General features: G+C 37.1%; 5 protein-coding genes and 2 long non-coding RNA genes across 30 annotated transcripts; 2 read left to right on the top strand and 5 right to left on the bottom strand.

Moving 5' to 3' along the window:
* Window positions 1-44,450: 44,450 nt before the first annotated feature.
* Window positions 44,451-153,191, bottom strand: PRKCI (protein kinase C iota). 4 transcript variants are annotated; one of them, XM_077161016.1, is made up of 18 exons: window positions 135,433-136,229; window positions 130,033-130,154; window positions 95,966-96,055; window positions 94,416-94,466; window positions 81,690-81,775; window positions 80,441-80,581; window positions 79,606-79,651; window positions 78,480-78,538; window positions 69,548-69,724; window positions 69,013-69,110; window positions 68,354-68,440; window positions 66,381-66,516; window positions 62,979-63,066; window positions 61,905-62,030; window positions 60,670-60,749; window positions 59,232-59,321; window positions 58,714-58,829; window positions 44,451-47,120 (listed from the first exon to the last, which is right to left on the bottom strand). In XM_077161016.1, exons 1-18 carry the CDS (start codon window positions 135,474-135,476, stop codon window positions 47,033-47,035), a joined length of 1,725 nt encoding a protein of 574 aa, XP_077017131.1. In that variant the 5' UTR covers window positions 135,477-136,229; the 3' UTR covers window positions 44,451-47,032. The 4 variants fall into 4 exon arrangements, with proteins under 4 accessions (XP_077017131.1, XP_077017133.1, XP_077017130.1 ...); XM_077161015.1 differs by lacking the exon at window positions 135,433-136,229 and adding an exon at window positions 152,908-153,190 and having other exon boundaries at window positions 44,452-47,120; XM_077161018.1 differs by lacking the exons at window positions 130,033-130,154; window positions 135,433-136,229 and adding an exon at window positions 152,908-152,921.
* A 63,738-nt stretch (window positions 153,192-216,929) lies between these two features.
* On the top strand, window positions 216,930-370,696 carry PHC3 (polyhomeotic homolog 3). Of its 12 annotated transcripts, none has more exons than XM_077160998.1 (17): window positions 216,930-216,993; window positions 219,366-219,531; window positions 229,486-229,629; window positions 230,747-230,824; window positions 237,754-237,822; window positions 252,153-252,311; window positions 257,165-257,263; window positions 303,106-303,352; window positions 310,804-311,675; window positions 311,967-312,014; window positions 315,614-315,767; window positions 326,573-326,823; window positions 329,847-330,006; window positions 339,701-339,815; window positions 353,780-353,915; window positions 354,007-354,238; window positions 359,403-370,696. In XM_077160998.1, the coding sequence occupies exons 1-17, from the start codon at window positions 216,980-216,982 to the stop codon at window positions 359,555-359,557; spliced, it is 3,099 nt and encodes a 1,032-aa protein (XP_077017113.1). In that variant the 5' UTR covers window positions 216,930-216,979; the 3' UTR covers window positions 359,558-370,696. The 12 variants fall into 12 exon arrangements, with proteins under 12 accessions (XP_077017113.1, XP_077017112.1, XP_077017120.1 ...); XM_077160997.1 differs by having other exon boundaries at window positions 229,474-229,629; XM_077161005.1 differs by lacking the exon at window positions 359,403-370,696 and adding an exon at window positions 354,414-359,361 and having other exon boundaries at window positions 229,474-229,629.
* On the bottom strand, window positions 368,311-400,798 carry GPR160 (G protein-coupled receptor 160). Of its 6 annotated transcripts, XM_077161010.1 has the most exons (5): window positions 400,561-400,798; window positions 399,888-399,955; window positions 396,323-396,527; window positions 374,708-374,834; window positions 368,311-370,728 (listed from the first exon to the last, which is right to left on the bottom strand). In XM_077161010.1, the coding sequence occupies exon 5, from the start codon at window positions 370,656-370,658 to the stop codon at window positions 369,645-369,647; it is 1,014 nt and encodes a 337-aa protein (XP_077017125.1). In that variant the 5' UTR covers window positions 370,659-370,728; window positions 374,708-374,834; window positions 396,323-396,527; window positions 399,888-399,955; window positions 400,561-400,798; the 3' UTR covers window positions 368,311-369,644. The 6 variants fall into 6 exon arrangements, with proteins under 6 accessions (XP_077017125.1, XP_077017124.1, XP_077017127.1 ...); XM_077161009.1 differs by lacking the exon at window positions 396,323-396,527; XM_077161012.1 differs by lacking the exons at window positions 396,323-396,527; window positions 400,561-400,798 and adding an exon at window positions 400,453-400,546.
* LOC143684234 (uncharacterized) lies at window positions 399,915-459,728 on the top strand. The gene is made up of 3 exons (XR_013175927.1): window positions 399,915-400,222; window positions 444,318-444,501; window positions 459,474-459,728. It is a non-coding gene; the product is annotated as an uncharacterized LOC143684234 (long non-coding RNA).
* An 11,837-nt stretch (window positions 459,729-471,565) lies between these two features.
* Window positions 471,566-506,702, bottom strand: SEC62 (SEC62 preprotein translocation factor). Of its 2 annotated transcripts, none has more exons than XM_077160995.1 (8): window positions 506,476-506,702; window positions 495,097-495,205; window positions 488,015-488,120; window positions 483,808-484,012; window positions 482,455-482,547; window positions 479,691-479,751; window positions 473,879-473,998; window positions 471,566-472,806 (listed from the first exon to the last, which is right to left on the bottom strand). In XM_077160995.1, the coding sequence occupies exons 1-8, from the start codon at window positions 506,509-506,511 to the stop codon at window positions 472,337-472,339; spliced, it is 1,200 nt and encodes a 399-aa protein (XP_077017110.1). In that variant the 5' UTR covers window positions 506,512-506,702; the 3' UTR covers window positions 471,566-472,336. The 2 variants fall into 2 exon arrangements, with proteins under 2 accessions (XP_077017110.1, XP_077017111.1); XM_077160996.1 differs by having other exon boundaries at window positions 506,456-506,659.
* Window positions 506,703-508,248: 1,546 nt separating this feature from the next.
* Window positions 508,249-512,371, bottom strand: LOC143682488 (uncharacterized). 2 transcript variants are annotated; one of them, XR_013175158.1, is made up of 5 exons: window positions 512,244-512,371; window positions 511,287-511,415; window positions 511,151-511,185; window positions 510,027-510,150; window positions 508,249-508,420 (listed from the first exon to the last, which is right to left on the bottom strand). It is a non-coding gene; the product is annotated as an uncharacterized LOC143682488 (long non-coding RNA). The 2 variants fall into 2 exon arrangements; XR_013175159.1 differs by having other exon boundaries at window positions 511,287-511,342.
* A 17,706-nt stretch (window positions 512,372-530,077) lies between these two features.
* Window positions 530,078-565,832, bottom strand: SAMD7 (sterile alpha motif domain containing 7). Of its 3 annotated transcripts, XM_077159164.1 has the most exons (14): window positions 565,721-565,832; window positions 563,198-563,572; window positions 557,896-558,002; window positions 553,053-553,163; window positions 550,624-550,698; window positions 548,889-548,997; window positions 546,408-546,534; window positions 545,327-545,451; window positions 541,933-542,011; window positions 540,440-541,056; window positions 539,324-539,445; window positions 534,856-534,966; window positions 531,955-532,038; window positions 530,859-530,934 (listed from the first exon to the last, which is right to left on the bottom strand). In XM_077159164.1, the coding sequence occupies exons 6-13, from the start codon at window positions 548,992-548,994 to the stop codon at window positions 531,991-531,993; spliced, it is 1,335 nt and encodes a 444-aa protein (XP_077015279.1). In that variant the 5' UTR covers window positions 548,995-548,997; window positions 550,624-550,698; window positions 553,053-553,163; window positions 557,896-558,002; window positions 563,198-563,572; window positions 565,721-565,832; the 3' UTR covers window positions 530,859-530,934; window positions 531,955-531,990. The 3 variants fall into 3 exon arrangements, with proteins under 3 accessions (XP_077015277.1, XP_077015278.1, XP_077015279.1); XM_077159162.1 differs by lacking the exon at window positions 531,955-532,038 and having other exon boundaries at window positions 530,078-530,934; XM_077159163.1 differs by lacking the exons at window positions 531,955-532,038; window positions 563,198-563,572 and having other exon boundaries at window positions 530,078-530,934; window positions 565,721-565,818.
* Between the last annotated feature and the right edge of the window lie 10,884 nt (window positions 565,833-576,716).

Here is a 576,716-nt window from a genome sequence, read left to right as displayed (position 1 = left end):
AAACTCTGAGATCTGTCCTGTAACCACTTGTTGAAGAGTGCTTTGAAAACTATTGCTTTTTTATTTCTTTGCTTTGTTTATATGTTATACTATACAATAAAAAAAGTTAAAAAAAAAAAAGGGTAGCAGTTAAAACAAAACAAAACAAAATGCATTAAAGAATAGTAATCGATGCTTAGGTTTATGTACTGTTTACTATTTACAGGCTCCATTCTAAGCACTTTACATATAATAACTCATTTACGCCTCACAAAAATACTATAAAGTGTTGGAATTATTATCCCAATTTACAGCTAAGGCAACTGGCACAGAGTTGTCCCCAAGATTACACAGGTAGATAAATCGTTCCACACATTTATTTAAAAGGTAATAGTTGATTTTCAAATGTGAGTTGGATGCAGGGTCAACCTAAATATAAACAGGTAAGGTCAAAGTTTTTATTATATGATTTGAGTGTTACTAAGACGTTCTATCTCCCCCACACTCACTACCTGCTGGCATAGTGTTTGAAATATCCAGAAGGCTTTTTAATTCCATAATACCCAGGTTAAGCTGAAAATTGTTATTTGGAAGGGAATAAGTATTACTGTTGTAATGCTGATTTCGATATTTTTTGCATGGATCTCTAAAACTTACAACAACTGTTCAAGGTAGACAATATTATCCCCATTTATCAGATGGAAAAAAACTGATATTCCAGGTTTATCTGAAATCTTTCCTATAGTTTGATACCTATATCAGATTAATTACTCACCTTGCAGAATCCTACTGAAATGAAACACAAACTATAGAAACTCTGATTACAGGAGGGTGTATAAATGGTCAGTGTATTCATGGTATAGCTCAGTAAGGGTATTTTAGTTTGCTAAAGCTGCCGGAATGCAATATATCTGAAATGGATTTGCTTTTATAAAGAGAATTTATTAAGTTACAAGTTTACAGTTCTAAGGCCTTCTAAGTATCCAAACTCAGGCATCCAAAGAAAGACACCTTGACTCCAAAGAGAAACCAGTGTCTGTCATGTGGGAAGGCACGTGGCTGGTGTCTGCTGGTTCTTGTTCCTGGTTCTTTTGCATCCATCTTCTGATTCCAGTGGCTTTTTCTCTAAGCATCTGTAAGACCTCGCTAAGATGCTCTGGGGCAAAACTTTGGTTTTCATCTCTTGGCCTAGCATCTCCTGGGGCCAGAGATTTCTTCTCTTCAGTTTCTGACTATTTCTGTGAGTCCTTGCTTAGTACCAGGATTTTCTGTCTTGATCTCCAGATGTCTATGACTGTACCAGCTCTGAACCATTTCTCTCTCCATGAGCTCTCCTAAAGACTACAGTAAACTAATTAAGACCCGCCTTGGATGGGCAGAGTAACATCTCCATCTAATCAAAGGCCACATCCACAATTGGGTATGCCACATCTCCATGGAAACAATCCAATCAAAGCATCCCACCCTACAATTTTGTATCAGGATTAAAGTAACATGGCTGCCCCCACAAGATTGGACTAGAATTAAAAGAACATGGTTTTTCTGGAGTACACAACAATTTCGAACCACAGAGGGAAAGCTCAGGTGAAGGACCCAAGTGGAGAGTCCTGGGCCACCAAATGGAAAAGTAAAGATTATAGTGGCCCCCATGTCTTTTCTTGGGCACTGCCCTGCCCCCCTGCACCTGTACCACAACAGGCCACAACAACATGGTTTCACTAGTACAGCTGACCTTGTTCTCAGTCATAGTCAGTTGAACCAGAAATAGACACCTGAGTCAAACTAGGCCAGTGAGCCCCTTCTCAAGGTGTTTGGAAGGAGCACCGAAAGCATGGCTGGTGTTTTAAATGGAGGAATATAATCTCAGAACCTATTGGCAGTCATATTTGATGTCACGTGGAATGGAAAAGTAGTATAAATGGGTCTGCAGAGAGAAACAAAAATGAGACAGATGTAGAAAGAAGAACAGATAGAGTACTGATACGACTGAGGTCATAGGTTCCAGCTTATTACTGAGACTGAGCTGAATTCCTGCCTTGGACATTCCAGCAACCTTGAACTGCATCTCCTTCTTGCCTGAGCTAGTCAGAGTGGGTTTTTGTTACTTGCAACCAAAAGAATCCTAGTTCAAGCATCTAAGGAAGATGTAGAAGGATGGGTTGGTGGAGGTAAAAGTCTGCCTTATCTACTTCAATTTTGTATATAACTGGACTTCATTATAGTTGCCAAATTCATTAGCATTGGATTCTCAATCAATAAAATAAGTTGTGTCTGATAGAACTTTCATCAGTAATGGTCATATTTGATATCTATGTGGTCTTATAGGGAGTACCCAGCTACTGTGCTATTGAGCACTTGAAATGACTAAAGAACTGATTATTTTATTGTATTTTACTTTAATTTAAATTTAAATAGCCACATGTAACTAGTAGCTACCATATTAGACAGCATAGCTCTGATTGAAAACAGGGTTTCTTCTGTGACAAGAATCAAATAATAAAGTTGATTTGCTGTGTTGAGATGAGAATTAAAAGAAAACTGGAGATTACAGGGGAGATGATGGAGTAAGAAGCTTCAAGAATCAGTCTCTCCACCAGAATAACTATTAAAGAGGCAGGAATTATATGAACCAACTATCTTGAAACTCTGGAGTCTCATAGAACACTATACATCATCAGTGGGAGAGTGGGAACAGGAAGCTGGTAAATTGTGATCCACACCAGTGAATTACACTCTCAATGCAGGGACTACTGCCTCCCATCCCCCAGGCTTGTAGCAGGCAGCAGTGCAGCTGCTGGAGCCAGGGTGAGATATAAATACCTACTTCCCCAAGAGCCAAGGGTGTGCAATCCAATGACTAATCACTGCTTTTGATTATCTACTTCTGATCACTAGGAATTTAGCTCTGAGTGTGGCCATTGTTCAATCCCACCTTGGACAAAAGTGGCACAGGAGAGCTAAAGATACAACCCTTCCTCAAAATTATGCAAAACAATTAAAGGGCTGCCTTTGCTAGGCAAGTGCTGATTCAAGAAATCACAGATTCAAAGAGACATAGGAAAAGCTCCTGACAAACTTGCTGACTCCTCCCTGCCACCTTCCCCAGGGCAGTGTGGAGCTGGCCAGTGTTCAGTACCAGAGCTGACTGGTGCTCACTTTATAGGTTCCTGGCCTTGTTCCAGCTAGGAAAGACTGACCTGGGAAACTCCTCTCTGACTCACTCACCCCTACCAGAATTTGCTATCTCGGTAAAAGGAGCTTGAGACAGGGAAAGCTATATAAACTATGTAAGAAACAATTGAGTCAGGTGACCTAGGGCAAAGGCTTACCTGCTATAAGTCCTATGGTGGAGCACTCAGAGAAGGAGAGGGTTAAGGTGTGTTTCCTAAGGAGGAGAGGATCCTTCAAGATACTGAAAGTGGGATAACTCCTAGAGCCACTAGCAAGCACAAGCCTAGAAAAGACACAAGCCCAGAAAAGGCAGGTAGGACCCTGCACTTTGCTTTCACCTTGAGCTGGCCTACCAATGAGTGAATTCTGAAGAAGAGCACCAGCCAACCAAAGCCAATTTGCAAAGACTGTAAAAGGTGTTTTTTGCATTGGTTTGTTTGGTTTTTTTAGTTCCTGGCACCGAAAATGTCCATCATATCACTTTGTGAATACAAACTCAAGAAACAGTCAGCTCAGATTGTAAAATCCAGAGTTAACATTTTAAAATAGTCATATGTACAGTGTTTAATAAACTATTGCAAGACAAACGAAAAACAGGAAATGATGGTCTATCCAAAGGAAAAGAATAAAAATCCAGAAAGCATCAACGAAGAGGAGCAGACTGTGAACATTACAGGCAAAGATTTTTTTAAAAAAATATTTTTATTGAGAAATCTTCACACACATACATTCCACACATGGTGTACAATCAGTGTCTCACAGTATCATCACATAGCTGGGTACTCATACCATGATCATTTATAGAACATTTGCATTACTCCAGAAAAGGAAATAGAAAGAAACAAAAAAAACTCATACATCCGATACCCTTACCCCTCCCTCTCATTGACCACCAGCATTTCAATCTACACTATTTTTTATCCTTACCCTCCCATAATTCATTTATTTTTATCCTTAGTTTTTTTAAATATGGTATTGCATGATTTGCTTTTTACAATTTTATTTTATTTTTAATTTTATCATCACAATCAACTTTTTTTCATTTTTCCTGGCAACGATTTATAAAAATATGGTCTTCAATATGCTGAAGGAGATGACAGAAAATATGGAGAAAGAATTAAAGGATATCAGGAAAACAATGAATGAAAAATATGAGACTCTCAGTAAAGAGATAGAAATTTTTAAAAGGAACCAAGTAAAACTACTGGAGAGAACCACAATAACTGAAATGAAAAATTCCCAGAAGAGTTTCCATAGCAAATTGGAGTTGGCAGAAGAAAAAAATCAGTGAACTCGAAGACAAGACAAAAAATGCAGAGGATTAGAAAGGAAAAAGAATTTTAAAAAGTGAAAATAGGGTACACGGGTAATTTAGTGGTTAGAATGCCCACCTTTCATGTGGGAGACCCAGGTTCAATTCCTAGACCATGCACCAAAAAAAAGAGTGAGAACAGCCTAAATAATGGGACACTGTGTTGGTTTGATAGCCATGCCTTAATCCTAATCCAATTTTGTGGATGTAAGCCATTTCTTTTAAACCCTATTCAGCACTATATGTTATAAGCTTGATGAGATTATCACTACAGAGATGTGACTCTACCCATTCCAAATGGGTCTTGATTAGTTTACTAGAATCCTTTAAAAGAGGGAGCATTTTGGAGAAAGCCATGAAAGAGACATGAGAACCATGAGAGCCCATGCAGCTAGAGACCTTTGGAGATGAAGAAGGAAAATGTTCCCGGGGGAGCTTCATGAAAGAAGAAGCTTACAGATGTCACCATGTTCACCATTTGCCTTTCCAGTTTAGAGAGAAACTCTAAACTTCATCAGCCTCTCTTGAGTGAGGGTAACCTCATGTTGGTGCCTTAATTGGATATTTTTATAGACTTGCTTTAATTGGGACATTTTTGCAGCCTTAGAACTGTAAACTTGCAACTTATTAAATTCTCCTTTTTAAAAGCCATTTCATTTCTGTGTACATCACATTCTGGCAGCTAGCAACCTAGAACAGACACCAAAAAGCATACCTATATATATATATATATACATATTATGTTATGGGAAGTGCCAAAGAGAGTAAGAGAGAAAGGAACAGAAGGAATATTCAAAGAAAACTTCCCAAACTTGGCAAAAGATATGAATATACATCCAACAAGACCATTGAGCACCAAACAGGATAAACTTGAAGGGAAATATGCTCAGACACACCAGGGTTCAAAATGTCAAATGCAAAAGACAAGGAGAGAGTTCTGAAAGCTGCAAGAGGAAAGCAACATACTATGTGTAAGGTAGTTGCAATTAGGAACAGAAGGGAAATTCCTCAATATGACAAAGGGTGTATTTGAAAAACCCACAGCTAACATCATACTTAATAGCAAAAGGCTGAAAGCTTTCCCTCTGATATCAGGAACATGATAAGGATGCCCACTGTCGCCACTGTTATTCAACATTGAATTGGATGTTCTAACCAGAGCAATTAGGCAAGAAAAAGAAATAAAATGCTTCTGAATTGGAATGACAGAAGTAAGACTTTCCCTTTTGCAGCTGACATGATCCTATGTACACAGAAAATCCTGAGTGAAAAAAACCACAACAAAGCACCTAAAGCTAATAAATGAATTCAACATAGTGATGGGGTGCAAATCAACACCCACAAATCAGTAGTGTTTTTATACACTAGTAATGAACAATCTGAAGAAGAAATCAAGAAAAAAAATTCTATTTACAATAGCCACTAAAAGAATCAAATATCTGGGAATAAATCTAATCCAGGATGTAAAGGACTTGTGCAGAGAAAATGAGAAGATATTGCTAAAAGAAATCAAATATCCAGAATATATAAAGAAATCCTACAACTCCACAACAGAAAGACAAACAATCCAATTTTTAAATGGGCAAAAGACTTAAATAGACATTTCTCCAAAGAAGATATACAGAAGGGCAAAAAGCACATGAAAAGATGCTTAGCCTCATTAATCAATAAGAAAATGCAGAAACCACAATGAGATACCATTTCACACCTAATAGAATGGCTATTGTTTTACAAAAACAGGAAATTACAAGTGTTGGAGAGGATGTGGAGATATAAAAACACTCGTTTCTTTATTAAGGAAATGTAAGATGATATAGCCACTGTGGAAGACAGTTTGGCAATTTCTCAAAAAGTTAAGTGCAGAATTACCATATGACCCTGCAATTCCACTTCTAGGTATATACCCAAAAAATCAAAAGTGAGGATTCAAACAGATATTTGTACACTGATGTTCATAGCAGCATTATTCACAATTGCTAAAAGATGGAAGCAACGCAACGTCCATCAGCCAATGAATGTACACACAAAATGTGCTATATATACCCAGTGGAATATTATTCCACCATAAACAAGGATGAAGTTCTGATACATGTGAAAACATGGGTATGCTGGTTTGAAAGCATGTATATACCCTAGAAGAGCCATGTTTTAATCCTAATTCCATTTTTTAAAGGCAACTGTTTCTTCTAATCCCTATTCAATACTGTATGTTTGAAACTTTAATTTAATCATCTCCCTGGAGAAGTGACTCAATCAAGAGTGGGTATTAAATTTTATTAGATAGAGATGTGATTCCACCCATTCAGGTGGGTCTTGATTAATTTACTGGAATCCTATAAAAGAGAAACATTTTGGAGAATGAGAGAGATTCTGAGAGAGCAGAACAACATAGCCATGAGAAGTGGAGAGTCTACCAGCCAGCGACCTTTGGAAATGAAGAAGGAAAACGCTTTCCGTGGAGCTTCATGAAAGGAAGCCAGGAGAGAAAGGTAGCAGATGATGCTGTGTTCACCACATGCCTTTCCAGATGAGAAAAACCCTAACCCTGTTTGCCTTGTGCCTTCTCACTTGAGAGAGAAACCCTGAACTTCATCGACCTTCTTGAACAAATTTCCTGGGTGCCTTAGATCGGACATTTCTATAGACTTGTTTTAATTGAAACATTTTCTTGGCCTTAGAACTATAAACTAGCAACTTATTAAATTTCCCCTTCTAAAAGCCATTCCATTTCTGGTATATTGCCTTCCAACGCTGGCAAACTAGGACACTGGGTGAACCTTAAAGACAATGTGTTGACTGAAATAAGCCTGACACGGAATGACAAATATTATATGATCTCAGTGATAGGAAATAACTATAATATGCTAATTCTGAGTCAGAAACTAGAAGACAAGTTATCTGGGGCTGGAGTGGGGGTAGGAAATGGAGTGTTAATGCTTAAATTGTACTGAGTTTCTATTTAAGACGATGGAAAAGCCTTGATAATGGATGGTGGCAATGATAGCACAATATTGTGACTGTAATTAACAGCACTGAAATATATACTTGAATGTGGCTAAATGGGGGCTATTTTAGTTTGTATATGTTACTAGAATAAATTTTTTTTTTAAATATCCACAGGACTGTACAACAGTGAACCCTAATGTCAACCATGGATGATAGTTAATAGCACAATTATAAAAATATTCTGTCATCAATTGCAGCAAATGTACTATACTAATGCAAGATATTAATAATAGGGTAGTATATGGGAGCTCTGTATTTTATGCATTATTTTTCTGTACTTAATACAAAGAAAAAGGAAAAAAATGGAAGTGAGTACTGCAGAAACACTAGGTTTCCCTACGTCCCTCTCCATGTAACAACTTGGAAAAAGTATATTAAGATGGCTCTCTGATAATTATCTGTAAAACAAACAAAAATGAAGAAAGGAAAGAATGAACAAAGGAGGAAAGCAGAAAGAGGCAATGTTGACTTAAATAGATAAAATTTAACTGATTGCATTAACAAATCTACAAAATAAGCATAACCCTGAGAAGGCAGAAAAGGTCAGCAGTTAGCAAAGCTATCTCAATTTGAGGAGATTAATGCATCACCCTCAAGATATTCAACAAGCATATTATCCATTTAACCTTCTTTATTCTGATTTCTTACCATGAAGCAACCTTCTGATTATAATTGGACTTGCTCAGTTGCTTGTGTATGGGGAGATTGATGCCAATGGAAATGCTCCAGTTACTTTTCTAACAGTCAAGAAATCCGCTGGCATGCTGGTTGTTTGCATCGGGTACTGCAAGTTTGGTTAACGTGAGACTGCTCACAAACGAGATTCAATCGTGTGTGTTGACAAAATCAGGTGTCTGAACTTTCAAGGCAAAGGGCCAGGTTCTAATTAACTCCGATAACATCAGCCTAGTCAAATCCCTGGCAGGGAGTCAAATGACCTCCCTGACCTGCCCCAGCCTGTCCATTGGGATTTCTACAAGAATACTTTTCAATGGTACTTTTCTTCAAAGTATTTTTTTCTAAAATAGGATCCAGAGATACTTAATGGATTATTACATGGTCTGATAAGAACAGGAGAACCGGAAAGGGTTGCAACTGGAGGGCTATAAGATGGCTGAGTACACTGAGCAGAATGCAGAGAAGGAAAATGCAAGAGCCAGCAACATTCTTGTTTAGGAAGTGTTGGGAGACAATATCCTCTGTAAGAAAGTGGTTTGGTGAAACCCAGAACTGACTTGCAGAAACATAGAGTAACATAACCTATCTGTTTAAATAGAAAGCTGTTAGTCTTTATTTCCACCCAAAAAGTACCCATCAAGATTCCAAAGCAATTTTTTCTCAAAGTGGAGTTTATCACATACCTGCACCAGAATCAACTAAGGAGCTATTAAAAACATGAATTCTTGGGCCCAGGGATTACCAAATTAGAATCTCAGGGGATGGAGTACAGGAATCTGCACTTTGAACAAGCTCCTAGACATATCGCTACCCTCTAAAGTTTGAGAAGCTCTGTACCAGGGGAAGGGGAGTAGAGGCCGTTTAATTTAATCAGGTAATTCTATTGATTCCATTTGCTTCAAGTCACTTAGGGGTGAGGAAGAGTTCTCCTTCCTCAACAGTGGCCAGGGATGACTGCGGCAGAGAAAAACCCATTCCAGCCAGAAGCACAGATACAGGACAGAGGCACAAAGACAGAACTTCCTTGGAAGCTGGCCAGACCCACCTCTCTGAGCTGTGTCCACAGTTCTACTCTCAGGGCAGTTTGTCTTTTTACATCCTTTTACAAAATTGGCAAAATTGGGTTAAAAAAAAAAAAAAAAGACACCTGGAATGTTATCGCCCTCTCTGTCTTGGATTCTAATCTCCCAGCAGCAGTCAAGCTGCCCTAACTTTTCCTTCAAGGGAAAAGCATTCTGGAGATATGACTCTTTCCCGAAATAACTTTAAAATCATTTCACAAGTAGTTTCACAGAAAAACAAGGAAAAAGATAAGGTTGTAAGGCTCAAACATTTTTGTGAGCTGATTACAGAAGTGAAACTTTTCTTTCCTATATATTTTACAAACCTGGAAAGTCGGAGAGAGTATTATATTCATGGTGTACAGTAAGTGAAACCTGAAACGACCAAGGAAAATACAATAATGCAGCTACATCAAGATAGATATCAAAATTAAAATTTTTCATACCCTTTGTCTCAATAATTACTCTTCTAGAAACTGATCCTAACAAACCTGTGGATAGATGCCCAAAGATGCGTTTATTAGGATGTTCACTGGCATTGTCCACAATATAGACAAATTGGAAACCTAATAAGAAACAAGCCAACCATGGTGCATGCAACTCCTCCAGCTCTTCTAACAGAGATCACCCTCATCACATCAGTCCCTTGCCATAGGGTAGCCCTTGAGCAAGGGTGGTCACTGCTTTGAGTGGGAGTGGCCACCTGTACCTCTCGGTTGGCCAACAACCTATGATGTCGCCTGACCCAGAAAGCCTGGCCCAGGAGGGCTGATACAAATTAATTAGACCAATTAGGCTCTCTCCTTTCAGAATTTAACCGCGTTTGTCAGCTGAAATTGAAAAGAGAAAGGAGAAAACTCAAGAAGAAGTAGACATAGATGGAGAAAGAGAAACAGCGTTAGATCGAGTTGAGTATTAGATTGAGTTGAGTGCCACTCAAGGAAACCCAGATCCTAAAGCCCCCTGGGATCTTACACAGTCCAGAAGTCCTATTTCCCTTTTGTCACACAGAACCTTAAAATAAGCTTGAATAGCTTGCTTGAATAGCTTGATTGGTTCTCTATTTTTTTGTACGCATAAAAGCCTAAAACAGCTAGTTATATATAGTGTGGTAGCTCCATACAATGAAATACCATGCCCCGATATACACAATAATCTTTATGGCCATAAAAAATATAAACTACAAAATAGTGTGAGTGATGTGAACCCCTTCTTATAAATTGTTTTGTGTGTGTGTGTATGTGAGTATGTTTGTACCTAAAGAAAAGTCTGGGAAGATATATATCAAACTATCAAAAGTGGTTATAAAAAAAGAGTAGAGCGTGGGGTTATGGGTGTTCTTTACTTCCCTGGTTTTATTTTCCTTGTCTATTTTTTAATGACTATCTATTATTTTTATAATCAGAAGAAAAAATGAGGCTATTACCATTTGAGACAGAAAGACATAGGCTGAGTTGAAGAAAATTCATTACTAAACAATATTTAAAGGTCTTCTCAAGCTTTGCTGTCCAAAGAGTTTCTTAATATAAGAAATCTGAGAGTCACATTACTAAATTTTGTATTCTATAGTTTATCTGACAAAGCATTATAGGCACAGGGAAGTCCTAGCAGAGTAATATTTCTGTTCATTTGGGGTTTTCATTACTTAAAAAACCTTCACCATAAGTGATGTGAAGGCTGTTCTATCAAATTAACACTGTGCTGGGTGCTTGAGAGCGGTGAAAAGAGGGCAGCTTCCATAGCTGCAAGTCCTTGGAATTAGCTGTAAAGACCCTCCATTCAACAAAGGGGGAAATATTCAACTTCTCCATTTGGAGAATTTCTGATACTGTCACAAGCAGTGGGGACAACCAACTCAATAAGCTGAGCCCCCAATCCTGGAGTTCACCCCTATGAAACTTATTCCTGCAAAGGATAGGCTAAGCCTACTTAAAATTATGCTTAAGAGTCACCCCTAAAAAACCTCTTCTGTTGCTCAGATGTGGCCTCTCTCTCTAAGTCGACATGGCAAGTGAACCTATTGCCCTACCCCCGCTACGTAGACCATGACTCTCAGGGGTGTAACCTCCCTGGCAATGTGGGACAGAACTCCCAGGATGAGGTGTGACCCAGCATCAAGGGATTGAGAAAACTTTCTCGACCAAGAGGAGGAAGAGAGAAATGAGAAAAACTAAAGTGTCAGTGGCTGAGAGATGTCACACCAAATCGAGAGGTTATCCTGGAGGTTATTCTTATGCATTATATAGACATCCCTTATCAGCTTATAGTATATTTAAGAGGCTAAAGGGAAGAACCTGAAAATGTAGAGCTTTGTTCCAGTAGCCTTGTTTCTTGAAGATAATTGTATAATGATACAGCTTTTACAATGTGACTGTGATTGTGAAAACCTTTTGTCTGATGCTCCTTTTATCTAGGGTATGGACAGATGAGTAAACAATTTGGATAAAAAAATAAACAAATAATGGGGGAACAAAGGTTAAAATAAATTAGTTAGATGTAATGAGAGGTGGTCAATGAGAGAGAGGGATAAGGGGTATAATAGGTATGAGTTTTTTCTTTTTTCTTTTTATTTCTTTTTCTAGAGTGATGCAAATGTTCTAAAAAATTATCATGGTGATGAATATACAATTATGTAATGATGTTGTGAGCCATTGATTGTACACCAGGTATGGAATGTTTGTAGGTGAAGAAGTTTGTGTTTGTATGTTGTTTTATCAATAAAAATATTTTTAAAAAGACCCTCTGTGAAGACCTTGAGAGATTCCAGCTTAAGGTAATCATGCAAAGTGTATCCTCATTCAATTTAAAATGTATGTTTTTTGGACAAAGTTGTAAAAATAATTTTAGTTGCCTGAACCATGCCTTTTGACATTTTGTGGCAAAGATAAGTGACTTGTGGGCTCTATTGAATGATTAAAATGTCCCATTCCAAGCTGGGACTCAGCATCAAGGGATTGAGAAAACCTTCTAGGTGGAAGAGAGAAATGAGACAAAATAAAGTGTCAATGGCTGAGAGTTTCAGAGTTGAGAGGTTACCTTGGAGGTTATTCTTACACATTATATAGGTATCACCTTTTTAGTTAAGGTATATTGTAGAGGCTGGAGGGAAGTGCCTGAAAATGTAGAACTGTGTTCTAGTAGCCATGTTTCTTGAAGATGATTGTATAATGATATAGCTTTCACAATGTGACTGTGTGATTGTGAAAACCTTGTGTCTGATCCTCCTTTTATCCACAGTATGGACAGATGAGTAAAACATATGGATTAAAAATAAATAAATGAATAAATAATGGGGAACAAATGTTAAAATAAATTTAGTAGATTGAAATGCCAGTGATCAGTGAAAGGGAGTGATAAGGGGTATAGAAAAAAATAGGGGAAACAAAGGCTAAAATATATTGGGCAGATGGAAATACTAGCAATTGATGAGAGGGAGGGGTAAGGGGTATGGTATGTATGATTTTTTTCCTTTTTTCTTTTTATTTCTTTTTCTGAGTTGATGCAAATGTTCTAAGAAATGATCATGATGATGAAAGAATAAACAACTGTGTGATGATATTGTGGGTTACTGATTATATACCAAGAATGGAATGTTCATATGGTAAGAATGTTTGTGTTTATATGTTGTTATGTTTAAAAATTTTTTTTTAAATTTTTTTAAAAAGTCCCATTCTTAATCCAAAAATATCATCAGCATTCTGGTATTTGGAGGAAATTTAATTTGATGTGTGCCTTTTCCTTTAGAAACACATGACAGGTAAGCTATATATTAAAACCTCCAGCAGTAAAATGATTATTTGCAAATATACCTGATATAAGTCTAAAAGTTATTTTCCTTAGAAAAATATTAACAGTACTATTGTTTTAGCCATTAGTGTCTCAACCATTTAGCAGTTAAATTAGTTATAGTAGGTGGTCAAATATTATTTCAAATGGTGTCATTTGCAATAAGTGCTGATGATAAAGTCTTATATCACCCAATTTAAAATATCTTGGATTTTAATGCTCAGTAGAATCGGTCTCTGTTGGAAATGAATATTGGCTCTGTTACCAAAATCAGAGACTGGATTTCTAATGAATAGGTTTTCTCTGCACTGGTAATAGATTTCAAAGAAACCACATGCGCTCATTAAAGGTTAATATAAATGTGAAAGTACTACCCCTAAATTCCATTAGCCACTCCGTTGATTTTTAAATAAATCAGCTTGTCAAATAAAGCTTGATATAATATTTTCTTTATATGACTTAGCCACATCCTCTGGGATGGACACGTGCCAGACATTTGGTGTATTTTATGTATTTAAAAATAGATAAACTAAACACTGCATTCCCATAATTTTAGGAAAGTGGGGAACAATTTGCCGACATGTGTTACAAAATTAGTTAATTGTAAACAATCACCGACACTGAAGTAGGCTCCTGAGGCCAGGAAACAGGCACAGTGGAGATCAAGGGCAGAGCAAAACAAAAAGGCAGTAAGAGTCTGCTCACAGATCCATCTACAGTGGAAGATTTCCTGGTGCCTCCTCTCCTGTTTTGGCTCTTTGCTCCCAGAAAATGATTCCAACAATAACTCCTGCTGCATTGATTGTCAAAATATCAAAATGTCAAAAATATACATCTACAGTTGATCATCAGTAACAAATTTCTGCCCTTCAGGATAGAACCTCTCTTTAATTCTTATCAAAGCATGGTTGTAAGAAATGTTATTCATCACTGGAGGATTGGAAGGCCACCCACTCTTCTAAATGGTTATGTTTTTCTCCCCTTGTTTTCTTTTTGTTGTTGTCGATGTTGTTTTACCTTGGATTAAATCAAACCATCAGAAATGTTCATGCTTGGAACACAAAGAGTTCCCTTCCTGAGAAGCATATTGGCATTATGTGTTTCATCTACAAAGGTTCGTCTAAGAAAGATCCACTTGTAGTTTGTTGATTGAGGATGAAGTGATATTCCCTTTGTGGGGACCCATGAGAGGAATTTCTGTTGGGTTGCAACTGCTTTGGTATTGTCTTATAAATAGTAAAAAGGTTATTATTAACCATATTTTCCCTAGCGCCTTAGAAGCTAAGAATCAAATTCATAGACTATCTCCAGCTACAGTTGTGTGTTGATTCTACCCCTGGTTTGATTTTATTTTGCACCTTTAATTTCTCAAAGCTTTTGTTTCATATCTTTCAGAAAAGAATGAGGGAACAGAAGAGAGAAAAGAGGGAAGGATAAAGAAGGGAGGGAGATGGAAGTTGAGGGTAAATGAAAGAGAAATTGGAAGTACTGGCTGACTTACCCCAAAATGCCACTATTCATCTTCTCTCATACAAATGTGATGGCAATGTCCACCCTACTAATATTAAAATGACTTTCAAGGTATTTGTATCAAGAAAGTCTTAGAGCTAAGGGGGAAAAATAAAAAATAAAAATCTGTTACTGTTTCCATTCATCATGTCCACATAATTTAAATCAGACAATTTTATTTAAGGAACAGATGTCCATTCCATTTCCTTGAAGTTGGAGTAGAAGATTATAAGGAGACCCATACCTGGAACCAGAAGGTTCTCAGGCTCCTGGGTTCCAGCTTCTCTTCTTCATCCTTTAACTGGCACCTCATCCTTTGACTCAAGTTCTTTCTGTGTTCCTAAGTTTAAATCGTCAAGGACTCTTTCATCACTCATTAGCTACAAATGTCTTCCTAAGCCAAGCTATACTGGTCAGGCCATCCTGGGATTGCTAGTCATTGGGTCAGCTCCCCACCACTTGCCTAATTGGCTGGAATGTCAAAAACATGACTGCCGCTAGAAGTAACCTAAAATTGTAGAGTTGTAACCCATGTCAAACTCTGAAATCTGTTCTACAAGTAATTGTTTGCAACATGCTTTGAAATTTATTGTTTTGTATATATGGTTATTTTTCACAACAAAGAAAAAAGTCAATTGTGAGGATAAATGCATAGCTATATGATGAGATTGTGAACCACTGATTGTACACATTGGATGATTACATGGTATGTGAATATATGATACATATATAATATATATCAATTAAAGTTTTTGAAAGAAAAAAATAAACATGACTGCTTAGAAGAGTAGGCAAGGCAGATTCCTCGGAGGGGATGCAGACAAACAGGCACTGGACACATCTAACAGCATGAATGGGTTACATGGAAAGAAATCTCTCTGTCTCTCCTTAAAACCTACAGAAATTTTAGGTACCCTCCAAAGCCAGAGTGAAACTATCCCTGACCATCTTAGCCCTTCCTAATCTCAAATACATTTGCACTGACTACATTATGTCTTAGAATATAATTTTATGGCCTTGTATCTTCATCTACATTGTGAAATCTGGTGGAACAGGAAATGCATCTTATTCATGTCCAAACCTCCCCACAGAACTTGGTCTGGTCCCTTCACATGCTCTCTCGGTAAATACTAGTTCTTGAAAATGCATAAATTGAGACAGTGGCCCCTCCTGCTAACCCACAAAATAAATGCATAATTCTATTCAGTGTGCAAGATATTGGAACACACCTAAAATCCTATTTTTTTAATCATAGTTTTCTTCATTCTGATATTCTCTAGCATTTTAGGAAGAATCTCAAAATCATTCTGAAACTGAATAAAAGTCCTCTGGTCACAGGGAGGAAAGAGGAAGTAGGTTTCCTGCCTCTTTCTTGGCCTCTTTCAGAGCCCAAGAATGTCGCCCATGACTTCGAGTCTAGACATGTCCTTTGCCTGCTGGGTATAAGGGATGCCCTTTGGAGTCACCCAGTGTGGCCACAGGCTATCGGTCCTGACTCTCCTCCCAGAATGGATTTCCAGTGCTGGCTGACACCCTCAATGCACCAATTCTTATCATTAGATCAACACACTCAAGCTCCCCAAGGGATTACCTTTCACCTGGTAGTGCATTTCTTATCCATTCTTGCCGTGTCAATTTGATAAGTATAATCTGCCCTGACTAAGCGCATCTTTCTACTGACTGTCAAAGAGATGAATATAGGCGAAAGTTGTGCTTCCAAGGAAAGTATGGATTCAGCTCAAGTATAAGTTTAGGTCTACAACAGGGATCACTCACTTGGCTAGAGGGGATAGCCCAGAGCTAGAGTGTGCTCTCTTTGGTCTCCAGTTTTGTTTTCTGTCTTCCTTTGCCTCTTTCACTCCCTACCCTCCTTCCCTACTTTCCTCCTTCTTTCCATCCCCTCTCCCTCCTTCCGTTCCTTTCTTCCTTCTTTATTTCCTTCCTTCCCTCCTCTCTCTCTCTCTGTCTCTCTCTCTCTTTCCCTCTTTCTTGCTTTCTTTCCTTCTTTCTCTCTCTTTCTCTTCCTTTCCTTCTCTCTTTCTCTCCTTGAATTTAAAAGCCTTCAGATGGAGCATGTGCTCCGCAGTTTACCAAGGCCCCATCACTCCCTGTCACTGGTCCAGGCAGACAATTTCACCCTCATCACATACCACCGTTCACATTAGACAGGCTACTCTGGATTTTTCTTGGATCTGAAGACCTAGACTGAACCCCATGGGCCCAGACAAGGCAGATTCGGTGACAAGCCAAGGGGCCTGGGCATCTACACCGGCTTTCTTACTTTGTTATGAGGAGCGCCAACCCTGTGGGTAACAGTTTGGGGAGAAGGACAGACAAAATAAGCCTCTTTTAGGGGCCCTAGGGTAGAGAACTTCAAAGTCATGGGGGTTCCTCATGGGCTGGAATACTAATTTTTTAAAATATTAAGTTGTTTTATTTTAAAACATTTCAAACAATCAAAAGGAAAAAGAACATTATAATGAGTCCCCAATTTTCAGCAGTTATCAACTCATGACCAATCTTGTGTCATTATATCCACAACTACTTCCCCCTTCCCACTAGATTATTTTCAAGTGAATCTCATCTGTTCATCTGTAAGTACTTTATTATGTACCTCTAAGCAATAAGAAATCCTTTCGAAACATAATCACAATATCATTAGCTTATGTTAAACAATTAATAATTCCTTAACATCATCAAATATTGGATCAATGTTCCCATTTCCCCAATTGTCTCATAAAGATTTGCTTGTTTTTATAGTTGATGTGTTTGAATCAAGATCCACATATTACATTTGGGTGTGTTGATATAAGTATCTTCTTTTGAACTTGCAATTTATTTGTGCTAGGAATTGAGTCATTGGTCCTGTTTCCCATATTCTGAGTTTTGATTATTTTTTGACAACATCCCTATAATGTCAATTTACCAAGTTCTTCTGCTCCCTCTATTTTCTGTATAGTGGCAGTAAAATCTAGAGGCTTCACCAGATTAGGTGTGATTATTTTTGGCAATAATATTCTATCGGTGGTGGCATGTACTTCCTACTGGGTCGCATAAGGAAGCCTGTGTTTTCTGCTGGTTTTCTTTTCTGTGATATTGATTGATCAGTGGGTTCAGGTGTTTTCAGCCTGATTCCTAAAGTGTCCCATTAGCTTTCAGTGAATGATTTCAGTTGCTGTTCATGATCATTGTCATTTTTCACCAGGGATTGCAATATCATTTGCTCTTTCTTCATTTATTGGAAATTTTTTAAATAAAGAACTCCCCCTTATCATCCATTGATTACTTTGAAGTATGATGTTTTCAGGAGAGTCAGGAGGTTTGCTTCTTTCCCTTTATTTGCCAGTTTTTCAATGAGCTGCTTGGGGTTTTTGTATTTTAGTGTCCTTATAACCTCATACATTTTAATATATTTTATGTGTCTCAGTCCACTGCAGTTTGTTTGGTTTTGTTTTTGCCCTAAATGTCCCACTTTTAGCCATAGGAACTCCTTCGGTTCATGGGGATGAATGATCCAGAAACAAAAGAATTCACTTTCTTATGTGACTAACGTTTACTCTCAAGAACACACAAAGTGCGTTGTTAAGAGTAACCTAAATCTGGTATTTGTAGACTAAAATGGGTGTGTTGCTATATTCTACTCAGGAGTTCAGCTGCCATGCAGAAGTTGGGGACACCCAGTTTGGGGGAAGGACAGTTCTTTTTCAGGGCTGTCATAGCATCTTCCTGCATTGGTTGTAATTTCCAGTAGCCGATATTTTTGCGAGGCTGCTGTGACTTTTACTCTACAACAGTAACACTGAGAGTTTGGGAAATGCTTTGTTCCCACTACCAGAGAAGCTCTTCTGAAAGAAAATATCTGCACCTTTCTGTAGCCCCATTAAAAAGTTTGCAAGTGAATAAAATAAGCACAAACCTGCAAGGACAAAAGGATGCAAAATAAGAGAGCAGACAAAGGGGAACCCAAGGCTGCTGGTGAAGGAAAGCCCCGGGATGACAACTGTACTCCAACAGTTCAGTTAGACTAGAAGGGGAGAGATGTCCACAAAAGAGACACATTCCCAAATATTTGAACGTATTAAAAGAAATTTATTGTTCTGTGCAAAAATTTGAAGATGAATGAATGAGTGATAAATAGGTACATAGAAAACTAAGCAAAGTTGGGTTTTTTACAGTACTTAATAATTCTAGAAACACCACCAACTTATTTAAGGAAAGAAAATCATAATATATTACTGGCTCTGCTGTGAATAAAATTTACAAAATCATAGTAACGTAAATATTCTATTCATAACCAAAAATTGTAGTGTAACTATATTGAAAAGAAAGGGGAAGATAATTTGTGTGTGTATGTGTAACAGAATTAAATTTTGATCTTTCACAGCAAGAAGTCCTTACACAATATGTAAAATGCAAAAAAAAAAAAAATCAGAATTAGCAGCAAGAATAAATTATTTAGAAATATGGAGATAAATGTCAGAAGAAACAGCTAAAAAGGTGGTTGGTCCTGGGAAGTGGGATTCTGAAGGGTAGGGATGGGGAAGGGAACTTTTTTTCCTTCCTAGTTGACATTTAAAATTATGTAACTAGGTATACTTATTAAGATATTTTAAGATTAGAAGGGTGACACATTTCTATGTGTCTCTAATTCGAATAATTCTGCTGCCAGGAAATTAATCTCAGTCATGATTTGGGGATCCTCCCTCCCTGAGGTCATGTGAGCATCCTAGATGGCCTCATGAGCCATAGAATTTGCAGGGCAGGCCCTCTGGCCTCTGCTTCATGAAGGTCCTCACCCTGTGCTCAAGCCTTTGGTCTCTCTGGTTTTTGGGCCCCACTTGGGCAGAGATTCTTTCACTGTTGTCCTCAAATCTTAGCACCTTCCAACACCTCTCATGAGAAGGTCCTGTTCCTTGGACGCCGTGTGTGGAGAGGAACTCCCGGCACTTGTCCATGCAACCTGAAGACATAGCACACTCTCCTTCTCAGACTCCAGTTCTTTTATCCCAGCAGTTTCCTTTCCTCCTCTGTGCCACCACCCCCAATGCTCCATCTCTCTCTCCTGGAAAAATCAGGAAAAGTCTCCTCTTAAGGAACCTTGAGATACCCAGAGCTGGCCCGTCCCTACTGTGGGAGGGTGGTGAGAAAAGTAGGTACTAAAGAACAACTTGGGCATGTCTTAGTCCCTTCCCACAATCTTTGGGTCAAACAATTGACATTTTCCCAATCTATTGGAAAGTTCTGTGCAGGGAGAACTTTCAGGCTCGACCCCAATTTCTCTCACATGACCCCTCCTTGGTTTGTTCACCCTCCATTAAACTTCTGCAGCAGCAGAGAGGGGAGGTCTACCATAAGCCTTTTTCTGCTTCTTCACCTTGTTACATTTGTCATATTTTACTTTGGTCGTACTTGTGTAATCTGTATATTGTTGCCATTTTTATTGTCCTGTTTCTCTTTGACAGTAATAGCCCAGGTTATTTCTTTTTCTTTCTTCCCCACTGCAAAGGAGCCTCAGGTATGGGTCTTTTGCCTAATCAAGAGCCACTTCTAAGGTAGGAATCTCCAAGGAGACATGCACCCACCCTGGAGTTCATGTGATGGTCATTTGGATGTAGGAAGAAGATATTTGAACTTCTATCCATATTCTTCTCTCATTCTTTTTGGTTTTCTATTTGTGTTTGTTTTCTAATATAGAGAGAGTGAATTTATAATACAAACCAAAGATCATATATTTTGAAGTATATTCTCAAACTTTTTTTCTTTTTTCTACTGATGGAAGTGTGTGATCTAAGACATTTGAGAGCTATGCTCTAGGTTAACACCAATAGAAATAGATGTGAAGTGCAAATATGAGCTACACACATAACTTTAAGTTTTTCAGTAGCCACAGTAAAAAATAAAAATAGGTGAAATTAATTTCGTGATACCTTGTATTTAACTTAGTATACCCCAAATATCATTTCAACATGTAATCAGTATAAAAATGTTAACAAAGTGCTTTAGATTTTCTTGTACCAAGTCTTCGAAACCTGGCATATATGCACATCGGCGGCGCATCTCAGGCAGGCCGCATGGCAGGTCGCCGACAGCGCACGTGCTCGGGCTGCGGTGTTGGACAGAGCTCCAGGCGGACAAGGGCATCTGGGATGCGTGCAACTCAAGAACTGCTTGGCCCAACTGCAGAGGTCCAGCGATGGAGACAGAACTGCACCTGCCTCGTGCACCTGCCCAAGTAGAAAGGAAAAGACAAGTAAAACCCAGAACACTTACTGTGCATTTCAGCTTTTTTTTAAGGCCCACTTCATTTAATTTTCCAGCACTTCCCTTGAGGTTGATCAGACTGAAACACATCAAAGATGAAGACACGGGGAATAGGGTCATAGAACTGGTTAGAATCTCAGTCTCCTTCATCCAAAACACTGAACGGCAGATTCTTCTGTCCGTCCCTCCAGCCTCCTTTCTAAAACCTACTGAGCTGATTTTGCTCACTGTTGTACGATGCTATCACCTGTTGAGACCTCTTTCCTAGAGCCAGCGAGCAAAGTTTGTTGCAGTCAGGCCGCAAGGCAGTGTGTCCAGAAGCAAGAGACAGCCACAACGCCCCCCTCCCACCCCCTCCCAGAAAGAACGAAAAATGCAGATGGCACCACAGGCCGCTCTCTTGCCCTCTTAGACTCTCCAGCTGTGCTCTGTCGGATTTCTCATCACCGGACTTGCCTGGTTAGAGCTCCTTTAGTGCGGTCAATCTACAGAGTTTAATTAAACACCGTATTGATTTTATCTTCTCTGGGGGCACTTCTAAAAGGGTTACATTCTTGGAAGATCCTACTCTGAATTAGTAGAACATTTCCCCTTTTCAAATGTGATACTTAGAAATGTATCACAGTCTTCCCACCCCCCCACCCCCCCACCCCCACCCCCCAACCCAGAGCATCTGAAATGCAATGTAACTTCTTGCCTTTCCGAAAAGACAATTAAGGTAAGAAAAGAGGGAGGTAGCCCTGCTGGTTTTCAGGTCATGTTGATTTAACACTTCATGATTTATGCATCCTGGCTGTCTTGCTTGGAGATAGTCATTTTTACATCCTGCTAAATACCTTGCAGGGGTGTTGTCCCTCTTAATTAGTAAATGTTTGTAAGGCATGTTATAGATGAAAGTGCTGTGTCGGTACTAAGTAAGAACACTGGGGTATCCTCAAACATCCTCTGTCTACACAGGGCTTTTCCATGTGAGACAAATTCTGGGAGATTCACACTTTCTGAGCTATAAATTATGGAAATACACATATTTGGGGATTAAGAGCGGCAATCAACACGGGACATCTTGCATTAGCACAGTTTTTTGACCTTGATGTAACAGTGCTTTCCCCAGTGCTGCCATTTGACAGTCAGTGAGAAAAGAATTTCCCCTGGGAATTGTGCTGTTCTTATGGTGGGCCCTTAACCCTCCAGATATGTAGCAAGAAATAAGTTATTTCTTTTTTGTTCGGTGAGTGGGTGACTGAAATAATTTAGCTGCATTTTCAGTGTGTCTGAATAGGAAAAAAGATCCATTTAAACTTACAGCATGCTAAATTAAGCATTGAGTACATGTTTCACTAAGAAAAATTTTAAATACCAGTTTCATTTGCTTTTGTTAACCTATTCACTAAGCCTGACTTTTATCAAATTTCTGAATGTGTTAAGAATCCTGTTAGGCATCCTCGCTAAGGAATTTGATTTCAACAGCCCATCTTTGCACACACCCAAAAATATGCTCTTGTAGAAGTTTGAGTAGCTTTCAATTCTTTATTGCTTTCTAATCCTCAGCTTTTATGCTAGGTTGATATTTTCAAGTAAGAAACTGCTTAAAACAGAGCAGAGGAAGTTGCAGGTTTCTATTTTACTTAACACTGAGGGTTTATGAGGCATATTTGACATTTATTTTTTTCATAAACAACCAAAAATAAAATATAAACTTGCAGTGTGAAACACTTGATATTTTCTCTCAAATCCCTAAAATGGCTGTTAATTACAAGTAATTTACAGAAATGCTCATAAATATTTTTTGATTGGCCCTGATTTCATTCGAAGACTAAAGCAAATGCTCCTTTATCTTTTGATTACTTTTCAATGCAAGGAAATTCTAGGTTTATTTCAATTAAAATCCCTAAATGGTCCAACAGGATCTTCAGCTAACGTAAACTTCCAGAATTCGTCTTCTTCTACTCAACTTGTTTTTCTATAATTGCTGTGGCTGTCACCAGGGACCCACATTCTTGTGGCAGGTAGCTGTGGGTACAGCAGGCAGCCTTCAGTCACACATTTCTTTTTAACCATCCATTAGTTTTTTTCCCTTATTTCAAATGAGCCAGGTTCTGTGGAGAATTTGTTTCCTACCTGGCAGATCTTCTTTTTCAGATTTTAACTATCATTCCAGCACCTGCAGGTCCTTCGCAAGGCCACTTAGCCAGAAGATATCAATCTCGTCTTAAGAATTAATGCCTTGATCAGGCCAACTTTTCACTGCACATATGCTATTTCTCTTCATACTTTCCATATTTTTCTTAAGACAGATCCTTGTTTCAAAGGTAGTTATTATAATCTTGTTAAAAACATGCAAGTCCCCATTGTAATCACAATGACAAGGCAAACTTCAAAATTGGATAGTAAATATCAGCTTTATCTTTCTCCTATATATATCATCTTTAAACCACCTTTCTCTTAGATTTTAATGTAGTTTTCCTCAGTAGTGATTATAATGTCTTTTCCTCTTGTCTATTCTATCTTTACTTCATTGGCAATATTTATTTTAAGAGCTGAATAGCCAACATTTTAAAAAAAATAAATCTTCATAAAAAAGTGTTTTCCTTAAAATAATACAATGAGAGAGGGAAAAGCTGCTATTAATTGTATCTTGTGAGTGTCTAGTCAGTGCTAGGTATCAGTATACATGGGCCACTATGCTGAGCACATAGTAAGATATTCATTAAATATATACCAGGGACTTAAACATCAATGGGGTTGCTGATGGCAGATCGCCTACAGAAGGATTCCAACCAACAAGGCTGTTAACGTGTTAAGTGACAAGGGAAGAAGTTTTATTGAGTGAATTTTATGTCCACACACCTTCACAACTGGTTGGGGCTACACACACTTCCAGGTCATCACAGGAAGTAAAAAGTGAAGTCCCAGGCCTCCCATGCAGTTGCAACGTAGACTTTGAGGAAGTTGGGGAGAATAAGGTGGGTTTGCCTTACTGGTGGGGCAGAAAGCTGAGTGCCTTCAGGTGGGAAGAGGACAGCCCCAAGGAGGCCAAATCAGCAGTTGGCCAGGATGGAGGTTGGATGGAGGTGAGAGAGACAGAAGAGGAAACCCAAGTACTGTTGCCAAAGAGGGCAGAGGCCTGTGAGTGTGCTGTCAGGACAAGGGCTGAGAGCCCTGGGTGCTGTCATGCACGAGAAGAGGAACAGTAAGGGATGCATAAGATACGTGCACCAAAAGACAAGGCGTGCTGGCAGGCGGCTGAACAAAGGGCCAGGAAATTTGGGGGGCAGATCCCAGGTAGCTGGGAGAGACCATGGGCCTGAAGGCAGGCCAAGGTGACTCAGGCCAGAGCACAGGAAGAGAGCAAGGAAGGCAGCTGGAAGTCCAGCTAAGCCAGGGATCCAAAGAGGAGTCAAAGCAGGACCAAGCAATGGCAGCAACCAAGACCCAACAGTGCGGTGCTAGTGACCCTCTGAGCATCAAGTCATGGCCTCCCCAACCTGACCTTTCTCACCTAAAAGACATGCTGTAGGATCCATCCAGCATGGGGATCAGTTCAGGGCTTCTCATCTCATTCAACTCAATCTGAAAAAAATTCTGCTCCAGCATGGTGGAGACAACTGGAGCAACACCACAATGAATTTTATTTTTCTTAGACACACAGCTAGCTGATGCTCCCTGGCCTTCCTGTGCTTAGGAGAGGTGTGGCCCTGAATTGTAGCCAAAGCTGTATGGGGATAAGTGATGTGAGTTACTTCTGGGCTGGACCATAGAGCTCCCTCAGGATGCCTTGTGGCTTTTGCCCCTTCTAGCTGATTAGAAGCCACAAGTTGAAAATGGCAGAGCCACCCTCAGCCTGGGAACCTGCATACCAATGGGAAACAGATCTCAGACATCCAGCTCCTGATCCAGAGCATTTGTCCTGGATTGTTAGGGAAGTAACATATAAACTTTCCACCACCTTCTGGGTCTATTTATTAGAGCAGTGTATCCTACCCTAACCATACTCAGTGCAGTCAGAGACTCACAAAGGCCCCCAAATGTTCATCACTGAGGAAATAACCCCAAGGCATCACCTTTATTTGGGTCACGTATATAGAAAACACACCCATGAATAGACATAGAGTGGATAGACAGAGAGACTGTTTCCACGGTAACCTAGGTGGTTTAGTTTCCTTGTATACACTTTGTTTGGAACACAGAAGATATTTTTTTCATATAAATGGTGTAAGAAATGGCAGTTAGTTCCTCATACCAGAAATGTGCTCAAGGACAATACCAAAAGCAGTAGTTCAGTGTAGTTCATTATCAATTATAACATCTCTTTGCCTGATGTCAGGGGATGAAACAAAAAAACATGGAATTGGGATAGGTGTATCAGACACCGCTTCTGTCAAGTCAAAATCATTAAAAGTGGACTTTTTAATGTTACTTGGGTTTAGAAGGAAACAGATGCTCTTTTAAGACCCAAAAGCCCAAGAATAATGCTAACAGGGAAATTATGAATCTTAAATGTCGACTTGGAGATGGCAAATGTAAGATAGTAATCTTCACAAGACAAGATTTCTTTTTTTTAGAAACTTAAGAGTGACCAAATTACAAAGAAAACAGAAAGTGAAAGCAAGGCAATTCATTTCTTTCCTCCCTTCCTCCAACCCCTACCAGTCCTAGCAGCAGATATAGCGGTTGGGGTAAGAGAACAGCTGTCACTCCTGTGTAAAGGGGTTGGGCAAGGGAGGTGGGGAGGGGAGAGAGGGCTTCAAAGGCCCAAAGCACTAGGAGCAAGGGGGCTTGTGGAGGGGCATCCTCTGCTATCTTAGAGTGCACCAATGTGTGAACACCCATAGGCCTGGTTGGGAGACCCTGCAGCTGTGGAAGCTTCTGGGGACAAGGAGTTTAAGCTAGGAGTTCAGTGCCTCTCTTTTCATCCCCACCATGCAACCCTATAAAATCTTATCACAAGGAATCTAGAATACAGAACTAATAGAATATTTTTCTGGGGCCGGTGAACATCAGCTTTGGAAATAGACAACTCTCCACCCGACCCACAACAAGAACCCAAGAGGAACATGCTCAAGGTGGAGACAAAGGTACTGGAGGAAATACGTGTGTTCTGGGTCACCATCTTCCTTTGTCCCTAGAAGAACTGAAGACTTCCCTTGCGGGTCAAAGAGAAGGAGCCACAATGTCTTGTTTACCTCCAGGAACCTTCTCGAAGACCTCAGGGCTCCTGCTGGATGGCAGGAGGTAGAGGAGCTGTGGGGGGAGGACAACGTTCAAATTCCCAGAACAATGTTTCCCAGATTTGTCACCTACAGTATTTACTAAACCTGACTCCAAGTGGCTTGTGACTATCTCTGAGAACCAATCTCACCTTCAAAATTCAAAAATGTGCTGCCTTTGAGGATTTTCAGTAGGATTCACCTGGTTAAGGTGACAGACCCAGTCTATCCACTGAAATTCTCCTTTCCTAAATTCCTCTTAAAAAACAAAACTAAAGTAAACTAATAATTAACTAAAATTAGTCTATGCTTTTCACGCTCTATGGTATTTCAGGAATCCACTTTCCCTTGATTTCCATTTGTTGTCTGAGTGATTGGGGGCCTTCTCTAAAAGCTTCCTTTTACATCAGTGCTGGGGAATCCCACAAAACCCCAGGATGATTCACTTTTCCGGCTGCAGCAAAAATTTTTATAGCCTAGGTCAGCATTTACCATAAAGTGTGTGGGTGAAGGCCTTTCCCTCGTGTAGTTTTCCAAACTCCATCAAAGCCCAAAAAATCATCTGGATAGTTGATTAAAAAGACTGTTTTCTTAGCCCCAACCAAGCTGGAGCAGTGAAAATTTCCTTGTCAACCTCTACTCAAGATGGGGTCTTTCTCTTTCCAAAGTACAAAACTGATGTGTGTTCATTCACTCCTTTACTTATGCATTTGCTATATTTTTGGAGGGTCTGCTATGTGTCAAACATTGTTCTCGGTGCTGAAATTGCAATACTAAATAAAATTGACACAGCTCCTGCCCTTGGGAAGCATCAGGATTGGAGGATGTGACAAACAGTAATCAAATAGGCAGCAAATGTATAATTACATATTGCGAGAGGTGCTATGAAGAACAAAAAGACAGTGCAGTTGTAGAGAATAATGAGGCATGTACAAAATAAGGAGGGGTTGGTAGACCTCTTGGAGGAGGGATGCATAAGCCTGAAGGTGCCAACCTGAGAAAGTGGGGAGGGTGAGGACAGTAGCACAGGATGGGAACAGCATGTGCTAAGGTCCTTAGGTGGAAACAAGAAAGAAGGGATGGGCTGGTTTGAAAGGATTTTTGTACCCTAGAAAAGCCATGTTTTAATCCTAATCCCATTTTGTAAAGACAGCCGTTTCTTCTAATCCTTATTCAGTACTGCATGTTGGAAACTTTGATTAGATTATCTCCATGGAGATGTGGCTCAATCAAGTGTGGGTATTAAACTTGATTAGGTGGAGGTGTGTCTCCACCCATTCCTGGTGGGTCTTGATTAGTTTACTGGAATCCTTTAAATGAGGAAGCATTTTGGAGAAAGTTTTAGAATGCCGCAGAACCACGAAGCACAGAGCTCACCAGCCATTGACCTTTGGAGAGCAGAACATCAAAAGAGAATGACATAGCCACGAGAAGCAGAGAGTCCACCAGCTAGAGACCTTTGGAGATGAAGGAAAATGCCTCCTGGGGAGCTTCATGAAACAAGAGGCCTGGAGAGAAAGCCAGCAGGTGCTGCTGTGTTTGCCATTTGCCTTTCCAGATGAGGGAGAAACCCTGAACTTCATTGGCCTTCTTGAGCCAAGGTATTTTTCCCTGGATGCCTTAGATTGGACATTTTTATAGACTTTTTCTAATTGAGACATTTTCATGGCCTTAGAACTGTAAACTAGCAACTCATTAAATTCCCCCTTTTAAAAGCCTTTCCTTTTCTGGTACATTGCATTCTGCCAGCAAGCAAACTAGAACAAGGGGCTTCCAGGGAGAAGGCAGAGTAGGGTAGGCTGGTTTCACCCCTGCTCGAGGGACAGAAGAAATGACCAGGACTACAGTCCCAGGGGATTTGTGATTGAAGAGGGTCTTTGGCATTTCATGGAGAGGTTCTTATAGAGAGTGGTAGGAAAATGGGGACGGGCAGAGCAGGGTGAGTCTTTTTGACTGTAATCCTGCTGGGGTCAAGAAGTGGCACGCAGGGAAGTGCAGATCCAGGGAGTGGACAGTCCCTCCACTCCAGCCTGCCCAGCAGCTAGCTGGAGACACCTTCCATGTGGCTCCCACGGGGAGCCCAGAGGCGTGCCTAGCCGACCACCGTGAAAAGTTGAGCCTGCTGATGTGAGGATTGATCGCTCTGCCAGGCACCATGAAGAGCCGCCCCACAGAGCACTGTGAGTGGCAGATCCACTGGGTGCCAGGAGCTGCGATCAACTGTCCCCCCACCAAAGGGGGGGGGACTGTCTTGCCCAGCTGGCTGTCGTGGTCACCCTGAGGGGAGGAGGTGGCTCAAGAGTGCCATCTGCTGAGAAATAGCAGTAAGTGTAGTCTGGCAAGCTTCTTATCTGCAGTTTTTTATTTTTTTAAATTTTCATTATTTATTTTTATGCTTATTTTATTTTATTTTTCATTTTCTTTTCTGTGGGCACCAGTCTAAATTCATTTCCAATGTACTTTGGGATGTCTCCTTCTGGCTTTGGGGCCTACTATTGCTGAGGTTATTTTTTTTAGTGGGGGTGAGCCTGGGCTGGGAATTGAGCCAGAGTCTCCTGTGAGGCGAGCAGGCATTCTGCCACTCAACTACCCGGCACCCCTGCCTGACTTTCAATAGACACTCAAGTAGAATTGTACCTCCTACATGAGATCCAGGCCTTGGTTTGGTGAACTACTGACAAACCAAGTGCAAAAGAGGACCTTCCACACAAACACAAGTAAATACAAGACTTTAGATGAGTGAAGGAAACCAACCTGGAAAATAACCTTTTTAAGGTAATCAAAAGCCTCAAACACAACAGATGATCACAAAACACATGAAGGTCCACACAAAAATAGACCAGTGAAATGACTTAAATCAAAACACCAGAGGGGAAACAGAATTTAGAATAAGTACCCAAGGATATTTATAAAGAAATAGAGAATATCAAGAAGACACTAGAAGAACATAAAGAAGAATTTGAAAGATTAAATAGAAAAATAGTAGATCTCACAAAGATGAGAGATACTGTAGACCAAATTAGAAATACACTAGAGACACAACAGCAGATTCAAAGAAGCAGAAAGAAGAGTAAGTGAGCTAGAAAACAAATTGAATTTTGAACAATTGAGCTAGAATTTACAAAAGAACAAATGGCTAGAAAGATGGAAAAAATGGAATTGGATCTCAGGGAAATGATGGACAATGAAAAGTGTGCAAATATAAAATCACTGGTGTCCCAGAAGGAGAAGAGAAAAATAAAGGGGTGGGAAGTTTTGTTGAAGATATAATCAGAGAAAACTTCCCAACCCTTATAAAAGACATAAATATGCAAACCGAAGAGGCCCAGTGAAGCCCAAATAAATCCAAATAGGCCTACTCTGAGACACGTATTAAGCAAACTGTCAAATGCTGAGGAGAAGCAGAAAGTCCTGAAAGCAGCACGCTAGAAGCGATTTACTACATACAAGGAAACAACACAAGAATGAGTTCAGACCACTCAGCAGGCTCCATGAAGGCCAGAAGGCAGTGGAGTGATATATTTAAGATTCTGAATGAGAAAGGCTTCTGGCCAAGAATTTTGTGTTCAACCAAGTTGTCCTTCAAAACTGAGGGAGAGATTAAAATCTTCAAAGACCAACAAAGACTGAGAGAACTTGTCAGCAAGAGACCTGCCCTGCAAGAAGTACTAAAGGGAGTCCTGTCAGCTGAAGAAGAAAGACAGGAGAGGGAGGTTGGAAAGAGGCGCAGAATTGAAGAGTACCAGTAAGGGTAATTTAAGGATAAAAAGAGAGGGAGGGAAATATATATATTTATGTATATATATAGCTGACAAATAAAAATAAAGATAAAATGGTAGATTCAAGAACTGGTTTTAAGAGTAATAACTTTAGAGACTTCCGGGCCAAGATGGTGGCTTAGCAATGTGTGCATTTTAGTTCGTCCTCCAGAACAACTACTGAATAGCCAGAAACAGTACAGAACAGCTCCTGGGGCCACATCAGTGATCGGACACACAGCGTACCGCAGTCTGGAGCAGCTGGACCGGATGCAAGCCCCCCCAGAACCATGAGTTCCCCAAGCCGCGGTGGCTGGCGCCCCTTCCCCACAGGCTGCTTCCCAGAGGGGAAACGAAAGGGACTTTGTCGGCAGCAGGGGCTGAGCCCAACCAAATGCCAATTGTGGAATTAATTAACAAATTCTGACTACTAAAAATAGGCTCCCAGCTCAGGTGAACCTGGTCAAAGCAGAGGTTGCCCATTTTTTGCCCCGGCACCAAGGGGGCAGGGCTGATGGAAAAAGAAAAAAAAAGGAAACAGAGGTTTTTGTGGCTGTGTTTCTACAAAGGCTTGACTGCCTTTGGATACAGCACCAAGGCTTCTCAGGCTGCAACTGCCCCAGGCATAGGCAGAAACAAGCTCCTTTCAAGGCTTGTCTGGAGCCTGTGCCTTCCCCAGGGGCGGGGGTGAAGCCCAACTCAGGTGGAATCCCTCCCTCAAGGAATTCAGACACCAGGGCTTGGTAATTTGAAGCCATTAAAACCAGCCTACACCCTCTCCTCCCTCTCCACCATGTCCCCAGCAGGGAGAGACTGCCAAAGTTAAAGGTACCGCATCATCTTATGCTGGTGGGACCTGCAGTCAGACAAGCACCACATACTGGGAAGGATCAGAAAAACAGAGCCCAGAGACTTCACAGGAAAGTGTTTCAAGCTGCTGGGTCTCACCCTCAGGGAAAACCAATGCAGATAACTCTTTCCTCCTGATAGGAGGCCGGTTTGGTCTGGAAAAATCCACCTGGGGTCTATAATACCTAAGTAGACCCTCCTAGGGGTGGGGGTGGGGGGGTTGGGGGGAGGCACCACATAAGCAGGGCAAGAAACAAGAAAACAAGAACTGAAAAATTCTCCTCTGTTAAACAAAACCTAAGCTAGAGGTCCAGAAAAAGCTGAACTGAATGTCAAAGAACACATAGACAACAAATCCATCCAGCAAGAAAACCCTAGGTAAAAGAAGTGAAAGCAATCTCCAGAATAAACTAATTAAGGTAATTAAATACCTAGACACCAGCAAAAAAGAGTAATAACTTTAAATGTTAATGGACTAAACTCAACAATTAAAAGACACAGATTGGCAGAATGGTTTAAAACATATAGTCCATCTACATGTTGTTTACAAGAGACTCATCTTCGACACAAGGACACAAATCAAAAAAGTGAAAGGTTGGAAAAAGATGTTCTATGTAAGGTATAAGAAAAAGAAAGCATGGGTGGCTATACTAAAATCAGATAAAATAGACTTAAATGTAAAGACATCAAAAGAGACAAAGGACAGTACATAATAATAAAAGGGACAATTCACGAAAAAGAAATAACAATCATAAATGTTTATGTTCCTAATCAAGGAGCTCTAAAGTAAACATTGGCAAAACTGAAGGGAGCTGTAGACATTTCAGCAATAATAGTGGGAGACTTCAATACACCACACCTCACTATAGATAGAACAACCAGACAGAGGATCAACAAGGTGGTAGAGAACTTATTAGAAACAATTTGATAAATGAATTAGACCTAATAGGCCTATATAGGTCATTGCACCCCAAAACACCAGGATATATATTCCTTTCTAGTGCACGTGGAATGTTCTCCAGGACAGATCATATGTTGGGACACAAAACAGCTCTTTATAAATTTAGTAAGATTGAAATTATCCAAAGCACTTTCCCTGACCACAAAGGAATGAAGCTGGAAATTAACCCCCAAAGAACCAGAAATTTCACAAACATATGGACATTAAACAATGTACTCTTAAATAATCAGTGTGTCAAAGAAGAAATTGCTACAGCAATCGGTAAATATCTGGAGATGAATGATAATGAAATATAACATATCAGAACTTACGCAATGTGGCAAATGTAGTGCTGAGAGGGAACTTTATTGGCCTAAATGCCTAAATTATAAAACAAGAATGAACAAACACTGAGAATTTAACTACTCACCTGGAGAAATTAAAGAAAGAAGAGCAAATTAGCCCCCAAAACAAATGAAGAGAAATAACAAAGATCAAAGTAGAAATAAATGAACTGGAGAACAAAAAGACAATAGAAAGAATCAAAATAACCAAAAGTTGGTTCTTTGAGAAAATCAATAAAACCAATGGACCCTTAGCAAGGTTGACAAAGAATGAGAGAGAGGATGCAAATAAACAAAATAAAATATGAGAGGGGAGTCATTATGATGAATCCTGAAGAAATTTTAAAAATCATAAAAGAACATTATGAACAGCTATACGCTAACAAACTATACAACTTAGATGCAATGAAATCCTAGAAACACAGGAACTGACTTGAGAAGAAATCAAAGATCTCAACAAACCAATTACGAAGGACAGATACTGTATGATTCCACTATTATGACTCTGGTAAAGGTAATCTCAAAGTGTTACACTGTAGATTGGAGACCTAGAGGTACACAGAAGCTAGAGACGGGGGAAAGGTTACCCAATGAGGCTGAACTTAAATGTAAGGGAACAGATAGAAGTGATGGTAGGTAATTAGTGGGGTTATAAGTAACGTTGCTTTATTGAAGGTGAATATGACTGAAAGGGGATGTATAGTGCCATGTATCCCATCGATTAACTCGACATTATAAATATGCTCTTGCATGAACTTTTTCACAGGTTTGGTCTTGTCCAAAGAGTCAATAATAGAGAAATATAGAGGGAGAAATAATATTTCATCCTATGGCCTATAGTTAACAGTAATACAAGTACCACCACAATGCCAGGGGTAAATAATTGGCAGGGAGGGACAAGAAATTAGGGGAGGTTTTGATTTGCTATTGGGTGAAGCTATGTTTATTGATCCTTTGTCTCTTTGGACCAATGAAAATTGTTTAAAATTGAGAGTGCTGCTGATTTTACAACCAAGTGAAGGTACTTGTAAGACATGTTTTGTTTATTTTGAACATTATCTATGATGCCCAAAGGATGGCAGGGTGGGGCAAAGTGTGCAATGACTAAGAAGCTGAAAGATGAACTGTTATATTATATATATATATATATGAGTGAATACTGTGTGGCTACAAAAAGGAATGACTTCAGGGGGCCTGCAATGAACTGAATAAACCTTGGGGGCAACATGTTGTGCAAAATAAGCCAGAAACAAAAGAACAAATATGCTATGGTCTCTCTCAGAAAATACTTTTTAGAAAATTAGAGCCTAGATTGTAACCTCTCAAAGTAGCCATCTTTACTCCAGAGTTAAGTGTATTTCTAGATTCTGAGACACAGAGCTATCTGTATATAAGCTGGTATTTCCCTGGAACTATGAGTACCTCTGTGACACCTCAGAGTCAGAGCTGGAGCTCTGCAGCTCTGAAAGTCACCACTGCTGCATACAACAACAGTTAAAGTAACCAAAAAAGGGATCAGGCTTCAATCAAAGATAAAATGAAGCTCATCTGGTTGAGACTAAGGTAAATCAGAATCCAGGGAGAAAAATGATAGTGTATATGCTCTAGAGCTTCACCTACTGTATGAGACCAAAGACAGAGAAGTTTATTGTATCTAGAACCTAAATTTTCTGTAACACACAATCTAAATCAACCTGTCTGGATAGTTTATTTAAACAACCCAAATACATGGAGACCAGAACAGAAATGAGGCCTTGTAATTCTGTCTAGCTTAATGTAATACCTGGAGACATTTCAGACTATGGTGGGCTGATAATTAACAAGTATTGGTAAATTCTCTTGAGGGACCGGAGGAAAAAAATATATGGAAAGTTAAACTTTCCCATCTGGGAAACCCCTGGTGCTCTTTCAAACATTAGAGATGCCCAAGAAAATAGGCTTTCCCTTATTATTTCTGTAATGGAGAAGCTAAGCCTACCTATAGTTATGCCTAAGGGTTGCTTCCAAGAAACCTCTTCAGTTGTTCATATGTGTCCTCTCCCTCTAAGCCCACCTCTGCAAGGGAAATCATTACCCTCCCCCCTACAGGGGACATGACATTCAGGGATGAAAGTCTTCCTGACAACTTGGGACATGACTCCCAAGGATGAACCTGGCACTGGCACCGTGGGATCGATAATGCCTTCTGGACCAAAAGGTGGGGGGGATAAAAGGCAACAAAAAAAGATAGCGGTGGCTAAAAGAGTTCAAATACAGTGAAGAGGTTATTCTCGAGGCTACTCTTATGCAAACTTCAGGTAGATATTGCTATTGCCATGGTTTGCTAAACCCCAACCGATCCAATACCAGTTAACCCTAAAGACCACCTAGGGCTCTAACTGAGACTCTAAAGTTTCATGCACTAAATTTACTTTCCTGAAACCATTACTTCCCTAGGGATCCTAGGCTAGATAAGACCTGAAACCTAGAGGGGCCAGCCTCTTCAAGAATATCAACTAATTCCATCCCCTTACCCTATATTAAGAATACTCCTTTTCAACATGAGAAAAGTTAGAAAGGGCATAGCCCAAAGATCCTTATAGAGTTGGAGAAGGATCAAAGGAGAAGGTGGAGTTATAACAGAGAAAAGGGGATTTAACAAATTAGTGTGACGGCTGAATCACTATATTGATATTTCTTTTAGCTTCCAGCTGGGACCAACTGGAAGGAAAAAACTGAAACTGGATGGTAACCCAAACCAACTATGAAACCTGTTCTGTAGCTGCTTGTTGGAGTGTACTTTGAAAATTAATGCTTTCTTTTCTTTTTTGTATATATGATATATTTCACAATAAATAAGCATTTAAAAACAAAACAAAACGGAGGGAGCCAAGATGGCGGCTTAGTGAGGTGTGGAGTTTAGTTCGTCCTCCAGAGCAGCTAGTAAATAAACAGGAACAGTATAGAACAACTGCTGGGGCCACATCAGTGACTGGACACACAGTGTACCCCAGTCTGGACCAGCTGGACTGGCTGTGAGCCCCCCCAGAACCATGAGTTCCCCAAACTGTGGTGGCTGGTGCCCCTCCTCCACAGGCTGCTTCCCAGGGGAAAAGGAGATTTTACAAACAGCAGGGGGCTGAGCTCCACCAAGCTCCAATTTGTGGAATTAATTAATAAATTCTGGACTACTAAAAATAGGCCCCCACCTCAAGTAAATGTGGAGGTTGCTGGGTTTTGCCCAGGTACAGAGAGGGCAGAGCTGATGGAAAAAGAAAAAAAAAAAAAGAGTTTTTTTTTTTTTTTTTTTTTATCAGACAGCACAAAATATTTGAAAGGGTCTGGGCACTGAAGGAAAGGATGGGACACATAGGGCTTGGAGATACACAGAGCAAAACACCTACTTAAGCTCTTGATTGGCAAACCTGAGGAATGGGGATCCTGCTCTAAAAAGGATTTTTCTTCTCTTTTTTGTGGCTGTGTTTTTACAGCTTGGCTGTTCTTTGCATACAACTGCAAGGCTTCTCAGGCTCCAGCTGCCCCAAAAAGGGCAGAATTAAGCTTGTCTGAGAGCTTGTCTGGAGCCTGTGCCTTACCCAGGAGAGGGATGGGGCCCAACTCAGGTGGAATCCCTTCCTCAAGGAACTCAGACCTCAGGGTCTGGAAAATTGAGGTGATTAAAGCCAGCCTACAACCTCTCCTCTGTCTCCACCATGCCCCCAGCAAGGAGAGTCCGCTGAAGTTGAAGGTACTGCATCACTTTATGCTGGTGGGACCTGCAGGCAGACAAGTGCCATGTACTGGGCAGGATAGGAAAGACACAGAGTCCAGAGGCTTCATAGGGAAGTCTTTCAACTGCTGGGTCTCACCCTTGGGGGAAACTGATGCAGGTGACTCATTCCTCCTGACAAGAGGCCAGTTTAGTCTGGGAAAATCTAGCTGGGGTCTATAATACCTAAGTAGACCCTTCTAAGAGGGAATAAAAAAAAAGACACCACACAGGCAGGGCAAGAAACAAGAAAACAAGAACTGAAAAATTCTGATCTGTTAAACAAATCCTAAGCTAGAGGTCTAGAATAAGCTGAACTGAATGTCAAAGAACAGATAGATAACAAAGTCATCCATCAAGAAAATCTTAGGTTAGAAAAAAAGTGAAAACAATCTCCAGAATAAACTAATTAAGGAAATTAAATGCCTAGACACCAGCAAAAAACTAACAAATCATACTAGCAAAATTGAAGATATGGCCCAGTCAAAGGAACAAACCAACTATTCAAATGAGATACAGGAGTTGAAACAATTAATTCAGAATGTTCAAACAGACATGGAAAATCTCATCAAAAATCAAATCAATGAATTGAGGGAGGATATAAAGAAGGCAAAGGACGAACAAAAAGTAGAAATCAAAAGTCTGAAAAAACAAACCGCAGAACTTATTGGAATGAAAGGTACAGTAGAAGAGATGAAAAAACAATGGAAACCTACAATGTTAGATTTCCAGAGGCAGAAGATAGGATTAGTGAACTGGAGGATGGGACATCTGAAATCCTACAAGCAAAAGAAACTATAGGGAAAAGAAGGAAAATATATGAGCAGGGACTCAGGGAATTGAATGACAACATGAAGCACATGAATATATGTGTTGCGGGTGTCCCAGAAGGAGAAGAGAAGGGAAAAGGAAGAGAAAAACTAATGAAGGAAATTATCACTGAAAATTTCTCAACTCTTATGAAAGACTTAAAATTACAGAACCAAGAATTGCAGCATACCCTAAACAGAATAGATCCCAATAGATGTACTTCAAGACACTTACTAATCAGAATGTTAGATGTCAAAAAGAAAAAGAGAATTTTGAAAGCCGCAAGAGAAAAGCAGCCCATCGCCTACAGGGGAAGCCCAGTAAGACTATACGTAGATTTCTCAGCAGAAACCATGGAGGTGAGAAGATAGTGGTATGATATATTTACCACAGAGAAAAACTGCCAACCAAGAATTCTATATCCAGCAAAATTATTCTTCAAAAATGAGGGAGAAATTAAAACATTTTCAGACAAAAAATCACCGAGAGAATTTGTGACCAAGAGGCTGGTTCTGCAAGAAATACTAAAGAAAGAACTAGAGACAGATAAGAAAAGATAGGAGAGGGAAATGTGAAGAAGAATGTACAAATGAAGACTATCAGTAAAGGTAAAAAGAAGGAAAATTAGCTATGACATACCAAATCCAAAAGGCAAAATGGTAGAAGAAAGTGCTGCTCTTACAGTAATGACACTAAATGTTGATGGATTAAACTACCCAATCAAAAGACACAGACTGGGCGGGCCGCGGTGGCTCAGCGGGCAAGAGTGCTTGCCTGCCATGCCGGAGGACCCCGGTTCGATTCCCGGCCCCAGCCCATGTAAAAAACAAACAAACAAACAAAATATAATAAAACAAGAAAATGTTTAAAGATGTTTCCCTTTCTTCCTCCCATCCTTCCTTCCTTCTCTGTCTTTCCTTCCCTTCCTCCCTCTCTCAAAAAAAAAAAAAAAAAAAAAAAGACACAGACTGGCAGAATGGATTAAAAAACAGGACCCATCTATATGCTGTTTACAAGAGACACATTTTAGACCCAAGGATAAACATAAGTTCAGAGTAAAAGGTTGAGAAAAATATTTCATGCAAACAACAACCAGAAAAGAGCAGAAGTAGCTATACTAACATCCAACAAATTAGACTTCAAATGTAAAGCAGTTAAAAGAGACAAAGAAAGACACTATGTATTAATAAAAGGAACAATTCAACAAGAAGACATAACAATCATAAATATTTATACACCAAGCTAGAGTGCTCCAAAATACATGAGGCAGACACTGAAAAGAGAAATAGACACATCTACCATAACAGTTGGAAACTTCAGTTCATCACTCTCATCAATGGACAAAAGATCTAGACAGAGGATCAATAAAGAAAAAGAGAATTGAAGAACACGATAAATGAACTAGACTTAACAGACATTTATAGAACATTACACCCCACAACAAAGGATATGCCTTTTTCTCAAGTGTTCATGGATCATTCTCAAGGATAGACTGTGTGCTAGGTCACAAAGTAAGTCTCAATAAACTTAAAAAGATTGAAATCATACAAAACACTTTTTTAGATCATAAAGGAATGAAGTTGGAAATCAATAATAAGCAGAGTAACTGAAAATTCACAAACATATGGAGGCTCAACAACACACTCTTAAACAACCAGTGGGTCAAGGAAGAAATTACAAGGGAAATCAGTAAATATCTCGAGGCAAATGAAAATGAAAACAACATATCAAAATTTATGGGATGCAGGAAAGGCAGTGCTAAAAGGGAAATTTATGGCTCTAACTGCCTATATTAAAAAAGGAGAAAGAGTGAGAATTGAGGAGTTAACTGTCCACTTGGAAGAACAAGAGAAAGAACAGCAAACTAACCCAAAAGCAAGCAAAAGAAAAGAGATAATGAAGATTACTGCAGAAATCAATGAAATTGAGAACATGAAAACAATCAAGAAAATCAACAAAACCAAAAGTTGCTTCTATGAGAAAATCAATAAGACAGATGGACCCTTAGCAAGGTTGACTAAAAGAAGAAGATAGAGGATGCAAATAAATAAAATCAGAAATGGAAGAGGAGACATAACCACTGACCCTGCAGAAATAAAGTGGGTAATGAGAGGATACTATGAACAAGTCTATGCTAATAAACTAGACAAGGTAGATGAAATAGACAACTTCCTAGAAAGGCATGAACAACGAACATTGACTCGAGAAGAAATAGACAGCCTTCACAAACCAATCACAAGTAAAGAAATTGAATTAGTCATTAAGAAGCTCCCAAAGAAGAAAAATCCAGGACCAGATGGCTTCACAGGTGAATTCTGCCAAATATGCAAGAAAGAATTAGTACCAGTCCTACTCAAACTCTTAAAAAAAATTGAAGTGGAGGGAAGGCTACCTAACTCATTCTATGAGGCCAAAATCACCTTCATACCAAATCAGACAAAGATACTACAAGAAAAGAAAACTACAGACCAATCTCTGTTATGAATATAGATGCAAAAATCCTCAACAAAATTCTTGCAAATTGAATCCAACAGCACATTAAAAGAATTATACACCATGACCAAGTAGGATTCACCCCAGGTATACAAGGAGGGTTCAACATAAGAAAATTAATTAATGTAATACACCATATCAACAAATCAAAGCAGAAAAATGAGATATCTCAACTGATGCAGAAAAGGCATTTGACAAAATCCCACATCCTTTCCTGTTGAAAACACTTCAAAGGATAGGAATAGAAGGGAACTTCCTCAACATGATAAAGGGAATACATGAAAAGCCCCCAGCTTTATTTGGTACAAAATTTACATTTTCACTAAAGCATTTCCTAATATAATTTATGTGGACAGCTTAATCGAATACCCTAAGTACATGGAACCTTGAGTAGGGCATGAAATTTCGTAGGCTTGTCCAGAGTGATGCCTCGATAAATCCCAGAAGGATTTGAACAGTGAATAAATAAGTATTTGCAAAGTCCCCTAGGGGGAATGGTGAGAAAGGGGGAAAATTCACCTTCCCCAAGTGGAGAATTCGTGATATTCTCACAAGCAGTGGGGACAACCAAAGCAAAAGGCTGAAGCCCCCAATCTTGGTGTTTGTTCATGTGAAACTTAACCCCGCAAAGGATAGGCAAAGACTACTTAAAATTAGGCCCAAGAGTCACCCCCAAGAGAGCCTCTTTTGTTGCTCAGATGTGGCTCTCTCTCTCAGCCAACACAACAAGCAATCTCACTGCCCACCCCCTCTCTACGTGGGACAAGACTCCCAGGGGGTGTGGACCTTCCTGGCAACGTGGGACAGAAATCCTAGAATGAGCTGGGAGGGATTGAGAAAATCTTCTTGACCAAAATGAGTAAGAGAGAAATGAGACAAAATAAAGTGTCAATGGCTGAGAGATTCCAAACAGAGTCAAGAGGTTGTCCTGTAGGTTTTTCTTACGCATTAAATAGATATCACCTTTTAGTTAAGGCATAACAGAGAGGCTGGAGGGAACTGCCTGAAAAATGTAGCGCTGTGTTCCAGTAGCCAAGTTTCTTGAAGATGATTGTATAACGATATAGCTTTTGCAATGTGACTGTGTGATTGTGAAAACCTATGTCTGATGCTTCTTTTATCTACCTTGTGGACAGATGAGTAAAACATATGGATTAAAAAGAAATGAATAATAAGGGGAACAAATGTTAAAATAAAATTAGTCAATCGAAATGCTAGTGATCAATGAAAGGGAGGAGTAAGTGGTATGGTATGTATGAATTTTTATTTTTTACTGAATTGATGCAAATGTTCTAAGAAATGATCATGATAATGCATATACAACCATGTGATAAAAAAAAGAATGTTCATATTTAAAAAAAGATACAAGCTCTCCCCTCTATCTCAAAATGATAAAAAATTCTTATACTTTCAAGAATACTTTTGGGGAGACTTCATACTTGCTAGTTACTCTTACTACCAAGGTACAATGTACAGATTATTAAGTGGTGTCAACAACAAATCTGAAAAAGTTGTTGATGAAAAACCTGTGAATGAGAAGGTGTGATATTGTTGCAATTTACGGCACATTGTACAATCAGTTATTCTGGGCAATGAAGTAAATAACTGCCTGGATTTGAGGCATGGGGAAATTAATTTTCAACGAGATTAGCAGGAAAATGTCTTTCCTTGGCTAATTGATGATTTCACGCATTTACCTACAATACAAACATGTTCAGTTTTTGTGAAATAGCAACAATCAAAAGACTTCTGAAGTCATGCTTTTAATGAAGAATCTGAGTGTCTGCAAACATTCATGGGTTAAATCTGTGAATGACACTATGTTAAGGCTACGCAATATTTGATACAGAAAGTTCCCCAACTAAAGAATGTAGGTGATTTATTGGATTGTTTTCATTGGATTCCTTTTGTATGAGTTTTAGTTACCACAGTCCAAGTTTTATTTTCAACTAATGTTATTTTCACAGATGTAAAAGCACCCTGAGAGAATGAAACATCACTAGACTCCTGCTTGAAGTATCCCCAGTGCTAGTACATAGTGTGTCTTCACTTGTGTTGAATGAATTTGGATGTTCTGTACCCTGAATGGATAAAAGGAAAGCAATTCTGAGTCAATTTGCTAGATTCTCAGATATTTTAAACTTTCTTTAGAAGAGCAATTCAAATGGCACATTGATTTTTGTAAAATCAGCAGCACTGGTAAAATCCTGGAAACTTCTGGTAATTGGCCTGTGGTGAATACACTGCCTTCTCCAGAGGGCTAAGGTACCAGGAACTCGGACCTTCATTACAGCAAGAGACTAGCCCCTGGTGGTGGTGAAGTGGATGGCTAGGGTCCCCAGTCTACACCCATGTAATGGCTATTCACTGCTCTCTCCTCGCCTCTCCACGTTTTTCCAGCAATCACTGCTTGGGGGAGAATGTTAAATTTTATTTTAATCATAGGAAATATCTCTCACTTAAAGGGATAACATATACACAGACTTTTTTTTAACTTAGGTCAACTTTTCGGGAATCTGTATACCTTCCATCATGAAAAGATTCCTTAAGATACAATTCTCCCAAATCATACAGAATCAGCATAGTGCCGGACACATTGTAAAGTCCTCAATAAACAGATGAATTAAAATTTAAAACAATAAAAATAAGAATGATTTAGCAAGATATCAAGCACTGATTTGATTTCCTCACTGGGAAATTGTTTCAGATTGGGTAAACCTGAGTCAAATTGTTCACAAATGCACACTCTTTCATGATTCTTAAATTTTAAAAATCTTACTGCTTTCAACCAAAAAACTATGGTGCCTAGAAAAAAATTTATTTAGAAAAAATTTCTGTAAAAGGTCATAAATGTGAGTTAGAATTAGGCTTCTGTACTTAACTGCCTTTACATGATTTTATTCATAAATATATTATGAATAGTGTAAAAAATACCGAGGGTAGCCACCCACATTGCAGCGTCCTTATCATGTAAATCTTAAGTCTGGTTAGGTGGCATTCCCTCAAGAAACCCAATCTTACCTTTTTTGAAAAGAACATCGAATTTTACAAGAATTTTTCTAGAGACTTTCAAGACTCTTATACTATTAGAATTTGCTTCTGACCAGCTAAACTGTCAGTGAACATATGAGCTACACTTTCAAGTCTAGTGAACTCATCTGGCTTAGGTTCTAAGTTTTCCGACATTCTGTAAATGGTCACACTAAATAGTCCCTTAATTCCTAGATACTTGTAATTTGTTTCTCCGATAAAAACGTTAAAAATAGTCATTGGAATAAAAATACCAGATTAATGCCAGTAAGCACAAGTTGCTACATGAAGGTCAATTACACTGCCACATTTCACATGCCCCAAATCACTCAAATTCTGAGCTGGATTCATTTTAATTCTAAATTTCAGAGATGGACGGTACAAGATCTAATCTAAGCAGTAGCACCTGACAATTTTCTCTCCCATTACCACATAAAATCCAGTTCATATTTTTCAGCACAAAAGCCAAAACCAATACATACATATGTACATACAGGCATCTAAATTATCAATTCTATTGCATATATGTGAATTCAGAAAGCTTTGTGGAGTCTACTGTAAGACTGAGAAATGTGTATTTAGCATGTTATAATTGCATATGAATGTCACATAAAACCCATACAAGTTTCATTAATAAAACTGATAATCATGACCATATAGTATGTATTTTACTGCATTTATTCGGCTTTTATCACTGAATTGTTTGTTGTGGAGATAAACATCTTTCTCGGTATGTCTATTCTCTATTTTGAATGTCAAGGGTAAAGGTTCTTTTTAGTAGCCTTATTTATTAGCATAGTAAAGTATGGAGACAGACGTTTATAGTTTAATGATAGTGGAAGGAGGAAGCTGTATTTGCCTGTTAAAAACATTTTTCCTAATTCTAGTAAATTCTGGAACAATAAACCATGGCTATTAAACCTACTTAGACTATCAGGGTCTTAAGTGACCTGGTAAGTCCTAGAGCAGAAGAGAGTAAACCTGGAGAGGGCACCATCAAATAAATTAAAGAGCTCATTATTGACTGTTGCCAGAAACCAAACTGTTGAATTTCAAGGATTGGAGGCTGGCCTTACCTTTCAGGGAGAAACCAGCTACCCCAATGTGCTGATTTGAAGGGAAGTAAACCCCCTAGAAAACCCACGTTTTAATCAAAATCCCATTTCATAAAGGTAGAATAATCCCTATTCAATACTGTATGTTTGAAACTATAATCAGATCATCTCCCTGGATGATGTGATTTAGTCAAGAGTGGTTGTTAAACTGGATTAGGTGACGACATATCTCCACCCATTTGGGTGGGTCTTGGTTGGTTTACTGGAGTCCTATAAAAGAGGAAACATTTGGGAGAATAAGAGATTCAGAGAGAGCAGAACAGAACAACATAACCACAAGAAGCAGAGTCCACCAGCCAGCAACCTTTGGAGATGACGAAGGAACATGCCTCCCCGGGAGCTTCATGAAACTGGACGCCAGGAGAAGAAGCAAGCAGATGACACCATGTTTGCCATGAGCCCTTCCAAATGAGAGAGGAACCCTGACCGTGTTCACCATGTGCCTTTCCAGATGAGAGAGAAATTGATTGTGTTCGCCACGTGCCTTCTCACTTGAGAGAAACCCTGAACTTATCGGCCTTCTTGAACCAAGGTATCTTTCCCTGGATGCCTTTGATCAGACATTTCTATAGACTTGTAATTGGGGCATTTTCTCGACCTTAGAACTGTAAGCTAGCAACTCATTAAATTCCCCCTTTCGAAAGCCATTCCATTTCTGGTATATTGCATTCCGGCAGCTAACAAACTAGAACACCCTATGACTGAACTGCCATATTGCAAATTACCTTAGCTTCAAGCTCCAACTGGAGTTCTATTTTAGGACTTTACTAGCTCACAGAAAACAACCAAATTTATGATTTGGCACAGGGAATTGCCTGGACAGCACGCCATTACTACCACCTGTAAATCCATTTTGATAGCAGGAATTGAAATAAGAATAAAATAATGGAGAAGACAGAGGAGATCAGTCTTTGGCGATTTAAATGTACAGGCTTTGTTTTCTGACAATTCAATTCAATGAAGAAAAAAGCAAAGGTACTATAGATTTCACTCTTTTTGTGGAAGGAGGAAAAGTTAACACGAAAAGGGTTGTAAGTATGGGACCTGTTTACATATGTATACTAGCTATAATTGAGAAGGGAGAAATTCTGGAACTTTAGAACAGAGTAGATAGCTGTAGAACCTTCAGTTTTTAAAAACCAGTTAAAATGCTCTGTGTTCAACTGATTTCTACTAATTTGCTTTCCAACAGAAGAGGTGCACAAAAAGGTTAGTTTAAAAATACACCAGAGAATATTTTATGAGCATATGTCTACAATATAGCATCAGTACTATCAGAATTCTGCCTAAGCCCAGCAAAATTCCAAACTAAAATTTTCATTTTACTTCTTGAACAAATTTTGACATATCTTTCTTACACAAATTTCTGAAATGATACACATTAAAAATGTTCCACTCTAGATGGGTATTAAACACTTTATTTAAAGATTTAAAGTAAAAAAAAAGGGGGGGGTGGGGGTGGGCACAAATATAGATTTCATTATGATGACAAAGGCAGTATTCTACATGACCAAAAAAACTCCTAAATTTTAAAAAAGTAAATGTACCGATACTGAACAGTACCTGGTATCCAATCCGGACTAGATATATATATATATATAAAATGATCTGACCACAAATATTATGCTTACGCAAAATAAAATTTTTCTTAGAACACCAAAATTCCAGCCATTCTGGTGGAATTCCAGCCAAAATTCCACCACCTTATTCCCCGGTGAGTATTTTGCCAGAACTTCTATAATATAAAAAGAATTGGCATGGCACTTAAAGACTGAAAAAACAGAACACAATTAAAAACATATTTGTAATGCATTTCTGTATAAAATATACACATTAGCTCTTATTAGTTAAAAAACATTTAAAAACAAAAGACTACCCTGAATAATGGTTAAAACCTCATCATAGAAAAATGCTCATTTGTATTATTATTGGTATACAACTGTTAAATTTCTTTTTTGAGAAGATATTTAACTTGAAGAATTCATTTAAAATTTGTTTAAAATTGTGGCTTAGACTGTAAGTCACTATCCCCTCCTCAAAATGCTTTATCATGAATATTCTTTCTCATATTTAGCCACAGGAAAAAGAAAAGGGTAACTCTACCGGAACATTTTTCAAAATAAGCTCCAAAAGCACATTGGAATTCTGAGGTGGGCCAGTGAATGTGCATTTTAAATAAACTTCCTAGGTGATTATTCCAAGTTCTCTGGAACTTGAAAATTAATGCTTCAGGGAAAAACAGCACCACTTAAAAGCAAGATCATAAACACATTTCTGACATAAGATATCAGATTTCTTTAAAAGTTTATGATTTAAGTGAATACTGCTTTTTACTTTAAAACAAATAAGTTTCAGGTATTAAGAGAAGCAAATACTTTTCAAATAAACATGTGATTATATATAAACATTTTTCTTTGAGGTTTTCATTGCTTGCAGTCTTAGTTATTTAAAGAAAAGAGAGTAGTAATGGCCAGCAACTTTGAAAAAATTACATTTCTAGTGAAATGTAGCTTCCAAAAAGATATTTATTAAATGCCCACAAATTTTAAATCATTCTAAATTTAAGACTAGATAGCTTCCCCTAAAATTAAATTTAACTCAGATCAGACAATAAGTAATTTAGATGAATCACAGTTATTCAAGTCCCTTTTCATAAAAAAAAAATTTAAAGAACAGCAGGATGATATCTGGCACCTCTTTAAATAATAACACTAATATTAATAAAAAGTAGTCTGAAGAACTCTGCCCCTGAAACTACTTTGTAGTACATCTATTACCAACCTAACAAAAATTCACTTAAAAAGACAGAAAGAGGATATATATGAGTGTATGTTTATGTCCTGAATATTTAGTTATGTTTACTTACTATTTTTTGGACTTCATTGAAGAAGACTCCATAACTAGAATCCCAAATAGATGGACAATGTGGGTTTTTTTTTTTTTTTTGGGGGGGGGGGGCAGAGCATAATTAAGATTCACTACTTGGAAAATACATTCTTTTCCTATATACTAAATTACAAGAAAAAATATATACATTCTGCATCCAATGAATAATAGAATACTTTTCCAAGTTTGGTAAAGAGTGCTCCTCATTATTTAAATAAAATTATAAAAAGCCATTGTGGAATTCACTCTCCAATAAGAAATAAATATTAACATTGTACTTTTCTGGTTCTGTTTTATATTTTTCTTTTTCTTTTCTATATTCTGAGAAAATTTCCATTCAACTGCATCTTGCATCCTCTGAACTTTATTTATTAACACCTAATTAAAGTTCTGGCTAAAGGGACAAGCTCAGAACCACTTGCACCAATTTTTGAAAATGAGCTAATGATTTGAAATTTAATTCTTAATAAAATGTGTATTATTTTTCCACAAGAGGAATCTGTGTTCCCAATTCTAAGCAAGCAATACTTTTTTATTACCAATCAATTTAATAACGGTTTTGCCTTAAAATCAGTAATTTAATTATCCAGGGCAATGAAACTTACAGTTGAATTTTTAAACATAAAGAACCTAGAAACTAACAGGTAACATAAAAAGGTGTTACATTTTGAATTAATCTTTTTTTTACTCCAAACTTAAACAACTTAAGACAAAGACAAAAATAATGGAGGCTTATAATGTAATCCTACTATGTGCTCAACAAAGCAAATATTCTCTTCTAACAGCAGTGGCAAGTATTTCCATTAAACAAGAAAGATAACTTCATTACTCATCAGTAGCTACTGAACAACCAGTACAACTAAAATTTGACACGATTGTCTGAAAATTAGTTTCAATTTTTCTCACAGCTAAATTTAGATAAAATAATTGACTCCTACAGTCAATAATAGAAGATACTGAATGCTTTTTTGTAGGGGGAAAATGCAAAATGGTTACTTTTTAAATCTATATCATTGTATCCAGGCTGGTAATGTATATATCCATGCATTAAATGGCCGCAGAGCAAAATGCACAGTTGAAAAATGAAGATTAGACACATTCTTCTGCAGACATCAAAAGAGGGTTGATATATTCAAAACCTTCAAATTCAGACTGGTCAATCTTCCTCACAATGTCACTGTTGAAAACAAAATAAGTTCATTTTCATTATGAAAATTTCTTGAATTTTTAAGTGGTAAAACAGAATTTTAAACAAAAAATAAGGGTAATTACATAAATTATGTTTTAAATTCTACCAGATCTTAGATTAATCCCAAAATATTTTCTAGAACAATCATGAATAAAAACTACTAAAACAAAACTATTTAGTCCATAAGGAAGCTTAGAATGACTAGGTAGTTCAAAACTGAAGACAGGCAATAAAAAATGCACAGGTAGTGAAACAATTCCAGTTCATCTGAGATTCTGACATGAACAACATTCTTAATTATAGAGGAGCATCCAGGTCTGATTAGCATTCACTTTAGTAGTCACTTTCAGATGGAAGACAGTGAAGAGAAGGCCCAGAAGTTTGCCAAAAGGAAAGAGCAATAGGAACAAGTACACTGAGAGACCCAGCATAAGAGAACACCACAGGGGAATGCTGGGTCACAGGGAGTGGAGAGGCCGGCATTCTGCTACACTGGGTATGTGTCCATGCCACATACAAAACCCAAAGTTAGACAGGATACAGTCTCTCCTGTCAAGAGGGAAGGTAACCCATATACTAGAAAACCATGAGAGAAAGCAGTATCTGCTAAGTTTCCTACAGTACAAACAGCCCTGTTGTAACCACAGAACTTTTAAAGAAAGGGGTGATTTTTCTTGGAGATATCAAAGAAGGCAGCATTCATTCCACAAATATTTACTGAATAGAATTAAGAAAGATTATGGTATGTCTGTGAAAATGCAAGTGATTTATTAGAGTTGGAATACAGGAATAGAAGGCTGTTTAATGGCAGATGATGCTGAAAAGGAAGATAATATGGGTATGAAAGAAGCCAGCAATGCTTACACTAAGGATTTTCAACTTGATCTATCAAGGATCTAATTGAATTTAAGTTCATCTGAAAGATGGGGAAGATTTCAATAGGTAAAAACAATTGAAGAATAGAGAGGAAATAGCATGACCAAAAGTATTGGCACGCTTATTAAGGAACAGTAAGTAACTGAACTGATGAGAACAAAGTGTTCAAGTTATAGTGAGAGATTCAGCCAGAAATGCAGGCGGGAGCAGATGATGGGGTCTTAAATGCTAGCCAAGGGGATAGATTTTATTTGATAGGCAATGTAAGAGTTTCCGATTAAAGGAGTTAAAGAAGGAGTGTCAATCTTGGGGTCTGTTCATATGAAACTTAATCCCACAAAGGACAGACTAAGCCTACTTAAAATTAGGCCTAAGAGTCACCCCAGAGAACCTCTTTTGTTGCTCAGATGTGGCCTATCTCTCTCTCTCAGCCAATACTAGCAAGCAAACTCACTGCCCTCCCCCTCTCTATGTGGGACATGACTCCCAGGGGTGTAAACCTCCCTGGCAATGTGGGACAAAAATCCTAGAATGAGCTGGGACAAAGCATCAAGGGATTGAGAAAATCTTCTCAACCAAAAAGGGGAAGAGAGAAATGAGACAAAATATATAAAGTGGCAGTGGCTGAGAGATTTCAAACAGAGGTGAGAGGTTATCCTGGAGGTTATTCTTAGGCATTTTATACATATCTCCTTTTTGGTTTAAGGTGTATTAGAGAGGCTGTAGGGAACTGCCAGAAACTGTAGAGCTGTGTTCCGTTCCAGTAGCCATGTTTCTTGAAGATGAATGTATGATATAGCCTTCACAGTGTGACTATGTGATTGTGAAAACCCTGTGTCTGATGCTCCTTGTATCTATGATATTGACAGATGAGTAAAAAATATGGATTAAAAATAAATAAATAAGGGGAACACAAGAGGTGTGCAGAATGGGTGGCAAAGAAAAGGGGAGTGAAGAAGACTAATTAGAGGCTGGTGCAATACTATAGGTATGATCTGAAAGAGATCTGAATGGGTTATGGCAATGGAAATGGAAAAGAAGGATCTGATATAAATGAAGTCAAGGATAAATAAAGGCAAGGACTTTGCAACTGAAGGTCATATAGTCTGTTAAGGAAAGGAGTCAACAACGACTGACATTTTGAGTGTCAGAAACAGGTAAAAAAACAAAAACAAAAACAAAAAACCCAAACAAGGAACTGATTAGGAGCAACAGAAAAAGAGACCATAAAAAGGGTTATTATTTTGATTTTAGACATATTATATTTGAGATGCTTGCTTGACAACAAGGGGAGATGTTAAATAAGCAGATGGGATGTAGCTCCAGAGAGATATCAGGGCTGGGGTTAGGTGCTTTAGAAACCATCTTTTATTTATTCTTCACAGCAACATTGTGAGGTAGGCGGTACAAGAAGACATAGGATCAATTATGCAATTCACACCCAAAGTTACCCAGTTGGTAAGAGGTGGAATTGGGATTCAAACTCCTATTTTTTTATTAAATCCAGTGTTCTTTCTAATACATCATGCCATCAGAAATGTTTTGGTACATCTCTCTCCTCTGCCTGAGAGTAAGCTTTCTGTGACACTGGACTATGTCTTGATCATCTCTGAATGTCAAATGTCTAGCAGAAAGGCTTTCCCTCAATAACTAATTGCTGATTTACCCGGGAGTTATTTAAATAGCTGGTATCCATGCTACAGAGCTGGCTGAAATCTCCTAGGTACAGACTGCATATAACAAAGAATAAAGAACCAGGGAGCATCCTGGTATCAAGAGGGTACAGAAAAAAAGATGACAGAAGTCATAGAAATGAAGCGTTTAGATGGACAGTGTCATCTAAGGTGTAAAATGCTTTACAGACATGAGGGGAGATGAGGACTGACAAAAAAATATGTTTTTAAATTTATAAATTAAGAAGTCAATTCAAACCTCAAAAGCTAAGAGTACAGAGACGTGCAAGGGTAGTTCAGGGGCAGAATTCTCGCCTACCATGTGGGAGACCTGGGTTTGATTCCTGGCCTATGCACTTCCCCCAAACAAACAAATGAAAAAGAAAGAAAAAATAAATGAAATAAAAATTCAACAAATGGTGCTGCAATAAGGGGATATTCACATGGAAAACGAATGAAATGTGACGCCTGACATACAGCATACAAAAAAAAAATGCTCAAAGAGTAGGTTCAATTGTAAAGGGTTTAAATAATGGCAGTAACAAAGTACAAGACAATCAGTGTTGATTACTCTGAAGGAGTTTGACAGATATGCGTATGTTTATTTTACCACAAACATCTATTAACTATTAAAGCAAAAGTTTGAAGATGAAAGGAAAATGAGAAAAAATATGTTGGATAAAAGAGGTGCTAAGATTCAGGGGAGAAAATTAGGATAAAGGTATCTGAGCATGTTTGTAGGCAGAGGGAATGAAGCTGGAAAGAGAGAGTGCAGAAGGTGGAGTAATGAGGTAACCGACAAAGTGAAATCCAGGAAGAAACCAAGGAAACAGGTTGGGCACACCTTGCAAAAGAGTACAAAGAAAGGAAAAGGCTGAGAAGAGTTAGAGTACAATTCAGAGATGCAAGGTGGTCTGGTGACAGTTGGAAAGGCAGCAAGAAGCTCCAACCAGAGAGTCTCAATCCTCACAACCTCAGTAAGACAAGGGGAACCCATTAAAAGGGATGGAGGCAGGGGTAGGATTGAAAATTTCTAAAGTGTAGAGATAGTCTGGAACAGCTGTTGTGAGGAATATGATAAGAATGACTACCAAGCAATAAGGGCCTTCTTAATATAATAAAGGATAAATCTGCAATGACATGCAAATAATCAAAATACCCCCAAATTATTTTAAACTCTACTTTCAAAAGATGAAATATAAACACAAAAAAATATTTCAGATCACTGCTCGTTTGATTCGATAAGATGCCATTTATCTTTTAAAAACGCATTTTGGAGTCTTGGCCAAGATGGCGGCTTAGCAAGGTGTGGGATTTAGTTCATCCTCCAGAGCAGCTAATAAATAGCCAGGAACAGTATGGAACAACTGCTGGGACCACATCGGTGACTGAACACACAGACTACACCAGTCTGGACCAGCTGAACCAGCTGTGATTCCACCCAGAAGTGTGAGTTCCCCAAACCATGGTGGCCAGCACCCATCCCCCACAGGCTGCTTCCCAGAGGGTAAAGGAAAGAGAGTTTACCAGCAGCAGGGGCGGAGCACAACCAAACTCCAATTGTGGAATTAATTAACAAACCCTGACTACTAAAAATAGGCCCCCAGCTCAGCTGAACCTCGAATAAAAGCAGAGGTCGCTGGTTTTTGCCCTGGCAGAGGGGGCAGGGCTGACAGAAAAAGAAAAAGAAAGAAAAAAAATAACTTTTTTTGGATTTGAAAAGGTCTGGGCCCTGAAGGAAAGGAGGGGGCACATAGGACCTGGAGATACACAGAGCAACATACCAACTTAAGCTCTTTATTGGCAAACCAAAGGAATGGGTGTCCTGCTCTGAAAAGGATTTTTCTCTTTAGTTTTGGTGGCTGTGCTTCTACAGTTTGACTGCTCTTTTAGTACAGTGCAAGGCTTGTGGGCTCCAGTGCCCCAGGCATAGGTAGAATTAAGCTTGTTTGAGTATTTGTCTGGAGCCTGTGCCTTCCCCACAAAAGGGGTGGAGCCCAGCCCAGGTGGAATCGCTCCCTCAAGGAGTTCAGACCCCAGAATCTGGAAAAGGGAAGTGATTAAAGTCAGACTACAACCTCTCCTCTGTCTCTAAAACACCCCCAGCAGGTAGAGTCTGCTGAAGTTAAAGATACCACATCACATTATGCTGGTGGGACCTGCAGGCAGACAGCCACACACTGGGCAGGATAGGGAAAACGGAGAGCCCAGAGGCTTCATAGGAAAGCCTTTCAATCTGCTGGGTCTCAATCTCAGGGAAAACGGATGCAGGTGACTCTTTCCTCCTGAGAGGAGGCCAGTTTGGTCTGGGAAAATCTAGCTAGGGTCTATAATACCTAAGTAGTACCTCCTAAGGGAGTGAAAAAGGCACCATACAGGCAAGGCAAGAAACAAGAAAACAAGAACTGAAAAATTCTGATCTGTTAAACAAATCCTAAGCTAGAGAAAAAGCTGAACTGAATGTCAAAAAAAAAAAAAAAAAAAAACAGACAACAAAGTCATCCATCAAGAAAATCCTAGGTAAAAAAAGTGAAAACAATCTCCAGAATAAACTAATTAAGGAAATTAAATGCCTAGACACCAGCAAAAAACTAACAAATCATACTAGCAAAATTGAAGATATGGCCCAGTCAAAGGAACAAACCAACTATTCAAATGAGATACAGGAGTTGAAACAATTAATTCAGAATGTTCAAACAGACATGGAAAATCTCATCAAAAATCAAATCAATGAATTGAGGGAGGATATAAAGAAGGCAAAGGACGAACAAAAAGTAGAAATTAAAAGTCTGAAAAAACAAACCGCAGAACTTATTGGAATGAAAGGTACAGTAGAAGAGATAAAAAAAACAATGGAAACCTACAATGTTAGATTTCCAGAGGCAGAAGATAGGATTAGTGAACTGGAGGATGGGACATCTGAAATCCTACAAGCAAAAGAAACTATAGGGAAAAGAAGGGAAATATATGAGCAGGGACTCAGGGAATTGAATGACAACATGAAGCACATGAATATATGTGTTGCGGGTGTCCCAGAAGGAGAAGAGAAGGGAAAAGGAAGAGAAAAACTAATGAAGGAAATTATCACTGAAAATTTCCCAACTCTTATGAAAGACTTGAAATTACAGAACCAAGAATTGCAGCATACCCTAAACAGAATAGATCCCAATAGATGTACTTCAAGACACTTACTAATCAGAATGTTAGATGTCAAAGAGAAAAAGAATCTTGAAAGCCGCAAGAGAAAAGCAGCCCATCGCCTACAGGGGAAGCCCAGTAAGACTATACGTAGATTTCTCAGCAGAAACCATGGAGGTGAGAAGATAGTGGTATGATATATTTACCACAGAGAAAAACTGCCAACCAAGAATTCTATATCCAGCAAAATTATTCTTCAAAAATGAGGGGGAAATTAAAACATTTTCAGACAAAAAATCACTGAGAATTTGTGACCAAGACACCGGCTCTGCAAGAAATACTAAAGGGAGTCCTAGAGACAGATAAGAAAAGACAGGAGAGAGAGGTGTGGAAAAGAGTGTAGAAAGAAGACTATCAGTAAAGGTAAAAAGAAGGAAAACTAGATATGACATATCAAATCCAAAAGGCAAAATGGTAGAAGAAAATACTGCCCTTAGTAATAACACTAAACGTAAATGAATTAAACTCCCCAATAAAAAGACACAGACTGGCAGAATGGATTAAAAAACAGGACCCGTCTATATGCTGTCTACAGGAAATGCATCTTAGACCCAAGGATAAACATAGGTTGAAAGTGAAAGGTTGGGAAAAGATATTCCATGCAAACAACAATCAGAAAAGAGCAGGAGTAGCTATACTAATATCCAACAAATTAAACTTCAAATGTAAAACAGCTAAAACAGGCAAAGAAGGATACTATGCATTAATAAAAGGGACAATTCAACAAAAAGACATAACAATCATAAATATTTATGCACTGAGCCTGAATGCTCCAAAATACACGAGGCAAACACTGAAAAGAGAAATAGACACATCTACCAGAATAGTTAGAGATTTCAATTCACCACTTTCATCAATGGACAGAACATCTAGGCAGAGGGTCAGTAAAGAAACAGAGAATTGAATAACACAATAAATGAGCTCGACTTAACAGACATTTATAGAACATTATACCCCACAACAGCAGGATATACCTTTTTCTCAAGTGCTCATGGATCATTCTCAAGGATAGACCATATGCTGGGTCACAAAGCAAGTCTCAATAAATTCAAAAAGACTGAATCATAAAAACACTTTCTCAGATCATAAAGGAATGAAGTTGGAAATCAATAATAGGCAGACTGACAGAAAATTCACAAACATATGGAGGCTCAACATCTCACTCCTAAACAACCAGTGCATTAAGGAAGAAATTACAAAGAAATCAATAAATATCTCGAGGGAAATGAAAATGAAAACATGACATATCAAAATTTATGGGATGCAGGAAAGGCAATGATAAGGGGAAATTTATTGCCCTAAGTGTCTCTATCAAAAAAGAAGAAAGAGCAAAAATTGAGGAATTAACTGTCCACTTGGAAGAACTAGAGAAAGAACAGCAAACTAACACCAAAGCAAGCAAAAGGAAAAGAAATAATGAAGATTAGACCAGAAATAAATGAAATTGAGAATATGAAAACAATCAAGAAAATCAACAAAACCAAAAGTTGGTTCAGTGAGAAAATCAACAAGATTGATGGGACCCTTAGCAAGGTTGACAAAAAGAAGGGAGAGGATGCAAATAAATAAAATCAGAAATGGAAGAGGAGACATAACCACGGACCCCACAAAAATAAAGGAAGTAATGACAGGATACTATGAACAACTTTAGGCTAATAAACTCGACAATGCAGATGATATGGACAACTTCCTAGAAAGGCGTGAACAACCAACATTGACTCTAGAAGATATAGACAGCCTCAACAAACCAATCACAAGTAAAGAAATTGAATCACTCATTAAGAAGCTCCCCCAAAAGAAAAGTCCAGGACCAGATGGTCACATGTGAATTCTACCAAACATTCCAGAAAGAATTAATACCAATCCTGCTCAAACTCTCCAAAAAAACTGAAGAGGACAGAAAGCTATTCTATGAAACTCAATCTACGAAGCCAACATCACCCTCATACCAGAGCCAGACAAAGATATTACAAAAACAGAAAACTACGAGCAATTTCTCTAATGAATATAGATGTAAAACTCCTCAACAAAATTGGTTTCTGAGAGGGAAACCAAGAAAAAAATTCCATTTATAAATGCAACCAAAAGAATAAAATATTTAGGAATAAATTTAACTAAAGAGATAAAAGACCTATACAAAGAAAACTGCAAGAAATTGTCAAAAGAAATCACAGAAGACCTAAATAAATGGAAGGGCATACCGTGTTCATGGACTGGAAGACTAACTATAGTTAAGATGTCAATTCTACCTACACTGATTTATAGATTCAACGCAATACCAATTAAAATCCCAAAAACTTATTTTTCAGAAATAGAAAAACCAATAACCAAATTTATCTGGAAGGGTAGGGCGCCCCGAATAGCTAAAAGTATCCTGAAAAAGAAAACGAAGTCGGAGGTCTCACGACATCTGACTTTAAGGCATATTACGAAGCTACAGTGGTCAAAACAGCAGGGTACTGGCATAAAGATAGATATACTGACCAATGGAATAGAATAAAGTGTTCAGATATAGACCCTCTCATCTATGGGCAATTGATCTTTGATAAGGCAGTCAACCAACTTACCTGGGACAGAACAGTCTCTTCAATAAATGGTGCCTAGAGAACTAGATATTCACATGCAAAAGAATGAAAGAGGATCCATATCTCACACTCTATACAAAAATTAACTCAAAATGGATCGAAGACCTAAATATTAGATCAAAGACCATAAAACTGTTAGAAGAAAATGTAGGGAAATATCTTATAAATCTTATAAATAGGAGGCAGTTTCCTAGACCTTACACCCAAAGCATGAGCAAGAAAGAAAGGAAAGAAAGAAAGGAAAGGAAGAAAGGAAAGAAAGGAAAAAGAAAGAGAGAGAGGAAAAAGAAAGAGAGAGAGGAAGGAAGGAAGGGAGGGAGGTAGGAAGGGAGGGAGGGAGGAAGGGAGGGAGGGAGGGAGGGAGGGAGGAAGGAAGGAAGGAAGGAAAGGAAAGGAAAGAAAGACATGGGAATTTCTTAAAATCAAACACTTCTGTGCATCAAAGAACCTGTCAATAAAGAAAAAAAAAAGGCAGCCTACACAACGGGAGACAATATTTGGAAACGATACATCAGATAAAGGTCTAGTATCCAGAATATATAAAGAGAGTGTTCAACTCAACAACAAAAAGACAAACAACCCAATTACAAAATGGGCAAAGGACTTGAGCAGACACTTCTCAGAAGAGGAAATACAAATGGCCCAAGCACATGAAAAGATGCTCAACTTTCCTGGCTGTTAGGGAAATGCAAATTAAAATCACAATGAGATCTCATCTCACACCCACAAGAATGGCCATTATCAATAAAACAGAAAATGACAAGTGCTGGAGAGAATGTGGAGAAAGAGGTACACTTATCCACTGCTGGGGGGAATGTCAAATGGTACAACTGCTGTAGAAGGCAGTTTGGTGGTTCCTCAGAAAGCTAAGTACAGAATTGCCATATGACCTGGCAATACTATTGCTAGGTATCTACTCAGAGGACATGAGGGCAAAGACACAAACAGACATTTGCACACCAATGTTTATAGCAGCATTATTTACAATTGCCAAGAGATGGAAACAGCAAAAATGTCCATCAACAGATGAGTGGCTAAACAAGTTGTGGTATATACACATGATGGAATATTATGCAGCTGTAAGATAGAATAAAGTTATGAAGAATGTAACAACATGCATGGACCTTGAGGATATCATGCTGAGTGAGATTAGCCAGAAACAAAAGGACAAATACTGTATGGTCTCACTGATATGAACTAACATTAGTGAATGAACCTGGATAATTTCGTTTAAGAACAGAGGTCATCAGGAGATAGAAATAGGGTAGAGATTGGGTAATTGGAACTGAAGGGATACAGATTGTGCAACGGGACTGATTGTAAAAATTCAGAAATGGTAGCATAATACCACCTAACTGGAATACAATCATGTTAGAAGACTGAATGAAGCTGAATGTGAGAATGATGGAGGAGGCTGGGGACACAAATGAAATCAGAAGGAAAGATAGATGATAAAGACTGAGATGGTATAACCTAGGAATGCCTAGAGTGTATAATGACAGTGACTAAGTGTACAAATTTAAAAATGTTTTGCATGAGGAAGAACAAAGGACTGTTAATAATGCAGGGTGTTGAAAACAGTTGGTAATAAATATTTTAAAACTTTAACTTATGTGCGAGACTAAAGCAAAAAATGTTTATTTGGTACAAAATTTATATTTTGAGTAGTGCATTTCCTATTATAACTTACGTGGACAGCTTAACTGAACACCATAAGTTCATGGAACTTTGAGTAGGGCATGAGATTTCATAGGTTGGTCCAGAGTAATGTCTCGATAAATCCAGAAGGATTTGAACCATGAATTAAAAAGTATTTGTAACGTCCCCTTGGGGGAATGGTAAGAAAGGGGGAAAATTCCACTTCCCCAAGTGGAGAATTCTTGATATTCTCACAAGCAATGGGTCCAATCAAAACAATAGGCTGAGCACCCGATCTTGGGGTTTGTTCATATGAAACTGACTCCCAAAAGGATAGGCAAAGCATACTTAAAATTAGGCCTAAGAGTTACCCCCAAGAGAACCCCTTTTGTTGCTCAGATGTGGCCTCTCTCTCCAGCCAACACACCAAGCAAACTTACTGCCCTCCCCCTTTCTACATGGGACATGACTCCCAGGGGTGTGGACCTTCCTGGCAATGTGGGACAGAAATCCTAGAATGAGCTGGGACTTGGCACCAAGGGATTGAGAAAACCTTCTCAACCGAAAGGGGGAAGAGAGAAGTGAGACAAAATAAAGTGTCAATGGCTGAGAGATTCCAAGCAGAGTTGAGAGGTTATCCTGTCCGTTATTCTTACGCATTAGATAGATATCACCTTTTTAGTTAAGGCGTAACAGAGAGGTTGGAGGGAACTGCCTGAAAATGTAGGGCTGTGTTCCTATAGCCATTTTTGTTGAAGATGATTGTATAATGATATAGCTTTCACAACATGACTATGTGATTGTGAAAACCTTGTGTCTGATGCTTCTTTTATCTACCATATGGACAACTGAGTAAAACATGTGGATTAAAAATAAATAAATAAAAGGGGGAACAAATGTTGAGATAAATTTAGTAGATCGAAATGCTAGTGACCAATGAATGGGAGGGGTAAGGGGTATGCTATGTATGAATGTTCTTTTCTGTTTTCTTTTTATTTCTTTTTCTGAATTGATGCAAATGTTCTAAGAAATGTCCATGATGATGAAAATACAACTATGTGATGAAAAAAAAAAGAATGTTCATATTGTATGTTGATTAGTTTCATTAATAAAAATTTTAAAAGAATAAAAATAAATTTTAAAAAATGCATTTTGGCAACATATATCAAGAGCTTTACAAATTTCATACCCTTTGACCTAATTCCCTTTCTAGGAACGTATCTTCAGGTAATACTTGGGAATGCAGACAAAAATGGGGAAACAGTGCAGCGCAGGAAAAGAGCACATTTGGGTTTGCATCCTGACTCTGCCACCTGATAGCTCTGTAACTTTACCTAACCCCTCTGAGCTTTGGTTTTCTCATCTGTAAAGTGAAGACAACAATAACTACTTTGCAAAGTTGTTGTAAGAATTAGAGATAATGCAAATAAAGCTAGTAGGAAATAAATGGTAGTTATCACTATAGTTTATTATAGTATAATGGATTAAAATATAAAGTAACTGAATAGTTAGATAAATTATAGTATAATCTGATAATGAAAAATTGAATGGCCACTAAACATTGGGCTTTCAAAGAACTTGAAAAATATTTCAGTGTACAGTATTACTTACTCATCATCTGGAGTGAGCTGGACAGGTTCATTAGTAAACTGAGAATCAAAGTTGTCCAAACCAAATTCCCCAGAAATGTTTGGTTTAAAGGGAGGTACCACTTGCTTTTGCTCCATCTAGAAAGACATATTGGATGACAGCTCAAGACATATTGGATGATAGCTCAAGTATGCATTCTTAGAAAAACTTCATTCTTCTCTATATTTCTCCTTTGCTCTCAGATGTTTCCCAGGATTAAGTGAAAGGTGAACTCCTAGGCATGGTTCTACAATATTAACAATGATGGACATAATTTACAAATCTGAATATTGACAAAGGCATCATTAATATTATAACCTGCTTCATTACATTAATATACTAAGCTTTTTTGTTTTAAACTTTTTTTTAAAAAGCACTTTAGAGTGGTTTTAAGTTATTTAAACTGTGATATGCTGATTTCTGAATATTCTTTTAAGATGATAAAATTTGGTCCAAGATGAAATGCAACTTAATACAGAAAGCAACCAAAATTTACATACCATATCCCAATCAACATTTCGGAAGAACGGGTGTCCCTGAATATCAGCAAATCCTGTTTGAGGATGGCATCCCAATCGTTCCTTCGGGTCCTATGGTCGAAAGAAATGTTTCAAGAATTGCATCAATATCATATTTTAAAATAAATAATCTTTGTGATGCGTGTTTCGTGCCTCCTATATATTTTTATTTCTGAAGCTGGAGTTGTCTGCCTTTTATTTCAAGAAAGTACAGCACTGTACAATTGAGTTATCTGAAACTTTTGATGGGTAAGATTTCCTTATGGCTCTCTCTATACATATCATCTAATTAAAGCAAAGAACTTTAATCAATTAGATTAAATTCTTGAGAAAGAATTTAATTCTTGAGAAATAATAATAAAAGGAAAAAGTGGGCAGGAGCATCATTTGAGCATCCAATCCAACTATTTCTTTGGCATGGGTTAAAGAGATAGTCAAATTATGCAAACTCCCAAACTTCAACACAAGTTTGTTCTCAGCTTAATTTAAAAAGTCTTTCTCCTGATTACAACAAATCATAATCTGTGTAAGACAATGATACAATCATTATTTGGATCATTAGACTGTGAAGGGTACTGCAACATATAAGAAGTCTCGGCTTATTCATCACCATGAATGAGAAAATATTCCCCTTTTTCTCTGTGATAAAATAGGCATTTCATTATTTTTCAGACAAACACCTCTCATTTTCACTTTTCACCATGTTAAAGATGAAGCTTCAACTTGAAATCTTCGTTCATATAAAATATTCATTTGCAACAAGGTTCAACTTTTTATTTTATTAAAATGAATCATTACCCTATCTGTTACCTTAGGAGATAAATGCACATTAATTCTCTTCTGGTCTGCCATTTATTTCAAGTACAATTTTATGATTGCCAAGATTATAATCTTAGATACATCCTGAAACCCTAATCTACAAATTCCAACAAACAATTGAATGATTTGCAGATTCTTCAAGAGTCAAAGACAGACACCATTTCCTTTCTTCTGAATTTTATCTGATTATAGGGTTTGACATGACAACTGGTAGGGAACACTACTGTCCCAAGTGTTCATTAAGTATATGGTGATGAATAGATTCTATGGATGATGATCCAAAGAATTGCAAAAAAAAACAGAGCTGAGAGTAGAACTGAGGCTATCTCCAAAGATTCATTTTTCCCCGAGTATATCACTTACATCAAAAAAATACTGTATGTAATGTACAGTTGGGGACAAATCATATTGGCAAGATGGAAAGGGATCCATTCTGGGATCTAATTGTCAATTACTCTTTGATTAAGAGACAAATTTCAGATCTAATTGAGGAAGTTAAATACTCTGCTGTTTTCAAATTTTATGTTGCCTGAATATCCACTTACAGTTCCATTCATATAGGCAGAGATTACCACAAAAGACTGATATAAACAATTTATACCTTGTTGAGAAAACTCTTCAGGACACTTGCTGCTTTTACAGACAGAGAACGCGGTATGCGAATTTGTTTTTCCAAAATAACTAGAAAGATAAATTATGGCATTATATTTAACTTTTACATGGCTTTAATCTTTATGTTTTTATTATGAAATATTTAAGGCATTTCAATAGAAGATATTAGACATTGCATACACAACCAAAGCACCTTCTGCATTCTCTCAATTCTATTTGTCTCTTTCTGAGTTAATCTTTAATGTGAACATTGATTTGTGTTTTGTTTTTATTTCTATGCATATGTTTTATTCTTTGCCCAATTTACTGTGCCCTAGTTTTCTCATCTATAAAATTGGGATAAAAAATAATACCTACTTCTTAGGGTTGTTATGAAGTTTAAATGAGTCAGTATTTTAAAAATGTTTACAACAGTACTTGGTATTGCATATATTATATTCAATTTTATAGAACATTACAAATTATTCTCCAAAGCTCCAATGTGAAAATGCCAATTTTCACTCCCACCAGCAGTATGTGAGAGTTCCAGCAGCTCCACATTCTCATACAACTTCGTATTATCAGACATAAATGTTTGCCAAACATTTGAGAAATGGGAGTTCATAATTTTTTTAAAAATCAAATCCTTCAAATCTGTATCCCAATTAGTTCTTAGGATGAACAACTTTCCATATGTTTCACAGCCATGTGGGTTTCCTATTATATGAAATATCTATTCAAATAACTTAATGGCTTTAATCATTAAATGTAGAATTTTATGGCAAACAGTGCTGGCCCTCCTTTGGACTGTGTGCTGGGGGTCCTGGTACATGTCTGCTTGTTTCTGTTCTGTTCAATTCTTTGTATTCCCAGTCATGGGTCTTTTAATCACTTTTTCGTCGCCTTTATCTTCTTGGTACTCTACTTTTTTCCTATACAACTCCTGGACTTGTACACTTAGCCTCAGCGTCCATGCGTAAAGAGTATCACCTTTAGCTATGGGATATACACTCTGAAGGAACATTTTTGTTATTTTTTTGAGTATAAGAAGTTAACTGTTGAATGGAACTGAGAATTACAGGGATGGGAAGGATATAAAAGAAGGAATCAAAATCACACATGTTAAGGCAGGAGTACACTGTCCAGATTATTCTCCCTTTTGCCTAACCAGAACACTATCTCAATTCACCTTCATTTGTGCTCTAGATTATTTACAGAAAACCTCTATAAAATATTGCTAATTACCTTGGAAGAGATAATCTTCTGTGTTTTGATCAGGGTTATCAGAACTCCCAACAATATCAAATGGAGACCTTCCTGCCATCATCTCAAACATTAGTACTCCAAGGGCCCACCAGTCGACACTGAAACCTTCAGAAAAGAAATTTAAAAACAAAAAAAAAGTATCCGCTGAGTAATCTTTAAAGCCAGTAATTTGAGATTCATTTTACCACGTAATAAAAAAGTAAACTCAAAAAAAATTATAACTATCATGGAAGGGTGGGTACGTAAAAGATAATTTTAAAAATAGAATTATGGGAAATGAAACCTAAGCTTCTTTTTCCAAATATGTCTGTGATTTCAGTGTCATGCTCTATATGTAATATTTTGTTTTGAAGAGATAATTGAATTTACTTGGAAATAGTCTCCCTTGGTCTGAAATTTGATCTTTTGCTAGTTGACTGAAGATCTTTGAAGGACTCTGAAATCAGACTGTGAACAGCTGTCAGAATCCTTTTTATCTAGTGAAATCACAGGGCAAGAACTCAAGGAGTCAAATGCTTTCTCAAAGTAAACATATCCTCCGGTTTCTGAAAAGCAGTCAATCTTTTTACCATCTTTCAGATTCTTGGGGAAACTTCCCAGGAAATCTGAATAATCTTTCAAAGGTTCAAGACTCTAGGAGTCACACTGCTAAGACGTTTGAGTCTCTCCTCTGTTACTTCCCTAGCTCTATGACATTGGGCAAGTTATTCAAATTTTCTGTACATCAGCTTCCTCATCTGTAAAATGGAGATTAACAGTGGCTACCTCACTGGGTTGCTGAGATAATGAACTCAATTAACATATGTTAAATACTTTGAATAGTGCCTAGCACCATTTAGTATTTGCCAATATTATTCAAATCTGAATCACGAAAGAATACCAAGGACCTACTGCCTCAGATTTCAGAGACTGAGGTTTTCATTTAGGTTTTTAGGGGATCAAGAAGATCAATATTAAAATACTAGAATGAACTGTATAATGGAATTGGCACCACATTTAACCACCCATCTACTAACATACAGCTAAAATATCACCTATTTATTTATTCATTACCATAATCTTCTCCTCTTAAAATTTCAGGAGCAATGTAATTAGGAGTACCACAGAAAGTGCTGGTTGTATCTCCTGGCCGTAATCCTTCCTTTAAAAAAAAAAAAAGGAAACAGAAAAAAGATTCAAAATTCTGTTTTAAATTCACCTTTTCTACTTCATCTATCATAAAAGTTCAGCCTTTGTAAGCAATATATTAAGCTTGAATAATGTATCGTTACTGTAACTGCCTTTATGATTAAAATCAAGATCTCCAAGTACCTAAAAGAAAACCTGGCCTGTTATATGCTGCTAAAGACTCAGATCAATTAAGGTAAAATTGCATTTAAAATAATGTATATTCTTCAAGTAAAATTTAATACAAAATTTTATATTATATGAATAAACATATTTCATTAAAAGAAAAATAATCATTTTATATATTTCCTAACACAGCCACTGCTGATATTATGGCATTTTCTTTCTGATCTTTTTCCCTAAGGCACAAGTCATTCAGCTTTTATTAGGAGAAAGTTTGAGAAAATTAAGGTAAAAGGCCCTAGAGGGTATATATATAGAAACTACATAAAAATGATAAAAGGAATAATCATCAAGAAGGTTTAACAAATATAAACTTGCATGTACCTAACAACACAGCCTCAAAAAAAAAAAACAAAAAATAAAACAGACATATTACTAGGAAAATTTAACAATCTCCAATGATGATAGGAGACTGTAATATTTTAGAAAATGATAGCTCAAACAGACCCAAATTAGTAAGCTGAGAAAGATATGACAAAAGCTAGAGCTAAAAAAAATATTCACACACACAGATATGTATTTCTATGTGAATGTGTGGAGAGAGAGCAAGAGACTCCCTGCATGCAACAGAGATTATATATCCATACTAAGTACATACAAGATATTTACAAAAACTGAGCAAATACTAAGTTGTAAAGGAAGTCTCAATGTATTTCAAAGAATGGATATCATTCAGACCATTCCTGGACTGCAAGGCAATTAAATTAAAAAACAACAATAAAATGATAGTCAAAGAGAAAGATGAATAATATATATACAATTACAGACTTTCTATTATTAATGACCACACATAACTCAACCGAACATAGGCAACTACAGCTTAACTATTATGTAGAAGCATCCAATGAGAACCTGAACAGATTGATTAACTTAATTAAAGCTGAAAGGAAGTTATTTCTTGAGAAACTGTAAAAAAGACATTTTAGCGTTTCAGATTTCCTGAGGAAATATTATAAGCAAAAGAAATTTGTCCAATTTTTGCATGAAGTCAGACCTTAGGAAAGTTTAAATATTGACTTTAAGTTGTAAGACAGGAGCATTCAGTCTTCTGCAGGGTTCATTTCCCATAAAACTTAACAACACAAGGGATACATGCATTAGTGAAAGCAGACACATAGCATTGTTAATGAAGTCTTAAGATAGAGGTTCTAGTCATGGTGCCTTTTCCCACTAATAAAACTAAGCAGCTCCTGGAGAAGGGAGATAGGCAGAAGAGAGGTAGGCAGGTCAAGCAGTTTACAGACCCCCTAAATAACACATCTGAGATCTGTTAAAAAGTCCTGACTAATTTGGTTAAGGATCCCTCTAATGAATAAGACTGTACAACAAATCAATATTATTTTTCAATAATAGTAACAAAAATAAGTATTTTTTTCTCTAATAATAACTGGCAGGCATAATAGGATTCCCAAATCTCCTTGGATAAAGGAAAAAAAGTAAAAATGAGAGCCCTCAATTCTTTTTTATGATTATAGTATTTAGTTATAATTATATACTGTATTTTCATTATTTAAGCATGGCACGCTCACTATAGTAACTTAGAAAATACAAAAAAGTAAATAGAAAAAATGTGCCATGCTACATAATTATATACACAATTCTATGCTTCAAAATTTTACTTAGTGTTTTATTGTAAGCACTTCACATTGTTATGAATTTTTTATAAACATCAAAATGGCTTCATAATATCATGTTTTGTGATCATCCTATAATCTGTTTAATCATTTTTATCAGTAGTCATTTGGGTTATTTATAATATTTATAATATTTATCATAAACTACAATAAAAATTTGCCCTTACAGTCCAAAATATTTACTCAGAATTTCCCTCAGGAAGAATTACTGAATCAAAGGTTCCTGATATATTCCACCAAACTGCTTGTCAAAGGGTTATAACAATTCATACCCCACTAACAACATATGAGAACGTCCATATTTCATCAAACTCTTGTAAATACAGACTATTGTAATTTTAAAACCAATATCTGACATGCCAAAAAGTATCATTATTGTTTTAATTTGTATACTCTGTAACAAGGTTAACATTCTCTATTTTGGTACCGGTTTGTTTTCTCTTAAGAATTACAAAGACATCCTTTATTATTGTCACATTTTCTTTGAAATAGGGAAAAAAAATCTACTGGGAAAAAAACAACATAGGGATCAAAAAGGGATCAGAAATCTGAGTGATGGGTACACAGGAGTTCACTTACCACCTTCTCCAAAAGTTTATGATTGAAAATTTGCAGACTAAAAATTTAAAGAGGAGAAGAAATTAAAAAATGCTTTTAAGTTTTGTATGTAAAAACAAGAGTAGTTTAAATGAAGATTCTATTTTTTAATGTATGCTGAACAGATATTAAAAAGGTTAAATCTTTAATATCATTGGATTGTCTTACTTAATGTTAGTATTTAAATAATCTCCAGCTGGGCTCTGGAGTCGACACTTCTCTCAGGTGAAGGGGAATGCAATTCACACATTTATATGACTTGCTGCCTTATTACTAACTGTGTGATGATAATTTTGTACTAAGTCAACTAACAAGAAGAATAGCTTTCTACACACTTTATGTGAAAAAATCAGACCTTAAAGTGTTACAAAAAGAATCTAAAAAAAAAAAAAAGATCTATCTTTGAAAGTAATTAAAATTCTTATTTCATCCTATTGTATTCTAGATCAGATATTTAAATTTTAAATATATAAAATGTTAGACCTCCTCAGAAAATTCTGGAAGCATTATTTAAAGAGTTTATACTCAATGGCAAAAACTGGAAGGTGATATGCAAGTAGTTGTGTTAAAGTAGGGGGACTGGAGGCAATTTTTATTCCAAATTTTCTTCAATAGTGTCAATGTCACAAACTGGACAAAAAGCTACAGACAATAAAAAGAAAAAACTCATTTTGTAGCCCTTATAACACTCACAGTAGATATGGAATTTGGCAAATGTTCAAGAAAAAAGTACATTTGTCTTTGTGCTATAATGCTAAAAAGTATCCTAAATCAAGTAGCAATTTCCTCATTTTTAAGCAGGAAGCTAGTTAACCAAGACAATTTTATGAACTGATGATAACCTTTTTAATAATTAGAAATAATTTTTCCTCACCTTACACATGCCATAGTCAGTGAGTTTAATGTGTCCTTCAGAGTCCAATAACACATTGTCCAATTTCAAATCTCTATAAATTATCCCTCGCTCATGAAGATAATTTAATGCTAGACTGATTTCTGCAGAGTAAAATCTAAAATAAAATTTAAAATAACTCATTTGATTCAAAATTTTTAAGTTGCTAAAGGAAGGTATTTAAGTCCCACTCCCACCTGCAAATGAAAACATAAAAATCACATCAAAAGATTATTTTTTCCTAATTTTTTTTTTAGGATCTAATCTAACATCAAAACCAAACTGAAGTATCACTTAAGGATATCTGATCCCAAAACATAATTACTAAAATTTCAATCTGACAAACATTTTTTTTCATAAAGTTATTGATTTGAAAGTCTAAAACAAGGGTTCTTAATCTGGGTCACTGGGTGACCTCTACAGACAATACTCCTATAACTGAAGGCAAAGTCTTAAGTACCTGTATACATGTACACTTTTTTGAGTTTCCATAGCTTTCACCACTTCTCTAAGGGACCAATGACCACCAAAATGGCTAGAACCCCTGAGTGGTATAGTATAGAAAGAATACTAAGTTGACGATTCAAACTCTAAAACCCGTAAGTTTTAGAAAAGGAATTAAGTTATTTTATAATTATAAATTTAATATTAAAGAAAGAACTTTTATTTAAAACTGTCACCAACTCATTGGTGAAAAGAAGAAATTTTAATCTGGCTGATAAAAATGAAACACCAAGCTAGTTGATGACTGATTTGATGGCACGTTACCAGGACTATGTTTAGAGGTACATAATAACATACCTTCTAGCTACCTAATTCTATGATCAGGGAGCTCTTATTCTGTGCTTTGGTTCCAAGAAAAATAAAGAAGGTATAAAAACCAGAACTGGTTTTTACATTTCAATATAGTGAAAACAAAACAACCCTCCCCAAGCCTTGAACAAACAAGGAACAAATATTGACTATGTGAACAATTCAAAATATCATCTATGGCTTTGCTGTGAAGGGTGACCATTTGATAAAGTCTAAATAAACAGTAAATTCAAAGAAACAGTTTGGGTCCAAGATTAGATTAGTACAATTTATACATTCTTAAGAAATTCAAGGATCTTGTCTCTTTTTTGACAAGAAATAAACAATGAACTAGAGATTTCCACTAAGGAAGTTATTTTTTAAAATGAAATCTCTAATATCTCTTCCCCATTTCATAATTACACACATATACAAACTCAAATGCTTTATTTTGGCTTTATTTTTATGTATCAGGAAAGGGGGAAAATTGAAGGTAATGAGTAAGACATAAACATGGCACTCGGGTTAGACTTCTTATCCAAGGTCACAGTGCTGTGTGTTATGTCCTCTAACATAAAAACAATTTACAGATTTTTATAATTATATCTGATTAAAGGCATTCAATAACATTTAACACACTTCCCTATTATTCACCTACATGTATGGGATTAGAGAAAAAAAAAACAAAGGCAAAACAATTCAGAAATTATTATCAGAGGAAGAACAGTCAGAATTATATAATAGCTTAAGAGGAATGAATTGTTTTTTACTCTCAAGTATATATGCATAACAATCTTCTAATGAAAAAGTGTAAGAATCACTGCAAACCTGATAAGATTATTAAGAAGCATTTATAAATCTGTCAATTGTGTAATTGGCTGATGCTAAGCAGACAAAATATCTTTAAATAATTGGTTTGAGTAGAATAAAGGTTTCTCTTTTAATACTATTTATACTTTATGATTGCTTAGGAAGCACCATATATATATTTTATAATGTAAACTAACCTTTAGCCCAGCTTCCACATGACATAAAAAATTAACCAGTATCAAAATAAATGAATTATTTACTATATTCAACCACTAGCACATAAAACGTCATTTCACTCTGAAAAAAAAAAAAAAAAAACCAAACAAGCAAGCAAAAAATAAACTAAAACTTACCTGGCATGCTCTTCAGGAAGTTTTCTTTGTCGCTGCATATGAAACATTAGATCTCCCCCATTTACATATTCTATAACAAAGAACAATCTAAAATACAGAAGAGAACCCATGAAACCAAGATTTGAAGTAAGGTCATATAACTTTCCATTTTAAATACTACAAAATCAGTAACAACATAAAGAGCATTCTATATGATTTACCCTTAATAAAGATGTCAGGCATTTGGCAGATACAAAGAACAGCTGGAGCAGAAAGCTAGTATCACTAGCAATCCAGAGCCACTCACTCCCACTCCAATTTTAACATTTATCTAGACAAGTTACATTCAATTGCCACTTAAGACAAAGAAGTTCTAATTATTTCCCCTCATTAAATTACAGAAAACTTTTAGAATCCTGGGATTATGTAAAAAGGTGGACTTCTATCGCCATAATTATAACTTGCTATTTCTTCCGCCTAAAACAGGTAATTTTCTAATGCTGAGCCAATGTCAAAATGATATCACTGACTGGAGTATGAGGAGCAGGAAGTTATGTATAGTACTGTTGTGTTCTTTTCTATGGCTTCTATTCCATAAATTATTGTAGAAAAGGTTCTTATTGTATAATATACCAAAATATATGAAGCTCAACAATCATTCCAATATCTTTCAATCTTACCTGCTTTCTGTTTGAAAACAAGAATGAAGCCCAACAAGAAAAGGATGATTGGATGCCTGCTCAAAAACATGCTTCTCTGTCTGTACCCAATCAATATCCTATTTTAAAATATGAAAGAAATCCATGATGTCAAACTGAAATATCATCAAAACCAATGATAAATTTATTCTTAGCAATTCAATTTATCAAAATGCAATCATTAAATGAACTAGGCTACATATCAAAACCATTGATAATCATGATATAACAATTTATATACAAAATGAAAAACACCACCAGAAAATCTTCCATTATGAAAAGGTCTAGAAAGCTTTTACAATGGTTAAGTACTTTCCCCTGATGATAAAAGGTGGTTTGATTTTTAGTTTTAAAAAATCTTAGATTATTCTAAATGTCTTATAAAATTTGTTTAGACGTATGTATTTAGAAAAGTAGACAAATAACAAACCATAATGAAATTTTCTGAAATAGTATTCTTAAGCCAGTTTAACAAGTTATACTTAGCTTAGAAGTAATACTACCACACTGTGCTTACCTCATCATCATTGACAAGCTCTTTTTTAACAACTTTCATTGCATAGATACGATCTGTTTTTTTTAATCGCACCAATAGTACTTTGGCATAACTTCCTCTTCCTATTACACGAAGCAAATCAAAATCCTGAAGACCTAAACTAGATGAAGCTTTGCCACTTTCCCTGGTGTTCATTGCCTGTTGAAAACATTCACATGGAAGAGTTATACCTGGGAGTATTTTGTATGATATATTATATTTCTAATACCTAATTATACCCATAATGATTTTTAAATATTTTCTGATTTAAGTTCTTAATAATTCTTTTCTTACATCACTCTAAACCATATATCTAATTACCTAAGAGGTAGAATGAACTCATAAAAACGTTAAGACATCTTACAGACTTGATAGTTTTGGGGTATGGGGCAATGGGCAGGCATGAATAAAAAATGATACAAACTTGGGTCAATGGGAGATAAGGAATAACATCGATAGGGAAAATAAAGTGTGAAGAGAAGATAAGATTATCAGAGGCTTTTGGAGATAATGCGCTTGATTTTTTATATATAAGTTGGAAGTTATAATGGGACATCAAGATGAAAGAGTCTGCTGGGAGTTTGCTATATGGTTACCTGGAAACTACAAAACAGAAATCAAATGGAACAAAAGTACAGTACCATTACAGAAGCAGTAAGATTAAATGAAACAAGCTGAATATAGTGAAACACCACCTTCAAAGGGCCTACAGAAAATCACTGCTATCCCAGTATTTCATATCCTGCTAAAATATCCCTCTAAATGAAAATCAAATAAAACGTTTTGGATAAAAACTGAAAAATCCATTACTAATAAGATCTCACTAAAAGAAATACTGAACTGAGTTCTTCAAGTAGAAGAAAGATGATCTCAAATGGAAGGACAGATAAGTGGGAAGGACTGATAGACAAAAAGGGCAAAACTGAGCAAACCTAAATGAGCACTGACTGTTGAGACACACTAATTCACATAGGGAATTTTAAAATCTGACAAAAGTGGAACTGAAAGCAGAATCTGAAGGTAAATAAATTCAAAGTGTCCTAAGGTCCTTGCATTCACTGGAACATGGTAAAAATTATTACTAATAATTTGTATTCCATTTTAATAAATTAAACATACAACATGCTAACACTAGAATAACCAATAAAAACAGCAAAACAATGTCTATGAGGTTAAAAGAGTTCTCAAGGTTAATGTCATCAGTGATATCAAATGAATGTATCTACTCCTGATGTGGTCTGATGGACAAGGTCTGTATGCCCTTTCCAAAAATCCGTTACCCCAGTCTAATCATAAGAAAAACATCAGATAAATCCAGTTTGAGGGATATTCTACAAAATATTCTAATAGTCCACAAAACTGTCAAGGTCATGAAAAACAAGACTGAGAAACAGTCACAGGCCAAAGGAGACTAAGGAGACCTGGAAATAAATGCACGGTGATATACTGGATTGCATCCTGGAACAGAGAAAGGGCATTAGTGGAAAAACTAGTAAAGTCCAAATTTAATTAATGAAACAAACTTTTATCAAGCCAAAAGGGGTGAAAAGGGAATAATAACAGTATATGCTGTTAATAAAAGACACCTTAAATATATGGGTACAGGAATATTTACAGTAAAAGGAGAGAAAACTACATACCATGTAATCACTAACCAAAAGAAAGCTGTTGCAGCTAAACTAATAAGAGATAGAATAGACTGTGGTAGGCAAATTTCTAAGATGGCCCCCAATGATCCCTGCCCTGCTGGTATCTATAAAAAGAAACCTACAACAAACATCAAACTTTACAATGAAATATTAGAAGATTCCCCTCTGAGATATGGAGCAAGACTGATGTCTGCTATTACCACTTTATTGAATATTATTTTGGCCATCTATAGTAAAAGCTATAGGGCTTAGAAAGAAAAATTAAACTCGTTATTCACAGATGACATGGATAGCATATATAGAAAATCCAAAAGTATCTGCAAATAAACTATTAAAATTGATAAGTTAGCCACATCACAAAATACAAGGGCAATTTTTAAAAAATTGCTTATTTCTATATGATAGCAGCAAATACCAAATTAGATTTTTAAAAATACCATTTACATTCAATATCTATGGTACAATACACTGAAACTATAAAATGTTACTGTGCTAGCTTCACAGGATGTATGGACCCTAGAAAAGCCATGTTTCAATCAAAATCCTATTTCATAAGGCAGAATAATCCCTATTCAATACTGTATGTTTGAAACTGTAATCAGATCATCTCCCTGGAGGTGTGATTTAATCAAGAGTGCTTGTTAAACTGGATTAGGTGATGACATGTCTCCAACCATTTGGTGGGTCTTGATAAATTTCTGGAGTCCTATAAGAGAGGAAACATTTTGGAGAATGAAAGGGATTCAGAGAGAGCAGAGCAGAACGACACAGCCATGAGAAACAGAGTCCACCAGCTAGCAATCTTTGGAGATGAAGAAGGAAAATGCCTCCTGGGGAGCTTCATGAAGCAGGAAGCCAGGAGAAGGTAGCAGATGACGCTGTGTTTGCCATGCGCCCTTCCAGATGAGAGAGGAACTCTGACTGTGTTCACCATGTGCCCTTCCACTTGAGAGAGAAACCCTGAACTTCATCGGCCTTCTTGAACCAAGGTATCTTTCCCTGGATGCCTTTGATTGGACATTTCTATAGATTTGTTTTAATTGGGGTGTTTTCTTGGCCTGTAAACTAGCAACTTATTAAATTCCCCTTTTAAAAGCCATTCCATTTCTGGTATGTTGCATCCCGGCAGCAAGCAAACTAGAACAGTTACTGACAGAAATTTTAAAAAGCCTAAATAAATGGAGGAATATACCATGTTCACGGATTGGAAGACAATATTGTAAGGATATTTTTCTTCTGAAATTGATCTACACAGCCCATTCAATTCCAATCAAAATCCCTGAAGGGCTTCTTTGTTTGTTTGATTTTGTGGAAATTGACAAGCTGATAATAAAATTTACATGGAAATTTTAAAAAGTCAGGGTAGCCAAGACAATTCCCAGAACAATAAAGTAGAAGAACTTTAGTGGATATCAAGATTTATATAACTGTGGTAATCATGAAAGTGAAGTTGGCATGACAAGTAGAATGATGAAAAATAAAAAGAGAATCCAGAAATAGATAATAAAACAAACATAACTGATGAAAAGATAGCTCTGCAGAATCATGTGGGAAGGTATAGACTTTTCAATGAATAATGCTGAGTCAAGTGAATATAAATAGGAAATAAAAATGAATTTTGATTCTATTTCATACCACATACAAAAATCAATTCCAAGTGCTTTGTACATCTAAATGTATAAGGTAAAACAAAACTTTCAGAAGATAATACAGGAGTATATCTTTACAACCCTAGGAAAGGCAGAAATTTCTTAATAGGACCAAAAAGCACTACCCCTAAAGGAAAACGTTAATGCATTAGATTAAATTAAAAATCAGGAATATATGTTCATCAAAAGACGTAATTAAGAGAGTGAAAAACCAAGCTGCACAGTGGAAGAAGTGGAAGAAGATATTTGCAATAATTGACTGCTACAAGGTCAACATTGACAATATATAAAGAACTCCTACAAATCAATAAAACAAAGGCAGACCACCCATTCTTTTTAAAATGAATAACATGAATAAGCACCTCACAAAAGATACCCAATTAGCCAATAAACATATTAAAGGTATTTGTTCATCAAAGAAATGCAAATTAAAATCATAATAAGTTATCATTATACCTTCAACAGCTTGGCTAAAATTAAAAAGACTGACTATACAAAGTGTTACCAAGTAACACCAAATGTAGCTCTTATATATAGTTGATGAAAACATAAATTGATACAAACACTTTGGAAAACTGTATAGTATCATCTATTAAAGGTAAATGCACACACTGCTTGGCAATTCCAACAGAAAAGCTTATACACGTGCACCAAGCCACATTTACAAGAATGTTCACAGCAGTTTATCACAATAATCAAAAACTCAGGAAAAATTTAAAAAAAACAATAGAATAGGTAAACTGAAACAATAGTGAAATGAATGAAAAACTGCTACTATACAACATGGTTGAATCTCACAAACATAATCTTGACAAAAGTCAGATGCAAAGCATACATACTGTATAGTTCTATTTAAATAAAGTTTAAAAAAAAACACAAACAAACAAACAAAAAAAAAAGAGATAAAGCTAATCTGTGGTGTTAAGGCAGCAGTTATTTGCAGATGAGAAGGTAATGTTAATGACTGGGAGAAGGCACAAGATAGGCTTCTGGAATGCTGGTAGATCCTATCTCCTGAGCTGCATAATCATTAAATAGTGTTTACACTGTGAAAGTTTATCTAGCTAGCATGTCACTCTTCAATTCAAAAATATATTGGAAATCTGATGAGAAAAGCAAATAAGTTTTTGGTGAACTTTAAAAAAAAACAAAGGGAAATGAGATAATTCCAAAACAGCTATAAAAAAAAAAAGATCAAAGGGATCAAATAGAAGGAAACATTAGCAACTTAAGAGTGACAAAGAATAGAAGATCAGTTCTTATTATAGGAATTTCTTTTTTGAATGACTCACTCAACCTATGAACAAAATACGGACGATATGGTTACAGTTGTAGGACAGGCTATAAATACTAACAATATTGACAATGTAGCAAAAAACTGTAGCTAAAAGAGGAAAGCTGGAAGAAAGAGTAGGGGTGACTGAAAGGGAGTTAAGATATTGACTAAAATTGATAGAATGAAAACTAAGATATAAGATTAAATAGGTAGCCAAAAGATATGTTTCAAAATAACACAGGCCTGAGAGAAGTGCATACATAAATAAGACTAACTGTATACTTAAAATTGTTTCAGCTGTACAATGGATTCAACTTGTACTATTCTGTATACTTTTATATAAGTTTGAAATTTTCTGTAATAAAACGTTTTTGAAAAAGATAACCAAGAAAAGAGTAAACATAATATACCTTTCAAACATTGGAAAGAAAAGGTAAAAAGGGGAAGACAGTGTGAACTAAATCTTTCATGGCCAGGAATAAATAAAGCTGAAAAACTGAGAAACAGAGGTATAAATGACATTCAAAATTACGGATACAACTAGAAATGATGAAAAAGGGATACCTCTAGAAAGTCAAATTGGGAATGGCAAGTGTGAGCATGAAAATCCTTTAAACTAAAATCTTCTTTAAAAAATGGTTATCATTCAACCAAAGCTATAGGCTGAGCCCCCAGTCTTGGGGTTTGTTCATATGAAACTTAACCCCACGAAGGATAGGTTAAGCCTACTTAAAATTAGGCCTAAGAGTCACCCCCAAGAGAGTCAGTCTGTTTCGTTGCTCAAATGTGGCCTCTCTCTTCAGCCAAAACAAGCAAACTCACTGCCCTCTCCGTCTACGTGGGACATAACTCCCAGGGGTGTGGACCTTCCTGGCAACGTGGGACAGAAATCCTAGAATGAGCTGAGACTCAGCATCAAGGGATTGAGAAAACCTTCTCGACCAAAAGGGGGAAGAATGAAATGAGACAAAAGTGTCAATGGCTGAGAGATTCCAAACAGAGTCGAGAGGTTATCCTAGAGGTTATTCTTATGCATTAAGTAGATATCACTTCGTTATTCAAGATGTAATGGAGAAAGGCTGGAGGTAACTGCCTGAAAATGTAGAGAGCTGTGTTCCAGTAGCCATGTTTCTTGAGGATGATTGTATAATGATACAGCTGTCACAATGTGACTGTGTGATTGTGAAAACCTTGTGTCTGATGCTCCTTTTACCTACCTTGTCAACAGACAAGTAGAACATATGTAATAAAAATAAATAATAGGGGGAACAAATGTTAAAATAAATTTAGTTTGAAATGCTAGTGATCAATGAAAGGGAGGGGTACAGGGTATGGTATGCATAATTTTTTTTCTGTTTTTGTTTTATTTCTTTTTCTTTTTATGAATTGATGGAAATGTTCTAAGAAATGATCATGATGATGAATATGCAACTATGTGATGATATTGTGAATTACTGATTATATATATAGAACGAAATGACCATATGTTAAGAATGTTTGTGTTTCTTTCTTGTCATTGTTCTTTATAAATTTAAAAATTAATAAAAAAATTAAATTGTGTGAAAATTTCCAATACTTATTATACATTAAAATGTATCTCAACTCATAAACCTGATTTAAAAATAAGGAAATAAAACAGCTTCTCCACTGAAAACAAGAAAAAAAATAAAGAGAATCTCTTGTAAACAGTAAAAAAAAAAAAGGCTATCATTTAAAATAATTTCAATTAGAATTTTGTTTAGAGCAGAGCTTGAGGGCAGCATATTTGCACAGGGTGGCAGAGGGATGGGCTCTGGTCACCAAGGTATCAGGTCCAGTTGAGGGCCCTTCTCCTATTCCGCCCTGGGCCACCAATCGCAGCATTGCCCGCACAGCTGGGTTAGTTGGGAAGGCCTAGCAAAGGAGAAATGTGGCCTCCAGGAAGGAATGTTCAGCCAGCTGTCCTGGAACTGTGCCCAGGTGGACGACTTCAACTTGATTTAAAAAGTGCAATGGACCTTCAAGTCAAGGACAACAGAGTCTTGGAAGTATTTTCAAGGCCCACACAGATTCCTACAAATGATAACAAAAGCAGGAACGTGGTGCTGGGGCCTTGCTCCAGCCCAAGTCTCCCTTTTCCCACGGATGGGATCGGTGTCCGGGTGTGGGGAGGACTAAACAAGGCCACCCCGACCAGATCTGGAACTTCTTCAAGCTGAGCTGTCTCTCGATTGCAGCTCCACAGGACTTACCTGCCCCCAGCCTCCTGAGGGGGAGGAAGCACTGAGATGGCACTGGTGGAGGGTCTGTCAGTGTCTACTACGGGACCATGGACACGTGCACATGGGTACTGCCATTTGGTGTGGAATGGAATCGCCCTTTCAGGACAGGACTCCCTGAGTGAGTTTGTTGAGATGTTGCCTTCCAGTGAGTTCCAAGTCAATGTGGTAGACTGCCAGCGTGTCCCCAATGGGGCCACACCCAGCCAGATCAGTCCTCACTGTGTTCTGTGGGATGGTGAAGTGTGAGGGCAACAAATGGCAGGCCATCAACGAGAACTTCATCCTGAGAGCCCAGGCCTCGCCCAGCCACGGTATGGAAGATTGCCAGCGACTGCTTCCACTTCCAGAACTGGGCCAGCCAGTGGGGACAGGAGAGGCCGCCCCGTGTCCATCCAGTGGTGTGGAAAAGGTGGGGAAGTCAGACTCGCTCCTGTTGTTGCAAAGATACTACAGGCAACAGTGTCCAGGGCTGAGAACCCTTGTGTTCAACTGAATTCTAGGAGCCCCTTTTCTAAGTATACACTCACTTGTCATAGTTGTCTTTTGAAAGTATGGAACTTTGGTATTTTTTTCACTTGCCCTATAGAGACTCTGGTTCTGGAAATTCTAAGCAACCAGCAATACCAACGTTGCTTTTTCTGCCTTGCTCAGTGTGTTTGACTCAATTTGTAGGCAGGGGTCTGAAGGCAGGAAGCATAGTGGGAAACACCTGCAGAGGCATGAAGTACAAAGCCAGGCCTTGGCCTGTCATAGGTGCACACAGTCTTCCACACACTGGGGTCCTGTCGGGCACTTTGAAATCGCCCTATACCCAGCTACACCCCAGACCAACTAGACCAGGATCCCTGAGGCAGGACCAGGCACTGGCATTTCTTGGAAGCACTTGAGGGGCCCCAATGTGTAGCTCACTTCAGGGTTCATCGAATCACCTAACAGAGATCATCAGGCTCCACCTTGGCTGAGATTTAAATGATGAGAACAGGTAAAACACTAAAGAATTAGGTAAAAACTGCTTGTAAGCAAAGCAGAGATAGTAATTATTTTTTTGTAAGGAGACAGAGACCAAAAACTGCTTTTAAGAGAAAGAAGCATTGAGGGTGGGGGTGGGGCTTGGGCTGTCAGAATTAGAAGCTACTTTTATTGACCCTACAGATGAACTCTGTTTTACAACTTTGCAAAAGGTGGACCCTAATTGAATTTCTCCAATGTAAAGAAAAAGTAGAAAACTCTAGAAGTTTCCATTGCATTTGACCAACAGAAGAGATCTGGCCACACAGTTTTCCCAGGAACATTTTCTTTGACACCAGACTAGGTTTAGGATCAGGTTATAGGTTAGGATAGTAGAACGGGGAGAGTGGAGAAGGAAACAGATCCTAATGGGTCCTGTGGCACAGCCAGCCAGCTGCATCCTGGCACCCCTTCTCTTTACTAGTCACGAAGCCCAGTGTTAGCAGGACAAGAACTTCTCTTCCCAGCTCAACTTACACTGTAACATATGACTTAGTTCTGGTTAATGAAGTAGGAGCAACAGGGTTGCACTTATGGGAATTTAGTTTCAAAAGACCCTTCTGTCCTCCATCCTGCTGCTGGGGAAGCAGGCTGGACCTCTGGCTCCGGCTCCGGCTTGGGCCATAAGGATAGCTCACTCTACCTGACAGGTAGGAGATGGTGTTGAGCTGGAAGGAGTCCAGGTCCCTGGTGACCTCATGAAACTACTGAAGTACTACTACTCTGCCTACTCGGATAGCCTCTGAAATGAGAAATAAATTCTATCTGCTTAAGGGTAATAAAAAAACGATGGCAGTAAAGATGTTTAATCCTTTATACTTCAAATAAACTAATAGTCCACAAAATGGAGTGTCTACAGTATATTTTAAAGAATACTGTTACCAGCTATTCTAAACACAATTCTAACATATATAATTTTTAGATACTACCTTAAAATGAAAATAAGTTATCCTACCAAATTACTTGCTAATTTAAATTAAATTAGTAATTACTAAATTAAATTAGAGTAAAAATTGTTCTATCTTACTAAAAAGCTGATGACATAATATACAATAGGACAAATTATCTTACCTCCTTTTCTTCACCGACTTGGTCCAAGCTCTCATGACTTGAAGGATTATACGGAATTACTAAAAACCCAAACCCAAAAATAAACAAAAGAAAAGAAAACATAGCATTAGGTAACTGAGTTTGACAAAAAAATTTCTCTTTTTTTTTTTCACTTTTTATTTCTAAAGAAGTCTTCATTATTTAAAATTAAATACTTGTCCTAGTAATAACAAATTCTATGTAGATACAAGTCAAATCACAATCTTTATTGGGGGGAAGAGAACAGGCATCAACCTCATAGCCAACTACTGCTTTTAAAAAAAATATTTCCTATTTTTAAACATTTTTCCTCTTTATAAATTAATGAAACAATTCCTTCTATAAGGGTAATTCCATAAACCCTATTTCATTCTTTTAATATTACTGAACCATGGAAATAAAGGCTCTATGGTTTTACTTCCCAAATTCCTTCATACTCAAAATGTAGCTGACTACCATTCAGCTCAAGAACTGATAACGTTGGAACCTTAGTCTTCTATCTTTGAAACTACTCAGGGCAGACAAGCCCTGAGTAGTTTCATACAACTAGCTTCTTCCAAGACCAAAAGGCTACTCTCTATCCTTCAAAAAAAAATCTCTCTTGCTTTCCTTTGCTGATTCAGGCCAGACTGGGCTGTTCTGCTACCCCTTCAATTATCTTCAGATTTTCTAGTTACGTATTAAAGGTTTTGTTCGTATGTGACATTTTAACTCACACGATCATTCTTTAATTTTCTAAATGCCCTGTATATATCTTTTACGTTGTTTTTACTTTTGGTAATAAAGCTTTTAATAAAAACTGGTCAACTGAACAGTCATATTAGTACACCATGTCAACTTTATATTTTTTCATTATTGGGAAAAACTAGGTTTGCTGAATTTAAAGCGTTTCAAAAAGAAATTTATGTTAATTAGAGAAGAGACATCTGATTTAGTTTACATACCTATCTTTTTAAAATGTCAACTGTGAATGCTAAATATTGTGACTGATATTTCCAATTGCAAAATATGGTTATCTACTTTTAAATCTGGGTGGAAGAATCACCTAAAAGAAGTCTTTAAATGCTACTTTATTAATAAACAATGGTTTATACCACATCATTTTTACCTGTCTGAGCATGCATGGATGACTGATCCATGGGCATCATTGGTTCCTACAAACATTTCAAAGATACAATAATTCAGTGGATTCTTTTTAAATTTTAATATCTCTATAAATGCAGAAATGGCATTACTTAAATGGGAAATAGTATATTAAAATTTAAATCTGAAAGAATATAACTTAAATGAGAATAATATTATTATATTTAATTTTCTTTAATTTTATTTTATGAAACCAATGAACATGTTTTACTTACATATTTAATTACACATTGTATCCTGTATCAGTACTACATTCTTTTTTATTGCCGAATATCATTGTATGGATACGCCACATTTTATTTATCCTTCATAAGCTGATGAAAACTTAGCTTATTTCCATTTACTGTTATTTAATTTTGTTCTATAAAACCAATTTAAAATGCAAGCCTCCCCAGAAATTTCACACTTTTAATAGCACACACAATACCTACGACTCTTCTTAACTAATCTCTGCAGAATGTAAATGTTAGAAAAATGAGAGTATAAACAAATGAGCTTAAAGAAGAGGAAAAAATCTCTTAAATGGTTCCCCCTAAATCTTCCTAAATTTAGACACAGGATTTTGTAGCAGGTTAAAAAAAGTAAACTATATCCTACAAACTAATATCAGCATAGTTTTTTGTGTAACAGTTCCAAAATTCACAATCTGTTAACTGGCATGTAAAAGATCCCCTACCCCCATTCTGTAGCAACTTTGCTGAGCTGTGATTGTTAAAACACCTTCTTATTTTTAACTCTATGTCCTAGTGGTATTATCATGCATGCTCTTTAAAAAAAAAAAAAAGACATCTGTGTCTTACTGGTGGCAAAGAATGTCGCCCACATTCAATTGTGACAAGTTTGTGGCACTTCTTATGAACCAGTAGTTTGCAGTTGATGCATTTATATCCCTGGCGTCCAAGTCCCCATATTCGGTCAGTGCAAATGGCACAGTGAGCACGCTAGAAAGAGAAATTCAACAATATTTTATTAATAGAAACAGTCATAATTATTTTCCAACATAAAACAGTGAAAATACATGGCTTTGTTCTCCAACCCAATTTCTCTCACCATAGTTTCAGCTGCTAGCCTAAAGCCAAAAAAAAAAACCCAAACTTTCCTCACATAATTTTTCAAAAACTATGAAGGTCAGGGAAAAATAAACAGATAAGACAGCTTGTCTTAAAGAGACAAGTTTGAAACCATGTTACTTTTTGTTGTAAGTCCAAGAATTTTCAGTCTTCACATAATTAAATTTAGAGCAACTGAAAGCAGGAAAAGTAAATTAAACTTGAAATACATGGCAGAGAGCCATGAAAAGACCCACAAGAAAATATAAACCTCCAGACTGTTCAAGGTCAAACCAAAGCTCTACTCACTTGAAACCAATACTGAAGGTGCTTTTCATTTCACAGCCTTTATAGTACCAGTGCTACTGATAACAAAACACTGGGATCTTGGGTTTGAATTTAGAACATGACATTAGTTTCAGCATGAAAACAGACTCCATAAATTTGTAGATATTAAGAGTATTTTAAAAACCTGAGCTTCTGGAGTCAGACTGCCTACACTGAAACTTTGGTTCTATGTCATCTTGTGCAAGTTTCTTCATCTATAAAATGGAAATATATAGACAATATCTGAGAGGACTGTTGTTAGGATTAAATGAGTTAATATATGTAAAGTATTTGGAAAGTGCCCAGTATACTGTAAAATATTTATTATTCTCTAAACATTGAAAATTAAAATGATAACATAAATGTTTTACAAAGTAAACCTTGCTTATTTTCTGGCTTCCAAGAATTGCATTTTTAAATCTAACTTTCTTACAGTTAAGATAACCATATAATTAACCATTGAATCTGGAACAATTTTAAGAGAGAATGGACATGCTATTAGAAATTACCTAAAGAAGACAAGCATATAACCCTGGGCAAACTGGGAGATATCTGGCCACCTTACTTATTCCTTTAAAAGGCAAAGATAAGACTTAAAAACAAGACTACTCATCTCTTAAGGAAAAGAGGTAGAAAACAAATGCTCAAATTATCAACACTTATCAAAGTTTACCCGGTTGAAACGCTTGGCTTGAAAAGTGTGACCATTTGCACAATAAAGCTTTCTCCAGCGACGTGCACCTCGGCGGTAAATGGATTCTGAAGAGAGATTAAAAATTAAAAACAAACGAGAATGTGAATAAAATTATTTTTTTAATTAAGTCTGTGATTTTTTTTCTCCACAAGAATAATAATATATTGATAGACTTGAAATTGAAAGAGTAAACTATCTTTCAATATTTCATCAAGGGACTAGATGAAGATAAACTCACAGAGTATAAATGTCTGAATAATTAATATTCCTTTATTTAAAAAATTTCTCTACTTTTTATTACAGAATTATTTTAAGCCCACAGAAAAGCTGAAAAGTAGAACAATAAGCACCTCGTGCTGGGGTTTGAGGCTGTTATGTCCCCCAGAATAGGCCATGTTCTTCTAATCCATTTCTGTGGGTGCAGACCTGTTGTGGGTGGGACCTTTTGGTTAGGTTATTTCTACTTGAGATGCGACCCACCCCCATTCAAGGTGAGTCTTAATCCTTTTACTGGAGTCCTTTATGAGAGGATAAAAGGCAGAGAAAGCTCAGAAAGTATATTCAGAGAAAAGTCCCTGAGAAGAAGCAAGGACCTACAGAAGTTGAAAGAGCCACTAAAGCCAGAATCTGAAAGCAATGAAACCTGGGAAAGAACGACCAACAGATGCCGGTCATGTGCCTTTCTATGTGACAGAGATGTCCCAAATGCCAGCAACTGTTCTTTGGAAAAGGTATCCTCCTGTTGATACCTTAATTTGGATGTTTTCATTGCCTCAGAATCGTAATTTGTAAACTAATAAATCCCTATGTTATGAGCCATTCCCGTATATGACATTTCAGTGGCATTAGCACACTGAAACACACCTAGTATTGTTCACCTCCATTTACCAATTATATTAACATTTTGCCACTTTTACTTTCTTTTCTCTATATGCAGAATAATTTTAAACCAAATTGCAGATATCATGACACTTCAACCTTAAATACCTCAGTATCCATTGCCTGAGATTAAGGATGGTCCCCTGATTCTACAAAATCACAACATCATTACCATGTCTTAGAAAATTAACATTAGTTCAATGTCAGCTAAAATATAGTCCATAAAGAAACTTCCCTGATTGTTCCCAAAACGCCTCTCATAGATATTTTTCCACAGATCCAATCACGTTTCAGACATTATATTTGGTTGTTACATCTCTTTAGTTTCTTTAATGTATTCTAAAACATTTACTCTGCCTTTTCTTCTTCTCGCTAATTTTTTGAAGAATGTCCCACATTTTGGATTTGTCTGTTTCCTTGTGATTAGACTCAGGTTAAATGTCTTTGGCAAAAATGTTACACAAATGATGGGTTGTGTATGTCTTATTGCATAACATCACAAAGTACATAACTGCCAGACTGTAACCCCCCACTACTGCTATTTGATCACTTGGCTAAAAATAGTGATTGCTAGCTTTGTTCATTGTAAGAGGATGCTTTTCTAAGAAATTTATAAGTGACATTTTGTGACCACTAGAGCATTCACTTCCCCAACAACCTTTAATCCAGTGGTTCTTATCCTAATATTTTGTTAAATACACCTGTGGAAAGAGGTTTCAAAGATCAAATCTGAGTTCATTTGGTTAAGTCAGTCATTAGTCATCTATTGGTCATTAAAAATGGTAATTCTGTGGAAAGATTCCACTAAGTTTCTAAATTCATACTTCAAACAAATGTAGCACTGGCTTTACTGCTTAAAATTAAGATGAAAAGACCAATTCCAGCACTCTAAATTAGAAACCTTAAGATAGCATAATACATAATCTTAAATATGAATGATATATTTTAAAAAGTTTCTTAGCCCTAGCCAAAGCAGAATGTTTCTGTTAACAGTGTTTTAGCCTAAACGAATATGCTTTTCAGAAACTTTCATGAAGAACAACTGAACATTCCTTCACTTTAAACATTTTATTGTTGCCTAGGAATTAAGAGGGCCAAAAGACTATATTAAAGGTTATGAATTTTCTTCCATGGTCTAGTTTAAGAAATATTTATACTGAGAGGAGGGTATAGTATCAAACTATTCAGTAAATTTTAAAGAGGGAAAGTGAGCATGAGATACAATTAAAAGGTAGAAAGATATTTTATCTTGGAAGCATGGTATAGATCCACAGTAGATACAGAGATGGAACTCTCATACCAAGAAGATCTACTTATAATGACAAGTCTTTTAAAATTCTAGTCCTAGACAAAGAGAAGATAGTTGCTTATTTAACAGTTTTGTGAGGGCAGCATACATATGGTTTTACACCATGTGCTACAGTAGACCCAGTGAAATATTTCCAGTCAAATCCAAACTTGTAATTTTCACTATTGCTTCAGGATTCTACCTACCCACTTCTTATATTTTACCCATAGTTTTTAAAGTTAGCATTTTTCCACCAAGGGGCATGAAGAGTCACAAAATCAAATGTTCATAATTATTTTCACTTAATTCAAAGCAAAGAATTACTACTATTTCTTACAAAGTAATATTTACGACCAGAAATCATAAATGAAAATGAGTAGCCTAATATCCATAGCTAATAAATACCTCACAAATGAAAGACAAGTTTGTTTGTTTGTTTTATGATAAAAAATAAGTTTGCGTGGTTCGGCTGTAGAATGCTCACCTTCCATGCGGGAGATCTGGGTTCCATTCCCGGACCATGCACCACACCCTCTCTACCCCCACTAAAAAAAAAGTTTGCAAGAAAGAATCCAAGATGGCTGAATAGGAAGAGTCTGGGTTCACTTCTCTCCCACAAATACAATTAAGGGACAGACAGAGAAACCCTGCAACAATGATTCTGGGGCTCTGGAGATTGGGGGAAGTGCTGTACCACAACCAGGAAAGTGCAGGACGAAGAGACGGAGAAGCAGTAGTGAGAGATTATAAATAATGCCTCTCAGCCCCAGCTCCTGGCAGCCATCCCTAACACTCAGGCAGAAAACTTTGGATCAGTCGTCCTTAGGCTGACTAAGAGAAGTGCAGAGGTACACTTAAGAACAGGGGCATGTTCTAGCATGTTTTGTCCAGGAAATTTGGTTTGCTGGGACATGCAATTTCAACATGCTGTGCCCAGTACTGCTACACCATTGTCTGGATCTGGCAGGGAACTAAGAAGTATCTGCCTTGGAGGGCTAAGGTGTATACGCTGCCTAAGACTGCCATCTGCTGGCAGATGAGGAAGGCACATCACCAGGAAGACATTTAAAAGGCTTTTGGACAAAAGAGGGACATGTGCTAGGCAGGCCAGGAATGCATAGGCTTGAGAAGAATAAAAGGCTTTTGGCATCTTTACCCGAACCTCTCCCCAGGGCCCTGTGGAACTGGTTTGCTCCCCCTTCTAGACTCTCAAGCTCATCCTGGTTGGGTAATCCCGATGAACCAAGTGTTAAAAAAGAACATTAACACAAACCCTATCAACATCAAAATCTTTGAGAAGAGATAGAATCTGACTTTAAGAATGAACTCATCAAAATAATCAGTGCCCAGACATTAGCAAAAAATTACAAGCCAAACTAAGAAGTAGGAAGATATAGCCCAGTACAAACAGCAAAAAATCAGAGGAGATACAGAATTTGGAAGTAGTAATAAAAGATTTCAAACAAATCTCCAAACCCAATTCAAGGAGATAGTTAAAGAGATAAAGGATATTAAGATGATACTGAATGACTTTTCAACATGAAAGTTAGAATGGGCACAGTCCAAGACCCCTAAAGATTGGGAGAAGGAGAAGTTGTAACAGAGAAGATAGGATTTAACAAATAAACATGACTGATGAATCACTATGATGATATTTCTTTTACCTTCCAGTGGTTTGGAACAGCTAGAAGGAAAAACCTGAAAATGTGGAATGGTAACTCATATGAAACTTTGAAATCTGTCCTGTAATTACAGGTTAAAATGCACCTTAAAACTTATTGCATTTTAAAATTATATATATTATATTTCACAATAAAAAGCATTTAAAATAAAAAGACACTGAGTATAAAGAATTGAAAAGCATGCAAAGAAAAATAAGGGATCTTATGGGAATGAAAGACACAATAGATGGCATTAAAATACACTAGAAGCCTACAACAGCAGATTTGAACAGGCAGAAGAAATGTTCAGCAAATTAGAAGAGGACTTGCAAAATCTTACAGACAGAAGAATATAGAGAAAGAAGAATGGGGAAAATTGAGCAGGTTCTCAGGGAACTGAAGACAGCATGAAGCAAAAAAGGCATTTTTGCATAGGTCCCAGAAGGAGAGGAAAAGGGAAAAGAGGCAGAAAGAACATATGAGGAAATAATGGCCCCAAATTTTCCAACTCTTATGAAAGACTTGAATATATATATCCAAAAGTGCAAAATACTTCAAACAGAATAAATCTTAATAGATCTACTCTAAGACATATGGTAATCAGAATGTCAAATGCCAAAAATAGAGAATTCTGAAAGCAGCAAGAGAAAAGCAACTCATCACACACAATGGATGCTTAATAAGACTAAATGTTGATTTCTCACCAGAAACTATGGAGGCAGGAACGCAGTGGTATGATATATTTAAGAAACTGAAAGAGAAAAATTGCCAGTCAAGAATTCTTTACCCAGCAAGACTGTCCTTCAAAATTGAAGAAGCATTAATCACCTAAGAAGGCATGAAGTCCTGAAGCAAGTGACACCATGAGTGAACCTTAAGGATATTATGTTAAGTGAAATAAGCCACATACAAAAGAGCAAATATTGTATGATCTTACCGATATGAACTAATTATAATATGCTAATGCACAGGCATAAAATATAGAACATAGACTTACCAGGAGATAGAATGAGGCCAAAGAATGGGAAGCAGTTGCTTAATATGGACAGAATGTTTAACCAGGTTAAATTAAACATTTGGAAATGGAAAGAGATGGCAGGAGAACATTATTGTGAGAACAATTAATAGTGCTTAGTCATGTAGGAGTGTGGTGGTGAGGGGAAGTTTAGAGTCAGTATGTCAACAAAGGAAAGCTGGATGTTAAAACATGGGAATGAATAACACAGCAAATCTTGTGGTGGACAACATCCACAATTAACTGTACAAATAAAAAAAAGTTTCTTCATGAATTAGAACAAACGTATGTTTCTATTACAAGAAGTTAATAATAGAGGGGTGTTTTAGCTTGCTAATGCTGCCAAAATGTAATATACCAGAAATAGGCTGGCTTTTCTAAAGGGAATTTATTAAACTACAAGTTTACAGTTCTATGGTCATAAAAATGTCCAAACTAAGTTTGAAAGGATTTATGTACCCAGGAAAAGCCGTGTTTTAATCATAATCCCATTTATTAGAAGTCATTTCTTCTAATCCCTATTCAGTATTGGAAACATTTCTTCTAATCCCTATTCAGTATTGGAAACTAGCTTATCTTCATGGAGCTGTGATTCAATCAGTGTGCCTACTAAACCTGATTAGGTGGAGACATGTCTCCACCCGTTCCAGGTGTGTCTTGATTACTTTACTGGAATCCTATAAAAGAGGAAACATTTTGGAGACAGCAAGAGATTCAGAGAGAGCAGAGAAGAATGACATAGCAATGAGAAGCAGAGAGTCCACAGCCAGTGACATTTGGAGATGAAGAAGGAAAATGCCTCCCAAGGAGCGTCATCAAACAGGAAGCCAGGAGAGAAAGCTAGCAGATGACCCTGTGTTTGCCATGTGCCTTTCCAGATGAGAGAGAAACTCTGACTGCATTCACCATGTGCCTTCTCTTGAGAGAGAAACCCTGAACTTCATCAGCCTCCTTGAACCAGGGTATCTTTCCCTGGATGCCTTAGACTGAACATTCTATAGACTTGTTCTAATTGTGACATTTTCTCAGCCTCAGAACTGTAAACTAGTAACTTATTAAATTCCCCTTTTTAAAAGCCGTTCCATTTCTGGTATATTGCATTCTGACAGCTAGCAAACTAGAACACTAAGGCATTCAGAGAAAGATACCTTGACTCAAGAAAGGATGATTTGGGAAGGCAGGTCTTGTGGTCCTTTAGCTTCTGGTTTCAAAAAGCTTCCCCAGGAGCATTTTCTTTCTGCATTTCCAAACATCTCTGAAGTGTCGGCTCTGAAGCTTTTTCCAAATGGTTCCCTCTTAAAAGACTCCAGTAGATGATTCACACTTGAAAGGGTGGAGATACATATACATGGAAACTATTTATCAAAAGGTCCCACACCTCCAACTGAGTGGGTCTTATCTCCATGGAAACAACCTAATCAATATGTCCTACACCTTAAGCAATATTGAATCAGGATTAAAGAAGATGGCTTTTCTGGGTACACAACAGTTTCAAACTGGCACAAGGGATATACAGGAACAAATGTACCCATTGTAAACTGTGGACTATCGCTAACAGTAATATTTTAATACTCTTTCATCAACAGTAACAAATATACCACAGTAATACTATGAGTCAATAATGGAGGGGGAGGGGATAAGGGGATGGGTAGATTTGGGTTTTCTTTCTTATTTTTATTTCTTTTGTGGAGTAAAGCAAATGTTCTAAATTTGATCATGGGGATATGCCCAACTATGTGATGATATTGTGAGCCAGGGTCTGTACACCTTGGATGGTTTGTATGGTGCCTGAATATATCTCAATAAAATTGCATGAAAAGAAATGAGGGAGGGTTTAGTTTAAAATATTCACAAATAAACAGAAACTTAGAGAGTTTGTTAACAAGATAACTCCTCTACAAGAAATAGTAAATGGAGTTCTGCAAGCTGAAAGGAAAACAGAAAGGAGAGAGAGGTTTGGAGGAGAATGCAGAAATGAAGACTATCAGTAAGGGTAACCAAAAGGGCAAGAAGAGAGACAAAAATAAGATATGACATGTAAGGCCAAAGGATAAAATGGTTAACGTAAGTACTGCCTTTAGAGTAATATCACTGAATATTAATGGATTAAATTCCCCAACCAAAAGACAAAAATTGGCAAAATGGATAAAAAAAGTAAGATCCAACTATATGCTATCAACAAAAGACTCACCTTAGACCCAAGAACATAAATAGGTTAAAAGAAAAAGGCTGGAAAAAGATATACCACACAGAGTAACACAAACAGAACTGAGGTAGCTATAATAACATGGAACAAAAAGGACTTTAAATGCAAAAATGGTTATAAGACAAAGAAGGATCATATATTTTAAAAAGGGGCATCAATGAAAGGGAGAGGTAAGAGGTATGGTACTGTAATCTTTTTTTTTTCTGTTTTTGCTTTGTTTCTTTTTTCTGTTGTCTTTTTATTTCTTTTTCTGAATTGATGCAAATGTTCTAAGAAATGATCATGATGATGAATATGCAACTATGTGATGATATTATGAATTACTGATTACATATGTAGAACGGAATAATGATATGTTAAGAATGTTTTTGTTCATTTGTTAAATTTTCTTTTAATAAATAAATAATTAAAAATAACAAAAAAGGGGGGGGCAATCCACCAAGAATAAATAATAATCATAAGTATATATTCACCTAACCAGGGTGCAGCAAAACACATGAAGCAAACACTAGCAAAACTAAAGGGGGAAATAGACGTATCTACAATAATAGTTGAAGACTTCATCCACCATTTACATCAACAGACAGAACATATAGACAATGGATCAATAAGGAAACAGAGAACTTAAATTATTTGAAAGGTGAACTAGACCTAAGAGACATATACAAAACAATGTACCCTAAAACAACCGGATATTCATTCTTCTCAAGTGTTCATGGATCATTCTCCAGAACAGACCACATGTCTGGTCACAACACAGGTCTCAGTAAATTTAAAAAGGTTGAAATTATACCCAGTATTTTTTCTGACCATAATGGAACGAAGCGAGAAATCGATAAGAGGTCTAAAGGACCAGAAAATGCAAAAATGTATAGAGGCTAAACAACATGCTCAATCAGTTGGTCAAAGAAGAAACTGCAAGAGTAATCAGTAAATATCTTGAGATGAATGAAAACAAGAACACAACATATCAAAACATATGGGATACAGTGATGGTAGTGTTGAAAGGGAAATTTATAGAACTAAAGTACATTAAGAAGGAGGAAAGAACTAAAATCAAAAACCTAACTAAGCACTTGGAAATACTAGGGGGAAAAAAAAACAAATTAATACCAAAGCAAGCAGAAGGAAAGAAATAACAAAGATTAGAGCATAAATGAATAAAAGTGAAAACAAACAAAAAAAGATAATCAACAAAATAAAAAATTGGTTCTTTGAAAAAAATCAACAAAATTGCCAAGTCCTTGGCTAGACTGTCAAAGAAAAAGAGAAGATACAAATAAATAAAATCATAAATGAGAGATGAGACACTACTACTACATAAATTAAAAAAAGACTATCAACAATTGAACAGCAGAAAACTAGAAAACTGAGATGAAATGGAAAATGTTCTAGAAACACACCAACAACCTACACTAACTCTAAAAGAAACAGAGGCCCTCAACAAACCAATCCAAGCAAAGAGAATGAAACAGTCATCAAAAATCTCCCCAAACTGAGAGACTCCAAACACAGTTGAGAGGTTATCGTGGAGGTTATTCTTACGCTTAAATAGATATTACCTTTTTAGTTAAGATGTAATGGAGAAGCTGGAGGGAACTGCCTGAAGATGTAGAGCATTTATTGAAGATGATTGTATAGTGATATAGCTTTCACAATGTGACTGTGTGATTGTGAAAACCTTGTGTCTGATGCTCCTTTTATCTACCTTTTCGACAGGTGAGTAAAACATACAGATTAAAAATAAATAATATGGGGGGCAAATGTTAAAATAAATTTAGTAGATTGAAATGCTAGTGATGAATGAAAGGGTGGGGTAAGGGGGGTATGGGATGTATGAATTTTTTTCTGTTGTCTTTTTATTTCTTTTTCTGAATTGATACAAATATTCTAAGAAATGATCATGACGATGAATATACAACTGTGATGATATTGTGAATTACTGATTATATATGTAGAATGGAATGATCATATGGTAAGAATGTTTGTATTTGTTTGTTGTTATGTTTAAAAAAATTTCTTGAATAATAAAAAAAAAATCTCTCCAAAAAAAAAAAGCCCAGGATGGTTTCACAGGTAAATTTTACTAATCGTTTCAAGAACAATATCAATCCTGCTTAAACCCTTCCAAAAAATTGAAGAGGAGGGAACACTATCTAATTCATTCTATGAAGTCAACATCACCCTAATTCTTAAGCCAGATAAAAATATGATAAGGAAAATAACATCTTGTTAATTAATACAGATGAAAAAAATGCTCAACAAAATACCTACAAATCTAATCCAACAGCACATTAAAAGAACTATATGACATGATCAAGTGAGTTTTACCTCAGGTATGTAAGGGTGATTCAAAATAAGAAAATCAGTTAATATAACATGCCACATTAACACACTGAAGGAGAATAACCATATGTTCATCTTGATTGACACAGAAAAGGCATTTGACAAAATCCAGCAACCTTTCTTGATAAGAAACATTTCGAAAGGTAGAAATCAAAGGTAACTTCCTCAACATGATATAGGGTACATATCAAAAAAACACAGCTAACATTGTACTCAATAGTGAAAGAGTGAAAGCCTTCCTGTTGGGATAAGGAACAAGACAAGGATGCCTACTATCACTGCTGTTATTCAATATTGTGCTGAAAGTTCTAACTAGGGCAGTTAGGTAAGAAAAAGAAGTAAAAGGCATCCAAATTGGAAAGGAAAAAGTAAAACTTTCACTATTTGCAGATGATATGATCCTACACCTAGAAAGTTATTAAAAACCCAAAACAAAGCTACTAGAGCCAATAAATAAGTTCAGCAAAGTGGCAGGATAACATCAACGTGAAAAATAGTGTTTCTATACACTACCAATGAGCAATCTGAGGAAATCAGGCAAAAATTCCATTTACAATCGGAACTAAAAGAATCAAATAAAAGGAAATAACTTACCAAGAATGTAGAGCACATGTACACAGAAAACTATAAAACATTGTTAAAAGAAATCAATGACAACTTAAATAAATGGAAAGACATTCTGTTTTCAGGATTGGAAGACGAAATGTTGTTAAGATGTCAATCCTACCCAAACTGATTTACAGATTCAGTGAAATCCCAATCAAATTTCAACAGCCTAGTTTGCAGAATTAGAAAAGCCAAATATCAAATTTATTTGGAAGGGCAAGGGGCTCCAAATAGTCAAAACCATCTTGAAAAAGAAAAATGAAGTTGGAGGACTCTCATGTCCCAGCTTTAAAGTATATTACACAGTTGCAGTAGTAAAAACAGCATGGTATTGGCATAAAGATAGACAACGTAAACAAATTTAGAGTTCGGAAATGGACCCTCATATCTATGGCCAACTGATTTTTGACAACGCTGCCAGGTCCATTCACTGGGACAGAACAGTGTCTTCTACAAATGGTGCTGGGAGGACTAGATATCCATATGCAAAAGAATTAAAGATGACCCCTATCTCACACCTTATACAAAAATTAACGCCCAGAGACCCAGGTTCGATTCCCAGAGCCTGCCCATGCCAAAAAATATATACAATATATATACATATATACAACACAGTTTGGGTAGACAACAGTGGCTCAGTGGGTCACCTGCCATACCAGAGACCTGGGTTTGATTCCTGGTGCTTGCCCATGTAAAAAGAAAAAAAAAACTACACAAAATGAATCAAAGACCTGAATATAAGAGTCAGTACAATAAAACTCCAGGAAGAAATGTAGATAAGCAGCTCCAAGATCAGGTGATAGGTGCTGGTTTCTTAGTCTCTACACCCAAAGCATAAGCACCAAAAACAATAGATAAATGGAAAAAAAAAAAAAGATAAATGGGTATTTCTCAAAATTGAGTGCTTTTGGGCGTCAAAGGACTTTGTCAAGAGGGTGAAAAGGCAACCTACTCAATGGGAGAAGATATTTGGAAATCACAGTATCAGATTACGGTTTAATATACAGGATATATAAAGAGATTCTATAACTCAACGATAAAAAGACAAAACAACCCAATTTTTAAAAATTGGCAAAAGGCTCAAATAGACATTGTTCCAACAAGAATAATATACAAACATGAAAAGATGCTCAACATCACTAGCTATTAGGGAAATGCAAATCAAAACCACAATGCGATACCATTTCACACCTATCAGAATGGCGATTAATTTAAAAAAACAGAAAACTACAAGTGTTAGGATGTGGAGAAATAGGAATACTTATTCACTGTTGGTGGGAATATGGAATGGTACAGACACTCTGGAAGACTATTTGGTGGATCCTCAGGAAGCTAAATATAGAAATGCCATATGATCCTGCAATTCTGCTAGTCACTACATATATACTCAGAAGAACTGGAGGCAAGAACACAACAGACTTCTGCACACTGATGTTCACTGTGACATTATTCACAACAGCCAAAAGATTGAAACAACCCAGGTGTCTATGACCTGATGAATGGATAAACAAAATATGGTATATATTATTTAGCTGTAGGAAGAAATAATGTCTTGATGCCTGTGATAACATGGATGAATCTTGAGGACATCATTTTGAATGAAATAAGTCACACACAAAAAGGTAAATATTGTATGACCTCACCAATATGAGCTAAATATAACTAGAAAACTCATGGTGCTATCATCTAGTACATAAGTCAACAAAAGATAGAATGAAAGCAGAAAATGGAGAGCTGATGTTTTGTGCAGAATTTGTGGTAAGGTTGATTGTAAATGTTTGGAAATGGATAGAGGTGATAGTAGCACGTTACAGTGAGTATAATTAACAGTGATGATATGTGGATGTGACTGTGGTTGAATGGGAATGTTTAGGTTGGGTATGTAACTAGAAGAAAAGCCAGAGGATAAAATATGGGACTGTATACCATTGTGAACTCTCTTGTGGGTGAAAAGGTTCTAGAATTGATTGTAATGATGAAATCTAACTCTGTGAATATATTAGAAGAAACTGGCTGTACACTTTAAATGTATCGTATGGTACGTGAATTTAACTCAACACAACTGCTTAAAAAATGTCTGCACATTTAAGTTACAACAGACCAAATCATTGTCTGTTTTGCTCATCTCATTAATGGTAGCCACGAGCTTAGACATTCAGAAGAAATTCCCATCACAATTCATAAGCATACATGCTTAGGTATTTTGAGATGAAATGTCATGTCAGTTACTCTCAAACGGTACAGCAAAAAATGAAAAATAAAATGAGTATATTATGTATATAGATGTACATATACATATGTGCACAGAGATAAAACCAAACAAAAAAGTTGAATAATTGGTAAATTTGGGAGAAGGCTATATGGCTATCTTTGTTTTCAATGTTATCTCAATTTTTTCAGAGGTTGAAAATTTTCAAAATTAAAAACTTGGAAGAAACACAACCTATAATTTAGTTCATTTGTCTTTCATGTATGCAAAAGATAATTATGTGAATAAGAAGTAACTAAGAACTGTGTATATTGAATTTGATCTGGCAAAGCAGAGAGTTTAGTAAAATAAGAAATCAGTTGCTAATATATTCTAAATTAGACTGAAAAAGGAAAAAGAAATCAATAAAGTTCTATTTCTGACTTCTTTCTTTTCATCTGTGCCATCAAGTCATAAGTAAGTCTTTTCAAAGATATGAAGTATATAAACACTCACTATCTTCTCCTGGACAGGGCATGCCAGGACGTTCTGGTACACAAGGGAATACTGAAAGAAAATAAACTAAAATTAACACAGCATATTTTAAGGCATGCAAATTACACAGACTATTAGATTCAAATGTCAAAAAACTAACCCAAATTTTTATCTGACCCTCTCCTTTACTTGACATAAGCTTCTTAGCATATGGTCAATATTATTTTTTTGAAGGAATCCATTTCATTAAGGTTATATAAAACTTTTTTTATGAAATGAAGCATGTCTATAAACCACACATTAGGAGCTCTAATTGCAGTCCCTGTTTTATCATTAATTGGTTCTTTGCCCTTAAAATCATTAATTACTATTCCCTTAGTCCTTGTTGTAGTGACATGCTTATTACAATACATTACGAATAAAGTAACACTGGAAAAGCACCCAAATTACTAAAATGTATGCTACCTTAGGAACCATAAATTTATAAACATGCTAATTCAAACCATTTTTATAAAGAGAAGGAATATAGTCAATTATCTGTAGTCTGTGATGTACTACAGAATATGATTTAATAAATACAGAGTATGGGAATCATGATTCTTAATATTATTTTATAAGCTAACATGAAAAAGATGTGTAATGTAGTATAAAAACCAATAAAAATTAAAACTAAAAAGACTTCCAAATAATTGATCAACATTTCTTTAAGCATCATTACAAAGTTTTATTCTACAAACAGGTGACAAAAGATAGATGACTTCTGAAGTTCTGCGAAGATCTTAAACTAAATTATGGATCACCTGGGAATTACCACATCAAATTCTGAAAGCAGAATCAAATCAAACTTTTAAGAATATACACTGTAAAGAAAAGTACAACAGAATATTAAGTAGGTATTGAAATTATTCACTATACTTGGGGGACGATTTACATTTGTTCCAAGATGTAAAGAGTTTCCTAGATTTGGTCCCCTTCAGCTCCCTAAAATGTTACAGGAAATATTACCAATGTTCTGTAATTACAAGCAGTATATTAAGTAGATTCTACACGACATAAAACATTTGAGAGATAGCAAACTAAAATGAAAACAACCCACAGATTTAGAAGGAGATACCTAAGATCTACAGTTATTTATTTGATCACTGAATTCAGATTTCTTCTTTATGCCACTACCCACCTCTTAGGGTTACTGAGGTTTAAACACACTAATGTCTATAAAACACTGCGCAAATGGTTTCTCTATTAACTCTTAAACAAAGGAAAGGATATTTGATATACCTTTTGCATACAGTAGGTTCAGTAGGCCCCTAATTCTCAAATCCTCGCCTAAAGTGTACTATGAAACATTAAGATCGCATTTTAATATCCAAGAAGATACATGCACAGAACAAATTTCTTAAGACTTTAAGAAACATACTTCAATTGACAAACTACTGAATAAGGGCAAAAACATAGCAATGAAGGGTAGAAATTAAGAAAACAACATAGGATTATATTTAAAATAGTTAAGAATATACAGTTATTTCAATAAATAATAGCTATAGAAGAATAAGAAATGACTACTCTTTTACCATGAATTAAGAGTTCAGAATCCTTGTTTAGTTCATAAAGCCTAAAGGCTTCTTCTAACTCCAACTGAGATGATACCGTACATGGGTCTCCTAAAAAATACAAAAAGTAAAATAAAACTCACTTTTTAGAACCTCTAAATATGATGATTAATAAGCAATTTATACATAATATATACAAATTAATATAATAAATCTCGGAGAAAAACAATTTTTATATACATAGAGAACTATTTGACAAGAAGAAATCTTCTGCTTTTTAGACATTTCTATTTTCTGAAGTAGGTGACATAGTGCCATTTCTATTTCTACAAAATATTCCCTGAGGCTAACTGACACCAAATTTTATACATTTAAACTCATTTTATTCTTAATATTATGTATATTCAAAATATAGCAACAAAGCCTACCCTGAATACATTTTAAAATTTCAACCACAATTTGAGTAATGGGAATGGGCAGGAACAAGCTTTCCATTACTTGTTTCTTTAACAGAGGAAGTGAAAGTAGTTTCATTGCAACTATGTGGTCAGTTAGAGGTCTCCAGGTAATCATTACTAAATTTAGTTACAGATCTTTTTCAAAATTTTTCCTTCACATGGCACTCTGCTCCAAGTGGTCACTTAAGGAACATAGTTGCTAAAGTACTCTTGACTCAGCACCACCTCCCACCCTTCCCCTTAGTCATCCCTGGTAATCAATGTGGCGGCACATCACCCTGGATGCCATTCTCCAGTAAATCAGCCATCTGGAACACAGACGGGGACAGAGCTGGGTCTTCCACACCCTCATTCTTTTGCTCATTCCTGAGGTTACACCAAATCTTCCCACACACTAGACGCCACTGATCCTATCCAAATCTCAGTCACTTTCAGGAGAGAGCTACTACGTGAGAAAGTGAAGTTATTTATCTCTTCTTCTTTCCTGCTGTCTCAAAGATATGAGTACCTCTATTTTTTTTTTTCTGTCTTGGCCACTAAATCCCTACTTTCTTTTTTTTTTTTTTTATCTTCTCTGGGAGTTATTCCATTAGACCTTCTCCGTTCCATTTCCAACTTTTCTTTACTTCCACTAGCTCTTCTCAGACAAAGACATGTTTGATTCTTCCTCTCAAAAATCTCTCTCCATTCAGTAGCTACACTTCTTAGGAATAACTGTAGAATGAAACTAAGGGGAAGAGTCTTCAATTTTTCACCTTACAACCTGGGTCTCCAACATGGCAGGCGAGCATTCTACCACTGAACCAACCAGGCATGTATTTTTAGTATTTTTAAACATAGCTTTATAATGTTTTATAATGAAACAAGTTTTCCTAGTATCAAGAGTGATCTACCCTGCTCTCTCCATGTATCTTTCACTCATTCCTCACAACTTTGCTATCAGGTTTTAGTTCATACACTCCATTTAAATTGTGGTAGCAGAGGCCATGAAATTAACTGCCAAAATCAATGGCATCTTTTCATTCTAGTTGATCTCTCTATAGCATCTGACAGAGTTGCCCACTAACTACACAAAATGTGTATCTAGGTTTCTAAAATACCTTTCTCCTGGTTTACTTCCTCTTCTCTTTAACTTTTTATTTGGATTTTTTTCTGTATGCTATATGGTGGGGGTCATTTCATTCATTTTCTGTGTATCTTGTTATTGCAGCACCGTTTGGTGAATTTTGTTTTTCCTTTCTTTTGCTTCCATGTTTGTTTTCTTTTCTTTTCTTTAAAGTGCATGGGCTGGGAATTGAACCCCGGTCTTCCACACAGCAGGTGAGAATTCTACCACTGACTACCCTTGCCCACCGAGAAATTTTTAAACGTATACAAAATCTTGTCTCACCCATATCCCCAACCACTTATCTTTCTCCATTGTATTTCCAACAAATCCCTATATCTCTAAAAGATAAAAATTCCTTAATATAATCACAATACCATCATAAACCAATAAAATTTTTAAATTCACCATAAAATTCACAGACAATATTCACACATCCACAAGCAGCTCAATTTTTAAAAAAGTATTTTAACAATTGAATTGTTTGGATCAGAATCTAAACAATGTCTACATAATACTCTTTTACTCTCGAGGTCTCCCCCCTTCATTGTTACCCACGCATTTTAATTTACTGAAGAAACTGGATCACTTAGCATACAGAAAGCATCTATCATCCAGATTTTGATATCTGTAGCACTTTGATGTCATCAACACATTTCTTTGTCAGCTGTATTTCCTGCATACTGGTAGTTAAAACTAGAGGTTAAATAAGATTCAGTTGTGGCAAACTTTGCAACAACCAGAATCTTATAACAGCTTTTCTCAAAAAGCTCTTATACTCTTCTTGCAGGCGGCTTCTCTCAGTTGGAATTGTGATCCTCTTCACTCAGACCTTCTTTCATCAAAATGACCTCCTGCTGGGGTCAACTATCACTTGCATGCTACAGTTCCCAAACCTGTATGTCTATATTGGGCTTGAGCTCTGTATCCATATTCTGAACTTCCTTTCTCTCCTCTCTTTATATTCCACAGGTGCTTCTCAAACTCAAGATGTCCAAAATATTATCTCTCACCAAAGCTGTGACACTTCTTCTTCCTGTTTTCCTACATTGGTTAACAGTATCAGAATGTATTTAACTCCAAATTACAAGACCTCTGACTCACCTTTCATTCACCTACAAATCCAAGCCAAAAATCTGAAAATCATCCTAGATTACTCCTCCCCTTCATCTTACAAGCACATCATTCATCAAATTCTATCATATATACCACTGATAAGTCGCATATCAGTCCTTCAAATTCTACTGTAATTAGCTGTCTTAGTGGAGAGTCTATTTTTTTCATGAAAATTATTACACTAGCCTCAACTGGTTTATTTACCTAGCACCTCTCTCACATCTTCTCACTAAATTGCCAAAGTCTTCTCTCTAAATACAAACGTCCCATTTTAAAGCTTTTAATGATTCTTCAATTCCTTTAACATATTACATAGCATTCAAGTTACTCTGAAATCTAGCCCTTCTCTTATACTTTGCTATGAGAATAAAATGTGGGACAGACTCTATAGAGGGCAACTCGACAATATAGTTAATTAAAAAAAATTTAAGCCAGCAATTTTACTTAAAGTATTCACCCTCAAACAAACTTACATATATGAAAAATGATACCTGTGTTAAGGAAATTCATAACAGTACTTATACTCACAAGAGTTTGGAAATAAACTAAATGTCTATTATGAATTTATACAAGCTTTAAAATGAATGCAGTAGCTGCATGTGTACTGATATACATGCTAGAAAGCAAAGATCAAATCTGGTCAAAATCTCAAGGGTATGAGACCCTTTAAAACCTCTGAAAAATTTAAGATGGTGCCTTGTAGACTCTATGCTAAACTAGATGTCTTCTAAGATCTTAAGGATGCTGTCTAAGAGCACCCAGACTTTCAGCCCAAATTAGAAAGGGACCTGTCTCAAAGAGCTTGGTGGGTATGGCTTTTTTCTAATGGACTGGATTACAATTTGATACATAGGAGACCCACAGAGATTTAAAGGCATATACTAAGTTCAAAGGGACACAGCAGGTAAAAACGGAGAGAACTGTGGAAACCTATTTTCTCAGGAAACAGTCTGAGAAAGGTATTCAACTGCAAACACAGAACATTTCTTATGACAAAGGAAGAATGACTCAGAAGTCAAAGTCAAGCTCCATGGAAAACCACTCCCAGACAGTAAATCTAGGTTTTAATCAAGGAACTGACAGTTGTGCCCAGCTGTATTTCTGAAAGGTTATGGAACAGACTGTAATAAATCTCTCATTAAAAATGATCATGGTGATGAATACACAACTATGTGATGATATTGTGAGCCACTGAATGGACACCATTTATAGAATGTTTGTATGTTTGTTGTTTACAATAAAAATATTTATATATATAGATAGATAGATAGATATTTATATCTATCTATCTATCTATCTATCTATCTATCTATCTATCTATCTATCTATCTATCTATCTATCTATCTATCTATCTATCTATCTATCTATCTATCTATCTATCTATCTATCTATCTATCTATCTATCTATCTATCTATCTATCTATCTATCTATCTATCTATCTATCTATCTATCTATCTATCTATCTATATATCTCATTCTAGCCACCCTACCCCACTTTGTGAATGGGAATATTTTAGTTCCCCTGTATTCTTCTGCCCTTATCTTATCCACTACATTCAATATAGTAGATGAGTTATTTTATCCACTATATCCAATAAAGTGGAGAAGTGGAAATATTACTTATAACTGAATTTATTGGGTATAAAAGTAAATATACTGGATATGTAGGTAAGCAGATATGTATTATCTTATCCAATATAGCAAGCAGGTCTCAATATTTATAGAACTTCCTCAATATTTTACAGAACTTCCTCAATATTTTACAGGTTTTCACAACTACATGAGTGGCAACCAAGAAGCCTCACCCATACCTGGTACTGACTTAGATGACAAGATCTTGGGCTTTGAGTCTGATATCTTAATAGATGAGACTTTTGGGGATTTGCACATGGAAGGAGCGTAATTTGTGGTTAAAGAGCAAAGTACAGGTCACAAAACATCACTCCTCCCATAAAGGGTTATTTTTATTTTCCCACCTCTTGAATCTAGACCAGCTCTGAAACTACACTAACCAAGAGAGAGCCACAGAAGTGGTGCTGTGCCATGTCCAGGCTCCAGTCTTAACAAGGGCTAATAGCTTTTGCTTTTCATGCTTTGGGATCCCTGACCTACTACATAAGAAGTTGTGCTACTATTGCTGAAGAGGTAATGAGGAAAGGCTATATAGAGAGGAGAGCCCTGCCATCACACAGAGACAGAGAACCAATCATACCAGCATTCCAGTTGTCTCCAGATGTCTCTAGACCCACCTGCCATCTAACTCAATTACAAGAGAGACCTCAGACGAGATCAGCAAAGGAAGCGAACTCACAAAACTGTGAGAGATAATGAAATGGTAGCTTTTAAAATCACTAAATTTTGAGGTGATTTGTTACACAACAATAAATAATCAAAATTTATTCCTACCAGTTTTCAAGTTGAATCTTCAAACTGAATTTCACAAGACCCAGGTCAAATGTCACATCTTCTGAAAAACCTTACACTAAAGAGGTAGTATTTTAAAAATGGTAAATATAAACTAATTTCTTTCAGAATTTTATTAGGTATAATTTACAAACTATACAAAGTGTAAGATTAAGTGGTTTTTAGAATCTTCAGAGTTACGCAGCCATCACAATAGATTTTCATCATCCCAAAAGAAACCCCTTATCCATTAGCAGTCATTCTTCATCTACCTATCTCAAAGCAAAAAGTATATTAAAAAAAAAGATTTTATCCAGTAGAAACATTTTTTTTTAATCTAGGAACAAATTTTAAAGAAATGTGGAGAAAACTATGTAAACAAAACAAAACAACTATACTGAGTGGCATAAAATAAAACTTGAATGAATGGAGTTAGAAAGAAGCAACATGTAAAATGTCAATTCTCTAACAAATTAATATAAAAGAACATAATCCCTCCCCCTAAAAACTCTAGCAGGATTTGAAAAAAAATTATGGTAAAATATGTGCAACATAAAAGTCCCGATTAAGCATAAAATTCAGTAATATTAATATTCACGATGTTGTGCTCCCATCATCACCATTCATTACCAAAATACTTCCATCTGTACCTTGTATTAAGCATTAATTCCCCACTCCCCCACTTCTGCTAGCCTATAATCTACTTTCTTTTCTCTAAAAATTTGCATTTCTAGTTACTTCATATAAATGAAGTCATACTATATGTATCCTTATTTCACTCAACATGGTGTTGTCATGGCTCAGAACTTCATTTCTTTTTACAGTGGCATAATATTCCACTGTACGTGGTATACACATTTTTAAAAATCTGACAAAAAAAAATTATCTGGAGAAACACATGTTCAAGAATAAACAGGAGACACCAAGTTGAGTGAAATAAGCCAGACCTGAAAGGGCAAATATTGCATGACCTCACTGTTTTGAAACAATTAGAATAAGCACAGTCATAGAGTCTGAGTCTAGAATATACACTACGAGGAGACAGGGTGGGGAGAGGGAATGGGAAGGATTAAAGTGTACAAGGTTCTTAACTGGAATGATAGAAATGTTTTGGTTATGAATGGTGATGATGGTAGCACAACATTGTAAATGCAATTAAAAATACTGATGCGTGTGTGTATAGGTGTATCTGAATATGATTAAAAGGGGAAATGTTAGATTATACATATGGTAACAGAATAAACATTTTTTAAAAATCCATGGAACTACACTACACAAATAGAGAATCCTAAGTTAAACAATGGACTTTAAATAATAGTATAATTATAAAAATACGCTATCACCAATTATAACAATTGTTCCACAACAATGCATGGTGTTGATCGAAGGGTGGTGTACAGGAATCCTGTATTTTATGCCTGATTGTTCTATAAACCCATAAGCTTGCTAATAAAAAAAAATTTAAACAGGAAAAGTCTGAAAAAGGACATGTAAGACTTTTCCTAGTTCTGTATCCCAAAACACATCGTAATGCTGAATGGAGAATGATAGAGGGAAGAGGGCTGGTTTCACATATGAAACCAGAAGGAAAAACAGATGATAAAGACTGAGATGGTATAATCTAGGAATGCCTCGAGTGTACAATGTTAGTGACTAAATGTACAAATTAAAAAACGTTTTTGCATGAGGAAGAACAAAGGAATGTCAATTTTGTAGGGTGTTGAAAATAGATGGTCATTCATATTTTAAAACATCAACTTCTGTGTGAGAATAAAGCAAAAAAATGTTTATTTGGTATAAAATTTTTATTATTTCCTATGGACAGGTTAATTGGACACCATACGTACATGGAACCTTGAACAGGGCATGAGATTTTGTAGGTTTGTCCAGTGTGATGCCCCAATAAATCCCAGAGTCATTTGAACAGTAAATAAAGAAGTATTTGCAAAATACCCCTTGGGGGAATGGTGAGAAAGGGGGACAATCCAACTTCCCCATTTGGAGAATTCCTGATATTCTTTGCAAGCAGTCGTGGTTGTGGGACAACCAAATCAATAGGCCAAGCCATCAATCTTGGGATTGGTTCATATGAAACTTAACCCCACAAAGGATAGACTAAGCCTACTTAGAATTAGGCCTAGCAAGGTTGACAAAAATTAGGTCTAACAGTCACCCCCAGAGAACTTCTTTTGTTGCTCAGATGTGCCCTATCTCTCTCTCAGCCAACAGGGCAAGCAAACTCGCTGCCCTCTCTGTCTCTACGTGTGACATGACTCCCAGGGGAGTAAACCTCCCTGTCAATGTGGGGCAGAAATGCTAGAATGAGCTTGGACTCAGCATCAAAGGATTGAGAAAACCTTCTCGATCAAAATGGGGGAGAGAGAAATGAGACAAAATAAAGTGTCAGTGGCTGAGAGATTTCAAACAGAGGTGAGAGATTATCCTGGAGGTTATACTTATGCATTATATAGATATCCCCTTTTTGGTTTAAGGTGTATTAGAGAGGCTAGAGGGAAGTGCCTGAAACTGTAGAGCCACCTTCCAGTAGCCATGTTTCTTGAAGACGTATGTATAATGATAAAGCTTCGCAATGTCATAGTGTGATTGTGAAAATCTTGTGTCTGATTCTCCTTTAACTATGGCATGGACAGATGATAAAAAAATATGGATTAAAAACAAATAAATAATAGGGGGAACAAATGTTAAAATAAATTGAGTAGATTGAAAAACAAATTTTCCAGCCTAAAAACCAAAAAAAACACATCATAATTAAAGGCACAAGAATGGTAATAAGAGAAAACATGTCAAAACTTACAATGAAGGATTACTATCTCTAATATTAAACATATAAATCAAAAGGATAGAGATGAAGACTCTACTTAAAGAGATAAAAGCTGCCAATTCATATACTTTAGAAAATTCTCAAAGTTCATTAATAATTAAAGAAACTAGATTTAAAAATATCACTTTTCACCTATCAGATTAGAAAATGCTTAAAGCTTAATAAATACTTGTGTGGGGGTTAGGAAAGATACATTCTTGGTTGAGTATATAAACTGGCATAACTTTTTGGAGAGAAATTTGGGAATAATCGTTAAAATTTTAAACGGGCATATATTTCAAACAATCAGTACTACTTCTAGGAAATTATCAGAAGGAAATTATTCAGCCCAAATAATTCAGTTCAAGAATGTTTACTATACAACCCCCAACCAGGACCATTCCAGCCAATCCTAAACAACACCCAGGGCAACATATAAGATTCCACAAGGGTTCCATGCACCAGAGTAACTTTCCAAAAACCTACAACTTCCAGATGGGTTCCTGGTCCAGATTAAGCCCTGAAACCAAGCCCAGCCTCTCCAGAACATCAGATAGTCCCATCTCCCTATTCCATATTACTGACCTTCCAGTATCAAAATTTAGACCTACCATAGCCCAAACAATCCCAATGAGAGGTATGAAAAGATCAAAGGTGATGGTGGAATTATACATAGGAGATAGGACTTAACAAATGAACATGAGAGCTGAATCATTAATTTGGTATCTCTTTTTAGTCTCTTTTAGTATTTTAGAGCAGTTAGAAGTCAAAACCTAAAACTGTGAAATTGTAACACATGTCAAAGTCTGAAATACATTTTACAACTGATTGTGGCGCTGTGCTTAGACATTTATAGCTTTTTTAAATTAATTAACAGAAAAAAAGAAATTAACCCAACATTTAGAAATCATACCATTCTACATATGCAATCAGTAATTCTTAACATCATCACATAGATGCATGATCATCGTTTCTTAGTACATTTGCATCGGTTTAGAAGAACTAGCAACACAACAGAAAAAGATATAGAATGTTAATATAGAGAAAAAAAATAAAAGTAATAATAATAGTAAAAAAAAAAACACAAAAAGCCTATAGCTCAGATGCAGCTTCATTCAGTGTTTTAACATGATTACTTTACAATTAGGTATTATTGTGCTGTCCATTTTTGAGTTTTTGTATCTAGTCCTGTTGCACAGTCTGTATCCCTTCAGCTCCAATTACCCATTATTTCACCCTGTTTCTAACTCCTGCTGGACTCTGTTACCAATGACATATTCCAAGTTTATTCTCGAATGTCGGTTGACATCAGCGGGACCATACAGTATTTGTCCTTTAGTTTTTGGCTAGACTCACTCAGCATAATGTTCTCTAGGTCTATCCATGTTATTACATGCTTCATAACTTTATCCTGTCTTAAAGCTGCATAATATTCCATCGTATGTATATACCACAGTTTGTTTAGCCGCTCTTCTGTTGATGGACATTTTGGCTGTTTCCATCTCTTCGCAATTGTAAATAACGCTGCTATAAACATTGGTGTGCAAATGTCCGTTTGTGTCTTTGCCCTTAACTCCTTTGAGTAGATACCTAGCAATGGTATTGCTGGGTCGTATGGCAACTCTATATTCAGTTTTTTGAGGAACCGCCAAACTGCCTTCCACAGTGGTTGCACCATTTGACATTCCCACCAACAGTGGATAAGTGTGCCTCTTTCTCCGCATCCTCTCCAGCACTTGTCACTTTCTGTTTTGTTGATAATGGCCATTCTGGTGGGTGTGAGATGATATCTCATTGTGGTTTTGATTTGCATTTCTCTAATGGCCAGGGACATTGAGCATCTCCTCATGTGCCTTTTGGCCATTTGTATTTTCTCTTCTGATAGGTGTCTGTTCAAGTCTTTTTCTCATTTTGTAATTGGGTTGGCTGTCTTTTTGTTGTTGAGTTGAACAATCTCTTTATAAATTCTGGATACTAGACCTTTATCTGATATGTCATTTCTAAATATTGTCTCCCATTGTGTAGGCTGTCTTTCTACTTTCTTGATGAAGTTCTTTGATGCACAAAAGTGTTTAATTTTGAGGAGCTCCCATTTATTTATTTCCTTCTTCAGTGCTCTTGCTTTAGGTTTAAGGTCCATAAAACCGCCTCCAATTGTAAGTTTCGTAAAATATCTCCCTACATTTTCCTCTAACTGTTTTATGGTCTTAGACCTAATGTTTAGATCTTTGATCCATTTTGAGTTAACTTTTGTATAGGGTGTGAGATATGGGTCTTCTTTCATTCTTTTACATATGGATATCCAGTTCTCTAGGTACCATTTATTGAAGAGACAGTTCTGTCCCAGGTGAGTTGGCTTGACTGCCTTATCAAAGATCAAATGTCCATAGATGAGAGGGTCTATATCTGAGCACTCTATTCGATTCCATTGGTCGATATATCTATCTTTATGCCAGTACCATGCTGTTTTGACCACTGTGGCTTCATAATATGCCTTAAAGTCAAGCAGCGGGAGACCTCCAGCTTCGTTGTTTTTCCTCAAGATGTTTTTAGTAATTCGGGGCACCCTGCCCTTCCAGATAAATTTGCTTATTGGTTTTTCTATTTCTGAAAAATAAGTTGTTGGGATTTTGATTGCTATTGCATTGAATCTGTAGATCAATTTAGGTAGGATTGACATCTTAACTATATTTAGTCTTCCAATCCATGAACACGGCATGCCCTCCCATCTATTTAGGTCTTCTGTGATTTCTTTTAACAGTTTTTTGTAGTTTTCTTTATATAGGTTTTTTGCCTCTTTAGTTAAATTTATTCCTAGGTATTTTATTCTTTTAGTTGCAATTGTAAATGGGATTCGTTTCTTGATTTCCCCCTCAGCTTGTTCATTACTAGTGTACAGAAATGCTACAGATTTTTGAATGTTGATCTTGTAACCTGCTACTTTGCTGTACTCATTTATTAGCTCTAGTAGTTTTGTTGTGGATTTTTCCGGGTTTTCGACGTATAGTATCATATCGTCTGCAAACAGTGATAGTTTTACTTCTTCCTTTCCGATTTTGATGTTTTGTATTTCTTTTTCTTGTCTAATTGCTCTGGCTAGACCCTCAACACATTGTTGAATAATAGTGGTGATAGTGGACAGCCTTGTCTTGTTCCTGATCTTAGGGGGAAAGTTTTCAATTTTTCCCCATTGAGGATGATATTAGCTGTGGGTTTTTCATATATTCCCTCTATCATTTTAAGGAAGTTCCCTTGTATTCCTATCTTTTGAAGTGTTTTCAACAGGGAAGGATGTTGAATCTTGTCAAATGCCTTCTCTGCATCAATTGAGATGATCATGTGATTTTTCTGCTTTGATTTGTTGATATGGTGTATTACATTAATTGATTTTCTTATGTCGAACCATCCTTGCATACCTGGGATGAATCCTACTTGGTCATGATGTATAATTCTTTTAATGTGTTGTTGGATACTATTTGCTAGAATTGTATTGAGGATTTTTGAATCTATATTCATTAGAGAGATTGGTCTGTAGTTTTCTTTTTTTGTAATATCTTTGCCTGGTTTTGGTATGAGGGTGATGTTGGCTTCATAGAATGAGTTAGGTAGTTTTCCTTCCACTTTGATTTTTTGAAGAGTTTGAGGAGAGTTGGTACTAATTCTTTCTGGAATGTTTGATAGAATTCACATGTGAAGCCGTCTGGTCCTGGACTTTTCTTTTTAGGAAGCTTTTGAATGACTGATTCAATTTCTTTACTTGTGATTGGTTTGTTGAGGTCATCTATTTCTTCTTGAGTCAAAGTTGGTTGTTCATGCCTTTCCAGGAACCCGTCCATTTCATCTGAATTGTTTTATTTATTAGCGTAAAGTTGTTCATAGTATCCTGTTATTACCTCCTTTATTTCTGTGAGGTCAGTAGTTATGTCTCCTCTTCCATTTCTGATCTTATTTATTTGCATCCTCTCTCTTCTTCTTTTTGTCAATCTTGCTAAGGGCCCATCAATCTTATTGATTTTCTCATAGAACCAACTTCTGGTCTTATTGATTTTCTCTATTGTTTTCATGTTTTCAATTTCATTTATTTCTGCTCTAATCTTTGTTATTTCTTTCCTTTTGCTTGCTTTGGGATTCGTTTGCTGTTCTTTCTCCAGTTCTTCCAAGTGGACAGTTAATTCCTGCATTTTTGCCTTTTCTTCTTTTCTGATATAGGCATTTGGGCAATAAATTTCCATCTTAACACTGCCTTTTCTGCGTCCCATAAGTTTTGATATGTTGTGTGTTCATTTTCATTCGCCTTTAGATATTTACTAATTTCTCTTGCAATTTCCTCTTTGACCCACTCGTTGTTTAAGAGTGTGTTGTTGAGCCTCCACGTATTTGTGAATTTTCTGGCACTCTGCCTATTATTGATTTCCAACTTCATTCCTTTATGATCTGAGAAAGTGTTGTGTATGATTTCAATCTTTTTAAATTTGTTGAGACTTGCTTTGTGACCCAGCATATGGTCTATCTTTGAGAATGATCCATGAGCACTTGAGAAAAAGGTGTATCCTGCTGTTGTGGGATGTAATGTCCTATAAATGTTTGTTAAGTCTAGCTCATTTATAGTAATATTCAGATTCTCTATTTCTTTATTGATCCTCTGTCTAGATGTTCTGTCCATTGATGAGAGTGGTGAATTGAAGTCTCCAACTATTATGGTATATGTGTCTATTTCCCTTTTCAGTGTTTGCAGTGTATTCCTCACGTATTTTGGGGCATTCTGGTTCGGTGCGTAAATATTTATGATTGTTATGTCTTCTTGTTTAATTGTTCCTTTTATTAGTATATAGTGTCCTTCTTTGTCTCTTTTAACTGTTTTACATTTGAAGTCTAATTTGTTGGATATTAGTATAGCCACTCCTGCTCTTTTCTGGTTGTTATTTGCATGAAATATCTTTTCCCAACCTTTCACTTTCAACCTATGTTTATCTTTGGGTCTAAGATGTGTTTCCTGTAGACAGCATATAGAAGGATCCTGTTTTTTAATCCATTTTGCCAGTCTATGTCTTTTGATTGGGGAATTCAGTCCATTAATATTTAGTGTTATTACTGTTTGGATAATATTTTCCTCTCCCATTTTGCCTTTTGTATTATGTACATCATATCTGATTTTCCTTCTTTCTACACTGTTCTCCATACCTCTCTCTTCTGTCTTTTCGTATCTGACTCTAGTGCTCCCTTTAGTATTTCTTGCAGAGCTGGTCTCTTGGTCACAAATTCCCTCAGTGACTTTTTGTCTGAGAATGCTTTAATTTCTCCCTCATTTTTGAAGGATAATTTTGCTGGATATAGGAGTCTTGGTTGGCAATTTTTCTCTTTTAGTAATTTAAATATATCATCCCACTGTCTTCTAACTTCCATGGTTTCTGCTGAGAAATCTACACATAGTCTTATTGGGTTTCCCTTGTATGTGATGGATTGTTTTTCTCTTGCTGCTTTCAAGATCCTCTCTTTCTCTTTGACCTCTGACATTCTAACTAGTAAGTGTCTTGGAGAACGCCTATTTGGGTCTTATCTCTTTGGGGTGCGCTGCACTTCTTGGATCTGTAATTTTAGGTCTTTCATAAGAGTTGGGAAATTTTCAGTGATAATTTCTTCCATTAGTTTTTCTCCTCCTTTTCCCTTCTCTTCTCCTTCTGGGACACCCACAACACGTATATTTGTGCGGTTCATATTGTCCTTGAGTTCCCTGATCCCCTGTTCAAATTTTTCCATTCTTTTCCCGATAGTTTCTGTTTCTTTTTGGAATTCAGATGTTCCATCCTCCAAATCACTAATTCTATCTTCTGTCTCTTTAAATCTATCATTGTAGGTATCCATTGTTTTTTCCATCTTTTCTACTTTATCCTTCACTTCCATAAGCTCTGTGATTTGTTTTTTCAGTTTTTCTATTTCTTCTTTTTGTTCAGCCCATGTCTTCTTCATGTCCTCCCTCACTTTATCGATTTCGTTTTTGAAGAGGTTTTCCATTTCTGTTCGTATATTCAGCATTAGTTGTCTCAGTTCCTGCATCTCATTTGAACTATTGGTTTGTTCCTTTGACTGGGCCATATTTTCAATTTTCTGAGCGTGATCCATTATCTTCTGCTGGCGTCTGGGCATTCAGTCAGATTTCCCTGGGTGTTGGACCCAACAGGTTGAATGATTTTTCTGTGAAATCTCTGGGTTCTGTTTTTCTTATCCTGCCCAGTAGGTGGCGCTCGTGGCACACGTCTGTCTGTGGGTCCCACCAGTAAAAGGTGCTGTGGGTCCTTTAACTTTTGAAAACTCTAGTCGTGGGGGAGGTTCGCCAGCCGAAGCGGCTTGGAAGAGTGCCAGCCGGCCCGGGGGTCCGAACGCAGGGAGGGTCGCCGGCCCCCGCAGCCCGGGAGAGCGCCCGTCCAAATTTCCTAGTCGGCCCGGGGCGCCGAGCGTGGCGGGAGGGTGCCAGTCGCCGCGGCCCGGGAGAGTGCAGCATTCCCAGCCAGACCGGGGATTCACATGTTTGGAAGGGACCCCCCTGGTCACCGTTCTGCGTGGTCTGGGGATTTCCGATCCAATTCTCTCAGTTGGTCCGGGGGGCCACGCGTGGTGGGGGTGGCAGCCGCCGCGGCTTGAGGGGACCACCTGCCCAATTCTGCCAGCTGGCCCGGGAAGGAGGTGGGTAGGGACTCGGGCCGCTTGCCGCCCCGCCCGGGGAAGCCCGTGCTCCTCGGCGATCTCACTGGAGCGGGTTCTCCCAGGCAGTCAGCCGTTCCAGGATGGGGTACACTGTCTTTTTTATCTCTGTCGTGGCTCCGGGAGCTGTTCTGTATCGTTTCTACTTCCCTAGTAGCTGTTCTGGAGGAGGAAAGGTGAGGATGGCAAGGCTGTCGAGGACGGTGGCAGAGGTGCCGGTGAAGGCGGAGGAGGGCACAGTGGTGGTTGGAGAGCCGCTGGAGTAGGAGGAGAAAGGGGGGAAAAGATGGCGGGTGGAGCGCTGCCGGAGCAGAAGGAGAAAGAGAAGGGCAAGATGGCGGCGGGAGCACTGCCAGCGGAGAAAGAGGAAGAGGAGGGCTAGATGGCGGCGGGAGCGCCGGCGGAGAAGGGGGAAGAGGAGGGTTAGATGGCAGCGGGAGCGCCGGTGGAGAAGGGGGAAGAGGAGGGCTAGATGGCGGCGGGAGCGCCGGCGGAGAAGGGGGAAGAGGAGGGCTAGATGGCGGCGGGAGCGCCGCTGGCGGAGAAAGAGGAAGAGGAGGGCTAGATGGCAGTGGGAGCACCGGCGGAGAAAGAGGAAGAGGAGGGCTAGATGGCGGCGGGAGCGCTGCCGGCAGAGAAAGAGGAAGAGGAGGGCTAGATGGTGGCGGGAGCGCCGGCGGAGAAAGGGGAAGAGGAGTGCTAGATTGCGGCGGGAGCGCCGGCGGAGAAGGGGGAAGAGGAGGGCTAGATGGCGGCGGGAGCGCCGCCAGCAGAGAAAGAGGAAGAGGAGGGCTAGATGACGGCGGGAGTGCCGCCGGCGGTGAAAGAGGTAGAGGAGGGCTAGATGGCGGCAGGAGCGCCGGCGGAGAAGGGGGAAGAGGAGGGCTAGATGGCGGCGGGAGCTATAGCTTTTTTGTATATATGTTATTGTTCACAAAAAAAAAAAAAGAAGGGGAAAAAAAAGTCAACTGTGATGATAAAGTATTTAAGCCCTCTAGCCTCCTATATTCTGGAGCAGCTAGAAGGGAAAATATGAGAGGATCGTATGGTAGCCCATGACAAACTCTGGGATCTATTCTGTAACCACCTTTTGAAGAGTGCTTTCAAAACTATTGCTTTTTTATTTCTTTGCTTTATGTGTTATACTATACAATTAAAAAAAATGTTTATTATTCAGCAATTAAAAGAAACGAAGTACTCATAGATGCCACAACATGGATGAAACTTGAAAACATTATGCTATGTGAAAGCAGCCAGTCACAGAAAACTGTATGTTATATGATTCTATTCTATTTATTTATTTTTTTATTTTTCATGGGCAGGCACCAGGAATTGAACCCAGGTCTCCGGCATGGCAGGTGAAAACTCTGCCTACTGAGCCACCGTGGCCTGCCCATATGATTCTATTCATGTAAAATGTCCAGAACAGGCAATAGCTTATAGAAATAGAAAGAATGGTGATTGCCTACAGTTGGAGAGGGAGAGAGAGATAATTTGGTGGAAAACAAGGAGTGATTATGGGGCTCATTTTGGGGTAATGAAAATGTTTTGAGTGTGGTGATAGTCATACAAGTTGATGAACTATACTGTATTTGAATTATATCCCAAAGTTGTTTTTTTAAAAAGGACATTCATTGCAGTATTAAAAGTTTGATAAAAGAATAACATTCTAGTACAGGGGCAAAGGTTTCAAGTCTTTTTCACTTGTCTCAAAAAAATAAAACAATTCACTTACACAAACTTACTTTCACAATTATGTAAATTTCTCCCATTTTGCCATACAATATAATATAAAGTCAATATAATTATATTTCATCTCTGCCATAGGTTCAAAAATTTATTTTTTTCTTCAGAAGTATATTTAAGTATAAGCCAAAGCTAAATGCTAAAAAATAGTAAACATAAAAAAGAAAAATGAAAACCTCACATTTTGATAATCATACTAATTATTCTTCCAGTTGAAAACACAAGACAGTTGACTAAACTAATTCAAAATAATTAAAGACTCTTTGAATCCTAGAAATAAAAGGACATGGAAATATCCAGGTGAGGAAACTGAATCCATGCAATAGCAAAACTTGGCTAACCCCAGAATGTTTTCTAAACTATAAGACAGATATATAGCATTGATACATATAAATGATACCAATGAATCCTTTATAAGCATCTTGATTTTTAAAAAATCTAAACATAAAATCCAATTTTCTCTAGACTTACTGGTAGGCCTGCAAATTTTCCATGAAAGCCTAAAAGAATGAACTAAACTCAATATATAGCAAACTGAATTCCACATTTCAAGAGACCTCTGCATTAAGTCCAATTTCCTACAGTAGTCTATGAATTAAAAACTCGAGTCTTAATCACTTCGTTTTCTGATCAACCTCACATAAACCACTTCTTTAAGGTGGCCCTTGATTTCCTTATTTGTGGAATAGATGAAGAAAAGATAAGAGAAAAACTGATTAAATACTATTTATAGTGAGTTAGTAATATTTTAACAAAATGATACGTTAGAAATAAATACAAACACAAAGAAAACAATCAAAATACATTTAAAATTAACAACTAAATTAAAGATCATCAAAAAGATCACAAGGCTATGAAAAACTAGACTTAATTCCACATCCAGATGATAGGATTATGGATGTGGTTGGAGAAGATTTCTTTTTCAACTGTTTTAAATTTCACTTAATACTACATTTTTAAGTAGTATCTATGAAATATTATAAGGTTTACAAAAACCTTTCAGGAGTTGTTTGCCTTGGTGAAATACGTTGTTTCTTTAAGTCATATAGTTTATTAGATGGCTATGTGGTTCTGAAACAGAAGAAAAAATTAGCCAGAGATTATAAGGCTGGTAAATTAAATATTATACAAACAAAATATGTTCTCAGGAATCACTTGGGTCAGGCGTTAAAAGAAAGAGCATCAAAAACCTCTGAAAGCCTCTCCAAAGGCTTTGGAGTCAACAGATCTAACTTCAAATATCAGCTCTATTAATGACTCTCTTGTGTGACTTCTGCAAAACTATTTCTTTGGGCCTCAGTTTTCTCCTATCTAAAAAGAGGGCTATTATATACATTGTAAGGATGTCACAAAAACTAAATATCATACATTTAAAGTGATTCACCATATGCTAGGTTCATTATAGGTGTAGCTTTTAGCATTACACTTTGATAAAAATCTACAAGTGAAATTCAGTGTTGTTAAAAGTATCATTATAACCACATTTACATAAATCAATTCCTTTTTTGCTGGACGTTATCTTTTTATGAGGCCAGCATCTGTGTTAATAGCCATAACGTGCTATGGCTTTTTTTTGATGATTTTATTAAATCATTAAAAAATGGTTTTTAATGATTATATCTCTTTATTCAATAGCAAGTTCTTAACACTGTAAGATTCATACACTTTTTTTCAAGTATCTGCTTTTGATATGTACCTAGCCATTGATACTTTTGAATAACTACAGGAATGTGTGAATATAAGAATTTATTTCATCACTGTCATTACATATGTTCAAACTTCTGCAGCTTTTATTTGGACTGAATGTCTTTGAATCAGGTACTACCTTTATCGTCCTACTGTTTAATGCCAAACAGAGCAGAATGCTTCCCTGAGAAGTTAAACATTTCACGCAGAGCCATCAGAAAACAAAGACAAGGGAGAAGCTATTTCTCAAAGCCCATTCTATTACTAAATTCTAAATTCATCCTGAAACAGGGATACTCAGAGAGAACTGCTCAATGCAAATGAATGTCAAGGTAATGAAATTTGTATATTAACGTTAATTTTTTCAATACATTTTTCTCCACCTATAGAAGGGAGCAAAGTAGAGCATTAGCCCTCAAAAAGTCTGACAAATATGTAATATCTAATATCTAATTATTTATGAGGTAATTCAACAGGAAGCAGAGCATGAAACACATATAACTAGTTATTTTTAGCTATTTCAGCCTATGGCTGAATTCAGTGTCCCATATTTGAAAGAATAAAATAATTAAAATCAAACTTGGCAATCTCTAATATTTACCTGAAATAGCACCACCAAACTCCTCTCTCTGTCGAGTCTGCCATAGATTTACAAACTCTGGTGCTATGTTCCCATCAGAAACTTAACAGTGCTGCCCTGTCTCTGGATATCAGGTTCAGAACATACAAATGTCACTGCACTCCCTACTCTACAGGGCTACACTGCTTAAAGTGTAGATTTGAAAACTTTTTCTAGATCTCTATGATGTTTAGGTTGTCAATCTTTCAATATTAGACACACTCACATCAGTTGTGAAATTCCTGTTTGTTGCTTCCTTTTCCCAGATGGGGAGTCAGTTGTTACAGAAGCATGTGCTATTCTATCAAAGAGCTCATCCTGAAGCACTTCTTCCATTTCTAGACAAGATGGAGTAACAGAAACTGGATTTATCCTTCTAGCTGAAACAAAATAGCTGTACAAAAATAAATGAAATAACAGTTCAAGATATTGTAAATTAAGCTATGAAGGACCAAACTACTTCCAAATTAACTGCATCCCAGAACAAAGTTCAAGAATATTTTTAAGAACACAAAAATATCCAACATCCGAAAATGTAAAATTCACAACTTCTAAAATCCAATAAAAAAATAACCAAGCATGTGAAGAAGCAGGAAAAAACTGACCCATAACAGAAGAAAAATAAGTTAGTTTGAACTGATCCAGAATTGACATAGATGAAAGAATTTATAGATATGGACATTAAAGCAGTTATTATAATTATATTTCCTATGTTCAAGAAACTAGACAAAAGACTGGGTATTTTAAGTAGACATGGAAGTAATTTTTAAAAGACCTAAACTGAATTTCTAAAGATAAAAACTACAATGTCTGAAATGAAAAATGCACAGGAAGAGATTAATGACAGATTAGACTTTGCCGAAAGAAAAATTAGGTAATTTGAAGACAAAGCAATAAAATACTATCCAAAATGAAATGCAGAAAAAATCAGAATGCAGTAGGGGAAACAAGGAGAGCTTTACTGAGCTTTAGGACATCAAGCAGCCTGGAATTCCTGAAGTAGGGGGGCAGTGACAAAACAAAATCTGAAGAAATAATGGCAAAAAGATTTCCAAAATGACTAAAACTATAAACCAAGAGATTTAAAAAGCTTAATGAACTGCCAGCACAAGGAACATGAAAAAATCTAAGGCCCATCATAATTAACTTGCTTTAAAATCTAAGATAAAGTGAAAAATCATAAATAAAAGAAGTCAGAGAAGAGACTGATTAGGTACAGAGGAACAAAGATAAAGGTGATAGCAAATTTCATACTGGAAATACTGCCAGCTAGAAGACTGTGTACTAAAAGGAAAAAAAAAAGTACAACCTAGGATTCTTTACCCAGCAAAAATATCTTTCCAAAACAAAGGTGAAATAAAGACATGGAAAAGCTGAAAGAATTCATCACAGTAAACCCCCACTATAAGAAATGCTAAATAAAGGAAGTTCTTCAAACAGAAAGGAAAATGATACAAGTTGGAAATCTGCATATACTCAGGGGTATTTAGATTTGCTACTGATTTCTATTTTTTAGTTTTCTAGTCAACAGCCATAATATTGCTATCTGAATAACTGAAGTAACATTGAATATACTTTAAGATGTTTAGTATTAAAGTTCATGGCCTCAGAACTGTTTTTCTTTACATGACTACCCACTGTCAGCATACAGTGTGGAACGAGAAGAAAAAGGATGAAGAGGGATTTGCCACTTTAGTTCTTAACACACCAGATAAAAGATAATTTGGAAAATATCACAAAAGTATGGTTTTGTTACATCTTAGTACTCAATTATCCTCCCTATGAACACATCAGATTTTACACATCAAGAAGTTTAACCTCCAGAAACACTCCATAATCTTTATGTCAAAGAATGCTTACATTTTAAATTTTCACTAATCACACCTATTGAAGCCAATAGGACATAAACAAAAGAACCACATCCAAATAATAAACTGTCTCCTTGAAAATTACCTATGTTTTTAACTTCTCTCACAGTCTTTTACAGGGTGTGAAAAAACAAATTCAAATTCAAATTCATATATGCTATTGATGGAAGTGGTTTTTAGAGATTAAGTTAGTACCACTTATCATCAAGGACTTCAAATGAGACACAATAGTAGAAACAACTAATTAAGGTTCAGTCAAAAAGCTAAATTAAGTAAAAAGTCAAATCAATGAACTGAGGGAAGATTTGGCAAAAGAGATGAAGGGATATAAAGAAGACATTCGATGACATTAAGAAGAACTCAGAAGCTTGAAAAAAGCAAATGGCAGAACTTATGGGGATGAAAGGCACAACAGAAGAGATGAAAAACACAATGGATACATATAACAACAGATTCGAAGAAGCAGAAGAAAGGATTAGTGAACTAGATGAGAGAACATCTGAAATCCTGCACTCAAAAGAACAAATAGGAAAAAGAATGGAAAAATATGAGCTGGTTCTCAGGGAACTAAATAACAAGAAGCACATGAAGATAGGTGTTATGGGTGCCCCGAAGGACAAGAAAAAGAAAAAGTGACATAAAGAATAATGGAAGAAATAACAACTGAAAATTATTCATCTCTTATGAAAGACATAATATTGTAGATCCAAGAAGCACAGTGTAGCTCAAACAAAACAGATCTGCATAGAACAATTCTAAGATACTTACCAATCAGACTGTCAAATGTCAAAGACAAAGAGAGAATTCTGAAAGCAGCAAAAGAAAAGCAAATCGTCACATAAAAGGGAAGCTCAATAAGATTATGTACAGATTCCTAAGCAGAAACCTTAGAGGTGTTAAGGCAGTGTATGATATATTTAAGATTCTGAAAGAGAAAAACTGCCAACCAACAATGGTATATATGGCACACTGTCCTTCGAAAATGAAGGCACATTCAAAATATTTTCAAAGAGTAACAGAGTTTTGAGTGAGAGACCAACTCTACAAGAAATACTATAGAGAGCACTATAGGCAAATATGAAAAGATAGAAGAGAGAGGTCTGGAGAAGAGTATAGAAATGAAGACTATCAGTAAGGGTAAAAGGAGAAAAAAAAGACACACAAAATCTACAAGACAAAATGGTAGAAGAAAGTACTGCCTTTACAGTAATGATTTTTGATGTTAATGGATTACACTCCAATTCAAAAGACACAGAATGGCAGCTGGATTTAAAAAACAGGACCCAACCCTGAACATCATCAGCCTTCTTGAACCAAATTATCTTTCCCTAGATGACTTAGATTGGACATTTTTATAGCCTTGCTTTAATTTGGACATTTTTATGGCCTCAGAACTGTAAACTAACAACTTAATAAATTCCTCTTTTTAACAGTCAAAAAAACAGGACCCATCTACACGCTCTCTACAAGAGACTCACTTTAGACCCAAGGATGAAACAGATTGAAAATGAAAGGTTAGAAAATATATTTCACACAAACAACAACCAGAAAGGAGTAGGAGTAGCTAAACTAATATCCAACAAATTAGACTTCAAAGGTAAAACAATGAAAAGAGACAAAGACACCATGTATTAATAAAAGAAACAATTCATCAAGAAGACATAACAACTGTAAATATTTATACACCAAGCCAAACTGCCATAAAATACATCAAGCACACACTGACAACACTAAATGGAGAAGTAGACACCTCTATTATAATAGTTGGAGATTTCAATACACTTCTCTCATCAATGGATAGAACATCCAAAGGATCAATAAGGAAACAGATTATGAATAATACAGTAAGTGGACTAGACTTAACAGATATTCACAGAACATTACACCTCAAAACAGCAGCATACACATTTTTCTCAAGTGCTCATGGAACATTCTCCAGGACAGACCACATGTTGGGTCACAAAATAAGTCTCAATAAATTTAAAATAGACTGAAATTATAAGAACACCTTCTCTGATTATAATGGAAGGAAGCTAGAAATCAATAACAGGCAGAAGGTGGGAAAAATCACAAATATACAGAGGCTAAACACACTCTTAAACAACTGGTGCGTCAAGGAAGAAAACGAGAGAAATCAGTAAACATCTCAAGGCAAATGAAAATGCAAACATATCAAAACTTAAGGGTTGCAGCAAAGATGTTGAGAAGGAAATTTATTACCATACATACCTATAACAAAAAAGAAGTAAGAATAAAACTAGAGATATTAACTGTTCATGCGGAGAACTAGAGAAAGAACAGCAAACTAATTTCAAAGCAAATAGAAGGGAAAAAATAAGATTAGAGCAGAAATAAATGAAATTGAGAATATGTAAACAATAGAATCAACAAAACCAGAGGTTGGTTCTATGAAAATATCAATAAAATAGGAGGGCCCTTAGCAAGGTTGACAGAGAAAGAGAGAGAGAGAGAGAGAGAGAGAGGGAGAAAGGATGTAAATAAATAAAATCAGAAATGGGAGAGGGGACATACTGCTGACTCCACAGAAAAAAAAGAGGTAATGAGAGGATGCTACAAGCAACTATATGCTAATAAACTAAAACAACTGAGACAAAGTGGACAACTTTCTAGAAGAGCATGAACCAACAGTGACGTGAGAAGAGATAGGCGACTTTAACAAACCAATCACAGCTAAAGAGATTGAATCAGTAATCTCTAGAAGCTTCCAAAAAAGAAAAGCCCAGGACCAGATGGCTTCAATGTGAATTTTACCAAGCATTCAATAAAGAATTAGTACCAATCCTGCTCAAACTCTTCAAAAAATTTGAAAAGGAGGGAACACTATCTTACTCATTCTATGAAGCCAATATCACCCTAATACCAAAGCCAGACAAAGATCCTACAAGAAAAGAAAATTACAGACCAATTTCTTTAATGAATATAGATGCAAAAATCCTCACAAAAACTTGCAAATCAAATCTAGCAGCAGCACATGAAATATACACCAGGACCAAGTGGGATTTATTCCAGGTATGCAAGGCTGGTTCAACATAAGAAAATCAATTAATGTAATATACAACATCAATAAATCGAAATGGAAAGAGCATATGATCATTTCAATTGATGCAGAAAAGGCATCTGACAAAATTCAACCTCCTTTTTGATGAAAACACTTCAGAGGATAAGAATACAAGGGAACTTCTTCAAAATAATCAACGGAATATATTAAAAACCCACAGCTAACATCATACTCAATGGGGAAAGACTGAAAGCTGAAATAATGGGGGGGGGGGGCTGCTTAAAGGGTAAACAATTAAGTAGATTGAATACTGGTGGTCAACGAGAGGGAGTGGTAAAGGGTATGGGGTGTATGAGTTTTTTTCTGAAGTGATGCAAATGTTCTAAAAATGATCATGGTGATGAATACACAACTATGTTATACTATGAGCCATCAATTGTACACCATGTATAGACACTATGTGTGTGAAGATTTCTCGATTAAAAAAAAAAAAAAACACAGGTTATCAGGAGATAGAAAGAGAAGCAGAGATTGGGCATTTGATGATGAAGGAGTAGAATGTTCAACAGGATTGATCCTAAAGATCTAGAAATGGATAGCACAATATTATCTGATGGTAGCACAATTTTTAAGTACACTGAAGGAAGCTGAGTGTGAGTATGGTTGAGGGAGGAGGGCTGGGTGCATGTATGTCACCAGAAGAAAAGATAGAGGATAAAGACTGGGGCGGTATAACTTAGTGATGCCTAGAGTGGACAATGACGGTGATTAAATATACAAAAATAAGAACGCATTTGCATGAGAGAGAATAAATGAATGCCAACACTGCAAGGTGCTGAAAATGGGATTGGGATAAAGGAAAAAATACAATCAATGTAAACTAGGGTCTACTGTTAACAGTAACATTGTAATATGCTTCCATGTAATGTAACAAAGGCAATATGCCGAAACTAAATGTCAGTAAGAGGGGAATATGGGGCACGGGTATGGAATTCTTTACAGAAGAAATAGAAATGTCCTCATATAGGTTGTGGTGGTAAAGGTATGGCTATGTAATTATATGAGGAACCATTTTTAAATTTAGTTTGGATTTTATGATATGAGAATAAAACTGTTTAAAAATGAAGAGACACAGGTGCTGGAGAAAATGTGGAGATGTATCCATTCACTATTGGTAGGGAAGTAGAGTGGTGCAGTCCCCCTGGAGGGCAGTGTGGTGGCTCCACAGGTTAGGGGTAGGGTTGACAAATGATCCTACAAACTTGTAGTTGGCGTATACTAGGAGGAACTGAGAGGCTCGTGGAGGCAGTGTTCCCATTTTGCAATGGATGGAGGTGGCCTAAGGGTATATGACTGAGTAATGGAAAGGGGGAACTGTGGTGTATTCACACAATGAACTATTGAGCAGCAAGACAGAATGAAGTTGTTAGGCAGGCAATCTGGGGAATAAATCCCGAGGACAGTATATCAACTGAAACAAGCTAGAAACGCCTAATATGGACTAACTACAATGTGCAAACTCTTTAAGTATTGAATTCAAGAGCATAGGTTATCAGGAGAAAAACTATTATAAAGGTTCTTAGAAAGTAAGCTGTTAACAGCAGTCACATCTATTCCAGAGTTGTAGCCGTTATTTCTAAATTCTGAGATGCTGAGCTCTTTGTGTATAATCTGGTCTTTCCCTGGAACTTTGGGCATTTGCGTGACACCTGAGACTCAGAACTAGAGTTCTGCAGCTATGAAAGAAAGCATTACCCCATTCAGCAACGGTTAAAAACACAGAAAAAGCTCATAAAACATGGCACTAGCTTTCAGGATGCTTATTTTCTTCTACAAGCCAAGCCTCAGATAAGCAACCATGTCAAAGGGATGTGTGGTTGGCATTGATCTTGGCACCACCTACTCATGTGTGAGTATCTTCCAGCATGGAAAAGTGGAGTAATTGCCAATGATCAGGGGAACCAAACTACTCTGAGCTATGTCACCTTTATTGATACTGAACAATTGATCAGTGATGCTAAAGAATCAAGTTGCAATGAACCTCACCAACATGGTTTTTGATGCCAAATGTCTGATTGGATGTAGATCTGATGATGCTGTTGCTCAGTCTGATATGAAGCATTAGCCCTTCATGGTGGTCAATGATGCGGGCAGGCCCAAGTTCCAAGTAAAACACAAGGGTGAGACCAAAAGCTTCTATCCAAAGTGTCATCTATGGTTCTGACAAAGATGAAGTAAATTGCAGAAGCCTATTCTAGGGAGACTGTTACCAAATGCTGTTGTGACAGTGCCAGCTTATTTTAATGACTCTCAGCATCAGGCCACCAAAGATGCTAGTACCACTGCCAGCCTCAATGTACTCAAAATCACCAATAAACCAACTGCTGCTACTATTGCTTATGGCTTAGACAAAAAGGTTGGTGCTGAAAGAGATGTGCTTATCTTTGACGTAAGAGGTGGCATTTTTGATGTGTTAATCCTCAGTAATGAAGATGGAATTTTCAAGGTCAGATCAATAGCTGGAAACACGCACTTAGGTGGAGAAGACTTTGAGAAACGAATGGTCAACCATTTTATTGTGGAGTTCCAGTGAAAGCATAAGAAAGATATCAATGAGAACAAGAGAGCTGCAGGCCACCTTCATACTGCTTGTGAATGAACCAAATGCATCCCCTCTTCCAGCACCCAGGTCAGTATTGAGATTGTTTCTCTATGAAGGAATCGACTTCTAAAACTCCATTACCCACACCTGGTTTGAAGAACTGAATGCTGACCTGCTCCGTGGCACTTTGGACACTGTGAAGAAAGCTGTCAGAGATGCCAAGCTAGGCAAGTCACAGATCCATGATATTGCCCTGGTGGGTGGTTCTACTCGTATTTCCAAAATTCAGAAACTTCTCCAGCACTTCTTTAATGGAAAAGAACTAAACAAGAACATCAACCCTGATGAGGCTGTTGCTTATGGTGTAGCTGTCCAGGCAGCCATCTTATCTGTAAACAAATCTGAAAACATCAAGATTTGCTGCTCTTGGATATCACTCCTCTTTCTCTTGGTATTGAAACTGCTGGTTGAGTCATGACTCTCTTCATGAAGCACAATACTATCCCCACCAAGCAGACACAGACCTTCCCTACCTACTCTGACAACCAGCCTGGTGGGCACCTTCAGGTTTAGGAAGGTGAGTGCTCCATGACCAAGCATAGCAATCTCTGCTTGGCAAGTTAGAACTCATTGGAATACCTCCTGCCCCACGCGGTATATCTCAGATTGAAGTCACTTTGACACTGATGTCACTGGCATCCTCAATGTCTTTGCTGTGGACAAGAGCACAGGAAAAGAGAACAAGATCATCACTAGTAACAAGGGTCATTTGAGCAAAGAAGACATTGAGTGCATGGTCCAGGAAGCCGAGAAGTACAAGGTTGATGATGAGAAGCAGTGGGACAAGGTATCTTCCAAGAATTCATTTGAATCATATGCATTTAACATGAAGGCAACGGTTGAGGATGAGAAACTTCAAGGCAAGATCAATGACAAGGACAGACAGAAGATTCTTGACAAATGTAATGAAATCATGGCTCGGTAAGAATCAGGCTACAGAGAAGGAAAACCTTGAACATCAGCAGAGGGAGCTGGAGAAAGTCTGCAGCCCCATCATTACCAAGCTGTATCAGAGTGCAGCAGGCATGCCAAGAGAAATGTCTGGGGGCTTCCCTGGTGGCAAAGCAACCCCCCTTCTGGTGGTGCCTCTTTTGGATCCACTATTGAAGAGGCTGATTAAATCAGTAGGCACACATATCTTAGCATTGTCTCACAGTAAAAAATTGAAGGACCTAAATTTGTAGCACATTCTGTGGCAGTTCAGCTACTATACAAAATTCCTGGGCATTCTTAATACTTGACTACAGAATACATGCACAGGAAAAGGATATAACGTTGCACTTTATTAGTACTGTGTTGTAAATGGAAAATACGATGTCTTAAATAAAGCTATTTAAAATTGGCAAAAAAAACAGCACTGAAAAAGTGATCACACTTCAATTAGAGATATGAATGAAGTTGATCTACATAGGACTAAGGCACATCAGATTAAAGGTGAAAGGATGATATTAACTATTTTAAAACTTCAACCTCTTTGTGAGACCAAAGGAAGAGATATTTGGTGCAAAATTTATATTTTTGGTAGCACACTATCTAATTTAATTTGTTTGGTCAGTTTATTTGCACACTAGAATTACATGGAATGTTGAAAAGGGAGTGAAATTCTGTTGGTTTGTATGAGTTAGTATGATGTCCCAATATATCCCACAGTAAACTGGGCAGAGAATAAAAAAGTGTTTGCAAAATCCCCTTGAGGGACTGAGGAGAAAGGAGGGAATATTAAACTTCGCCACTTAGGGATTTCCTGATATTCTTGCAAGCATTCGGGGCAACTAATAAAATAAACAGACTGAACTCCTTGATCCTGGGGCTCACCCCTATGAAACTTACTCCTGCAAAGGAGATGCTAAGCCTACTTATAATTATGCCTAATAATCACCCCCAGAGAACCTCTTTTGTTGCACATATGTGGCCTCTCTCTCTAAGCCAACTTGGCAAGTGAACTCACTGCCCTACCCTTTACGGGGGACATGACTACAGGAGTGTATATTTCCTTGACAATGTAGGATATGACTCCAGGAGATGAGCCTGGCCCTGGCATCATGGGCATGAGAAAGATTTTTTGACTGAAAGGGGACAGAGAAACGAAGCAAAATAAAATTTCAGTGGCTGAGAGATTTCAAATTGATTTGAGAGATCGTTCAGGAGGTTGTTCTTATGCAGTACATAGATACCCCTTTTCAGTTTCTGATATATTGGAGTAGTTAGGGGGAAATACCTGAAACTGGTGAACTGTAATTCAAAAGCCTCAATTCTTGAAGATGACTAAATAATTATAGAGCTTTTAAGATGTGACTGCATGATTGTGAAAACCTTGTGACTGACACTCCCTTTATCCAATGTATGGACAAATAACTAAAACAAAAAAAATAAATAAATAATGGAGGTGGGTGAGAATAATGAAAATGTTCAAAAATCTATTGTGATGATAAATGCACAGCTATATGATGACACTGTGAACCACTGATTATATGCTTTGGATGATTATATGGTATGTGAATATATAATATATCTCAATAAAATTGCATTAAAAAAAGAATTATGCTAGATGTATTCTGCATTTGCTCTATAAAAGGAAGAACAAAGCCTGACCGACAGAACATTTAAGCCCACTATTGAGACTTACTGTTCAGAAAAAAAAAATTACTTTCAAAATATTACTAGTCAGTTGGGCCACAGTGGCTCAGCAGGCAGAGTTCTCACCTGCCATGCTGGAGACCCAGGTTCGATTTCCAGTGCCTGCCCATGCAAAAAAATATGTATATATATATATATTACTACTCATTGACAATACACTGGTCATCCATGAACTCTGATGGAGATGTACAACAAGACTAATGTTGTTTTCATGCTGCTAACACAACATCCATTCTGCAGCCCACAGATCACACAGCAATTTTTACTTTCAAGTCTTATTATTAAAGAAATACATTTTGTAAGGCTATAGCTGTCATAGACAGTGGTTCTTCTGATGTATCTGGGCAAAATAAATTGAAAAAATTCTGGAAAGGACCCTTTTAGAGACCAATAAGAAATTCGTGATTCATGGAAGGAGGTCAAAATATCGATATTAACAAGAGTTTGAAAGAAGTTTATTCCAACCCTCATGAAAGACTTTGAGGGGTTCAAGACTTCAGTGGACAAAGCAACTGCAGATGTGGTGGAAATAGCAAGAGAACTAGAACTAGAAGTAGAGCTGGAAAATATGACTAATTTGCTCCCATCTCATGATAAAACTTAAATGGCAAAAAGGTGCTTCTTATGGATAAGTAAAAAAAATGATTTCTTCAGGTGAAATCTATTCTGGTGAAGATGCTGTGAAATGCTGAAATGACAACAAAGAAATTGGAATATTACATAAACTTAGTTGATAAAGTAACATCAGTGTTTGAGAAAATTGACTACAATTTTGAAAAAAGTTCTACTGGGGGTAAAATGCTACCAAACAGCATTTCATGCTACAGAGAAATCTTTTGTCAAAGGAAGAGTCAATTGATGTGACAAACTTCACTGTTGTCACATTTTAAGAAATTGCTACAGCCACTCCAACCTTTAGCAATCATCACCACGTCAACATAAAGAACCTCCACCAGTAGATTATGACTTGTTGAAGGGTCTGATGATGGTTAGCATTTTTTAGCAATAAAGAATTTTTAATTAAGGTATGTACATTGTTTATTAGACATAATGCTACTACATACTTAAAAGAGTATAGTATAAATACAATTTTTATATGCACTGGGAAACAAAAAATTCATGTGACTTGCTTTATTGCAATATTTGTTTTATTGCAGTAGTCTGAAACCAAATGCAGATTCTTCAAGGTATGCCTGCATCCCAAAGGCTAGTTCCTAGTAAAAGAGAACTCACAGAAGAAAGACTGCTAAATTTTAAACCAGGTAATCAGGTCCTGAATAAATGAATAAATTTTAGAAAATACTTGGTAATAGAGTTCAATGATAACAAGCACATCCTTAAGGAAAAACAACAGTCACAATTCAAATACGGTGAATTAAAAAGTCACATTTGTCATTCTCTGCTCACACTCTCTCACCATACAAGAGTATAAAGGAAGGAATGTGATGGTTACAATTACTATTCCTTCTAAAATGTTTAGTGGGATTAAGCAAACCAGTTTCTCTAAACGTACATTGAAACAAATCAGTAAAATTGGTTTTGAACAGAAGGGGACAAAGGGTAGTTTTGAACAAAAGGAAAAAGGGTAGTTTTCTTAAATTTGCTTAAAGAGATGAAATAAGCTTATGATCTTTATTTATTCTAATATAAAAATCCTATAATTAGATGTTTAGCTTCTTGAATAGTGTTTTTCATAGGCCACATAAACCAAATTATAGTCTGTCTTCAACTGCTCCTAGAGAATTTGTTTTTTCTCCAGATCAGAGTTGCCCCAATGCCTAAAATGATTAAAATAAAGGTAACATAATTACAACTGAAAAATAATAACAAGTAACTTAAAAATAATTACTATTGGCAGTACGTACTTAAATTTAAGAAAATCAGCATGGTATCAGAATTAACCAGGCCAAAAAGAATCACATGGAAATCAACAGACTTTTCTTTTCCTTTTCTCTTTTTGGGTGCATGGTCTGGGAATCGAACCCAGTCTCCCACATGGAAGGCGAGCATTCTACTACTGAACCACCCGTGCATTCCAAAATTAACAGACTTTACCAGGAGGCCCAACCTTTAACACCTGAATGAGGCAAAAGCTATACTTAATAAGTATTTAGGGGGAAAGAAGTATAAATTGCATTGTAAACGGATAAGACTTTTCATCAGAATTAATTTAATTTACTATGTGAATCTGCTAATTAAAATATGCTATTACTGACAACAGGGACGACTGATATTTGTTCATAGCAGCATTATTCACAATAGCCACCGTAAGTGTCCATCAACAGAAGGATAATCAAAATATGGTAATGCACACAATGGAATATTACATTCAACCATAAAAAAAACCAAAGTTTTGATACATTCTACAACATGGATGAGCTCTGAATACAGATAAGCCATGCACAAAAGGACAAATTTTGGATGATTCCACTCATACTAAGTACCTAGAATTTGCAAATTCATAAAGACAGAATGTAGACTACAGGTTACCACAGCTGGGGGAATAAAAAATTATCACTTATTGGGTACAGAGTTTCTGTTTGGAGTGATGAAACAGTTTTGGTAATGGATGGTGAAAATGGTAGTTAAGTATTTTGAATCTAATTAATATGACTGAATTGTACACAGGAAAGTGTACAAAAAATTAATGCTATTACTTTAAGAAAAAACAGAATGACAGCAACTTCCAATGATTAAGTCTATTATAACTAAAGAAAAATTAAACTATGGTAAGGCTTCCCACTAGTATTCTGTACAATCACTGAATAATTTTTTGAGCATATTATGTACTTAGGCATCAGAGCTCTACAGCAAACAAAACAGACAAGATCTCTGCTCTAATGGAGCTTACACTTTCATAATAAAAACAACAGAAAACAGGGTAATCTGATATAAGATGAGTGTGAGTAAGAAGGGTAAGAATGCTCCTTGGAGGATATGACATTTGAGTTAAAACCTGAACAACAAGAAAGAGACAGCTACGTGACAACATGAGAGCAGAACTCTCCAGGCAAAGACAATGCAAAATACAAAGGTATTAATAAAAGTTTTTAATAAATTGTCTCTAAGTCAAGTTTTTTTTAACAAGAAGTAGCATCCAATGATTCCTATGCGCGTTTGAGAGACTCAGTGTTTGACAAAACTCCAAATAGTAAAAAAATGGCATGAAATGATCAGGACAGGATTAAAATGAAAAGAATATCAGTTCATAATAAGTACCATTTTATTTAGTGCTTACTATATGACATGCACTGTGCTAAATTACATAGCCTTATTTTTAGTTTGAAGAAATACTATGAGATTCCCACACTTTATATAATCAACCATATTTAAACTAACCTTGTGATAGAATAAGTCAAAAAGTGGTTGAACAGATGACAATACTCAATCTTACTCTTAACGCAAAATTTTAAAAATCAAGCTAGCATTTCACTTATTACATGTGCAAAAATGTAAAGCCCGTAATAGCGAACACTGGTGAAGGGACCCTTTCATTCACTGTAGTTGTACTAAAAATTGGTTTAACTTTTTTTTATAGTAAATTGTAACTAGCTGCCAAAATTTACAATGTACATACTCCTAAGCACAATTCTGCAAATCTGCTATAGTGAGTCCACTGTAACTGCACAAAATTACATATTAAAATGTTCACTAATATGTTAATTACATATTAAATGTTTGTAGTAGTGAAAACCTGGAAACAGTCCCACTATCCAAAAATAAAGGATTAAATGAATAAATCATATAAAAGCTACAATATGAAATATCATGTAGTATTTAAAAAAGTTAATACAAGTTGATGCAAACTGAAATGAAAATATGTCCAATTCACACTGTAAAACAAAATTATTGCATAATGGTATATTCATGTAAAAAAAATTTAAATAATTTTAGAAACATACATGTGTTTGTATACGCATAGAAAATAACTAGAAAGATACATACTAAGCTGTTACCAGTGGCTTCCTCCTTAAGAGTGGGATTGGTGAGGGAGGAGAAACAAGAAAGGACAAATAGGATACTTTTTCTTTTAAATTTCATAAACACCTGTGTTATTTTTTTTTTGTCCCCAAAGAATGAACCTGAATTACTTTAAAGAAACTTGTAAAAAAAAATTTTTTAAACTGAAAATGTGTTTGAATTTACCTAATCTTGTAGCTGGGATGATACCTTTCCAGGACTCTTCATGTCACACAGATTTGGCCCAAAATATTGAGCTAAATATATAATGACATTACATAAAACAAAATCCCATTTGTGTAATTATTAACAGAAAACCATCAGAAAGAAGTAGCATATTTGGGGTATATTTTAACTATGTTTCAATGACATTTTCTGTCATGTAAAATAAAGTCTGGCATGGCTTGCAAGGTCTTTTAGGACCTAGTCCTGTCCCTCTCAAACTTTTTTATCCATACAATTCACTTGCAGTTCTTATAAAAGTATGTATTCTGATTAGTCTGGAATGGGGCCTAAAAGTTCCCATTTCTAACCAGTTCCATAGCCCACACTTCCTGGAGCAAGGACCTAGCCCAAGTTCATACAGGACTACCCCTCCAAACTTCAAATACAGTAAACTGCTGCCCTTCCTCATCATCTTCTTCACCCCTCTGCCTTCCATGCCTTATTCTGGGTAAGTTGTTTTCCCCTCACCTCCTCTACCTCACGACCTTTTACCCTCTGTGACAGGTTTAGTTCAAACACCACAGATCTTTTGTACTCTCCAAGGTTGCTGCGCGTTATTGTTTCAGGATTTATCACATTTGTTATATACATGTCCATTTCCCCTAGGAGACTATGAGTTTGAGGGTAGGAAATGTCTCTTTTCCTTAGTACAGAGATATTCAACACAATTTTTTCCTGAGTAAAAGTCACTAAGATTTTGAGATTCTGCCACCACCTTTGAAATAACTGTTGTCACAATCACTTTCATTTCAAACATTGTCTTCATATTAACAAAAATAATCTCTTAAATTAAAATATAAGGCATCACATATTTAAAAATGACACACTTAGTTTACCTTATTGCTGAAAATAAGATAAATTAATTTTACCCTATTCTGGGGAAAAAGGGAAAAACAAAGACTGTACTTTTAATTTAAATGCTTGCAGAAAAAATAAGAACGTCATCGAATTTCTAATTTATCTTTTCCCTTAAATTTTAGGACTCTTGTACTATATTTCAAGAACAAATGACAGAATATTTAAAATTAAATGCTTCCACAGGCAGCCCTCTTTTCCACTCACCTTCCTCATCTATCCATTTCATGGTGAAAAGTTGTTCACTGTCAAAAGAACACATGTCTCGAACCTCATTACAAAGACCCTCAAAGGAGATTGAAGGTTCAAAATGTGTTATCATGATATCCCTGAAAAAGAAAAGGAGATTTAAGTTTGGCAATTATTAAAACTAATAATGTTTTACATACTACCAAGTGCCTGATAATTTGATGGAATTTAGCTATTCTATGTGTGCATCAACATGCACTGCTTCTAATAAATTACTATTTCTGCAAAATGAAAAACAAAAAATCAGCACAAAATAATGACATAAATAAAATACTGGAAGTATGAGAAATCTTAATTCAACCTCCCCTCCTAATTCAGGAAGACCACTCCAACCTCCCTGATAGACGGTAGCCCTACTTTCACTTTAACATCAGTTCTCAAAAGTTTACTCCTTTGTTAAGCATTCCATTCCACAGATAAACAGCTTCAATATTGATAAGTTTCCACCTTACATTTAACTGAAATCTGTTTCCACCACTAGTCCAAGATCTCTTTTCCCCCTTAAAATCTCCCCTTAGTCTAAGAGATGGCCCTTCATGAATGTGACATAGACAACCCTGAATATCCCATTTTTAAAATTTGGGAATGCTCAGTCTCATCTATGAATTGAAAACACATCATATCCATGAAGTAACCCATTTAGTTAAACAAATAGGCACCACAAGGAAGTAAACCTAAAAATTGACCTGCAGAGTCAAGTTCATTTCCGCAGGCATTCCTCCTCAGGCTGCCCCTGGCGCTCACGAATGTGCACTGTCTAAAACACAGTCCTTCCACACTCTGACATGAGCATTCCAGACTTCTACCATTTACTGAACAAGTGAACTCTGATGAATGTGGCTTCAGAATAAATGGGAAGATTAGTGTGGTGCCCCAATACATCCCAGAGTAATCTGGACACAGAATAAAAAAGTATTTGCAAAGTCCCTTTGGGACACTGGGGAGAAAGGAGGAAATATTAAACTTCGCCATCTGAGGAATTCCTGATATTCTCACAAGCAGTGGTGACAACAAATTCAAGCAGCTGAGCCCTTGATCTTTGGGCTCAACTCTATGAGACTTATTCTTGAAAAGGAGAAGCTAAGCCTACTTATAATTATGCCTAAGGTCACCCCCAGAGAACTTCTTCTGTTGCTCCGATGTGGCCTCTCTCTCTAAGTCAACTCAGCAGGTGAACTCACTATTCTCCCCCTAAATAGGACATGACTCCCAGGATTGTAAATCTTCCTGGAAACGTGGAAAAGGACTCCAAGAGACTCCCTAACATCATGGGGATGAGAAAACCTTCTTGACCAAAAAGGGGAAGAGAGAAATGAGACAAAAAAAATTTCAGTGGCTGAGAGATTTCAACAGAGTTGAGAGGTTATCTGGAGGTTATTCTTATGCATTATATAGATATCCCTTTTTAGTTTATGGTCTATTGGAGTATCTAGAAGAAAGTCCCTAAAACTGTATTGTATTTCTGTAGCCTTGATTCTTGAAAACAACTGTATAACTATATAGCTTTTATAATGTGACTGTGTGACTGAAAACCTTGTATCTGAGGCTCCTGTATCCAGGGTATGGACAGATAAGAAAAAGAAAAGGACAAAAGATTTTTTTAATTATAGGGGAGGGATAAGGGGCAAAAAAAAAAATTGGATAGATTGAAATACAAATGGTCAATGAGAGGGAAAGGTAAAGGGTATGGGATGTATGAGTTCTTTTTCTTTTCATTTCTTTTTCTGGAGTGATGCAAATGCTCTAAAAATGATCATGGTGATGAATACACAATTACGTGATGATTAAAAAAAACATAGTATGACTTATTTTAAAAAGTGCTATCAGTAATAGAAACAAATGTTCCATATCAATGCAAGATGCTGGTGGTGGGGTAGTGTACGGGAATCCTGTACTTTGTGCATGACTGTTTTGTAAACTCACAACTACTCTAATAAACTAAAATAGATAAATTTGACATAGATTTGTCATGTCCTCTCCCATGGATTTCACATCCATAGACTGGTCACCCTTGAATCTGTCGATCATTCTTTGTATGGCATAATTTCTAGATCTCACATTTTCATTTCCATCTTTTCCCAAAAGAATTCCCTTTGTCAAAGTAGGCTTAAAATATAACTCATACGGTATAAGCTAGGAATGCCTACAGTGTATAATAATACTGACTAAATGTACAAATTTAAAAAATGTTTGTGCACAAGGAAGAACAAAGGAATGTCATTACTGCAGGGTGCTGAAAATAGATGGTAATTAATATTTTAAAATTTTACCTTATGTGTGAGACTAAAGCAAAATATATTTATCCAGTACAAAATTTGTATTTTGACTAGTGCATTTCCTAATATAACTTATGTAGATAGCTTGATTGAACACCATAAGTACTTGGTATCTTGGGTAGGACATGAGATTTTGTTGGTTTGTCCAGAGTGATGCCCCGATGAATCCCAGGGTGAGTTGATCAGTGAGTGGAAAAGTATTTGCAAAGTCCCCTTCGGGGAATGGTGAGAACAGGGAGAAATTCAACTTCCCTAAATTGAATTCTTGATATTCTCACAAGCAGTGTGGACAACCAAAACTATAGGCTGAGCCCCCAGTCTTGGGGTTTGTTCATATGAAACTTAACCCCACAAAGGATAGGTCAAGTCTACTTAAAATTTAGGCCTAAAAGTCATCCCCAAGAGAGCCTCTTTTGTTGCTCAGATGTGGCCTCTCTCTCCAGCCAACACAGCAAGCAAACTCACCATCCTCCCCATGTCTATGTGGGACGTGACTCCCAGGGGTGTGGACCTTCCTGATAACATGGGACAGAAATCCTGGAATGAGCTGAGACTTAGCATCAAGGGATTGAGAAAACTTTCTCGACCAAAAGGGGGAAGAATGAAATGAGACAAGGTGTCAATGGCTGAGAGATTCCAAACAGAGTTGAGAGGTTATCCTGGAGGTTATTCTTACACATTAAGTAGATATCACTTTGTTATTCAAGATGTAGTGGAGAGACTGGAGGGAACTGCCTGAAAATGTAGAGCTGTGTTCCAGTAGCCATGGTTTCTTGATGATGATTGAATAATGATAGAGCCTTCACAATGTGACTGTGTGATTGTGAAAACCTTGTGTCTGATGCTCCTTTTATCTACCATATCAACAGACGAGTAGAACATATGGAATAAAAATAAATAAAAGGGGGAACAAATGTTAAAATAAATTTAGTTTGAAATGCTAGTGATAAATGAAAGCGAGAGGTAAGGTATATGGTATGTATAATCTTTTTTTCTTTTTCTCTGTTATCGTTTTATTTCTCTTTCTGTTGTCTTTTTATTTCTTTTTCTGAATTGATGCAAATGTTCTAAGAAATGATGACTACGCAACTAGTGATGATATTAAGAATTACTGGTTATATATGTAGAATGGAATGATATGTTAATGTTTTTGCTTGTTCTTAATTTTTTAATTAATAAATAAATAAATTTAAAAATATATATATAACTCATATTTTAAAGTAGGCACTCGAGAAAAAACAGAGGAATAGAGACATAAAAGTGTATTTATTTTTGCATTAGTGTTAGAAAAGCAACAATTATTTAGATAAATCCATCTAAGCTACTCACTGCAAGACTTAAAACACTCAAAAATTGCAACAAAATATTTTAAAGCTGAGCCCTGGGATTTCCCCCAGAAAGTCAAGAGAAGTTTCCAATGACATAATCTTCACAGCAGTGACAGTGATCCTTTCAAATGAAAGTCAGAAATACTGAATTCCACAAACACTTACATAGTGATTCTATGTGTCAGACTCTGTTCTAAGGGTCTTAAAAATATTAATGCAGCTCATGCATTTCCTCTGTTCAAAATTTTCAAAGGCCTCACCACTCAGAGGTGAGTACTTGTAGGGACAAGTTCTACAAGGTCCTGTGTGACCTAGGCCTGACTACCTCTCTGACCTCATCTCCTACTACTGCACAGATAAACAAATGTTTATATTCACTATCTTCCCCAGCTAAAATGTAAGCTTGATGAAAGCAGAGGCTGTGTTTTGTTCACTACATTCTCAGTGTTCAATTGCAGTGCCTAGCACAGAATAGGTACTCAATTCATAATAATTGATTAAATGAAAGAAGGAAGGAATGAAGAAAGGTAGTGACAATGTATCAAGAACTGTACACAGACACGGGTAGTTGTAACAGAGTAGGAAATAATAAAAAATTTTAGGCATCTGCAAAAAAAAAAGTTGAAACTATAGTCTTAGGAACTATAGAAGGTAAGCAGACAGCAGAGTCAGCACAGATGGCCTTTTCCTGTTTATCATTCTTTTTCTAAGCATCTCATATTTTTTGTCTGTTTTTTTCCTCTCCTGCCTCTTAGAACTCTCCTTCGGCTTTCCTTATAGCATGATTCCCTGTCTCTTTATCTATTGTTCTGAATACTTAAGTCTCCTTTTGTCTTTAATCACGACACCCTTTACATTCTTATATTCATATTCTCTCTCCCTACATTCCCTTCCTCCTTCCTCCCCTCGTCTTCCCCCTGTCGTTCCTTCCCCTCCCCCAAAAAAAACTAATTCACATTCAAAGTTTTAACTATTATCTCTATGTAGGGGTCTGCTAAATCTCTAATTCCAGCTCTTTGTGTGGTATTTTAAGACTCTTGATCATCTGATTCAATTTCTATTCTCAACTTGACCTAGCTATTTCCAACAAAAATAAGAAAAGTTTTATTGAGACAAGATTATCTTTCCCTCTCTAAGCATCTAATCACACAATTTGGCTCTTCAAGAGTGTAACATTTACATAAACATTCATTATAAATGGCTTTTTTAATTGCTTTAAAGAAAAACTTAGGAGTTAAAGAATAGAATAATAATGTTATAAATCCTTACAAAGTAAAAATTACTAAAAAAAAAAAATCAGGATGTGGAGAAAGTAAAAGGAAGTATAAATTCAAACATGCCTTTGTTTTTCCTTGTAGAGAGTCAATATACTGTCTAAAGTTAATAATTAAACAGTTTTAAAAGTATGTTATTTAAGTTTATAAAGTAGCCACAAGAAGAACTAAACATAGGAGAGAAGGTAATGTAGGAGAGCTAAACTCATCATTCATATTACCATTAACAATAAAACAAAACAAAATTTTGAAAGTGGTTATCCCTGGGAACTAGGGAGAGGTTGCAGGTAGAAAAGAAATGTACTTTGTATTTAGGCTCTTCTGAATAGTACAGTTTATTATTAATTTTTCTACCATGTAAAGGTATGACTTCATTATAAAATTATTATTTTAGAGTATTTAGAGCATTTTTTTCATTGTAAAAGGAAAATAAAAATAGAAAGTTCCTTCTTCTAAAGACATTAAGAGAAACCTGCTTACCTTAAATCAATCTTTCTTTCAAAAGTACCCTCCAGGTTATTCATATGGGTTAGGAGAATATATTTTGGAATTAAATTGGGAGAAGTAAAGGTTCCAGTGGACTTTCCCCAGCAAAGAACAAGTGTGAAGTTATCTTTTTTACTGCAAGGGAAATAAATTAGTATGATCTGATATCATCAAAATAAAACTTCCTTATTAAGGTTCACATGGAGTTAAAATTAACACATATGTAGCCATATTGAAAATAACAAGGATTTTTCAGAAATCTCATTTTTCAAGAGCTAAAAGATATTTATAAGAACATAAACATGTTTTTAAAACATCTGTGTACCTAAAGAGACTCAATGAAAGAATTCTGCCTTATCAGCAGCCACTCCTTAAGTTCTAGGAACTAAAACATTTAAGGGAATTTTATATAAACACTTCTCTAAAGTAACTGGGGAAAACACCATGTTCATACACTTCGCAATCAGCAGATCCTTATTATAATATCAAAGCTAAAATTTCGCTGAAAAACAAAGATACTACATTCTAAAGGTATAACACAAATTATGTGTGGAAGACTTTTTTTTCTGGTTTTAACTTCGAGGCTAATATAAATTATCTTACCACTAGTCTGCAAAGAACACAGTCTAATTCACCATAAAAAAAGTCCAACAATTATAAATTTAGATATAGTTTTAGCTTAATTTTTAAAAAACAGAAAAAAGCAGTTTCCAACTTCGCTATTGGGCTTTAGAAGACAAACTGCTTTAAGCATTCATTATATTCTTAAATATAATGAATTTAAGAATTAAATTCTTAAATTCTCTAAAATACAGAATCTAAAGTTTTTCCTTAGGACTAACTGCTTTTAAAAATAAATCTGGGGCGGCAATGGTGGCACAGTGGCAGAGTCCTCGCCTGCCATGCAGGAGACCCGGGTTCAATTCCTGGTGCCTGCTCACACAAACAAAAAAAACCAAAACAAAACTGAAAATAAATAAATAAATCTGAAGAAACACACAGACACACACATACAGTCCTGTTATATCAACATAATATAGCAGAACTTTTTTCTTAAATTAAACACAGCTTATTCGGGGTGGGGAGAAAAGAGTTTTGCTTACTAGCATACAAATATCAGTTGATTTAAGCAAGACCATCTATTCATGGATGATAAAACCATGGGGTAAAAGCTCCTGTGGGAATAGAATATATTCACACAATCTCAAACTATCACTCCTCAGATTAGTTATTAATTGTAACAGTAATAAGGAACAGAAAGAAAAATCTGACACACACCAAATTTTCAAAGAAATGAACAGTAAGACAATAAGACAAGCAGACATCATGTGCCTCCTAATATGATGTACTGAGAAGGATATATTACCATTAATATAGAATTCATCCCCAAAATATTTAATATGGCTCTAATTATGAGGTAAAATTAGGCACATCCACATTGTGGGACATTGTTGAGAGCAACTGGCCAGGACCTTTCAGTGCCTTGAAAGCTAAAGAAAAACAAACAAGGAGAACATTCTCACTCAGCACTATCTGATGCATTGCAAATGACCAAAATGTTCTACATCTATGCTGTCCAATATGATAGCCACTAACTACATGTGTTTATGGAACACTTGAAATGTGGCAGTTTGATTTCATTTAATTTTAATTAATTTAAATTGCTCTTAGGAATAATGGCTACCATTATTGGGCAGCTCAGTTGTAGATTAAAGAAGACTAAAGGAAATGACAACTAGGTAAAGCATGATCTTTGACTGAATCCGGGATGGGAATGACTATAAAAGACATTTTCCAGACAAATGGGGAAATTTGAAAATAATCTATTTATTAAATGATAGTATTGTATACACGTTAAATTTTAAATAATGATATTGTAAAAAGAGAATATTCTTCTCCTAAGAAGAGTCATACTGATTTATTTAGGAATAAAGTGACATGATTTTTGTGACATACTTTAAATGAATCAGCCAAAAATATGAATATTATAAAGAGAGAAAGTTTAGGAGATAATAATAAATGTGGCAAATGTACTAGAAATTAGTGAATGCAGGTAAAGGGTATATGGAAGTCCATTATATTCTTTCAGGGTTTTTTTTTTTTGTCAGTTTAAAATTTCTCAAAAAAAAAAAAGGTGGAAAAAAATGATTCACAAGCTAAACAAAATAAAATAAAGTTTTAAAGGGGATCTAGCTCCCAATATATAAATCTGTATATCTAAAAAAACCCAGCTTCTCCTTCCTATTCATCCTGTTTGCCCCAGACCATTAGACATCATTAACATTCCATAACAGAGATGAAACAAGCAGGGCAAGAGGCTGATGGTTATTTTTTTCAGTATATTTAGAAATTAATAAGAAAATTCTAAATATTACAGTTCAGTATCCTATATGTCAAAATGATTACCATTTCTCCACAAAAACAAAACTTACTGATCTGGTTACAAGTTTCCTACACAAGTATTTATTTGGTACCTGCTCATCTAGTGACTACTTTCTACCTGAGGCCCAATTAATGCTTCTTATACAGATACCTCAGGTAAGTACAATTATTTCATTTTGCTGATAAATAATTATTGCCCTTTAGTTCCTCTGAATCTCTCCAATTCAAACAGGGCCATTACTACTATCATAAAGAAAACACTGCCAACTCCCAAATTATCCACCATCACTCAACAAAAAATATAAATGCCAGAAAGAGTAACTTACAATTAACTAAATCACCCAAAGCAAAGACTGCATTTTATACATTCCCTCCCCAACACTAGCATAATGCCTGACACTTTGAACAATAAATGAGTGTTGGATAAGAGTTATATTTTGCATGTTATTCCCTTTCTCTCATTGGATTCAAAGCACTTCCTTTTACTTGCCAAGCAGGAATGACACATCTGTGCATCAGATCTGATGTATCTCTCAATACAGGACTAGAGCATACTTCATAATCTCATCATATCACAATAGAATTATTATGCTAATTTGTTAGCTGTAATTGAGGAGTAGAATTCCATTTTCTAATAATCAAGGAGCTAAAAGAATGACTCAAGAATAACCATTGCGTAATTTGAATTTGACAATAAAGCAAAACAGCTTTGTTCAAGAGCCCCATCAGTATAGTAAAAGTAAAAAGAGAAATTTCTCAGAAGGATAAGACCTATTGTCATATTGTGGCTTATTAAGTCTTAATGCTATAATCTATAAAATGTGGACAATGATAACTACCTCTGAGGATTGTTGTGAAGAGTAAAAAAAAAAATGTATAAGTAATACTTAGCACAGTTTCTGGAGCATGCAGGTTCTGTATAAAAGTTCATTTCTGGGGCGGGTCACGGTGGCTCAGCAGGCAAGGACGCTTACCTGCCATGCCAGGGGACCTGGGTTCGATTCCCGGTGCCTGCCCATGTTAAAAAAAAAAAAATTCATTTCTGTGCTTGTTAATGTACGGTAAAAAGAGGAAAGGGGAAGAAAAAAAGAGAGAAAAGGGGGCTGGGTATCTTTGAAGATGATTCATGAAATGTTCCGCACTATTGGTCATATTTCTTCATGATAAAATATCATTGCTATTACTCAACTGTGTCTGGAAAAGCTTAGCCAAATGGTTGAGATAAGAAAAATAAATAAGACATATAGAAGTGAACAGGAAAAATTGTTATTATTAACAAATAACATAATTATCTACCTATAAAATCTAATACAGTTAACAAAAAATTATTAGAACTAATAAGGTAGCCACTTCAAGCTAAACATACAAAATTAGATGGTCTATAATAACCCTATGAGAATAAAACATCCCTTCACAAAAACAATAAAATTATATAATAGCTAAGAAGATGTAAAACAGGAAATGTGCAAGATCTATGGGACAAGAACTATAAATCAGCTTACTGAAAAACATGAAAGAACTGAATAAATAGATATATAACACATACTTGGAATGAAAGGCTCAATATTATAAAAACTATCAGTTCTCAAATTAATCAATAAATAAATTCAGTGTAATTCCAAATCGAGATGCCAATACGACTTTTTAAAAAAATTCTGGACCCCACAAAAACTTCCTATAATTTATCTGGAAGACAAACTGTACAAAAACAACCGAGAAATTAAAAAATAAACAAACAAAAAAAAAAACCCAAGAAATTTAGATAAAGAATTACTGAAATGAACCTTAGGCTCTGGACTAGCAGATGACTGAGGTGCAATTTCCTTTGGCCGACCCATATGCAGGTTCATCCCACACCAACCGCCTCCCCTGGAAGCCCAAGTTCGACACAGGCGATCAAAATCATGTACCTGAGGAGCACCGATGGAAGTCAGTGCCATGTCTGCCCTGGCCCCCAATATGAGGCCCCTGGTTTTGTCTCAAAAAACAAACAAACAAAAAAACGGTAGTGATGACATCACCAAGGCAACTAGTGACTCCAAGAGTCTAAGGATTATGGTGAAAATGGCCATTCAAAACAGGCCACATAGAGGCGGTACCATTCTATCTCCATCCTGATCATCAAAGCTCTTAAGCAGCCACCCAGAAACAGAAGGAAGCATAAAAACATTAAGCACAGTAAAAATATCACTTTCAATGAAACTGTTTACATTTCCCATGGATGTGGCACCAATTTTTAGCCAAAAAACTCTCTGGAACCATTACAGAGATTCTGAGGACTGCCCAGACTCTGGGCTACAACATTAGTGGCCACTACCCTCATGTCATCACAGATGACATCAACCATGGTACAGTGGGATCGACAATGCCATCCTGACCAAAAGGGGGGAAAGTAGTGTACCAAATAAAGTATCAGTGGCTGAGAGAGTTCAAATAGAATTAAGAGGCTACTCTGGAGGCCACCCTTAAGCAAACTTTTGTCAAACATTGCTACATACCATAACTTGCCAAACCCCAACCCAAACCATTCCTGCTAATCCTAAAGAACATATAGGGCATTATATAAGATTCTACAAAGGTTCCACGCACTAGGGTAACTTTCCAGAAACCTACAACTTCCAGATGGGTCCCTGGATCAGATAAGTCCTGAAATGCAGAGGGGCCAGCATCTCCAAAATATCAATTAGTTTCATTCCCCTATCCCATATTATCAACAGCCCCTTCCAACATGAAAAAGTTAGAATAGGCATACCCCAAATACCCCTAAAGAGTGGGAGAAAGATCAAAAGTGACAGAGCTACACAAAGAAGATAGGGTTTAACAAATGAGTATGACTGCTGAATTATTAAGCTGATATTTCTGTTAGTCTCCAGTGTCTTGGAGCAATAAGTACTAAAACCCTAAAATCATGGAATTGTAACCTATACCAAACTCTGAAATCTGTTCTACAACTAATTGTGATGTGCTTTGAAATTTATTGCTTTTTCGTATATGCTATTTTTCACAAAAAAAGAAAAATAAGTAAATCATCTTGAAGAGATAATAATAAAAAAAATAATAATGGCTGACCAGGCTGTGGAATAGTATGTGCCAACCAAAAAGAAAGGGGTGGATGTCTATCCCTCTTGACATAGAAAGATGGCCATGAATGAAAAAAATTAAGTTTCAGAGGCATGTGTAGAAAATGAACCCATCTAGTGGAAAAATAAAAGATAATATGCATATATATACCTAAAGATACCGATAGGATGTAGAATATACCAAACTGTTAACAATGGCTACCCCCAGGAAGTGGCAGTGGGAGGCTACAGAGGAGGAGGCTAAAATATACTTTATGTATTTCTACAGCTTTTTAATTTAGCTTTAATGCCTTCCATTTGTGATCTGTATTTGACCACGGTGGCATTTTTCTTTTCATCATCATTCTCAACCACATTTTTACACATTGAAATGTGTAAGGTCAGTCACCACTGAAAGTGCTTGGGAGATACAGCAGGTATACAATAAATGACTGTTCAATTAATTCTAGCTATCTCCACCTGAATGTTCCTGTAAGCACTTTGAATTCAAAATTCAGTTGACTGTTTCAAGTAATGAATTACCTTCTCCCACAAATCTCTCTGTCCTATGTTTCCTTCTCTTCAGTGGAAGTTCCCCCTAACTCTAGTATGTGTCTGTCTTTCTCTCATTCACTCTCTGAGTAAAGTCCTCTCTCTTCTACAAGAAATCAATCTCTAAGTCACATTACTTCTACCCTCTAAAATCACCAATGAATCCATACCCTCCTTTCAATTTACTAAGCATCTCTCACCTGAACTACTGAACACTGCACTATGATAATCAAGTTGTCTTCAGGATCTAGCCCCTGTGAACTAGCCTTAGTGCCCATTTCACACTTTATGTCCCAGTAATATGGACTAATGAAAGTGGATCTTATCTCCCTAAAAAACACATCAAGCAGTTGATCAATGCCTGGACTCCTCCGCAGGGAAGCAACATCATCCAGCAGGCAAAGTCCTGTTTAACCTTTGAAAGCCTCAGACAGTTTATCCTCTAGAAAGGCATCCCTCATCCCACATTTCTTCCCAGTATCCATCCCTGCACTTACCTTACACACACACGCACATACACACAAACCAAATTTAATCCTTTATTTTCTGTTTACACAAATCTTTTCCCCCACAAGTCCCTTAGTTTCTCAGAGTAGAATCTTCTATTTTGTACCTCTACAGTCTCTGTGCCTTCCTGGCATGATGTGTCTGACTTACAGTAGGTGTTCAACTGTATTTGTTAAACTGAGTTTAAATGCTCTTTCATTAAATATGAAATTCTAAGCATGACTGGAATTTTAAAAATTCGTGTTTTAATTAGGCTTGTTTCAACCATAAAAATCAGACACATAAATTACCTTAAAAAGTGGGTGAAGTTGTATTAGAAAGCTATAAGGGATGAACAAATATATAGGAGAGGGGCCAAGATGGTGGCTTAGCAATGTGTGCGTTTTAGTTCGTCCTCCAGAACAACTACTAAATAACCAGAAACAGTACAGAACAGCTCCCAGAGCCACGTCAGTGACCGGACACACAGCATACCCCAGTCTGGACCAGCTGGATCAGCTGCAAGCCTCCCCAAAACCGTGAGTTCCCTAAGCCGCAGCAGCCGGTGCCGGCGCCCCTCCCCCACAGGCGGCTTCCCAGAGGGAAAGGAAAGAGAAACCTGATCAAGGCAGAGGTCGCTCATTGGGCTCACGTAAAAAGAGGAAAGGGGAGGAAACGGAGGCTTTAGTGGCTGTGTCTCTACGGAGACTTGGCAGCCTCTGGATTCAGCTGCGGGACTTCTCAGGCTGCAACTGCCCCAGGCATAGGCAGAAACGGGCTGCTTTCAGGGCTGTCTCCCACCTGTGCCTTCCCCAGGAGAGGGGTGAAGCCCAACTCAGGTGGAATCCCTCCCTCAAGGAATTCAGAACCCAGGGCTTGGCAATTTGAAGCCATTAAAACCAGCCTACAACCTCTCCTCCGTCTCCACCACACCCCCAGCAGGGAGAGTCTTCCAAAGTTAAAAGTGCTGCAACATCTTTTGCTGGTGCGACCCAGAGGCAGATGCACCACATACTGGGCAGGATAAGAAAAACGGAGCCCAGAGACTTCACAGGAAAGTCTTTTAACCTGCTGGGTCTCACCCTCAGGGAAAACTGACGCAGGTGACTCCTTCCCCCTGAAAGGAGGTCAGTTTAGTCCGGGAAAACCTGGCTCGAATCTATAATACCTATGTAGACCCTCCTAAGCGTGGGGAGGAAAATGCACCATACAAACAGGGCAAGAAACAAGAAAACAAGAACTGAAAAATTATCCTCTGTTAAAACCTAAGCTAGAGGTCCAGAAAAAGCTGAACTGAAGGTCAAAGATCAGATAGACAACAAATTCATCTAGCAAGAAAACCCTAGGTAAGAGAAGTGAAAGCAATCACCAGAATAAACTAATTAAGGTAATTAAATGTCTAGACACCAGCAAAAAATAACAAATCACACCAGGAAAACTGAAGATATGGCCCAGTCAAAGGAACAAACCAATAAATAGTTCAAATGAGATAGAAGAGCTGAAACAACTAATTCAGAATATACATACGAACAGACATGGAAAACCTCATCAAAAACCAAATGAATGAATTGAGGGAGGATATGAAGAAGGCAAGGAATGAACAAAAAGAAGAAATGGAAAGTCTGAAAAAACAAATCATGGAACTTATGGGGATGAAAGATACAGTAGAAGAGATGAAAAAAACAATGGAAACCTACAATGGTAGATTTCAAGAGACAGAGGTTAGGATTAGTGAACTGGAGGATGGAACATCTGAAATCCAACAAGATACAGAAACTATAGGGAAAAAAATGGAAAAATATGAGCAGGGGCTCAGGGAACTGAATGATAATATGAAGCACAAAAATATACGTGTTGTGGGGGTCCCGGAAGGAGAAGAGAAGGGAAAAGAAGGAGAAAAACTAATGGAAGAAATTAACACTGAAAATTTCCCAAAAGACCTAAAATTACAGATCCAAGAAGTGCAGCATACCCCAAAGAGAACAGATCCAAACAGACGTTCTCCAAGACACTTACTAGTCAGAATGTCAGAGGTCAAAGAGAAAGAGAGGATCTTGAAAGCAGCAAGAGAAAAGTAATCCATCACATACAAGGGAAACCCAATAAGACTATGTGTAGATTTCTCAGCAGAAACCATGGAGGTGAGAAGACAGTGGGATGATATATTTAAATTACTAAAAGGAAAAACTGCCAACCAAGAATCCTATATCCAGCAAAATTGTCCTTCAAAAATGAGGGAGAAATTAAAACATTTTCAGACAAAAAATCACTGAGAGAATTTGTGATCAAGAGACCAGCTCTGCAAGAAATACTAAAAGGAGCACTAGAGACAGATATGAAAAGACAGAAGAGAGAGGCGTGGAGAAGAGTGTAGAAAGAAGGAAAATTAGATATGACACACAAAATACAAAAGGCAAATTGGTAGAGTAAAGTACTACCCAAACAGTAATAATACTAAATGTTAATGGATTGAACTCCCAATCAAAAGACATAGACTGACAGAATGGATTAAAAAACAGGATCCTTCTATATGCTGTCTACAGGAAACACATCTTAGATCCAAAGATAAACATAGGTTGAAAGTGAAAGGTTGGGAAAAGAAATTTCATGCAAATAACAACCAGAAAAGAGCAGGAGTAGCTATATTAATATCCAACAAATTAGACTTCAAATGTAAAACAGTTAAAAGAGACAAAGAAGGATACTATCTACTAATAAAAGGAACAATTCAACATGAAAACATAACAATCATAAATAATTATGCGCCGAACCAGAATGCCCAAAAATGCATGAGGCCAACACTGCAAACACTGAAAAGGGAAATAGACACATCTACCATAATAGTTGGAGACTTCAATTTCCCGCTCTCATCAATGGACAGAACATCTAGACAGAGGATCAATAAAGAAACAGAGAATTTGAATATTACAATAAATGAGCTAGACTTAACAGACATTTATAGGACATTACACCCCACAACAGCAGGATACACCTTTTTCTCAAGTGCTCATGGATCATTCATTCTCAAAGACAGACCATATGCTGGGTCACAAAGCAAGTCTCAACAAATTTAAAAAGATTGAAATCATACAAAACACTTTCTCATATCATAAGGGAATGAAGTCGGAAATCAATAATAGGCAGAGCGCCAGAAAATTCACAAATATGTGGAAGCTCAACAACACACTCTTAAACAACCAGTGGGTCAAGGAAGAAATTACAAGAGAAATCAGTAAATATCTCGAGGCAAATGAAAATGGAAACACAACATATCAAAACTTATGGGATGCAGTGCTAAGAGGGAAATTTATTGCCCTAAATGCCTATATCAAAAAGAAGGGCAAAAATTCAGGAATTAACTGTCCACTTGGAAGAACTGGAGAAAGAACAGCACACTAACCCCAAAGCAAGCAAAAGGAAAGAAATAACAAAGATTAGAGCAGAAATAAATGAAACTGAGAGCATGAAAACAATTAAGAAAATCAATAAAACCAGAAGTCGGTTCTATGAGAAAATCAATAAGATTGATGGGCCCTTAGCAAGACTGACAAAAAGAAGAGAGAGGATGCAAATAAATAAGATCAGAAATGGAAGAGGAGACATAACCACTGACCCCACAGAAACAAAGGAGGAAATAACAGGATACTATGAACAACTTTATGCAAATAAATACAACAATGTAGATGAAATGGATGACTTCCTAGAAAGGCATGAACAACCAACTTTGACTCAAGAAGAAATAGATGACCTCAACAAACCAATCACAAGTAAAGAAATTGAATCAGTCATTAAAAAGCTTCCTAAAAAGAAAAGTCCAGAACCAGACGGCTTCACATGTGAATTCTATCAAACATTCCAGAAAGAATTAGTACCAGTCCTGCTGAAACTCTTCATAAAAATTGAAGTGGAGGGAGAGCTACCTAATTCATTCTGTGAAGCCAAGATCACCCTCATACCAAAACCAGGCAAAGATATTACAAAAAAAAAAACTACAGACCAATCTCTCTAATGAATATAGATGCAAAAATCCTCAATAAAATTCTAGCAAATCGAATCCAGCAACACATTAAAAGAATTATACATCACGACCAAGTAGGATTCATCCCAGGTATGCAAGGATGGTTCAACATAAGAAAATCAATTAATGTAATACACCACATCAACAAATCAAAGCAGAAAAATCACATGATCATCTCATTTGATGCAGAGAAGGCATCTGACTAAATTCAACATCCTTTCCTGTTGAAAACACTTCAAAGGATAGGAATACAAGGGAACTTCCTTAAAGTGATAAAAGGAATATATGAAAAACCCACAGCTAATATCATCCTCAATGGGGAAAAACTGAAATCTTTCCCCCTAAGATCAGGAACAAGACAAGGATGTCCACTATCACCACTGTTATTCGACATTGTGTTGGAAGTTCTAGCCAGAGCAATTAGACAAGAAAAAGAAATACAAGGCATCAAAATTGGAAAGGAAGAAGTAAAACTATCACTGTTTGCAGTCGATATGATACTATACGTCGAAAACCTGGAAAAATCCACAGCAAAACTACTAGAGCTAATAAACGAGTACAGCAAAGTGGCAGGTTACAAGATCAACATTCAAAAATCTGTAGTGTTTCTATACACTAGTAATGAAGAATCTGAGGGGGAAATCAAGAAACGAATTCCATTTACAATTGCAACTAAAAGAATAAAATACTTAGGAATAAATTCAACTAAAGAGACAAAAGACCTATACAAAGAAAACTACAAGAAACTGTTAAAAGAAATCACAGAAGACCTAAATAGATGGAAGGGCATACCATGTTCATGGACTGGAAGACTAAATATAGTTAAGATGTCAATTCTACCTAAATTGATTTACAGATTCAACGCAATACCAATCAAAATCCCAACAACTTATTTTTCAGAAATAGAAAAACCAATAAGCAAATTTATCTGGAAGGGGAGCGTGCCCTGAATTGCTAAAAGTATCTTGAGGAAAAAAAACGAAGCTGGAGGTCTCACGCTGCCTGACTTTAAGGCATATTATGAAGCCACAGTGGTCAAAACAGCATGGTACTGGCATAAAGATAGATATATTGACTAATGGAATCGAATAGAGTGTTCAGATACAGACCCTCTCATCTATGGACACTTGATCTTTGATAAGGCAGTCAAGCCAACTCACCTGGGACAGAACAGTCTCTTCAATAAATGGTGCCTAGAGAACTGGATATCCATATGCAAAAGAATGAAAGAGGACCCATATCTCACACCCTATACAAAAGTTAACTTAAAATGGATCAAAGATCTAAACATCAGGTCTAAGACCATAAAACAGTTAGAGGAAAATGTTGGGAAATATCTTCAGGATCTTGTATTAGGCAATGGCTTGTTAGAGTTTATACTAAAGCATAAGCAATGAAAGAAAAAATAGATAAATGGGACCTCCTCAAAATTAAAAATTTTGTTGCAAAGAGATGGAAACAGCCAAAATGTCCATCAACAGACGAGTGGCTAAACAAACTGTGGTATATACATACGATGGAATATTATGCAGCTTTAAGACAGAATAAACTTACGAAGTATGTAACAACATGGATGGACCTTGAGAATGTTATGCTGAGTGAGACTAGCCAAAAACTAAAGGACAAATACTGCATGGTCTCACTGATATGAACTGACACTAGTGAATAATTTTGGAATATTTTGTTGGTAACAGAGACCATCAGGAGATAGTAATAGGGTAAGATATTGGGTAATTGGAGCAGAAGGGATACTGACTGTGCAACAGGACCAGATACAAAAATTGAGAAATGGACAGCACAATACTACCTAACTGTAATATAATTATGTTAAAACACTGAATGAAGCTGCATGTGAGAATGATATAGGGAGGAGGGCTGGAGACATATTGAAATCAGAAAGAAAGATAGATGTTAAAGATTGAGATGGTGTAATCTAGGAATACCTAGAGTATATAATAATAATAGTGAAATGTACAAGGTACAATTTTAAAAATGTTTTTTGCATGAGGAAGAACAAGAGAATGTCATTATTGCAGGGTACTGAAAATAGATGGTAATTAATATTTTAAAATGTCACCTTCTGTGTGAGACTAAAACAAAAGATGTTTATTTGTTACAAAATTTATATTTTGACTAGTGCATTTCCTAATATAACTTATGTAGATAGCTTGATTGAACGCCATAAGTACTTGGAATCTCGGGTAGGACATGACATTTTGTTGGTTTGTCCGGAGTGATGCCCCGATGAATCCCAGATTTATTTGATCAGTGAGTGGAAAAGTATCTGCAAAGCCCCCTTCGGGGAGTGATGAGAACGGGGAGAAATTCAACTTCCCCAAGTTGAATTCTTGATATTCTCACAAACAGTGTGGACAACTAAAGCTATAGGCAGAGACCCCAGTCTTGGGGTTTGTTCATATGAAACTTAATCCCGCAAAGGATAGGTCAAGTCTACTTAAAATTTAGGCCTAAGAGTCACCCCCAAGAGAGCCTCTTTTGTTGCTCAGATGTGGCCCCTCTCTCTAGCCAACACAACGAGTAGTCTCACCATCCTACCCCTCTCTACGTGGGACATGACTCGCAGGGGTGTGGACCTTCCTGGCAATGTGGGACAGAGATCTTGGAATGAGCAGAGACTCAGCATCAAAGGATTGAGAAAAACCCTAGAATGAGCTGAGACTTAGCATCAAGGGATTGAGAAAACCTTCTCGACCAAAAGGGGGAAGAGGGAAATGAAACAAAGTGTCAATGGCTGAGAGATTCCAAACAGAGTCCAGAGGTTATTCTGGAGGTTATTCTTATGCATCAAGTAGATATCATCTTGTTATTCAAGATGTAATGGAGAGGCTGGAGGGAACTGCCTGAAAATGTAGAGCTGTGTTCCAGTAGCCATGTTTCTTGAGGATGATTGAATAATGACACAGCTGTAACAATGTGACTGTGTGATTGTGAAAACCTTGTGTCTGATGCTCCTTTTATCTACCTTGTCAACAGACAAGTAGAACATATGGAATAAAAATAAATAATAGGGGGAACAAATGTTAAAATAAATTTAGTTTGAAACGCTAGTGATCAATGAAGGCAAGGGGTAAGGGGTATGATAGGTATAATCTGTTTTTTTTTCTCTTTCCTGTGTTCGTTTTATGTCTTTTTCTATTGTCTTTTTGTTTCTTTTTCTGAATTAACGCACATGTTCTAAGAAATGATGAATATGCAACTAGTTGATAATATTGTGAATTACTGATTATGTATGTTGTTTTATTTTGTTTCTTATTTTTTAAATTAATAAATTTAAAAAAAAATTACAAATATATTAAAAAAAAAAAAAAAAAGAAGAAGAAAGAAAGCTATAAGGAGCTAAGGACCTCTGGGGAAAACTTCTATAAAGGGCTGCTGCTTTCTCAGGTCTACTGAACTAACATGGACCTTCAGTTTGCACACAATCTATTCTGACCTCTCCAGCTCTCCCTCAACTCTTCAGCATCAGTTCCCACTGCTAACAAGCAATTTATCTCCATACTTTCTAATTCAAATTTCTGAGAAGTTTTTTCCTTTGTTTTTTTGCTTTGTTTTGTTTTTGTTATTTGGCCCCAGACCACCATGTCCTATTTTTCTTTCTGAGCAGGCTGTGGAACAGTTGCCCAGGGTTAGTGGCCACGCCAGGAGCTCTAGGACCAGATAACATTGCCCCCAACTTTCAACGCAAGATACTATTTTTACTTCTCTATACCATACTGAAGTATATCACTAAAACAATTATGCAATACTTTTAAAAACAAGTCTTGCCAAGACTTGTTCACAGTAAGAAAAATATTGCAATCTTCTTCACAGAACCAGATATACATTCCAAACATGCAAGGAGTTAAAAATCTCTTATTTCTAGATGTGCGCAGACGGAATCCTCTGGATTATTATTACTGCTTAATAGTAGTTTAAAAAGCATTCTTACAAGATTTTTGTACATGTAAAGAAATAGGTAATCCAGGCAGTTCCTTGTTAAATTCTATCCCATAATATCAAGCTAACTTTATATAAAGGATAAGGACATACAAAAGCAATCTATCACTAACAAAACCTGTTTCTCTTCCCCCAACCTAAAGGCCATACATGGAAAACTTCCTGTGGGAGGAGAGGGGTTCTAAACTGTGAGACAAGCACTCCAAAGTGGTCTCCAATAAAATCAGATTCTTAATGTTATTAACCTCCTGCTTAAAAAGCTAGAAGAAATCAAATTAAATGTTTGCTTTAGCTAAGGAAACATCACATTTTCACTAAAACCCAAAACAGAAGAACACTATATACACATCTTGAAAGGAGAGGGCAATCTAAAACTTTACTGAAAAATTCTTCTGGCTATTCCAGGATTAAACATCCACTGGAAAGAAATATTCTTAGAAGAGGGGAGGGACTCTGATAATGGCCATTCAGACATCTGAGGGAAAATTAAACTTTTTCAAATGCAGATAATCTTTGCATTACCTGATAAAGGAAGGATCTTCTATTTTAAAATCAGATAGAAGGTGCTCTAGTTAGCCAACCTGTTTATTAACTATTCTGCTGGTGACTCATTTTAGTTTCATCTGTAGTAATAAGCAGCTATGTAACATCACAACTATCAATGTAGACTACTGTTAATGAACATGTCATCTTGTATCTAATTTCATAGCACAGAAACTGGTATAATTTAGTGTCAATATCTTTAAATGCTTGAAATGAAGGTGCGATTAGGAAGCTTTTCTTGAATAAAAAACAACTAAACGGCAAGAAATTAATTATGTCTTTTTCTTAACAAAAATTCACTGTTTTAAAAAGACAAAATGTTAACGTAAATGTCCTGGAGAAATTTTAGTTAAGCACTTAAAAGGTTATGTCATTATTTTCATCTTTAATAACTGGAGCAGTGTTCCCAAAGTATAGCAGAATTTGCTTTTTTCCCCAAAGGAGAAGCTTACAATAATTTAAATTTACTAACTAGGTCTGTTTACATATGTCAAACCAATAAGAATGGGGAAAAAGAAAGAAGCACTAATTTCTTTCTCTTTCATAGTTAGAATCACTGGAAGTTATCCAAATTTATTAAATTAAGAATCTGTATTAAAGTAAAAAAAGGTAACCAGGAGAAATAAAAATCATAATTTAACAACCCAAAATTGAGAGGCACTGGAAGGAGAAGAAGCAGAAGGTAGTGTGCGCACAATTTCTCATGTTGCAGGGGAAGGAGTCAATAGCTACTATCTAAAGTTGATAAATCACAAAACACAAATATAACTTTTAATGTAATAAAGGCAAAACCTCCAGAAGAAGCAGAAATAAAGTGTCAATAACGGTTACCTCTGGAGGTTGGGGGTATGTTATAGACGGCACTTTTTATTTTATAACTTTGCACAATCTGCATTTTTCTACCATGTGCATGTATTCATTTTTAATTTAGTTTTTCAAAACTATCAATAGAAACTTTCTCTTAAAAAAAAAAGAACATGTACTATTTTCATTGTTTGTACCTAACAATTTATGGACTGTCAACTTTATAAAATAGAATACACTTTAGAGTGAAATCACATCTATTAAAGATAAAGAAAAAAATTTTCCCTTACAGGACAAAGTTCATGGCTGACCATCTCAAGCCTACGACAACTACAAACTTTGAAAAAAACATCCACACACTTCTTGGTATTGTCTTAAAGTCAACATCTCCTTGATCAATTTAAGTGAGAACACAGGTATTATATTATCCAGTAGAATGCCAGTAAACTACTCCTGAATACAGTCAAGCTAAGAAGGAAAGGTTCAAGGTTTTATTGTAGCAAACTAGCAAGTCCTTACACCAAATCAATAAGATGTTTAGGGGCATATATTTTCTTTGAAATCAAAACAATGGAGGCAAATTGAGATTTGTCTATCTTCACTTATCCTCTCAGGTATGTGAAAGTATGCACTGAAGTATCAACCCTGAAGTGCTGCAGTTTGTTTGTTTTTTAAGCAATTTATTTCTGCCTGGATAAGCAGTAAGATAGGCAAAAGCAGTTGGGTTTTCTGTTATCCCTTTATCTCAAATCTTTATGCTCACTTCAACATTTCTAATGCTCCTAAATATAGTTATCTCAAAAAATTGTCAAAAACCACAACAATTCAAAGGAAGGAGAGAGACATGAGGTCACTGGTGAAGAATACCATGTACTACAATGATCTTAGGGATGGATTATTTCTGGTTACAAGAGTTATAACTTAAGTTAGTAATATGCATAAAGATCATAGAATATGACTTGCACCTAGCTCGTCCTCTTCTCACCTTGCAATTTCTGACCCTGTAGGATGGTTCTTGAAGCAACTGACAAAGCGGGTCACAAAATTGTAATTTACACGAACGCAACCTAATTTTGGAGAGACAAAAGTATCTAATGCACATCTCTGGAAACGCATCAACTTTACTTAAAAAAATAACTCCTATGTCAGATATACTGGAAGCCTGACCATAGTCCAGATACACTCCGTGAACCCTTCTACCGAGATAAAAATAAACCTGACTTAGAGAACGCGAAGCTTTGGGCCTGCAGCAAACTGAAATGACCAGCTTTCCAAACCCGTAAGCTAACAGAGCTAACTGAGGCACTACTTGAAATCCTCCAATCTCAACTCCAAACACATCCAGACTTCATGACGTAAAAGCCCTTACAAATCTCTGTAGGCGAGTCTCGGGCCCCACCAGGTGCACCGCCTCTCTGAAAGGGCCCCTCCTCGGAATCTATTCTGGGCCCCCAACCCCCGACCCCTGAGCGCCCCGCACTACACCTGGGGTGCCCCGATGCCCCTCCCCGGAACACCCCGTCACCCACCCCAAGTCCCCGGAGCCACCCACCCACCCAGCCCAAGCCACCTCTAGCTCCTCCAGCCCCTCTCCCCACCCCTCCTCCAGGCCAGATGGAGCTGCTCTTCCCCTCCCGGCAGTCCCCGCCCCCGCCCCGCGCCACTTACCCGCGGTAGTAGGCTTTCACCCGGACCTGGTGGGAATGGTCTCCGCTGCCGCCACCGCCTGCGACCGAGTGGGACATGGTGCTGCTGTCCCTCTGGGTTGGCATCGCCTCTCTCCCCCGTCTCAGTACGGGAGGCCGAGGGAGCGGGGCACGTGCCGGGCGCCGTGTGGGACTCCGCCGCCACCGGCCCGCCGAGCTGCTCTCCCAGCCGGCGGTGCCGACCCAAGGATAACCTAGCTTCGGCAGCCGGAACCGCGCGGCTCCTCCCACCGCCCGTGGCTGCCGCCTCCTCTACCGCAGCTCCGGGGCCAACGCTCCGCCCTCCCGCGTCCCGCCCACCTCGCTCGCTTCAAAGCCCACATTCCCGGGTAGGGCAGGCGCAGCCATCAATCCTATGCCTGGAGCCTCGATGCCGGCCGAACCATTTCTATAGAGGGCGTGGGAAGGGGGGAGAGAAAAGGGGAGGCACTGACCATTACACCAAAGACGTCGGAAGACCCCTCTTTGGAACTGCAACTGAGAAGATGGGAAGTTTTAAGTAACTATCGTTTTGTTAAAAAACAAAAAACACCTTTTTCTAAATAGAAAATGGTGGGGGGAAAATGTTGCGGTATCTCATCCCAATTTCTCAACTTGGTCGCGCCCTCAGTAGGCTGACTTGAGACTCCGGGTAGATTTGCCGCGAGGGATGCTGGGATTTGGAGTCCCCTTGGGATTCTGGGACTTAGATTCCTTATGCGTAAAGCGCGCAGCTTTCTCGCTGGCCAGTGGTTCTCAAGGATATGTCCAGGTGGCGTTCGATGAGGAAATCTCGAGTCCAGTTTGGGCATCTGAGAGCACAGGAAATGATGGGACTTCGGCGCAATTTAGACTTTGTTCTTTGATGAATTCTCCCTCCCAGTTGCATAAATTATTTGTGTTACACACTGCCTTCCTTGGGGACAATTTGATTTTCTGTTCAGCATAGACTCTTTTTATGGAAAGAATGTAATGATATATGTACCAAATGTAATAAATGAATGTGATAAAGGAGGAAACTCAACTAGGTGTGATGGAAGACAAACCTTTCCTTCGCTGGCCGGTATAATGTTATTGTATGGAACAAGTGCACAATGAGTACTTATCCAGTCAAACAATCAAGTCAGCCCATTAAAGGCTAATTAGCATTTGTTCTGTCAACACCGGCTAGCCAAAGATTCCAAGGACCTGTCCCTGTAACCCAGCCTTTGACTTTCCTTTGTTGTTGGCCCTGTCACCTAATTTCAACAGCAATTATGACATCTTTCAGCTGCTTCAGACTTGGATTATACACTCGAATAAAAACTCACATTGAAAACTTGATATCAGATATTTTGAAAATTGGGGACCAGCATCAGCATGCTAAATGGATCGAATAGCTATGGAATATAAATTATTTCTAAAATAAGATGGAAAAATTCAATTCGATTCATGGAAAATTTAGTATGCTTGTGGCATATAATGCTCTATAAAAGGAAATTTATGTTATATGGGGTGTAAGTAAGTAAGATTTGATAGCTAAGAGAAAAAAAGCATGAAAAACTTTTCTGGGCATCCTTATTCCCTGGCACTTTGAAAATCCTTTATGATTAACCTCATAACATGCTTTGAAGGTGACTATTGTTTACAGAGAAGATTTATTGCTTACTTTGTCATCTCCAAGAATCCATAAATATTGATAATTTGCATCAGTCCCTTATATTAATGTTTTCCTTTTTCTGATTGATGAAAGCTTTTAGTTGAGACTATCAGGGAAAGCATGACATTAATTTTTAACAGTTTTATTTCAATATAATTCACATACCATATATTTTACCCATTTGAAGTGTACAATTCAAGTTTTTTATAATATTCTCAAAGTTGTCCAACTATCACCACTATCTAATGCCAGAACATTTTCAGCACTCCAAAAAGAAACCACATATCCAACAGCAATCACTCACCATTCTTCCCTCCTCCCAACCCTTGGCAACTACTAATCTGCTTTCTGTCTCTATGGATTTGTTTATTCTGGACATTTCATAGAAAATGGAATCACACAACACATGGCCTCTTGTGTCTAGCTTCTTTCACTTAGCATAATGTTTTCAAGACTTATTCATGTTGCAGCATGTTTTAGTAGTTCATTCCTTTTTATACCATTCCACTGACTGGATATACCATTTTCTGGATATACCACATTTCATTTATCTATTCATAAATTAATGGATTTTTGGGGATTTTTAACTTTTGGCCATAATGAATAATGCTGTTATGAACATTTATTAACAAGTTTTTAAGGTGCATATGTTTTTAATTCTCTTATATATACACCCAGGAGTAAAATTGCTGGCTCATATATAACTCCATGTTTAACATCTTGAGGAACTTCCAAATTGTTTTCCAAAGCAGCTGTACCATTTTACATTCCCACCAGCAATGTATGAGGGTGCCAATTTCTCCAACTCTTTGACAACACTTTTTATTGCCCTACTTTTTGGTTATAGCTATCCTAGTGTTTGAAAAATGGTATCTTATTGTGGTTTTTGATTTGCATTTCTCTAATGAATAATGAGTATGAGCAACTCTTCATGTTTTTAGTGGTCATTTAAATATCTTCTTCGAATAAATGTCTATTCAGATCCTTTGCCCTTTTAATTGGATTACTTGTCTCTCTATTATTGAAGTATAGTAGTTATATATTCTAAATCAAGTTCTTCATCAGCCGATTCACAAATATTTTCTCCTTTTCTATGCATGAATTATCTTTTCATTTACTTGATGATATCAGTTATAGGCCCAAAGTGTTCAATTTTGTTGAAGTCAAATTTATGTATTGTGTTGTTGTTCCTTGTGCTTTTGGTGTCATATCCAAGAAGGCTTTGTCTCACCCAAGGTCAAGAAGATTCACTCCTAAGTTTTCTTGTACAGGTTTTATAGTTTTAACTCTTACAGTTAGGTCTGTGATTCATTTTTTATTTTGTTTTTGTCATGTAAGGAAATGGTCCAAATTCATTTCTTTACAGGTGGCAACCCAGCTGTCCATACATCATTTGTTGAGAGGGGTAATCTTTCCTCATTTAAATGTCTTGCGTCCTTTTTGAAAATCAGTTGATCACAAACGTAAGGGTTTCTTTCTAGATTCTCAATTCAATTCCATTGATCTATGTATCTATCCTTATGCTAGAATCACTCTGTCTTTATTACTGTAGCCTTGTAGTAACATTTGAAACAAACAAGTGTGAGTCCTACAACATTCTTTTTTTTCGAGGTTGTTTTAGCATTCTCGATTTAATTTCTATAGGAGTTTTAAGATCAATTTGTGAATTTCTGCAAAAAAAGCCATCTAGTATTTTGATAGGGATTGCACTGAATTTGTAGATCAGATTATGAGTATTCTCATGCCAATAATAAGTACTTTAACCCACAAACGTGGAAGTATCTTCTATTTATTCAAGTTTTTAAAAATTTCTTTCGATGATATCTTGTCATTTTCGGAGTATAAATTTTGCACTTATTTTGTTAAATTCATTGCTAAGTGTGCTATTCTCTTTGACGCTACTGTAAATGGAATTATCTTGTTAATGTCATTTTTGGGCTATTAATTCCTAGTGTATAGAAATATAATGGATTTTCATATATATTTATCTATCCAGCAACCTTATCAAACCCATTTTTTAATTCTAATAGTGTTTTTGTGTATTCCTTAGGATTTCCTATATATAAGATTATGTCACTTAAATATACAAATAGATTTACACCTTTCTTGCCATTCCAGATGCTTGTTTTGTTTTGTTTGCATGGGCAGATACCGGGAATCGAACCAGGCTCTCTGGAATGGCAGGTGGTAGCTCTGCCTGCTGAGTCACCGTGGCCCACCCACTTCTTATTGCCTGACTGTACTGACTAGAACCTCCAGTATTAGGTTCAGTAGAGGAGGAGAGTGGACGTCTTTGCTCTGCTCCCAATCTCAACCAGTTAGCTTTTAGTCTTTCCCTGTTAAGTACAATTTTTGCTGTAGGTTTTTGTAGATGCCTTTTATCAGATTTCTATTCCTCTTTTGTTGACTATTTTATTATGAAAGAGGCTGGGTTTTGTTAAATGCTTTTTCTGTATCTATTGAAATGATTATTTGTATTTTTCCATTATTCTATTGATATGTCATTTTTAATTAATTGATAATTGGATGTAAACCAACCCTACCTTCCTGAATAAATCTCACCAGTTTATGGATTCAGTTTGTTACTATTTTGTGGAGGAATTCGGCAACTTTAATCATAAGAGATTTTGGTTATTGGGCTATAGTTTTCTTTTCTTGTGATGTGTTTGTTTTGGTTTTCGTGATAATTCTGGCCTCATCATATTCATTGAGTAGTGTTCCCTCCTCTTCTACTATTTGTAATGGTTTCATGAACAATTAATATTAATTCTTCTTTAAATGTTTGGTGAAATTCACCAGTGAAGCCACAGGGCCTCATTTTTCTTTGTGAAAGGTTTTAAGTTACTAAATCAGTTTCTTTACTTGCTATAAACCTGTTCATATTTTCTATTTTTTTCTTGAGTCAGGTTTAATAGATTTTGTCTTTCTAAGAATTTGGCCATTTCATGTAAGTTATCTTATTTCTTTGTATGTAAAATACAAATACTTAAATTTGTATTAACTAATTCCAGTGAAACGCAGAAACATTACTCCTATATAACTCGATTCGTCCCCTTTTTATGATTTTTTTTGTTATACAGTTATATTTATATATGTTACAAACCAGATGATTGTTACAATTATTATTCATATAATTTTGTGTCTTTTAAAGAAACTGAAACAAGAAAGGAGAGCAAATAAATATTAATGGAATGTGTTATAGTAACTTTATTTACCATTTCTAATTCTCTTCATTCTTCCTGTAGATTCAAGTTACTATCTTGTGTCATTTCCTTATTCCAATGCAGATTTGTTCTCACTTTCCTCCGTTGTGCTGTTATTTTCAAATATGTTACATTTCTATGTTATTAACCCAACAATTCAATTATATGCGTACTGTTTCACACAATTGCTTTTTTTACTTAACTTTTTAATTGATATATATTATATACCACATACCATATAATCATCCAAAGTGTACAATCAACGGTTCACAATATCATCATATTGTAGCAATGGTAAACTCCAAACAAAACCCAAGAAAGCACCAGAACCTCTGAGAAGTGGACAAACTTTTATTGTCGGCAGTCTCAGAGGACTTATGTCGAAAGTCTGAGTCCCAAATATTTTTTGTTTCCAGATTATACAGGCTTGTAGCAAGGCGGGAGTTACTATGGGAACAGGCAGTAAACACTGAAAAGGTATGGAATTTCTTTTGTCTGGAATGGGACATGGGCAGAGGACATGGACATGACCTGTTCCATGGACATGACCAGAAACAGGGTCTGCGAACATGACCAGAGGCAGGGTCTGTGGACCTGACCAGAAGCAGGGTCTGCACATGTGACCAAGGGCAGGGTCTGCAGACATGACCAAGGGCAAGTAGACGCTGCAGACATGTTGTTTTACTTCCTGCTTTCTACATACCTTAAGAGTATATAATTTCATACATAAATTCATAAGGTGATATGCACAATGCAAAGGTAAATCACCTAAATTCGTAGAGCTATACAGTAATAATGCTGAGCTTAAATTTATGCACTACCTCAATATAGTTGTGTACTTATTATCACAACCTGCAATTGCTTTTTAAAACGGTTAAAAAAACAAAGGAGAAACTATATTCAATTGTATTTTTTATTTGTTTAATTACCTATATAGTTACCTGTACTAGTGGTTTTAGGTTGTTTTTTTCTTTGCATGTGAATCTCAATCACAGTATGATGTCTCTTGCTTTCAGCCTACAGAACTTCCTTTAGTATTTCTGTAAGTGCTCTACTAGAAACAAGCTTAGATCTTGCTTACCTTGGAATGACTTAATTTCATCCCCATTTTTAAAAGCTAGCTTTGGCATATATAAGATTCTTGGCTAACATGTTTTATTCTTTCAGCACTTGTATATGTCATCTTGTTACCTTCTGGCCATCATTGTTTCTGATGAGAAGTCAGCTATTAATCTTATTAGGATTCCCTGGTACACAATGAGTCATTTTTCTCTTTATGCTTTCAAGATTTTCTTTGTCTTTGTCTTTCAACATCTTCATGATAAATTGTCTGGGTGTGGCTCTCTTTGCATTTATCCTATTCAGAGTTTGTTGAGTTTCTTGAATGTGTAGATGAAATTTTTTCATCAAATTTGGGAAATTTTTTGCTATTATTTTTTCAAATACTGTCTATGGTTCTTTTTCTTTCTCCTCTCTTGTAGTATTCCCATTACACATATATTGATACACTTAGAAGTGTTGCATATTTTCTTGAGACTCTATTTATTTGTCTTCATTCTTTTCTGTCTCTGTTCATTGATTTGTATAATGTCTATTGGTCTACGTTTAAGTTCACTGATTCTATCTTTTGATTGAAATCTCCTGTTGAGCTCCTGTAGTGAATTTTTTATTTCTGTTTACTATACTTTTTTAAAACTTTTTAATTATATAGTATAACATATATACAAAGCAAAAAAATTAAAAAGTAATAGTTTTCAAAGCACTCTTCAACAAGTAGTTACAAGACAGATCCAGAGTTTGTCATGGGCCACCAAAAGATCCTCTCAGATTTTTGCTTCTAGCTGCACCAGAATATAGGAGACAAGAAGGCTTAAATATTTTTTTATCATCACAATCAACTTTTTTCTTTCTTTTTTTTGTGTGAAAAATGACATATACAAAAAAGCAATACATTTCAAAACATAGTACTACAATTAGTTGTAGATCATATTTCAGTTTGACATGGGTTACAATTCCACAATTTTAGGTTTTTACTTCTAGCTGCTCTACGATACTGGAGACTAAAAGAGTTATCAATTTAATGATTCAGCATTCGTATTCATTTGTTAAATCCTATCCTCTCTGTAGAATTCCACCATCACCTTTGATCTTTCCATCCCTCTCTTTAGGGGTGTTTGGGCTATGGCCATTATAAATGTTTGATATTGGAAGGGTCTGTTACTAATATGGGGTAGGGAGATGGAACTATCTGTTGTTCTGGGAAGCTGGGCCCTTTACATTTCAGGACTTATCTTTATACTATCCTGTGCTGGTTTGAAATGATGTATGTCCCCTAGAAAAGCCATGTTTTAATCAAAATCCCATTTTGTAATGGCAGAATAATCCCTACTCAATACTGTATGTTTGAAACTGTAATCATATCGTCTCCCTGGATGATGTGATTTAGTCAAGAGTGGTTGTTAAGCTGGATTAGGTGATGACATGTCTCCACCCATTTGGGTGGGTCTTGTTAAGTTTCTGGAGTCCTACAAAAGAGGAAACATTTTGGAGAATGAAGGAGATTTGGAGAGAGCAGAGAATGCTGCAGCACCACGAAGCAGAAAATCCACAAGCCAGCTACCTTTGGAGATGAAGAAGGAAAATGCCTCCCAGGGAGCTTCATGAAACAAGAAGCCAGGAAAGAAAGCTAGCAGATGACGCTGTGCTCACCATGTACCCTGCCAGCCGAGAGAGAAACTGTGACTGTGTTCGCCATGTGCCTTCACACTAGAGAGAGAAATCCTGAATTTCATCGGCCTTCTTGAACCAGCGTATCTTTCCCTGGATGCCTTTGATTGGACATTTCTATAGACTTGTTTTAATTGGGGCATTTTCTTGGCCTTGGAACTGTAAAATAGCAACTTATTAAATTCCCCTTTTAAAAAGCCACTCCATTTCTGGTATTTTGCATTCAGGCAGCTAGCAAACTAGAACATATACTTCTTATTTACTTATTTATTTTTTAAATTTTATTAATAAAACCAATCAATATACAATATGAACATTCTTTTTTTATCACATACTTGTATATCCATCATCATGATCATTTCTTAAAACATTTAGAGCAATTCAGAATAAGAAATAAAAAGAAAACAGAAAAAAAAATCATACAGACCATACCCCTTACCCCTCCCTTTCCTTGAGCACTAGCATTTCAATCTACTAAATTTATTTTAGCATTTGTTCCCCCTATTATTTATTTATTTTTTAATCCATATGTTTTACTCACCATCCATAAGGTACATAAAAGAAGCATCAGACACAAGGCTTTCAAAATCACACAGTCACATTGAGAAAGCTATATCATTATGCAATCATCTTCAAGAAACATGTCTACAGGAACACAGCTCTAGGCAGTTCCCTCCAGCCTCTCTGTTACACCTTAACTAAAAAGGTGATATTTATTTAATGCATAAAAATAACCTCCAGGATAATCTTTTGACTCTGTTTGGAATCTCTCAGCCATTGACACTTTATTTTGTCTCATTTCGCTCTTCCCCCTTTTGGTCGAGAAGGTTTTCTCAATTCCTTGATGCTGAGCCCTAGCTCATTCTAGGATTTCTGACCCACACTGCCAGGAAGGTCCATAGCCCTGGGAGTCATGTCCCATGTCGAGAGGGGAGGGCAGTGAGATTGCTTGTTGTGTTGGCTGAGAAAAAGAGGCCACATCTGAGCAACAAAAGAGGTTCTCTTGGGGGTGACTCTTAGGCCTAATTTTAAGCAGGCTTAGCCTATTCTTTCAGAGTAAGTTTCATATGAACAACCCCCAAGATTGGAGGCTCAGCCTATTGATTTGGTTGTTTCCACTGCTTGTGAAAATATCAAGAATTCTCCATTTGGGGAAAGTGAATTTTCCCCCTTTCTCACTGTTCCCCTAAGGGGTCTTTGCAAATACTTTTTTATTCATTGTTCAAATCCTTCTGGGATTTATTGAGGCATCACTCTGGACAAACCTACAAAATTTCATGCCCTATTCAAGGTTTCATGTACTTACAGTGTTCAATTAAGCTGTCCACATAAGTTATATTAGGAAATGCACTACTCAAAATATAAATTCTGTACCAAATAAACATTTTTTGCTTTAGTCTCACACATAAGTTAAAGTTTTATAATATTAATTTCCATCTATTTTCAACACCCTGTATTATTGACATTCCTTTGTTCTTCCTCATGCAAAACATTTTTAAATTTGTACATTTAGTCACTATCATTAGACATTCTAGGCATTCCTAGATTATACCATCTCAATCTTTATCGTCTATCTTTCTTTCTGATTTCAATTGTGCCCCTAGCCCTCCTCCCTCTTTCATTCTCACATTCAACTTCATTCAGTCTTCTAACATTATTGTATTCCAGTTAGGTAGTATTGTGCTACCCATTTGTGAATTTTTATAATCAGTCCTGTTGCACAATCTGTATCCCTTCAGTTCAAATTACCCAATATCAACCCTATTTCTATCTCCTGATGACCTCTGTTCTTAATTGAAATCATTCAAGCTCATTCATTAACGTTAGTTCATATTAGTGAGACCATACAGTATTTGGCCTTTTGTTTCTGGCTAATCTCACTCAGCATAACGTCCTTAAGGTCCATTCGTATTGTTACATACTTCATAAATTTATTCTGTCTTACAAGCTGCATGATATTCCACCATATGCATATACAACAGCTTGTTTAGCCACTCCTCTGTTGATGGACATTTTCATTGTTTCCATCTCTTGGCAATTGTAAATAATGCTGCTATAAACATTGATGTGCAAATGTCTGTTTGTGTTTTTGCCCTCATATCCTCTGAGTAGATACCTGGCAATGGTATTGCCGGGTCATATGGCAATACTATACTTAGATTCCTGAGGAACCACCAAACTGCCTTCCACAGTGGTTGTGCAATTTGACATTCCCACCAACAGTGGACAAGTGTGCCTCTTTCTCCACATCCTCTCCAACCCTTGTCATTTTTTGTTTTATTGATAATAGCCATTCTTGTGGGTGTGATGATATCTCATTGTGGTTTTGATTTGCATTTCCCTAATAGCCAGGGAAGTTGAGCATCTCTTCATATGCATTTGGCCATTTGTATTTCCTCTTCTGAGAAGTGTTTGTTCAAGTCTTTTGCCCATTTTGTAATTGAGTTGTCTGTCTTTTTTTTTCTGAGTTGAACAATCTCTTTATATATTCTGGATACTAGAACATTATCTGATATATCATTTCTAAATATTGTCTCCCATTATGTAGGCTGTCTTTTTACTTTCTTGATGAAGATTTTTGATGCACAAAAGTGTTTAATTTTGAGGAGTTCCCATTTGTTCTTTCTTCAATGCTCGTGCTTTGGATAAGGTCTAGGAAACCACCTCCTATTATAAGACATTTCCCTACATTTTAAGATATATAAAATATTTCCCTACATATTCTTCTAGCAGCTTTATGGTCTTTGATCTAATATTTAGGTCTTTAATCCATTTTGAGTTAATTTTTGTATAGGGTGTGAGATATGGATCCTCTTTCATTCTTTTGCATGTGCATATCCAGCTCTCTAGGCACTATTTATTGAAGAGACTTTTCTGTCCCAGGTGAGATGGCTTGACTGCCTTATCAAAGATCAATTGTGCATAGATGAGAGGGTCTATATCTGAACACTCTATTCGATTCCATTGGTCAATATATCTATCTTTATGCCAGTACCATGCTATTTTGACCACTATAGCTTTGGAATATGCCTTAAAGTCAGGCAGCATGAGACCTCCAGCTTCGTTTTTCTTTCTCAGGATACTTTTAGCTATTCAGGGCACCCAGCCCTTCCAGATAAATTTGGTTATTGGTTTTTCTATTTCTGAAAAATAAGTTTTGGGGATTGCATTAATTGGTATTGCATTGAATCTGTAAATCAATGTAGGTAGAATTGACATTTTAACTATATTTAGTTTTCTAATCCATGAACACGGTCTGCCCTTCCATCTATTTAGGTCTTCTGTGATTTCTGTTAACAATTTCTTGTAGTTTTCTTTGTATAGGTCTTTTGTCTCTTTAGTTAAATTTATTCCTAAATATTTTATTCTTCTGGTTGCAATTGTAAATGGATTTTTTCATGATTTCCCCCTCAGATTGTTCATTACTAGTGTATAGAAACACTACAGATTTTTGAATGTTGATCTTGTAACCTGCCACTTTGCTGTACTCATTTATTAGCTCTAGTAGTTTTGCTGTGGATATTTCAGGGTTTTCAACGTACAGTATGATCTCATCTGCAAACAGTGAGAGTTTTACTTCTTCCTTTCCAATTTTGATGCCTTGTATTTCATTTTCTTGTCTAATTGCTCTGGCTAGAACTTCCAACACAATACTGAATGATAATGGTGATAGTGGACATCCTTGTCTTGTTCCTGATCTTAGGGGGAAAGTTTTCAGTTTTTCCCCATTGAGGATGATGTTAACTGTGGGTTTTCTATACATCCCCTTTATCATTTTTGAGGAAGTTCTTTTCTTTTCCTATACTTTGCAATTGTTTTCAACAGGAAAGGATGCTGAATTTTGTCAAATGCCTTTTCTGTATCAATCAAGATGATCATATGGTTTTCTGCTTTGATCTGTTGATATGGTGTATTATGTTAATCGATTTTCTTATGTTGAACCATCCTTGCATACCTGGGATGAATCCTACTTGGTCATGGTGTATAATTCTTTTAATATGCTGTTGGATTTGATTTGCAAGAATTTTGTTGAAGAATTTGCATCTATATTCATTAGAGAGAGTGGTGTGTAGTTTTCTTATTTTGTAATATCTTTGTCTGGTTTTGGTATGACGGTGATGTTGGCTTTGTAGAATGAGTTAGGTAGCTTTCCTTCCTCTTCAATTTTTTTTTGAAGAGTTTGAGCAGGGTTGGTACTAATTCTTTCTTGAATGTTTGGTAGAATTCACACGGGAAGCCATCTGGTCCTGGACTTTTCTTTTTGGGGAGCTTCTTAATGACTGATTAAATTTCTTTACTTGTGATTGGTTTGTTGAGGTCATCTATTTCTTCTCACGTCAATGTTTGGTTGTTCATGCCTTTCTAGGAAGTTGTCCATATCATCTACATTGTCAAGTTCATTAGCCTAAAGTAGTTCATAATATCCTCTCATTACTTCCTTTATTTCTGTGGGGTCAGTGGTTATGTCTCCTCTTCCATTTCTGATTTTATTTATTTGCATCCTTTCCCTTCTTCTTTTTGTCAACCTTGCTAAGGGTCCATTAATCTTATTGATTTTCTCATAGAACCAAATTTTGGTTTTATTGATTTTCTCGATTGTTTTATGTTCTCAATTTCATTTATTTCTGGTCTAATCCTCATTATTTCTTTCCTTTTGCTTGCTTTGGGGTTAGTTTGCTGTTCTTTCTCTAGTTCTTCCAAGTGGACAGTTAATTCCTCGATTTTTGCTCATTCTTCTTTTTTGATATAGGCATTTAGGGCAGTAAATTTCCCTCTTAACACTGCTTTCACTTCATTCTATAAATTTTGATAGGATTTTGTCGTGTTTCATTTTCATTTGCCTCAAGATATTTACTGATTTCTTCTGTAACTTCTTCCTTGATGCACTGGTTGTTTAAGACTGTGTTGTTGAGCTTCCATATATTTGTGAATTTTCTGGCACTCTATCTATTATTGATTTCCAACTTTATTCGTTTATGATCTGAGAAAGTGTTTTGTGTGATTTCAATCATTTTAAATTTATTGAGACTTGCTTTGTGACCCAACAATGTATCCTTGAGAATGATCCAAGAGCACTTGAGAAAAAGGTATATCCTGCTCTTGTGGGGTGTAATGTTCTATAAATATCTGTTACATCTAGCTAATTTATTGTAATATTCAAATTCTTTGTTTCTTTATTGATCTTCTGTCTAGATGTTCTGTCCATTGAACAGAGTGAGGAATTGAAGTCTCCAACTATTATGGTAGATGTGTCTATTTCTCCTTTCAGTGTTTTCAGTGTTTGCCTCATGTATTTTTTTAGAGAATTCTGGTTCAGTGCATAAATATTTATGATTGCTAGTCTTTTTGTTGAATTGTTCCATTTATTAATACATAGTGCCCTTCTTTGTCTCCTTTAGCTGTTTTACATTTGAAGTCTAATTTGTTGGATATTAGTATAGCTACTCCTGCTCTTTTCTGATTGTTATTTGCATGGAATATCTTTTCCCAACCTTTCACTTTCAACCTATGTTTATCCTTGGGTCTAATTGCGTTTCCTGCAGACAGCATAGAGATGGGTCCTGTTTTTTAATCCATTCTGCCAGTCTATGTCTTTTGATTGAAGAGTTTAATCCATTAACATTTAGTGTTATTACTAAGGGCAGTACTTTCTTTACCACTTTGCCTTTTGGATTTGATATGTCACATCTAATTTTCCTTCTTTTTAACTTTTCCTGATTGCCTTCATTTCTATACTCTTCTCCACACCTCTCTCTCCTGTCTTTTTGTATCTGTTTCTAGTGCCCCCTTTAGTATTTCTTGCAGAGCCAGTCTCTTGATCACAAATTCTCTCAATGAATTTTTGTCTGAAAATTTTTTAATTTCTCCCTCATTTTTGAAGTACAACTTTGCTGGATATAGAATTCTTAATTGGCAGTTTTTCTCTTTTAATAATTTAAATATATCATCCCACTGTCTTCTTGCCTCCATGGTTTCTGCTCAGAAATCTACACATAGTCTTATTGTGCTTTCCTCAAATGTAATGGATTCCTTTTCTCACTGCTTTCAAGATTCTCTCTTTCTCTTTGACATCTGATATTCTGATTAGTAAGTCTCTTGGAGTACAGCTATTTGGATCAATTCTGTTTGGGGTATACTGCACTTCTTGGATCTGTAATTTTAAGTCTTTCATAAGAGTTGGGAAATTTTCAGTGATAATTTCCTCCATTAGTTTTTCTCCTCCTTTTTCCTACACATATTCATGCACTTCATGTTGTCATTCAAGTCCCTGAGTCCCTGCTCATATTTTTCCATTAATTTGCTTGTCAGAGTTCAGATGTCCCGTCTTCCAGTTCAGTAATCCTATCTTCTGCCTCTTGAAATCTGACATTGTAGGTTTCCATTGTTTTTTCATCTCTTCTACTGTGCCTTTCATTCCCATAAGTTCTGTGATTTGTTTTCTCAGACTTTTCATTTCTTCTTTTTGTTCATTCCTTGTCTTCTTTATATCCTCCCTCACTTCACTGATTTGATTTTTTTTTTTTCACCAGAGAATGAAAAGTTTATTAAAGCAGAAAACTCCACAGTGGAAATTATTTTTCTACTGCTTCTTCTCATCTGTTTCTCTTTTGATTTGATTTTTGATGAGGTTTTCCATATCTGTTTGAAAATTCTGAATTGTTTCAACTCCTGTATCTCATTTGAATTACTGGTTTTTTCCTTTGGGCCATATCTTCAATTTTCCTAGTATGAGTCTTTATTTTTTGCTGGCATCTAGGCATTTAATTACCTTAATCAGTTTATTCTGGAGATTGTTTTCACTTTTTTTACCTAGGATTTTCTTGCTGGATGACTTTGTTGTCTATCTGTTCTTTGACATTCAGTTGAGCCTATTCTAGACCTCTAGCTTAGATTTTGTTTCAGATTAGAATTTTTCAGTTCTTGTTCTCTTGTTTCTTGCCCTGCCTGCATGGTACCATTTTTTTCCCCCTTAGGAGGGTCTATTTAGGTATTATAGACCCCAGCCAGATTTTCCCGGACCAAACTGGCCTCCTGTCAGGAGGAGTCACCTGCATCAGTTTTCCCTGAGGGTGAGACCCAGCAGATTGAAAGGCTTTCCTGTGGTGCCTCTGGGCTCTCCGTTTTTTCTCTCCTGCCCAGTATGTGGCTCTTGTCTGCCTGCAGGTCCCACCAGCATAAGGTGATGCGGTACCTTTAACTTCAGCAGACTCTCCCTGCTTGGGGTGTGATTGGGACAGAGGAGAGGTTGTAGGCAGGCTTTAATCACTTCCCTTTTCCAGACCCTTGGGTCTGAATTCCTTGAGGGAGGGATTCCAACTGACCTGGGCCCCACCCCTCTCATAGGGAAGGCACAGGCTCCAGACAAACACTCAAACAAGCTTAATTCTGCCTAACCCTATGGCAGAGGAGCCTGAGAAGCCTTGTATCCAAAGAGCAGTCAAGCCATAGAAACACAGTCACCAAAATGAAAGAGAAAAATCCTTTTCAGAGCAGGAACCCCATTCCTCGGGTTTGCCAATCAAGAGCTTAAGTTAGTATGTTGCTCTGTGTATCTCAAGATCCTATGTGCCCCCTTCTTTCCTTCAGGGCCCAGACCTTTTCAAATCCAAAAAAAACTTCTGTTTTGTTTTGTTTTTTCCTTTTTCCATCAGCTCTGCCCTCTCTGTGCCAGGGCAAACACCAGTGACCTCCGCTGGTTCAGCTGAGCTGGGGACCTATTATTAGTAGTCAGAATTTGTTAATTAGTTCCACAATTGGAGATTGGTTGTGCTCAGCCCTGCTGCTGGTAAACCCTCTTTCCTTTCTCTTCTGGGAAGCAGGCTGTGGGCGAGGACAGCTGGCCACCGTAGCTTGGGGAAGTTGGATAGGCTCACAGCTGGTCCAGTTAGTCCAGACTGGTGTATGCTGTGTGTCCCATCACTGATGTGGCCCCAGCAGTTGTTCTGTGCTGTTCCTAGCTATTTATTAGCTGTTCTGGAGGATAAATTAAATACCACACCTTGCTAAGCTGCCATCTTGGCCCCCTTCCTCTTGTTATACTTTTTAAAATTTAGTTTTCCATTTGTTTTTTTAAATAATTTCTGTCACTTTATTGATATTCTTTGTGAGAATTTGTCATCAGACCTTCCTTTAATTTTAGTTCTGTAAACATATTTGCATGGTTTCTTTTAGTTCTTCAAACGTATTTATAATAGCTGTTTTGAAGCCTTTGTCTGGGTCTTCTCAAAAGCAGTTTGTGTTGTCTGCATTTTTTTTCTGCACACAGTTCATATTTTACTGTTTCTTTGTCTTGTACTTTTTTTTCTTGTTTCACACTGTACACTTCTACTGTAGCAACTGTGGATGCTAATCATATTAATCCCCGGCTCCAGGGTTTATTGTAATTGCTGTTGTTTGCTTATTTTATTGTTTAGTGACTAGATTAGACTAGTTCAGTGATGTCTGTCCCTTCTTCCCTGCTCCCCTCCAGCGTACAGCTTCTGATATTGCTTCTTAGAAGGTGCAGCTTTGGCATGCACACTGTCACCCTTACTCTCCACCCATCCCCTGGGATGACAGTGGTTTTAGTCAGACTCTCTGACTCTCTCTCATTTCCCAGTCAAGCGTTTGATGCCCTTATGGACATCACTCTCAGCTGTTAGCTCCCACTAATTGCTAACTGATTTCTTCATTGTTTTTGAAAATATCCTGAGGTATAAATTCCTCCATGCTCTGATCCAATTATGTGTGCCTCATTGCAGGGGTATTTCTGAAGCCAATTCTTTTAACACTTGCTCTGATCCCAGGGGTGTCCTTCTTATCTGTCTCTTTCTCTAGTTCTCTCTTGTAGGTGGTTTACCTTTATGTTGCTGTTGCTATCACAGAGCTACCTGCCTCCTCTTAATTGCTTTATTAAGCATTATTTTCAACAGCTGCTTTAGGCTTGAACTTTCCATTTTCTGGCCAGTCCCCTAACAAGAGCTACGGAATTCTCTGTTCTCTGTTCTTATGGCCTCTCTGTGCTTGGACAGACACCTTGCCTTACTGCTCTGGAGTTGAGACACACAGACAAATCAGAGGTGGTCTAAGTCTACAAAAACAATGGCCCAGCTAAGGCTCTGATTGAACTGAGGTGATAAGCCCTTTCACCCTATATGCCTAACAGAAAAAGACAAGGCAAATTAAATCTTATCTGGGAGAAAATAACGGTAAATTCAGCATCTAGGTTAATTTTATACATACTCATCAACATACAATTAAAAAACTGAGGCATTTTTTAAAAACTTGAAAAATGCAGTTGACAATGAAGAAAAAAACATGGATAAAAGAAGCGGACCCAGAGGAAGGGGGAAAATGGACAAAATGGATGAAAAAAAATAAATCTCACCAGATAATTGAAATGTATTATAATACAAAAAAAGAGAAAGGATCAAACAGGCATTCTGGAATTGAAAAAAACAGAATGCATGAAATTAAAAATTAATAGACAATATATAACAACAGTGGGACTCAGGAGAAGACAGTATTAGTATATTTGAATGCAGGTTAATAAAACTGTATCAACAAAACATAAAGAAATGAAAGAGTAGGAAGAATGGAACAGAATGTAAGAAATATGTGTGTGCTGGTTTGAAAGGATGTGTGTGCCCTAGAAAAGCCATGTTTTAATCCTAATCCCATTTTGTAAAGGTAGCCATTTCTTCTAATCCGTATTCAACATTCTATGTTTGAAACTGTAATTAAATCATCTCCCTGAAGATGTGATGTAATCGAGAGTGGTTGTTACACTGGATTAGGTGATGAATGTCTCCACCCATTTGGGTGGGTCTTGTTAAGTTTCTGGAGTCCTACAAAAGAGGAAACATTTTGGAGAATGAAAGAGATTCAGAGAGCAGAGAATGCTGCAGCACCACGAAGCAGAGAGTCCACCAGCCAGCGACCTTTGGAGATGAAGAAGGACAATGCCTCCTGGGGAGCTTCATGAAACAGGAAGCCAGGAGAAGAAGCTAGCAGATGATGTCGTGTTCACTTTGTGCCTTTCCAGATGAGAGAGAAACCCTGACTGTGTTCACCATGTGCCTTCTCACCTGAGAGAGAAATCCTGAATTTCATCGGCCTTCGTGAACCAACGTATCTTTCCCTGGATGCCTTTGATTGGACATTTCTATAGACTTGTAATTGGGACATTTTCTCGGCCTTAGAATGTAAACTAGCAACTAATTAAATTCCCCTTTTAAAAAGCCATTCTGTTTCTGGTATATTGTATTCTGGCAGCTAGCAAACTAGAACAATGTGAGATCAATCAAATGGTCTAACATGCAAGTAATTGTGGGCCTAGAAAGAGAGGTGAGGGAATGTGGCAGAAGCCATATTTGAAAAAGCAATGATTAAATATTTCCCAAAATGGATAAAATATGTAAGTCCAAAGATTCAAGAAGTTCAGTGAATTCCATATAGGATGAATACAAAGAAAATCACTCCTAGGTCTGTCATAGAAAAATTGCTGAAAAATGAAAACAAAGAGAAAATCTTCAAAGCAGCCAGAGAAAAGGACTTCTCTACTTCAAAGAAGCAACGATATGATTGATGTCTGACTTTTCTGCAGAAACTAATGAAGCCTGAAGAGAATGAAATGACATTTTAAACTGCTGGACGAAAAAAAAAACATATCAGCCTACCTATATTTATATTTTCAGAAAATATCCCTCTACAATGAAGGAGAAATGAAAAAAAGCTTGTTGCCATAAAACCTGCACTGCATGAATGCTGAAGGAAATTTTTGAGAATCAAGGATATAATCTCAGGTGGAAACACACAACAGCAGTAATAAAAACCTGAAAAAGGGATATGTGGATGTTTTAGTGTCTTGGCTGCTAAAACACATAACATATGAGTTGGTTTAACATCAGAAATTGATCTCTTATGGTTTTAGAGGCTGTGAGGCAAGTCTCCTCCGGTGGCTAGGGACTTCTGGCTGGCCGGCAGTCTTTAGGGTTCCTTGACTTTACTGTCATGTGGTGATGCATGTGGCAGGAGCTCTTCTTTCTTTCCTGGCTTCCATTGACTTTCAGCTTCTGACAGCTCCCCATGGCTTCTCTCTCTCTAAGGCCACAGCAAGTATAGGTTTAGGACCTATCCAGATTCAGTCTGGCCAAACCGTAACTGAAGGTAACATCAACAAAAGGTCCTGTTTACAATGGTTTCACACCCGAAGGAATGAATTAAGGTTAAAAACATGTATTTCTGGAATATATGTCTCCAGTGAAAACATGAAAAATGGAAATGTGGATGTTTTCATGTCTTGGCTGCTAAAACAAATAACATGCAATGAGTTGACTTCACAACAGTGGCTAAATATAATAGCAGCAGTAATGATCATATTGAGTTATATTTTGACAGAAATAAAAATCCCGAACATGAATGATCATTCTTGTTTGCATTACTATGGATGTAATTCCCACCTCACATAGGTATAACTCAAATCCCAACACTGATACATGTATAACTAAGGGAGTTCTACTTAACACATTTAAGCAGTATTGCAACAAACAGAGCTAAAGATCATAGTGATTTGACAAATATGTGGAACATTAGGTTTATCGGGGTAGAGAAATGTCATTTTTAGTAAAAATATTCCAGAAACTACAGAGCCATCTCTGTAGTTTAAAGAATACAGAATACTTTAAAAGTAAAAAAGGAACCTGGAATCATATTAATCATGTGTTCAGGAAATTTGGCTTCTTTTCCACAGAACAACCCCTTTAACAAGAAAATGGCTAATCAGAATGGGCAGACCTTTATATTCAGTCTTAATTAGAATCACCAGCATATCCTGCAGCTAGGATTGTATATGAACATTTATTTGCCATGTTTTTAAAATACCATCTTATAAATCCTGATGCTGGTTCTTTGATGCTTGTTTCTCTATAAGAATCAAATAAGGCGAAATGGGAAGCCGATGGAAAACACTGTAAACAAGACCCCAATGGCCCTGTTTTGCTGTTGTATTTTAAATGGTGGTTGCTAATACTCTCAACTTTGCTTAAGCTTGCCATCCTTCAAAACCAGAATTCTTCAGTGATTAAATCAAGCATGTGAGAAAAAGATTTAAACTGGAAGTCTTGCCCATTTGGAGGGACTTTGCGACCTATGGAGAAAAGCATAGGGTACTAGGCTGAATTATATTTGCTTTTTACTTACCTCAGTAGTTTTAAAAGGAGAAAATTAATTAATGGTCAAGCCCACAAGCTTCAGGGATTTAAAATATTTTTGGTCAACATTATCTCGTTTGTGATAAGAGAGTTTGTCCCAATGTAAAACAATGAGATCAGCTGCTTGGAGAATGGTGAATGAAAAAAATAAATAATAGAGGCTCAAGTCTTGTGTGAACATTTCCTAATGTCATATATATATATATATTTCATTGTCAAAAAATATATATATATATTGCATGGGCAGGCTCTGGGTATCGAATCCAGGTCTCTAGCTCGGCAGGTGAAAATTCTTGCCACTGAGCCACTTTGCACCACCGTCCTAATGGTATATAAATTGATTTATTTAACTTTCAAGAGTAACAATCATGACTGTGCTGGTTTGAAAATATTATGTATTTCAGAAAAGCCATGTTTTAATCCTGATCCAATCTTATGGGAGCAGTCCTTTCTTTTAATCCTGATTCAATACTATAGTACAGAAACTCTTGATTAGATTATCTCTACAGAGATATGGCTCTGCCCATTCAAGCTGGGTCTTGATTAGTTTACTGGAGTTCTTTAAAATGGAAACATTCTGTAGAAAGCTCAGAGCCCACAGAGAGAGCAGATGTGGATGCTCAGTGGGCAGTTGCTTCAGAGCTGACAGAGCCAGCCCAAGACCTGGACATCTTGAGACACAGGGCCCAGCAGACATTGCTGTGTGCCTTTCCCCGAGATGCTGGACTGGCCAGAACCCAGGGTTGTGTCCCAGAGGAGCTAAGTGAAGGCTCACCAACACCAAGTGAGGAAATCCCACAGGAAACAGAGGATGAAAGCAACAGAGCCTGGGAGCAAGGGAACAACAGATGCCAGCCACATGCCTTCCCAACTGACAGAGGTGTTCCAGATGGCATCAGCCTCTCCTGAGGGGAGGTAACCTTTTGTTGGTGTCTTAATTTGGACATGTTCTCAGCACTAGAACTGTAAACTTGTAACTTATTAAATTATCTTTCTGGAAGCCATTCCATTTCCAGTATATTGTGTCCTGGCAGCCTAACAAACTAATCAATGACCAAAATTCCTGATTGGAGTCCTATCAGCTGAGGTTAGGAAGAGAGTTTAGATTTCATTATGGTTCATTATTCTTACTGACTCAACACAGATATCAAACAATGTCCCCATAGCAGCTCCACCTCCTTCTCACCCACCTTACCCTTGGCCTGATTGACATTTAAACATTTATCTCCAGTTTTTCTGTGGGTTCTCCTTTCACTTCAACCATGCAGACTTATTTCCAATATAGATCCCCAATGTTATTCCCATAGTACAGATAATGATATTTGGTAGTTTGAGCCTTGATCTATCTTGCCTTTGAGATATATTTCTTCACTTTGAATTTAGAATAATTTTTAAATTAATGTCATATGCTCCCTGATAATCACAGAAAAGGAAACTCATTCACTGATGCCATTCATTGATGCCAGTGGCGTATAACCTGACCTCTTATAGTATCCTTTGCCCTCGTTAACTCAGTCTCCACTCTCCCTGGTCAACTCCCACTCTTTTTCTTTAAGAACCATTTACAGACCTACCTCTGCTTCCTAGTGTTAGGTACCCACTCTCTGCACTTTTCCTCTTCCCCTGTAGCCCTGTTCTATGCCCTGTTTATACTTGGATTACAACATGTACTGCACAGTGTCATAGTAGTTTATTTTCTTGCTGGCATGCTCATCAGTCTGGAATTGTGATTTGTTCATTTCCTTGTCCCCTGTACATAGTGTATTGGTGCCCAGTAATGTCTGTTGAAACCAAACAATAGCACTTAACCATTTTGTTTCATTTTCCTTATCTGCAAAACAAGAATAAAACAACTCTTTTACTTGATAAGGATTTCCTGAGTTTGAACCAAGTATTTAATTCTTAAAATGTAAAATCGCCAAGTACTAATACAAATGAAACAGGACAAAACAAAAAACAAGTGAAAGAAGAGATTTGTTTTTAATGAACCATAAATGGAGAATTCCATTAACCAGTGAAGTCAGCAGTTAAAAATTTTTTTTAAAAAACTTACTTCATGAAAGCCATTGAATAGTTAAAGAGGTCTGAAGAACATCAATATAATTAATTCTTATGGATATCTTCTTGATGCCAGGTACTCTGTCCTCTTTCTCACCAAGAAAATTACAATTGAGATGGGATGTCAGAACATACACCTACAAAGAGAAAAATGTAAAGTAGCACTTGCTATGATCCAGTAAATAGTAAATACTTGCAACAGCACATGTGTACCACTTAATTGTCTTTTGGGAACTAGACAGATGCAAAACCTATTTGTGTCTGGCAAGCTGAAAAACACTAAGTCAACTAGTAAAATGACATGTATTAAAAGAGCATCCATGAAAACATAGCAACTTCACTTAGAAATATCATTGTCTAATGATGTTCATATGTCCAGCACTTTGAGTTCAACGGGAAGTACTTTGTCACTAACAGTAATCCACCATTAAATGTAAGTTACCCTATAATGTGGAAAAGCAAACCTGTTTTTAAGATGGTATATTCAAATGAAAATGTAAACCTTATCTAATAAAAATCTCTCCACACCATCATCAGTTCACCTCCCTCTGCGTCGATGTCCTTCAGTAATTTTGTAGTTTTCTTCCATAGCTGGGTTCCTCCTTTTTTTTAGGAGTAAACTCCTCTCTTCTACAAGGTTGTCTTCTCCTTCCTAAAGAAGACTGGCTCATTTTGATCCACCATCTCCATCTACTTCCCACTGGACTCAAATATTTTCATACCAAATTTCTCCTGACCTTGAATTAAACTGTATCCTATTTTGGGTGACAGAGAAATCAGGGGGAAAAGTGAGGCTTATAGTCTATGGTGATTTTCAGCTGCTTAACCATACATACAATGTCGGGGGAACTAGTATTCCAGAGATGAAGTTTCCTGCTTGTTCACTTGCACGAAATGCTTGTTATACTGCTACTTAAGTATGAGATATTTTTCTGAACTGATATGGCTTCCTATTCCAGACAATGATACAAATTATGAAGCAGCCTATAAGTAAATCAACCAGGACTCCAGACACTGGGCCTTTGAAAACAAAGCTACCATCTTCTATGAGAACAGGAATCTTACCTTTTACGTTCTTTTGGACATGTAGAACATTGAAAGTATTCAATAAATATTAAATTAGACCATTACGTCCACCTAAATACTAAAATCAATCTTAGTGTTATAGGAAATACGCCAGTAAACCAAACAAGAAAAGCATGGCATTATGTTATTTTCTACTTCCCTTGTTAAATCTGTGAAAAGTTAGCTTGGCATCCTGAGTGGCTGCTGACTCAAACCAGACAGACCTTCCAAAGACGTGACTGCTGTTTTCCCTAACTTGAAATCTTTCCACTAGAATCCCAGGATGGTAAAACTTACTAACTGGAGGTTTCTTTAGATATCACCTAGGTCAATCCTCTCAAACTCTAACAGGCATACAAATTAGGTAGGGTTTTGTAAAATGCAGATTTTGGTATAAGAGGTCTAGAATGGGGCCCCAGATTCTGCATTTCTAACAGGCCCAATGTGATGCTGATGTTCCTGGCCCACAGATTACAGCGGAAGAGGAAAAAAAATCTAGGTCAACTCCCTTATTTTACGAATGTGTAAAGTGAGGTCCAGAGGAGTGAAATGACTTAGTGATTTTATAATTATTCCAATGATTTTTTTCACTCTTTATCATAATTGTAAAATAGAATGAATTTGAAACAGGGCTGAGTGATTTTTCATAGATAAGGAAAAATTTCTGTAACCACAAAATTCTAAGTTTTGTTTTTTGTTTGTTTGTTTGTTTTATGTGTTCTAACCACTTGCTAAATTGCTGTCTGGATTAATTGTTATAAAGAATCACTTTAACTCACAACTAATTTGTTTTGCCAAAATCAATAAACAGGCTCACTCCACTCCCATAGACAAATGAAATATACTTAGCATCATATCATGTATACTCATTCTTTCTCATACAATATACTTTTATTTGCCAAAATATTATAATTAACTCAATCTCAAAGATTATGGTTATGTTCAGTATGGCACTGTTCAATTTGAGATTGAATTATTCCATTTTCTTCCTCTACCTCATAACTAGAAAGCAAGCTTGGACAGAGGAGAAAAAGAAATAAAAAGAAAAATGAAAAAACTCATACATACCATACCCCTTACCCCTCCTCTCATTGACTACTAGTATTTCCATCTACCCAATTTATTTTACCTCTTATCCCCCCAATTATTTATCTTTTTCTTATTCTTTTTTTTTTAACCAATCTATCCACATTCTGGATAAAAGGAGTATCAGACGCAAGGTTTTCACAATCACACAGTCACATTGTAAAAGTTATATCTTTATTCAATCATCTTCAAGAATCAAGGCTACTGGAACACAGCTCAACAGTTTCAGATACTTCCCTCCACCCACTCCAATACACCATAATATCACTATAATGCCAAAGATTAACCTCCAGGATAACCTCTTGACTCTGTTTGAAATTTCCCAGCCACTGGAACTTTATTTTGTACATTTCTCTCTTCCCCCTTTTGTTCAAGAAGGCTTTCTCAATCCCTTGATGCTGGGTTCCCGCTCATCTGGAATTTCTGTCACATGTTACCCCGGAGATTTATACCCCTGGAAGTCATGTCCCATATAGAGGGAGGGCAGTGAGTTCACCTGTCAAGTTGGCTTCGAGAAAGGGGCCGTATCTGAGCAACAAATGATGTTCTCTGGGGGTGACTCTTAGGACTAATTTTAAGTAAACTTAGCCTGACCTAATTTTAAGTAGACTTAGCCTATCTTTTGCAGACGTTTCCTAGGGGCAAAACCCAAGATCGACAGCTTGGCCTATTGATTTGGTTGTCCTCACTGCTTATGAGAATATCAGAAATTCTCCAAGTGGGGAAGCTGAATTTTTCCTCCTTTCTCCCCATTTCCCCAAGGGGACCTTGCAAATACTTTATTCATGCCCAAATTACTCTGGGATACATCAGGGTCTATATTAACCTGGACAATCCAACAAGATTCCATGTACTTATGGCATTCAACTAAACTGATTCTACAAATTAGGAAATGAACTACCCAAAATATACATTTTGCAGCAAATAAACATCTCTTCCTTTGTTCTCACACAGAAGTTGAAGTTTTAAAATGTGGATGATATTGTCCTTTACCCTGTATTCTTATTTACCTCAGTCCTATCCAGATCAGCTTTAATCATATCTCTACTCGAAGTCAGATCCCTTTTTCAACTTTTTAAACAGTTCCTGTGTGGGGTACTGATGACTTTCATAGCTTCAGAGCACAGAGTCCCTTCGAAATTTAGTTTGTTAGTGGAGAATGCTAACAATCTCCCTTCCCCCACTTTTAATAGCACTTCACCCATTCTATGAGACCAAAGGAAGAGAGGTTTATTCTGTCCAGAGCCTAAATTTTCTGTGGCACATAATCTAACTCAACCTGTCTGGATAGATCATTTAAGCAACCCAAACACAGGGAGCCAGAATGGGAAAGAGGGTTTGTAATTCTGTATAGCTTAATGTAATGCCAGATACATCCCAGAGTATGTTGAGCAGATAATTAAAAAGTATTGACAAAATCACTTGAGGGATGAGAAAAAGAAAATGAAACTATTAAATTTTCACACCGGGGAGATCCCTGATAATGTCTCAAACATTAGTGATCCCCAAGTCAATAGATCAAGTCCTTTGATCTTGAGGCTTACTCTTGTGAAGCTTATTTATGTATTGGAGAAGCTTAGGCTACCTATAATTGTGTGTATGAATTACTTCTGGAAGCCTCTTTTGTTACTCTGATGTGGCCTCTCTCTCTCTCTAAGCCCAACTCTGCAAGGGAAATAATTACCCTCCCCCCATAAGGGACATGCAGAGGTGAAAGTCTCCCTGGCAGTGTGGGATATGACTCCCAGGGATGAACCTGGCCCTGGCACTATGGGATTGACAATGTCTTGCTGACTGAAAAGGAGGAAAGAAGTGTAGAAAGTATCAATGGCTGAGAGAGTTCAAATAGAGTTGAGAGGCTGCTCTTCTACAAGCTTCAGCTAGACATTGATACCTATCATAGTTTGCCAAACCCCAACCAAGACCATTCTTGCCAAACCTAAAAAACACCTAGGGTCTTATCTGAGATTCTACAATGGTTCCATGTGTTATCATTACTTTCCAGAAACCTATAACATCCAGATGGGTTCCTAGGCCCGATAAATCCTGAAATGCAGAGGGGCCAGCCTCTCTAGAACATGAACTAGTTTCATCCCCCTATCCCATATTATTGACAGCCCCTTCCAACATAAAAAAGTTAGAATGGGTATGTCCCAAATGATCCTAAAGATTGGGAGAAAGCTCAACCGAGATGGTGTAGTTATATAGAGAAGGTAGGGTTTAAAAAATAAGTATGATTGCTGAATTATTATATTGATATTTCTTTAAGTCTCCAATGCCTTGAAGCAGCTAGAAGTAAAAACATAAAATTGTGGAATTGTAACCCATACCAAACTCTGAATTCTGTTCTGCAACTAATTGTTTCAGTGTGCTTTGAAATTTATTGCTTTTTTTTGTATATATGCTATTTTTCACAATAAAAAATATTTTAAAAATCTATAATACTATTATAAGTATTTTAAAAATAAATATACTATGTTACATAAACACCTGTGTACTTATGATGAGCAATTTGAATGCTAATGTTTTGTGGTTACTTCACAACAAACAAACAAAATATCTCTACTATTAAGACTCTAAGAAAGCAAGTAATGAGAAACTAGAAAATTTCCAAATGAGAGAAAGTGCTTTTCCTCTAGGGCCTCTCACACTGAGCAATCTAAGAATGAATAAGCTGCCTTGTTTCTCTACAGGATGGGAGAAAACAGAATGAAACTTAGAGCTAATAGCTTCTTATTTTAAATATCAATTATTTGAAAACAAATAATATTGAGAATAATCTATTTCATATCTATTTCTGTACAAGGCTATAGATTTCATATAATAAAATATAAAATCCACTTTTTGTTCATGAGTCTAGATCGGACAATTTATTTGGGAAGGCCACACATAAATCTGTGACAAAGCAAATAACAATCCAAAGCAATAGAGCAGTAAAAAATGAATTGCTTATTTAATGGAAGAGCAAGTAAGGTCTATAGAAATTCAGAGAAAGGAGTAATTATTTACAGCTAGGGTGGAGGAATTAAAAAAAAAAAGTTCTGATAGCTGTTATCTCAGGAGATAAGCCTGCTATGAAACAGAAGCAGTTGTCTTTCATCTGGAAAGGTCTTTATCAAAGACTAATGAAAAAAAAAAAAAGCTTTATCAAGGACTAACTGAAAAAATCCTTTGTTAACTTGAAATAGTCAGAGTGTTAGGTAGGGTTATTATTTCAGACAGAACTGGAACCCCCTGACAATTTTACATGAGTTAAGGCACAGGCTGTTATTTAGACTTTTGGAGTCTGCTTTTTCTCACTGGGAAATGAGAGGCCTATTATCTCTAAGACCCGTTTCAGGCTAGCACTGTAAGATTCTGGGACCACTGAAAACTTTTGATTTGAAAACTCACTAGGCTGTCAACTTCATGTATAATACTTACCTAACATATACCAGAGTCTATGGCACTTAGCATTTACTGGTTCACATTAGGAACTTGCAATTAGCTTTTTATTGATTGAATATGTTTGCGAGAGGTTTGCTATGTCATAGTCCAACACTAGGCATGGAGGTAGGAAAAGAAAAACTCACCCTTAAGGAGCTCACAATACCAGATGTGTTAACATTTATTTAAAAATATATGGTAAGTGCCAAGACAATTCAATGGTGGAAAAGAATACTCTTTATGACAAATGGTGCTGGGACAATTGGTTGTCTATATACAAAGGGGTGAAATTGGGTCCCTACCTCAAACTTTATACGAAAATTAACTCAAGATGAATCAAAGACCTAAATGTAAGAACTAAAATTATAAAATTCTTAGAAGAAAATGTAGTAAAACTTTGTGAGCTTGGATTAGGCAGTGCTTTCTTAGCTATGACATCAAAAGCACAAGTAACAGAATAAAAAATAGATAAATGGACTTCATCAAAATTAAAAACTCTGGTGCTTAAATTGACCAGACTACCCACAAAATGCAAGAAAACATTTGCAAGTCATATATCTGATGAGGGACTAGTCTCAAGAATATATAAATAACTCACAGCTCAACAATAATAAAACAAATTTGACTTTGTGGGCAAATGATTTGAATTGACATTTTTCCAAAGAAAATATGCAAATGGATGATAACATGAAAAGATACTCATTAGTCATTAGGGAAATGCAAATCAAAGCCATGAGATAATACTTCATACCCACTAGGCTAAAGCTGCTGGAATGCAATATGCCAGAAATGGATTGGCTCTCATAAAGGTGATTTATTAAGTTAAGAAGATTACAATTCTAAGGCTATGAAAATGTGCAAATTAAGGCACCAAGAAGAGGATACCTTCTTACTCAAGAAATACCAATCGAGTCCAGTTTTTTCTGTCACATGGAAAGGCACATGGTAACATCTGCTGTTCTTCCTTCCAGGCTTCTGGGTTCAAATGGCTCTCTCAGCATCTCCAAGCACCTGTGTCTGAGCTTTCTCCAAATTGTTATCCTTTTAATGCATTCCAGTAAGCTAATTACGACCCACCCTGAAAGGGCTGTGTCACATCTCCATGGAAACAACCTAATCAAGAGGTCCCACCCACAATTGAGCAGGTCACTTCTCTATGGAAAACCTCATCAAAAGGTCCCACCCAAAAATGGGTCTTTTCCTACAAAATTGGATTATATAATTACATAATTTTGGATTACAAAATTGGGGTCCCTAACAGTTTCAAACCAGCACATTCTACCCTCTGGACCCCCAAAAGACATATCCTTTCCATATACAAAATACATTCATTTTATCACAATATCACAAATCTTTAAACCACTTCAGTAACAATACAAATAGAATACCAATTCAAAATAGTACAAAATCTCATCAAAGTCAGTTACAGGCATGGACTGTCCTAGGGCAAATTTCTTTTCTGGTTGTGGACCTGTGAAACTCAGAAAAAGTTGTCTACTTCCAATATACAAAGGAGGGGCAGTCATAGAATAAACATTCCCATTTCCATAGGGTGAAATTGAAAGGAAAATAGGAATTACAGGACCCAAACAGTTCCAAAAACCAACAGGGCAAACTCCATTATATTTCAAAGTCTGAGAGTCATTTATAGAATGATATCTCCTTCTCATGGCTTGAGAAAGTGGCAATTCCTCTCTTTCCAAGGATTTACACAATGGCCCTTCACTCTCCAAACACTGGGGAGAGCACCTTGTTCTCAGACCCACTCTCCCTGAGCATTTGGTTGGCATTCAGACTGTCTACCATCTCTCAGGCACATGCTCAACACCTACAGAACAATGGGGTGGCAGCCAGGTCCTCCCCAAACCCCAGGGAATGTGCTTCACCCTCTCTGAGGCCTAGAGTGGCAACACTCTTCCTGAACATCCAGGAGGAAGCCCCGCCCTCTGCCTCTGGGGCAAACTCACTCTTCATGCATGGGTGGATCCATTCTCCTGTCCTGAGATTTCTTGGCTCCAGACCTTAGCTTCCATGGTCCTGCCTTTGAAGTAATTTATTCTTCAATCTATCTCTTTTCTGTCCCTTTTAGTCCAGACTGGCAGTGGTTCAGTTTTTACAGATCTTGCAAAAATTTGCTGGTTTTCTATGCAGCACACAGAGATCACAACCATCAGACAACAGGGCTTTCCACAATCCTTTCTAGATAACTCCGTCTCAAATCCTGGCTTGTCCTGTAATGGCTGACTGATTCTATGACTTGTTAATTTCTCACATAAGATAGTATTATCTGGGTCTCATTTTCCTAAAGCTCAGAATTTTCCCATCAGTTTTTGGTGTCTTTGTACCCAAGAGTTCAGTTTTCAGCTTGTCCATTACCTGTCACATTTCACTATAAGCTGTAAGAAGAATCCAGGCTGCATTTTCCAACATTTAGTTTGATGATGTCCTCAAACTAGATATCCAAGCTTGTTGCCTTCAAATTCTACCTTTAACCCAACACCAGGACTCAATTTTGTCAAATTCTCTGCCACTTTAAAACACAGATCACCTTCCTTCCAGTTTGCAATAGCACATGCATTCTTTTCTGTGTGAAGCCTCATTGGAAGCATCTTTAGTACCCATATTTCTACCCACAGTATTTTCAAAGCAACCCAGGTCTTTCCTATTCATGTCCCTCACAGTTCTTCCAGAAAATTTCCCCTTATCCATGTAAAAAGCTATTCCAATGTGTTTGGTATTTGTAAACTGCAGCACCCCACTTCTCTGGTACCAAAACCTGCTCTGGCTATAATCAAAAGACAGACAAGTGTTGATGAGGATATGCAGAAATCGTAACTCTCATAAATCGCTATTGAGAATGTAAAATGGTGCATCTGCTTTGCAAAATAGTTTGGCAGCTCCTCCTGATGTTAAAGAGAGTTACCATATGACTTAGCAATTTCACTTCTAGATATATACCCAAGAGAAATGAAAACATATGTCCATGCAAAAACTTGTACACAAATGCTTCAGCAACAATATTCATAATTTACCAAAGGTGGACACAATCTAAATATTGATCAATTGATGAATACATAAACAAAATGTGGCATATCCATACAATGGAATATTAATCAACCATTAAAAAATGAAGTACTTGCACATGCAAAAACATGGATGACCCCTGAGGACATGATGTTAAGTGAAATAAGCCAGACACAAAAGGACAGATATTGTATGATCCCATTTCTATGAAATGTCCAGAATAGGCAAACCCATTCTGAAAATTAAAGATTAGTGGTTCTCAGGGCCCAGGGGAGTGGGTGGGAATGGAGAATGATTGCTGATTGGTAACTTTTTTGGGGGTGGGGGTGGGGCAGGAAGGTGGTGCTGAAAATGTCCTTGCATTAACTAGAGTGATAATTGCATAATTTTGTAACTACACTGAAAAGCACTGGATTGTACTCTTTTAACAGTTGAATTGTATGGTATGTGAATTTAAATAGGTGAAATGTATATAAATTATATCTCAAGTTAATGAAAATACATGGTAAGTACTAATAAAGGAGTGTAAAGAGTACTATGAAAACAGTTAACTCCATATGAGAGGGGCTATGAAGAATAATATCAGATGAAGACCGTGGGGAGAGAGAATCAGTATATGAAATGGGTAGAATATATATTTTAGAGTTGGATTTTGTTTCTAATGCAAGTCCTGCCAATTAATAGCTGCATTAACTTGGACAGGTTACATAATTTCACAATCTCAGTATCCTCATCAGCAAAATGGAGGGGAAAAAAACCTACATCATAGTTTTACTGTGAAAATTAGGTGGAATAATGTATATAGAGCACTCAGTAAGCATTTAAGAAGTGATTCTCTTTCTCCCCTCAAGCCCTCCTCATTGCTATTTCAGGTGTAATTATGGAAAATGCAAAGGCAGAGCAGTGAAAAGACCTGGCCTAAATGACAAGAATTCCAAAGAGGCTGATAAATAAAGGCAGTTGGAATCAATGGAAAGTTGGAAGAAGTTTTAAGTTCAGAAAATAGAGACTCTATAAGCCTAAGTAGGAGCTTTGGACTTTGTCCAATGAGCTGCTGAGACTGCTGATTTTTAAAATTTTTTTATTACGTTTGAAATTTTTAAAAAAATGTGACAACAAAGAAACACAAACATTCTTAATGTGTATAATGAATAATTCACAATATCATCACATAGTTGCATATTCATATCATGATCATTTCTTAGGACATTTGCATCAATTCAGAAAACGAAATAAAAAGACAACAGAAAAAAATTTATGCATACCATACCCCTTACCCCTCCCTTTCTTTTTTTAATTAATTTATTTTTTACTTATGATACATAACTACATACAGACACAAACATTCTTATCATATGATCATTCCATTCTTGTTATATAATCAATAACTCACACTATCATCACATAGTTGTATATTCATCATCATGATAATTTCCTAGAACATCTGCATCAGTTCAGAAAAAGTAATAAAAAGAAGGCAGAAAGAAATTCACACACTCCATACCCCTTACCCCTCCCCCTCACTGATCACCGGCATTTAAATCTACTAAATTTAACATTTGTTCCTCCTATTATTTATTTATTTTTTATCCATGTGTTTTACTTGTCCATTGATAAGGTAAACAAAAGGAGCATCAGACACAAGGCTCTCACAACCACACAGTCACACTGCAACAGCCATATCATCATATAGTTATTTTCAAGAAACATGGCCACCAGAGCACAGTCCCACATTTTCAGGCAGTTCCCTCCAGCCTCTCCATTACAACTTGACTAACAAGGTGATATCTATTTAATGTGTAAAATAACCTCCAGGATAACCTCTCGACTCTGTTTGGAATCTCTCAGCCACTAACCACTGACACTTTATTTTCTCTCATTTCAGTCTTCCCCCTTTTGGTTGAGAAGATTTTCTCAATCCCTTGATGCTGAGTTCCAGCTCATTCTAGGATTTCTGTCCCACATTGCCAGGAAGGTCCACACCCCTGGGAGTCATGTCCCACATAGATAGGGGGAGGGTGATGAGTTTACTTGCCATATTGGCTGAGAGAGAGATAGGCCACATCTAAGCAACAGAAGAAGTTCTCTTGGGGGTGACTGTTAGGCCTAATTTTAAGTAGGCTTAGCCTATCCTTTGAGGGATTAAGTTTCATATGAACAAACTCCAAGATTGGAGGCTCGGCCTATTGCTTTGGCTGTCCCCACTGCCTGTGAGAATATCAAGAATTCTCCACTTGGGGAAGTTGAATTTCCCCCCTTTCTCACCATTCCCCCTAGGGGACTCTGCAAATACTTCCCTATTCACTGTTCAAATCGCCCTGGGATTTATCTGGGCATCACTCTGGACAAACCTACAAAATCTCATGCCCTACGCAAGGTTCCAAGTACTATGGTGTTTGATTAAGCTGTCCACATAAATTATATTCGGAAATGTACTAGTCAAAATATAAATTTTGTACCAAATAAACATTTTTTGCTTGTCTCACATATATACATTAAAGTTTAAAAATATTTATTACCATCTATTTTCAACACCCTGCATCACTGACATTCCTTTCTTCTTCCTCATGCAGAAAAAATTTTAAATTTGTTCATTTAGTCACTATCATTATACACTGTAGGCATTCCTATAATATACCATCTCAGTCTTTATTGTCTATCTTTCCTTCTGATTTCATTTGTGCCCCCAGCCCTCCTCCCTCTATCACTCTCAAATTCAGCTTCATTCAGTGTTCTAACATTATTGGATTCCAGTTAGGTAGTATTGTGCTATCCATCTCTGAATTTTTACAATCAGTCCTGTTGCACCATCTGTATCCCTTCACCTTCAATTACCCAATATCTACCGTATTTCTGTCTCCTGATGGCCTCTGTTACCAACTGAAATTCGCCAAGTTCATTTGCTAATGTCAGTTCATATCAGTGAGGCTATACAGTATTTGTCCTTTTGTTTTTGGCTAATCTCACTCAGCATAATGTCCTTAGGGTCCATCCATGTTGTTACATGCTTCATGACTTTATTCTGTCTTACAGCTGCATAATATTCCATCATATGTATAACCACAGCTTGCTTAGCCACTCTTCTGTTGATGGATATTTTGGCTGTTTCCATCTCTCGGCAATTGTAAATAATGCTGCTGTAAACATTGGTGTGCAAATGTCCATTTGTGCTTTTGCCCTCATGTCCTCTGAGTAGATACCTAGCAATGGTATTGCTGGATCATATTGCAACTCTATACTTAGCTTCCTGAGGTACCACCACACCGTCTTCCAGAGTGGTTGCACCATTTGACATTCCCTCCACAGTGGATAAGTGTGGCTCTTTCTCCACATCCTTTCCAGCACTTGTCATTTTCTGTTTTATTGATAATGGCCATTCTGGTGGGTGTGAGATGATATCTCATTGTGATTTTGATTTGCATTTCCCTAATAGCCAGAGAAGTTGAACATGTTTTCATGTGCCCTTTGGCCATTTGTATTTCCTCTTCTGAGAAGTGTCTGTTCATGTCTTTTGCCAATTTTGTAATTGAGTTGTCTGTCTTTTTGTTGTTGAGTAGAACAATCTATATATTCTGGATACTAGACCTTTATCTGATATGTCGTTTCCAAATATTGTCTCCCATTGTGTAGGCTGTCTTTTTACTTTATTGATGAAGTTATTTGATGCACAAAAGTGTTTAATTTTGAGGAGTTTCCATTTATTTATTTATTTATTTATTTATTTATTTATTTATTTATTTATTTATTTATTTATTCAGTGCTTATGCTTTGGGTGTAAGGTCTAGGAAACCACCTCCCAGTATAAGATTTATAAGATATTTCCCTTCATTTTCTTCTAACAGTTTTATGATCTTAGATCTAATGTTTAGGTCTTTGATCCATTTTGAGTTAATTTTTGCATAGGGTGTGAGATATAGATCCTCTTTCATTCCTTTGCATGTGGATATTCAGTTCTCTAGGCACAATTTATTGAAGAGACTGTTCTGTCCCAGGTGAGTTGGCTTGACTGCCTTATCAAAGATCTATTGTCCATAGATGAGAGGGTCTATATCTGAACACTCTATTTGATTCCATTAGTCAGTATATCTATCTTTATGCCAGTACCATGCTGTTTTGACCACTGTAGCTTCGTAATATGCCTTAAAGTCAGGTAGCGTGAGACCTCCAACTTCATTTTTCTTTCTCAGGATACTTTTAGCTATTCAGGGAACCTGGCCCTTCCAGATAAATTTGGTTATTAGTTTTTCTATTTCTGTAAAGTAAGTTTTGGGTATTTTAATTGGAATTGCATTGAATATGTAAATCAATGTAGGTAGAATTGACATTTTAACTATATTTAGTCTTCCAATCCATGAACACTGTATGCCCTTCCATTTATTTAGGTCTTCTGTGATTTCTTTTAACAATTTCTTATGGTTTTCTCTGTATAGGTCTTTTGTTTCTTTCATTAAATTTATTCATAAATATTTTATTCTTTTGGTTGCAATTGTAAATGGATTTTTTTCCCCATGATTTCTGCCTCATATGATTCATTACTAGTGTATAGAAACACTACAGATTTTTGAATTTTTTTTTTTTTTGGATCTTTTTTTTTTTTACATGGGCAGGCACCGGGAATCGAACCCAGGTCCTCGGGCTTGGCAGGCAAGCATTCTTACCTGCTGAGCCACCGTGGCCCGCCCAGATTTTTGAATGTTGATCTGCCACTTTGCTGTACACATTTATTAGGTCTAGTAGTTTTGCTGGGGATTTTTCAGGGTTTTTGACATACAGTATGATCTCATCTGCAAACGGTGAGAGTTTTACTTCTTCCTTTCTAATTTTGATGCCTTGTATTTCATTTTCTTGTCTAAATGCTCTGGCTAGAACTTCCAACACAATGTTGAATAACAGTGGTGATAGTGGACATCCCTGTCTTGTTCCTGATCTTAGGGGGAAAGTTTTCAGTTTTTCCCCATTGAGGATGATGTTAGCTGTGGGTTTTTCATATATTCCTTTTATTATGTTGAGGAAGCTCCCTTCTATTCCTATCCTCTGAAGTGTTTTCAACAAGAAAGGATGTTGAATTTTGCTGAATGCCTTTTCTGCATCAATCGAGATGATCTCGTGGTTTTTCTGCTTTGATTTGTTGACATGGTGTATTACATTAATTGATTTTCTTATGTTAAACCATTCTTGCATACGTCGGATGAATCCTACTTGGTCATGGCGTATACTTTTTTTTTTTAATGTGCTGCTGGATTCAATTTGCAAGAATTTTGTTGAGGATTTTTGCATGTATATTCATAGAGAGATTGGTCTGTAGTTTTCTTTTCTTGTAATATCTTTGTCTGGCTTTGATATGAGTATGATGTTGGCTTCGTAGAATGAGTTAGGTAGCTTTCTGTCCTCCTCAATTTTTGTGAAGAGTTTGAGCAGCATTGGTACTAATTCTCTGTTGAATGTTTGGTAGAATTCACATGTGAAGCCATCTGATCCTGGACTTTTCTTTTGGGGGAGCTTCTTAATGACTGATTCAATTTCTTTACTTGTGATTGGTTTGTTGAGATTGTCTATTTCCTCTCAAATGAATGTTAATTGTTCATGCTTTGCTAGGAAGTTATCCATTTCATCTACAGTGTTGAATTTATTAGCATAAAGTTGTTCATAGTATCCTCTTACTACTTCCTTTATTTCTGTGGGGTCAGTGGTTATATCTCCTCTTCTATTCCTGATTTTATTTATTTGCATCTTCTCTCTTTTTCTTTTTGTCAACCTTGCTGAGGGTCCATCAATCTTACTGATTTTCTCATAGAACCAATTTCTGGTTTTGTTGATTTTTGCAATTGTTTTCACGTTCTCCGTTTCATTTATTTTTGCCCTAATCTTCATTGTTTCTCTACTTTTGCTTGCTTTGGGGTCAATTTGCTGCTCTTTCTCTAGTTCTTCCAAGTGGACAGTTCATTCCTTGATTTTTGCTCTTTCTTCTTTTTTGATATAGGCATTTAGGGCAATAAATTTCCCTGTTAGCACTGCCTTTGCTGCATCCCATAAATTTTGATATGTTGTGTTTTCATTTTCATTTGCCTCGAAATGCTTACTGAAATTTCTTCTTCCTTGACCCACTGGTTGTTTAAGAGTGTATTGTTGAACCTCCACATATTTGTGAATTTTCTGGCACTCTGCCTATTATTGATTTCCAGCTTCATTCCTTTATGATCTGAGAAAGTGTTTTATATGATTTCAATCTTTTTAAATTTGTTGAAACTTGCTTTGTGACCCAGCATATGGTCTATCCTTGAGAATGATCGATGACCACTTGAGAAAAAGGTATATCCTGCTGTTTTGGGGTGTAATGTTCTATATATGTCTGTTAAGTCTAGCTCATTTATTGTATTATTCAAATTCTCTGTTTCTTTATTGGTCCTCTGTCTATATATTCCATCCATTGATGAGAGTGAGGAATTGAAGTCTCCAACTATGATGGTAGATGTGTCAATTTCTCTTTCCAGTGTTTGTCTCATGTATTTTGGAGTATTCTGGCTTGGTGCACAAATACTTATGGTGGCTATGTCTTCTTGTTGAATTGTTCCTTTTATTAATGCATAGTGTCCTTCTTTGTTTCTTTTAACTGTTTTACATTTGAAGTCTAATTTGTTGGCTATTAGTATAGCTATTCCTGCTCTTTTCTGATTGTTTTTTGCATGGAATATGTTTTCCCAACTTTTCACTTTCAACCTATCTTTATCCTTGGGTATAAGATATGTTTCCTGTAGACAACATATAGATGGGTCCTGTTTTTTAATCCATTCTGCCAGTTTATGTCTTTTGATTGGGGAATCTAATCCATTAACATTTAGTGTTATTACTGTATGGGCAGTACTTTCTTCTACTATTTTGCCATTTGGATTTTATATGTCATATCTAGCCTTCCTTCTTTTTACCTTTACTCATAGTCCTCCTTTCTACATTCTTTTCCACACCTCTCTCTCTCCTGTCCTTTCTTATCTGTCTCTAGTGCTCACTTTAGTATTTCTTGCAGTGCTACTCTCTTGGTCACAAATTCTCCCAGTGAATTTTTGCCCAAAAATATTTTAATTTCCCCCTCAGTTTTGAAGGAGAGTTTTGCTGGATACAGAATTCTTGGTGGGCAGTTTTTCTCTTTAAGTATCTTGAATATATCATCTCACTGTCTTCTCACCTCCGTGGTTTCTGCTGAGAAATCCATGTGTAGTCTTATTGGGCTTCCCTTGTATGTGATGGATTGCTTTTCTTGCAGCTTTCAAGATTCTCTCTTTCTCCTTGACAGCTGAAATTTTGATTAGTAAGTGTCTTGGAGTACAGCTATTTGGATCAATTCTGTTTGGGGTGTACTGCACTTCTTGGATCTGTAATTTTAAGTCTTTCATAAGAGTTGGGAAATTTTCAGTGATAATTTCCTCTATTAGCTTTTCTCTTCCTTTTCCCTTCTCTTCTCCTTCTGGGCACCCACAACATGTATATTCATGTGCCTCATGTTGTCATTCAATTCCCTGAGTGCCTGCTCATATTTTTCCATTATTTCCCTGTATTTTCTTTATCTTCTCTTGTTTCAGATGTCCCGCCTTCCAGTTCACTAATCCTATCTTCTGCCTCTTGAAATCTGACATTGTAGGTTTCCATCGTTTTTTAGTCTCTTCTCTGTGTCATTCCCATAAGTTCTGCAATTTGTTTTCTCAGACTTTCGATTTCCTCTTTTTGTTAATTCCTTGCCTTCTTTATATCCTCCCTCAATTCACTGATTTGATTTTTGTTGATGTTTTCCATGTCTGTTCAAACTTTCTGAATTTATTATTTCAACTTCTGTATCTCATTTGAATTGTTGTTTTATTCCTTTGACTGGGCCATATCTTCAATGTCCTTAGTATGATTCATTATTTTTTACTGGCATCTAGGCATTTAATTACCTTAATTGGTTTATTCTGGAGATTGTTTTCACTTTTTTTTACCTAGGATTTTCTTGCTGGATGACTCTGTTGTCTATCTGTTCTTTGACATTCAGTTCAGCTTTTTCTAGTCTTCTAGCTTAGATTTTGTTTAATAGATCAGGATTTTTCAGTTCTTGTTTTTTTGTGTCTTGCCCTGCCTGTATGGTGCCTTTCCCCCACCCCTTAGGAGGGTCTACTTAGGTATTATAGACCACAGTCAGATTTTCCCAGACCAAACTTATCACCTCTCAGGAGGGAAGAGTCATCTATGTCCATTTTCCCTGAGGGTGAGACCCAGGAGATTAAAAGGCTTTCCTATAAGTCTCTGGACTCTGCATTTTTCCTATCCTGCTCAGTATGTGGTGCTTTTCTGCCTGCAGGTCCCACCAGCATAAGGTGATGCAATACTTTGAACTTCAGCAGACTCTTCCAGCTGGGGGCATGGTGGAGACAGAGCAAAGGTTTTAGGCTGGCTTTAATTGCTTCACTTTTCCAAACCCTGGGGTCTGAATTCCTTGAGGGAGGGATTCACCTGAGCTGGGCCCCACCCTTCTCCTGGTGAAGGCACAGGCTCCAGAGAAGTTCTCAAACAAGGCTGTTTCTGCCTATGCCTGGGGCAGTGCAGCCCAAGAAGACTTGCAGCTGTATCCAAAGAATAAGCAATCCATAAAAACACAGCCACAAAAGAGAAAAAGAAAAATCCTTTTCAGAGCAGGACCCCATTCCTCGGGTTTGCCAATCAAGAGCTTAAGTTGGTACATTGCTCTGTGTATCTCCAGGTCCTATGTGTCCTCTCCTTTCCTGCAGGGCTCAGACCTTTTCAGATAAAAAAAAAACAACAACTGTTTTTTTTTCTTTTTTCTTTTTCTGTCAGCCCTGCCTCCTCTGTGCTGGGGAAAACCTAGCGACCTCCGCTTTTACTTGAGGTTCAGCTGAGCTGGAGGCCTGTTTTTAGTAGTCAGAATTTGTTAATTAATTCCACAATTGGCATTTGGTTGTGCTCAGGCCCTGCTGCTGGTAAAGTCCCTTTCCTTCCCGCTCTGGGAAACAGCCTGTGGGGGAGGGGTGCCAGTGGCTGCAGCTTGGGGGACTCATGGTTCTGGTGGGACTCACAGCCAGTCCATCTTGTCCAGACTGGGGTACACTGTGTGTCCGGCCACTGACATGGCCCCAGCAGTTGTTCTGTACTGTTCCTGGCTATTTACTAGCTGCTCTTGAGGACAAACTAAATCCCACACCTCGCTAAGTGCCATCTTGGATTGGACTCCACTCATACCTGATGTTTTAAGGAGTAGAGGGATGTTGGTTCTTCAGATGAAAGTGGTGGAAGGGTATCTCAGAATAGGCAAAAATGGCAGCTCTGGTACTGCAGGAAAGAATGTAGATCCATAACTTCATTAACTGTGGTCCAGTCCTGCATCTTTTGGCTACTTGATGTGGCTTATTTGCTGATAACAAATTGCTAAGGATTATTTAATGATAGATTTTTCTGTATTTTAATTGTTTGTTTCAGCAGGTATTCTGATAACCAAACCTTAGAATATTCCAGAAAAAAAGGAGACGCTTATCATCAGAAGCAATGGAACCTGAAGTCTGAGCACCAAGTGGCAAAATTGAGAGCCTTGGTTCTAATTTTGACTTTGCCATTGACGGCAACCTCAGGTCAGTTGCATAATTTGCGATGTATTTATTTCTCTTTCAGAGAGCAGATGGTAACAACTTTAGCCTGATTTCAAAATATTATGACAATAAATAACCTTTCAAAGCTCTTTGAAGTTCATCCATGGAATGTACACTTTAACCCAAAATTTCACTTTATAAATAGAGAGTGATTTTTTACTGTTTTTTTAAATCTATTTTTTAGTGTTCCTTCTTTTAGTCTTAGAACATTTCTAGCATTACAACATCAACTATAAAAATCTATTTAATTCTTATTCTGTAAAATATCCCCGCAGTATATGGCAATATTATTGTTGGTTTTTTTTTTTTTGTCTTGTTTCTGCATGGAATTCTAGCTTATGGATTACTTTTATTTAAGTAGTTCTGAATTGCTTAACACAATTTTATTTTATTGTTGGACTAAATTTTAAATTGCTCACTTTAAAAATGTATCATGAAGAGATGCTCAACTTTCCTGGCCATTAGAGAAATGCAAATCAAAACCACAATGAGATGTCTTCTCACACCCACCAGAATGGCCATTATCAACAAACATAATTTCTACATAAGTTATGTTAAGAAAATGACAAGTGCTGGAGAGGATGTGGAGAAAGAGGAACATTTATTCACTGTTGGTGGGAATATCAAACGGTACAACCATTATGGAAGGCAGTTTGGCGGTTCCTCAAAAAGCTGAATATAGAATTGCCATATGACCCAGCAATACCATTGCTAGGTATCTACTCAAAGGATATAAGGGCAAAGACACAAACAGACATTTGCACACCAATGTTTATAGCAGCATTATTTACAATTGCAAAGAGATGGAAACAACCAAAATGTCCATCAACAGATGAGTGGCTAAACAAACTGTGGTATATACATACGATGGACTATTATGTAGCTTTAAGACAGAATAAAGTTGTGAAGTATGTAACAACATGGATGGACCTTGAGGACATTATGCTGAGTGAGATTAGCCAAAAACAAAAGGACAAATAATGTATGGTCTCACTGATATGAACTGACACAAACTTGGAATATTTCGTTAGTATCAGAGACCACCAGGAGATAGAAATAGGGTAAGATATTGGGTAATTGGAACTGAAGGGATACAGATTGTGCAACAGGACTGAATATAAAAACTCAGAAATGGACAGCACAATACGACCTAAATGTAATACAATTATGTTAAAACACTGAATGAAGCTGCATGTGAGAATGATAGAGGGAGGAGGGTTGGGGCATAAATGAAATCAGAAAGAAAGATAGATGTTAAAGATTGAGATGGTATAATCTAGGTATGCCCAGAGTGTATAAGAATAGTGACTAAATGTACAAATTTTAAAAATGTTTTTGCATGAGGAAGAACAAAGGAATGTCATTACTGTAGGGTGCTGAAAATAGATGGCCATTAATATTTTAAAATCTCACCTTACTTTTGAGACTAAAGCAAAAAATGTTTATTTGGTACAAAATTTATATTTTGACTAGTGCATTTCTTAACATAACTTATGTAGCTAGTTTGATTGAACACCTTAAGTACTCGGAATCTCAGGTAGGACGTGAGATTTTGTTGGTTTGTCCAGAGTGATGCCCCGATGAATCCCAGAGTGATTCGATCAGTGAGTGGAAAAGTATTTGCAAAGTCCCCTTCGGGGAATGGTGAGAACAGGGAGAAATTCAACTTCCCCAAATTGAATACTTGATATTCTCACAAGCAGTGTGGACAACCAAAGCTATAGGCTGAGCCCCCAGTCTTGGGGTTCATTCATATGAAACTTAAGCCCACAAAGGATAAGTCAAGTCTACTTAAAATTTAGGCCTAAGAGTCTCCCCCAAGAGAGCCTCTTTTGTTGCTCAGATGTGGCCTCTCTCTCCAGCCAACACAACAAGCAAACTCACTACCCTCCCCCTGTGTGCGTGGAACATGACTTCCAGGAGTGTGGACCTTCCTGGCAACTTGGGACAGTCTCAGCATCAAGGGACTGAGAAAAACCCTAGAATGAGCTGAGAATTAACATCAAGGGATTGAGAGAAACTTCTAGACCAAAAGGGGGAAGAGTGAAATGAGACAAAGTGTCAATGGCTGAGAGATTCCAAACAGAGTCAAGAGGTTATCCTGGAGGTTATTCTTGCACATTAAGTAGATATCACCTTGTTCAAGATGTAGTGGAGAGGCTGGAGGGAACTGCCTGAAAGTGTAGAGCTGTGTTCCAGTAGCCATGTTTCTTGATGATGGTTGAACAATGATACAACTTTCACAGTGTGACTCTGTGAATGTGAAAACTTTGTGTCTGATGCTCCTTTTATCTACCATATCAACAAAAGAGTAGAACATATGGAATAAAAATAAATAATAGGGGGAACAAACGTTAAAATAAATTTAGTTTGAAATGCTAGTGGTAAATGAAAGTGAGGGGTAAGGGGTATGGTATGTATAACTTTTTTTTCTCTATTATCATTTTATCTCTTTTTCTGTTGTCCTTTTATTTCTTTTTCTAAATCGATGCAAATGTACTAAGAAATGATGAATATGCAACTATGTGATTATATTAAGAATTACTGATTATATATGTAGAATGGAATAATATCTTATTGTTTTGTTTATTTGTTGTTAATTTTTTTAATTAATAAAAAAACAAAAAAAATGGGGGGAAGAGTGAAATGAGACAAATTAAGTGTCAATGTCTGAGAAATTTCAGAGTGGAGAGGTTATCCTGGAGGTTATTCTTATGCATTAAATAGATATCACCTTGTTAGTCAAGATGTAGTGGAGAGGCTGGAGGGAACTGTCTGAAAATGTGGAGCTGTGCTCCAGTAGCCATGTTTCTTGAAGATGATTATATAGTGATATAGCTTTCACAGTGTGACTGTGTGATTGGGAAAACCTTGTGTCTGATGCTCCTTTTACCTACCTTATCAAGAGATGAGTAAAACGTATGGAATAAAGATGAATAGGGGGAATAAATGTTAAAATAAATTTAGAGTGAAATGCTGGTGATCAGTGAGGGGGAGGGGGGAGGGGTAATGGTATGTATGAATATTTCTGTCTTCATTTTCTTTTTCTGAATTGATGCAAATGTTCCAAGAAATGATCATGATGATGAATATGCAGCTATGCGATGATATTGTGAATTATTGATTATATATGATCAAAAGATACAAATGTTTGCATTTTTTGGGTTTTTTTGGTATTCAAAAAAATGAAAAAGTAATAAAAAAAAAAAGAGAGATTAAAAACAGGGTTCAGGAATATGCCTGTCACATAATATCAGCTGATATTATTGAAGAAGCTTTAAAGTGATGAACCCCAGTATTTTCCCCCTTCTTTTCTAGGATGCAATATACAGCTCTGCTTTTGGTATACAGCTCTGCTCTTCACTGCTCCTCTCCACCCTGACCCAAGGAAGAGTCTCCAGCAAGAGGACCAAACTAATCCCTTGTGTTCCAGAACCTAGAGAAAATTCAGAAAGAGAGAGAGAGAGAGTACATGCATGCTAGATTGAAGGGGGATTATTATTGTGGCCTCAACCATGTCTTTTTACTACTAAAATCAAGAAAAAAGCAAAAAGTCAGTTGCGCTCTCTCAAGGTGTTCATAACTTTTAATAGGGAAGACTAACTCTATGCCGAGGTGTTTCAAGGTGTGTATTGCTCCTACTACTTTCTTGTCCTATCACTTTCCCCTTGAAGTCCCCAAAATGAGGTCTTAGAACACAGATGACATAACAATCACATTGTTCCATTTTACGCTCCCGACATACTTCTGGTGGGAGCAGTGGACCACAAGCAATATTCTATTCCATCTGGTACTTCAAATCTTTGCTATCAAATAATGCATTACCCAATTCTACATATTCCACAAGGTTAATCCCAGGTTTTTCTTTGACTTTAAATTTTTCATTGATATGAAGACTTTGTACAATAGCATAATTTTAACACCTTTCATTGAAATTCAGAACTTTTTAATAGTATGTGTTACACTGTCTTTTTTTGTCTTCCAATGTGACCATCAGTATCTTCCACAGCTCTTTTTATTTTTGGATATGTCAATAATAATAGTTATTAGAGTTGTTATAAATTATAGGTTGGGATCAGGGAATTAAAGCCACTGGCTTATGATTCACTTACTCCCTTTATCGGATCAGGGCATCCAGGGGAAAGATAAGAAGATAGGTAACCCTTTATAATCTCCTTGTTACCTGGACTTTTGGATATTTAGACTGATGATCTCTTCTAGGAGAAAGAGACCTTATTAACGGAATGTTCTTAGCAGATGTCTCTGGCTAAGTGGTTACTTCTAATAAATAAAGCAACTCACTACTATAAATCAATCTAAGAGTCATGGCTCCCTTAAAAATGTCATATTAGCTATGCAACAATCTGGGGAATAACACTGAAATACTTTGTAACTTAAACACTCCCTATTGTGTAGGAAGCCACAAAACCTCACTTGGCAGCTTCATCTACTCTTCTGGTCTAACAGTGTGCATTCAATGTGGATAAGGGCTAGGGGAGCCATCTTAAATAGCTCAGATCTCTCTATTCTTTGTCTGTGCCTTGTGGTTGTCTATGTTTTTGAAATTACTAGCAAAGTTTGATTACTGGTTCATATGAGTATTATTTGACAATCTGAAACTGTGTGTTACCTCAGCAGGCCATAAACTCAGCTATGCAAGAATATAATTTCTTTAATTTTCTTTTACTCAACATCCAATTTTAGCCCTTATCTCATTGGCTTGGCAATAAAAATTTAAACTCTAGCTGCAGTCTTTTCATAGCCCCTCTCTTCATGCCTTGTCAAGAATTAGGTTAGTGTCTGAGACTTTGAGGGGTATCAAGGTATCAGAGGAATGTGACATTTCTTGTTTCTGTCTGCAAACCCCTCCAAGCCTGATAGCCTTATACTGCTTCCATACCATTCTTCAATCCCATGTCTGATCCCATATATTAGACTCATAGCACAGCCTTTCCCCCTCAAGATCTTGCCATAATCTTCTCTCAGAATCAAGTCCTTTCAGTTCTCATTACCTCCAGGTCTTCTCCAAACTCAGGGACTAGTTTTCTAGTCTTGGGGAAATCTCTTTAACGTGCCCACCATCACCCCCAACTTTTCCTGAAGGGGAACTGTATTTCTTCTCTAAAAAAAAAAAGAAGACATTGGGCAAAATTAATAAGAGCCTGAAAGCTTTAAAAAACAAATGGCAAAACTTATGGGAATGAAAGGCACAATATAAGAGATGAAAACCACAATGGTGACATTCAACAGCAGATTTAAAGAGGTAGAAGAAGTGATTCGTGAACTAGAGGACAGGACATTTGAAATCCTACATGTAAAAGAAAAAAAAAATAGGGGAAAGCATGGAAAAATATGAGCAGTTCTCAGAAAATTAAATAACAACATGAATTGCACGAAGATAGGTATTATGGGTGTCCAAGAAGGCGAAGAAAATGGAGAAGGGTAGAAAGAATAATGGATGAAATAATCACTGAAAATTACTCATCTCTTAAGAAAGACTTAAAATTACAGATCCAAGATACACAGGGCAGCCCAAACAGAACATATCCACACAGAACTATTCCAAGACACTTACTAATCAGATTGTCAGATGTCAAAGACAAATAGAGAATTCTGAATGGAGTAAGAGAAAAGTGAGCCATCACGTGATTTGCAGTAGATATAGGTGGCTTAAGGGTACATCAACTGTGGAATGAAGTGGGGGGGGGGCGGAACTGTGGTGTATACATACAGTGGAATATTGAGTAGCTGCACGAGGTGAATGAACCTTGAGAATAGTATGTTGAGTCAAATAAACCAGAAATGAAAAGACAAATATTATAATGCCTCACTAATATGGACTAACTATAATGTGCAAACTCTGAGAATTGAATTCAAGTGCATAAGTTATCAGGCGAAGATCTATTGTAAGGTTCCTGGAAAGTAAGCTCTTGCAGCAGTCACGTCTTTATCCAAGCTGTAACTGTTATTTATAATTTCTGAGATGTTGAGTCCTTTGTGTCATTCCCTGGAACTTTGGGTATTTGTGTGACATCTGAGACTCAAAGCTAGAGTTCTGCAGCTATGAAAGATAGCATTACCCCATACACAACTGCTAAAAACACTGAAAATGGTAACAGGCTTCAATTAGAACTATGAATGAAGCTGGTCTGGGTAAGACTAATGTAAATCAGGCTAAAGTGTAAAGGATGATATTGGCTGTATTTTAAAATTTCAATTTCTGTGTAAGACCAAAGGAATAGATGCTAAACTTATATTTTCAGTAGCACACTATCTAATTTAACTTGTTTGGTCATCTTATTTGAACACAATAATAACATGAAATGTTGGAAAAGGAATGAGATCTTGTTGGTTTGTACAGGTTAGTGTGATGCCTTGATACGTCTCAGAGTAATCTGGGCAGAAGACAAGTATTTCCAAGGTCCCCTTGAGGGACTGGGGAAAAAGGTGGAAATATTAAATTTCCTCACCTGGGGAAGACCTGATATTCAACAAGCATTAGGGAATGCAAATTTGATCTGCCAGCCCCTTGATCTTGGGGTCTGCCCTTATGAAACTTATTCCTGCAAAGGATAGGCTAAGCCTACTTATGATTATGCCTAAGAGTCACCCAGAGAATACCTTTTGTTGCTCAAATGTGGCCTCTCTCTTACTCAACTCCACAGGTGAACTTACTATCCAACCCCCTACATGGGACATGACCCCCCAGGGGTGTAAATCCCCCTGGAAACATGGAACATCACCCCTGGAATGAGCCTGGCCCTGGCCTCATGGGGTTAAAAAAGTTTTCTTGACCAAAAGGGTAAAGAGAAGTGAAACAAAATAAAGTTTCAGTGGCTGAGCAATTTCATATAAAGTTAAGAGGTCATTCTGGAGGTTATTCTATACAGTATATAGATATTCCTTTTTAGTTTGTGGTGTATTGAAGTAACTAGCGGGAGATACCTAAAACTGTTGAATTGTAATCCATAGCCTTCAATTTTTGAAAATGATTGTATAATTACAGAGCTTTTAAGACATCATGGTATAATTAAGAAAACCTTGTGACTGACACTCCTTTATCCAATGTGTGGACAGATGAGTAAGCAAAAAAGAAGATAAAAATAAATAAATGAGGGGGGGTGGCAGATATGGAATGTTTTGGGTGTTCTTTTAACCTCATTTTAATTCTTATTTTGTTTGACTAATGAAAATGTTCAAAGGTTGATTGTGCTGAAATAGTGGAATGGTAATCCAAAACAAACTCTGAAATCTATATCTAGTTTTTTTTTAATTAAAAAAATTTGTTAAACATAACAACATACAAACACTAACATTCTTATCATATAATCATTCCATTCTTGGTATATAAACAATAACTCACAATATCATCACATAGTTGTATATTCATCACCACAATCACCTCTCAGAGCATTTGCATCAATCCAGAAATGGAAAGAAAAAGAAAAAAGAAAAAAAGTCATACATACCATACCCCTCCCCTCCTCCTCACTAATCACCAGCATTTCAATCTACTAAATTTTGTTCTGTATTTACTTGTTGAAGTGTACATTGAAAATCATTGTTTTTTCTTTCTTTTCTTTATATATATTTATATTTAACAATAAAAAGCATTTAAAAATCAGTTGTGATGATGAATGCACAGCTGTATGATGATATTGTGAAGCATTGTACTCTTTGGATGATTATATTTATGTGAATATTTAATATATCTCAATAAAATTGCATTCAAAAAGTGTTGGTGGAGCTGAAGGGATACAGACTGTGCAACAGGACTGGATACAAAAACTCAGAAATGGACAGCACAATAATACCTAACTGTAATGTAATTATGTTAAAACACTGAATGAAGCTGCATGTGAGAATGATAGAGGGAGAAGGGCTGGGGACATAAATGAAATCAGAAAGATAGATGTTAAAGATTGAGATGGTATAATCTGGGAATGCCTTGAGTGTATAATAATAGTGAAATGTACAATGTACAAATTTTAAAAATGTTTTCTGCATGAGGAAAAACAAAGGAATGTCATTATTGCAGGGTGCTGAAAATAGATGATAATTAATACTTTAAAATGTCACCTTACGTGTGAGACTAAAGCAAAAAATGTTTATTTGTTACAAAATTTAGATTTTGACTAGAGCATTTCCTAATATAACTCATGTAGATAGTTTGATTGAATGTCATAAGTACTTGGAATCTCAGGTAGCACATGAGATTTTGTTGGTTTGTCCAGAGTGATGCCCCGATGAATCACAGAGTGATTTGATCAGTGACTGGAAAAGTATTTGCAAGCCCCCTTTGGGGAATGGTGAGAACAGGGAGAAATTCAACTTCCCCAAGTTGAATTCTTGATATTCTCACAAGCAGTGTGGACAACCAAAGCTATAGGCTGAGCCCCCAGTCTTGGGGTTTGTTCATATGAAACTTAAGCCCACAAAGGATAGGTCAAGTCTACTTAAAATTTAGGCTTAACAGTCACCCCCAAGAGAGCCTCTTTTGTTGCTCAGATGTGGCCTCTCTCTCCATCCAACATAACAAGCAATCTCACCACCCTCCCCCTCTCTGCATGAGACATGACTCCCAGGGGTGTGGACCTTCCTGGCAACATGGGACAAAGATCCTGGAATGAGCTGAGACTCAGTATCAAAGGACTGAGAAAAACCCTAGAATGAGCTGAGAATTAACATCAAGAGACTGAGAGAACTTTCTCGACCAAAAGGGGGAAGAGTAAAATGAGACAAAGTGTCAATGGCTGAGAGATTCCAAACAGAGTCAAGAGGTTATCCTGGAGGTTATTCTTATGCATTAAGTAGATATTAGCTTGTTGTTCAAGATGTAGTGGAGAACCTGGAGGGAACTGCCTGAAAATGTAGAGCTGTGTTCCAGTAGGCATGTTTCTTGATGATGATTGAACAATGATATAGCTTTCACAATGAGATTCTGTGAATATGAAAACCTTATGTCTGATGCTCCCTTTTAGCTACTATATCAACAGAAGAGTAGAACATATGGAATAAAAATAAATAATAGGGGGAAGAAATGGTAAAATAAATTCAGTTTGAAATAGTGGTAAATGAAAGTGAGGGGTAAGGTGTATGGTACATATAGTTTTTTTTTCTCTATTATCATTTTATTTCTTTTTCTGTTGTCTTTTTATTTCTTTTTCTAAATTGATGCAAATGTACTAAGAAATGGTGAATATGCAACTATGTGATGATATTAAGAATTACTGATTATATATGTAGAATAGAATGATTTCTAAATGTTTTGTTTGTTAATTTTTTTTAATTAATAAAAAAAGTTAAAAAAAAAAAAAGAGTCACAGAGAAGGAACAAAGGAAAGGAAGCTTTTTCCTGGGGTTAAAACAAATGCATAAATAGTGAAATCTTAAAAATTATTCTGTATACACACAACAAGACTCAGATGAAGAAGAGCTAAAAATATGATCAGTTAAGCATGAGCTATTCTAAAGACCTTAAATAAGTTGAACCAAGGGTCAAAGCATAGCCTTAACACAAGCTGTGCTGGTTTGAAAGGATATATGCCACCTTAGAAAGCCATGTTTTAATATAAATCTAAAAATGAAGATTTTCAGTAAGAGTAAGTAAAAGGGTAAAAAGAGAGACAAAAATAAGATATACAAGAAACAAAGAACAGAATAGTTGACATAAGTATTTTCTTTACAGTAATAATATTGAATGTCAATGGATTAAAATCCCCATCAAAAAGACACAGATTGGCAGAATGGATAATATATATATGTTGTCTATCTATATGCTGTCTATAAGAGACTCATCTTAGACCCAAGGACACAAATAGGTTGAAAGCAAAAGTCTGAAAAAGATCTTTCATGCAAACAGTAACCAAAAAGAGCTGGGGTAGCTATACTAATATTGGACAAAAGCTGTTATAAAATACAAAGAAGGACACTGTATATTAATAAAAGGGGCAACCAACCAAGAAAAAATTACAATTATAGATATTTATGCACCTAACTGGGGAAGCCAAAACATGAAGCAAACACTGGCAAAACTGATGGAAGAAATTGCCATCACTACAATAGACCACTGTTACCAATGGTTAACATTTAGTCAGGGGATCAATAAGACAACAGAGAACTGGAATAATATGATAAATGAACTAGACCTAACAGACATATGTAGAACACTGCACCCCAAAATGGCAGGCTATACATTCTTCTCTGGTGCCCACGGCTCATCCTCCATGAGAGATCACAACCTGGGTCACAAAACATGTCTCAATAAATTTAAAAAGACTGAAATCATACAAAGTACTTTTTTGACAGTATTGGAATGAAACTGCAAATCAATAACAGGTGGTGAATTGGAAAACTCATAAATACATGGAGGTTAAACAACACATTTTAAAACAATCAGTGGGTCAAAGATGAAATTGCAAGAGAAATAAGTAACTATCTCGAGACAAATGAAAACAAGAACACCGCATATCAAAACTTATGGGATGCAGCTATGTCGGTGCCGAGAGAGAAATGTGTAGTTCTAAGTGCCTACATTTATAAAAAAGAAAAAGCTCAAGTTAAAGGCTTACTGCATACCTGGAGGAACTAGAAAAAAAAATCAGCAAACTAATCCCAAAGCAAGCTGAAGGAAAGAAATAATGAAGATTAGAGTAGATACATGTGAAACTGAGAATTAAAAAACCAATAGAAAGAATTAATAAAATGAAAAATTGGTTCTTTGAGAGAAACAATAAAATTGACAAACCCTTAGCTAGATTGACAAAGAAAATGAAGAGGCCAAAAAAATAAAAAATGAAAAGGAGGATATTACTACTGACCTTACAGAAATACAAAGGACCATAAGAGGATACTATGAACAACCGAATGCCAACAAATTAGACAACCTAGATAAAGTGGATAAATTCCTAGAAACACATGAGCAATCCACACTGACTCTAGAAGAAACAGAATGCCTTAACAAGCCAATTACAAATAAAGAGATTGAATCAATCATCAAAAACCTCTAAACAAAGTAAAGTCCAGGACTAGATGACTTCACAGGTGAATTCTATCAATCATTCCAAGAAAAATTAATACCAAGCCTGGTATTAATCAGGATACAAAAATCCTCAACAAAATACTTGCAAATTGAATCCAACAGACTTGAAAAGAGTTATGCACCGTGGTCAAGTGGGTTTTATTCCAGGTATGCAGGGTAGATCAGCACAAGAAAATCAATTAATGTAATACTCCACATTAACAAATCAAAAGGTGAAAACCTCATGATCATCTTGACTGATGCAAAAAGGCATTTGACAAAATCCAGCATCCTTTCCTGAGAGGCTTGTGCCTAAAAGGAAGAATCAGAACTAGGAATGTGTGACTTTGTGGAGACTTCATAGGTTTAATTGACCTATAGCTAAACTTTAATGTTTGTGTGTCTGTTCATTGCTTTTAGCATTTCAAGAATCCAAACATTTCTACCAATGTTTTCCTGTGCATTAACCTTTTCATGTGAAAACTTAACAGTTACTGAACTTTGTAAATACATGAATTTTTTATTTAGGTGGCTGCATTTTTTTTGTCTGCTTACAGCTCTTCTCATCTTTATTCAATAAACTTACATTTTGAGGGTTGTGCTGGCAATTTTAACTTAAAATGTGCATCGGGATGGAAAGTGCTGACTTTATTGGAAGGTGATGGAAATATAAAGTGTCCATAGACCATGTGCTAGAGAGAATCAATTCTTTCCTTTAGGAATTGGATCTTTGGTCTTGTTAAAATATAAGCAAACTTCTAAAATAAAGATAACTGCACATTGAAAGATAGTACTAGAAGGAAATTTCTTCAACACAATAAAGGGCATATATGAAAAAAATGACTAATATTTTTCAAGCTTTCACCATTGAGATTAGGAATAAGACGAGGATGCCCACTGTTACCACTGTTATTCAACATCAGGCTAGAAGTTCTAGCTAAAGCAGTTAGGCAAGAAAAAGAAATAAAAGACATCCAAAACAGTGAGGAAGAAGTAAAACTTTCACTATTTGCAAATGCCATGACTCTATATTTAGAACATCCTGCAAAATCGATGACAAAGCAACTAGAGCTAATAAACAAGTTCAGCAAAATGGCAGGATTCAAGACTAACACACAAATATCAGTAGTGTTTCTATACCTTAATGTACAATCTGAGGAAAAAATCAAGGTAAAAATTCCATCTACAAATGCAACTAAAAGAACCAAATATCTAGGAATAAATCTAATCAAGGTTGTAAAGGATAGAAATCTACAAAGTATTGCTAGAACTCAAAGAAAGCATAAATAAATGGAAGGACATTCTATGTTCATGGATTAGAAAATGAAATATTTTTAAGATGCCAATTCTACCCATTTGAGTAGGATTCAATGTAATCCTAATAAAAATTGTAACAGTCTACTTTACAGAAATGGAAAATCCAATTATCAAATTTATTTGGAAGGGTAAGCAGTCCTGAATAGCCAGAAACTTCTCAAAAAAGAAGAACAAATTTGGAGGACTAACACTTTCTGACTTGAAAGTATTTTCAAAGCTACAGTGATCAAAACAGCATGCTACCGACATAAATATAGATATATTGATTGTTGGAATTGAATTGAGGGGTCAGAAATAGACCTCACATGAATGGCCAAGTGATATTTGACACATTGCCTAGTCCACTGAATTGGAACAGAATAATCTTTTAACAAATAATGCTGGAAGAAGTAGGCATCCATATAGAAAAGAATAAAAGAGGACCCCTATCTCACGCCTTATACAAAAAACTACCTCAAAAGGTATCAAAGACTTACATATAAGAGCAAGTACCATAGAATTCCTAGAAGAATTTGTAGGGAAGCATCTTTAAGACCTTGTGGTAGGAGGTGGTTTCTTAGATTTTACATTGAAAGCACAAGCAATGAAAGAAGAAATAGATAATGGGACCTCATCAAAATTAAAAACTTTTGTGCCTCAAAGGACTTTGTTAAAGAAAGTGGAAATGCAGCCTACCCAAAGGGAGAAAAGATTTGGAAACCACATATCCAATAAAGGTTTAATATTCAGAATATACATAGATATCCTACAACTCAACAATAAAAAGCCAACAACCCAAGTACAAAATGGGAGAATACATGAATAAACATTATTCCAAAGAGGAAATGCAAATCAGAATCACACTGTGATATCATTTCAAATCCACCAGAATGGCCACCATCAAAATACAGAAAACTACCAGTGTTAGAGAGGATGTGGAGAAAGAGGAACACTTATTCACTGTTGGTCAGTATGTACACCCACTGTGGAAGACAATTTTGTGGTTCCTCAGGAAGCTAAGAACAGAATTGCCATGTGATCTGGCAATTGTGCTACTAGGTGTATATGCAGAAGAACTGAAAACAGGGATGCAAACAGATATCTGCACACCGATGTTCACAGCAACATTATTCACAATTGGCAAAAGATGGAAGCAACCCAAGTGTCCATCAACTGATGAATGGATAAAGAAAATGTGGTATATATACATATGATGGAATATTTTTCAGAAGTAAGAAGGAATGAAGTCCTGATGCATGTGACAACATAGATGAACCTTGAGAATATTATGTTGTGTTAAATTAACTAGATACAAAAGGACAAATATTGTATGATCTCACTGACATAAACTAATGATAGTAAGCAAACTCATTGAGTCAGTAACTAGAATACAGGTTACCAGGAGATAGAATTGAGGTAGAGAATTAGGGGCTGCTGCTTAATTTGTGCAGAATTTCTAATTAATTTGATTGCAGATGTTTGAAAATGGGTAGCAGTGATGGTGGCACATTACTGGGAGTGTAATTAACAGCACTGAATTATGGGTATGAATGTGGTTGAAAGGGGAAGCTTTGGGTCATGTATGTTACCAGAAGGAAAGTTGGAGGTTAAAATATGGACTGTATAACACAGTGAATCCAGTTGGGCACATTGTACAGATAAAAGAGTGTTCTTTCATGAATTATAACAAATGTACATCACCATTAAAAGGTGCTATTAATAGGATGGTATATGGGAAAAATATATATAATGAAAATTATGGATTATAGTTAATCATAATATTTTAATATTCTTTCATCAATTGTAACAAAAGTACCACCAATGCAAAGTGTCAACAATAGGGGGTACATGACTTTTATGTAAACTTTGAACTTCCCTAATTTAAAAAATGCTAGCAATAAAAGTCATTAGGTTAAGTGAAAGAAACCAGACACAAACTACCATATATCGTATAATTCCTTCTATATAAAACCAAAATCTAAATAAATCTATAGAGATAGAATTAGATTAATGGTCATGTAGTATTGGGGAAGGAGAGAGAGATTGAGAGGTGATTGCTAAGGAGTACGGCGTTTTTATTTTTGTGGTAATGAAAGTGTTCTAAAATTGGCTGTGATCATGAATGCACACTTAAAATGGATTGTATGGTATGTGAATATATCTCAATAAAATTGCTTTTTAAAAAGGAATAGATTGCCTCTGGGTATGCTGTATTGAGACAGAAAAAAAAAAGATTATTGTTTTGATTTGCTAAACCTGTCAGAATTCAATATACCAGAAATGGGCTGACTTTTACAAGGGGGGCTTATTAACTTACAATTCACAGTTCTTAGGCCATGAAAATGTCCAACCAAAGCATCAGCAGGAGGATACCTGGCTTCTGAAGGCAGGCTGCCGGCATCTGAGATACCTGTGTCACTTGGCTGGTGTCTGCTGGTCCTTGGCCCATGGCTTTCATTTCTTTCAGCTTCTGGCTTCAGTGGCTTCCTGTCTGTCTTCTGTGGGTCCTATCTTAGCTATCCTGGACTTTTCTCTAAACTGCTCTGAAGGGCGTTTTTCTGTTAGCTTCTGTTAATTTCATCTTCATGTGTTTTATCCTCTTATAAAGGACTCCAGTAAGAGAATTAAGACCCATCCTGGGGTTCTTAATTTCAACTGAAATTGCCTAGTTAAAAGGTTCCACCCACAGAAACTCCTCCTGGCAAAGTGGGAGATAACTCCTGGGGATGAGCCTGGCCGTGGCACCGTGGGATCGACAATGCCTTCTTGACCAAAAGGGGAAAAAGAGATGTAACAAAATAAGGAATCGGTGGCTGAGAGAGTGCAAATAGAGTCGAGAGGCTACTTTGGAGACTACTCTGATGCAAGCATCAGCTAGATATTGCTAAGTGCCATGGTTTGCCAACCCCCAACTAACATCATTCCTGTTTACCCTAAAGAACACCCAGGGCTCTGTACCAGAGTTCACAAAAGTTTCACATGGTAAGTTTAGTTTACAGAAACCTACAACCTCCATCCTGATGGGTCCTTGGATTAAATAAGTCCTGAAACCCAGAGGGGCCAGTCTGTCCAGAACATCTACTACTTCCATCCCCCATCCCATACTGTCAACACCCTTTTCACCACGACAAAGTTGGAATTGGCATAGCCTAAATATCCCTAATAATTTGGAGAAGGATCAGAGGAGAAGGAGGAGTTATAACAGAGAAGTTAGGATTTAACAAATGGGTATGACTGCTGAATCACTGTATTGATATTTCTTTCAATCTCCAGGGTTTGGGAGCAGCTAGAAGTAAAAACCTAATATTGTAGAACTGCAACCCATACCAAAACCCGAAAGCTTTGTTACAATGTACTTCAAAATTTATTGCTTTTTTTGTATTATGTTATATTTCACAATAAAAAATGTTAAAAAGTTCCCACACATAATAGGTCTATACCCACAGGAATGGATTAAAAACATGATCCTTTCTGGGGTGGGTCAAATTATAGAGCATTGCTTAAAAGAAAATTATCAGCTTTTCAGTGTTTAAATTTATTTCCATAAAATTACTTCAACTAAACAACATAAGCATTTTCCATAAGTCTGCTAATATTACACAGACTACTTGAAAAAGCTATATATATCAAATTGGCATACCAGGAATCTGTCCTGAAATCAATGTATATCATGCTATGCTTGGTAGAAGAAGTGTGCAGTGTATTTAAAATACCACATAGCAAGAGTAGCTTATTTTATCCATCTGAAAAATATTATCAGTGAATGAATCTTCATTATACCCAAATTCGGCTGAAACGAGTATAGTATTGTTTGTTGACTGAGAATAAAAACTGAAGCAAAAAGAAAGCAATGTTTTATCCACTAAGTACAAGTAGTGAGACATCAAATACCCTTTTCCAGCATTTTATTTACTGGAAAATAAAGCTTTTCCAGTGCTTTATTTACACGTTTACTTGTTCTTTCAACACTACTCGATTGAAAATTTACTCTGTGTCCAGTGCTATGCTAGATATTGAATATATGGTAATAAACAAAGTGACTTTGGTCCCTGTTCTTCTGACATTCACATGCAGAGAAGAACATAAGCAATAAAACTGGAAAATGAACAAACATACAACTACAAACTGTGCACCTGCTATGGGGGATATTAATAGGGTGAAGTGCTAGAGAATGGCAGGGGTGAGTGGGTGGGTGGGAATGCTCTTTACACTGGTTGGTCAGGGAAGGAAAATGGTAATTGTGCAGAGAAATGATGGAAAACAAGAAACTAGGTTGGTCAACTATAGTGAAGAATTTCGAGGTGTGTGTTAAAGGACCAGCGGTAAGCAAACTTTAGCACTTTTGAGGAACTAAAAGGAAGTCATGCACAATAAAATTGGGAAGATATACCATTAAGTGAAAATAATTGCAGAATAGTATGTGTGGTTTAATACCATTTTTGATTAACATATACATATATATAATTATATATATATATCAGTACATAGAAACTCTAGACTCATAATAAACTGTTGATAATGGTTATTTTCTGTGTGCAGGGATGGGAAGGGTATTGGATATTGGGCTTTTCATTTCTATTTCATTTATATTTCTGCCCTATTAAAATTCTTTTTCACAATTTTGTATTCAAGAAATACTAAAGGCAGACATTTAAAAATTAGAAATTAAAAAATTCTGTATCTTTGTATGCTGTATCATGTAACTTATTTCCCCACCTTTTCACCTGTGTTCCTTAATATTCCTTTCTCCTTATTGTGTATTTCGTTCTGCCTTCTGCTTTCTTTTGCATTTTATGCAATTGTGAGGTACTTATCCATCATAAAAAGGCACACTGAAATTAAGGTTTGATATGAAACTTTAATACATAAGGAACATACGGGCAAGAATCTGTTCTCTGAAGCCAATCTTTCAAAACACAGCATATACAAGATAAAAAATATGTAATGCCATCTAACTTTTGATTGTAGAGGCTATCTCATAATTTTAAAACTGTATAACCTTTGGAAATAGACTAGAAAAGGGGGATTATTTTCCTATAATAAAGTGGCTAAAAAACAAAAAGGTGAGGAATGATAACAGCTGTATTTGTTGAGCATGTATCATGCCCCCCTGATTATATACATTATCTCATTTTTAATTCGATTTCTTTAATAACTTGTAGTAAGCATTATCCCCATTTTCCAGATTAGCTACCTGGGGATGAGGGAAGTTAAGTAACTCCATTCACTCAGTGCATACTTATTGGACACAATATTGTAAGAACAGGAATATAGGTGTGCATAAGATGTGGAGCTTTCAACCTAGGAGTGGGCTTTGAGGACGTGTTTCAGGAGAGGCCTGAAGTGAAGAAGTGAGCTGCCAGTTCTGTGTGAAGGAAATTCCTGGTTGGGGAAGTAGCAAGAGCAAAGGAGGAAAAGCAAGGAGGCCAGTGTGGCTGGAGCAGAGTGAGCAAAGGAAAAACCACATACGGCCATGATGACAACTTGAGGTTTTTACACTAAGTGAGCTGGGGACCCACTGGAGGATTTGAGTAGGAGTGTGACATCATCTGATTTACAGCTTTTTCAGGCTGCTGGTGGGATATTGACTACAGAAGATGCAGGGTGACCTGTTTGGAGTCTATTGCAGTGGTCCATGAGAGGTGACGGTGGCTTGGCTTAGAGGTTGTTAGAGCTGTCAGATTTGGTTGTATGTTTTTTATTTTTTTAAATGGGCAGGCACCGGGAAACGAACCCGGGTCCTCGGGCATGGCAGGCAAGCATTCTTACCTGCTGAGCCACCGTGGCCCGCCCAGATTTGGTTGTATTTTGATGATTCTATGCACGTTCAGAAAGGAAGTTGTATTTTGAAGGTGGAGCCAACAGTTGTGCAAGCGGTCACAATAGAGAGTGGCACAGCCAGATTTAAATCTGCTTGTCTGATTCATAAGCTCTGCTAATAAGTACTCTAAGCTGCCACAATGTTAAGCAAACATTAAACATAAAAGCAGAACGGAAATGAAAGTAAACAGTATTTCCAGTGTTTAATGAGCACCTATACCCTTGAAGGAAGGACTTGTGGTCCTTGACAAAAAAAACTCTGGCCTATGTGTATAGGAGATCAAGGTCAAAATTCTACTTTTGCCATGGACTCTTTTCTTGGACTGCTGCTTCAGTGTGAGTCACATGAGTCTAAGGTCCTTCCAGCTTTAATGTTTCGTGTTTCTACTTTTCAGCGCCTGGGGGGTAGAGCAGAATATGTACAGTGCTGCCCATATGTATAAATGAGAGATACAAATGAATAAGCACAGAATTACATTTTGATTATTCCAAGGGTAAATGAGAGTGGCTGGACTAAAGACTTGAGTTTTCAGTTTCAATATTATTTAGTTTTAGTAAAAGTAAATCTTAGCGTGTTACTCCCAAGTAAAAGAGAAAGCAAGTCCATGGATTGTGTCATACTGATTTATAAGATGTACTGAAATTTTATGCTTCATTCACCAAATAGTTAAATACTCATTCTCTCAACAAGCATTTAAAACTTATTGAGTTTTAGGCACACTCAATAACATTTACTAAGTAAATCTGGATAAAGGAAGACCCTGGATAAAAAGAGTAAGAAAAGAAAAGGACATTTTCATACGACTTTGGATTTTTTAGACTTCACAAACAATCTTGCACGATACCTAAGTCCTCTTCTTTTCATATTATAAAACTAAGACCTGCAACAGTTAATTACTTGCCCGACATAGCTCATTTCGTAAAGGAGTGGCCCAGGATTCAAGCTGGGATTTTTTGTCTCACCACTTAGAATCCTAGCACAGGGCTCATGGCCTGGTGAGGGTGTGGGACTGTGTGTGCTAGTACCTCCTCTGAAATGACTCAGCTCTAGAGGAGGGGTTGGCAAATTTTACTGTAAAGGGCCAGATGGTAAATATTTTAGGTTTGTGGACTGTTGAGTCTGTTGCAACTACTCAATTCTGCCCTTGTAGCATAAAAGCAGCCACAAACAATACATAAATGAATGGGTGTGGCTATGTTCCAAAAAAGCTTTATTTATGGACACAAATGTGAATTTCACATCATGAAATATTATTCCTCTTTTGATTTTTTGCAACCATTAGAAAATGTAAAAACCATTCTTAGCTATAAAAGAACAAGTAGTAGGCTGGTTTAGGCCTGTGGATTGTAGTTTTCCCACCTCTGATCTAGCATTCCAGTCTGGTGCTATCCATCATTCTGTGTTGATGGAAATGTTTTCTATCTGCACTATCCAGTAGAATAGCTACTAACCACATGTGGCTTTTGAGTATTGAAATATGAATAATGCAATGAAGGAGCTAAAATTTTAATCTCACCCTCCTTCCATTCCTGTAGATCTATCATTTCCCTAAGAATTAACAGTTTCCCAAGTAGTTTCCCTCCTGTCTCCTCCAATCCATCCTTCACAAAGCTAGAGGGATTATTCTAAAATCAAACAAGTTTCTACAACTTCCTGCAAACTTTAGAAAGAAGTCCAAACTGCTAATATGCCATATAAATCCCTTCTGCAGGAAATAACAGAGGTAAAAAACCTGCCTCTGTTTGATCAAATAAGGGATTAAAAGTTTCTTCAGAGTAGTCCCTCATCATACATTGTCTCCTCTGGAGTTTCACTTAGTAGCTTGCCAAATGATGCAGTATAGGAAACTTGGTTTTGGAGATGGAAGCTTAAATTAGAACCCCACTTCTGGTAGGGACTATAGGCACTTAATTACCTTGAGCCTCAGCATGCTTCTATGATAAATGGGAATGATAAGAACTATATTGTGGGGGTGTTATGAATATCAAATGCACTTGTGGAAATCCTTTGTACCTAGTAAAGGACCACACAAATGTCAACTGTTGTTATAATAAATACTAAGTTTTGAAACATTTCCAAAAAACAATGCTGTTCTGATTTACCTAACATCTTATATAATCAGACTTTATCTTCCTCTGCATGAGATGACAATATAGATATGTCTGAGATGTTCATGGGAAGAGAATGAAAATGAACAATTTTGACTTCTATATTCCAAGTACTTCTTTGAATATGCATTTGCCATCATTAGGTCTTAAGACTGTGCTTTCTTCACTTTTGTTTTTCTAACAAAATAATTTCATACCATACCATATATGTCTTTCCCACCCCCCCTTCTTTCTTTTCTTTTTCTTTGTATGCTGTATGGCAGGAGTCATATCTCATTCTTTTTCCATGTGAGTATCCCCTTATTGCAGCACTATTTTGTTGAGTATTTTGTTTGGTTTGGTTTTCCTTTTGTTCTTTTGGGAAACACATGGGCTGGAATCGAACCTGGGTCTCCCACATGGCAGGCAAGAATTCTACCATTGAACTACCCTTGCACCACCCCATATATGTCTCTTTATATCTGGCTTGTTTCAATCAACATAATGTCTTCAAGGTTCATTCCTGTTGTAGTATGCATCAGAACTTCATTCCTTTTTACCATACAATGAATAATATTCCATTGTGCGTATACACCACATTTTATTTACACATTCATTAGTTGAACGCTTGGGTTGCTTCCACCTTTTGGTTATTGTAAATAATGCTTCTGTAAATATTGGTGTACAGATATTTGTTTGGGTTCCTGCTTTCAATTCTTTCGGGTATATACCAAAAAGTGGGATTGCCAGGGCATATGATAATCCTATTTTCAACTTTCTGAGGAATTGCCAAACTGATTTTCACAGTGACTATACTATTTTACAATGGCTCCAGTAACATATAAAGGTTCCAAATTCTCTGCATCCTCACCAACACTTATTATTTTCTATTTCTTTAATACTAGCTGTCTTAAAGGGCATGAAATAGTATCTGCTTGTGGTTTTAATTTGCAGTTCACTCATTAAGCCCTTATTAGATAAATGGTTAGCAATTATTTTCTCCCATTTTGAAGGTTGTCTTTTCACTTTCTTAGTAGTGTTTGTTGATGTAGAAAAGCTTTTATTTTGATGAAGTCCATTTTATCTATTTTTTTATTTTGTGGCATGTGCTTTTGACGTCATAGCTAAGAAATCACTACCAAATTCAAGGTTATGAAGTTTCTTTTATGTTTTGTTTCTTGGGATTTTATGGTTTTAGCTCTTATGTTTAGGTTCTTGATCCATTTAGTGTTCATTTTTGTATATGGTGTGAGGTTGGGGTCCAACCTCATTTTATGATCTCATTTATATGAAATACCTGGCCTAGAAAATTTCTAGAAACATATAGTAGATCATAGATTTCCAGAGGCCAGAGGTGGAGAGGAGGGAAAAGAGCATCATTACTTAATGAGTGCAGAGTTTTTGTTTGAAGTGATGACAAAATTGGGGTCATGCATATTTGTGATGGAAACACAATAATTATTGTTGATATAATTAATACAACTGAATTTTACACTTGAAAGGAGTTAAAATGGGACATTTTGAGCCATATATATACTTCTACAATAAAAAACTAAAGACAAAAAAGAATGAACTCCATTTGAGAGTTTCAGATCTACTTAAAGACTGAGGCTATAATGACCACTTTTTTTTATTGTTTAATATATATACAAAGCAAATAAAGAAAAAAAAAGCAATAGCTTTCAAAGCTCTCTTCAATAAGTAGTTATAGGACAGATCCCAGAGTTTTTCATGGGCTACGATACCATCATCCAAGATATAATGACAACTGTTTTAGGATTAGAAAAGATGTGCAGTCTTATCAAAATTGAGATTTGTTTCACTTGTAATTTAGTTTGACTATCCAAAGGAAGGAGACTTTATATTTGTGAATGTGTATGCATATGTAGTAAGTCAAGAAACGTAATGATTTACAAGATACAAGTTATTTTAAATGTAAACAAAATAGTTTCAGGGTGGTGCAATGGTGGCTCAGTGGCAGATTTCTTGCCTGTTGTGCCAGAGACCAGGGTTCGATTCCTGATGCCTGATCATGCAAAGAAAAAAAACTAGTTTCAGCAACAATAATGGAGAGGTGATTCTTGAGAGTGGAAATATCATCATATCATTAAGTCAAAAATGAAAGGAAAAGTAGTAATATCTTATTTTTAACCATCTACAGGGACTTTTCAAACGGGACTTTCTCAGTGAATTTTCCCAGAAGTAGCAGGAAGGGCAGTGTTAGATGGGAAAATATAGGTAAAGAACACAACGTTATTAGATAGGGAAAGGAGATAAAGGGACAATTAAAGCTTCCATAAGAGTTGCTTTTCCCTCCCCTAGACAGATTCTGAAACATAGGATGTCTAAGGGTAGGTACACTTTTCATTAGACCACGTTACTTTAAGATGGCTATTAACCTCATTTCCCAGTTCTTGAAATTAATATGACTCCATCTTCTTAAGAGATGCAAAAGTAAGAAAGCCATCATTTATAGTCACTATGCTCTTTTCTGTGAAGGATAGTAAAGATTTATTATTCCTTGAACTTAAGATTTCCAAAGCACTTAATGGATCTATTTCAGAACATTCATTATATTGTGTACAAACTGGAAGTCCAGGACTGTTTTACTCATTTTTACATGTTTATCTTATCCCACCTTGGAGTAGCTGGCATGTAGTAGACCACACGTGGCAAACTGGTGACCTTTCAGGCTTGGTCCCTGTAATATCTAAATTGGCCCTCTCTTCTTAAGCACTAAGTAAATTCACGTCAGGAACATGAATGACAGTCTTAGGGTATCAGGATGATTCCTTCTCCCCCACCTGTGCACAGGTGAGTCCGTCTGTCTATGGGAACGCAGGCTCAGGAACAAGAGCAATCTTCAGCAGTGAAACTATTCCACAGCACACAGCGTACAAAAGAGCAGGGGAAGAGGTCCCATCATTGTCTGGCTTGCGGGGGGTGGGGGGGCGGGGAGGCAACTTGGTGAGGTGAGGTCGGTGGGTGGCAGCTCTGCAGCCCCACTCTCCACGGGAGAAGAGAGACCCTGTGCCATCTGAGTGAGTGCATGTGTCCACTCTAGGGTGAGGGAGCCCTGCCACTAAGACTTTCCTGCCCTGATAAGCATCTGGGGCTGCTTGCCCCCAGTTTCCAGGTTTAAGTTCAGGTGAGGTCTTTTCGTTAGACCTAATGTGTAACCCTGGCTGTGGAGAGGAAACAGGCTGAAGCCCTGGCACACAAAACAGAAGAAGGGGGTGGGGGTAAGAGGGTAGGCGAGGGCGCGAGATGGCCGCTAAAGGCGTGTTTGACTCCTCCAACATCACCTTATTGGCATCTGGGCCACAACCTTTGAAAGCTCGAGACAGGGACTGCCGGTTCAGGGCCCCGAAAGCCAATGAGCCCCAGGTAATCAGCCCCGCAGCTACCAAGGCACTTTCTTTTTCTCTCAAACCACAGCAGCCAATCCTCCTGGGTTGCATTCTTCGCGGTTGAAAGAGCTTTGGTGTATTTTAGCTGTTCTAAATTTTAATTGAACAGTTTAGCAGAACTTTTCACACTTGGTTACAGACCCCTCCCCAAGAGGAAGAAGGCCCGGGAGAGGATAGAGCCACGGAGAAGAGAAATGGATATCTGAATTAGGGAAATCTGGTCATTCAGCAGCGCGCGCAAGGGCCCAGCCGGGAGGGGGGGATTGGAAAGTGAGGCCCCCACGTGACCAGGGGGCCCGGGCTGGTGCGACCCCGCCCCTGCGCCCGCGGCTAAGGGGGCGCATGCGCAGCCCGGGTTAGTGATGGAGGAGAGAAGATGGCGGAAGCGGAGTGAGTGACTTGTTGGTGACTGATGTCGTAACCTGGGGGCGAGTGGGGGCAGCGACACGTCCCCCTGTGGGGAGAGTTCAGGGTGTTTCGCGGGCATTCCGGGGAAAAGGAGCTCCAAGAGCGTCCTTACCGCGGAGGGGCCCTCTGGGCCCGTGGGGGGGGAGGGGGCGGAGCGAACAGTAGGCGTCCAGTTACTCTCCAGGCGGGAGCGCTCCTTCCACAGTCTGACCCCAATCGGTAGGACCTAACGTGCAGTGTCACCCCTGGGACCCGGGCTGCTGGTATCTTCCGGGAGATGAGTCTAGGTGGGCGCCTCAGGCGCTGTCATCGTTGCCAGCGGGCCCCGCGGGCAGCGTTGTTAGCGCTGCCGGGACCCGAGGCCCGCGGAGGCTGGGCAGGGCAAGGCAAGGCGGGCACTGCCAGGCCTCCTTCCCTCGCTGGCGTCACCCCACTTCTCCTCAGCCTGAGGAAGCGAGACGTGGGGCTGTCCCCCCGCCTTCCCTTTGGAGGTGTGGAGAAGGTGTCTCAGAGTGGCGGGGGCCGCAGGGTGTCTGGTGAGGCTGAGGACACCCTGGAAGAAGAGAGCTTTTCCTCTAGGGCCACATTCTTGTGTGGCCGTGTGATGGTATGCTTAGTTTGACTCCGAAACTTACTGCTTCCTGAGTAGGCCTCTTCTGCACTAGAACTACTGACCATATTTTGCAGGCATCACTATGCATAGACAGTGGAGTTGCCAAAATTGTTCTTTTGTGCCAGGCCTCCAGATGCAATGCGATGGTTTGGTTCAGCACACCGATATTTGTCTAGACTTGCCCCTAGAATTTGTTTTGTTTTGCGACCATTTTTGATGAGTAATAAGGTTTGAGTTGAGGGCATGGTTGAGAAGATTAGCACTCTAAAAGGGCGAGAATTTAAGCTGGTTTGTTGCATCTCACCATATGACAAACAGTAGTTTGGTAAAAGCTTTATTTTATTCATCGCTAATTCTGTATGATGTTGAGTAGTTGCCGCATGATACTGTGACTTGATGATTAGAAGGCAACTTGAAAAACTCTGGAAAAAACAAGCCAGGGGAGTGTAAGGATGTATAAATAATTTCCTAATTTTAAAAAGTAAGTGAAGAGTCAGCTTCTCCCCCCACTCCACATTTTTCCTTTCACTTTTTCTTATATTACGTGGGGAATTTTTACATTTGTGTCCTTGAAGAGCATGTGAATACTGTTTACATTAATGATATAAAGAGCTATAAAATTTGTACTTAAAAAAACACCATATGGAAATATCGCATACAATTAGCACCAAATTCCTTTGTCTCTTCCTGAAACAGAAAGTTTTCTTGTTACATTCTTGTTGATGGTGCTGTTGTGAGGTGGCCAGATTTTATTTATTGGATGAAAAGAGTCTTAAGAAAAGTCAGCTAAGACCAGTATAATCTCGTTTGCTTTTAAACAGTGTAGTGCAGATCTGACCCTGTAAGAACGACTATAGTTCTAATGTCTAACAATATCAAGACAAGAATTGATTTTAAATGAAATGTTGTTTGAATTTAATAGTTATGTATTTAGCAGAATTTTGTACCATACCACAAGTAAGCAAGATTATAATGTTGGAGAGAAAAATCATTCTGAGAAAAATCAGAAAAATATACTTTATTGTGCATACATGAGGAAAGTGACATAATATTTCAAAATTTGGAGTAATTCTTTGTAAAAAGAGATTTTGGAAGGATGTGGGTAGTTGTCATCTGCTTCTGTTTCCCCAGTCTGAGTAATCTGTTTATATGTGTAACTTAGAGATATTAGATGTAGTAAGGACAGTTTTGTAGATAAATTAGGGAAAAGCCAGTGTGAATTAATAAAAAATGTAGAACTTATTTTTCAGGCAAAGTATATACGGTAACCAAAGCTAAACTAGTTAAAACAAGTCCTTAAGTGTTCCATCTTAATGTATAGTTATGAATGATTTTAGTTTTGTTAATTAGTATGGTCAAAAGAATGTAAAGGAATGTTTCAAATTACTTTGATTTTGTTTACATTTTTTATTTTCCTGGGTTCTTTAAAATTCTCTCATCTCCTGAATAGGTTTCAAACTTATTCAGTAATGCAAAGGTAAACTTTAGGCCAAGCTTTACTGAGGTAATATATCCGGAACCATTTGAATTCAAACTTATTAGGTATTGACTATTAAATATGTTGTATGCGTGTGAAGTGCTTTTCCTTTCTAAGTGTTTATGGTGATTGCGTGCTATCTGTATTTTATGAGGACCTAGAAATTTAGAATATTGCTGATTATTTCTTTGGAATAATTAGATATTCTTAAAAGCTCACAAGATAAGGCTTTTACCAGTATAAACCCTTTGTGTTATCTGCCAGATTTACAGACCACAGTACAACTATGGATAGTGAACCAAATTCTGGAACATCTTCTGTGTCAACAACAACCAGTAGTACTACCACCACTACCATCACCACTTCCTCGTCGCGGATGCAGCAACCACAGATCTCTGTCTACAGTGGCTCAGATCGACATGCTGTACAGGTATTTAAGCTATAATGGATAGGCCAAGATTTAGGATACCACATTTTTTAAGCCAGACACATGTATTATATCGTCAAAAGTACAGTTGGAAGAATTGTTAATATTTGAAATAATCAGAAAAGCTATTTAATATTCGTGCTGTTGACAGGGTTTACATTTTTCAGGGTGTACTTTTTATGACTGTGTGTCAGGAAAATTAAAACTGGAAGGTCTCTAGGTGCTGTTACAATATGGAGACAATCAGCATAGAGCTCCAAATCCAGAATGGCTCTAGATTTTTCTGGACTATTTTTGGAACACACATTTGAACCCAAATATAGGCTGAGGGAGATCTCTTCAGGTCCGTAGATATGTTGGGTTCATTTTAAACCTAGGTGGCTTGCGAACCCTAAGCAGGAAGATCATTTCTAAAGCTCTTAGGTACTGGGGGGAAGGGAACGAAGTGTTTAATTAGGAAAAGTCTTAGGCTTTTCATTTAGTTGAGAAAATAACGTTTTATTTAGTTAACCTTTATAATAATGGAAGTTGAGGCAATATGATATTGTAGAAAGGGCATGAGCATTGCAGTCTGATATGTCCTTTGTTCGAATTCCGTTTTTGTTATCATTAATAGCTATGTAGCCTTTGGTGAGAGGTATAATCTCCTTGGGAAACTAAAAATGCAGATGAAACCACCTACTTCATTAGTTGTTATAGGATTAAATGAAGTATCTAGAACTGTGTAGGGCATGCAATAGATAGCCAGAAAATAATAACAACTAATATTTATTGAGCAATTGCTATGTGCCAAGGATTTCATAAGTGCTTGACATGGATTATTTTATTTAACCCTCACCACACCTCTGTGAAGTAGATACTATTATTATCTTTATTTTACAGATAGGAAAATGATGTTTTCAATGGGCAAGTAACTTTCTTAAACTCAAAACTGTTAGGTTCTGTAACTCCACAGTTTGTGCCTTAAGCACGCTATGCGTTATTTTTTCTTTATACCTGCCTTCTGTCTTTAGAATCTTCGTAATTGTGTTGAACCCTAAAAACGGTTCCTATCTGCCATATCAGCCCTGCCCCAACTGTTTCTAGGGTAGATATCCCAGAATGATGGCTGTTTCACTATTCTGTGCTTTAGGTTTTAGTTTTCTGAAGTTACCGTGGCATGGAACCAGTACTGTTAGAGACTCAGCTAGTTCAACAGAAATTCAGTCAGGAATCAGGATGTGATTTTAGTGTTCTTCACCTCTCTCTGGGTCAAGGAATATAGCAAAGAATATCTAGATCTCTGAGCATACAGATGAAGTGATATATATATATATATATTATATATATATATATATATATATATTATATATATATATATATATATATATATATTTTTTTTTTTTTTTTTGGCGGGGTGGGTATACATGATCTGGGAATTGAACTGGGTCTCCAGCATGGAAGGCGAGCATTCTACCACTGAACCACCCATGCATCCTGAAGTGATCTTTTTTTTTTGGTTTTGTTTTGTTTTTTAATTTTTTATTAATTAAAAAAAATTACAAGAAAGAAATACAAACATTCCGCTCTACACATACACTCAGCAATTCACAATATCATCGCATAGTTGCATATTCATCATCATGATCATTTCCCAGAACGTTTGCATGAATTAAAAAAAAGAAATAAAAAGATAACAGAAAAATAAAACGAAAACAGAAAAAAAAATTTCATACCATATCCCTTACCCTCCTTTCATTGATCACTAGCATTTCAAATAATTTATTTTAACATTTGCTCCCCCTATTATTTATTTTTATTCCATTTATTCTACTCATTTGTCGACAAGGTAGATAAAAGTAGTATCAGACACAAGGTTTTCACAGTCACAAAGTCACATTGTAAAAGCTGTATCATTATACAATCATCATCAAGAAACATGGCTACTGGAACATAGCTCTACGTTTTCAGGCAGTTCCCTTCAGCCTCTCCATTACATCTTGGATAACAAGGTAGTATCTACTTAATGCGTAAGAATAACCTCCAGGATAACCTCTCGACTCTGTTTGAAATCTCTCAACCATTGACACTTTGTCTCATTTCACTCTTCCCTCTTTTGGTCGAGGTTTTCTCAGTCCCTTGGTGCTTTACTTTAACAGTTGTTCCCCCATTATTTATTTATTTTTAATCCTTAGGCTTTATTCATCTGTTGATAAGGTAGATAAAAGAAGCATCAGACACGAGGTTTTCACAATCACACAGTCACATTGTGAAAGCTCTGTCATTATTCAGTCATCCTCAGGAAACCATGGCTACTGAAACACAGCTCTACATTTTCAGGCAGTTCCCTCCAGCCTTTCCACTACATCTTGAATAACAAGGTGATATCTACTTAATGTGTAAGAATAACCTCCAGGATAACCTCTCCACTCTGGAATCTCTCAGCCGTTGACATTTTGTGTCATTTCATTCTTCCCCCTTTTGGTCGAGAAGGTTTTCTCAATCCCTTGATGCTGAGTCTCAGCTCATTCTAGAGTTTTTCTCAATCCCTTGATGCTGAATTTCAGCTCATCCTGGGATTTCTGTCCCACATTGCCAAGAAGATTCACACCCCTGGGAGTCATGTCCCACGTAGACGGGGAGGGTGGTGAGTTTGCCTGCTGTGTTGGCTGGAGAGAGAGGCCACATCTGAGCAACAAAAGAGGTTCTGTTGGGGGTGACTCTTAGGCCTAATTTTAATTAGGTTTGACCTATCCCCTGTGGGGTTAAGTTTCATATGAACAAACCCCAAGACTGGGGGCTCAGCCTATAGCTTTGGTTGTCCACACTGCTTGTGAGAATATCAAGAATTCAACTTAGGGAAGTTGAGATTTCCCCCATTCTCACCATTCCCTGAAGGGGACTTTGCAAATACTTTTCCACTCCCTGATCGAATCACTCTGGGATTCATCAGGGCATCACCTGGACAAACCAACAAAATTTCATGTCTTACCCAAAGTTCCATGTACTTAAGGTGTTCAACCAACTATCTACATAAGTTATATTAGGAGATGCACTAGTCACAATATGAATTTGTACCAAATAACATTTTTTGCTTTAGTCTCACACATGGGTTGAAATTTTTAAATATTAATTACCATCTATTTTCAGCACACTGCAATAATGACATTCTTTTGTTCTTCCTCATGCAAAAACATTTTTTAAATTTGTGCATGTAGTCGCTATCATTATACACTCTAGGCATTCCTAGATTATACCATCTCAATCTTTATCATCTGTCTTTCTTTGTGATTTCATTTATGCCCCCCTGAGGTGATATTTTAATATGTCATTTTGTTTTCTGGATTTTACTTAAGCATGATGTGTTAAAAAAAAAAAACAGAAAGCCTTAATGAAGATGCATAGATATATCTCACAAATAGCACTGTTTTAGTTTGCCAGCTGCTGGAATGCAATATACCAGAAACGGAATAGCTTTTAAAAAGGGGAATTTAATAGGTTGTTAGTTTACAGTTCTAAGGTTGAGAAAATGTCCCAGTTAAATCAATTCTATAGAAATGTCCAATCTAAAGCATCCAGGGAAAGATACCTTGATTCAAGAAGGCCGATGAAGTTCAGAGTTTCTCTTAAGTGGAAGGGCACATGGTGAACACAGTCAGGGTTTCTCTCTCATCTGGAAAGGGACATGGTGAACACGTCATCATCTGCTAGCTTCTTCTGCCTTCCTGTTTCATGAAGCTCCCTGGGAGGCATTTTCCTTCTTTATCTCCAAAGGTCCCTGGCTGGTAGAGTCTGCTTCTCATGGCTATACTGTTCTGCTCTGCTCTCTCTGAATCTCTCTCATTCTCCAAAATGTTTCCTCTTTTATGGGACTTCAGAAACTAATCAAGACCCACCCAAATGGATGGAGACATGCCTCCAGTTTAGCAACCACTCTTGATTAAATCTCGTCTCCAGGGAGATGATCTAATTACAGTTTCAAACATACAGTGCTGAATAGTGATTGGAAGAAGCGGCTGCCTTTACAAAATAGAATTAGGATTATAACATGACTTTTCTAGGGTACATACATCCTTTCAAACCGCACAAGCACTAACTTTAGTTCCTATGAGTTCACAGAATTGCTTCCCCTTAAATGCTACCAAAACCAGTATTTATTGAAGTGCTTAAGTACTTTAATCTTTCAGCTTTCTTTGTCAGTACTGTGAATTCTCTTTTCCCTCCTTGTTCTAGAGGAACAATGTGTGATACCTATAACTTGTACTTAAATAAGGAGTATCTCTCCAGAAAGTAGAGTGTTGGATAGTATGAAAACGATAGCTGACAATAATGCATCAAATAGATGATTCGTTTGTTATTTCTGTCTGATCAAAAAGACATTGTTGTAATGCTAAATCACTTAATGCTGATTCCAAGTAGGGGTCAATTGCCTGCATTGATTTTGTGACAGGAATTTTTAGTAAGTATAGCAATCTATAGTTGCAGAGCTGAGATGGGAAGGCATGAAAATAAGGAAAACAAGAATTTTTGGAATTTGGATTCAGGGTTTCATGGCCTTGTGGTTCAAGATGTTTTGTCTTAGACCCTCAAGCTGCATGGTTATGGCTCTATTACTCCCTTAACTCTTTGAAAATTTACCAGGATTTTTTTGTTTGATACTGAGCTTAGGGTTCTTTGTTTTGTCAGAGTCTCAGTTGGGCATGATGTGACTTTGGGATGTGGTTGCAAAGGACTGAAATAATCTGATTTACCTTTTGGACAGATATAAGATTTTGTTCTGTTTTTAATAAAATGCTTGCTTTTTTAGAAAATAAAAATCTATTATGAAGTTTCAGGCTCAGATTTTACGTTTTACTAATATTTACAGTAATTACCCCTTTGGTAATACTTCTTTAGTAAGAATAGTTTTGTTCTATGTTGAAATTTTTTAAATATGAAAACGTGGAAACATTTAAAAGTAATTATTTAGTAATTAAAAAAAGAAATAGCTTATAGTTTTATATGAATGCCTACCTATTTTAAGATTTTCAGACTGCCATAGAAAAGTGCAAACCAGCCTACCTATTTTAAGATTTTTTAAACTGCCATAAAAAGGTACAAACCAGAGGGAAAAATCACCTTTAATCCATCCTTACATTGGCTGGATTTTTTTTTTTCCATAGGTAGTCTTTTAATGTTTTCCCAAATATTTTTCTAGATATTTTCATATAAAAATGAAATCTTACTTTATATACTGCTTAGTAATATGCTTTTTTCACCTAGTGATATATTTGGGAACATTTTACTGTTATTAAGTATGTATCTGTATCTTTGCTGTCTTATGTAGTAGCCACTAGCTACATGTGTCTATTTACGTTTAAATTAAATTTTAAAATTCAGTTCTGCAGTAGCCACATTCTAAGTACTCCATGTGTGACTAGTGGCTACCATATTGGATAATGCTGATCTGCATTGCAGTTTCTAATGGCTGCATGGTAAAACTATTCCTCTCCACGTTAAGCTGTGAATTCTACCAAGTTGTATCTAGAAAGGTTATACCATTTTATATTCTTAATAATAGTGATAGTATCTGTTACTCAGTTAGTAACAGTATTCTTTTAAATCTCTATGCATCTGAAAGTTGGAAAATAGTATCTTGTTTTAATTTTTAAGTTTTGATTATATTGAGATTGAAGCTCTTTTCAAATGCTGTTTGACATTTTTTTAAATTGTCTGTACTGGGTAACTTTAATTTGTACAAATTAGTGAAATTTAGTGATAACTAGGAGAGAAATAGGGTAGTAAACTTGATGACATTTTTAACTGCTGCATTTTTTACATTAATTGATTTTCTTATGTTGAACCATCCTTGCATACCTGGGATAAATCCTACTTGGTCATGATGTATAATTCTTTTAATGTGTTGCTGGATTTGATTTGCTAGAATTTTGTTGAGGATTTTTGCATCTATATTCCTTAGAGAGATTGGTCTGTAGTTTTCTGTTTTTTGTAATATCTTTGCCTGGTTTTGGTATGAGGGTGATGTTGGCTTCATAGAATAAATTAGGTTGCTTTCCCTCCACTTCAGTTTTTTTGAAGAGTTTGAGCAGGGTTGGTACTAATTCTTTCTGGAATGTTTGGTAGAATTCACATGTGAAGCCGTCTGGTCCTGGACTTTTCTTTTTGGGAAGCTTTTGAATGACTGATTCAATTTCTTTACTTGTGATTGGTTTGTTGAGGTCATCTATTTCTTCTTGAGTCAAAGTTGGTTGTTCATGCCTTTCTAGGAAGTTGTCCATTTCATCTACATTGTTGTATTTATTAGCATAAAGTTGTTCATAGTATCCTGTTATTACCTCCTTTATTTCTGTGAGGTCAGTGGTTATGTCTCCTCTTCCATTTCTGATCTTATTTATTTGCGTCCTCTCTCTTCTTCTTTTTTGTCAGTCTTGCTAAGGGCCCATCAATCTTATTGATTTTCTCATAGAACCAACTTCTGGTTTTATTGATTTTCTCTATTGTTTTCATGTTCTCAATTTCATTTATTTCTGCTCTAATCTTTGTTATTTCTTTCCTTTTACTTGCTTTGGGGTTAGTTTGCTGTTCTTTCTCCAGTTCTTCCAAGTGGACAGTTAATTCCCGAATTTTTGCCCTTTCTTCTTTTTTGATATAGGCATTTAGGGCAATAAATTTCCCTCTTAGCACTGCCTTTGCTGCGTCCCATAAGTTTTGATATGTTGTGTTTTCATTTTCATTTGCCTCAAGATATTTACTGATTTCTCTTGTAATTTCTTCCTTGACCCACTCGTTGTTTAAGAGTGTGTTGTTGAGCCTCCACATATTTGTGAATTTTCTGGCGCTCTGCCTGTTATTGATTTCCAACCTCATTACTTTATGATCCGAGAAAGTGTTGTGTATGATTTCAATCTTTTTAAATTTGTTAAGACTTGCTTTGTGACCCAGCATATGGTCTATCTTTGAGAATGATCCATGAGCACTTGAGAAAAAGGTGTATCCTGCTGTTGTGGGGTGTAATGTCCTATAAATGTCTGTTAAGTCTAGCTCATTTATTGTAATATTCAAATTCTCTGTTTCTTTATTGATCCTCTGTCTAGATGTTCTGTCCATTGATGAGAGCGGGGAATTGAAGTCTCCAGCTATTATGGTAGATGTGTCTATTTCCCTTTACAGTGTTTGCCTCATGTACTTTGGGGCATTCTGGTTCTGTGCCTAAATATTTATGATTGTTATGTCTTCTTGTTGAATTTTTCCTTTTATTAGTAGATAGTATCCTTCTTTGTCTCTTTTAACTGTTTTACATTTGAAGTCTAATTTGTTGGCTATTAGTATAGCTATTCCTGCTCTTTTCTGGTTGTTATTTGCATGGAATATCTTTTCCCAACCTTTCACTTTCAACCTATGTTTACCTTTGGGTCTAAGATGTGTTTCCTGTAGACAACATATAGAAGGATCCTGTTTTTTAATCCATCCCGCCAGTCTGTGTCTTTTGATTGGGGAGTTCAGTCCATTAACATTTAGTGTTATTACTCTACGGGTAGTACTTTCTTCTACCATTTTGCCTTCTGTATTTTATATGTCATATCTAATTTTCCTTCTTTTTACACTGTTCTCCACACCTCTCTCTTCTGCCTTTTTGTATCTGTCTCTAGTGCTCCCTTTAGTATTTCTTGCAGAGCTGGTCTCTTGGTCACAAATTCTCTCAGTGATTGTTTTGTCTGAAAATGTTTTAATTTCTCCCTCATTTTTGAAGGATAATTTTGCTGGATATAGAATTCTTGGTTGGCAGTTTTTCTCTTTTAGTAATTCAAATATATCATCCCACTGTCTTCTCGCCTCCATGGTTTCTGCTGAGAAATCTACACATCGTCTTATTGGGTTTCCCTTGTATGTCATGGATTGCTTTTCTCTTGCTGCTTTCAGGATCCTCTCTTTTTCTTTGACCTCTGACATTCTGACTAGTAAGTGTCTTGAAGAACGTCTATTTGGATCTGTTCTCTTTGGGGTATGCTGCACTTCTTGGATCTGTAATTTTAGGTCTTTCATAAGAGTTGGGAAATTTTCAGTGATAATTTCTTCCATTAGTTTTTCTCCTCCTTTTCCCTCTCTTCTCCTTCTAGGACACCCACAACATATATATTTGTGCGCTTCATATTATCATTCAGTTCCCTGAGTCCCTGCTCATTTTTTTCCATGTTTTTCCCTGTAGTTTCTGTATCTTGTCGGATTTCAGATGTTCCGGCCTCCAGTTCACTAATCCTAACCTCTGTCTCTTGAAATCTACCATTGTAGATTTCCATTGTTTTTTTCATCTCTTCTACTGTACCTTTCATCCTCATAAGTTCCGTGATTTGTTTTTTCAGACTTTCCATATCTTCTTTTTGTTCATTCCTTGCCTTCTTCATATCCTCCCTCAATTCATTGATTTGGTGTTTGATGAGGTTTTCCATGTCTGTTTGTATATTCTGAATTAATTGTTTCAGCTCCTGTATCTCATTTGAACTATTGGTTTGTTCCTTTGCCTGGGCCATATCTTCAATTTTCCTGGTGTGATTTGTTATTTTTTGCTGGTGTCTAGACATTTAATTACCTTAATTAGTTTGTGCTGGAGATTGCTTTACTTATCTTACCTAGGGTTTTCTTGCTAGATGAGTTTGTTGTCTATCTGTTCTTTGACCTTCAGTTCAGCTTTTTCTGGGCCTGTAGCTTAGGTTTTGTTTGACAGAGGATAATTTTTCAGTTCTTGTTTTCTTGTTTCTTGCCCTGCTTGTAAGGTACCTTTTCCCTCCCCACCCTTAGGAGGGTCTACATAGGTATTATAGACTCGAGCCGGGTTTTCCTGGACTAAACTGGCCTCCTATCAGGGGGAAGGAGTCACCTGCATTAGTTTTCCCTGAGGGTGAGACCCAGCAGGTTAAAGACTTTCCTGTGAAATCTCTGGGTTCTGTTTTTCTTATCCTGCCCAGTATGTGGCGCTTGTCTGCCTGCGAGTCCCACTAGCTAAAGATGTGGCTCCTTTAACTTTGGAAGGCTCTCCCTGCTGGGAGCGTGGTGGAGACAGAGGAGAGGTTGTAGGCTGGTTTTAATGGCTTCAAATTGCCAAGCCCTGGGTTCTGAATTTCTTGAGAGAGGGATTCCACCTGAGTTGGGCTTCACCCCGCCCCTGGGGAAGGCATAGGCGGGAGACAGCCCTGAAAGCATTCGGTTTCTGCCTATTCCTGGGGCAGCTGCAGCCCGAGTAGTCCCGCCACTGAATCCAGAGGCAGCCAAGCCTCCATTGAAACAGCCACAAAAACCTCCATTTTGTCCCCTTTCCTGTTTTTCGGTTAGCCCAATAAGTGCCCTCCTCCTTGACCAGGTTTGCCTGAGGTGGGGGCCTACTTTTAGCAGTCAGAATTTGTTTATTAATGCCACAATTGGTGTTTGGTTGGACTCAGTTCCTGCTACTGTTAGAGTGTCTTTCCTTTCCCTCTGGGAAGTCACCTGTGGGGGAGGGGCGCCGGGTGCCGGCCACCGCAGCTTGGGGAACTCACGGTTTCGGAGACTCACAGCCGGTCCAGCTGGTCCAGATTGGGGTACGCTGTGTGTCTGGTCGTGGCTTCGGGAGCTGTTCTGTACTGTTTCTGGTTATTTGTAGTTGTTCTGGAGGACGAACTAAAACGCGCACATTGCTAAGCTGCCGTCTTGGCCCCTCCGAGGAAATAACTCTTAACCTAAGGAAATGAGAAAAGAATTGGGGAAGATACAGGTGAACTTGGAAGTTGGTGGTAGGAAGCTGGGGAGTCTTGAAAGATGGGTAAGTTTTGGTGGAGCCAAAATGAGGCTGGCAGAGGATTGGAGGAAGGAGGGTGTTCAGGTAGGGGATTCCAGATGAACAAAGGTGTGCTTATCTGCCACATTTTTTTATCCTTTATTTTATAGTTAAGATGAAGGTTATGATTTGACATTGGTTCAATTGACTTATCACAGGTAATTCAACAGGCATTGCATCGCCCTCCCAGCTCAGCTGCCCAGTACCTTCAGCAGATGTATGCAGCCCAGCAGCAGCACTTAATGCTGCACACTGCAGCTCTTCAGCAGCAGCATTTGAGCAGTTCCCAGCTTCAGAGTCTTGCAGCTGTTCAGGTGAGGCAAATCAGTTAAGGATTTATGAGGCCAAAGTTTTAAAGTATCTGCAGATGATTATTGAAGTAAATTTATTGGTCATTATATCAGAGTTCTCAGGTGTCCTGAGATTATTTTTCCTTAAGGAAATGTATTAATAGTCTGCCAAACAGAAGTTACTTCAGAAAAAAATAATGGGTATATTTTATAGGTTATTCTGTTGCTAGCTTCTGCCCCACTGCTTTTATATACATTGCAGAAATACTATGCTAGTGACGTAGTTTTGTATATAAAATTCTAGGTACAACAGTGAATATTCAGTCACATGGGTCATATTTGCATTTTAACAAAAAAATACAGTTTTTATCTTGTAACCTGTACTCATTTTAAACAATCAAATAGCACAAAATTGTTTATAAGAGATAAATAAAGTAAAAGAATTCTTTTTCCACACCCACCACTGTTTCCCATTTGTTAGAAGTGGCCACTTATAATAGTTCAATATGTATCTCTCCAGAAATTTTCTGTATAAAAATGTGTATATGCACTATCTAAAGTCCATTCATATTATTCCTACTGATAACATGGTTTTATGATTAAACATTTTAAAGATTTTCATTATTATTGCACTATTTAAATAAAACTATATATGAGGTTTAATCTTAAATCTTCTCACCAGATTCTTCTGGGAACTCACTTGAATGAACTTGAAAAAGGCTGATTTCTGTTATCAGCGGATCCCCAGCTGTTACTTCTTGGAAATGTAATTTTAAATAACATTGCATTCATGATACAAGTTAGGAAACTAAAACCCACTGGCTCTTGATGTAGCGTCAGTTTTTCTTTTTCATAAGGTTAGGATAAATTGTTTGTGCTTCAAAAATGAGAGAGACGTGCAGAGTGAAACTGAGAGTGGGTGTAGCTAATAAAATGAAATTAGCCTTTGGATCCTTTGCTTTCTACCATTCAGTTTTTTCTTCTTTTAAAAAAATCTGACCAAAGCTTAAGTCATGTTGACCTTAAAGTGAATTGGTACGTAATAGACTGTTTGGCTTTTATTGTTTTGTGTTGTCCCAATACCAGAAAGGTTTTAACTTAAGGTTTTTACAGAAATATTATAAAGGTCTTATTATTTTAGGCAAGCTTGTCCAGTGGAAGACCATCTACATCCCCAACAGGAAGTGTCACACAACAGTCAAGTATGTCTCAGACATCTGTAAGTGTTTTAAATTTTTTTCCTGGATTTAAATAACTTTTAATTATTATTTAAAAAAATGCATTATTGTTAATGTTTATGAAGCTGTTGTATATTTTTTGTATGCTATTTGACAAGTGCCTAAACCCAATAATAATAATAATGTTCAAGAATTGAGAACTAATGTTAAATCTCTGAAAAATTTGAGTTTTAAAAAAATTTTTTTTTGGCCTAGACAGGTTCCAGGAATCGATAAAAAATTTTTTTGCATTTTTTTTTAACTTTTTAAAATTGTATAATATAGCATATATACAAAGCAAAGAAAGAAAAAAGCAATAGTTTTCAGAGTACTCTTTAACAAGTTGTTACAGGGTAGGTACTAGAGTTTGTCTTAGGCTACCATGTCATCATCTCAGATTTTTTCCTTTTAGCTGATCCAGAACATAGGAGGCTAGAAGAAATATATGTTTTATCATTACTTTTTTTCTTTTTTTGTGAAAAAATAACATATGTAAAAGAAAAGCAGTAAATTTCAAAGCACAGCACAATAGTTAGTTGTAGAACAGATTTTAGAGTTTGGGTTACAGTTCCACAATTTTAAGTTTTTACTTCTAGTTGCTCTAAGATACTGAAGACTAAAAGAAATATCAATATAATGATTCGGTTATGTACATGTTTGTTAAAACCTACCTTCTCCATATATAACTCCACCATCACTTTTGATCTTTCTCCCACTCTTTAGAAGTATTTGGGCTATGGCCATTCTAACTTTTTCATGTTGGAAGAGCTGTCAATAATAAGGGACAGGGAGATGGAGCTAGCTGATGTTTTGAAAAGGCTGGCCCCTCTATATTTAGGACTTACCTGGTCCAGGGATCCATGTGGAGGTTATAGCTTTCTGGAAAGTTACTCAGTCCACAGAACCCTTGTGTAATCTTAGATATTACCCTCGGTGTTCTTTAGGATTGGCTGGCATGGCCCTGGTTGGGATTTGCTAAGTTATGATAGATAACAAGTCTAACTGAAGTTTGCATAAGAGCAATCTCCAGAGTAGCCTCTTGACTCTATGTGAACTCTCTCAGCCATTGATACCTTGTTATACTTCTTTTCCTGCTTTTGGTCAGAATGGCATTGTTGATCCCATGGTGCCAGGGCAGGACTCATCCCTGGGAGTCATCTCCCACGCCGCCAGGGAGACTTTCACCCCTGGATGTCATGTTCCACGTAGTGGGGAGGGCAATGATTTCACTTGCAGAGTTGGGCTTAGGAAAAGTGAGGTCACATCTGAGCAACAAAAGAGGTCCTCTGGAGGTGACTCTTAGTATTATTTCTTATACATCCTTTTCTACTGATTGGGTTCAGATCTTATGTGATTATAAATGATTTCAGTTTTTAGTTTGTATTGAAAGCCTGAAATAAACAATATGGGGATATCAGGCCGTGCATTTAGTGTGATATATTTGCATTTACTGTAATAGCTTTTAGTACACTTCTAAATGGTTCTAGCTCTGTCTGTGTGATACACATTTTTGAAATTATACTTTTTAGCTTATTTGAGTAATCTTGGTTAAATTTGCAAATATTCACTCAAGATAGAGTAATTTATTTTGGGAGAGGAGTAAAAGAAAGCTGATTTCCTGTATCATATGCGTATGCCAAGTATATATATGCATATATACTTGAAAACTGCACAAAGTTGTGCAGTTAAAAGAAAATCACTTGTAATCTTATTTAACTTTTTAAAAAATATATTTTTATTGATAAATCTTAATATACAAATATACAAACATTCCATACATGGTATACAATCAGTGACTCACAATATCATCACATAGTTGTGTATTCATCACCATGATCATTTTTTTGAAAATTTGCATCACTCCAAAAAAAGAAATAAAAAAGAAAATAGAAAAAACTCATACATATCATACCCCTCCCTCTCATTGACCACTAGTATTTCCATCTACCCAATTTATTTTAACCTTTGTCTCCCCATTATTTGTTTATTTTTTAATCCATATTTTTTACTCGTCTATCCGTACCCTAGATAAAAGGAGCATCAGACAAAAGGTTTTCACAGTCACACAATCACATTGTAAAAGCTTTATCATTGTACATTTATCTTCAAGAAGCAAGGCTACTGAATGCAGTTCAACAGTTTCAGGTGTTTCTCTCTAGCAACTCCAATAGACCAGAAACTAAAAAGAAATATCTGTATAATACGTAAGAATAACACCAGGATTACGTCTTGACTCTGTTTGAAATCTCTCAGCCACTGACACTTTATTTTGTCTCATTTCTCTCTTCTCCTTTTTGGTCAAGAAGGCCTCTTAATCCCTTTGATGCTGGGTCCCGGCTCATCCTGGGATTTCTGTCCCATGTTGCCAGAAAGATTTACACCCCTAGGAGTCATGTCCCATGTAGGAGGGAGGACAGTGAGTACTTGCCAAGTTGGCTTACAGAGAGAGGCCACATCTGAGAAACAAAAGAGGCTCTCTGGGGGTGACTCTTAGGTGTAATTTTAAGTAGCCTTAGCCTGTCCTTTGCAGGAATAAGTTTCATAAGCCCAAGGTTGAGGGCTCGGCCGTTGATTTAGTTGTTTTCTTCTGCTTGTGAGAATATCAGAAATTCTCCAAACGGGGAAGTTGAATATTTCCTCCTTTCTCCCCAGTGCCCCAAGGGGACCTTGCAAGTACTTCTTTATTTGCTGCCCAAATTATTCTGGAATATATCGGGACATTATACTAACTTGGACAAACCAACAAAATCTCACACCCTATTCAAAATTCCATATGTTTATGGTGTTCAGCTAAACTGACCATACAAGTTAAATTAGGAAATGCGCTACCCAAAATATAAATTTAGCACTAAATCAGCATCTCTCCTTTTGGCTTCCCATAGAAGTTGAAGTTTTAAAATATGCACAATATCATCCTATATCCTGTATTTTGATTTACCTTAGTCCTATCCAGATCATCTTCATTCATATCTCTACTCGAAGCCAGATCCCTTTTTCAGTGTTTTAAACAGTTCCTGTAGTTCCTGTATGGAGTATTGCTGACTTTCATAGCTTCAAATTCTCAGTCAGGTGTCACATAAATACCCGAAATTTCTCGGAACAACTAGGTTATAAACAAATAGCTCAGTATCTCAGAGTTTAGAAATAATGTTTACAACCCCTGAATATATGTGACTGCTGTAAGAACCTAACAATCTAAGACCCTTTACAATAGCCCCAACCTCATAACTCATGCTCTCGACTTCAGTTCACTGAGTTTTTATATTATAGTTAGTTCATATGATTGAGGCATGATAATATTTGTCTTTTTGTTTCTGACATGTCATTCAACATGCAGTTCATAAGGTTCATACATCCATTACATGACTCACAACTTTGTTCCTTCTTGTGACAGACAGGTCAGTAGTCCTTGTATGTATACCCCATAGTTCTCCCTTCCATTCCTCAGTTGTTGTACCTTAGGCCCCCTCCATCCGTTGTGGATTGTGAACACTGCCACCATAGACATCAGTGTGCAAATGTCCATTTGTGTCCCCACACTCAGTTCCTCCAGGTATATACTGAGCAGCAAGGTTTCAGGATCTTAGGGCAGCCCCATCCCTAGCCTCCTGTGGAACCACCACCCTACCCTCCAGGGGGCTACACCTCTCATTTTCCCTATTGACAGTGAATAACGTCTCTTTCTCTAGCACTCTTTATTTTTAAACAGTTTTATTTGCACATCATACAATCCAACGTAAATATATAGACATTTCTTTGCCACCATAATCTATATGACGACATTTCCTTTTCTTCCACAAATAATCCATACCCCTTCCCCCATGCCTCCTACCTGTTGACATTTAGTTGTGGCATAATGCCTTTGTTACATGTATTGGAAGAATATTGTGTGTTACTGTTGACTATAGACCCTAGCTTGCTTTGATTGTCCTTTTTCCCATATGCCTCTATTATCAACACCCTGCAATATTAACATTCATTTGTTCTCCCTCATGCAAAAACTTTTTTTTTTACTTATACATTGAATCACCATCATTGTCCACTCTGAATATTCTTAAATTATACTGTCTCAGTCATTATCCTCTAGCTTTCCTTCTGGTTTCATGTGTGCCCCCAGCCCTTCTCCCTGTATCATACATACATTATTTTCTTTTTTTTTTACACGGGCAGGCACTGGCATGGCAGGTGAGAATTCTGCCACTGAGCCACTGTCACACCTCTCCTCACATTATTTTGGTATAGTTTCAAATTGTAAGGAAAAGAAAAAGAATTTCTGTGTGCCCTTTACCCAGATTCACCAGTTGGTAAACATTTTTCCCCACGGCTTCATCATTCATTCTTTCTCTCTACATATGTACGTATTATTTTTTTCTTAACCATTTGTGGGTAAATTGACACATGTGCCTTTATTCTTAAGAACTCCGATATTATTTTGATATTTCTTTTATGAAGCTTCAGGAAAGTTATCAAATTCAGGAAATTTAACATTCATGCAATGCAGCTCATATTCAAACTTCATCAATAGTCCCAGGTTTCTCAGTTTCATCCCTGTTGACGTTTTGGGCCAAATAATTCTTTTTCATGGAGGGCTATCCCCCATTATAGGAAGTTTAACATCCACTGCCTACTAGATACCACTAGACTCTGGTCTTCCCTCCCCCAGTATAATGACCAAAAATGTCTCCAAACATTACCAAATGTCTCCTGGGAAGCAAAGTTGCCCACAGTTGAGAACCATTGAGTCATCCCAATAATGTCCTTTCTGGTTGTTTTTTTCTGGTTGAAATGGTGATGCTTTTTTGATAATTTGTAAAATTGACTAATAGATTTTTAATTGAAGGTGAACTTGTGAACTTGTGGTGTATTTCTTCATCAAAGGGTTGCCTGCATATAATTATTTTTCTGGCTATCAGCCTGAAATTTTTAATTAAAATTTTTCTTTCTTTTTTTAAATGGACATATCATAGAGCATGAACAAAATTATTTTAAAAAGAAATTATTTTTGACTCGATGATGTTAGACTGGAGAAAATGAACAATTTTTAAAAATATAAGTAATGTAATCTAGGCCTAAGCATTGATACTGTAGTTATGATTATTGATATGTCTTTAATTAATATGTTGATAGTTAAGGGAAGGACTGGTAAACCACATTTTGTGTGCTAGTGAAAAAGAATTATAGGCAAATTCTTTATTCTGAATGAGACTCTGAAATGACATTAAGGTATAAGTTTAGATACATGTGTTTGAATTTTTCCCCTCCACATTATAAAAAGATCTCCTTTAAAAATGTTTTTCTCTCCTTATGATTTTATGTATGTGACAGTCACTGAAATTACACTTTCAGTGATTGTATTTTTAAAAAAAATTAGAATAGTTGTAGGTTTACCAAAAAAAGAATCATGCAGAAACTACAGAGTTCCCATAAAACCCCTCTCACACAATTTCCCTATTATTAGCGTTTTGCATTAGTGTGTTGTTTTTATTACAAATTATGAAACATTGTTATTATAATTATACTATTAACTAGAACCCGTAGTTTACAGTAGGGTTCACTGTCTGTTTTGTAGTGTTTAATGTTTTTTTTTCTGTTAACTTATCTACAATCTGAAATATCCTTTTATCCACTTTCAAATATGCAGTTCAGTGGTATTGACTACATTCACAAGGTTTTGTCTCCGTTACTGTCGTCCACTGCCAAAACTTTTACATCATACCAAATAGGGACTCTGTACCCATTAAACTCCCCATTTTTCACCTCCACCTGAACTCTGATAATCTGTTTTCTCATTTCTGACTTTATGAATTTGCATATTCGAATTATTTCTTATAAGTGAGATCATACAATATTTGTCTTTTGTATCTGGCTTATTTCAGTCAACATGATGTCTTTAAGGTTCACCCATGTTGTAGCATGCATCAGAATATCATTCTTTTTTATAGCTGAAAAATATTCCATTGTTGTATATACCACATTTTGTTTATCCATTCGTCTCTTGATGGATACTTGGATTACTTCCACCTTTTTTGGCATTTGTGAATAATGCCACTCTGAACATTTTGTGCAAATATCTATTCAAATCCCTGCTTTCATTTCTTTTGGATATATACATGTAAGTGGACTGGGTAATTCTGTATTTAACTTTCTGAGTGGCTGCACCATTTTATGTTCCCACCAACAATGTATGAGGTTTTTATTTCTCCACATCTTCTTCAATACTTGCTACTTTCTGTTTTTTTAATATGAGTCTTCCTAGTGATTGTGAAGTGGTATCTCATTATCATTTTGATTTGTATTTCCCTTATGGCTAATGATTGTGAAGTGGTATCTCATTATCATTTTGATTTGTATTTCCCTTATGGCTAATGATGTTGAGCATCTTTTCATATACTTATTGGCCATTTATACATTTTCTTTGGAAAAATGTCTAGTTAAGTCTTTTGCCTGTTTTTTTCCAGTGGCCAATAAGTATTTTGTTGTTGTTGAGTTGTAGGAGTTCTTTGTATATTCTGGATAATAACCCTTATCAGATATCTGATTTCCAGATCTTCTTTCCCATTCTGTAGACTGTCTTTTTACTTTCTTGATAAAGTCCTTCAATGGATTGTGCTTAATTTTTTTATGACATTGTAAGTATTACTTGTCATAAGCCAGGCAGTCTTGTGCTATAAAGTACGTGGTTGGTTGTTGGGGGGAAAAGAAGTAACTAGGGAGAACTGATGCACAGAAAAAAAAGGCACAGAACATTGCATTTGTTTTATTTTCTATCCCAGGTGAACATTGCCTTGCAGTCCAAAACATAATGCCTAAACTAGCTTATTAAATTTAGGTCAATAATCAAAAACATGGTAGCAGAAATCTCTAGGTAGTGATAATAATGAGCTATCATGTAGCGGTATTAAATAGTTTTCAGAATGTTCATTATTTTTAGGTAACTTTCCAGATAATAGTGACAGCCATGGAGAAGGGTCCAACCTCCAGGAGAGAAAAGGGCTACAAGGTAGGTTGTCAGGTCACCAGCCAAATAGGTTGGGGTTAGGGTAGGAAGGGAATTCAGTGGGGGAACTCGATTATTATGTTTAAAAAATGTAGTCAAAAGTCCATTCATATAACCTTGGAAAATTAGGTATGTGGTTTTAGGAGCAGACTGTTGCCAATTGAATGTACAGGCAATTAGTGGGTACTAACATCCTCTTCTTCCCCCTCATTAGAACAACAAGAATAATTCTAAACTCTTGTCAGAGTGAAGGTGGTGGTTTCGATTGTTTACATCTAAAACTAGTTGGGACTGAGCCTTTAGATTGCTGTTTTCAGTACCACAACTGAGTGGGAGTAAAATTTGGGTAAACTTGATTTGCGAAGGTGAAATCTAAACCAATTAAAACCTGCTGGGGGCAAAAAAAAAAAAAAAGTAAAGTTAGGGAGCAAAATGGAGAAAAATTTATATGCGTCATATGTATCAAACAGTTCATATTTCTGAAATACCAGTGACTCTCTTGTATTAGTAGGAAAAACAGTGAGAATTCACAAAAGACCTATATTGGTAATTTTCAAAAGGAAGACTCTGTTAATGGCTGTTAAATACATAAATATATATTTACCATTTTGGTAATATAAAGAAATGTATGTGGAAACAACAATGATATAATATTTTCACCTGTCAAATTAGAAAATGAAAAACATTGAGAAAATAACCATTGTTGGCAAGGATGTGAGAAAGTAGATACACTCACGCTATTAGTGGGAATGTAAATTGGGGCTGGAGAGTTATTTTGTAATGTGTGTGAAAATTTTAAATGTGCATGCCTTTTTACTTTTGCTGAAGCACTCCCCCCCCCCTTTTTTTTTTAAGAATTTAACTGAATAACAAAGCAAAAATTAATAACCTCTAAACCATAATAGTTAAAATTATAACTAGTAATTAGAAAGATATACTTCCCTAAAAATTAACCAAATCAGCCTTTTTCATGAATTTAAAAGAAGCTATGAAAGTTAACTTTTCATTGATGACAGTCAGCACATTTGCATCTGTAATAGTTTTGAGAACCGAATTTGAATGCCATACAGAAATGTCTGCTCAGTTTTAATGATAAAACCACTCTATCATAGTATTCTCACAGTATTCCATTTCCTTGTATTTTTTTTCTTCACAGTAAGTAAACTGACAGTATAAGTTTATGATATAAAGATCATGCTATGAATATTAATTTAATATCTTAAGCAACAGTACAGAAAGCCTCATCTTTTAAGATATTTTTGTACAACATGAAGCGGTCTGAAGCACTCTCTTTTAATTGTCATTTAAAATGACATGATTATGTGTATATGCATTTGGAAATGTTTCAAAGCAGAGTTAACAGAATATGCTGGTGGTTTGGATATAAGATGTGAGGAAAGGAAAGTAGTCAAGGATGACTCCATAGTTTTTTGACCTGACATTTGGAAGAAAGGAATGGCTATTTCCTGAGATTGGAAAGACTGGGCAGGTGTTGGAGAAGAATATTATGAGTTTGGTTTTGGACTTATTAATTGTGTGCTGTGTCTGGACATCTACCTTGGGTTGGATGTTGTATAGCCATTGGATATATCAGTCTGGAAATCTAGTGATTTTTGATGTCTTGTGCAATTCATTGAAAATTCAAGTCACAGGAGTACCTGATGATTTCACTACCAATTGTGTATGATAAGAGAAAGTTTGGTACAGTGGAGGAGATAATGAACCTAGGTTCTAGTCTAAATTCTGTAACTGACTATTTTGTGATTCATGGCAAGTTATTTGACTCTCTACATCCTGATTTTCTCTTCTGTGAAACTAAATTATCTAATTAGATGGATTTTAGTCCTTTCATCACAGTTGTTTCTGGATCTGGATCAAGGAGAAGATTAAACAGATGACGCTCTGAGCCTTACCTTAAGCTTTAGCCAAAGTGATTTTGTAATTTCTTTATCTGCTTGAATCTGGCATTTCTGAATAAGATTGTTTGAAAAAAGGGTTGTGTTAAAAAAAATTTTTTTTGAGAACTTGTGACTTAGATGTTAAAGATTCTGTCAGATTTTCTTAAATAATTTATATTATAGAAATAGTGCCTATCATATAGTAGATGTGTAATAGTTTTTGAATGATGAATGGTAGGAGTTATAATTATCTGGAATGTGTAATGCATAATATTAAAGTTCTTGATTACTGTAAGTGATTTATCTGCAATGGTGGATATTCATTTTATGATATATTCTGACTGCCTGAAATTTGATTATTAAAAAATGTTGTAATCCTGCCCTTAGTAAAGAGATTCTTTGGTTGCACATATGAACAAGCAGCCATTTGGCAGGTATATCTGTTATCTAACTGTGCAAGTTGTTCTGTGAGTATACTTGAGTCAAAATCCCTTCCCTCAGGGACATTAATATCCTTTTGAAAAGCTATACTTTGACATATCAGACAGTAAACAATAAGCTATGCTTTGACATATCAGATAGTTACAGTATAACAGTATATAGTCAAGTGTAAATGCCATCGAGTTAACAGAAAAGAGATCTTTGGGCATTGGAGCAGTTGGGAAGGACTTCTTGTATGGGACTTAAACTGAGCTTTAAAAAATAGAGTTTACAGAAAAGAGGGTTCATCATGAAGTCATAATCCTGAAACAGCAGAGTTTACTCAGATATTTATAACTGGGTCAGATTTTGTGTTAATTTCACATGATTATGAGGATACTCTGTGCCAGTACTTCTTTATTAAGTGTCTGTTTGATGTCAGTCAGGCACTGTGGTAGATGTTGAGGGCACAGGTAACAATCAGTTAAAGGATGGTGTGATAAGAATTTTATAGCAGGTTCTGAAAATTTCTTTCCCATACCTTTTTCTTTTACATTTTTTTAAATTGTGAAATATATATTTTTAAAAAGCAACAAATTTCAAAGTACATTGTAACAAGTAGTTATAGAGCAGGTTTCAGAGTTTGGTATGGGTAACAACAGTGTCACAGTGTTAGGTTTTTCCTTATAACTGCTCCAAGTCACTGGAGACTAAGAAAAATCAGTGTAATGATTGAGCAGTCATACCCATTTGTTAAATCCTGTCTTCTCTGTTACAACTCTTCCTTTTCCTTTGAGCCTTCCCCCAATCTTTAGGGATATTTGAGCCATGCTGTCCTCCCCATACCTTTTAAAAATTGTTATATAAATTACGTATTGAAAATATTTTTTCTTAGGAAATTTAAAAGCAAAGACCATTGTTTTCAAAATTTCAGTATTGCTGAAGAAAAGGCTAATGACAGTATCATTATCATTCTGTGGTAACTTGTTCTTTCTGTCCAGATTCTTAGGTTTACCTGTTTTTAGTCTTTCTTTTGGACTTTTATGAGGATATGTGTAGATTTTATCATGGAGGACATTTGTTGGGTCTTCTCAGTCTGAAAACTTGGTATCTAGTGTTCAAGTATGTGAAATTAAAATAGTTACCTTCCATTTCCTTTTCTGCTTCTTTCTGGAGCTCCTTAGTTGGATGTTGGTCCTTCTTTTATCTTTCCATTCATTTTCTGTCTTTATCCATATTGTGGCATATTTTCTTGACTTTTTTCTTTAACCTTTCCTTGAACTTTTTTTTTAGTTCAGCTATTAATATTTCTGATTTCTAAGAATTTTTTCTTATTTTATAGTTCTTTTTTCATATAATCCTGTTTTTCTATATAGATGAAATATCTTAGATCTCTGTTATGTTACTATTTATCAGATTTTTAAAAAAGGTTTCCTCTGTGTCCTGAATAATTTCTTTCCCTTAGGAAATATCTTAATCTTCTTTTCATGCTGATGGTTTTCTTTTTGTAAGAGTTAATAAATATTGTTTTTCTGTTTATATTTGAGTGAATGATTATATAAATGGATTTCACCTCTACTCCTGTGAAGGCAGGGCTATCTCTAGTAGACCTCTCTTCCTTAATGGTAAAGCTGATTGGGATTTCTGTGTGTGTTTGTGGAAATAGCAATAGTGGTGACAGTGGGGAAGGATATATCTTTGGCATGTTTAGAGTTGAAGGTATATAGATAAGGAGCTACCTGTAGGCTGGGTATGGAAGAGCAACTTTAGAATAAGGAGGGTTTTATTTCAGGGTACCAATATCCCTCTAGAAACCTAGCTGGCTTACAGCAGTTCTTTGACTTTATTTTCTTACTTGTAAGTAAAGGTCTTGGGTGTCTGTTGTTCTACATGGGAGAGCGGTGGAGTTATGTCTCATGAGTCTTGTTCTTTGGATAAACCTTTAGAAAATCTTCCAATTTTTAGCCCTACTTTTTACTTATGTCTCCATGTCTATAAATTTTGGGTCTAAATCCACTCTGTTTTGTTACATATTCTGCACTGGAGTTTCTTTTCTCTTTTCCTCTATCAATATGATCCTTTCTTCTTTGACTCTTATGAAAATGTGATGAAATTATCTTGATGCAGCTTGTACCCTCCTCTATCTTTTCATTTTACTTTATATATGTATTCTTTTGTTTGATGTTGTTCTCCTGTCACCCCTAATTTTTGTTTGATAGCATGTAAATGCATAGAAAAATGGAAAGACTGGTACAGTGAACCCTCATATATTTTTCATTTAAGTGTGGTAGTTTAGCTTCAGGTGTCAACTTGGCCAGGTAAATGTATCTAGTTCTGTTGCTGTGGACATGAGCCAGTTGGTATGTGAACCTCATCTGTTGCTCATTACATCTGCAGTCGGCTAGGGAAGGCCTGCCTGCTGCAATGAATGATGTTTGATTTAATTGGCTGGTGCTTAAATGAGAGAGCTCAACATAGCACAGCCCAAGCAGCTCAGCATACCTCATCTCAGCACTCGCAGTTCAGCCCAGGCCTTTGGAGATGCAGAAAGACATCACTCCAGGGAAAGTTGTTGGAACCCAGAGACCTGGAGAGAAGGCCAGCAGAGATCACCCTGTACCTTCCCATGTAAGAAAGAACCTCAGTTGAAAGTTAGCTGCCTTTCCTCTGAAGAACTAACAAAATAAATCCCCTTTTATTAAAAGCTAGTCTATTTCTGGTGTGCTGCATTCCAGCATCTAGCAAACTAGAACAATAAGTATACTGATTATTGTTTTCCATATTTACTGTAGCTTCCTCTCTGTCTCTCTCTATATTATATTCCTGAACCATTTAAAAATAAGTTACACCCATATTGTTGACAATCCGTTCCACCATGAGAGGGTTGGAGTGGTCATGGTACCCCTGGGAAGTAGGATAGTAAGGTGGGGGGGGGTAATGGTGGAGTTGTACAGAGAGGATGGAGTTTGACAGACGAATATGATTGCTGAATCATCAAGTTGATGTTTGTTTTGGTCTCCGGTGTCTTGGAGCGGCTGGAGGTGGAGACCTGGAATTGTGGAGTTGTGGCCCGTGCCAGTCTCTGCAGTCTGTGCTACAGCTGGTTGTTGTACTGTGCTTTGAAGTTTGTTGCTTTTTTTGCATGTTATTTTTCACATAGAAGAGGGGGATGGGTCGATTGTGATGATAGAGAAATATTTATTCCTTCTGGCCTATATTCTAGAGTGACTGGAGGGAGGATCTGGGAGGGTATTGTGGTGGCTCGTAGTGGGCTCTGGGATCTGTCCTGTGGCTGCTTGTTGGGGCGTGCTTTGAAGACTATTGCTTTTTTATTTCTTTACTTTGTATGTGTGTTGTATTGTACAATAAAAAAAAGTTAAAAAAGGATGTAATAAGTTGTATATGCCCTGACCCTTTGACTCTGAGTACTTTAGCATGTATTGCCTAGCAACTAGATTCTCCTATGTAACTGCAATACCGTTATCAATTCAATAAATAATATTAATACAATAATATTATCTTAGTATATAGTCCGTATTCAGAGTCCTGCAGTAGTTCCCCAAATAGATTTTATAGCCTGTTTTCCTATCCAGGATTTAATTAAGGATCACACATTGTACTTTGTTGTCCTCTTTTCCTTTAAAATAAAAAAATATTGCTGTCTTAGTTTTGTTTGGTGGTGGTTTGCTTTCATTTCAAGAGCCCAGGTAATTTGTCTTCTGGATTGTCCATAAGACAATTTACATTTGTCTGTTTCCTTTTTGTTATTGTATTGTGTGCTATTTCTTAGTTTGTGTAGGGGGTGGAAGCAAATGGTTGTGTTCAGACAACTGTTTCTTATATTTTAAAAAGAAGATTTTTAATGGCTGTATAATCTACCATTTTTTACTGTATTTGTTTTGCTTTTTGGGGGCTCTTTTAAATATCCTGCATTAAATATTCTTGTCATATATTGTATATGCTTCTCGTTAGTTTCTTTTTAAAAACCTTCTGAGTACACTTATTGGGTCAATAAGATTGTTTTTAAATCAAGAATCTTAAAGGTGCTCAGTTTTTCTTAAAACTTCTAGATTAGATTAGCCAGAGATAAAATGAATATGTTGTGATTTTTTAAACAGTTAGAGCAGTTGTGGTTTATATAACCATTTTATATAACCATTCCTCCTTGATGGATATTTCAAGTTCCAAATTTTTTTTAAGTACCAGAAAGAACACAAACGCCAACATTCCTATTTTGATCATTGTGTTCTACATATATAATCAATAATTCACAATATCATCACATAGTTGCATATTCATCATTATGATCATTTCATAGAACATTTGCATCTATTCAGAAAAAGAAATAAAACAAAAACAGAAAAAAAAATTATACCATACTCCTTACCCCTCCCTTTCATTGATCACTAGCATTTCAAACTAAATTTATTTTAACATTTGTTCCCCCTATTATTTAGTTTTATTCATATGTTCTACTCGCCTGTTGACAAGGTAGATAAAAGGAGCATCCGACACAAGGTTTTCACAATCACACAGTCACATTGTTAAAGCTTTATCATTATACAGTCATCTTTAAGAGACATGGCTACTGGAACCAGCTGTATATCCTCAGACAATTCCCTCCAGCCTCTCCGTTACATTCTGACTAACAAGGTGATATCCATTTAATGTGCAAGAAAAACCTCCAGGATAACCTGTTGACTCTCTTTGGAATCTCTCAGCCATTGACACTTTATTTCATTTTGCTCTTCCCCCTTTTGGTCAAGAAGATTTTCTCAATCCCTTGATGCTAAGTCTCAGCTCATTCTAGGGTTTTTCTCAATCCCTTGATGCTGAGTCTCATCTCATTCTAGGATTTCTGTCCCACATTGCCAGGAAGGTCCACACTCCTGGGAATCATCATGTCCCACGTAGACAGGGGGAGGGTGGTGAGTTTGCTTGTTGTGTTGGCTGGAGAGAGAGGCCACATCTGACAACAAAAGAGACTCTCTTGGGGGTGACTCTTAGGCCTAATTTTAAGTAGGCTTGACCTTCTCAAGTTCAATTTTTAATTATTTCAGCATTGCAACTTTACTTTCTAGGGAGTCAAAATCTGAAAGCACTATAAGTTGTTTTGTTTGTTTCTACCAGCTTTATTGCAAGAAAGAAGTGATGATTTTCTGTAATAAACATAATGGGCATTTTATTTGATTTCTTTGTTTAAAATGTGCCATCTCTTAAAAAGAAAATCATTCATAGGTAGATATTATTACCTTAAATTTCTGTAAAGCATTTTATACTTCTAGATATTTTAATTACTCACATGCACATTCCACTGAATGAGGCAAGACAATGTATAAGCTGCTTTAAAGTGATAATGACGAATCACGTATACGTCAGCTAAACCTTCCAAGAAAAGGAAAATAACATTCCCCCTGATTCTAAAGTTAATATCTACATAGTAAAGACAAAAATTTAAAAAATAAAAATATTAATCATCTCAGATTTCACCATGAATAGGCCTTCTTCACCTTTGACATTTTCAAGACTATCCTTACAGGTGTGTGTATGTGTGTATCTGTATCGAATATAAAAATAATCATGTTCAATTTTATGGGCATATACCATTTCATTTTTATACAGTGCAGTCATCTTTCTCAACGTGTTACTCTCACATGTGAATGTATATGTGTGTGTATACACATACATACACACACTCAGGCATTTGTATTAGCTGTGTGAGTGGAATCACACTCTAAATGTTATTCTGCAGTCCTTTTTCATTCAAAAGTCAGTCATAAAGATTTTCTCATGCCATTGAATACAGATGTACATCATCCATTAAAAATCTATGTAGTATTTCTCTGTGTGATTATGCTTGTATATATATGATGAGCCAATTGGCAAAGGCAGTTTCAAATGGGCTTTGGTAGGGTGAGTACTCTAGCCCTGAGATCTTGTGAAAGCTCCTTTTGGGGCACCAAAAGGTGGTTGGAAAGTTTGGGAGCTAAATGGCTTTTAACTGTCAGACTTTTTTTTTTTTTGGTGACTCAGTATCATTGGGAAAAGAATTTCCAGTTATAGTTCTCAGGGAATGAATTTAATTGTGGAGTGTTGGACTTAAGGTACGAGTGACAGGGTAACTTTAAGTCAATGGGAATTAGGGGTGTTGAGATGGAATTGACAGAGATAATAATGAAGGATATCTGGTTTAGGTCAGCAGAGCAAAGTGGAAATAAAGGGAAGCCTTACTAGTTGTTGAAAGGAAGAGAAGTTTTTTTAGTACGAACTTCTGGGGAGATGGATTTCTCATAGAGATGGCTACTGATTTATTGGCTGTATGGATTGGATATTTATTGGTAGAACACTGTCTGAAATGTTACTTGTTAGATAGAATATAAAAGTAAACATGATGGTGGGGGTGGGGGTGGGAGTGGTGCAAAGATAGTTCAGTGGTAGTATTCTCACCCTGCCATGTGGGAGACCTGGGCTCAATTCAGTGTACTTCTCAAACAAGCAAACAAACAAATGAAAATCCAAACAAACAACCAAAAAAATTAAGCAAATAATGCTGCAATAAGGAGATACTCACATGGATAAAGAATGAAATGTGACCCCTGCCATACAGCATACAAAAAAAAAAGTAAACATGACATTTGTTCCTTATCTCACAGTTTAGACAGAGTGAATTACAGGTGGTCAGGAAGTTAGAATTTAGTTTTTTTCCTTCCTTTTTTTTCTCTTTCCTTTTTCAGGGCACAATTTCTGTTTGTGCATTTTAACTATCAGCCAATTTTTTTTTAAGTCCTTAATTATGTTTTTATTAAAGACTATGTAGATTATCCTTACTAGAGACTTTTTCGTTCTTTTTTTAAAGAATCGCTGACTGAAGAAAAGACATTTTTACTAATAATAACACTCAAACATTACTTTAAAGGGACCCAAAGTGAAGAGATCACAGGATATAATAAGAAAGTGCTCTGAATGTCAAGATACAGGAGTCAGAAAACCTGGGTCCAGTTCTACACTGCTGTGAGTGGTTTAATCTTTGAAGCAAGGCTTTATTCAGAATGTTCATATATATAGTGGTGCAGAAAAAGAATTAAAAGAATAATAGTTTTAGAGACTAATAATTTATTATATAGTACATCAAAAACAGAGTTGCGCTAGTATTATCACACCATCTCTGCATTTTCACTGTGGCTTGTTACCAGAGCCATTTTTCTATCTTTTTCTTTTCTCTCTGTTTCACACACTCACACGCATTTACCCACTCTGTTTTGCGTGTAAATATTACATTAAAACTAAGAAGTATGCTTAGAATAATGTGGCATTCTTAACTTGATAAACTTTTATCGACAGAAGGCACTTTCATAGATATTGGATATATGAAGAATAAACACATGGTTCCTACCCTTATTAAATTTAGAGTTTAGAAGGGCAAGATAGAAGTATGTGCTAGAAGTATATGGAAGATATGGTTATACACAAAAAGGGGGGGTATAGTCAGTTCTACTATGGGATATAGGATGCCAGAAAAAGCTTATTAGAGCAGATGATTTTTGAGGAGTTGTTGTTCATTATGTACAAGGGGATAGGATGAGAATAGGTGGCGGAGGAGAGAGGAGACTACTCTGTCGGACAGGAGTATCATTACCCCTGCCATAGAGACCTGAGACGACCTGATATTGCAAGTAGCTTCATATGGCTATTTTGAATGGAGTGTGTAGAGGTGTGAAAAGAGATTGTACTAGAGAGGTAGGTAGTCAGGGGAGTTTCAACTTAATCCTTTATGAGGATTTATAGAAGATTTTTAAATGGGTAGTTAATAGTAATAAAATCAGGGAAAGATTATCTAGAAGGTAAGAGGAGATAAGATTCTAGGTAGGGAGATCAGTTTGCAGCTGTTAAAGAAATTTAGCTGTAAGTGGCATGGGCCCAGATGTTCAAACTAAGCAAATTAAAAAGCAAAATGGAAATGAGGAAAATAAAGGATGTAGAAACAATAAGGCACATGGTTTTGAGTGTGATAAAGGAGAAAGAAGACTCAAGAATGACTCCCACAACTGTATAGCTGTGTGGCTTTTGCAGTGTGTGTGTGTGTTTGTGGCAGCCTTGTGTCTGATGCTCCTTTTGTCCGGGGTATGGACAGATGAATAGGAAAGTAAAGATGGAGGATAAATGATGGTGGTGGTGGTGGGGATGAAGAGTGAAGAATTGGGTAGATTGACGTGCTAGTGGTCAGTGGGAGGGAGAGGTGTGAGGGGTATGGGATGTATGGTTTTTTCTTTTTTCTTTTTCTGGAGTGATGCGAGTGTTCTGGAGGTGGTCATAATGATGAGTATACGACCGTGTGATGATGATGTGAGCCATTGATTGTATACATTTATGGACTGTGTGTGAAGATATCTAAATAGAAAAAAATATATTTATATAAAGCACAATATCTGAGAAGTACAATGAAATGGGGCACGATAAAAAAACGAAATAATGACTCCAAGATAATCTGTGTTGGAGGAATTTAAAAGATGCTGATGCCATTTGTGTGATGGGAAATAGGAGGAGAAGCTGGTTTAGAAGGAATAATGAGGGTGTTTGAACATATTAAGTTGAAGTTGGTATGAGACATCAAGAAAGACACAGAGATGAATATTTGGGTATAGAGCAGAAAGAGAAACTAGTAAAGAAGACTGAAAAGAATTCACTGAATTTGTCAGTTAAAGGTCATTGGGGACTGTTGCTAATGGGATTTCAGTGATGTGGCAGGAGTAAAAGCCAGATTCGAAAACAATTCTGCGTTATATTAATTGTATTTATGGTCTTATTTATTGATTTAATATTTTAATAAGATTATGAACTATTTAAAAATTTGAATAAGTTTAAAAAATTACATTACCAACTTTTGCATGTCTACTGTTTTTTAAATTAAAAAACTTTTAATTAAAAAAATGTTTTAATAACAGGCTCATAGGAAGTTGTAAAAATAGTACAGAGAGGTCCTGTGTAGCCTTCACTCAGCTTCTTTCAATCACTATTCAGTTTTAACAAATGTCCTGGACTAGTTCTAATGTTAATGGCTTGGGGCAGATTATGGGATAATCTTGGGGCAGGGAGTAGAAATTTGAATTCTGTTCTCCCATATGCCTCAAGTCTGAGGTTTTGATTTCTCATGGGAGTATCTCCCTGAGGGAATGATGCAGACTAACAAGCTTCCTTGCTACCTCTCAGGGTTTGTCAGTGGAACTTTTCCAATTTCCCCTTTATATATTGAATCATCTTTTAATGATCTTGCCTCTACTTAGGGGTTTCTATTCTAGCTCAGAGTCAGGTCTTCTGTCTGTACGTTTGTGGGCTCATTATCCTGCTAGAGTGCCTTAGTGTCAGCTGGATGGTATACATGGTCTCCATTTGCTCTATCCCCTGCCCGCTGCAGATTCCCTTCCCAGACAGCCAGTTTATTATGTATTCTTTTAGAGATAGCCTATGCATCAGTTTATTCTGACTACAGTTTTAAACTTTAAAGAAGTGTTTATAATTAATTTCATAACCAGTATTCAGGATTTTTCCTTCTGTATGGCAAGTAGCAATTCTGTTTTCTTCTGTGTGGAGAGGTTTTTCTTAGAAATAGTTTTATTCACACACCTTATAATCCCTCCTAAGTCTACAATCAGTGGTATCACATAGTTATGCATTTACCACCATAAGTTATATGAGAACATTCCCATTTCTTCCGAAAAGAAAAAAAAAATCCCCACACCCTCCCTTATATCCCTCTATTGTTGACATTTAGCTTTGATATAGTGCCTTTGTTACAGTTAATGAAAGAATATTACAATGATACTTTTAACTATAGACCTTAGTTTGCATTGTTTTCTTCCCACATGGTGTCCCAATATTAACACTTTGTAATAGACATACATTTGTTTTAGTTAATATAATCTTTCTTATATTTGTACAATTAACCACCATCACTGTCCACTCTAGGTTTTACTAAGTTATACAGCCCAGTTTTTATCCTCTAGCTCTCATTTTTGTAACACACACGACTCTAATCTCCCTCCTTCAAATATACTCACACCACACTGAGAGCTTTTGAGTTAGTACTTTACCCTAATTATATGTTACATGTTTGTTTTTATAAATGTGAATGAGTTGTCTGTCTTCTAATATTTTATCACTTTAGAAACTCCTCAGTTGTTTGTTTATAACCTGGTTGTTCACAGACACTTCAAGTATTTATGTGACACCTGAAACTCAGAGTTAGAGCTCTAAAGCTATGAAAGTCAGCACCATCCCAGACAGGAACTGTTTAATACACTGTAAAAGGAATCTGACTTCGAGTAAAGATATGAATGAAGCTAATCTGTATAGAACTAAGGTAAATCAGAAAACAGGGTAAAGAATGGTATCATCCGTATTTTAAAACTTCAAGCTCTGTGTGAGATCAAAGAAGAGATGTTTATTTGGTGCAAAATTTGTATTTTGAGTACTGCATTTCATAATTTAACTCATGTGGTTAGTTTAGTTGAACACCGTAAGTACATGTACTCTTGAATAGGGCGTGAGACTTTGTTGGTTTGTCCAGGTTAGTATGATCTCCTGCTGTATCCCGGAATAAGTTAGGCAGTGAATAAAGAAGTATTTGCAAGGTCCCCTGGGGGCACTGGGAAGAAAGGAGGAAATATTCAGCTTCCCCATTTGCAGAATTACTGATATTCTCTGAAGCACTGGAGACAACCAAATCAGTAGGCTGAGCCCTTGATCTTGGGGTTCACCCTTATGAAACTTATTCCTGCAAAGGATTGGCTAAGCCTACTTAAAATTAGGCCTAAGAGCCACCCTTCCAGAGAACCTCTTTTGCTTCTCAGATGTGGCCTCTCTCTCTAACCCAGCTTGGCAAGTGGACTCACTGCCCTCTACCCCTATATGGAACATGACTCCCAGGGCTGTAAATCTCCTTGGCAAAGTGGAACAAAAATCCTGGGATGAGCCTGGCATCAAGGAATTGAGAAAGCCTTCTTGACCAAAAGGGTGATGAGAGAAATGAGACATTATATAGATTATATAGATATCCCTTTTTAGTATATGGTATATTGGAATGGCTAGAGGGAAGTACCTGAAACTGTTGAGCTGTGTTTCAGTAGCCTTGATTCTTGAAGATGATTGTATACTGATACAGTTTTTACAGTGTGACTGTGTGATTGTGAAAACCTTGTGTCTGATGCTCCTTTTATCCAGAGTATGGACGGATGAGTAAAAAATATGGATAAAAAGTAAACAAATAATGGGGGGACAAAGGTTAAAATAAATTGGGTAGATGGAAATACTAGTAATCAATGAGAGGAAAGGGTAAGGGATATGGTATGTATGAATTTTTTCTTTCTTTTTCTGTAGTGATGCAGATGTTCTAAAAAATGATCATGGTGATGAATACACAACTATGTGTTGATATTGTAAGCCATTGATTGTCACCATGTAGGAATGTTTTTGTGGATTTATCCATAAAAATAAAAAAGAGAAACCCCTCACAGCTTACAGAGTATGACAAAGATGAAAGTGATTGATTGGAATGTTTTAAATTATATGGATTATTAAAATAATGGAACATTTGTACTAATTTTTGGAAAGTAGCAGAAATGACATTAAAAAATTAAAAAAAAATATTACAAGAAAGAAACAAACATTCTTAATATATGATCATTCCGTTCTACATATATAATCAGTAATTCACAATATCATCACATAGTGCATATTCATCATCAGCAGAAATGACATTTTAAGAAACTGGAAATATTATTTAATTACCTTGTGACTAGCCTGAAAAATTGTCCTAATTACTTATCAGTACATGCTGTTGTTTCTGTATGGGCAAATAATTGCCAAAATAAATGATGGGGTCTCCCAAAGATAGTGGCCTCTCTTTTGGGTTTCTTAATCACAGTTTATACCATTGATCACCTAACTGCAGTTTGGTGAAGTTCAGTGACTTGGAAGCAAGAAATGGGAGCCTATGATGTAATAATTTTTCTTCCTTAGATCAATCTCTCCACTTCTCCTACACCTGCACAATTAATAAGCCGTTCCCAGGCTTCCAGCTCTACCAGTGGCAGTATTACCCAACAGACTATGTTACTAGGAAGTACCTCTCCTACCTTGACAGCAAGTCAAGCTCAAATGTATCTCCGAGCCCAAATGGTAAGATATGAGCTCCCAATTTTTTTGAATGTTTAAGAACTTGAGAAAGTTTAAAAATGTTTCTTGATTTGATGCAATAAGTATTTTTAATATTTAAGAATTGTTTACCAAAAATTTTGTATGTGCTTAGTTATTGTACGTTTGTGTCATGAAAAATTCCACCTTTAATTGGTAGGCCATCTCAGTTTATCAAATTGTAATCAGCAACGTTTTGAGAAGCTAATAGAAATTCTGGAAAACAGGAGTGATTTTTTTAATATCAAATTCCATTGATTGTAAAACTTTTCACTTTTTAATATGTGTGAAATTGGAATGCATTTTATAATTGGCATCTTGCAGTTATAATTAGTATGTATAGTGATATATAAAATCACTGTGTATCTTTGGTTTGTTGAAACATGAACGTGATGTTAAAAACTTGGTTATTAATTATAAGTTACATTATAGGATCTTCTGAAATCTGGATTGGAGTTCCTGAAAATGTACCAGATGATTCTTAGCTTAGTTCTTATATTGAATTCTGCAAGTTTGTATTCTTGTGTCCACTTTGATCTTGTCCTTAATCTAGGACTGTTAATTTGGTTTTTCTGTATTTGAGTGCCTGTTGATTTCCTGATTTATCTGTTCAGCTTCTTAGGGAACATGGAAGCTGTTTGGCATTTATTTTATTTGATATCTTTACAAGAAGCTAAACAAAAGTTTTGGCTGTCATATATTTTTAATTACCATATATTTTTGTTCAGTTAACTGGACATGTAAATGGATCCTCAGCTCTCCACATAAAATTGCATAGAAAGTTTCCAGTCATTCTTCAATAGGAAACAATGACATGATCCACCTTTGACTCATACATTAGTCGTAGACATTGCCACATTTCTAGGGCTTTCGTTTTTTTTTAACCTCCATGAGATCTTATTTAAAAATATTCTTTTATTCCCTAACCATGCACCCAAAAAACAAACAAACAAAAAATGTATAAGTAAAAATATGCTTTTAAATTAGGTCAAACCATTTGAAATGGTTATTTGACTTTTTTTTTTCCAACCTCTAAAACTGGCAGTTTCATATGGTTCAAGCTAAGTAGAATGCCTTCTCTATAAACATAGTTTTTATAGGCTGTTTGTATTGGAAAGTACCTTTTTTGTGAAATTTACACTTTGTTGTTAAATTCACTTAAATTTAGAATACTAAAGAACTATAGTTAAAAAGATCCCTTAATTGGTAATTTCAACTTAAATAGCAGTGAGGTTTTTGAGGAGCTGAATAACTTTTTAAAATTTATTTTTTATTTTATTTTTTGACCTACTTAAAACGGGCTCACACCTATGGGAATGGATGAAGTTTAAGAACATGTCTTTGTGGGGTACATACGGCTCCAAGCCACCATGCTGCACTCTCTGGATATAGACGTTTTTTCTATATCCAAAATGTATTCATCTGATCACAACATCCCAAAATGTTTATTTTGTTTTTATATTTTGATAAGACACTATTTATACCATTTTGAACTGGAGTATTTACAGATTCTCTGAAGCAGCTGTGACATCTGCTAAGTTGAATAGGATAATCTCTCTGAGTGGATTCTATTGCCTTAAAAATTAATGGCATTCTGTTTCAATATTGAAAAAAATATTCGAAAAGAGATGGTAACAACGAGTAAATAAATAGAATAAATTGTGTATGTCTTTCCTTTTTTTTGACATGAAGATTTTTGCAGGCTGTGTTTTCTTTTTCTTTTTTTTAGCTTTTATAAAAGGGATTTATTTAGTTACAAATTTACTCGTTTGGGAAGGCGCACAGTGATGTCTGCTGGTTCTCTCTCCAGGTTTCTGGGTTCAAATGGCTTTGTAGGGGTGGGTGAGCTGGGGCATTTCTTTTCTGCATTTCCAAATGTCTGGGTCTGAGCTGGTTATCAACACTGAGCTGAGGGTATGCTGGGCTGCTGAGTTCTCTTCCAACTTCTCCTTTTAATCTTCCAGCTAATTAAATTAAATGTCATGTAGAAGGCGCTCCCCTTAGGCAACTGCAGATGTAATCAGCCATAGATGAATTTCACATGCTGATGATTTAAGTTCATAGCAATAGAACAACTGGGTGCCATCACCTGGCCAAATTGACACCTGAATCTAACTCTTAATAGCCTAATAGACTCTGAAGGGTATTGGAAACCTGGGCTTTGAAACCATGGTAAGGAGTTTGGGCATAGGACAGCAAATGGGAAACCACTGAAAGGTTTTAAGAATGTCGGTGAGAAGATCAGATTTGTGTTTCTGACCCCATAGATATAAAGGAGGCAATGAGAGGATACTATGAACAACTATATACTAGACAACATAGATGAAAGGGACAACTTCCTAAAAAGCATGGATAACCAACATTGACTCAGGAAGAAATAGACAATCTCAACAAAACAATCACAAGTAAAGAAATTGAATTAGTCATCAAAACCCCTACAAAAAAAAAAGAAAAATCCAAGACCAAATGGCTTCACATGTGTATTCTACCAAGCATTCAAGAAAAAATTAGTACCAATCCTGATTAAATGCTTCAAAAAAATTGAAGAGGAGGGAAAGCTACCTAACTCATTCTGTGAAGCCAACACCACCCTACTACCAAAGCCAGACAGATGCTACAAGAAAAGAAAATTACAGACCAATCTCTTTAATGAACCTTGATGTGAAAATCCTCAACAAAATACTTGCAAATCGAATCCAGCAGCTCATTAAAAGAAATAGACAACATGACCAAGTGGGATTTATTCCAGGAATGCAAGACTGGTTTAACATAAGAAAATCAATTAAGATAATACACCATATCAACAAATCAAAGTGGAAAAACCATATGATTACCGTGATTGATGCAGAAAAGGATTTGACAAAATTCAACATCCTTTCTTGATAAAAACACTTCAGAGGATAGGAATAGAAGGGAACTTACTCAACATGATAAAAGGAATATGTGAAAAACCCACAGTTAACATCATCTTCAGTGGGGAAGACTGAAAGCTTTCCCTTTAAGATCAGGAACAAGACAAGGATGCCCACTGCCATCATTGTTATTGACTGTTGTGCTGGAAGTTCTAGCCAGAGCAGTTAGACAAGAAAAAGAAATAAAAGACTTCCAAATTGGAAAGGAAGAAGTAAAACTGTCACTGTTTGCAGATGACATGATAGTGTATGTCGAAAATCCTGAAAAATCTACAGCAAAGCTACTAGAGCTAATAAATGAGTACAGGAAAGTGATACGGTACAAGATCAACACCCACAAATGAGTATTGTTTCTATACGCTAGTGATGAGCAATCTGAGGAGGAAATCAAGAAAAAAAATTCCATTTATAATAGCAACAAAAATAATAAAATATTTAGGAATAAATTTAACTAGGAATACAAAAGATATATACACAGAAAACTACAAGAAATTGTTAAAAGAAATAATGGAAGGGTATACCATGTTCATGGATTGAAGACTAAATATAGTTAAGATGTTAATTCTATCCAAATTGATTTATAGATTCAATGCAATACAAATTTAAATCCCAACAACTTACTTTGCAGATAGAGAAAAACCAATAACCAAATTTATTTGGAAGGACAGGGTGCCTCGAATAGCTAAAAATATCTTGAGAAAGAAAAATGAAGTGGGAGGTCTCACATGACTAGACTTTAAAGCACATTATGAAGCTACAGTGATCAAAATAGCATGGTACTGGCATAAGGGTAGATATGTTGACCGGTAGAATTGAATTGAGTGTTCAGAAATAGACCCTCTCACATATGGACAATTGATCTTTGATAAGGTGGTCAAGCAGCCCACTTGAAACAGAGTAGCCTCATCAATAAATGGTGTTTGGAGAACTGGATATCCATATGCAAAAGAATGAAAGAGGATCCATTTCTCACATCCTATATAAAAATTAACTCAAAGTGGATCAAAGACCTAGATATTGGAACAAAGACCATAAGACTCTTAGAAGAAAATGTAGGGAAATATCTTATAAATCTTGTAATAGGAAGCAGTTTCCTAGACACCCAAAGCATGAGCATTGAAAAAAGAAATAGATAAATGGGATCTCCTCAAAATTAAACACTTTTGTGCATCAGAGAACTTTGTCAGGAGAAAGACAGCCTACACAATGGAGACAGTATTTGGAAACCAAATATCAGATAAGGGTTTAGTGTACAGAATATATAAAGTGATTCTTCAACTCAACCACAATAAGACAAACAACCCCATTAAAAAATATGTTGGGTTTTGACATGTTGTGGCATTTACATTTAGAATGAATATTTCTTTTCAAATTGTTTTAAAATTAAGAGCAGTCTAGGTTCGTCCCATAGATCTTATGTAGCTGAAGTATCGAAGGGTAGTATTTGGCATAATTATCCTTTGTGGTAAGTGGATGAAAAAGGATTTTGGTATTTCTTTTCATGTTTCTCACTGAAATTTAATTTGTGTTTAAGAATAGTGACTGTAGTTAATTATTTTAACTTTCCATTTTAAGAATCCTATCACAGTAGTTTTGAATTAGGAAGAGTTTACATGTGTAGCTTATTTGGGGCAAAATTTTGTCTGAGGATTTTATGTTGCTAAAATATATATATAGTTTATGAGTGCTGATTTATTTTTCTACTCATTAGAATCATGAGCTTCTTCAAAGCTGTTATTTTATTTTTTTTTTGCGTTCTCTATTATTAAAAACTTCTCTTGGTCATGTAAAACCTTTTGCTTAGGAGACAGTCCTAAACTGCGTGGTCTTTCTGTCACAAATTTCAGTTTCTCTTGCCTGCTATACATTTTGTGTGAGACATGTTCCTTTGTCTTAGGGTTTTATTTTGGTTTTCTGTCTGTACAGCTGATTTTCACTCCCGCTACCACTGTGGCTGCTGTACCATCTGACATTCCTGTTGTCTCGTCGTCATCGTCATCTTCCTGTCAGTCTGCAGCTACTCAGGTGAGCTTGTCTTCATAATGCGGGACTTGAGGTCTGAATTTTTAGGTTAAAGATAAACATGTATCTGATGGTTTCAGGGCTCTTCGTCAGGCACTTCAGACTTAGAACTTCAAGAAAGTATTTTTTCTGTAGAAATTGTAATACCATTAAGCACGTTTCTAGGTTATTTGACATTAGTGAAGGTTAATGAAAGTTTTTGCTAATGACATTGTATATTTAGTTTTAATGTAAAGCAGATTTATTTCTCTTATTATGTGAGATGTATTCTTTTGTGTAGATTCCTTTGTGAACAGTTATGTAATAAGTCAAGATAGATTTCAGTTTTAAAATGTATTATATTGGGTAAATTAAAAATTTTTAAAAATCGAGTAGAATACTTTTCCATACTTGGAAAAGTAAAGTAAAGTGCTTTACTTGGCATTATGGAAAAAATGAACCTCTTTACACCATTCACAAAAATCAACTAAAAGTAGAATGTAGGTCAAAAAGTAAAAGGCAAAACTAAAACTTCTAGAAGAAATCATAGAAGAATATCTTCATGACTTTAGGGGAGGCAAAGCTTTCTTAGTTAGGACATAAAAAGCACTAAATATAAAAGAAAATAATGATAAATTGAACTTTATAAAAATTTAAAACTATTCTATTAAAGACATTGTTATGAAAACGAAGAGGCAAGCAACAGGCTGAGGAAAAGTGTCCATGGTACATATATCTGACATTAGATCTGTATCCAGAATATGTAAAGAACACTGCCAGCTCAATAATAAAATCATAAGCAGTTCAAGTAAAAGTGGGCAAAGATTTGAACACTCCACAGAAAATATACAAAAGGCCAATAAGAACATGAAAAAATGCTCAACATCATTAGTCATCACAAAAATACACATCAAACCACAGTGAGTATCACCACATACTCACTAGAATGTCTGAAATGAAAAAGACTGTTAATACTGTATGTTGGTGAAAATGGAACTCTCATAAATTGCTGATAAAAGGTGAAATCATAAAACCACTTTGGAATACAGTTTGGCAGTGTCTTTTGAAGTTAAAATGTACACAACATATGACCTAGCAATTCTGTTCCTAGATGTTTACTGCAAGAGAAGTGGAAGGATATATCCATATAAAAACCTCTACATGAATGCTCACAGTGTGACTGTTCAGAATAGCTGAAAACTGGAAAAAACCAAAATGTCATTTTAACAGAAGATGGGAAAAACAAATTGTGGTATATTTATACAGTGGATTACTACTCAGGAATACTAAAAAAAAATGGTTGCATTTCAGAAACAGTTTGCTTAGCAAAAGAAACCAGGCATAAGAGAGTACATACTCTGTGCTTCCATTTATGTGAAATTTTAGAACAGGCAAAAGTAATCTGTAATTAAAGAAATCAAATTAGTGATTACCTGGAGCAAGAGGTGGGAAAGACTGGCTGGGAAGAGACATAAAGAAACTTTTGGGTGATGGAAATGTTTTGTATCTTTTTTTTTTTTATTTATATCTTAAAAAAAATATCTACACACAGTCAAATCACATTATACAATCAATGGCTCACAATATCAGTATGTAGTTGTGTATTCTTCATCATGAACATTTTTAGAACATTTGCATCACTTCAGAAAAAAATAAAAAGATATTAAAAAAAGACTCATATTTCTCATACCCCCACCTCTCCCTCTCATTGACTACAGTATCGGTTTTTACTCTTTATCTCCCCCTATTATTTATTTCTTATTCTTATTTATTTATTTATTTTTTACTCATCTGTCCGTACCCTGGAAAAAAGGAACATCAAACACAAGGTTTCTTGTAAAAACTGTATAGTTATACAGTCTTCTTCAAGAATCAAGGCTACTGGAAAATAGTTCAACGATTTCAGGTACTTTCCTCTAGATACTCCAGTACACCATAAACTAAAAAAGGATATCTGTATAATGTGTATGAGTAACATCCAGCATAACCTCTTGACTCTATTTGAAATCTCTCAACCACTGAGACTTTATTTTATCTCATTTCTCTCTTCCCCCTTTTAGTCGAGAAGGCTTTCTGGTTTCCATGATGCTGGGTCCTAGCTCATCTCTGGGAGTCAGGTTCCACATTGCCAGGAAGATTTACACCCCTGGGAGTCATGTCCCAGGTAGGGCAGAGAAAAGTGAGTTCACTGGCCATATTGGGTTAGAGAGGCCACATCTGAGCAACAAAAGAGGTTCTCTGGGGGTGTCTCTTAGGCGTAATTATCATAGGCTTAGCTTCTCCTTTGCAGGAATAAGCTTCATAGGGGTGAGCTCCAGATTGAGGGCTCAGCCTGTTGAATTGTTTGTTCCACCTTCTTGCGAGAATTCCCCAGGTGGGGAAGATGAATATTTCCTCCTTTATCCCCAGTTCCCCAAGGGGACTTTGCAAATACATTTTGATTCCCTGCCCACATTGCCCTGGGATATGTCAGAGCATTACACTAACCTGTATAATCCAACAAGATATCTTGCCCTGTTCAATATTCCATGTAATTATGGTGTTCAAGTAAACTGACCATATAAGCTAAATTAATGTGCTACCCAAAATATAAATTTTGCACTAAATAACACCTCTCTCTTTGGTCTCACACAAAGGTTGAAGTTTGAAAATATGGACCATATCATTCTTCACCCAGTGTTCTGATTTACCTTAGTCCTATCCAGATCAGCTTTATTCATATCTCTAGACAAAGTCTAATCACTTTTCAGCTTTTTTAACAGTTGATGAATGGTGTGCTGCTGACATTCATAGCTTTAGTGCTCTAACTCTGTGTCTCAGGTGTCACATAAATACCTAAAGTTTCAGAAACAGCCAGCTTATATACAAATAGCTCAGTATCTCAGAATTTATAAATATCGGTTACAACTCCTTAATATATGTCGCTGCTGTAAGGGCTTACAATCTAAGACCTTATGATAGGCCTGAACCTGATAACCCATGCTTCAATTCTCTGAGTTTGTATAGTTAGTCCATATGAGTGAGGCATGATAATATTTCTTTCTGTTTCTGACATTTCAGCCAACATACTGTCCTTAAAGTTCGTTCACCTAGTTGCATGCTTCACAACTTCACTCCTTCTTGCAACCACTGCTCAGTAGTCCGTTGTATGTAAATACCACAGTTCCCCCTTCCATTCCTCAGTCGTTGAGCCCTTAGGCCATCTCCTTTGCACTTCACAAACACTGCTGCCTTCAACACAGTGTTTAACAGCTGATGAATGGATACATGTCCATTCGTGTCCCCACTCCCAGTTTCCCCAGGTATGTACCTAGCAATGGGATTGCAAGAACATGTGGCAACCCCATGTCTAGCTTCCTGTAGAATCCCCACAGTGCCCTCCAGAGGGCTACACCTTGCAGCTTGCCTACTAGCAGTACATAGGTGCATCTCTTTCTCCACTATTTCTCTACCACATGTTTCTGTTCATTTTTTCTTTTTTTTCACATGGGTAGGCACTGGAAATCGGGCCTGGGTCTCCAGCATTGCAGGCAAGAACTCTGCCTGCTGAGTCACCATTGCCCACTCTCTCTGTTCATTTTTAATCAATTTTATTTGCATGTCATACAATCCAACCTTAGTAAATAGACATGCCTTTGTCATCATAATCTATATGAAGATATTTCCTTTTTGTCTGCATAGAATCCATACCCCTTCCCCATGCCCCACTGCTTGTTGACATTTAGTTTTGGCGTAATGCCTTTGCTGCATTCAGTGGAAGCATACTACAGTGTTACTGTTGACTGTAGGCCCTAGCTTGTATCAGTTGTACCTATTCCTATATACCATCCATTTTCACCACCTTGCAATGTGGACATTCATTTGTTCACCCTTATGCAACAGGACTGACTGTAAAAATTCAGATATGGATAGCACAATACTGCCTGATGATAGCACAGTAATATAAGGTACACTGAATGAGTACGAATGTAAGTGTGGTTGAGTGAGAAGGGCTGGGGGCACATATGACACCAGAAGGAAAGATAGAGGATTAAGACTGAGATGTTATAACTTAAGAATGGCCTAGAACAGATGAGTGAAAAATATGGATTAAAAATAAATAAATAATAGGGGGAAAAATGGTAATATAAATTGAGTAGATTGAAATACTAGTGATCAATGAAAGAGAGTTGTAAGGGGTATAGAAAGAATAGAGGGAACAAAGGTTAAAATATATTGGGTAGATGGAAATACTAGTGATCAATGAGAGGAAGGGATAAGCGGTATGGTATGTATGAGTTTTTTTCTTTTTTCTTTTTATTTATTTTTCTGGAATGATGCAAATGTTTTAAGAAATGACCATGATGATGAATATACAACCGTGTGATGATACTGTGAGCCACTGATTATATACCAAGTATGGAATGTTCATGTGTTAAGAATGTTTGTGTTTGTATGTTGTTTTGTTTGGTCAATAAAAATAAATAAATGAATAATGGCCTAGAGTGAATAATGATGATGATTAAGTGTACAAGTATAAAAACATTTTTGCATGAGGGCGAACAAAAGCTAAGAAATACTTAGCTTCTTGAGGAACTGCCAAACTGCCTTCCAGAGCAGTTGTACCATTTAATGTTTTGTATCTTGGCAGGTGTAGGATTACATAGTGCATACATATGTAAAATTCATTGAACTGGTTCATTCTTTGTCTTGTATGTAAGTTATACCTTAGGATAATTGATTAAAAAATTAAACCTCATGAATTTTAAATTAAAGTGATTGAATAGATTTTTACTTGGTATGATGTTATTTTGGTATGTTTTACATAGTAAATGTTTAGACTGCATGTGGCAGAAATTGGTATGTCTTAGGATCATCCTTGCTACTCTTATTTTTTAGCTTTTTATTGTGTAATATAAGATATATACAAATAAAGAAAGAAAAAAGCAATAGTTTTCAAAGCACTCTTCAACAAGTGGTTTGTCATATGGTCCTCTCAGATTTTTCCTTCTAGCTGCTCCAGAATATAGGAGACTAGAAGGAATAAATATATTTTTACCATCACAATCAACTTTTTAAATTTTTTTGTGAAAAATAACATATATAGAAAAAGGCAATAAATTTCAAGCACAGCACCACAATTAGTTGTAGAACATATTTCAGAGTTTGTCATGTGTTTTACAATTCCACAATTTTAGGTTTTTACTTCTACCTACACCAAGATCCTGGAGACTAAAAGAGATAATCAGTTTAATGATTAAGCAGTCATATTCATTTGTTAAGTCCTTTCTTCTCTGTATAACTCCACCATCACCTTTGATCTTTCCATTCTGCTCTTTAGGGGTGTTTGGGCTATGGCAATTCTAAATTTTTCATATTGGAAGGGTCTGTCACTAATATAGGGTAGGGAGATGGAACTATCTGATGTTCTGGAGAGGCTAGACTAGATTTCAGGACTTACCTGGTCCAGGGACCCATCTGGAGGTTATAGCTTTCTGGAAAATTACTCTAGTCCATGGAACCCTTGTGGAATCTTATATATTGCCCTAGGTGTTCTTTAGGATTGGTTGGAATGGTCCTGGTTGGGGCTTGGCAGGTTACGATAGGTGGAAAAGTCTTAACTGAAGCTTGCATAAGAGCAACCTCCAGAATAGCCTCTCGACTCTATTTGACCTCTCTCTGTTGCTGAAACTTTATTATAAAGTGTTCCCCCACACACATTTTTGATCAGGTACTAATTGTTGATCCCACAGTGCCAGGTCTGGATTCATCCCTGGGAGTCATCTCCCATGTCACCAGGGAGACTTGCACCCCTGAATGTCATGTCCCACATAAGGGAAAGGGCAATGATTTCACTTGCAGAGTTGGGCTTGGAGAGACTAAGGCCACATCTGAGCAACAAAGAGGTCTTCCAGAAGTATCTCTTAGGCATACCTATAGGTAGTATAAGCTTCTCAGCTACTACATAAGCTTCACAAGAGTAAGCTTTATGATTGAGAGCATGGTCTAATGATTTGGGTGTCCCTAAAGTTTTTCACAGTATCAGGGGATTCCCTGATGGTAAGGTTTAATAGTTCCATAGTCTTTCTCCCCTCCCTCAGGGGACTTTGCCAATACTTTTTTTTTTTTTTAACATCCTTTTTTTTTTTATCGCATAGTTGTATATTCATCATCACGATCATTTCTTAGAACATTTGCATCAATTTAAAAAATGAAATAAAAAGAAAACAGGAAAAAATTCATACATACCATACCCCTTGCCCCTCCCTTTCATTGATCACTAGCATTTCAATCTAGTAAATTTATTTTGACATTTGTTCCCCCTGTTATTTATTTATTTTTAATCCACATGTTTTACTCATCTGGCCATAAGGTAGATGAAAGAAGCATCAAACACAAGGTTTTCACAATCAAACGGTCACATTGTGAAAGCTCTATCATTATACAATCATTTTCAAGAAACATGGCTACTGGAACACAGCTCTACATTTTTAGGCAGTTCCCTCCAGCCTCTCTGTTACACCTTAACTAAAAAGGTGATATCTGTTTAATGCGTAAGAATAACCTCCAGGATAACCTCTTGACTCTGGAATTTCTCAGCCATTGCCACTTTATTTTGTCTCATTTTGCTCTTCCCCCCTTTTGGTCAAGAAGATTTTTCTCAATCACTTTATGATGAGTCCCAGCTCGTTCTAGGATTTCTGTCCCATGTTGCCAGGGAGGCCCACACCCCTGGGAGTCATGTCACATGCAGAGAAGGAGAGGGCAGTGAGTTTGCTTGTCATATTAGCTAAGAGAGAGAAGCCACAAAAGAGGTTCTCTTGGGGATGACTCTTGGGTCTAATTTTAAGTAGGCTTAGCCTATCCTTTGCGGAGTTAAATTTCATGTGAACAAACCCCAAGTTGAGGACTCAGCCTATTGCTTTGGTTGTTCCCACTGCTTGTGAGAATATCCAGAATCCTCCACTTGGGGAAGTTGGATTTCCCCCCTTTCTCACCATTTCCCCAAGGGAATGCTAATACTTTTTATCTGGTTAATATACTCTATTAATCTATACAGGATTAAAGGATCTCTTTCACATTTTTGTGCTCTCTGTATTTCAGTTGTTCAAATGAGCTATACAGATAGGTTGAATTAGATTCTGCATTACAGGAAAGTTTAGTTCAAGAGCACATAACCCTTTCTCCATTGGTCTCAAAGATTATGTGTGGTTCTAAAATGTAGACACTGTCTTTCTTACCCTTTTGCTGTGAATTACTTTAACTCCAAACTGTTCGACTTTGTTGTTATCTCTAAATATCAGGTTATATGTAGAAAGCAGCCTCTCAAAATCCAGAAGTAATAACCATGACTCCGGACTTAATGTGTCTGCTCTAAAAGCTTACGATCTTGGCCCCTGTTTTCTTATCAGCATTTTCTAAAGGTGACCATACCATTGTTGTTTTTTTGTTTCTGGCTTATTTAGTTTCACCAAATGTCCCACGTGTTCATTTACATCTTTGCATGCCTCACGATATTGTTCCTTTTTGGAGAAGCACAACCTTTGTTCATAAGTATGCACCATCATTTGCCATTCTGCTTCTCCATCACTGCCTCCTTCAGCCACCAGTCATTGGGCATCATATAGAGGGCCCAAAGTCCACAGTCCATCAACATTCTCAATTTTAGATAATTTCATTGTTCCCTGTAGAAAGAAAACCAGTAAAGATACCCTCGCCAAACAGCAAATCTAAACCTCCTCTTAACTCTCGTCCCTCACCCCATTATTTACCTCTGCTATTGCTGTGATAATACTGATGTTTTCTTTTGAACATAGCTCATATCATGCAGTAGCAGTTTTCCCCCATACCTTGGACCTAAACACTTTTTGTACAAGAATCATATCTTTGAAGTAATTCTTACGAGAACTAATTCATATTTCTAGTGTTAATCAGTGGGACACGTAGGTCTACACAAACCCCTTTCAATCTTGTTCATCTTCAATATGGTAATATTACTTAGAGACCCACGAGAGAACTACCTTCACTCCTATCTATTCCCTTACATTGGAGTTCAACCTCATTAGCTAACTGTTCACCCACATCTAGCTTCTATGTATCTCTTAATCCCCTATATTCTGTATTATAAGTCTCTGATTATACCTTTATCCTGGTCATAAAAGTGGAATCATGCAGTATCTGTCCTTTTGTGTCTGGCTAATTTCGCTCAGCGTTATGTCCTCAAGGCTCATCCATCTTGTCATGTGCTTCAGGACGTCATTTTGTCTTACTGCTGCATAATATTCCATCATATGCATATATTTTGTTGATCCACTTCTCTGTTGATGGGCATTTGGTTTGTTTGCATCTTTTGACAATTGTGAATAGTGCTGCTATGAACATCAGTGTTCAAATGTCTGTTTGTGTCATTGCTTTCAGCTCTTCTGGGTATATACCAAGTAGCGCTATTACTGGGTCATAGGACAACTCAATATTTAGTTTCCTAAGAAACCGCCACACAGTTTTCCATAGTGACTACACCATTATATGTTCACACCAGCGTGCATAAGCTTTCCAGTTTCTCCACCTCTTCTCCAATATGTATAGTTTCCTGTTTGTTTAATAGCAGCCATTCTTATAGATGTGAGGTGGTATCTCCTTATAGTTTTGATCTGCATGCCTTATTGCCAGTTTAAATGAGTATCTCTTCATGTGCTTTTGAGCCATCTGTATTTGCTCTTCAGAAGAATGTCTATGCTTGCTTTTAGCCCATTTTATAATTGGGTTGTTTGTTCTTTTGTTGTTGAGTTGTATCATTTCTTTGAATATACAGGATATCAAACCTTTGTCCAACATGTGATTTCCAAATATTTTCCCTTATTGAGTTGGCTACCGCTTCACCTTTTTGACAAAGTTTGAAGTTCAGAAGCATTTGATTTTGAGGAGTTGCCATTTATCTATTTTTTCTTGTGTTTTGGGTGTAAAGGTTCAGAAGCTACCTCCTATTACTAGGTGTTGAAGGTGTTTCCCTACATTTTCTTCTAGCAGCTTTATGATGCTATTTCTCATATTTAGGTGTTTGATCCATTTTGAGTTAATTTTTGTGTAGGGTGTAAGATAGAGGTCCTCTTTCATTCTTTTGGTTATTGATATCCAGTTCTTCCATGCCCAATTATTGAAAAGACTATTTTGTCCCAGTTCAGAGGATTTGGGGGCCTTGTCAAAAATTGGTTGACCATAGATTTGGTGGTCTATTTCTGCACTCTTTTTTAAAATTTATTATTATTTTTTAATATTTTTATTGTAAACAACAAACAAATACACATTCTTTTTTTGCATATTCATCATGATCATTTCTTAGAACATTTGCATCAATTCAGAAAAAGAAATAAAAAGACAACAGAAAAATAAAATGAAAACAGAAAAAAAAAGAAATTATACATACCATACCCCTTACCCCTCCCTTTCATTGATCTCTAGCATTTCAAACTAAATATATTTTAACATTTGTTCCCCTTATTATTTATTTTTATTCCATATACTCTACTCGTCTGTTAACAAGGTAGATAAAAGGAGCATCAGACACAAGTTTTTCACATTCATACAGTCACATTGTGAAAGGTTTATAATTATACAATCATCATCAAGAAACATGGCTACTGGAGCACAGCTCCAGTTTTCAGGCAGTTCCCTCCAGCCTCTCCATTACATTTTGGATAACAACGTGATATCTACTAGGATAACCTCTCGACTCTGGTTGGAATCTCTCAACCATTGACACTTTGTCTCAATTCACTCTTCCCTCTTTTGGTTGAGAAGGTTTTCTCAATCCCTTGATGCAGGGTCTTGGCTCATTCTAGAATTTTTCTCAATCCCTTGATGCTGAATCTCAGCTCATTCTGGGATTTCTGTCCCATGTTGCCAGGAAGGTCCACTCCCCTTGAAGTCATGTCCCACGTAGACAGGGAGGGTGGTGAGTTTACCTGCTGTGTAGGCTGGAGAGAGAGGCCACATCTGAGCAACAAAAGAGGCTCTGTTGGGGGTGACTCTTAGTCCTAATTTTAAGTAGGCTTGGCCTATCCTTTGTGGGGTTAAGTTTCATATGAACAAACCCCAAGACTGGGGGCTCAGCCTATAGCTTTGGTTGTCCACACTGCTTGTGAGAATATCAAGAATTCAACTTGGGGAGGTTGGATTTTCCCCCGTTCTCACCATTCCCCGAAGGGGACTTTGTAAATACTTTTCCATCCACTGATCAAATCACTCTGGGATTCATCAGGGCATTGCTCTGGACAAACCAACAAAATCTTAGGTCCTACACAAGGTTCCATGTACTTATGTTGTTCAACCATCTATCTACATACATTATATTAGGAGATGCACTAGTCAAAATATAAATTTTGTACCAAATAAACATTTTTTGCTTTAGTCTCACACATAAGTTGAAATTTTAAAATATTAGTTACCATCTGTTTTCAGCACCCTGCAGTAATGACATTCCTTTGTTCTTCCTCATGCAAAAACAGTTTTAAAATTTGTACATTTAGTCACTATCATTATACACTCTAGGCATTCCTAGATTATACCATCTCAATCGTTATCGTCTGTCTTTCTTTCTGATTTCATTTATGTCCCCAGCCCTCCTCCCTCTATCATTCTCACATTCAGCTTCATTCAGTGTTTTAACATAATTGTATTACAGTTAGGTAATATTGTGCTGTCCATTTCTGAGTTTTTATATTCAGTCCTGTTGCACAATCTGTATCCCTCCAGCTCCAGTTACCCACTATCTTACCCTATTTCTTTTTTTTTTATTAATTAAAAAAAAATTAACAAAACATTTAGAAATCATTCCATTCTACATGTACAATCAGTAATTCTTAATATCATCACATAGTTGCATATTCATCATTTCTTAGTACATTTGCATCGATTTAGAAAAAGAAATAAAAAGACAACAGAATAAGAATTAAAACAATAATAGAGAGAAAAAAAAACCTATACCTCACATGCAGCTTCATTCAATGTTTTAACATAATCGCATTACAATTAGGTAATATAGTGCTGTCCATTTCTGAGTTTTTATATCCAGTCCTGTTGCACAGTCTGTATCCCTTCAGCTCCAATTATCTCTTCTCTCTCTTTTTTTTTTTAATTAACGGAAAAAATGAAATTAACCCAACATTTAGAAATCATACCATTCTACATATGCAATCAGTAATTCTTAACATCATCACATAGATGCATGATCATCGTTTCTTAGTACATTTGCATCGGTTTAGAAGAACTAGCAACACAACCGAAAAAGATATAGAATGTTAATATACAGAAAAAAATAAAAGTAATAATAGTAAAAACAAAACAAAAACCTATAGCTCAGATGCAGCTTCATTCAGTGTTTTGACATGATTACTTTACAATCAGGTATTATTGTGCTGTCCATTTTTGAGTTTTTGTATCTAGTCCTGTTGCACAGTCTGTATCCCTTCCGCTCCAATTGCCCATCATCTTACCCTGTTTCTACCTCCTGCTGGACTCTGTTACCAATGACATATTCCAAATTTATTCTCGAATGTCCATTCACATCAATGGGACCATACAGTATTTGTCCTTTAGTTTTTGGCTAGACTCACTCAGCATAATGTTCTCTAGGTCCATCCATGTTATTACATGCTTCATAAGTTTTTCCTGTCTTAAAGCTGCATAATATTCCATCGTATGTATATACCACAGTTTGTTTAGCCACTCTTCTGTTGATGGACATTTTGGCTGTTTCCATCTCTTTGCAATTGTAAATAACGCTGCTATAAACATTGGTGTGCAAATGTCCGTTTGTGTCTTTGCCCTTAAGTCCTTTGAGTAGATACCCAGCAATGGTATTGCTGGGTCATATGGCAATTCTATATTCAGCTTTTTGAGGAACCGCCAAACTGCCTTCCACAGTGGTTGCACCATTTGAAATTCCCACCAACAGTGGATAAGTGTGCCTCTTTCTCCACATCCTCTCCAGCACTTGTCATTTTCTGTTTTGTTGATAATGGCCATTGTAGTGGGTGTGAGATGATATCTCATTGTGGTTTTGATTTGCATTTGTCTAATGGCCAGGGACATTGAGCATCTCTTCATGTGCCTTTTGGCCATTTGTATTTCCTCTTCTGGTAGGTGTGTGTTCAAGTCTTTTTCCCATTTTGTAATTGGGTTGGCTGTCTTTTTGTTGTTGAGTTGAACAATCTCCTCATAAATTCTGGATACTAGACCTTTATCTGATATGTCATTTCCAAATATTGTCTCCCATTGTGTAGGCTGTCTTTCTACTTTCTTGATGAAGTTCTTTGATGCGCAAAAGTGTTTAATTTTGAGGAGCTCCCATTTATTTATTTCCTTCTTCAGTGCTCTTGCTTTAGGTTTAAGGTCCATAAAACTGCCTCCAATTGTAAGTTTCATAAGATATCTCCCTACATTTTCCTCTAACTGTTTTATGGTCTTAGACCTAATGTTTAGATCTTTGATCCATTTTGAGTTAACTTTTGTATAGGGTGTGAGACATGGGTCTTCTTTCATTCTTTTGCATATGGATATCCAGTTCTCTAGGCACCATTTATTGAAGAGACTGTTCTGTCCCAGGTGAGTTGGCTTGACTGCCTTATCAAAGATCAAATGTCCATAGATGAGAGGGTCTATATCTGAGCACTCTATTCGATTCCATTGGTCAATATATCTATCTTTATGCCAATACCATGCTGTTTTGACCACAATGGCTTCATAATATGCCTTAAAGTCAGGCAGCGTGAGACCTCCAGCTTCGTTATTTTTCCTCAAGATGTTTTTAGCAATTCGGGGCACCCTGCCCTTCCAAATAAATTTGCTTATTGGTTTTTCTATTTCTGAAAAATAAGTTGTTGGGATTTTGATTGGTATTGGATTGAATCTGTAAATCAATTTAGGTAGGATTGACATCTTAACTATATTTAGTCTTCCAATCCATGAACACGGTATGCCCTTCCATCTATTTAGGTCTTCTGTGATTTCTTTTAACAGTTTTTTGTAGTTTTCTTTATATAGGTTTTTTTGTCTCTTTAGTTAAATTTATTCCTAGGTATTTTATTCTTTTAATTGCAATTGTAAATGGGATTTGTTTGTTGATTTCCCCCTCCGCTTGTTCATTGCTAGTGTATAGAAATGCTACAGATTTTTGAATGTTGATCTTGTAACCTGCTACTTTGCTTTACTCGTTTATTAGCTGTAGTAGTTTTGTTGTGAATTTTTCCAGGTTTTCGACATATAGTATCATATCGTCTGGAAACAGTGATAGTTTTACTTCTTCCTTTCCAATTTTGATGCCTTGTATTTCTTTTTCTTGTCTAATTGCTCTGGGTAGAACCTCCAACACAATGTTGAATAATAGTGGTGATAGTGGCCATCCTTGTCTTGTTCCTGATCTTAGGGGGAAAGTTTTCAATTTTTCCCCATTGAGGATGATATTAGCTGTGGGTTTTTCATATATTCCCTCTATCATTTTAAGGAAGTTTCCTTGTATTCCTATCCTTTGAAGTGTTTTCAACAGGAAAGGATGTTGAATCTTGTCAAATGCCTTCTCTGCATCAATTGAGATGATCATGTGATTTTTCTGCTTTGATTTGTTGATATGGTGTATTACATTAATTGATTTTCTTATGTTGAACCATCCTTGCATACCTGGGATGAATCCTACTTGGTCATGATGTATAATTCTTTTAATGTGTTGTTGGATACGATTTGCTAGAATTTTATTGAGGATTTTTGCATCTATATTCATTAGAGAGATTGGCCTGTAGTTTTCTTTTTTTGTAATATCTTTGCCTGGTTTTGGTATGAGGGTGATGTTGGCTTCATAGAATGAATTAGGTAGTTTTCCCTCCGCTTCGATTTTTTTGAAGAGTTTGAGGAGAGTTGGTACTAATTCTTTCTGGAATGTTTGATAGAATTCACATGTGAAGCCGTCTGGTCCTGGACTTTTCTTTTTAGGAAGCTTTTGAATGACCGATTCAATTTCTTTACTTGTGATTGGTTTGTTGAGGTCCTCTATGAATTCTTGGGTCAAAGTTGGTTGTTCATGTCTTTCCAGGAACCCGTCCATTTCCTCTAAATTGTTGTATTTATTAGTGTAAAGTTGTTCATAGTATCCGGTTATTACCTCCTTTATTTCTGTGAGGTCAGTAGTTATGTCTCCTCTTCCATTTCTGATCCTATTTATTTGCATCCTCTCTCTTCTTCTTTTTGTCAATCTTGCTAAGGGCCCATCAATCTTATTGATTTTCTCATAGAACCAACTTCTGGCCTTATTGGTTTTCTCTATTGTTTTCGTGTTTTCAATTTCATTTATTTCTGCTCTAATCTTTGTTATTTCTTTCCTTTTGCTTGGTTTGGGATTCGTTTGCTGTTCTTTCTCCAGTTCTTCCAAATGGATAATTAATTCCTGCATTTTTGCCTTTTCTTCTTTTCTGATATAGGCATTTAGGGCAATAAATTTCCCTCTTAGCACTGCCTTTGCTGTGTCCCGTAAGTTTTGATATGTTGTGTTTTCATTTTCATTCACCTCGAGGTATTTGCTAATTTCTCTAGCAATTTCTTCTTTGACCCACTCGTTGTTTAGGAGTGTATTGTTGAGCCTCCACGTATTTGTGAATTTTCTGGCACTCCGCCTATTATTGATTTCCAACTTCATTCCTTTATGATCCTAGAAAGTGTTGTGTATGATTTCAATCTTTTTAAATTTGTTAAGACTTGCTTTGTGACCCAGCATATGGTCTATCTTTGAGAATGATCCATGAGCACTTGAGAAAAAGGTGTATCCTGCTGTTGTGGGATGTAATGTCCTATAAATGACTGTTAAGTCTAGCTCATTTATAGTAATATTCAGATTCTCTATTTTTTTATTGATCCTCTGTCTAGATGTTCTGTGCATTGATGAGAGTGGTGAATTGAAGTCTCCAACTATTATGGTATATGTGTCTATTTCCCTTTTCAGTGTTTGCAGTGTATTCCTCACGTATTTTGGGGCATTCTGGTTCGGTGCGTAGATATTTATGATTGTTATGTCTTCTTGTTTAATTGTTCCTTTTATTAGTATATAGTGTCCTTCTTTGTCTCTTTTAACTGTTTTACATTTGAAGTCTAATTTGTTGGATATTAGTGTAACCACTCCTGCTCTTTTCTGGTTGTTATTTGCATGAAATATCTTTTCCCAACCTTTCACTTTCAACCTATGTTTATCTTTGGGTCTAAGATGTGTTTCCTGTAGACAGCATATAGAAGGATCCTGTTTTTTAATCCATTCTGCCAATCTATGTCTTTTGATTGGGGAATTCAGTCCATTGACATTTAATGTTATTACTATTTGGATAATATTTTCCTCTAACATTTTGCCTTTTGTATTATATATATCATATCTGATTTTCCTTCTTTTTACACTCTTCTCCATACCTCTCTCTTCTGTCTTTTTGTATCTGACTCTAGTGCTCCCTTTAGTATTTCTTGCAGAGCTAGTCTCTTGGTCACAAATTCTCTCAGTGACTTTTTGTCTGAGAATGTTTTAATTTCTCCCTCATTTTTGAAGGATAATTTTGCTGGATATAGGAGTCTTGGTTGGCAGTTTTTCTCTTTTAGTAATTTAAATATATCATCCCATTGTCTTCTAGCTTCCATGGTTTCTGCTGAGAAATCTACACATAGTCTTATTGGGTTTCCCTTGTATGTGATGGATTGTTTTTCTCTTGGTGCTTTCAAGATCCTCTCTTTCTCTTTGACCTCTGACATTCTAACTAGTAAGTGTCTTGGAGAACACCTATTTGGGTCTAATCTCTTTGGGGTGCGCCGCACTTCTTGGATCTGTAATTTTAGGTCTTTCATAAGAGTTGGGAAATTTTCAGTGATAATTTCTTCCATTAGTTTTTCTCCTCCTTTTCCCTTCTCTTCTCCTTCTGGGACACCCGCAACACGTATATTAGTGCGGTTCTTATTGTCCTTGAGTTCCCTGATCCCCTGTTCAAATTTTTCCATTCTTTTCCCGATAGTTTCTGTTTCTTTTTGGAATTCAGATGTTCCATCCTCCAAATCACTAATTCTATCTTCTGTCTCTTTAAATCTATCATTGTAGGTATCCATTGTTTTTTTCCATCTTTTCTACTTTATCCTTCACTTCCATAAGTTCTGTGATTTGTTTTTTCAGTTTTTCTATTTCTTCTTTATGTTCAGCCCATGTCTTCTTCATGTCCTCCCTCAATTTATCGATTTCATTTTTGAAGAGGTTTTCCATTTCTGTGTGTATATTCAGCATTAGTTTTCTCAGCTCTTGTATCTCATTTGAACTATTGGTTTGTTCCTTTGACTGGGCCATATTCTCAATCTTCTGAGCGTGAACAGTTATCTTCTGCTCCTGGCGTCTGGGAATTTAGTCAGATTTCCCTGGGTGTCAGACCCAACAAGGTTGTAAGATTTTTCTGTGAAATCTCTGTATTCTGTTTTTCTTATCCTGCCCAGTAGGTGGCGCTCGTGGCACACGTTTGTCTGCGGGTCCCACCAGTAAAAGGTGCTGTGGGTCCTTTAACTTTGGAAAACTCTCGCTGTCTGGGAGGTTCGCTACCCGAAGCTGCTTGGAAAAGTGCCAACTGGCCTGGGGTCCAAACACGGGGAGCATCGCTGGCCGCTGCAGCCCGGGAAAGCGCCCGTCCGAATTTCCTAGTTGGCCCAGTGGCGGGAGGGTGCCAGCCACAGTGGCCCGCCCGGGACAGTGCACGTTCCCGGGGAGTCACGAGTTTGGAAGGGCCCCCCGCCGTCACCGTTCTCCGCGACCTGGGGATTTCCGATCCAATTCTCTCAGTTGGTCTGGGGGGCTGCGCGTGGTGTGGGCGCCAGCCGCCGCTGTTTAATGGGACCGCCTGTCCAATTCTCCCAGCCGGCCCGGGAAGGGGGACGGGAGTGACTCCGGCCGCTTGCCGCCCCACCCGGTGAATCCCGCACCCCTCGGCGATCTCACCAGAGCTGGTTCTCTCAACCAGCCAGCTGTTCCCGGATGGGGTACACTGTCTTTTTTATCTCTGTCGTGGCTTTGGGGGCTGTTGTGTATCGTTTCTACTCCCCTAGTAGCTGTTCTGGAGGAGAAATTAAGATCCGCGCATCTTACTAAGCCGCCATCTTCTCCGTAAGTCTCCGATCTTACCCTATTTCTATCTGCTGATGGTCTCTGTTACCAACTAAATATTCCAGGTTTATTCACTAATGTCAGTTCATATCAGTGTGACCATACAGTATTTGTCCTTTTGTTTTTGGCTAATCTCACTCGGCATAATGCCCTTAAGGTCCATCCATGTTGTTACATACTTCATAACTTTATTGTGTCTTACAGCTGCATAATATTCCATCATATGTATGTGCCACAGTTTGTTTAGCCATTTGGACATTTGGCTATTTCCATCTCTTGGTAATTGTAAATAATGCTGCTGTAAACATTGGCGTGCAAATGTCCGTTTGTGTCCTTGCCCTCATGTCCTTTGAGTAGAAACAGCATATAGATGGGTCCTGTTTTTTAATCCATTCTGCCAGTCTATGTCTTTTGATTGGAGAGTTTAATCCATTAACATTCAGTGTTATTACTGCATGGGTAAGGACTTTGTTCTACCATTTTGCCTTTTTGATTTTATATGTCATATCTAATTTTCCTTCTTTTTATCTGTACTCAATGCCTTCCTTTCTGCACTCTTCTCCACCCCTCTCTCTTCTGTCTTTTCGTATCTGTCTCTAGTGCTCCCTTTAGTATTTCTTGCAGAGCTGTTCTCTTCATCACAAATTCTCCCCGTGATTTTTTGTCTGAAAATGTTTTAATTTCTTCCTCATTTGTGAAGGACAATTTTGCTGGATATGGAATTCTTGGTTGGCAGTTTTTCTCTTTTAATAATTTAAATATATCATCCCACTGTCTTCGCGCCTACATGGTTTCTGCTGACAAATCTACGCATAGTCTTATTGGGCTTCCCTTGTATGTGATGGATTGCTTTCCTCTTATGCTTTTAAGATTGTCTCTTTCTCTTTGATCTCTGACATTCTGATTAGTAAATGTCTTGGAGTATGTCTATTTGGATCTATTCTCTTTGGGGTACGCTGCACTTCTTGGATCTGTAATTTTAAGTCTTTCATAAGAGTTGGGAAATTTTCGGTGATAATTTCCTCCATTAGTTTTTCTCCTCCTTTTCCCTTCTCTTCTCCTTCTGGGACACCCACAACACATATATTCATGTGCTTCATATTGTCATTGAATTCCCTGAGCCCCTGCTCATATTTTTCCATTTTTTCCCCTGTATTTTCTTTTTTTTTGTCGGATTTCAGGTGTTCCATCCTCCAGTTCACTAATCTTATGTTCTGTCTCTCGAAATCTACCTTTGTAGGTTTCCATTGTTCTTTTCATCTCTTCTACCGTTCCTTTCATTCCTATAAGTTCTGTGAGTTGTTTTTTGAGACTTTCGATTTCTTCTTTTTGTTCATTCTTTTCCTTCTTCATATCCTCCCTCAATTCATTGATATGGTTTTTGATGAGGTGTTCCATGTATGTTCGTATAGTCTGAATTAATTGTTTCAGCCCCTGTATCTCATTTGAATGGTTGGTTTGTTCCTTTGTCTGGGCCATATCTTCAATTTTCCTAGTGTGATTTGTTATTTTTTGCTGGCATCTAGGGATTTAATTACCTTAAGATTGCTTTCACTTCTTTTACCTAGGGTTTTCTTGCTGGGTGGATTTGTTGTCTATGTGTTCTTTGACATTCAGTTCAGCTTTTTCTGGACCTCTAGCTTAGGTTTTGTTTAACAGAGGAGAATTTTTCAGTTCTTGTTTTCTTGTTTCTTGCCCTGCTTGTATGGTGCCTTTTTCTTCCCCATCCCTAGGAGGGTCTACTTAGGTATTATAGACCGCAGTCAGATTTTCCCAGACCAAACTGGCCTCCTATCAGGAGGAAAGAGTCATCCGCATTGGTTTTCCCTGAGGGTGAGATCCAGCAGGTTGAAAGACTTTCCTGTGAGGTCTATGGGCGCTTGTTTTTCTTATCCTACCCAGTATGTGGTGCTTGTCTGCCTGCAGGTCCCACCAGCATAAGATGATGCAGTACCTTTAACTTTGGCAGACTCTCCCTGCTGGAGGTGTGGTAGAGACAGAGGAGAGGCTGGAGGCTGGTTTTAATGGCTTCAAATTACCAAGCCCTGTGTTTGAATTCCTTGAGGGCTTCCACCTGAGTTGGGCTTCACCCCTCCCCTGGGGAAGGCACAGGCTCTAGACTAGCCCTCAAACGAGCATGTTTCTGCCTATTCCTGTGGCAGTTGCAGCCTGAGAAGCCCTGCCGCTGTATCCAAAGACAGTCAAGCCTTTATAGAAACACAGCCAAAGAATCCTGTTTCCTTTTTTTTTCTTTTTTCATCAGCCCTGTCCCCTTGGCACTGGGGCAAAACTGAGCGACCTCCACTTTGACCACATTCACCTGAGCTGGGGGCCTATTTTTAGTAGTCAGAATTTGTTAATTAATTCCACAATTGGTGTTTGGTTGGGCTCAGCCCCTGCTGCTGGTAAAGTCTCTTTCCTTTCCCCTCTGGGACGTAGCCTGTCGGGGAGGGGCGCCGGCCGCCATGGCTTGGGGAACTCACGGTTCTGGGGGCGCTTGCAGCCGGTCCAGCTGGTCCAGACTTGGGTACACTGTGTGTTCAGTCACTGACGTGGCCCCAGGAGCTGTTCTGTACTGTTTTCTGGTTATTTAGTAGTTGTTCTGGAGGACGAACTAAAACGCTCACATTGCTAAACCTCCATCTTGGCCTGGAAGTCTATTTCTGCACTCTTGATTCAATTCCATCGGTCACTGCTTCTGTCTTTGTGCCGGTACCGTGTTGTTTTGACCACTGTGGCTTTACAATAGGTTTTAAAGTCAGGGAGTGTTAATCCTCCCATTTTGTTCATCTTTTTAATGTTGTCTATTTGGGGTGTCTTTCCCTTCCAGTGAATTTGGTAGTTAGCTTTTCCAAATCTTGAAAGTAGATTGTTGGAATTTTGAGTGGTAACGTGTTGAATATGTAGGTCAGTTTGGGTAGAATTGACCTCTTAATAATATTTATCCTTTCTATCCATGAGCAGGGAGGATCTTTCCACCTATTTACATCTTTGATTTCTTTTAACAGTGTTATGTAGTTTTCTGTGTACAAGTCCTCTACGTCCCTATTTAACTTCATTCCTAAGTACCTGATTCTTTTATTTGCTATTTTGAATGAAATTTTTTCCTTAGCTGACTCCTCAGCTAGGTCATTGCTTGTGTATAGCAGTGTTGCTGATTTTTGCACATTAATTTTATGTCCTACCACCTTGCTGAATTTGTGTATTAGCTCAAGTAACTTAGTCGTAGATTTCTCAGGATTTTCCTAGTATCAGGTCATCTGCAAATAATGAAGATTTTACTTCTTCCTTTTCAATCTGGATAGCTTTTATTTCTTTGTCCTGCCTGATTGCTCTAGCTAGAACTTCTAGCACAATGTTGAATGGTAGTGGTGACTGTGGGCATCCTTGACTCATTCCTGATCTTAGGGAAAAACTTTCAGTCTCTCTTTATTGAGTACAATGCTGGTTCTTGGTTTTTCATATATGCCTTTTATCATATTGACGAAGTTACTTTTGATTCCTGTCTTTTGAAGTGTTTTTATCAGAAAAGGATTTTGAATTTTGTCGAGTCCTTTTTAGCATCAATTGAGATGATCATGTGATTTTTTCCCTTTCAGTTTGTTAATGTGCTGAATACATTAATTGAATTTCTTGTATTGACCCATCCTTGCAGTCCTGGTATAAATCTTACTTGGTTATGGTGTATAATTCTTTTAAAGTGTTGTTGGATTCGATTTTCTAATATTTTGTTGAGAATTTTTGCGTTTATTCATTTCTTAAAGCATCTTAACCTAGTTTTGACATTAAGATGTTATTACCTTCATAAAACAAGTTAGGAGAGTTCCTTTTTCCTTTTATTTATTTTATTTTTTTTTATAGGTAACAAAATGAGTATTTATTTAGAATTGAGAAATTTTCAAAACTTGTCAAATTCCAAAACATAGCAGAAAATATTTTAATTAACTGCTTGCTACATGTAGATAATACATTTTTTATTACATACCAGGGGGTATATGAATCAGGCCCTGCACCTTTGCGTTAGGTAAGCCAGCACAGTGGGAAGACAGAGCATTCCTAGAAGCCACTCTTACATTAGGACCGTGACTGTGAATCACGTAAATATATCCAACTGAGCACAAACTAATTGTATCAACTCAACTTCTAGGCCAGATCCCCCAATTGCCCATGGACACATCACTCAACACTAGGGAGGTGGGCTGGTATGAGAAAAGGGACATCAGACTAGAAAGAGAAACTAGTTTTAATATGTTATGGTTAAAATGTCATACCTTTTTTTTTTTTAATTTTTTTTTATTAATCAAAAAAAAGAAAAGAAATTAACACAACATTTAGAAATCATTCCATTCTACACATACACTCAGTAATTCTTAGTATCATCACGTAGATGTATGATCATCATTTCTTAGTACATTTGCATCGATTTAGGAAAAGAACTAGCAAAACAGCAGAAAAAGATATAGAATGTTAATATAGAGAAGAGAATTAAAATAATAATACTAATAAAAAATATATATATAAAAAAGGAAAAAGAAAAAAACAAAAACAAAAGATACAAACAAACAAAAAACTATATTTCAGGTGCAGCTTCATTCAGTGTTCCGACATAGTTACATTACACTTAGGTATTATTGTGCTGTCCATTTTTGAGTTTTTGTATCTAGTCCTGTTGCACAGTCTGTATCCCTTCAGCTCCAATTACCCATTATCTTGCCCTGTTTCTAACTCCTGCTGGTCTCTGTTACCAATGATGTATTCCAAGCTGATTCTTGAATGTTGGTTCACATCAGTGGGACCATACAGTATTTGTCCTTTAGTTTTTGGCTAGACTCACTCAGCATAATGTTCTCTAGGTCCATCCATGTTATTACATGCTTCATAAGTTTAGTCTGTCTTAAAGCTGCATAATATTCCATCGTAGGTATACGCCACAGTTTGTTTAGCCACTCATCTGTTGATGGACATTTTGGCTGTTTCTATCTCTTTGCAATTGTAGATAATGCTGCTATAAACACTGGTGTGCAAATGTCCATCTGTGTCTTTGCCCTTAAGTCCTTTGAGTAGATACCTAGCAGTGGTATTGCTGGGTCGTAATCCATTCTGCCATTCTATGTCTTTTGATTGGGAAATTCAGTCCATTGACTTTTAGTGTTATTACTGTTTGGATAATATTTTCCTCTACCATTTTGCCTTTTGTATTATATGTATCATATCTGATTTTCCTTCTTTCTACACTTTACTCCATACCTCTCTCTTCTGTCTTTTCGTATCTGACTCTAGTGCGCCCTTTAGTATTTCTTGCAGAGCTGGTCTCTTGGTCACAAATTCTCTCAGTGACTTTTTGTCTATAAATGTTTTAATTTCTCCTTCATTTTTGAAGGACAATTTTGCTGGATATAGAAGTCTTGGTTGGCAGTTTTTCTCTTTTAGTAATTTAAATATATCATCCCACTGTCTTCTAGCTTCCATGGTTTCTGCTGAGAAATCTACACATAGTCTTATTGGGTTTCCCTTGTATGTGACAGATTGTTTTTCTCTTGCTGCTTTCAAGATCCTCTCTTTCTCTTTGACTTCTGACATTCTAACTAGTAAGTGTCTTGGAGAACGCCTATTTGGGTCTATTCTCTTTGGGATGCGCTGCACTTCTTGGATCTGTAAATTTAGGTCTTTCATAAGAGTTGGGAAATTTTCAGTGATAATTTCTTCCATTAGTTTTTCTCCTCCTTTTCCCTTCTCTTCTCCTTCTGGGACACCCACAACACGTATATTTGTGCGCTTCATATTGTCATTCAGTTCCCTGATCCCCTGCTCAAGTTTTTCCATTCTTTTCCCTATAGTTTCTGTTTCTTTTTGGAATTCAGATGTTCCATCCTCCAGTTCACTAATTGTAGCTTCTGTCTCTTTAGATCTCCCCTTGTAGGTATGCATTGTTTTTTTCCATTTTTTCTTCTTTGTCCTTCACTCCCATAAGTTCTGTGATTTGTTTTTTCAGATTTTCTATTTCTTCTTTTTGTTCAGCCCATGTCTTCTTCATGCCCTCCCTCAATTTATTGATTTCGTTTTTGAAGAGGTTTTCCATTTCTGTGTGTATATTCAGCATTAGTTGTCTCAGCTCCTGTATCTCATTTGAACTATTGGTTTGTTCCTTTGACTGGGCCATATCTTCAATTTTCCGAGCGTCATCCATTATTTTCTGCCGGTGTCTGGGCATTTGATCAGATTTCCCTGGGTGTGGGACCTGGCTGGTTGAAAGGTTTTTCTGTGAAATCTCTGGGCTTTGTTTTTCTTTTCCTGCCCAGTAGGTGGCTCTCGTGGTGCTCGTCTGTCTGCGGGTCCCACCAGTAAAAGATGCTGTGTCTCCTTTAACTTGCCAATCCGAATCTCGCAGTCGGCCCGGGAAACCGCACGTCGAGGGTGGGGGGTTGCCAGCTGCCGCGGCTTCGGGGAGTGCTGATCCAAATTGCCCAGCTGGCCCGAGACGCCAAGCGTGGCGGTAGGGCCCCGCTATCCAACATTCCCAGTCAGACCGGGGAGCCACGTGCGTGGAGGGGACCCCAGTCGCCAGCCGCCCCGGCCGGGAAAACGCGCGCCCCTCGGGTATCTCACCGCAACGGATTCTACCTGCCCGTTCAGCCATTCCAGAATGGGGTACGCTGTCTTTTTGATCTCTGTCGTGGCTCCGGGAGCTGTTTCGTATTGTTTCTGTTTCTTTAGTTGCTGTTCTGGAGGAGGAACTAAGACCCGCGCGTCTTACTAAGCCGCCATCTTCTCCAGAAATCCACCTTTTTTTTTTTTTTAAAAAAAAACGAGCAGATAAATGTAAGGAATGGGTCCTAAAGCTTATGTGTCCATAGCTTCATGGCAAATCTCACTCCGACCTGAAGTCGAAACCACATGCAACCCTAAGTGGAGAGATGCTCGGGCCAGGCAAGGTTGGAAGCCACCCCTTCGCAAGGCATGCCGGAATCTCTCCTTTTATTTTTTGGAAAAGTTTGAGCACGATTGTTGTTATTTCTTTTTGGAATGTTTGATAAAATTCCTCTGTGATGCCATCTGGGCATGGGTTTTTCTTTGCAGGAATTTTTTTTTTTTTTTTTTTGGTTATGTGCAGGTTCCAGAATCAAACCCAGGTGTCTGGCATGGCAGGGGACAATTCTACCATTGAGCCACTGTCACACCATCCTGTAAGAATATTTTTGATGACTGATTGAATCTGTTTACTTGTGATTGGTTTGTTGAAATCTTCTATTTCTCCCTAAGTCAGTGCAGCTTGTGTGTTTGCAGGAATTTGTCCATTTCATTTAAATTGTCTAGTTTGTTGGACTATAGTTGTTTATAGTATTGTCTTATGATTTCTTTTATTTTTTTCAGGGTCTGTGGTAATATATCCCTTCTCATTTCTGATTTTGTTTCTTTGTATCCTCTCTCTTTTTCTTCTTTGTCAGTCTTGCTAGTGGCCCATCAGTTTTATTGATTTTCTCAAAGAACCAACTTGTAGTTTTATTGATTCTTTCTGTTGTTCTTTTGTTCTCCCATTCATTTAACTCTGCTTTAATCATTGTTATTTCTCTTCTTCTGTTTGCTTTGGGGTTAGTTTGCAGTTCTTTCTCAAGTTTCTCCACATGATCAGTTAAGTCCTTGATTTTTGCTGTTTTTTTTTTTTTTTTAATATAGGCATTGAGGACAATAAATTTCCCTCTCTGCTCAGCCTTTTCTGCATCCCATAAGTTCTGATATGTTGTATTCTTATTTTCATTTGTCTCTAGATAGCTATTAATTTCTGTAGCAATTTCTCCTTTGACCCCCTGGTTGTTTAAGAGTGTGTTGCTTATCTCCATTTATTTGTGAATAGTCTCGTTCTTTGGTGGTCATTGAGATCCAACTTCATTCCATTGAATGAAATGGAATACGAAAGTGCTTGGAATAATTTCAGTGTTTTTAAATTTTAAATTCCGAGAAAGTACTTTGAATAATGTCAGTGTTTTTAAATTTATGAAGAACTGTTTTGTGTCCCAGCATATGACCTATATTGGGCAGTGTTCTATGAGCACTAGAGAAGAATGTATATCCTTGTGTTTTGGGGTACAGTGACCTATATATGTCTGTTAGGTCTAATTCATTTATCAAGTTGTTTAACTTTTCTGTTTCCATATTGATCTTCTGTGTGGTTATTCTGTCTATAGAGCAGAGTGGTGTATTGAAGTCTCCTGCTGTTATTGTTGAAACATCTATCGCTCCTTTCAGTTTTGCCAATGTCTGTCTATGTGTTTTGGAGTTCCTTGATTGGGAGCATAAATATTTATGATTGTTGTATCTTCTTGGTGAATTGTCACTTTTATTAATATATAGTGTCCTTCTTTGTCTCTTCTGATGTCTTTACATTTAGAGTCTATTTTGTCTGATATTAGTATAGGTACTCAGCTTGTTTTTGTTTACAACTTGCTTGGAAATGTTTAAGCATCCTTTCGCTTTCAGTCTATTTGTATCGTTGTGTCTAAGAGGCTTAAAAGTCTCTTTTAAGCAGCATATAGCTGGATTATATTTCTTAATCAGTTCTGCCAATCTGTATCTTTTATTGGTAAATTTAATCTGTTAACATTTAAAATTATTACTGAGAAGATGTTTCTTAAATCCATCATCTTTTTTATTTTACTTGGTTGATCTATATATTCTTTTCCCCCTTTCTCTTTTCATTCTTTAATGAATGGTACTTTTCCTGTGCCCTCTTCCAGACCTCCTCTCCTGTTTCTTTTTTCAAATTGACTGTATTTGGGCCATTCTCTTGTTGACAGATTCTTTCAGGATTTTTTTGTCTTTGAAAATTTTCATCTCTCCTTCGGTTTTGAAGGACAGTTTGGCTGGGTGCAGAATTCTTGGCTGGAAGTCTTTCTCTTTCAGGATCTTCAGTATATCATACGACTGCCTCTCACCTCTGTCGTGCCAGTTGAGTAGTCTGAATTCAGTCTTATGTGGTTTCCCTTGTATGTAGTAGATTGTTTTTCTCTTGTTTGCTTTCAGAGTTTTCTGGTTTTCTTCAACATTTGAAAGACGTGATTAGTACATGTCTTGGGGAAGACCTATTTGGATTTATTCTGTTTGGAGTTCATTGGACTTCTTTGACTTGTATATTTTTGTCCTTTATAAGGGTTGGGAAGTTTCCCCCCATTATGTCCTCAACTGTTCTTCCTAGCCCTTTACTCCTCTTGTCTCCTACTGGGACACCAGTGATTCTTATATTTGAGTGCTTTGTTTTGTCCATCATTTCCCTGAGATCCAATTCAAATTTTTCCATGGTTTTTGCCATTTGTTGTTTTGAGTGTTTTAATCAGTTATCCTGTTCTCTAGTTTGCTTATTCTTTCTCCTCCCTCTTCAAATGTGCTGTTGTGTGTCTCTAGTATGTGTTTTATTTGGTCTACAGAATCTTTAATCTCTCTGATATCTGCTATTTTTCTATTTATTTGTTCAAATTCCTCTTTATGCTCTTCCAGTATCTTCTTGATCTCCTTTTTGTCATTAACCTTCCCACTTATTTTATTTAGTAGATTATATGAACATTGTTGTTTAGTTGTTCCAATGTCTGTGTCTCTGGTGTTTTAATTTGGTCATTAGGATGGGCTATATCTGTCTGCCTAGTGATATGCTTAGTGATCTTCTGTTGTTTTTGTTGCATGTAAATATGTTGATTGCTTTACTTTGGAAGTTGATTTCTCTCAGTAGTCTAAAGCCTTGTGTTTGCCGGGTGAATGTGTAGCAGAATGCAGAGCATGGGGTGGGTCACAACAATGTGGTGATGTGTTGCAGCACAGGTGTAGGTGCAGGTTGGGGATGCTATGCTGGTGCCTGTGAATGTGGGTGCCCAGCAACGTGGGAGGCTGTGGTTCTGCAGGTGCACATGTCTGGGGTGTGTGACCCTGGTGTGCACTGGTCAAGGGCATGAAGCCCTTTGTGTGCATATGGCAGTAGGTTGACATTAAGCCTGTATGGGCTGGGGGCAGATGTGACCTGGCTGCACAGGTCAGCTCTTTTCCAGAGCTGGGGGGGGGGGGATGACTGGGGGTTGTGTGTGTGTGCAAATCTAGGAGTGCTGCAAAGTGATGTAGCTGTGCATAGACCTCAGGGTGGGCGGAGTGGGACTCTGCAACTGTATGGGCTGGGTGTAGGTATAGCCTGGGTTTGGAGGTAAGTGCCCACAGCCATTTTGCGCTGACAACAGCCTGTAAGGAGCAGGCAGGGGGAGGTAGTGCTTTGGGAGGGGGGCTGTAAAGGTGGATTGGGCTGCACTTGGGGTTGGGGTGTGGGGCAGGTATGTGTGAGAGGGGTGGGTGGGGCGCTTGAAGTGCGGGGAGTTGGGGCGGTTGACGGGATTCAGATGCGTGGGATATCAGGCAAGTTGCGGGTCGTAGGGCTGCGCTGGTGAGGGTAGTGTGTTTAAGGAATACAACTTGCTTCCTAGTCTCTGTCTCCCTATACGTGCACTCCTGAGGGCTCCAGGTCTCTGCATTAGGCTCTTGTTCTCTGCTTATCAGGTCCTCGGTTTTTGCAACTAGGGCCACTCTGTGTGGTACAGAAGACTCTCCCAGGTCAGTCTGGAATCACTGTCTCAGTCACCCTCCCATCACTTTTCTACCTTTTCCTTGGAGAAGGACTGAACTCTATCTATCCTATTCTGCCATCTTTCCAGAACTCTGCTACTTGTTTTTTGGTGTTGTTTTCTTTTTAGATTTCATTTTATGACATATATATAACATAAAATTTTCTGTTTTAACCATTTTTAAGTGTACAATTCAGTGGCTTTAATTATTTTTGCAAAGTTGTGCTGCCATCATCACTGAAACTTTTTCATCACCCAAGCAAACACTCTGTACTCAGTAAGCAATAAGTCTCCATTCCTCCGTTTTCCCAGCCCCTAGTAATTTCTAATCTATTTTCTATTTCTATGAACTTGCTTATTCTAGATAATTCATGTAGGTGAGATCATACAGTATTTGTCCTTTGGTGTCTGGCTTGTTTTACTTATGATGCTGTCAAGGTTCAGCTATGTTGTAGCATGTATCAGAGCTTCATTGCTTTAATGACTGAATAATATTCCATTTTATCTATGTACCACATTTAATTTATCCATTCATCTGTTGTTAGGCACTTGGGTTGTTACCACCTTTTGGGTATTGTGAATAATGTTGGCTTCTTGTTTTTTTTTTAAAAAAAACAAAACAAAAAAAACCAAAAAAACAACAAAAAAAGAAATTAACACAACATTTAGAAATCATACCGTTCTACATATGCACTCAGTAATTCTTAACATCATCACATAGATGCATGATCATCGTTTCTTACTACATTTGCATCAGTTTAGAGGAACTAGCAACACAACAGAAAAAGATATAAAATGTTAATATAGAGAAAAGAAATAAAAGTAGTAATAATAGTAAAAAACAACAACAAAAAAACCCTATAGCTCAGATGCAGCTTCATTCAGTGTTTTAACATGATTACTTTACAATTAGGTATTATTGTGCTGTCCATTTTTGAGTTTTTGTATCTAGTCCTGTTGCACAGTCTGTATCCCTTCCGCTCCAATTACCCATTATCTTACCCTGTTTCTAACTCCTGTTGGACTCTGTTACCAATGACATATTTCAAGTTTATTCTCGAATGTCCGTTCACATCAGTGGGACCATACAGTATTTGTCCTTTAGTTTTTGGCTGGACTCACTCAGCATAATATTCTCTAGGTCCATCCATGCTATTACATGCTTCATAAGTTTATCTTGTCTTAAAACTGCATAATATTCCATCGTATGTATATACCACAGTTTATTTAGCCATTCTTCTGTTGATGGACATTTTGGCTGTTTCCATCTCTTTGCAATTGTAAATAACGCTGCTATAAACATTTGTGTGCAAATGTCCGTTTGTGTCTTTGCCCTTAAGTCCTTTGAGTAGATACCTAGCAATGGTATTGCTGGGTCGTATGGCGGCTTCTTGTTTTTAATTTAAAATCTCAACTTCTGGTAAAAAGAAAGAAACAAGATAGTAATATTCTTTGGCACTATTCAAAGAACTGCTGCATGTGTTATTTAATTTAATAATGAAGGCTTACATGTGAGTATCAGTATATAAAGATGGTAGCTGGCTAAACTCAGTTTTCTCCTAACTTGTTTTGTGACGCTCCAGAGTTTCTTAACTTTGTTGAACTTTAGTTTCCATTTTCATAAAATGAGATCTTTATCTTTGATAATTTTTAAGATTTATTTCGTTCCTAAACATTTATAACCTTATCTTGTGGAATGAATTTGTTGCAGTATTGATCTCCCTGTTCTCTTCTGTTTGGTTTTATAACACCTAGTGGAGCTAAACTATTATCACCTTTCCAGAGTATTTAAAATTTTGTTTTTTTATTTATATTTGGCCTTGTCCCAACTGAGACTTTAATTGATATATAAACTGGCTGCAATAAAACAAGTAAAGTAAATTTAAAGTATCTGAGGGAAAAAACCCACAAATTTTGGCATAGCAAAATGGCATGGAACTAGGAGTGGGTGTGATGAAGTCCTGTGAGGACTTATGTTCAATTCCAACTTCAGCCATTTATTAATTTTCACTTTGGGCAATTTTCCTATCATCTCTAAGATTCATTCATACTTAAAGGATGATTTCAAGGATGAGTAATATCTGTGTTTAGTGTCTAGAAGAAGGCATTATCATATTGGGCTTAAGAGCATGACTTTGGGGTAAAGCAAACTTGGGTTCAGATTCTGACTTCAGCAACATAATTGCTAGCTTTGTGATTTGTCAGCTGAATGATTTTGGATTAGGTCATAATATACAAGCAGAATGTTTTAAAGTTTGGACTCTGGAAATCAGACTTTCTTGGTTCAGATACTTGCTCTATCAATAACTTATTATATATCCTTAAACTCTTGTCTCAGTTTCAACATTTATAAAATAGGGATAATTATAATGTTTATTTCATACGGTTATTTTCAGTATTAAATGTGTGACTAGATATAAAACAAAACTGGGTCTGATACATAATTTGCCGTCACTGAGTGCTAGCTATTATTGTTACCTTTGTTAAGCCTCAGTTTCTTCATTGTAAATTGAAAGTAATAGAGTTGGTATAAGGAATAAATGAGACAGTAGTCAGACTACTTAGCATAGTTATCAGCACGTAAGGAGATATCACATGCTACTAATTACTATTTTTGTTATATGTTGGCTGAAGATAGCTCACAACTTTGCTTATTAGCTTAGCTTTCAAGTAGCCAACAGTGAAAAGAGAAACACCATCCACTTAAAGGATTTATAGTTTCCAAACTAAAACAAACCATTTGATTAGGAAAATACTTCTGTTACTAACATGCTCTCGAGAACACAAATTTTCTTATAGGTTCTCACAGATAAAACATCTTACCAATGTCTTTAACAGTATCTTTACCATGAACACAGGCAAAATAATTTATAAAGGTGGCTCTTTTGGGTCCATTTTGATGTGATCTAGGTATGTGGCTCTGTGATGATCTGACTTAATTCAAGGATGGACTTTTGAGGAACTAGAGGAATGTCTCAAACTTTGGGAATTTCTCTACAAATATTTTTCTTTGCCATGCTTTTGAAGCGGTAGTAAACGAAGACTTGTATTGGTAGGTGATGCTTGTACTTTGTATACTCTAGTGGTCAGTTTCCTCAAGTTCAGGACTGTAAGGATTGGAAAATTTGTGCCTTGTTTTGTTGATTTTTTAAAATTAAATTTGTAGCTTTTAAAAAAATTAATGTTTTAATGAGAAATAACAAATTTAAAGTTTTATTTCAGTAATTTTTGCCATCATATAATAACAGTTCATTTTTCCTCAGTCTTAAATTTTTTTTCTAGTGTACTGTCAAAAAAATGAGAAATTTGGAATATCTTACCCTTATTTACTGTTTTAAACTCTGCATTTGTTCCCCCTACCCACCAAAAAATCTGACTTTCAGAAAAATATTGTAGGACAAAAAGGAAATATATTTATAGAAAAGTAAGAAATCTTATTTACCTAGGCTATCTGGAGAATTCTGTTAGAATTCAGGAAATAACAGTTCTTTGGATTTAAAAACCAGAAACTTAGATATGCAGTCATTATGGCATGAACGCTTAGTTTCCTCCTTTGTGTGAGGGATGCTGTTGTAATCCATGTGACATTTGTTAGATTCAAGTTAAATAATTGATGTGAGAATATTTTGACAAGAGAACCCACAGTAAGGTATGAAATTAGCGAAAATACCTCATGTGAAATGTGAAGTTTTTAAAAAATCAGGAAGTTTCCATAATTTGATCAGGTGAAATTTTCCAATGAACCAGTAAATTGAATTTGGACATTAGAGTGCCCTAATGTTCTTTGTCTTAGAAATGATGGGTTCTTTCTCTTCAAAAGTGAAGTTCTTTCAAGGAATCTGAATATGTGTTCCTTCTAAGTAACAGCATAATTAACTTTGTAATATACTTAAGCAGTATAGTTTACAAGTTTAAAATTTATTGTAGCTATTTAAGCACAGTGACCATAGATGAAATAACTGTATTTTAATGTATGAATAATATCTAATATAAATACTATGTAATATAAAGTATAAATATATTGTATTTAGTTTATATAATATATGCTATATGTAATACAGTGTATAATACATAACAATTTGTTATATCATGTATAATAAAGTATATAATACAGAAAAGCACATGCATTTTTTCCAGAATTCCAGAAAATGAAAGAAAAAATTTTTTTAAAGTGTATTATTTTATAGAAGTGGATATGCTGCATTTTTTAGAATTCATTGTGTCAAAAATCCTTATTTACTGTAAATAAGCTTTTCATTTGAGGGAAGTTTTTCAGGTATTATTTTATACTGTCTTTCTCTTACTTCTGGGAGATTTTGATATATCTCCACCAGATATTTGTTGAGATTTGTTTAGTAGCTATGAACTGATTTAATGTTGGCCTAAGAAAATCACAAGTAGAATTAAGTGCCTGCAAAAAATAACCATATAATAGATATTCTAGTTTCAGATATAGGAGAATTCAGCAGACTTGCAGAGCTTTTATGATGTCTGTAGTAGCGCACTGTGGGCAATAAAAAAATAAATATTATAGATGAGTCTATCAGCCAGAGACTCAATATTTCACAGACACGTACATTAGCAATTCTAAAACAAGCTGGATGTTTGTCGATGCGATAGGGTGATATCCAGATTTTGTGGAAAAGCATTAAAGAGGTGAGAAAGAAATTATTTCTAACCAGAAAGTTTCTTGTGGGGTGAGTTGGATTTTTCCTGGCATTTTAGATTAGAGAAACTTGAGCAGAATATATTTGGAGAATAATTTGGTAGAATATGAGACTTGTGGACAGGAGTAGTAGAAAGTGGTACTCACGTGCTTTTGGCCTAGATTGTGGAGGGCTTTGAGTGCAATATGAAAACACTAAATTTTATTATAATTTATTTATTTATTTTTCTTTTTTTTATTAATTAAAGAAAAAAATGAAATTAACACAACATTTAGAAATCATTCCATTCTACATATGCAATCAGTAATTTTTAAATCATCACATAGATGCATGATCATCATTTCTTAGTACATTTGCATCGGTTTAGAAGAACAAGCAACACAACAGAAAAAGATATAGAATGTTAATATAGAGAAAAGAAATAAAAGTAATAATAATAGTAAAAAAAAAAATCCTATAGCTCAGATGCAGCTTCATTCAGTATTTTAACATGATTACTTTAAAATTAGGTATTATTGTGCTGTCCATTTTTGAGTTTTTGTATCTAGTCCTGTTGCACAGTCTGTATCCCTTCAGCTCCAATTACCCATTATCTTACCCTGTTTCTAACTCCTGCTGGACTCTGTTACCAATGACATATTCCAAGTTTATTCTCGAATGTCCGTTCACATCAGTGGGACCATACATTATTTGTCCTTTAGCTTTTGGCTAGACTCACTCAGCATAATGTTCTCTAGGTCCATCCATGCTATTACATGCTTCATAAGTTTATCTTGTCTTAAAACTGCATAATATTCCATCGTATGTATATACCACAGTTTATTTAGCCACTCTTCTGTTGATGGACATTTTGGCTGTTTCCATCTCTTTGCAATTGTAAATAACGCTGCTATAAACATTGGTGTGCAAATGTCCGTTTGTGTCTTTGCCCTTAAGTCCTTTGAGTAGATACCCAGCAATGGTATTGCTGGGTCGTATGGCAATTCTATATTCAGCTTTTTGAGGAACCGCCAAACTGCCTTCCACAGTGGTTGCACCATTTGACATTCCCACCAACAGTGAATAAGTGTGCCTCTTTCTCCGCATCCTCTCCAGCACTTGTCATTTTCTGTTTTGTTGATAATGGCCATTGTGGTGGGTGTGAGATGATATCTCATTGTGGTTTTGATTTGCATTTGTCTAATGGCCAGGGACATTGAGCATCTCTTCATGTGCCTTTTGGCCATTTGTATTTCCTCTTCTGGTAGGTGTGTGTTCAAGTCTTTTTCCCATTTTGTAATTGGGTTGGCTGTCTTTTTGTTGTTGAGTTGAACAATCTCCTCATAAATTCTGGATACTAAACCTTTATCTGATATGTCATTTCCAAATATTGTCTCCCATTGTGTAGGCTGTCTTTCTACTTTCTTGATGAAGTTCTTTGATGCGCAAAAGTGTTTAATTTTGAGGAGCTCCCATTTATTTCTTTCTTTCTTCAGTGCTCTTGCTTTAGGTTTAAGGTCCATAAAACCGCCTCCAATTGTAAGTTTCATAAGATATCTCCCTACATTTTCCTCTAACTGTTTTATGGTCTTAGACCTAATGTTTAGATCTTTGATCCATTTTGAGTTAACTTTTGTATAGGGTGTGAGATACGGGTCTTCTTTCATTCTTTTGCATATGGATATCCAGTTCTCTAGGCACCATTTATTGAAGAGACTGTTCTGTCCCAGGTGAGTTGGCTTGACTGCCTTATCAAAGATCAAATGTCCATAGATGAGAGGGTCTATATCTGAGCACTCTATTCGATTCCATTGGTCAATATATCTATCTTTATGCCAATACCATGCTGTTTTGACCACTGTGGCTTCATAATATGCCTTAAAATCAGGCAGCGTGAGACCTCCAGCTTCGTTATTTTTCCTCAAGATGTTCTTAGCAATTCGGGGCACCCTGCCCTTCCAGATAAAATTGCTTATTGGTTTTTCTGTTTCCAAAAAATAAGTTGTTGGGATTTTGATTGGTATTGCATTGAATCTGTAAATCAATTTAGGTAGGATTGACATCTTAACTATATTTAGTCTTCCGATCCATGAACACGGTATGCCCTTCCATCTATTTAGGTCTTCTGTGATTTCTTTTAACAGTTTTTTGTAGTTTTCTTTATATAGGTTTCTTTGTCTCTTTAGTTAAATTTATTCCTAGGTATTTTATTCTTTTAGTTGCAATTGTAAATGGGATTTGTTTCTTGATTTCCCCCTCAGCTTGTTCATTACTAGTGTATAGAAATGCTACAGATTTTTGAATGTTGATCTTGTAACCTGCTACTTTGCTGTTCGCCTTTATTAGCTCTAGTTGTTTTGTTGTGGATTTTTCCGGGTTTTCGACGTATAGTATCATATCGTCTGCAAACAGTGATAGTTTTACTTCTTCCTTTCCAATTTTGATGCCTTGTATTTCTTTTTCTTGTCTAATTGCTCTGGCTAGAACCTCCAACACAGTGTTGAATAATAGTGGTGATAGTGGCCATCCTTGTCTTGTTCCTGATCTTAGGGGGAAAGTTTTCAATTTTTCCCCATTGAGGATGATATTAGCTGTGGGTTTTTCATATATTCCCTCTATCATTTTAAGGAAGTTCCCTTGTATTCCTATCTTTTGAAGTGTTTTCAACAGGAAAGGATGTTGAATCTTGTCAAATGCCTTCTCTGCATCAATTGAGATGATCATGTGATTTTTCTGCTTTGATTTGTTGATATGGTGTATTACATTAATTGATTTTCTTATGTTGAACCATCCTTGCATACCTGGGATGAATCCTACTTGGTCATGATGTATAATTCTTTTAATGTGATGTTGGATACGATTTGCTAGAATTTTGTTGAGGATTTTTGCATCTATATTCATTAGAGAGATTGGTTTGTAGTTTTCTTTTTTTGTAATATCTTTGCCTGGTTTTGGTATGAGGGTGATGTTGGCTTCATAGAATGAGTTAGGTAGTTTTCCCTCCACTTCGATTTTTTTGAAGAGTTTGAGGAGAGTTGGTACTAATTCTTTCTGGAACGTTTGATAGAATTCACATGTGAAGCCGTCTGGTCCTGGACTTTTCTTTTTAGGAAACTTTTGAATGACTGATTCAATTTCTTTACTTGTGATCGGTTTGTTGAGGTCATCTGTTTCTTCTTGAGTCAAAGTTGGTTGTTCATGTCTTTCCAGGAACCTGTCCATTTCATCTGAATTGTTGTATTTATTAGCATAAAGTTGTTCATAGTATCCTGTTATTACCTCCTTTATTTCTGTGAGGTCAGTAGTTATGTCTCCTCTTCCATTTCTGATCTTATTTATTTGCATCCTCTCTCTTCTTCTTTTTGTCAATCTTGCTAAGGGCCCATCAATTTTATTGATTTTCTCATAGAACCAACTTCTGGTCTTATTGATTTTCTCTATTGTTTTCATGTTTTCAATTTCATTTATTTCTGCTCTAATCTTTGTTATTTCTTTCCTTTTGCTTGCTTTGGGATTCGTTTGCTGTTCTTTCTCCAGTTCTTCCAAGTGGACAGTTAATTCCTGAATTTTTGCCTTTTCTTCTTTTCTGATATAGGCATTTAGGGCAATAAATTTCCCTCTTAGTACTGCCTTTGCTGCGTCCCATAAGTTTTGATATGTTGTGTTTTCATTTTCATTTGCCTCGAGGTATTTACTAATTTCTCTTGCAATTTCTTCTTTGACCCACTCGTTGTTTAAGAGTGTGTTGTTGAGCCTCCACGTATTTGTGAATTTTCTGGTGCTGTGCCTATTATTCATTTCCAACTTCATTCCTTTATGATCCTAGAAAGTGTTGTGTATGATTTCAATCTTTTTAAATTTGTTAAGACTTGCTTTGTGACCCAGCATATGGTCTGTCTTTGAGAATGATCCATGAGCACTTGAGAAAAAGTTGTATCCTGCTGTTGTTGGATGTAATGTCCTATAAATGTCTGTTAAGTCTAGCTCATTTATATTAATATTCAGATTCTCTATTTCTTTATTGATCCTCTGTCTAGATGTTCTGTGCATTGATGAGAGTGGGGAATTGAAGTCTCCAACTATTATGGTATATGTGTCTATTTCCCTTTTCAGTGTTTGCAGTGTATTCCTCACGTATTTAGGGGCATTCCGGTTCGGTGCATAAATATTTATGATTGTTATGTCTTCTTGTTTAATTGATCCTTTTATTAGTAGATAGTGTCCTTCTTTGTCTCTTTTAACTGTTTTACATTTGAAGTCTAATTTGTTGGATATTAGTATAGCCACTCCTGCTGTTTTCTGGTTGTTATTTGCATGAAATATCTTTTCCCAACCTTTCACTTTCAACCTATGTTTATCTTTGGGTCTAAGATGTGTTTCCTGTAGACAGCATATAGAAGGATCCTGTTTTTTAATCCATTCTGCCAGTCTATGTCTTTTGATTGGGGAATTCAATCCATTAACATTTAGTGTTATTACTCTTTGGATAATATTTTCCTCTACCATTTTGCCTTTTGTATTATGTGTATCATATCTTATTTTCCTTCTTTCTACACTCTTCTCCATACCCCTCTCTTTTCTCTTTTCATATCTGACTCTAGTGCTCCCTTTGGAGTTCTTGCAGAGCTGGTCTCTTGGTCACAAATTCTCTCAGTGACTTTTTGTCTATAAATGTTTTAATTTCTCCCTCATTTTTGAAGGATAATTTTGCTGGATATAGAAGTCTTGGTTGACAGTTTTTCTCTTTTAGTAATTTAAATATATCATCCCATTGTCTTCTAGCTCCCATGGTTTCTGCTGAGAAATCTACACATAGTCTTATTGGGTTTCCCTTGTATGTGATGGATTGTTTTTCTCTTGGTGCTTTCAAGATCCTCTCTTTCTCTTTGATCTCTGACATTCTAACTAGTAAGTGTCTTGGAGAACGCCTATTTGGGTCTGTTTTCTTTGGGGTGTGCTGCACTTCTTGGATCTGTAATTTTAGGTCTTTCATAAGAGTTGGGAAATTTTCAGTGATAATTTCTTCCATTAGTTTTTCTCCTCCTTTTCCCTTCTCTTCTCCTTCTGGGACACCCACAACATATTTATTTGTGCGCTTCATATTGTCCTTGAGTTCCCTGATCCCCTGTTCAAATTTTTCCATTCTTTTCCCGATAGTTTCTGTTTCTTTTTGGAATTCAAATGTTCCATCCTCCAAATCACTAATTCTATCTTCTGTCTCTTTAAATCTATCATTGTAGGTATCCATTGTTTTTTCCATCTTTTCTACTTTATCCTTCACTTCCATAAGTTCTGTGATTTGTTTTTTCAGATTTTCTTTTTCTTCTTTTTGTTCAGCCCATGTCTTCTTCATGTCCTCCCTCAATTTATTGATTTCGTTTTTGAAGAGGTTTTCCATTTCTGTGTGTATATTCAGCATTAGTTGTCTCAGCTCCTATATCTCATTTGAACTATTGGTTCGTTCCTTTGGCTGGGCCATATTTTCAATTTTCTGAACGTGATCCATTATCTTCTGCTGGCGTCTGGGCATTTAGTCAGATTTCCCTGGGTGTTGGAGCCAACAGGTTGAAAGATTTTTCTGTGAAATCTCTGCGTTCTGTTTTTCTTATCCTGCCCAGTAGGTGGCGCTCGTGACACTCGTTTGTCTGCGTGTCCCACCAGTAAAAGGTGCTGTGGGTCCTTTAACTTTGGAAAACTCTCGCCGTGAGGGTGGTTCGCCAGTCGAAGCGGCTTGGAAGAGTGCCAGCTGGCCCAGGGATCTGAACGCGGGGAGGGTCGCTGGCCGCCACAGCCCGGGAGAGCGCCCGTCCGAATCTCCTAGTCGGCCCGGGGCGCCAAGTGTGGCGGGAGGGCGCCAGCCGCCGCGGCCCGGGGGAGTGCACCGTTCCCAGCTGGACCGGGGAGTCACGTGTTTGGAAGGGACCCCGCTCACTGTTCTCCACGGCCTGGGGATCTCTGATCCAATTCCCCCAGCTGGTCCGGGAGTCCGCGTGTGGTGGGGGGTGCCAGCCGCCGCGGCTTGAGGGGACCGCCTGTCCAGTTCTCCCAGCCGACCCGGGAAGGAGCGAGGGAGGGACTCCGGCCGCCTGCCGCCCTGGCCCGGGGAAGCCCGCACCCCTCGGCGATCTCACCGGAGCGGGTTCTCCCAGCCCGTCAGCCGTTCCAAAATGGGGTACGCTGTCTTCTTGATCTTTCTCCTGGCTCCAGGAGCTGTTCTGTATCGTTTCTACTCCCCTAGTAGCTGTTCTGGAGGAGGAACTAAGATCCGCGCGTCTTACTAAGCCACCATCTTCTCCGGATGTCTCCTATATTTTATTTTTACATTAAGTTGCATTAATGCAGATGCTTGATCTTTTTTTTTTTTAATAATCACAATTCTGTAATTGAATATCAGAATCAACTTAACATAAAAATACACTGGTATTTTTGTTGAAATTTCAGTGAATTTAAAGATTTAACTTGGTGAGAAACTGTATATATATACACCACACTGAGTGGCCTATCTTCCAGTCAGCTCTGCAGTACATAACCACCTAGATAAGCAATACCCCTCTGAAGACAGCATGGGGCCCTTTTGGAGCAGATACCACCAGACACTCACACAACCTTAATCAAACCCTCTTATTAAGATTTTATTTTATTTCAGAATATAATTGTTATGAGCTACAGTTTTGCCCTTTAACACTCCTGGTGGATTGTGACACATACACACATATATTGGCATCAAATGGGATAAAAGCCAACTTGTCATGACATTTCCTTTAACATTAATTTCTTTAGAAGCAGCACTCTTGCTACTCACACTCTCAGTTAAAAGGTGAGCTAAGTCTTCCAGCTATTCTGATTGATTAGTAGAAAATTCTAAATTCAAACTGTTGGCCAGCTTAGTTTATATGGCTCTCCTTAATTAATTCCCTTATGGGAATTAATCCTCTTTTATTGAATTAATTTATTTCAATATCCCAGATACCTTTTTTTTTTATCTTTCCATTAATTGATCCAACCTTTAAAATAGCACAAGTCTAAATGGAGAATAACTAGAAAAGGCTACATAAATGCTAACAGATTGACAGATGCCGCCTCAGGATGAATCACTTGCCATCTTTATTCTGTGTTGTGAGAAATATAATCAATTGTGCAGGTCTTTTATGAGTGGATTGTTTACCCTACTATGTTCCCTGCTGGCCTTCTCAATTCAGGTATCTATAACAGAGCAAAGTCTATACTCATTTGTGAACTAGACTTGACAAGCTGTTAAACAGAAAGATTCTGAAGTAGCACACTACAACTTTGAAAATTTAAGACTAGTAGAAAAGGTCAATCCTAAATGATAATTTTATATAGCATTATACAAAGTTCTGAGAATGGAAGAAATTATTTTAAAAAAATTTGTCTAATTCACTTGCCTTTTTTCAGGAGTTGGTATGGGACAAGGAAATACCAAAACTCCTTTAACTGAATGAAACCAACTTTATTATCCTTTTTAAATCTTGTACTGGTAGATAAAGTAAACTTTGTTAAGTGGGCTCTGGAAAGAACTGTGCCTTTTTAAGTGTCCATTTCCCAGTTTACAGAAAAGAAAACAGCGAAAAGTTTAGGCCCAAGTGAAGTATTTACAGCCTGATATAAACATTTTTCACTGACTGGACTGCAAATGTTACTTCTTTTCACAAACTGAAATTTTCAAATAGATTATCTGTATTTGAGGTATAATTTCTATTATGAACCTTGGTTCTGAAATTCATTCAACATCTATCTCATTTTGCCTTTCTTACCCCTCTAATAAAGTAAGGTTTCAACACCTAGTTTTGGAACTAAAAATTAGATATGAAGTCTATATTAACTTTCATCCATATTTTATGTTATTTTTTCGTAATTCAACTTCTGAAAATATAAGCTAGATATTTCTTCAGACAAATAGCCTGGATGATGTCCCATAAGAGTAGTTGAAGTAGTTAAGAACTCATGGAGATTCTTTCCAGCAAAACTTGTAGCTTGTGTCTGGGCTAAAGACTCAAGAGGTAATATGGTTCTGTTGTTTGGTGTCTCCGTCCTAAAGAACACTTCTGTATTGTAATTCACTTTTTATTATATTTTAAATACTCATGTAAATAAACCTTTATATATACCACACTGAGACTTTCCATAGAGACATATTTAGCTGTCCGTTTATTCTTTTCTGTAATATTTTAAAAATAAGCTTAATTAAAGTGTACATTTACATTCATAAACTTAAACACACACACATATATTTCTGTTTTGCTATCAGAATCATGTTATTTTCATGGAACAAGATAGGAAGGTTTACTGTATTTTTCTGTGCTCTGTAATAATTCAAATACCACATGGATTGTCTGTGGTGCTTTTTTTAAAGGTGAAAATGTTCAACCACTTTTTATAACTTATTACCTGGCCATTAATCTATTCAAGTTTTCTAGCTTGTTGATTTATATATTTTTGGAATCCTGTACCCTGGCTAGTCCTAGATTTTCCCAAATGCTTTGCTCTACTTGGCCAGTTCTCACTTTTTATCAACAGTGTTACATGTTCTTGTCTTCAGATGGAGGGAATGAGAAGCTACCATATCATCATTTAGCTCTTAGTATGTTTATCTTCTTTACCCACTGAGAGAACCTTTGCTTGCTCTAAAATCTGCAGGTTTCTTAGTCTTAACTTACTGGTTCATTTTAGTTGTAGTGAACATCACTGTTCATAAGGAAGCCTTTTGTTCCCCTTTATTTTAATGACGGACATGTATTTAGCACTGACTGTATGCCAAGGGTTGTGTTAAGACCTTGAAATGGATTATCTAATATTTTCTTCAAGATAAGGATTTTAAATGGGAAAGTAACATAAATATATATGTATTTATTTTTAAAATATTAAGCTGCTTACAGTGTTAAAAATGCTCTTGAGAGTAGCAAGAGAAGAAACGATTGCAACAGTTGCAGAAATCCAAATGACGATGAGATATATATTGGAAAAAAGTAGATAGATTCCAGAAGTATTTGGGAGATGAAGCAGTAGGACTTGGTAGTGTGGGAGTAAGGTTGAGGGAATAATTAAGAATGATTCTTTAGTATGAATTTGCTGATGATGAGCAAGATGTACACTCTGCCTGAAAGTTTTTTCACATTCTTTACATTCATAGGGCCTTTCTCTCGTATGAATTCTCTGACATAGAGTAAGGAGTTTGTGATGGCTAAAAGCTTTCCTGCAAATATCATATTCATAAAGTTTCTCACCAGTATGACATCTCTGATGACAAATAAAGGATGTCCTCTCTCTGAATGCTTTCCCACGTTCGAGACATTCATATGGTCTTTTGCCAGTGTGCATTCTCTTGATGTTAAACAAGATATGAGACGTCGCTAAAGGTCTTTCCACACTCAATACATTCATAAAGCTTCTTGCCAGTATCAGCTCTCTGGTGTAGAACAAGGTGTGCATTCTGACATCAGGAAATACACACTGTTATGCAAGTATGCATTCAGCCTGAAGGTTTTCCCACAGTCAGTACATTCATAAGGTTTCTCTGCATTATGAATTCTCTGATGATGAGCAAGGTGTGTGCTTGTCAGAAAGCTTCCCCACATTCTTTACATTCATAGAGTTTCTTTCCAGTGTGAACTCTTTGATGTAGATAAGCGAGCCAAAATGACTGAAGGCTTTCTCACAAATACTATACTTATAAGGTTTTTCTCCTGTATGATTCTCTGATGTATAGTCAGGAAAGAGTCCTGGCTAAAGACCTTCTCTCACATACTACATTTGTAAAGTCTCTCTCCTGTATGAATTCTCTTAATACTGAATGGGTCCTATCTGATCAGTGAAAGCCTTCCCACAATCAGTACAGTCGATGTGTTTCTCTCCAGTATGGTTTTATCTCCGAGGATATGTAAGAAAAGTGTTCTGCCTGAAAGCTTTCCCACAGTCAGTACATTCATAGGGTCTTTTCCCGGTATGGATTCTTTGTGATGAACTAGGGATGAGCAGTCACTAAAAGCCTTCACATTCAGTACATTCATAAAGTTTTTCTCCAGTATGAACTTTCTGATGTTGGGCAAGGTATGCAAGCTGGCTATATGCTTTTCCACTTTTGATACATTTCTCTCCATTATGAATTCTTTGATGAAGAGTAAGGGTTGAGATTTTGCTGAAAGTTTTCTCACAGTCATTATATTTCAGAAGTTTCTTTTCTCCGTGGACCTGATTCTCTTTTTTTATAACCAAACTTTTTTTTTTTTTTAAGCTTTTCTTTTCTGTGTCAAGATATGTATTATCTCTTCTTTGGGAACACACAGCTGCCTCTCAAACAAGTCTTCATGTCTCCAGTTTTCTTCTAAGGGGTCATTTAAGACCAAAGCTTTTGAGTCTTTCTGTTAGCAATGCCTGGGTTAATTGTCCTGCTTTGGTGATAATTCTTTGGTCATCCAAATATACTCCCATATACTGAGTACATGCCTCTTTTGTCATCTCTCTTTTCACTGTCCAGAATTCTTTCCTTTGTTCCAATAAGGAGATCACATCTGGTTTAGAAATGCAAAAACCCAGTGAGACCAGGTTCCTGTAGTTCTTCAGCATCACCTTCCTGTGCAGACTCCTCTGAGCAATGTTCAGCCAATCCTACTTATTTTTTGAGAAATGTCGCATCCATGAAAGTCAGTAAACCCTGAGACATGACTTTAAAAAGTTCAATTCCTGTTACCTCCATCCATTTCTTCCTGGCTCCTCATTTGGAGAAGGGCTTTGCCCTGGGAGGTTAGAGCAGTGTACTCAGGTCCCAGGGTCTCCACTCCTTATTGTCCTGTGGATGTGTGGACATCTGAGCTTTGCCTCCCTCCAGGCAGGTCAGGCAAGAAATTGCTTTAGGGCAGTGACCCCACCTGGGCTCCTTCCTAGGACTTGGCCCACACCAGGCTCCTGGTGGTGGGCTGGTGTGTGTGTGTGTGAGGTCTCCTTCAGGAGTTTCCAGTTTCTCAGCAATTTAAACCCTTTACCCATTCCAACAGACATGTCTCCTGCATTCTGCCAGGTGCAGAGACATGTGCCATAGCCACCCACATACATGCCTGCTCCCCAGCAAATCACACCTCACACAGGCACCCTCACCTCACCCACAGTTCTACATGCACTCAGTCACGTGTTCTCACTGTCACCTGCACCGGACACTGTCAGCCAGACAGCTGTCGAGTCCCACGTTCATGCCCATGCCCCCATGTGTGTGGACCGGAATGCTGGCCCCTATGAATCTCCCTGGGCCTGGACTGGCCCAGCCCCACTACCCTGGGCTTTCTCATCAGAACTGCGTGATAGTTATTAGTCCATTTTGTTTATATTGCTGTAACCCAAGACGTTAGGATTTAAGGAATGATTATGATTACCAAATCATTATATAGATATTCCTTTTTTACTTTCTGGTATATTAGAGTAGACAAGAGGGAAATATGTGAGATCTCTGAACTGTAATCCAGCTGCCTGATATCTGATAATGATTTTATAGCCTTTATCTTATGCCCTTGTGATTGTAGAAACCTTGTGGTTGGCCCTTATTTGTACCTGTTTTATCCAGTTTTTCAATTTTAGAGTCTTAACACTAAAGACACCCCCTAATGTTTATTAATGAAGGGCTGTGGGTCAGCCCAGGGCCCACCAACACATGCAGTAGGTTAGACTTTAACCTATAAATGACCAATACCTCATTAAATACTAAAAATCATGCCCATGATCGTATTAAGGCCACCATTTTCTTACATCCATTCTGTGACTAAGCATGTAATCAGTCTGTACATGCTCAATAATTAGATGATTTCTAATTACATCATCTAGAGCCGTTGTGCTCAGTATCCTAAAACCTGTCCATCTTTTCTTTTTTTTTTTTTTTTGAGTAAGCAGGCAGAAAATTTATTTAGAACACATGTAAAAGGATGTGTTTTAAAGACAGAAGTGATGAGGGAGGCAATAGGCAATGTGAGGCTGTTTGCTTTTAAAAATTAGCTTTACCTCTTCCCCCTCCCTCTTCCTTGTTCCAGGCTTTTTCTTCTACTCTCCCTTCCTTCCAGGGTGGTTGCCTTGTGGTAAATAGTCCATTTAGGTGGGTTGATTGGCTCTACCCTTCTCAGGAGATGACTCACTCAGGTGGGGGTCGTTTGGCTTTGGATGGGTCAGCTGCAGCTGGGTGTTTACTGTAAGTGGGTTAACCCTAGCCTGCTATCTTTTGATGCTAGGAACCTATCAGAATTACTGCATTTCAGGGAGACAGATTTTGGGGCCTGATAGGCTTTCCGAAATCCTGCTTCATGCCTAGCAGTAAACTCTTCTGTCTTTGAAACGTTAATGTCTCAGGTCATTTGAGTGCATTGGGCAAAGAATCCACTGCTTTTTTTTTTTTTTGCATGGGAAGGCACCAGGAAAAGAATCCAGGTCTCTGGCAGCAGGTGAGAACTCTGCCTACTGAGCCACTGTGGCCTGAATCCATTGCTTTTGATTGGTATCATTTGTATGAAATATTTGAGGAAAATCAGAGAAGATGCTCCATTTGGTCTCAGAAAATGCTTTCAGTAGTTTAGAAGGGTATTGATCAGAACCTTGACTGACCTGAGATGAACATTTGTTTAGTACCTACTATTGGCACTTGCAAAGAGAAGGTATAATCTTTGAGCTTCAACTAATGATGTAGTTGTAGAGACCGAACACACATGAAATTGAAGAATATTTATAAGCCAGTAATCTGTTATTTGCTTTGTCACCCTAGACTCTCTTGTACCTCAGTTTCCCTCCCAGAGCCAGGGCTAGCATAGATATATTTGGTGCCTTCTTTCCAGATAAGCAGAAAGTTATATTGGAGAAGTATTCTCTGTCTTGCTGTTTAGAAATGTTATAGATCTTAGGTGAGAGTAATTGGTTATATATTTAGAGTAGTCCTGGATGTAGTCAAACTGAACTATCACTCAAACTCATTTCAAGGCCATTCAGTCTTTTCAGTTCATGTCCTCTTCTCCTCAAAAGCAAGTGAGTGTTCAATAATAGCAACAAATTTAACCACAAGAAAAGTTTATTGAAAATGCTTTTCAGAATGTTAATCACAGTAAGGTGTAGGTGATTTGATGAATATCTTTTCTTATTAGTTTATCCTTATGAACTCTGTAGTTAAAGATGGTAACTTTAAAATACAGTGTGATTAATTTCCTCATATATTCATAGTTCATTTGCAAGATATTTATATTGTTTTCATTCAGTTCTTATGATTTTTTCTTTTTTCCCCCCTACATAAAATGTATTTTTAAAAAAAATGCCACTTAATATTTTGGATATGATTATTTAGAGAACAACTCCCTTTTCCTTCAGGGTTAATCAGTTGTTTTGAGTGCTTACAGCTTTATGTATGAAAAGCAGAATATAAATTCTCTTGTCATTGTTATAATGATAATGATTATCATATCAGTCACAGCTATCTGTTTTCATTCTACTTTTCTGTTACATGGTTCTTAGGTTCAGAATTTAACGTTACGCAGCCAGAAGTTGGGTGTATTATCTAGTTCACAAAACGGTCCACCAAAAAGCACTGGTCAAACTCAGTCATTGACGATTTGTCATAACAAAACAACAGTGACCAGTTCTAAAATCAGCCAACGAGATCCTTCTCCAGAAAGTAATAAGAAAGGAGAAAGTCCAAGTCTGGAATCACGAAGCACCGCTGTCACCCGGACATCGAGTATTCACCAGTTAATAACACCAGGTGGGATAAAATTTCATTGAACATGATTGCATTCTTCATTTCTTAGCAGGCAGAGCAAAAAAATTACTTGAATAAGAATGATATTTTAAAGCATTTGAAAATGTGAATTTTATAAGTTAAAAAAAGAACAGCTCAATATTGTAGCTCAAAAAAAAGAGCAGTTTGGAAAACCCAACATCTGTGACAAATTATAACATTAAAATAGACTTTTTTTTGGGAAATTGACACTTGATTAACATCTTCAATATGTGCTGACCTCACACTTGTAAGAGCTAACCCAGTTTGTTGTTGCATTGATAAATCATTTTATCTTTAAAAAAAGGTTTGCCTGAAATTTACTTTAATATGCTCTAGTGGAATGAAATTTAAAGCTTATAAATGCAAGTATATTAATTTGTTTGAAGTTGTCATTAGTGGAAGCAGTTTGTCACGTTTTAAAAATAAAGGTCATGTGTAATATCTTTCCTTTCAGTGTTGCTTTTTTCCCATATCTGATTTCATCTCCAGAGAAATATGCCATGGAATTAGTCTAAATCTTCTGATTTCATCTCCAGAGAAAGATGCCATGGAATTAGTCTAAATCTTTCATTCTCATTGAAGTTTGGATCCCACCTTATGCTGCTTTTCACTTTTGACATAGCTTTGCCTTAAGGTTCTCACACTAAAAAATGTCGGGGCCATATAGGATGTCTTTTTTTATTCATTCAGAATTTCTCATCGTTGAGCATTCTTCATTTCTTATAAGAAAAGGAAATATCTGCTATCTTCTTTAAAGTTAGCACCATCTGCTTGTGCCATTGATCCCACGATCTTCTTTTACCTACTTCTGACCTTCTCCAGGAATTATTACATCATTTATATCCCTTTGCTGAATCTTTTCCTTTACTTCTCGAGCATACTTAAGTCTCCCCTATTCTTAATATATCTGCATATATTTTTATACCAGTAAACTTACCTGTTTATTGAGAGTATGTGTGTGTGTCATGCACTGGAGTATACAGCTCACATATATGTTATTTAATAAAAATTCTGCTTCAATCAAACTGCCTTTTCAGGTAAGCATCTTCTTTGTATCCTTTATAACTCTGCTCAACTTTTTTTTTTCTTCTCAGCACATGGCCTTTATTACACAACTTGGCCTTCTAAGGAAGCTTATAAACATTACAAATTACTCTTTGCTTTTCCATCCTAACCAAGGTTGCAACCAATAGTCCACTCAGGTTTTTTTACTAAGTACTTAAATCAACTTAAGTGATGATCCCCTTCCGCTTAGAGATGGAAAAAACCTAAATTTCTGTCCTAAAAAAACTCAGCCCTGTACTATCAAATTCCTATAGCAGATGAAACACCAAAAGTAGATTATGAGCAACTCAAATCTTGCCTAAGCAATTCAAGGCAATCTTGCAAAAGAAGACACAGGTTTCTCATTAAACTTTTGTTTTAATAGGTCTCAAAATTCTGTGACAGATTTTTGGTCATTGTTTCCATTTAAAAAGTGCTGATTTTAAAAACTAATAACTGAAAACTGCCACACAAAAACAAATGGTCCACAAAACATTCCTTTCCTTCTGAAGGTTATGATACATTGTTATCGTTAACCAGTCTTTTGCTATTAAACTTAAATGGCCAGTTGAGACAAACAGTTCTGAGATCATTCTTCTATACTGAGTAAGACTGGGTGGCAGGTTTTATGGGTAATATTCATTTAGCTTTCTGGGCAGACTTGGTGACCTTGTCAGCTCCAACAGCTTTCTTGTCCATTGCCTGGATGATACCCACAGCAACTGTTTGTCTCATGTCATAAGCAGCCAGATGACCCAGAGGACGAAAGTCAGAGGAGCTCTCAACACGATGGGCTTGCCAGGAACCCTATCAGTGATAGCAGCATCACCAGATTTCAGGAATTTGGGGCCAGTTTACAGCTTTTTACCAGAATGGCAGTCAGTCTTCTTTAGCTTTTTCAGCCCAGCAAACTTGGAGGTAGTGTGAGCTGTGTGCCAGTACAGCATAGGTGTATAGCCAGCACTGATTTGTCCTGAATGGTTCAGGATAATTACCTTAGCAGTAAAGCCAGCTGCTTCCATTGGTGGGTTATTTTTGTTATCATCAGCCATATTGCCACAACAAATATCTTTTATAGACATGTTCTTGACATTGAAACATTGTCCCCAGGAAGAGCTTTACTCAAAGCTTCATGGTGCATTTCAGTAGACTTAACTTCAGTTGTAACATTGACTGGAGCAGAGGTAACCACCATGCCCAGTTTTGAGAACATCAGTCTCAGCCCACAGGCACAGTATCACTGCTACCAATTTTATAGACATCCTGGAGAGGCAGATGCAAGGGATTATCAGTTAAATGACTATAGGTGGCAGGATGCAATCCAGAGTTTCAAGCAGTGTGGTTTCCCTGACATTGCCATCCTTCTGGGTAATTTTCCATCCCTTGAATCAAGGCACGTTAGCACTTGGTTCCAGCATGTTGTCGCCATTCCAACCAGAAATTGGCACAAATGCTACTGTGTCAGGGTTGTAGCCAGTTTTCTTAATGTAGGTGCTGACTTCCTTAATGATAGCCACATATCTCTTCTGGCTGTAGGGTGGCTCAATGGAATCTGTTTTGTTAATACCATCTATTAGCTATTTCACATCCAGTGTGTAGCCAGAAAGGCATGCGCACTGGTGTGCCCATTCTTGGAGACACTAGCTTCAAAGTTTACCAGCACCAGCAGCAACAATCAGGACAGCACAGTCAACCTGAGATGAACCTTGTAATCATATGTTTTAATAAAGTTGCTTTGTCCTGGGGCATCAATGATGGTTATAATAATACTTGCCTGTCTCAAATGTCCACAGCGTGTTATCAGTGGCAATACCAGGCACGTGTTCAGCTTTCAGTTTATCCAAGACTCAGGTATACTTGAAAGACCCCTTTCTTATCTTAGCAGCCTCCTCAAAATTTTTTATGGTTCTTTTGTTGATTCCATCACATTTGTAGATCAGGTGGTCAGTAGTGGTGGACTTGCCTGAGTCTGTGTGACCACTAATGACAGTGTTGATATGAGTCCTCTCCTTTCCCATTTTGGCTTAAGATATCACAGTGGTTTTCATGACAGCTGTGTTCTGGCAGCAAACCTGTTGCGAAAAAGCCTTGCTCAACTTTTTAAAGATCCATTTTATACTACTAAAGTCTAATTTTTTTCTACCTAAACCTATTTCTAATTTCATGTGTTCTCTGTGTGTTAATATGGCTAACATTCTCTGCATTACCAGGCCTCAAAATCTTGGATGATTTTGTTTGATTCTCATAGTTGGATATCTCTTATCCTCTGAATTTCTATAGCATTTTATGCTCTATTATGGTACTTTTTCTCTTTTTTTTCCTTAAAAATAGCAACATACAAACACAAAAATTCTTACCATATGATCATTTCCATTCTACATATATAATCAGTAACTCACAATATCATCATATAGTTGTATATTCATCACCATGATAATTTCTTAGAACATTTGCATCAATTCAGAAAAAAAAAGAAAAAACTCATACATGCCATGCCTTTACCCCTCCCTCTCATTGACTCCTAATATTTCTATCTACCCGATATATTTTAGCCTGTTTCCCCTTTTTTTCTATACTCCTTACCACATTGATAACTAACATTTCAATCTACTAAATTTATTTTAAAATTTGTTCCCCATCATTTATTTATTTTTAATCCATATGTTTTACTCATCTGTCCATACCATAGATAAAAGGAGACTTTTTCTTTTATAGTTACTTATATAATTATTGATCTTATATTCTCTACTGGACAGTAAGTTCCTTGAGGGTAGGAAAATAATATTGAGCATTTATCATGTATCCGTACTATCTTAACACGTTACGTTTGTTAACTCATTTAATCTTTTTTCAGATTCATGTTTTCATCTTGTATCCTGACAGCACTTACTGTGCCTTATATGTTCTTACATACCAAAGTGGGTGGTACTGGGCAGGCAGCAGTGGCTCAGTGGCAGAGTTCTTGCCTGCCAAGCTGGAAACCCGAGTTCGATTCCCAGTGCCTGCCCATGCAAAAAACAAACCAACAAAATAAGTGGGTGGAACAGAGATGTTCTCTGAGGCAGAGATAGGCTGGCTTCTGCCTACCTTCCTCCTTCCAGTCTTCCGCTTGTGCCTCCCATTGACCTAACCTGCCCAGAAGCAGGGAAATGGAGAGCCCTGTGATACAGATGGAAGGATATGAAAGGCTGGGAATGGATCTGAGGAGAAGCAGGCAAATGACCACCCCATGGGCTAACCCCTGCAGTGGTGCCTCCACACCCTAATGTCAAGACAACTCAAAACAGCCCAGCCTTTTGGTGTTGGGACATATTTTGAGAGGAACTCCAAAGAGGGCCCATGTTTTTGAACAAGGCCTAAGCTATTGATTATTGGTCATCAAAAATTATAAAGCACTGACTTTGTCAGTTGACTATCATTGTCTGGCCACCTGACTGAAGGCTCAAAGTCATTTACTTGTGCATATATATAGGTATATGGAGATAGAGAGCAGGCTTAGGGTGGGTAGGAAAAGCAGAATGAAGAGGCAACTACATAGAAGAAGAATATTGAATGTATTAATATTCAATTTTGAATGTATTGTGCTAACAGCTTTTGTTTCTTAATTCTTGCAGCCACTGGGTGTAAGCAGTTGGCCTCAAGTGTAGGCAATAGGAAGATGCATTTTTTTGTGGAGAAATTTAAAGCAATTATAAAAGACTAAAAGCAAAACAAGTGGGCAGTAAATATTTGTTGGGTTAATAGTTCAGGCATTTCTTTTTTTTTTTTAGTTATAAAAAAAGAGCAGTTGCGCTTAGAATGACTGCTCAGAGGATAATTTCTAGTGATGCCTATAGTTTTGATAAATTATACTGAAGGGTAGGTTGCTGTCCTTCCAGAATCAGTGCATCCCTCAGAGAAAGCTGAAAACTTTCAGGATTAGTTCAAGCAAGGTCTGCTTAAAGATTTGCAGTTATCTCTGAGCTCCCAATACCTGGTTTCAACTTGTAACTTATTCTTCCCCTTTCACTGATAGTGTGACAAGATCTTTATAGTTTTTCTTCCTCTCATAGCCAATATTTTATAAGGTATGGTAGAGACCACTAAGCCAGAAGCCATTAAAGAATCTCAGGTATTGTAGGACAGTTGCAGTTCCGAATTCAGATTTTACATTTGTTAACCAAACTGCAGTTTTCTACGGTGTTGTTGATTAGAAACAAAACCAAACAGAATGCTCTAAACAGCATAAACTTTTGCAGCTACCAAACTTCCAAGTCTGTTTAAGCCTTATACAGCAGTTATTCAAGGCTGTTCATATCTTACTTCTGGAGAGGCAATAGCTGCGTCTTTTTATCCTTTTAGTTTTCCTGCTCTCACTGATAAGTTAATCTGCAGTTAAGGTTTTGGGGAAATTTTAGAATTACTAATTTGTCCTTTTCCTCAGTTAGAAAAATGCCTATTCCTAAAAGTCATTTTCAAATATAAGAAATTCTGCTTGCATTCCAGTGTAGCATAGCATGATGGAAATAGTTATTGTTTCCTTAAATATGTTTCTAGGGAAATAAAACATCTGATTTTTATCACCATTGCTCTTTGAAGGGAAGTTCCCATTGATAGCTAATAACTCTTTTTTTAAATACATGAGATAAAGGTGAACATTAGCCAGATTTCTGGAAATGATCAAGAGCTCTATTAGAGCTGAAGATTTTTCTGTAGCATTTTTTAAGAGTTTTTGTAAGATCAGTCTAATTGGAAAAAATATATACTTTTTTTTTCTCAAACATTCAATTGTATGGTGAAAAGGGCTGTAGACTCAGTTGAGATTGTAGATTTTTTTAGACCTAGTTCTGTGCCTTGATAGCTAGGTGATTTTATGCAAATCATTTAATCATTGGAAGTTTCTTTACCTGTTTTTATTGGGCCATTGAAGTACTGCATGCTATTTTAAATGATAAACCACTGTAACAATAAGTGTTTAAAATGCTGACATGAAATTTCCAATATTATTTTGAAGTCCTTATCTAGATAATATATGAATGTTATTTTGTTAGATGAAATTTTAGACCTAGTTTCCTTTTTTTTTTCTTTTTTGAGTATTATGGGATAACTGCTGGACTGTCAATATTCCTCTTTCTGAAGATGTAAATCAGATGTTAATTTCCTTAAAGAATCCCCCAAATTTTAACAGTACCAACCAAATGCAGAAATGTTGTTTAAAAGTTGTTGGACGTTTTTATTGGGCCATTGTTAAAATGTGATTGAATATAAAAATAGATGCAAGATGTTATAGTCTTTATCTTAACATCCTGAGATTAATGAAAATATTTTGCTCTGTTTTTATATCTATTTTTAAAGTGTATGATTTTTATGCGGTATTTAAAAATACAACTGCAATATTAAGCAATCATTTTGTTTATCTTCTTAGTGAACCCAGTTTCCGTTCTATTTAGATAGGGAAGATTGTACCAATATTTATCTCTGTGTAAACATGCACCAGTATACAGAAGCATCATGATGCGGAAAGGTCTTAACAACTTGATTGTGCTAATTCTTAAGTATATTTAGCTATGTTGTGGGTGGCAACTCTGGAAATAAAATTAAACCATCATTTATAGGTTACTGCAGAGTCTTTTGAGGGGGGCAAAGTAAAAAATATCCTTTATTTAGAAATCATGAGCTTCTGATTGCCTTATTGTCTTTACAATCAAAACTAGTGGTCTCTAAGATTTGAAATGGCTTTAGAATGCCTCCTGAAGTTTAATTTCTTAGAGTGACCATTTAGCCTTTCTACAGGATTCACACATATATTTGGCCTAATTTGTTAAACTAATTTTCTATATAAGACATTTTCTCTTCCTAGTTTAAATAATACAAACTCTTTATCATACTCAGCTCAGATTTGAAAAGTTACTTGGGAAGTTTTATAAGTAATTACCTTAACTATTAGAAATATTTTGAGACATTTATTAGAAGGTATGAGATCTTTATTTTATGGATTTTAATATAGCATTTTTAGGATTTTAAAGTTATATATGTATCTTATTTGTTCAGTGAGACTCCTCTTTCTCCCACCCACCCCCAAAGAAAATTTGAACTAGATAAACTTTGCTAAAGATAAATGCAGGTTTCCTTATGGCCTATAAAATTTAGTAAGAATAAATCATGGGTGGACTCAGATTTATGAGAAATTGTTCTAAGCAGTTTTCTTTTGGAACTTTTAGTATAGCTTTCTAGTTTTCTAAGGAAAAGCTGTTTGCCATTAAGTTTTTAAGTCACTCTTGTCTAGAAGACTTGTAATAGATTTCTTATGATTATGACTTTCTGATATGAAAACCTTCCTTTAGATTTATTTTTTTAATTTCATGATATTTTTGAAGTAAATACTAATTGTCATTTTTTTCCTCTCACAGCTTCATATTCTCCAATTCAGCCTCATTCTCTAATAAAACACCAGCAGATTCCTCTTCATTCACCACCTCCAAAGGTTTCCCATCATCAGCTAATACTACAACAGCAGCAGCAGCAAATTCAGCCAATTACACTTCAAAATCCAACTCAAGAGCCACCTCCATCCCAACATTGTATACCACTTCAAAACCATGGCCTTCCCCCAGCTCCCAGTAATGCCCAGCCACAGCATTGTTCACCAATTCAGAGTCATCCCCCTCCTTTAACAGTGTCTCCTAGCCAGTCACAGTCAGCACAGCAGTCTGTAGTGGTGTCTCCTCCACCACCTCATTCACCAAGTCAGTCTCCTACTATAATTATTCATCCACAAGCACTTATTCAGCCACACCCTCTCGTGTCATCAGCTCTCCAGCCAGGTCCAAACTTGCAGCAGTCCACTACTAATCAACTGCAAACGCCAGCACAGCTGAATCTTCCATCCCATCTTCCACTTCCTGCTTCCCCTGTTGTACACCTTGGCCCAGTTCAGCAGTCTGCCTTGGTGTCCCCAGGTCAGCAGATTGTATCTCCAACTTCACACCAGCAATATTCGACCCTTCAGTCTTCTCCAATCCCAATTGCAACCCCTCCACAGATGTCGACATCTCCTCCAACTCAGATTCCACCAATACCCTTACAGTCTATGCAATCTTTACAAGTGCAGCCTGAAATTCTATCCCAGGGCCAGGTTTTGGTGCAGAATGCTTTGGTGTCAGAAGAGGAGCTTCCAGCTGCAGAAGCTTTGGTCCAGTTGCCATTTCAGACTCTTCCTCCTCCACAGACTGTTGCGGTAAACCTACAAGTTCAACCACCAGCACCTGTTGATCCACCAGTGGTAAGCCCTTGGAAGCTCTTTGACTTTCTTGCTGAACTGAAAGTAAAAACTATTGTTTTCCACGCTGTGTAATATTGCTAGATCTAAATGCCTATGAATTTAAAAAGCTTGAAATCTCCACGTCAGTGTCTGACAAACATGCTGTATGGAAAAAAAAAGAAGGCCATTGTTTATTGTGGTATGGTTGCATGCTTGACAATTTGTGATGGTTATTAAAGTCCCTCATTAATTTTATTACTATTTAAACAAATCCATCTGCTATCTTTACAGAGTTGATTTTTTTTCCCCAAGGGAATGCATTTGAACCAGTGTCATCTACACAAAGTTTTTTCTCTTAAGGTGATTATCCTTCATAGATCCCTTCTGTTGCCGTGTATGTACTTATTAAGCGTATGATTTATTTAGCTAACATTTTTGGTCGTATGCATTCTGAAATCCTGGGCTTTTAAGGGACTTTTGTTTTAAGGTGTGGAGGTATGATTGAATGATATAATTTTATGGTTAAGTTGCATTTGTAATTCTAATTTTATAAAAAACATTTATTGTAGGAAAGAGTCCAATTTTGCAAAAGTCATTAACTGTAGACCATCTAGAATTACTAAACCATGTATTTTTGTTTTAACTGAGGGGAAATTTATACATAAAATATTTCTTATTAAGAAGTGCAAAAATATGAATGGATGAATTTGATATTGAGGATGAAAAACTTCATTGGCAGGAGTAAAAGTTTTGAATCGTTGAGATTGTAATGAAATTTATCAGAATAAACCTCTAAAATGGTTCTTGTTACCTAGAAGAGTATAATATCTTAAAATATACTTTTCTTTAAATATTCTCTAAAGGATTGTTTTATTTTTAAAATAATTTAGAATAAAAGTTGAAAGCCTGTAAATGTTTAATCAGAATGATCACATTCATAATTAATTTTTAACTGTGGAAAAGAATCTTCTCAAAGGGAGATATTATTAAACTTCATTGAAAGGAGTTCAGGGCTCAGAAAGGAAAAGAGTTTTAATGTCGTTAAATGGTTCCCAGGATGCAAAATAATATATTTTTCATTCCTGTCTTTCTGACTTAATAGGCATAAAGATAATTAATTCTACTTTTTAAAATTTGCATTTATTAAAAACAACTTGACAAAAATAAAGTGGAAATTTAGAAATATGTTTGACATTTAATTACCATGTCTGTGTTTTCTGTTAATGGTTTTTTGGAAGAATTTCAAGCAGAGACTGTAGCATAAAAACATGGACTTAGAAAATGTATAGTACTTTTAAAGAAATCAAATTTAATTAAAATTTATTTTCCCATTTTCTGGTTTAAGGATTTAGGTTTTTTGGGGGGGTTAAGTTTTTAGCAAGTTAAAATCCTTTATACTCTTTATAAGTCTAATTGTATTTGTAAGGATAACTTTGGAAGATTTGGGACATAGAAATAAAATATCAAAAGTAAAATAACACTTCTTGTTTTACAAAATATTTAACGGTAGATACATTCATTTTTTGAGGTGTGAAATTTTTAAAGAGAGATTATCAACGTAAAATTAATATGTTGTTTATAAATTCTATTTATAAAATAACTTATTATCCTTGACATTTGGGTATGATAAGTAAGATGTGGTGAGCTAGATAATTTAGAACTAATAAGCAAGTGTTCCGCAGTTTATTTAGGAAAAAGAGAGACATGGGAATAATGCACTTTACTGAGGCAAGTTTAGCAGTCTTTGCTCTTTAATTGTAGTTATAAGTGAAACAGAATTGCTCTGTGCATTTTCCTGATGATCTTGTGAGCAAAGCCTCCATTTCTTCTTTGTATTCAATATTTTAGTTGTTGCACCTGTTTTTTTAATCTAAAATGACAGATCTGTTTACCTGCTTGTATTTGTTAACTTATTTTACATGGGAGATTTGGAAGAAAGTATGTTAGTTTAACTATAAGCAGTGAAAAGTGTTTTAACACATTCTTTGATGGATTATTTAAAAAATATTATTTCTGTTTTGACTCTTTCCATCCTTTAAATTTCTTTCATCATTTTTTAAAATCAAAATTCTATGCATAATCAAGTTTGATTTCTTAAAAAATATTGTAGCAATATTAAGATAATAGAGTTTCAGAATTTTAAGAAAATATAATTATCTTTGGAAGAAAAAGAATATCTAATAAAGAAATACTATATGAATGCAAATAAACTGGTTGATAAAACTATACTTGTCTAATTACATCTGAATTAATGACCCTCACTGAAAGACATTTTTTTCTGAGGTGGGGTGGTGAGCCATACTTGTTAGGGATATTATCATAATTTTTTAAAAATCATGAAAGATTTATGATGGCCACTTTTACCTCTGAGTATCTTGACATGATACAAGGAATTCCTCTTGGTGAAATAAGTTTCCAGATGCAGACTTGTAACAAATAGTTTTTTAAAATGTTGCCTACCTAATAATTTGGATCATAGTTCTTGATATTATATTTGATGTAAGGTTATCGGTAGCCATAAGATTTTTAAGTTTAAAAAAGGCAAAAAAAACCCCAAACATATTTTATTCTTAGTAGAGATTTGAAAACTTACATTTTTTAAAATTCCACCACCTGTTATTAGATATACCTTTGTAAATGAAATTACATAGTCCCTTTTATAACATGTGGTTTATGCTAGTTTCAGAAGTCTTGATCATTTTAATATTTAATTTCATATATTTCAAATCCATACTTTTTCAATTGATTAAAAATACAATATTAGGGATCATCAAACTTTCAATTGATTAAAAATACGTACGATATTAGGGAAAGTTTTCATTTCATTAGCATTTATTGGCAATATTAATTAATTATCCTAAAAAACCACATGAGCTTTGTAAATATAAGTAATAAGCTTTGTAGGTAATGTAAGGGAGGTGACTGTTCAGTTGGTAGCTTTGATTTTAGTGACCTATCATCCTCCCTAAATGGTTAAATTAATTTAAAATGATGACACATTAAAATACTCTTGTCAGTTTCTAGACGCATACTTTAAATATTAAGCCTTATTATTTTTTTGGGGGGGGTATGCATGATCCGAGAATCGAACCCAGGTCTCTTGCATGGAAGGTGAGCATTCTACCACTGAACCACCTGTACAACCTTAAGCCTTAATTTTAGTGAAGCATTAATAAAAAGTCATATAGCTCCTTTTCAAAAGTGCTTTTTATTCTATCTTCCTTCATAACTATAATCTTTACAGTTAGAATAACATTTAAGTTAGGGACTTTAAAGCCTTCTCTGTAAGAATGTAACAGTAGTAAAGAACTGAAAAATAATGTGTCAGATGATTTAGGATGTGTGCATAGATGTTATTTGAAGGGCAGAAATTCTTTTTACCTGATACTAGGTCACAAAACTTTTCTTAGAATCTTGCGTAGATAGAGAAGAAAGATATAATTTCATACTTTTTTGTGTGAATAATATTATTTTACATAGTTTACTCTTTAATTAACATAACAAAATTAATAAGGACTCTGAGTTGTAGTCCTTAAGGCAGCAGGTTTCTTGATATATTGTGTCTTCCTGAATATTTAACTTGGTGTGCTTGAGAAAAATATCATCTATTTTGATGTGTGATGGATTATTGTAACAGAAACAAAGAACAGTTCCTGAAGTAGTTACTTGAGTGTGCAAATAAGACTTTTATATATGTCCTGACTAATCTTTTTAGAGACCTTAGAAATTTGTAGCCTTGGTACTGATCCACAGCTTGCTTTTAATGAAATAGTGTTGTGTTATTTTAAAAGCTGCATTTAGGTGATTTCACAGTTTTCCTTTCAATCTGTCAGAGTAGTCGTTTTGACTTTAAAAGAAAAATTTGAGTCACTTAGAAATTAATTTTTTAATTAATTTAAGAAAACCTTGTGAAATGTGTATTTGAAAACATTGTAAGCCAGTATGGTTTGTCTTTGCAGGTTTATCAAGTAGAAGATGTATGTGAAGAAGAAATGCCAGAAGAGTCCGATGAATGTGTTCGGATGGACAGAACCCCACCCCCACCCACTTTGTCTCCAGCAGCTATAACTGTGGGGAGAGGAGAAGATTTGACTTCTGAACATCCCTTGTTAGGTGAGAAAATAACCCTTGTTAGGTGAGAAAATTTGTCAGAATTTTATATTTGTTAAATGTTAGAAATGGGAAAAGCTTATTTTCTTTTCATTAAAGATGGAATTAAACTGTATTTTGTTAACTATAGTTAATTGTAGCTAAGGATAGATTAGAATTCCATCTTTTTTTTTTTATGAGCAACAATTAGTTTCTAAAGAATGAAGAATTCTTTGCTTTCTTGAAAAGTCCTTTTAATAGTAGGGAGGCCCACTAGTTTTTAAATGAAAAATATTATATCATTATAGTGTTCTAATTTTTAGTGGCTTATATAGTTGTGTTTCATATGCCCATTCAGATTCATGTGTCAAACTTTTCTAGCTTAAAAACATTAGAATAAATTGAAGTTCTTTTGAAAGATTTAAAATATACTTTCTAGAAATCGTAAAGCATTCTAAGTCATATCTGACATTTCTCACAATTGTTTGTGGTCCAGACTGAGTAAATGCTTTCTAAAATGTTCTTTCTCAGCTATGATTAAGCAGGCCTCACTAATTCTTACAGGAGACACAGGTTAAAAAATTCTTGAGCTCAAGCATTCACATTCTTATTCACTACTTCAGTTCTATTTATGAGTATACTCCTCTTCTCAGTATCAAAGTTTACTGTGAATCCTAGGAATTTTACTGAAACATTATATACCTATAGCCCAATGGCTAGATTCTGAAGAAGATTCTGTTGTTTTTTTTGTTTCTGTTTTTGTTTTTAATTTATGAATGTTTAACTTACAGTCTGCATCCCCCTGTTGCCTGCTTTTAGTGTGGTCCACAAGTTAAGAATGATTTTAAAATTTTAAGTATTTGGTAAAAAAAATAAAAAAAGAGCTATATTTGTGACGTGTAAATCGTGTGAAATTCTGATTTCAGTGTCCATAAATAAAGTTTTAAGCAACACAGGCACGCTCATTAAATGTTTTCTGTGGCTGCACTCGTGCTAGTGGCACAGTTGAGTAGTTGCACCAAAAGCTGTATGTCCCTGTACAGTTTTCTGACCCCTGATCTAGGTAATACCAATAATTTTGGTTCAGTCTTTGTTGTAGGTATTCTCTTCTTTTTGGTATCTCATGGCCCCTGTGATCATTTTCAGTTAAGAAGAACCACATAATAGACATGGAAACAAATTATAATGGGACACTAACCTATTCTTCTAGTAAAGTAACCCTGCCCTCTCTTTTCTTCAGCATGCCATCTCTTTTGCCCTTCTCTTCTCTCAAGCTTTTATTCCCTTACTAGTAATGGGAATCTCAGAAAAGCAGGATGGGGAAAAAATCATTATTTTCCCAACCTCTCTTTGTGAGGACAGGAGTGTCCTCACAAATAGAAAACATTTAATTGACAAGATTATATAAAATATTTACGACAAGTTTAATATTATTGTCTTTGTTCAAAAGAATACCTTAGAGATAGATTAGGAAAATTTAGCAATAGTAGCAAATCTTTGTAGTTTCTGTACAATGAAAATAAATTTATGTTGCTGCAAATATATTGGATTTTTTATTAAAAGGCAGAAATAGATGTTCAACTGGATACTAAACTTGCATTGTGATTGTAACTTAATAGCAAAAGAGCATTACTGATGGGTTTCAAAGGAAATTTGAACATTTTTGAGATATTGGAATCCAAGAATATCTTCACATCTTTTCCTATAAGCATATCACTCTGGCTATTACCTAAGTAAAATGTATACTTTTAAAAAATATATATTTTAATTGTTAAATCTTAACATACAAACATACAGATGTTCTTAATATACAGACATTCCATACATGGTGTATAATCAGTGGCTCACAATAGCATCACATAGTTGTGTATTCATCACTGTGATCATTTTTTTAGAACATTTATATCACTTCAGAAAAAGAAATAAAAAAGAAAAAATTCATACGTACCATACCCCTTACCCCTCCCTTTCATTGACCACTAACATTTCCATCTACTCTCCTTGGCCCCCCCCCCATCATTTGCTTATTTTTTATCTATATGTTTTGCTCATCTGTCCATACCCTAGATACAAGGAGCATCAGACACAAGGTTTTCACAATCACAGTCATGTTGTAAAAGCTATATCATTAAACAGTCATCTTCAAGAAACAAGGCTACTGAAACATAGCTCAGCAGTTTCAAGTTCTCCTCCAGCCATTCCAATGCACCATTAACTGAAAAAGGATATCTATATAATGCGTAAGAATAAACCTCCAAGATATTCAACTCTATTTGAAATCTCTCAGCCACTGAAACTTTATTTTGTCTCATTTCTTTCTTCCCCCTTTTGGTCAAGAAGGTTTTCTCAATTCCTTGATGCTGGGTTCCAGCTCATCCCAGGATTTCTGTCCCACGTTGCCAGGGAGAGTCACACCTCCAGAAGTCATGTCGCATGTGGAGTGGGAAGGCAATGAGTTAACTTGCTGCATTGGCTTAGAGAGAGAGCAATATCTGAGCAACAAAGGAGGTTCTCCAGGGGTGACTGTTAGGCCTAATTTTAAATAGGCTTAGCCTGTCCTTTGTAGGAATAAGTTTCATGGGGGTGAACCCCAAGATCGCAGACTCAGCCTATTGATTTGGTTGTCCCCACTGCTTGCAAGAGCAGCAGAAATTCTCCAAATTGGGAAGTTGAATATTTCCTCCTTTCTACTCAGTGTGCCCATGGGACCTTGCGAATACTTCTTTCTTCACTACCAAATCACACTGGGATACATCAGGCCATCATACTAATGTGGATAAAACAAGAAAGTCTCCTACCCTATTCAAGGGTACATGTACTTAACGGTGTTCAACTAAATTGACCATACAAGTGAGATTAGGAAATGCACTACTACCCAAAGTATATATTTTGCACCAAATAAACATCTCTTCTTTGGTCTCACACAGAAGTTGAACTTTTAAAATATGGATGATATCCTTTATCCTGTATTTTGATTTACCTTAGTTCTGTCCAGATCACCTTCATTCATATCTCTATTCGAAATCAGGTCCCTTTTTCAAATGTTTTAAACAGTTCCTGTAGGGGGTATTGCTGACCTTCATAGATAGCTTCAGAGCCCTTAATTCTGAGTCTCAGGTGTCATATAAATATCTGAAGTTTCTGGGAACGACCAGGTTATAAACAAACAGCTCCGTATCTCAGAGTTCAGAAATAACAGTTATAGCTCCTGAATTTATGTAACTGTTGTAAGAGCTTACAGTCTAGGACCCTTTACGATAGGCCCCAACCTGAAAAACCATGCTCTTGTCTTCAGTTCACCAAGTTTTCATATTGTAGTTAGTCCATATGAGAGAGGCATGACAAATATTTCTTTTCTTCATTTCTGACATTTCGTTCAACATACAGTCCTTAAGGTTTATTCACCTAGTTGCATGCCTCACAACAAATGTATACTTTTGAATATTTCTATAATTTACTTCATACCTATCACTCTTCTCTCGTATTTTAGGAGGAGGGGGGAAGCAACAGGTTGAATTTAAAATAATGCTCACCAAATCATGAACTAAACTAACTTGCAAAAAAAGAGAGACTTACCTCCATCTAGGATTCAATTTTCATAAATCTGTAAAGATTCTTTTAAAATAAGGAGCATCCATAAAAGAAGGTAGAAAAAGCTCATAGCTCTTTCTCAGAAGATGTGACTATGATTAGGAAAAGGAACCTGTGGCAAAGTCATATGGGCTAACTTGGATTTTTGCTCACTCTTGTCTTAAGTCTAGAGAGTATAATAAATGTTTCTGTTATACTGTAATAAATCAGTTTCTCATGTTTTCAGTTTTAACAGCTTATTATAAGCTGGCAAAAATAAGAGCTATTAACTTCTTTAAAAAGTAACTTTATATATTTTATAAAAGAAATAAAATTCTGAAGTGGAACTGAAAGGTATTTTTCTTTTGGAAGGAAAAAAATAAATCCATGGGGGACTGAAACAAAAAATGAAATTTTAATGTCCCTTACACAGTTAACGATATTTTGCTACCTTAGCAATATAAAACTGCATTAAGCATCACTTGGTTTGTTCAGAAAACACTGCTTGGTATATGTTCTAAATAATTTTTAGATCATCACACAAATCTGACAATCTTACATAGTACTAAGTTTTGTTAAAAAAAAATAGAGCCATAAGTTATTTTTAAAGAAGTTAATAGCTCTTATTTTTGCCTGTTTTTGTTGTTGTTGAAAGTACATTTAATTCATCTTTAAAATAAAGAAATTTTCCTCTTTTTAAACTAAAAGTTTGAATCTGTAATAGCTGCAAAGCTTCCAAGTAAGAATGGGGGAAATAGAACACTTTTAAATGAAGAGTTTCATACCCTCAACATCAAGAGGAAATTGGCTTCCTAGATTATTATGAGCAAATGAGATCATTTAGAAAATAGCTGTTACATAATGGAGTATTCATGTATTGTAGCATATTAAAAGTACATACACAACCAGTATTGTTGTCTTACTTTTGACAAATTTACCATGGTTATTAAAATGTTAACATTAGGAGAAGCTGGGTGAAGAGTATAATGGAACCTTGTGTACTACGTGCAACTTTTCTGTTAAATCTAAAATTAAGAAGTTTAAGTAAAACACACTTTAATATGTAAGCCTAATTTAAGTATTCAGGTGTTCAGAAGAGGTACCTCTGTGTTCTGAGATTGAGTCCTCAGCCATCCATAATATAGCTGTGCATACTGAAGTAAGAAAAAAAGTTTGTGATCTATTATAAGCTCTCATAGATTTCTCATACAAAAGCCAGAGTTGCCACATAACACATTTCAATGCCAGGCATTCATAATGGTGCTCTTAGATGACAAAGAAATATCGAAGTTACTTTTGGTTTGGATAAATATGCTTCTTTTTTTTTTAACTTAATTTATTGTGTAGTATAACATATATACAAAGCAAAGAAATAAAAAAGCAGTAGTTTTCAAAGCACTCTTCAAAAAGTGGTTACACAATAGATCCCAGAGTTTGTCATAGGCTATCATACAATCCTCTTATTTCTCTTCTACATTCTCCAGAATATAGGAGGCTAGAGGGCTTAAGTACTTTTTCATCATCACACTCGACATTTTTTTCCTTCTTTTGTGAACAATGACATATATACAAAAAAGCTATAAATTTTGAAGAACAGCGTGACAATTAGTTGTAGAACATATTTGACATGGGTTATAATTTCTCACTTTCAGGTTTTTACTTCTAGCTGCTCTAAAATACTGGAGACTAAAAGAGATATTAATGTAATGATTCAGCATATTCATTTGTTAAATCCTATCTTCTATGTATAATTCCACCATCACCTCTGATCTTTCCATACCTCTCTTTGGGGTTGTTTGGGCTATAGCAATTCTTAATTTTTTATATTGGAAGAGTCTGTCACTAACATGGGGTAGGGAGATGGAACTATCTGATGTTCTGGAGAGGCTGGGCTGGGTTTCAGGACTTATCTGGACTAGGGACCCATCTGGAGGTTGTAGGTTTCTAGAAAGTTACTCTAGTGCGTGGAACGCTTGTGGAATTTTATATATTGCCCTAGGTGTTATATAAAAAACAGCCTATCAAGATCCAGAAATAATAATCACCATTCCAGACTTAATGTATCTACTCTAAAAGCTTGCAGTCTAGGCCTCTGTTTTCTTATAAGCATTTTCTAAAGGTGACCATACCATTGTTGTTTTTTGGTTCCTGGCTTATTTTGTTTCACCAAATGTCCCACATGTTCATTCATATTGTTATATGCCTCATGACATTGTAACTGTTTCGAGCAGCACAACCTTTGTTCATAAGTTTAAACCATCATTCGCCATTCTGCTTCTCCATCAGTGCCTCCTTCAGCCACCTGCAGTCATTGGGTATCACGTAGAGGGCCCAAAGTCCACAGTTCATCAACATTCTCAATTTTAGATAATTTCATTGTTCAGAGAGACAGAAAACCAATAAACACACCCTCGCCAGATAGGAGATCTAAACCTCCTCTTAACTCTTGTCCCTCCACCCCATTATTTACCTCCGCTGTTGCTCTGGTAGTGCTGATGGTTTACTTTTGAACATAGCTCAGAGCATGCAATAGCAGTTTCCCCCTGTACTCTGGACTTAATGATTCTTTTTAGAAGAATCGTATCTTTAAAGATTCTTACAAGAATTCATTCATATTTCTAGTGTGAGTCAATGGGACACGTAGATCTATACAACCCCTTTCAATCTCGTTCACCTTCAATATGGTAATATTACTTCTAGACCCACTAGACAATCACCTTTGCTCCTATGTATTCCCTTACATTGAAGTTCAAACTCATTAGCTAACGGTTCACCTGTCTCTACCTTCTATGTATCTCTTAATCCCTATATTCTGTATTATAAGCCTCTGATTATACCTTTATGTTGCTCATAAAAGTGAAATCATATAGTATCTGTCCTTTTGTGTCTGGCTAATTTCTCTCAGTATTATGTCCTCAAGGCTCATCCATCTTGTCATGTGCTGTAGGACATCTTTTTGTCTTACTGCTGCATAATATTCTATCACATGTATATACCGTATCTTGTTGATCCACTTGTCTGTTGATGGGCATTTGGTTTGTTTCCATCTTTTGGTGATTGTGAATAATGCTGCTATGAACATCGGTGTTCAAATGTCTGTTTGTGTCATTGCTTTCAGCTCTTCTGGATATATATGTACCAAGTAGTGCTATTGCTGGATCATAGAGCAACTCGATATTTAGTTTCCTAAGGAACCACCAAACGGTCTTCCATAGTGGCTGCACCATTGTACATTGCCACCAGCCATGCATAAGTGTCCCAGTTTCTCCACCTCCTTTCCAACATTTATAGTTTCCTGATTGTTTAATAGGCAGCCATTTTTACAGGTGTGAGGTAGTATCTCATTGTAGTCTTGATCTGCATTTCCCTTATAGCCAGTGAAAATGAGCATCTCTTCATGTGTCTGCTTTCTTTTGGTTACAGCTTGCATGGAAAATCTTTTTCCATTCTTTGACTTTCAATCTGTTTGCATCCTTGTGTCTAAGATGAGTCTCTTGTAAGCAGCATATAGCTGGATTGTATTTCTTAATCCATTCTGCCAATATGTGTCTTTTAATTGGTAAGTTTAGTCCATTAACATTCAAAGTTATTACTGAAAAGGCATTGCTTGATTCCACCATCTTATCTTTTTTATTTTATTTGTCAGATCTGTATATTCTTTTACCTCTTTCTCTTTCTAGTATTTAAATTACCTTTAACAGTACTCTTCAATTCTGTGCCCTCTTCCAGATCTCCCTCTCATGTCTTTTTTTTCAGCTAGTAGAACTTTTAGTATTTCTTGTAAGGCTGGTCTCTTGTTGACACATTCTTTCAGGACGTCTTTGTCTCTGAAAACTTTAATTTCTCCCTCAGTTTTGAAGGACAGTTTTGCTGCGAACAGAGTTCTTGGCTGGAAGTCTTTCTCTTTCAGAATCTTGAATATATCCTACCGCTGCCTTCTCGCCTCCAGGGTGTTAGTTGAGTAGTCTGAAGTCAGTCTTATTTCCCTTGTATGTAGTACATTGTTTTTTCTCTTGCCGCTTTGGGGATTTTCTGCTTCTTTGCCACATTTGACAGAGTGATTAGTATATGCCTCGTGGGAGGCCTTTTTTGATTTATTCTGTTTGGAGTTCTTTGGGCGTCTTTGACTTGTATATTTATATCCTTTGTGAAGGTTGGGAGGTTTTCCCCCATTGTATCTTCAGCTACTCCTCTTAGCTTTTTGCTCCTTTATTCACCTTCGGCGGCACCAATGATTCTCATATTTGTGTGCTTTGTTTTGTCTATCATTTCCCTGAGTTCCAGTTCAGTTTTTTTTTTATCTCTGTTGCCATTTGCTGTTTTGAGTGTTCGCAGTCAATTGTCCTGTCCTCTGTATCACTTACTCTTTCTTCTGTCTCTTCAAATCTGGTGTTGTGTGCCTCTAGTATGTTTTTTATTTGGTCAGCATAGTCTTTAATCTCTGTGATTTCTCCTATTTTTCTATTCTTTCAAATTCCTCTTTGTGTTCTTGTACTGTCTTTTTGATCTCCATTATGTCATTTGCGGTCCCACTTATTTTATTAAGTAGAGTTGTGTGAACATCTTTGATTAGTTGTTTCAATGTCAGTGTCTCCCCTGGTGTTTTAATTTGGTCATTTAGGCAGGGCTGTATCTGTCTGCATTGTAATATGCTTGGTGATCTTCTGCTGTCTTCTTCCCATGTAAATACCTTTATTGATTTAGTTTGGGAGATGATTTCTTTCAGTAGTATATGGCCTTGTGTTTGTGGGATGATTGTACAGCAGGGAGCAGGCACGGGGTGGAGCACTCAGTACAGTGATTTGTTTCAGCACAGGTATGGGCGCTGGTTGGGGATTCTTTGCTGATGCTTGTGAACTTGGGCACCCAGCAGCAGGGAGGATGTAGCTGTGTGGACCGGTCTTGGGGGGCGTAACCCTGGTGTGCGCTAGTCTAAGGCAAGGGATGGGGTCCTTTAAGTGCATGCATAGAGCTGTGGCAGCAGGTCGACATTATGCCTTCGTGGATTGGGGGCAGATGTGATCCCACTGCACAAGTCAGCACTTTCTCAGACCTGGGAAGTGAGGCTGAGGACTGCTGGAAAGTGTGGTTACCAGAGCTGAGTGACGTGATTGGGGGTCCATGCACATACGTGGGCCTGGAAGTACCATAAACAGATGCACGGAACTCAGGGAAAGTGGGATGAGGCTGTGCGACACTATGGGCAGGGGGTGGCCTAGGTATGGAGGTTAGTGCCTGCAGCCTTTATGCACTGGCTATAGCCTGCAGGGAACAGGGAGGGGGACGTAGTACTCAGGAGGGGTGCATGAGAGGTGGGTTGGGTTGCATTGGGGGTGGGGATGTGGGGCAGTTACCTGTACTGGGAGTTGGTGGGGTGGGGGCTGTTGGAGCCAGGGGAATGGGAGCAGGTAATAGGGTTCAGGTGTGTGGGGTGTAGGGTGAGGTGCTGATCACTGGGCTGTGCTGGTGAGGGTGGTCAGGGTACACGCTGAAGGAACACAGCCTGGTTTATTTCCTAGTCCTGTGTTCCTGTCCATGCACTTGTGCAGGCTCCATGGCTCTGAGCCAGGCTCCAGCTTTCTGCCTCTCAGTTCCTCGGCCTCTGCAACCAGGGATGCTGCATGTGGTGCACGAGACTCTTCCAGGTCAGCTGCACTCCCAGATCACCACCTCAGTCACCCTCCTGTCTCTTCTGTAACTTTTCCATGGAACAGGTCTAATTTTGAGCTACTCTAGTCGGCCGTCTTCCCCCAAGTCCTTAATTCTGTTTTAATTTTTGTTGTTTCTCTCATTCTATTTGCTTTGGGGTTAGTTTGCTGTTCTTTCTTAAATTTCTCCAGGTTAGCATTTAAGTCTTCAATTTTTGCTTTCTTCCTTTTTAATATAGGTATTTATGGCAATAAATTTCCCTCTCAGCATAGAACTAGAAACATAAGTTCTAATATCTTGTATTCTCATTTTCATTCATCTCTAGATAGTTACTGATTTCTCTAGCAATTTCTTCTTTGACCCACTCAGTAAGAGTGTGCTCTTTACCTTTCATATATTTATGAAAGTTCTGGTTCTTTGGTGGTTATTGATTTCTAGTTCATACAGTTGTGATCAGAGAAAATGAATAATTTCACTGTTTTTAAATTTATAAAGACTTTTTTGTGTCCTGGCATATGATCTGTCCTCGAGAATGTTCCATGAGCACTAGAAAGGAATGTATGTCCTGGTGGTTTGTGGTATAATGACCTATATATGTCTGTTAGGCCTAAATCATTTATCAGATTGTTTATGTTCTCTGTTTCCTTGTTGATCCTCTATCTGGTTCTTCTATCTATAGAGGAGAGTGGTATATTGAATTCTCCTACTGTTATTGTTGAAACATCTATCACTTCCTTCGGTTTTGTCAGTGTCTCTCTCATGTACTTTGAAGCTTCCTTCTTTACATTAATTTTATCTGTAAGTATGTGCTTTTTTTCCCCTCCGACATCTGTACACACCGACATTCCTAGATATTCGCTGACTCCATCTTTCTGCATTAGTACAGCTAGTAAGGATCAGTGCTACCATTTGGATAGGTAAAAGTCTCCATTATAGGCTATTGGGTCAATCTTATTATGGTCCTCAGAATTTAAGGGGAGAAATCACAGTGATCCAGCGCAACATTTTGTACTTGCTTGATGCCATAGTGTTATCCAAAATTGACATATAAAGTGCCACTGAAGAGTTAAAAAATGTTCGTGCGAGTATTTGGATACAGTCTTACTGCCTCAAGTTAAGAGTCATGACCTGTGTAACCCATTAAAATCCCTATTTATTTTGTGGTCCTCATGATCCTCTTTTATTTAAGCACAGTTTGGAGTACCCTTCCCCTGCCACCATTTGGAATAATAAATAGGAACAGAGAAACTTTAATACCTGTGTTTTTTAAATAAGAAAAAACAAGCAGCCATTTTAGTAATTATCTTTAAGTTGATATTCTAAACTGTTTTCCTGGTTGATGGGAGAGTTCTTTTTAATTGAGTCGAAATTACCATTCTTTGAAAAGTAACAACCTTCTTCAGTAAAATGGGGATAAATGTAGTCTGTTCCTCATAAGGTAATTGTGCGGATTAAACAAGATAATGAATATAAAGTTCTTAGAGTAGATTTTAAAGCATCAGATGTTATTAGTATTTATTCTTTTATTCTCTATCATATTTGCTTGAAAAGCAAAATGCTAAAGGACAAACAAACAAAAATGACCTTTCTTTTTTTTTTTTTTCCCCCAGAGCAAGTGGAATTACCTGCTGTGGCTTCAGTCAGTGCTTCAGTAATTAAATCTCCATCAGATCCTTCACATATTTCTATCCCTCCACCTCCACTTTTACTTCCAGCTGCTACCACAAGGAGTAATAGTACATCTATGCCCAGTAGCATTCCAAATTTAGAAAACAAACCTCCACAGGCTATTGTTAAACCACAGATCTTGACCCATGTCATTGAAGGCTTTGTGATTCAGGAGGGATTGGAGCCATTTCCTGTAAGTAGCAAGTAAATTTTTATTTAAAAAAATTTTTTATTCATGTCACTTTACTTATTTTTTATTGCAGTAATTTATATATAACACATAATATCCTATTTTTAACTGCTTTCATATATACAGTTTTGTGATATTAATTGCACTCACAGTATTGTGCCACTATCTATTACCAAAGCTTTGTAACTTTAATTTTAAACTTTGTTCTCTAATAAAAAGCATATAAATTTATTTTTAAAAGTTGTCAGTTTTTAGTCTAGGATTTATCTCTTTATATCCTTTATGTATCTCAAATATATTTCTAAAATATAGTTGTTGTATAAACTAAGGGAAAAAATGAAAACATTTTCAAGATATGGGGATGTCAATTTATAATTTTTAGGTAAAGGAGTTGGAAGTTTACCTTAATGAAGTAACTTTTTCTTTTTAAGGGGCTTGAAATGACACTTTATGTGGATTTTTTTATGGTGTTTCTTGTATAATGTGATGCTTTTTGATACAGTGTTAACTTTCCAGTGACTTAATATATCTGAAATTACCCAACTGGTGGCTTGTAATTAGCAGAAAGATTTTTTCATTATTCCTAAATCTCAGCTTTCAATCTCATTTTTAAAAAAGCTTTAAAAATTTTACCTCAAATTGAGGTGTTGTATCTGTCACTAAAAGTTCTATAGTTTGAGACTAGCTGTACATAATTTATTTGTGTATATCTGCCAATGAACATTTTTCCTTAGAAAATAAAGAAAAGCCTACATAAAAACACACAGTATTTATTCTGAAGACCTTTGAATCACCTGATTTTCAGATTCATGGGTAGTGAAAATTTTGCATTTTCATAGTTAATTACCCAATAAAGGGTCTTTCGTTTCAGTTTACCGTGTGTATGTTAAACTTGAATCTGTAAGAATTCTGGTTGATTGATAGTCTTTTCTTTCTGCTATTCAACCTTTGAGTCCTGGCTCTGCCGCATACTAACTATGTGACTTTTGTCAAGTCGTTTAACCTTTCTGATCTTCATTTTTCTCATCTGACAAGTGGAGATACTTTGCTCTTAGGATTGTTGTGAGGATTAAATGTGTATAAATTGCTTTGTGTAGTGCCTGGCACTTAATAGCCTTGGCTATTATTATCAGTTATCACTAGTACTGGAGACAAATTTAATGTTTTTGTTTTTTTTCTGATTATAAAAATAACATGTTCTAAATGGGAAATTTGGAAAATGTATAGAACAGATCATCCCCAATAATCCCACAATGTATGTGTATCTATATATGTGTTTGTCTGTTTTTATGTGATCAAGGGTAGTTCTGTCCACTTCTTTCACTTAGTATACCTTGAGCATTTATCATCCCTTATCATTAATTGTATATTGGAAATATTTTGAAAAGTTACATGATATTCCATTTTATGAAAAGCTTTAACTTGTGTATTCCTCCTGTTATTGTTAGATAGATAAATTTCCATTTTTATAATATTCAAATACTGCTGAAATGAATGTCTTTTTATAGAAATCATCTAAATTTTTAATAATTTCCTTAGCATAAATTCCTAGAAGTAGAATCATATTCCATATATATTCATAGGACTCTTGATACATATTGCCAAGTTATTTTTTGAAAAGATGATTTAAATTTATCCACCCTCCATAAGTGTCTAACCTTATCAGCATTCAATTTTTACTGTTTTTTTATATGTTCCATAAATTCTACTTGAGACATATTAAATATACTAACTGAAATAAGCCAAATTTAAAAGTTTGTGGGTGATTTCTTCTTTAGCATTAAATGTAGTAATTTCTAATATCCTACTGTTCCCCTTATGCAGCAGATATTAGAGACTTCTAACAGCATTCTTGAGGAATAAGATATTCTAGTTTTTTATTTTCTGAATAGCTGAAGGCTCACTAGCTATTCAGTAAATATTTTGGGTCTGAATTTTTTTTGTTGCTGAAAATATTTCTAAAACAAGAAGTATTCATGACAACCAAGTATACTGAACATAAGTGAATTTTTTATTGTTGATTTTAATGTTACTCTTTGAGGATTATTCCATTTCTTTGTGTGATTATAATGGATTCAGTTTTTGAATTAGGACCATGGGACTTGAATTCTAGTTCCAGTTCCTCTTTTGTAAAGAAATCACCCAAACACTTTGAACATTAATTTCCTTGTCTATAAAATACATAGCATCCTCTACTGGATTAATTAATTAGAAAACAAAACTTTCTAGTTAATTTTAAAGTATTTTAATTGACCTGACAATATGAACTAAGAGTCATCTGATAGGTCAGAACCTTTGAACTAGTAATTCCTCCACAGAGAATCTATCATGAAAAAATAAGCCTACATAACAACAAACGAACAAAAAATAAGCCTACAAATAAAAAGTTTTGTGCATGAAAAACAAATCTTAAGGGTTGTTTGCAGAAAAAAAATCATTTAATTGAGTATACTGGTTAAACAAATATTTATTGTGGATCTTTTATTTGTGCTGTACTCATATAGATAAAACTAGTTTTTGAAAGAAGAATTAGTCACCACATAGAACTTGAGAAAGTAATTGCTTAACTGAGTAATACCTTTAAAGATTTTAAAAAAAAGGAAAAACCCTACCTCACAACCCCTAATTAATTATACTGGTAGTCATTGCCTTTGTGTTCAAGTGTTGAACTGAACTGCTAAAATACTCATGGTACAGGATAACTTGATGATTGTTAGTATTAATTCTAAACATAGGGAAATGCTAAATTTTAAGACTTTTTTTTTTTTTAACTCCTTGCCTGAACTAGAACACTGGGTTCCACTTGACTAGGGTTTTGAAGCAGTCATACTTCTGTTGACTAGATAGAAAGCAATTATGTCCACATTGTGTGACTGTTACTCAAGGAATAAAGCCCTTCATGAATGGATCTGACTAACTTAACAAGTAAATTATCTCAGATACCACTCATTTCAAGACTTTTTTTTTAAACAAGTTATCTTTCAACATCTTTTAAAAGATCATTTTATTCTCTCTCCCTTCTAAAGGTGAGTCGTTCATCTTTGCTAATAGAACAGCCTGTGAAAAAAAGACCTCTTTTGGATAATCAGGTGATAAATTCTGCGTGTGCTCAGCCAGAACTACAGAATAATACAAAGCATGCAGATAATTCATCTGACACAGAGATGGAAGACATGATTGCTGAAGGTGTGTGGATTTTAGTTATGAAACCCTTTAAATTAACTTTGACTTTTACTGCTTGAAAAAGGACATGGATTTTTAGCCTAGACAGATTTTCACTTGGAGGTGTTCATTTTTTTTAGTCTCATCCATTGAACTATTTGACTAAATGATGGGAAAATTAACTAGACTTTTAATTGGCCAAATTATTAAAATAGTAAAATCAGTGTTAATGTCCATGATGTCAGTTTTATTTTGGGGGAGTGTGGGTGGGAAAAGTTCCATTGTATATGAGAGAATGCAATAAAAAATTTTAACGTCAAAATAGCCAATTCTTTTTAAGGAGATTTAAGAAACAGATGGTTATTTCACTGTATTTGCTTAAAAGTTCAGAGCTTTCTGAGTTGTTTGATTTTTAGACTTTCCACATTCTGCTGTTTGACATCAGGTGGAAATTACAGTTATATTAGGGATGTATTAGTGATTATATTTGTTCAAAAAGAAAACTATTACTAAATCTCTTTAATATCATGTAAAAGAATCCTTTTTATTGACTTTATTCTAACAGTAACTATTCCATAGAAGTCAAAATGGTATATAAAATGACTGCATAAAAACAAACAAAACATGAAGGTGATATATTTTATACCTTGAGCTTCCTATTTAAAGTCAACAGACGCTTATACTACTTTTTTTTGAGGGGGTGGTGGTGGTGCATGGTCCAGGAATTGAGCCTGGGTCTCCTGCATGAAAGGCAGGCATTCTAACCACTGAACTACCTGTGCACCCACTTGTACTCTTTTCAGATGAGGTTCTGAATTTCTGGTTAAATAAAAATCTGTCTTAAATCTATGTGAGCATCTTTGTGAGACTGTCCCTAATTGATTCTAATCATGGCCCTGAAATTGATATAGTTCAGTTTAAGTAATCTAGGATCATTCAGTATAGTCAGTTCTCTCCTGTAGTGAATTAGTTATATAACATCTGTTTCTACATTATTATCCTCAGTATATTAGTATAGTTCATTTAAAATAAACATCCATTTTTGCACATATTTATTGAACATATACTGTATGCTTGTATTTTGTTAAATTAAGGAAAATAGGTAAGACTTTGCTTGTAGCTTTCCCAACTCTTAGAAAGAAGGCACCTCTGTCAGTATTAGTTCTTTATAGACTGTTACAATGTTGTCTTCATTATTTAACTTCCTATTTGAGAGCCAAAGAATATAATGGTATAAATTTGATTTTTACTGCTAACTTATACAGAGTCCAATTTGATTTTTTTTTAAATGAAAGGAATGTTAATCATGAAAATTTTCAAATGTTCATACAATTAGAATTAAATAATGAATCGCCAATCACCAGATTCAGCATTATTACCTAATTTCAATATTACTTTGTCACTCTTGCTTTATCCACCTCTTTTGTTTTTCTTCCTCCTTCTTCTTTCCTTTCTTCTTTCCTTCCCTCTTGTTTTAAAGAAAATAATTCTATTTCACTGCTACCTGTATCCCTATACACCTTTAAAAATTATGTACTTTTTCTTCCGTAACTACAGTGCTGTATCACAAAATTAACATCAATAGCAATATAATAATGTCTTTGGTGTCAACTAATATCTAATCCATGTTCAATTTTACCCAGTTATTTTAAAAATTGTCCTTTTGTAGTTAGTCTATTCATCAAGATCCAAAGAAGATCTCCATTTTGTCTTTTGTTATGAATTTAATTTCATTTAATTCCTGAATGCTTGCTTTTATTTATGCATCATACCATTTTGTTTGAGAAAAAATGTTCACTTGAAAGGAAAAGTAGTATCTACAATAAGCCTAATTTACAATAAGCATATAAATGAAAGTTCAAGGCTAAAAGATATTTATAGTATGCCCCCTTGTGTACATATATTGGAAGAACACGGACTCCTTAAGTTTCAAGGTATATTTTATGATACTCAGTTTATAATTTAGGCATTTAGCGTATTCTAGACTGTGCTCTTACATGAGAGGTATATATGGAAGTAAATAACCTCTTTTCTCTGAAGGAGCTTTTAATCTAGATTGGAACTAGGGAATCCCTATAGCAAAAGATAACTAAGGAGAAAATGGTAAATGAGCTATGTAGACAGTAAGAACTTAGAACTTAAAATTCACAGAAATTATTCAAAGTTTGGTGAATTCCTATAGAAATAGGGTTTGACCTGGGTCTTGGATAATAAAACATGTGTTTAAGTTAGCAAACAGGTGAAGCTTAATAGATCCATATTTTCCCACTGTAACCCTCAAGGGGACTTTTCAAATACTTTTTATATTCTGCCTAAAATACTCAGGAATATATCAGGGTATTACATTAACCTATACAGAATAAGATCTCATTCCCTATTCTAGGTTCCATGTAGTTGGATTGTTTAAATAAACTGACCAGACAGATTATATTAGAAGCGTGCTACAGAAAGTTTAAATTTCGTACCAAATAAACGTCTCTTCCTTTGGTCTCACACAAAAGTTGAAGTTTTAAAATACAGTCAGTATCATCCTTTACCCTGTAGTCTGATTAACTTTAGTCCTACCCAATTCAGCTTCATTCATATCTCTAATTGAAGCCTGATCACTCTTTCAGTGTTTTTAACAGTTGCTGTATTGGGAAATGTCCTGAAAGCTGCAGAACTCTAATTCTGAATCTCAGGTGTTCCCTAGATAAGCAGTGTTCCAGGGAACTACCAAGTAACATACAAAGAGTATAGCACCTCAGAACTTAGAATTAACAGTTACAAATAGAATGACTGCTATAAGAGCTTACAATCGAGTAACCTGTATAATAAGCCTTATTTGAACATTCTGTACTCCTTAATCATTGATTGCCCAATCTCTGCCTACTTTCTATCCCCTGATAATATGTTCACTCAATTCAATTCTCAGAGTTTGCTCATTAGAGGTTGTTTATATTAGTGAGACCATATATTACTTGTTTGTTTCTGCTTATTTCACTTGACATAATGTCCTCAGGGTTCATCCTCCTAGTTGGGTGCCACACGAGTTCATTCATTCTTGCAGCTGCTCATTATTCCAATGTATGTATACACTACATTTCACCCTTCCGTTCATTAGTCTGTGTACCCTTAGGCCATATCCATCCATTGTAAATCATGAAAAATGCCACCTTAACCACCAGTGTGCAGTAATCCAGTAGCCCAGATATTGGACAATGATTGTATAAAATATTGCAGAAAAAGAAGTTGCTTGTGTTAGTATGGATCTACTTCAGGATGTTTTGTTACACTAAGATTTTATTATATATATAAATATATATATATAATAAAATCTGTTTTATATATATAAAATCTCTCTCTATATAAAATTTATATATTTATAAATATAATAAATATATAAATATTATAAATATATAAATATTGTAAATTATAAATAAATTTATAAATATATGTTTATAAATATATATAAATTATATATATAAAGAGATAATAAATCTCTTTATATATATATAAAATTTATTATATATATAAAATCTCTGTCAGTACTACACTGTCTTAGTTAACCTACCTCTGTTGTAAGTTTAAGATTGGGCAGATTGCAGTGCTAGTGGTTAAAAGAGGGAAGGGTAAGTGTTATGGGATATTTGGGTTTTTTTTTTTTAATTTTGTTTTCTGGAGTAATGAAGTTGTTCTAAAAATGATCGTGGTGTTCAAAACAGAAGTATGTGTTGATACTGTGAACCATTGATTGCATACTTTGGATGGATTGTATGCCGGATGAAGATCTCTCAATAAAAATAAATAAAAAGAAAAAAAAAGATAAACAGGAGGAACATTTCTGGTACAACACAGTTAATAAATGCACAAAGGATTGTAAGTGCCATGTGACTTAGGATGCAGTGAAGAATGGAGGGTTGTGTTAGAGAAGTAGTAGGGAGTGAGAATGTCAAAGTCAGATTTATAGAGTACTTTGGGTATTAGGTTGAGGAGTTAGGAGTTATTTTGTCAAGAGGATGATTTCTGAAGATTTTTAGCCAGGTGGCATGAACAAAAGAGTATATTTGGAAACTTTGCTGTCATCTGTAGGATAAATGCAGAGGTTTTGACATATAATTTACAACTGTAGTCATGGTGGGAAAAGGAAACAAAGATTTAAAGAAGATTAGTATATTTCTTAGTGGAGAAATGTTTACATAAAATTTACTAAAATTTTATATACTTCATAATTTAAATTCCCGTGGTAATTTTATAATTCTTGTGTCTCTATTACTGTGTACTTCAGTGTTTAAGGGAAGTTCTATAGGGAGAAATGGTGAGGCCACTTGTTTAGTTTAATTCATTATAAAAAATTTCATGGTAAGAAAAGTGATAAACTGCTTTTTAAAGGGATAAACTGTAATTCCATTTGGACCGGGTCTATTTCCAGAATCTCCGAATAGTAGATTGTGATTTACAAACATGGTTTATTATTATCTTCCCAGTACACTGTCAAACTAATCATGATTTCCATTTCATTGTCTCTGCTGGTGTTCCTGATTGGATCACGGGTCTTCAGGGAAATTGAAAAGTAACTTCTCAGAAAAAATAAGGGGTGTGTTTGTGACCTGTATTAGTTAAGATATGTTTGGCCACTCATAGGGACTCAGAGTAATATTTAATTGCCCAGGGATAAGAAGTCCAGGATACACATGGTGATTTGCTGTTGGGTGCTCACACTCCCTAGGGATGGATCTGCCATCCCTAGGATGTTGTTCTAATTCCTAAGATAGCTGATCTTCATGATTACATTCTTCCCAGTGAGATGGGGAAAAGGGCGCCATATGTAGTTTGTGGACATTGCCATTCATATCCTGTAGTCAGCAGTTGGCCACATCTAGGGCAGAAACTGTAGTGTTTATTGTGGGTGGCCATGTATTTATCTAAAAATTAGGATTTCATAACTATGGGAGAGAAGTGAAGAATAGATGTTTAGAGAATTGCCAGCAGTCTCTGCCACAGAATTCCTCACCTTTAATAGCTAAATCAATAGTCTTTTGAGCTCATTTGGTTCTATAGTATTTTTATTCATAGATATGAAAAGTGGCCTTGATAATATTACCAGAAAAGTTAAAAATCTGACAAAACATGAGAATAGGGATTTAAAAAAATCTACTAGTGTTCTTCTTTATGAGAACTAAAACTGATATATTTTTGTTTGTGGTTAGTCCTTATATGTGTTTGGGATTTCTCCTCACACCAGCAAAAGCATTTTCTTGTCCTTCATAAAGTATTCTAACCTATTATCAAGTGTTGCACAGTGTTATACTAATTAATAGAGATTTTTATAAGAAAGCTTCCAATATAGCCTGGACCTGGAGCAATTTGAATGTTTAGGATTCTTCAGGACTGGACTGATGGCAGTGGTGATTGAGTGAGAGGTTTGTCTCAGGTGCAGGTTTTTCTCAGTTGTATCAAGTTATAAATAGTACAAAGGAAAAACTATGCTCCTGGAAGTTAGGATGTCAAGTCCTAGAAATGTGTTGGCAGATGTTCTGACTGGGTCACAGATATATGAAAACCATCTCCAGGTCATTGAAAGGGGCGATTTTTTAAAAATAATTATTTTATTCTATTTTTTTAAATACCAAAAATTACCAAACGAATGGCAGACATTCCTATTTTGATCATTCCGTTCTACATATACAATCAGTAATTCACAGTATCATCACATAGTTGCATATTCATCAACATGATCGTTTCTTGGAACATTTGCATCTATTTAGAAAAAGAAATAAAACGAAAACAGAAAAAAAATTTATACATACCATAGCCCTTACCCCTCCCTTTCACTGATCACTAGCATTTCAAACGAAATTTATTTTAACATTTGTTCCCCGTATTATTTATTTTTATTCCATATGCTTTACTTGTCTGTTGACAAGGTAGATAAAAGGAGCATCAGACACAAGGTTTTCACAATCACACAGTCACATTGTGAAAGCTATACCATTATACAATCATCTTCAAGAAACATGGCTGCTGGAACACCGCTCTACATTTTCAGGCAGTTCCCTCCAGCCTCTCCACTACATCTTGACTAACAAGGTGATATCTATTTAATGCATAAGAATAACCTCCAGGATAACCTCTCCACTCTGTTTGGAATCTCTTAGCCATTGACACTTAATTTGTCTCATTTCACTCTTTCCCCCTTTTGGTTGAGAAGGTTTTCTCAATCCCTTGATGCTGAGTCTCATCTCATTCTAGGATTTCTGTCCTACATTGCCAGGAAGGTCCACACCCCTGGGAGTCACGTCCCACGAAGACAGGGAGGGTGGTCAGTTTGCTTGTTGTGTTGGCTGGAGAGATTGGCCACATCTGAGCAACAAAAGGGATTCTCTTGGGGGTGACTCATGCCTAATTTTAAGTAGGCTTGACCTATCCTTTGTGGGGTTAAGTTTCATATGAACAAACCTCAAGACTGGGGGCTCAGCCTATAGTTTTGGTTGTCCACACTGCTTGTGAGGATATCAAGAATTCAACTAGGGAAAGGTGAATTTTCCCCCGTCCTCACCATTCCCCAAAGGGGACTTTGCAAATACTTTTTTACTCACCGTTCAGATCACTCTGGGACTTATCAGGGCATCACTCTGGACAAACCAACAAAATCTCAAGGTTCCATGTACTTATGGTGTTCAGTTAAGCTGTCTGCGTAAGTTATATTAGGAGATGCACTAGTCAAAATATAAACTTTGTACCAAATAAACATTTTTTGCTTTAGTCTCACACATAAGTTGAAATTTTAAAATATTAATTACCATCTATTTTCAGCACCCTGCGGTAAGGACATTCCTTTGTTCTTCCTCATGTAAAAACATTTTTAAAATTTGTACATTTAGTCACTATCATTATACACTCTAGGCATTCCTAGATTATACCATCTCAATCTTTATCGTCTATCTTTCTTTCTGATTTCATTTGTGTCCACAACCCTCCTTCCTCTATCATTCTCACATTCAGCTTCATTCAGTGTTTTAACATAATTGTATTACAGTTAGGTAATATTATGCTGTCCATTTCTGAGTTTTTACAATCAGTCCTGTTGCACAATCTGTATCCTGAAAGGGGCGATTTTTTAAAAATTATTTTTATTGATATATATTATGTCCTTGTAATCATCCAAAGTATACAATCAGTGGTTCACAATATCATCACAAACAACTTTTTTTTCTTTTTTGTGAAAAACAATATATATACAAAAAAGCAATAAATTTTAAATTGTAGAACAGATTTCAGAGTTTGTTATGGGTTACAATTCCATGATTTTAGGTTTTTACGTCTAACTGCTCTAAGATATAGGAGACTAAAAGAAATACCAATATAATGATTCAGCAATTATACTCATTTGTTTAACAATACTGATTTGTTTAACACTACCTTCTCTGTAAAACTCCACTGTCTCTTTTGATCTTTCTCCCATTCCTTAGGGATATTTGGGCTATGCCCATTTCTAACTTTTTCATATTGGAAGGGGCTATCAATAATACGGGATAAGGGAGATGGAACTAATTTATGTTCTGGAGAGGCTGGCCCCTCTGCATTTCAGGACTTTTCTGGTTCAGAGACCCATCTGGAGGTCGTAGGTTTTGGAAAGTTATCCTAGTGCATGGAACCTTTGTAGAATCTTATATAATGCCCTAGGCATTCTTTGGGGTTGGCCGGAATGGTTTTGGTTGGGGTTCGGCAATCTATGATAGATAGCAATGTCTAACTTGCCTAAGAGTGACTTCCAGAGTAGCCTCTCGACTCTCTTTGAACTGTCAACCACTGATACCTTATTTGTTAACACTTCTTTTCCCCCTTTGAAAGGGACGATTTTAATTTTACTTCTTAGAGACTACCTCTTCCTGATGACTTTGATTATGAAGGTAATTCTAAGAATTTCCATAAAATGGCCATGTACTAGTTTGTGATTTCATCGGTCATGAAAATGTATTTAGGTGTCCCTGGCACTTCAGATATTATTTCACAATATTTTTTTTTTCGTAGTTCTTGTTCCCTTCATTTGGTTTAGACTTTGCCATCTTTTTTCTCCAGTAAAGCTGGGATGGTGTAAGTGCTTGGAGTTAGTATGTCATCCATGTTGGTGTTTCAGAGTTCCTGTCTCCATCTTAACAAAGATTTGTAAAATGAATAACATTATAAAAACGCATATATAGAGCTCGCAGCTAAAAACTTGAGTTAGTGGTGTGCTTCTGTTGCATATTTTATATGACTTGGCATAGGAATTATGATGATACAAGAAATGGCAAAATATGGGAGAGTAAAGAATTCAGCAGTTTTCATTGAAGTATTTCTTGAGCACTTATTCAAGGTCTTCATATTTTTTTAGTTTTTTTGAAAAACAGGGAATGAAAGTATCATTTTTTTTTTTAAATCCATACTGCCTGTTGTTACAATCTTCAATGTGACTCTTGGGAAGGAAGGTATTATAAATCCCGTTTTATAAGTGTGAATACTTTGATTATGAAGATTAAGTTCTTGATTATAGGTGACTGCTGCTTAGTACTTGAGGATTTAGGTAGGAAGTTTTTTTGAGTTCTGTGCTGTGGCTTGAGTAAAATAATGGATGTAAAGGTGAAGGAAGGGCTTTCTGACTTAATGGGGAACCCTGAAAAAACATTAGAGATTAGAAATTATAAAACTATTTGTAATTTTTAAGATTACTATAAATTATTTTAAAATAATTTTAATACACTGTAACTAAAAGGGACTATTTTATAATTATAGATAGTACCACATTTTTATTTATCTGGAACACTGTGGATCTTTGAGAGTGTTTATTTTGTATACTCCTCTAAAGTCAAACATATCAAAATTTCACCTTTTTTTAGAGGTCATTTTCATTCTCTTAGTTAAAATTATATGTTTCCTGCCATATAGTCTCATAGCACAGTTGTAGTAGTTAGGTTCAGGTGTCACCTTGGCCAGGTGATGGTGCCCAGTTTTGTTGCTGTGGACATAAATCATCAACATATGAAATTCATCTATGGCTAATTTTGTCTGCAGTCGGTTTAGGCAAGTGCCTTCCACAACGAGTGAGGCTTCAAAGGAGAAGTCATAAGAGAAACCAACAGCTCAGTACAGCCCAGCCCAGCACAGTGCAGTACAGAACTCAGAGTCGGCTCAAACCCAGTAGTTTGGATGTCCAGAAAGGAACAGCCTTGGGGAAAGTGGTTTGAACCCAGAAACTGGGAGAGAAGCCTAGCACACATCACCATGTGCCTTCCCAAGTTAGTACATTTGTAACTAAATAAATCCCCTTGATAAAAAGCCAGTCCATCTCTGGTTTATTGCATTCTGGCAGCCTTAGCATACTCAAACACACAATATCCTAAATTCCTATTCTACAGTCTCCTTTATGAAAGGGCTCCTCCTGGAGGGCAGTAACTGTCTGATTTATCGTTATTTCTTTATTTGTACATTTAAGACATAGATTCTTAGCAAAATGAGCCTTTAAAATGTAATTTTTATTTATAATTGTAGAAAATTCCATATAATTTTTATGCAGAAGCAAGAGGCAACTAGTAGAGGTATTTGTTTATGGAGGCTTTCACCCTGCCAAAGTGACTATGGATTGAAAAGTTAAAGGACACTGGTCTGAACTAGCGGCATCTACAAAGTAGAGATTAAAGGAAGATTTGCTACAATTAAATTTTTGGAATATTTTTCCCTTTGTTTTCTTTTCTTTTAGAGACATTAGAAGAAATGGACAGTGAGTTGCTCAAGTGTGAATTCTGTGGAAAGATGGGATATGCTAATGAATTTCTACGGTCAAAACGATTCTGCACTATGTCATGTGCCAAAAGGTATTTCTTTTTTTTTTTTTTTACATGGGCAGGCACTGGGAATCGAACCCGGGTCCTCGGGCATAGCAGGCAAGCATTCTTACCTGCTGAGCCACCGTGGCCCGCCCCAAAAGGTATTTCTGATCTCTTGAATTTCCTAAACCAAAGCAAAAAACAATAACCATTGCAACAGAATCAAAAAAACCTTTCTATAGTCTACAAATAGATATAATGTAGCACAGTATAGCATAATATAAAACTTATAATGTAATATAGAGGAAAAATATAAAATAAACATTATCTGGAACTACTTTGGTATTTAGTTATCTCTTGCTCTGTGAAAATTACATATTTAGTATTACAGTGAATTTACAGTAAATTCTAATGAAATAGAAATCTGGTAGTAAGAATATGTTGAGGAGTATCTGTTTTGTGAGATGATCAAGATGTTATACCTGTCCTTAAGTTATCTAAGTAATATTTTACAGATTGATTGTTTTGCCAACATTGAGATACCTAGGTTTACTTTTGTTTTGTTTTGAAGGGTTTTTATTTGTTTTAACCATATCTATTTATTTCAGGTTTTTAAGCAAGATAGCTATAGCTCTAAGTTCTCCACATTGTTGCATTATCAGACAACAAAATATCTATCTTGTCTAAATCAGTATTTTTAATAGTAATTATTATAAGTAAATAGTATTAATAACAAAAAATGTTTAATTACTTCATTGATCTTATAATTCCCAGGTTTAGTTTACATTGAAAAGCCTACTCTAATTCTGATGATATATCAGAATGTATCTGTTAAGTGTAGATATTCACCACTAAAGTTGGAGTTGATTATTTTGAATAAATTTTGAAATTTATTCTTTAAGAGTAATCTTTCAAAGAGTTTAAGATCTTGATTGTATACATGTAAGGAATTTCTTGATCATTTTATTTGGTATGTGTGCCACTAAAGTGTACTTTATATACTTAAATAAATAATAGGGAATAAAAAGGAATAGAAAGAAAAAAAAACAATAAGTAATGAAAGAACCCAAAATAAGTTGTCAAACTGTTATTCAAATACTCTTTCGTTTTATTGATAAATCAAATTATATGTGACTTCTGTTTTAACTTGAGATATTTCTACTTCACCTGAAAGAAAGAACAGTGGCTCTCTGATTCTAAGTGATTAAAAACTCTGAAAACTTGGGAAAGGTACTTTTCAGAATATTTTAAAATTCGGTTATTGAGAAATATTTCAGGACATTTAATACCATCATCACTTTTCCCCCAGGGATAATTACTGAATTGTCACCTTTAAGTAGGCCTTGTTAGAGGGTGAGGGACCCTAACACAGAGGAATGTGGACAGGAGAACAAAGAGGGGAGAATAAATTAGGTGAAAGAACTCCTGCTGTTCACATGTCTATGTAGCCATCTGTCTCAAAGATCTATATATTTAGGGACTCATAATCAAGTGTATAATTATTCTCTTTTTTCTCTATGGAGAAACATGTTTTTTTCAGTTGATATAAATGGAAATCAGAAACTATGGACCTGAGCCCACAGATGAGCATAATGAATACAGCAGGGAGTATGTTAATTGTTTTAGGTAAAATGTTTTTAAGAGCAAAATAAACTGTTCATTCTCACTGTACTTTTTATTTCTCCCTTCTGATAGTATCATAAAACATAGGTGAGGAAAATTTATTTTGGTATCAGCGTTCTGGGTCCCAGAACAGTTGTCAGTGATAAAGTTAATTGGAATTTATTCTTGTCATTTTCCTGAAAATTTTTTCTTAAAATTTTTAAGAGTTTTGAAAATATGAAATTATAGTGATGGTTTTATATGTGTAAAAAAGGAGAAATTGCATGTTGTTTTCTTAGCTTTTCCATATGTATTCCTTAGCTTTCTTCCTTTCATTCTGCTTTCTACAGAAGTGGTCAGCAAACTGCAGCTCAGTCCAAATCTTTCCTACCATATAAATATATATTTTAAATGCAGTTTTATTGAGAAATATTTACACACCGTACAAACCATCTAAAGTATACAATCACAGGCTTACAGTATCACCACATAGTTGTGCATCCCTCCCTATACCAAATTTAGAACATTTTTATTACCTGAGAAAAGAACTAAAAAATTATTAAAAAAAAAAATTCAAATCCTCCCATACTTCTTATCCCCCCCCCCATTATTGACCCATAGTAGTGGTGTGGTACATTTGTTATTGTTGATGAAAGAGTATTAAAATATTACTGTTAACTATAGTCTATAGTTAGTAGTAGGGACATTTTATCCCAAATAATCCTCTATTATTAACTCTTTGTAAAAGTGTCATACATTTGCTGTAGTTCATGGAAGAAGTTTCTTATATTTCTACAGTTAATCATGAACATTATCTACCATAAGATTCATTGTGTTATATAAACCTCCAGCTTTCCTTCTGGTGACATACACTGCCATCTATTTGTATGGCCCATAAGTGAAGAATGGTTTTAAATTTTTTAAATGGTTTAAAAAAATCAAAAAGAGTAATATGTCATGAAAATTATATAAAATTCAAATGTCAGTGTTGATAAATAACAATTTTATTGGAACACAGCCATGCTCATTTATTACCCATTGTCTACGACTACGTTCTCACTGCAGTGGTAGAATCGAATAGATGCTACAGAGGCTATATGACCACAAAGTAAAAAATATTTATGGCTGTTAGCCCTTTTAAGAAAAAGTTGCTGACCTGTTCTTTTTTTTAAAATTTTTTAAAAACTACCAAAAAACACCAAACGGAAGATTCCTAACTTTTGATCATTCCGTTCTACATATATAATCAGTAATTCACAATATCATCACATAGTTACATATTCATCATCATGATCATTTCTTAGAACATTTGCATGTATTCAGAAAAAGAAATAAAAAGAAAACAGAAAAAAAATCATACATACCATACCCCCCACCGCTCCCCCTCATCAATCACCAGCACTTCAATCTAAATTTATTTTAACATTTGTTCCCCCTATTATTCATCTCTATTCCATATGTTTTACTCGTCCGTCGATAAGGTAGATAAAAGGAGCACCAGGCACGAGGCTTTCACAATCACACAGTCACATTGCAAATGCCACACCACTGCACAATCATTTTCAAGAAACCTGGTCACCAGAACACAGCTCCACATCCTCAGGCATTTCCCTCCAGCCTTTCCAGCACACCCTGACTAATAAGGTGATATCTTTTTAATGTGCAAGAACAACCTCTGGGACAACCTCCTGACTCTGCCAGGAACCTCTCAGCTATTGACACTCCACTCTGTCCCATTTCACTACCCCCCCCCCCCCCCAGTCGAGAAGGTCCTCTCAATCCCCTGATGCTGACTCTCAGCTCATTCTAGGGGTTTTCTCAATCCCTTGATGCTGAGTCTCATCTCATTCCAAGATTTCTGTTCCATGTTGCCAGGAAGGTCCACACCTCTGGGAGTCATGTCCCATGCAGAGAGGGGGAGGGTGGTGAGTTTGCTTGTTGTGTTGGCTGGAGAGGCCATATCTGAGCAACAGAAGAAGAGGTTCTCCTGGGGGTGACTCCCAGGACCAACCTTAAGTAGGCCTGACTCGTCCTCCGTGGGGCCAAGCTTCACATGAACAAACCCCAAGACTGGGGGTTGCTGACCTGTTTTTGGCTCTGGCACCCAACAAATGCAATAACCCTGTTAATTTTTTTTTATCATGCCTTATAAAATTCTGTGTTCAAAAACATTAGATAGGGCAGGCCACGGTGGCTCAGCATGCAGAATTCTCGCTTGCTATGCTGGAGACCTGGGTTCATTTCCCAGTGCCATTTTTAAATGTCTTTTTAAAAAAATATTGATTATTGTGAAATATATATATATATAAGCAATAAATTTCAAAATACATTGTAAAAGTAGTTATATTCTTTCTATATTTTCTTTTAGCTACTCCAAGACGCTGTAGACTAAAAGAAATATCAATATAATGATTCAGCAGTGATACTCATTTGTTATGAGTGTCTTCTGTCTTCTCTGTTATAACTCTTCCTCCTCCTTTGACCTTTCTCTTGATCTTTAATGGTATTTGGGCTATGCCCATTCTAATTTTTTCATGTTGGAAACGGGTGTCAACAATATGAGATGGGGGATGCAGCTAGTTGATGTTCTTGGAGAAGCTGGCCCCTCTGGGTTTCAGGACTTATCTGGCCTAGGAACCCATCTGGAGCAGTATCTAGCTGAAGCTTGCATAAGAGTAACCTCCAGAATAGCCTCTCAACTCTATTTGAACTTTCTTAGCCACTGATACCTAATTTTGTTAACGTTTCTTTTTCCCCTTTATATCAGGAAGGCATTGTCGATCCCACAGTGCCAGAACCAGGCTTATCCCTGGGAGTCATATCCCACAGAAATAAACCTCATAAGAACAAGCCCCAAGATCAAAGGCTTGCCCTATTGCGTTGGGAGTCCCTAGTGTTTGAGAGTATCAGGAGTTTCCACAGTGATGAAGTTTAATAGTTTCACATTTTTTCTCCTGTCCCTCAAGGGACTTTGCCAGTACTTTTTGATTATCTGCCCAATCTGCTTTGGAATGTATCCAGGTGTTACATTAAACCATACAGAATTATAAGCACTCATTCCCATTCTGGGCTTTGTTTAGGTTGTTTAAATGAGCTCTCCAGATAGGTTGTAAGATTATGTTTTATAGCAAATTTAAGTTTTGGACAAAATAAATCTCTCTTCCTTGGTCTCATAAATTAGGTGAAGCTCTAAAATAAGATGTTCATTCCTAACCCTGTATTCTCATTTACCTTAGTCCTCGACCTGATTGGCTTCATTTTTATTTCTCATTAAAGCCTGATTTCCTTTTTGGTTTATTTAGCAGTTGTTGTATGTAGCAAAACTCCAACTCTGAGTCTTAGGGTTGCAAAACTCCAATGCTGAGTCTTAGATATCACACAGATACCCAAAGTTCCAGGGAGATACCAGGTTATACATATATAGCACAGTATCTCAAAATCTAGAAATAGCATTTACAGCTCCAGACTAAATGTGACTGCTTGAAGAGCTTACAATCTAGGCCCCAATTTTCTTATAGGTATTTTTACACCGTATGATATTTGTTCTATGGTTCTGGCTTATTTTGTACTATATAATGTCCCCAACATTCGTTCACTTCATTGTGTGCCTCAGGACTTCATTCCTTTCTGTAGTTATACAGTATTCCACCATGTGTATGTACCACAGTTTGCCATTCTCCTTCACAGTGTATCCTTCAGCCACTTCCATCCATTGGGCATCATCTATAATGTCCAAAGTCAACAATCCATGTCTCACATTATACTCACTTAGTTGAACAATTATCAACATTCTCAATTTTAGGCAATTTTCATTGCTCCCAAGACAGTAACTGATACATACCCTCAACAAATAGAAAATCCAAACCTCCCGTTAACTACTGCCTTCCCCCCCACTCCAAATTATTTACCCCTGGTATTGCTATGGTACTGTTGACATCGTGCTGTTAAATATAGACCATAGCATGCAATACTTGATTTCACCTATACCCCTCAATTGTCGACTCTTGGTACAAAATTCGTACCTTTAATGTAGTTCATGCAAGAACTTACTTATATGTGTAGTGTTAATTGGTGGGAAACATGGCTCTGTACAACCCCTTTCGATCAAATTTACCTTCAATATGGCAGTGTTACTTATAAACCCACTAATGAACTGCCTTCACATCTGTCTATTCTCTTTCATTTAAGTTCAACCTCATTAGCTTACTATTCACCCAGCTCTAGTTTCTGTGTATCTCTAGGTCCCCTGTATTCTATATTATAAGCCTCTGAGATTATCTTTACCAAGGTCATAATGGCAAAATTATACAGTATCTATCCTTTTGTATGTGGCTTATTTCACTTAGCGTTATGTCCTCAAGGTTCATCCATGTTGTCATATGCTTCCGGATCTCATTTTGCTTACTGCTGCACAATATTCCATTGTATGTACATACCACATTTTGTTTATCCATTCATCTCTTGATGGGCAGTTGGATTGTTTCCATATTTTGGCAGTTGTGAATAATGAAGCTGTGAACATCAGTGTGCAAATGTCTGTGTCATTACTTTCAATTTTTCTGGGTATATACAAAACAGTGGTATTTCCAGGTTGTAGGCAAACTCAATATTTAGTTTTCTGAGGAATTGCCAAACTTTCTTTCGTGGTGGCTGTACCATCATACATTCCCACCAGCAGTACATAAATGTTCCAATTTCTCCACATCTTCTCCAGCATTTGTAGTTTCTTGTTTGCTTAATAGCAGCCATTCTTAGAGGTGTGAGATATCTCATTATAATCTTGATCTGCATTTCCCTTATAGTTGATGAAAATGAGCATCTCTTCATGTGCTTTTTAGCTATCTATATTTGCTCTTTGGAAGAAATGTCTATTCATATCTTTTGCTCATTTTATAATTGGTTTGCTTGTTCTTTTGTTGTTGACTTGTATGGTTTCTTTATGTATAAAGGATATCAGACCTTTATTTGATATGTGATTTCCATATTTTGAGTTGAGCTGCCTTTTCACTTTTTTTGACAAAGTCCTTTGAAGCAGCGAAGCATTTGATTTTGAGGAGTTCCCATTTATCCCTTTTTTTTTTTTCATTGTTTCTGCTTTAGGTGTGAAGCTTAGGAAACTATCTCCTGTAACTTGGTCTTGAAGGTGTTCCCCTATATTTTCTTCTAGGAGTTTTATGGTACTGGCTCTTATATTTAGGTCTTTGATCCTCCTTATGTTAATTTTTGTGTAAGGAATAAGGGTCCTTTTCATTCTTTTGGTATTGATGCCCAGTTCTTTTTCTTATATATTTACTTTTTGCATTTCAGTAACTTTACTGAAAGGCATATCCTTTAGTACCAAACATAATAATAGTTTGTTAGGTTACCTCTGCCAACTTAAAATTAACACCAGTGTATTCAAAATATTGAAATGTCTCAGCCATTTGGGAAAACTGAAAAGTTATCCCAAACATAGTTTACCAAAGTTAAGTATAACTTTTTAGGTAATACTGTAGTTCTTTGGATTATTTTGTTTGATTTATTTTTCAGTGTATATTTATTTATCCACAACCTGATGTCAAAAGTAAATATGAATTGGTTGCATATATTCTGGATGGATTCAGTTTACACATTTGCATTATATGACTGTTTAACAATAGTGAGTTTAATACTGTAGACCTTACATTCATTGACTTACATGGAAAATCCTGAACATTACCTATTTTAAAGGTACCTATTCACTTAGGACTTTGTTTTGGCACAGTATAGACATTACAGAATGTATGCTCTTCCTTTCAAACCAAATTCTAAATTAGGAAATACTGATTTTATGAAAACAGTCCTTAGTAAAAACTTCTAGAGTGTTAAGCCTGAACTTGTTTTGGTGGGGTAAAGCAAGGTTTTGGAGTGCTAATTTATTTTGTTACGAGAGAAACTAACTTTGTTGTTGGAACTAGTAGATTCTATATAAAAATATTTGTCATACATGTAAACATCTAGAAAAAATATTGACAATAACTTAATGAATATACCAGGCTTACTGTCTATATTTTTTTGCTTTATATAAAATCATGCCCACTTATTGAAAAGACTATCATGTCCCAGTTCAGTGGATTTGGGAAACTTGTCAAAGATCAGTTGACATGGATTTGGTGGTAATCTCTGCACTCTTGATTGGACTCCATTGGTCAGTACTTCTGTCTTTGTGCCAGTACCATGCTGTTTTGACCATGTATTTGGCTTTGTAATAAGCTTTAAAATAGGGAAATGTTAGTCCTCCCACTTTGTTCTTTTTTAGGATATTTGCAGTTATTCGAGGTCTTTTTCCCTTCCAAATGAATTTGATAACTAGCTTTTGCAAATCTTCAAAGTAAGTTATAGGAATTTTTACTAGTACTGCTTTGAATCTATAAATCAATTTTTGTAGAATTGATGTCTTAACTATATTTAACCACCTTGTCCATGAGCAGGGAATATCTTTTCACCTATTTAGATCCCCTAAGATGTCTTTTAGCAGTAGTTTTGTAATTTTCTTTGTATAGGTCCTTTACATCGCTGGTTAAGTTTATTCCTAGATACTTAATTGTTTTAGTTTCTATTTTGAATGGAATTTTTTCCGTGATGTCTCCTCATTTAGGTCATTAATGTGTATAGAAACATTACTGATTTTTGTACATTAATCTTTTATTCCCCAGTTTGCTGAATTTATTAGCTCGAGAAGCTTTGTTGTAGATTTCTCAGGATTTTCCAAGTATGGTATCATGTGATCTGCAAATAATGAAAGTTTTACTTCTTTCTTTCCTATATGAATACCTTTTATTTCCTTTTCCTGCCTGATTGCTTTAGTTAAAATTTCTAGTACAATGTTGAATAATAGTGGTGACAGAGGGCATCCTTGTCTTGTTCCCAAACGTAGGGGAAAAGCTTTCAGTCTGTCTCCATTGAGTATGATGCTGGCTATGGCTTTTTCATATATACCCTTTATCATATTGAGGAAGTTTCCTTCTTTTCCTGCCTTTTAAGGTGTTTTTATCAGAAAAGTCTGCTGAATTTTGTCAAATGCTTTTTCAGCATCAATCGAGATGATCATGTGATTTTTCCCTTTTGATTTGTTGATTTGCTGTACTACATTGATTGATTTTCCTGTGGTGAACCACCTTTGCATTCGTTGTATAAACTCCACTTGGTCATGGTGTATAATTCTTTTAAGGTGTCACTGGATTCAGTTTGCTAGTATTTTGTTGAGAAGTTTTTTGCATTTATATTCATAAGGAATATTGGCCTGTAGTTTTCCTTTCATGTAGCATCTTTACTTGGTTCTGGTATTAACAGTGATGTGAGCTTCATAAAATGAGTTAATGTTCCCTTTTCCTCAAATTTTTTTGAAGAGTTTGAGCAGTATTGGTGTTAGTTCTTTTTGGAATGTTTAATAAAATTCCCCTGTGAAGCTGTCTTGCTCTGGGCTCTACTTTGTAGGAAGATTTTTGATGACTGATTGAACCCCTTTACTTGTGATTGGTTTGTTGAGATCTTCTGTTTGTTTTTGAGTCAGTGTAGGTTGTTTGTGTGTTTCTAGAAATTTGTATATTTGTTGTATATTTTGTTTAAGTTGTCTAGTTTGTTGGTGAATAATTGTTCATAGTGTCCTTTTAAGATTTTACCTATTTCTTTGGGGTCTGTGTTTACGACCCCCTCTCATTTCTTATATTATTTTTTTCCATCCACTCTCTTTTTTTTTCTTTGTCATCCTAGCCAGGGGTCCATCTATTTTATTGATTTTCTCAAAGAACTGACTTTTGGTTTTATTCATTCTTTCTGTTGTTGTTTTTGTTCTCTAATTTGTTTATTTTTTACTTTAATCTTTGTTATTTCTCATCTTCTGTTTGCTTTGGGGCTTAGTTTGCTGTTCTTTCTCTAGTTCCTCCTGGTGAGCAGTTAAGTCCTTCATTTTTGCTCTTTCTTCTTTTTTAATATAGGCATTTAGGGAGATGAATTTTCCTCTCAGCACTGCCTTTCCCACATCCCATAAGTTTTCATATGTTGTATTCTTCTTTTCATTTGTCTCCAGGTATTTGCCAATTTCTCTAGCAATTTCTTCTCTGACCCACTTGATTGTTTACAAGTGCATTATTTAATCTCCATATATTTGTGAAAGTTCTGGTTCTTTGGTGATTATTGATTACCAGCTTCATTCTTTGTGATCAGAGAAATGCTTTGAATAATTTCAGTATTTTAAAATTTATAAAGAACTGCTTTGTGCCCCAGCATATGATCTATCCTAGAGAACATTCCATGAGCACTAGAGAAGAACGTATATCCTGGTATTTTGGTATGTAATGATCTATATATGTCTGTTAGGTCTAATTCATTTATCAAATTGTTCTCCTCTGTCTGGTTGTTCTATCTATAAGAGGAGAGTGGTGCATTGAAATTTCCCACTATTATTATTGAATTGTCTATTGCTCCCTTCAGTTTTTGCTTGATATACTTTGTAGCTCCTTTGGGAGCATAAACATTATGAATGTTATTTCTTCTTCCTTTTATTAATATGTAGTGTCCTTCCTTGTCTCTTGTGATGTCTTTACATTTAAAGTCTAGTTTGTTTGATTCTGGTATAGGTACTCTTGCTTTCTTTTGGTTACCACTTACATGGAACATCTTTTTCCATCCTTTCACTTTCAGTCTGTTTGTATTCTTGGGTCTAAGATGAGTTTCTTGTAAGCAGCATATAAATGTATCATATTTCTTAATCCATTCTGCCAGTCTCTTGTCTTTTAATTGGTGAGTTTAGTCCGTTAACATTCAGAGTTATTATTGTAAATGTATTTCTTGAATCTGATCATTTGGTTTTTAGTTGTCAAATCTATAGGTTCTTTTCCCTCTTCCTCTTTTTATCCTTTAAGTTATCCTTACTGATACTTTTCAATTCTGTGCCCTCCTCTAGAGCTCCGTCTCCTGTCTTCTCCCCCCACCCCGCCCCCGGCTGATAGAACTCCCCTTCTGTAGGGCCTATCTCTGGTTGACAAATTCTCTCAAACTTTTTCTGTCTGAAAATTTTAATCTCTCCTTCATTATTTTTCCCCCCATTGGGCAGGCACTGGGAATCAAACCCAGGTCTCCGGCATGGCAGACGGGAATTTTGCCACTGAACCACCATTGTACCGCCCTCTCCTTCGCTTTTGAAGGACAACTTGGCTAGATAAAGAATTCTTGGCTGGAAGTCTTTCTCTTTTAGGATCTTAAATAATAGCATACCAACTGCCTTCTTGCCTCCATGGTGCCAGTTGAATAGTCTGAACTCAATTTTAAGTGGTTGGTCTTGTATGTGGTTAGTTGCTTTTCTCTTGCAGCTTTCAGGACTCCCTGCTTCTGTTCAATATTTGACATGCTGATTAGTGTCTTGGAGTAGGCCTATTTGGATTTTTTCTATTTGGGGTCTGCTGGGCTTCTTTGTTTTGCATGTGTATGTCTTCTGTAGGAGGTGGGAAATTTTCCTCCATTATCTCCTCAACTAATCTTCCTAGCCCTATACTCCTTTCTTCTCCTTCTGGGACACAGATGATTCTTATGTATATGCACTTCGTTTCCCTGAGATCCAGTTCAAATTTTCCATCTTTTTTGCCCTTTGTTCTTTTGTGCTTATGAATTCAATTGTCTTGTTCTCTAGATCACTTGTTCTTTCTTCTGCCTCTTTAAACATGTTGTTGTTTGTTTCTAGTATATTTTTTATTTCGTCTACAGTATCATTCATCTTTGTGGTATCTGCTATTTTTCTACTTATTCTTTCAGATTCTTCTTTATGCTCTTCTAGTGTCTTCTTGATCTCCTTTATTTTGTTAGCCAAGCCAATAAATTCATTTATGAGATTTATGTGAACATCTTTGACTACTTGTTCCAAAGCCTGTGTCTCCTCCCTTATTTTAATTTGGTTGTTGGCTAGGCCATATCTGCCTGCATTTTCATATGCTTTGTGATTTTCTTTTGGCTTTGAGGTATTTGATTGTCTTGATAAAGCTATTTTGAGAGTTGATTTCCCTCACTTGTTGTTCTAGTTTGCTAGCTGCTGGAATGCAATATACCAGAAACGGAATGGCTTTTAAAAAGGGGAATTTAATGAGTTGGTAGTTTACAGTTCTAAGGCCGAGAAAATGTCCCGATTAAAACAAGTCTAAAGAAATATCCAATCAAAGCCATCTAGGGAAAGATACCTTGGCTCAAGAAGGCCAGTGAAGTTCGGGGTTTCTCTCTCAAGTGAGAAGGCACATGGTGAACACAGGGCTTCTCTCTCAGCTGGAAGGGCACATGGTGAACACGGCGTCATCTGTTAGCTTTCTCTCCTGGCTTCCTGTTTCATGAAGCTCCCCGGGAGGCGTCTTCCTTCTTCATCTCCAAAGGTCGCTGGCTGATGGACTCTCTGCTTTGTAGTGTTGCTCTCTCTGAATCTCTCTGAATCTCTCATTCTCCAAAATGTTTCCTCTTTTATAGGACTTCAGAAACTAATCAAGACCCACTCAAATGGGTGGAGACATGTCTCCCCTAATCCAGTTTAACAACCATTCTTAACTAAATCACATCAACCAGGGAGATGATCTCATTACAGCTTCAAATATACAGTATTGAATAAGGATTATTCTACCTTTAAGAAAGGGGATTTATATTAAAACATGGCTTTTCTTAGGGGGCATACTTCCTTTCAAACCAGCACACTTGTCTAAGTTTTTTATTTGCTTGGGCTTGCTTTGAAGGCTTCTTTTTGCACTTGGTTCATCAGTAATTCCCCACCAAACCAAGGCCAGGACCCCATGTAGGGATGAAACTCTACTTGAGGATCTGTTTGAAGCTAGACAGATAGGTAGTTTGCCATTCTGCATTTTTCATTTCTTCTCAGCAGTTGGCACTCTTGGGCCTTTTCTTCCCCGCGGGCCCACTCTCCTTGACTGCAGCAGCCAGGTGAACTGGATGGAGACCCAGTGCAATTGCGGCCAGGTCTGCTGGTTCCAGTGTGCACAGAAAGCTGCCAACCTGGGGCTGGGTGGTAGGCAGCGTGCATCTCAGCAGTGATTCCATTAGTGGGCCCACTGGGTCTGGTGGCTCACAGGCTCTTGCTTGGAATGAGTTTGGGCTATGTGTGACTGGGTAAATCAGCTGCTCTTGTCCATCAGCTAATCTGGAAATGCCTGCCAGCTAGGCATGGCATAGGGCACAGGGGCGTGGTGTGGGGCAGGTGCATGGTGGGGCACAGTACATGGGGGTGTCTGGCAAGACATGGCTTGCTTCTTCATCCCTCCCTCCCCATCTGTGCACTCCTGAGAGCTCTGGGCCTCCATATGGAAAGGGGAGTGGTAGGTTGTGTGTACTGGCTGAATGGTCTCTGTGAGCAAGGAAAGCATGTTTACTGGTTTCCGGGTTCCCCAGGGTAGCTCTGGGCTGTGAAGCTGATGTAACCGATAACCCAGTTTAGCTGTGGGGGCAGGCAGTTTACCGGATGCGACCTCTTGTCCCTGGTGGAGTCCTGACAGAGCCCATTCACCCCATTCTCTGCATCCCATTTCTTCAGCTTTTTTATCCAGTATATATCCCCATATGGTGTAGAAGATCCTCTCAAGTCATTTGCATCCTGGAACTGCTGTCCTGGTCATTTCTCTAGTTGATTTTTGGAGCAAGGGTGAACTCAGCCTATCCTATTCTGCCATCTTCCTGGAAGCCTAGAGAATGTTTTTTTTTTAACATGGGCAGGGACTGGGAAACAAACCTGGGTCTCCAGGATGGCAGGCAAGAACCCTGCCACTGATCCACCATGGCCTGCCCTAGAGAATGTATTTTGATAAAATAATCTTTGCCAATTTTAAAGAGCTATGTACTTCTGAATTCCCTGAATAGTGGGAACAGTGAATTCCTGTGTAACTTTGAAATCTCAGCTTTACATTTTCACTCTTTGATTTCAATAATATTTGAAAATCTTTGTACTAGCTGTTTAATATTCTCCTATACCTGCTATATTAGTTTATATTTTATTAAACTCTTTTCAGAAATGAGTACTTGGGAAAATTATAGGTTTGAATAAACATCTAAATTGTTAAAGCAGAACTTCTTTTGCTCCTGGAACCCTGCATTATTTTGCTGCTATATATAATGCCTCCTAGCTTCTGTATTTTGCAGAAAGATTCCCACTATCATGCTATTATCAGGAGAAAACATATGTATTCATTCTCATATTGTGAGATATATTATGATGTACACAGAAGCCATGATTTGGCCATTAGCACAAGTAAATCTGTTGAACATTGTGGTTTACTTTAAAGAAGTTATTTCAGTCCTTAATTAAATTTATGCCATTTAATATTCCTAATTGCACTTTAAAGTCATAATTGTATATGAAATGGACTGTTCCATGTATCATTTAAATGTTTTTTCTTACTTGAATTTCTTAGGTACAATGTTAGCTGTTCTAAAAAATTTGCACTTAGTCGTTGGAATCGTAAACCTGATAATCAGAGTCTTGGGCATCGTGGTCGTCGTCCAAGTGGTCCTGATGGGGCAGCAAGAGAACAACATATCCTTAGGCAGGTCTGTAGAAAACTTGCTTCAATGTACAATACCCTCTTCAGAAATGCAAGGAAAGTGCAATGCTGTATTTTACTTGTACTACATTTTCCAGCTTCCAATTACTTATCCATCTGCAGAAGAAGACTTGGCTTCTCATGAAGATTCTGTGCCATCTGCTATGACAACTCGTCTGCGCAGGCAGAGTGAGCGGGAAAGAGAACGTGAGCTTCGAGATGTGAGAATTAGGAAAATGCCTGAGAACAGTGACTTGCTCCCAGTTGCACAAACAGAGCCATCAATATGGACGGTTGATGATGTTTGGTCTTTCATCCATTCTTTGCCTGGTATGTAATTCACCACTTTGTCCTTAATAGTTTTTTGTGCATTCATATGCAGGAATGATGTTAGATCCATCCACATCTATTGCACACAAGGTCTAGAGAAATACTATGTATATGTATTAATTAAATGGCATTTGTTATTGAAATGTGATCTCTTTCCTCTTGCTTATTCCCTCAGCACAACTGGGTATTTTCTCATACCCCCCAAGTTGATAAAAACTGACTAGTCCTGCTTCTGCTGTGACACCTCAGCCGGTGAAGATATTAAAGGTGCTCTCTTCTCTTCAGTCTGATTTCTCTTGAGAGGTCAGTAGAGAGATTGAATCAGACACTTCTTCCCTTTTGGTCTTCTATTCTTCTATTCTAGTTCTTCCTTATTTCCTAATTTAACTTTTTTTTAAAATAGAATTGGAGACTTTTTTTCTTACCTTTTGAAAGATAATCATGATCTTTTAGAATATGGTAAAATTTTGTTTTTGCTTTTTTTTCAATCTAGCTGGTTCTTTTTTAAAGAAGCTGCATTCTTTGTTTCCTTACGATAAATAGACATCAAGAGCACTTCTGGAAATTTTTTTTTTTTCCAATGGACAGCTGAAATTCTGTTATGATACTTCATTCCAATATTGAGGGTGACTTTCTTACTGATGTTTCCCTGTTCCCTTATTTTGGTACTCTTTCCATCAACTTAAGTCTTTGTGTTCTTTATCTTTTTTTCTTTAATGCAAAAATAATCTTTTATATCCACTTTCTCCGAAGTGCTGGCTACTAAAGACAGCTGTGCTTTTTGCTAGTGATGAGACCCACACTGGTTATATGTACTAAGACAATGTATATTTTTAGATCAGCAGATCTTACTCATTTTAACCTTATGAATATGGAAATCAAGTAGATTTTTTAAAATGTTTATTTCTTTTGATTTTACTGTGAATCATACTGTTTTTCTTGACATGAGCTTTGTAGAAGAAAACATCTCATTTGAACTTCTTTGCCAGGCTTATTAAAGTTAGTCCAGATATTTTATTGCTGATTAATCTTTCTGTGAGGGTACCTAATAGCTAATGTGCTGTGCTAGTGAAGAAAACATATTCAGAAATATCACTTATTTTTAAAGGATATCTACCAGCCACTTTACCTTATATACAGAACGCTAAGAAATTTTATTAATTTATCAACAGCTTGTTTTAGAAATGCTAAGAATATTTTACAGGATATGGTCACTTTTAAAGAAAGATGGAATTGTTTAATGTGAGTATACATTCTTCATGGGAAGATTTTTTAAGCTCACATCTGTGAAGAATTAGGGTCTAGTTAAGTGCTGACTATGTCTGTCCAGAATCTGCTTTACAACTGATATATTAGATAGAGCCTGGTGAGTCTTCACTGGTTGTGGTTTTAATATTGAATGAAACAAATTTTGGTTTTTAGATCAGTATAGATCATCTTGAAAGTTAATATGGTGGCTGGGCTTTGATTCTGTAATTTTCAGAAGTAGTCCCAGTCTTCTCCGTGAGGCATGTGATCTGTTTGTGAACCTGATTTCTTATTTGTAGGAAAATATTTCTTTTCTTTTGGGGGGTGTGTGTTGGTTTATTCTGAGGAAAGTAGTGCCAAAGTAATTGACAAATAATAAAGATTGCTGATTCTTCTCTCATTTAGTATCCTTTATAGGAGTAATTTTCCCCCAATATCCAGTTGTCTTGAGGCTACTCTTGGCTGTTTTTTAGAACATTCTTGCAGCAATTGTTTTTTCTTTTTAAAGCCTTCTTATTGCTTATTACTTGAGATACTTGTCTTATTGAGTTCACCTAGACAATTTTGTTGCCAGTTGTTTAGAAAAGATTAGATGTCATTAAGGGAGATAGCTTTATAATTTAGGATTACTTGGCACTGTTTAACAGTCTGCCTAATGTAATTCTCCTTTTCTTTTACGGATTAAGTGGTAGTATTTTCAAACCACTTCTTAGATCCAATAACCAACTTATTTTTGTAACCAGTTGTATCTTCTGTCTCAGAGATTTTGTGCTGAATAATGCCTGTAGCTTAAGATAAATTTTACAACAGAAGATACCTTTATCTTCATTTCTTCATATTCTTCTGGATTTTGTAAATTTCCTTTTGAGCCTCTTTCTGCTTATTCAGGACTGTTTTTCACTCTTGGAAGTCATTGTTTTCTCCCAAACTTATCTCAAAGAACAAGTTTGTAAATTTTGTAATCTTTTTTGTATTTGGTTTTTTCCCAGTTGAAGATAGGCTTTCGTCTTTTACCAGAGTATCTCTATTTACTCCTACATCTTTCTTTTCTCTTTGTATAATGCTGTCTTATGACAGCTATCCTCGAGGGGGCCATGTTAGAATTTGTATGTTGTACACCTGAATCTCAGCTGTTGCCAGAATGAAAAATTATTTTCTTCTAATTTTTTGGGTATTAGAAAGATCTGTACAAGAATAATTCTCTTTTTTTCAACTAACTGTAGGCTTTCTTCTTTAACTCTTGATAATAGTGAATTCCTTTTGCAAAGATCAGTTTATTCTGTATTTATTGATTTGTGAATCTGCAGATATAGTTTCTCTGTGGCATATAAAGTAGAAATCATCTCAGAAAATATGAGTAAAACATTACTGTTTTTTGTAATACTAATATTGGGATTCCCTTTATCCTGTACTCTTGAGGGGCAGATAATATCTTTTCATCCGCCATATCGAGGTCAGTTTTGTGAGATGTTTGGTTTTGGGTTTGTTCAGCTGGAAAAGTGAATCTGGACACTTGTAAGGTTCATTTGGACCCAACTGTGCTGCCCTTGCTTCTGCAGTAAAGCCACCTAAGCTGAATGGTTGCTTTAGATGGTATATGTACTGTACATGTTCTCAGGACTCCAGCTGTTTGGCAGAAACAAATGCTAATATCAGAAATTCACAGAACATTATTAGTAGTTCAGTATATCTTAAGCACCTAAAATTTTCTTTTTATTTTTCTCTAATGAGTTTCTGGAAGCATACTTGCCTCTGCATTTTTATTTTTTAAGTCATTTTATTTTCTCATTTCTAGGCTAATGTAACTTCCCTTTTCTGTGGTTAGTTTAAGAAAATTGTCTAAAATTTCAAAACTTATGTATTCCTATTTGATCTGTGTTCCTTCCCAAAAATCTTCTTGACATTTACTGTCCACCTGCAAGAACATATTTGACGAGGGATCTCATAAAACAGAGAAACAAAAAAATATGCTATATATTTTCCTCATGTAGACTCCTTGTTTCTATTCCCAAATGTAGCTCTTATGAACCTCATTACTTCTCATTGCTCCTGTTTTCTGAATCCTAAGTCCTACCCTATCTTTCTCTTCTTTTCTTTTCTGTGTTCTTGTAAGTAAGACTGAAGAGAGAAGAATATTAGTTCTTTCATAAAAAGAAGGATGAAGTCACAACTAGATGCAAGATTAGTCAGTTTTGTCTGCCCAGTTTTGTTGAGAGCTACCTCTGAGAAAAGAAAAGGGGCTTTTCTATGGTGAGTAACCCCATTTTAACTACATAATTTTTTTTATATGGTAAATGGGCAAAGCCATTAAAGTTTTGTAAAGGGAACCAAAATATTAGTTTTTTAAAGTCTGAAAAATTATTAACATGGAGAAATTGAAAAGCTGGCTGCTATTCAAACTGGGAAGACAGAACCAGCAGAAATGGGGAAACAGATAACCAAGAGAAAAGTGGCCACCTAGCTGAACAATGGAGGAAAAAAATGTTTGTATTACCTTTACAGATAGCTCTTTTATAGCAGATTCTAGTTTTGTTCATTATTTATTCATTCCTTCCTTTATTAAAAAATATGTGTATTTAGCACCTATAATGATTTATGTTTCATGCTGAGGTTACAGGGAGACGTCATTATACATGTAAACAAAAGGATGATATATTTGCAATAGAAAGGATAATCATTGTAGCAAAGTTGTAGTGTCCAGGGGTATAATGTAACATTTCCATTTTTCGTTATCTTTTTTGTTACATTAATTTTTTTTTATTAGAGAAGTTGTAGGTTGACAGAAACATGTAGAAAGCACAGAGTTCCCATGTATTTCCCCACCTTACAGTTTTAGTGTTTTCCCTTAGAATACTCACTTGAGTAAGAAAGATTTTAGGCAGTAGTTTTTATTCTTAAATTTCATTTTCATAATTTTACTCTCTCAAAAACAAGCTTCCATATTTTTCTCTTCTCTCAGCTTCCCAATTCACTGACTTCCCTACTGGTTACTTTACCCTTTGTGGGGAAGTTTATCGAGCAACTTGGCATGCAGAATTTGGTAGACAGTAAAAACATTTGAGGTTTAGTGGATGCGAACATTGTTAGCTGCTAAAACACCGGTTTTAAACTAAGGGCTATAAGATATTGGTTATTTGACAAGAGATTTGTCAGCAGATGCATAATTTCAATGAGAATTTGTTTTCATATCAAGTTGAGATGAGTCCAATTCCTACCAGTGAATATGAGTGATGTTACAATTTTAAGTTAAAATTGCAAGTTGAGCAGTGTAATACATTTCAGCAGAATTACAATAGATAGATTCTATAATCTTGATGGATTTGTTTTTTCCTGATTGAACAATAAAAATGTTTCAGATGTGCTTGGCAGTTGAAGATCGTAAATTAGAATAAAGTATTAATGACAATGAATGTGGTAATCTGGTACTTGAGAAACTATTTCTAGGTTTTTTAAATGGAAGACTATTTTATTTATTCCTCTGTACTTATATGTGAAAGATATTTTATAAAGATAAGTTCATGAGGTGTTATAACTGGTTACTTCATACCTACTATATATTATGGCATGCTTTGAAGTGACACCATAGTTCTTTTCATATAAGAGATGTTATGTCTAGACTGATCACTCTGTATATTTTACCTGACTCTTACTAACTATATCTATAATATTATTTTTAGAACAAGAATTTCAAGTAAATTGCTTTACCTGAATTTCAAATTAATCCTTATTTTCAGAATGTCAACAAATACTTCTTCTTCTGGAGTGAACCCAAGATGATATATCATAAATAAATTTCATTTATTTCTCAGCCTGTATTTCAGATACTCAGACCCAGTGAATGCATAATGTGACTTTTAAAAGTAATATCTGATTGCTATATATTACTTCTAACTTCCTTCCTCTGATCAAATTCCAGGCTGCCAGGATATTGCAGATGAGTTCAGAGCACAGGAGATTGATGGACAGGCCCTTCTCTTATTAAAAGAAGATCACCTCATGAGTGCAATGAATATCAAGCTAGGCCCAGCCCTAAAAATCTGTGCGCGCATCAACTCTTTGAAGGAAAGTTAACAGGAACATGAAGCTTTGTGATAACAGCATTTTTACTCTCAAACAGACTTGTAAGGTAAAGGTCCAAGTCCACCTAGAATAATTACACTTATTATGGTAGATAGCCAAGCACATTGGAATCTCTGCATCAGATGTTGACATTTCTTCTACAGATTTAATTCATCATACATTTTCATAATTTGCCAACATTGGTGAAATTAATTTTACAGGTTACATGCAACACTGAAAGACTTGTTATAGAAGGTCATATTTTTCAAACAGAAGTGTTGTACTAGATAATTTTTTAAAGGTGATGTTTATCATAAGTATAAATCCTTTTAAAAGTAATTTAATTATTTACATTTCTCCTTTATTGATTCAGTTTTATTATACATTTTTGTAGCCTATTAACTTAGTTTTCTAAAGATTGTCATAAGAGATAAGTAATAATTTAGGAGTCCAGTGACTAGAATTGTATGCAATGAGTGTACATTTTTAAAACACGTCCTTTAGACAAATGTTTTTGTCTCTTAAAAAAAACGATTGTATTCTAGCATGAACAATACTGATCTGGAAGTCAGAAGAGTTCATTTCTATTCCAAACCTGACCAAGAGTTTGATTTGACAGGAAACGTTAGGTTTTGCTGTTTTGTACATGTAGAGCAGTAGTTTTCAGTGGGTAGGTGAGCGTGAGATTTGCTTAGGGTGGGCATGGGGGCTTGGCAATGTTGAAACAAAGTTTTGTTGTTGCAGCTGGGGATGGGGAGTTGCTACTGTCATCTAGTAGGTAGAGGGTGATGTGTTGCTAAATATCCCACAGTGCACAAGACCACCCTCCACAATAAAGAATTTATGTGGCCCAAACGTCAACCAATTCCAAGGTTGAGAAACCCTCATGTAGAAGCAGTACAAGTGTTGCTTTTTCTCCCCAAAGGGACGTTTTGAAAGGATAGTGCATAATAAGAAATACACATATAATGGATAATTATTCAGATTAATGTTTTGGTATTTTATCCCCTTTCAGGCAGAGTAGAAAAAGGAAAAAAAATCTCCATTTAATTGGCCCTTAAAAATAAGAACTAGCATACAAATATTTGGACTCCCAGAAAGTACTGATTTATATTATCTTTCATATCTCTACTACTCTGCACTGATGAAGGCATAAATATGATTATACCTCATGAACCAGTGCACAATCTTTGCTGGCAAGAAATAGTTTGTAGATGATATGTGCTCTGAATTTTTTCAAGTGTTGAACATGCTGAGACTAGCTAGAATGTTTATTCCTTTTCCCTTTAATAAACTGTTGCATGTTTCCTGCAAAGCACTTACCAAGTTATATCTCTTGGATGACTAGATATAATTTTGTGTATATATACAGCTTTCAGGAGGAAAAAAAAAATTTAAACCTTTCATTGTACAAAGTTAATGTTCTATAGAATTAGGACATTGAAACAATTTGTGGAAACCCTGAGAGCTTTATAGCCCAGGATGTCAAAAATTGTATTCAAGATTACGCAGGGTTTTTTTTTTTTTAATGCTAATTTTCTCTGTATCGTTCGAATTTTAGTGTATGTGCTGCTGAAGCATGCACACAGGTTTTAATTTTTCTTACATCTTATCTTGACCACACAGTTGAGGTATTTTAATAGTTGAAAGAACATACTCAGATATTTGGGAGAAATTCAGTAAGGGGAAAAAAAATCCATGAGTTTCAGTCATTTCCATTGCTCTTTTCAGAAAGATTCTGTTGAGCTTAAAGAAGACTAAAGGGTCACTAAAGATGTCAGGTATTTATCTTTTGGCTTTGTGTACATTAGAGAGTGTTGATTATTTTTATACAAAAATACAGCGGGTAATTTTTTTAATCTTTTAGATGCCTCTTGTTTGAATGTATGCGTTGTGGGATTCTTTTCTGTAGTATTGTTAAAAAAAGAAAAAAAGGTTTACTGATAGTTACGTGTAGGATTAGAATGTGCAATTTAGTGTAAGGCTCATGTTCCAGACCTACAATAGCTTGTAGTCTATGTTACATATTTCTTTAGATCACATTTTAAATTATTGGATTAAAGTTTCAAGGAAAAAGTAGGTACTTTATAGTCAGTTTTCTTTTATTAGCAGTTGATCATTATGACAGAGTTGTCAAGTGCTTGATTTTCCCCTCATCTTCTTGTTAATTAAAGAATACAAATACAGGCTAAACAGTAGTAGAAGATGGCCCCACAGTAAGGGGACAGGAGTACAGACGAAAATCTCCCTAGAAATTGAAACTTTATTATAGGTAATCCACAGACAATTCATTCAAAATTTATTTGGTTATTCCCTTAGTGAAAATTATTTCCTTTAACTATATTATCTATAGCTTTTAAGGTATTAACTTTGAGCTGTGTTAAGGTTCTTCTTTTAACTCACCTGGGCCTAGGCTAGCACTGTTAAGTATCCAAGAGGGGCTTCTCTGTGAAAGCATTTTATCATTGATACTAAGGATAGTCCAGATATTCTGTTTTCCCTGTTCCAGACATACGCAGAAAATACAGTTTGGTGTGGGGGGGCTCATTTTATTCTTCAGTAAATAATCAGTGTAGGTCTCTCCACTGATACAGCTGTTTCTGAATGATTTAACATCCTAGTTTCAAAGCTTCAATTATATATAATAGATATGTAGATTAAGATAACACCTGGGTATCCTCCACCTCTCTCCTGAGCTGTAAGCACAGTTTCACCAATTTAGTATGTGATATATGTGGGGAGAGTGTAATTATTTTCATTTTTTTTTCACATTACTAATTTTTTTTTCCAGATTTTGACTAGGGAGAAATAATGACAAGCAGAGGGGACACGGGAGGATCTTCCTATTTTTGCTACCCAACTTTGCATTTCTGATCTCTTTTAAGTGATACACTCTTTTTGTATTGGGGAAAAACACAAAAACTAATTGCTTTCAACATTATGTTCCTAGGGAAGTAAACAAAGAGAGCTGGTTTGTACAAAATTTTATCTCTTACATGACATCAGTTTTCATCAAGCCTTGTGTAACTCTGATAAAATCAGGATAGCATGAGACAGTGTGGTGACCCAACAGTGGCTTTTCTAATGGCATATAATTATTTCTGTTAATCTTGTTTGCCCTGGCATCCTCTAAACAGAACTTTTTTTTTCCTAGTTCCAGTTCAGGCTCTGTCACCTACGGGTAATAAAGGTGAAGTGAGAGGAAAGGAATGTTAGTGAAGAAGCTTGAGAATAGGAAAGAGGCAGACAATCTGTAACAACCTTGTAGATTGTTATAAATAAAGGCATTTTTAAGATAGTATTTCATTTGTTAGGTTGTATCTTAGTCTGAGAATTTGGTGACCAAGAATTACAGGTTTCTCTTTGCTAGCCCAGTTGTCAATTAATAATTAATAAAAGCCTTACTTCTTTTTCTTTCTGGTACACAGCAGTGATAATGATCATGAAGTGAACTGTTTAACTCAAATTCATCAGCACTGGCATTTTGTAAATCTCTTTAGAGTATTTTATTTCATCTCAAAGATTGTGATTCAGTTTAGATAAGCACAAATACAGTGTAAAGAAAAGTAAATATGCAATCTTAGGGAAATTTAATTTCACCTGTTAAAGCTGTACAAGTTTTAGAAATGTCTTTGGGAAGATGTTCCTCTGTTGTTAGAGGTCATAAAATGTATCAGTATACAGTTACCTTAATAGCAGCAATATAAGCCATTTCTTCAGTTAAAGAGCATTTAAAATTATATTATCGTTTTTGGAAAAAGTTTCCCAAACTTCTAAAATTTTTCAGTTTTATATATTATTTATAAGAGTCTACTTATTTTACAATTAGACTTTTAACTTTTGTGGGGAAATCTGTACAACACTAATATAAATATGATCATCATATTCCAGAGAAAACGATTTGAATTTTTCTGAATTTTGAAGTTCCAGTTTAGTAAAAATACATTAAAATGGAGTCCTTCCATTAAAAAAAAAAAAGCCCTTTTTAAAAAAGTTCTTTTTAAATCTAAACCTCACTTCTCTAATGAAAACTCTTCCATCCTCCTCTGTACTTTTGGAACTAGATTTCAGTCCCATATTTTTGGTAACTTTTGGAATTTTTTTGATGAATTTGTTTTACTCCCTTCTTATAGCTTCTGAACATTTTATGGGAACTAGAAATAACTTAAGAGGTAAAAATTAGGTTCTGGCTAATGTTTTATACTGTAGACATTTTTTTCTACTGCCTCTGCAAAGTATAGCTGTTGCTCTCAGTGACACTGTTGGTATTCAGTATGAATCCATGGATAGAAAACTGCTGGTACAAGGATTCTTAAACATGGTGTTTAAAAGAATAGTTATGAATGAATTTTAATTTAGAAAAAATTTTTAAAATATTATTATATTAATATGGCAGCATTGTAAATATGAGCAGTATATAGTAGGCTCTTTAAGACCACCTATTTAAACTGACTCCAGTAATAAGAATTGATAGCCATCATTTACTGGCTTAGAATTATACTCTACAGAACATTATCAGTGTTAGATCCGCATTTTGGGGGCTTTAAAAGCTGTGTTTGTAAGTCAGTGGGGCTTATTGTCATCTGTGAAATAAACAGCCATCCATTTTAGAAAGTTTTTTTTTTTTTTTTTTGGTCTTGCCTCAAACCAGAAGTGTTTAAAATATTTGTTTAGAATGCTTTTCTTAAAATTCTTTTTATTTTTCATCATATTAAATAATGAGTAAATACTCTACTTCTATAGTAAATAATAGATGAGCATAATCATTGAATTAACATGAAAAGTGAAAATAAAGTACACTGGCCTGGAGACTGGAGTTTTACTTCCAGTCGGTTAATTAACTCCGTTTGACACCTTGAGCAGTTACTTGGCTTTTTACGTGATTTTCCTCTTCTGAACATACAGCATGGGGCCTATACTACTACTTCAATCATTTTTAAGGTACCTTCTTGCTCTAAAATTATGATTCTAGGTCACATAGTGGGGTAGTTTTAAAGTTTGTTTCCACTTCCCTTTCCCTTTTTAATGGTTCATTTTATACTTGAGAGCTTTTGCTAAAAGATAGTTATTATTAAGGATCCCTTTCCTGGATTGCAGTGTCTTTGTTCTCCTAAAGATTAAGGTAGGAGATTCATACAGAGAAGCATATAAGGACATTTTCCTAAAGGTTGATTGCTTGTTAAGCACTGAACATAGTCATTTATGCTGTATTCATTCACTCAGAAAACCACTGAGACAAGTTACCTCTATGTGACTTAAGGAATTAGTAAGAAGTAAAAAAAAAATCTTCCCAGACATAATTTGATTATGGCTTAAATAAACATGGACATAGTTATTACTTCATGTACTAAATTTTTAAACTTGGAACTGAGCAGAAATTTGCTTAACCATCAGGTAAAGGAATAAACTAGATTATCTCTAAGGAGTCTGAGTGAATCACAATTCCTATACCTTACTTCACATACTAAACATCAAACGGACATATATGCACTTAGGTGACAAAATTAAGGGTACCTAACAATAAGGACTTACATTTTGAAACTATTATGACAGTCCATATTTCACAGAATTATTTGAACACCTCAGTCTATTACTAGAGGTGTTGCTAATATGGGACATGTAGCATTGTAGCAGAACAATGCAAAGAAGCTGCTACCCACTTATTGTACATTTTTAATTACAAAACCTTTATGCCCAGTATTAACAGTGTAGCAACTCAAAACTGAAAAATTTCAAAGGAGATTGCTGAAGCAGAGTTTGTTATTTAAAAAAATTTTTAAGCAAGAAAAACTACATAAATAAATTTTACTGTATTTTAAAGGTTATTACAAATATCTACATTTTAAAGATTAGTTAGAATCAGTAATGGAAAGCACATGTATTGCATAGTAAAAGGGTATCCTTTAAAATGAAGACTGATAAACATAAAGTTCTAATCTTCGGTTGACAAATAGTTGGGGAGTAAACACTGAACAGGAGAATGGATTATAGAATGGGTCAAGGTCCCCTACCCTTTGGAATTCTGAATTTGCATTGTAATTCCTAATAACACAGCTTTACATTTAACATTAAATTGATACTTAGATTCTCTCCATGAAGATACAAAATCAAAATTTCTAACATAAAAAAATCATTTTTATATCATAGTTCAAGCTTTTAAAAGCAGGAAAATGTCCAAATAAATCTTAGATTAGTATTTATACCAAACTGATTGAGAAAAGGAACCAATATCCAAGTAGCCAGTTACTCTGAGTTTTAAAAAATTGTTCCTTGATATTGGTTAAAATTACTTTTTGTTTTCATTTCTTATTTTTCAAATAGTTCATGTTTAAAACACCTATTACATATGTACTTGTATATGTATTGTTTAATTTTAAAAAGTAGACTATGTGCAAAGATAGTATAATTTTGGAGAATATCTGATTTCCAAGATACTTAGTTAGATTCCTAATCACCTCATTCAGAAGTTTGGTCTTTTTGTTTTCCACTTGTAGTAAATTCCATAAATTATCCTCAGAGTAAGGATCATGCTTGTAGTTAAGGTCAGATGTTGTAGATAGCAGGGCAAGCAAGGAAATGGATACTGACACTGTGTAAGGCATTTGAGGCTTCCTCGATGAATTTAGTCCTTTTCTTTGTGCTTGTTAAACATTTTTAAAATTATGAATTTAACAAAGGCAAATTGTTGGGATAAACAAACTGATTGGTTTGGGGATGCTTCAAGCACGTGTTGACTTTTTTGGGGGGAGGGGGTGTGTGTGCATGGTCTGGGATTTTTTTTTATTCCTCCTGTTGGTTCCTCTCTTGTTCTAAAATAGGACTTGCATATCATTAAAATCTTACAAAGATGACCCACCTAGGATGAAAACAGCACCACCAAGGGGAAAAAAAATTTTTTTTTTTATCTTTACAGAGTCAAATGTTAAGATTATATATAGATGTATTCTTTACATTGGATATTGTAATAGAGTCCTTCTTACAGGATATGAAATAGTTTTAGCACTCTTAGAGTATTAGAGTTCCTAGATTGGTGTCTATAGCTACAGTTTTAAAATGTATAATCTGAAAAATGACATTAATTTTACATTATAAGAGCACACCACGATCTCTGTAAAAAGATTGACCATTTGGTGTATTTTTTTAAGAAAAAGAGAAAGCACTTTCATATTAACAAGTAGCATGTGTATGAATTTCAGATTTTCATATTTGTTGTGTCTGTATCAAGTGAAGTAAAAATGATCATTCAAATGTTTGTTGATGGCAACATTTACTATAAATTAAAGCACCTTATATTCTGCTGCTTAAATTTGCTTGTAATTGCACCTTTGTTACCTGCACATTTTCACACAGTATACTGTTGTAACATTGCTTCATGTGGGTCTGGATGGAAGATTAGTTGGCCTACAGAATCATTTATTTATATTGTTTATATTACAATAATATATTATAGACCAGTTGTAAGTTCATTTCTTTACAAATAAAAGCCTCTTCTATTTGGCTGGACTATTGAATGATTTTTCTATTTTTAGTTTTTGAGGTGGGGGGATTCTCTTTTGCAGTAAACAAACATATGCGAATTTTAATGGGGAGTTTGAAATAATTATGAATTTCCCTGATTCAAAAATTGTAAAGATATCAACCTTTACTACATGAGTATAAGATATTAAAATTTTTTCAATCCCATATTTTCAATTCAACCACCTATGGAAAGCTACATTCAGGGGAGAAGATGACACAGAAAAGTAAGGGGGCTTGGTTCAGACATTCTAAACAGTTTCTCACACCCAATCATTCTCTTCAACATGTCAGTATTTCTACTGGTCTTTGGATGCAATCAGCTCACTATATGCATTTGGTTCTTATAGAACAATCTCATTTTTATTCCTGTGTTCTCTAAACAGTTTTTAAGATGGGTGTCCCTCAAGTATAGTGCTTATGTCTCTGCCCTGTAATGTCAATTTTGTTAACCAGCCCTGACCACAGGAGTGGGCATATGATTCAAGCCAAGCCAAATAGTCATTCCATGGAGCTTTACATTTGAAACTAAGGGACAGATGCTTTAAATTGGAAAAATAAAGTCCCAAGCTATTCAGTCAGCCAGAATGCCTACTAGGTGGAAAAGCAAAAGCAAAACTGATATCCAGTGACTGTCCAAGTTAACCTGTTATTTTTCCAATATCCTGCTTTTGTTTGAATGGCTCAGGTTGGGTTTATATTATTACTTGCAACTCAAAGAATTCATGGCTAGTTATCCAGCAATTTCCCAAATTGTCTTTCATAAATGACTAGTGTTAACTGAAAAAAAGACTGTGTGGTCAAATAAACTAAACAGCTTTCTTTGCTATAGAACTTCAGAAGCCTTCAAGATGTTCATGGGCACTGTGTATTTTCAAGTGAAAAAATAAAGGAAAAATGTTCTTTACATTTGACTATGAAACGATTCTTTAGTATGGGACTAGTGACAGGAGGGTAGTGGAGTGGAATGATAAAGAACATGAACCCTGGAGCCAGACTTTTATGGACTATTTGAATCCCAATTCCCCCAATATACTAGCTGTATGACCTTGAGTGAGTTACCTAATTTCTTTGTCTTAATTTACTCACCTGTAAGACGGGGATAATAACAGTAACCACTTCAGAGAGTTGTGAAGATTAAAACAGTACTTGGTACATAGGAAGCATTTTCTAATAAGCCTTTGCTATTATTTATTAGTGGCCCATAGCACTTGATTTAGGACATTTTTCAAATAATGGAAAGCAGTCTACTTGTGGATCATGAACTCTGTGTATTGAATCACAAATATCATTTAAAACAAAATACACTATAGAACATATCTGTATATAACACGTAAGTATTGTTATGAAATATACATCCATCCATACATAACTATGTATTACAGTAATGATATAAAAATATACTTTACTATATATAGATGTTGAAAAATAAAAAGCCATCAATTTAGGAACTGTTGGTTTAGATTAGAAGTTTTTAAATTACTTTGGTATAAGCAATGTATATTAGTATTTATAAATAGTGATCAAAATATATATACTTTATCATTCACAAAGTTCTTTAGATTATTTTCCCATTCATATTGCTTTACTGTGGTGGCTTTCAACCTGGAGCAGTAAAGCAGGGGAGGTTTGGCAATCTCTGAAGACATTTTTGATTGTCAAAATTATTTATCAAAATTATCACTCCCTTCCCCAGGAAGGGCATCTAGTGGGTAGGAATCAGAGATGCTGCCGACATCCTACGACATACAGGACAGTTCCCACAACAGAGAATTACCCAACCCCAAAATGCCAATAGTGCCAAGTTTGAAAAATTATACTTTTTAAAGAGTGTGACGCATTACTAATCTGAGTATAATGTGATATGCATGTGACATATAACTGCAGGAGACCTATTTTCTACCCCCAGTTCTGTCAGGCGAGCAACCTAAACTCTTTTCTTCATAGATTGGTGTCTATAGCTACCGTTTTAAAAGGTAGATTGGAAAAGGAATATTCATTTTAAGAACAGAGATATATTATAAAAATAGCTAAATTTAATTTCTGCTAGTCTTCCTGTTTACTTTAAAGATTAATTATACCAGGTCATTTTAAGAAAAAGATCTTGATTTTGTTGCTCTGAATTTGTTAAAAATGTTTATTTACGTTCATGTCTGAAAGTTGGCATTGAATCTCAGATTTACATAACAGTTTGCACCTTTTACTTGTTTGGGTAACACAAATATTAGTATAACTAAATGTCAACCCACTCTACTTTAGTGCTGATAACTAACATTTGTAATTTGCAACGTTTCTAAACGGGTATGAAAACTTTCTCTTGGAATTCTTTTGTTTTTAAAAAAGAAAAATATATACATATTTTAAATATCATAGTGCCAAAAATCATTCTATAAAGCTATGAAAGTTGGAAGGGAAAAGCTTCAGTTCAGGTCATATTTAATGCTTTAAATCATTAAGGATCAAACTCTAAATCACTACTATACCACATGGCATTTTTCAATGTCCTAAGTCACTCTCTCCTTTTTGTAAAACTGTGATTCTTACTGTAGTTGTAAGACTTGATTCGTTTTAAACTGCAACCAAATTAACAAATTATTATTGATAGGGGCTTTTCAGTTTGCTCAAGATTATGAGTTATAAATGGAATGAAGCAGCATTTCCAGCTGACAAATGGATCCACAGGTAATGCAATGTCTCTTAAACTAAGCTTGTGACAATTAAACCAATAAACTGAAGCAATGAGAAAACTGTTAACAAAGTATAACCAGGGAATGTTCATCTCAATATAAGCTGGAATCTCTACTTTCAGTAAAAGGATGAATACTTGAAGTAGCACAAATGGGAACCAGGTACCAAAAAAACATATAATGAGCTTGGGCAACAGTATTTTCTTTGAATTCACTATATAATTAGAGTGGGATGAAAAGGGAAAATATAGGATAGCCTCATTCATATATGATGTTATCCTTATAGCCTGTACCAAGGTAACAACTTCTGACCAAGAGGCTATAAAAGCAATAAATAAAATCATCATCATGGAAAATGACAGCCAGTAACTCTGAATGCTGACATAGAAAGGACATTGACAAGAATAAACATTCTGTGCTTTCAGGCTTTGGTAGATAGCTGAGTCTCCCAAAACATAAGCAAGGATTGAAATCCAAATAAAAATTACTATAAAGAAATAAAATAATTTTTGACATTTAAAAGGAAACTTAGTGGTTTTAGAGAAATTCAAGTAATAATCTATGCAAGCTACCAGGACAACTGGATAATGCAAAAAGCCATATGTAAAGGAAATAATTTGAGTAAATAGGCAAATATGGTATTTAGTAAATCTAATGCCTAAAATTACAAAATCCCTAAAATAGGATATAAAGGAAATGTTTACCAAAAGTAAAAGATCAACAAATGCTAATGAAATGCAAAAATATTCCATAAAATATTGATAGGTGTTTTTTCTTATTCTTAGTATGAGGATATTTAATAATGTCTTCCCAAGTATTATTAAGAACAGGAGACAGCTAACATCTAGGGGCTGCGTTATGTGATGTAACTGGTACTGAAAAGAGCAGTTCTTTGAAGAGAGAGTAGTCATTTTTAGTTAGATTTCAGGTCTGTTGAAACACATGTGATTTTAAAACACTGCTTCACTTTATTTTCCATCCCTGTAAAAAAAGTGAAAAAAAACCTTTATGTTATCTTGCTATCTTTACTTTGAAACTTAACAAAAGCAAGCACCTCTATTATATACAGGAGCCAAAATATACACCTAAAATAGCAGCCTGACAGTAGCAGGCAAAATAATTACGGACACCTTTACCACAGTCCCCCTCCCTCCCCATGCCAGACATTACTCCACCCTCCTTTTTGTCTTAATAGTAGTGGATCCTCATTGTACTATCATGGTGCCAGAGAAGGAAAAAAATAATTGCCCAAGGCTCACATTTCCAGCTAAGGTTAAATGAAGTGACAGTCTACCTTCCTGTTTCTAGTTTTCATTCTGTAAACAAATGCCCTTTTTGCTGTAGATGTAGTACTACGTTTTTTGCATTTTTGTGCTTTTTACTGGTGATTTCACTGTTTAAAAGGCTCCCCCAAACATAGTGCTAAAGTGCTGTCTAGAGGTCTGAAATGCAAGAATATTGTGCTGTGCCTTACAGAGAATTTAAATACATGTGTTAGAAATGGTTGGTTCAGGAAAAGAGAATGAGACAAAGTTTCAGTGGCTGAGAGACTTCAATCAGTCAAGAGGTCATCCTGGAGGTTATTCTTATGCATTATACAGATACCCCTTTTTAGTTTATGGTGTGTTGCAGTGGGTGGAGGAAAGTACCTGAAACTGTTGAGCTGTGTTCCAGTAGCCTTGATTCTGGAAGACTGTATAAAGACATGTTTACAGTGTGGCTGTGTGACTGTGAAAACCTTGTGTCTGATGCTCCTTATATCCAAGGTATGAACAAACGAGTAAAAAAGTATGAATAAAAAATATATGGCCCACCTAGATTCGGCGGACAAATCAAAAAGGATCTTAGAAAATACCATGCATGAATGGGTCTACACCTTAACCAGTAATACATCTTCAAAGGGCCTATTTACAAATGGGTTCACACCCTCAGGAACAAGGAGTAAGAATATGTCTTGCTGTATAAGGATACAATGTTTACAATGTGGCTGTGTGACTGTGAAAACCTTGTGTCTGATGCTCCTTTTATCCAGGATATGGACAAGGAGTAAAAAAATATATGGATAAAAAATAAATAATAGGGGGGATAAGGATAAAATAAATTAGGTAGATGGAAATACTAATAGTCAATGAGAGGGAGGGGTAAGGGATAAGAGATATGAGTTTTTTCTTTTTATTTCTTTTTCTGGAGTGATGCAAATAAAAAAACATCATGGTGATGAATACACAATGATGTGATGATATTGTGAGCCACTGATTGTGAAGATTTGTCAATAAAAAATATATATATATACAAGAAAACAGTAACACAGTATTATGCTTCCATTGAATGTAACAAAGGCATTATGCCAAAACTAAATGTCAACATGCAGGGAAAGGGGTAGGAATTCTTTGTGGAAGAAAAGAAAATGTCTTCAGAGTATGGTGGCAAAGGCATGTCTATACACTTAGGTTAAATTGTATGATGTGTGAATAAAACTGTTTAAAAATGAACAGAGAGAAACAGATGCTGGAGAAAATGTGGAGAAAGAGACATACCTATTCACTGTCGGTAGGGAAAATGGGAGGTGCAGCCCCTTGGAGGGCAGGGTGGTGGTTCCACAGGCCAGGGGTGGGGCTGCCATATGATCCTGATACCTTGCTGCTCAGTATGTACCTGGAGGAACTGAGTGTGGGGACACGAATGGACATTTGCACACTGGTGTCTATGGTGGCAGTGTTTGCAATCCACAATGGATGAAGGTGGCCTAACGGTACAACAGAGGAGTGGAAGGGGGAGCTATGGTATCTACATATAATGGACTACTTAGGGCCTGTAAGAAGGAATGAAGTTGTGAGGCATGGAACTAGATGAATGAACCTTAAGAGCTGTATGTTGAATGAAATGTCAGTAACAAAAAGACAAATATTATCATGCCTCACTCATATGGACTAACTATAATATAAAAACTCAGTGAACTAAAGTTGAGAGTATGGGTTATCAGGGTGGGGTGATTGTAAAGGGTCCCAGATTGTAAGCTATTACAGCAGTCACATATATTCAGGAGTTATAACCATTATTTCTAAATTCTGAGATACCGAGCTGTTTGTATATAATATGGTTGCTCCCAGAAACTTCAGGTATTTGTATGACACCTGAGACTCAAAGTTATAGTTCTTTAGCTATGAAAGTCAGCAGTACCCTATACAGAAACTGTCTAAAAAGTTAAAAAAGTTATCAGACTTTGAGTGGAGATATGAATAAGGCTGATCTGGATAAGACTAAATTATATCAGAATACAGGGTAAAGGATGATATTGTCCATATTTTAAAACTTCAGTGTCTGTGTGAGACTATAGGGAGAGATGTTTATTGGGTTCAAAGTTTATATTTTGGATAATGCACTTCCTAATTTGACTTATACGGTCAGTTTGGTTGAATATCATAAGTATGTGGAATCTTGAATTGGGCATGAGATTTTGTTGATTTATCCAGATTAACGTGATGCTCCGCTATATCCCAGAGTAATTTGGGCAGTGAATGAAGAAGTATTTGCAGGGTCCCATGGGGGACTGGGGATAAAGGAGGAAATGTTCAACTTCTCCATCTGGAGAATTTCTGATACTCCCGTGAGCAGTGGAGACAACCAAAACAAAAGGCTGAGCCCTTGATCTTGGGGGTTGCCCCTATGAAGCTTACTCCTGCAAAGGATAGGCCAAGCCTAATTAAAATTAGGCCTAAGAATCATCCCTAGAGGACCTCTTTTGTTGCTCAGACAAAGCCAACTCTCAGGTGGACTCACTGCCCTGCCACCTATGTGGGACATGAATCCTAGGAGTGTAAATCTCCCTGGCAAAGTGGGGCAGAAAGCACAGGATGAGATGGGACCCAGCATCAAGGGACCGAGAAAGTCTTCTTGAACAAAAGCGGGAAGAGAGATATGAAACAAAATAAAGTTTCAGCGGCTGAGAGATTTCAAGCAGAGTCAAGAGGTAATCATGGAGGTTATTCTTATACATTATATAGATATCCCTTTTTAGTTTATGGTATATTGGAGTGGGTGGAGGGAAGTACCTGAAATTGTTGAGCTGTGTTCTAGTAGCCTTGATTCTTGAAGATGACTGTACAAAATTATAATGTTTACAATGTGACTATGCAATTGTGAAAACCTTGTCTTTTTATCCAGGGTATGGGCAGATGAGAAAAAAAATATGGATATAAAATAAATATATAATAAGGGGGACAAAGGGTAAAATAAACTATGTAGATTAAAATACTAGTGATCAATGAGAGGGAGGGTTAAGAGGTATGGCAGTTATGAGTTTTTTCTTCTTTCTTTTCTGGAATGATGCAGATATTCTTAAAAAATGATCATGGTGATGAAAACATGACTCTGTGATGATATTGTGAGCCATTGGTTGCACACCATGTATGGAATGTATGTGTATGGAGATTTCTCAATAAAAATATTTTTAAAAAAATAAGATTCTGGTTATTTTTTAAAGGTTCCCAAATACCATGATCAATGGAAACCAATCAAGACATTCTTAGAAGATACCAATTTTATAAGCTCTACCTCTCTTTCCTCTCCCCAAACCGTTACATGTATTCAAAATTCCAATATTTGTGACTAAATCACCTCCCAGGACAGGACAGAAATCCTATTTGATAGACTACCTGTTCAAACTCTCCTTTGAAAAATGTTCACAGTAACTATGTGGATTCAGAGATGTGTAAGATCTTTGCATGAGTTTCTGAAGTACTTATGGAATTCCATATGAAGCAACGTCATTGCTTCATATGGGATCTTTTTTTTTTTTCCATGGGCTTGGCTTTGTGATCGGGCCTGAATCAGGCCCAGTTTGGGAGTATTAGCAGAGCTCAGTGGAAACAAACCATGATTTCATGATTTCTGTTCACCAAGTCAGTCTCTGCTTTCCTATTTATAAAGCAATTTATTATTAACAATACACCATACTTACCATGCTTTCTCCTGTGGGTCTTTTTTGGCTGCTTATCTTCTTATTTTATTTCTGTTTTTATTTCTTCAGTTATCTCGTTGCTTCCTTGCATTGCACTTTGCTATACCAGATGCTATGTGAGTAAGCTCTGTGAAAAACAGAAAATAACCATCACTGAAGTATGGTGTAGCTGGCTCCAGATTCCTGCTGGAAAAATTAACTTTCTGTGGGAATTGAGACCAGCAACTAAGCATCATTATTCTTAGTTTATTTCCAGCAAAAGGAAGAAGGGGACACTCTTTGGCTTCAGGACCCCTGAACACCCATCATATGTTAACATAAATAATATTTTTTAAATGAAAAATTACTATGGCTTCCCCCCAAAATTCAATGAGATGGATGGCACTGGTTTACATTCTCACAAATTTCTTTAGTGTCTGGCTTAATAACAGACACCAGATTTCTCATCTTGTATATATAATCAGTCATGATATCACACGTCACGTAGCTTCTGGAAAAGTCGTCTATGAGAGTTTGAAAGAAAAAAAAAGAAAAAAGGTTAAGAACTTCTTTGTATTATTATGAAAATAGTTTTGATGTTGGAACCCCTTAAAAAGGTCTCAGGACTATGGGGTTTCCTAAACCACACTTTTAGAATGACTGCTCTGAACAGTCCCTTTCCCTTCTAAAACATAGTTATTGAATAGCTCTGCCAGGCAACTTCATATGTGATCTCAGAAATTTTAAATAGAATCATTTGTTTTAACTGCAGAATGAGAACTAAGCACAGTTGCATAACACTCATCTACTGTTGTGTAGAAGATGGAATGAGCTCTGTAGCTTTATTTGCTAAGCCTGATGAGTGCGGAAAGCCTATCAGAAAAATAACGTACTGAGCCTTGTCCTTCTTTTAGATACCCTTTTCACCAATCATTACAGCAATCACAAAAGATATGTATTATTTTGCTCCATAAGGAAACAAGTTCAAGTGGTTAACAAGCACATTTCTCTAGCTCACACAACTGGTAAGTGTTGAAGCTGAAGTTCAGATTTAAGATTTCAAATCTGTTCTTCAATAAACCAGTTACAGGTCAGCTCACAACTGGAATTGTAGAAACTGAAGGAGTTTTCAAAAAAGTGACCTCGAGATATAGAAGGTCATGTTGATCACAGGTACCCATAGCACCATAACTGACTGATCCATCTCGTTAGTGTGTTTCTATTCTTCCAAAAGATAAATTCAAATAAACTCTTCAAAATGCGACACACTTGATGTGTCATAATATGTGAACAAATAAATGCCATCTACCTAATAGCTTTTTAAGAAACAGATGTTTTCATTCATTTACATAGTATAGTTAGAGTCAATATAGAAAATTAAGAAAATGCAGAAAAGGAATATTTTTTATTGAATTTACCTTTTAAATTGGCAAAATAATTTACATGATAAATTACAGTAGTGTTTATAGTGATAACTGCCTCTCTACCCATACTTCTCTCCGCTATCCAGTCCAGTTTCTCTCTCCACTTATAAACACTATTACCGATTTCTAGTGTATCTTCCCAGAGACATTCTAAAGCAAGGTTTTAAAGAGAAATTTGAAATATCCATATGTTGTTAATGCAACTAGCAAGGCATTCTTGATTTGCCCTTTCCCAAGTCCCATTTATATACTAATAAAATCAAATAAAAGATTTGCAAAGGTAGACCATCAACAAAATATTAATCAATGACCTACCAGGTTGTAGGATTAATCTCCACCAACCCAAACATAATGTTGGCCATAAGGAAGGCCAGTGGGCCAGACAGCAAATACTTACCTTCAGGGCACAGGGATAGGTTATTTTTACTTCTTTTTTCCTTTTGTGCAGAATTAATAGTGCTCACCCATAACTGCCTCTTTCCTGCTTCTAAAACCATGGGAGGATTTTAATTCTTTGAACTTAAAAGGTGAGCCCTTGCGGCTGTTTCAGGCCAAAGCATATATATAATCAGCAGGGTTCTGTTCCCCGGCCACATGGAATAAAGAGGTCAGGTGCTTCAGATGGCTCGAGAAGGTGGGGCCTGTCAACCTGGCTCCTTGAGGATGGTGTGGTTCACAATGGGTGTCATCAAGAAATAAACCTTTGTTGTATTACGCCAGTATGATTTCGTGATTATTTGTTATGGCTTATATTGACTAATATAATTCTTTATCATTCTCTGCATCATTTGGATTTTTTAACAGCATTTATTACTTACATTAACAGAACCAAAAAAAGCTACAGTAGTAAAAAAAAAAAAACTTTGAAAAGCAGCAAAGCAGAAATGTAAAAAAATTGGCAAAAATCAAATTTTGAATTTTAATTTGTAATATATTCCTTGCTTTTGCATTATTTTGTTCTGATATTCTTATACTTGCCTACATTAGAAAAGAAGAAAGAACTTCAAGTTAATGACCTAAGTTTCTACCTTAAAAGACAAGAGCACATTAAACCCAAAGCAAGCTGATGGAAGGAGAGAATAAAGATAAGAGCCAAAATTAGTGAAACTTTTAAGAGAGGAAAGAAAACAAAAATCAATGAAACCAAAAGCTAGTTCTTTGGGAAAAACTGCAAAAAACTTTCTAGAATAAGTGAATTTAGTAAAGATACAAGATCAATTTTAAAAATTATATCTCTCTATAGAACAAAATTTGAAAACAAATTTTAAAATGCCATTTACAGTAGACTAAAAGATATAAAACACTGTTGAGGGAAATTAAAGAAAACCTAAATAAATGGTGAGGTATGCCATGTCTATGGATAAGATTAATATTAAGATGTCCATGATCCCCAGACTCATCTTTAGATTCAAAGCAATCTTGGTCAAAATCCAACCAGATTTTTTGTAGAAACTGACAAGCTGATTCTAAAATGTATATGGAATTGCAAAGGGCAAGAACAGCCAAAAATTGTTTAAAGAAACAAAGTTGGAGGAATTACATTACCTGATATCAAGACTCATAAACTACAGAATTCAAGACAGTGTGGTATTGGCTTAAGAATAGACAAACACTTTGATTTACAACAAAGCACCAATGCAAGTCAATGGCAAAAAGGAAAGTTCTCAACAAATGGTGCTAGAAAAATTGGATAACTGCATGAAAAAAGGATAACTAAAAGAATCTCAACTGCATAACCAGAAACACCAATTAATTCAAGACAGATCCCCAACCTAAACACAAAAGCTCAGACTACAAAGCATCTAGAAGGAAATCCTGAGGAAGGTAAAGAATTCTTAAGCAGAACACAAAAAGCACCACCCATAAAAGAGAAGAATTAATACACTCCTTAAAATTGATCTGCTTGCTGGAAGAAAACAAAAAGCCAAGCAAAAGATTGGGAGAAGATACTCATGACACAAATATACAAAGCAAAGAAGGACTTGTGTCCAGACTATATAAAGAGCACCTACAAATCAACAGTACAATGACAAACAAACCAAATAGTAAATGACAAAACAAAAAGGGCAAAATACTTGGATACTTCAAAAAGAAAATGTAGAAATGGTCAATAGTGCTCAAAAAGCTTTCCAACATCATTAATCAAAAAGAAAATCCTAATTAAACCCACAATGACAAAGGAACTCTGTATTAAAACCACAATAACCTAGAGGGTATAATAAGATGCTCCACAGTCCAATTTCCCCTTAGAATCTTTGAACAACAGCAAAAACTGGCAGGCCCATCTTTCTCAGAACTCCAGAAAACAGGTAAAGGATTGCAGTAACTGGGCAAGTGCTGATATAAGAAAAAGGCAACTTAAAAACAGAAAATGTCATGGTGCCATTGCAAGCCTCCCTTCCAACCAATTACCTAGAAGTCAAATCCAATAGCACATTAAAAATATTATACAAGACAATCAAGGGTGATTTATCCCAGGAATGAAACCTTGGTGAAACACACACAAAAAAAATCAATTAAGGCAATACATGGCATTAACAGAATGCAAGAAAAAAACATATGATCATTTCGATTCAGAAAAGGCTGTTCTAGTCTGCTAGCTGCTGGAATGCAATATACCAGAAATGGAATGACTTTTAAAAAGGGAAGTTTAATAAGTTGCTAGTTTACAGTTCTAGGGCCGAGAAAATGTCCCAATTACAACAAGTCTATAGAAATGTCCAATCAAAGGCATATAGGGAAAGATACCTTGATTCAAGAAGGCCGATGAAGTTCAGGGTTTCTCTCTCAAGTGAGAAGGCACATGGTGAACACAGTCACAGTTTCTCAGCTGGAAGGGCACATGGCGAGCACGGGGTCATCTGCTAGCTTTCTCTCCTGGCTTCCTGTTTCATGAAGCTCCCCAGGAGGTGTTTTCCTTCTTCATCTCCAAAGGTCGGTTGGCTGTGGACTCTCTGCTTCGTGGTGCTGCAGCATTCTTTGCTCTCTCTGAATCTCCTGTCTCCAAAATGTTCCCTTTTTTATAGGACTTTAGAAACTAATCAAGACCAACCCAAATGGGTGAAGACATGTTGTCACCTAATTCAGTTTAACAACCACTCTCGATTACATCACATCTCCAGGGAGATGATCTAATTACAGTTTCAAACATACAATGCCGAATAGGGATTAGAAGAAATGGCTGCCTTTACAGAATGGGATTAAGATTAAAACATGGCTTTTCTAGGGGACACACATGCTTTCAAACCTGCACAAAGGCATTTGACAAAATCCAGCACTCCTTCTTGATAAAAACACTTAGCAAACCAGGAATAGGAAACTTTTCTAGGGCATTTCTGAAAAACCCACAGGTAACAGCATACTTACTGGTTAAAGACTGAAAACTTTCTCTGTAGGATCAGGAATAAGATAAAGATGTCCACCATCAAAACTACTGTTCAAAATTGTACTCAAACTTCTAGCCAGACGAATTACGAAAAAAAGGAAAGAAATAAAAGGTACCCAAACTGAAAAGAAGTAAAACTCCCTATCTGCAGATGACATGATCCTAAATAAATATATAGAAAATCTTGAAAAATCCACAAGAGAGCTACTAGAGTTAGTACATGGATTCATCAAATTGGCAGGGTTCATGATCAACACGCTGAAGTTGTTTCTATAGCAATGAACAACTGAAAGAGAATTTAAGAAAACAATTCCATTTACAACAGCATCTAAAAGAATAAAATATCTAGGAATAAATTTAGCCAGGATTATAAAGGACTTATAAATGGAAATGTATGAAACAACAGAAACCAAAGATGACATAAATAAATGGAAGGCCATTCTGTGTTCATGGGTAGAATATTAAGTATCGTTAAGGTGTCAATTCCATCCCAAGAAATACACAGATTCAACCAGGTCCCTATCAAAATTCCAACAGCCTTCTTTGCAAAAACGGAAAAGTCAGTCATGAAATACACATGGAAAGGTAAGAGCTCCCAAATATCCAAAACCATTTTGAAAAAGAACCAAGTTGGGGATCTCATACTTTCTGTGATGGTTTGAAAGGATGTATGGACCCTAGAAAAGCCATGTTTTAATCAAAATTCCATTTCGTAAAGGCAGACTAATCCCTATTCAATACTGTACATTTGAAACTGTAATCAGATCTCCCTAGATGATGTGATTTAATCAAGAGTGGTTGTTAAGCTGGATTAGGTGATGACATGTCTCCACCCATTTGGGTGGGTCTTGATAAGTTTCTGGAGTCCTATAAAAGAAGAAACAATTTTGGAGAATGAAAGATTTGGAGAGAGCAGAGAATGCTGCAGCACCACGAAGCAGAGAGTCCATGAGCCAGCAACCTTTGGAGATAAAGAAGGAAAACGCCTCCTGGGGAGCTTCATGAAACTGGAAGCCAGGAGAGAAAGTTAGTAGATGGCGTCATGTTCGCCATGTGCCCTTCCAGCTGAGAAAGAAGCCCTAGCTGTGTTCGCCATCTGCCTTCTCACTTGAGAGAGAAACCCTGAACTTCATCAGCCTTCTTGAACTAAGGTATCTTTCCCTAGATGAATGCCTTTGACTGGACATTTCTATAGACTTGTTTTAATTGGGACATTTTCTCAGCCTTAGAACTGTAAAACGAGCAACTTATTAAATTCCCCTTTTTAAAAGCCATTCCATTTCTGATATATTGCATTCCAGCAGCTAGCAAACTAGAACACTTTCTGATTTAAAAACTATTACAGAGCTACAATAAATTCAAAACTATGTGTTACTGGCAGAAGGACAGGCATATAGACCAATGGAATCAAACTGAAAGTTCAGAAATAAACCTTCATATCTACAGTCTACTGTTTTTTGACAAAGGTGTCAACTCCACTCAATGGGGGAAAGAATAGTCTCTTCAATGAATGGTGTGAGAAAACTGGATATCCACATGCAAAACAATGAAGCCAGATCCCCTTCATCATACCATATACAAAAATTAACTGCAAATAGGTCAAAGACCTAAATATAAGAACCCAAACTATAAAACCCCTAGAAGAAAACACAGAAGCATCTTCAGGATCCTTTAGACTTCGCATCAAAAGAATGAGCAACAGAAGAAAAAATAGATATATAGGACTTCATCAAAATTTAAAACTTTGTTAAAAGAAAAGTGAAAGTGAAAAGATAGCCTACAGAAGGCAGGCCATGGTGGCTCAGTGGCAGAGTTCTCACCTGCCATGTCAGAGACTCAGGTTCAATTCCCGGTGCCTGCCCATGCCAAGAAAAAGATAACCTACAGAATGGGAGAAGATATTTGGAAAACATTTACATGATAAAGGTTTATTAACTAGTATATCATTCAACAACAAAATAGACAACTCAATTTGGAAATGGTCAAAAGACTTAAATAGACATATCTCCAAAGAAAACATACAAATGGCCTAAAAGAACATGAAAAGATACTCAACATCATTAGCCATTAGAGAAATGCAGATAAAAACCAGAGTGAGATACCATTTCAAACACACTAGAATGACCACTATCAAAACAAACAAAATAAACGAATGAATAAATTTTGGCAAGAATGTGGAGGAGTAGGAACTCCTATATATTGTTGGTGGGGATGTAAAATGGTACAGAAGATTAAGTATAAAATTACCATATGACTGTCAATTCTACTTCTAGGTATATACCCCAAGGAGTTGAAAGCAGGACATAGATATTTGCACAATGATGTTCAAAGCAGTATTTATCCACAATTGCTAAAAGGTGGAAGTACCCCAATTGTCCATCAACAAATGAATGGATAAACAAAACATGGAATAGACATACAACAGAATATTATTCAGCCATAAAAAGGAATGTAGTCCTGATAGCATGCAACAACATGGATGATGCTTGAAGACATTATGCTGAGTAAAATAAGCCAGACAAAAAGACAAATACTGTACGACCTCACTTATATGAAATTATGAGAATATGCAAATTCATGGTCAGAAATTAGATTACAGGCTACCAGCACTGGTGGTAGGAAATAGGGAGTTACTGCTTAACTGGTACACAGTTTCTGTTTGAGGCAATAATGGTTGGTGGTGTTGGTAGCACAACATTGTGAATGTAATTAATGATACATGCTTAATTTCTAATTAGAACACAAAAACAGACATATATTTCACCTAACAATACTCAACTGTCCTGTGTACAACCAGAAATGCACTAAATCTCTCAGAACAGGGTGCAAGTCCTTTGGTAACATTCACTCTTAAACTTGATATCCTATAATGTAAATACTACAACATGAACAATACAACTTATGTCATATGATAAGAAAACAAAATATTTATGTACAAATACAAACATACTCATAGCAAAGCAAGGAAGAGGTATTCATACCATTACAGTCTCATTTCTGTAACTGATCACATGGTCATAGTTCATGTTTATAATTATCTTCTTCCACTACCCGTGTCACCTTGCCTTTCTCCTCAGCAAGCACTTCAGCTGGTCATGGTTCTTTGCCTGGTGGGGTGACCCAACTTCATTTCTGAAGTTTCTGTGTCATTCACAGTCCTGCCCGGATTGGGTTGTTGCAGTTTTACACTGACTTTAATCACAAGGAATGTTGGCATGATGAGATGCCCTAGGGGGATCTCCTGTATTCCAGGAAAACTCTTCTTCACCTCTACTGTGTAGCTATAGTTCTACTTCTCCTTGATAGTCAGGATCAATCCCCTTCCTTGCCTGTAACCCCCTTCCTTGCCTGTTGATTCAGATGCATGAGAAGCCCAAAATGGCCAGGTGTCATTCTTAACTCCCAGTTCAATGGAATCATGGTTGTGTCTTCTAGTGGGAGCACTCCTCCTTTTAGCACTAAACCTGTAGATCAGCAGAGCTTAAGGGTGCAGGAACGGAAGCAAAAATTTTTGTAGTGGATCACTAGGGTTGATGGGAAGTGTGCCACTCCTATTTCCACCCTTTGATTCCTGAATCCATGAATCCTGGCTATGGAAGAAAGAAGACCATAGAGTGGATGCTGATTCAGAGCATACACAGCTTCCCGGAGAGAGGTTACCTAGTTGGCACCATAGCCGTGTCTTCAAAAGGCCATTCTATCAACCCAGTTGCCTCTGGATGTTGGGAACATGGTAAGGCCACAGAATTCCATGAACATGTGCCCATTCTCACACATCATTTGTTGTGAAGTGGGTTCCTTGATCAGAAGCAATGTTGTGTGGAATACCATGAGGTGGATAAGGCATTCTGTAAGTCCAAAGATGGTAGTTTTGGTGGAAGCACCATACACAAGGAAGACAAACCCATATCCACAGTAACTATTCTAGTTAGTACAAATCGTAGCCCTTCCATGATAGAAGTGGTCCCTGAGGCTGATCACCTCAGGGAATGATTACATTACCAGGACTGACTGTAGGCCTCTGCTGCTGGCAAATTGGGCACTCAGCACTGGCTGTAGCCAAGTCCACCTTGGTGAGTGGAGGTACATGTTGCTGGGCTCATCCGTAATCTCCATCCCTATCACCATGCACACTTTGTTCATGAGCCCACTGAGCAATGACAGGAGTGGTTGGGGAAAGAGAATGATTTGTATCTACAGAATGGATCACCTAATCAACTTGGTTATTAAAACTTTCTGCTGCTGAAGTCACCCTCTGGTAAGCATTCACATGGGACACAAATATCTTCATGGTTTTTGTTCACTCAGAAATGTCTATCCACATACCTCTTCCCCAGATCTTTTTGTCACCAGTTTTCTAATCATGCTCCTTCCAAGTCCCTGACCATCCAGCCAAACCATTAGCAACAGCCCAAGAGTTAGCATATAAATGCACCTTTGCGCCCAAACAAAATGAACAACCAGATGCACTGCTCAAAGTTCTGTCCCCTAGGAGGATTTCCCCTCACCACTATCCTTCAAGGACATCCCAGAAATAGACTGTAGTGCTGCAGCTGTCCACTTTAAGGTGGTACCTGAATATCATGTAGAGCCATCTGTAAACCAGGCCTGAGTTTTCTTTTCCTCAGTCAATTGACTATAAGGAGCTCCCAAGAGGCTATAGCTCTGGTCTTGGAAAGATAAGGTAAGGTGACAGAAGTGGGGGCCATGGGCATTTGGGCCTCTTCCTCACGTAACTTGTGTTTTCAGGACCTGCTTGAGCCTCATCTCTAAAATGCCATTTCCATTTTATGATCAAGTACTGCTGTACACACCCAACTTTATGGCCTGGTGGGTCAGATAACACCCAGCTTATGATAGGCAACTCAGGACTCATGGTAACTTGGTGGCCCATGGTTAAGTGTTCAGTCTCTACTAAGGCCCAGTAGCAGGCAAAAGCTGTTTCTCCAAAGGAGAGCAGTTATCAGCAGAGGATGGTGAGGCCTTACTCCAAAACCCGACGAAGGGTCTAGACAACTCCACAGGAGAGGCTCACTGGCTGGAAAAGCAGAGAAAAGTCTCCTCCCTTAATAGTCTTCAACAGAGCAGATAAAATCCAACTGACTGGATTATTTCATTACGGGAGGTATGCACTGAGTTGATAATAAATGTAATCAACCACAACTGCAATCAACTGACCGGTGATTTAATAAACCAGCCTTCTGGTTTACTAAGCAGCCATGAAATATCCTGGCAGCACAAGCTGGGCCAGGGCTTCCTTGACCAGACAACTGGGTACCATCACCTGGTCAAGCTGACACCAGAATATCGAATTTCCAGAAAAGGCATGAGATAGAGAGCAGATTAATGGATGCCTGGGTTTAAGGATGGGATTTGACTATGAACTGGAATGAGGGAACTTTTGGGATGATAGAAATGTTCTAAAACTGGACTGTTGCGATGGTTGCACAAGTCTAAAAGTTTACTAAAAATCACTGAATTGTACATTTACAATGGGCGAATTTTATGGCATGTAAATTATTCCTCAATAAAATCACTTAAAAAAGACTTATAAATAAAATAATGTGCATAGTAGGTTTATTCTTAATACCCCCAAACTAGAGAGAATCACATGTTCAAAGGAAAATGAATAAATTATGATGTATAAACAGAATAGGATATTAGTTTACCAGTAAAGAACAAGAACTACTGAAACATGCAACACGCGTAAATCTCAAACAAGTCCTAAGAGAATCTGTCAACAAGAGACCAGCCCTATAAGAAATACTAAAGAGAGTTCTGACAGGTGAGGAAAAAAAACAACAACAACAACAACAACAAAGGCAGGAGAGGGATGTCTAGGGGAGGGCACAGAATTGAACAGTACCAGGAAGGGTACTTCAAAGGATAAAAAGAGAAAGAGAGAAAAGAATATATAGATCTGACAAATTAAATAATAAACATACGATGGTAGAATCAAGAAATGCCTTTTCAGTAATGACTTTAAATGTTAACAGACTAAACTTGCCAATTAAAAGATAAAGATTGGCAAAATGGATTAAGAAATATAATCCAGCTATATGCTGTTTACAAGAGACCCAGCGTAGACACAAGGATACAAATAGATTGAAAGTGAGAGGATGGAAAAAGATTTTCCACGCAAGTTGTAACCAAAAGAAAGCAGGAGTAGCAACACTAAAACAGACAAAATAGACTTTAAATGTAAAGACATCATAAGAGACAAAGAAGGACTATACACTAATTAAAGGGTCAATTAACCAAGAAGATACAACAATCATAAATGTTTATGCTCCCAATCAAGGCACTCCAAAGTACATGAGACACACATTGGCAAAACGGAAGGGAGTGATAGATGTTTCAACAATAATAGTAGGAGACTTCAATACACCACTCTCCTCTATAGATTAAAAAAAACAAAAAAACAGACAGAGGATCAATAAGGAAACAGAGAAGTTAAATAACTTGATAAATGAATTAGACCTAACAGACATATATAGGTCACTGCACTCCAACACCAAGATATATATTCTTCTCTAACGCTCATGAAACATTCTCCAGGATAGATCATATGCTGAGACACAAAACAGGTCTTTATGAATTTAAAAATATTGAAATTATTCAAAGCACTTTCTCTGACCACAATGGAATGAAGCTGGATCCCAACAGCCACAAATATATGGAGATTAAATAACACACTCTTAAACAACCAGTGGGTCAAAGAAGAAATTGCTAGAGAAATCAGTAACTATCTGGAGATGAATGAAAATGAGAATACAACTTATCAGAACTTATGGGATACAGCAAAGACTGTGCTGAGAGGGAAATTTATTGCCCTAAATGACTATATTAAAAAGCAAAACAGAGCAAAATCAAGGACTTAACAGCTCACCTGAAGGAACTGCAGAAAGAACAGCAAACTAACCCAAAGCAAATAGAAGAAGAGAAATAACAAAGATCAAAGCAGAGATAAATGAATGGGAGAACAAAAGAACAGAAAGAATCAATAAAACCAAAAGTTAGTTTTTTGAGAAAATCAATAAAATTGATGGTCTACCAGCAAGACTGATGAAGAAAAAAAGAGAGGATGCAAATAAACAAAATCAGAAATGAGAAGGGGTGCATAACCACAGACCCTGAAGAAATAAAAGGAATCAGAGGAGGATACTGTGAACAACTATATACCAACAAACTAGACAACTTAGATGAAATGGACAAATTCCTGGAGACACACAAACAAACTATGCTGACTCAGGAAGCAGTAGAAGATAATACACCAATCACAAGCAAAGAGATTCAAACAGTCATCAAAAATCTTCCTACAAAGAAATGCCCAAGGCCAGATGGCTTTGCAGGGGAATTTGATCAAACATTCTGAAAAGAACTAACACAAATCCTGCTCAAACTTTTCTAAAAAATTGAGTAAAAAGGAACTCCACCTAACTCATTTTATGAGGCTAATATAATTTAAATACCAAAACTGGGTAAAGATGCTACAAGAATGGAAAACCACCAATCTCCCTAATGAACACAGATGCAAAAATTCTCAAAATACTAGCAAATCAAATCCAACAAAACGTTAAAAGAATTATACATCACGACCAAGTAGGGTTTATACCAGGAATGCAAGGATGGTTCAACACAAGAAAATCAACTAATGTAATACAGCACATTAACAAATTAAAAGGGAAAAATCACATGATCATCTCAATTGATACTGAAAACACATTTGACAAAATTCAGCATCCTTTTCTGATAAAAGCACTCCAAAAGATAGAAATCAATGGTAACTACCTAAATATGAGAGCAGGAATATATGAAAAACTGATAGCCAGCATCATACTCAATGGAGAGAGACAGAAAGCTTTTCCCCTAAGATCAGGTGTGAAACAAGGATGCCCAGGGTCACCACTATTATTCAACATTGTGCTAGAAGTTCTAGCTAGAGCAATCAAGCAGTACAAAGAAATAAAAGACATCCAAATTGGAAAGGAAGAAGTAGAACTCTCATTATTCACAGATGACATGACACTATATTTGGAAGATCCTGAGAAATCTACAGCAAAGTTACTTAAGCTAATAAACAAATTCAGCAATGTGGTAGGATATAAAATCAATGTGCAATAATCAGTAACATTTCTATACACAATGACCTAGCTGAGGATCACTTAAGGAATTTTTTCCATTCAAAATAGCAACTAAAAGAATCAAGTACTTAGGAATGAACTTAATTAGGGACATAAAGGACTTGTACACAGAAAACTACATAATATTGCAAAAAAGAAATCAAAGAAGATCTAAATAGGTAGAAAGACATTCCCTGCTCATGGATAGGAAGGCTAAATATAGTTAAGATGTGAATTCTACCCAAATTGATCTACAGGTTCAAGACAGTACCAATCAAAATTCCAACAACCTACTTTGAAGAACTGGAAAAGCTAGTTACCAAATTCATCCAAAAAGAAGAGACCCCGAATAGTTAAAAGCATCCTAAAAAAGAAGAATGAAGTGGGAGGATTAACATTCCCTGACTTTAAAACCCAATATAAAGCCACAGTGCTCAAAACAGCATGGTATTGGCACAAAGAAAGAAGCATTGACCAATGAAATCAAATCAAGAGTGCAGAAATAGACCATCAAATCTATGGTCAACTGATTTTTGACAAGGCCCCCAAAACCTCTGAACTGGGACAAAACAGTCTTTTCAATGATTGGGCATGGAAGAACAGAATATCAACAGCCAAAAGAATGAAAGAGGACCCCTATCTTACATTCTACACAAAAATTAACTCAAAGTAGATCAAACACCTAAGTATAAGAACTAGCACCATAAAGCTTCTAGAAGAAAATATAGGAAAACATCTTCAAGACCTAATAATAAAAGGTAACTTCCTAAACTTTACACCCAAAGCACAAGCAACAAAAGAAAAAATAGATAAATGGGTAATCCTCAAAATCAAATGCTTCTGCACCTCAAAAGATTTTGTCATAAAGGTGCAGAGGCAGCCAACTCAATGGGAGAAAATATTTGGAAATCACATAGCTGACAAAGGTTTGATATCCTGTATACACAAAGAAATCATACAATTCAACCCAAAAGAACAAACAACACAATTATAAAATGGGCTAAAGATATGAACAGGCATTTTTCTGAAAAGCAAATACATATGACTCAAAAGCACATGAAGAGATGCTCATTTTCATTAGCTATAAGGGAAATTCAGATCAAGACTACAATGAGATACCACCTTACACCTATAAGAACGACTGCTATTAAACACGTAGGAAACTATAAATGCTGGAGAGGATGTGGGGAAACTAGGACACTTATGCAGTGCTGGTGGGAATGTATGATGGGGCAGCCACTATGGAAGACTACTGGCAGTTCCTTAGGAAACTAAATATTGAGTTGCCCTATGACCTAGCAATAGCACCACTTGGTATATGCTCAGAAGAGCTGAAAGCAACGACACAAACAGACATTTGCACAATGATGTTCATAGCAGCATTATTCACAATTGCCAAGAGATGGAAACAAACCAAATGCCCATCAACAGATGAGTGCATCAACAAAATGTGGTGTATACATATGATGGAATATTATGCAGCAGTAAAACAAAATGACATCCTGAAGCACATAACAGGATCGATGGATCTTGAGGGCATAATGCTGAGTGAAATAAGCCAGACAAAAAAGGTGAGATATTGTATGATTCCAATTTTATGACCATCATAAAAGTATAATCAGAGGCTTATAATACAAAACATAATGGACTTAGAGATACATAGAAGCTAGAGATGGGGGAACGGTTAGCGAATGAGGATGATCTCCAACGTAAAGGAACAGACAGTATGATTTAAGTATATATATATAACCTGATATTTAGAGATAAGAAGGAAGCCAATCAGGTTGGGGTTAAAGTAATTCAGAACACAGGGGTAAGGGAGACAGAGTCTATATCTTAGAACCACACATACTGTTTGAGACCAATGGAAGAATATGGTCTGGAACTGAAATTTCCTGCAGCACATAATCTAACTCAACCTGTCACGCTCATTTGAACAGATGAAACACAGGGAGCCCAGAATAAGAAAGAGGTCCTTTAATCCTATATAGACCAATGTAATGCCTGGATACATCCTAGAGCATATTAAGTAGATAATCAAAAAGTACTGGCAAAGTCCCCTGATGGATGGGAGAAAAAAATGTGGAACTATTAAACCTCACCATCAGGGAATCCCCTGATACTGTGTCAAATTTTACAGACACCCAAATCAATAGGCCATGCCCTAGATCCTGAGGTTATTCTTGTGAAGCTTATGCAGGTAGCAGAAAATCTTAGACTACCTATAGATATGCCTAAGAGTTACTTCTAAGGACCTCTTTTGTTCCTCAGATGTGGCCCCAGTCTCTCTAAGCCCAATTCTGCAAGTGAAATCATTGCCCACCCTCTACATGGGACATGACATCCAGGAGTGAAAGTCTTCCTGGAGACGTGGGAGATGACTTCCAGAGATGGAAACTGGCCCTGGCACCATGGAATCAACAATTCCATCCTGACCAAAAGGGGAAAAAGAAGTGTAACTAATTAAAAAAACCAGTGGCAGAGAGAGTTCAAATAGAGTCAAGAGGCTACTCTGGAGGTTGCTCTTACGCAAGCTTCAGTTAGACCTTGCTACCTTTCATAATCTGCCAACTCCCAACCAGGACCATTCCAGCCAATCCTAAAGAACACCTGGGGCAATATATAAGATTCTACAAGGAAGTGTGTTAAAAATACTTTCATGGGAACACTAAAAATAAAAGGGTTAATATTAAAAATCAAAACAAAAAATCAGTATCTAATATCTAGTGAAACTTGGCTTTAATAAAATTCACATTTGAAAAAAAAAATTCCATGCCCTAGAGTAACTCTCCAGAAACCTACAACCTCCAGAAGGGTCCCTGGACCAGATAAGTCCTGAAACCTAGAGGGCTCAGCCTCTCCAGAATATAAGATAGCTCTATCTCCCTACCCCCATATTAGTGACAGATCCTTCCAACATGAAAAAGTTAGAATGCTAGAGCCCAAGCACCCCTAAAGAGAGGATCGAAAGATCAAAGGTGATGGTGGAGTTATACAGAAAAGATAGGATTTAACAAACAAATATGAATGCTGCATCATTAAAATGATAACTCTTTTAGTCTCCACTATCTTACAGCAGCTAGAAGTAAAAACCTAAAATGTTGGAATTGTAACCCATGTCAAACTCTGAAATACGTTCTACAATTAATTGTGGCGCTATGCTTTGAAATTTATTGTTTTGTATATGTTGTTTTACACAAAATAAAAAGAAAGAAAAAAGTCAATTGTGATGATAAAAAAAATATTTAAGCCTTCTAGCCTCCTGTATTCTGGAGTAGTTAGAAGAAAATATCTGAGAGGACTATATGGTAGCCCATGACAAACTCTGGGATCTGTCCTGTAACTACTTGTTGAAGAGTGCTTTGAAAACTATTGCTTTTTTATTTCTTTGCTTTGTATATTTGTATACCATACAATAAAAAAGTAAAAAAAAAAAATTAATCCTATGATGACCAATACATCAATAAGTATCTATTATTTTCTTAGAATAAATTTGAAGTAAAACTATTGGATGAAAGTGAATGACATTTTAAAATGCTTTGGAAACATATTCCCAAATTGCTCTCTAGAAATGCTGAACTTGTTTATATCACATCCTTTAATATGTGACTGAATTTTATTATCCATACTTGCAGTATTGCATAGTACTATTTAGAAATGAGTTTTTAATTGAATGTCTTATTTACTAATAAATAGTCTACATTTGAATGTACCTTTATTTGTATTGATTGTTGATCAATTGTCAGCAATTTTATCTGCTTTTATTTTTCTATTGAGGTACTCATCATTTTGTTTCAGGCATTATATGATTATGTTGGAAGAGTAACGAACAAGGGTGTTAAAAATACTTTCATGGGAACACTAAAAATAAAAGAGTTAATATTAAAAATCAAAACAAAAAATCAGTATCTAATATCCAGTAGAATTTGGCTTTAATAAATGTCATGGTGTTTAAAAAAAAAAAAAGCCATTCCATTTCTGGTATATTGCATTCTGGTAGCATTAACAAACTAAAACAGGTGATTTCCATGGAGCTGTGTTTCCACCCATTCAAGGTGGACCTTTTTTTTTTTTTTCTTTTTCTTCATGTGGGCAGGCACTGAGCGTGGGTCTCCAGCATGGCAGGCTAGAACTCTGCCACTGAGTCACCATGGCGTGGCCTGCCCTCAAGGTGGATCTTAATCCACTTACTGGAGTTCGTTAAGAGGGAACCATTTTCGAAAAAGCCCAGAGCTGACACAGAGACATGTGGTGATGCAGAGAGAAAATGTATCTCAGGAAGTTGTTTGAAATCAGAAGCCAAAGGGCCAGCAGATGCCTTCCCAGCTGACAGAGGTGTTCCACACCATTAGCCTTCCTTTAGTCAAGGTATCTTTCTTTGGATGCCTTAGTGTGGACATCGTTATGGCCTTAGAACTGCAATCTTGTAGCTTAATAATTCCTCTTTATAAAAGCCAACCCATTTCTGGTATATCGCAATCCGGCAGTATGAGCAAACTAAAATAGTGTCTTGGAGTAGGCCTATTTGGACCTATTCTGTTTGGGCCATGTTGTTGCTTCTTAGAGCTGTAATTTTATTTCTTTCATAAGAGTTGGAAAATTTTCAGTGATTGTTTCCTCCATTATTCTTTCTGCCCCTTTTCCCTGCTCTTCTCCTCTGGGACACCCATAACATTTATATTCATGTGCTTCATAATTTTCCATTCTTTTCCCTGTCTTTTTGCATGTAGGATTTCAGATGTCTTGTCCTCTAGTTTACTAATCCTTTCTTCTGTCCTTCAAATCCGCTGCTGTATGTCTCCATTGTGTTTTTCATTTCTTCTATTGTGCCTCTTATTCCCGTAAGTTCTGCCATTTTTTTTCAAGCTTTCGAGTTCTTCTTTATGGTTGCCCAGTGTCTTCTTTAAAGCCTTCATCTTTTTTGCCACATTTTCCTTCAACTCACTGAATTGACTTAGAAGATAGGTTTGAATATCTTTAGTAAGTTGTTTCAACTCCAGTATGTCATTTGAAGTACTAGTTTGTTCCTTTGACTGGGTCATATCTTCATTTTTCCTAGTGTGACTCATGATTTTTTTTGCTGGTGTCTAGGCATCTTGATTTCCTTGATTAGTTTATTCTGGAGGTCATTTTCTCTCTTTTATCCAGGGGCTTTTGTGTTAGTTGGCTTTGTTCTCTGACTTTCAGCTCAACTTATTCTAGACCTCTAGCACAGAACCTATTTAACTGATCAGAATTTTTCAGCTCTTGCTTTTCTGGTTCTTGCCCTGCCTATATGGAAGCTTTTTGAGGACTATCTTTCCAGATAAGATCAACCCCAACCAGATTTTCCCAGAGAAGACTGTCCCAGGACTCAGGAGGAAGGTGCAATCAGTTACCGAGGTTCCCTGGGGATGGACCCAACAGGGTGCCAGTCTTTCCTGTGATGCCTCCTGAGTCTGTGTTTTCCTGTCCTGACCAACAGATGGCATTGGTCAGCCTGCTGCCCACCATGTGCATAAAGTGGTGTGGTGCCTTTAATTCTCAGCAGACACTGTGACTGCCATGGGGCGTTGAGACAGAGAATGAGATAGAAGGCAGGCCTAAGCTGTTTCTGTTTTCCAGCTCCTGGGATCTGACTTCTCCAAATAACAGTCACCACCAGTGCTGGACCTTGCCCCCCACCTTTTTTTGGGAGGGGTGGGGGCTCTTTAGCCTACAGTTCCCTGCAGGCTGGAAAAGTTACAAGCCTCTCAGATAGCCCCCTTTTCCCCCTACTGGGGACATGTTTGAGACAGGCTGGGATCTGCTTTTTGTAGGTTGAAACTAATGCTAATATTCCAGCCCCTGGGGTCTGAATTCTCTGAATGAGAGCTATGACTTGTGCTGGGCACTGCCTACCCCATCCCCCTTTTCTTGGGGGGAAGATCCTCCTTCTATGGGATTCCCACCTTTACCTGACCTATTACTTTCTTTTTCAGATATACTGTAATTCTGCCCTTGCCTGGGACAATGCTGAAAACTGGGAATGCCTACCGCGTTCTTTAATGGGATACTAAAAAGTTTAAAAATAAGGGGGGGGGGGAGGGTAGATAATCCTTTTCAGAGCTAGTTCCCAGCCCCCAAGGATCATGAATCAAGAGTCAGAGTTGGCACCTGGCTCTATATGTCTGTTTTCTTGGGGCGCAGCCCTTTTCCAGTATTCTGAGCTCACTCAACTTCAAAAGCCTCTGTCTTTTTCATCGGCCCTGACTCCTCTCTACTGGGAAGAGACCTCCAGATTTCTTTCAAATAAGTATCTGTACTCAGAGCTTCTATTCAGCAGTTTGAATTTGTTAATCAAATCCACAACTGAACCTTGCTTGAGCTCTCCTTGCCTTGCTCCTAGTAGATATTGCTTTTCCCCAAGAAAAAAGTTTTCCCAAAACAGCCTGCCATGACAGTGGGGGAGGGGTACCAGCCTCCACAGCATGAGGGACTTTATTTAAACTTCTGTGCCAGGATCTCAGCCCTTCCCATTCTATACTGGTGTACAATGTGTGCCTGGTCACAGAAGTCCCCCAAACAGTTGCTTCAGGCAGTTCCAGGCCATTTACTAGCTGCCCTAGAGGACAAACTAAATTCCACATCTCCCTACCCTGCCATCTTTCCTGTATGATTTCTTGCTTCAGCAAATGGCTGGGAGTAGAGGAAGAGAAATAAAAGGAGAAAAGCAAAGGGTTTAATGAAAGTGGGCTGGACTGTTTAAGCTATTCGGTCTGTACTTCAGGGAAAGTGTCCAGGGCAAACACAGATTTGGAAGTCATCAATAAAGCTGTGGGTGAAGGTACCAAGAGAGGGCCAGGTGGAGCAGAGATGAGGGACTCCAATAGACCTGAGGGTTACTCCTCCTGGACTCTGCTGGCACGTCCATGAATAGGTCTTAACAGGAGAGACCTCCACCTCTGTAGCTTGGAGGAGACTCGTTGTCCCTGGACACGTGGATGTTTTCAGCTTCTTAAGGACTCCTCAGTTATCAATATTTTCCTTTCCCTTCCCAGGATGGCACCCTTCTCTAGAATACCTTAAAAGAGTAAGGAATAAGGACAAGTTGCCTCCTCTGATAAATTAAAATTGATGGCCCATTCCTATGTTCTCATTTCTGGCCTGAACCTCAAGTTCACTTTCATTCCTCTCCCAACTGGCAGCAGAAGGCAGCAAATATCAATGGAGACAAATATAGGATTTCAAATTAAAAGATCTAGGCTCCAATTTCAGCCTAAGCCCTGACTGTATGAACTGGGATTCTTAATTTTGGGGGAAAGAGCCCCAATTTCTTCTCTGTAAGTTAAAGACAATTACAAATCCTTCATCACTGGTTAAAGATCAAATTAGTCAGCCCCTTTAAAAACTATAAAACACCACATAAATATTAGTTAAAGAGCATCTATATCACTTCTCCAAGTTAAAAAGTAAACTTGCAGTGTAGCTATTCTACCATTTTACCACCAAGAAACAAATCAAACACAAGACTTCAGTGTGTCTATATCGAACAGTCAAAACCCTCGGGTTTTCACAAAATTTTGTTAGCCCTTTCCAACTTGCCTATGAGGTATGCTTATCCCCGTGACAGAAGAGGCACTGGGCATCCAGAGAACTCGGCCTGCTCTGAGCCTCTGCCAGGCCGAGGCAGACATGGAATTGGGACCTTGTGTTCAACTCCTATTCCATGCTGACACCAGTCTACTCTTTGCAAAAGGACAGAGTTCATACCCACCCAGAATGACAGGGATCCCATTTCCTTTCTATAGTCAGTGTACACTTTAATCCCAAAATAACAGAGTCAAAGCCTAGCCTCTGGTCTAGCTTTCCCCAATGAATCTAAAGTTGCTGCTACATGAAATGCCCTGTTGGCATCTGTCACAGAAATAGGCAGCCCATGGCGCACTGAAATTGGGGAGGTTAGAGCCGGAAAGCATTTCCACCCTGCAGCTTCCTTCTAAAATTATGAGGGAAAAAATACTCCCGAATGAAAACAAAAGTAAAGGAGAAAAGGCTCAACAACAGCAGCAAACGCATAGCGAACTTACATCATGCTGGCCACTGCTATAAGCACTTAACGTGATGAAACTGGAACTGTTATTAGTTCATTTTAAGTATGAGGAAACTGAGGTGCAGAGGCTTAAAAACAACAACAATAACAACAAAAAGGCCAAGTTCCACAGCTAGGTGGTGAGAGGGACCAGAAATAAAACTCAGTGATCTGGAAAGAGCCCACACATCACCACTCTGCCTCACCTTTGTTTGCTCGGGCTAATAATCAAGTCGCTCTTCCCTGCAGTCTGCCCATGTGCCAGGGGAGCTAGTAATTACCAATTACGTGAGGGACACACACCCACAGACCTGAGTTCCAGAGTTCTCTTGAAAGGATTCAATCAAGCAGCTGATCTGGCAAGTAAAAAACACCTCTGCCACTTTCTTTAGACAAAACAAGTCATTCCACTTGCAGCCCTTGTTTATTCTATTTTTCTTACCGTATTGAGGTATATACAAAGACTGACAATTCTGGTGCAAAGGCCTCAAAACACCACCGGATGATTCCTTGGAAACACCCACAGGCCATATTTGTGGTATTTCTTCTTCCCCTCTGCTACCTACCTACCCACTCCCCATACCACCTCCCACACAGGGCTCTGAACAGTCAGAATTAAGAAGGAGGAAACCAAGATCTAAACTGAGGCTTCACCTGTAATAAACTCAGTCCACTCCAGACACAGAGGTGAGAACATCTGTCCCGTGATCCTTAATTGAAAGTTGCAAGATGAGGAAATTAAACCATCCTTGGGCTTGCATTTCAGATACCTCATGAGGGTTCAGCTTCTCATGCCTGCAGAACCCTGAGCAGGCAGTGTCTAGGCGGTGTGCTGGAAGAGATGCCTGTTAGCAGTGTTCTGCAAAGGAAAGGAGGGGAAGAAGCCTTTGTAAGCCCCAAGAAACCCTCCCGGTGGCCAGGGGGTTGGAGCAGCTACAGAAAACTGATGCACAACCTCTGAATCCACATGGACCTCGAGCTCTGGCTTAATGAGGGAGGGCCTGGCACCGTGGTGCCCCATCCCTGGAGAGCACCCCAGGGCATCCCCAAAAGGTGGAAAATCCATCTTTGCCCTCACAAAGAGTGAGGACTGGACTTGGGAGGCATTTTTCTCTACTGTAACTTGCCCACACACGTACTCCATTTTTTGTTTTACTACAGGGACAGTAAACGACAAAGTCCTTTGAAAATGAATATAACAGGCAGGTACATACACATACGTGTGGAAAGAAAGAGTTCTATTACTATAAGAGAAACAACAGTGCAAGTACAACAACACCCCACTCCAGGATGGGGGAGATCTTAGGGAGTGGTGGAGATGGTGGGGGGCACAGGCTCTCTCTAAACAGGTAGCAGGTCCAGGACCACCTTCAGGAATTCTTAGGGGCAGAAGATCTGAATCTTTTCAATACCAGCTCAGTTTTCTTTTCTTTCAGCTCCATGCTGACCTGGTAAAAGATGTTTGTTGGTTGGATACAGCAAGATAGTGGGCTGTTTTACTTCCCTTGGCTACTAAAATACCATGCAATGGGTCTACTTAAACAATGGGAATTTAGTGGCTCACGGTTTTGATGTCAAGAAAAAGTCCAAGTCAAAGCATCATCGAGGAGATGCTTTCTCCCTGAAGACTTTCAGGGTTCGGGGCTGGCTTGTCCTTAGCTAGGGGTCCTGAATTCAGCTTCTGGCTGCTCTCTGTGGCTTTCTCTCTCATGTCTGAATTTCATTCAGCTCCTTCCTGATGGAGGAGGTCACACCTTGACTGATGGAGCTTCATCAAAAGGTTCTACTTAAATGACTTCATAGCAGCAGGAATGGACTGAGTTTAAGAATTTGTTTTTCTGGGGCACATACGGCTCAAAACCATCTTGCCTAGAATAACTAACCAATCAAGGTGGAAAATGGGTTAACTCAGAAATGTGTGAGAACTAAAAACATGAGTGGTAAAGATGACAACAGATTCTTAATGAACATTAAATTTACTTCCCTCAAATCACTAAAGAAACAACCTCAAGAAAAGCTTCTTTAGATGTAGATGAAAGCAGAGTGCTGTATAAATGGAGAATCTTGATTGCTAATACTCTCTCCTCTCATTTCCAGGCCAACAGAAGAGCAATCTGCTATTCTAATGTGTTCCTACCCTTCAATAACGTGAAGCAGAAGATGATGTCATATTTGTGGTAATTCCTTAAAATGGTTATTAGCAGTCAACTCCCCAAGGAGTCCAATTCCTCCATCCCCATACAGAAGAGAGTAAACATTAGGTGGATGCCTGGTCAAACAGGGCTGGGCAAGCTTCTCTTCTCTCCTCATGCTCTTGTTTTAGAGAACCAGCACAGAAACTCAGGTTGAAAATAAAGTTACCATACAGTTGCATAGTTCTTTGAGTAATAACAAGAGACTGAACTACAAGCCAAACAATTTCACTCAAATATGACCGTGAATTCACTATATTATAATATTTTCCATCTCTAAAGGGATCTTTGTTGATCTCTCCTTATTTTCCCATACATTGCAGCAAAACTGGGATATGCTTTGGTGTTTCCTCATGACTTCGCAATTTCTTACACACTAGGGAAACTGCCCGGGAAAGGTCTAAGCAGAGGAGATTCATCTCATCTGACACTTTTTAACTGGTCAGTTATCATTTACTTGGGTGTTTTCTCTTAAAATCAGAGGCACTAAGTTCAGTTGCCCTGAAGCCTCTCAGAGACGTGGGTTTATCTTTCGAGAGTCTGCTCTTCTTTTCCCCTCTTCAAAACTTCCATAGCTGTCTCTGAGAATCATTGCTTATTCAAGTTACTAATCAAGTATCATAGAAAGAATAAGAATTAATGATACATTAAATCAGGAAGAAAAAAGTTGCCTGAATATATAGATACGTGTTCTGTCTACATACACACAAAGCAGGGTTCTTGAAAAGGAAAAGAATGGTGTTAACAGTGCAAAATTTTTAGAAGTTGGTTCTCTGCTAAATATTTAAGGCATTTCATGACTCCCTGAAGCCAACAAGGTAAAAACATAAAAATGGCAACACACAGATAACATCCGTTTCAAGAAATAAGTACCCCTACACTCACCTTGTGCTTTGCTTTTATAATGTAAGCTTTGTATTGATGTATACAATACATCCAGAAACGTAAACAAACTTTAACTGTACAAGGATGATTTCGCTGCTCTGATCTCTGATTTTTGATGAGCATAACTTAGAAGAAATTTGGGCAGTTCAGAAAAAATTGCTAACCCATTTCACACATCCTGCTCAACCCCCAGGCCTTGCTAATACCCTTTGTATGAAAGAAGCTGACAAAGCATTCACCTGCATCAACTTGATCCGACAACAGCTTTATCACATCTAGCAAACACCCAACTCTTTCTGAGCAAAATAAAGCAGTGCCTCGGGGAGGGAAGAAAAACAAATGGAGAGGCCCACTTTGACACCCAATTTACAGATCCTAAACGTATCTGTGGTACTTTTTTTTTTTTCTAAAAAGCTCCCCAGGTTTTGTTCTTCTTATTGTTGTTATTTTTTATTAAGGAAAATGTCAATCATATCCAGAAGTAGAGACGTTAGCATAAGGACTTCCATACCCATAAACCCAGTTTTAACTCTTAACAACTCATGGCCAATCTCCTTCTATCTCTTTCTCCCTACTTCCCCCTAACAGTGCCCGTGCCCCTCAAACCCAGATTATTGTGAAGCCTCCCTAACCTCTATTTCAACTCCAATATGTATACGCAAAAGAAAGAGGGTTTTAGAAAATATAATTACGGTACCATTATCACAACTAAAGAAACAAAATATCCTTAATACTATCAAATAACCACTACAAATTTCTTCTATTGTCTCAATTTTTAAAAAACATTTTTCTGATCAAATTAAAATCCAGCCAAGGTGCACACATGGCATCGCTGTTAAACCACAAGATCGGCCAGGTAAGTCCCATGCAGCCAGGCTGATTCCCACTGACTCTTCCCAATAATTCTAATTCTGGAGACGACACAAAAAAAGTCCAGTCTTAGAGGTAGTCAAATTAATTAAAGGAGTTTTTGTAGTCCAAGCAGTTCTTTTTTAAAAAAATCATAATCTTAAAAGTAAATCTTCAACCTGAAGCAGTCAGCACTCCTGAGAGCCAAACATTCATTCTCGCCTACTTTGAAATGCTGATTTGTGTAGGTTTAGGGGGCTTATCTCCCGGACTTCACAACACCCCACACTTACCAGTGGGGGTCGGAGCAGGCGCGTTTCCTCCCAGCAGCACTTCCCTCGCAGACCGGGTTGGAAGCCACCTGCCCAGGGAAGAAAAGGGGCTCGAGTCGCCAAATTCCGGAGGACCGCCCCACCTCAGGTCGAGGGAGTTTGGAAGCAGCCCCCCTGGCCCTTGACGACCCAGCCAGGACGCCAAGACCTCGGAGAACAAACAGCCCAGCAACGCCCTGCGGCTTAACCCCAGCGCCCGAGGACAAAAGTCGACTCCAAGGAATACGCGCGCGCGCGTTTGTGTGTACGCGCCTGCCGCACCAACCTCTGTACCAGGAAGAGCGTTAAAAAACCAGGTACGCCACCTTCACCTGTATTAAAATGTTTAAAACTCCTTGCACCTGGAAGCGGGGGCTGCGGGGTTGCGGTGTGTACACGCGCGGCCCGGGACACCAGGTTGCAGCCCCATGCCCGCCGCACGACGGACCTCGGGGGTTCTGGCTAAGCGACAACCCCAAAGCAAAGCGTGCGGGGTCCGGTGTCTGCGCCTTCAGCCCTCCCGGGACCCTGAAGTAACCAGCGGAACCTCAGCCCCGAAACGCCTGGAAAAGCCACTTCTCTCCTTCCCCGACGTCCCGCGTGCGTCGCCGGGGCAGCTGGGGGGCAGGTTAACAACCCCGACCTCCGCACTCACCCGGGCACAGCCGCCGCCGTCCGGCTCAGCTGCCCCGCGGGGCGCCAGACTCAACCTCGAGGCCGTCCCCGGGCACCTGCCGCGCCGAGCCCCGGGTGGCCGCCCAGGGAGGGGCGGGGCACTCCCGAGGGGCTGGGGTGGCGGGAAGGCGGTTCCCCGGGGTCCCGCTGGCAACCAGGAAGTGCCGAGGTCGGGCCTCGAGCGCTCACGCCCCGTTGCGACCCCTGCGGGAGCCCGGTCGCAGGGCGCCGCCTGTCGGCGGGGCTGCGAGAGGCGGCAGAGGCCACACCCCCGCCTGCGGGAGGAGGCGGGGCGGAGACTGGCGGGATGGACGCGGTTTGGTGCGAGCAGAAGTGGCCTCTTAGTGACACCTCCCACCACCACCTGTGCTAAGCCCTGAGGACCCAAATCCCAGCCCAAGGAGTTCCCAGTCTCTCCAGCAGGAAGGGGAAACAGCGCCATTGGATCAAGCCCTCTCTCCCCAGCCTTCGTAACTTTAGATCTTTAGTAGGTGTCCCCAGGTGAGGGTATACACAGGGTGATGGAATTGGAAACGTGCACGCACTGAGCAACCTCCTGTAGGGCACTATGAATTCAGATTTTTAAATAAATGTTGTACTTGTATTGCAGGAAACAATAATAATTCATTGTCTTTTGGGTCCACAGTGCTAATTTTTCGTGTTCATCCAACAAATAATATTGAGCACCTACAACTTGGCAGTCATTAAATATTTAAGATATAGTTCCATTTGTTCTTGTTTTTCCCTTCTTCTTCATGGAGCTTCAAACAAGGGAGTGGACTGGGCTCCTCTTTACCTCCCAGAGAGCCTGGACTGACCTTGCAAGGAACTCAGGAGGGAGAGTGCAATAGAACCTTGCGAGTGGTAAGCGTAGATGCGAGGAGAAACCAGGAGTGGCTTCACCTAGCCTGGGAAGGTGACAGGATTTCGTGGAGAAGGGGATGGTTGAACTGAGTCATGAAGGGCTATGTGATTCACCAGAAGGTGAGGCAGTTCAGCCAAGATTCCACCATGGGCAAGTCAGAAGCAGATAGCCAGGCAGGAGAGCACCTTCTCAGAAAGCAAAGGCAGCTGGGGCAGTATAGCTGAGAGGGAGAGAAGAGGAGCTGAATTCCAACTGGGAGCATAGAGGGAGTATAGATCATACTATGAACAAAAATAGTAGCCACCATCTTTGGAGGGTATACTCTGTGATAGGAACTGGACATACATGGTTTCAGTGTAGCCTCACACCAACCTTAAAAGGTAGAGCTGTTACTTCCCTTTACAGAAGAGGAAAATTAAGCCCAGGAAGGGGTACCTTGCTAGTGACAGTGACCAGGTGATTCTGGGAAGCAGGCCTGCACTCCTGATGCCTCTCTCCAGCCCAGTTGTGTTTGTTTTCCAATGCTCCAAGAATCCCCAAGTATCCCAGAGTGTCCACTGCATTCTCTTCCTTCCCAAAGCCTGTGTTGACAACTGCCCTCAGACCCTTCCGGTTAAGAGAAGATTCAGTAGCTTGCCATATTGCCTTCCAAGGGGAACTGTCTGGCTGGTCCCCAATAGCCATTCTCTCCTTCTTCTATAATAATAGAATTGAAGTTGAACACAGGGATGGTTTGCACAAAGATTCCATTTCCCAGCTTTCCTTGCAGCATAATTCCTCAACAGTGGTATCCAGACCTCCCAAGATCTGCTTGTTCCAGCAGCACAGCTAGGGCAGCAGGCTTCTCCCCCAGCATCCTTGATCTGTCAGATAATCTTGTGGCAGACACTGCTAGCCACTTCCTCAATATGCATTCTCCTCTTCTTCCTTTCAAACAGAACCCAGATTTTGTTCAGAGAGGCAAGGTGTCCAGCTAAAATGCTCCCCAGATGTCCTTGCAATAGGGGTGGTCATGTTACTAGACAAAGAGAATGCATTCTTTTGCCCAATGCAGTTCAATGACCAATTCCTGAGAACCAAGGTTTCAAAGAAAGAGTTTATTACAGGCTCCTAGTAGGAGAGCATATAACCTATCGGCCCCAAATCTGTCTCCCCAAACTGCAGTAATTCTGATAGTTTTATTAGGGGGAAAAAAATGGGCAGGGTTTAGGATAATAAGTACAGTGGCCCTAGATGATGTAGTTAGAAGGGTTCTAATTATTGAGTATGCACAGACTGATTACATGTTTAGTCACAGAACATATGTAGGAAAATGGCATCCTTAATATGATGATGGGTGTGATATTTAGTATTATGATACAATATGGGTGACTTGTAGGTTAAAGTTTAAGCTACTGTGCATGTCAGGCAGTCCCATTATGGTTAGATCCCGTTTCGGTTATCAAGATAATTTCAGACTTGGGGTGGGTTAGTCCTGGACTGACCCAAAACCCTTCATTAATAAGCATTAAGGACTATCTTTAGTGATTATAAGAGTCTAAAGTTGAAAAACTAGATAACTAAGTACAAATGAAGATTAGTCACAGGGGTTTTGTTTCTTGTTTTTTGGAGGTGTGCATGGTCCAGGAATCGAACTGGGTCTCCCACATGAAAGGCAGGCATTCTAACCACCGAACCATCCGTGCACTCCAAGTCATATGGTTTTTACAATCATGGGGGCAGAAGATAAAAGCTATACAATCACTACCAGAGATCAAGGCAGCTGGGTTACAATTTACAGATTTCAGGTATTTCCCTCTATCTACTCTAATATACCAGAAAGCAAAAAGAAATATCTATATAATGATTCAGTAATCAAAATCATCCCTTAAATCCTAATTTCTCGGTTACAGTCACACGACAGAAGAACTGTCAATGAGATTTATGAGGATGTCTACTGGAAAGTCCTGGGAGAATTTTTGCTTCCGGATAGAGACACCACTCCTTTTCTCCTCCTTTTTCCTTCCTGCTCTGAGATAGCTGTGAGGCAGGAGGTTGAACATGGGTCTTGGATCCCCAAGGGTCACATACAAGAGGAAGGAATTTCACAGTGTGGATGACGGGAGAGGCAGAGAAGAAGAGGGGTAGTACCACCCCACCTGCCTAGCTCCAGACTTCTTACTACATGAGAAAAATAATCCCCTTACTTGTTTAAGGCACTCTTGGTCATGGTTTGTTACATGCATTTGAAGTCAATCTTAACAGATATACTATCCTAAAAAAAATCTTTAAAATTCAATTTAGAGGAGAAACCTGGGAGAGGAGCCAAGATGGCGGCTTAGCGAGGTGTGGGATTTAGTTCGTCCACCAGAGCACCTAATAAATAGCCAGGAACAGTACAGAACAACTGCTGGGGCCAGATCAGTGACCGGACACACAGTGTACCCAAGTCTGGACTGGCTGCAAGCCCCTCAGAACCGGGAGTTCCCCAAGCCACTGCTTCCCAGAGGGGAAAGGAAAGAGACTTTACCAGCAGCAAGGCTGAGCCCAACCAAAGCCATTGTGGAATCAAGTAACAAATTCTAACTACTAAAAATAGGCTCCCATCTCAGCTGAACCTTGAGTAAAAGCAGAGGTCACTGATTTTTGCCCTGGCACAAAGGGGACAGGGCTGATAGAAAAAGAAAAAAGAAAAAAAAAAAGGGTTTTTTGGATCTGAAAAGGTCTGAGCCCTGCAGGAAAGGAGGGGGCACATAGGACCTGGAGATACACAGAGTAACGTACCAACTTAAGCTCTTGATTGGCAAACCTGAGGAATGGGGTCCCGCTCAGAAAAGGATTTTTCTTTTTCTCTTTTGTGGCTGTATTTCTATAGATTGATTACTCCTTGGATACAGCTGCAAGACTTCTTGGGCTCCACTTTCTGTCTGCCCCAGACATAGACAGAAACTGGTTTCTTTGAGAGCTTGTCTGGAGCCTGTGCCTTCCCCAGGAGAGGGGTTGGGGCCCAGCTCAGGTGAAGCCCCTCCCTCAAGGTATTCAGACCCCAGGGTCTGGAAAAGGGAAGTGATTAAAGCCAGCCTACAACCTCTCCTCTGTCTCCACCATACCCCCAGAAGGGAGAATCTGCCAAAGTTAAAGGTACCGCATCACCTTATGCTAGTGGGACCTGCAGGCAGAAAAGCACCACATACTGGGCAGGATAGGAAAAATGCAGAATCCAGAGACTGCATAGGAAAGCCTTTTAATCTGCTGGGTCTCACCCTCAGGGAAAACTGACGCAGATGACTCTTTCCTCCTGAGAGGAGACCAGCTTGGTCTGGGAAAATCTGACTGGGGTCTATAATATCTAAGTAGACCCTCTTAAGGGATGGGGGAAAGGCACCATACAGGCAGAGCAAGAAACAAAAAAACAACAACTGAAAAATTCTCTTCTGTTAAACAAAACCTAAGCTAGAGGTCCAGAAAAAGCTGAACTGAATGTCAAAGAACAGATAGACAACAAAGTCATCCAGCAAGAAAATCCTAGGAAAAAAAAGTGAAAACAATCTCCAGAATAAACTAATTAAGATAATTAAATGCCCAGATGCCAGCAAAAAATAACAAATCACACTAGGAAAATTGAAGAAATGGCCCAGTCAAAGGAACACATCAACAATTCAAATGAGATACAGGAGTTGAAACAATTAATTCAGAATGTTCAAACAGACATGGAAAACCTCATCAAAAACCAAATCAATGAATTGAGGGAGGATATAAAGAAGGCAAGGAATGAACAAAAAGAAGAAATGGAAAGTCTGAAAAAACAAATCACAGAATTTATGGGAATGAAAGGCACAACAGAAGAGATGAAGAAAATGATGGAAACTTACAATGTCAATTTCAAGAGGCAGAAGATAGGATTAGTGAACTGGAGGATGGGACATCTGAAATCTGGCAAGTAAAAGAAAATATGGGTAAAAGAATGGAAAAATATGAGCAGAGACTCAGGGAACTGAATGACAACATGAAGTGTATGAATATATGTGTTATGGGGGTCCCAGAAGGAGAAGAGAAGGGAAAAGGAGGAGAAAAACTAATGGAAGAAATTATCACTGAAAATTTCCCAACTCTTATGAAAGACTTAAAATTACAGCTCCAAGAAGTGCAGCATATCCCAAAGAGAATAGATCCAAATAGATGTACTCCAAGACACTTACTAATCAGAATGTCAGATATCAAAGAGAAAGAGAGAATCTTGAAAGCAGCAAGAGAAAAACAATCCATCACATACAAGGGAAGTCCAGTAAGACTAAGCATAGATTTCTCAGCAGAAACCATAGAGGTGAGAAGACAGTGGGATGATATATTTAAGATATTAAATGAGAAAAACTGGCAACCAAGAATTCTATATCCAGCAAAACTGTCCTTCAAAAATGAGGAGGAAATTAAAACATTTGCAGACAAAAATTCACTGAGAGAATCTGTGACCAAGAGACTGGCTCTGCAAGAAATGCTAAAGGAAACACTAGAGACAGATAAGAAAAGACAGGAGAGAAAGGTGTGGAGAAGAGTATAGAAATGAAGACTATCGGTAAAGGTAAAAAGAAGAAAAATGAGATATGACATATAAAATCCAAAAGGCAAAATGGTAGAAGAAAGTACTGCCCATACAGTAATAAGACTAAATGTTAATGGATTAAACTCCCCAATCAAAAGACATAGATTGGCAGAATGGATTAAAAAACAGGATCCTTCTATATGCTGTCTACAGGAAACACATCTTAGACCCAAAGATAAACATAGGTTGAAAGTGAAAGGTTGGGAAAAGATATTTCATGCAAATAACAACCAGAAAAGAGCAGGAGTGGCTATACTAATATCCAACAAATTAGACTTCAAATGTAAAACAGCTAAAAGAGACAAAGAAGGACACTATGTTTTAATAAAAGGAACAATTCAACAAGAAGACAAAACAACCATAAATATTTATGCACTGAGGCAAATGCTCCAAAATGCATGAGGCAAACACTGAAAAGAGAGGTAGACACATCTACCATAATAGTTGGAGACTTCAATTTTGCACTCTCATCAATGAACAGAACATCTAGACAGAGGATCGATAAAGAAACAGAGAATTTGAATAATGCAATAAATGAGCTAGACTTAACAGACATTTATAGAACATTACACCCCACAACAGCAGGATACACCTTTTTCTCAAGTGCTCATGGATCATTCTCAAGAATAGACCATATGCTGGGTCACAAAGCAAGTCTCAATAAATTTTAAAAGATTAAAATCATACAGAATACTTTCTCAGATCATAAAGGAATGAAGTTGGAAATCAATGATAGGTAGAGAGGCAGAAATTTCACAAATATATGGAGGCTCAACAACACACTCTTAAACAACCAGTGGGTCAAGGAAGAAATTACAAGAGAAATCAGTAAATATCTTGAGGCAAATGAAAATGAAAACACAACATATCAAAATTTATGGGACACAGCAAAGGCAGTGCTAAGAGGGAAATTTATTGCTCTAAATGCCTATATCAAAAAAGAAGAAAGAGCAAAAATCAAGGAATTAACTGTCCACTTGGAAGAACTAGAGAAAGAACAGAAATTAATCCCAAAGCAAGCAAAAGAAAAGAAACAATGAAGATTAGGGCAGAAATAAATGAAATGGAGAACATGAAAACAATCGAGAAAATCAACAAAACCAGAAGTTGGTTCTTTGAGAAAATCAGTAAGATTGATGGACACTTAGTGAGGTTGACAAAAAGAAGAAGAGAGAGGATGCAAATAAATAAAATCAGAAATGGAAGAGGAAACATAACCACTGATCCCACAGAAATAAATGAAGTAATGAGAGGATACTATGAACGACATTATGCTAATAAATACAACAATGTAGATGAAATGGACAACTTCCTAGAAAGGCATGAACCACTATCATTGACTCGAGAAGAAATAGATTACCTCAGCAAACCAATTACAAGTAAAGAAATTGAATCAGTCATTAAGAAGCTCCCCAAAAAGAAAAGTCCAGGAGTACATGGCTTTACATGTGAATTCTACCAAACATTCAAGAAAGAATTAGTACCAATCCTGCTCAGACTCTTCAAAAAAATTGAAGAGGATGGAAAGCTACCTAACTCATTCTATGAAGCCAACATCACCCTCATACCAAAGCCAGACAAAGATATTTAAAAAAAAAGAAAACTACAGACCAATTTCTCTAATGAATTTAGATGCAAAAATCCTCAATAAAATTCTAGCAAATCAAATCCAGCAGCATATTAAAAAAATTATACACCATGACCAAATAGGATTCATCCCAGGTATGCAAGGATGGTTCAACATAAGAAAATCAGTTAATGTAATACACAATATGAACAAATCAAAGCAGAAAAACCACATGATCATCTCGATTGAGGCAGAAAAGGCATTTGATAAGATTCAATATCCTTTCTTGTTGAAAACACTTCAAAGGATAGGAGTAGAAGGGAACTTCCTCAACATAATAAAGGGAATATATGAAAAGCCCACAGCTGACATCATCGTCAAAAAGGAGAAACTGAAAACTTTCCCCCTAAAATCAGGAACAAGACAAGGAAGTCCACTATCACCACTGTTATTCAACATTGTGTTGGAAGTTCTAGCCAGAGCAATTAGACAAGAAAAAGAAATACAAGGCATCAAAATTGGAAAGGAAGACGTAAAACTCTCACTGTTTGCAGATGATATGATACTATTTGTCAGAAACCCTGAAAAATCTACAGCAAAGCTACTAGAGCTAATAAATGAGTATAGCAAAGTGGCAGGTTACATGATCAACACTCAAAAATCATAGTATTTCTATACACTAGTAATAAACAATCTGAGGGGGAAATCATGAAAAAAAATTTATTTACAATTGCAACCAAAAGAATAAAATATTTAGGAATAAAATTATCTAAAGATACAAAAGACATACACACAAAAAAAAACTACAAGAAATTGTCAAAAGAAATCACCAAAGACCTAAATAAATGGAAGGGCATACTGTGTTCATGGATTGGAAGACTAAATATGATTAAGATGTCAGTTCTACCTAAATTGATTTACAGATTCAATGTAATATCAATTAAAATCCCAAAAACTTACTTTTCAGAAATAGAAAAACCAATAACCAAATTTATCTGGAAGGGCAGGGTGGCCCAAATAGCTAAAAATATCCTGAGAAAGAAAAATGAAGTTGGAGGTCTCACACTACCTGACTTTAAGGCGTATTATGAAGCTACAGTGGTCAAAACAGGAGGATACTGGCATAAAGATAGATATACTGACCAATGGAATTGAATAGAGTGTTCAGATATAGACCCTCTCATCTATGCACAATTGATCTTTGATAAGGCAGTCAAGCCAATTCACCTGGGACAGAACAGTCTCTTCAATAAATGTTGCCTAGAGAACTGGATATCCATATGCAAAAGAATGAGAGAGGATTCATATCTCACACCCTACACAAAAATAACTCAAAATGGTAAAGACCTAAACATTAGATCTAAGACCATAAAACTGTTACAAGAAAATGTAGGGAGACATCTTATAAGTCTTATCATAGGAGGTGGTTTCCTAGACCTTGCACCCAAAGCACGAGCACTGAAGAAATAAATAAATAAATGGAAACTCCTCAAAATTAAACACTTTTGTGCATCAAAGAACTTTGTCAAGAGAGTAAAAAGACAGCCTACACAATGGGAGACAATATTTGGAAATGATATATCAGATAAAGGTCTAGTATCCAGAATATATAAAGAGATTGTTCAACTCAACGCCAAAAAGATAGACAACCCAATTACAAAATAGGCAAAAGACTTGAACAGACACTTCTCAGAAGAGGAAATACAAATGGCCAAAAGGCACATGAAAAGATGCTCAACTTCCCTTTTTATTAGGGAAATGCAAATTAAAACCACAATGAGATACCATCTCACACCCACCAGAATGGCCATTATCAATAAAACAGAAAACGACAAGTGGTAAAGAGGATGTGGCGAAAGAGGCACACTTATCCATTGTTGGAGGGAATGTCAAGGCAGTTCCTCAAAAAGCTAAATATAGAATTGCGTTGTGAGCCGACAATACCATTGTTATCTACTCAGAGGGCATGAGGGCAAGGTGTGCACATTGGTGCACAACGGACATTTGCACACCAACGTGTATAGCAGCATTATTTACAATTGCAAAGAGATGGAAACAGCCAATATGTCCATCAACAGATGAGTGGCTAAACAAACTGTGGTATATACGGACGATAGAATATTATGCAGCCGCAAGACAGAATAAAGTTATGAAGTATGTAACAACATGGATGGACCTTAAGGACATTATGCTGAGTGAGATTAGCCAGAAACAAAAGGACAAATACTCTATGGTCTCGCTGATCTGAACTGACATTTGTGAATAAACTTGGAGAATTTCATTGGTAACAAAGACCATCAGGAGGTAGAAATAGGGTAAGATATTGGGTAATTGGAGCTGAAGGGATACAGATTGTGCAACAGGATTGATTGTAAAAATCTCAGAAATTGATAGCACAACATTACCTAATTATAATACAATTATCTTAAAACACTGAATGAAGCTGAATGTGAGAATGATAGAGGGAGGAGGGCTGGGGGTACAAATGAAATAAAAAAGAAAGATTGACAGTAAAGACTGAGATGGTATAATATAGGAATGCCTAGAGTGTATAATGATAGTGACTAAATGTACAAATTTTTAAAATTGTTTTTGCATGAGGAAGAACATGGGAATGTCATTACTGCAAGGTGTTGAAACTTGATAGTAATTAATATTTTAAAGTTTTAACTTTTGTGTGAGACTAAAGCAAAAAATGTTTATTTGGTACAAAATTTATATTTTGACTAGTGTATTTCCTAATATAACTTAGGTAGACAGCTTAATTGAACACTATAAATCTATAGAACCTTGAGTAGGGCATGAGATTTTGTTGGTTTGTCCAGAATGATGCCCTGATAAATTCCAGAGCGATTTGAACAGTGAATAAAAAAGTATTTGCCAAGTCCCCTTTGGGGAATGATGAGAAAGGGGGAAAATTCAACTTCCCCAAGTTGAATTCTTGATATTTTCACAAGCAGTGCAGACAACCAAAGCTATTGGCTGAGCCCCCAATCTTGGGGTTTGTTCATATCAAACTTAACCCCACAAAGGATAGGCCAAGCCTACTTAAAATTAGGCCTAAGAGTCACCCCCAACAGAATCCCTTTTATGGCTCAGATGTGTCCTCTGTCTCCATCCAATGCAACAAGCAAACTCACCACCCTCCCCCTGTCTATGCGGGACATGACTCCCAGGGGTGTGGACCTTCCTGGCAATGTAGGACAGAAATTCTGGAATGAGCTGAGATTCAGCATCAAGGGATTGAGAAAAAAAACCCTAGAATGAGCTGAGACTCAGCATTAAGGGATTGAGAAAACCTTCTTGACCAAAAGGGGGAAGAGTGAAATGAGACAAAGTGTCAATGGCTGAGAGATTCCAAACAGAGTCGAGAAGTTATCCTGGAGATTATTCCTACGCATTAAGTAGATATCACCTTGTTATTCAAGATGTAATGGAGAGGCTGGAGGGAACTGCCTGAAAATGTAGAGCTTTGTTCCAGTAGCCATGTTTCTTGAAGATGATTGTATAATGATAAAGCTTTCACAATGTGACTATGTGATTGTGAAAACCTTGTGTCTGATGCTCCTTTTATCTACCTTATCAACAGATGAGTAAAACATATGGAATAAAAATAAATAATAGGGGGAACGAATGTTAAAATAAACTTAGATTGAAATGCTAGTGATCAATGAAAGGGAGGGATAAAGGGTATGGTATGTATGAATTTTTTTCTGTTGTCTTTTTATTTCTTTTTCTGAATTAATACAGATGTTCTAAGAAATGATCATGATGAATATGCAACTATGTGATGATATTGTGAATTACTGATTATATATGTAGAAAGGAATGATCATATGTTAAGAATGTTTGCATTTCTTTCTTGTCATATTTTTAAAAAATTTTTAATTAATAAAAAAAATTAAAAAGAAAACTCAATCAAGCTAACCCTACCTAATACAGAAAGGTGTTATAGCAGAGAGAGGGCAGGTTTTAGCATTAGACAACTCAAGTTTGAGTTTCACCTCTACCATTTTTATTAGCTAATGACTTTGGGAAATTTTGTGATGCTAGATTATATATTAGAAATAGTCATAAAAGTACAAGGCACAGTACTAGTATATGGTGAGGGCTTAATAATGATTATTTAGACTATTACTAAGTTTCAAGCTTCTCACAAATGGCCAATGTACAGTTTCAGAATCACATATTCACTTCCAAGTTTCACACCTTCAACTAATCTTTTTTCCTATTCAGATCTTAAATGCTGTGTAACAACAAACGCAATCTTAAAGTGTCACTGCAAAACCACCACTCATCTAGCATCCTATTAGCATGTTCCTTTCCTAAATGATATCTGCTCTACAAAAAAATTAAAAAAAAAAAAAAAGAGAGAGAGAGAAACATAATACAAGTACATGATCTGTTGTGACCTCCATGAATTATTACCAGCCCATTAGTTTAACAGGTGCAGGTACATATTTCTATTTGACCTACAGCTGTTAAAAAAAATAAGAACTCTAATTTCAGTGCTTCCAGATTTATATTTTTAATTGCCAAACAAGATATTTTAATGGCCCAGAAACATAATTCTGTTGAAACTGCGACACATCCCTCTAGGCTGAGGTTGAATAGCATTAAAATTAATGTTATTCACTTAGCTTTTAAACAGATAAAACAATACATACTTTAAATCAGTACAGACTTTTTTAAAGTAAAATGTAAACATGGATGTAGCATAATTTATTTGACCTGTCTTCTCATAATGGTTCTTTAGGTTATTTCCGACCTCTCAATTATAAACAACGTTGCCTCGACACGTTGTCCATACACTTTTGCCATTCCATAGCCTGGCTCCTTCTTCGCACTCCACTGCTTCCACTGCTCTAAGTCACCATCTTTCTCCTGAATGCCGCCGTGTTTGCCTCTTGCCTCTTTCAATCCATTGGCCATGCAGCAGCCTGATGGTCTTGTTAAAATGCAGGTCAAATGATATCCCTCTCTGCTAAAACTTTTCAGTGACCTCCTCTTACTCAGAATAAAAATCTAGGTCCTTGCATTGGCCTATGAGGCTCGCTGATTTGCCGGCCCCCTGCCCTGCCCTGCCCCGCCCCCCTCCCCCCTCCCCCCTCCCCCCTCCCCCCTCCCCCCTCCCCCCTCCCCCCTCCCCCCTCCCCCCTCCCCCCTCCCCCCTCGTATCTCCTATCCACACTGCATTGCACTGTCCTCTCCAGCCACACCAGCTTCCTTGCTGTCTTTTAAGCATCTACCTCTTTTTCTGCCTTTGCACTTGCTTACGAGGTGCTTAAGAGCCCCTGGCCCCCTTCCCTGCTTTTTTCTTCCCCTTAACACTTACAACCTTCTTACATACGTATCTCAGAATGCGAGCGCCAAGAGGACTTTGTTTCATTCATTGCTATGTATCCAGCTCCTAGAAGTGTTGAATGAATAAAAGTGCATTTAAATATGGATGATAAATTCCTTGAAGTAGAATGCTGGGTCACAGGCATTCATATTTAAAATTTTAACCTATGCAACTTTGGTACTTAGGTTCAGGTGTCAACTTGTCCAGGTGATGGTTCCCCATTGTTCTGTTGCTGAGGACTTAAATCATCAGCATGTGAACTTCACCTGTGGCTGATTACATCTGCAGTCCGCTAAGGGGGCGTGTCTTCCACTATAAGCGAGGTTAATTTAATTAGCTGGAGGCTAGAGAGAGAGAGAGAGAGACAGAGAGAGAGATTGAGAGATTGAGATCAAGAGATTGAGATCGAGATCAGAAGAGCACTCAGCAGCTCAGCATACCTCATCTCAGCCCTCTCAGCTCAGTCTAGACGTTTGGAAATGCAGAAAGGAATCACCTAGAAGCCAGGAGAGAAGGCCAGCAGACGTCCCTGTGTGTCTTCCCATGTGACAGAGAACCTCAGGTAAAAGCTAGCTGCCTTTCCTCTGAGGAACCGTAAGTTTTTAGTTAAATAAACCCCCTATTAAAAACCAATCCATCTCTGGTGTGTTGCATTCTGGCAACTTCAGTAAACAAAAGCCACCACCAACTTGCCCTTCAAAGGGCTGGAACCACATTCCTACAAAGCATGTGTGAACATCCACTGTGCCCACACACTTACCTTTTTGACTGCATAGATTGTCTTTCTTCAGTTTTATCAGTCAACTTTCTTAATGACAAACAACAGAGTCCACTCTAGCTAGTTTAAGCAAAAGACCAAAAAAACACTTTTTTTTTAAATTTAAAGATTAGTGGGGAAGCTCATAGATCATGCCAGCAATCTAGGCACACCTCTGCAGAGAAGCAATGCGAACCCACACCAAGGCAGCTGCTCCAACAAGTGTGCCGCACCTAGTGTCTCTTGGCCCAGATGCCCACTTGCTGTCACAGAGCACATTATTAATTATTCACATTGGCAGTGCCAACCCTGCAACTCATTCTGCTCCGTAATTGTGCCTGTCACTATTATTGACCTTTGTTCTATCATGCTTGCCAATCATCCATTAAAGCAATTCCTTATCTTGAATTGTCTTTTGATTGTCTGAATTTTGCAGATAACTTTTCCAAGAAGGGTTGATGGGTGGCATATTTTCTAAGTCCTGTCTCTCTTCATTTCTATCATCCCTAATTACCATCTTTTCTTTTCTTCTACCTGGCGTCTTTTCTCAAGCTTATCTTCCATGTCACTGGTTTGTTTTTCTCCCCAGAAGTATCTGTAATACTTCTCATTGCTTCTATTGTGGTTTACATTTCCAAAATGATTTTAATGTTTTCTTTCATTTCTCTCTCCTGATTGATGCCATTTATTTCATTTTCCCCTCTCATCTCTCATATTTCTACCTGGAGCTTTTGTTGAAGAGAATCTATAGGTTCTTTTAAAATTATTTGAGAGGGAAGCATTTTTCTGATACACTCTCCTATAGCTGTCTTTTTTTCTTTTGGTTGTACTGTGTATATGACTGTGCTGGTTTGAACCTGTTATCTACCCCAGAAAAGCTTTTTTAATCCTAATCCAGTCTTGTGGGGCAGATCTATTGTTTAGGGTAAAACCTTTTGATTAGATTATTTCCATGGAGTTGTAGCCCCACCCATTCTAGATGGGTCTTAATTTGTTTACTAGAGTCCTTAAAGGAACTCGCGGAGAGAGAAAGAGCTCAGAGCAGACACAGAAGTTTAGATACGTAGAAGGAAAGTACCTGGCAGAAGGGCCCACAGGAGCTGAGAGAGCCACATTTAAACTAACCCGGGAGAGAAGGGCCAGCAGATATCACCATGTGCCTTCCCATGTGACAGAGGAACCCAGCTGCCAGCTGCCATTCTTCAGAGACAGTTTCCTCTTGTGGTGCCTTAACTTGGACATTTTTATGGCCTTATACTTGTAAGTTGTATCTTAATAAATCCCCTTTATAAAAGCCAGTCTATTTCTGGTATATTGCATTCTGGCAGCTTTAGCAAACTGAAACAGTGACTTAACTTGCATTCTTTCTGTACTTAATGTGTCTCTATATGTGAAGAATTATGTATCTGATTCTGCTCTTTGCTCAGAAACAATTTGGAGAGGATCCCTAGAGTGAGCTGGGGGTAGTTGGCAGCTTTACAATGAAAAGCTGCTTCAGAATACGCTCCCCAATGTACCTGTGTTATGCTTTACTAGGTGGGACGACTTCCCCCGAATAAGCAGATCGCTCAGGTAGGAGGATATTGTGGGGACCTGTAAAGTTCCCAGTTAATAGATGTTTTTCTAGTGATTTTTGTGTTTAACTCTGCTTAATGGATTCTAGACAGCACCTGCAAAGCAGTTTTGGATTCTTTTCTCTTCTCCTTCCCACCTCCAAACAACTTCACTAAGTTGGAACCCAGACCCCAGAGAAAATAAAAGTGATATATATATATGAATTCGATTTTATCAGCAGTCCCTTCTTCCTCATACTCAGTTCCCACTTCCTTCTTTGCCCACAATTCTGGTTTTGGTGGTTTTTTTTCATTTTTAATGGTTAAAATTTATGTAGAGGTGAGTGTGGGCCAGACATGGTTTCAAATGGCCCCATGTATTACCTCATTTAATCCTTAAACCACCCCAGATCTTATAGGTGAGGAACCTGGCACGATGAGGTTAAGTAAAATTGGTCAAGTCAGACAGCTTGTAAATAATAGAATCAGGATTTGAATATTTAGAGGCACTGAACTTTGCCAGATTTGTTGTAAATAAAGAACTTCTCAGAAATTGCTAACATGTTTTCCCTCACTATACCATATCTGGAGAGCCACTTTCACTGTTTTGACAGATAGTCTTCATAGTCTGTGTTTGTTTATGCAAATATCTCTTATTCCTTCCATATTTTCTGTGGTCAAAACCACACAATCTATTCCTCTTTCTTGTTCCTGCTTCCCTGTTCCTGCTTCCCTGAGAATCTTGCTGACCAAGTCATATTTATTACTTTCTCTTGATTCCTTATCATCTACTTTTTACGAACAAAGCAAAACATTCAAAATATTCACAAACATCTTTACTTCAAAATAGGATAAGATAGGTGGAAATTGATGGCAAATAGACAAAATAAGATTGGTTATGAGTTGATAATTACTGAAGCTGGGTGGTCTCCCATGGGTGTCTATTATACTATTCAGTCTATACGTGTACATAATTGAAATTTTCCTTAATACAAAGTTAAAAAAAATAAATTCCCAAATTTTCATGGTTTGGATTTCACTCCTGCAATGTACCCTAATAATTCCCACCTTTTAAAATATAATGCATTTCCTCTTAGAACCCATCTGTACAAACAGTGACTAAGCAGACCTGATATACTGTACAATAAGGAAAACAATAGAGAGCTTTCAATTTGGGTAAGAGGAGAGGCTAGTTCATGATAGGCAGTTGTTTCAGTTTGCCAGGGCTGCTATACAAATACCACAGGCTGGTTAGGTTAAACAATGGGAATTGTTTTTATTTAACTTTTTTTATTGTATAATATAACATATATACGAAGCAAAGAAATAAAAATCAATAGTTTTCAAAGCACTCTTCAACAAGTGGTTACAGGACAGATCCCAGAGTTTGTCATGGGCTACCATATGATCCTCTCATATTCTTCCTTCTAGCTGCTCCAGAATATAGGAGGTTAGAGGGCTTAAATATTTTTTTTATCATCACAACCAACTTTTTTTTCCTTCTTTTTCTGTGAAAAATAACATATATGCAAAAAGGCTATAAATTTCAAAGCACAACATCACAATTAGTTGTAGAACATATTTCAGAGTTTGATATGGATTATAATTTCACAATTTTACGTTTTTACTTCTAGCTGCTCTAAAATACTGGAGACTGAAAGAGATATCAATTTAATGATTCAGCATGCATATGCATTTGTTAAATCCTATCTTCTCTGTATAACTCCACCATCACCTTTAATCTTTCTATTCCATTCTTTAGGGGCGTTTGGGCTATGGACATTCTAAATTTTTCATATTGGAAGAGTCTGTCACTAATATGGGATAGGAAAATGGAACTATCCGGTGTTCTGGAGAGGCTGGGCTAGGTTTCAGGACTTATCTGGACCAGGGACACATCTGGAAGTTGTAGGGTTCTGGAGAGTTACTCTAGGGCATGGAACCCTTGTGAAATCTTATATATTGCCCTAAGTGTTCTTTAGGATTGGCTGGAATGGTCCTGGTTGGGTATTGGCAGGTTATGATAGGTAGCAAGGTCTACCTGAAGTTTGTATAAGAGCAACCTCCAGAGTAGCCTCTCGGCTCTATTTGAACTCTCTCTGCCCCTGATACTTTATTAGGTACACTTCTTTTCCCACCTTTGGTCAGGATGGAATTGTTGATATAACAGTTACAGGGCTGGATTCATCCCTGGGAGTCATTTTCCCCATCACCAGGGAGACTTTCACCCCTGGATATCATGTCCCATGAGGGGTGAGGGCAATGATTTCACTTGCAGAATTGGGCCTAGAGAGACTGAGACCACATCTCAGCAACAAAAGAAGTCCTCCAAAAATAACTCTTAGGCATGCCCATAGGTATCCTAAGCTTCTCTGCTACCTACATAAGCTTCACAGGAGTAAGCCTCCTGATCGAGGGCATGGCCTATTGATTTGGGTGTCCCTAAAGTTTGACACAGTATCAGGGGATTCCCTGATGGTAAAGTTTAATAGTTCCATATTTTTCTCCCATTCCTCAGGGAACTTTGCCAATACTTTTTGATTATCTGCTTAATATACTCTGGAATGTATCCAGGCATTATAATAATCTATATAGGATTAAAGGACCTCTTCTTATTCTGTGCACCCTGTGTTTCAGTTGTTCAAATGAGCTATACAGATAGGTATAGCTTAGATTATGCACTACATAAAATTTTCAGTTCCAGACTAAATAAACCTTTCTTCCATTGGTCTCAAAGAGTATGTGTGGTTCTAAAATATAGACACTGTCTTCCTTATCCCTATGTTCTGAATTACTTTAACCCCAAACTGTTTGGCTTCATTTTTATCTCTAAATATCAGGTTATATATATAAAACAGGCTCTCAAAATCCAGAAATAATAATCACCACTCTGGACTTAATGTGTCTGCTCTAAAAGCTTACAATCTAGGCCCCAAAGAACAGAAATGTAATGCCTCACAGTTTTGGAGGCTAGAAGTTCAAGCCAAGTTCTCAGTAGGATCATACTTTCTCTGATATATGTAGCATTATGGTGGTGACTTACTGGCAATCCATAACTCAGTGTTTACCTCCATCATGAGCCCATCTCCCTCCCAATCTCCTACTACTATGTCCAAATTTCCTCTGCTTATAAGGACTCTCATCATTTGGGTTAAGGCGTCCCCTGATTTAGTTTCGTCTTATCTTAACTAACAGGATCTTTGAAGATACTATTTACAAATTGGTTCACATCCACAAGGCTGGGAATTAGAACTTGAACACATCATTGTGAGGGACACGATCCAGTCCATAATAGCAGAAAACTTACAGGTTGAGAGTTTCTAATTCATTTCTCTCTATAGGAAAGATTTGGTACAAAGTCCACATCCAATGGTTGTTGCCTTGGGCACAGAAGAACCTGACCTTACCAGTAAAGGTTTCTCAATATATGCTATTTTCCTACAAAAGTGTGCGCACATAGCACAGTGAAAAGCACTGATGAATTGATATGTGACCTCTCATCATTTTTTTCTTGGAACAGTACTCAAACATTACTTGTCAAGCCTAGTATAGAGGGAAAGGGTGCTCTGCTAGAGTTAGAATCCCTTGTTTCAAATCCTGTGTGACTTAGAAGAAATTACTTAACATTTTAATGCCTCAGTATTTTTTTCTAATCTGTTAAATGGGTATAACAGGGCATGTCTTAAGAAGTGTTGTAAGGATTCAATATATGAGAAATGCTTTACACTATACCTGGCCCAAAGGGAGGACCTAATAAATATTAGCTATTATTTTTACAATAATGGTTGACATTTTATAGATTCTCTGGTTAATTAAATATTCTAGTTCCAAAATATAGTATAAAGAAATTACCAATTTTCAAAGAACTAAATGACCGTCTTCTGTCTTTTTCACTACTAGATTCCCAATCCTGTAAGGACATGACTCATGTATTATTCATCTTTGACTCTTAGAATCTAGCATAATACAGGGCATAAATAGATATAAATACATAGATATAGATATAAAGAGAGAATTGCAAGAGAAACATTGGGTACTGAGAGAGAAGACAAAAGAGCACCTAGCCTTAGCCTAGGGGCCTCTTGAGGAAGTCATATTGAGGGTGACAGCAGAAGCAGAAGCTGACTGAGCAAAGAAGGTAAATGAGGGTAAAGAAGAGGCCTACTGAGCATTGAAAACAGCTTCAAGGCCTCAAGACCAGAAGACAACATTAACCATTGGAGGAAGAGCTCACACAGCTAGAGACCTTTGGAGATACATAAAGAAAACACCCCCAGGGAAGCCTTGAAGAAACTTGGAGAGAAACTTAGCAGATGCCACATGCCTTTCCAGCTGAAAGAGAAACACTGAAAGTCATTGGCCTTCTTGAACAAAAGCATCTTTCACTGGATGTCTTAGTTTGGACATTTTTGTAGCCTTGCCTTAATTTGGACATTTTCACAACCTTAGAACTATAAATTTGCAACTGAATAAATAGTCCTTTTTAAAAGCCAAAATCAAACAAACAAAAACATTGGTGGAACTGAGACAAGGCTGGTTTGACTGGGTCTGCATGGGGGAAATAACAGCAAACTGTGATCTAAAGTTGAAGAAGTAAACAGGAACCAGATCACATTGGGCCTGGCAAGCCATGTGAGGGATGTAGAACTTTGTTCTCATTGCATGAAATGCCATTGGAGGGTTTTATGCAGGGATGTGACCTGATCTCAAAAGATCCTCTCTCTCTCTACCCCCTCCCCTGAACAAGCTATGATATCTGGAATTTGCTTCAAATAATCCAAGAACATTGGAAGAAGTGGATGGGGTATATGTGAAATAAAATTGGTCATTAGTTAATAATTGTTGAAAGCTGAGTGATGGGTATATGGGAGTTCAGTATATGCTCTACTTTCTGTTCATTTGAAATTTTTCATAATTAAAATAGAAGAAGAGGGCAATGAGACAGTGGCTCAGTGGCAGAATTCTTGCCTGCCATGCTGGAGACCTGGGTTTGATTCCCAGAGCCTGCCCATGCAAAAAAAAAAAAAGGGAAAAAGAAAAAAAAGAAGAAGAAGAAAAAAGAAAATCCTCCAAGCAACAGTGAAGAGGAAGGATTGGAAAGGAAGGTATGAGAAAACCAGCCTTTGTTGAGCTAAGGTGGTAACAGCAGTATTTGAGGGAAGTGAATAGATTCTAGCAATGTGGGAATTTGAATAGATAGAACTTGGTAAATGCTCGTTTCCTCCCTGGCTGCCTGAGGACCACCCACCACCATGAATGATGCAGAACCTATCTGGACCGGAAAGTTCACGACTAACGGACTACTTCAGTGGAAAGAAATGTTCATTGATGTCTTTCAATGGAAAGGCAATGGTACCTAAGACAGAAATTCAGGAAAAACTAGCCAAAATGTGCAAGACTACATCAGGTGTCGTCATCTTTGTATTTGGGTTCAGAACCCATTTTGGTTCTGAAAGCAAGACCACTGGCTTTGGCACAATTTATGATTCCTCAGATTATGCAAAGAAAAATGAATCCAAACAGAGACTTGCCAGACATGGCCTGTATGACAAGAAAAAGTCCTCAAGAAAACAGCAAAAGGAACTCAAGAACAGAATGAAGAAATTCAGGGGCATTTCAAAGGCAAATGTTGGGATGGCACAAAGAAGGAGTAAGGATTCTTCAGTGGCTTGATCCATGATTGTGCAGATATTTCACTACAGTTTTAATAAAACAAGAAATTGAAAAAAAAGAACTTGGTAATTGATTAGATGCAAGGAAGATTAAGAATCAGATGTCACTCAAGCCATTGCTTTCTGGCTTGAGCCATGACACAGAGAAGCTCTCATGAGGAAGAGTGCTCAGCGAGGGGAAGACTGACATAGTCTTAATACCTCCTCCCACTAACTCTCTCTACCCATCATCTATAGGCTTAATTTAATCCAAAAAACATTTGTTGCGTTCTTACTATGTGCTGAGCTCTGTATTTGGAGATGTGAGGTGGAATACAGAGGAAAATGCAATTATAAGCACTAAGTTACCATTAATTTTCTGTGATGGGAGAGGCATTTTACATACAATACCATAACCCCCACAGCATGCCTGCAAAGTAGATATTATTGGACCCACTTTATAGATGGAGAAACTTTGGTTCACAGAGGTTGTGTAACTTGCCCAACATCACACACAGGTAAGTATTTTTTTTTTTTGAACATGGAAATGCTAGTTTATTAGGTTTATTGCATACTAGCTTGCTTGTAGAACATTACATAACAGAAACCCCATATGGTGGTAGCACTTTCACTGGCTAGTACATTTTTCATATGTTATGGCGACCTAAGAATGCTTTGCCCTGTAGTGTTAAGCAAGTCCACCAGAAGGAAAGAGATTGTAAATCCTGCAATTATTTGAAGCTTTCTTAAAAGATTTTCTTACTGTTAAAAATAGTTCATGTACTTACTTTTTCATACTCCATTTGTAATATATTTGTTTCATTAAACTTTTTAATCTTTTTAATTAGAAGTTTCACATTATTAGTTTTTTTATTTTTTTATTTTTTCTTTCTTTAGAATTAATCTATGCTGTGATTTTTGTATTCTTTCTTCTATTTTCTTATGCTCAAGTTTACTCTGTTATCCTTTCTCAAGTTTCTTGAGTTGACTGTTTAATAATTTCTTTCAAGTTTCCCTGATTTATTAATTAATACATCTAAGATTGTAAAATTTCCTCCAAAAATTGTTTAACTGTATTCTACATGTATTACTATGCACTGTTCCTGTTGCCTTCAATCCTGAATATTTTTTTATTATTTATTTTTATTTATTTATTTTTTATTAATTAAAAAAATTAACTAACACAACATTTAGAAATCATTCCGTTCTACATATGCAATCAGTAATTCTTAATATCATCACATAGATGTATGATCATCATTTCTTAGTACATTTGCATCGATTTAGAAAAAGAAGTAGCAAGACAACAGAAAAAGAAATAAAATGATAATACAGAGAAAAAATAAAAATACAAAATACAAAAAATATATTAAAAAACAAACAAACAAACAAAAAACTATAGTTCAGATGCAGCTTCATTCAGTGTTTTAACATAATTACATTACAATTAGGTAGTATTGTGCTGTCCATTTTTGAGTTTTTGTATCTAGTCCTGTTGCACAGTTTGTATCCCTTCAGCTCCAATTACCCATTATCTTACCCTGTTTCTAACTCCTGATGGTCTCTGTTACCAATGACATATTCCAAGTTTATTCTCTAATGTCAGTTCACATCAGTGGGACCATACAGTATTTGTCCTTTAGTTTTTGGCTAGACTCACTCAGCATAATATTCTCTAGGTCCATCCATGTTATTACATGCTTCATAAGTTTTTTCTGTCTTAAAGCTGCATAATATTCCATCGTATGTATATACCACAGTTTGTTTAGCCTCTTGTCTGTTGATGGACATTTTGGCTGTTTCCATCTCTTTGCAATTGTAAATAATGCTGCTATAAACATTGGTGTGCAAATGTCTGTTTGTGTCTTTGCCCTTAAGTCTTTTGAGTAGATACCTAGCAATGGTATTGCTGGGTTGTATGGTAATTCTATATTCAGTTTTTTGAGGAACCGCCAAACTGCCTTCCACAGTGGTTGCACCCTTTGACATTCCCACCAACAGTGGATAAGTGTGCCTCTTTCTCCGCATCCTCTCCAGCACTTGTCATTTTCTGTTTTGTTGATAATGGCCATTCTGGTGGGTGTGAGAAGATATCTCATTGTGGTTTTGATTTGCATTTCTCTAATGGCCAGGGACATTGAGCATCTCTTCATGTGCCTTTTGGCCATTTGTATTTCCTCTTCTGAGAGGTGTCTGTTCAAGTCTTTCTCCCATTTTGTAATTGGGTTGGCTGTCTTTTTGTTGTTCAGTTGCACAATCTCTTTATAAATTCTGGATACTAGACCTTTATCTGATATGTAATTCCCAAATATTGTCTCCCATTGTGTAGGCTGTCTTTCTACTTTCTTGATGAAGTTCTTTGATGCACAAAAGTGTTTAATTTTGAGGAGCTCCCATTTATTTATTTCTTTCTTCAGTGCTCTTGCTTTAGGTTTAAGGTCCATAAAACTGCCTCCAATTGTAAGTTTCATAAGATAATTCCCTACATTTTCCTCTAACTGTTTTATGGTCTTAGACCTAATGTTTAGATCTTTGATCCATTTTGAGTTAACTCTTGTATACGGTGTGAGATACGGGTCCTCTTTCATTCTTTTGCATATGGATATCCAGTTCTCTAGGCACCATTTATTGAAGAGACTGTTCTGTCCCAGGTGAATTGGCTTGACTGCCTTATCAAAGATCAAATGTCCATAGATGAGAGGGTCTATATCTGAGCACTCTATTCAATTCCATTGGTCGATATATCGATCTTTATGCCAATACCATGCTGTTTTGACCACTGTGACTTCATAATATGCCTTAAAGTCCGGCAGCGTGAGACCTCCAGCTTCGTTTTTTTTCCTCAAGATACTTTTAGCAACTCGGGGCACTCTGCCCTTCCAGATAAATTTGCTTATGGTTTTTCTATTTCCAAAAAATAAGTTGTTGGGATTTTGATTGGTATTGCATTGAATCTGTAAATCAATTTAGGTAGGATTGACATCTTAACTATATTTAGTCTTTCAATCCATGAACACGGTATGCCCTTCCATCTATTTAGATCTTCTGTGATTTCTTTTAACAGTTTTTTGTAGTTTTCTTTGTATAGGTCTTTTGTCTCTTTAGTTAAATTTATTCCTAAGTATTTTATTCTTTTAGTTGCAATTGTAAATGGAATTCGTTTCTTGATTTCCCCCTCAGCTTGTTCATTACTAGTGTATAGAAACGCTACAGATTTTTGAATGTTGATCTTGTAACCTACTACATTGCTGTACTCATTTATTAGCTCTAGTAGTTTTGTTGTGGATTTTTCCGGGTTTTCAACGTATAGTATCATATCATCTGCAAACAGTGATAGTTTTACTTCTTCCTTTCCAATTTTGATGCCTTGTATTTCTTTTTCTTGTCTAATTGCTCTGGCTAGAACCTCCAACACGATGTTGAATAATAGTGGTGATAGTGGACATCCTTGTCTTGTTCCTGATCTTAGGGGGAAAGTTTTCAATTTTTCCCCATTGAGGATGATATTAGCTGTGGGTTTTTCATATATTCCCTCTATCATTTTAAGAAAGTTCCCTTGTATTCCTATCCTTTGAAGTGTTTTCAACAGGAAAGGATGTTGAATTTAGTCAGATGCCTTCTCTGCATCAATTGAGATGATCATGTGATTTTTCGGCTTTGATTTCTTGATATGGTGTATTACATTAATTGATTTTCTTATGTTGAACCATCCTTGCATACCTGGGATGAATCCTACTTGGTCATGATGTATAATTCTTTTAATGTGTTGCTGGATTCGATTTGCTAGAATTTTTGCATCTATACTCGTTAGAGAGATTGGTCTGTAGTTTTCTTTTTTTGTAATATCTTTGCCTGGTTTTGGTATGAGGGTGATGTTGGCTTCATAGAATGAATTAGGTAGCTTTCCTTCCACCTCGATTTTTTTGAAGAGTTTGAGGAGAGTTGGTACTAATTCTTTCTGGAATGTTTGGTAGAATTCACATGTGAAGCCATCTGGTCATGGACTTTTCTTTTTAGGGAGCTTTTGAATGACTGATTCAATTTCTTTACTTGTGATTGGTTTGTTGAGGTCATCTATTTCTTCTTGAGTCAAAGTTGGTTGTTCATGCCTTTCTAGGAACTTGTCCATTTCATCTACATTGTTGTATTTATTAGCATAAAGTTGTTCATAGTATCCTGTTATTACCTCCTTTATTTCTGTGAGGTCAGTGGTTATGTCTCCTCTTCCATTTCTGATCTTATTTATTTGCATCCTCTCTCTTCTTCTTTTTGTCAATCTTGCTAAGGGCCCATCGATCTTATTGATTTTCTCATAGAACCAACTTCTGGTCTTATTGATTTTCTCTATTGTTTTCATGTTCTCAATTTCATTTATTTCTGCTCTAATCTTTGTTATTTCTTTCCTTTTGTTTGCTTTGGGGTTAGTTTGCTGTTCTTTCTCCAGTTCTTCCAAGTGGACAGTTAATTCCCAAATTTTTGCCTTTTCTTCTTTTCTGATATAGGCATTTAGGGCAGTAAATTTCCCTCTTAGCACTGCCTTTGCTGCATCCCATAGGTTTTGATATGTTGTGTTTTCATTTTCATTCGCCTTGAGATATTTACTAATTTCTCTTGTAATTTCTTCCTTGACCCACTCGTTGTTTAAGAGTGTGTTGTTGAGCCTCCACGTATTTGTGAATTTTCTGGCACTCGGCCTATTATTGTTTTCCAACTTCATTCCTTTATGATCCGAGAAAGTGTTGTGTATGATTTCAATCTTTTTAAATTTGTTGAGACTTGCTTTGTGACCCAGCATATGGTCTATCTTTGAGAATGATCCATGAGCACTTGAGAAAAAGGTGTATCCTGCTGTTGTGGGGTGTAATGTCCTATAAATGTCTGTTAAGTCTAGCTCGTTTATTGTAATATTCAAATTCTCTGTTTCTTTATTGATCCTCTGTCTAGATGTTCTGTCCATTGATGAGAGTGGTGAATTGAAGTCTCCAACTATTACGGTAGATGTGTCTATTTCCCTTTTCAGTGATTGCAGTGTATGCCTCATGTATTTTGGGGCATTCTGATTTGGTGTGTAAATATTTATGATTGTTATGTCTTCTTGTTTAATTGTTCCTTTTATTAGTATATAGTGTCCTTCTTTGTCTCTTTTAACTGTTTTACATTTCAAGTCTAATTTGTTGAATATTTGTATAGCTACTCCTGCTCTTTTCTGGTTGTTATTTGCATGAAATATCTTTTCCCAACCTTTCACTTTCAACCTATATTTATCTTTGGGTCTAAGATGTGTTTCCTGTAGACAGCATATAGAAGGATCCTGTTTTTTAATCCATTCTGCCAGTCTGTATCTTTTAATTGGGGAATTCAGTCCATTAACATTTAGTGTTATTACTGTTTGGGTAATACTTTCCTCTACCATTTTGCCTTTTGTATTATATATATCATTTCTGATTTTCCTTATTTCTACACTCTTCTGCATACCTCTCTCCTCTGTCTTTTCATATCTGACTCTAGTGCTCCCTTTAATATTTCTTGCAGAGCTGGTCTCTTGGTCACAAATTCTCTCAGTGACTTTTTGTCTGAAAATGTTTTAATTTCTCCCTCATTTTTGAAGGACAATTTTGCTGGATATAGAAGTCTTGTTTGGCAGTTTTTCTCTTTTAGTAATTTAAATATATCATCCCACTGTCTTCTAGCTTCCATGGTTTCTGCTGAGAAATCTACACATAGTCTTATTGGGTTTCCCTTGTATGTGATGGATTGTTTTTCTCTTGCTGCTTTCAAGATCCTCTCTTTCTCTTTGACCTCTGACATTCTAACTAGTAAGTGTCTTGGAGAATGCCTATTTGGGTCTCATCTCTTTGGGGTACGCTGCACTTCTTGGATCTGTAATTTTAGGTCTTTCATAAGAGTTGGGAAATTTTCAGTGATAATTTCTTCCATTAGTTTTTCTCCTCCTTTTCCCTTCTCTTCTCCTTCTGGGACACCCACAACATATATATTTGTGCGCTTCATTTTATCATTCAATTCCCTGAGCCCCTGTTCAAATTTTTCCATTCTTTTCCCTATAGTTTCTGTTTCTTTTTGGATTTCAGTTGTTCCATCCTCCAGTTCACTAATTCTAGCCTCTGTCTCTTTAAATCTACCATTGTAGGTTTCCATTGTTTTTTTCATCCCTTCCACTGTGACTTTCAATCCCATAAGTTCTGTGATTTGTTTTTTCACACTTTCCATTTCTTCTTTTTATTGATCCCATGCCTTCTTCATGTCCTCCCCCAATTTATTGATTCTGTTTTTGAAGAGGTTTTCCATTTCTGTTTGTATATTCAGAATTAGTTGTCTCAGCTCCTGTATCTCATTTGAGCTATTGGTTTGTTCCTTTGACTGGGCCATATCTTCAATTTTCCTGGTGAGATTTGTTAATTTTTGCTGGCATCTGGGCATTTAATCAGATTTCCCTGAGTGTGGGACCCAGCAGGTTGAAAGACTTTCCTGTGAAGTCTCTGGGCTCTGTTTTTCTCATCCTGCCCAGTATGTGGTGCTTGTCTGTCTGCGGGTTCCACCAGCAAAAGATGTTGTGGCTCCTTTAACTTTGGAAGACTCTCGCTGCTGGGTGTGTGGTGGAGACAGAGGAAAGGTTGTTGGTTGGTTTTAATGGCTTCAAATTGTGAATTCCTGGGATCTGAATTCCTTGAGAGAGGGATTCCACCTGAGTTGCATTTCACCCCTCCCTGGGGAAGGTTCAGGTGGTAGAGAGCCCTGAAAGCAGCCTGTTTCTGCATTCGGGGCAGTTGCAACCTGTATAGTCCCAGCACTGAGCCCAGAGGCAACGAAGCCTCCGTAGAAACAGCCACAGAAGGCTCTGTTTCACCCCCTTTCCTCTTTTTCAGTTAGCCCAATCGGGGACTTCCGCCTTGATCAGTTTCGCCTGAGCTGAGGGCCTATTTTTAGTAGTCAGTAGTTGTTCATTAATGCCACTATTGGTGTTAGGTTGGGCTCAGCCTCTACTACTGTTGGAGACTCTTTCCTTTCCCTCCGGGAAGTCACCTGTGGGGGAGGGTCACCAGCTGCCGTGGCTTGGGGAACAGCTGTTCCAAGGCTCCCAGCCGGCCCGGGAAGCTATGCGTGGGGGAGGGGCGCCGGCCGCCGCGGCTTGAGGAACTGCCGATCCAAAGCTCCCAGCTTGCCTGGGAAGCTGCGTGTGGCAGGGCCGCCGTGGCTTGGGGAACCGCCGAACCGAGGTTCCCAGCCGGCCCAGGAAGCCGCGTGTGTGGAAGGGGCTGCGGTCACTGGCCACCGCGGCTTGGGGAACCACTGATCCAAATCTCCCAGCCGGTCTGGGAGGGAGGGAGGGAGGGGCTCCGGCTGCCAGCCGCCGTGACCCAGGGAAGCACGTGCCTCTCGGGGACCTCACCGCAGCGGAGCCTCTTAGCCGGTCCAGCCGGTCCAGAATGGGGTACACTGTGTGTCTGGTCTCTGTTGTGGCTCCGGGAGCTGTTCTGTACTGTTTCTAGTTCTTTAGTAGTTGTTCTGGAGGAGGAACTAAGACCCGCGCGCCTTACTAAGCTGCCATCTTCTCCGGAAGTATCCACAGGTAAGTATTTGAGACAGAAGTCAACTTCTTTGGCTCTAAATTTGGGTGATGAGTATACGGGAGTTCATTATGCTTGCCACTTTCATGCATATTTAAATTTTTTCATAGTTATAAAAATAAGGAAGAAGAAAAATAAATCCCTATACCATATAATGTCACCTCAAGGGAATGCTAAAATGGGAGATGAAATTTCTAACAAAATTCTACCCATTTCAGGCCCACGCCCCGCAGCAGCTGACCCGCCCGCCCTCCTCTCCCCTCTTTCTTTGTTCGCCGGCCCGCCGCGCGGCGCCCACGCCCCGCAGCAGCCGACCCGCCCGCCCTCCTCTCCCCTCTTCCGCCTTCACTGACTCCTCCGCCACCGGCCTCGACAGCCTTGCCACCCTCACCTTTCCTCCTCCAGAAGAGCTACTGGGGGAGTGTAGACAATACAGAGCCGCTCCCGGAGCCACGACGGAGATCAAAGGGACGGCGTACCGCATCCTGGAACGGCTGACTGTCTGGGAGAACCAGCTCCGGTGAGATCACTGAGGGGCACGGGCTTTCCCGGGTGGGACGGCAAGCGGCCGGAGTCCCTCCCTTCCTCCTTCCCAGGCGAGCTGGCAGAATTGGACAGGTGGTCCCCTTGGGCCGCAGCGGCTGGCGCCCCCACCACGCGAGGCCCCCCGGACCAACTGAGAGAGTTGGGTCGGAAATCCCCAGACTGCGGAGAACAGTGACCGGGGGGTCCCTTCCAAACACGTGACTCCCTGGTCCGACTGGGAACAGTGCACTCTCCCGGGCTGCGACAGCTGTCGCCCTCCCGCCACGCTTGACGCCCCGGGCCGACTAGGTAATTCGGCCAGACGCTCTCCCGTGCTGCAGCGGCCGGCAACCCTCCCCACGTTCAGAACCCCGGGCCAGCTGGCACCTTTCCAAGACGCTTCGGCTGCCGAACCTCCTCTACGGTGAGAATTTTCCAGAGTTAAAGGACCCACAGCAACTTTCACTGGTGGAACCCGTAGACAAACGTGTGCCATGAGCGCCACCTACTGGGCAGGATAAGAAAAACAGAACCCAGAGATTTCACAGAAAAATCTTTCAACCTGTGGGGTCCAACATCCAGGGAAATCTGACTAAATGCCCAGACGCCAGCAGAAGATAACGGATCACGCTCAGAAAATTGAAAATATGGCCCAGTCAAAGGAACAAACCAATAGTTCAAATGAGATACAGGAGCTGAAACAACTAATGCTGAATATACGAACAGAAATGGAAAACCTCTTCAAAAACGAAATCGATAAATTGAGGGAGGACATGAAGAAGACATGGGCTGATCAAAAAGAAGAAATAGAAAAACTGAAAAAACAAATCACAGAGCTTATGGAAGTGAAGGATAAAGTAGAAAAGATGGAAAAAACAATGGATACCTACAATGACAGATTTAAAGAGACAGAAGATAGAATTAGTGATTTGGAGGATGGAACATCTGAATTCCAAAAAGAAAAAGAAACTATCGAGAAAAGAATGGAAAAATTTGAACAGGGTATCAGGGAACTCAAGGACAATATGAACCACACAAATATACGTGTTGTGGGTGTCCCAGAAGGAGAAGAGAAGGGAAAAGGAGGAGAAAAACTAATGGAAGAAATTATCACTGAAAATTTCCCAACTCTTATGAAAGACCTAAAATTACAGATCCAAGAAGTGCAGCGCACCCCAAAGAGATTAGACCCAAATAGGCGTTCCCCAAGACACTTACTAGTTAGAATGTCAGAGGTCAAAGAGAAAGAGAGGATCTTGAAAGCAGCAAGAGAAAAACAATCCATCACATACAAGGGAAACCCAATAAGACTATGTGTAGATTTCTCAGCAGAAACCATGGAAGCTAGAAGACAGTGGGATGATATATTTAAGTTATTAAAAGAGAAAAACTGCCAACCAAGACTCCTATATCCAGCAAAATTGTCCTTCAAAAATGAGGGAGAAATTAAAACATTCTCAGACAAAAAGTCACTGAGAGAATTTGTGACCAAGAGACCAGCTCTGCAAGAAATACTAAAGGGAGCACTAGAGTCAGATACGAAAAGACAGAAGAGAGAGGCATGGAGAAGAGTGTAGAAAGAAGGAAAGTCAGATATGATATATATAATACAAAAAGCAAAATGGTAGAGGAAAATATTATCCAAACAGTAATAACTCTAAATGTTAATGGACTGAATTCCCCAATCAAAAGACATAGACTGGCAGAATGGATTAAAAAACGGGATCCTTCTATATGCTGTCTACAGGAAACACATCTTAGACCCAAAGATAAACATAGGTTGAAAGTGAAAGGTTGGGAAAAGATATTTCATGCAAATAACAACCAGAAAAGAGCAGGAGTGGCTATACTAATATCCAACAAATTAGACTTCAAATGTAAAACAGTTAAAAGAGACAAAGAAGGACACTATATACTAATAAAAGGAACAATTAAACAAGAAGACATAACAATCATAAATATTTACGCACCGAACCAGAATGCCCCAAAATACGTGAGGCATACACTGCAAACACTGAAAAGGGAAATAGACATATATACCATAATAGTTGGAGACTTCAATTCACCACTCTCATCAATGGACAGAACATCTAGACAGAGGATCAATAAAGAAATAGAGAATCTGAATATTACTATAAGTGAGCTTGACTTAACAGACATTTATAGGACATTACATCCCACAACAACAGGATACACCTTTTTTTCAAGTACTCATGGATCATTCTCAAAGATAGACCATATGCTGGGTCACAAAGCAAGTCTTAACAAATTTAAAAAGATTGAAATCATACACAACACTTTCTCGGATCATAAAGGAATGAAGTTGGAAATCAATAATAGGCGGAGTGCCAGAAAATTCACAAATACATGGAGGCTCAACAACACACTCTTAAACAACAAGTGGGTCAAAGAAGAAATTGCAAGAGAAATTAGTAAATACCTAAAGGCGAATGAAAATGAAGACACAACATATCAAAACTTATGGGATGCTGCAAAGGCAATGCTAAGAGGGAAATTTATTGCCCTAAATGCCTTTATCAGAAAAGAAGAAAAGGCAAAAATTTGGGAATTAACTGTCCACTTGGAAGAACTGGAGAAAGAACAGCAAACTAATCCCAAACAAAGCAAAAGGAAAGAAATAACAAAGATTAGAGCAGAAATAAATGAAATTGAAAACATGAAAACAATAGAGAAAATCAATAAGACCAGAAGTTGGTTCTATGAGAAAATCAATAAGATTGATGGGTCCTTAGTAAGATTGACAAAAAGAAGAAGAGAGAGGATGCAAATAAATAAGATCAGAAATGGAAGAGGAGACATAACTACTGACCTCACAGAAATAAAGGAGGTAATAACAGGATACTATGAACAACTTTACGCTAATAAATACAACAATTTAGAGGAAATGGACGGGTTCCTGGAAAGACATGAACAACCAACTTTGACTCAAGAAGACATAGATGACCTCAACAAACCAATCACAAGTAAAGAAATTGAATTAGTCATTCAAAAGCTTCCTAAAAAGAAAAGTCCAGGACCAGATGGCTTCACATGTGAATTCTACCAAACGTTCCAGAAAGAATTAGTACCAATTCTCTTCAAACTCTACAAAAAAATCGAAGTGGAGGGAAAACTGCCTAATTCATTCTATGAAGCCAACATCACCCTCATACCAAAACCAGGCAAAGATATTACAAAAAAAGAAAACTACAGACCAATCTCTCTAATGAATACAGATGCAAAAATCCTCAATAAAATTCTAGCAAATCGTATCCAACAACACATTAAAAGAATTATACATCATGACCAAGTAGGATTCATCCCAGGTATGCAAGGATGGTTCAACATAGGAAATTCAATTAATGTAATACACCACATCAACAAATCAAAGCAGAAAAATCACATGATCATCTCAATTGATGCAGAGAAGGCATTTGACAAGATTCAACATCCTTTCCTGTTGAAAACACTTCAAAAGATAGGAATACAAGGGAACTTTCTTAAAATGATAGAGGGAATATATGAAAAACCCACAGCTAATATCATCCTCAATGGGGAAAAATTGAAAACTTTCCCCCTAAGATCAGGAACAAGACAAGGATGTCCACTATCACCACTATTATTCAACATTGTGTTGGAAGTTCTAGCCAGAGCAATTAGACAAGAAAAAGAAATACAAGGCATCAAAATTGGAAAGGAAGAAGTAAAACTATCACTGTTTGCAGACGATATGATACTATACGTAGAAAACCCAGAAAAATCCACAACAAAATTACTAGAGCTAATAAATGAGTACAGCAAAGTAGCAGGCTACAAGATCAACATTCAAAAATCTGTAGCTTTTCTATACACTAGTAATGAACAAGCTGAGGGGGAAATCAAGAAACGAATCCCATTTACAATCGCAACTAAAAGAATAAAATACCTAGGAATAAATTTAACGAAAGAGACAGAAAACCTATATAAAGAAAACTACAAAAAACTGCTAAAAGAAATCACAGAAGACTTAAATAGATGGAAGGGCATACTGTGTTCATGGATTGGAAGACTAAATATAATTAAGATGTCAATCCTACCTAAACTGATCTACAGATTCAATGCAATACCAATCAAAATCCCAACAACTTATTTTTCAGAATTAGAAAAACCAATAAGCAAATTTATCCGGAAGGGCAGGTTGCGCCGAATTGCTAAAAACATCTTGAGGAAAAAAAACGAAACTGGAGGTCTAGCGATGCCGGACTTTAAGGCATATTATGAAGTCACAGTGGTCAAAACAGCATGGTATTGGCATAAAGATAGATATATCGACCAATGGAATCGAATAGAGTGCTCAGATATAGACCCTCTCATCTATGGACATCTGATCTTTGATAAGGCAGTCAAGCCAATTCACCTGGGACAGAACAGTCTCTTCAATAAATGGTGCCTAGAGAACTAGATATCCATATGTAAAAGAATGAAAGAAGACCCGTATCTCACACCTTATACAAAAGTTAACTCAAAATGGATCAAAGATCTAAACATTAGGTCTAAGACCATAAAACAGTTAGAGGAAAATGTAGGGAGATATCTTATGAATCTTACAACTGGAGGCGGTTTTATGGACCTTAAACCTAAAGCAAGAGCACTGAAGAAAGAAAGAAATAAATGGGAACTCCTCAAAATTAAACACTTTTGTGCATCAAAGAACTTCATCAAGAAAGTAGAAAGACAGCCTACACAATGGGAGACAATATTTGGAAACGACATATCAGATAAAGGTCTAGTATCCAGAATTTATAAAGAGATTGTTCAACTCAACAACAAAAAGACAGCCAACCCAAGTACAAAATGGGAAAAAGACTTGAACAGACACCTACCAGAAGAGGAAATACAAATGACCAAAATGCACATGAAGAGATGCTCAATGTCCCTGGCCATTAGAGAAATGCAAATCAAAACCACAATGAGATATCATCTCACACCCACCAGAATGGCCATTATCAACAAAACAGAAAATGACAAGTGCTGGAGAGGATGCGGAGAAAGAGGCACACTTATCCACTGTTGGTGGGAATGTCAAATGGTACAACCACTGTGGAAGGCAGTTTGGCGGTTCCTCAAAAAGCTGAATATAGAATTGCCATACGACCCAGCAATACCATTGCTAGGTATCTACTCAAAGGACTTAAGGGCAAAGACACCAACGGACATTTGCACACCAATGTTTATAGCAGCGTTATTTACATTTGCAAAGAGATGGAAACAACCAAAATGTCCATCAACAGAAGAATGGCTAAACAAACTGTGGTATATACATACGATGGAATATTATGCAGCTTTAAGACAAGATAAACTTATGAAATATGTAATAACATGGATGGACCTAGAGAATATTATGCTGAGTGAGTCCAGCCAAAAACTAAAGGACAAATACTGTATGGTCCCACTGATGTGAACGGACATTCGAGAATAAACTTGAAATATGTCATTGGTAACAGAGGCCAGCAGGAGTTAGAAACAGGATAAGACAATGGGTAATTGAAGCTGAAGGGATACAGACTGTGCAACAGGACTAGATACAAAAACTCAAAAATGGACAGCACAATAATACCTAATTGTAAAGTAATCATGCTAAAACACTGAATGAAGCTGCATCTGAGCTATAGGGTTTTTTTTGTTTGTTTGTTTGTTTGTTTGTTTTTACTATTATTACTACTTTTATTTCTTTTCTCTATATTAACATTTTATATCTTTTTCTGTTGTGTTGCTAGTTCCTCTAAACCGATGCAAATGTACTAAGAAATGATGATCATGCATCTATGTGATGATGTTAAGAATTACTGAGTGCATATGTAGAATGGTATGATTTCTAAATGTTGTGTTAATTTCTTTTTTTTTCTTTCCGTTAATAAAAAAAAAAAAAAATTCTACCCATTTCAGAGTTGTTTTTATCAGATTTGTACTGAAGCTGAAAGCCACAGTTTCATGACCTGAAAGGACTCTGGTGCTAATCTGCTGCCTGGAAATTAAGGTATGAAAACTGAGACAGGTTGAGTTGGTTCATCACCTTCATCATAAAGAACCACAATGATCTCTTAATAAAGTTAAACTATCTTTTCCCAGGCGGTATCTTAAGCCCTTTAAATCCAATTACCAGTTGATTGATGTTTAAGAGTTTTATGTGTTCCTCTCCTGGAGGGAAGGACCATTTTGCTTCAAGGTAAGCAGTAGCCAAAATATGTAGCACTTTCTCATCCCTGCTGTAACTCCAGTGACCACAGAAAATGACTGTTTTGCCACATATTTGCATACCTCTATTTATGTATTTTCTAATCTTATTGAGAGTTTAGTCAATAAAATATACCCAAATAAATTTTGCTTTGTTGACTTAAGGTGAAAGGTAGGGCCTGTTTTTCCTTAATGTTCTGTATTATGGAAAAATTTAAACATAAAAGTAATATATACGGTACATATTGATATATAATTTATTAATTATATATTATATAAAATATAGAACAGTACGATGAGCCCCTGTGTTCCTATCATCAGCTTCATCAACTATTAATTCATGGCTAGTCTTGTTACATCAACATTCCACCCACTTTTACCTTGTTTTATTCAGAAGCAAATCCCCAACTTTATGTCATTTCATCTGTAAATAATGTATCTCTAAAAGATAAGAACGTTTTGGGGGCCAACTGTTTTGTCAAGCATTTCCTGAGACTGGTTAGTGTGAAACATTTGCCAAGAAATGGCTCTGATGTTTCCTAGAAAGCTGCATTTTTCCTTGGTGAGAGAAGTCAGAGATGATTAAGAGTTGATAGTGATAATAAAATTCGATGAAGATAAGAGATGATAAGAGTTAGATGTGTGTGCAAACAGCTACTAGAGCCCTAGCGTCCACTTTAAGGATACTTTTTTTAAGTTGGATACTTTGTGAAAATTAGGACTTGAAATTTTGGGCCACACTCTCGTTAGCTTACTCAGGGTTTGGAAGAATCAACTGATGCTTCCTTTTGAATCTTAGATGGTGTATTTTGTGACCACAGCAGTAGAAATGCAGTGGCAGAGCATGGTAACTGCCTTTTGTAAGACCTCTATCCATTTGTAGTGTCCTTTCAGGAAAAGTAGCTCATTTTGCTTTGGATCAGTGACAAAGCTCTCCAGGAACACTACCTGTAAATTTTTGAAGGTAAAGTCTGCATACATAGATATAGCCCCACTATTCATGGCACAGTGCTCAGCCCATAGAGGTGCTTGGAAAATGATTGCTGAATACAAAAAAGGGAGGAAGGAGGGAACGAACTAACTGAAAGAACCCCAGAGCTTTAGAGATAGTAAATGTGATAAACAAAATAACAAGGGGAAAAATTTACTAATTTACTGCTTTTATTTGTGAGTTTTACTTCTATTTTCCTTTGTTTTATTTCATTGTTCTTTCTTGGAGACTATATTTTCAGTTCCTTAATTTTCATTACTTTTATTAAAAATGAAATTGTTTAAGCCAATGGAGTTCCTTCTAAATACTGCTTTGGAATATATGGTTTGTTCAGTCTATCAATGGTTATATGATAATTTATAACACTGGAGTAGGCAGGATGATGGTTTCCCCAAATGACCACATCCTAATCCCCAGAACCTATATAATATGTTACTTACATGACAAAAGAGGCTTTGAAGATGTGACTAAATTACAGATCTGGAGATGGGGAGATTATTATAAATGATCTGGTTGGCCCCAGTGTCATCACCAGGGTCCTTCTAGGTGAAAGAGGGAAGCAGGAGAGTCAGAGAAGGAGATGCGACAGCAGAAGCAAAGGTCAGAATGAATCAGGTGCTGGCTTTGAAACTGGGAGGTGGCTACAAAGTGGGGAATGCGGGCAGAGTGAAAGCTAGATAAGGTAAGGAAAGACTTTCCCATTGAGCTTCCAGAAAGGAACCAAATCTGATGACAGCTCGATTTTAGTCCAGTAAGACCTGTTTTAGACTTCTGACCCCCAGGACTATAAGATAATAAATGTGTGGTTGTGCTAAGCCATTGGGTTTGTGGCAATAGAAAACTAATAGAGACTTTGGACAGTCTCAACTTAGTTTCTTTACAAGATAAATAATGAAGCCACTACAAACCAAGGCACAGGAGACACTATTGAAAGAGTTTAGAATGTGTTTCTAAGGAAATCTTGTTGTTTCTACATTAAAAATACATGCTCAACCTGCTCTCTTTACCTGTTCCCATGGCTGTCTCCTAATCTACGTAGCTAGGAAACATTTATCCAGCTCTTTCAGAGAAGTCTCATGGCTGACAGTTTCAGACGTCCACCTGGGTTGAGCTGCAGGCCTTGTGCGTTATTACTCATTTATTCATTAACTGGGCACTTCCTATGTGCTTAGTACTGTGATAGGTGCTTTGGGTAGAAGTATAATGAAAAAGCACTGGAGTGGGAATTGGGAGATCTGGGCACAGCTGTTTTAGAAAATACTTCGATAGTTCCTCAAAATGTTAAACATAGACCCAGCCATTGCACTCGTAGGTATTTGCCCAAAAGAAATGAAATATATGTAAAAACAAAAACGTGTACATAAAACCTGTACACAAGTATTCATGACAACATTACTCATAATAACTAAAAAATGACAGTGTGTAGGGTGGACTATATCCATCAGTTGATGAATGGGAAAATAAAATATGTGTACATATCCATACAATAGAATATTATTCAACAATAAAAAGGAATGCATTACTGAGACACAATACAACAAGGATGAGTCTGGAAAACATTATACTAAGAGAGAGATGCTAGTCACAAAAGGTCGAATGTTTTATGATTCCTTTTATCTGGCATTTCCATAATAGGCAAATCCATTGTTGTTGCTAAGGGCTGGGGGAAGGGTGGAATGGGAGTAATTGCTGACGGTATGCAGGGTTTCTTTTTGGGGTGATGAAAGCACTTTGGAATTAGATTGTGGTGTTGGCTGCTCAACTTTGAATATAATAGAAACTCCTGAATTTATACTTGTAAGTGTGAGTTTCATGGTAATTGAATTATATCTCATAAAAAACAAAAGTGATAAAATCTTAATTTAAAAATATTCTGCCTGAGGGGACAAGGGAGCTGGAGTATTTAACCACTAAGTCCCAATAGTCATTGGTTGAAAGCTGCTCCTGGGAGGTATTAAGTCCTTGGAACTTGTGTTCTGATTTGTGTGTGGACTCCAGGAGACTTCAGGCAATGAATTCCAAGTGTCGGCACTTGCAAGTTGAGCCCAAATATTTTCAGGAGTTATGCATTCCAAAAGTGTAGAATGTTCTTTATGGACAAATGCTACTCGCCCTCTGGAGTTAAACAATTTTGACTCCTGCTCTGTCCTCCCACAAATCCAAAGTATTCCCTAAATTTGGAAGATAAAGCACTACTCAGAGAGGGCTTTCTATGAATGTTTATGATTCAATTCATTTTGGGATTATCTACAATCAGTCATTTAGCTGCAAACAATAGAAACCAATTCTGTCTAGGATGGCTATAATTAAAAAGATGGACAATAACAAGTATTGGTGAAAAGATGTGAAACTAGAACCCTCATTCATCACTGTAAAAAGAAAAAGAATTTATTGTAAAAGTTTGACTAGCTCCAAGATTTATTGGAAAAGCTGGAGAATTAAGGTAACAGGATAAGACACACAGCTAGATCCAAAGCAAGTTATGACACAGGAGCTATTTTTGTGAAGACACTGCTGCTTCCTGGCAAGTATCTTTATCAATGCAAGCTTGAAATGAATAATATCTCACACAGCAGATATTGAAGAATGCAGGAAATTTATTTCTTGCATACCCTCTTTGAAAGGATTACTGGCAGTCCAGCGTGGCTACAAATACATACATACAGTATCCTTTCCTTCCAACACACACATCCAAAGTGAAAAGGTAAAACTGGAAAATATATAAAACACCACAGGAAGAGTAGGTGGACAGCTAAGAACAGACTTGGAACTGGGGAGAGGAATGTTATAGATATTCTAGATGTTGGTAAAGTCAAATAGTTAGTATATTGAGAAATGTAATGGTAACTAACATAGGTTATATAGGAATAAACTTTCTATAACCGCAGAGGAGAAGGGGAAATCTGTAAGTGTAACCATAGAACAGGAAAAGGGAGAGGGAGAGAAATAGAAAAGCAACAGGAAAAAGATGGCAAGATGAGTTAAGTAGAAACAAACAAAAAGCTGAAATTATATTGAGAAGGATACTTCATAAATTATCATTCATCATGATGTGAATCTTGGATCTTATGTATTTTTTTTTCTTTGAATATGCCTAATATGCTTATCGTTAATAAAATTTTCTACTTTTCATCTTTTAAAAAAAAGATTTCACACAGCAATTTCTAGATGAAGGCAGGATTGGATAGGACTTTTATTTCAAGGCTACCTGAATCCATAGCCCCACATTCTTTCTTCTATAAGTTTGCTGTTGTTTCATAAGTAAAGTAGACACGTGATTGCAGAAATGTAGCTGAATAATGATGCCACTAGGGCCTTAGAGAATGTCCCTCTGTGCCAGATGGGACAGCAGCCACAATCCACAATCAAATCTCTGTCTCAGGCAACTAAAGCTGAGGTTGCCTGGCAATTACATTTGCCAGGCACAACTGGTCCATGGTGAAGAGGTAAATGATTTACACTCCAGAGACAATCTCCTCAAAGCTTTTGTCCTTCCTGCCTTTTGTATAAGCCTTCATCTGGGGTTTTCTTTTTCTGTTTGTCTTCATTTCGAAAGTCCTTCCTTCATCTTTTACTTTTACCACATATCTCTGTGTGTCATCATATCCTCTTTATTTTCAGTCACATTTGTCAAAGACCTTCCAATACTAAGCTGCCCTAGAATAGTGATTCTCATGCATTTTGGTCTCAGGAGTTCTTTATTATCCTTAAAAAATTATTCTGGATCCCATAGAGCTTCTGTTTATATGGGTTTTGTCTATCAGTAATTACTGCATTAGAAATTAAAATGAGTTTTTAAATATTTATTTTTTTAAATAACAATAAAATATTTTGGATTAACATACCATGCTTTATGAAAAACAATGATATTTTTCAAAACAATTTTTTTGTGTGTGTGAGAAGAGTGGCACTACTTTACATTTCTAACAAAGTTCTAGGATGTTTGCCTTAGTTGAAGGCAGCTAGATTCTCTGTAACTGCCTCTGCATTCAATTTGTTGCGGTATCACATGGAAAAACTCAACAGTAGTACATTTGAGAGAGGTAAGAGTGAAAAGGAAGTAATATCTTAGCATTATCATGAAAATAATTTTGACTTTAAAAATCTCCTGAATGGGACAACCAGGAGTTCTCAAACCAAATTTGAGACCCACTGCCATTTTTGGTGCTTTGTATTCCTTTATGTAGATATATATTTCCATCTGGCTCATTTTCCTATTGCATGAAGGACTTTTAGATTTCTTGTAATATGGATCTGCTAGTGATGAAGTCTTTCAGTTTTGACAGTCTGAAAAAATCATTTTGTCTTTGTCTTTGAAAGATATTTTTACTGTGGTAAAATTCTACATTGAATGGTTTTTTTTTTTAACACTTTAAAGATGTTCCTTTACTTTCTTCTCACTTACAATATTTCCGAGTAAGAAATCTGCTGTCATCTTTATCTCTGTTTCCCAGTACATGAAGTATCTTTTTCTCTTGCTGCTTTTAAATTTTATCTTTATCCCTGGTTTTGAGCAACTTGACTGTGATCACTTTGGTCTCATTTTCTTCATTTTTCTCCTGTTTGGGGTTTGTTGGGATCTTTGAATCTGTGGGTTTCAGGTTTTCACCAAGTTTGGGAAAATTTGGCCATTATTTCTTCCAATTTTTTTTCAGCACTGCCTTTCTCCACCCACCCTCAACCTTTCAGGGACTCTAAGAGCATGTATACTAGGCCACTTCAGTGTCCCCCACTTCACTAATGTCCAGTTTATTAGTGGAAAAAAATGTTTTTATTAAAGCAGTTGTAGGTTTGCAGAAGAATCATGCAGAAAATACAGAGTTCTCATCTTACTCCTTAGCACACAGACTCACAGTTTCCCTATTATTAATATTTTGCATTAGTACCTTTGTTACAATTGATGAAACATTATTGTATTATTAACTATAGTCCGCAATTTCATGGAACATATATTGTATGTATATATCTGATAACATACATGTGACCTAAAATTAATCAGTTTAGCCACTTTCAAGTATGCAATTCATGATGTTGATTACATCTACAATGTTGTGTTTCTATCACAACCAACCATTACCAACATTTTTCTGTCACCCCAAACAGAAACAATGTAGCAATTGAGCATTAACTTCTCTTCCTACCCCCAATCCTGCCCTGGTTACCTATATTCCATTTTCTGATGATGAATTTGCATATTCTCATGATTTCAGATAAGTGATATCATAAAATAGTTTTCCTTTTGTGTCTTTTTCACTCAACATAATGTCTTCAAGGATCATCCATGTTGTCGCATGTACCAGGACTTCATTCCTTTTTACAGCTGACTATGTGCTATGTATATACCACATTTTGTTTATCCATTCATCTGTTGGACCCTTTCATTGCTCTCACTTTTTAGCAATTGTGAATAATGCTGCTATGAACATCAGTATGCAAATCTGTTCACATCCTTGTTTTCAGTTATTTTGGGGTATATAAGTAGAAGTGGGATTGCCGGGTCATATGTTTATTCTATATTTAATTTTCTGAGGAACAGCCAAACTGTTTTCCACAGTGTATGCACTATTTTATATCCCCAACAATGTACAATGGTTCCTATTTCTTCACATCCTTGTCAGCACTTCTTATTTTTGTCCTACGGCCTTCTTGCCTCCATGGCTTATGATGAGAAATTGGCACCTAATTTTATTGGGGTTCCCTTGTACATAACACATTGCTTTTCTTTTGCAGCTTTCAGGGCTCTCTCTGTCCTTGGCATTCAGCAGTTAGACTGCACTGTGTCTGGGTTCTCTTCAAGTCTAATCTGTTTGGGGTTTGATGAGTTTCTTGAATGCATATTTGCATGTCTTTCTTTAAATTTGGGAAGTTATCTGACATTACTTCTTTGAATATTATTTCTGCTCTTTTTCCTTTTTTCTCCTTCTGGGACTCCTAAAATTCATACATTGGTATGCTTGATGGTGTCCCACAGGCTTTTAAGCCCATTCACTTTCTTTCATTCCTTTTTCTTTTTGCTCTCAGCATGAATCATTTCAATTATCTTATCTTCAAGTTCATTGATTCTTCTGTCTTCTTTCATCTGCCATTGAAACCCCCTAGGAAATTTTTTATTTGAGTTATTATGGTCTTCAACTACAGTATTCCTATTTGGTTCTTTCTTAAAATTGCTATTTATTTTTAATGAAGATTCTCATATTGTTCATTCATTGGTTTCCTGAGATACCGTAGTTTGAGCTCCATGTTTTCCTTGATCTCCTTCCGCATGTTGAAGTGCTTTTTGTTTTGTTTTTGTCTGGTATGTCCAACGTTCTTAACTGAAAGCTTCTGAAATTTTATCATGTTTCTTTGGATGGGCCATCATTTCCTGTTTCTTTGTCTTATAATGTTATTTTTTTCTATACATAGTACACTTTAATATTTTAATGTGTTAACTCTGGATTTCAGTCCCTGAGGTGTATCTTTCTTAAGTTTGTATATAGCTAGTGATATAATAGATTTCTTTGAGTGCCAAGAGCTTACAAAAACAAACAAACTGTTTTATTTTGTAAGCTGCTGAAATGTGATATTCCAGAAATGGAATGGCTTTTAAAAGGGGGAACTTATTTATTAAGTTGCAAATTTACAGTTCTAAGGCTATCAAAATGTTCAAATTAAGGCCAGGCTATGAAAATGTCCAAGCTAAGGCATCCAGGGAAAGATACCTTGGCTCAAGAAGGCTGATAATGTTCAGGGTTTCTCTCGCAGCTGGAAAGGCATGTGGCAAGATCTGCTAGCTTTCTCTCCAGGAGTCTTCAATGGCTTCCCTGGGCTCTGTCCGTTCTGTTGGCTCTGGTAACTCCAGTGGCTCTAAAGCTTTTTCCAAAATGGTTTCCTCTTAAAGGGCTCCAGTAAGCAACCCCACCTTGAATGAGTGTAGATACATCTCTATGGAAACCATCTAATTAAAAGTTACCACTCCCAATTGGGTGGGTCACATCTCCATGGAAACATTAAAAAGTTCCCACCCTCATTAATATTAAATGAGGATTAAAGAACTTGGCTTTTCTGGGGTACACAACAGATTTAAACTGGCATACAAACCAATGCAAAAAGCACCTTTCATAGTCTTTGCAATTTGGCTCTGTGTTGGCTGGTGCCCTCCTTCTGAGTTTAACCCTCATGTCAAGAATATTAGCCCAAGTCAAAAATGTGTGGTCTTCTCCATCTTTTCTAAGCCTGCATCTTGTCCTGGGCTTACTGTCATGGCCTTCAGAAATCCCTTATTTTGGGGAATCCAAATGCCCCCTGTACCTCCTATGAAATAGACTTTCTCCTCCGCCTGGTACTCTATTGTATGTCTTAAAACTGGCAATCCTTTGCTCCAGTCTACTTTGATTTAATTGTTTCTTATACTACTTAGCTGTCAGCAAGCTACTTTTGCCTGTAGGGCTGATTCTGGAGGGAGAGCCAAAGGCCAGTGCCCTTGTATAGTCTTTCAGGCTGCCAAGTATGTACTTGGAGGTTACTCTGCTCTCTCAGGAACAAGGGCAGGGACTTGCAGTGGGAGTGCAGGCTGGCTCCACACTGCATAGGGGGAAGAGGTAGGAAGAGGTACCAGGGGCACACCATGAGCTTCTCCTACCATTTGTAAGTTGTGTTCCTTGATTCAGCACTGCAGTCATTAACTGTTTTTGAGAATTTGGGGGAGGAATTTGAAATTACTTTATTTGAAGGAATGGTACAAATAAAAGAACTTGGTGGGTGTTGATACAACTTATAGAAAAGGTCAAGGTAAACACAACATGCACGCACTGCTGTGGTGACCACAGAAGTCACCTGTGGCTCTGGGGAGGACAGCATAAGGCTTAGCTCTCATCATCACTGTTTCTCAGGGTGAGCTTGTCAAAGAGATACTCTGCCAAGCCCTAATCCGGGGCCCCCATCATGCACAAGTTGGTTATGTAGTCATCCAACTCTTTAATGGAGTTCACCTGCTCATTCAGGTAATGTGGCTCAATGAAATCACACAAATAGGGGTTGTTTTTTGTCAGTGATCGGTTTGTGCAGTTCCAATAGTGACTGAGCCACCCTTTTTTCCAAGTGTAATGCACACTCCATTGCATTCAGCCCGCTTTCCCAGGCGTCTCGTTTTGGCTTCTTGATATCCTGAAGGAAGATTTGGCCCTCTGGCTCTGCACCTTCAGAAGTTTCTCAGCATGTTCCCTCTCCTCATGAGATTGGTGAAGAAAATATCTGGCAAAGTTCTTCAAAGCCATATATCACCATGGTCAAAGCAGGAAGATATCAACAGGTAAAATAAGAGGTGTAGAGCTCCAGGCTAGTCTGGTGCTGGGTGGCGGCCTCTGAGTCCTGGGTGTAGTTCTGATACACAGGGTCATCCTGGGGGGCTGTTGAGGAAAGGAAATGGTGATTGAGGGCTGCTCGGGGTGGCTGGCTGTCAGGGGCGGGCACTGGTTCACCTCAAGCACTGTTGAAGCAGGAAACCATGGCGACTCGCAGCTAAGATATCTGCCCTGTTTTCGACAGCTTTGAGGAAGATAGGTCTGCCTTTTTGTGCTAGTTGTTCAAAGATTCTGTGGGACAACAGAACTCTGGAGCATCTTATGCCACCATCTTGGTGAACTAGAAATCCCTCTAATTATTTTCTTAAAGCAGTAATGGGCTTTGTGACCGTGGCTCAGTGGCAGAATTCTTGCCTGCCATGCCTGAGATCTGGGTTCGATTCCCAGTGCCTGCCTATGTTAAAAAATATATACAGTAATGGCTTGGATCTAGGGAGCAGATTAAACATTTTTCTCTCTACCACCCCAAATCTTTAAATATGACAATAAAAATGCATATATTCTTAGAAATCTACAACTCGTAGAAAATGAGAAAAGGTAGCGTTTCTGTGAGGAATCCCTAAAGGATCAAAGGGACCAAAGGACGAATGACAGCCCAGGGCACTTGCAGGAGAGAACTACTGAGCAGAGTGGGGGCATTACTGGAGGATGCTGGTGGGGAAAGCAGAAAAGGCTTTAGGGATTATATGGTGACTGGTGAATCTTATTAGTTGCTCTAAGATGGTTCATCACCTCCCTCCTCCATCCTCTACACTTGGTTCCTCACTTTGGGGTCAAGAAATGAGCAGCAGAGAGTTAGAACCCCAAGTACAGCCCTGAGTGTGGGCACTCAGGTCAGATAGACCAGAGCCCTGTGAGGATGGTGACACCTGAAGGGACACGGAGGCCCAGCATTCTGAATAACAGGGCCTGGCCCTCCCCTCCTGGCAGCACAGTATGTTCTTCACACAATCACTGGGAGCAAGCTGTGTATACAGATAGAGCAGTCACAGATGGCTCTCAAACAGTCTGTAATACTCAGATAAACACTCAGACAAGAGTAAATTAAACATCTGAGGGAAATCAACACCATAAGATAGAAGGCCAACTACTAACCAACACCTGAGAAGCCGAGTTGCACTAAGAAAAGAAAAATATTTAAAAATAGTGTTTCTCCAGTCATGCCCATTTGTTACATATTGCCTGTGGCTGCTTTGGCACTGCAATGGCTCAGATCTTAGCAGAGACTGTATGTCCTGCAAAGCAAAAAGAAAAAAAAAAAAAGGTGTTTCTCAAAATATGGTCACTTACCAACTTGTTAGAAATGCAAATCTAAACCTAATGAATTAGAAACTCTGAGAATAGGGACCCAGAATATATTATTTTTAACAGCTCTTCTGGTGATTTTGATGTATATTAAAATTCGAGAATCAGCATTGAAGGACTGTGATCACTGAGAAATGTGAAAAAAAGTGAACTCTATGATCACCTCATCCCTACTACTTTCAGAGATTTTAGACTACATAGCGGGGTGAACCCAGGTGTAGTCTGGCAGACAGCCTGCACTGAGGGGACTGAACTGGGGTTTGGGGGCAACCAAGGCACTTGAAGTTCATGGGGCAAGAGTACTGGAAAGGAAAGAGCTGCATAGAGAGAAAACCTAAGACATTAGCAAAGGTTTCCCCTTGAGTATTCAACTGAGTTGAATACACAATTCAGCAGAACTGTGTGAGAAAACTATGGGGATGGGGGTAGGGGGGTGGAGAGGGGAGAGGAAGATACCTGAAAGGATTTTAGGGAGCAAGCTTATGATAGAGGGCTGGGCACAGTGCTCATCTCACTAGCCGGATATGAAAACCTCATACTTAATGAGATTTCTGTGTTGGAAGATGATTAGCTATAGATTAAATGCTGTTTTGGTCCCAGTTAACATATCTTAAAATCAGACCTGAAAGGATCAAACTGTTTCTAAATAGCCTAATGTGTCCCAGAGTATTTATAGAAATACCAAAAAGCCCAGCATTTGATAAGGTTAAATTTTTATAATATTTGGCATTCAATAAAAATAGGACATTTAGGCAAAAAAGCAAGAAAATATGACCCACAATAGTGAGAAAAATCAAGCAATAAAAACTGACACACATGTTAAAATTAGCAGACAAGTACATAAAAATGGTTATTATAACTGCATTTCATATATTAAAAAATACAAAGTAAAGACTAGACATGCTAAGTAAACATGGAAAATATTTTTTAAAGACCAAAAATGAACTTTTAGAGATGAAAATTACAATATATGAAATGAAAAATGCACTAAATGGGATTAATGGCAGATCACACATTGCAGAGGTCGCTCATTTTTGCCCTGGCGCCAAGGGGGCAGGGCTGATGAAAAAAGAAAGAAAAAAAAAGGAAACAGAGGTTTTTGTGGCTGGGTTTCTACAAACACTTGACTGCCTTTGGATACAGTGGTAGAGCTTCTTGGGCTGCAACTGCCCCAGGCATAGGCAGAAACAAGCTCCTTTCAGGGCTTGTCTGGAGCCTGTGCCTTCCCCAGGGGAGGGGTGAAGCCCAACTCAGGTGGAATCCCTCCCTCAAGGAATTCAGACACCAGGGCTTGGTAATTTGAAGTCATTAAAACCAGCCTACAACCTTCCTCTGTCTCCACCAAGTCCCCAGCAAGGAGAGTCTGCCAAAGTTAAAGCTACCCCATCATCTTATGCTGGTGGGACCTGCAGGCTGACAGGCACCACATACTGGGCAGGATAAGAATAACAGAGCCCAGAGACTTCACAGGAAAGTCTTTCAACCTGCTGGGTCTCACACTCAGGGAAAACTGATGCAGGTGACTCTTTCCTACTTATAGGAGGCCAATTTGGTTTGGGAAAATCTGGCTGGGGTCTATAATACCTAGGTAGACCCTCCTAAGTATTGGGGGAAAAAGGCACCATACAAGCAGGGCAAGAAACAAGAAAACAAGAACTGAAAAATTCTCCTCTGTTAAACAAAACCTAAGCTAGAGGTCCAGAAAAAGCTGAACTGAATGTCAAAGAACGTAGACAACAAATTCATCCAGCAAGAAAACTCTAGGTAAAAAGAAGTGAACGCAATCTCCAGAATAAACTAATTAAGGTAATTAAATGCCTAGACGCCAGCAAAAAAATAACAAATCACACTAGGAAAATTGAAGATACAGCCCAGTCAATGGAACAAACCAACAATTCAAGTAAGATGCAGGAGCTGAAACAATTAATTCAGAATATATGGACAGACATGGAAAACTTCATCAAAAACCAAATCAATGAATTGAGGGAGGATATAAAGAAGGTGAGGAATGAACAAAAAGAAGAAATCGAAAGTCTCAAAAAACAAATCAAAGAACTTATGGGAATGAAAGGCACAGTAGAAGAGATGAAAAAAAAACAATGGAAACCTACAATGGTAGATTTCAAGAGACAGAAGATAGATAGGATTAGTGAACTGGAGGACGAAATATCTGAAATTTGACAAGAAAAAGAAAATATAGGGAAAAAATGGAAAAATATGAGCAGGGACTCAGGGAATTGAAGGACAATATGAAGCACATGAATATACATGTTGTGGGTGTCCCAGAAGGAGAAGAGAAGAGAAAAGGAGAAAAACTAATGGAGGAAATTAATACTGAAAATTTCGCAACTCTTATGAAAGACTTAAAATTACAGATCTAAGAAGTGCAGCGTACCCCAAAGAGAATAGAATAGATCCAAAGAGAATAGATCCAAATAGACATACTCTAAGACATTTACTAATCAGAATCTCAGAGGTCAAAGAGAAAGAGAGAATCTTGAAAGCTGCAAGAGAAAAGCAATCCATCACATACAAGAGAAACCCAATAAGACTATGCATAGATTTCTCAGCAGAGACCATGGAGGCAAGAAGACAGTGGGATGATATATTTAAATTATTAAAAGAGAAAAACTGCCAACCAAGAATTCTATATCCAGCAAAATTGTCCTTCAAAAATGAGGGAGAAATTAAAACATTTTCAGACAAAAAAAATCACTGAGAGAATTTGTGACCAAGAGAACAGCTCTGCAAGAAATACTAAAGGGAGCACTAGAGACAGATACGAAAAGACAGAAGAGAGAGGTGTGTAGAAGAGTGTAGAAAGGAAGACTATGAGTAAAGGTAAAAAAGAAGAAAAATTAGATCTGACATATAAAATCCAAAAGGCAAAATGGAAGAAGAAAGTATTACCAATGGAGTAATAACACTAAATATTAATGGATTAAACTCCCCAATCAAGAGACATAGACTGGCGGAATGCATTAAAAAACAGGACCCATCTATATGCTGTCTCTACTCAAAGGACATGAGGGCAAGGACACAAACGGACATTTGCACACCAATGTTTATAGCAGCATTATTTAGAATTACCAAGAGATGGAAACAGCCAAAATGTCCATCAACGGACGAGTGGCTAAACAAACTGTGGCATAAACATACAATGGAATATTATGCAGCTGTAAGACAGAATAAAGTTATGAAGTATGTAACAACATGGATGGACCTTTAGGACACTACGCTGAGTGAGATTAGCCAAAAAGAAAAGGACAAATACTGTATGGTCTCACTGATATGAACTGACATTAGTGAATGAACTTGGAATATTTCTTTGGTAACAGAGACCACCAGGAGATAGAAATAGGGTAAGATACTGGGTAATTGGAGCTGAAGGGATACAGATTGTGCAACAGGACTGAATATAAAAAATATAAAAAATGGACAGCACAATACTACCTAGCTGTAATACAAGTATGTTAAAACACTGAATGAAGCTGAATGTGAGAATGATGGAGGGAGGAGGGCTGGGGGCATAAATGAAATCACTAAGAAAGATAGACAATAAAGATTGAGATGGTATAATCTAGGAATGCCTAGAGTGTATAATGATAGTGACTAAATGTACAAATTTTTAAAATGTTTTTGCATGAGGAAGAACAAAGGAATGTCATTACTGCAGGGTGCTGAAAATAGATGGTAATTAATATTTTAAAATTTCAATTTATGTGTGAGACTAAAGCAAAAAATGTTTATTTGGTACAAAATTTACATTTTGACTAGTGCATTTCCTAATATAACTTATGTAAATAGTTGGTTGAACAACATAAGTACTTGGAACCTTAGGTAGGACATGAGATTTTGTTGGTTTGTCCAGAGTGATGCCCTGATAAATCCCAGAGTGATCTGATCAATGAGGGGAAAAGTATTTGCAAAGAATTTTTTTTTTCAAATGGGAAAATGGTGAGAACGGGGGAAAATTCAACCTCCCAAGTTGAATTCTTGATATTCTCATAAGCATTGTGGACAACCAAAGCTATAGGTTGAGCCCCCAGTCTTGGGATTCATTCATATGAAACTTAACCCCACAAAGGATAGGTCAAGCGTACTTAAAATTAGGCCTGGAAGTTACCCCCAGGAGAACCTCTTTTGTTGCTCCAATGTGGCTTCTCTCTCCAGCCAATGCAACAAGCAAATTCACCACCTTCCCTCTGTCTACCTGAACAAGACTCCCAGAGATGTAGACTTTCCTGGCAACATGGAACAGAGACCCTGGAGTGAACTGAGACTCAGCATCAAGGGACTGAGAAAAACTCTAGAATGAACTGAGACCCAGCATCAGGGGATTGAGAGTACGTTCTTGACCAAAGGGGGGAGGAGTGAAATAAGACTAAGTGTCAATGGCTGAGAGATTCCAGAGTCAAGAGGTTGTCCTTGAGGTTATTCTTATGCATTAAGTAGATATCACCTTGTTATTCAAGATGCAATGGAGAGGCTGGAGGGAACTGCCTGAAAATATAGAGCTGTGTTCCAGTAGCCATGTTTCTTGATGATGATTGCATAATGATATAGCTTTCACAATGTGACTGTGTGATTGTGAAAACCTTGTGTCTGATGCCCCTTTTATCTACCCTGTCAACAGATGAGTAAAACATATGGATTAAAAATAAATAAATACTAGGGGGAACAAATGTTAAAATAAATTTAGTTTGAAATGCTAGTGATCAATGAAAGGGAGGGGTAAAGGGTATGGTATGTATAATTTTTTTTTTCTGTTTTCATTTTATTTCTTTTTCTGAATTGATGCAAATGTTCCAAGAAATGATCATGATGATGAATATGCAACTATGTGATGATATTGTGAATTACTGATTATATATGTAGAATGGAATAATAATATGTTAAGAATGTTTGTGTTTCTTTCTTGTAATAATTTTTTTTAATTTAAAAATTAATAATAAAAAAAAGAATTACCAAAAAAAAAAAAGGAAGCTCAGAGACTTAGACCAAAAAAGATAGGAAAAAAAGGAAGATAAAAGAAAGAATTCTCATGAAATTAGATGCAAAAATCCTCAAGAAAATACTAGCAAATTATATTCAGCAATATATAAAAAGAATTGTACTCCTAGAATAAGTAGCGTTTATTCCATGAATACAAGGCTGCTTCAATATCTGAAAATCAATCTATGTCATCTACCATAGCAACAAGGTAAAGGAAAAATACCACATGATCATACCAATTGATACAAAAAAGCGTTAGGGTTAGGTCTTTTGCTTATTTTTCTTTTGGGTTATCTGCCTTTTTCTTACTAATTTCTAAGAGTTCTTTTTATATTCTGGATTCAAATCAGATATAAGTGTAAGGAAAATCTCTCACTGCTGACTTATCTTTTCATTTTCTTTTTTTTTTTTTGACTTTTTTTATTAATTAAAAAAAGAATTAACAAAACAATTAGAAATCATTCCATTCTACATGTACAATCACTAATTCTTAATAACATCACATAGTTGCATATTCATCATTTCTTAGTACATTTGCATCGATTTAGAAAAAGAAATAAAAAGACAACAGAGTAAGAATTAAAACATTAATAGAAAGAAAAAAAAACAAAAAAACCTATACCTCACATGCAGCTTCATTCAGTGTTTTAACATAATTGCATTACAATTGGGTAGTATTGTGCTGTCCATTTCTGAGTTTTTATATCCAGTCCCGTTGTACAGTCTGTATCCCTTCAGCTCCAATTACCCCTTCCCTTTTTTTTTTTAATTAACGGAAAAAAAGAAATTAACCCAACATTTAGAAATCATACCATTCTACATATGCAATCAGTAATTCTTAACATCATCACATAGATGCATGATCATCATTTCTTAGTACATTTGCATCGGTTTAGAAAAACTAGCAACATAACCGAAAAAGATATAGAATGTTAATATAGAGACAAAAATAAAAGTAATAATAGTAAAGTCAAAACAAAAACCTATAGCTCATATGCAGCTTCATTCAGTGTTTTAACAAGATTACTTTACAATTAGGTATTATTGTGTTGTCCATTTTTGAGTTTTTGTATCTAGTCCTGTTGCACAGTCTGTATCCCTTCAACTCCAATTGCCCATTATCTTACCCTGTTTCTACCTCCTGCTGGACTCTGTTACCAATGACATATTCCAAATTTATTCTCGAATGTCTGTTCACATCAGTGGGACCATACAGTATTTGTCCTTTAGTTTTTGGCTAGACTCACTCAGCATAATGTTCTCTAGATCCATCCATGTTATTACATGCTTCATAAGTTTATCCTGTCTTAAAGCTGCATAGTATTCCATCGTATGTATATACCACAGTTTGTTTAGCCACTCTTCTGTTGATGGAGATTTCGGCTGTTTCCATCTCTTTGCAATTGTAAATAACGCTGCTATAAACATTGGTGTGCAAATGTCCGTTTGTGTCTTTGCCCTTAAGTCTTTTGAGTATATTCCCAGCAATGGTATTGCTGGGTCATATGGCAATTCTATATTCAGCTTTCTGAGGAACCGCCAAACTGCCTTCCAGAGTGGTTGCACCATTTGACATTCCCACCAACAGTGGATAAGTGTGCCTCTTTCTCCACATCCTCTCCAGCACTTGTCATTTTCTGTTTTGTTGATAATGGCCATTCTGGTGGGTGTGAGATGATATCTCATTGTGGTTTTGATTTGCATTTCTCTAATGGCCAGGGACATTGAGCATCGCTTCATGTGTCTTTTGGCCATTTGTATTTCCTCTTCTGATAGGTGTCTGTTCAAGTCTTTTTCCCATTTTGTAATTGGGTTGGCTGTCTTTTTGTTGTTGTTGTTGAGTTGAACAATCTCTTTATAAATTCTGGATACTAGACCTTTATCTGATATATCATTTCCAAATATTGTCTCCCATTGTGAAGGCTGTCTTTCTACTTTCTTGATGAAGTTCTTTGATGCACAAAAGTGTTTAATTTTGAGGAGCTCCCATTTATTTATTTCCTTCTTCAGTGTTCTTGCTTTAGGTTTAAGGTCCATAAAACCGCCTCCAGTTGTAAGATCCATAAGATATCTCCCAACATTTTCCTCTAACTGTTTTATGGTCTTAGACCTAATGTTTAGATCTTTGATCCATTTTGAGTTAACTTTTGTATAGGGTGTGAGAGATGGGTCTTCTTTCATTCTTTTGCATATGGATATCCAGTTCTCTAGGCACCATTTATTGAAGAGACTGTTCTGTCCCAGGTGAGTTGGCTTGACTGCCTTATCAAAGATCAAATGTCCATAGATGAGAGGGTCTATATCTGAGCACTCTATTCGATTCCATTGGTCGATATATCTATCTTTATGCCAATACCATGCTGTTTTGACCACTGTGGCTTCATAATATGCCTTAAAGTCCAGCATCGCTAGACCTCCAGCTTTGTTTTTTCCTCAAGATGTTTTTAGCAATTCGGGGCACCCTGCCCTTCCAGATAAATTTGCTTATTGGTTTTTCTATTTCTGAAAAATAAGTTGTAGGGATTTTGATTGGTATTGCATTGAATCTGTAAATCAATTTAGGTAGGATTGACATCTTAACTATATTTAGTCTTTCAATCCATGAACACGGTATGCCCTTCCATCTATTTAGATCTTCTGTGATTTCTTTTAACAGTTTTTTGTAGTTTTCTTTATATAGGTTTTTTGTCTCTTTAGTTAAATTTATTCCTAGGTATTTTATTCTTTTAGTTGCAATTGTAAATGGGATTCGTTTCTTGATTTCCCCCTCAGCTTGTTCATTACTAGTGTATAGAAATGCTACAGATTTTTGAATGTTGATCTTGTAACCTGCTACTTTGCTGTACTCATTTATTAGCTCTAGTAGTTTTGTTGTGGATTTTTCCGGGTTTTCGACGTATAGTATCATATCGTCTGCAAACAGTGATAGTTTTACTTCTTCCTTTCCAATTTTGATGCCTTGTATTTCTTTTTCTTGTCTAATTGCTCTGGCTAGAACCTCCAACACAATGTTGAATAATAGTGGTGATAGTGGACATCCTTGTCTTGTTCCTGATCTTAGGGGGTAAGTTTTCAATTTTTCCCCATTGAGGATGATATTAGCTGTGGGTTTTTCATATATTCCCTCTATCATTTTAAGGAAGTTCCCTTGTATTCCTATCTTTTGAAGTGTTTTCAACAGGAAAGGATGTTGAATCTTGTCAAATGCCTTCTCTGCATCAACTGAGATGATCATGTGATCCTTCTGCTTTGATTTGTTGATATGGTGTATTACATTAATTGATTTTCTTATGTTGAACCATCCTTGCATACCTGGGATGAATCCCACCTGGTCATGATGTATAATTCTTTTAATGTGTTGTTGGATACGATTTGATAGAATTTTATTGAGGATTTTTGCATCTATATTCATTAGAGAGATTGGTCTGTAGTTTTCTTTTTTTGTAATATCTTTGCCTGGTTTTGGTATGAGGGTGATGTTGGCTTCATAGAATGAATTAGGTAGTTTTCCCTCCACTTCGATTTTTTTGAAGAGTTTGAGGAGAATTGGTACTAATTCTTTCTTGAACGTTTGGTAGAATTCACATGTGAAGCCATCTGGTCCTGGACATTCTTTTTGAATGACTAATTCAGTCTCTTTACTTGTGATTGGTTTGTTGAGGTCATCTATGTCTTCTTGAGTCAAAGTTGGTTGTTCATGTCTTTCCAGGAACCCGTCCATTTCCTCTAAATTGTTGTATTTATTAGCGTAAAGTTGTTCATAGTATCCTGTTATTACCTCCTTTATTTCTGTGAGGTCAGTAGTTATGTCTCCTCTTCCATTTCTGATCTTATTTATTTGCATCCTCTCTCTTCTTCTTTTTGTCAATCTTGATAAGGGCCCATCAATCTTATTGATTTTCTCATAGAACCAACTTCTGGTCTTATTGATTTTCTCTATTGTTTTCATGTTTTCAATTTTATTTATTTCTGCTCTGATCTTTGTTATTTCTTTCCTTTTGCTTGCTTTGGGATTAGTTTGCTGTTCTTTCTCCAGTTCTTCCAAGTGAACAGTTAATTCCTGCATTTTTGCCTTTTCTTCTTTTCTGATATAGGCATTTAGGGCAATAAATTTCCCTCTTAGCACTGCCTTTGCTGCATCCCATAAGTTTTGATATGTTGTGTCTTCATTTTCATTCGCCTCGAGGTATTTACTAATTTCTCTTGCAATTTCTTCTTTGACCCACTCGTTGTTTAAGAGTGTGTTGTTGAGCCTCCACGTACTTGTGAATTTTCTGGCATTCCGCCTATTATTGATTTCCAACTTCATTCCTTTATGATCCGAGAAAGTGTTGTGTATGATTTCAATCTTTTTAAATTTGTTAAGACTTGCTTTGTGACCCAGCATATGGTCTATCTTTGAGAATGATCCATGAGCACTTGAGAAAAAGGTGTATCCTGCTGTTGTGGGATTTAATGTCCTATAAATGTCTGTTAAGTCTAGCTCCTTTATAGTAATATTCAGATTCTCTATTTCTTTATTGATTCTCTGTCTAGATGTTCTGTCCATTGATGAGAGTGGGGAATTGAAGTCTCCAACTATTATGGTATTTGTGTCTATTTCCTTTTTCAGTGTTTGCAGTGTATTCCTCACGTATTTTGGGGCATTCTGGTTCGGTGTGTAAATATTTATGATTGTTATGTCTTCTTGTTTAATTGTTCCTTTTATTAGTATATAGTGTCCTTCCTTGTCTCTTTTAACTGTTTTACATTTGAAGTCTAACTTGTTGGATATTAGTATAGCCACTCCTGCTATTTTCTGGTTGTTATTTGCATGAAATATCTTTTCCCAACCTTTCACTTTCAACCTATGTTTATCTTTGGGTCTAAGATGTGTTTCCTGTAGACAGCATATAGAAGGATCCCGTTTTTTAATCCATTCTGCCATTCTATGTCTTTTGATTGGGGAATTCAGGCCATTAACATTTAGTGTTATTATTGTTTGGATAATATTCTCCTCTACCATTTTGCCTTTTGTATTATATATATCATATCTGACTTTCCTTCTTTCTACACTCTTCTCCATACCTCTCTCTTCTGTCTTTTTGGTTCTGACTCTAGTGCTCCCGTTAGTATTTCTTGCAGAGCTGGTCTCTTGGTCACAAATTCTCTCAGTGACTTTTTGTCTGAGAATGTTTTAATTTCTCCCTCATTTTTGAAGGACAATTTTGCTGGATATAGGAGTCTTGGTTGGCAGTTTTTCTCTTTTAGTAATTTAAATATATCATCCCACTGTCTTCTAGCCTCCATGGTTTCTGCTGAGAAATCTACACATAGTCTTATTGGGTTTCCCTTGTATGTGATGGATTGTTTTTCTCTTGCTGCTTTCAAGATCCTCTCTTTCTCTTTGACCTCTGACATTCTAACTAGTAAGTGTCTTGGAGAACGCCTATTTGGGTCTAATCTCTTTGGGGTGCGCTGCACTTCTTGGATCTGTAATTTTAGGTCTTTCATAAGAGTTGGGAAATTTTCAGTGATAATTTCTTCCATTAGTTTTTCTCCTCCTTTTCCCTTCTCTTCTCCTTCTGGGACACCCACAACACGTATATTTGTGCGGTTCATATTGTCCTTGAGTTCCCTGATCCCCTGTTCAAATTTTTCCATTCTTTTCCCTATAGTTTCTGTTTCTTTTTGGAATTCAGATGTTCCATCCTCCAAATCACTAATTCTATCTTCTGTCTCTTTGAATCTATCCTTGTAGGTATCCATTGTTTTTTCTATCTTTTCTACTTTGTCCTTCACTTCCATAAGTTCTGTGATTTGTTTTTTCAGTTTTTCTATTTCTTCTTTTTGTTCAGTCCATGTCTTCTTCATGTCCTCCCTCAATTTATCGATTTCGCTTTTGAAGAAGTTTTCCATTTCTGTTCGTATATTCAGCATTAGTTGTCTCAGCTCCTGTATCTCATTTGAACTATTGGTTTGTTCCTTTGACTGGGCCATATTTTCAATTATTTGAGCGTGATCCGTTATCTTCTGTTGGCGTCTGCGCATTTAGACAGATTTCCCTGGGTATTGGATCCAAAAGTTTGGAAGATTTTTCTGTGAAATCTCTGGGTTCTGTTTTTCTTATCCTGCCCAGTAGGTGGCGCTCGTGGCACACGTTTGTCTGCGGGTCCCACCAGTAAAAGGTGCTGTGGGACCTTTAACTTTGGAAAACTCTCGCCGTCCGGGAGGTTCGCTAGCCGAAGCGGCTTGGAAGGATTCGAGCCGGCCCGGGGTCCGAATGCGGGGAGGGTTGCTGGCCGCCGCAGCCCGGGAAAGCGCCCGTCTGAATTTCCTAGTCGCCCGGGCGACAAGCGTGGCGGGAGGGTGCCAGCGGCAGCGGCCCGCCCAGGAGAGTGCACGTTCCCAGGGAGTCATGGGCTTGGAAGTGGCCTCCCCCACCCGTCACCTTTCTCCGCGGCCTGGGGATTTCCGATCCAATTCTCTCAGTTGGTCCGGGGGGCCGCGCGTGGTGTGGGCGCCAGTCGCCACGGTTTCAGGGGACCGCCTCTCCAATTCTCCCAGCCGGTCCGGGAAGGGGGAAGAGAGTGACTCCGGCCGCTTGCCGCCCCGCCCGGTGAAGCCCACACGCCTCGGCGATCTCACCCGAGCATCTTCTCTCAGCCAGCCAGCTGTTCCAGGATGGGGTACGCTGTCTTTTTTATCTCTGTTGTGGCTTTGGGCACTGTTCTGTATCGTTTCTACTCCCCTAGTAGCTGTCCTGGAGAAGAAACTAAGATCCGCGCGTCTTACTAAGCCGCCATCTTCTCCGGAAGTCTCATTTTCTTAATGGTGTCTTTTGATGAAGATCTTATTTTTTAAGTAGTTTAATATATCTTTTTTTTTCTTTTATGGTCTAAGTGTTTTTTTGGGTCCCGTTTAAGAAATCTTTGCATATCCCAAAGTCATGAAGATATTCTATTCTCTTCATAAAACTTTCAAATTTCATTTTACTTTTTATATTGGTATCTACGGTCACCTGGAATTGATTTTTGTGTATGATGTTTCCAGGAGTCAAGATTAACTTTTTCTATATAGATATCCAATTGACCACACTCTGTCCCTACTAGACTACAGTCACCTATGTCATAAATCAAGTGAATGTAAAAAAGTGTGATTATTATTTTTCAAGATTGCCTTGTATGTTTTTGGCCCTTATATTTCCATATACACTTTAGAATCAGCTTACCAATTTCCATTTAAAAATCCCTGTTGAGATATTGATTAGAACTTCATTGGGCATATAAATCAATTTGAGGAGAACTGAAATCTTTTCAATATCGAGTCTTCTAATTCGCGAACATAGTATATCATTTATTTTGGTCTTTTTCAGTTCATCTCAGTAATTTTTTCCAATCTTCACTGCAGAGCCTGTGCACATTTTGTTAGATTTAATCCTAGGCATTTGATATTTTTTGATGTTATTGCAAATGGTATTATTTTAAATTTTGGTTTTGTTTGTTTGTTGTTGGTATACAGAAATTCCATTGATTTTTAAATATTAAATATTAAACTTCATCCAATAACATTCCAAAATCCAATGATTTGTCTGGATTCTTTTGTATTTTCTCTGTATTATAATCATGTAATCTGAAGATAGGTTCTTTCTTTCTAATCCTTATGGCTTTCATTCTTTTTTCTTTCCTTATGCAGTGGCTAGGACCTCAACTATAAAGTTGAATAGGAGACATTTTGTTTCATTCTCAATCTTAGTGTAAAAGTTTTCAATAATTCATCTTTAAGTGGTGTTTACAACAGATTTTTGTATCTACCCTTTCTCAGATTTAGAAAATTTTCTTATTTTCATATTTTGCTAATATTTTAAATAATCATTAATGGAGTTGAATTTTATCAAATGCTTTTTCTTGAATGTATAGAGATGGTGGTATGATTTTTCTCCTTTCTGTTAAAATGGTGTATTACATTATTTATTTTCAAATGATAAACCACTCTATTATTTCCAGAATAACTTGCCTTGTTTGTGATTATATATACAGACATATAAATAATATATACAGATATATTATGTACATATACATACACAATTTTATATATATAAATATATTTCATATATATATATATATATATATTATATATATATATAAAATGCAATGGAAAACAGAATAAACCACCAAATGTCAGGACTATTATTAAGGCATCATAGTTTAAATAGCATAATTTTTTAATAGCATAACTTTTTAGTGATTTTAAAACAAGAGCTTGCTTTATAACAGATGACTTCCTAGAGTCAGTGAAACATGGTGGTATATATGTGAAGAAAACAGACTGAAGAATGAGTATGTCACTTAATAGAAAGGATACCTAAAAAGAGAAGGTATTCATGGGTGACCGACTTATTGGTTCCAATTCATTATGTCTCCCTAAATCTATGCCCTTAGCCATGTGACTCTGCACTTCCTCCACCAGAGGCAGATTATATATCCCCACCCCTTGACTATGGGCTTGACTACTGACCAATGGGATTTTAATATATTTGACTCAAGCAGAGGCTTAACATATACTTGAATGGTCGGGTTTGACCTTTTGTACTTTATGTCACCACCACTTACCCTGCATGGTTTCTGTCTTTTCTGCCTAGGCCCCAGAATGAACACATGTGGAGCAGACTGCGTCCAACCCAGAGTGAGGGATGTCAAGCGCAGACAGGTCCAGAGCTTGAAGCAAAGCCACCTAGCTGAGCCTGGCCTAGCTCAGACAACCCACAGCTGACCATTGAATTGTGTGATTGTTACACACCATTATTTTACAATAGCTACAACTGTAATCCTATAAATTTACTCAAAGCACAAAATCTAATTCAAATAAGTCTTTTCCTATCCAAACATTTCTGGAGAGGTAGCTAATGCTTTTGCTTATTTAAAAAAAAATCTAGGAAGTGAGAGAAAAGTCCAGATGTTTGACAGCTCTGGTTTTTACTCAGCTCTCACCAGGTGGACTTCTGCAATTTGCTGTTGGCTGATGGTAACATTTTCCAGTTGCTTAACCCTGAATCAGAGATCCAATCCTTCTAAGATCCCAGGTTCTGACCACTATCAGTCTCGTAGTTCTATTTATTTCCTGCTGTTAACCCAAAGACTGATTTCTTCACACTTTCTTCATTCCACCTCAACCCTCCAACAGGGTATTTATTTTGAAATGTTATAGTGTCTTCTTGTCTTTCCCTGTGGAATAATGATCTTTGATATTGATTTAAATTCTGTTTCTCTTACAAGTGACTAGGTTTATAATGAGCTGATTTTCAATATAGAGCAGACCCAAGCTGGTTAATATTTCCATCAAATTGTTGTCAAACCTACTATACTTGGAAAAAGAAAAAAAGAAATGCCTGAATATTATGGTATTAAATGATAGGCAGTTCAACCAGATGGAATGAAAAGACATGTATAACCCACTTTTCAGGGATTGATTACAAAACTGATGCATTAAAAAGATGCTATAAGGCAGCTATCCATGAAATGATACCAAAACATTCTCTAAGGAAAATTAAGTAACAAAATATAAGATATAGATGAACAGCATTTGGGTAGAAAGGGGGAAAATAAGAGTAATATGTGTACTTTATTGTGTATGCATAAAGAAACTCTGGAAGGGTACCTATGGCAGGGGTGGGAGGGGAAACTGGGTAGATGAAGGGTAAGAGAGATTTTTTCACTACACAATTTTTAATTTTTGAACCATGTGAATATGATAAAAAATGAAACTCAAAAAAAGAGAAAGAAAAATAAAGTGCCATTGAAGATCCCTGAAGTAAATAAGCTGATGAGTCCCTACTTAGGAGTTCTGATTTCCTTTCTGTCTTTTTTGACTGTGGTTCAGCTATTGCATCTGCTCCTGTGTTTTCAGTTTCTCAAGTTTGCTCTTTCTCATGTGTGTACATGCTTTCAACCTCTAAAGAAGTTTGTCTTTCCCATTCTTGAGAAAAGAGGGCTCTTTTGATCCCACTCTGTTCTCAGTTATTTCCCTATTAGTTCTTCCCCCTGTCAGCTAGGTATTTGAAAGACTGCACTCGCTACTCACTTGAACTCACTGCCATCTGGGTCTGCCCTAGCCTCCGGCGAAACTGCTCTTGCAGGTGCACTACACTGACTTCCATATGGCAACGGTGACCTCCCTGCTACACTGGACTCCACTATTACCAGCCTTGTCCTGGACTCTCCCTCTCTTGGTTTCTGTGACACTGTGTTCCCTGGTTATCGTCTACCTCCTGGGGCTTTTCCTTCTACTCTGCCTGTCCTCAAATATTGATGTCTCCAGGGCTCAACATTGGCTCACTGCTCTTCTGCATTTGCTCCCTGTTGTTAATCTCATAGAATTTTATGATTTTACTGATGAGCTGATATCTGACCAAATGACAGCAAAATTTGGGGCTCCAACTCTGTCCTATCTCTCAAGCTTCACATTCTTATATCAATGGCCTGTTGGACATTTCTATCTAGATGTACCACTTCAAACATAACATGTCCAAACCAACCATTTTTTTCTACCTTTCAAGCCAAATGTTCTTTGAAAGTCTCACTCTTTCCTTTTAGTTTTATCCAGTTGCTCAGGCTGGAAACCTGGAACCACCCTAGACTCTGTCCTGTCTCTCTTATATATGCATCCTTTCTTAATCATTCCTGCAACTGCCCTCCTTCCCAATCCCTCATTCTGCCTCCAGGCCTGAGATAAGGTCTTGACCTGAGAAGTAGAATGGCAGCATCAAGACACTTTTAAAATTCTTCAGTTAAGTAAATATTTTTGAGGTAGAATGGATAGAAATTGGTGACTAATTCTTCATAGGACAGAGGATGACTGAGTTTCTAGGTGGGTCAACTGTAACTTGAGATCAGTAAAGGGGGCAGACCTGTAAGGATGGGGAGTAAAGTTCCACTTTGGATATATTGATTTTGAGGTGCCTGTTGGATTTAGGCCCAAGATGGGAATCAAGGATGGGACAAAAGGCTTAGGGTCACAGTTGGAGTCAAGGAAATGAATATAATTACCTGAGAGAGTATATAAATGAGAGTGGACCAAAGAGGGGATTCTGGGTGCCCCAATATTTAAGAGACAAACAGGAGTGGCCATAAGTAGAGAAAACTCAGGAAGAAAAGCCCTGTCCTGTATGTTAAAAGAAGAGGGATATTTAAGAAGGTCTGAGTGAGGATTAAATGGAGATGAATGATGCAGAAATAAAGTGGGATGAAGGCTAGAAAGAGGCCATTTGTTCTGGCAGTTGGGAAAGGTTGTACTCATCCAAACACGTCCGTGGAACTCTGTCTCTCTCTAAAATGCTGAGACAGGCAAATAGTTCCTCTTCCTGGACCCCTAAATTAAGGCCAGACCTGCGACCCAAGCTCAACCAGAAGAACACTTCCATACAGGACTTTGATTTTTTAAAAGAGTGATGGAAAGACTTGGAGCAGTGAGATCAATCTTGGCAGAGGTGTGGTGGGAGAGTCAAAAGAAGTAAAGGGCTTAGTAACCTGTTCTGGTGGCTAGATCCTAGTCTGCTAGTTAGTTCTTGGTTCCTTCCTGTTCTCTAAGCCTTTCCCTGGCTTCCCTTCAGTCTTGGGAATTAACTGACATCCTTCTCCATAAGTCCTATTTCTGCTTCCTCTATCCAGAGTTAGGTCAATTCTTTGTACCCAAGATGTTCAGAGATTTCAGCTGAAGTACAAAAGAATGGTGGGTACAGAAACCCACTCATATGGGCTAATTCAAAGTGGAGAATAAAAATCCTTAAAAAGGACAAGGAGTGAAGGGAGGGAGAAATACACGAGAGAGAAGCAAGGTAGACAAAAGTTAGTTGTTGGAAAAGGGAGATTTGAGCACATTTGTGGGCTGAAGGGTAGAAACCAGTGGAAGGAGCCACTGGAATAACTCCTTCCTTACTCTGACATTTAAGGTCTTTTGCAATGATTCCTTTCTGGCTTTCTAGACTTGATTATTGATACATGAATAAGACAACTCAGGACACTTATTATTTCCACAAAATGCCCTCTTCTTCTGTTTTTGTTTTTTGGATTCATGATATAGCCTTGGCCTTCAATACTTCCAGAAACCCCATCCTGTTGATCCCACAAGTCCACCAAGGCTAAAATACCATTTTGAAGCTTTTTTTGTAGTTCCTCAATGGGTGATTTCCTCCAACTTCAAAATTCTCAAAGTCCCTTGTATATCTCTTATCATCTTTTATCAGATCCCTTGAATTATATTTATATGCATAATGGTCTTATCTTTCCTTTATAATGTGAACTCCTTGAAGACTAGGATTGTTTTCCCTACAGTACTGAGCACAGGAGATTTACACATAGGAGGTGCTAATAGCTGAATTCAGTGAAGGAACAGAAAAATTCTTAACAAGGATTGAGGTACAATTATTAGAAGAGTTCTCTGGAATTTACTCTTCTAAAGAGGAATATGGCTTCAGCAGACATTGGCAGCTCTGTTCATCCATTGTTAGACTGAGATAAGGAAATGGAGTAAAATCTGTGGTACACCTCAAGCTCATTTGTGTAGTTCTCTCTGTAATTAATCACCTGTACAAACAAAATGAACTGCTGCTACACACAATACAGGATCTCTCAGTGATGAAAGAAGTCAGACACAAAAGAGTACATAGTATGATTCATTTACACAAAATCAGGCAGAGTTAATCTGTGGTGTGACAAGAGAGGATAGTGGGTAGGAGAGAGGTCAAGTGACTGGGGTGGGGAGGTCATAGAAGCTTCTAGGTACTGGTGCTCTACTTTTAGGCACTTTGTGATAGTTCATGAGCCAAACACTTATAATTTGTGAACTTTTTAATATGTTGCACTTTCCTTAAAATTTGATTTTAAAAAATTAGCTGGACTTGTGTCATGCCCTAAAATAGACTGTGGTAGAGGACAAAAATCAATTAGGTGTTTTATATTCTTAACTTTGAAGTTCTGTATATGTCTTAATGAAACAAATCAGCACTACATATATTTCTAATTATCCAATTAAGCTGTACTTGCAGCAGAACATTAAAAGGGAACAGAAGTTGGTCACATACAATATTAAAGCAAACACTGGCTGCTGTGTTTGCACAGGCAACCTTACTGTTGCTACAGAAGGGGCTTAGCTTTATAGCACAGATCTGTTCGAAATTTAGAAAAACATCCCCATAATTACATGTTGTATTAAGAAAAGACAACCACTAGGAAGGAAACGGGATTGTTCTCAGCAGCATGGAAAGATGTCTTGCTGATTCCTTTGTAATGTGGGGGTAGGGAAAATAAAATGAGTATCCTGATGAATTTTATTTTAAGCAGGTTTAAATAAAGCTAATAAGCACAAGACATATTAAGAGATGAATGGTTTATTGATCTGATATCATCACAGATCTTAATGTTCTGTGCTGGAAGGCTTTAAACCAAAGAGGCCCAAAGGCTATCTTTTGTTCTGATCCTTTCCACTCCAACAGTTAGGGGTTACTTCTAAACTTTTGATTTGCAGACTCCTACAGGGTAACACTCCAAGTTATGAAAAGCATCTGTCAACAACATAAAGGACACATGGAGAATAAGGGGTGATGATGGCTGTAGAATCCTTGCTTGTTGGGCAATGCCATCTCATCAGTCTTCTTTTGCCTCTCCAATTTCTTCCTTCAAGTACCTTTCTCAAAGCCTTACAGTGCTTTATTTGCATTTTTATCTTATGTTCTGTTTTGTACTTGTCTTAACTCCTGCTAGGCTAAACTTTTAGATGACAGAGATGATACCTCTTAGGATAGAAAGATCTCCTGCCTCATGTTTACGTTGCTTGCTCTTTCCTTCCCTGGGCTGTGAGCTGTTGGGCATAGGGAGTATAGGTTCCTTATTCTTGTAGTCTCATTGTATGGTACATAGGAAGGGCTCGATAAATGTTGGCCAAGTAAAGGAAGGGATGGTGGATCAGGTCTTTCTGTTTCAAGATGCTTCAGATGGTCCTCTTTAATGGTTGCAGAAAAATTTAACTACCTCCTGAAAACGCAGTCCAGGGTCTATACTGGGATTCTAAACAGCACTCCTGCTCTACTGACCGTTGTACTTCTCTCAATCTATAGAAGGGAGAATAAAGAATATTAACTGGCAACAGAGCTGAAAACTTGAGCTTATTTCCCAGAAGTTGGTTTCCCTGCTACAGAAGAAATTATCTGTGTATACTTGCGGCGTGGCATCCCATGATCTCCTCCAATACTATTATTTTAAAAATAACTTTTGTTGGAGGCTAAGGGAAGCACTAGATAGCTTCATATTCCTTGCAGATGTTTATTATTAAGAAATAAAATTTGCAATCAGGGCTCTGGAAAGACTAAGCTGAGGGTGGGATAGAAAGTGAAATAGCAGAATGTGTATGGGAATTCAAGAATTAGAAAAGAGATGAAAACCTTGAGGGATTCTTTTATTGAAGGGTAATGACAAAAAAAGTTAATAATAAGGATTTCGGTTTTGTAAACCTTGCAGCGGATTTGTGACTAGAGAGCAGGGATGTTGACACCATTTACCATCCTTGTTTTTTGTATTGCACCCAATAGCTATTTACACTAGTAGACTTGGAGAATAACTCTGAGTATAATCTGTGAATCCAAATAATCTTGTTGATCATTGGCGATTTAAGGCCTGGTTCAGAGGCATTCTAGTCTCTGTATCCTCTTTTCTTCCAGTGTCCTCATATTCTCCCTGTCTCAGAGTAGGGTGAGACATACTGTGAGTGATTTCTTATGGAAGATGTATGCCCCAAATGTGTGTGAGGAACCGAGAGAACAAAAGGAAATATTAGTGATTACAGACCTTTGCACATGTTCTTACTCTCCCTCTTGCCAAGCAAGTCTTTCTTTTTCCAGGGTACATTTATACACTTCATGTAACTTATTGTGACCATTTTAACTCACAGGATATTGTTTATACCACTCACTTGAGGCATAATCAAGTACTATTTGGTGACAGCCTTAGTATTTTTGCATTCTATTGCTATTTAAATTTTACTCTGTGCCTAGCACATTTATATTGTAAAATACTTCTATGGTGTTCAGCTACAAGCAAAGTTTTGGTCTTACAGAGATAAGATAAATGCAGATCTGTTTCTACATACTTCGTGGCTCTTGTCCTCAGTTGTAGATTAATTTGCTTATTACTGAGCTTTACTTTTTCTTTGCAGGGCAAAGTGCCACTGATTCTATTTGAAGATATTGAAAAGTTAACCTTATGTGAATATATCGAACACATAATATAAATACTTGGTCTGTAACATGCATTTAGCATATATTTAGTCTATGAGAACATGAATTCTCAATTCAAAGCTTGAAGTTGGGCAGAAATACGAAATTTTAAGCTGTGAAAATGATGTCTGATTTCACAACACGTTATTTTTCTAGATCATCAATTTCTGCATATTCTAAGCGCAAAGTACAAATGGTATGACTCCATTTATTTAAATCCAATTCCCACCTCTGTTAACAAACGAGTTCAGAAACATGTTTTAACAGTGGTTGTCTCTGGAAGATAGGTTTGGGGCTTGTATTATTTAGGATACTCCAGAGAAACAGAACCAACAGATTTATTAATAGGAATTGGCTCACATGTCTGGGCCTGGCAAGCCTCAACTCTGTAGAACGGGCCATAAGTAGAAACTGATAAAAGTGATGTTGAGTCCTTAATTTAAATTCCCCAGGGGAAGCTGGCTTTCTAGAAATTCCAGCAAGAGGCAATGTTAAAGTCGAGGCAGAAATTTTAATTCTGACCTCTGAAATCCTCAGCTGTGGCTTTTAAGACTTACAACTGATAAGATGAGGAAATACCACATTGCAAGGGCAATTTCCTTTGTTAATGCAATCAACTTATTGCAGATGCAAATCCCACGTGTGAAATACTATCACAGGAGCAAGCAGGTCAGTGTTTGACCCAACAATTGGACACCATAACCTAGCCAAGTTAACACATGAAATTAACCATCACACCCTAACCAGAACGTAAGCGTCATTTTCTTATTTTTGCTTCTAATAATTATCTGTAACAAGGAAAAATTTTAGTTACTTTACAAACAAGAGTGGAGCTGTGGTTAGAAAGTATAAATCAAAGAACTATTAGAAATATTCAGAAAAATTTGATAATTATTCCCATAGCCACAAATACTCTTGCTTCCTCTACATATGCCACTTGCCAACTCATTTCACATAGCTAGTATGATCTAAAGATGTAAATTTGATTGTCACTTTCCTGCTTTATTTCAATATCATCCATAAGTACTTCAGTGCCACTGTTTACATTTACTAGTGTGGGCAAAGTCAGTCATCTTTCATCACAAGTGACAGAAACCTAACTCAAGATAACTTAAGCAAATATAAGCAATTTGCTGACTCATGTAACTAAAAAATCCAGGGGTAGCTTTAGGCAGGGTTACATATAAGAGCTTAATAATGGCAGGAAGGCCTTTTCTTTTCTGGTCCACCCCCTTGGCTCTGCTTTCTTCCTATTGGTTTGATTTGTAGGCAGGTTCTGTTCATGTGGAGGAAACATAACCATTAGCACCTCACACCCACCTATCCTTAGAACTCTAGATCCCTAAAAAAGTGAGAGGACTTTGATCGGCCAGGACTTGCTCATGTGCTCTTCTTGGGGCCAGTCTCCCTACCACGGAATGAAAATTATTACAGAAGGGGAAGTGGTGTTTCTCAAAGAAAAGGATTCTAGTAAACAATGACCTGCCTCCTGTATCTCACTCTCCATACTGTACCTGCATATACTTGTATTCTGAATATATAGCTGAATAGCTGTACCCGAACTATTTTCAGCTCCAAAAATGCTATGTTTTTTTCACTCTATCGTCTCTTACTTTGTACATCTAACTCCACTGACTAAGAATAGCCTTCCTTTATTCTTTGCCTGGCTAATGCTAAGATCTCTCTTGTTCCAGATACTTCTATAATACCCCTTTCCTGACCCTCTGAATCTAGGCTTCATTTTTGTAATCCTACAAAAACATCATACATACCCTTGACATCACACTTAACGCTCTGTAACTGTTTGTACTATTACTTGTCTTTCCCCCCACTGAACTGTAGCTCCCCCTGAGTTTAGTGATTGCACAATGACTGACATATAGTAATCAACTCACAAATGTTTGTTGAATGACTGAAAGGTAAACCTCAGTATGCATAAGATTCCTCTCCTCTTCCTCCATTTATAAAGTTGCTGCAAGAAATTCTGGATTTTTATAGGAGTAAGATATAAACTATATTAAATATAAGCTTCAAACAACACACGCAACTTGCTAAATTTGTACTACTGAAGTGGCCATGAGCTCTAACTACAAACCTAAAAGATGTCCTCTCTCAGGTTGAAAATTTTATCCAGATAGAAAAGCCATGTAATTAAAACTTCAAAGTGCTGTTGGGGTAGGTTGGAGAAGTGGAGCAAATGTATTTAGACCTACTCAAAAACTCACAATTAATGCTGCAGACACTGGTTAAGAGCTTGCCAAAGAAAACAAATTTAAATTCATCTTGTATAGTGGATATATATCCACCAGAACAGGATTTTGGTTATCAAAACTCTTAGGACATGCTAAGGTTGTGGGATCCTTTATAATATTTGGTGACAAGAACTATCAAAGGGGTAAGGTCCTCACTGAAATTCTTGTTTTCCAGGAATTTCTCCTTGGTCATCAATCTGGGTTCTTAAATTATTTTGAGGAGACACCATACAAAGGTGTAGGTGTAAATAAACCACAAAAGGAAGCACATAGCTTCAGAAACTCAAAGCTAGTAGCAGCAGAGAAGACAATGCCCCTTGGCCAGAAGCAAAAAGTGGAAGGTGTGGTAATCTGAAAGAGGGGTAAGTAAAGGGAAATTTGGGAAAAGTGGTGACTTTGGGTTGCTAAGGCAACCTCTCTGGAAGAAAGCCAAGAGTATAAATACCCTGACTGTTCCCACATTTCTGGCCAGGTATCCTTGGCCACATCCACTCAGAAGCCAGGAGGCAGGAACCTAATGCTGTGGTCCATTCAGGTCAGTCTTGTAAGGAAAAGAGCAGAATGGAGAGTAGAACTGGAAGGGTAAATGAGAGATATTTAGCACATATGGTCAATTTCTACCATAGCATTTTTCACACTATTTGACACTCTAAAAGGGTAGAACTGTTTATTTAGGCTGGGCTTAGTAAAATCTCAGCAATTTTAAAAGTAAAATGTTTCAGTTTCCTTGTTGCTAAAGCAAATACCAGGCAATGGGTTGGCTTAATTAAACAATGTGAATTTATTGACTCACGGTTTTGAGGCTAAGAGAAGTCCAAATCAAGGGTGGTATTTTCATTCCGAAGACTGGTGTTCTGTGGCTAATTGCTGGTGGTCCATTGATTTTCAGCTTCTGGCTGCTCCCTGTGCCTTTTCTCTTTCTGACCTTCCCTTAAGGCCTTCAGTTAACAGGCTTGAGACCCATCCCGGGCCACATCTTATCTGAAGTAAACTCATAAAAAATGTCCTATTTACAAGGGTCCATACCAGAGGAATGGATTATGTTTACGAACATGTGTATCTGGGCACATATCTCCAAGCCACCAAGCACATGTTAAGTGCTCAGTATTACCGAATGAATGAACAAAGAGCTGAAATACTGCCAAAACAAAGTAAAAGCAAATTATCTAGCATACACAATTAGGAACTAAGTATTTATTTTCAGACAGGCAGTGTAGATGTTTAAAATGTTACTTAAATACTGGAGCATCATTTGGAAATTCTATTTTATGGATCAGGTAGATACAACATGACAGTGTTGTAATATAAATTAAGTACTTGCTGTTTTCCAGTTCCTAATAGAGATTGAAAAAGGAAAGTTCAAAATTTCTAAAAGACACAAGATGTTTTTTTCTATAATCACCAGTTAATTAGTACTCACAATGTAAAATCAGAAAGAAAACACCAAATCCATTATGCCACTGCACAATTCCAATGTAATTCTATTCAAATTTATTACTTTCTGAGAAATATTCTACTAAATCTGAATTCTTTCAATTAAATAAAGTTGTTAACAAAAGCCTTGAAATTTGAAAATAAAAGTAAAAATTCAGTGGCAGGAAAAGGGAAAAAAACATATCTGTTTAGTACAATTTCAAGAACAGAGTCATGTGCATTATTTTTAATATCTGGACTCAGCCTCTGTTTAAATTTAATTTTGCTTAGTAAGCCAAATTATACCTTCTCTATAGTAAATCCTAAATTTTCCAAAAGTTTCAGGCTTCTTACTGCAGCACAGTAAACCTGAAGCTCTTTTATTTAAAAACAAAACAAAACAAAAAAACACATCACCATTCCACTAATATAAACAATTCTCCATGTTCTGGACACAAGAATATTTAATGTTAGTGAACCAGGATAACCATCTATTCGCTGTATAGATGGTAGCCTTTTGATTTTCATATATTTGTTTAAAGTACACACTCTTCACTAAGTTTAAATTTCTAACTCCTACTTTCTAACCATAATAAGAAATAACATTTCCCCCCAAAAGGATTACCAAATATTTATAAAAATTTGTACCAACATTCTGTAAAAATCCACAAACATCAATAATAAGCTCTCTTTCCTGGTTACCATGCTCCAAATAGTTTTTGAAGACTAGATACAGAACACATTAAAAGCTGTAGGAAAAATATTAAGTGCCTGGGTATTATCATAATAGTAGAGATTAATTAAGCAATTTTTATTTTTGAAAAATACTTTTGTTACCATTTTTACATCCCAGAATAGGTTTTAATGTGACTGATAATTAAGAAGCTCAGAAGCTATAATTATATGTATCCTTACCCTGGAAACAAGCAGCTGAGCTCTGCAAATGAGGGGAAAATACCCAGGCACTTAAATCAAGACATTTGGTAAAGGGAAATTCTTAAAATGACTGATTGTAGCCTTGACAGACTGTACTAACATTAAATAGCCACATTTCTGTCCACTTACAAGAAATACTATAAAGAAATAAACAAGCCACATTTAACAAAACATTTGTCAATATACAGAAAATGTACTTTTTCCCCACAACTAGAAAAATTTAACATCTTTAGTCAAAACAATTAGTGGGAAACTGCCTGAAGAAAAATAAAGACTTATATATACCACCTATTTCAACTACAAAGCAACATGTTTTCACTGTGAAGGAAGGAAGAAAATTTTATATTCATTATTATCAGTTCATAAGAATATTAATTCCAAGGAATGATTTTTAAATTCTCATAAGTAAAAACAAAATTTTTCAAACCGCCTTGTAACTAAAGTATGCAAGGCATAAAATCAAACTGCACAACTAGTTCAAAGCAAGGTCCAATGGTTCTCTTAATTTTTCTTTTATGTTCTTTATTTTAAATTGGTATTGTACGACAGTAAATTATCTATCACAGCAGTGCCTCCTGGTCTGATAATACAGTACTTCATTTCTCAATGTAGAGATTTAAAATAAATCAAGATGAACGTTAAGGCGTACAAACAGCTACAGTAAGTCTGCTTTTATTTGATAAGGATCAGTTTTTACTCATACCCAACTATATGGAATATTGGCACAAAACTGAAGCTGCTGTAGAAAGATCAATCACAGATGTTCTGTGGGTTACTGAAACTTGCATTTCTCTAAAAACACACCCTTATATGGTCTTAATTTTACAAATTTAAGTGTTGAGAAAACGTCTAAATAATAAGTAACAATTAAAATAAAATGTTTTATTTGTAAATTATGTACAGAATACATTTTATGTTACGTAAAGGAAATAGGGAGGAATGAGAAGAGGCATCACCTTCCAACCAATGCCATTTGCTTTCTCTGTTGGAGATGAACATCTTTCTATGAATCAGACGTACAAACCAGTTTGGATTTCCTAAGTTGGAAAAGGAGAATTTGTAGCTAAACTAAAAGTGTTGCTGCATTATTACTAGCTGACACATTTTCACAAAAATGCTTCTGAACCCCATTAACTTAGAATCTTAAAAAATAAATGTCCTGGTATAATTTTATAAAAATAAAAAGAAAAGCTTAACTATCAAAAGAATAGTAAGTTTAAGCATTTCATTTTAAAGAAACTGAAATGGCTACATAACTGCATAATCTGAAATATTGGTCTTTCTCTTTTAATCCCTTTTAAAGTTATTCTGATGAGTCTAACAGTAAAAAGCCATATAACTATCAAAAATGCCACTAATCTAACTGTCACCGTGGAAAAGTACATTTTTGATAACTATCAAAAGGAATAAAATCTATTTACTGTAAAATTATCATCAATGGATATAATTTAAGTGCTAATGGCTTTAGACTATTCCAATAATATTAGTCTATTAAATGAAGGACTGATTAATTTGTTGTCAAATACATTTCAGCAAATGGATTTAAAGAATGCTACAAATGCCATGTACATTTTGATGATTGGCCAACATAGAAAATCCAACCTCTTGCACTTACTCAGTCCCAGAATTATAGTCAGTTTATGATTTTTCATGAGGTTTATTTTTTTCTCCGTCATTTTCTTCCTCTTCCTCCTCTTCCTCACAATCCCCATCTGTCTGCTGCTCTAGTTCCTCTTTTGTGATCATTTCAAAATCATTCCCATTTCCACTACTGTGTTGGGATCGGTCATCTTCTCTCCTGTCACTGTCTGTGTCTGAATGTCGTTCTCCACCGGAACCTTCTGTTCCATGATTTCCTGGTCCTACTTTTCCCTCCTCATCTTCTTTTTTCTCACTGTCTGATTTTTCCTCACTGTCAGACTTCTGCTGCTTTTTGGCTTCAGCTTTCTCATCTTTCTTTAAGTCTGCTTTTGGTCCTTTGTATTCATGTGTGTACAGAGGCCTGAAGGAGTCAATGAAGCCCACGTCAGCAGTCAGATTCGGCAGGAACCAAAAGTGATGCCTTCCTCCAGTTATGAGCCAAATGATGAGAAACAGGATGCAACGAGCTGTGGGGAGAAACATTTCTCTAACTGAATAATTCAAGCATTGCTTCAAGTAGCTGGGAATAATTGTTAATTAAAAAAAAAAACTGGGAGAACATTTAAGAATTTTATATTTGCAAATTATATGCACATTAAACTAACATTTAAATCTTGTCTAGTTCAGCAGGTTATCACAGTATTCTAGGCAGAGCAACCTACTCTGAACTTGAGGACACAATGCTACAATGCTACTTGTCAAAAAATTACCCTTACACTAATAATTTTTTTTAATTAACTTGCGTGAATGAAGGAGATATTCTAAATGGCTCTTGTACACTATACTAAAATTTTTGGTAGCAGAATACAGAAAAGACAATGTTTCAAATTATGATTTAAGAATAATCTCCATCAAATTTATTTATTTTGTTTTTTTTTTTACATTGTCTTTTAGCTATGAAAGAAATTAATCCTTTAGAAAGGTAAGAAAACATTCACTTATGTTTCCTGGTTTGAGTTTTAAAAAACAATTAACTCCCTAATCAATCTAGAATTTATGTTGATACATGGGCACAAATTATTGATTTTTACTCCAAATGGCAAATCAATTGTTCAGAAGCATTTTTGAATACATATATACATAGCATTTAAGTATTTAATACAAGTTTACTGGCCTGATGTCAAAATGTAAAAATATTTCACCAAAACTACCATATCTAATAAGTAACCAATCACTGTAAAAAATATTCAGGGTTGCCTAAAGTGAGAACTTCTATAAAAGCAACACAGCCAGTTTTTAAGTCCTCATCATAAATGAAAATTCTGAAGTACATCTATATGCATTAGATTAGTATAAATCAGATCCTTTTCCCTCAGATTTGGTCAAACAGAATCAAGCTCATGTACGCCTTCAGTATAGGTCAGTTTTGGAATTTGATCAAAACAGTAGGCCTCCATACTAAGCATAACTTCTTGATTTACCTACAATAATTTTGCTATCAAGTTTCACTGAAGTTTCAGATTACAATCTGAATTTAGAAATTCCAAACTGCTCAATACCTACCTTTCTGAGGTCAACTTTACCAATAACAATACTTACCAACAGCAAGGAGGAGAATGCTGGCTACAAAACAGCCTGCGCCAACACTGAGGTAATAAACACCTACTCTCATTTCTGCTGGCCAAAGTGGGAAAAGGGTTGCTGCTATCACTGCAATCACTGGAACAAGAAGTGAGAAAGTTACATAGATAACAATGTTTTACTTAGATTGAATCTTAATAAAATTGCTATTTTATAGGTTAAAAATGGTCAATTAGCAGTTGCGGTAGATTCAGTTGTCAACTTGGTCAGGTGAAGGCATCTAGTTTTGTTGCTGCAGACATGAGCCAATAGTACTCATTTGTTGCTAATTACATCTGCAGTCCGCGAGGAGGCGTGCCTGCTGAAATGAATGACATTTGACTTAACTGGCTGGTGCTTAAATGAGAGAGCGCAACATAGCACAGCCTAAGCAGCTCAGCATACCTCTTCTCAGCACTCACAGCTCAGCCCATGGAGATGCAGAGAGAAATCACCTCGGCGGGGGGTGGGGGGGAGTCGCTGGAACCCAGAGGCCTGGAGAGAAGGCCAGCAGAGACCATCCTGTGCCTTCCCACATAAGAAAGAACCTCAGTGGGAAGTTAGCTGCCTTTTCTCTGAAGAACCAACAAAATAAATCCCCTTTTATTAAAAGCCAATCCGTCTCTGGTGTGTTGCATTCCGGCAGCTAGCAAACTAGAACAGCAGTGTTTTACAGTTCAACCTAATATTTTAAGTACAGTTCTTAAATTAGGTTAGGGTTTTGTGTTATAAACTACATATAGTTAGGAAAAAATGCTAGAGATCAGGATTCAAATTCTAGCTTAATCTTCAAGACACAGTTATCGGAGGTAGCTTCCTAAACTTTACACCCAAAGCACAAGCAACAAGAGAAAAAATAGATAAATGGGAACTCAAAATCAAATACTTCTGCACTTCAAAAGACTTCGTCAAAAAGGTGAAAAGACAGCCAACAAAATGGGAGAAAACATTCGGAAATCATGTATTAGAGAAAGGTTTGATTCCTGTATATACAAAGAAATCATACAACTCAAACAACAAAAGAACAAACAACCCAATTATAAAATGGGCTAAAGATATGAATAGGTTTTCTGGAGAGCAAATACAGACAGTTCAAAAGTACATGAAGAGATGCTCATTTTCACTGGCTATAAGAGAAATGCAGATCAAGACTGCAATGAGATACCACTACAAGAAAGGCTGCTATTAAACAAATAGGAAACTATAAATGTTGGAGAGGATGTGGAGAAACTGGGACATTTATGTACTGCTGGTGGGAATGTATAATGGTGCAACCACTACGGAAGACTGTTTGGCGGTTCTTTAGGAAACTAAATATCAAGTTGCCCTATGACCGAGCCCTACTTGTATATACCCAAAAGAGCTGAAAGCAACGACACAGACAGACATTTGCACACCAATGTTCATAGTAGCATTATTCACAATCGCCAAAAGATGGAAACAAACCAAATGCCCATCAACAGATGAGTGGATCAACACAATGTGGTATATACATACTGTGGTAGTTAGATTCGGTTGTCAACTTGGCTAGGTGAAGGTGCCTAGTTCTATTGCTGTGGACATGAGCCAATGATACATGAACCTCATCTGTTGCTCATTACATCTGCAGTCGGCTGAATGATGTTTGATTTAATTGGCTGGTGCTTAAATGAGAGAGCTCAACGTAGCACAGCCCAAGTAGCTCAGCATACCTCATCTCAGCACTTGCAGCTCAGCCCAGGACTTCTGAGATACAGAAAGAAATCACCCTGAGGAAAGTTGTTGTAACCCAAAGGCCTGGAGAGAAGGCCAGCAGAGACCACCCTGTGTCTTCCCACGTAAGAAAGAATCTCAGTTGAAAGTTAGCTGCCTTTCCTCTGAAGAACTAATGAAATAAATCCCCTTTAATTAAAAGCCAATCGGTCTCTGGTGTGGTGCATTCCAGCAGCTAGCAAACTAGAACAAATACTATGGAATATTATACAGCAGTAAGACAAAATGACGTCCTGAAGCACTTGACAAGATGGATGAGCCCTGAGGACATAATGCTGAACGAAGCCAGACATAAAAGGATAGATACTGTATGATTCCACTTTTATAACCAGCATGAAGGTATAATCAGAGGCTTATAATACAGAATATAGGGGACTTAGAGTTACATAGAAGCTAGAGATGGGTGAACCATTAGCTAATGAGGTTGAACTCCAATGCAAAGGAATAGATAGGAGTGAAGGTGGTTCGCTAGTGGGTCTGTAAGTAATGTTACCATATTGAAATGAACAAGATTCAAATGGGTTGTACAGACCTTCATGACCAACTAATTAACACTAGAAATACCTATTAGTTCTTGCAAGAATTACTCCAAAGATTATGATTCTGGTATAGAGTGTTTAAATCCAGGGTACAGGGGGAAAACTGCTATTGCACATTATGAGCTATGTTCAAAAGAAAACCATCAGCACTACCACAGCAACAGCAGAAGTAAATAATGGGGGGAGGGACAAGAGTTAAGAGGAGGGTTAGATTTCCTATTTGGCAAGCATATGTTATAAATTTTTCTTTCTCTTGAGAACAATGAAATTATCTAAAATTGAGAATGTTAATGGACTGTGGACTTTGGGCTCTCTACGTGATGCCCGATGAATGCAGGTGACTGAAGGATGCACTGACTGAGAAGTAGATTGGTGGACGATGGTGTATACTTATGAATGAAGGTTGCGCTGCTACAAAAAGGAACAAAATCGTGAGGCATGCAATGATGTGAATGAACATGTGGGACATTTGGTGAGGGAAAATAAGACAGAAACAAAAGAACAACAGTATGGTCACCTTTAGAAATGCTGATAAGAAAACGGGCCTAGATTTTAAGTTTTTAGAGCAGACACAATAAATTCAGAGTGGCGATTATTATTTCTAGATATCGAGAGGCTGTTTAAGAAGGAAGCCGATCAAGGTTGGGGTTAAAGTAATTCAGAACACAGGGGTAAGGAAGATAGTGTGTTTATTTTAGAACCACATATACTCTTTGAGAACAATGGAAGAAAGGTTTAATTGGTCTGGAACTGAAATGTTCTAAAGTGCATAATTTAATTCAACTTATCTGTATAGCTCATATGAACAACTGAAACACAGGGAACCCAGAATAAGAAAGCAGTCCTTTTAGATTATTGTAATACCTGGGTCCATCCTAGAGTATATTAAGCAGATAATCAAAAAGTATTGGCAAAGTCCTCTGAGGAAGTGAGAAAAATATGGAACTATTAAACCTTACCATCAGAGAATCCCCTGATACTGTGTCACACTTTAGGGACATCCAAATCAATAGGCCATGCCCCTGATCAGGAGGCTTACTCCTGTGAAGCTTATGTAGGTAGCAGAAAAGCTTAGACTATCTATAAGCATGCCTAAGAGTTACTTCTGGAGGACCTGTTTTGTTGCTCAGGTGTGGCCTCAGTCTCTCTAGGCCCAACTCCGCAAGTGAAATTCATTTTCCTCCCCCCTACATGGGACATGACATCCAGGGGTCAAAGTCTCCCTGGCAACATGGGACATGACTCCCAGGGATGAATCCAGACCTGGCACCATGGGATCAACAATTCCATCCTGACCAACAGGGGGAATTGAAGTGTAACTAATAAAGTATCAGTGGCAGAGAGAGTTCAAATAAGAGTCGAGAGGCTACTCTGCAGGTTGCTCTTACACAAGCTTCACTTAGACTTTGCTACCTATCATAACTTGCCAACCCCCAACCAGGATCATTCCAGCCAATCCTAAAGAACATCTAGGGCAATATATAAGATTCCACAAGGGTTCCATGCACTAGATTAACTCTCCAGAAATCTATAACCTATAGATGGGTCCCTGGTCCAGATAAGTTCTGAAACCTAGCCCAGCCTCTCCAGAACATCAGATAGCTCCATCTCCCTACCCTGTATTAGTGACAGACCCTTCCAATACAAAAAATTTAGATGGCCACAGGCCACTCCCTAAAGAGAGGGACGGAAAGATCAAAGGCGATGGTGGAGTTATACAGAGAAGACAGGATTTAACAAATGAATATGAATGCTGAATCATTAAATTGATATCTCTTTAGTCTCTAGTATTTTGGAGCAGCTAGAAGTAAAAACCTAAAATTGTGAAATTGTAACCCATGTTAAACTCTGAAAACTGTTCTACAACAATGCTGTGCTTTGAAATTTATAGCTTTTTTTGTAAATATGCTATTTTTCACAGAAAAAGGAGGAAAAAAAGTCGATTGTGATAAAAAAATATTTAAGCCCTCTAGCCTCCTATATTCTGGAGCAGCTAGAAGGAAAAGTATGAGAGGACTGTATGATAGCCTGTGACAAACTCTGGGATATGTCCTGTAACTACTTGTTGAAAAGTACCTTGAAAACTATTGCCTTTTTTATTTCCTTGCTTTATATATATATGTTATACTATACAAAAAAAACAGTTAAAAAAATTCTAGCTTTTTCATTTATAAGCTGAGTAACTCTGGGAAAGTTATTTAACCCTTCTGAGGCCAAGTTAACTTTTATTTGATAAGTGTTTATTAAGTAGGTAATAAAAGTATCAGTTCCTAATTTTTTATGGTTGTTATGAAAATGAAATGAGACAACGCATGTGAAATAATAGCAAAGTAAAAAGTAAGTGATCAATAGATTAGCTATTTGAGTTGGCTGAGACATAGTTTCAACTCAAAGAGTTGTTTTTAATTCTGTGACATCATATTACTCAAGCGTGTTTAATTGATATTTTCTTCTGTTTGTTCAATCAGTCCCAACCAATATACTTTGTCCACTCTCAGATGGCAACTACTGTTTAGTTTCTTATCTATATTACCAGAGACTGCCTACATATAATTAAAACTAGCTACGAATGATTTTTTCTCTACATAAATGAACTCTTGCAACTTCCTTTTTTCATTTAATCTGTTCAAGATATCTTTTTTTTCAGTACATACTAATTCTTTAAAACCTGCCCAGCATTCCACTGTATGGTTGCACTGTAATCTTTTCCTACTCAGGGACTTTACAGTTTTACCTTATTACAGATAATACTGCAACAAACATCTCTGTGCAAGTACACTTACTATGTGATTACAGTATGGAATAAATTACTTGAAATGGAATTATTAGGTCAAAAGGCATAGACTTTTAAAATTTGGAAGCTATTTGTTAAATACCCTCCTTAAATATAGTCTACTGAGAGATCTGAATTCTTTCCAACCTATTTTATTGTAGACATTTTGTCAATGCATACTCTTGAATAGATACTTCATGCAAATGTATATGTATGAGAAGAGCCATCAGATAAATTCCTGGATGCATAATTGCTAGATCAAAGAGCAAATGCACTTAAAATTTGAAAGACATTGCCAAACTGCCCTCCATGAAACAAACAATGGATGTACCTATAAACTGTTGGTGAGTGTTTTTCCTAAGACTTTCATGAAGCCTGGTTATTATCAAACTTTGTAACCCTTTTAATCATTACTGTTTTAATTTGGATTTATTATAAGTAAGATTGGGTATCATTCATGATTATTTGTCATTGTATTTCTTTATCTCGGAACTACTTTTATCATTTTTCTACCAGGCTGTTAATCTCTCATTAAAGTTCTTTGCCTTAATGTATCAAATGTTTTCCTCAGTTTGTTATTTATCTCTTGACTTTATTTATGGGCAGAAACCATCACTAGTTTACATCAAATTTTCAAGACTTTCCTTTATGACTTCTGATTTTCTATTTTCTTTTCTAAATTTTAAAGACTGTATTTTAAAGTTATTTGCATCATCCTGTTACTTACCAAGAATTAATCCCATGACAAATGTTTTAAAGTGAACTGGGTCATAGATCCACACAAACACCTAGAAGAATCAGGAAACCTTAGTGTTTAAAAGTTCAAAGATCAAATTAGAAAGATAAACTTTAGTCCATATTTTGGATCTTCCAAACATGTTACTTCCAAGTTCTTAAAGTATAAGAACACCTTTCTAAAGTAAACAAATTTCTATGATATTTCCTTCAGTAGTAGTGGTTCTTTTGGTATCCATTGTTAGAAAATACAAAATGGTTAAAAGAATACTATAAACTCTGTAATACATTTATTAAGTAAATGTGCATAATGTTACAAGCACTTAAAAATTTGTTCATGCCCGCAAATCATTATTTATCCAGCCAAGACCAGCAACTGTCCACTTTTTTGTCTGAATGATGTAAACTGGCATGAGTAGAATGAGATTTGGTCTAAGAGTGCAGGTAACACATATTTCAGCAAGGTCATAACACGGATCTATTAGCTCTTAACTCTAACTTTTCTTTTCCCACTATTTAAGATAATACTTAGGAAACAGAGAGATTCTAGGACCACTTGCAATAATTTCATTTCATACTCACCCAACCTGAAGGTCTGTAGCTCATAAGCTGGAGTTCATGAGTGTAAGTAACAGTGCTGAATTGGTGGTATAATATGTAGTGAAAAGGGTTGTGCATGTCACTAGAAGGAAAGCTAGAGGATAAAACAAGGGACTGTATAACAAAGTCAACTCTGTTGCAGATGATGGTGGTTAACTATACAAATATAAGAATGTTCTTCTATTAATTAGAAGAAATGTATATCACAATTACAATGTCTTAATAGGGTGGTATAGGAGAAAAAATAAACCTAATGCAAATTATGGACTATAGCTACCAGTAATATCTTAATGTTCCTCCATCAATTGTAACAAAAGTACCAGACCAGAACTAAATATCTAAAACAAGGAGCTATAAGGGCATGGGGATTTTATTTTGGAGCTAATCAATTTCTAAAATTGACCATGGTGATGAAAGCACAGCTCTGTGATAATACTAAGAGCCACACTGCACACTTCAGAAGGATTGTATGATGTGTGGATGAAACTGTTTTCAAGGAAAAAAAACACTCAGGCTGCTATGATGGCAATAATCCAGAGTAAATTAAAAAAAAAAAAAGAATTAACTGAACCTTGTGACAGTTTTGTTTACCAGGAACCATCTCTTTGAAATGTGTTAAGCCAAGGAGGATTGTACCATGTCCGTTTGTCTAGACAGAAGTTTCATTTTTCCTTTAAATAAAAGCAATTATATGTATCTAATAGGTTGTATTTGCCTGGCTATGTAAAAGGATTTAATTTCTTTATCTCTTTGCAATCTCCTTAGCAGGTTGCCTGTGGTACATATTGCAGTCTGGTATAATGGTTATTCAACAATAAAACTCTTCTCTTTCTCTTAAAAAAAAAAAAGACCTACACAATGGGAGAAAATATTTGGAAACCATATATCTGATAAAGGATTAATATCCACTATAGCTAAAGAAATCCTTCAACTTAACACAAAAAGACAAACAACCCAACTTAAAAGGGGGCAAAAGAACTGAACAGACATCTCTCCAAAGAAGATATATAAATGGCCAGAAAGCACATGAGAAGATGTTCAACATTAGCCATCAGGGACATGCAAATCAAAACCACAATGAGATACCATTTCATAAACATTAGAATGGCTGCTATTAAAAAAACAAACCCAGAAATTAACAAATGTTAGAGAGGATGCAGAGAATTTAGGAACACTCATTCATCTGTTAGTGGAAATATAAAATGGTGCAGCTGTTTCTCATTCCGTAGCACTCGCCACATCAATACTGTAACATGTCAAGATGCTCATATTTTACTAGACAGTAAGAGCTACCAAGTGGAGAATTTTATTTATCATGCTATTCCTAGCATGTATAAAAATGTCTGGCCTACAGCTAATGGTTAATGTTTAAATGAAGGTATTTGAACTTTCATCTTATGAAAAAGCTGTGGTCTTTTATTACAGTGGTTCTTAAACAGGGGTTCATATCAGAATCATCTGAGGAAACTTCACACCCACACATATAAACACACACAAACCCAGATTCCACCCCAGAGATTGTCATTTCAGTATGCCTGGAATGAGCCTTTTCAGAGCACATGTTTTCTGAAAAGGCTTACCTGACTTTTAAACACATAACCCTAAGAACCTCAATTTTATTCATGCTAGTATTCTTAAGTACTAGCTATAGAAGTCTTGAAATTCACAACAATTCAAAGATCAGTACCTAACTTTTTCAATTGGTTAAGTGACTTAATTTAGCAGTCCTAACTTAAGGTTAAAAAGAAATCTCCAGTTACAAATAGGCTCAAGTAGTGTGTCTGACTATACGCGGTTCAAATAGCAGAGATTGGTAGGTATTCCTCATCAACCATTCTGCTTTTTTTTATTTTGATAGTAACAGAGGAATCTCTGTATTTTAGCTGGGCACATATAACTTCACTGATGTGAGAAATAAGTATCTTGTTTTAAGCCACTGCTGTTGTAGGTTTCCTATCTCTCATAGTTGTCTATTTCTAATTAATGCAGAATTTTATTTATTAAAAAAAGCCGTTAAAAAAGAGTAGCACTTGTATATTTAAGCGCATAGTTAGATGTATCTAAATTAATTTTATTTTCTTAGTGAAAGCATCAAACATAATCTTTAAATCTCCTATTGAAAACTGAATTTCTAATTCTAAGCTGGATACTCTCACCTCATTTCCATCCAGAAAAACTTGATCATCATGTGGTTCCAGCTTAAATTTTTTCTTAGTTTCCTTCTTTTTGGGAGTTCCTGGAGTTTCATCCTATGAAAACACAAGTTGAACAGAAGGTGTAGAATTAGGCTCAGGTGTCAACTTGGCCAAGTAATGGTGCCCAGGTGTTCTGATGCTGCTGACCTAAATCATCAGCATGTGAAATTCATCTATGCTTGATTACATCTGTGGTGGGCTATGGGAAGTGCCTTCTGCAATGAGAGGCTTAAAAGTAGAGGTCAGCAAAGCCCAGCACAACACAGCTCAAAGTCAGTTTAGACCTAGATGTTTGGATTTGCAGAAAGGGAAATTTGGGGAAAGGATTTGGGGAAAGCTGTTTGAACCCAGAAGCAGGGAGAGAAGCCCAGCAGATGTACCCATGTGCCTTTCCAAATTAGAAAATTTGTAACTAATAAGTCACTTTTATAAAAGCCAATCCACCTCAGGTGTGATGCATTCCAGCAAACTAAAACAGAAGGGAAAATACAACAAACAAACAATATGACATTCATACACTCAAAAATAAGTTTCACAATCTATGACACAGAAATTAAATCTCAACCATGCTTTTCATAGTAACCCTCAAGTAACTGTTACAAAATATTTCAAATGTGCTCATATGCCAACACTGCTTATATGCACGTGATTTTTCATTTTTACTTAATTTTAGTTGGACTCACCTTTTTTTAAATTAATCTATTTTTTAATTTATTATACATAACCACATACAAACACAAATATTCTTATCATATGATCATTCCATTCTTGTTATATAATCAATAACTCACACTATCATCACATAGTTGTATATTCATCATCATGATCATTTCTTAGAACATCTGCATCGATTCAGAAAAAGCAATAAAAAGAAAAAGAAAAAAATTCATACATACCATACCCCTTATCCCTCCCCTTCACCAATCACCAGCATTTCAATCTACTAAATTTATTTTAACATTTGTTCCCCCTATTACTTATTTATTTTTAATCCATATGTTTTACTCGTCTGTCAATAAGGTAGACAAAAGGAGAATCAGACACAAGGCTCTCACAACCACACAGTCACACTGTGACAGCCATATCATCATACAATTATCGTCAAGAAACATGGCCACCGGAGCACAGCTCCACATTTTCAGGCAGTTCCCTCCAGCCTCTCCATGACACATTAACTAAACAGGTGATATCTATTCAATGCATAAGACTAACCTCCAGAATAACCTCTTGACTCTGTTTGGAATCTCTCAGCCATCAATACCTTATTCTATCTCATTTAGTTCTTCCCCCTGTTGGTCAAGAAGATGAACTCACCTTTTTTGAGTCTTCCTTTTCACCATCTTTTTTTTTCTCTTTTTCCTTCTTTATTTTTTCATCTTTTATATTTTCCTTCTTGCTCTTTTTATCTTCTTCTTTTCCACTTTCAGTTTTTCCTTTCTCTTTTTCTTTCTTTATGTCTTTATCATATTTCATTTTCATTACTTTTAGTGCTCGGTGAAAGAACTGCTTCTTTAAAAGCCTAAGAAATAAGAAATATATGGACATTAAATTCCTTATCAATTATACAGATAACTGGAAAAATAGTGAGAGAAAATGAGAGCAAAGAAAGACACAATGGGGCAACTCAGAAGAGAAACTATAATTAGTAAACCCATGGAAAAACATTTAACCTCTACTAACAACAAAAAAAAAACTTCTTTCATTTCCCAAAGAGTGATCTGAAAACTACTGCTTTTTTCTTTCTTTGCTTTGAATATGTTATATTATACAATTTAAAAATTAAAAAAAAAAAGCCTAACCCATATAAAGCTGCAAAACCACCCTCTCTTCTGTTTTCTGTTAAGCTATCTATATAGTACTTATTTTCTAACTTCATGCGCTGGTTTGAAAGGATGTATAGACCCTAGAAAAGCCATGTTTTAATCAAAATCCCACTTAATAAAGGTAGAATACTCCCTATTCAATACTGTATGTTTGAAATTGTAATCAGATCATCTCCCTGGAGATGTGATTTAATTAAGAGTGGTTGTTAATCTGGATTAGATGATAACATGTCTCTACCCATTTGAGAGGGTCTTGAGAAGTTTCTGAAGTCCTATAAAAGAGGAAACATTTTGGAGAATGAGAGTGATTCAGAGAGAGCCAGAGAAGAATGACATAGCCACGAGAATCCACAAGCAGCAATCTTTGGAGATGAAGAAGGAAAACGCCTCCCAGGGAGCTTCAGGAGAAGCTTTCTCCAGGAAAGAAAGCTAGCAGATGATGTCTTGCTCACCATGTGCTCTTTCAGCTGAGAGAGAAACCATGACTGTGTTCACCATGTGTGTTCTCGGATGAGAGAGTGTGACCCAGAATTTCATCAGCCTTCTTGAACCAAAATATCTTTCCCTGGATACCTTTGATTGGACATTTCTATAGACTTGTTGTAATTGGGACATTATCTCGGCCTTAGAATTGTAAACTTGCAACTTATTAAATTCTCCTTTTTAAAAGCCATTCCATCTCTGGTATATTGCATTCCAGCAGCTAGCATACTAGAACACTTCATATGCAATTTACTTACCATTTCTGATGAATTTAGAAGTTCAGCTCTTCCAAAATCAAGTCAACCTTGTTGCTAGTTCCTCTCTATAATTTTATAACCCCATTCAAACTAGGTAACCCTTATTTTGTCACTTAAAAACCATACTTTCAAATCTGATATTCTAGTTTTAGAGCCCCTAACTTGTTTCTTCATTACTGCCTTGATAAACTTCAACTACCAAAACACAACCTGGAAGCCAGGTCTCATTTCCATGATCTATGCCTGCTAAGGTTAACTCATCTTTCTACTTAGCTCTCCATTGGTGCCTGCTCCAGCATATGCTATCTGTTAATGAGATGCTGCCTTCTTGCCCAGAGACCACTTATTTCTGGTCACTATATTGTGTTTTTTGTAGCCTGTGTTCCACCTGCCTTGCTGGGCTTTTTTCTGCTGCCCCTTCAGGTCCATCCTGTGAGCATCTCCACAAAACTTAATTTCTAGGTCTCTCCATCTGACCCCATTTTACCAGTGCAGAACTATTAACATACAATCAAGCAACTGTCCAAACTGCCCCAAAAGACTATACCATAAATATTTGCTACAAGTACATATACATATATAAAGAAACAAAAATCTGAAAAGAGACCTTAATTATTAACTACGTGTGAGTAAGAAGTGGATTTAAGAGTAGTGGTGGGATGTGTAAATACAAAAGGATTTAAAATTCTTCACACTATTTCAGAATGCTTTGAAAAAAAATTTTTATAATAGACATACATTCTAATTAGTTTTTTTTTTTCCCTTGTACTTTTGTAATCTCCAGATTTTTATTTAGGATTATTTATTACCACTGCAATATGAAAACAAAAATACTCTCTGTTCATCATAGATGAAGTGAAAATCAACATTTCACACTATATTTCATACTATATACATATCTATATAAACAGTACTTGTGTACATACGAAAATACTTGGAATGTATATTCTCAAATGGTAATATGGCTCTCTACGAGATGACATCACTAGCAATTTGGATTTTCTCCGATATAATTTTCTACATTTTCAAAGTTTTCTCTAGTCTACTCTAGTGGCAAAAAGATTGTTTACCTTTCTGTTTTTATTAAATAAATGAATAATTTACAGAGTAAATCATGAAGAATTTCTTAGAGGGGAATACTCCTTTCCCCTAATGAGTAGATTGAGATACAGAAGGGTCAAGAACCAGGATGATCTGCTTTTGTCACCTCTCTTGCACAATGGCTCCACTCCCATGAGAAAGCAGACTATTACTATCAAGTCAAATTGATATTGAAAAAAATTTCACTTTCAAATAGACAGGTCCAAATAACCACTTCTACCTCTTAACTAGCTGTGTGATGCTAGATAAATTACTTAATTTTAGTTTATTTATTTCTAAAATGGGGTTAACTAATGGTATCTATCTCATAAGGGTTGTTTCTAGGATTAATGAGAAACATGTAAAGCTACTTAACATAGTGCCTAGCACATGAGTACTCAATAATTAACATAGTGCCTAGCACATAAGTACTCAATAACACAGGCACTATATTAAACAGCTTTCATTTGCCAAAATCTTCTGAATTTCATTTAAGAGTTATATAATTTAGACACAATTGCAGTTGATTTCATAAATCATTACACTATAGCATCATTGCATTTTGGTAGTAAGTAGAATCACTGGCTTACCCAGTGTTAAGTAAAGAATGTCTAGTTTGCCTCACTGTATGCCTATAAGAAGTAAGACTGGCATTATTTACAAGTAGTAATAAAATCAGAGCCCCCATTTATTTGATAGATTTAATATCCAAATAACAGTTTTGCCAACTGAATCTTTCATCAATTTTAATTTTTATCTACATTAAGAGCCTGGACTATATAGTACCAGACTGGTGGATTTAGTGCAGTAACTTTTCCGTTTACTAGATGTGACCTTGGGCAAGTTACCTAACTTCTATGAGCCCCAGTTTCTGCATTTGTAACCAACTCTTAATTTTTCTATCATACATAAAAATAATTTTATTTTGGGTGCATGGGTGGTTCAGTGGTAGACTGCTTGCCTGTCATGTGGGAGACCTGGGTTCGATTCTCAGACCATGCACCACCTACCAAAATAAGAAAATTTTATTTTGAGGCAGGCAAGGACTAGGCGGAAATCTGCACTTTAGAGTTAATTCTAATTATGCAAGTGCAGTAAATGAAAGGTAAAACAGACAGCACCACTATTAGCTCATCCCTACCGCAACAATGAAATGTTTCTGAAGGTCCGTTAGTGACTTTAGTCTTTGGCAACTAAGAACTTCATGAAATATGTGATAATTCTTTCACTTCAGAGCTTAAGACATCAGGTTGTGAAACAGTGGCTTTACGAGGGTTCTCTCAATCTCCAGAGGTCAGGGAGGTTAGGTTGATAAGATATGACTCAACTCCCTAATCATGTGGTTTGGTCTCTCTTGTGTGGCCAGTGCTCTACCCTAAGACTGCAGGTGTGGCTAGCCCCACTTGACCATCTGGTCCCAGGCTCTCCATGAATAAAAAACACACCCATCACAGGAAAGTCCAAGGAATAGATATTAGCCAGAACCTCTTCTGGAGGATAAATTCATTGCTATAGAGACACTGAAATATCTATATTTCATCTTGGAGTCCACAAGAAAAGACAAAGTAGATGTTGTTGATACCTTGATTTTATAGGGAGGTACTGCATTATCAATCACTAAACAAAGCAAATAGAGAAGGATGTCTCCCCTATGCAGCAGGGTGTAGGTACTAAAAAAACAGGGGCAGTGGGGTTATTAGGAATCTCTGCCAAAGTTTTAGGGAAAAGACACCCAACCATCTACTCTAGAAAATAACCTTTTGTTCACTGTAGGCACTGGTATATGATTTTTATTGCTGAACTTTCAATTTAGAATTCTGTCAGCCTGGCAAGTGTACAAATGTAACAGAAAACAAAAATATAAGAAATAAACATTACCTGTTGCAATAGTCAACGACAGACTCCCTGGTTGTAAATAAAGCTTCTTCTCCTTTCTTGGCCCTTGCCCACTTCGAATCCAAAAGGCAATCCACTGCTTTTGAAGCTAAAAGAAGAAAATCACTATTTTAAATTTAGTATACATGGGATGTCACATCTAATAAATTCAACTTTTTAAAGTAAATTTCAACTTTCTGTGGCAACAGAAAATAAAACTAAGCCCAATTTCATCTCACAAAGATAAAATTACTATGGCAAAAGTTTTTTAATGGAATGAGCTTATAAACAAAGTAGAAAACTAACAAACCTTTAGCCAGACTGATGAAAAATAAAAGAGAAAAAATCTAAGTAACTAAAATCAGAAAGGAAAGTGGTCCTATCACTAGTGACCTTCCAGAAATAAAAACAATTATAAAAGACTACTTTGCACAATTGTACACCAAATCAAGTAATCTAGAAGAAATGGGAAAAATATTAAAAATTAAATTACCTAAACTGATTCAAGAAGAAATAAAAAAACCTACTACAAGTACCAACACCTAGATTGAATCAATAATCAAAAAACTTTCCACCAAAGAAAACTCCAAGACCAGATGGCTTCATTGGTGAATTCCACCAAACATTTAAAGAAGAACAAACAACAATCTTTCACAAACTCTTCTGAAGAATTTAGGTGGGAATACTTCCTAATTCATAACATGAGGCCAGCATTACTCTGATACCAAAGCCAGGTAAAGATATCACAAGAATATTATAGACCAATTTCCATTACGAATATATAGAAACAAAAATCTTTAACAAAATTCTAGCAAACCAAATCCAACAGTATTATTAAAAAGATTATATACTATGACCAAGTGAAATTTACCCAGGAATACAAGGGTGGTTCAACACATGAAAATCAGTCAATGTAATACATTACCATAAATAGACTGAAGGGAAAACAAAAATGATTATTTCAACAGATGAAGAAAAAGCATTTGACAAATTCAGCACCCTTTTTTAATAACACTGAGAAATGTCGGAGTAGAAAGGAAGTTTCTCAACATAATAAAGGTTATTTATGAAAAATCCATAGCTAACATCATACTTAATGATGAAAGACTTAAAGCTTTCCCCCTAAGATCAGGAAAAATACAAGGATGCCACTTTCACCACCGCTGTTCAATATTGTATTAGAAGTTGTAGTCAGAACAATTAAGCAAGAAAAAGAAATAAAGACGACATCCAAATGGGAAAGAAGTAAAACTACCTCTGTTCGTAAATGACATGATCTCATATATAGAAAATCCAAAGGAATCCACAAGAAAACTATGAGAGCTAATAAATGAGTTCAGCAAAGTGGCAGCATACAAATTCAACATGCAAAAATCAACTGTTTGCCTTAAACACTAGCAATGAACAATCTGAAATGGAAATTAAGAAAACAATTCTATTTACAAAAGGATCTAAAAATACCTAGGAATACATTTAACAAGGCTATAAAAGACACTGTATACTGAAAACTATAAAATACTGTTTAAAGAAATTAAAGAAGACCTACATAAGTGGCGAGACATCCCATGCTCATGAATTGGAAGACTTAATAGTGTTAAGATGTCAATATTAGCCAAAGCCATATACAAATTCAATGCAATCCCTATCAAAATTCCAGCAGTATTTTTCGCAGAAATGAAAAAACCACTCCTCAAATTCATATGGAATTGCAAGGGGCCCAAAGAGCTTAAACAATTTTGAAAATGATGAATAAAAGTGGAGGACTCATACTTACCAATTTCAAATTGAACTACAAAGTTACAGTGATCAAAGCAATGTCTTGTTATTGGCATAAAGATGCACAGATATGTCAATGGAATAGAACCAAAAAGCCAGAAATAGACTCACCCACCTATGCCTAACTGATTTTTGACAAGGGTACCAAGTATATGCAATGGGGAGAGAATTGTCTCTTTAACAAATAGTACTGGGAAAATTGGATGTCCACGTGCAAAAGAATAAAGTTAGAACCCTACCTCATACCATATACGAAATCTCAAAATGGACCTAAATATAAGAGTTGAAACTACAAAACTCTTAGAAGATAACACAGGGGTAAATCTTCATGACCCAGGATTCAGCAGCAGATTATTAGATATGACATCAAAACCACATACAACAAAACATCAATTTGATTTCATAAGAATTCAAAACTTTCGTGCAAAGGAAACTATCAAGAAAGTTAAAAGACAACCTATAGAATGGGAGAATATAGTCGCAAACCATTTATCAGATAAGGGGTTTAATATCCAGAATATATAAAGAACTTTTACAATGCAACAATAAAAACACAACCCATCTTTTCAATAATTGGGCATGGAAGAACTGGATGTCAATAGCCAAAAGAATGAAAGAGGACCCCTCTCTTATACCCTATGCAAAAATTAACTCAAAGTGGCTCAGACATTTAAATATAAGAACTAGCACCATAAAGTTTCTAGAGGAAAATGCAGGGAAACATCTTCAAGACCTAGTAATAGAAGTAGTTTCCTAAACTTTACACCCAAAGCACAAGCAACAAAAGAAAAAATAAATAGACAGAAATAGATAAATGGGAACTCCTCAAAATAAAATGCTTCTGTACTTCAAAAGACGTTATCAAAAAGGTGAAGAAGGAGCCAACTCAATGGGAGAAAATATTTTGAAATCACATACTGGACAAAGGTTTGATTTCCCGTTTATACAAAGAAACATACAACAAAAGAACAACCCAATTATAAAATGGGCTAAAATTATGACTAGGCATTTTTCTGAAGAGCAAATACAGATGGCTCAAAGCACATGAAGAGATGCTCATTTTCACTGGATATAAGGGGAATGCAGATCAAGGCTACAATGAGATACCACCTCACACCTATAAGAATGGCTGCCATTAAACAAACAGGAAACTATAAATGTTGGAGTGGATGTGGATAAACTGAGACACTTATGCACTGTTGGTGGGAATGTATAATGATGCAGCCACTATGGAAGACTAGTCTTTAGGAAGCTAAATATCAAGCTGCCCTATGACTCAGCAATAGCACTACTTGGTATACACCCAGAAGAGCTGAAATCAATGACACAAACAGACATTTGCACACTGATGTTCATGCAGCGTTATTCACAATCACCAAAAGATGGAAACAAACCAAATGCCCATCATCAGACAAGTGGATCAACAAAATGTGGTATATGCATACGATGGAATGTTATGCAGCAGTAAGACAAAATGATGTTCTGAAGCACATGACAAGATGGATGAGTCTTGAGGACATAATGCTGAGTGAAATAAGGCAGACACAAAAGGATAGATACTGTATGATTCTACTTTCATGACCAGCATAAAGGTATAATCAGAGGCTTATAATACAGAATATATGGGACACAGAGTTACATAGAAGCTGGAGATGGGTGAAACATTAGCTAAGAAGGTTGAACTCCAATGTAAGGGAATAAACAGAAGTGAAGGTGTTTCTCTAGTGGGTCTGTAAGTAATATTACCATATGGAAGATGAACAAGATTGAAGAGGTTGTATAGACCTATGTGTCCCATTGATTAACATCAGAAATATGAGTTAGTTCTTGTAAGAATTACTCCAAAGATATGATATGTGTACAAAAAGTGTTTAAGTGCAGGATGCAGGAGGAAAACCGCTATTGCATACTATGGGCTATGTTCAAAAGGAAACATCAGCACTACCACAGCAACAGCAGAGGTAAAATAATGGGGGGAAGGACAAGAGTTAAGAGGAGGGTTAGATTTCCTACTTGGCAAGGGTGTGCTTACTGGTTTTCTGTCTCTTGGAAACAATGAAACTATCTAAAATTAAGAATGTTGATGGACTGAGGACTTTGGGCCCTCTACGTGTTGCCTGATGACTGCAGGTGGCTGAAGGATGCATGACAAAGAAGTAGAATGATGAATGATGGTGCATATTTATGAACAAAGGTTGTGCTGCTCCAAAAAGGAACAATGTCATGAGGCACACAATGATGTGAATAAGTATGTGGGACATTTGGTGAAACAAAATAAGTCAGAAACTTATTTATCTACCTGTCTAGCTCATTTGAACAACTGAAACACGGGAAGCCCAGATTAAGAAAGAGGTCCTTTAATCCTGTATAGGTTATTGCAATGCCTAGATACAACCTAGAGTATACTAAGCAGATAATCAAAAAGTATTAGCAAAGTCTCTTGAGGGATGGGAGATAGAATATGGAACTATTAAATCTTACCATCAGGGAATCCCCTGATACTGTGCCAAACTTTAGGGAACCCAAATCAATAGGCCATGCCCTCGATCAGGAGGCTTACTCGTGTGAAGCTTATGTAGGTAGAAGAGAGCTAAGACTACCTATAGGCATGCCTAAGAGTTACTTTTGGAGGACCTCTTTTGTTGCTCAGATGTGGCCTCAGTCTCCCTAAGCCCAACTCTGCAAGCGAAATCATTGCCCTACCCTCTATGTGGCACATGACATCCAAGGGTGAAAGTCTCCCTGGCAATGTGGGAGGGGACTCCTAGGGATGAATCCGGCCCTGGCACCATGGGATCAACAATTCCGTTCTGACCAACAGGGGAAAAAGAAGTATAACTAATAAAGTATCAGTGGCAGAGAGAGTTCAAATAGAGTCGAGAGGCTACTCTGGAGGTTTCTCTTACACAAGCTTCACTTAGACCTTGCTATGTATCATAACCTACCAAACCCCAACCAGGACCATTCCAGTCAATCCTAAAGAACATCTAGGGCAATACATATGATTCCACAAGGATCCCATGCACTAGAGTAACTTTTCAGAAACCTACAACCTCCAGATGGGTCCCTGGTCCAGATAAGTCCTAAAACCTAGAGGGCCCAGCCTCTCCAGAATATCAGATAATTCCATTTCCCTACCCCATATTAAGGCAGACCCTTTCAACATGAAAAGGTTAGAATGGCCATAGTCCAAACACCCCTAAAGAGAGGGATGGAAAGGTTATGGTGGAGTTATACAGTGAAGATGAGATTTAACAAATGAATATGAATGCTGAATCATTAAATTGATATCTCTTTTAGTCTCCAATATCTTAGAGCAGCTAGAAGTAATAACCTAAATTTATGGAATTGTAACCCATGTCAAACTCTGAAATATGTTCTACAATTGTGGTGCTGAGCTTTGAAATTTATAGTTTTTTTGTATATATATTATTTTTCACAGAAACAGAAGGAAAAGGTCGATTGTGATGATAAAAAATATTTAAGCTTTCTAGCCTCCTATATTCTGGAGCAGTTAGAACAGAAAATATGAGAGGATCGTATGGTAGCCCATGACAAACTCTGGGATCTGTCCTGTAATTACCTGTTGAAGAGTGCTTTGAAAACTATTGGTTTTTCCTTTCTTTGCTTTGTATATATATGTTATACTATACAATAAAAAAGTTAAAAAAAAATAACATCATATGTACATTAAAAAAAAAAAAAAGACAACCCAATTACAAAATGGGCAAAGGACCTGCATAGACATTTCTCCAGAGAAGATATACAAATGGCCAATAAGCATATGAAAAGATGCTCAATATCATTAGCCATTAGGGAAATGGAAATCAAAACCATTATGAGATCTCATTTCACACAAGATGGAAAATATCAAATATTAAAGAGGATGCTGTGAAACTGGAACTCTAATCCACTGTTGGTGGGAATGTAAATTTGTGCAGCTACTGTGGAAAACAATATGGCAGTTTCTCAGAAAGTTGACTACAGAATTATCATATGACCAGGCAACTTCACTTCTAGGTATATACCCAAAGAAAGTGAAAATAGAGCTTCAAACAGATACCTGTACACCAATATTTATAGCACCATTATTCACTGTAGCCAAAAGGTGTCTATCAACAAATGGACAGACAAAAGGTGATACATTAACACTTGACAGTGTTATTTGGCTATAAGAATGAAGTTATGTGCAATATGGAAGAACCCTGAAAACACTACACGCGGTGAAATAAGTGAGGCACATAAGAAGTAATATTATATGACAACACAAGAGATGACTGGAAATAGCAAATTCGCAGGGAAAGAAAGAAGATTAGAATTTACCTGGAGAGGGGAATAAGGATTGTGCCCAGAAAAACATAAAAAACAATGGAGAAATTAAGTCTGACATGATTTTGATAAATAGTTCCTCAAAACTTCAACTTGTGAAACATATTGAGAAATACATTTTTAAAGTGATGCTGGGAAATAAATGGCATTCAGAAATATTAAAGAAAGCAAGATAAACTAGTCTAGTGAGAGGAAATGCTCTAAACAGGAAAAAAATCAAAACATTTTAAAATAAGTATCACTCTTTCAACGAATCACAATCAAACACATGGTAAACAGAGGAAAAAAAACCACTTCTCCCCGCAATAGTAATGAAAATTTTGTTACCACATTTTACAGTAACCCATAAAGAATAAGTTCTGTGGACAATCTACTGCTGTTGCTAGAGGTAACTAAATATATTAGATCTGAAGAGACTGTTAAGTCTATTTTTCTCTAACATTTTAACGAATATCAAAATTATTAAAAATTACACTAAAGAAAGAGAAAATAAAGGAATTTCTTCTGTTTAATGGGGATTCAACTTTAATGATGAGATGACAAATTCAACACTGTTTATAAGCTATGGAACTCTATTACTGATGACTTCAGCTCATATAATAAAGTTGTCTGGACAATATTAAGAACCAAAGCTCCTAAAATGGTTCCAACAGCATTGTTTCACACTGAGTTCTACTTACACCTGATAAAAAGACTAACTTTAGGTACATACTATCTGAACACAAGGCAGGATTCACAATATTAAAAATAAAATCTATTTTTAAAATTGCCAACAAATATTAGTTATTAGAAAGAACTTTATATTTATATATATATATGTATTTTTTAAATAGACGTTTTCAATCATAATAGGAAAGAATAGGGTAATGACCTCAATATGCCCATTACTCAGCTTCATCAATCACAAAGAGCACTTTAAAAAGGCTTATAAATCTTCTTAAGATATGTACACTAAAATGATTTTACTGCTATAATCCTACCAATAAAATAATCAACACGATGACCCATCATATTGGTGGACTTTGTTGGACAGTTGAATCGAAGATACTTGGCTACAGCCTTTTCTTCTTTAGATGGTTCACCAACTTCCTGCAAAGTAAGAATATAGATTTAATGTAATTTTTAAATTAAGAAATCCAAGCACTTGAGAATAATATTATAGACTGTTCTGTAAAACAGATCTATAAAGGCCTAAGTAGAATATAGGCCTTACTTTCAAGCTTTCTCTGGAGCAGGTCTGGAAACAAATACAAAGGACCGAAGGCAGATTTTTTATATCACAATTTTTTTCAAGCAAAAGTTGATAGGGTTGCAGCCTTGCCTATCTCCTGGCCTCAGTTATAAGGCATTTATCTTGAATTATGCCAGTGTAACTAATTAGTTATCTCTTCTACATTGTAACTTTTCCCATCACAGTTTTGCTATATCGAGGGTTGGCAGAAGAAATTAAATGGGAATTTTGGAGGAGTTTTATGGAAGCCACAGATGACAAGTAAAGGCCAGTTGATGACACAAAGCTAGAAATGCACAGGACTGTAGAAAAAAAAGCATTCCAGTAACTCTGGCATCATATGAGAAAAGACTAAGTTCTTACATGATTCCCTAAAAGAAAATGAAGGTGAAGGGACTACCCCTACAGATTATCAGGCCAGCAAAGGCTGGCTTGAAAATTTTTAAAAATTTTTTATCATCACAAGTGACCTTTTTTCTCTTTTTTTGTGAAAATTCACATACATACAAAAAAGCAATAAGTTTCAAAGCACAGCATCACTATTAGTTGTAGAACACATTTCAGAGTCTGACATGGGTTACAATTCCACAGTTTTAGGTTTTTACTTCTAGCTGCTCTAAGATACTGGAGACAGAAGAGATAATCAATTTAATTTTTAAAAAAGATTTAGCCTGAATGGGCCACGGTGGCTAAGCAGGCAGAATTCTCACCTGCCATGCTAGAAACCTGGGTTTGATTTCCGGAGCCTGCCCATGAGAAAAAAAAAAAAGGATTTAGCCTACGCAATATAAAAGTAACAGGAGAGGGAATGTCTGCTGATCAAGAGGCAGCTAAGCAATTTCCTGAAACCCTGAAAAAAAATTTTATGTGTATTTTCCAGATCTTGGGGGTGCTGTGCCTCTAACCCCCATGATGTGGCAGGGATAACTGTACTTCATGTACAAGTTCACTCTACTCTTGCCTGGTCTCCTTATAAACCACAAAGCAATAATTTAAATGAAAAGAGACTGCCAATGAGTGTCTGAATGTCAAGTTAAGTAGGAGCAGGTGCCACAGAAGTTAAATAACAACAGTCAAAGCATGACATTCTTACTAATGGAAAACAGACATAGGAGTTCTCAAATTAACCAAAGACAGCTACCCCAATGTGGTAACCATAAGAACTAGAATCTTATATGCTGAAGATTTTTATTCCCTTTTCTTTCCCCTTGTGTTTGCAGATCCCAAATACTGTGATACTCCTTCCTCACCTTGCTCTTGCTTTTTCCCCCCCGAGAGGTTATATGGCAAAAATTTTAAATGCAATATGCAGAGATATTATAATCCATCTGAAGAACTGATTAGTGACATACAGTATTTTTAGAATCTCTTTATCACTTGCCATCTTCCTTCTTTTCTTTACCTTCATTTATTCTTTCATTCTGAACTTCTTTAACCTGACAATTCCTGCTGTATACTTATTGTCCTCACCTACGTACTGAAGAAAATGAAATCCTCTGTATACATACACTTTCAGAAGTTGTCATATTGCTGTAAGCTATTGAAACAAAAATACTGTTTTTAATTAGATGTTTTAGAACAATACATAGTAGAGCACTCAAAAACACTTCCTATAATGATCTAAATGTGAATGATTTCAGGAAGGCCTGTTTCTTTAAAAAAATAAAGTGCCAAATAATAGTAAAAGATGATTCACCAAGAATCTAGTAAGTATGTTGGGAAGAATTAACAATAAAGAAGACAGTTATGCTTCAAACAAGACATTCTAGTTACTCAAAATAGAAAAAATAATCTACGTAATTTATCAGTCTTTCTCACCATTCCCTGAATTTAATGATTAAAAAAGGGATAACACATTTCTAAACAAGATGAAATAAGCAATTGAGAGCTTTACTTCTTAGCACGTCTACTTTGTTGGGAAGATTATAGTTGTATAAGTCCCAGCAGAACTGTCAACTGTTACATAAGTATAGATCCCAGTGCAAACAAAGCATCACGTTTGTTACATTCCTTTACCTTCTTTTATCCAATTAATATTGGGGACAAATTAGAGACACAGCAGTCTTCTACCAAGAATCAAGTCTTGAAAAAGTAGTTTTAATACCTTTCCTTGTAAGATATATATGTATAGGGATAGAGGGTGGAGCTGGAAATTGCTAATCAGAAGTACATCCTATGGAATGAAAATGGAGTGTGGTTCTAACTGCCTGTATTTCATTTAACGCATTCAACACTACCAAGAGGAAAGCCTCTTCCTCTGTGGATTAGAAAGCAAGCGGAAAATAGCCTTTCACATAGACTGCGTAGCTTGTGCTCCCAAAATATGGAATGGGGGACTTCTTAAGGTTGCTTCAAGGGTCTCCTTCCCCCATTCAGGTTTAGTTTATTTATGTTGTCTTAAATATAAGTTAATCTTTTTCTTGTACACTGCAACCCCCCCTTCAATTATATTCTGCCTTATGGATAAGGATCATATTTACATTGTTAATTCAGTGGTCCCTATATTGCTTTTAAGCTTGAAATAACACAGGGAAAAAAAGGAATTTAATCACAGTGGGAATTTAATCACAGTGAGGGAAAGGGGTAAAGAGGACTCTAAGAATTTACAGTGTTTCCATCTCATCTAATATATCCCCAAATGAAGAGTTCTTAATTTCATAAAAACATAGAATTCAAAAATTAGGTCTTAAATTTTAAGTGCCACCTTGAGTGCCCCATAATATCGAAGCATTTGATTTCCCTAAACAGAAGATTCCTCTCTCCTCTGAGCCTATAGATATTTAAATGTCCTATACCATACTTAGATATTTGCATTTTGCACTGAATTAGAAAATCTTGGTTCCAACACTTCCAGTGCCAGAAAACTCAAAGGCTACTCCTGCGAGACAATTCTTAGTATTGAGAAATCTTCTTTATATTGAGTTGAAACATGTCTCCTTATAACCTTCAAACAATGGCTCTAATTCTGTTCTCTGAAACACAAAAGTAAATTTAGTTCCTCTTCCAAACTCAAACCCTCAAAATACTTCAAGATAGCCTCTTCCCCCAATTTTGTTTTTCTACAGTAGGCTAATTTTCAGGTCCCATATAATTTCCTAATGACATGGTTTTCCAGTCCTTCAACATTCTGGAGATGTTCCTTTGGGTACTCTGTTAAGCATCTTTTAAATAATGGTACCTGGACCTGGATATCAAATACAGATATCATAAAGTCCCTCCCTTGATCTAGCCAATATGCACATTTATAAATGCAGTCTATAAGCATTTTTTTACACCACTGATTCTGCTGTCAGCATTTTTTCTTGTAAAATTCCTAACACTAAGATATATTGTTTTCTGTTACAATCAATTTCAATCTGTACCCCACAGTAAATACTTTCTTTTTTCCTGAATACCCTCAAAAAATAAAGATGAAAACCAAAGCCTGGCCTGATAGGGGAGTTCTCATTAGAAATCTCATCTTGCATATCTCCTCAAACTCAGATATATTTAGTATCTTCTAAAGATCCTAAATGTGCTAAGTACTGATTTAAATATTTTTAAGACACGATTGCCGTCATTTAAGAACTTGCATTTTATCAAAACAAGAAAGATAAATCTGGATTCAGTTATGTTTAATGAAAATAACGAGCAATTTCAGTGTTAATTTTATCCTGAAAGAGTAATTTGTTAGATGAAGTGAACACTTAATGCCTTGGTTGAGTTACTTAACAGCCAGTTCTCACATTTCCCCCTTAGCATTTTTAATTTCTTCTACTTCCAGGAACCCAATTAACATTTAACAGTGTATAATTCATTATATATTCTGTTGCTTCCCCATTTATGGGATATTATTTGTGGCAATAAAAATCTAAAGTCCACACCATCCAACCCAAATGAAGGCTACTGTCTTCAGAAAAAATGTAGAAAGCAGGGGAACTAGTTAAAAGACTACTAGTTCAAGTAAGAAGTGATACACTAATGAACTAGGGTGTTAGGAACAGGATGAAAAATGTGGAAATTTCAAAGATGAAATGAAAAGGTCTCAATTATAAAGGATGAATGAAATGGGTGAAAAAAAGATGTTACATTTCTAATTTGATTGATTAAAAGGATTTTTTTTCATTAAGAGAAAGGAATGTGGGAGTAAGATGATATTGGAGGAAAAAGCAATCCTATCAACTTCAGGCATGACAATTCTACACTCATATTTATCCTCGATTAGACTATTTACTGACTATATGCATAAATATACTACTAATCTATTGATTGTTGATAGAGGTACCACATGTAAAATCTGATCAGATATTAGAATACATAAAAAACTGAAAGTGGGATTCTATGCCATACAATAGAGAATCCAACACAAAAGAATCCTTAAGATTTTAAAACCTGATTTTAACACTAACTTCAAACTCTTCACCACAACTCCAAGAGATTCAAGTAATCTATTTTTATTCCTTTACCCTCTTTGCTAAAGGTACTTCTAAGCACCAATGAACAGAAGAGACGCAGAAACTATGGATTTGGATAATCTCTTCCAATCAGATAAAGATTTATTTATTCACTGATACTTCCTTAAATTCCTTGTTCTTTCTTGAAATTCAAATCCTTAAGGAGTTCATATTTTCCTTTGTGAAATAGTAAGACATATTCATTGTATCACATATAATTAATATATAATTATCCATATTGTAGACACTTTTGGTGAAAATTACATAATTTGTGCATCTGCTGGGACTTTGGCATCAGAAAGAAAGATTGCTGTAGAGTAACAAGGGAACGCGGCCATGAGCAGCTGGCTATATAGAAAACTCTGCCATGGAGTCTGTACTCTCAGGGTTCCAGGAGGATATGAACTTCTTACCTTCTTCCTGTTTATATATTAGACCTCCCTTCTTTGTTCCCTTCTGATCTGAAGAGGTCTTCAGAATATTTTCATAACTCTTTTAAAAATCTTTTAAGAGGAAATGAAGGTCTTTTGAGAATAGCAGCACCCACTAATAAAAGGGAAACCAGTTAAATTAACCCTCAAATAAATGAAGTTAATCTTTTAGCTCAATGAATGAGCTCAATTATCTTAGGTAGAGGAAACTTAATAGAGCCAATAAGTTTTTTTTTTTTTTTTACATTCAGAATTTTTATTTCAAAACAAAGAACCACAATAACATTAGTAATAAAAAAATCCACTTGGAAATATTCACAACCTGGTCACCGAGAAACAGCAAAACTTCCACACTGAATTACTGTCAACTCACTGTTTCTGAGGGGCCAGGAATAGAGATGCAATTACAGGGAAGGCACCTCTCCCAACAAAGCCTTACTCTTGTGGGTCTACTCCAAAGACTCAATGACTAGAGGGAATGGTGAGAAATGAAAAGTAAAAAAACTCAGAGGCAGGAGAGTTTGGCTAACTGGGTTGGAATAGAAGCACCAAGGAGGGAAAGGGAGTCCAAGCAACATGAAAAACGGGAAGAGGTGTCATCAGGGTCCTAGTTCCACTTACTAAAAAGTGCTGAGGAACTAGATGATCGTGGAGGTGTCCATGACATTGTGGAAAGAGTAAATCCCTCCATCTCATCTAACCCTCTGAAACTCTCCAGGAGTTGTGAGTCTTCTGTTTGTTTCCTACCCCCTTAAAAAAGAATGCCTCCCTGCCCTTCAGGGGCCCCAGAAGGGCAGAGCAGAGCCAATAAATTTTGAAGCTGGACTGTCTTCCTTTGCACCCAAATACTAAGATTCTGGCTGCTGCAATTCACAATCCAAAATTATTTCTATAGAATCTTTAGTAACAAGACTCTTAAAAATACTATTTTGGGGTGGTGCGATGGTGTCTCAGTGGCAGAATTCTTGTCTGCCATCCCGGAGACCCAGGTTTGATTTCTGGTGCCTGCTCATGCAAAAAAAAAACAAAAAACAAAACCCACACCTACTTTTACTCTAGAATATATTAACACTCAACTATACAATGAAACAGAGGTTACCACGTCTAACTATGTATCACTTCAGCCAATATTTTCAAGCAGTTTTACAAAGATATACTCACATATCATACAATCCATCCAAAGTGTGAAATCAATGGTTTTTAGAATAACCACAGAGTTATATATTCATTAAGAAAGATTTCAGAGCATTTTCATTACACCAGTAAGAAAAACTCATAACCTTCTGCAATCACCACTTAACCTCTCTATCCTTCCCCAGCCTTACATAACCACTATCCTATTTGTCTTCACAGGTTTATTTATATTTATGTTTTATATAAATAGAATCATACAGTATGTAGTACTTTATATCTGGTTTCTTTCATTTAGCATGTTTTTAAAATCATTATTATTATTTAATTAGAGAAGTTCTATGTTTACAGAAAAATCATGTAAAAAATACAGTGTTCCCATATAATCCCCTATTGTTGACACTTCATATTAGTGTAGTACCCTGTCACAAGTGATGAAAAAATACTGAAATAGACTAGTAACTATAGTCCATAATTTACATGAGATATATTTTTTGAGCCAATATTTTAACCTAACCTTTTTGAGGAAAAATATTAGATCAAGAGTAAGAAAGTCATGGGCTTCAATCTATAGAATCACTGATTTAGAAGAACTTTTTAAAACTACCATACCCAATAGAAATAAGCTCTCAGTTGATTTGTTAAGAGTGAACTGAACAACAACAACAAAAAAACTTAGCTCACAAACTTTGAATCTGTATCTTCATACAAGAATAGTACAAATAAATATATTTATGAAAATGCAAATAGTAGGTTGACAATAGAATCTGAAAACTGGATAGGTTCTTAGATAAAGCAATCCCTTCATTTGCTCAGTATCACCCAACATGTAATAACAGTGTTACAAGAATCTCTATTACCTTCTGTAATAACCTCCTGCTTCACTTCTATTGCTTTCCCTTTTAATGGGTAAACTAGGTAAAACCTGAAGTTCTTCATTAAACTTCTGAGGGAAATTCTCAGACTTAAGGACTGGCTTCTTGGGTTCCTCTCTTCCTTAGAGGGTCCCAGACTCAGGCCTGTGTAGTATGGCTGTATAGTTTCAAACTTTCTCTTTTCTTCCCTTTCCTGAAATTAAGTATATAGGCTTTTATCATATATCAGAGTTTTGTTGACAGGGAGAAAGATGGGTACAACAAAAATAACTGAGATGAGATGCTTAACATCATTATGCATTAGGGAGATGCAAAACAAAACTACAATAAACTATTACTCACAATCAAGAATGGCTATTATTTTAAAAAATGGGTAATAAGGGTGAAAAGAAATAGGAACCCTCATGAAGTGTTGGTGGAATGTGAAATGGTGCAGTCTTTGTGGAAAACAGTGTGGTGGTAATTACTAAGAAAACATCATGTTGAGGGAAATAAACCAGAGACGAAAGGATAAATATTGTGTGATCTCAATTATATGAAAATAAAACAAAAGAGAATACAAATTCAGAGGCAAAAAGAAGATAACATGTCACCAGGGGTAGTGGTGGGGGGAGGGATTGGGGAGTCAATGCTTAATGGCTTCAGAGTTGCTGTTTGGGGTGTTGGAAAAGGTTTGGTAATGGATGGTGGTGACCGTAACACAAATTGTGAATTTAATTAACACAACTGAATTATATACTTGAAAGTGCTTAAAATGGGAAATGTTATGTTGTATATGTTACCACAATAAAAATTAAAAAAAAAAAAACTGAGATGGAAGTATAAAAGGCATTTAAATGTCCCAAAACTAACTGGATCTTTTACACATATGCAGAATACTATGACCCTCTTTACCTTGAGCAAGTCATGGCAAGTAACTTCCTTATGTTATACAAACCAATATAAAGACTTCAGGGTTCAAGTATTTCAGAACTTATTTGTACTCTGTCTATGGTGATGTGGAAAGGACACTGAAGAGGGAATTAGAAAACCTGTATAAATCTGGCTTCTTTCTTTCTTGATAAGTAACCCTGGCCAAGTCACATAAACACACTGTACCTAGTTTATCTGTGAAATGAGGTTGTTGGATTATACCAGTAAGTTTTATACATAATCAAAATACCTTTTGATCATTGTTCTAAAAGTAGCTTAAAAGATCATGGTGGGATTTGGGGATATTGATATGGGGAATTGAGGAGGTGAGGACAGGGCTTTGGGCTCAGCACTCATTTATAGACGGTGCATTCGTGAAAAAAGATTACAAACAAATCCCACTAGATTAGATATTTGAAGATTTTTTCAACTCTAATATTTCATGATACTAAATCAGAGTGCCTAGTGAACATTTTGTTAACCTATATACAGTTTCTGTAGGTACTTAGAAGTTACATAATTGCACTTCTTAAATAATTTAAAATTCTTTATTTTCAAAATTTTCATTACTTTGGATTAGAATTACTTTCATTTGAGAATCTCAATCATTAGAATTTTATAACATAATGTCAGTGAACATGTAGTTCACGTCTAGTTTTCAGTGACCAGTAGAGCGAGATGGAAATGTGACAAAACATTCCTCTTGTTCCCAACTTTGATGGAACATCATAATCAAAACTATCCTGCACTAGAATATGCAAATGAATTAACTATTTTTCTTTTTTAACCCTGAACTTGTTTAGGTCAAACATTCCCCACCCCCTCAATTCTAGGTCACAGAATCTATTAAACATAATCTTTTCTAAACATGAAACATCAAGTAACGACAGGAAATTGAGTTGATTTTTACAAACGTTTTTGCCTAAAAGTCTTACAACAGAATCTTTTCTGTCACGTAACAAACAATGAACTTTGTCATGACATTTTATCTTTCTGTCTAAAGTGATTGCCAATATTAGAGTTTCTGATTCTCTTGGGGGGGTAGCATCAAGAGGATTTTTATTGAACACTGTGGATTTTTATGAATTTGTTAGATGGTATAGAGGTAGAAGAGAAAGCTTCGTTTTTCTTAATTGTGTAAACATTATATAATAAATTTGAAAACACTTCTCATTACAACAATAATTAGTATTTACTTGTCTCATTGAACTCTTCTGATCTTCATAAACTTATAGGCATTATTTCTTCAAAACTACAATTGTGCATGTATGATTTTGTTTCTTTGCTTTTTCTCCTCTTTTTATGAATCCACTATTAAAAACAGAAAAATAAAAACTACTCCACAAGGTCTCCAATAAACGTGATTCTACATAGCTATGTAGAAAATGTCTAGAGGGGAAAATAAATGTCATATATATTTTCATTGATTTAGCATGGTGCCAAGCTTATTCTAAACAATCAAGTCCTCACACATTTAATCATATCCTCAAATATCAGGAAATAACAGCAAGTATTTTATGTACCACAAACTTCTACCAGTAACACAAACTATTTAGTAAGTACTTCTAATGCAAAATTAGACAAGTCACTTAAGTTTTAGACTGTTTATCCAATAATAATTAACAGTCATCAAGAACTAATGCCAAGTATTCTTCAGAGCTTTACATGTCGATGAGTTGGATGCAGAAATTGGGGTAAAAAAGTTAAGTAATTTGCTCAAAGTTATTCTGCTAATAATTAGTGGAGCTGGGGTACACACTGGTGTTGTCTGGCTAAAGTTTTAGCTCTCAGCCACTATCACTACAGTACAATACAACCTTTTAATCTACATTTCTTTTTAATATAAAAGATCCCAACTGAAATAAAAACCCCCAAAACTGAATTAGGATCACTTTTACAACAATACTGAAGAATGATTACAGCTGAAATTGTAAAACTATGAGTATTCAAGGGCATAAAATTGTACAGTATGTGTAAATACAACTAGTACAGTACATACAAATTTGACAATTCAATACAAATTCTAATAATATTGTATATACATGTCTGACCTATATCACTAAATATGGAAATACTAGGACTAGTATAACTTCCTCCTATACTAACCTTAAGCCTTGACTTTATGACCTGAGACAACTTGGAGAAATCTACTTTTTTCTGAATCCCTTCTATACTTTGTTGCAAACTGCTTATTTTTCCCAAATTCCAAATTTACTGGTCATTGACATCTTTCTTCTAGTACTTTAAAAGTTTTAACTGGACAATTTAAACTTGCACAGTTCAATCACCTGTGCTTTAGGCCAATAAATTAATATATAAACTTTAAAAATGTGGAAGAATAAGACATTAGAAAAAGTCATTCTAAGCAATTAAATAGGAAGGAACACAAAGGCAATGAACGTATCAAGCAATTTATGATTCGTATATTATCAACTTACAACATGCTACAAATTTGTACCATAGGAAGGCTTCTAAGGCTGAGATGACTAATAAACAACCTGAGTCTCAGATGTTTCATCTATTTAACCCTCTTGGTAAAGAACAATGACATGGGGGGGGGGGCTGTAGGGAGGAAATGCACAGATGACATCCATGTGGAATGAAGGAGGGATGTTATGTAGGTTATGAGAATGACACACTGGCTTTTATGAGAGGTTTCTGGGAGCCACCAGTTCGTTGCAGCAACAACGGGGTTGTGTTTATTTACAACCTGGAAGAAAGCCGGCAAGCCAGAAGTGTACTATTAAGTTAATAATATTAAGGAGAAAGGAGGGCAAAGGCAATTGAACATCTGGATAGTCAGATCGACGCCTGGGCCCCAGGAGCAGCTGACCAAGTCCAGAACACTCCCACTTCCTACGTTTCTTGTTCAATTTACGTACAGAGGACAGGTCAGTCCTCCGCCTTCTCCTACCCTAATTACCTGATCCTTAATTTCGGGCTACCTAAGGCAGGAGGATGGGGTGGAAGGGACGGGAGGCGCTTCAATGTCTGCGCTCCCAAGGGGGCTGACCTCCCAGCGCAGGCCCCAGCCAGCGCGGCCCCAGGAACCAGGGGGCCGGGCGAAGGTAGCCGCGCCTCCGCGGCCCTATAGCGAGCCCTGCGGTACCTCCTTCCTTCCCTCGCTGCCCTCCCACCACCTCGGTTTCGGTCTCCGCCGTCGCCAACATCACGGCCCCCCCACCCCCCGCCTCCCCTTACAACGACGCACCTAGAGCCTCAAGGCCTCGCGGCGGAATCCCACCCCGACCCGTCCTCATTATCGCTCGCCCTCCCAGGGGGCTTTCCCTGCCTCTTCCATTTGTGAACGCCCCGAAGCCCCCTACCCAGGGTTCGCCTTTGCTACCTGGACCCGCTTCTTGTGTCGCCTGCGTTCCGCCATGTTGGCCGCTACGCCCGGTCCCCTCTGACGTGGAACGAGGAGGGGGCGGTGTAAACCTCGCGAGAGCGCGCCGGGCGGCCCGTTATGTAAGTCGGGGCCGGCGCCCGCGGAGCAATAAGGCTGGGTTTTAGGCGCGTGTCGTGGTTCTCGGTGGTGGCCTTTTCTTTCCCCTTTCTTTCGGTTCCTGCTGTCGCAGTAACTGGAGAATCCCTGGAACGGGGGGTGCTGTGTGTATGCGCGCGCGGAGAGGGAGTCGAGAAGTGGATCAGAGAGCGAGTGTGTTGGAAGGAGTCCTTGGCTCTCCACCTGACTGACCGTCGGGATCACCTGGGAGGCTGCTAAATACAGATTCCCAGGCCCCACCCCTTCGGCGTTGGGGGTGGGGCCTTTCACGGAATAATTTACTGAGACCCACTAAATCCTGGGTGTTTTACCTATGGCAGCCTATATATTTTTTCAACGAGCCCCACCCCACTCCCCACTCCCCACTCCCCGCTCCCCACTCCGCAGTCCCCACATGTAAAAATTTTTCAAATCCCGTATTTCTCATCCCGATGAGAAAACCGAGACCCCTGAGAGGCGGTTATGAACTGACTTATCTCGGATCCCACAGCTGGGTAGTGGTGGCGCCAGGTCCTAGGACAATTCTCTTTTCCCCTACAAAGTACTAATAGTAGTACACAGCTCAGTTCATCTAAAACTAACTGGTCTCCATTCTGTTCCCCATTTTGCCTCTCAAAACTGAGCTGATCTATAAATAAAAACATTTTGCACTTAATAGCTATTGAATGCTTACTAGATGCAAAATGTTAGATGAAGGCTGTGATGGGAAATGAAAATCCTCCTCGGAAAAGCTATTGCCCTACAATCTTCCTTTCCTCCAAACTTCTGAAGAAGAATTTAAGTTACTGCACTATGGCCTCACTGCCGTTCACGGGTTAGCCTACAACAATTAGGTTTCTACCTCCACCATCAGCTGATAATTCTCTTGTCAAATCCAATGGTTTATTTTCAGTTAATATCTTATCTGAACTTTCAACAGCATTTGATAAGATTGACCATTCACTTCTTGACTTACTCTCCTTTGCTTTTTATGACATCAGGTCATTCCTTCTGATTTGGCTTTTTGACACCTTTCCCTTTACTCAGCTCTTAAATGTTCCTGCCCATCGTATTTCCTTGCTGTTTCTTCTCTCTAGGGAATTTTATTCATGTTCTTAGCTTGATTCCTAAAATATTACATAAATGTTTATTTCCAGCTGTGTGCTGGAAGGATATTTCCAATGGATGTCCAACTAAAAATCGTATTCCCCAGAAAACCTACCCATTTTCCTGTACTTTTAAACTCTGATAACTATATCATTGTTTACCCAGTTACTCATGATACAAACCTTACAGGAACCTCAAACATGACTGTCAGTCAGTCAGCAAATCCTCTTGATTCGACATTGAGGTGTTTGGAATTCTTCCCATCCTCATTCCTTGATTAAGCCTTTATCATTACATGCCTGAGATTATTACAAGAGCCTCATAATTCTTCTCCCCAACTCGTCCCTTCTCCACTCTCCAAACCAGATTCCACTTCCTTGTTTAAAAATCCTGGATGACTAGCCATTGTGTATCTCACCGTGAATGATGGGCAGTGTTTGCAAGTATAACCCGTGTCAATGTCCCCCATCCATTTAATATTTATATAAAAATAGCTCAAATCCTCTTCCAGTCCCTGTTTACATACCTGATGGTCATAGGGGGAAGTTTCTCCAGTGACTGCTTGTTCTGATAGATCCACTGAATTTGCAAACTCACTTATATAACTGTTAGAGTACCTCTTTCCCAAATAAGGAGCATTTTCCATCTTTCTTTCCTTTCCCAAAGCAAAACTGTTACAGTTGAGAGACTTGGCTGGAAGCTTTCAGGAAACAGGGGAGAATTATATTTATTCATTCACTAAACAAAGTTATTGAGGGTTTACCGCATGCCAGTCCCTGTTCGAGGAACTGGGGATATGCTATCAGACAAGAGGCAAAAATCCCTAACCTCAAGGAGCTTATATTTAGGGAAAATAGGATAGATTATGACATAGTAACCTTTAGGAGAAAAGCAAAGCAGGGTGAAGGAATCCTTGGGGGGGGTGAGAACGAGGGTTTAATTGTATATTAAGTGGTTGGAACAGGTCTTTTTTTAAAGAGATGTTGTAGGTTTACAGAAAAATCATACATAAAATTCAGAGTTCTCTTTTATCATTAACACCTAGGAACATTCACTCATTGTTGGTGGGAATGTAAAATGGTGCAAATGCTGTGAAGACAGTTTGGCAGTTCCTCAGGAAGTTAAGTATAGAATTAACATATGACATGGCAATCCCACTTCTAGATATATACCCAAAGAAAATGAAAATAGGGCCTCAAACAAACACTGGTACACCAATGTTTATAGGAGCACTATTCACTGTTGTGAAAAGGGAAACAACCCAAGTATCTATCAACTGATGAATGGATAAGCAAAATGTGGTAAATACATACAATGGAAAATTATTCAGCCATAAAAGGAATGAAATTCTGATGTATATGACAACATGGATGAACAATGAAGGTATGTTGAGTGAAATAAGCCAGACACAAAAGAACAAATATTGTATGACTTCATTGATATGAAATACTTTAGAATAAGCAAATTCATAGAGTCAGAATCTAGAATATAGGTTACTGAAGGGTGGGGTGGGAGCAGGGAATAACAATTTAATGCTTAAATTGTATAGGGTTTCTGTTTGGGTTGATAGTAAAGTTTTGGTAATGGATGATGGTGATGATAGCACAACATTGTAAACATCACTAACAGCACTGAATTTTGTATTTGAATGTCATTAAAGGGGGAAGTTTTAGATTGTATATATATTACTAGAATAAAATTTAAAATAAACATAGAACTCTACAAAATAAACAGTGAAACCTGATTGTAAGTGATGGACTATAATTAATAGTACAATTATAAAAATGTTCTTTCATGAATTGTAACAAATACTGCGATTGTGTTGAATCTGTAAAAATTGCTTTGCGTAGAATTGGCATTTTAACAATATTAGTCTTGGACTTGGGTGTTTACTAGGTGGTAAGAAGTGTTTGGATTTTGGATATGTTTTGAAGGTAGAGTCAGTGGGATTCTGGATAAGAGGAACCAATTAGAAAAAAGGCAACTCCACAATTTTTGGCTTAACCACTTGGATATATAAAATTGTCATTTACTAAAGTGGGGATGATAAGAGAGAAAGAGGTCAGTATGGGAGAATTAAGAATACGGCTTCTGGCATGTTAAATTTGAGAGGCCTAGCTGATATCCTAATGGCAATGTGGAATGCGTAGGTAAGTTTATGAGAAGTAAAAAGTTCAGGGGAGAGGTCCAGGTTGGAGATACAAATTTGGAAATCATCAGGATAAGAAGATGGCATTTAAGTCTAAGAATCTGAGGGATCACTTGGTACCCAGGACACTTGACAGTTTTCTGCATGCGTCTCTCACCTTTTTCTCTCAGTCTTCTGTGCTGGCATCTCCTCTTCTACCCCTCCTCCCAATGTTGGCGCTCCCCAGGGCTTCTCTGGATTCTCTTTATACACCTCAAGCTACAATATAGCAGAGTCCATAACTTAAATAAAGAGTATTAGGCATTGCCATCCAGGAATTTGCTGATCATCCCTGCAAGCCATCTTTCATGCCTTTTCCCACTGCCTCTGCCTACCTGTTTCCTTCCCTTCACTTTCTCCAAAACACTCCCCACCCTGCTGATGCTCTCCTCTTTGTCCTTGGGCTCTCTCACTTCTTTTCCTTGCGCTGCCCTAAAACTCAGAATTTATTTGCTTTATGGAGGAGAGCAGTTCAGCTCTTCACTCTTTACTAGATTTTTCAGGTCTCATTCCTGTTCTACTAAACAAAGTGTCCTCCAATCTGGGTTCTCCCTTTTGAGCATTGATGAATTGGTTAGGGCTTTGAAAATTCAGGTTTTCTGATGTACCAGCTGAGTAAATGGGAGGAATAGTATGGAAATGTATTTCCATTGACGTAAATTATACAAACTGGAAGGTGATATAGTTTTTGTTTCAAGTGATACTTTCCGTGCCTTTGGGAAGTCAGGAGGCCACTATGGCAACAGCTAAGTTTAGGGAATTATGAAGGCAGCTGGGATCTAGCTATCAGGAAGTTGTTGCCTGTAGTGCTGCAACTGCCTCTTAACTCCCAGGAATTCAGACACTGGAGCCTGGAACACTGCTATTGAAAAAAACCCTCTCTCGATGACCTTGCTTTCCTGAAGAGAAATAGCCAACAGTAGCAGCAGGAAATTGGTCTCCCCATCACTTTTGTCCTTCATATATCCTAGTCATGCATTTAATTAGATCTAGAAAGCTAGCCGCCAGGAATTGTAGAAATGAAAGTTTTAGCTTTCTAGCCTTTGCTAAGTCTTGTTTACACAGGCAATGTATTTATTTTCTTCCTTAGGGTAACTTTGTCTACACCTTTCTCCCTTTATCTTTTAACACTCTCATAAGGAATCATAAACTGTAGCACTGTGAGACCATACTTCATTCTGTCTGCCCTCCAACCACATCTCCTTCCCACCTGCAATTTAATACCCATATGCCTTTACTTACTGTTTCCTCTTCTCTTCCTTCTTCTTGCGGCTACCCTGAATAAACAGGAGGGAACCCTACATAAAATCTGGTTCAGATGTCAAGACTGATGACACAACATATACTCCAAAAATGTATGAAAAGGGTTATTACTTACACAGTGGATGCTGTCTGGGGAGAGCAGGGCAGGAGTCTTAAGCAGGTTCAAAGTAGCTTGAGAGAGTCAAGAAAGGAAACTGGCTTGGGTTTTCTATTGTGTTTAGGGCTGGGACCAGGGTGAGAGTTCCTGTGCATGAGCAAGGGTTTACAAGATTTGCATCGCCCACTGGTGCCAAAGGAGGGAGTACCTGGGCATTCTTATTAGCTTGTCCAGATGTTGGGGCCCAAGGGAAAGAGTGAAGGGTGAGCTCAAAAGCTGTCATCAAACATCAAAAAATGAAGTCAAGGAAGGTTACATGTTACCTAAAACTTAAAGGGTATGCCAGGTGGGAAAGGGAAGTGTAACCTTCCCCGAATTCTTCCCTCAGCAGACTCAGTTATTCTCTCTTCTGGGTCCCTATAACATTTTGTACAAAGTATCACTGCTATAATATATATAACATATTGTCATTATACTTGTATTTCTAACAATTGTGCAATTTTCAAAGACAGGTACTATGTCTTATTCTCCTGTTCTCAGTAGCTAATCCAGTGCTGGGCTCAGGGTAGATATTCCATGAATGGATTTTGACTGAGTGAATAATGAATGGTGAGGATGACGTGGTCTCTATCCTCTGGAACTTTAAGTGAGAGACATATACTTAAAACATAAGGCAGACAACTTTCAGCTAGAAAGCTTTCACTATAACCCAAGGCCTCTGTTATCTACATGGTTCTCTATAAAATTTTGAGGAAACCAAGTTAACATCATCTTCCCTAGAATTGGTAGAGAATGAATTTCTCTATGCTACAAAAGGGATTCTAGGAATCAATCCTTTTGCCGGGTTTCCTGTAAGTGCAAACTTCCTTAGGAATAGAGACGTATAAGAAGAATCTACCCTCACAAGCTACCTCCATCCCAGCAATTTGAGAGAAAAGACAGGGTTTGGCAAAGCTACATCCCCCCAATTCAAACCTTTTGAGCAAGGAACGACAGATCTCATATGTCATTAATAAACTGTGAACCTGTTTTCTGTGTAAACCCAACATCTATAAAACGGGAAGGGAGGGATGGCAAGGATAAAGAATAAAGGCTAAAGTGGCACAGAATACGTGGAACTGAAGTCACAAAGGCCAAGGAAACCAGGGCTTCTAGAACTAACATTCTTTCCTTCATATATTGGCTCAGATAATTTTCTGACATTTTTGTGCTCAAGTATAGGTCAATAATGTAGGTTTTCTGAAATGAGAAGAATAATAAACCAGTAAACCTTATGGATTGACTATTTTAACTATTAGATAGATGTCTAAATAATTTGGTGACTGCTGTGATCGTAGATCTATCCTTAAGTTAAAGCTGCTAGTATTCAATTATTTTTTTCCTTATATCTATAAATTCATATGTGAGATGTAAGATGCATTGCTTCCTGTAGTTCCATGATTATGTTTTGCCTTATTTATTATATTCTATGTATTGCTTCTAAGGTATGCGGGGGTTTTTGTTGTTGTTTGTTTTTTACTTCATTCAAGGTAGCATATGTCAGAACAAACAGCAAAAAGTATCAAGCTCCTCTCCGAAATTGTACCACCTAAAGAAGGGATTTTGAGTCTTTATTTTTCGTCTGCCAAATGGAAAAATTTCCTCATTCATTCACCTTCCACCAAAGAATTAATGATCTGAAGATCAGTGTTTTTAGTGCACAACTATCATAATAAAAGAGTTTTCAATAGAGGCCTGTTCAAATTGCTACAAGGGTAGACCAGGATTACTAAAGTATTTTCACATACAGTTGATATTTTGACTTTCAACTTTGGGTAATAAAATAAATCCTGAAAGCTTAGCATGTGCTTTTAAGAAATGCTTGAATAATCCTACACATGACTAATCAAGGAGTAGTTCACTTATGTAGTCTCATTGAAGAGTAAAGATATATCTTTTAGTTGATATGTATTTTCACTGTTTCCACAAAACAATGTTATGATGATTGAATTTTTCTTAGTCATGGTTTTTTAAACTAATTTTTTTAAACTTCTCATCTTGAAGTATTTTCAGATTAATGAGAAAGTTGAAAAAATAATTGTATCAGAAATTCCCACATATTCTTCACCCGGTTTCTACAAATGTTATCATTTTATTTTACCATTGTACAATGATCAAAACAGGAAATTAACATCAACACAATACTATTAATCTATAGAACTTGTTCAAGTTTTGTCAGTTGTCCTGCTAATGTTCTTTTTCTGCTCAATCTAAGATCACAACTTGCATTGAGTTTTATGTTTCCTTAATTTCCTTTAATCTGATACAGTTCCCCAGTTTTTCTGTTTTGTGACTTTGACTCTTTGAAGAGAACTGACTCACTATTTTGTAGAAAGTTGCTCAATTTGGGTTTGTCATCTGTTTCCTCATGATTAATTCAGTCTGTGCAGTTTGGGCAAGAATATCACAGAGATGAGGTTGTGCCCTCCTCACTGCATATTATCAGGAAGTACATGTAGTCAATGTGTCTTATGACTGGTGATGAAAACATTGAATACTTGGTTAAGGTGGTATCTGCCAGGTTTTACCACTTATAAAATTATTGTTTTTTCCTTTGAAATGAATATGTGTCTTTTGGGGGGAAAATTTGGAACTATGTAAATATTCTGTTTTGCATCATACTCTTGCTCACTGATTTTAGTATTTATTAATGATCCCTAATGAAATAATTATTAGTGTGGTATTTGCCAAACGATGGTTTTCTATGTCACTCATTTCTTATACATTTATTAATTGGAATCCTGCTGTAGGAAGAATTTATTTATTTATCACTTTATTTTTCCAAACATGCTCCCTTCCCCTTTTTATTTAGAAATAAATGAAATTTATCTATTTATTCAATTATTTATTTATATTAGTAACAACTGATGAATTAAAAAAAAATTCTGTGTGTCACAATTCATTACTAACATTATTCATTTTGCTCAGCTGTATTTTTAAGTTCTTTACCCTTTTTTGTCTTAAAGGAAAGTGGGCACGGAGTAAGTAGTGTTCATATGCTATTTACTGAAGTGCACTGATTATTGAGACTATCCTGACAACACCACATTTCTATTAGTTTGGCTTGATCTTCTAGGGACTGTCATTCAGGAATAGTTTTGGAATGAGAGTACACAAATGATGACTTCAAGATACTGCCCTCTCTACCCCATCCCACAAGAACTCCCTTTTTTCCCCAATAATCAAGCGTATGCTTTATTATTTCTTAACCGCAGAGTGATAGGAGTTCCATACATTCAATTTTTTTAAGATTTTTTTAATTAAGTAATTATTTTTTAAAACATAACAACATACAAACATTAACATTCTTACCATATGATCATTCCATTCTTGATATATAACCAATAACTCACAATATCATCACATAGTTGTATATTCATCATCACGATAATTTCTTAGAACATTTGCATCAATTCAGAAAAAGAAATAAAAAGAAAAAAGAAAAAAATTCATACATGCCATATCCCTTACCCCTCCCTTTCATTGATCACTAGCATTTCAATCTACTAAACTTATTTTAACATTTGAAGAACTCTTTATAAAAAAATGCATATATTTTTATTGACACATCTTCTTACACATACAGTCCATAAATGGTATGCTAATCAGTGGCTCACAATATCATCACATAGTTGTGTATTCATAACCATGATCAGTTTTTAAGGACATTTACATCACTCCAGAAAAAGAAAGAAAAAACTCATACATCCCATACCCCTTATCCATCCCTCTCATTGACCACTAATATTTCCATCTACTCAAATTATTTTACCCCTTATCCCCCCATTATTTATTTTATTTTTTATCCTTATTTTTTTTACTAATCTGTCCATACTCTGTATACAAGGGGCATCAGACACAGGATTTTCATAATCACACAGTCACATTGTAAAAGTCATATAGTTATATAGTTGTCTTCAAGAATCAAGGCTACTGGATCACAGCTCAATGTTTCAGGTATTTTTCCTCCAGCCACTCCAATACACCATAAACTAAAAAGGAATATCTATATAATGCCTAAGAATAACCTCCAGGATAACCTCTCGACTGTGTTTGTAATCTCTCAGCCACTGAAACTTCATTTTGTCTCATTTCTCTCTTTTCCCTTTGGTCAAGAAGGTTTTCTCAATCTCATGATGCCAGGTCCTAGCTCGTCCCCGGGAATGGTCTCACGTTGCTAGGGAGATTTACACCCCTAGGAGTCATGTCCCTGATAGGGGAGAGGGCAGTGAGTTCACCTGCCAAGTGGCTTACAGAGAGAGACCACATCTGAGCAACAAAAGAGGTTCTCTGGGGGTGACTGTTAGGCATAATTTTCAGTAGGCTTAGCCTATCCTTTGTAGTAATAAGTTGCATAGGGGCAAACCCCAAGATCAAAGGCTCAGCCTATTGATTTGGTTGTCCCCACTGCTTCTGAGAATATCAGAAATTCTCCAAATGGGGAGGTTTGATATTTCCTCCTTTCTCCCCAGTTCCCCACGGGGACTTGGCAAATACTTCCTTATTCCTGCCCTAATTACTCTGGGACATATCAGGGCATCACACTAACCTAAACAAACCAACAAATTCTCTGACCTTATTCAAGATTTCATGTACTTATGGTGTTCGACTAAACTGACCATACAAGTTAAATCATGTAAAGTGCTACCCAAAATATAAATTTTGCACCAAATAAACTTCTATCCCCTTGGTCTCACATAGAAGTTGAAAATTTAAAGTATGGACAATATCATCCTTTACCCTGTATTCTGATTTACCTTAGTCCTATCCAGATCGGCTTCCTTCATATCTCTAGTCAAAGTCTGATCACTTTTTCAACTTTTTAAATAGTTCCTGTATGGGTTACTGTTGACTTTCATAGCTGCAGAGCTCTAACTCTGAGTCTCAGATGTCACATAAATACGTGAAGTTTCTGGGAACAACTAGGTTATCTATAAACAGCTCAGTATCTCAGAATTTAGAAATAATTACAACTTCCAAATATATGTGACTGCTGTAAGAGCTTACAATCTAGGACTCTTTACAATAGGCCCCAACCTGATAACCCATGCGCTCGACTTCAGTTCACCAAGTTTTTATATTATAGTTAGTCCATATGAGTGAGGCATGATAATATTTGTCTTTTTGTTCCTGACATTTCATTCAACATATAGTCCTTAAGTTTCACTCACCTAGCTGCTTGCCTCACAACTTCATTCCGTCTTGTGGCCACTCAGTGGTCCATTGTATGTATACACCATAAAAAACTCCCTTTTGTGATGCCTGTGCAACAATGTTTTTGTATTTGTTTTTTCTAAATAGGAGCTCATGTGGTTTTGTGGCAAGGATGGAGGGAACATCTTGCCACTATGAATCTCTTTGCATATTGGATTTACAATGGCGCTGAACACCTTTTCAAGGAAAAGACTTTAGATTCTGTTAAGGCATACAGAACATGTCTGCTGTACTGGCATGGTCCTCATGGAGCCAGATTTTTGGAAGGAGCAAATATGGGACTTGAGAGCAATGCGAGCACCTGGTAAGGGAAGAAGGAGCCAGGTCTGGCAAGTCAGACCCAGAAAGACAGATCCAGAAGCACAGACTTCAGAGGGGATGGAGAATTCATACATAGTGTGGTAGCCTCAACACTGAACTCTGCTAGTTGCTGCCACTTGGCAAAAGTTGCTTAGTGTATTAATTAGAAGAGCTGTGAAATGAAATGTACTAACATTTTGGATTCAAACAACCTTGCTGTGGGATGCCGTACTCATACCTACAAGGACTATTCTCCTTATCACTTTGAAAGATTGAATTTTTGGACTTCTAGCATCAAGGACATTTCAATTCTAACTCCACCATCACAGCTGCATGGCTCTAGCTCAGTGACCCTGGATATAGATAGCATTAGGCATTGCTGAGTTCCCACTCTACCAGTACCCAGGAGACAATCATAGGCCCAGGAATGGTTTCAGTCCAGAGCAATCAGTTCAGTTTACCAGAATGGCAAATAATGACATGACTGATTCGTGGCACATATAAGATACCTGAGGGGGTCTAGGAAATGTGTGTAAATGAGGATACTGTTAAAAACTGAACCTATTAAATATAGTGGAGCAAGTAGAGGTGAGTACTATTGAGAATTATTTATTTTGAAATCAACACATATCCATATCTATAGTGCTTCATTTGTAACCATCATCTTGAGATAGTGAGATACCAGGTTTTTAATAGTAAAACAATAATTCATCTTAGCTTACTTGTTCTCCAGAATGCAAACTTTAGATTTTTTTCAACTTAGAAAGCAACCAGATCCTCATGAAACATTTTCTTTCTGTTTTAAATTAATAATAATGCCTCTTCTTTATTCAGGACTTTTCCTTCCACACAGCTCTAAATGTGCTAGTAGACTGTATTCAAGATCTGGGTGATAAACTTTAAAAAATTTATAAGGAGCCCAGAGGCAGTTGTGACTATTATGCAGCTGAGTGCCCATCTGCCAGAAAAATCTTGTGTGAGGGGAAGCTTGGGTGGTCATGTCTGAAAATCTCTGGGCCCTTACCCCAAGTCTTCTGGGAGTTTGGGAAATTCAATACGCAAAATTAAGAATCTGAGGGAACAAGTGTCCAAAGGAGTATGCTATTTGCCATTTTGTGGGCACACTGAGACCATCTTTCTGCCCTTCCAGATCCCCTCTCCACCCCTGCTCACCTGCTTTCTCATTCTGAGGCTTACCTGTTAGGACTGCATCAACGACTCCCTCACCCTCTGGTTTCTGGTTAGGTTCAGCCAATGGAGAGCCCTGGCAGGAAATTGGAGAGTGGGAGGAGAGGGCTAGTTATTTAGTCCCCTGGCTTGCCCCTGCTGGGTCACGATGATCTGGCTGAGTTCCTGGCTGGAGGTCACAACTTTTGCTAGGTGCTCCTCTCCACTCAGCTCTCTCAGCTGGCGTTCTGAAATGTCTCCTTCCCTGGGCTGTCTAGGCTCCAGCTGCTGCTTGTCTGGGGTTTCTCCACATACCCTCTACATACCTTTGCATGTTCCAGCAGTAAGCCCTCTTTCGTTTCCTTCAGGGAAGGGAGATGACGAGGGAGGGAAGGCTGATGTGAGGAGGAGCATAGGCAAAGAGCGCTCTAGTAAGATAATCAGGAGAAGCCAGTTGAAGTGCAGACACATTTCATTTCTCAGATTTAGAGAGATTCCCAGCCAAACCATCTGGCAATGTGCGCTCCAGGGACCTCCTGTCTCATGAGGCAATGCTGGATGCCTGTGCATAGGGCTGACTTGGGGAGGAAAATGCTCTGACATAGGTTCTCCCTTTCACCAGAGTTAGAAAATTTACAGGAAACTCAAGTAAACATTTTTGCTACTTCCTATAGAGGAAATGTTAAAAGTTAAAACTATACTGATACTATTTTTCCCCTAACAGACTAGGAAAGATAAAAGTTTTGATAAGCTGTTCTGGTGAGAGTGAAAGTTACCAGGTACTCACTGATATCACCAGCGTGTAAAGTGGTGCAACCTCTATGGAATGCAATTTTGCAATGTCTGTCAAAATTAAAATCGCCCAAGAATTTTCACCCAGAATTTCACTTCCAAGAATTTGTTCTGAAGGTATGCCTGTTAGTAGATATACCTACACTTGTATGAAATTGTGTGTGTGTGTATATATATATATATACTATGCTGCATTGTTTGTAAAACTGAAAAATTAGAAACAGCCTGCAAAACTACCAGCTGGGGACTGGTTAAATAAACCATCATAGATACAGACAATGGAATACCATGCAGTTTTTAAAAGGAATGAGAACACTCTATAGGTATAGATGTGAAAAAAATCTGTTAAAAAAAGCAAATATAGTATGTTACTGTTTGCGTAAAAAAGGAAGAAAAACTATATATACTTTTTTTACTTGTTACAGAGGACAATGACTGGAGGACAGAGTTGGACAGAGGTTCTTCACTATTGCCCCTTTTGAGCCATGTGTCCTTATTGCCTAATATTTTTCTACTATAAAATTTAAATTTAAAAAATAATAGAAGAGCAAGGAGGAAGAGGAGCAGTAACAACCACTGCCTCTGAAGACGAGAGGACTCCTTGACTGGCTTAGGAGAAAGCATCAGTCACTCTCCACTGACTGCAGGGACAGAAGGATCCAGGTTTGAAAGGCACACTCCTTTTGGTGGCCACAGCTGTGATGGCCAGCTCAGCAAGGCCTGGTCTAGACTCCAGGGATGGAAAACAACACTTCCAGCCAGGCCAGCTCGGTGCTGCTGTCATAGAGGAAATGAGTAGGAATTGGGCACATTTCACCTGTATTGGGAATGAACAAACCTCCTCTGATTGATCACTTGGAAAAAGAAGATGTTCTGAGAGTGGTGAGGTCCAAAATCAGGGTGTGCAGGAATGGGAAACAGTTCCCATGAGCAGGGTTTTCAAAGCATGGTTCTTTCTGTCCCCCTTCCACCCTTGGCGTAGGCAGGGTGATGGGACAAAAGCAGGAAAGAGACCGCAGCATAACCTAGATCGTATTGGAAACATCCTCATTTTCCAAATGCTGTCAAGGAATTGGATGTGGGGTTTAGAAGTGGCTCCAAGCTTGATGGGAGAAGGCGAGTAGGCAGTGACAGTTAATGCTCCGTTTCCACCCAGGTACTTGTGTTACTAATTTTTTAAAACTTGTCTCACCCTGTTTTTATATTAGTATTTCTTTTCTTCAGTTAAGTTCTTATACCAAACAGAACTCATTGTTCACAGATGAGCAAAGCACTGTTCTCTGCTTGTAACATTGGAAAATGTTGGGCGGGGAGTGTGGTATTTAGGAAATGACGCAAAAAAGCATTAAGCTATGAACAAGAAATTCGGACAGAATTACAACAGTCATCTGAGAATGTGATTGAGAATTAATACAAACCACACATACAAGAGTTTTTAAAATTACTTTTCTGTTGTTCGTTTCTGTGTTTTCTGCTTTCAATTTTCCCAAGTTGGCTGCAGAAAATGTTTATATAGATGGAAAACATATTGGCTGAATTTCTTACAAGTCTTTCAGTTTCTAGAAATCAAACAAAACCATTTTGTCACATCACTACCTCAAGGCATGGTTCCTGACTCCTTTCTTTGCTATTAAAATGTGTATAATATATGTGTATAGACTGACAGAGATACACATCAGAGTATATTCATTCCTAGAGATCTTACAGGTCATAAGTCAATGACTTCATTTTACAGATTAGAAAGTGGAGGCTTAAAGAGGTGAAATAACCCAGCTGATATTCAAGCGCAGGTCTTCTAGCTCCAAGTTAAGGACTCTTTTGCTTATGGAATGTCGCCAAAGGGCTTGTGAGGGCCAGCTCCCTTTAAGGAGGGGCTTTCCTGTGGAGTTAGTTAAGATAATGTGGTTTCTTAATGGTAGCAGATAAGTCCCTTTGGCAGGCACATGAAAACTGAGTGATGCAGCAGTTGCTATGTTATCGCAGCAGCACATGAAAAACACACAGACACATATGCAAAACTGGGTTGGACCTTCAACTATTCATCCTTTTACTGAACACCTACTTCATGCAGGATGGTGTTAGGTTCCGTGAGGAACAAAAGCTGGATAAAATGTATGATGTGCAAAATGTATGATGTGTAAAGTATGTACAATATGATCTCAGAGAAAGAGAGAGGGAAAAGGAGAAGGAGAGAAAGAAGGAGTGGGTGAACTTGAATGATACACACCTAAATGTTAGCCCATGGTCATTTCTAAGTGGTGGAGTAAAGAGCTATTCTGTCTGTCCTTTTTTGTGCTTGTTGTAAATCTTAAATTTCTACCTTCTGCACAGTTAACATGCATTACTTTGAAATAAGAAAGTACAGTTTTAATTTAAACATTGACTCAGATATACTGTATCCTTTAGAGAGCCGGATGGGGTAATGCACAGGCATTCTCGAACTGACAGCCCAACTGTTCTTGGTGGGCAGGAATACAGCCTTGAAGGGAATTGTTCCTATATTCATGTGGCCCTATCTTACCCATCTACCACCTCTTGGGCAACAGACACTTTGTACTAATTCTCATGGTTGGACAATTCTGCTTGCTATACCAGTCCATGGTACAATAAGAACAAAGCACTATCATTGGCCTAGCATGGAACTACAGAACTAAGCTCATCAGTTACCTAAAGAAAAGACAACTGAGATTGTCAAAGAAATTAAAAATCTTTTTCTTACTTAGAAAATGTAAACGATGAATTGCTTTTGTGAAGAGAGAGGGTTAGCTGTGTTTTAAATCCCATAGAACTATTTCAGGTTAATAGGGTAATTATCCATTGTTCACAGGGGCAAAACAATTCAAAGTAATTGAAACGATGGAAAAATTTTAACCATACCTGTCACCTTGTTCTTTAACTTTGGCATTCAAGTGTCAAAAGAAACATTGTGTGTGCAGTGAATGTCTTTTTTTTTTTTTAAATGAAGCTGTCTTTATAGATTTTATTTTATTTTTTCACATGGGCAGGCACCAGGAACCAAGCCCGGGTCTCCGGCATGGCAGGCAGGAACTCTGCCACTGAGCCACCATGGCCTGCCCCAGTGAATATCTTTTAACTTAAAATAATTAAAACTGGTGTAAGTTTTGCTGTTCTTGGTAACCATGAATGATTTACTTTAGCTTTTGTATTATAGGAATTCCCAGGCAGATGGGAACAAGAGAGGTAGAGCAGTTGCTCTATCATTTCTGGCATTGTATAAAAGAAAAGGACTAATTTGGACTTCCCATCATCTATCCATTTCCTACAAACCTAGCCTGTGCAGGACTGCATTGGATATGGTGAGGAATAAAAGGTGAATAAAATTAATGATGTGTAAAAATGTAAATATTTAACCAAGTGTTTATTTCTCCTTTAGGTTCCATATATTTCTGTGGAGTTAGTTTCTGCTTTTTGCCTCTGAAACTTCTCATTCATTTATTTCAAATGTTTTCAGAGTGCTGTGATAGAATTCTGGCACAACTGGGCCAGTAAAATACATTCCTCATTCTTTAGTGTTAACTGCCAAGTGGAGGCAAGAAAACTTCTTTTCCTTCCCTTCTTCACACAGATATATTATAACCAAGATAAGAATTTGATTAATCAAGCCCCATACAGTTTATTAACCTTGATGGCATCTTTTGTGCCATTGCACTTAGTGTGGCCTCAAGCCAGATGTTCTAGTTTTGCTAGTTGCCAAAATGCAATATACCAGAAATGGAATGGCTTTTAAAAAGGGGAGTTTAATAAGTTGTTAGTTTACAGTTCTAAGGCCGAGAAAATGTCCCAATTAATACAAGTCTATAGAAATGTCCAATCTAAAGCATTCAAGAAGGCTGATGAAGCTCAGGGTTTCTCAAGTGAGAAAGCACATGGCGAACATAGTCAGAGTTTCTCTCTCGGCTGAGAGGGCACATGGTGAACACAACGTCGTCTGCTAGCTTTCTCTACTGGCTTCCATTTTCATGAAGCTTCCCGGGAGGCTTTTTCCTTCTTCATCTCCAAAGGTTGCTGGCTGGTGGACTCTCTGTTTCATGGTGCTGCAGCATTCTCTGCTTGCTCCAAATCTTCTTAATTCTCCAAAATGTTTCCTTTTTTTACAGGACTCCAGAAACTTATCAAAACGCACCCAAATGGGTGGAGACATCTTGTCACCTAATCCAGCTTAAAAACCACTCTTGATTAAATCACATCTCCAGAGAGATGATCTGATTACAATTTCAAACATACACTATTGAATAGGGATTATTCTATCTTTATGAAATGGGATTTCGATTAAAACGTGGCTTTTCTAGGGGACATACATCCTTTCAAACCAGCACACCAGACATCTATACTTTTCAGTTACGTAAGTCACTAAATTCCATTTATGATTTAAGACAGTTTAAGTTAGGTTTTCCAATAGTCTGTGTTTATGGGTCAGCATCTGGGCAGGACACAAATGGCACACTTAAACAAGGTGCTTGAGGAGAGTTTAAGGAAGACCCATTTTCACAGGTGTATGTGGGGTTAAGGGAAACCCATAAGAGCTAGGAATAGCAGGGAGACTATCATCCCTGGGCCTGAAACAACGAGGGGAAGGACTGTCACCCCAGAACCCAGAACCTGGGAAAAGTTGTAACTGAAGCTGCAGAAGACAACTGCCCAGAAGGAGCTCCAGCCTTAGTAAGGAAAGCAGCCAGGCAGGGAAGCGACTGAAGGAGTAAATACTCTGATCTCTTTCTTTCTACCCCTGCTCTTTGTTTTCCCACTGGCCCAAACCAAGTGAGAGCCAGAGGGAAAGTCACCTGTTCAATGCAGTCTATGGAAGTCAGCCTCATGGGGCACTGAGCAATGGAGAGGTGGGGAGATGGATCTGGAAAGGCAGTGAAGAATAGTCATCATCCTATGTTTCTGATGTACTTTCATAAAGTACTTGGACCCTAGAGAATAGTTTATAACTGCAAGAATGACTATTATGACCATCACAACATATAACAATTACCTTAAATTATTCATTCCCTCTACCCTATTTGTTGAACACTCATTGTTTTGGGTGTTTTGAAATCGTTTTTGGAATTAAAAGTCATAGTTGCTGCTCTTACGAGTAAGATTAGATATTACAAGTGAAAAACAAAAGTATGGGTCTAAAAAAAGATGGAAAATTTATGCTTCAAGGGTTGGCCAATTTGTCTGTTCCACCTTCTTGGCCACAGTGATCAGGTCCTTGAGCCAAAGGAGTCAATGAGGCAGAGTGACCCCAGGTCTTTGTCAGAATCTATTAGAAGAGACATACACTTTTTTCTTTTTAACTTGTGATTTGAGAAATAAGATCTGGACTACTACATCTTTTTACTACCATACAAAGAAAGCTTGGAGCTGCTTGGAGGCCACTTCTATAAAGAATGAAGATGAAGCCAAAAGAAGGCAGCACAGGAGACAGAGAAACTGGATCCTTGATAATGTCATTTGAACTCCTTGGTTAAGCCTTGCCTGAAGACAGACATCAGACTTTTCAGTTGCTGGGTCCAATAAGTTCCCTTTATGGTTTAAACCAGCTTGAATTGGCTTTTCTTTCATTTGCATCATGGAGGATCCTAATTAATACAGCATTCCAAAGCAAGACAATGAAAACAAAATACTGCTTTTAAATCAAAGATGTTATTGTCCGTGAAAAGTGTTTGAACTACTTAAGAATTCTTGTTTCATAACATCAAACCTACCTCTGTCAGCACTTTCATATTCTAATACTTGGACCTATATAAAACAACCTTCTCATTTCCTTTATCCTGTATTTTTAAACAAAGCCCTGTTTTATGAATTAACAAACATTTCAGTAACACTGATCATCAGAAGAAGTAACCCAGTTAGACCAATCACAGTAGAAGGCTCTTTGAAAAGGAAGCAGAGCTTGGAATCCATTCTGTAGATGTCATTTGCCTAAAGAATTAGTGGGCATAGACAAAGGCTAATGAATAATATATATATATATATATATATATATATATATATTTTTTTTTTTATAACTCAGGCACAGGAATAGTCATCATGCCTGGAATAATATCAGCAATATTCTTCTGATATTCTTCTCACGTCTATACAACCTATATAATCAGATGTTGGCTGAATCATTTTTATTCCTGTAGTGTGAATCTTCATTTATTTCCTGCTCAATAAAATGAGTGAGTTTAGAGACAAGCCACTGGTGTTAATACAGAGCACAATGTACCAGGCTGATTACTTAGTAAAAGCTGAATGTTAAAGGATTCCAAACCAATTGTTAGACTATGACATCAATTCCAATCTCATATAATTAACCGCCTGATCATTTATTTAATTCATAAAAACAACTAATATGGATAAAAGCTCTTTCTGCTGTTTTGCATGAAGTCATTTCTATTTATTCAGTGTTTGGGGACCAAAATATATGTCTGAAAAGAAAATGGTGCTGTAGTAGGGGACTATGATTGAAGTCTTGAAAATATCAGGAAACTATTTTCAACAATTATTTATCATATTGTACCAATACTTTGCAGTAACTATTGTACTTCCTGCCAGAACTGGTTAAATTACTCACACAAATGTCAAAGAACAGGTTGGCAACGTAGCCTATTATCCTCCCTGACCATAGAGAAAGCATTAACATTTTTAGTTTCCACAGAAGACTTTGCAGTGTTCAGGGAGCATTTGAATGGCATTTCCAGTCTATGATCCGAGGTGGCTGGATTTTTTATATAGGTTTGTAATATAGACATAAACATTGTTTTGTGAATACTGTGCAATGTGTTCAGTGGACTGAAATTCATTAATAGTTTTATATCACTATGGCTTGAGGATTTATAAATGCCTTTAACAGAATATGAGGAACTAGATAAGTCAGAAAGAAGAGACAGTGGATTGCAAATGTAGGAAAAAGGCTATTTCAATGCCACATTATAAATATAACTCAAAGATCATGCATCTTCGTGTGTGTCTGAAGAGGCCCGTGCCTTAAGAAAAGGAAAGATTGTGACCCTGACTTCCAGGGGTCATTTGGCTTTTCTTGGAGGCTTCTCTCTGTGACACAGCTGCATAGGTCCTTTGTAGCCCACAGGCCCCAGAGGCACAGGATTGGTTTAAACGTTGATTTTTCAGATACCTGAGAACAGTAGGATGGGCAGGACCCAGGACAGATATCAGAGGATTAAGACATCTGCTCAGGCCTACCCACAACAGTTGCCATGACCAGAAGGAAAACACACTCTTTTGCTCTCTGAGCTTCCCAAGGCATGCTTATAGGCGGTAGATTGCTGGGAAGTGTACATTTTGGAATTCTTATCACAGCTGGTTTATCACCATTTCTGGAACTTTCCCATCCTTTCCAGAGTGTAATTGGCTATGTCTCTCTATAGGAGAGAAACTGCAAAACAGTGTGTGGAGACCTAGCTATTCCCAAAAAAGGAGCACAGAAGGGCATCTGAGATTGATGAATACTTTTTAGATATGAATGAATCCAAGAAGGCTGAGCAGGAAGTGACAGGGAATGGGTTGATAAAGGGGTTCAGCATCATCTGATACTTATCTCTTTTTCCTCAAACTCAGGTTACTTAAACACACACGTATGCACATGCACACACACAAAGGAATATTTTTGCTTGGAGTAAGTCCTCTAAGAGAAAATTTGCTAAGCGTGCACGGGTGGTTCAGTGGTAGAATGCTCACCTCCCATGCGGGAGACCTGGGCTCGTTTCCCGGACCATGCGCCCCGCCTCCCCCCCCCCCCCCCAAAAAAAAAATCTGCTGAACCATAAGCTTTTTTTAGCTGAGCCACCGTGGCCCACCCAACCATAAGCTTTATGAAGGAAGGACCTATGTGTGTTTTATTCACCTTTTATACCTAGTCTGCAACACAGAGCTGGCACATATCTAATAAACGAATCATTGAAGAGCAATACTGAAGAATTGTTGACTGGTTCCTAATTCTTTCTGAGAATCTGGAGATTACAAAAAAAATTTAAGCAATATAATACATATTTAAAAGGGGGAGGATTAGTCTAGGAACTACAGAATGATTAGCTAATTTAACACCTGAAAGAAAAAACAGTAACACCAATCATGTTTCCAAAAACGATACGAAAATTTTTTAGAAGACATACAATCATAATTTTCCAACAGGACCCCACTCCACCCCCAACTCAGGACTAAGGGTTAATATATATCAAAAGTAGTAAGAAGTTTTTACAGCAACAAGTGCTTGAGTTCCTTGCTTTTATATTTTGTTTTGGTGAGCCTAACTTCTGAGCACTGTGAAAGAAATAAGCATTTAATTCAATTCAACCATCAATTTATTAAATTATTTTGCTCCAGCTAGCAAAAACATCACCTATTGAGGAATGAACCAAAAAAAGGGGGAGGTAAACTATATTGGAAATGTAGTTTTCTATACATATATGCACAGCCTAAAGGCATTCAGATTTTTTTTTCAAAATAGTGCCAAATGTCCATGTTAACTACTTTTCCAGGGAAGATTCATTTCTGACAGCTGTGCCATGTGGCTGATATTAGATGCATTAAAGAACTTGGACCTTGTGTTGTTGGCTTATGCAAAGTATTTTCCATTGCCCAGTGGAAAATATAAAAAAGAAAAGAACCTGGATTGGTACAGTAAATTGACTACAATTCTCTATTAAACAAGCTTTTCATACAGCTGTAATAAAATAACAATGTACATGTCTTAGTTTGCAAGGCTGTTATGACAAGTACCACACAATGGGATGGCATTTGCTTAGAGTACATTTTTAAGAATAATAGGCATAACAAAACATCCTTATATTTTAAATAGCAAATATATATTTTTAAATATTCTGTTTCATTAAAAAATTGGAATTCATATTAGAATTCTTTGTATATATGGTAATTCTTTAATATATACATTAAAATATTTTTTATTATGAAATTTTTCAAACTTCAAAAATAGAGTAGTATAGTAAACTTCATGTATTTATAACTCAGCTTCAACAAACATTGACTAACAGTCAAATTTATTTCACCTATATTCTCACTGATTTACTTATACCCACCTCCCTCAACAGATTTTTGAAGCAAATCCATGATGTGATATTGTTGAGAGAAAGTCTTTTTGGGGCCTCTTTCATGCCTACACATCTTGCTGCGTGTGCCAAGATTGCAAGGCCCTAGCAGCCCTTTTACCAGGGTCATTTCCCAGGCTGTTTACGCAGCTGCTAACCTCAAGAAATGAACAAGCCTTTCTCTCAACCTGTTTACTGCTTGCTATAAAAGTGGTGGATTCCTCAAGCTCAGTGTTCCACAGGTGTGAAGCAAACCCACTGCAGGCCTCAGCTGGCCTCACCTGTATTGCCCTGTGGCATCTGAGGGCAAGAGGAGCCAATGCAAATATGCTGATGTTTATGCTACCTACTGTGTCATGAGTAATGAAGTCCTTTGTCTCTGATCCAAGAGTCTCAATTCTACTGCCAGACTCCATAAAATAGTAACAGTCCAATTTATTATCTTGTAGGTAGGGTAATGTCAAATCTCAAACTCAACATTCATAATTTTATCTGTATTTATTTCTAAAAGATAAGAACCCTTTTTTAAAAATAACCACAATACTTGACTCAACAGGAGAAAATATTTGGAAACCACGTATTTGATAAGGGTTTGATATCAGAATGTATAACTCAACAATGAAAAGACTAACAATCCAATTTAAAAAATGGGAAAAGACATGAATGAACATTTTTCCAAAGAGGAAAAACAATGCACATTTCTTATGTCACAGTTTCTGAGGGTCAGAAATCCAGGAATGACTTAGCTGGTTGCCTCTGGTTCAAGGTCTGTTATGAGGCTTGGGGGGGGGGAGAGAGAGAGAGAGAGAGAGAACAGCGATAGAAACCACAGAAGTAATATTGATAGCATTTTCTGTATTCTATTTATTAGAAAAGAGTCAATATGTTCAGCCCAAACTGAAGGAGAGGGGGTTACAAGGGCATGAATACTAGGGAATGGGGATTATTGGGGGCTGTTTTAGTTTCCCAGGCTGATTTAAGCAGATACTACGAAATGGATGAGCTTAAACAATGGGAATTTATTTGCTCATAGTTTTGAGGCTGTGGAAAATGTCCAAATCAAGGCATCATCAAGGTGGTGCTTTCTTTCTAAGGACTGGCTGCCAGTGATCTTTGGCTCCCCTGCCACTTGGCAGCACGCATGGCAGCACCTGCTGACCTCTTCCTTCTCTTCCATGTTTAGATGCATTCAGCTTCTTGCTTCTGTGGCTTTCTCTGTCTCTGTCTGAATTTCATTCTCCTTTGAAGGACTCCAGTAATAGGATTAAAACCCATTGTGATTGAGGTGGGTCACACCTTAACTGAAGTAACTCATCAAAGTGTCCTATTTACAATGAGTTCATACCCACAGGAATAGATTAAATTTAAGAACATGTTTTTCTAGAGTACATACAGCTTCAAATCACATAGGGGCCATCTAAGAAGCTGCCAGTTACAGTTTGTTTATGTTAAATGTAAATTTTTAAAATAGAAAATATACCTTCATGGTTTGAGATTCAAAATACACAGGAGGGTATAGAATTAGAAGTCTCCCTCACACCCCATCACCCAGTCCCTTTTCGAGCACACTGTATTGCCAGTTTCTTGTGAAATCTTTCAGAGAACATCTGTTCAATGTCAGGTTGGAAGACTCCACGGGTGCAGGTGGAAAGCCACTTTACCCTCTCCTTCATCTTGCCAGCTCTAATCTGCTTTGTGAAGATAGCTCTTTTCCATAGCATGGATGAGTCCTGAGGGGGGTACTGTGATTTTTCATTTCCCTCTCAGATAATAAGGAATCCTCCAGTCACTTTCAGCCATAAAATAGTTCCATTTCAGATACAAAATGTCTAGTCTTGAGTAATCTTCCCACTCTGAACATTAAAGTTAAAGCTTCTCCCCTTTCCTAGCCTGGCCTAGCTTCAGGCTAGAAGGATGCAATGAGAAAAGGCAGTGGCCTGGTGATTGGTTTCTGTTTCCCTCCTTTATATCTCTCCCCTTTTCCCTCTGCCTCTTTCCAACTCCACTGGGCTGGCTACCTTTGTTTCTTTCAGGGTTGGAGGATGGGAAGTAACTAGATAGGTAAGGAGTCTTTTTTTTCAAAATGGGCTTTTAAGGACCAGGGCCCTGGCCCTGCGCCGCCTCCATTTTGAGAGCAAGTCACTGCATAGCAGCCTACCTGACCGGAACAGACATTAAAGGTCCAAGAATGTAAAACTCCCCTCCCCCAGCCAGCCCTCATAAGAGTCTGCTGAAACTACGTCCTTTGTTAAACAATTTATGTTTGCCCCCCTTGGCACTCAGTTGACTTCCATTTACCAACCAGCAGCCGTTGGGAAAAAATTTTCCTCCTGTTCATAAGTCCCTAATTAAAAACTCATGTGTAATTTTCTGCCTGGTGTGTTCTTTGTTCTCAGGGTTGCGTTGGACTGGAACAGGTCTCTTTTGGCTTCCTCAGAGATTTTCTTCATGGAAACATCCACTTTCTTTTTTCTTTATTGAGAAATTTAGGAAAAGAACTTGTTTATAGAATTGTATCAGAATCATATTTTTTATAATATAAATTTTTAATTAGAGATGTTGTGGGTTAATAGAAAAATCATGAAGAAAATGCAGAGTTCCTGTATACTGCCCTTAGTAATAATATCTTGCATTAGTGTAGTCCGACTGTAGCTTTCTTGATGTTTGCAAATTCTCGTTTCCAAGAAGATGCCTCCAGCTACTTTGTGCTGAGGTCATATCAGCTCTGACAGGAAGCCTCTTGGGCAAGGTCTTCTCCAAGTTAGCTCCAGGAGTGCTTTCTCTCCCACACAGCCTCCAGCTGGTCCTAGGAAATTCTCACACATCCTTTGGAATATCCTCTACGTTTTGGAAAACTGATGAAGATTGTTCTTGCTCCTTGGGGGGGTTTAATTTTTCATGCTATGTTGTTCAATTCCCTCAGGAATTTTTATATCCTCAGAACAAGGAAGCCCCAACGTATCACCCCACGAATTAAAATCCAAAAGAGGGGATGTATCTGCTAGTTGATTCAATGCCTGTCTTGTAGAATATGTACGGGTAGGAAGTGAAAGACTTTTCTTGTGTAATATACTTCCCACTTGCCGAGATACCTTTGAAAACAAAATAATTATAGAAATAAGTCTATGATTATTTCAATAACTCAACATACTGTGCTTAATCACAGATGGCAGGGAGGCAGAGGTAATTTCAGCTATGGAGCATCTATTTAGCCATAGGGGTCACGATTCTAGGATGTGATGGGCTTTTACTTTCTCTCAGAATCATAGTGTTTACACCTGTGAAGATGGGCATCAAGATGGCAGTGACCTTCCAGCTCTCCTTCCTGGTTCTGCCCTGGTCCACTTGCACATGCAATTTTTTACTCTACATTCACCCTACGTCTCCCTTCTCCAGTGGTCCCACAAGAGGTTCCAAAGCACCCCCTCCTCACCTCACCAACAGTCAGCCTTATCTTTCTTGAGGCTGAAACCAAAATTCTTTATGCAACCTCAGCACACAGCTGGCATTCCATGGGTTTGGCACAGAGACATAAGTGAGGCTGCTCTGGGACACAATGCTCCTACACTAACCACTTGCCTTCACTGGGCTCCGGTTGCCTCTGCTCCAAACACAACTCTGGATGGGACTCAGGAGACTTTTGTGTTGTTCACATTGCTACAGCTCAAACCACAAGCTGCTTTATTCTGCTAAATCTGAACTCCTTAATCCCTTTTCTTCCTTTCTTCTTTCACCCCTTTTCTTGTGTTCCTAGTTCAGTGGTCCATCTTCTAAGTTTTTGCTTTGGAGGATGGGTTTCTTTTTTATTAACAGTCTGGGCTGCAATAGGATTTTGCCTTTGCCCCCCACTTTGGAGTGTGTGCCTGTACTATCTTATCTGCAACGAGCACCTGCCTACTTATCTTCTGGGGCTTCCAGATATTACTCAGGGCCTTCCAATTCTGCTACTTCAGATGGACCCCTTGGAATACCCGATACCAAGGATTCTACAACTGTTCTGTCTAGCTAGACGACTGCCATCAGCTGGGTCTCTAGCCTCTACCCCCTCCCCCCTTCTTCTGTGGGAGCTGTTGGTTTTGGTGGCATATGGAGTGGTGGATACAATAGCTCACATGGTCAGTTGGGCTTCGTGAAGTTATTTATACATATCATCTGGGAGCACCAAGCCTTGTGAAAATGATGCAGGAGAGATAATGCTAAGAGCAAGCGAGGAGAAGAAGAATGAGTTGGACTTGGCCAGATTGTAAGGACCAACCAAAAGAAAGCCAAAGCAATAAAACACAACCAAAGAGAATTTGAACCCAATATGAAAAAAAAAAGAGAATCCCAAAAAAAAAAAAAAGACCCAGGAAACTAAACATTGGCTCATGAGAGTAATCAAAGTTTCATAATTTGAACCATGTCATATTTGAACTGCAAAACTTCAGGGAAGAATACAGTAATCACTATTTTGTGATGGTTTCAGCAGAAAATGCAAATCCAAGTTGATAGAACTGTGTACATTTTCACTTCCAGAACCAGATGGAACAATCCATCTAACTCAACCGCACCTCTTTCACAGAGGTGCAACATCAAGAAAACGCCTTCAGTGATCATTTCAGATACTGGGGAGCTACAGAAGCATCAAGAAATCTCAGGTCATGTGATAAAGAATGAAAGAATGGTTAAATGCTCATGGGGAAAAAGCCATGTTAATGATTAAAATACTTTCTAGTTAACTTCTATTTTTTCAGTTTATTCTTAGGTCTCTTTTTTCCCTTGTTCCCTCTCTGAGGAAGTAACTAGCTCTAACTAGTTTTTTTCTTTGTTCTCATAGTGTCATTAGTGTGTCCTTCCCACAGGGCAAGGTGCCAGTTTGTATCTAAGTAAGACCTCCTTTAGGCTGAGTATTTCAGCTAATTCTCAGTTATGCTAAAAACATATTAGGGCTAAACATTTTAAATGCGATTTTTTTTTTTAGGAGTGGAAGCTATGGAGAAAGTTTGAAAAAATGGAAATTAGGATTTGAAAGAAGAGGGTACAATGCCATTGTAAGTATGCTAAGAGACATAATATCCTCACTAAAGTAAAATATATCATTTAAATATAAATGCTATATAGTATTGATGATAATTTCTTGGTTTTGACTAAAGAACCATGGTTACATAGAGTCTAATAGCAGGGGAAGCTGGATAAAGGATATATGGGAACTCTCTGTATTAACTTTGCAACTTGTTTATGAATCTAAAATTATTCCAAAATAATTGTTTTAAAAAGAATACTAATGGAAATATTTAAGTATTTATATTAGAAATAAAAAATTCTTTACCATAAACATTTAAGGCAAATAAAATTGTTTTGAAGGAGAGTCTGAAATCTCAGCTCCTGAAGTAGACATTTATTGTAAATGGCTTAAGTACAGTGCAGCCCTACATAAATCCTGCGAAAAATTAAGTTTTACTTTTAATGTTGCTGTTAGGAAGGTCATTCTTGCAAGAAACATTTATTGACCTATTATGAGTCTCTCATGTTCTAGAAATATAGCAGTCAAGAAATCAGATAAAGACTCCCCCTTTCATGGAGCTTACGTTCTAATGGGGATAAGGGGAAATCAATAATAACAACGAACATACATAAGTACATCATATTGTATGATTGAAGGTGATAGGTGCCATGAGGGCAAAAAAGAGAGAAGGAGTGGGGTATCAGGAGTGTGTATGGGGCTGGGCAGTGTGCCATTTTAAACAGGGTGATCAGAGTGGGCCTCATTGAGAAGGCCCAGTAGTGGAAAGAAGTAGGAACAAAGCATGAGGGTATCTGGGGGAAGAGCATTCAGGGCAGAGGGGTAGACAGTTATGAAGGCCCTAAGATGGAGCATTTCCAGAGTGTTTAAGGAACAGCCAGGGGCCGGTTGGGAAGAGCAGAGTTAGTGGAGGGAAAAAGTAGAAGATGAGGTCAGAGAGGTAACAGTGGTGTGGGGGAATGGGTATGAATGATAAAAGGCTTTGGCTCTTACCCTGGAGGAAGAGAAGCCATTGCAGAGTTTTGAGCAGAAGAGTGGCATGATCTGACTTACGTAATGGGAGGACCACTCTTTACCGTATACTTTTCTTTTTTTTTTCCACATGGGCAGGCACTGGGAATCGAACCTGGGTGTCCAGCATTGCTGGCGAGAATTCTGCCTGCTGAGCCACCATGGCCTGCCCTGTGTGCTTTTCTTTCATAGACTGTAGCTGTGTGTGCAAGGGCAGTTGTAGGGAGGACAAGTTAGAAGGCTAAAGCAGGAATACAATGAGAAATAATTGTCCCTTGGACAGGATGAAGCAGTGGAGGTGGTGAGAAGTTGTTGGTTTTTGATAACTATAGATGTAGATGTGAATACATACACACACACAGAGTAGTGTGCTGGAGCTGGCTTGCACCAGCTTCTGAGACTTGACTGTTAGATTTGTAGGAAGTTTGCAAGGCAGGAGTTAATAAATTTTATTAACTTACAATTAAATAACTTATTGAAAATGAGGTAATACTCAAAACATTTCTTTTTAATTATTTTTACCTAATTATATTACCATTATTATTTACTATTATCACTGCTCTTGAGATTATTTACATCTATTTATCTGTATGGTGAAAGTACTGTAAAATGGGGTCTGCTGTGCATCTCATCCAAATTCTGTGTCTAGTGACATCACATTAAGAGCTTGACATCAGCCTCAGGGGGAGCATTTATGCTACAGAAACTGGCAAATGTTGTAAGCCAGGGTGTGTGTGTGTGTGTTTAAGAGAGCTGGTTGTTAAACATTTACCAGCATATCACTACTTACAGCCTTCCCAATCATACCTAGGAAAATGTACCTCCAACCTATCCAATGTTTTCAGGTTTTCTCACTTCTATCACATTCCCAGCCATGGAGGGGGGAAAAACAATAAAAGGGGTAAGTGGGCATTGTTTACATTGCACCAGGATAAAAGTAACACATGTATCTGAAGCATCATATCATTCATACAGATTTAGCTACGTAAAATCACTGTACCTGGGATTGAATTTTTAGTGCTGGGCCCAGCTTTAATCCCATATTGTCTCGAAGATGCTCCTCTGTGAGCAACGGCAAAATTTCTCCATCAATGGCATGATCTTTAAATACCTTATTAAACACAAAAGACATTAACTTTGTCCAACTGATCTTTTAAAAAAAAAATCCTTTTACCTTCTCTCTGCCTCACTTGTCCCTCATCTGGTTAACTCATCTTCAGGTCTCACACAGGCCAGCTCCTCCTTTAAGAAGCCATGAGTCCCTCCTATGTGTTTCCCACCATACCCTATAGCTCCCCTCTCATAACATGCTCACATTTATGTGAAACCATTTACTGCTCTCTCTTCTGGACTAAAAGTTCCATAAGAAGAGGAAACTTATTTGCCTTTTTTACCACTATGTGTTCCATGCCTCAGTGGGCATGCCTCAGGACCAGCTGAAAAAGAACAACTTCTTGGAAAGCTTCTGTACCAGCAAACTTGTGTTCTGGTGGTTTTAGTCATTTAAAAAACTATATTTATTAAGCAATTATTTCCTTTCCTATTTTATTGAGCAAAGGTAGTAGAATGAATTATGTACCCCAATTTAAATATGTTCTTAAACTTAATCTGCTTTCCTGTGGGTGTGATGCCATTTGTAAGCAGTTCCTCTTTGAGATGTTATCTCTAAAGTGTGGCCCAACAGAATGAGGTTGGTACTTAATCCAGATTACTAGAGTCTTTTATAAACTGAAGAAACCCAAACACAGTCAGAGAAAGCAAACCGCAGAGGGGACCCAGAAGCTGACGTTAGTGGAAATGCAGAGAAGAAATAAGAGGACATTGCCATGCGATGCATGGTAGGGACACAAGCCAAAGACCCCAAGGATCTCCAGCAGCCAGCACGAGAACATTACTAGACTTTGGGGAGAAGGCATCACCTTGCTGACACCTGGATTTTGGACTTCTCTGAGCCGCAAAACTGTTAGCCAATAAATTCCCATTGTTTAAGCCATCAGATTGCAAGGTATTTGCCATAGCAATTCAGGAAAACCAGGACAAGCAAATCATTGTATGGCTGTTATGAATTAACTTTTTTCAGGCCAAAGCAAATAAACTGGCAGGATGGGTCAGCCTGTGTAGTCTCATCTTGGAGAACTATATGATTTCCCTTAGTTTTGTTGTTGTTTGCCTGTTTTTAAATATTGAAAACAACTTCAGGATCCTTTTTATCCAACTCTGAGAACACTCGGAGGCCCAGGGGCCCTTGGCTGGAAGCCATTTGGCCTAATATCTTCAATGCAGAGTAATTACAGTTGAAAGAGATTTGCAGTCACATATGTATTTTTCAAGGACGAGTTCTTCTGCCAATTTGATGCTCATTTTATTCATGTGCAAAATAGGGTTAATTTCTTTTTTAAGTAATTGTGATACACATCAAATTTAAAAGATAATCTAAATGAGGTGCCTAGTATATTTCTTGGCACATGGTGCCCAATGAATAATAGATATTATTGTTATTGACTTTTATAAGTGAGAGAACGAAGGTAGAATTAAGTGAGTTGTGCAAGACAGCTCACAAAATAGAGAACTTGTGAAATAACTTGCATTTCATGATTCTGATTCATGATTTTTCCTGCTACATCTGCTGCCATTCGGAAAAAGAAAGGCTGAAAGTTTAGTCACCTAATGAAATAGTTAAATATAGTTAGCTACATTTAATTGGTGGAAGTTTTAGCTCATTTCTCTTTCCTTGCTAGGGATTCAGGTGAGCGGAAAAAGGGACCATGTGTGAGCACCAAAGAGAGAGAAACCACAAAGGTCATGGCTAATTTTTCAAACAGAAGTGAGTTGGCAGTCTGTGCCTGAAAGCACCAGGGGCTAACCCTCAGCCAGGGTGATGAACTCTGGGCCAGAGGCAAAGACACAAGAGGTGCCTCTGTCAGCAGAGGATGTGCCCCCCTTCATTCTCTTTCTCTCTCTCTCTCTTTTTTGCATGGGCAGGCACTGGGAATCAAACTCGGGTCTCGGGTCTCCAGCCTGGTGGGTGAGGACTCTGCCACTGAGCCACCGTGGCCCACCTCCTCCTTCATTCTCTTTTGAGAATGAATGGGGACATAAGTTTGAGCCAAGAGCTTGATGTAAATGTGTACCTTTTTAGTAATTTCAGTTATTTTAAGAGAGAGGATATTTTATCTGCTGAGTTCTTTGAATGTGACAGACAGACAGACAGACAGATAGACACAGCAGGGTCTCTGGGATGCCCCTAAACACCTGAGCCATCCACTCTCAATCTCTCTCTCCATCTATTGGAAAGAGTTCATTTGCACAGGGGCCTTGGGTTTTAGTTGTGGCTATTTTTCTCTGAATTTCTTTTTCTGCCCACAGGAGGTGGGTTGGAGGCTGAGGAGCAGGCACTAAGGCAGAGGTGAGGGAGTAGAGGGAGAGGAAAGGCCAGTTGGTATGCCTCTGCCTAGGCCCAGAGGCGGATCAGACAGTTTAGTGAGAGAGGAGGGCAGTACAAGCTGATGAGAGTTTTCAACAAAAGCCTCTTTGGGTTCTGTGCCCCAGCAGCACTGCCTCAGGCCTTGCTGCACCCAGCGTGGGGGTGGAGCAGGGGGATCCTCGCACTGCTGAACAGCGCTGTTCCTGCTGTGGCTGTCACCAGCTGTCACTTGAAGGGAGGAGGATTCAGCAAAGAAACAAGAGCAGGACCTGGTCCTGAGCACATCTGAAAAAGGCCTAGAAAGAACTGTTAGCACTTCTTGGGGTGGGGAGGGGCACAGTGAGTCCAGGAGGGAGACAGCAAATGAGGCAAGTTTGGGGTCTTCATGTTAATGTGAATTCAGTGTACCTACAAGGGGACATTTGCAATAATAAAATCTAAAATGCAAGCATGATTACTTATTGAGTGTGTAGTTATGAACTGTACTTCTGTGACTCAGCATCATTGACTGATTAAGAATAACCAGAGTTCAAACAAATTCAATCAACTGGAAGTAAGCAATCCCCTACACAGCCCTGCTTGTTTCTGGCTGCTACCAGAACTCAGTAACTTCATTGTTCTAGTGGTTGATGTGGCACTTGATAAGCAGCATAGATGAATTTAACAAGTGACCTACCCATCATTAATGACTAATCATTAAGTAACAAGGTTATATCCATTAGGCAGCAAGGAATATAACAGGATTTTGTAGCAGGTTCTGCTAAAAGACAAAAGTGGGAGACTTGAAGAAAACCGCTTGTTTCATATGTAACTTTTGCTTAAGGTTTTACTCCCTCGAGAAGCTTCTGATAAAATGACTAAATTAACACTTACTGAGTGCTTCCGATGTGCCAGACACTTTTTAATGCTGACAACAATCCTTTGAAAACATATTATTCCTATTTTACAGCTGAAAAATCTGAAGCAATAGAAGAGAATTAACTTGGTCGAGGCATACACCCAAAAAGTAGAAAGCCAGAATTTGAACTTGTACCTTCTGGCTTCAGAACTAATACTCTAATTATTATTATGTTATATAGCTTTTTTATAACCCCCATAATCAGAACTAAAAATGAAAAGAAGCAACAACTTTACACTAAAGGAAAACATTATCACAAAACTGAGATCTGAAAAATATCATAGCGAACATCAGTTAATTGTAATGGAGTTCAAGAATAATGTCCTTTTCCTTGCTTGCTTTTCCCTGAATGCATAAGCCAAAGATAATTGTACTAGATTTAGTATTTAGTAGGCACATTTGTGCTTGGAATTGTATTATTGAATCTCTGAAAAAAATGTTAACTTGATATAAATTTGATATAAGAATCCAGCCTTGATATAAATTTCAAAACCTTACCAGCTCATCATTTTTGTCACCAATTTCTCATTCTGGTAAAGCTAGTTTCCTTTCCAACTATCTTGACAGTTCATTATAATTGAAAACATCATATCTATCTACAAGTTTGAATTATATATATATGTGCATTTTTAATATATTATTCCAGCCCAAATATAGGATTTAAAGTTTGTTAATTTCCTCCTGTTTAGATCTATTGCCTTCTTGACCTTTCTGGAATGAAGTATTGATTTCCAGTATCTACGGTGAATTAGCCTAAAAGTTCTGACACCAGGAGCATATGCTCAAAAATGTTTGCTATATAGATGAGCAGGGAATATAGTAGATATTTCTCATTCCTTTTGGATGTTAAGCCTCTGAATCTCCTTCTAAATTTAGGAAAATTCTTATGTCTCATGAATCCCGGTGGGAGACAGAACCTACTTCCCGGGATGGAAACTGAGGCGAGACTCGGACTTTCCCAGCCTCCCTGCACCTGACCCAATCATCAGAGGCACCTGTCCAAGGGGAGCTGCTGCCATAAAAAAAGGGAGACTATTGCGAATCCTCTCTGCGGGATAAATGAGACTTTGACGGAACTCATTATCAAGAAAATATGTTTCGGAATGTTTTACCTCTATGAAGATACTTAAATACTATTTAAGTTACCTGGGCATAACCCGAACAACCTGGGAGGGCAGTAATGAAGTTATGCACATCATCCACGGTCCATTTCTGAATATTTTCATCCAAAGAAAGATGTTCCCCAATTGGAACCAATCCATGGGTTCCTTTAAAAAGGAAAGGACGTGATTTTGCGTTATAAATTTCCCAGGGAAAAGCGGAAGCTAAGAGCATCGTTTATGTATGGTTACCGTGATTTCCTCGCACTCTATCAACACAGAGGTCCTTTTATATAGACCTACGTAAAAGATAGTAAGAGCTATTGGGAGATGTTTTATCTGCCTCCTTTTTTTCTTTCTTTCTTTCTTTCTCTGAAAGGATCCTTAATGACAGTGTTTTTTTAAGTAAATAAAGAAGTTTGAGATCTACTCCAGCTTCTCTTGGATTCAAACGGAAATGCCCTGTGCACTTCCTTCTCCAGATGAATGACACAAGGTTCTATGGTGTTGCGTGGTTTATCCTGCTCTCTCGGTGAAGCAAGAATTGTGGCATGCCTTCATAAAATGGTAAATTAATACTTCATAGAGAGGCAGTTGGTAGGGTGGCTAGATTACAAATATCCACAATCTCTGTTTTTAAAAATGTTTTTATCTAAAGAATTTCTAGAAAACTATTCAGTGTATTGATTTTTGAGGCAGTGTATTAATATTTTTAGGTTAAAAGATCACAACAGTAATGGGTAATGACAGTTAATGCTTCTGCTTAATTGCCTGTTTTCTCCTACACATAGATAGAGGAGACAGAAAATTCATCTTTTAAGCATAAGACCCTCCATTGTATGTCAATGAAATTAACAGTAAATTAAATTAAATTTTTAATTAAAAAATTCTGGTAAGTGCCCCCATACTTCCTCATACTTTATCTTCCTAAACTTGCTGACAATTTCCTACAGCAATCTATAAATAGAGACTAGTGTCATCGATATAGCTTATTGGGACTAACTGAGTAAAGTTGACCTCAAGAAAAAGTCATGATAAACAGGATTAAGAAAAAGTAGAATAAAAAGAGGCATGGCAGGTGTAGTTCACTGGCAGTAAACTTAAGGATTCGATGGCCTATGATTAACGAGAACCTACCATTGGCCCCTGGACACCCACTCACCTGGTAGAGCTGATGGAGAACGTGGAGGGCAAACCCCATTCTTTTCATCACAGGCTGCAGAAGAGTCCTTCTCCTTCCCACTGTCCCAGGCCTTTGGTTCCAAGGAAGCACTGTGAGCTGCCCAGGTGTTTCTGTGAGTGGGTGCTAGCTCTCCACAGGTGTTGGTATGAGCTGTAGCTGGCTTTTCATGGATTTCTCTAGGCTTCTGATAGTTGAGTGCTTCCATTTCAGGGTCTTTTGCATATTTATCCTCTTCATAGGGATTTGCAAGAGTCTGATCTAGGACTCCTAATTCTGCTTGACTTTTAGAACCATAAGTATCACTGTCCAGAACTTTCTGATTCCCTGTACTTCTCCTGAGGTGACATTTCTGCCCCCAGCTCTCTGGAAAATATGGGCCAGTTGCCACTAGTGTGGGGTTTCCCTGAAAATTCCTCAGAGCACTTCTGTGAAAATACAGGTCACTGGTGGGGAGTGACCGTCTGCCACTGTGGGTGGCTGGACCAGCTGAGATACTGGAGCCATAAAGGTATGGTGTCCCCAAGCCCATCAGTCCTTTGGGATTAACTCTCTCCATTCTCCTTTGCTGGTAAATGGCATGTATTTCCATTTCTGTCCTAAAAAATAAGATATTTTTTACAACCCATGTATATCACTATTAGAAATATAATTTTAATGGTACTCTTCCATCCCTAAGATAGCATCTCTGCTTTTCCTGTGAGCCCTCACTCTACTTATCTGAAGTTTGTTAGGTGGAAACATGAACCCCCCACAAAGCCACCGGGAAGGAGAATTTGGAGTAAGAGCTGAAGGTGAAGGGTTTTGGCTGAATCTCCCAGTGAAAGTTCAAGGCCAGAATATGGCAAATTTAGTAGGGATGGGGATAAGGCAGCAGAGGGTAGTTTCTTGCCAGAGTCTAATCCTCAAAGAAACCAGGTGTGGAAAGAGGTTTTGTAAGACTCTGCAATACAATCTTAGTGAAACTCAAGAAAGGCAATAAATCAATGCAAGTCTCAACTGTTACCCCAGGGGGTGGGGGAACATAGGGTTCTGCTCGGTTCACTTTGGTTATCGGTCATCATCTGGAGCACGAGGATTCAGTGATTAGCAAGCTGACCCTGATGCCTTCTCTCACCCTTGGGCCATAACCCAGTTGGCAACCTTGGCATCCAGTCTTTGGGCAGATTAGGAGTTATTTCAGACAGAAAGAAGTGTCAATATGAATTTCAGAGGAATCCAGTTAGACACTTTAATTAAGGGACATTGGCAAACTATGTAAAATGTGCAGACTAATACCACTGTCAGGTCACTATGTGATCTCTGATCTTTTTATCTGTAACCAAACTGTGTACACATGGACGTATGTTTCTCTTTGTAATCTGCCTGAAATGCTTTTTGAAAATAATCAGAGTTTATATTATAAATATACAACAAATGAATGAATTAAAAAGTAAATAAGTAGAATAATAAACAAAACAACATTGCTTGGTTACCTGGCAGTATTATGTCTTTGAATCATTTCATTCCTTCTAGCCATCGCTCTTACGGATTCAGGCGGTAAAATGCCCCAACCTTATCAAAGAAAACCATCATCCCACCCCACGAACAAATTAGTAACAGGAATTTGAAAATAATAAAATAAAACATAATGATCTAAAACAGTATCTGCAAAACGAACAAAACACCAGCTGAGTGCAATGTTGGAAATGGTGTCAGAACTTTGCTATTCAGCAGCTTAGAGTCACGTTGCTGATGGTATGATAAACACTGGATCATCATCATTCTCATGATTGGCAACATTTTTCTTGCCACACTTCAAAAGGAAAAAGATGAAATAAGTGGTGAGTCTCTTGTTTTTGAAGTAAAAATTGAAGGCTTTTTGCTTTGCTTTGTATTGTACAGAAGGAATTAGTTTACTTTTTTTTTTAAGGAACAAAATATTTCTTGACTCACAGAAATCCCAGAACTAAATGCAATGAGGATTTAAGTGGATAAAAAATAAAGTTCTCTTTAGACTTATAGGTTTATCTGAGGTAAATACTTTTTCCTAAACTATTTCAATGGAATTGTGTGACAATAACAATTTTTTGTTCATGCCAGCTTTCTCAAATATCTTGAAATAATATCAACTTTGCCACAGGTGAAGATTCTATTCTTGCCTGGTGATATCATGTTCTTTTAAGCTTTCCTTTCTCTGGCCTCCTAATGTGCTTATACTCTATATGGGTGCTTCTCAAAGGATGCATGATGAAGGACCAGTTCTCTCTTTGCAAATCATGGAACAATGCTTCTGTGAGATACAATAAAAAATGAATTTCTAGAAAAATAAAATGAAAACAGAGACAACCTACCAGCACAATTTAAAAAAATTAGATTAAAAATCATAAAATTATCCTATTAAATTAAATTGCTTTAAAGATTTTTGAGCTTTTACCCTTTAATTATGTACTTATTTATACAAATGGTTCACAGACCAGCACAGGTCTACAGACCGCACTCAATGAGTGATCTACATATATAACTTCTATTTAATATACAGTTTTGTTCAATGATAGTTTTATATATGTGTAAACCTATTCTCCCCATGTATTAGTCAGAATTCTCCAGAGAAACAGAAATGACAGAATATATATGCAGAGATTTGTTATAGGAATTGAGTCCCATGACTTTGGGGTCTAGTGTGGTTGAATTTCCTAGGGCAGACACAAGCTGGAAACTCTGATAAAGGTGACATCGTATTCCCCAGGGAAAACTGGTTGGCTCATGTAGAGGCAGAAATTCTTCTTTCTGACTCTGAAATCCTCAATTCTGGCTAAGACCTCTAACTGATTGATTGAGGCGATTCCCCACATTGCTGAGGACAAGCTCCTTTGTTTTTAGATGCAATCAGTGTAGATGCAATCAACTGATTATAGATGCAAATCTGTCTCTGTAATAATCAGGCTGGTGCTTACTTGAGCAAACAGCTGGACACTATAACCAGACAGGTTGACAGGTGAGGTTAACCATCACAACTAACAAGAGGATAAGTATTTTGAGGGCAAAAACTGTTTCTCATACTTGCTATGCACTAATCCAGCAGAGCTCATTAAACTCCTGTTAATAAACTGTCTTGAAATAAACCCTACTATATCATTTACTAATGAGGTTTTTAATAATTTGTAAGAGTCAGGGGATAAATAAGGTGACTTTTCAATCCTTCCAGCCCTAAAGCTCTACATTTTTGTAATTCAATGGCATCAAGATATTCTTTTATAGGCAGCTGGCGTGAATGAAACTATCAGTTCATGGTGCATTGCCTAAGGATGTAGAGAAAGTCTGCATGAGAAATTGAGTGTACAGGGCAGAATTCTTATTGCTTGAGTTTCAGGACTCTCTAAAATCTGGACTCATCAAACCTATTATAAGGTCCTTTTTCTTTCCCAACCAGGTGACATCAAACTTATAGCTAGCCTGGCTATAATAATCCACTCCCTACCTAATATCCCCATTCTTGGAATAAATCTCTGTTTTAATTTCTATTTTGCTACCTTACTTAGTAGTTCAGTCCCCGTAGAACCGGGGCCCTATCTTGCCTTTGCTATTCTCCTGCACTTCAGCCTTGGAGTCCAGGGACGTGGCCTATCCCTGGAAAGGTGGTCTGCCTGCCTGCCTGCCTGCATATCCAGATGCTGGCGGCTTTTGGATTCCTCATCACCACAAGGGACTGAGACAGTGATTCGACGATTTCACTTGTCTTGTGACCTTTTGCCTGTAACTATGGGCTACAGTCTTCTGGGTTCTTGCTGCTAAATGGGGCTTGTACCCAGGATCTGCTGTTGGCACTGTATCCTTTCATTCTTGGACCACTCTATCAGCTGGGACTGGTTTCAGATCTGGCCCTTGTTTGGATGCCCAGCCTTGCTTCAGTTAAATGGATCCATGTTCTGGGGCAGGCAATATGCCTATATCCAGGCAGGCCAGTCTCTTCGCTGGCCCTGGAACCCATCATACACCTTTTTATTTCAGGCTCTTCACTTGCATTATTAATATCTGTTAAGAGTTGTTGGATTTGGGGAACAGAAGCAAACAGAAATTCATGGTTGCAGTTTTTGAGAGATAAAATGCTCCAAGTTTGATCTTTAATGTTGTGAGGAAATTTTTCACTCCCCAGTCTTACTTGAACCCTCACCAGTCATATTTTCACTAATGTCTCTCTCCTGAAATCGCTCTTTTCAAGAACACCAGTCACCTCCACATAACTAAATTCAGTGTTGTATTCTCAGTCCTCATCTTATGTGATCTACGAGCAGTATACTTGACACAATTGCTCACTCTCTCCTTAAAACGCTTTCTTCTCTTGGCTTCCAGGCCACCACATTCTCCTGGGTTTTCTCTTACGTCACTGGTTGCTCCTTCTCTTTCTCTCTGGCTTATTCCTCCTCATCTTCTGAACCTCTAACAGTTAGTGTGTCCCATAGTTCGCCCTGTTCACTCTTCTATCCACATTCACCCCTTAGATGATCTCATTTAATCCCATTTATGTTGATGACTTCCAAAATTGTGACCTGTCAGGCCACATATAAACTTGCCAAAGCCCCATTAATTCTCAGATTTCGTCTCCTCCTGACCTCATCAGTTCCTCATGTATAATATACCCATATAGTGATATTGTAACTCCCCACGTTATACATGTGTGAATTGATGCTTAAAGGGCTTCAGTGACTTACCTGTGGCCACACGGTGGTAGAACCATGAGCTGAACCCAAGAAGCAGCTGTACCCACTACACGTGTAAACACCGCACAACTCTGCCTCCAAAATTTAGCAGTAAATTTGTTGGCAACTCATTACAGAGTTCCAGTTAACAGTGGTATATGCATAGGAGCCAAACATCCATTGCTCATACCTGAGTAGACATGACTGGACAGCATGTTTTGCATATTTGCATTTGGCAGCACGGGGAGTCCAAATTGAGAAGGAATACAAAACTGTCTTGAGTCAGTTGGAGCCATAGTGGAAGGCAAAAAATCTCTAGGAAAAAATATATAAGATAGATAAAATGAGGATAGAATTGTACAAAACTCCTATTGCTTAAGCAAGTGAGTTTATTTCATTGCTACATGAGATTCTATCCTCTCTTCCCCAAATAAATGACAAAAGTCCTGCAGTCTATATTGGTTTAAGTTGAAATATAGTAAAAAAATAAATAGATAAATAAGATTAAGAGGAAGGACCCACTAAGGCAGGTTTGGTCCAGTTTACAACACAACAGAGAAAGCAGGAAATTCTTAGGGATAGATCTTGGGGAAACGTATCTAATAAAAATCAATATCACGCTCAGATTTTCTATGGCCAACATCCTGTTCCAACTGCAACGCTATTTTCATTTAACGGATGTGCTTTGGCTTGGGTTTCCATTTGATATCTGGGAGGATAATTAATTTCTTTTGCCAAACTTTATTGTTCACATTCAGTGAACAAGAATAAATAAGGATCTTACTTTCTCCTTAGAATGTCAAAATATTTTAAAGAAGGGAAGGCAGCAAACTGCCAGAGTGTGCACCCAAAGTGTTTATAATTCCACTTTTATTGTTTTTGGTTTTATTTGGCATGGGCAGGTACTGGGAATCGAACCTGGGTCTCCAGCATGGCAGGTGAGAACTCTGTCACTGAGTCACTGTGACCCACCCTAATTCTGCTTTTATTGTAAAGAAAGAATGATTCTACCCCAGGATGCTGAGGGTGCTGGAAGTCTGTACCCATGTGGGGCCTGTGCCACATAAGTGCTCACTGGCTATTTTCTGAGTAAGTAGGTCAAGCAGAGCTCTAAAGGGAAAGGATATGCTAAAGGTGCCATCAGCAGAGGATCTAGACGTGAATTCCTGCACCTCAGTTCATCTGAAAAAACAGTGGGGTTAACATCATGCCCAAATGTACTGATTATTCAGTTTGTCCTCTGACTGGAATATTATGTTGGAGAGAAATACCTGTCTGCAGTTCGGGCTTCAAATGGTGAGGGAAGCAGCGGTGTCCTCTGTAGCCCTGCCGCTGTCGATAGAGGGTTTACAGCCATCGTTGGATTTACCATTAAAATTTCTTGCCACTGATGCAATTCTAAAAAGAAGCAGATAGACATGTTAGCAAATAACTCCACCTTTTCTTTTTTCTTTTTTGTATGGGCAGGCACTGGGAACGGAACCCAGGTCTCCGGCGTGGCAGGCAAGAACTCTGTCTGCTGAGCCACCATGGCCGGCCCACAGCTGTACTTTTGATGAACTAATTGAGTTTTCCTGGAACACAGTGAAAGCCGTCTGCATTTTCCTAGACTAGTTACATGAGCTTTCAGTTATACACAAATACCTCAGTGGTAAGCACGCAGCACACTTAGAGCTCAGTGTTTTATAAATGTGCCTTGAGTTTTGATGCAGAGTCCACAAGTGACACCATACCATACTACAAGCAGCAATAAAATTAAGTCGGCCTTGTGAAATTCTAGAAATACCAACTTTTCTCCTGACAATTTATTTTATCTTTTTTTTGCTTGGGCAGGCACCGGGAAATGAACCTGGGTCTCCGGCATGGCAGGCGAGAACTCTGCCTGCTGAGCCACTGTGGCCCCTGACAACTTCTTTTGATTCTTATATTTCCAGAAATATAAATGGACAAATTCTCCCATATGTTCAATCTTTGGAAAAAATATTGCTATTTATTGATAAGATTAAAACAAAATGAAGAAGGACGACTGTTTTTAGTTTTAATGACTAAAAATATATCTAATTAAAGTAGATGCAGTCTGACTGCATCAGTAGAGCAAGTGCCCAAATTATATCCAAACATATATAAACATAAGTATTCATGCTTTAGCTTCGGAACCTAATGATCAGAGAATGGGACATTGTTAAAGAGACAACATTTTGCCTTACATTTTCTTGTTAATTATTAACGTCCTTCAAATAATTGCAAATATTCAACAAGTATTAATTAAAAAGGTCACTTTAGTTTCTCTTTCATCTCCAATTGTTACTTTCATTTTTTAATATGAGATTTTCAAAAGTTTATTTAGAAAATCTGTTCGAAATAAGGGAAATTAGGAAGGAAATGTTCTGCTTTTCAAAGTAATGTGATCTCCCTTCCTTCTTTCCCTCCCTCGCTCTCTCCTTTCCTTCCTTCCTTCCTGTCTTTTTTCCTTCCTTCCTTTCTTTCTTGTGTGTGTATTTGATTTGATTTTTTAAATAGTCAATATTCATGTTTCCAAAAACTAAAAATATAGTGATATTTAAATAAGTAATCATTTCTGTGCCTTTTTTCCCCCAGACTTAAATCTACTGACCAAATTAGAAATTCAAGTTCCAAGGTCACCTAAATTGACTTTTGCCATACACATATTTTTTTAAATATGCATTTATTTCACTGTAGTTCTGTGAGGTCAATATAATTTTCTCTCTGATGATGGCTTCAGACAGTTTAGTACCCATGGAACAGTCAGGATTAAAATAAAAGTAACTGCCAGGTGACTGCAAGGCATAGCGGGAAGGCCAGGGCAGATGGCAGGCTAGGAAGGCTAAGTCAGCTGTGAGTTTGCAACTCTGAATAGATACACATCGGTGACTTAAAAATCTTAGGTTCCCCACATGAGACTCAGCTCTCAGCCACCTTCTTCCCCGTAGTCCATTATACAGCAGAACAGTGTGGAACACAGATTGGTGTTTTGTTTAAAAAAATTTCTGAGCTCTGATTTATGTCATGAATTGACAGTGTCAAACAGAATTTCAACCCATCACCTATGAGTAAGATAGAATCTTTGAGGTTATCAAATACCGTGCTCATCTTGCATTTTAGGTGATGTTTGAAACAAATCAAGGGGAAGGAGAAGGATGAGATAAAGGGAGAAATGTGGCACCCCACCAGTGCAAGGAGTGCCTAGGGCTGGCCATCCCTCTTCCTTATCAGGGTAACCCTAGGGAAATGCCATGGAGAGTTGTTGCTAAAAGTAGATAAGATATCTTACTTTGGGATCCCCTAAAGCAGACCCCTCAACAAGGGCTTTAGTTTATCTGGGAGTGATCCCAGGAAGCCCAAGTGAGGGAGTAGGGCAGTGAGACCAGGAAGGATGAAACCATAAAAGGTGAGTTGATGTGTGGGTTACCACTGTGGACAACTGGGGCTCAGTTCCTACCGGCGAAACCTTGTGGAACATGCCTCAGAAGTGCCCTACAGGACAACAAAGAATTAGCCATTTACCCACCAATCCCTGTCCCCAATTGGTTTAGGGTTGCTCCATCACTTGATTAAGTTTGAGCTCAACCCAGCAAGCTCCTGTGGTGTGGGAGAAAGCCTTCATGCTGAGAAGCAGAGAGATAAGATGCTTGAGCTAGGAAATGACCTCCAGAGCTGCAGGTGAACTCAGAAGGGGGTCAAGGAGATAGGCACAGCAACAATGCCTAGTGCTTATAAGCCAATGTGGTTACCTTCTAGTGTCATTCCACTTGATAGTCGGCACAAATGCCTTGCTTCTTCTAAAGATTGGGGCTCGCCAAGCATGGGCATGCTTCTGTGAGGTTCTTGAAGGTTCATTGTCTACAACAATGCAGCAAGATTATTTTCATGTTAGTCACAAGTTCAGGGAAATAAATGGGATACTCAAGGCTCCGGGCCAATATGGATGAAAAAAGGAAGCAGCACAGACAAGTCTCATCTGCTGTGCAGTTAAAGCCCTTCTTGTCACCACAGCTGCTCTTGATTCCATGGCTGTCTGGCATGTTCTCTTGACAATTTCAGGGGATTGAACTTTATCTATAAGATTTTGTTATGCCTCTGATATGATGATTTATCTTTTAAAGTCAATCCCCCCCCCCCAAATTTTACTGAAAATGCAAATGATTCCCAACATTTTGGGAAATGTCCCTAAGTCATAGAGGTCCCTAGGAAGGAGAAAGAGCCATTGACATCTGTAACACCTCTGTGCTAGGGTTCTGAGCTCCACTTTGTGTTCCTAGTTTCTTTTCATCTTCACATTTATGACTATTATGTCTATTTGTGCCCAAATGTTCTTCTTTTTTTTCAAGCCATTGCCTTATTTCATAACAAATGCCTGTTGCCATTCATGTGTCCCAAATTATATTTTAAAGCAAATGCAGTTTCCAAGGAAATATTTTTGAAGAGCTCTTCCCTTCCATCAGCTACATAGATACTGAATCATAGGATCAGTCAGTGAGTAAACACTAGCTTTCAAATGTTCAAGGTATCCTCCTCTCCATTTGAAACATGCAGAGAAATTGTGAACAAAGTTCACTTTGCTACTGCAGATAGAATGCAGTTAGGTAAAAATGCAGACTGGGATATCAGTTTTAAATGCTTGTCCAGCAATCCCAGAGTACAGGAGTGCAGGGTGCTTAGGTCTGCATTCATGCCGGATTTCTCTGACCCGGAGCTCTAATCCTGGATGCCCAGCGCATAAGGAGATGAGGACTCCTTAATCTCTGTCTTCAGACTCTTACCCTCCACAAACACCCCCGAGCAGCACACAGGCGACTTAGCCAGTACTAATTCTGTCTCAACTTATTAGGGCAATATTAGTAAGACATGCACTTCATGGACTACAGCACTTGCCAGATCAGCAAGTATTTATTGGACACTTGTGGCAAGGTGTCAATTTGACTCTTTTTCAGTCTGTTACGGGCTGCACCATGACCATGCATTAAAATCAGTGCAATCTGAGTTTGGTGAGCCCTGAATATGAACAATTACATATAGAATATTTGGTACATGTGTGTATTCTGGGATCATATACACTAAAATGCATTAATTATTAAATAAGTGATTATGTGGTAAGTTTTTACAGTTGAAAGATAGATCGATAGATTTACATGTTCCCACAATTTTGAGTACACTAAATAGAAATTCTTAAATTAAAACTAGAGGGAGATGTCACTTAAGGGCCTTTTACTTAAGGTGTTTAAATTATTTTCATAAAACAATCCTCAGTCCTTCATGTATCCACTATTCTAGCTGTCGCGTAAGAATGTGAGTTCTGAAAAGTAAATTAATGCTAAAGCATAATTCACACATCCTTAAGTATATCTACAGGTTTTTTTTTTTAAAAACAATGGGAAATCTTTTGTAGAAAATAGGAAAGCCATGAGAGCTACCTAAAAGCATGTCATTATCAAATACTTTTAACAGAAAAATTACTCTTTCTTTTACCTTTAGCTGGGAGAATAGAGATAATGCCAATTTCTCATAGCTGTAGTAGAAGTGTGAAAAGTCTATTTTTATTTCCTATAAGAAAAACTGTTTTTAAAATGATGTTCAATATTTAACATACACTTGTTAGTTGAAATAAAGTTTAAGTTAAGACTAGATGAATAAATTGGCATAAAAGGTAGATACATATATTGCTTGAGAACATCACAAGAGAATTCTAAAATTAGAACACCCACTATTTCAGGTGGAAGAAATGATTACATTTAAGATATCTTTAACCCAAATGTGCATTATGGTCATTTTTTAATTTTTATTTTGGGTGCATGGACTGGGAATCAAACCCAGGTCTCCTACACAGAAGGCGAGCATTCTACCATTGAACCACACATGCACCCTAATTATGGTCATTTTTAATGGAAAAATTTTACATCACTTCTTAAATATGTATAAGTATAAACCAGATGTCACCTGCAGCTCCTATCCCACATCTTCTATACAACATCTGCCTGGCGACTTAGCCAGTACTAATTCTGTCTCAACTTATTAGGGCAATATTAGTAAGACATGTACTTCATGGACTACAGCACTTGCCAGATCAGCAGGTATTTATTGACACTTGTAGCCAGGTGCCAATTTGATTGGGTTTTCCCCCTCATGGGCACTTCTGGCTCTGAGTTTATGCTTCTGTGGCACTCCCAATCTATCCATGCCCTAGCTCTTCCCTGCTCTCTGCTCACCACGGAGGCATAAGGCACACCATTTTCTTCTGTGCCCACATAAAACCACTCACACTGGCAATATGTGTGTGTAACCAAGACCTTGGCTGACAGGGGAAGTGGTGGGCTGTCAAAAACAACTTAAAACTGAACGTTAGACCTCTCCATTGTTAAACATTCCTTTGGACAACTGTGACAATTCAGGCTCTGGCTTTTTGTCCTTTCTCTTGACCTTCTCTGACCTGACCCACAAATCTAAGGCAACATTCCCCACTTTGTTTGGCAGGGACGCCACTCCCGCCCCAGTCTCTGCTCTGAGGTTTTCCTACGTGAGCTTCTACTGTGGGTCTCTCCATATCTCTCTCCATCCCCACCTCTATTAAGGAGAGGGGAGTAGTTTAGAGATTTATTTTCTATTGGTTTGGATTATGCCATTAACACCCCCACTTTAGAAGGCAGCTAGACTTACTTCGATTTTTAAATAACAATAAGCACTTTCTCTATGACACTAGCACAGGAGAAATGGTTATCAAGAAGGCTAGCAGGTAGTGATAAAGAATGCTACCAACAGAGTTAATATCAAAGTTCTTGGCAGTGGCCCTAACGTATATTTCATTTTTATTAAAAGCATATGCTTTAGCACTTTTCTAAATGCATCACACTGCTGCACATACCCTGGAAAATGTTGTTGAAGACGGATGGTTTTGTGCATCCTTCTCCTTACCTCTTATTTCTTTTCACTCTGGAAGCTATGGTCATTAGATCCATTCATGCCTTCTTGAAAGGTAAAGTTTTAGGCACATTCATGAATATTGTAATGGAAAGCATAAACCTTTATCATCATCAAGCAAATAGAAATTAGGTAATTTTTTCCAGCCTCACATTACTGCTTGTATTCAAACGTAATTTGTATGCCACTACAGTTTGCATAAATTATGTTCCCTTTCTTCAAAAGGGATTTTTTTTCTCCAAAAACTTCTAGCAGTACTCACATAATTGAACTGAGATTTTAGGTATTTTAATTAGATAGTTTTAGTTAGTTTAGTTTAGTTAGAATGAATTAAGAAATATCAACGAAAGTGGAGGTTTCTTTGTGATTATCATTGCTTGCTCCTCAATGTTTCTGAAATTTTCTATTGTGACATTTCAAGGTCCATAAATCATGACAATTTTGGGAATAGAGTTGCCGTATATGTGGTAACAGGGGGCCACTGAAATAGTAACATTTAGTAAATCACAGCAGTAGCACACAGGGGAAGGTACTTAATCTATTTGAAGATGATGAAACACTCCACAATAAATTTATATAAAATTTTGAACTGGCTTCATCTTTGATGAACTTCTTTTTATGTTCATTTAAAAGAAAAAGCCCATAAAAACCATTGACAGAAGTGATTTATAGTCTTTACTCCTAGTAATGGAGTAATGGAGCCAATGAAATTTATAGGTGAACCTAAGCATTTCTGTATAAAAAAATATGTATTTCCAAAAGTTATTGTTTTTAATTTTTATATCTACTCAGTGATCTTGGCAGGAATGCCACTGACGGTTTTTACACATGACTATTTCCTCACTTCTCCATTTTTCATTAGACCCATATAGAACAGTTTTCCTTTTAAGCTAAAATTATCTTTTTGTTCTATATATGCAAACATCTTACTGAGTAACTAGCCTCAATTCTGGGCTCATCAATGTACGGAGTTGTATACTTACACCTTTTATGAAGACTTCTTGATTTTGACCTCACAGATGGAAACCATCTGAAGACTTCGTCTTCAACTTCAGAAGCTTCTTGGAGTGCAGGTTGGAAGATACATCTGATGACTGTTCAGAAACTGGCTTAATTAAGGTTAACCTTACTTTATCTACAAAATCAACTAATTGATTAATTCTGCTTCATGACAAAACACTTTGCCCTCTGATATCCTCTATGGATAGGCTAAAAGACTTTAAGCTCAAGGAAAGTGTGCTGCCGTGTACATAAAACTTTCTCAGAGTTTAGCCTTTAGTTTAATCCTTCCTCAGCCTTTAAGATGCTTTGTGGGCATTCACTTAATGCCACTGTTCAATTTGACACTAAGGGAAAATACTATACTAATAAGCCATAAGCTTTTATTTGATGGGTATGTAACCTATTTTGTATTTCCAGTAGATTTTGAGTGGAAAAGTTCCCTTTGTAGGTAGGAAAAAAGTTATTTTTGACAGAGCTGCAAAACTGAATAAAAGATGGCAGTGTAAGGATGAGGCTTCTAGAATTGATAACTGTACTTTAATTCTCAGAGTCAGTGAGGAAATCCTTCACAGGCTCTGTAAAAGCTGCAATTTATATGGGAGACACATGGAGTTTTGAAAATGTGACCTATGTTTTCTTTATGAGGGGAACATTTATGGCCGTGAAAAGGAACATTCGTATTTTTGATTCCTAGTAATTTTCGAGAGAAAAGCCCCAAATAAGAACTTACTATAAAAAAAAAAGTAACGTTATGAAAAAGTAAGACTTTAGGATTCCAGTTTGAAGATAAAGTGCTCCTTTGTTGACACATTTTTATCATTGTCTATTGAGTTCTTTGTAAGAAATACCGATGAGGAACTTACCACATTCACCCTAGGGTTATTGTCCCTTAAACTGTCGTCTTCTCTGTAGTCCTTGATGCAGGATTATTTTTGTCCCAGCCTTGGTGACCCACCCTAGCAAGCTTCCCAAACAGAGTCTTTGCTACTTTTATGTTGCCCAAGGGGTCACTGCCACTTCTGGATCCATTCCATACCTGAGGAGTCACTCAGGAAAGCTGGCTAGGGCCCTCTCTCTGCCTGGTCTCTTGTCCAACTTGAGTTGTTACAGGGCACCCTGATATGCAATCTTCTTCCAGGAAACCACATGAGACATGGGGAAAGCACTTCGCTTTCTCTTCAACTCATCTAACACAGCTCCTCTTTCCTGGACTTTAGAAAAGGCTGGATGTTTCTGGATTCAAAGAGTAGGCCATCTTCTTCCTGACTTGCTGGGACCTCCTGTTGTACAACTACCATCAAGTCTCTAGTCCCGGCTCTTGATATGTTAACCAACAGGGTTCCTCTGGAATTAGGTTATCCATTCTCTCTCTTTTAAAGACCAATGTCTCAACGAAGTAGGTGCAAAAATGAAGCTCACGGCTCAAAGCCAATCCACTCCCTCATCTTTGGTGATAGTTCTCACCCTCTCCATCCCTGTGACAATGAAGCGTCCTGGCTCTAAGCCATCTGAAGAAGAGGCTGCCTTTCTATCTTCACATCTTTACATCATCTCCATTTTTTAAAAGATTATAAAATTAGCTTTCAAATTATGTTTCTTGCCAAAGTTCTTATTGACAATATCAGTGACTGCTCCAAATGTATAAGGATAATTGAAAAAAACAGATTGATTTAGAACTATTTTATATCATCATTGGTTTCAACTCTGACACGCTTCTGGCCCTCCATATAGTTAAAATTGTTTTCGCTTATAGTATTGAGAACTCTTTTCTAAAAGATAAGCAAGTAAATATAGAAATGGAATTTAACAGAATTTATTCAAAAGATTCTTTTTTCTTTCTAAATAAAAGACTTCCAAAGAAAGAATAGGAAATATTCCTTTTTTCATCTGTACTACCTTTCTTTGCCTAGAATATAGAGGTTGATTATTTCATGATTTAAGGAAATTGTGAAAGATTAAAATCTCTAGCTCAATGTGATTGTGATTCATTTGAAAAAAATATGGTAGCATTAGATAAGATTCTGAAATTGTTATATGCTGTTTTATAATGCTTCTAACAACTAACAGAGGCCATATTTGGTATAATACACATACAAATGAAAATATTTGTATATGCAAACAAATGAGTTAGAAATAATGAACGTACTATATATCAATTTGCATATTGTCATAGCCTATGAAGTATATTATTATAATAATGACCATTCCATCGGATCCGTGAACTTTGGTTCATCTCTTGCTCATGTAAACTCCACAAGTGAATACAATTTGGAAATGAGAGGTAAGAAGGGTAATAAACATAGAGGTTTTCATTTCTTTAGCTACTAATTCTAATTGTCCAAATTCCCATTTTTCTTAATTTCACCATTCAAAAATAAACAATTACTAAGATTTGGAAAGCTGTAGTTTCAGAGTAATAAAAATAATAATACTTAAAAAGTATTTCTTATTAACAGCACTGAATTATATATCTGAATATGGTTTTAAGAGGAAATGTTAGATTGTATGTATCTTACTAGAATAAAGTTTAAAAATAAATCCATGTACATCCCAGAGTATATTAAGCAAATAATCAAAAGTATTGGCAAAGTCCCTTGAGGGATAGGAGGGAAAATCTGAAACTATTAAACTTTACCACCAGAGAAACCCCTGATTCTGTGTCAAACATTAGGGACACTCAAATCGATAGGCCAAGCCCTAGATCTTGAGGCTTGGTCTTGTGAACCTTATGTATGTAGTGGAGAAGCTTGGCCTACCTATAGGCATGCCTAAGAGTTACTTGTGGAGGACCTCTTTTGTTGCTCAGATGTGGTCTCACTTTCTCTAAGCCCAACTCGGCAACTGAAATCATTGCCTTCCCCTACATGGGACATGACATCCAAGGGTGAAAGTCTCCCAGGCAACATGGGACATGATCCCAGGGATGAATCCAGACCTGGCATAGTGGGATTAACAATTCTATCCTGACCAAAAGAGGGAAAAGAAGTGTACTGATGAGGTATCAGTGGCTGAGAGAGTTCAAATAGAGTCAAGAGTCTACTCTGGAGGTCACTCTTATGCAAACTTCAGTTAGACATTGCTACCCCTCATAACTCACCAAATCCCAACCAAAACCACTCCAGCCAATCCTAAAGAACACCTAGGGCAATATATAAAATTCAAAACTAATTGTTTTAATGTGTTTTGAAATAAGTTGCTTTTTTTGTACATATGTTTTTTTCAAAAAAAGAAAAAAATGTCAATTGTGATGATGAAAAAAGACATGGAGTACAGTTGGTAAAAATGTAATTACTTATTTCTTCATCGAACATGTTTTGCAGAGTAAAATCTCTAGTTTTGCTGTTTTTAATGCTGCAGACAATAAAAAGCATTTAGGAAAAAAAATCCATGGAATGGCACAACACAATGAACCCTAAATTAAACCATGGACTATGGTTAATAGTACAATTGCAAAAATGTGTTGTCATCAATTGTAGTAAATGAAGCACACTAGTGCAAAGTATTAAAAATAGGGTGAAATCTTGGAGTCCTGCATTTTATGCATGATTGTTCTGTAAACCCACAATTTCTCTTATTTAAAAAAATTATTTAGTGCCAGGTTTGTCCTCTGTGTTAAGATGATACAAGTCTGAAGATAAAATAGCTTACAAAGAAATAAGACAGAAAATTTGTCCTCATGGAACTTGCCATCTAGCTGATGAAATACATATTAAAAAATAAGTAGGTAAACAGAGTTATAATGGGCATCTAAAGAAAAGTTTCAGGGGACTGTGAAAAGATATGATAAGGAAACCAAAATTAGTCTAGGAATTGAAAGGAGCCTTGAGTGTGTGACTCTAAGCTGATGAATAAGAATTAGCCAAGTGACAAGTGGAGGAAAGGTTTTAGGCAAAGGGATTAACACCTGCAAATTCATTGGGTTGAATTGGAGCTTGGGGCATTCGGGAAGCTGAAAGGCTGCTGAGGCTAGAACACAAGGATAAGAGAGGGAAAAGCTTAAGATGAAACTGGAGAAGTAGGTAGGGCATAAATATATATATATGTATTTATGCATGACAAAGTGCTTTAAAAACACCACTGGCATATTAAAGTTTTTGAATGGTCATAAAATGCCAAGCACCATGATAGCTGCACAATGAACACATGGTTCTTGCGTCTAGCTTATAACTTAGGTTTTTTTACGCAAAGCAGCCTGTTTCTGCAGCTATGGTTCCCTTGTTCCTCTCTCTTCACTGTTGATCTAACACAAGAACTAAATGGACAAAATAACAAAGTTTAGAAAAGAAAGTAGATCACAGAACAGGAAGAAATGCCATTTTCTGCATCCTCAAACAGGCAAATTAATTTAAAAGAAACATTATAAACAATTGCACTAGCAAGCTAACTGTTGAAGGTGAGGATTTCTTTGGCACCAAGATCACAGGATAAAAACTGCTTCAGGAAAAACAAAAAACAAACAAACAAACAAAACCAGGGCAGGCCATGGTGGCTCAGCAGGTAGAGTTCTCACCTGCCATGCCGGAGACCTGGTGCCTGCCCATGCAAAAAAAAAAAAAAAACTGCTCCAGGGAATTCAAATCTAGGCTACATGGTCATACCACAAAAACCTCTGGAACTGAGCACATTTTTGTTGTGTGGATATTAATTGTCATGGAATTTGTTCCAACAAAATTTGATTTGCATATTTCCAAATAATAAAAATATTCCCAACCATGGATGATCATGGAAAATGGGAACAGAACTCTTTCACTGAATGCCATTATGATTCATGAGTAACATATTTTCACTGCCCTTAGAACACTTAGAGAATTAAGCTAGAATTACCTCAGATGACTGCCGTTAGCCAAAGTTCCAGGAGCCAGTGCCAAAAATAAATCCTTGTGATGACGGACGTCAACAGCTGTACAAAGCAGGCTTTTAGAGATTGGTTTCTGGAAACCAAATATTACTTGTTGTAACAAAGGGCCCGTCATTAATATATATCTAGCCCAGACCATTAAATAGATGGATTTCTTTTTAACAGTGCAGCATTGTTTACAGAAGTACCATAAAGACACTAATGCTAATGCTTTTTTCTTGACTTCTTCTTTTTCGTTAAGAGCCTCTTTAGTTTTCAAATGTTACCCCATTCATAGCTAAAACATCCCGTTTTCTAGAAGTTAGTGATAACATTTGATCAAATCCCGAAAAGGTGCATAGTTGGTGTTTTTTATGAAATTAGAAGTCACTCCTGGCTCTCTGAGTTCTCACTCCTCCAGCTCAGTGTTCTAACTCCTGGCATGAACAGTATCCTTTTTCAAAGCATTCTTGGATGTCAGTTTTTATAACTAAATAATGAATCACTTTTATGACTACCACATGGTATGAAATACCTTCTTGACTTTTTTCATGGCGCCTTTTTTTTTTGGCATGGGCAGGCTCTGGAAATTGAACCTGGGTCTCTGGTATGGCAGGTGAGAATTCTGCCACTGAGCCACCTGTGCACTGCCCTATGGTATCTTTTAAATCAGGGTATTCTTAGGGAAATTTGAATCTGAGATATGAAGTCTTTATAGGGTAAGAGCCTGAAGACAAAGCATCTAGAATTTCAAGTTGTCATCTTTATTGGTTCAGCAGCCAAGGAGCTCTAGCATCAAACTCATAAAATAAAACAAGGAAAAAACTCCTTCATGAAGAGCCCTGCCATGAAGCCATACTGATGTGTGTTATGAAGAAATCCATGACTCTAGGTGTCAAAAACAATTGGAGAATATGAGGCATGGAGAGAATATATGTTGACCTTTTTGTTATTGCATTATATGCCTTCCTTATGTAGTTATTTTGTGCTGGGTATAAAATTTTAACTAAGAAGAAAAGGCAAGCGATCATAAATTGAAAAGTTTAGGTTAAGAACTTGGGGGTTTAGGATGAAAAGTAGGTTCTATTAAATGCATATTTTAGTATTTCATTCTGTAGTCATTCAAACATTTATTTGATAAAGGGAACAATGTCTGATGGAAGAACTGTTGCTGGATTCCTGTACCAAGTGTGCTACTGAAGATGCTGGTGGGTTTGAAGAAGAAACTGGAAGACAATGAGACACACTAATGGGTGTTGAAATCGTATTTATCCAGGTTGTCTATGGTAAAGTTTAATCCTGATGCATCAGACTGAATCACTGACCCAACTCTAGTATAGACAGTGGTGGATGAGCTGACCATAGGGAATCACCTAGACATGATGTTCCTGTCACCTGAAAGGATGGAAGGTGTGCTGGTTTGAGAAAACCCAGAAAAGCCATGTTCTTTATCCTAATCCAGTCTTGTGGGGGCAGAACTATTGTTTAGGATGGGATCTTTTTTATTAAGTTGTTTCCATGGAGATGTGACCCACCCAATTTTGAATAGGACCTTCTGATTAGGTGGTTTCCATGGAGATTTGTCTCTGCTCACTCAGAGTGGATCTTAATCAGCTTACTGGATTTCTCTAAGAGGGAGCCATTTTGGAAAAAGTTTCAGAGCAAATACATACAGAGAATTTGGAGATGCAGAAAGAAAAATGCCCCTGGGGGAGCTATTTGAAACCAGAAGCCAAAGGATGCACAGATACCAGCCACGTGCCTTCCCCACTGACAGAGGTGTTCAGATACCATCAGCCTGTCTTGAGTCAAGGTATCTTTTTCTGGAAGCCTTAGTTTGGAAAATTTTATGGCCTTAGAACTATAAACTTGTAACTTAGTAAGTCTGCTTTATAAAAGCATTCTATTTCTGGTATACTGCATTCTGGCAGCTTTAGCAAATGAATACATAATGCAGCCAGTTTTTGCTTGGGAGACATTGCTCTGCCTGAGCAATAGGTATAATAAAGTTGATGATGCCTGTTGCAAGGGTATCCACCATCACCAATACAAAATAAGCTGGGTGGGTCAAGTCTGAAGAAGTTTCCCATTTATGGTTTGGACATTGTATTTTAAGTTGGAGTTGGTGGAAAGGCTGCTAGGTATAAGAAATTGGCTTTGGGAAGCATGATGGATAATTATTCATCATTATTCCAGATAAGTAAAACTGCCCTCAGTGCTGCTTGCTGCCTGATTTTCTAGGGTTCTGTTAACATGGTTCACAGACATATGTAGATCAACTAGTAAGTTGGCATAAGCTTGCAGAAGCAAAAGGAATCTTTTGTTGTATATGATGTTGCTGTATTCCCAAAATGTTCACACTCTATGTATTTTGCTAACCCATCTGATAAGCTGTGGTTAGATATTAATTGGGACTTTATTTGAATTTTGTGCAAGATCTCTTTGCATGACGGTATTGAATACAAGTCAAGATGTTTGAAAATTTGTGTTGTTAAATAGACTGGTAGCAAGGTGTGCTACTGATCGGAGTTGTAGTTCAATTCAAAACAAGGAATTGCCATTAGGAGTTTGTGAACCAGAAGCCCTCCACTCACATTTTTTAGTGCTTGCTACCAAGTGTTCTTTAATGTGATTTGAAAAACATCTGGGTTATTAATAGTCACCACAGAAGGTTGAATTAAAAATGAACTATTAGCTGTATTTGACCAGAACCACTAGTCTGACTGCTATTAGCCAAAAGCTGGTTGGGAACATTGATTTCCATGTGTTGCATAAAGTCATGTTGCACATCCATTGTATGGCTTGCAAATGATGTTCCAACAGATATGTGAGCCACCCTGAACATGTAGCATCTGACCTGAGTAATTAGAAACATTAGAAGCTTGATTAAAGGATGCTGATGAGGAAGGGTGAAGCTGAGCTTGCAATAACCATTGACTTGAGTCTAAATAGGCATCCAACTATGCCTTTCTGCCAATGTCTATTCAGTGATATTGGCCTCCTGCAAGAATTTCTAAAAGATGTCAAAAGTTTGGTCCTCAATGAGATCAGGAGGAAGAGAATACTCAAGTCCATCTTCAAGAAACTGAAGACTATTTGAAAATGGCATTCCCCATGGCGCTGTTTTTTAAGCTGGAGGCTTACAACATTGAAGGATGATTTAAGATCAACATTACTAGAGTTGGCAAAAATGGAATTTGAGTTGGTTGCAGAATATCCTGCATTAGTCAAGTCACCAGTAAGACCAAGGAGACACAAGTCTTCATTGTAATCCATGGAACTATTTTCAGTGTTCTACATTCCTTTGAGTAGATTGAGAGTTTTATCTATTATTTTCTTCTGCCTGAAGGACTGTCTTGAATATTTCTAGTAATGCAGTTCTACTAGTAACGAATTCTTTCAGCTTTCAATGTCTAAAAAAGTATTTGCTCTGCCTTCATTTTAGAAAAATATATTCACTTGGTATAGAATTATAGATGGAGAGGTTTTTTTTTTCCTGTTCTTTAAAGATGTTGTTTCATTGTTTTTTGCTTGCATCTCACAATAATCTCTGAGGTAGCCACCATTATTTGCCCCATTTTACAAATGGAAACTTAAGCTCAGGGGCCAAAATTCCAGTAGAATTAGAGCTGAGATTTGACCCAAGGGCTATCTGACCTGAAATATGTGTGTAACCACTATTTATTCTGCTACTTCCTAATATTTCATCCCGATGACATGCTAGCAAATGTTTAACAATGAACTATTCAGAAAAAAATAAATGTTTCTGTTCCTCATTAACATGAATTTTGTTGCACCTTCAGTTCAGCCAGGCTCCTGTTTGCCCTGCCCTGAATATAGCCTTGCCCTCTCTTGACTCTGGGCCCTAATTCCTCTCAGTCCTTCTTGAAGGTCTTCCCTCTTTCTTGGCCAAGTCCTATGCTTTGTTCGGAGCCTGTCTCAGATTCTACTGGCTCTCTGAAACCTTCCCAGGGTACCGCATTCATTTCTCTTATTGTTTTATTTTATCTATAGCCTCTACCATATAATACACCTCTTAATGAAGTATTGTTTTCTACTAAACTCTTATTGTTGCCACATTACTCTTAATTTCCCAGTTAGAATGTATTAGAAATGTATTCCACTCTCAGTCAGAATGTAAAGAAAGACTCACATGCTATGCTGCTTGAATATCCTCCTTATATGTATTCATGCATTCAAAAGTACTTACTGAGCACCTACCATGCTGAGTTAGGCATTAGGGATACAGCTGTAAAAGTCTTTGCAAAAGACCAAGAGGAAAATGTCAACTTTGTCTAGCTCGGTGACAAGACACATAATAGGTATTTACAATAATTAATTAGATCAAATTTGGGGGCATAACATATGAATATCAAACCATAGATTTCAGAGCTAGAATAGACCTTAGAACAGACATTCTCTTAGCGATGATGGTGCCTCCTCAGGGGCATTTTGGAACTCTGTGGGAGGGTTTTCGGTTCTCAGAATGTTTCTAATTTTATGGCCTTAGCTGCATAGGGGTCGTTCTGCAATGCCCCAGTAGTGCTGTTCGGTGGAGAATCATGTTGCCTTACACACAATTTTAAGTTAGTTCACTTAAAATTAATTCATGCAGATGAATTAAAATTACCAGAACTTCAAACGGAACTCCACTTTTCATGAAACACAAAGTGTTCTCTTGTGTAGCTTTATTATACACTGAATTTTCCAGGTGTTCAACTAGGATGTAAGTTGAGGGAAGATTGCTTTTTTTGCTCTAAACTTTCTTAAGAGTTGTTCGCCATCACAATGAAATTGCATCATGAACAGTGAGTGGTACCGTTCATGCTATTTGAGTCATCAGATTAACACATGGTATCATTCTGCATTCTCATTGGTTGTATATCTCTATCTCTCTGTAACTCCCTAAAATCTCAAAAATATTCTATGTGCAGTATATTAATTTGGCCCTTATTTCAAAATGTCAAATATTTTTAAAGTATAAAAACTGATGGAATGGAATATAAATAACAAATTATATAGTAATACAATTTAAATATATTGATATGTAATACATTAAAATATGAAAGTAATATAAATGCCTAGAAAATTAAATAAAACCTTTTCAATATAAATAGGTACAAGCAGCTGACTTTTTATGCCTTTCAGTGTAATTGCACTTTAGCATTGTTCATTAAAATACATATTATTTATTTTAGACAACTTTCATTACATTTCTCCTTTAAATTACAGTTAGGGCATTATGTTAGTTTTTTGAAAGTGTGTTATCTATCTGGTTATAATACTTACAAGGGTGATGGAGAGGCGTTCCAAAATGTCTAAGACAGGGGTGTTGAGCCTGATATACTTTAGGCATAAAACCCTCTCTGAAGTCATCCTAAGCGGTAACCTCTTTCTCTGAGGTTATGGGCCAATATTTTTGTTTGTTTTTGCATGGGCAGGCACTGAGAATCGAAGTCGGGTCTCCAGCGCGGTCAGTGAGAACTCTGCCTGCTGAGCCACTGTGGCCTGCCCTGCACACCATTTTTTAAATCTCAGTTACAACCCTTGTTTCATGGCTGTGGTTTTTTTGTTTACATTCCTGTCTTCCTTGATAGAGTTGGAGCTTCTGGGGCAAGGTCTATTCTCCTTAGCTTGAGTCTCCACGGACTAGCATGCTGTAACCTGGCACACAAAGTCACGTTATAAATGTTGGATGAAACGAATGCTGTTATCATGATAGATGCAAAGCGCAACAGAAATATTTGGCAAAATTAAAGTGAGAGAGATCACTTAAAACGTAATTTAAAAAATATGCGTAAGGACATCATTTGAAAAGGACAATAATGACAAAAGAAAATAAGGTCTTTGGCATTGGCTTTAATCCCAGGAGATCAAGATAAAATTTGGGGGCAGGAGTCCGGGTGGGGACTGGGGAGTTAATATTTAATGGGTACAGAGTTTCTGTTAGGCATGGTGGAAAAGTTTTGGTAATGGATGGTAGTGAAGGCAGCACAGCTTTGTCGATATAATACTGTTGACTGTTACAATTGAAAGTGATCAAAGTGAGCAATCCTATGTTGTATATGCTACCAAAATTAAAAAAAAAAAAAGCTAAAATTTGGTGTTTGCTTGCCTTTCAACCACATGTCAGAGTTATGCTTCCTGTACAGAATGGAGGTTTTTTAATGTATCCACTAAAGGAATGTTCTACATATCTTGTGGTTTTGAATTAAAGTTTAATAAACTATGTGAGACAAAATACTTGAAAATGCATTTGGGAGGTCCTGAAAGAAAAACAGTCAGGCGCTTATTATTATCCAGCAAACAGGCACTGCAGCCTCTCCATCCTCCTGCCTTCCCCCCCTCCAACACTTAAAGACGTTAGTCACAGTTTTGCACAAGTACTGTTTTAGTTTCATTTCATCAGCATTCTCCTCTTAGTTCCCTGGTAAACAATGCATCAGAGATTCACAAAACAAAATCAATAATAACAAAAAAGCCCCAAACTTTTCATTAAACAAATTTGCCCTTGATGCAACAGGGACATACCCCCAAGGAAGATCTGAGCGCGCTGCCACAAGCCCAGGCTCTCTCAATTAGACAAAGAAACAGCTTCAGAGGGAAAAACAAGTTGCAGCTGGTCACCCCGTGATACGTGGCCAATGGGCGTGATCTCCTCGGTTCACCAGGCAGGGACAGCCCAGAGGGGATGCCGGGCAGCCGGGAACTAGCCACGTGGATTCAGACCAGTTGGTCAAGGAGACAAGAAGACATTCGAAAACACAAGCAACAACCATGATGTCAGGTGATCATCTGGGATGAATTATGGATTCTCTAGGTATAACAGACAATAAGCAAGTTTTCTCTTTTGTCTCTTAGGGTTAGTGCATCTGACTTTATCAGGAACTTTTCCTGCTCTCTAGTCACCTGCCGCTGCCTTTCTAAAGATGCACTAATAGAGGCAAGAGGGAGGCCTTATTTTTCCTATTTAATAGTACAAAAATGATATTTCTGCCACTACTCCCGCCTTACAGACAGCTGTTGTACCTGGGCAGCTGCAGCTGCTGCTGGACTTTCACCCTTGCTATTCACAGAGAGAGTGCCTTCCAGGTCCAGCCCCTGCAGTCATGCCTTTCGGGACACAAGTCCAATTTTTTGGATATGCTTTTTATTTGGTAAAGGTGACAAGCTAGCCATATGGTATGTTGTTGAGCATGTGAAGAGAGGGTGGTTGTGAATGTAATGTTGGGACTTGCACTTCCATCTCACAACATGCCAAAAAAAAGAGGCGGCAGTCCCACCCTGACATCTGGGAGAAATGTGTTGGCATGTATTTTACAGGATAAACTGACCTGAAGGTGCTATTTTGAGTTTTAAAGGAAGAAATTCCATTCATAAGTGCAGTCGGCTCTGGCATAAGGAATTATCTTTGTCCTAGCAGACCAAGAGTCTGGGATGCTGTGGCCACCGTGGATTTAATAATTACCATAGTGATAGCTAGCATTTAGTGAGTCCTTACTTCAGCTGAGGCCCTATGCCCTGTACTCTTCATACATTATCTCATGTAATCATCACAAAAGGCACCAAAACTACTACTTTCACTTGACAGAGCAGGATGCTGAAGCAAAGATACAGTTACAGAGCTAACAAAAGGCAGCAGTGGGGTTCAAACTCAAGTTCACCTGCCTTCACAGGCTGCTCAACACGCATACGCTGCCTGAGGCTGGAGTCAAGAGGACTGGAGCAGTCACACCCAGGCCACCCCACCCCTTCTCTGGGGACCTTTTCTTGGTTGTCCTCTCCCTGGCCCTGTCTCCCCAGGATACTCACATTTCCTTCCAGTTGAGATCTCAGCCTGCAATGATAACTTTTGTCTGGTGACCTGCAGTGTAACTGTCTGCTCTTAGGAGACCCAAGGTGAGTGTACCTTCCTTAAAGTTCTACACTAACAATGCTTGGCATTCTTCAACAAAGGGAACATAAATCCACAGCTGTCATCCTTTCTAGTTCTAATTGTGGAAGTGCTATAATTAAGAAGGCAGCCAGCCAACCTTGCTGAAAGGCTGCTTGACGTATCTGGAAAGGAAAGGCTTTGTTTTTGTTTGCTGGCTGTAGGCACAAACTTCCAAACGTGAGGAATGACGGTTGTGAGAAGATGCCTGTGATGGGTGTGACTAGGTGGATACTGCATTTGCACATGGGCAGTGGGAACTCCTGAGTTTTGTGGCAGGCTCCTAGGACTCCTGTCTGCTTGGCCCCTAGGATTCTTGAAAAACTGACGTAGTGAATTTTGGGAAATAACAAATCCCTAAAGCAACAAGATAAGAATTGCAAACAAAGAGGAGATGAAGTTTGCTCCCAATTTAAGGGGATTGGGGTGGCCTAAATGGCAGAGAATGCACCGTATCTTTAAAGGGGGAAAAATGACTCCATCCTGGGAGAAGAGCTCAAGGGCAATAGGGGAGAAATACTCTGTTACCTGCTGACATTTAATATATCCCAAGTTCCTCAGAAAAATAGACTATACCTTTTGCTCAGAGTCCAAAGAATATAACAATCAGCTTAAGGCCAAGCCATAGAAGTTTGCAAGAAAAGCTGTTGCTCACTGGCTTTAAGAATAATTCTTTGACTTTAAGAATTATTGTACAACTGAGGATTGGAAGGGGGAACTGTAGTGTATACACCCAATGGATTACTGAGCATCCACAAGAAGGAAAGAAGTTGTGAGGCATGAAACTAGGTGAATGAACTTAGAGGACAGTTGAATGAAATGGCAGAAGCAAAATGACAAATATTATCATGCCTCGCTGATGTGGACTAACTGTAACGTATAAACTCAAAGAATTGAAGTTGAAAGCATGGGTTATCAGGTTGAGGCCAATCGTAAACGGTCCTAGGTTGTAAGCTCTTACAGCAGTCATATATATATATATATATATATATATATATATATATATATAGGAGTTGTAACTGTTATTTCTAAATTCTGAGATATTGAGCTGTTTGTATATAACCTGGTTATTCCCAGAAACTTTGGGTATTTATATAGACATCTGAGAGTCAGAGTTAGAGCTCTGAAGCTATGAAAGTCAGCATTACCCCATATAGGAATTGTTTTAAAAGTTGAAAAAGTCATTAGACTTTAACTAGAGATATGAAAGAAGCTGATCTACATAGGACTAAGGTAAATCAGAATACAGGTAAAGGATGATACAGTCCATATTTTTAAACTTCAATTTCTGTGTGAGACCAAAGGGAGAGATGCTTAGTTGGTGCAAAATTTATATTTTGGGTGGCACATTACCTAATTAAACTCATATGGTCAGTTTAGTTGAACACCATTAGTACATGGAATCTTGAATAGGGTGTGAGATCTTGTTGTTTTGTTCAGGTTAGTGTGATCCCACGATACATCCCAGAGTAATTTGGGAAGTAAATAAAAAACTATTTGCAAAGTCCCCCTTGGCGGACTGGGGAGAAAAGAGGAAATATTCAGCTCCCTTATTTGGGGAATTCTTGATAGTCTCACAAGCAATGGGACAACCAATTCAGTAGGCTGAGCTCTTGATCTTGGGGTACCTCTATGAAACTTATTCCTGTAAAGGAGAAGCTAAGCCTACTTATAATTATGCCTCAGAGTCACCCTCTTTTGTTGCTCAGATGTGGCCTCTCTCTCTATACCTACTTGGCAGGTGAACACTCAGCCCTCTCCCCTACATGGAACATGATTCCCAAAGATGTAAATCTCCCTGCCAACGTGGGACAGAAATCCCAGGATGAACCAGGACCCAGCATCATGGGATTGAGATGGCCTTCTTGACTAAAAGGGAGAAGAGAGAAATGAGACACAATAAAGTTTCAGTGGCTGAAATATTTCAGAGTTGAGAGGGTATCCTGGAGGTTATTCTTACGCATTATATAGATGTCCCATTTCGGTTTGTGATGTATTGGAGTGGCTGGAGGGAAATTCTTGAAACTATTGATCTTTGCTCCAGTAGCTGTGATTCTTAGAGACGATTGTATAATGATGCAACTTTTACAATATTACTGTGTGGTTGTGAAAACCTTGTGTCTGATGTTCCTTTTGTCCAGGGTGTGGATTGATGTGTAAAAAAATGGGGATCATAAGTAAAAATAAATAATGGGGGGGAATAAAGGGTAAAAAATCGGGTAGATTGAAGTACTAGTGGTCAATGAGAGGGAGGGATAAGGGGTATGGGTTGTATGAGTATTTTCTTTTTTCTTTCTTTTTCTGTAGTGATGCAAATATTCTAGAGATGATCATGGTGATGAATACATTACTACGTGATGGTATTGTGAGCCATTGATTGTACACCATGTATGGACTGTATGTGTGTGAAGATTTCTCAAAATAAATAAATAAATAAATAAATAAATAAATAAATAAATAAAAGAATTACTGCAGTGAAAAGAGAGACCTGAGAGCCATATTGCAGCAATAGAGAAGTAACAGCCATAAAGCCAGAGCACCAAAACCAGAACAGGCTACATTAACCCAGAAACACTGCAGGTGCTTCAGGAGTCAGTAAGAAAAGGAGGAGACCTTGTGGCCATGTAGTACAGTGATTTCCTTGGAGAACTCAGAGTCCAAACCAGTGCAATCACTCCCAAGGTCAGGGAGGCCTGGGGAAATAGGGTTCACTCCAGGTGGTAGTTTGAAGCTGTATATATTCCAGAAAAACAAGTTCTTAAATCTAATTCATCCCTTTGAGTATGAACCCATTGTACATAGGATCTTTTGCCGAGACTATTTCAGTTAACCTATAACCCACCTCATTCAGGATGGGACTTAATCCTATTACCAGCACCCTTTATAATGGAATGAAGAGAGAGAGAGAGTGCCCCAGAAGCAAGAATCTGAAATCAATGAAACTCAGAAGAGAAGGGAGACACTAGATGACACTGCCATGTGCCTTACCACGTGGCAGGGCAGCCAAGGATCACTGGCAGCCAGTCTCCAGGAAGAAAGCACTGCCTTGATGATTCCTTGGTTTAGACATTTTCTCAACCTCAAACTGTAAGCTAATAAATTCCTATTGTTTAAGTCAACCCATTTCATGGTATCTGCCGTAGGCAGTCCAGGAAATGAAAATATCCAGCACTGGCCTCAGAGTATGAGGTTTTAAAATATTTCAGTTAGAATACCTGGGAACCAGAGGCAGGATGGGTCCCACTGTCACAAAGAGGTTATGCCCCATATGCTGTGTTCACTGTGCAGGCTGTGCTCTAGTGGGTGGCTGGGTCCCCTCCCCACCTGGAGCATAAGTGTGAATCCTATAAAACACTATACACACAAATAGTCATTCAATGAACACTTCCAGACCAGTACTATATGCCCAGAAACTTTTCAGATTTAAAAAACACGAGAAATATAATTGGGATAAAATCTCAGTCATCTTCTTTTAAAATTAGTTTACTGAACAAATCCATTGAAATCCACCCCTGGCATCACCTGCCCTTGGCCAGTCATCCAAATGAAGGATGTGGGGAGAAGAGAACTTGACCTAGCAGATGCCAGGAAACTGGGCATACAACAGGGTTTTACTTCTTTTAACAGGACTTTAGGTTTCCTGTATGGAATATTTAACTGAGAGCACTAAATGCTACAGGATTTCCCTTTCTAAAGTAAGAATTCTATGTGGAGTAATGATCAAGAAAAGTATAACATCTTTTCCTTTTTTCCTGGCTTTTCCTCAGAGATGAGATTCGAACAGAGATTCATAGGTCCCTTTGGACAAATTGTTTTATGGCTGGATTCCACTAGAGTGTTTGAAATTCTTATTTCTGAGGAGCATTTTCTCTGGTGTGTGGTTTAGGAATACAAAAGGAGAATAGTGCTTGGGCATAAGTTATTAAAAGAAGAACACTTTTTATATTATGCATAATTTCAAACACACACTAAAGGAGAGAGAATAGAACAATACACCTGGATGCACCTGTTGTGTAGCTACAGCAATCATTAACTCATGCCCGTTTCTGCTTCACTTTTGCCTTCTTCTTCTCCCCCACGCTGCCTTATATTGAAGCAAATTCCAGCTCTATCATTCCATCCACACATATTTTGGTACAAAGAAGGCCTTAAAAAACAATGAAAACATAGCCACGATGCTACGACCACTCCTAAAACATTAACAACTTTAGTATCATCTATTATCCAGTCAGTGTTCATACTTTCCTGATTGTCCCATAATTTTTTAAGCAGTTGGTTTGTTTGAATGAGAATCCAAAGAAGGTCCATACATGGCTTTTGGCTTATATCTCTTAAATTTCTTTTAAGCTAAAGGACCACCCTTCCCTTTCTTTTTCCTTGAAATGCATTTGTTTAAGAAGGCAGGTTATTTTTCTTGTCAAATCTCCTACAGTTTAGTTTGGTTTTGCTTGTGGTTTTCCAATGATGGTGTTAACATGGTCCCCAGATCCCTCTATTTACTAAAATTGGGTTAAGAGGCTTAGGTACTTGATAATCAGATTCATGTTTTTGTTTTGCTTTGCTTTGGAAGGACAACTTCCTAGGGGTACTGGACACTTCCATCAAGAGGCTCATCGTGTTTGGGTCTCTCTCTTCTGTGATGTTAGCAGCTATGGATAATCAGAGCACAGGTTTTATTTTTGCTGGTTATCTGCAAAACAATCCTATACTAGTTCTCCTACTCCTGTGCATTTATGTGGAGAGTGATAGAGAAATTATTCTCATCAAGTATAGGGTACTCTGGGATACAGTTCACAAGGAAAGGCAGTTAAATACTCAGTTCTTTTTCAGAATAATTATTTGATTCACTAATATTCTCCAAATATGTCTGAGTTTATTTTTAAAATACCATTCTGAATTCCTGAAATTCTTAACTTGATTTGTTATAACCCATTGTTTATACTAATGCTCAAATTGTTCCATCTTTGGCTATTTGGAGCCAAATTGGTTCTTGAGTCTTGGACATAGCTGTTGAAGTACTTTTGGGGCAAGGACATAGAGGCTGTTTCCAGAAGTGTGACACAGAGCAGTGGTGTCCAACCTTTTTGATTGTGAACTCCTATCAGAAAATATTTTCAAGTGTGACTCCCCTATATATATTTAGTTATTTATTTATAAAAAAGCATGTATTATTATCTAATATAACATGTTCACAATAAAATACTGCCCCCCCAGAAAAAGAACTAAAATACATTTTAAAACTTAGAAAAAAAAACCGAATTGAAATTTAAATGATGCGATAAAGAACAAATAAACAACGCTTTACAAATGATAGCCACAAGCCATAGATGGGGAGAAAATATTTGCAAAACACATATTTGATAAAAGACTTACATCCAAAATGTACAAATAACTCTTAAAACTCAACAATCAGAAGACAAATAACCCAATTAAAAATGGTTCAATATCTGAACAGACACCTTGCTAAAGAAGATATACGGAGGGCAACTAAGCATATAAAAAGATGCTCACCATCATATGTCATTAGGGAATTTCAAATTAAAACAATAATGAGGTACCACCGCATATCTATTAGAATAGCTGGAATCCAAAAAGCTGACAATACCAAATGCTGGCCAGAATATGCAGCAAATATTACTCTCATTCATTGCTGACAGAAATGCAAAATGGCACAGCCACTTTGGAAGATAATTTGGCAGATTCTTACAAAGCTAACTATGGTCTTACCATACAATCTGGTAATCATGCTCCAGGGTGTTTACCCAAATGAGTTGAAAATATATGTTCACATAAGCACCTGCTTACGAATGTTTATAGCAGCATAATTAACCCAAACTGGGAGCAAGCAAGATGTCCTTTGAATGGTGAATGGATAATTCACCATTGTAGTATATCCTTACAATGGAATAATATTCAGCAATAAAAAGAAATGTGTTATCAAGAAATGAAAAGACACAAAGGAGCCTTAAATGCATATTGCTGGGTAAACACGCTTAACTGGAAAGGCTACATCCTGTATGTCTCAACGATAGGCCATTCTGGGCAAGGCAAAACCGTACAGACAACACAATGATCAGTGGTTGCCAGGTGTTTAGGAGGTAGAGAGGGGCATGGATAGGTGGAGCACGGATAATATTTAGGGCAGTGAAACTATTCTGTATGATAATGTAATGGTGGCTACATGACATTATACACGTGTCAAAACCCATAGAACTATACAACACAAAGATAGAACAGCAATATAAACTATGGACTTTATTTGATGATAATATCTTGATATTGGTGCATCAATTATAACAAATGTACCACACCACTGCAAGATGTTAATAATAGGACAAACTGAAGCGGGGCTGGTATGTGGGACTTTCTGTACTATCTGCTCAAGTTTTTGTTAAACTAAAACTGCTCTAAAAGATAAAACCTATCAATGGGAAAAAGCCAGTAGTCATTTAGAAATTCGCTGGATGATAGCTCTGTTAGCCAACTCAACAGAGCAGGGGGTAAGAATCTCTGCAAAGGTGGAGAAACCCAGCTCTGCTTGGTGAGAGTCCGGGCACATTAGAAAGCCTGCTGCTGGCTACCAGCAGTGGGGCCTGGAGAGCTCAGCTCAGTTTCTTGCCAAGAGTTTGACCCTAAACACCAGTCAGGGAGATTCTTAAACTAACTTGACCCCCCAAAAGGTCCTTTTCACACCCAACAATTTGGTGAGTAGCATTTTTTAATTTAATTTTTTTAATGAAACATAACCACATACAAACACAAACATTCTTACCATATGATCATTCCATTCTTGCTATATAATCAATAACTCACAATATCATCACATAGTTGTATATTCGTCATCATGATCATTTCTTAGAACATTTGCATTAATTCAGAAAAAGAAATAAAAAGACAACAGAAAAAAATTCATACATACCGTACCCCTTACCCCTCCCTTTCATTGATCACTAGCATTTCAATCTACTAAATTTATTTTAACATTTGCTCCCCCTATTATTTATTTATTTTTAATCCATATGTTTTACTCATCTGTCCATAAGGTAGATAAAAGGAGCATCAGACACAAGGTTTTCACAATCACACAGTCACATTGTGAAAGCTATATCATTAGGCAATCATCTTCAATAAATATGGCTACTGGAGCACAGCTCTACATTTTCTGGCAGTTCCCTCCAGCCTCTCCATTACACCTTAACTAAAAAGGTGATATCTATTTAATGTGTAAGAATAACTTCCAGGATAAGACAACCTCTTGACTCTATTTAGAATCTCTCAGCCATTGACACTTTATTTTGTCTCATTTCACACTTCCCGCTTTTGGTTGAGAAAGTTTTCTCAATCCCTTGGTGCTAAGTCCCAGTTCATTCTAGGATTTCTGTCCCATGTTGCCAGGAAGGTCCACACCCCTGGGAGTCATGTCCCATGTAGAGAGGGGGAGGGCAGTGAGTTTGCTTGTCATGTTGGCTGAGAGAGAGAGGCCACATCTGAGCAACAGAAGACGTTCTCTCAGGGGTTACTCTTAGGCCTAATTTTAAGTAGGCCTAGCCTAACCTTTGTGGGGTTACGTTTCATATGAACAAACACCAAGATTGGGGGCTCAGCCTATTGCTTTGGTTGCCTCCACTGCTTGTGAGAATATCAAGAATTTTCCACTTGGGGAAGTTGAATTTTCCCCCTTTCTCACCATTCCCCCAAGGGGACTTCGCAAATACTTTTTTATTCACTGTTTAAATTACTCTGGGATTTATTGGGGCATCACTCTGAACAAACTTACAAAGTCTCATGTCCTGCTGTGCTGGGTTGAATGGAAGTATGCCCCCTAGAAAACTCATGTTTTAGTTAAAATCCCATTTCATAAGGATAGAATGGTCTCTGTTCAATATGTATGTTTGAAACTGTGATCGGATCACCTCCCTGGATGACGTGATTTAGTCAAGAATGGTTATTAAACTGGATTAGGGGACGACATGTCTCCACCCATTTGGGTGGGTCTTAATTGGTTTATTGGAGTCCTATAAAACAGGAAATATTTTGGAGAATGAGAGACTCAGAGAGAGCAGAAAATACTGCAGCACGATGAAGCAGAGAGTCCACCAGCCAGTGACCTTTGGAGATGAAGAAGGAAAGCGCCTCGCGGGGAGCTTCATGAAACCAGAAGCCAGGAGAGAAAGCTAGCAGATGACGCCTATTTGCCATGTGCCCTTCTAGCCGAGAGAGAAGCCCTGACTGTGTTTGCCATGCGCTGTCTCACTTGAGAGAGAAACCCTGAACTTCATCGGCCTTCTTGAACCAAGGTATCTTTCCCTGGATGCCTTTGATTGGACATTTCTATAGACTTGTTTTAATTGGGATATTTTCTCGGCCTTAGAACTGTAAACTAGCGACTCATTAAATTACCCCTTTTAAAAGTCATTCCATTTCTGGTATATTGCATTCCAGCATCTAGCAAACTAGAACACCTACTAAAGGTTCCAAGTATTGTGGTATTCAATTAAGCTGTCCACATAAGTAATATTAGGAAATGCACTAGTCAAAGTATAAATTTTGTACCAAACAAACATTTTTTGCTTTAGTCTCACATATAAGTTACAGTTTTAAAATATGAATAACCATCTATTTTCAAAACCCTGCAGTATTGACATTACTTTGTTCTTCCTCATGCAAAAACATTTTTTAATTTGTGCATTTAGTCACTATCATTATACACCCTAAGCATTCCTTGTCGTCTATCTTTCCTTCTGATTTCATTTGTGCCCCCAGGCCTCAAACCTCTGTCGTTCTCACATTCAGCTTCATTCAGTGTTCTAATGTTATTGTATTGTATAAGTATAATACAATAATAATTATATTGTATTACAATTCTAATAGTATTGTATATTATTGTAACTATCTGTTTCTGAATTTTTACAACCCATCCCACTGCACAATCTGTATCCCTTCAGCTCCAATTACTCAGTATCTACCCTATTTCTATTTCCTGATGGTCTCTGATACCAACGAAATTCTCCAAGTTCATTCACTAATGTCAGTTCAAATCAGTGAGACCATAACAGTATTTGTCCTTTTGTTTCTGGCTAATCTCATTCAGCATAATGTCCTTAAGGACCATCCATGTTGCTACATACTTCATAACTTTATTCTGTCTTACAGCTACATAATATTCCTTCGTATGCATATACCACAGCTTGTTTAGCCACTTGCCTCTTGATGGACATTTTGGCTGTTTCCATCTCTTGGCAATTGCAAATAATGCTGCTATAAACATTGGTGTGCAAATGTCCATTTGTGTCCTTGCCCTCATGTCGTCTGAGTAGATACCTAGCAATGGTATTGCCTGGTCATACAGCAATTCTATACTTAGCTTCCTGAGGAACCGCCAAACTGCCTTCCACAGCAGTTGTACCATTTGACATTTCCACCAACAGTGAATAAGTGTGCCTCTTTCTCCCCATCCTCTCCAGCACTTGTCATTTTCTGTTTTATTGATAATGGCCATTCTGGTGGTTGTGGGATGATATCTCATTGTGGTTTTGATTTACATCTCCCTAATAGACAGGGAAGTTGAGCATCTTTTCATGTGCCTTTGGCCATTTGTATTTCCTCTTCTGAGAAGTGTCTGTTCAAGTCTTTTTCCCATTTTGTAATTGGGTTGTCTGTCTTTTTGTACTTGAATTGAACAATCTCTTTATATATTCTGGATACTAGACATTTATCTGATACATTGTTTCCAAATATTGTCTCCCATTGTGTAGGCTGTCTTTTTACTTTCTTGACAAAGTTCTTTGATGCACAAAAGTGTTTAATTTTGAGGAGTTTCCACTTCTTTCTTTCTTTCTTCAATGCTCATGCTTTGGGTGTAAGGTCTAGGAAACCACCTCCTAGTATAAGAATTATAAGATATTTCCCTATATTTTCTTCTAGCAGTATTTTGGTCTTTGATCTAATGTTTAGGTCTTTGATCCATTTTGAGTTAATTTTTGTGTAGGGTGTAAGATATGGATCCTCTTTCATTCTTTTGTATGTGGATATCCAGTTCTCTAGGCACCATTTATTGAAGAGACTGTTCTGTCCCAGGTGAGTTGGCTTGACTACCTTATCAAAGATCAACTGTCCATAGATGAGAGGGTCTATATCTGAACACCCTATCAATTCCATTGGTCAGTGTATCTATCTTTATGCCAGTACCATGCTGTTTTGACCACTGCAGCTTCATAATACATCTTAAAGTCAGGTAGTGTGCAACCTCCGACTTCATTTTTCTTTTTCAGGATATTTTTAGCTATTCGGGGTACCCTGCCCTTCCAGACAAATTTGGTTATTGTTTTTTCTATTACTGAAAAAGTAAGTTTTTGGGATTTTAGTTGGCATTGCATTGAATCTGTAAATCAACTTAGGTTTAATTGACATCTTAACTATATTTAGTCTTCCAACCATGAATACGGTATGCTGTTCTATTTATTTAGGTCTTCTGTGATTCCTTATGACAATTTCTTCCAGTTTTCTTTGTATAGGTCTTTTGTCTCTTTAGTTAAATTTATTCCTAAATATTTTCTTTTGATAGCAATTGTAAATGGAATTTTTTCCTTGATTTCCTCAGATTGTTCATTACTAGTATATAGAAACACTACAGATTTTTGAGTGTTGATCTTGTAACCTGCCACTCCCTTATTAGCTCCAGTAATTTTGCTGTGGATTTTTCAGGGTTTTAGACATAGAGTATCATATCATCTGCAAACAGTGAGAGTTTTACTTCTTCCTTTCCAATTTTGATGCCTTGTATTTCCTTTTCTTGTCCAATTGCTGTGGCTAGAACTTCCAATGCAATGTTGAATAACAGTGGTGATAGTGGACATCCTTGTCTTGTTCCTGATC

The sequence above is a fragment of the Tamandua tetradactyla genome, chromosome 5 (genome assembly GCF_023851605.1).
Source record: "Tamandua tetradactyla isolate mTamTet1 chromosome 5, mTamTet1.pri, whole genome shotgun sequence".
NCBI classification, from domain to species: domain Eukaryota; kingdom Metazoa; phylum Chordata; class Mammalia; order Pilosa; family Myrmecophagidae; genus Tamandua; species Tamandua tetradactyla.
The sequence above is the reverse complement of the archived record's forward strand: the minus strand, read 5'-3'. Positions and strand labels throughout refer to the sequence as shown.

Bases quoted from the DNA above. Each gene is read 5' to 3' on its own strand.
- SEC62 (XM_077160995.1), bottom strand. From the start codon at position 506,511: ATGGCGGAACGCAGGCGACACAAGAAGCGGGTCCAG. The intron at 488,121-495,096 runs GTAGGATTATAG...TTCTTCTTTTAG, and splicing joins TCGTGTTGATTATTTTATTG to CTTCAAAAGCAGTGGATTGC. The intron at 484,013-488,014 runs GTAATGTTTATT...CTTATTTCTTAG, and splicing joins GTCGTTGACTATTGCAACAG to GCTTTTAAAGAAGCAGTTCT.
- PRKCI (XM_077161015.1), bottom strand. From the start codon at position 153,011: ATGCCAACCCAGAGGGACAGCAGCACCATGTCCCACTCGGTCGCAGGC. The intron at 80,582-81,689 runs GTAAACTTTGAT...TTCTCTTTCTAG, and splicing joins AAGCCAAGCGTTTCAACCGG to CGTGCTCACTGTGCCATTTG. The intron at 47,121-58,713 runs GTAAGTAATACT...TGTTTTCAACAG, and splicing joins CAGCTCACTCCAGATGATGA to TGACATTGTGAGGAAGATTG.
- SAMD7 (XM_077159162.1), bottom strand. From the start codon at position 548,994: ATGAACCTTCAAGAACCTCACAGAAGCATGCCCATGCTTGGCGAGCCC. The intron at 541,057-541,932 runs GTAACCAAGCAA...CTTATTTTTTAG, and splicing joins CAAAGACATAATACTGCCAG to GACAGAAATGGAAATACATG. The intron at 534,967-539,323 runs GTAACTTAAATA...GTGTTTAATAAG, and splicing joins GTTGTTCGGGTTATGCCCAG to GTATTTAAAGATCATGCCAT.
- PHC3 (XM_077160997.1), top strand. The intron at 252,312-257,164 runs GTAAGATATGAG...CTGTCTGTACAG, and splicing joins TGTATCTCCGAGCCCAAATG to CTGATTTTCACTCCCGCTAC. The intron at 315,768-326,572 runs GTGAGAAAATAA...TTTTTCCCCCAG, and splicing joins TTCTGAACATCCCTTGTTAG to AGCAAGTGGAATTACCTGCT.
- GPR160 (XM_077161010.1), bottom strand. From the start codon at position 370,658: ATGACTACTCTCTCTTCAAAGAACTGCTCTTTTCAGTACCAGTTACAT.